This window comes from Columba livia, chromosome 8 (assembly GCF_036013475.1).
Source record: "Columba livia isolate bColLiv1 breed racing homer chromosome 8, bColLiv1.pat.W.v2, whole genome shotgun sequence".
In the NCBI taxonomy this organism is placed as follows: Eukaryota; Metazoa; Chordata; class Aves; order Columbiformes; family Columbidae; genus Columba; species Columba livia.
In genome coordinates, this window is record NC_088609.1 from 16,781,389 (window position 1) to 17,297,429 (window position 516,041).

Sequence of the window (516,041 nt, forward strand, 5' to 3'; positions counted from 1 at the left end):
CTGTGTGCCTTGATGGTCTGTGGGCCATGCCAGCATCGCAGCACAGGCAGCCACCACTGCAGCTTGCAAGTGGCAGGTCCCAGGATCTGCTGTCAGAGCTGAAAGGAGACTGCACCATACTGGCAGTCAGTGACACCAACCCAAGGGTCTGCATGCAGACACATGCTGTGGCCAATCCAGTCTAGATATAAGGAAGAAATATTTTACAAGGGTGTTAAAATACTGGCCCAGGTTGCCCAGAGAGGTGGGAGATGCTCCATCCTTGGACGCAATCAAGGCCAGGCTGGACAGGGCTCTGAGCAACCTGATCTGGTTGAAAATGTGTCTGCTCATGACCAGGGCGTGGGACTAAATGAGTTTGGAGGTCTGTTCCAACCCAAACTGTTCTACAATTCAAGCTGAGACCACCCTTCATCCCCAGGACCATGCATGCAGCATGCATGCTACTGCCTGCTTACAGCCCTGGAGATCTTTAGCATGTGAGCTAAGCATTCCCAACAAGGCATGTATCCCATAGATCCACCTTTTTCAGCCTCTGGTCTTGGGAGCTTTAAAACCCCAACTTTTCTGAAATCCATGGCTGCTGCTATGGCCTGTCTCAGTGCACAGGATGGGGACAGATGATGTTTCCTGATCAGCTAAACCTTCAGGCACTTTGGCAGAAAGGGAAGTGCACACAAAAAGTCAAGCTCATTTTTTTTTCGTGCTAGAAAACTGCTCCCAGAAGCGGTGCAGGGCACATCAGCTGGACCTGCTGCCCCAGGGGCTGCAGCAGGCACATGCCCTGGGAAGTGACAAAACACACGACCGGTGACAAGTTTTAGCCTGAGAAGTGGTTTGCCCAAAGAGCAGGGACAGCTGGGGCCAGGGGAGCACTGAGAGCGGAGCAGAGTGTTATGGAGCAGGCAGAGGTGACACATCTCAGCTGTGGGAGCATCAAGCAGCTGCCTGCAGCAACACTCTTGCTCCTGTCACTCCAGGATGGGCAGGAGGCTGTCCCCAAGAGAGGGACACAGCACAAGTAAGCCTAATGAACCAGGGCAGACATCTGACAGAGTGCTAGGTGAGAGCCATTGAGTGAGAGCCAATGACCTCTCTGCCACATTAGCTAATGCATAACACTGCAGTTGTCTGGCTACAGGTGCCTAAAGCTAATTAGGTATTTCGGCACAATGATAATTTTAATTAAGTAAAGCCAATGCCTCTGCTGGATGCACTAGTATCAAAATTCCCAGGGAAGTCTCCATTACATCTCCCCCACCCTGCAGTTCATTTCCTCTGCTTTGTAAACAGTTGGTCTGAACAAAAAGCAACTTTTTCCCAGGTACAACACAACAAATCCAGGCCTCAACAGCAGGCAGGTGGCTCTCAAGGCAGCAGGAATAGAACAAAACGCACATCAAAGGTTGTGCATGCTACAGGGTGCACACAGGGCTTTGGTCCAGGATGTACCCTCCCCATCCCACTGACCAGATGATGGTAACACAAGAAGAATCTTTAACCAACAGCTTCAGCCATGGTGGATTTCCAGCTATAAAGAGGCTGTCAGGAGCCTAAACCAGAGCTCATCTTTATGTGACAGTGAGAAACAACAGGAGCTAGAAGCATGAAACACAGATCAAGAGCACAGTTCCCTCCTTTACAACTGATGAAGAAAAATCAAATAAATTGCCAAAGCAACAGCATCAAGCACTCAAGGTAGTCCAATTTCACTAGGGGCCAAGCCCTTCTGACATATGTCATACACCTTACTTAATGTATGCACTTCAACAGCATACAAAGGCCCTCTCCATCACATGGAAGCAGACTGCAAAGCACTCCAGGAGTTGTGCTGTGTTTTGGGGAGGAGTAGCAGAATTTGTTGACTGTCCCACACAGCCCTTCTCCAGAAGCCTCCCCACCTCCAGGCTCACCCCAACAGAACTCCAAGCAACAACATCCCTTGGTTCATCCCTCCCAGGGAGCGGGGCTGCCCCAGCAGGTTGCTTAGCCCACAGGTACTCACCATTTCTAGATGTCACAGGAAGACAAAGAACACTTCTCTCAGCCATAAATTCACCACCTTCTCTCCCTACAGCACCTCAGAACTGTTGTGAGGACCTTACAGCAGCTTCCAAATTTTCTTGAGAGTCTCTGTCACATTCCCAGCCCTACTCCCACTCCATAAACCCTCCTATGAGCCTGGAGCTGCCTTTTAACCCCCAGCAGCCATGTTCCAGGCTGATTCCTGTCACCTGGGAAGCTTCCCACCCACCACCTGCTGATGCTGCCCAGGTGTGCTCAGCTTTTCCAACCTCAGGAGCAGGACAGACCCACATCAGGAAGGACAATCTGCACGAGTGGGACTTGCCTTGAGCTCCATCATTCCCAATTGTTGGGAGCCCCTGGAGGGGGCTGGGAGACATTTGTATCTGAACACCCCAAGCCAGCTGGCCAAGCAGGCGCTGGGCTCCTGCCCTTGCTGCTCTGTAGGCAATTTCTCTGGCAGGAGCCATTTTTCCCCCTAACCAGTTGTACCGAATGGCTTCTCTTGCAAATCCCCATCTCCCTCTGCAAGAGCTCTGGGAACTCAAATCTGTCAGCTTCTGGAGGAATAAATGGTGCACAACTAACAGTTTCTTCAAGAAATCAAATAAAGCAACAATATATGTGAAGACCACATGCTTAAAAGGAAATCATTTGAGCTGCTTAATTTGTGAATCCAACCCTACTTAACTTTTTTTAATTACTCCCATAAAGCCAGCAGTTTTGAGCACACACGCAATATTGTGAGCAGATTCAAATCTAATTAGCTGTGTTCACGTTAATTAGATTCATTGTGTATTTGATGCTCAGCTCTTCCTTCAAGTTTTATCTTGGAGCATGTGTTCATAATTAACCCAAATTTAATGTGTAGTTAAGGCCACTTCTGTACGAAAGGCTCTACTCCCGCTTTCCCTATGGACAGTCCCTTGCATTTGTTGCCTGGGGTCCATAAGAGACATGAGGAGCTGGTCCTGCAGGAGTGCGACAGCGTGGTGGTTCTTTTAACCCTCAGAGAGGTGCAATTTGGGGCTTCAGAGAGACCCAAAAAGCATGGAGAAAACATCAGGCTTAATGAGCCAAGCTGGCACAGCCCAATAGCAATAACCCCAGGGACAAATGCTGAGCACCGATAAAAACTTTCATCACATAACTGGGGTTTTCTGATTCCAAATCTCACATATGCTTCCCAATAAACATGTCCCAACCAGTTCTCACCAGTAACATCTGTGAGAGCCCCATGCCAGAGTTGTGTGTACCCATGGGCAGGAAAAAATGATGCCCAGGGGATGAAGAGCGATGAGGCCCATGGACAGGAGCCAGCACAAGGAGAGTCCTCTGCTGGGGACACAATGTCTCAATGACCTCAGAGAATGACTTGCTTTTGGGAAGGGTGTCATTTGTATAAAGCCTTCTCCATTCTATTTTAAACAATCTCTTTTTTCCTTACCTTGATTTCACTAGCTAAATATTTGCTCTTATAGGACACTGGTAATTAGATTAATGTGTGTTTTTTGCTTATGTGAGAGCAGGTTTGGTAGGCACAGAGGTTCCTACGGTGTGTCTGCCTGCAACCTCTGAGAAGCAGCAGCATTTCACCAGAAATTGTTGGATTTGCCTCCTCCCCACCAAAAAAGAGAAAAAAATAGTGAAGTGTTCAATTGCAAAATCACTCCACATGTAACACTTCCTTTTCCTTTTTTAATTTGAAGCAACAAAACTATTAGTTGTGCTCAAAGGAAAATGCAAAGACTAGTGACAAACCAGTAATATCTGAAAGCCTTTCTCACTTGAGATTCAAGGAAATAGTTTATTGCGTAATGGTAAATGACATTATTAATTTATTTGGTATTTCTGAGCCACCAAAAGGTCTGAAGAATTCCTGTGTTTTGTTGACACTGACACAAAATAGCCATGACAGATCATTCCTACTCTTCAAGATTGCTGGAGGAGCAAATGAGCAGAGATTTGTTGATTTGTACAGCTCTGCACCCAGAAAAAAAAGGGTGGTGCGGAGACAGAGCCCAGCTCTGGGTACCAAGTAAAAGGCTTCTGGTCTCTTCTTAAGAAAAAAAAATCTTTGAAAGAACAGCCTCTTTTTCCTTTAATATCTACAGCGATACCTTCCGGAGTTCAAGGTATTTGGCTGCTGACAGATTCGGGCTATCAAAGGGAATTCCTGCCAGCTGGCAATGTGCAGGTGGCCATGGCTCACAGAGAGATGAACTGGGCTGTGAGCGGCACCAGGAGCTTGAAGAACAGGGAAGAAAACATTAAGACAACAAGCGAACCCTTTGCAATGCAAGAATTAAGGTTTCTGGCGTTGCTGATATTCTGCTCTCCTGCCTGTGTTTTGGGGGGCTGCCCTCAGCTCACCAATGGGGAGCTGTGTCTGCAATAGGAGCTGTGAACAGCCCCAAAGGCAGCAGGCTGCCAACTCCGGTACAGCTCCCTCTAGAAAGTTCAAACAAATTCTATGACTTTGACCTTTTCTAGGCAAAAAAAGAAAGTCCTTGGTCTGTTGAGAGAAGTATTCACAGATAAAACAGATGTGGTAAAGCAGAATAGAGTTGGCTGGACACCTATAGACACAGTCATTTCAGAAAAAAAATGCTATTTCATCAAAATCTTGCAGAGGAAGATGTGAATTTGGATACAATCTCTCTTTAGAAGAAAGAAGAAAGACATTCCTTACAAAGCTCCCCATCCGGCCATTTTAGAGCAGAGTATTTTCCTCCTTCTCAGTGGCGTTTCCTTTATACTTTAACAAACCCAATTACAAGTAGGCGAAAAACCCCTTACGCATGGTGCCAGCTGCTGGGGGCTGCAGGAGGAGCAGGTGGCATTCGAAGGTGTCTTCCTTCTGAACACTGTCCACTTCGGTTTGATGAAAGTCTGAGGATGGCATTGGGTGGCCAAATATCTAATTAGAGTCAAAATTTAGACTTCTGCTTTCTGAATGAAATGAATCTGAGTGTACTTTGGCAAATCTCTGACTGTTTTTGTTTTTTTTTTCTCCAAGACTTTTCTAGTGGGAAAAAGAAAAAAAAAGTAAAAAATACAAGGTAAATTAAATTTCATTTCAGTTTCACAAAGTTTGACCAGGTCAAAATGACTTATTTTTGGGTGGAGGAGGGAAGGGCAGCGATTTGCTTCACTTCTCTACATTGCTAACAAAATCCAAGTTATTGATATCAAATCTGTGTCAAAACGAGTTTCTCCTGGATTTTCAGAAAACTCCTCTGCAGTTCAAGCCCTCCTTGAAATTTCCCATCATCGTGTGCTGCTCAGCTCCCTAATAAAGAATTGCAGTCGACTGGACATCTAGCTATAGAAATCAATAAGAAAATCGTCTTTGCAGGTGAGTCTTCCCCCACATTCTGTATGTGGGTTTCAGGAGAGCACAACCTCAGCAATATCACCCCACTTCCAGTCCCCTTGGGTGCAAAATAAACCTTCCTCTGGAAACAGCCTCACCCAGGACTGTCCTGCCTAATGTTATATACCAGTTATTTTGCTGCAGATTATTTTATCAGCAATTGCTTGGCATGACACCAGGGGAATGGGCTGGGGGGGGTCTAGCAGCCCGGTGGACAGTCTGAACACCCCAGGGGCTGCTCAGATTCTGTGCCCTCCAACCAGCACACCTGCTGCTGAGGCTTTATGGTTTTCCCCCTTTCTGATGGATCGCTGAGTGATTTTTCTTTGGTTTGGAACGAGATGCAGAAAGCTTGACAAATGGCGAGGAGAAAAATTTCTCGCACCAGAATAATTCAATTTTATTATAATTCTTCACTACACACAGCACTCCCTCGAACTTGCTGTGGAGTGAAAATCATTTGCTGGAGAGTATAACATGCGGAAAGCCTCAGAAATCTGGCTGGAGCTGGCTGAGCTCTCATCCTGCCCCGCTCCCAGCCCCAGCTGCACTGTCAGGGTGGGCAATGCAAAGTAAAAGGTCTCTGGATGGTGTGAGGTTGGTGTCTGCTTCCCAAAATCCTGGTCTGGGTGCTGGACCCACAAGGGAACCCCACACATTTCCGACAAATGTGCATTTCCTTGACAAACTCCCCTCTGGTCCTCACTCCACAGCTACAGATATGGCCATTGTCCCTTCTGAGTAATGGCATTTTCTTCTTGAAATTTCAGCTGGAATTTCTTGTGAATGAAAATTTTTCCAGTCCTCCCAGTTTGGGATCTGGAGAAGCAGGACAGCCACTGTTCCCCCGTGTCATGCAGGGCAGCTTGTTAAGCCCTTTGCAAAGCTCTGCCATTAGGAAGGATACAGAAATGGCAAACACCACTGGCTTTTTTGTTTGTCAGTTTGTCACTTAAATGTCCAAAGGACACTCCAGGCAATCAGAGAAGTATAAAAATTGCTTGGAAAGAAAAGTCAGCACACCATTCCCTCGTGTGATTATTTTCAGCCCTTTGGACCTAAGAATCAATGCTGGAGAATGGAAGGTGATGGTGTGTGATCCAAGCAGTGGCACCCCTGGCTCAGGACGATGCTGTCTCTCCCCAGCATTGGGGAGGCAGCAGAAAATCTTTGGGGCCACAGTGTTCCCCATCCCTCTCCCCAGGGATCACCCACACACAGCTCTGTCCCACGGGGCTTCTTGTTTCAGGAGGGATTCAGCATCTCTCACTGTCGCTGTTTTTGGGAAGAGGAGGCACTGGTGCCTGTTTGCTGCAGGGAACGTGTCTCTTTGAGGGTCTCTCAGTACTGATGCACTTTTATTATAAAAGCCTGATGGGCTTGTGCCACTGGAGAGGAGGAGGAGCAGGGGGGATAAATTAGACCCATGAAATTGGAAGCACCTCTGTGATTGCTGTTAGCAAGTCTTGCACAAAGATGGGCAGGAGGGTCCTGCGATGGGACAGGCTGTGCACAAGAGCTCTCCTTCAGTACTTTAGAGCAAAGATATGACCCAGTCCCCTCTAGCACCCATGTGCATGTGGGCAAGGGCCTGTGCATGCCTGCAGGGCTGCTCCTGGGCATTGGCTGCCCCATGGTGTCATTCCCTGCCCACACCGTGGGACACCCCTGAGGCATCCCCGGGTTGGCGGTGAGAGGCCGGGGTGATGAGTCCATGCTGATGACAATTTCTAGCATAGCCAGCTTTTCTGCCTCTTAACTTACACTTTATTGATGTCAGGCAGTGGTATTTTTTTTTTGATCAAAATGTCACGTAATGCTTGACTCAAGTGTCTTGCAAAAACCTGGAGAGCTAAATATAGTTAATTTGCACAGTAACCTTCACCTACCAAAACAATGTAAGCTGGCAGAAGAGCCACAGCTGCAGTTTTGCACGATGCGGGGAGCCAGGGGATTGGATTTTAGCTCCTTGATGTTCAAAGGCCCTCATGGAGTGGGGAGTGGGCAGAGGAGCCTGGAGAGATGGTGAAAGGTGAGCTGCATAGGCAGTCACCAGCAGGGATGGTTGGTACCACACAGGTAAGGTAGTTTTGGAAGGATGCAGGCAGCATGGGTTGGCTGAACTGGGGAAGAAAAACCCACCAGCATTGCTGGTGTGAGGTAAGGGGAGGTGTGTGCAAGGTGACACTGCCCTTCCCTGGCTGTCACAGTCTGGATGCTGTCTTGCCTCAGGCCATTCTCAGCATCTCTTCCCTTCCCACTAATAGGATTTGGGAGCTTAGCTACCTTTGTGCAATAATGACAGCTCACCCCAGAGTCTTTCAGGCATGGCTGCTTGGCTGCCTAAAAGCCTGGAAAACTGCTAATGAAAACTAATTCCTGCCCAGAGCCGTGGCACCAGGCACACCTTAGGAGGGCAGTACGGCTGCATGCACAGCCAGCCGCTGCACACGCTGCCCGCACTGCTGCCAGCCCCAACACCGCCCTGCAGCGTGTGGGGTCCTTTGGGGACAGCAGCCACTCACCCCGTGCCATTGTCACCCGTCCTGCCCTGCAAGGTTCTCAGGCACAGCCCTTCAGGGAGCTGCAGACTGGCAGGGGCACCAATCACAACCGCAGAGCCCTTGCAAGGAGGGCACCTCTAGCAGCAGGGGGGCTTTTAATCTCACAGAAAAGGCTTAATGGAATTCAAAGGCTGGAGCATTTCTGGCTGGAAATGAAGAAGCTATGAGTGTGTGCAAAAGCCTTCAGCTTTCCTATACCCAAAGCCTGGCATCCATCCTGGCCTCCTTGCCCACAGAAAAGCTCATGTTTTATTTAGCCCTTCTGGCCTACTGAAGCAGTATTTCCTCCCCCCAGCTCACTTCCCACCCAGCTGTTCCCCTCTCTCCCTCCTTTGACGCAGCCAGACGTGTCCCTGGGTGCCTGCCCTTGGTACCCAGGTTCTGCCACAGAAGCGTGGTGCTACAGACAGGCCATCTCTTACCTGCAAGTGCTGCTGAGCCTACAGAATGTGTGTTGGGGTTTTAAAATTTTTTTTCAAAAAAAGAAGATGAACAGTGCAATTATTATCCTAATGGATGTGACACGTTCTCCACGTACTGACACATAACATATGGCGCAAGATTACATCCCTCTAAATGATTCATGCAGTTCATCACCACTGTGATTATCTGCTCCCTTCCAGAGCAGTGTCTTCCCATGCAGCTACAATTCATGAACCCCCTCTCCATGGCTCCTCCTTGGCTCCAGCTGCTGGGGGATTTGGGGAGAAATACAAAATCCTCCAGCTGCTGTGGCATTTTCAGCCTCAGGTAGACACCAGGCAGCTTTGCCCATTGTACCAGTCATCTCCAGCCCAGCTACTTGTGCAGCAAACCCAGTGCACAGAGCAGGGACGGCTTGTCTTCACTCCTTGCCTTTTAACAGCACTTTGGCCAGGCCAGGCTTTCCCTGCCAGCACCTGTGTGATGAGGCTGCGAGGGCTGGGGACATGCATGTCCCCCAGGTGAGATGGCTGGAGCAGTTTACCCATGAGAAGAATTTATTACTCCTATAATGGAAAAGTCCTTCAAGGAAAAAGTATTCACTGAGATACAAATTCACCACCTTCTCCGCAGAAAATAAACCCATTTTCCCTGCACAAAGCTCCAGTAACCTATTTGTAAGAGCACCACTCAACAGCGATATCTCCATCTCCCCAGGAAAATTAACGCATATTAGCACTGAGCAGTGTATGGAAACAGGGAGCAGCAGCCTGGGCTTGCTTATCCTTGGGATATTCGAGAAAGAATTAATACAATCTAACTTTCCTAATTCACACATTTTGCTGGGGAACTTTAAATGGGTTTTTAATATAGAACCTGGTGGGCAGCGTGTGAATCGAGGGAGTCTCTTGGGGCATTTACCAAGCTGTCTGCTGTAATAGAAAAACCGTGCCACAGTGACATGCGAAGCCTTGCAACAGTGGATACAAGGTAACAATGCTGTAGGTTACTCACTTACAACCAAGACCTAATTATCCCATGAATTCTGTGGGAATGGAACTAGTACCAAATTATTTAAGACACCATGGACAAAAAGCTCTGTTAAAACAAACAAACAAACAAACATTGCTCAGGCAGTAAGTAAAGTACCCACATGTTCAGAAAAGTCAGATTTGCAGTTCCTGCTCAACTTTGATTTTGCTCCATGTGCACTGGAATGAGAGAAAAGCCCCAGGAGAAAGGAGTAAGTGATCATTTAACTAAACACTGCATCATAATGTAAATGGGGGCAGAACGAAGGTCACACCACCTAGCATAAAACTAGCCTTACCTAATTTCTGATGCTTGAGCTTGCAGCCTTTTAATGGAGACTTTGGTGAGAATTCCCAAACTCTTTTTTTTTTTTTTCTTTTTTTCTCCCCAATGACTAAAAAACTCATATAGCCAAGGGTAAAGGAGGGACGATGTGCAGAGCCTTCGCATGCCTTCACCTCACCAGCCATCTGACTCTCAGGGCAAGGAGCAAGGCCAGCAGCTGCAATCCTTGATTGACTTGACAGCCTCACTCGGGGTTTTGGATTAATAAACCTCAGCTGACAGATCTGTCTCATCAGACAGAAGTTCTTGTTATCCAAATTACTCCTCTGCAGCTCTGGGCCTGAACCATTTGTCTCTTTCTAAAACTCATTGAAAGGCCATCAGTTGCCCCCAAAGGCATTCCTGGGCCGTTCTCCAGCTGCCTGCCAGGGATGTGCATGGTGCTGGAGTCATTACGGGCTGTGCAAGCCACTCGTCCCCTGGCCTTCCTCCTGCCTGGGACCTCTTCTTCTCCCTGAGAAAAGCCATTGGCATCACCCCAGCTCCTCCCAAAAGGCCCAGCAAGCGCTCTGCAAAGAGTCTCAGATGTACCTCAACTCCGCCCCTATTAGCTCTCAGTCTGAAATTCTCCCAGAAATCAAACAGGAACCTTCAAGACATTTGCAATTAAATATAACCCAACTTTACAGCAGCCTGGCTTTCTGTGGGGAGCTGCTGTCCCGCCCTTATGGTCTCCAGCCATTCTGTCTCTAACCATAAATTGTACAGTGAGACCATGGCCTCTTCTCAGCTTTTCGTATGAGACAGTATTTCAGGGTATTGCTGGCCCCTGGCAAGAGCTACAAGCCAAAGCAGCCACCAGAAGACTGTTCAGAGACAGTGATTTTAAAATATTTATTTCTAGTAAATATTGTTTAACATCCTTAACATCAGTTTAAAATGAACTGAGAAGTATTTCCCCTACAGAGGAGAAAGAAGAGTAGCTAGCAATAAAAAGCAACAGCCAGAATGGGGAAATAGACAGCAATCAATGTGAAACACAGCAAGTATTTCTGGGAAAAAAAAATTAGCAGAACATATCCCCAGTCCAAGGGGGTGAGAAAATGGCAAGGGGGATTTTCCAGGCTCCAAAGGAAGTCGAGCAATGGGGAGCTGGGGACTGTAACCCAGTGCTACAGGATACAGAAAAGGCAGAGGTGGACAGTGGCTGGTCCTGGTTTTCCCATGGAGAGCAGCCAGCCGGACACCCTGGCATGCCCTGGCCCCGGCAGGAGTAGCCTTGCCCCCTAGAACGCCCACAACCTCCCGGATCTCCGTCCCACTGCCTCCCGGGGGTGACCAGTCCTGCACAGCCGGCAGCCTGCCAGCTCTTCTACACCAGCTCTGTATAATTGCTCCTGCAGCTATAAATAATCTTTATCTCCCTCTGTGCTCTTCCCATGACGTTCCCCGGGATGCAGAGGGATGGCTTCCCCATGACTCAGCCCTGCAGCGCTGCTCAGCCCCTGCCACTGTGATTCTGCCTGTCCCTGGGGTGCTGGCACCGCTCTGATGTGTGGCCAAGTGGCGAGGACAGGCTGGGGACAATGGGGAGGTGGTTTTGCCCTGTACCTGCAGCTGTGCAGAGCCACATACCAGCTATGTGCCATATGCAAGGAAGGATTTGGAGGAGGAGGAAGGAATTTCAGGAAGGGAGACTCTTTTTCACTACTTCTGTTTGCAAAGGGAAGAAAAAAATATAAAGGAGAAAAAAAAAAAAATACAAATGAGCATTTTCTTTTCCCTCCAACTGATGGAAAAAAGGAGATCTTGTGGCAATTTGTCTCTGTGTTTTCCTTGTCTAGAAAGAAAGTGCTAAGGAACTGCTACGTTTTCACCAAATGTTTCTCCCTGCCTCCTCTTCCCCTGGCCGTAAGAAGGCATCACTTGACTGGAATGGTTGGGGTCCCTCTGTGGCACTGCCTGCTTTCCCCTGGCATCAGCAGTGTTGGGATGCACTCTCCCTGCGCTCATTTTCCCAAGGCGTGCCAGATCTCAGGGACATTTCTGGCCCATGGCTGCAGGAGCAAGGGGCATCATCAGCACAAGTTCGGCCTCCTCCTTGCAGGTTTGGACAGAAATGCACCCCAGGGAGCCCATGGGGACAGGCAGCTGCCAGCAGGCATGAAGAAATCTCTCAGTGGGAACATTGCTCTCTGAAGAACCACTTTTTCAGCAGCAGCTGTGAGATGCACGGTCATTTTTTCCCCCTTCTGCTTAAGGAGATACCAATAAAAAAGAAGCACAAAAGCACATTGTGGTCCTATTTTTCAGTTTAGAGGAAAGCAGGAATTACACCATTCTCTAGGAAAGTCACAATCCAAATGCCCATGGTTTGAAAAAGAATTTTTCCCCTGAAAACAACTGCTTTTGTCATTACCAACTGGTGAAAGAAAACCATAAGGCTTTTCACAGACTATTTCCAGGCTCTTTGGGAGCATCAGCCCCCTCTGGATGCCCAAGGGTGTTTGGTGTTGCCCCACTTGAGGACACAGCCCAATGTACCCTCTCCTTGGGCACCCATCGACCAGAGCAGCCCAAACTGTTTGGTAATCGGGAGCTAATTGAATACATTTGCAATTACTCATCCCCCTCTTCCCGCCCAGCTCCCCGGGTCTGTTTCCACCCTGGAAGTCTGTGCTTTTTTGGACTGAGAGCAGCATCTGAAATTATCAGTGCTAATTCCCTATGGCTCTGTTTATTAGGCCAGAGGACTTCCCCAGAGTAATCAAAACCAGCCAGAAATCGCATTAAACCCAAAAAACAAACACTGGTGTTTGCAGCACAAAGCCCTTCCTGTCTCATTAAGATCAATTAGGTTGTCTTGAGCAAACTTTCTCCCATCTTTCTACTAAGCCTGGACCATTAAGCCCATCCTCCACCTAAACAATCTCAACAGCAAATCTGAAGGTGAAAAATATCCGTGCATCACTGGCTCTGCTTCCAGGCAGGCTCTCTCCAAAGCGGGCTGCAAAGATAAAGACATCAAGGTAGGGTGGGTATCAAGGACATCTCTCTCATAGCCCTTTCCTCCCTGCAAAGAGGTGTGCATATGCAAGTCATCTCCTCTCTGGACCATCCTGTCTCACCTGGCCCCAGCATCGGCTCCAGGAGCCCCCCTGGGTCCGTCGGGTGGGCTGACCAGCAGTTCCACATGGGTTAGTGCCTCCCGGTGTTTATTGGAGGCCACAACAAAGTCTTCCAAGGCCAAAAGTCCCAGCTGGTGTAAAGCAGCATGGCTTATCTGCAGCGCTGATTTACACGGAGCATCTGCTGTGAGGGGAAGGGAGGAATAAGTGAAAGCACCGAAAATTCAGGTGGCAGAGCCACCTTGGCACTGCAGGGGATCTGGGATACCCAGCAGCCAGGGTCAGCTGTTCCTGGCAGCATGAAGAGTCCTGGCAGAGGACAGCCCTGAGAGACAGAGGGAAGGAGGAGGGGTGTTGGCTGGTCCCCCAGCACCAGCTGTGAGTGGGCCAAAAGGGCTGCCATCTCGGGTTGCATCTGACCCTCGTGGGCTGCACACAGTGATGGAGCAGCTGCTGCCCAGCACACAGGGATGCTCTGAGGCACCAGGGCAGCTGGGGTCCCGTAAATACCACACGCAAATTCCCAACCTGGCATCAGCAATCAGCAGCCAGAGGTAAGCACCCAAAGCAGGGACTTTGACTGCAAACCCTTAGATCTGCAGCCTCCATCCCCACCTCCCTGCTGTGAAACAAGCCCACTTTCTCACAGGCATGGCTGAGCATCACACAGGGCAGAGCAGATGTGGCTTTGCTGAGAGCAAGCAAGGAAAGGAAAGACATAATTAAACTCCTGACTCTAGCTGCAAACATTGCATAATGAAATTAGCCCCCTGGCCCCAGGCTCTGAGCTTCCTGCAGAGCAGTGGAGCACAGACCAGGGCAGCAGCAGCCCCTGGGGCTACAGCAGCAGCTCCAGCTCACCTTCAGGGGTGTTCACTGGCCCTGCTAAAGTGTAGGCATCCTCTTATCTCTCCATAAAATAATTCCCCCTGACTGCTCAAGGCTTGCAGATGTTGGCACAAACTCATGGGATTCCCACAGTGAAGGAGCTGTCTGCACCTGAACAGGGATAACAAGCTTGTGTGCTCGGACAAGTGTCCTGTTTCCATTAAACTTAAAAATAGCGGTACTTCTGAATCATTCCAGGTCCAGCTGGAAGAGGACTTTTTCATTTCCAAATGAGAGCAGCCTGGTGCAGAAGCGCACACATGCCGGGAAGCTCCTGGATCCTGCTGCTCAGTATCCCCAGACATGGAGAGAACAAATTTGCGACTGCTTATGAGCCCAGAAAGTCACACAGAGAGGATGCTGCATGGGAAAAATGATATTAATTCAATGGGGACAGTGCCTGTGTTTTGCTTGGGGGTGGAAAAGGAGAAGGGATGGGAGCTGCCCCCATCAGATGGGAACCACAGGAGAATCTGACAGGATTTCTCCTAGAAGGCAAATAACATCAGCCAGCCTCCAGAGATCGTTTGTTTTCTCAGAAATCTTAACATGCAAGTACTGGAAAATAAATAGCAATCCTAGAGAAACCCCAAAGTCTCTTTATTTCATCTTTTTTTTGAACCCAGAAGAGGTGGCTGTGCAGGACTTGCCTGCTCACTGTGCTAGGTGCTGCAAGGGATGCCTGCAAAGGGAGGACCAGGAGTCACACAGATGCAGGAAAAATCACAGGCTTATGTGGCCTGCTTAAAGGTTTAGACTTAAATATGGAATTGGAGCCTGGTTCTGCCCTGGTGTGCCTGGAAGCTGGTGTGGGATATTCATCCTCTGCTGTGCTTGCCCCAGCCCTTGCTCTGTCCCTTCACCAGTGTAATGATGCAGACAAGCCTTAGCATCTCTACCCTGAAGGCTGGATGCACAGGCACCTTTATGGAACTAAACCAACGTAGCAAAGCTGCCACTTGGAAAGATCCAGGAGCAGATGGTGTCACGCACACATGCGTCTGCATTTTCTCCTTCCACAAGTAAAGCTGCTAAACACCTTGATCCCACATGGAGGATGTTTGATGAATCCTACTTAACAGTTTGGTGCAACCCAGAGGGCTCATATTTGCAAGGACGCAGGAAGGAAGGGAAAGCTTTGCAATGTGAGGATGAAGCAGAAAAGAGTTCCTGCCAGTGGCACATGAAGTGGTGGATGGAGCAGAAGAGCTGTGATGAAGCGCTCAGGTTGTTTTAAAGAGCAGCCTCTGCACTGAGCCCAGGAGAAATCCACAGGGATCCCTGCTGGAGGGTGAGAAGTGTGAGCTGCGCTTGCCAATGGACAAAGCCACCGGCTGAAAAATTGAGTGTTTGCAACTAATTATTTTCAGTAACTGACCAGCTTTACGGATGGTTGAATAATATTCATCTGATAAATTATTCATTATTTCTTTCCACTGATCAGCAAATCAATTAGCCACAAACCTCTGTTCAATTATTCATCCAGCTCCAGCAGGATAAATGAGGAGATTTACAACACAGACAACCAACTAACTTATATTTCCAAACAGGAACCCTTACAGTCCTTAAACCTTGTTCTGAACTGGCTTAAATGACCCAGCGCTTTGATTCACAGTTAAACTCTCAGAGCTCAGGTCCTGTACACTGCCTGCTCTGCAATGTCTCCTGCCACCCAGCAGACCTGGGAGGTAAGGCAGCATGGACCTGCACGCACAGGACACAGAGAGACACAATCTCAGGAGGTTCAGCAGGGCTCACAAGTGACCTGGAAACACAAGTGTGCTCCACGCTGAAGAAACCAGTAGATATGGCCAAGGCAAATACAAGGTCCAGTGCAGTGGTAGCTGGGTAAACAGTGGCTTGCAAATCTTTCTGGCTATAAGCTCCATGGATATGGTGATGGTGTACAAATCTCTCCAGCTATAAACTCCATGGGTATGGGCCTGTTGGAAAGTCGCGTTTCTGCAAATTAACCTCTACTGTTATAATTCACTATAAAAGCACTCTCCCACCACAATTAAGGAGTGTTGACAATATTAAGCTGCACAGTAAATGCAAGTAAGAGTTATTAGACTAACAAATAGTCACATTAGCATAAGAGCTGGCTTTGCCTCACTGGAATAGCAACCTTAGAGGTTGTGTAAGTGAAGCATAATTCAGCATAAGTGTGATAAGTGACCAGGAGTACACAGAGAGATCTCTAAATCGCCTTGCTTTGCAAGATTTCACATCCCAACTGTATTGCTGCTCCCACTCAGAAGTGAGGTCTTCCTGCCATACCTGGCAAGGCCACAGGGCCCTCATACCAATCTACAGTATTGCTCGTTAATGTGGTAGGAAATTAGAGTTGTGCCTGGCCTGCATAGATAAAGTGGGTCCAGACACAGGGGGACTGCTGCTGTAGACACCAGGCAGAACTTATTTTCCTGCATCAATGTAGGAGTAAGCACAGGAGTAGCAACACACTCCAGGGGGAAAGCATCACCTGCAGCTTTGATTGATTTGGTTAGTAGATTAAGCTCATATTCGTATAAACACACTTGCTGCCTTAATCCCCTTTCATTCAGCTGCCCAAGAGGGCTCCCTTCCCACACAGTCTCATCCATAACTGCAGAGGTTTGGTTCATTTGGAGCAGCTTTGGCTACAGGCAAAAGGCTGTGAAGGCACCTCCCTCTGCTGCCACTCACAGCCTCCCCAGGGATGTGTGCTCAACTGTCCTGGTCACCTGCTACAGAGCAGCCTCTAGCCTTTACCCCAAGAAACTGTTGGCTCTGGGTTGGATAATTTTCCAGTAGTTAGCTTCCCAGTGCAGAGGAACAGTAGCCACATCAGGGAGCTGAGCTAGTCAGCTGCCTCAGGGGTACCTGCTGCTTGAGAGGCAGTGGGAGAATCTGGGCCAGCCAGTTCTGTGTCTCACGAGTGTTCTCCATTTATGCTACCAAGGGACAGTGATTTCCTTTGCAAAGAGTGAAGGTGCAATGGTTCTCTCTTTGCATAGTGCTGGAAGCCTGCAGGTAGGAGAGGTGTGAGCAGAGCTGCAGGCTGGCATCCCTCTGCTCTCAGCCTTTCAATGCTGCACGTCCTCACTCATCTAACCAAGGAGACACTTGTCCTGGGTCACTGGTTCTGCACCCCAGGAAACACTCAAACTGAGGCTGGATGTCTAGGACGAGACTCATCACTATTCAACCACTGCTTGCAAAAACTAAGGTCTGCGGAATTAAGAGATTTCCCATGGAATCAGTTCCTGTGCCTGCTGCTCACCAGCAAAGCCCACCTACAGCAAAGTGCCTTCAGTACTGCTGAGTTCAGAGCTGCCACAGCAATGCTCCTGGTGAAGCATCATACCTGTGGCTGGGCAGGGCTGGGTGAGGCAAGAGGGCACAGCAGGGGCAGGAGGAAGACTCGAAAAGTGCTACTGAGACAGGGCACATGCTTGTCCTGAGCTCCCCATGTGATGCTATAGGACCTCTGCTACGGGGGCACAGGCTATGGGGTGGAGGAAAAGACCGGGCGTTTTCCTTCAAGTTTTCCAGCAGAGCAGCTGAGCCAGTCCCAGGATACAGACAAGAGAAGGGCTTAAAGATGGTGTCCTGGTCTCTGGGACTGACCACAGCTTCCCAGGATGGTGACAGGGAGTCCTAGGTCCTGGCACTGAAACCAGCTCCCGGGACTGGGCCTGAGAACTCCGGGACTCTAGGACTGACTGCAGCCCCCAGGGATGAGGATGGAGACAGCGATTCTGGACTCTGATGTTGCTCATAGGTCCCCAGGATGGGGACAGGTGTCCCGAGGTCTGGGACCAGTCCCAGCTCCCAGCGACACAGGGACGGAATCCCAGAGGACGGGTTTACTCTCGGGTGCCAGGAACAAGGATGGGGGTCCCCGGCCGCAGGATGGCGGGGGAGGAAACCCCAGCTCCCAGGAATGGGGTCTCGGGGGACAGGGCTGCTCCCGGTTCCTGACGACAGGCTGGCAGACTCAGCTGTCGCAGCCCGCCGCACGGCGGGGTCCGGTCTCCCCCCGGCGGCGCGGGGCGGAGGGGCGATGGGGACGCCCTCCCCTCCCCGCCGCACCGGCGCACCGCCCCGCCGCCCGCCCCCAGCGCGCCTCCCGCGGACGGCGGAGCGCGGCGCGGGGCCGCGGGGCCGGCGGCGGGGCGGCGAACGGCAGCGGGGCGGCCCGCAGCCCCCGACGGCAGCGGCGGCGATGCGGCGAGGCGGAGCGGCGGGCGGCGAGGCGGGGCGGCGGGCAGCGCGGCGGGGGCGGCGGGCGCCGCGGGGCTGAGCGGCGGGCGGCCGGGGCTCCGCGGCCCCGGGGTGGGCACCCGCCCGCCCGCCCGGCGCCGCACCCGACATACGGATTTACGGCGCGGATTGCAGCCTCCGGAGCGGCTCCCGCAGGTAAGGCACCGCCGGCAGCACCGGGGGGCACTGCCGCCCCCGCGGTCTGGCTCCGAGCATCCCCCCTTGCGTTAGCGCAACGCCGGGCTCCGGACGCGGCACAAGTTTCTCCCGTTGCGGTCCCACTGGGCACTGTCTCACTCCCTCACCCCCTCCCCGTTCCGCCAACGGATGCTGCAGCAATGGGGCTGCCACCGGCTTTCCCCCCCCCGCCGGCCACTCGCCCTCCCCTGCGCTCCCCACTGTGCCCCTGCACCCCCTAGACTCCCGGCGGGGAGCAGCATGGGCCGAGGTCCCGCTCGGGCAGCGTCGCGCACCGTACGGCTGCAGTGGGCGAGTGCCGGGGGGCTGCAGCCAACGCGCCCCCCAGCTCGGCGGTCAGGTCGCCGGGGGAGAGCAGAGAGAGGTGCTTGGGCGGATGCGGTGGAAGCCTCTGATGCTTTTGGAGCAAACTTGGCTGCGGGAAACCTGCCCACAGCCAGGGAGCCCCGAGTGGGGACCTGTGGGATGGGAGCATCCTGCAAGGGGACCCCCCAGAGCCTCCTGCTACTCGGGGTGCTGGGTGCCTCACCTCGGCAGGTGGCCAACCCAGGCTCAGAGATGCTTTCAGGCTAGGCCGCAGCTGGAGGATGCGAGAGCTGTGTTTGATCTCTGTCTTCCCCAGGGAATGTGAACTCCCTGCAGTGCTCCTTGCAGGGGGGCTGAGTGCCAGGGGGCTTGCCTTGTTGGCAGGGATGCTCCCAGTCTCCACACTGGAAACCCTTCCCCTTTGCAGTCAACTTCAGAAAGCTACTGTGGGAGAAGTGGCACAACCTGTGAAAGAGGTGACACAGCCCAGTGGTCACCACACACCAACTCGGCCCTCCCCTGGGCATGCTGAACATGTTCTGAGTGGGACTTTCCCCTCTCCTACCCTGCTAGCAGAGATGCTGCTTACCCACAGACCTGAAGTGGGATGACATGAATACTGTTGGGGGTCCTGCCTCACTGCTCACTGGCCCTGTCAGCTGTGTATTTTACTTGTGGGGACTTTCCCGTGCCTAGAAGATCCCCATTTGCAGCCTTTTCCCCCTTTTTCCTGCACAGTGTCAGACTGTCACCATCCGTTGGGCAGACAGGCTGTGCAGCCGAGCTGTGACTTGCCGTGGGTGTGGGGTATTGATCTGCAGCTCTGCCGGAGCCCGTGTGAAGTTGTGCTCAGCCCGGTGTGTCGCTTGTGGAGCCTGATCTGATGCTGCTGAGCCAGAGGCGGAGGGTCAGATCCAGACTTCTCACTCTGGACACCCCACTGTCCTGTCAGGCATCTGACACGAGGGTGTTTTCACCAGGAATCTGGATGCCTCTTTAGCTGTGAGCTGCCTTTAACTGAGCCCCTCGGAATTCTCAGTCCCGGTACCATCCCCTCCATATCTCCCAAGCCTGCTGAGCCCTGTGGGTCTCGAGTAGCTCCTTGATCTGCCGCTGTGCCGGGCTGCATTCTGTCTGTGGGATGTCCACCTCACAGCTGCACATCACAGGTGTCACTTGCCTTCTCCCCCAGGTGCCTGTTGGGTGCAAGAACAGATGCAAGTGTGATGACTGCATGCAAAATCCTCCTCCAGAAATTCTCATCTCCTGAGCATCACTGACATAAGATGAAATAAACACAGATCCTGCAATTTTAGGGCTCTCTACAGGTTTTGCTGCAACCTACAGTAGACCAGGCTGAATATAAAAGAGGTTTTTCCCTGGTTCCCAACACAAAGCTTTTGCCGTCAGAATTAAGACAGAGGTTTGGCTGCTTGTTTAAGCCAGTTTTACAGAAAATTGCCTCTGGTTAAGACATTAGCAACCCCAGCCCATTTACCTCCATGGCTTCAAAGGCTGCCTGAGCATAACTGTTCTTAAACTCCCCTAGACTTGGCAGGGCCAGGGTTGCTGCCAGAGAGGTATTCCCCTACTCCCTTTAAAAAATAATAAGGGAAATAAATACAAAATACTGTGAAAATGTTGGAGGAAGGTTTCAGAGCAGTGAGCATGGCTTGACACAGCATTGTGGTTGGCGCTTCAGCCTGGAGCTGAAGTCCCCGATACTGCGTCCCTGTGTCCCCGTCCGTCTCTGGGTGCCCTGTTGTGTGCTGCAGGCACTCTGAGGAGCCCTTCAAAGGAAACCCAGCAGATGATCTGGGCCCTGGCTCCTCTGTCACCTCATCGACAGCAGCAGGGTATTCCCCAGGAGCACCGTATGTACAGGCACATACCGACCCGGGAGACAGCTCTGCTTATTCGGTTATTTAGCACATAGATCCAGAGAGAGCGCGTTTTCCTGTGCCTGTTCTTCTGCTTTAACAAATAGATAGGTTGCCGCTGATATTTTGCTATGGGCTGTGTGGAAGCACAGCTCAGGCACTGTGGTACAGCTCATCATCTTGCTGGTTTTTATTTGGTTAATGGGTCCATAACGCTGCCCAGGGGTGGTGGCAGGAGGGGGGTGCAGGTCCTGCCACCTGCCCCCCACCCAGGGTGACAGGAGTGAGCTCATGTTGGCCCCAGAGCCGCAGCAGGGCTCTGCTGAACCACAGCTGCCTGGGCTCTCCCTCTGCCTTCCCTGTTTGCTGCCGGTGCTCTGACAAGTAGCGTCGTGTGTAAATGGGGGATTTCTTCAAAACTCCTGGGAGGAGCAGCTGGCAATGGAATAGCTCTGTGGCAAAAATGTGTGCGTGTGTGTTAACTCCAGTCTGAACAGGAGAGGGAAAACATCCAGAGTTATGGAACTAATGCAAATGGAGTTGGCTTTCATCTCTCCCTGCAGCATCCTTTATGGAAGGCATTTACACTTCCCCAAAGTCTGTTCCCCCTACCTGTCCCTCAAGCACATCCAGAGCTGCAGAACAGAGGAAAGCCTTTTCACAAGGTGAGGGGTGGCTCTCCCATCTGGAGAGAGGTGAAGTCAAAATATTTGAGAAGGAAAGTTCTTATTTTAAGGTAGCAACTCTGGACATGGCAGAGGATTGCGCACACAGACTGCGGTGTGCACTGCTATTGAGCACAGGGGTGGGGACCGTTCCTGAGCTCCCACTAGGCCACCACATGTGGGTGACCCACTGGGGAGGTGGACAGGGAGCATGCCTCTGAGCTCACCCTGGCACAGCTCCGGGATGCCACCAGGATGTGCTTCTGCCAGTGGATGCTCAGAGCGGTCCCGCATCATGCTGGTGAGATGTGCTGGGAGACCCCCGAAGCTCATATCCAACAGCCACCTGCCCTGGTGTCCCCAGGTGTCCTCTGCTCGCCAGCCCCAGTGGTTTGGGGGGCTGCTGGGTTTGCTGGTCTGCAAACAGCTCCAGAGTGGGTTGTTGCCATTTGGGAGGAAGGCTCCAGCTCAGCAGAGACATAAACAAAACAGGATTTCATGAGCACTCTAGCAATAGCTATTAGCTATGCTAAAAGGATTAACAGCTCTGCAGGACTCATCAAGTGTTTAAAACATAACTCAAGCATCAAAGGCAGCTCTTATAGGCTCACATTTTCACATCAAGTAACTCTGAAAATTCCTATCCAACTTAATTAAAACATCCACTAGGCTCATTAAAAGGGAAAAACAAAGCCTTTTTTCCTTAAGCACCAAGCCATTTTGAAGACAGGCATTTACAGAAAAGTATGCAGACTTCTTTGTTAAAGAATCACCTTTGTGAAGGTCTCCTATCCCTAGACCACTGTGTCTGATTAATCTCAAGCTTTCAAAAAAGGAAATAAATATGGTTTTTTTTGTTTTCCTTTTTTTTTTTTTTTTTTTCCTGGCTAGAGACCACAGAATAAAGATGAAAAAGTGAGAAGAGCTTTGTAGAGAAAGTTAGATAAGAGGGTGGGGGAGTGTCAAAACCAGACCTATAATAGGAAACAAACCACTGAAGTGCTGGTGAAAGTACCTTTCATCTTGAAGGCTCCAAAGTGCCATGCAGTGCATGAATACACACAAGAGCTGGAAAATAATTGCCAAAAACTAGCGTCATAAGATGAAGTCACCACCTTTGCTGGCAGCAGAGTCACCGCAGGCAGGTCACTGTCTCACCCTCCGTCAGCCCCCGGCTGCCTCTCTGCTTGCTGGATTTGTCACCCGTGTGAGCTGGCTCAGCCAAGCTATTCTGCAAGATCCCAGGGCAAAGTTTTAGATGCCACAGTTGTGTGACAATTCCATGAGGACCTGTGGTCCTGAGCTGGCCCAGTGTGGCCGGGACTTGAAGGTGCAAATCAGCTCCTTGCCTCACATCCTTGGTCCCGGGCAGCATCACCATCATCTCTCATAGCATCATGATTTAATTCTCCTTCCCCGTGATGTGCCCAGTCTCAGTGACGCTGGGTCATTCCCAGGCTTCAGCATGTATCCTCCACTCTCAATCTCCTCTGTCTGCCTCAGAGGCCTTTAGTAATTTCAGGTACCCTGGGGAGACTTAAAATAGGTAGAGGTATAACTGGGCACATTAAATACAATATTTAAACTTAGTAAATGATTTTTTTTTACATCCATAGAGGCCTTGGACGTTTTAGGATTCCATCTCATTTATGTTAACTGTGTTGGTTTTCATCAATAATGAATTAGCATCTCCCAAAAAGAAGGATTAATAGCTCCTCTCTTTCCTCCTGTTTATGAGTCAGTTTGATTTCTTCTTTTTCACACCATCCTATGTGGACAGAGCGTGCCTGGAAACACCATGCTGACAAATGCCATCAGGAGCAGAGCTGCTCCTGCTGCATCTTCCTGAGCAGATCTGCAGCACACCTTGCCTCTTTCCTTCCCACTTGCCCATAATCTCGAGACAGATTGTAGGACTTGAGCAAACAGCCTCCCAAACCTGGGGGCCCTCCAGGCTACCCCTGGGGACCCAACCACACTCCGGTGCTGGGGACAGCAAGCTGCAGTCATGGGAAAGCTTGTGAGCACTGACTTCATGTTCATGCACGGTGGGGATGTGAAAATGTAGGAATTAGGAGGTAGACATGGTTTTTACATCAAGTGTTTATAGCACCTTGCTCACTTTGTGTCTAGACATAGCTATAAATGAAGGAGAGGGCTATTACCGATGAATAAAACTACTGAAACCAGCCCTGGAGAGCTTGTCACTGTATTTCTAAGGAACTGGGAGATTCCTTATGATTAATGTAACAATATTGAAGGCTATAAACTCACTGCAGTTGGGTACTGAGTCAGGGGACACACTTACAATGTACCTGCCACTTGCAGCTTAGACTAAGCATTAACGATGGTCTTGCCGGCCCTTGGCCATTCCTAGGGCTGCCGCTTGCTGACAAATCAGGGGTTCAGTTTAACAAACTCCACTAACTGCAATGGCATAATAAAACAGCCCAGCAATCGCCAAGGTGTGATTTCTCCTTGCAGTGCAGACAGGTGGTGGTGTGGAGAAGAAGAGAGGCTGTGGAAACTGCCTTCACACCTGCTGACTTTGGACAGGGGAAGCAGGAGCTCTGTGGTGTGCAGGGACAGCCTGTGCCACCACTGATACACCACTACCACCACACAGCGCCGCGTATGTGCACGTGGTGGGGACTTCAGGCTCCTGTGCGGATGGGAAACACGTGGGATCTGAACCAGAACCCCTCATCTGCATCCCAGGCCTGACATGCAGGATCGTGCCCTGTAAATACTGGTGGGAGAAGTTAGACTGCAGGGATCTCATTTTTTTTTTTATGCAAATTCTTTCCTCTAATCTCTGCTTCTACTGTGTCCAGCACAGCGGGGTCTCAGTCTCTGCCTAAGGCTTTGCAATACTGTGATAGCATCAGCAAAAGTAATAAAGAAGAGGATGGACTCCCTGGAAAAATGCCGTAAAGCAAACCACTGACATGCTCTTGACTGTATCCACAGCAAGAACACAAAGACTTATTTTTTCTGCTAAGAGGAACCTACCTACGCTAGGTCTGAGTGATGGAGTGGAGCGACGGGGGATGTATCTTCTGAGCCCTCGGTTGAAGGGCTGTCATTAGAGGATGAAAAAGGGGATAGAAAGGGTCATACGATGGTTGGGACCTGTTGGGACCCGTTAGTTCATGGCTGACCTATCTTCCGAGGGAGGAAGGAGGGATGGGAAGGAGCAGCAACTTGAATGGTTGGTGCAGGAGGCAGCAGGTGGGGAATCTGGGTCAGTACCTTTTTGTCTGTAGGAGATGCTTCCCAGGTTAGGTTTCCTCTGCATATTGTGTGCCGTGTCCAGGCTTCATCCCCGTCAGGAGTTTTCTTGTGCCATGTATTCAAGATTAGGAGGTTCTTGGATAATATGGGCCTCCTAAGTACCTCAGATCTATTAAAAGCTGCTCTCATTTGACTCCATAAAAAATGCTGTTGGGAATACAGCGACGCTTCTTGGATGTGAGTAAATATTGGCCCTGAATGAAGTCACTGATAATGGGAGATAAGTTATCAACAGCTGTTTAACCTAATATTACTTCCATACAAGATAACACTGAGCTTTTGCAAGAGGTTAATAACTAGATGCAGAATCCATCACTGCATATAAAGACACCTGACAAGCTGCAGCCTTAATTTTTCCCCTGGAGCTTTATTACAGCTGAAGGAACATGTCGCAGAGAAATGTGCTGCTAGATCAGGCCCAATGCTGTTAAGTACATGGCTCAGTACAGTGGCTGGGGGACAAGCATGTTTCCCTATGCATCTTACTCCTCCGGTCAGATAGGCTGGGAGGGCATTGTTATATGGTTGTATTAGTGGAGCTTTTGCTGCTGCTAATCAGATTTGAATCCCTGTGCTGGGCAATGCCTGCATTGCACATCTGAGCACAGTGATCACAGAGCAATGAGTGAAGGAAGGTTATTAATTAATATTGCCAGGCTATACCTGGCATTAATACAGATATTTGGGAGGTAGTGTCGAAACACAAAGTGTGCATCAGTTACAGATCACAGTATCCCCATGGAAGGAAATGCAACTGATCCTATACAAGGTTTTAGCCCACAGTTATGGGTATATTCTCCACATTGTCTTAGATGGCTACTCGTCTCTTGTATGTCTGTTACAGTCTGCTGTTGGACCTGTAATTCCACAGGGTTTTTAGGAAGAAGAGCTTGGCAAGGGCCAGAAGCACTTAGGGAGATTGGGAAGGCTCCGCTACCGAACAGCACTTGACTCTGCCACCAGCCGCAGGCACCAGACCTCTCCACAGGACAGCGTCTCCCCGGCGCTACCCACAGCGCAGAGCTGAGGCAGAGGAGATGTCTCCAGCCACCTCCCCAATGTAGTATAACACTGGCTATTTTAATTACATTCGGCTCACTTGATCCTGGCCATGGATGCTGTGGCCTTTCAGCTTTACAGGTCAGAGCCATCTGTGAAGGGGAGGGCTGGGATGCAGAGGGAACCACTGCCCACAGGAGCCACAGGGCTCCTTGGTCCTTTGCACGGGCACCATCCCCGGTGCTGCCTGAGCCCTGAGCACCATGTGGACACAAGATCACCAGTATTAACTAATGCCCAGCTGGGACATGCCTCGAGTGTCTGTGAAGACACCGATGGGCTGGAGTGAGCCCTCAGCAGAGGCTCCTGGCAGGAGCTGGGCTGCCGTTCTGTGCTCCTGGCTCCCAGCCCCGGCTTTATCCAGCAGACCACACTGCTGCTCGGCAAAGCTGGCTGCAGATGCTAGGATGGCAGCTGCAGTCCTATTTATCCCTATGGGGATGATGAGCCCAAATGAAGACCCTTGGGAAATCAGCACAGAATATAAAAACCTGGCTGTAAAGCAGAAGCTTGGACTGTGACAGCTCTGCAGATAAACCTTTGTGAGAGCCCAGCTGTGCAGAGCATCCACCGAGACCCACCTTCATCCCTTCTCACGAGGCCATCACATCTTTCCTTTCTCCCAGAGGAAGCACCTGGAAGCATATCCAGGTCCCTGCATCTGTGGAGGGGACAAGTCCTCGGTTCCCCCAGGGCTGAGAGGTTCTTCCTCAGGTTGTGAGGCTGGAGGGAGCAAACAGATGAGCACCTTGCAAACATGCTCCCTCCAAACCTCCCACAGTCTCAGGACAGGGAGGCTCAGAGGAACACTGTAGCCCTCCATAACAAAAGTTGTAGGAGCTGCTGCACTACCTGGCATGTTGGGAGCTCTGCCTAGTCATTTTTCGGCTAGCTCCATTAAACAGTCCATAGCATTACCTGCCTAGGCAAGCACATCTCTGCAGTCTTGCTAGTAACTCCAGTCAAGAAAAAAGCTGCTATTATTAATCCTTGTATGTGGCTGCTTTTTCCCAACTGAAGCGTTTTCGCTGAACTTTCTACCCCCGTGCTGTTTGCAAACCACACAGTGTGCGAGCGTGCCCTCGCGCTTCCCACACACGAGACCGAGCAGGACAGCAAACAAATTGCAGGTCCCCGGTTGTCCACAGCAATTAGCAGACAGCTCAGGCTGCCAGCTGCCACTGCCCTGGGGTGGCTTTTCTGTTCCCTGTGGGTTCATTTCTGCAACAGCAACAGAGCTGGGTGATTTAGGTTAGCTTTTCTGTAGCCACCCCCTGCCCTGGCACATCATTTACACTGCGAGGTTAAAGTGTAGTTTGATAGGAAGTTTATTATTAAAAATCAGGAGTTGTTGCATTATTGAAGTTAGGACAGCTTGATTTGAACCCTCTGGAGTTGTATGCTTGCATTTAAAAAGCTCAATAAGTCCCTGTAGGTCTGCTGGCAGCATGGCAGCGATTCCCTCATGCTAAGGCTGGACAAGTTCTGCACAGAACCATCATAGAATAGTTTGGGTTGGAAGGGACTTTCAAAGGTCATCTAGTCCAAGCACCTGCTCCCTGCTGTGCCGTTCTCTCTGGATTTTAAGCTCCTGCAGCAGTTTACCTCTGCAAGCAACATGCTTACTGGCAACAGCTTCCCTGGTTTTCTGCATTTCCAGGAGAACCTGCCCGCACACTGGTGTCCCAAGCTGTGGGTACTGCACACCAGTTGTGCTAATGAAGCTTTCATTGCCACCACACTCCCTTTTTCTGGGCAGCTTCCACATAATTAATTTACCTGTGGAGCCCTTGGCTCTGATTGTAAAGCTTTCCTTTAATCCCTTTGCAAAATATCCAGCTTTTGGTTTGCTTTTGTTTGAATTCCCCTGATGTAGCTTAAATTTCAGTGGTTTTCAGCATGCAGCACAGCGGTGAGCAGCCCAGGGCTCCCCCAGAAGGGGAGCCTCTTCCCTCCACTCCTCCCTGTCCCTCTTGCAGATACAGTAATAGAATTGCAGGTTTGTTCAGTTCTTATTCCTCTAATAGAAATCAATTTAATTTTTTTTTTTTACTTTGGTTTCTCCTTTGATTTCTTAGCTTTTCTAATCTTCCCGTGTTTTCTGCAGCTACACAACTCGTCCCACCTAATAGCCAGAACAACTTTTCATCTCGTGTAGCATCGTGCACTATTAGACTTTGAGCAGTACTTGTGCTTCCCTGGCTCGGTGTGGAGGTCATGGTGGGGCTAAATCACCTCTTATTAATTCTCCCCTGCCCTCCTGTTTGGCAATGAAGCCTCACAGTCCCATAGGGATCTTATCTCAAATTCATGGGAAGAGAGGAGTATTGCTTTGAACTCCCTCTTTGCACCCAAGTCTAGCAGGGGAAGTATAGGAAATTTATAGTTGCAAAATAACTTTGCAAAGGAGTGCTGAGCTCGATTTCCTTGTCAAAAGCAAAATAAAACGATCCAGTGAAGAGGGGAGAAAGAGTAAAGAAACTGCAGGAGCTGGCAGACATCATAGGAGAAAATGCTTAAGGAGAGGGGAGAACTGGCACCCTTGATGTGAATTTGCAGGGAACTTATAAAGCTGAAGGGAAATAACCATAGAGCTTGGGTAGTTTAGGTTACATTATTGGGACTCATTGGTCTTCATTAACCTACCAGCCACCTGGGTTCAGGTGTCAGCTCAACATTAAACCACAGCCAATCCAAACTTCCTCAGTTTGAAAAATTGGTGGAAAATTGGGTTTTCAAGTGAATGAATGTGATTTTGTGAAGCATCTGCCTTCCTCAATACTGTTGCATCCTTCAAGATCAAAAATCTGAAAACATATTTGGGCCTGAAATCCAGATTTGGGCTTCAGCCAGAAAAGCTGAAAAAATGCTGTTGTGTTTATTTGTAAGTGAGGAGTCTGTATTGTTCCCCATGTCCTATGAGGGCTTCAACCCTCTACCTCCCCAAAGAGATGGGGACCCAGACACTGCCTTCCTGGACAGCAATGTAGAAAGCAATTTTGATTATTTCCGCTCTGGATAACCTAATTTTTCAGCTGTCTCTGCTGAGGATGCTCTCCCTGGCTCAACAGGACAGGAATGTGCAGGGAGAGCATAAGAGGTGTAGCATCGAGGTGGGGAGGATGGATGACGGCTTAAGCAGCTCTGGGATGAGGATTATGTATCGTGGCCTCTAATTTGGTCGGGAGAAAAGGTGGAAGCGGGCTCAGAGAGTGGAAGAGGCTTTTTCACAATAGCTACTATTTATTGGTGGCTGAGAGAAACACACCTTGTGAGCTCCATGTCTGCTGTTTCATTTCTGCCTTGACCCTCTGCAATATAGGAATTCCTGCTAGAATTCAGAGGTACTAGCTGAAAACTGTCCCGTGAGATGTTACTTACGGTGGACGCTGGTATGAGGAGTCCCCATCATGGAAGATGTGGAGTAAACCCGGGTGAGCAGCCCGGCTGCAGGCGAAGGGGCTGAGCTCGGATCCACACTGGGTGCTGATGCCACCAAGGCACCCCTGACCAAGGGCTTTTGATTCCGCAGTGGCCTCCTACAAAGTTTGTAGCTGCTGTAAAGCTCAGGGTGGCTGAGCACACTTTTTGCATTACGTTCACAGCAGAGCAACCTGCTCACGTTGAGTTGTACCCAAAACGTATGCAATCCAGCATGCATGTTATTGAAGCATCCCAGAAATACAATGCGACCCTGTAACTGAATGCTTGACCGATGCACACAGTGAGGGAAGTTAAGGGTTCCTCCTAAAACTCACAGCCCAGTGCCGTGCTGCTGCTCAGGGTGAGCTCTGCTGTCCCCTGCAGTATGGGGATCCTTCAGGGGCTGTTGCTGTAAAGATCGTGGGTGACCCTGCAACAGTATCAGCAAGTACAAATGCAAAAATCCCACCAGTAGCTTCTGTTTGTCTTCTGCATCATGTTGTCTGGTTTAATATAAAGCATCTGCAAGCCATCACTGGGCAGGAATTCATTGTCAGACAGCTGTCAAGCTTAATTGGGTTGTCCAGTAAAATATCTTGCATATAAGTAAATCAAAAAGAGTAGGGCCCATAAAAGGGCCAGCATGTGGCACATTCATGTTATTTATAGGATTCTTTGTGGTGCTCATCACCATGGCAGCTACGAAGGTCAATGCTGACAGTTGTAGAGAAATGCCACATACGTTAAAAAAAAAAATATACATATATGAAATAAAGCATGGTAACACATTCCAGTGGAGCTGGGAGGCAAACGTGCAGTGTTCTCCAGGGAGCCCCTAGCCCCACAACAGCAGGATGGGTGGGGAAGGGGACATGGCAGGTGGTGGCAGGTCTGCAGGTTAAGGACTTTGGGGGTTGTAGAGCCCTGGTGCTGCATCCTGCCGTCTCCTTGTAGAAGTTGGGAATAAAACCCAGCTCCCATTCTCTGCATCTTCTGCACCATGGCTGGGCCAAAGGTCCATCCTTCCTTCTTCCTGGCTGAGTTTATTCATGGTTAATTTATCCTTGTCTGTTCTTGCATCAGCACTGTCCTTTGGCTTAAATAGCCATGCTCCCTCTCTGGCCCTTATGGCTCTGCTGAGTTTGGCAGTGGTGCTCCTGCCTGGTCAGGCTGGTGAGGGGCGTTTGTGCAGGGTGCACACCCCATGCAGCATGGCATGGCGGCTCAGCAGCCCCAGCCAGCTTAATGCACGCTGCCAAAAAGCCCCAAAGTACCCGCATGGAGGAGGCTAGAGATGCCTTCAACCAGTTTCTCCTCTTCAGGATGGAGCCCTTATCTATCAGACTGTTTTTCATACCTTTCCTGTTTAATTGTACCAAAGCCAGTGGTGATTACTCACTCCAGGCTTAGTTTCTATAGCTGGCTCCTTTATAATGTTCTTTCTACTTAAAAAGCAAACAAAAGCAGCATCTCTTCATGTCAGTTCTATAATTGGCAGGTAAAAAGCCTGCTCCAGCCACATTCAAGCAGAATAAGTTTGAGCATCTGTGCCTCAGTCTCTACCTGGAAAGTAGCTGCTCACTAAACAATATCAGCCCCAGCAGCATTGCTCCAAAATTACTCCAGGGACGTATATAACAAACCCTCACCGTGTGCCTTTTATTCTAAAACTACCTGGTCTCTCAGCTGGTGCCAATGATCCTAATTCCTCCATACAGCTGGTCAGGCTCTTTCTCTCAGTGGATGCATCCCCATCTTCTTGTTTGCATCAGGTTGTTTCTTTCCATCAGGGTGTCATATCTCAGCCTTGACCCTAGAAACCCAGGATTTTTAAGTCTGTCCTTCAAGGATCTCTCTTTTCCTGTGGGGAAAGTTTTTCTATAAACTCAAATCTTCCTTCTCCTTAGCTAGCTGTGGCTTTTCTATCTGCCGTATCCCCATGGCAGCCACCTGTGGGCTTGTGTAACTGCTCCCAGTCCTGCACCTGAGTTGCAGCGAGTCCACGTTCCTCACTTTGTCAGGAAAACCCCAGGGGACATCAAATTCATTATTAAAACCATTATTTCTGCTTGTTGATTGTAACCATATTTCTATTCCTGCAGGAGCATGGGAGTTCACACGTAGATATTTGTAAGCGTTCAATTTATGCTTTCTTAATAACAGTAAAGTGCCTTTGCCAAAGGCATTTGGTTAAAGAGCTGAAGTAAATAAACACTCTGGGAATTTTTTCTGGCGAAAGAGAAGTAATGGGCTGTCCTGGAGCTTATACAACTGCTCCACTAACATTTGCTGCCCTGTTGCCTACTGTTAGTCCCACAGACATGACGGGCCCGGCTCTTAGAAATGAGCCCACGTGGGTAATGAACGCTAGGCAGCTGGTACTATGCTTTCTCCAGCTCCTACAACTCCATTCAAGGGCTCTTCTTGTGAAGCAAATACATAGGTTCTCTTTTTTGCTCAAAGACTTATATGCTTATTAAGCTTTCTGAGGCAGAAAAAAGATTGCGAGGAAATTCAGCTTGCTAGCACCGTCATGAATCCATGTATATGTTATGAATGGCAATGATATGCATGTGCCCTGGGCTTTACCCAATCATATCAAGCAGTGACACAAGTCAGGATGAAAATAAATCTTAATACCAACTGCCCTACATGAAGCAAATACTTATTTTACATAAAACCTAATTTTAGAATGTCAAGACTGTAGCTGATCCACTTTGTCTCTCCATGACTTAGCATAATGACATGCACATAGATATTTATATATATATATAAATACGTATATATGCATATAGATATGCATATATATATATATTTGTAAACATTTTCTTTCTACCTATTTTTTTGCTGAATGTAAGTTCCCCAAGAGCCAGCACTTGCGCTCTCAGTGAGGAATCTCTCTGCACGCTAGCAATGCTCTTTCTCGGCTGGGCACAGGGAAGGCAGCGCGGGCACCCAGCCCTGCCATGTTAGCACGCAGTTAGCGTTATTCCTTTGGGCAGCAGCAGCTGGGAAATGCCACAGCATGGCTTTATCATTGACTTCCAGCATTTCCTGGGATCAACACCTCACGCTGGGTAAAACGAAAAATGCTGATGGGCATCAGGCCCTGGGGATGCTGGCAGGGGATGCTGCCTGCAGTCCTGCCTCCCTTGCCTGCCGCAGCTGGCCCCACTGTAGTGAGCTCAGGTCTGGCACAACAGCAGCGTCAAAATGTGCTGTAGCATGGGATTAAACAGTTCTCGTGCCCTTTGTCTGATACCCAGGGAGTGTTAGGGGAATGACAGAGGTTTCGAGGGAATGCTCCGAGGGAGTTGGGATGTGCTCAGGTTTTTAAGTGCTCTGGAAAAAGTAGCAGAGTGCTTTGCTCTTCAGCAAAACAAAAAAATAAAAAAAGGTACTTTTCTGCATTACTCTTTCCTTGCATCCTCCCTGCGCTGAGTGTCTGAGTTCATTTATGCAGCTATATTAACTTTCACTTCACCTTACAGTGGTGTTTCCTTCCCCTGCACACTTTTCCCTATGCACAGCCCAGCATCCCCCAGCATGGCTGGCTCTATAGGGATGGTTTTGGATGTGCAGTAGTGGGATGGGGTCAGGAGAAGTCAGTCTTATTCCTTCCCAACCACGGGGTGATTCTCATAGCAGTCTGTGACACTACACGGACAAGAACCACAGTAGGGTTGCTCAGCCGATCCCCACGATGTTTCTGCTTGTCCAGTTCCTTCGAGGCCCTGCACAGCATCAGGGGGGCTGGAGTGCAGGGATAGGGACCCCTATGGTTGTGTTAAAAGCTTTGCCATCCTCACTGCCCAGGAAGGCAGCAGGCTGTGGTGTGGCTGCAGAAGGCTTTTGGATGGCACTGGAAGGCAGCGTGAGGTGTCTGGCACTGGTGGATGGAGAACATGTGAGCCAAGCGAGGCTTGCAGGCTCAGGAGCCAGAAAGCAAAGCAAAATGCATGGCTATGTATTACTTTTTAAAATATTGCCATGAGCATGATGCCACTCATGAAAAATCTGTTGTGGGAGGCCCAAATGCTTGAGACCAGCTGCCAGTGCTGTGTGAGGCTGGATCGTGGTGCGAAGCAGCTCTGGAGAAGCAAACGCCCATGGAAATGTATAGGGGAAAGGGCTGTGCTGGGGTGCTGCTGTCCCAGTGAAGGGGAAAGGTCTGCCAAGGCTACCCAGAAAGGGACAGAAAGGTGCTGCCACCCTGGGAAGGTGCAGTCCTACCTCCCTGCTGGAGGTACAGAGCAGGTACAGGAGATGAAATGACCTGCTGCTCTCTACTTACTAAGAGAAAATGGTGTTTTCTGGCAGCACTACAGATCTGACATCCGTTAAACACTCTCAAAACATAAATCTGGAGGACATGATCAAAGCCCCTGGTGTGGGGAGAGGTTCTCCTCCCTCCAGCTGCCCTCTCCTGGGGTGGCAGAGCCCCAGAACCCCACAGTGGGGTAGGTGAGGATGGAGCTTCCCATTGCAGCATCAGTTTGTGGGGATGTGATGCATCACTGAGCCCATCACTTCTGGCTCAGCTGGAGCAGGTCTGGAAGGAGAAACTGATTGTGATTTAAAGATGTCAGAATCAGGAAATCCATCATGTCCCTTGCTAATCTGGTGCTCTGATTAATTACCCTCACTATTAACTACCTGTTACAAATATACACCTTATTTCCAGCCAGAATTAGTCCCTGGGCATGGCTGGGCTGCACAATGATTCATGGAGGAGCGTGGAGGGGCTGCAAGTACCGACACACACTACCATGCGTGTATGGCCACACCAGCACCCCCAGAACGGAACAGAGGGGACAGGAGTCTCCCATGACGGGCACCCCCAGAGCGGCTCTGTGAGGGGGCTGGGACCTACACCCAAGGTCTCAGGGACATTGCAGGGGTGGTGGGGGCTACAGGGGAGCAGAAGTGGGATGTGGAATGACACTCTGCCCCAGCTGCTTGTGGGCATCCTTAGAAACTGCTCACGGAGCAGCACATAACGTACCGGTCCCCTTCCCACGCAGAAGGATCTTCCAGCAAATGCGCAGGAAGAGTCTTGCTCTGGCTCTGAACTGAATTGTGCAGTAAATTAAGCCTGATCTGCGTGAAATTTCCTCCACATGTACGTTCCAGGGTGAAACTGGGAACAGGTTTTATCCAAATTCTCCTGTCTTTTTTCTTTAATTTTAAAAGTTAGAATCTCATGTAATTGCCTCTGTGCTCATGGAGAATAGGGGAATACTAAGAAACCCTCCAGTGGCTAATTGAATGCCTTATAAATGTTCCGACTGTAAGCAAAGTTCTCTATCTTACATTATAAAGATATTTAGGTCCAATTCTGTGCTAGGGTGATAATTTTATGAGGGATTTTCATATCTTTTGGATGCAATATGGAATGGATCATTACCTTTTTTTTTACACTTAATTGCTTTTATCATCCAGAAATATTCAGCATTTAATGATAATAAAGCGATTCTGCTAAGGAGGCCAAACACCATATAGCTTATTGCCTCATGGTGCTATAGTGCACAACTCCTCGGTACTGCACTTCTGTGTGTCACCCTCCCCATTTGGCAGAGGGGCATGCTGAGGTCAGGGGAGCAGCACCTCACCCCAAATCACCTTTTGGCCAGGAGGGGAGAGCACTTTGATGTCCGGAGGCACAGGCCAGAGCCCCACAAAATGGGGAAATTTTCTTGGTTTCCCTAGCATCCGCATTTCCTGGCTTCCCAGTGCCTTCCCTGCAGCAGCCAGCACACAGAGGATGCTTCTGCACTGCTGCATCCCACTGCCAGGCTCAAAGAGAGGGTCAGGGTTGGTCTGCCTTGCTCCAGCCCATGGCAGGCACAGAATTTCTCTAGAATCAGCTGGTTTGTCTGGAACAAAGGAAAGTTTTTGCTCTTTGGGCAGCCGGGTTGCCTGCCAGGCTGGGCTGGCACCTCTCTGCCAGATTTGCTACTTGGAAACAGGGATTCAAACCCAGGTTCAGATGTTTGCTTACTGTGTTGCCCGTAGTTTTCCAAGAATGCATTTTTCAGTGGCCTTCTACAGCTTTTAATTAAGAGCATTCACATCATTTATTAATTATTTATTAACTCTTTATAGATGTTACAAACCCATTGCAGACATCAGTGGAGTCCTACTGATGCTTATAAGCTCATCAGCAGACATCGTAATTGATGGCTATGAGCAATCTGCTGACCTGTTTGGCCCTGCAACAATTGATTACCTATTCAGTAAAACATCCAGAAATCATTTATGAACCGTTTATAAACCATTTATAAGTGAACAGGGACAGATTTATTCATTACTGTTCACGGGCTTGCAGCAGAGGGGCGAAGGGAGCCCTGAGTGGAGGCTCCAGCAGCCCAGCTCCAGGCAGCAGCATGTCCATGGGAAATGTGCCCAATGTCACAAGAAAACCTTCATCGCTCTACCCATTTTCCCAAATTACACAGGCTTCCTGCAGGCCTGGGGGTCAAGTGTCCTGACGGATGTGGGTCGTTCTCCCAAGGATCAGAAATTATGCAGAATGGATAATTTTCTGCTATTCTGCAGAGTCAGGTAGTTTAGCTAAGTAGGGGCTGGCGAGAATCCAGTGGCAGCTCTTTAATACGCTGTTGGGCTAAACTTAGACGAGAGGATGAGCAGGCTTGTGTGTTGCTTTGCTTCTAGCAGGGTAGAATTAAATTATCCATCCCATTTTTCTTTGCATTAGTATGCAGGGGTCTAGAGAGCCAAAGGCAGCAGCTGCCAGCAAAACCCCATCGGCTGCTGCGGTCTCTCAGGCGATGAGCTGATTCCTGGTTAAATTGGGGATGGAGTACGAGGCCCAGATTCAGGGCTTGCATCTGAACATGAATTGTTTAGGTGTGTGTTTTGTTGTGCCCTTTTTTTTTTCTCTCCAAACTAGATGAATTTCCAAGTGGATAATGACCAAAAAAATTTCTTTCCCAGGGACTTTTCCTGGTGAGCACTGTCCAAAATGAGTCATGCTGTTTCTCGCTGCAGAGTCCCAAAACACTTGTTGCCACTATAGGTTATCTCCAGCCCGTGGAAATGGGTATCGCTTGACACCAAGGGGCCTTCTGATCTCTGGGAGCTCACCATCACCAAACACAAGTTGCAGATACAAGCTCCCCACATGTTGACAGAAAAAATGACACCTGTAATGGGATATTAGCATCTCCTATCACTTCAAACAGTCCATCTATAATTTCGCCTGCAGCGGATGCTGTCTAGCAAGACATGGGATAAGTGATGACTTCTTAGGAGCTGGTGTTTGGTGTAGCATGTCTATCAGCTAGCAGAAAGGGGACAGATGTGACCTCTGTTTGTTGTCAGAGGTTCGTTCTTTACTTCCCTCTTATCTGCATTGTTTTTTTACTGAAGATGCTCAGCCAACGGCTATAGACCAAACTGTGTATGAACTGGAGGGATGACTCCTGGCTCGGCAGAGAAGGGGATCCCAGCTTTAGCAGAAATCTGACAGTGGCAAATCTGTATGGTGATGCATGATCAGTTGTGTCTCTAGACCTTGCTTAAATTTACAGAAGGGGAATATTTATGCACATGTAATTCATTCAATGGAAATCTGTATGTAGTTATTATTTACCTGTAAACTGGACTAATTGAGGGTTTGCACTGGGTGTGCCCTAATCAGTTTAGAGCTGGCCTGATGTCAAATTAGTGCAAGCCTGAATCTAGCCATGCTCTCCCAATCCTGCCACTGCTCAGGGCCAGAGGCTTATGCAGAGTATCCTGTAGGATGGAGCACACACAAACATCATGCAGAATGGCACTTGTATTTCAGCTCAGAGGAAAGAAAAGCCAGCTCTCCACAGTCTCTCCTACAAGTACACTCGAGCTATTTTGGAGTACGGCACAAAGAAATCATCTTTCGATGAGAAGGGAACACAAAGACGCACCCAAAAAGCCATAGGTGGCTCAGCAGTCATAAGAATACTCAAATCATCATGCTCCTCATCCAGCTGTCCCGGGACCAGGCGTGATTTGGAGGGTCAGAGGACCCACCACCCCAGTCAGGAAGCAGGGCTGAGCACTATGGGGGGCTGTACCTCCCCAGGTCACACTGCAGGCTAGAGCTGCCCTCATTTCTGGGGGGCAAAGAAGTAGAGGAGGTGGGGAGTGTGTCCTACTTGGGCTGGTCCACTCCATTCCTACAGCAGAACATCACATGGTTAGAAACACCCAACCATCACTGTGGGGAAGGATGGCCAGCCACCAGCCCAAGCATGTCCCACAGGAGTAGGGTAATGGCTGTGACACTCAAAGGCGGCTGGGAAGAGAAGGAGATCAAGAAAGGGCTGTGGAGCTCCTAAGGTGGGAAGAAACCCCCCTAAAATTGAGCTGAAGAAAGATGATGGGGGAAAGAGCCCAAAGAGCATCTCGCAGAAGCAGGGATGCATCCCTTCTGGCCAAGAGTTCCTCTGAGCTCTGTCCCCTCCCTGGGCCAGCACTCATCGTGGAGAGCAACAGAGCAGGAGGGAGCTAATGGCGCTAATGGCTGTCCCCAGGGAAGGAGCACGAGTGCTGTGGTACCAGCAAAGCACAGCCCAGGAGGCCACTCTCTCCTCTGGCAGGAGGCCACTGTTGAGTAAGCAGAAAGCTGAGCTAAGTGATGAACAACTCAAGCCATGCACTCATCAGGAGGGGCTCAGGGCTCCACAGGACACAGCACAAGGTGAAAGGAGGGTTCCACTGTCCCCAGGTCCTGCAGGGATGTGCTGGTGGCAGGCGCTCCTTGTCTGAGGAGCTGGGCAGTGTGATTGGGGGGCAGCTCCATCCCAAAAGCACGGTTGCCCTTTGCTGACCACCCAAGGCCCAGCCATGGTGGGGAAGGCAAGTCCCCCAGCACCACAAAAGAGGACACTGTCCCCCCAGACCACTGTGCCTTCCCAGTACACAGCAGGAGCAAACACAGCCCAGGCTGCTCACAGCAGCATTTGCCTTTTGTGCTCACTTGGTTCACCGAACCCTGAAATAGCAGAAATCATGTTGAAATCAGCCCCCAGGGTGACTGGAGCTATTCCATGCCTGGAAAGAGTAAGGAGCTGCTGCTGTTTCTTCTGGAAGAGCTCAGCTGCAGTGTTTTTTATGTCTGAAAGCCATTCCCCAGCTGCATAGACCTGGGTCCTCTCGTTTTCAGGGTGGGAACATTCAGCAGCTGGTTTTGTGGTGAGATAATCTTTGCCTGATGCCTGATGCCTGCTGCCCTGCTCCCTGACTCCAAGCCTGCTCCACCAGGGTGAGAGGGGCTGGGCAGGCACCAGCCGAAGACCAGGGGGTGCGAGGACCCCCCTCTCAATTGCATATTCCTGCTGCATCCCTCAGACAACAGACATCTGTGATTTACTGTTCAATGTTTGGCCTCAGTGCTCACACCCAGCCCCTCCAGGCTGCCTATACCCAGAGAGTGGTGACTGCACAGGAGGTGGGGACATCCCTGCGGGCAAGAGCCGAGTGCGGTGGCAGCTTCCCAGTGCTGCTGCAGCAGATGTTAGCTGCTACCTGCTTACATGGGAATTAACTACTCAGAGCGGGAGACGGCTTGTTTCATGCAAATATGTAAATACAGGGAAGCATTGTTGTAATGCATGGGGCCACAAAGCAAACAAGCACCCCCAGAGTTCTAGTGGTGGAGGGTCTCCCCGCATCCCCCTGCACTAAGAGGTGGGCTGCCAGGAATCCTAATGAGAAACAGGTGCCTAATGAGGCAAATCAGGCAGGAGTGGGGGCCTGTGGCCATGGGAAACCTTGTGGGAGGGTGATGGTGGTGAAAGGTAAGGGTGAGAGAGGGAAAATGGTCATGCAAAAATCAGCACAGTTTTCAGAATGCAAATTAAAATATTAAAAGCTGATTGCAAGTGCTTCTGCTGTGCCTCTGCAGCCCAGTGAGCTTTCTGCCAGCTCAGCAGTGACCCAGGCTGCAGCACCCCCCAGCCCCCACCAGTTTCATTGCTTTCTTAGGTCTTCATCGTTGCCCATTTTGAACAGGATGGATGCTTGTGTGCTGCTCTGCAATCACTGATTTTCTGGTGCCTCTTAGAGTTGAGAATTCAGTGAGAAATACTTGCTACAAAGAGGCATTTACCACATTTCGTGTTTTCCCTGAAAAACCGGGAGATTTCTGATCCACACGTTACTGCCACTTCCCCAGGGGTGAGCTTCCCTCCCACATGGGGAGAAGCAGCAAAGGTGCATGATGGCTTGGTGGCCATTAGTGGATAGAGAGAGGTTTTATTGCTCTTGCCTTTGTCTGACATTACTTGGGAATGAGGTCTGTATCCTCTTCTCCTGGAACTGTGTTTTCTAGTAAATTGCACAACATGGTGTTTATCTTCTTTATTGTTCTTGAAAAGTCCAAAGAGTTTGCTGGTTTAAAGTCAATCTAAAGTTAGCAGCAGAGGGGAGGTGTGGAGAAGGAGAAGGGTAAAATAACCCCAGAGAGAAAGGACATCTTTCTGAGTCTGAACAAAGCATCTCAGGTTGACTCATTCTTTCCAGTTTTTTATTTTGCTCAAAAAACCAAGTCAAAATAGTTAAATGGTGGTCAAACAGAAATGATTTATATTGGATTTTCAGCCTGTCTGCTAAACCAAAACTAACAAGTCATTCAGACACACCTCACCGAGACATGGCCCCAAGGAGGAGCTCTCCCCATCCTGCCCTGGTGATGTCCCCATCCTACCCACGCTCCCTTGCATGCAGCTGCCACAATTTTTGGGTGCCCAGGGACGGTGTGGCATGGGGAAAGCTGCACACCCAGGCAGGACAAGCCTGGAAGTGATGCACGTTGTTAATTAACGGTTGGGACAGCGTGAGGTTGATGTTGTGATGTGGAGCAGCCTAATGTAGTCACCACAGTGGGCTGATGCGGCTGTTGCTGCATCCCGCCTGCGAGACGTGGCGTTGGCCGCTGTGCATTTGCTTGGCTGTGATCAGCAGATGAGAGCTTTCCATACGCATTTTCATTTAAAGTGTGAAAAAAGAGAATGAGAAATCAGTCCTTTCTGAGCACAGTTAGAAAGAAACAACTTCAAAAGTTGACAATTTGGGGCAAGGCTCCCTTCCTAAAAGTTGTTTCTAGATTAGCCATTTTGGGTCAGTCTCAGTCTCTCATCCTCTGAATATCCCTTGTCCCTCCCATTTCACAGGGGGCAGAAAAACAGTTAGCAGTTCCCCACTCCTAAAGAACATCTTTCAGCAGCTGGTTAAGCTGCAAAATGGATTAGCTTTGCCTTACAGCTCTGTACACAACAGTTTTCAGGCTTGCACAGAAGTCACATGGCCTTTCCAAGCAAAACATTTCCCGTGAAGACTCTTCTGGGAATACTAGGAGATAGAAAGGAGAACTCTGTGGCGGCAGCATGCTGAAGAACACCAGGCAGGTGGGAGATCTGCTGTCACAGACTAAGCTAGCACTGAAGTTGGGTAGGTCATGCTTTCCCATCCTCAGAAATGAGGAAGCGAGGAGTCATTGTGGAGCCCGGACCCAGGGCTGAGGAGGTGGGGAGAGACCTTGGGCAAGTGTCTCCTCCATCCCCAGGCAACCGGGGTCATGGGCACAGTAGCAGGTCCCAGCCTGCGGCCAGCTGGCCCGAGGGACAGAACTGACACTCTCAGATGGAGGTTAATTCAGCCCTAGCGATGCGTAAGGACAAGGCAAGTGCTACTTCCAGGGACGCTGCATCCGAGCGCTTCAGCCTGCTTTCTTCCCTTGCCCAAGTGCGGGCTTTTCAGCCTGCCAGCTCCCACTTCTCCAGGGGACCTGATCCAACCACATCCCTCCTGGCAGGAGCTAAATTGCTCTTTTTATGGTAGGAATTAGCTCTCATCACTGGCTCTGGTTGCACTGTCCCATGCAGGATGTGGCTGGGAAGCGGGTGCATGGATGGCACAGCCTTGGAGGGGATGGGGGGGGTGGCCTCTGCCCTCCACCCCCCAGGCAAACGATGGCCTCAACCCCGGGGATGTTTAATGCCAGTGCAGATGCCGACACCACAGTCCACGCAGACTCGGCCAGTCATTTTGTGGCCAAAGCATATTCATCGTGCACCCCCCTCCCCTCCCTCCATCCCTCCCTCTGCAGACATAGCCGAATAGCAAGAGCCTGCTTTTGAGGCTGGAAGTCAGGTTTAGAATTTTAATGATATCCTGTATCCCACAGCCTTTCATTTGGGGAGAAACCACTCTAAATGACCCATTTTTCTTAGTATAATGATAATCATTACCAAGAGTAAAGGGAGCTCTGAGGCTGGGGACAAATGCAGGCACGGAGTACATCGGGTGGCTGATTCTGACTGGCAAAATGCTACACAGAGAAATAAACCTTTTGTACTTAGAAAGAATGTAAAGATGTCTTTAAACATGCATGTAAATTTGTAACAAATAAGTCACCGTGGCTTGAAACGGGAAGCAAGTGAGAGCAGCCATAAATATTTTATCTCTTTGGCAATGAGCTCCAGCAAGCAAATTGTCACATCCTCCTGGGGCAGAGGAAGCTTGCTCTTGCTCTTGGACAGGGAAGCCATAGCACCTCCCAATTTCCATGCAGTCTCCATGCTGAGCACCTTCCTCCCCAGGGACTGGCAGCAAGAGTTCCAGGAGCATCCCCATCGCTGGGGTTGGGGCTCCTGCCCCTGCCCACCCCGCTTCCCAGCTCCCAGCTCTTCCACGCACAGATCCACAAGTAGGATTGATGACTTGATTTTTTTTTTTTTTTTTTTAACGAAGAGGGTTTTTTTCAGAGGGAAAGAGTTTTCATCAGCAAAGAAAGCCTGAAAAACCAACAGCTCATGCAAATGAACGGCTAAATCCAAACAGGCCCCAGGCCAAACAAGCAGCCTATACCTCCTGCACCATGGGGTGCTGCCTAACACACAGCTCAGACACCCCCAGGGGCTCCTCACAGGGTTTGGTTGGGCCACTGGTGGTCTGAGTTGCACAAGGTGTATGGGAGCATCCCCAGCTGGCTGACACAGCAGCATGGATGCAAAGGAGAGGGTACTAGAGATCCTGACTGAGATATACAGGTTGTTACATCAAATCTCTCAGCACACGCTCCAGCCACCCCAACCCCTTCCTGGCTGCAGCAGGTCCCAGCACCTCTCAGGTCTGGCTCCAGGTGGCTTGGAGCATCACTGTGTCACCACCTGGGAGGCAGGAGGAGCACCTTGGGGAGGGCAGCACTGTGGAAAGACAAATCCCCAGGCCTTCATCAGACGTGCTCCTGGTAGCTGAGATCAGGGCATTTGCAGCCCTGGCTCTGAGCCTCCAAGCTCTCCTGAGAGGTGACCCTGCAGCCACTGGAGCCAGGGACCAGAAGATGCTCCATGGAGCAGAGCCACCATCCTGCCCCTATGCTTCCAGGTGCTGGAGCAAATTTGGGGAACTAGGCTTGGTCACAACTCTCTGTGCAACCTTGGAAGTCCTTCACCTTTAGAGCAGGAATCAAAGCTCAGCTGCTTGCTGGAGATGGCATTAGGCTGAACACACTGCAGACTCACGAGTGCTGCGTGAGGGTATAAACAGAGGTGCTGTGGAGAGTTGTCTCTGAGATGAAACACGAGGTACCTGTTCTAGTGCCCAAACTTCAGTCTAGAAGTCATTGGCTGCCTCTGGCAATGGTGCTCAAGCATCTAAATAATTCAATGAGGTGCGACCCAAGGAAAACCTGTAAACAAATAATTGATTGGGAGAGCAAGTTCTGATCCAAGATAATTGCTCTCTTCTGGAATAGCCTGCAGCAGCCCCTTGGCCTGGCTCATACACCAAGGATGTAGCTGGTTAGGTCTGTGAGTGATATAAGAAGCCTGGCCTCTGGATGCTGGAATTGAATTAGACACCAGCAAGACAGATTTTATTAGATTTATTAGATGGCTGGTAGAAGAAAGGCTGGAAACCAGAAGATGATAAATGTCTCCCTGGCGACCCCTGGGCTGGCATTATTTTTCTTGCACTGCGTCAAGATGGGTGCAATGTTTATTTCCCAAGTGATGTCAGAGCAGCAGCCGCCACCATTGCCACCATGCCAGAGGCTGGGCCATGCACAGCATTGGGAGGATGACCCTGAGCTTGGTGTCTATGCAGAGGGACAACCGCATCTGCCTGTCATCCTCCCAAGCCTAACAAGCATCACGGCACACTGTCCTGCAGAACACATGTTCCAGAAGGATCTGACAGTGGCTTGGACTTAAATGATAGAGAGAAAATGTAGGGCAGAGTCCACAGAGGCCCATCTCCAGCTCTGTGGCACCAACAACCCCCTACCATGACTCACCCATGATTTAAGACCAGACAAGTTAATAGCTGTCTGCTGGAGAATGTGCCACCGGGAGTTCTCGGCCTGCTAAGGTTTCATGATGACCAGCGGTGAGCTATTGCCATCAATAATTAACATTGGAGCAGCCTTGCCAAAATAAATCAGCCAAGTGTGTGGTAAGGCAAAGGTCCCTTGATTTTGCAGATCACCTGCCAGTTTGTTCTTGTTTGTTGTCTCTGCACTGCTGAGGTTTGAGGTGAGCTTTGCTGCACTTGAACTTAGCAAAAAAAACCCATAATGTTCTTGGTGAAGCTGTTACTGGAGTACATACATGCTGTGCTCCCTGCTCGCAAGTCTTGGGGAGAAAAGTAGACTTGCTCACAAGTCTTGGGGAGAAAAGATGTCTTCTTGTCTCATGGTTAAATGGTTCAGTTGCAAGTGCAACACGCTGAGCAGCTCCACACCATTCCTCAGAAACCCCATTTCCCCAGGCAGGGCAGGTGGCTGCCTTGGACCTGAGTGAGCAGCAGCATGCCAGGTGTCATCAGAGGATGAGACTTGTTGTCACAGGAGAGGCTCTGTCTCAGGAAGGTGTCCTCTGAGGAGCAGATGAGAAATAAACCCTGAGAGAGGCAGCCACACAACTAATGTCAGCAACACCATCTCAGAGTGGTTTGGGAAAACAGACCACAGCAAAATTACCCCAGGGATTAAGTGGATCCCTCATCTCTAACACTGCTTCAAATAGTAGCTGAAACCTGACATCACAAGAAGGGGAGAGTTCCTCAGCGAGGTTTGGAGGCATCATTGCATGCAGCTCGGGTACATGGCAGGGAAAGGGCAGCTTTGCCAGGCTCAGCAGGAGCCAGCAGACATGCTCTCCTTTTATCACCATCACTGTGCTCTCCAGTGGCCAGCAGCTGCCTTGTGTTAATTAAGAGCAGAACAATCACTCTTAATCTGAGGCCAGACTGATGGCAGCAGCAGCAGACTGCCCAGCTTATCCCACTGCCACCAACTACGTGCTCAGGACACAGAGGGAATAGCAGTGGCATGATTTTCTCTCTACTTGCTGCCCAGCTGTAATGTGCCACCACAGCCCGGCAGCCAGGACAAGCCCAAGGCAGGTCCCAGGGACGGCAAGATGACCCTTGCTTTGTGCAGGAACTGTATCTTGGGGCTGGCAGATGAGCTACTTGTCCTCGCAAAGTGCCTCCCCACCTACATGATGCTGAAGCTGACTCCTCTCCTCAAACAGAGAGACAAGGGGGGAGCTTTCCCCTGGCAGCAGAACACACACAGTCATTTTCGCTGTCCTTCCACCCTAGGACAGAGCTTCCTACAGAGCTGGCACAACACCTCCCTAAAACAATTGAGTGTGGAAAGTGCTCAACACCTTCAGCATCAAGCAACAGGGGTTTCCAGGATTGCAGCAGTCAGACCCTTCTGTCCTTCCAGATCTTACCTTTTGAGCTTGCCCTGATTTGTATGCATCAGCCTCTTGTCACCCACAGCTTCTCCTTCTGCTGTGTGGGTGAGGGAGGAGGTAGGAGGACAGGTCCCTCACCTACTGCCTCTAAGTCTGGCCCAAGGTCAGGAAAACCAACTTTACTTTTTTTTTTTTTTTTGTTTTTTTTTTTTTTTTTGTTAGTAGATGCCTACAGAGCTCAGATTTGGCTTTCCTATGAGATTTCCAGAATTCTGCCCTAGAGCCCTCAACAGCTCCTTCCCCTGCAAGCTTTTAGCAGTAGGAACCTCCTAGCACTCTCCTATTTATAGCTTCACACGCTAGCCTCCATTTTCTGTTAATTAGCTGATTCCACTCAATCACATGTGGATGAGGTGAGGGGCAGCCAGAGCCTCTAGGGCACTTGATGCTGCCAGAGCAGCATTGGGAGCACTTGGTGGCCTGGGTGAAGGTGCTGGGACAAGCTCTCCCAGGAAAATTTGTGCATCCCTGGGAGAGTGAGGACAAGGATGAACAAGAGCAGGAAGCCTTTCCATCTTTCAGCTGTGGGGATTTCCAGCAAACAGTGGGGCAAAGTGTTCATGTGAGGACTGTGCACTGGTTCCATATTTTCCTTTCCCCCAATACTGATAACATGAGGTTATGTGAGGACCTAGCAGTGATTCACACACAAAAGTAGAGCCTCACGCTACTGAAATCAGATCCAAATTTTACACTCCTGGCCTGGGCTGGTCCTGGTGTTTGCATTTGTGTCTGTTTGTAGCACAGAAAAAAACAAAGCTCTGGGGCTTTGCTTGCAAGTGAAACTTGTTGACCAGTTTGGTTTGACCTATCTATCTAGGAAGGTGCTAGCAGAGGTCCAAGTTGGTCATGTTTTGGTTTATTTTAGTTAGATGACTTGTACAAATGCAAGTTGCAGGTGCACTGTCAGCCCTGCAGTGCCTGCAGTCCCACACACTGAGTGCCCGGTCACCTCTGTGATGTGCTTCGTCCCCAGCATAGGGACGACCTGGCTTCTTCAGAAACAAACAAACAAACAAAATATTTTCCCAGATGGGGCAGATCCTGCTTAGGGAACTGGCAATGTCATGGGTAACTCGGCTGGAGGACCAGTGAGGGAGCTGGTTATGTCTACTGACGGCACACTGCAGGTGGGGTGGGTGGGAACATGCTGGAGGAAACAGTCAAATTGCAACAGGGTCTTGCAAAAGTGGAGAAACAGCCTGGAATAAAAAAAAAAAAAACAAAACAAACAAACAAAAAACCAAAAACAAAACAAAAAAAAGAAAAGGCATGGGTATAGTTGGTAGTTGAGTCGTATTCTCCTGGCAAAGGCAGGTCACATCACGGCTGGGAGAGCCAGTGCTGGGTGCAGTGTTTGCAGGGGCACCAAGGTGGGAGGGCAGGGGGACAGGGAAGATGCTGATGGGCTTGGGCAGAGGAACAGCAGTTCCTCTAAAGGAACAGCAGTTTTTGCTGGGAAAAGGGTAAATTGTTTTGGTAGCATCAAAACATAGTATTATAATTTTAACACTTTATGTACAAATCAAAATGAATCATTTAACTTCTCTAAATGGTATGTTTAAACACCCAAAATGCCTGAAAAGCCTTTTTTTAAATTTTATTTTTTGACACGTCTGTCAAATATCATCAAACTTAGCATGTTTGTGAATGGGGAGATGTTCCTGGCAGCTCCAGCCAGCTGTATCAGCAGCAGAACCCTGGCAGAATGGCCACAGGGGACAGGGCTGCGAACACAAAAGGCCATCCACCCCCCCCACAGCTCTGCTTTGAGCAAGCAGCAGTTCCCCACTCCATCACAAAATAATGTGATCGACAGGGTGGTTTTATTTTTTTCCTACTGAGGCAACAGGTCTAATACTTTCTGCTTGGATTTCTTTTTGGGAAAGTGGGGAGAAATGAACCACCTGAGAGAACTGATGGGTTTGCAGGGTGAGAGCATGGTGGATGCATTCATGGTGTATGCAGGGGCTGGTATTGCCTGCCAGCCCTGCTGCACTGGTTATTTTGGGCAGGCTCTGGGAACAGTTTGCAGCTCTTTCCCTGTTATGCCATGCCTACATGGTAAATTATCTGTAATCATTAGCAAGTGGGCTGTTTCCTCTTTCAGACACAATTAGTGGGCATAGTCCGGAAAAATCTTCCGCAATCTCATTTCCTTCACAGGATGCACTTGAGATGCTGGTACTGCCTTGGAGCAAGCAGGAGTGTGCAGAAGCACCTTCCCCATTCCCCAGGATATGAGCATCCCCTTCGGCAATGCTCCCCCTCCATCAGTGCCCAGGGACTACACTGGCAGGGCAGGTGAAATCCCAGCGTGTAGGTCAGTGGAGGCAGAACGAGACGCCCACCGGCATCAATTTTCAGCAAGGTGACGCAGGAACATGCAATGGCATGGTGATTACATGATTTATAGTTCCTCAGTCAGAGGAGAATTTGCTCTCCTTGTAAACCCCATCCTTATGTGGTGCACAGAGCTCACAAATGATTCAGTGGATCATAAAAAGCATAAGCAATTAACAGCCGCGTCCCAGCCCTGACCTCTGCCGAGAGCAGGTCACTTGGCTGTTATTCGGTTGCTCCCTGAAGCGCAGCTGGCTGCCGGGGAGTGGTGCCATTGCCTGGGTGGCTCTGCCACAGCTAGCTTTCGGTCCTCACAAAAGGTGGCTCTATCCATCACCATGTCCTGCCCCACGCTGGGGACAGTGCTGTGACACAGGGTATGGCAGACACTGGGGAATGGGCTTTGTGGAGCAGCAGCTCTTCAGAGGGCTGAAGGACTAAGTGAAGGGGAGCTTTGGATTTACACTCAGCAAAGCTGAAATAAATCAAAGCAATTAAAGTGCAAATGAAGCTTTAGGCAGTGCAGCATCCTAACTACCTGGGAAGTGCATTGTGTATACTTTTGCCTTGTTCGCTCTCTCTTTTATTTATAGACAGAATTCAAATCACTTAAATAATTTAAACTAATTTGCCAGGTAGAGCCAGGGTTCAGAAGCACCTGTTGGCATTAATGAGGCTGTGTTTTGACAGTGGGTCCAGAAACTCTCCAGGTTTGCCTGCAGCCACTTGCTCCCCACACCTTGGAGATGGGGTTTGTGTGGGTGCGGGGGATGCCAGCAGTTCCCTGTGGTGCCTGGTGCCATCCAGGTGATGCTGGACATGGGCAGCAAGCGGAGGCAGGAGAGGATGTGGGAGGGCACTGGTGATGGGTGACTGTGGGCTGCAGACACCAATAACGGCAGAGCTAGTGGCAATTAATCACACTGCAATGAGCCACTGGTGTAATGGTTGGGAGCACACTAATTTTCTTCCAAACTGCCTGGTGTAGCAAAGGCTGTGACCACACGTCCTCAGGTAACCACAGGTTCTTTATAGCAGCTGGGAAGGCTGGGAAAAACAGGTGAAGGACCAAGAAATAACTCCACAGCCAGAGCAGAGGCATCAGAGTAAGAAGAGCAGGGGCTGGCTTGCTCCAAACAGAGCTGTTTGCATAGAATAGTGGTAGACGACAATATGTGATTATGGATAGAATTTTGTTGTGGTGAGGAGGCCCACAGTTGCCAAGACTGAAGCATCGCTGCAATACGTGCTCATGGGAGCCCTGGCACTGAGCAGGATGCAAAGCCTGCTAGATCGCTTCCCATAGGAAGGCTCCAATCTGGCTTGCTGGCATCTGTAGCACTCCAAGCTCATCATGTTCAGGTGAGCTGCCTTTTATTTATAAGAATTCCTGCAGAAAGAAAAGTTTTGTGAATACTTGTCTAAATAAATATTTGCCTCAGATATGCTCTTGTGGCTATCTGACATGCTCATTTTCTTGTTTATATCCAGGAAGTTTCTCAAGTGGTTTCTGTATGTACTGTCAAATACAGTCATTTAAAAATTATGAACCAGGATTTCCCAGGGTAAAGATTGGTTAGAAACTAGCTGTTTTTTTAAATAGTCCTCTGAGGAGAGTTTTACGTCCCCCATCCATGGAAGGATGGTCACACATCACTCCAGCTGCCAAGCTCTGTTCCACAGATAGGTAGAGACCTCCATATTTCTAAATAGCACTGGGGCTGCAAGAGGTGGGGAAAGTACCAGCTGTTGCACAGCTCAAAAAAAAATAAGATCTTGTGCTGCAGCAAATGCTTGGAAACCATTTGCAAAAGGCAAGAGAGGTGCTTGCCCTGGGTAATATAGGATTTAACCTGAGAGAAAGCAGCACTTGAGTCCTGTGATTCAGCTCTGCCCCACGATTCTGTTCCTCTGCTCTGAAAGGTCACTGTAACAAATGCACATGTTTATCAAATGCATCCCGAGCTGCTGCGAGTTGTTCAGGAGCGGACAAGAGGGAAGAATCCACCGTTTGAGCGTGTTTTTTGCAGAAAACAGTCTGCTCAGCGCTGAGGGTGAAAGGCTTGTTGTAAACAGTGTAAATTAATATTGCCCAGTGCCCTGGGTAGGCATTGAGAGGCAGGGTAGGGTTTTCTGTGTGTTTTCTTGTAGGCATGAGGACAGCTTGGGCTGGGAGCGTCTACCTTCCCCGGCTTCCCAGACCACACATGTAATGCAGAGAGGGAGAGGGACATGATTTACCAGCAAGCTGCTTCCTAACCTTAACGTGCTGTGATGCACCCACTGCCCTTTAAATAATCGCTGTCTTTTGAAGGCATAAATACTTCAGAGGGAAAGAAAAAAGAACACCATTCCCTCCTGAAAGACCTAATTTATCTGGAATTATCCATCCTTGACTATAAATCCCCTGTAAAACTTGGCACAAGTTTAAAAGCAGTTACAGCAAAGACTGTATATTTTTATCCGAAACCTCAAGAAAGAACAAGTTGAAGTGCTAAACAGCAGATACAAAGCATAGTGAGAGCAGGGCTGCGGTGAGTGCCTTACCAGGGTAGCACCATTTAGGGGTCCTCATTAATCCCCTTGGGCTTTTTGTTTTTTTTCTGAGCAACTCCTGCCTGAGAAATTATTTTAACGTGCCAGTTTTCCCAGCTGTGCCTGAGTCTAGCAGTGGGCTCAGAAGAGCAATGTGGGGGTCCTGGGAGCAGGTTTTAAGTCCCCTGCTAAGGTTTGCTGAGCACCATGTCTCACCTGCCATGTCCTTTGGGAACCAGGGCACAGGTACCCTCATCCCTGGTATCCACCTACTCAGGCACATGTCAGATCTGGCTCTGAGTAATATGGCTTCCCACTTTTTCTTCTTTGTTCTTCTTCTCCCCCCGAAGCAGGAGAGAATCCATCTTTTATTTAAATGAGGTCTCATAAGCAGCTGCAATACACTTGCCTGTGCAAAGTAGAGCAGGTTTTCAATGTCTAATGCTTGTTCTCTGCTTTCTTTTCCAGGGATGGAGGGATGCATGTGCAGCTGGGAGCAGAAGGAGCACAGCACAGCCCTGTGGGGATAGGTGTGAAGGTGGTTCTTCGTGAGGACTCAGCAGGACCCCCCCAGATCCCAGAGGAACGTAGGGTATCACTGGGGAGAGGAGAACTCCCCTCCCTGCTGCCCAGTTGCCTTCTGCCTTTCCAGAGATCTGTGCCAGGATTTGGGGCTCAGAGCCCGAAGGTGCATTAGTGCTGTAGGATCACTGGAGATCCTGATAATGATGGGGGACCTGCCACGGAGGAGGGACATCCCTCGAGGAGGCTGTGCACCTCTGTAAACCCTGGCTGCTGGTGGCAGAGGCTGCCTGGGGCTGGGGGCAGAGCTGTGGTGCCTTCAGGGCACAGCCAGTGAAGGGCCAAGAGCTGGGGACAGCTCCTCTGGGGATCTCTTCCTGGGGCAGCCTAGGTCCCCAGGCTTGCCGTGGATGTCCCCTTGTCCCTCGCTGGCAGGACTGCTCCCCTAGTGCCGGCACAGAGGGAGGGACGCTCATCTCACCATGGTGCTGCCGCCGCCCGACAAACGCCACGTCTGTCTGACCACCATCGTCATCATGACCAGCATGGCCTTCATGGACGCCTACCTGGTGGAGCAGAACCAGGGTCCCCGCAAAATCGGTGTCTGCATCATCGTGCTGGTGGGGGACATCTGCTTCCTCATCGTGCTACGCTACGTGGCAGTGTGGGTGGGGGCGGAGGTGAAGACAGCCAAGCGGGGCTATGCCATGATTCTGTGGTTCCTCTACATCTTTGTGCTGGAGATCAAGCTGTATTTCATCTTTCAGAATTACAAAGCGGACAAGAAGAACCTGGAGACGGTGGCCAGGAAAGCCCTGACCCTGCTTCTCTCCATCTGCGTGCCAGGGCTCTACCTGGTGCTGGTGGCCTTGGACAGCATGGAGTACATACGGACCTTTCGAAAGAAAGAGGACTTGCGGGGACGCCTCTTCTGGGTGGCCCTCGACCTGCTGGATATCTTGGACATCCAGGCCAACCTCTGGGAGCCGCACAGGACCGGCCTGCCCATCTGGGCAGAGGGGCTCATGTTCTTCTACTGCTACATACTCCTCCTGATCCTGCCTTGCGTGTCCCTCAGTGAGATCAGCATGCAAGGGGAGCACATTGCCCCGCAAAAAATGATGCTCTACCCCGTCCTCAGCCTGGTCACCATTAACATCGTCACCATCTTCATCCGGGCCATCAACATGATCTTGTTCCAGGACAGCAGGGTCTCCACCATCTTTATTGGCAAAAACATCATCGCGATTGCCACCAAGGCATGCACCTTCCTTGAGTACAAGAGGCAGGTGAAGGAGTTTCCCCAGAACGCCATTGCCCTGGAGCTCCAGCAGAACTCCCTCTCCCACAATCAGACCATCCACAGTGCACAGGGCATCCCCCATGAGCCGTCGCCCACCAGTGAGATCCTGGACACATGAGGGATGACCCCCAGCCAGTGTCAGTTCAGACAGCCCCGTGCCGAGCGGAGCAGGGATGCTGCTTCCCTGCTGCACGGAGCGAGAGCGATGGACAAATCCTGGCAGCGAGGGCTCTTCTAGGCACAAAACACCAACCATGTTTTGATTGAGCTATGGAGTGTCCCCTAGATGTCTTCATCTCAGGTATAACCCTAGGAGTCCTCCAGACAAACCAAATTAACTTGCAAAGGACCTGAACCAGCTAACCCTCTCCCTCCTTCCCACCACCTTCTCCCCTCCCGAGCAAAGACCACTATGGTTGCAATGTCCCTTTTTACTCCTTGAGCACTTCACCTTTACTCCAAGCCTGGAACGAAGATTTTGTTACTGGAGACCTTTTTATGGAGTGGGGACAGGGGTGTATGGGTTGAGGGGGAGGGTGGGAGATTTGAACCAGTAAACCCTGTGATTGTAGATGTCTCTTATCTCCAATGGTTGTGTTTACAGTTTCCTATTTATATCAGCTCCCAGGGGCTCCTGGGCTGCCCTGGGGGCCGGTGTCCTTGCAGTGGATGAGAGTAGCAAGCCCTGCAGTGGGGAAGTGGGACTGGAGGCCAGCATGGCCCCCCGACCCCAGGACAGAGGGGGACTGCACTCCCACCAGCGCACTGCGCCGACTCTGCTGGCAGCAATATTTGACAACCTAAAGCTAATCAAATGCTGGTGTTTTACGTATTTCATTCACTTCAAACGACTCAGCACAATATTTCTATTTTTAGAAGGGTCTCTCTTGCTCTCTCCCTGCCTGCAGCTGCTGGTGCGGCCCCCGCGGGCACCGCCGCAGGCAGGCACAGACACCCAGGACAGCTTAGGCGTAAGGATGGCAACGATGCACTTCACATCGAGTGTTTATAAAGAGGGCTGCTTTCCACAGCTACTATATTTTTAAAATAAAATATTAAAAAAGAAAAAAAAGAACCAACAAACAACCCAAAAAAGCGCTGGGAAGGATGTGCTGCCCCAGCAGGTGGCCGGGCTCAGGGCTGGGCAGGGGTCTTCCCCCGCTCATGTGTGTGGTGGTGAGGGGCTTAGCCGGCAGCGGGCAGCAGGAGGCAAGCGCCAGCTGGACAATAAAAGCCCCTTGAGAGCAATGGCTTCTCGTGGTCTCTTTTCTGCCAGTGTGGGGAGGGATGGGGGCAGCTCTCACATGGCCCAAATCACTTGTCTCCTCCTATATCCACCTTGCCACCCCAAGTGCTGTCCCGAGGTGCTGTGCCCTGCGAGTAAATTGTTTTTCCAGCTCAAAGGCTGCCCCTGGGTTTGGGCACATCTCAGCTGCCTGGGGGGGAGGCACAGGGGAGATAAACAGAAAAACTGCATCTCAAACATGCTGAAATGGGATATTTTTGCTTTTTCTAAACCAAACATTTCATTTTGAGGACACGGGAATAAAATGTCTGATGCTGTTTATGTTTCCGTTCCTCATTTTCTCCTGTCTCCACTCACCAAATTTGACCTAAATCCACAAAGCCATTTTAGTCTCCATCTTTTCAACCCATCATGATCTGTCCAAAACATTTCACCCAGCCCTGATCCAGTCTTCCAATTTAGGACCAGGCAATCACAGACCTGCTTGGTCACCCTGTCACCCAGGCATGACTTTGTGGGTTTTCTCTACTGGGAATAAATACAGTGAGAAATAAAAGGATATCTTTGCCAACAAAAGTGAGTTTGCAATAGATTTAGCCAACTGGAAAAGTTTCTTCCTCCTTTCCCTCAGAGAACATGACAGGAAGAAGGCAGGTGATTCAAAAGGTATTAGCAGAAACTAATTAAATTGCTAAATTATTCTGGAATACCTATGGAATTACATATTACATCTCTACTGATGCCAGTAAAATACATGCGATTAACATCAGTACAATTAACTCCCAAGTATCTAATAACATCCTGCCACTCTTCTAGGTAATTAATTTATGAGCCTTTGTTTTACAGCTCTTCCCCAGAGCTGAGTGGAGGGAATCCTGCAGGCCCTGGCACCGCAGTGCTGCCGGCTCCAGCGCCACGCAGCTCGGGCAGCAGCCAGCATGAGGCTGGGCCCATAGCAGTATTTTATCCTGGAGATAAAATAAATTACCCAGGGGTTACTCCGAGAGGTTGCTGTGTGTGTTGCTGTGTGTGTTGCTGCCTGATATCTAGCTCTCCAGCCATGCCTTATATTGCAGTAAGTAAATATTTTCTTGAGCTTGATCTGTTGTTAAGGTTGCTTGGGGAGATAGACCCTGCATGGAAAGGGAATAGTGCTTTATTGTCCTGGTGCCATAACCTCCCAGCAGGCTTAGGAGTCCCCCACAGCCTTTTCCCCAAGGCTGCAAGGCCCTGCTTTCCACTGTTGACATGGGGCTGCCATCTTCAAGGGCTGCCCGAGCCCCGGCGTTAGCAGCAGAAGCAGGAGAGTTCCTGGAGGTGATGCCCACCTGGAATGCTGTGCACAGCATCACTCCCATGAGGCACCTGAGCTTGCTGATGCTCGAAGCTCACTCTGTGGTGAAGAGAGGGAGGAGATGCTTTTCTCCTCTTCTGCTGTTTGACATCCCCCTGGGGCTCTGTGTGGTTCATGTTTCTTATTCAGCAACACAATCCTCTCTTTTTAAAGCCATCCTGAAAGCAAGTGTTGTGACCTGGCCCCTCCACAGTAGGCAGGGAAGCTGGGGAGAGGAGAGCAAGCTGGGAATGGCAGCATGGGGAGCATTTGGAGACAGAGGGGACAGCCAGCATGGCCAGCAGAGACCTCGGAAACATGGAGATGGTCCAGCAATGGGAGCACTGTAACTGTTCCTTGCCTGTTGCTTGCTGAAGGCAATGCAAGCTGTTGCTGCCTCCTTCTCCCCAAAATCCAGCCCTGCCCAGCAGAGACAAGAGCCCTGGGAGCCGTGGGATGGACAAGAGGGATGGCACAGGGGCGGTGGCTGCACAGGGTGACTGGCTCCCAGCCTGGCTGTTTGTTCAGGGAAGGGGATATTTTGCCGTGGGCAATAAGAACTAAAGGAAACAATTAAAACTAAATAGGCAATATTTCAGATTTCCGCTGAGATGGTGGGTTGGCAAAAGGCTCCTTTGTGAAATGTGAAATCCTCCTGGCAAGCTACAGACTCCCACCTGCTCAAGTGCAAGCAGCACAACAATAATGCAGAAGAAGGAATGCCAATTCCCAGCCCTCCATTGGAAAACCCATGTGAGCAGCATCCCCCACTGCCATTTGTAAACAGGCCACAGGCACAAGGAAGCCCTTGCCCATGGTGAAGAGAGGCAGATGGTGCTTTGGGGACCCAACTAGTGCTGTCCTACCAGTTACTGGCCTGCTGGGCAACGCTGAGGTGAATACCTCCTTCCAAACCAAGCAACAGCCCTTGAAGGAGCCAAGTCTGCCCTGTAGCTCCCACCAGAGCAATGACAGCCCCTAGAGATGCAAAACCCAAACTTCTCTGATCCCTCCTGTCAGGTTGGTCCTGAAGGGCAGCAAATTGTCCCAGCACAGCCACTGTGATCGCTCCTCGGGCAGCAGGGATGGGAGGGGCTGAACTCATCCCCTTCCCAAACACTGGAGAACTGAAGAACAGGAGCTCACAAGTGAAGCAAAGCAAGACATAGCTGTTGCAAAGCATCAAGCCCAGGGAAATTCATCTGTGTCCCATACCCCTGCCAAACATTTGGATGAAGAGGCAGCAATGTGCTTGAGCTACTGCATGTCTGACACTGTCTGTGAGAAGAGCCTGGATCCAGCTTTTGTGTCCCAGCAGCCTTGTGGTACTTGAAGTACCACCACCCTTCTTGCCACCTTGGGCTGAATTTTACCTGGGAGCTTCATGCATTTGCCACTGAGTTGACCTGAGTGCTCCACAGCCAAGGGCAGCAGGGAGGCCAGTGGAATGTGAGTTGTAGTCTTTTTTGGGTCCTGGCAGCTCTCACATGTCCTTCTTGTCCTCTGATGATCTCCTTTTGGCAGCTGAAAATATCTGATGCTGCAGACGCCGTGCAAGGCTCAGAGAAGGGAGCCAAAAACCTGTGTTCCTGCAGCCAGATTCTCTGTGTGGCCACGATACTGGTGTCTTTGCAGGATCCAGAAGTGCTCAGGAGCATTCAGGAGAGGAAAGTCACCCACTGGGTCAGTGCAGCACAAGGGTGGCTCTGTGGTCAGGCTGAGACTCTGCAGTGCGAGACTTTGCAAACCATGCACCAAGAGAGGGTACCTGGGGACAGGCTGCTCTCCCAGCCCAGCACCTGCTCCCTTTCATGGGGTTTAATTACTCCTCCCACCCTGGTCCTTCCCAGAGCATAGGCTTCCCCATAGCCCTATGCACTGACACCTTGGACCATATGCAAATAAATATTTTGTTTGTTTCCTTTTGTTCAGTCTAGGTTAATTTATTGAGTAGAGGGAGGCTGAACATTCACACCAATAACTGTTTTCCTGCTGCCTGTCCCAGATTCGTTGCACTTCTTTAGCTCAGGCCAAGGCTGCAATAAAAACAAAGGCTAAGTGTCCAGAGCACCGTAACAGCAATTCCCACCTGTCTAAATTCCTCCTGCCCAGGCTCTGTGGCAAAAGTTTGAGTTTCTCATCAATTTTAACCTAACTTTGAATGCCTTGGATTTTTCAGCTGTGTCTTGTTTTTAGGTCTGGCATCCTTGAAGGATAATATCCATTTAAGTTACTGATTTGGGCTTGCTCATTTAATTTCACCTTAATAAAGATTTTATGTGTTTTTGACATGTTTAGTGTCTCAAATGTATTGACACGGCAGCCTGAAGAAACATTATGACCATTATGGCTCAGGAAGCATTAAAAAGACCCTGGCAAGGTATATTGATTGCCCTCTTTTACAGTTGTTTGAAGACAAAGACCAGTCAAAGGGAAGAGCTAGTGCTGTAGTTTGTTTTTATGTGAGCTTCTCTGATTTTACAGCATTTCATGTGTGCAAAAGACATTTGCAAAGATATATCTGCAAATTCTTCATCAGGATGTGAAGAAGTGGCGGCCCTCTTGTTGGAGCTGGGGTGCTGCCAAGAGGGGATTATTAAAGGAAAAATGCTGCAGATTGTAGAAAAACCACCCCTAAAAAAGGAACATCAAAGTGTAAATAAATAAATAAGTGAAGAAGATGCCCAGATCCTCCCCACTGGTGCATCCCAGGGGGAAAACCCACAGGCTCACTGGGAACTCGCTGTAACACATTAAGGGAAATGGTAAATCATCTTCCCAAATCTGGCTTTATAGCTGTGGGCTTCTCCATCGACTCTTCCCAGCAAACACACCCTCAACATCTATGTGAAAATGCAAACACATTATGGGCATAGTACACTAAATGCAGTGGATATAAAAATTAGTAGAATGATCCACTGGTAGGGGTAGGAATGTTCTTGACACAGGAGAGGAGGATAATCAGTGCTTTATGGCAAATATTTGCATACAGATACACCCTCCAGAGATCCCCGTGCAGCCACCTGCCCAGTTACTAATGGGAGGAGTTTTTGAAAGGACATTTTACTAATTGCAACCAATTGCAGTCCTCCAACCCGAGCAACAGTGACTTCTGTTCAGAGGAGCCCATATTCCAAGGAAGAAAACTGGCTGCAGCAAGACAGCATCACCTCTAACAGCATGACCATGTGTTATTTTGCTGTGTGATGCTGGTCCAGGGTCTACCCTCTGCACTAGCCCAGCATGAGGGTGCAGGAGCCAGTGCTGGGCTCCTGCTGGGCTTTTGGGTAGGACAGAGGGAGGAGGGTGTCCCGAGAAGCAGGTCAACAAGACATGAGCAATGAGGGGACTGGGTGAGGTTGAGGTCAAGGAAGGACCTTCCTCCTTCAGCCTTAAAGCATAACATAGCAGAAAATATATTGCTATGACACCAGACCAACACTGTGGGTGCTGGAGCCAAAACCCCGTTTCCTAGCGCCTTTACATTGCTGTAGCTGAGTGATCACCTTTGCCTTTGTCTCCTGGGCTCCCTTGTTTTTCCAAATCTGCTGTGAAATAACAACCCATTGCTCACAGGAGCTTGCGGGGCTGAGGATGCTGAGAAGCAGAGCATGGTGCCTTGAGCATGCCAGGCACATCCTCCCACACCCTGGGTGTGCCGTGCTGGCAGCATCGATAACCCAGCATCTCAGCTCCCGAGGCTTTGCACATGGAGCCTGCTCTGCCCAGCAGAATAAATACCTCTAGCAGAAAAAGGCACTGTTTTCCATTTTTTTTTGCACTAGTGCCAGGGAGAATTTAATATTCAAAAACTGTTTTCAGATGTTTCACTTCACAGCTGGTGAATGAACTCGGAAAACTCGATCAACCTCTTTGTAAGAAATTATCTCTCATTAATCTCTCTGGTGAGGCTGACACCTGGGATAGCATAAATCTTTACCTGCACATCCTAGGAGACAAGGGAATGGGCCATAGGCGGTAAGTGTGTTACACTGTGAGAGTGCCAAACACCAGCTAAAGAATAAATCCTCATGAAATTTTCCTCCTGGAAAGGGGACATCATCAGCACTTGGAGGAGATGGAACCTTGGTGGAAGGGCTTTTAGCAGGAGACAGGGCAGCACAAGGGCCTTGAGCAGTCTGCAGGTGTTTTGGGGGAAACCTCTCCTCCTTTCCATCAGACATCTCAGGAAATGTCCAAAAGCTTTAAATGGTGCTACCAGCTCAGGAACAAACTGCTCTGCAAGGATTGCCAGCTTGCAGCTCCCAGTAAGCCGGGCTGGCTGTGCTGCAGCATGCCTGCACCTCCAGCATGTACCATCACACTCCTACAAGCCTTACAACTACCCAACCCATCTCCCCGGGGCAGGACACCTCTCAGAAATGCTGCATTTCGAAAGGGGAAACATGATCTGAGCAAGCCTTCAACAGCTTGTCATAGAAGCAGCATCCAGAGTTTTCTCCCTTGCAGGGGATCTTGAAGTTTATTTCAGTGTCCTTTGCCTCAGTGCAACAGATGGCAGAGAGATGTGGTGGCCTGGAATACTAATGCCTCCCTCCAGCATCTGTGTCCTTTGAGCAACCAGCATTTCCCTGCTCTTGCTGAGCACCACGCAGCCTTGTCTTCTGTCTCAGGACCATGCTCTTCCCATGTCAGCTAGGAATTAAAATGTGTGGCTCTGTCCACAGTGCCCCCCACTCAGGGATGGGGCATTTTGCATCAGGAAAGCTGCAGGGCAAAGGCTGGGGCTGGGAAACAGGGACGTGGTTACGGCAGAGGTATCAGCCACCTCACCCAAATGGAAAACAAATGAAAAAATAAAAACACAGTGAAGCAAATCTGTTTTGCGACCATAACCACCACATCACACTGGAAAGAGTATTCAGCCCATACTTTAAGAATCATCTTTTACTGATGCCTAATGTCCCACGACCAGCGTCCAATGAGGTGCAATTAAGTGTTTGCTTAGATAAAATATGTCTTAAGTGACCACCAGGCAAAGAATCTTCCACCATAATGTAAATATATGATTTTGTACCACAGAAATAAGCGTGTCACAAAAATCCCTCCCCTCCCTGGCTGCCCTTTCCCTGCTCCTGGCACGTGGCAGCAGCTCTTTGCACGCCGGGGCTGGAAGCATTGCCCGGCTCAGCCTGCCGTGATGCTTCAGACATCTCCGCCTGACAGGCTGTGGCAAAGGACTATGAGCCACTCAGAAAGGATAACATTATAGAGCTCCGAAGTTTAATAATACGAGCCCCAGCAATCACAAAGATAAATTTCACAGTGACCACTTGGAGACCTGCTGGCTGTACTGTAATATTTGATGAGATGCTGAATAATATGCCAGTCTTTCTCAGACCCCTGGAGTCCCATAAAAGCCAGTGGAATGGAGACCAGCAATTCAGCCCTCTCCAGCTCTGTGTAGGAAGGAGCTGGCACTACAGTGCCCCTGAAGCGTGGATGGCAGCGAGTCTTACACCTCCCAAGCACATCACTGCCAAAGGGCCAGGTGTTTTCTGCTGGGAAGGCAATGCCACCAGTCCCTGATACCCTGCAGCCTGTGCTTCCCCTGTTTGGGGCTGTTGAGACTTCTGAGCATCACTTTTCATGGATGGCTGTGCCCTGCAAGATCCTGTCTTTGCTACCTCACACCTCTGCTAGGCACTTGCCAGGGGCTCCGCTTGATGGAGTTCTTCCTTTATTCATTTTTCTTAAAAGTAGGAAATTACATCCATACCATTACGAGCAAAGAACACGAGCACTGCGGGGTTTAAAAGGCAGCGAGTGCTCATAGCAACTATGCCTGTGCCATCCCAGCTCATGCACTGTAAACACACTTTGATTTTTGTTTCAGCAAGAACAGCACCAGACTTGGCACGCAGACTTGCAAGGGAAGGGATGTCCTTTAATAGCTGTCTCTGTTCTTCTTCCACGGGTTCAGGTGGGATGCTGGAAAGGTTGCCAATGCCTGCAGTCAGCTAATATCTGGGGCCTTGTGGAGGGATCAGCAGCTGTGCCGGGAATGCCACACGGCAGCAGGTGTCCTTGCTTAGAAACTCAACCTTTCCAAAGTACTCGTTGCTTTTGTCAGGATCAAGCTTACAACAGGTTTCTTCTGCCTCCTCTTTTTCCTAAACATCCCTCTGCAAACCACCCCTCAGGCAATGGGACATTTCAGATTTCCAGTCTGTACCTGTCCCCATCCTGCTTAAGCCTTACCTTGGTGCCCATTTAATCACACCTTTACTGGGCTGAGCAGCTTGCCATACTCATCTCCTCCAGCCCAAACCTTCCCGGGACACTTTCCCAGCAGCCTGCTGGCCCCAGGTGGGGTGAGGTGCACCCAGCACCCTAGCAAACTTCGCATTTAATCTGCTGCAGCACCAAGTGGAATTTAGCAAAAGATCTATCTGTAATTGTCAGTGCCTAAAGAACTTTTAAGTATGTCCTTTAAGCAACTCCTGAAGGACTTGCACTATTTTAATGAGCATCTTAGGAAAGAAAAGCTCTCTGTAGAGCATTAGCTTTGAGAACCAAAAGCAATCTCACTGACACACAATATCAGGTTTGATTGACAAGGCCAATAGCCATAAACCATGTTGATTGACATTAATTAGTGTGTCAGCCTTTAATTGCTTCTGATCATGTCCTACATCACTCTGATTAAAAAATTAGTCTCATGCAAAAAAAAATAAATCAATACAGCAGGGGGTGGTTTGAGAAGATCTGAACTGTGGCATGGGATTTCATGCTCAATGCCTTTGCTCACGGACAGATCTTTTCAAAGGAACATCATGGAGCAGGGTCAGACAGGCAGGGAAGAAGTCTTTCAGCCTAGTAGTTATATCAAACCTCTCCTGCTTCAGGTATTTTTTCTTCAGAAGAACCTAAATTCGAGAAGAATGGCTAGCCAGAACGAGGTGATAGCACATCAGCAGCCAGAGCTGCAGTGTTACAGGGCAGCAGGAGCAGGGATGCAGGCAGGATGCTGAGCAGGAATGCTGAGCAGCTGGTGGAACTCAGACCTACTGTCCCCTGGGTCACCCACAGCCATGCACCGTCACAACCCCTGCTTAGAAGCTGGACTTTGGTCTCTTGCTGCAGAAAGATGATAACGCACTCGGCAGAGAAACTTTCACCAAGGTCCAATCTAACCCAGACCCCATGTCCCTGCAGCTGCCCTCTACACCCCGCCCAGCAGACACATATTCCCCCATACCAAATTCTGACCTTTGTAAGCTCTGATGAGCTGGGGAGAGGCTGATGAGGCACAAATGAGGCTAATTGCTGCTCCCTGTAGTGTAGAGTGTGGGAAGTCGGGCTGGGGGTCAGCTCACCTGGGCTCAGTTTAATTGCCAGATTTCTGAGCTGGAGCCAGCTGGCTGGATGGACCCAGATGAGATGCACTCCAGCCCAGGTGCACCTGGAGCCCACAACATCCTGCCAAGCTTAAAACACTAACAGCAGCCAGAAGCAAGTAATCTCTGTCTGTCTTTTCTCCTTTTGCATTAGATTGTATTTGCAGATACAGGCCAGACTGTACCCTCTCTGCTGGGACAGGCTGAGGGGGGTTCAGGCTGCAGCCTCTGCTCCCCCCTACTTGCTGCCCTGCCTTTGGAGGACCTGGGCAGTGCCTCCCTTGCCCTGCTTCTCTCTCTCCCCTCAGATAACTTTCAGGAAGCTTCTCCTTTTCATGTCCCACAGAGGCACTGCACCAACAGGAGAGTCCTCGCTTTTCTCTCTGTTTCCCTTCTCCATCACTCCTGCTTTCACCCAGCCCAGCTGCAGCAAGGGGCTGGTGGGGAGCAGGGCAGGAGCCTCCTGGGACACAAAGGGAAATGCTGAAGAGCAGCCTTGGCTGAGGAAGAGGGGGTGAAAAAGTCCAAATGGATGGGTCTCTAGAGAGAACAACTCACCAAATCCTTGCAAAGCAAGGTCATTTTGGGGGTTCATCATCTTCCCTTCCCTTCTTTTGATGCATATGAACCAGACCTGAGGAGCTATGTGAAACACGCAGTTCCCATGGCAGCCAGCAGCAGCTCCCAGACCGATAAAAGCCAGGATATGATCACACTCTATTAGTTTGATAATATCATTTATAGTTGACTTAGAGCTGCGTCCCATCTAATTAAAAGGGAGCTGCTCGTGAAAAGCGCGAGAACAGAAAAAGGCAGAGCGGATCGTTGCCCTGAGCCCTGTGCCTGTGCAGCTGTCTTGTCAGTGAAAGGCTTTTTATTTCGCATTTCACATTGGAGCTAATTTCATCCATCACCAGAACCAATGTGACTCATGCCCCCAGCGAGAGACCAATGCAATGAGAAAGCACAAAGAGGGAGGGGAAAGCACCGTTCTCTAGGGTTATTGTCATCTGGAGCTCCTCTTTTCCTTAATTACATAGTTCTGTCTCCTGGGTTTTTCAGGGGCTCGTGTTTCTGCAAAGCTGGGGGAAGCAGGCAGTGGAAACACAGAATCCAGCCCAAATCTGCCCCCTCTTCCTCAGTGCAAGCAGAGGGAAGCAGGGGCAGTGCAGGGCTGGCTCCAGAGGGCTGGTTAAAAAGGTTCAGGCTGGAGGTATAGGAGAGGGCAGGGATTCCTTAGAGATACATGTCTTCTTGGAAAACTATCAGTATTTTGGAAAAAAAAATGCTGCATTTTAGCTTACAGCCAAAATACAGAATTCCCCAAAGTGCCCCTGAATTAGGAGAGGAAAGATAGCAGTTGCATATACAAAGGAGTAAGAAATTACCAGATGCTATTTCCCAACTGGGTGGCTGGGTTCCTGAGGCACCTCTCGGCCACTGGAGCAGTCAGGATGAGGCATTTCTCCCTGAGCCGTGCAGGGCAATTGAGTGAGGCTATGATGCTCAGATACTGGATCAGCCCATGGGCTAGCTAATAGTCTCCAGTCCCTCAGGCTGTGGTGGGTCTCCTCGTGTCCTCCTGGAGGTAGCAAGGAGCTAAGACACACCTGGGAGCTCTTTGAAACCCACCTTAGTTGGTCAGAGGATGCTCTCCCGTTGTTTCACAGCAGGGTTCCCCAAAGCTTTCCCAGCTAGAACAATCCAGCTTCTGTACTAAGAAAGTCATCCTGGGCAGCAGCATTGCTGCTTTCACAGGCAACTAATTGCCAGAACTGGAGATGTGCTGGAATACATTTGGAGGGTGTAGGTCATGACAATGAAGAAAACGCAGACAGGTCCCTGGCACCTCATGGTGGTCACTGCTTTGCTTTCCTTGCAAAGGAAAGGAGAAATGGCAGGCTCTGGAGCCTGTTCAGGTCCCTGGATCTACCACTGTCACTATGGGGTGTTTTTACAACTGTGGGATTCATGTAGGGACCCATGAAGGCCACAACCCCCACAGACTGGCCACAAGCCCTTCCTTGCTCACCTGCAGGCTGCCTCCCAGGCTGGGCTTTTCTCTGATTTCTGGTAAATTATCAGCAGTGCAGCATTCTGCTCTCCTCCAGGGTGATCACCAGTTAGGCTGCTCCTGCTGCTCCTACACTTACAGGTGAGATTTTCTGGGCCATCAAAGCATGCAGGGCTGGCCAGCAGTCCTCATTTGGAGAGCAGAGACCTGCTTGCCCTTCAGAGCATGATAATAGAGCTGTGAAATTTCAGCTGCTTTATTCTTCAGGCAGCCTCCAGCACACTGTTGTTCTCAGAGAGATTGCCAAGTTGTCTGTTCTCACACCACATTAGATGTGCTCATTTCAGGCTCTCACCTCTCTCTCCTCGCAAGCGCCAGCATCTCCCTGATGGATACAGGGTCTGCTTGTCAGAAGTCCAGCTGCAAGCCCAGCGTGCTCAGCCTCCAGGCTATGCAAAGACTATCTCCCCAGCGCCTTTTTTCCTAGGTGCTAAACCTTAATCTTGCATGCTCTGCATCCTCCTGAAATTCAGTGTCTGATGTACATCAGAAACATGCTACCGTCAGCCTCTGGCTTGTCCTCCACTGGGCAGCCTGGGGACCATCTCCTAGCAGCACTGCACATCCCTCAACACAGGGCTGCTGGCCTGGGAACCTTCCCTGCTACCTGGGCCGGTGCTTCTCCCCTTTAACTCATAATCACTATGTTGCATTAAATGTCTTCTTAATTTAACATTCCATCTAATCCATGTATATATTGAAATACAGGACAATCTTTCCATTGAAGCTATCACCAGACTTCATTTCACAGCTTTCAAACTCAGCCATTTATTCCTTCTATAAAACACTCCTTTCCTGGGCTTTTAGCATCATGCTGCTGCTCTCCTGCCCAGCCATCAGAAACCTGACCAGAGACACACCATCTCCCAAAAAAGCTGTCCCCAGGGCTGGCCGAACTGTCTGTGAGTCACACCTCAGACAGGCTGCAGTTGATGGGCAGGGTGCTTTCTCTAAGCCCCCTGCTTTTTACAAGCTGCCTCTGCTGGCTTCACTGTGATGCTTTGAGGGGACACACTGAGATCCCAAGTCATACCAGGGAGCAGGTTAAAAACCCTGAAAATTATTTCACCTCTGTCCCTGCCTGTTCCTTTCTCCAGAGCCAGGTGGCAGCTCTGCTGATGGGGCATGGACCACGAGCGGGTTTTCGTAGCTTGGGGCTGTTCTCTGCTGCCACATCCTCCCTTTGGGTGCTGACACAAGGAGCACAGTCAATAATCAGAGCTGATGAGCTGTTTAAAGCAAATACTCTGTCTCCATGTTAACACACTGTGCCAGGATGCACGAAAATTAAGCAAACTCATGAAGCAGAAGCTGAATTATCTCCAAATGGGTTTTCTTTCCAGCGTTGCCTAAGAGGTGTCAGTCACTTTTCAAATTACTTTGCCTAGCTGGGGATGACGAAGGAAGACGTCTGGGATAAAGGTGCCTTCTGCTGCCATCAGGCAGAGCGACTGTGTGACAGCCTCTCCACCTGACAGGCCTGAAGAATCAGATCATTTTTCTGCAAAATCAGCTTTCACAGTGATATCCCCAGGAGCCAGGGACAGGGGTCTGGCAAGGAGCGAGCAGCCGTGGCAGGATGAATGCCAGTGATGGTCAGACCAGCTTGCAAAGCATGTGAGACCACCCTGGCTGGTGGCCTGTACTCTTTAATGGAAAATTAATTCCAGTCTGTACACTTTAATGGAAAACAAACCCTGTCAAGCCTTGCATGTTGTTTGTTTGGTTGTTTTGTTTGTTTTTGTTTTTTCCCATGTAGTTAGCTAAAAGTTTGACTGATAAAAGCAAATGTGTTGACAGTACACATAGGCACCTGCCATGTTATCACCCATCAGCTTGATTAATACATGCGTGAATTACAGATGTATGCAGTTTAGAGACTGAAAATTGGCTCACAGATAGATCTCGAAGTACTTGGAAATGGAAGGGCATCACCCCATGGCGGTAATTCTGGCAGCACCTCAAAGGTACCAGTCTTCTGTTGTATTGTTTTCTTGTTGAAATAGTTCAAAGTGAGCAGGAACACAATTTTAAATAATAAACAGGCAGCAGGGCTATCCCGCTGAAGGCAGGAGGCAGAGAGGCAGCCGACTCCAGGGCTGCGAGCTTCTCCGCGAAGCTCTACACTTATTCCCCATGAGCCACTGCCAGCAACATCCATTACTTTGTGAGATGTTGCAGCAGGATAGAGAGCAGGTTGAGCTGTGCTTTGAGGCACTGATGCTACCCTAAACCCTGTGTCCCTCCAGCCTGGAAAAGGGCAAGGGCTCTGACACAGCCTCTGCAGCACAAATCAAAGCAACCACATCAAAGGAGACACAGCAGAGGAGAAAGGAGCTTTCAAAGGCAGCTTGGCATGAGGCCAAAGAGAATTTATTTTTTATCACTTTCTCCTGCAAGGGAGAACATCCCGCCTGCCACACTGGGCTCTCCTTGCCTATGGCACAAAGCAAGTGGGGGCAACCTCTGCCACATCCAGAGCGAATCAGAAGAGCAAGGATGTCTCCCAGAGCCATGGACACGTGAGAAGTTCAAATCCACAAAAATAAGGGACCTCTGAGGTTTCCCCATGCCAGAAAGTGCAGATATTGGGCAGTCAGGGTGGTCCTGCCCGCTTCGGCTGTGCCCAGGGGGCAGGAGGCTCCTGCCCATTGTGGGATGCTCCTGCAGCAGATGCTCAGTGCATCACACAGCCCTTCCAAAGGCAACAGCAAGATTCCCACCAGTGCCATCAGGAGGCCTTTCCGACCACGGCATTTCCCCCTTTGGATTACTCTTGATGTCTGGCTTCACTGCTACTGTTCCCCATGATGCTGCCCTGGCTTGAGTGCCTGAGACCTTCACCCATCCAGCATTTACCTGCACTGGTGGGTTGCTTCTGAGAAGTTGTTTCCCTCTGCCAGACATATTTAGTTCCACCACAAAAACTGCTTGGGACAAAACTCAGATGTGAGACCAAAAACATCCAAGCCAGGAGTCAAGATGCTTTTCATCCAACCTGGCCTGAGAAGCCTTCAATCTCATCAAACAAGGTGAATAAAATGAATGCATCTGCAATATTATTGCAAATGAACCGAGCTGGTTTGCCTTTTCAGTATTTATGACCCTTTTTATTTGTCAGTGTTCGAGAATATCAGCTTATGCTCACAAAGTGTTGGTGGAAAGGCAATGCATCATGTCTGTCTAAGAGCAACAAATAGGGAAAGAATTTGCCTGCCGTTTGGAAAAGTTCATTTTATCATCTATATAATAAATGTACAGACCTCCAGCCTGCAGATAATTTGCAGAGGACAAGGTACTCTAGGTAAGGGTAAAAACTCATTTGAAATAAACCTATTTTGCCAGAAAAGTATTTAATTTGGATTTGGGTCAGGGTTTCAAGCTCATGCTAAGTGCCTTTGCAAATCACACCTCATGCACATGGTACTGTCTTTCAGATGACCACAATGAATGGGCCAGGAATGTCTGTATCTCAGGGGTTCAAAGGAATTCATAGTTTTCAACATTAAAAAATGTTCTGATGATTTTTCAGATGAAATGTATGAGTTCTTTTAAAAGCTTGATCTCTTGGGGCAGAAGGCCATTCTGATAACCCCTCTGATCTCTTTCTGAATGTCTGCCATGCAAATTATGCCAGTGCATACACAGGCCCACACCTGAAAACACATCTGAGGATGATGATGGGCATTTACTGAGAAGGCAGCTCACAAGCTTCAGGTGCTTCAGAAGATGGAGACCATGCAGTCTGACCACATCCATCTTGCTGCAAAGCCAGTCTGCATGCTATCATAGGAGCTTGCTGGTCCAGCCTGGGCAATCCCACACTAACTGCCCTGCATGGTGGAGCATGTGTTCCTCAACAAGCTTTGGCTGGCAGAGAATCCCTGGGGTGCAGAGCTGGTGTCTTCTGGATCAGAGAGACAAGCTGATGAACATGCCTTCTGCTGCAGCCAGGAACGACCTGCATTATCTCCAGTGCACTTGTAACATGCAGGGTCACTTCTTAACTGCTCTCTGTTTCACCTATAGGTGTGTTTAAGGAAGATATAAGACATGTCTGCTGCTGGTGTTGCATCCTTCACCGCTCAACTCCCTCCCTCCAAACACCACTCCTGCTCTCCCCATGGCCCCCACCAGCTGGCAGCTCTTTCCATCCCGCTCCCAAATCAGTGCAATGCAGAAAGCAGCCGGACAGATTTCCATTTGAACACTTCGAGGCTGATTACACTGGAAAAGCAACTGGGAATAAGGCAAACATAATCACAGGTAGCAGTATTAGCATCACAAAATCAGGCTCAGAAAAAGAACCCTCTTCTAAAAAACTTAATTTCCTTTAATTCCTGCATTTTGCTGGGCTGCTGAGGTATTTAGAGTGCCTTGTTCAGTGAAGAATTAAAATCCCTGCTTGGTGTGAGCAGATGCTGTCTGTGAAGCAGCATTCAGGTTTGGTGCCTGATATCTCGCAGATTAATACCAACCTATCATATGTCTAATGTGTCCAACTATGTAGGTGTAATCGCGCTGCAGAAAGGACAGCATGTAAGAACTTCTCCCCGGTGCTGTTATTTGTTTATGTTTTCTCTAATTACATAATGGGTAAGTGAAATATTGAGGAGGCAATAAGCTTTCAGGAGCACAATGCAAAGACTTTCTTCATCACAGTGATGAAAAGTCCTTACGTACTGAAGCTGTCAGGAGGATAGCCTGAATTATTTAGGGGGAACTCTGTAATGCCTTCACACAGTGCAGCAAACCTCTGTAACTACAAGCTGTATGGAAAGCAGCTGCACTGACATCTGACATCACAAGGGGGCCAAAACTGGCAGTGCTGGTTTTACAGCATCACTTAGGGATGCTGCTCTGAGCATCCCCTGGCAGGTACCCTCTGCTCCGAGCCTCGCTGCTCCTTGAGCTACACCACAGCAGCAGCAGAGGGGTGCAGGGGCAGCATGAGAGGACTTTGGTTGAGGCTGGGGTCTTGGCTGGTACATGCATTTACTTTTCATATGTCAGCAGGCTTGCCCTCATGTGGGGATGCATCAGTGTGGCTGGATTGCAGGACCACCTGCGCTCCCAGGTTTGGGTGGGCTCAGTTTACTTGAGTATTTCAGACCTTTCTTTACTTTTTCTTAAATGTACGCTAAGCCCTCAGCAGAGAGGATCTTTCTTACTTCAGCATTTTTTGTGTAAGCTTAATTCTTGATTTTACTAGAAACTGGTGTTCTCTCTGGAGTTGCCATAGTTACTGATGCATGCATTTCTGATTTCACACACTAATGACTACCCCAACCTCTTGTTTGTGGAATAAACTATGTAACCCTGAAAGCAACAAAAAAGGAAATATTAAAGCACTTATGGTTCAGAAAGCAGACATCACGAATCAGTGGTCGGAATTAATCGTATTATCAAGCCTGGATTAAAATAATCCAAGCCTATGGGCCAAGCAAGAGAGCAGGACAGGCCCCAAACTAGATTTGTGGAGGATACTCCAAATCCAAGGGGCAGTGTGGAGCTGCAGGGAGTGTCACCCAGTTCCTGCACACCAGCACCAGCCAGGCAGCTGCTCTGGCTTCACCACTCCATGAAACAATGCTGGGAGTGACCTGCCAGCCTGGCACCGCAGAGGCAGGTGCAGAAGCCGTGCTCTGGAGCAGCCCAGCATGAAGAGCAGCATCCCGAGGTGAGATACCATCCCACTTCCAAGGTTTTTTTCCCGCAATGAGGAAAGAGGAGAAGTAAACGTCTTCTGGAGAGCATTTAGAGCAGCACTGGCCATGGGAAGTGATGCACGGGCATGGAGGGAGTGCTGGTTTTGCAGCAAAACCCTGAAGGACAGCTAGAAGTTCTCATACATCCCTGTGCTAGCCCTGCCAGTGCCTGACAACCAATGGCCCTGTCCTTAGAGAGGTCACTGGGCAACAAGGTGTCCTTGTCAAGGGCAGTCTTGGTACCTGAGGACATGTGGGGTCGGTGAGCAGCCAGGGACAGGCGGGAATTGCATTTCCCTGTGCTGGTGCTGATACAACTCATTATGCACTTGGCTGGCTTGAGACTAAATTATAATAAATGCATAATGAAATATTTACATTTCCAGCAATAGGATGGAAGTGCAGCATCGTTTGTCCTGCCGACACCGGGCTCTGCTAGAGGCTGCCCTTTCCCCCTGGCACTGCAGAGCCCATTGCCTTGTCCCACATAACACCCATGTCCTCCAGCAGCTTGCAGGAACCAGACCAGGCACGGCAGCTCTCGCTGGGAACTGGCTGTGGTGGGTTGACCTTGGCCAGCTGACAATTAAAATAGATTTGGATAGTTAAAATTAAAACAAACACAAATTAAAACAAAGACTGGAGTAGCAGAAGCGGCAGCTTGCCCTGGACACTCGTGCTGGGTCTGTTTGCACGTGTCGCCCAAGCAGCCAAGCCAGCACTGCCTGCTCCATCCGCCGGGTATGTACCTGTGTCCTGCGGCAAGAAGAGAGCCTGCCAGCCCTTGGTCAGGGGCTGGAATCCTGATGCCAGGGACTGATGATGTCAAAAAAAAAACCTTGCAAAACCTCGCCTGGCCTCCAGCACACACTGTCTCCTGCTCCATCGTTCAGTAGCACGGCCGTGTTTTGCCCAGGAGCAGTTTCGAGTCTCAGTCCTGTGGATGCAGGGTTATTTTTAACCCACTCTCCACTCTGGCAGACGCTGGCTTTGGCAGGAGATTTTTGCAGTGTCACAATGCCAGGCTAAGCTTGGAAATATCCCATTGGGACCACTGGATAGGTGGATAAATGGAAGAGAGGCTCTCGCCAGATGCAGCCCCACGTGTGCTATGGCAGAGGTGCGCAGGTGAGCACCCCTCTGGGCGAGCAGGAGCTCTTAGCCAGGCTGCTCCTCTGTGCTTGTCTCAGCTATTGCAGTTTGGGCAGCACAAATGGAAGGCAGCAAGGAGGTTCCTCCCTGTCTATGCCACTTCCCTGAAGCTTTCCTCACTCATTTGCAGGCCAGAGGCCAAACAGATGTGAGGCTGCACCACTGTAACCAAACCATGGGCGTCCTTGGTGCATCAGGGTGAGTGAAGCATCTCTTCCTCCCCACTGCTGTTGGTCCTGCTGGAACTCCTAACCCTGCTCTTGGGCCAAGACAGCAGCGAAATCCAGGGTCCTTCTGGTGCGGCTGAGAGCCTGGTGGGTGCAATGGGTTGCAATGGGGAGGAGGTTCACCCTGGAGCCATGCTCTGCTCAACACTGCTGACTGCTACAGGCCTCAGTGTGGGGACCCCAAACGGGGTAAGCTGGGGAGGCTTCATCTTTCTGTCAAGGAGCTCTCGGTAGCCAGGGCTGGCATCAGGCTCCACGGTGTGCTCATCTCAGGCTAGCTGCTATTAACTCATGATTGATACCTCCCTTGGCAGGGTGCCCTTGGTTTGCCAGCACTGTGAGTGGCACACAATAAACCCAGGGCTAACCACCGAAATCAGGGTGCAAGGACCCCTTTCGTTACAACCGGAAGGGTTACAACTGCCTGATGGCTTCCAGCGTGCATCTCCGTGGCACCATGTCCCTCTCACAAGCAGGGTTGTAACAGGCTGAGATGAGGAGAATGGGGTTGATGGGCACACAGGCAAGCAATAGGCAAACAGCCCAGGTGTGTGACTGCTGTTTTGCTTAAGAAGCCCAGCTAGAAGTCACTTCTACTGAGCTATGGTCATGTTGCTTTGGGTCCTGAGCCCTGCCTTCAAGGTAATCAGCTCTCTAACTCTCTTTGATTTAAGGAGCTCCATTAGTTTAGCTTATTGAAGAGCTGGGTAAAGAAGAAACTTGACCACAGTCTTTAAGCACCTGTGCAGGGAGATGGTGTACAATATTTAAATAGGTCTTTGTAGCAGCTGATGAAGACACAATGTCCAATACTGAAAATTCAGCAATTTTCAAGCTGAAAATGCAACAAACACTTCGCTTGTAAGAGCAGTTGCCTGTCTAGGGGATTACCAAGAGACCTGGTGGGCTCAGCACCACTTGGAGTCGGGTCACCCACAAATTGTTGGGGTCCTCTGCAGATGAGCAGGGAAACCCCCTCGTTTGGCCTCATGCAGGTGCTCAAATGAGCAGATTTACACTGTAATCTGCAAGCATGGAGAGCAGTGCAGAAGGGCTGTTCCAAGCTGGGGGTGGTAGATGGACAGACCCTCAGAGAAAGAAAACAGTGCATGGAGAAGGAGGAGAACCTGGGAGTAAAGATAATAGATATAAAGGAACCAAAGCTAGAGAAAGAAGTTGAGCAGAAGTCCTCTAAAAAAAAGACACAGGAGAAGGTGTGCTCCAGGCAGGCTTTCACAGCGTGCTCCGGCACAGAACTAATTGCTTTTCCTCGTCATCTCTGTGGGCACAAACCTAGTCTGAGTTCTCCCATCATCATCGCTTCAAATTCTTCAGCTACACTCTGAATCATTGCTTTACCTTATCTCTGTAAGTACAAAGGAGGAAAGAAATTGTACATGGAGGAAAGCAATTAAAAATGTTCATTTTTTGTGAAGTTGTTGAAAAGACAAAACTGACATAATTTCTTAGCACAGTGTGTGCTCAGGGAAGATGCTCTTCAGTGCAAGGACATGGAAATATGTGATGGCTGCCTCATCTTCAGGACCAGCAGCATGGACCTGGCCACATCTGTCAGCTCCTAGCTTTGTAGAAATCCAGAGGTTCGTGACACATAAGGACCCTGAAGGAGATGTAAAGCAACACTCAAGCAGGAGAAGATGCATTTTGTGAGACAGCCCAAGTAGTGCCAGGCACTCAGTGCTCCTGCCATCCGTAGTGGTGAGGCCATGGGGTCTTGCAAGTCAAGGGGAGCTTGCAGATCTCTAAACTGGCCTGGCAGTGCCCTGTGGAAGGTGCATGAGCACCAAGGGCATCCAGACACATTTTCTGCTCCGTGCCCTGTGAGCCTTCACACCTGGCTAGCCACCCGGTTGGCAACTTTGTCCAGAGATTTCGCAGTAATTCTTGGAGGTGTTTGCTTTACTGTCTCATGCTATGTATTTGCATACATCAAATTTACAGTTCCCATCATCTAACTGCCTTGGTAATTGGGCAGCTGGTCTCAGAAATGCTGATTTACCACTCTGCTGATGACATAATGTGTGTTTGCACTTGTGAGAGGCAGACGTAAAATCCCTCCCTCCTGAACTGAATTCCACTATTGATTTTGCTATATTGGATTAATTTTATCATGAACACTGTTTTACTCAGCATGTTTAATACACCAGCAAGAATGTACTCATACAGGTCCTCTGCCACAAACTGCATTTCCCGCATGGGGCACATGCATCTCCCCTGCCTTGGCACTCTTACAAGGAAATAATAACCCCTGCCTGCTGGGAACAGCAATGAGACTGCAGCTGGGAGTTCAAACAGTAAATGTGACTTCGAAATATTTCTGCTTGGGTTGTGTTTTGCTTTGCCAACACCTGCCCAGGATGGGAGCAACTTTGCTGCTGCTTCCCCACCTCTCCCCACGCCTGCCACCAGCTGCAGGATCCAGCAGAGTGGCCAAGCGAAGGGCTTCATGGTGACTTGTTCAGGTGGCCACATGCATCCCTGCCAAGCCCCATGCACTGGCCACAGCCAGTGCCAGCAATGGCAGAGGTGCCTGAGCTGCCCAAGGCACATCAGGACAGTTGACTCAGCAGGGACAATGTGCAGGACAAGTGAAAATGCAAATTAAGCATTTCTGTCGCTGAGCAAGAGCACTCAGAACCAGCAACCCACACGGCCAGCTGCCTTGTGGGCTTTTTACATTTGGTTTCCGTCCAACCTGAAATAAGAGCAGCCCCCGAAGGAAGCCATTTATCACTGCCCAGAAGGACTCACAAGCAAGGTCAGCCCGGACAGCCGCAGCGCAGCTTGCTGGAGCCTTGCGCTGAAGAAGGGCACAAACACACTTTCCCAAACCTCCGTCCACATCCCTTCTCAGCCTCCAGCTGCACGCCAAAAGAAACACCTACAGCACAGGACTGGTACAAATAAAAAGAACAAGAAAGCAATTTTGCTTATAAACATCCTTATTCTTGCAGGCCAATAATCCTGATTTTTTTTTTCCCTGTACCTGTAAATTCTTTGCTTATTTCCTGCAAGAAAGCTTTCTCTTTAAGACAAGAGATGACAAATGCCGGTGTTCCCTTCATGCAGTGCTTCGGGGTTGGCACATCCCCTGTGCAGCCTGCCACAGCAGGGAGCAGGGACCTGGGGGACACCGTGTCACTTTGTGTCACCCAGGGGCAGGGGACGCCCAGCAGCAGAGCGCAGGGCCTCTCCCTCTGAACTGCCCTTCAAGGCTTTCTAACCACAGTATGCAAAACCTGCCAGCAGGGTCACACAGAGGGAAATGTTTTCTGAGAAGAATTCATAACCCCCGTGCAGCCCCTATGTACCAGGACTTAGAGTAAGACTCTTTCTTTCCAGCGCTGCACAACACGGTTGACTCATACATTTCTCTTAATGTGTGAATTTGTGTAGCAGAAAACAGGCACCAGAAAGATAATTTTGAGAGAGCAAATGATGAGGAGAACATCACAAAAATGAAAGGCACTGGAAGGAAAAATACTTGCAAAAAAAGCACGTTGATGCTGCCCGGAGGGGACTGGGCAGTGGATCTCCATCTTTGTGACCGATAATATTAACTTTTCTCCTAGTTCTTGAGTTGCTTTTATTACCGTGGAGCAGCAGGAACAAGCTCTGACTGTGCCCTCCGTTTTCCTACCAGGGAGTCCCAGCGGAGGCAGCGGCAGCCGGGGACCAGGGGGGCCGGGGACACCCCCACGCTGACAAGTCCCAATTACAAGCTCCACGCGGCAGATGGGCTCAAGCGTATTCAAATGCCAGTCTTCCAGCTTCAACCATACTTATTTTCTTCTGTCTCTTAGTAACTGGCTGGTATAGGTTATGTTAATATGGATTTAAATTCTCCAAAGAGCAGAAAATTAAAGAAATTATGAATCAATTTACATTTCTTCTGATTCATAAACCTACACACTCTACAAAATGAGTTGATTTCGAATAATTAAGGTTAAGAATGTCCTCATCACCTCTTCAATAATCTTACTAGATGTTCTGCATTTTCCCTGTCTTTGCTCTCTTTAGCATTTCAAATTACATGTTTTCCTTTGTGGTGTTTTGTTTGTTTGGTTTTTTTCAAGTTATTGCAAATTTACCAGGCAATTAAAAAGTGCTATATAATAATAATAACATCAATAACAATATGAACAGCAACAGGCTGCCTTTGCAGCAGGAGGAGCAGAATGCTGAGGGAAGGGAAATGAACAGGGAACTCCTGCTCAGATATTGCCCTTTGCAGAGCAACCCCAGTGCATCCTATTTGTTAAGGCATGGGAATCAGGTTATTTATAAACCCATTCACATGTGAAAGGGGGGCATGGCAGTGCGATCCTCCTCTGCAAGCAGGCTCTCCCTGCTGCTTCAAAACTCTCCCCGGTGCAGCAGCCCCCGGCTTTAGCCAACATCTTCCTTTGCCTTGCAGACACCCATGCTCCACTACAAGTTTCTTCTGCAGAGCTGTGAGGACAAGCACTGCAGCCTTTCTGAGGATTTCTCATTGAGGTTTGTTTTTTTTTTTTAATACTGGATTTTATTATAAGGATGATACATTTAAAGCAGCTCAACCACAGCTGACTCACATATGAATACCCCCTAATGAGGAGCAGAACCCTCTCATCACAGGGAAATTTTACAGGGAAATAGAAAAAGGATTTTTCCATCACCTTAGACCCGGCATGTCATGTTCCCCAGGCCATTTGGATACTAAGATGACTCAACTGGGTCTGAGACCCCACAGTACAAATGCATGGCAATTTTCTTTACCAATTGAAGGTAAAGGAGGGGGAATGGCTATTTTGCTGGATACATTTCACTGCAATGGTGTGCATTACTCCAGTATGTGGTTGTTTCCTTTGCTGCTTTTTATGGATAATTATCAGTTTGTCAGTAGTTACTGTAATTCTCTTCATTGAGAAATAAACATCAGCTACATGCAACTATGTGGCGGCAGCCGTGTTTTGCTCCAACAGACAACTGCTATCTGTCCAGATTGCTCCAGTGATAAAGCAGAAGGAAAATGTCATGCATCCCCAATAACACTTCCAAAGGTCTCCAGGGAGTGACGCTGTGTCCTTCCCCACCTGATCTCAGACAAAAACATTACAGCATGGATTTGCAAGCAGGAACTGCCACATCCTCTGCTGGGAGTCAGGACATAGCAGGCAGCAAAAGACCTGAGGAGCAGGGCCCGTTGCCATGAGAAGGCAGAGCCTGGTGCCAGCTGAAGGGCTTCACAACACTTCCAATGGAGCAGAAAGGCTCTGCAGGCACTGATGTGTGATGTTAAATAGAAGTGAATTGTGTCTTTCCGTGCCTTGGCTTGCTGAACCTTTCAGTGCTTTGCGAAGGAGAGGGTGTTTGAATTGATCGGGGTGACACAGTAGCTCAGTCATCTCCTTTGTGCATTGATCCGGCTCCATCCACTGCAAGGCAGAGCACTTGCTCCATGATGGGTGACACTGTGGTTGGTGACCAGCTCTGCCACCTCAGAAATAGAGCTCAGTTTGAGTCCCTGCCTTCAGCTCAGGAGAGACGTGGAGCAACCAAAAGCTAGTAAGGTGATCGTGGCCAGGTCTAGTACTGGCCATAGCCCTGCCCTGAGCCAGGGACTGTGCTTAGGACCAAACAGCAAAAATTGAAGACTATGGGCTTTGACATGAAGAGCCTTCCCTGCAAGGGAAGGACCGTGACACCTTTGGGGAAACAAGCATGTCACTTCTTGGCACGGTTTAGAAACAAGCTGAAGATACTGAACCTCCATGAACCATAGTCTGAATTTCAGCCCTGCTAAACAGACTCAGCCACATTTGAACATCAAGAGAAATGTCCAGGGGTGATGTCAGACCTTGGGAAATGCAGAGCAATTACAGCAACACCTGACGAGGCCAGCCTGTGGCTTAAGAGAGTAGCTGCGCTTTTTTCTTCAAGCCTTCCAATCTGTATTGCATCTCAGGAGTTATTCCTCCTCCTCCCCGCGGTGTGGACCAGCAGCTTGCATCCCACTTGTTGACACAGTTGTAAATCACTCTTGACAAATTTAACAATGACTCAAGGGCAGCAAAGAAACAGCAAATGGCAAAAAATAAAATGTTGTTCCTGCCAAAAATCAGTGCGTGGCCTGGTACCCCCTCCCCAGCCACCTGTGCCTGCCTCTGTGGGGCCAGGAACATGTACTGACCACAGCCAGAAGGGTCACTCACCCCCACTTAGAGATAAAATACCAAATCACAGCTGACATTTAGCTGAAACTCGCCTTGCTGAGTGTGCTGCAACAGGCAGGGGAGCTGCTCTGGGCAGGGTCATACCAGCGAAGGCGAAAGGAGCTGCAGCACTGTTGCAGCTGGGCTCACCTCTGCCACATCCCTCCTAAATAAAGTCATGGGCACTGGCAAGAGCCCAAGCCTGCAGTCTGGCAACTAGGATATCCTTTTTTTTCCTTGCTTCAGTCCTCACTGGTGTGTGCCAAGACCTCAGTGAGCACCCAAAGGTGGGTCCTGGGGACCCACAACCAGGTGGGTCTGTGACATCCCCCTCCAGCAGCACCAAAGCCAGCACTTGTCCACCAGGACATGTGGCTCTAGTCACCCATGCCCTGCAGCTACCCCCTGGCCCCAGTGCAGGGGCTTTGAGTAGTGCATGAGGTTGTGGAGGGCTCCTGTCACTGATATGTCTTGCCTTCATTTGAGTCCCAGCAGTTCTGCTTTCCAGACTCCTGGGGTGTGGATGCTCCATGTGCTCCCAGCAGGACCAGTGTCAGCCAGAGAAGCAGGCAGGGCTGGGAGAAGCCTGACAGGCTATTTGCATTTATAGGAGGAGATATGATGGGAGTGAATATCAAACTGTCAACTCCATCATCTTGTGGCCAAGGTAACAGTGGGAAGTGGGTTCGCCTTGTTGAATCCCTCTTCAGATGAAAAATAGCTAGCATCAAGCTGCTCTCATTCACAGATTCCTCCTGTTCGGTTTCTAATATAACGATCCAATTTGCTCAACACAGCTGCAGTTTTTGGGCTCTTTCCAGCTTCTGTGTCTGCTACAAAATTCTGCCTCCTGTGCAGAAACAAGCTGTCCATCCGTACACGGGATCCGGCCCCTTCCCCCTGCAATTCTCCCTGAACACGCTGTCCCCTTTTGCTCCAGGGTGCAGGACAGGAACTGACACACATGGGAATCTTTTCTGCGATTTTGAAGTTTTGTTGCCCATGGCAAAGAGCTTGGAGAACGCAGATCTGAGAGGGGATGCCCAAGCTGACAGCATGCAATCACATCATCCCCTCCCCACAGCCACAGCATTTTCCCGAAGGCACTGGGAGTTCTTCCTTAACTGGGCTCTGTCTTTCACACAGGTAGTTTACTCCCTGAATTCTTTTGTTGCAATATCGAGGCATATGACAAGGAAGCAGAGCTGCCCAGATCGTGTGGCTTTGCTCGCAAAAGAAGAGAGTCTGGAAGCCTTCCAAGACCTGCTTGCCTGTGTGTGGGGGCAGCCCAGAAATCTGACCACCTTCCCTCAGAAACATCCTAAATGTAACCTTGCCCTGGGCAATGGCATGCCAAGCTTCCCTCATGCTGCAAGAACTGTGTGGCTGTGACAGCTCTGGCAGACAGACCCCACAAAATTTCCCCTTCTTGCTGAGCAGCCCTGGGATAGGGACCAAACCTCAGCATCCCCCCGCAGAAGGGCAGCAACCTCTGCACCTCGTCCTCCGTCTGTGCGGGGCAGCAGGAGTGATGCAGAGGGAGCTCTGACCTTTTAAAAGAGGATGTGCAGGTGGCACAAGCCCCACACCTCTGCTGCCATTGGAGGCTCATTTCTGCTTCGCTGATGGCAAGAGAAGAGACATGTAAAGGGGTAGAAATCAAAGCAGACATGTGTGGCACAGCTCTGGCCAGGCAGTTTCCTCATGCAGTTCCAATTCAGCTTCTTGAAAATGTTGTCCTACTTATTTAATCTTTCAGAAAGATGCCTGACGGGTTTTTCAAAGTGTCTGAGTGCAGTTTATGCTCTTGGGTTGCAGGAAATTAAATGCCTTTTGGTTGTCTCTGAGGGTAGTAAAGAAAGTTCAGGAGCCTTATTAGACTTCATTTCCATTTCTCTCTGTGTTGAAGGCATGCTAAATAACTCTATCTGGGAGGATGTGGAGTGTCAGTCATTCATTTATCTGCAGGACAAGCAAAAATACAGACTATTATAAGTTCAAAATTATAAAGAAATCTTACTCATTTTCTCATTTACTTAATTTTTACACTTTTTTTCCATGCCTATCATCTTGCAATTGTAAACAGCTTGGGCAGCTGAAATATTCCTTCTTCTTGGTTTTACTGACACCATCCCAGGCCCTGAGACTTTAAATGCATACTGGAATCCAGACAAGAAACTGCTCCCACAAATTCTTTCACTAGCGTCACTTTTCTGCAACTCTAAGTTTCCTGGAATAAGCGTATCATATTTCTTCTTAATTCTGACCTCAGAAGGGTTTTTCTCACGTGTGTTTTGGACCTGTTTCTCTGAACAGAGCAGCCTGAGGAAGACCAAGCACAAAGCAAGAGTAGGATGAGGCTCCCAAGTCATCAAACGTGCCTTTAAATTGGCTCCTTAGATTCTTCCACAGAGTTGTCACACCCAAGAAGGCTGCAAGGCATCTGGACTCCAGAAGTTGGGCACAAAGGTAATCACCAACTTTCAGTGAGGAAAGGCAGTTTTCCCTTAGACCGCTGTCTGGTGCTACACCCCTGCTTGTACTGTCACTTCTCACTGCACACCTGCTACCAAGCAGTTTGCAAGCTGTAGGGGTTAGTGGAGAGAGGGATGTGATCTGGGTCAGGGAATGGGGCTCCTGGGAACCTGGAGAGCAAGAAGGGATTTTTCTCATTTCCCTTAAAAAAGCACTTCCATCACAAAAAGCCACTTGGTTTGCTACAAGTGGCAGAACTGATGCTCTTTGACATTTCTGTTTCCCTGGGACCTTTCTATTTTACATTCTGTATATTAAAATACATTATAAATGATTGTTATGTCACAGGGAAATGGCATAGCTATTTTAGTAATTATCTGGTTTATAGATTCACAAGCTTTAGGGCCAGAAGGGACTATTATGATCTGCAGAGCAGCGGCCAGAGAAGCTTGCCTGATGATTCCTCCCTCAAGTCCAGCATTTCTGGCTGAGCGACAATCCATCTTTGCACAGAGAGAAATCCAGTCAGAACTAGAAAGCATCCAGTGCTGTAGAATTTACATCACCAGCAGGCACCCCGTTCCTGCATGAGGTGTTTGGCAGTTCTCCTTCCCAGCCATCCGGGAAGCGGCAGAGGGGCAGCCCATGCTCCGCTATGGCCAGCTCGCTCTTGTTAAACCAGAGCTTTTTTTATGCCAGAAAAAAAAACCCTCTCTCCTTCAACCATTTCTTTCTGAATGTCTGGAGCAGTTCAGAGGAAGGATGAGCTCAGGCTGCTGCCACCTGCAGCAGGAGCGCCCGTCACTCAGGGCCATGCTGGCCCCAAGAGCCCAGCCAGGTGCACCGAACAGGGACCCCCTCCTCACCCCACCCATTGCCTCCCTTCTCCACACAAGCATCAGTGTCTGTAACATCCAGGGCAGTACAACTGGAGATCATAAACCCTGCCAAAGTCCCCAAGCCTTTAATTTATTATCCTTTCCTTTCTCATGAGGAGAAATGCCTAGACATGGGACCAGCAGTCCTTCACAGAGGCAGCAGGTGCTCCAGCCCCCAGAGTGTAAGGACCGGTTAATTGCTCTGATGTGAGTTGTCGATTTGTTATCTCCAATCCCTTGTTTTGGGGCATGAAGAGTTTTACAAGTGCAGTGGGCAAAGAGACTGATTCATTCTCTGCAGCTCACGGCTGCACAGGAGCCCCCAGCCCCAGTGCCGGGTCCCCAGCAGCTACTGCACAGCAGCTGCAGGTCATCGTGGCACCATGAGCTGTTTCACCTGCACGTCACAGTGGGGGACTGGGAATTAAGTGGACTCTAATTTTATCGTCAAGGTTCATTAGGTTAATTAAATACTATGGACGCACTGTTAATCAGCTTTGCAATGGGAGAGTGGTTTCAGCAGGAGTCAAGGAGCTGCTCAGAAGCCGCTTGGCTAATGGTGCTAAATCCAATTTCATGCACCGGCACAGCTCTAGGGAGATGATTAACAGGTGGCGTGTCCCCTCATCTGTGGGGGCTGTCCCCAGCTCCTCCTGGGGATGGAGGGAGCGGGCGCTGGGCCAGCCCACAGGCAGCTCGCGGGTGGCTCGCGATGCAGCAGAACCTGGCACAGCTCCATGAAAAGAGTCCTGGGATGCGGGCAAGGGAGAGGAGTTTCTCAGAGCCAGTGTCAGCATGCCAGTGCCAGGCAGGGGCAGCCCAGGTGCTCAGGTGAGCCTGTATGGATGCCCTGGCAGCACCAGCCCCCCATGCCCAACCAAGTTTCAGCCGTCAGGGAGATGCCAATTCAGAGCTGTCACAGCAGAAAGCAGTCCAATGTTATACTGAGACAGGACAATGATTTCATGGACTGATAACAAATTTGACGTAGAAATATGTTGCTGGATTAAATGATCTAATGACATTTGGAAATTATTTGCATTTTCATATGTCTGAGAGGAATGTTAGAGACATCACCTTCAAAAAAGGTCTCACAAGCTATTCCCTCCTCTCTCCTTGGTACAGAAGTGACTTTGAAATATGAAATGGTGTTGACTGAAAATTAGTTGAAATGAAAGTACTTGTTCTGTGATCCAAAGGTTTTTTTGCTGGAGAAAATTGTCACCTGAAAAAGTAGGAGGACATGACTGGTAGTGGCTCAAGTTCTGGGCTCCATGCAGAGCAGTGACACAGGTGTCCTCGTGCTAGGAGATTGCCCCAGGCTGCTGAGCACAAGCAGAAGGGGGTGATCAGAAATAAGTCTATTTTCCCACATGGCAAGAGAGGGACAAGAGAAGAGGTGGGTGCCAGCCAGGCTTGTTGACTGAAGGGCCATAAAGGAGCTGGTGAAGGACGGGACTGGGTCAGTACTCGGGGATAGCATCTGTTATAACTTCACAGCAGCAAATAAAGGACAAGATTACGGGAATTCTGTGGTTTTAGAGCGGGTGATACAAATAAACGCATCCCCCTCCCCTGGCTTTTACAGGGACTCAGTGTTCATCAGATAATCCTGATTTTGCTCTTTGATGAGATTATGACTATGTAAAGGCAACAGCACAAATGTGAAATCCTTGGGCTTTGCTGGCATTTGAGTCTGGACACTGCAACAGTCTGATTTTAAAAGTTATCAGGAAAACACACATTAGGGGAATGAAAACATAGCTGACAAGCTCATTTTAAGAAGTCAGTGTGAACCAGAGCCTTCAGCCGGTGGTGTCGCTGGGGTCGGCAAGGGCTGGGGTTTGGAGTTTCTGCTGGTGGCATCACCACTGGCAGCATTTTCCACAGGGCCAGGACAAGTCATGCGGTCACAGGCTGAGCTCCACCACCTGTGCCGAATGTGGAGCACGGGGTGGAGGTTTTCTGGATGGTTCCCCTTCCCCAGGCTGAGCTAATGTAGCTCTTGGCTTCTTGTATAGCCTGTGCTCCCACTCCAGCCACCACAGTGGCCTCGCCAGCTTCGCTCCAGGATGTCACTGTCCTGGTGCAGGGAGCCCAAACCAGCCAAGGTCTGCAACTGGGAACAGGCATTTTCTCCCCATCATCTTGTAAACTTAGGTGATGCTATTTTAAAAACATAAATATGTCTGTGTGCACTTTTCTTATGGACAATAATTTCAGCATCTGTTCTGGCTGCTGAAGCACCTTGTAGCACTGGAATAGTGTGCTCCAATATTTGTTAAAGCACAGGACTAATTTCCGTTGATTTTAGGCTAATCACACAAAGAAAAGCAACATCTGCTGAGTGAATGGGCTCCCAAGGAGAACTAACCACTCTCACACAGAAAACAATGGGAAATAGTTGAACCAGCAAGATTCTCTTTAGGAATAAGAACATTTATTTTTAGCCCCTTGTGTGGCCCCATCCCTCCCTCTTTTCTGCCAGCGCCTGTCAGAGGGGGCTGAGTAGCGCCAGCACTGGCTTTTCTCCTTCCTCCCCATCATCCCCATCCCCGCATCTTGACCCCCCTCACTGACTGAGCCACTCGGAAGAAAATACAATTTCCAGTGTGTCATCCATCTATGGTGAACATGAACTTTTTTGCCAGCGAAATGAGTGCAACAGAGATTATTTGAATCCATGCCGAGGTTACCCATAAAATACAGGTTCAGCTGTACAAAGGTGGAGTGGGGAGCCTTGGTAATAAGATGGAAGCAATATAGGAAACGATCCTAACAAGAGCACAGTAATTAGAATTGGGCTGTTTGTTTCCCATCGCATGAAGAGGCAAGCCATAAATCAGGAAGGCATCTGCCGTGCAGGATCCAAGGGCTCTCAAAGCAGTAGGAAAAAGCCATCCATCATTGTTAGCAGAAGGAGGATTTGAGTTTAAATTACAGAATCTTGAACTATGCATTTGCAATTGTTTGGAAACAAAGTCCTATTTAATTTCTCCCTCGGCACTGGGAAGGGGGTGAGCCAGCTCCGGCAGGGTTCAGCTGGTGCCTAATCAGGCTCCACAAGGAGAAGAAAAGGAAAACTATGGGGGGACGCAGGAGACCCATCATGCAGCCTGCAGCCCCAGCCCTATGGCTCCCTCTTGCCCATCTGCATGCTCAGCACATTTTCTCTCCAGTGGCCCCAGACATGCAGGTGCCAGCACAGGGACACCACACCATCCAGGGTGGCCTGCCACCTCCCTCTAGTGGCACTGGGGATGCGGGGGACCAGCCATGCCCCGGTTCCAGTGGGCAGCGGGTGTGCAAGGGGGGCTCTGAGCATCCCCCATCCCTCTCCAAGGAGCCACTGGAGCTCAGGGCATGCTGGTCCCCCTGCCCACTTCCATCCATCCATCTGTCCATCCTGGCAGCAGCAAGCAGCTGAAAACCCAGGCACCCACCTGAGCTGTTGGTCCCTCCTTCCACCAGTGTCCAGCCACGGTGAAATTATGTAAATTCTGCAATAATGACAGCTGGGGCTATTAACTGTGCTGCTTTAATTCTTCCCTGGGCATTTGCCATCACTGGGATTTGATATATATATTATTTTTTTTCATATGAATATATCTGCAGGCAAGAAAGCTGAGCAGCAAACAGAAACATTCATTGCCCAGGTGTGAGAGGTCCCTTAGGAGAATATATCAGAGTTACGGAGTTAGCATGTGAAATATGTGGGAGTGAGAGGGAAATATTGCCTTTGCAGGCCATCGCCTATCCACAGGCTTTGGGAGAGGGGCAGAGCAGTTTTCCAGGTGAGGGTGGGGGCTGGCATGTGTCCCTGAGGGTGTATGTGAGTGCCAAGGGAGGTGTTTGCCGTGGACTTTGCCTCGGTGGGGCTGGGTGCGGGGAGTATTTTCCTGGGAATGCTGCACCCATCAGCAGGCACTGGCACAGGTACTGCACAAGCACAGATGTGGTTTGGGCACCCATGGGATTTTCAGGTCCCCTTGCACAGAGAAAGGGGTGTATGCCCATGTGTTTACCAAGGGTGAGGAGCAACTGCTTGCATCTAGCAGGAGAGGTGCTCCCTCAACCTGGTGGGCTGGACGGGGGTGTCTCCACCCTCCTAAATCATGGCATGTCAATCCCCAGATAAATGCAGGCTTGTGTCAGAATTAATCATCCTGGCAGTTTACAAGGCAATTAAAAGAAAGGGTCATGTGTCTGATTATACAGCAAATAAGCCTTGGCAAATTACAAACATATCAAAGGTAGTTGCAATTAGCTGCAGTGATTCACGGGGGAGAGCACCCAGGATAGTGGCTCCTCCTCAGTTTGGTGTCCTGCACTCGGGAACTGAGCAATAACATGTCTCAAGATCACAAGCTGCAGTCTCAAATGAAGAATGCCAAGTATTGTCTTTATTTATCAGCCACAAGTGGGGGATTTCTACAAGGAGCTTGACAGCTAGATGCGGCAATTAACATATCATTTGAATATGGCTACTGGCTTGTCATACAAATGAAGAAGATGCTCCTTGCTCCTTGGTACAGAAGCTGAGAAACACTGTATTTCTCCAGATTCCTTCTTGTCTCTGGTGCAAAATAAAAGCTATGGCCAAAATCGTGCCCTCTGGACCGAGATCACAGGGACAAGGCTGGCCTGCAGTCCTGGGTGCCCTGGGTTCTTCCTGCAGGGAGGGGAGGTCTTGCTGTACAAATTCCCATACATCCAGAGAAAAACAAACCCAAGACTTTTCCTTCTGCAGTGATTCTCCCTTGGGAACAGCATCATGATAAACCATAAATGAATTTCAGACTGATGGCTGGCAGAGGCATCACCTTGTGGCGTCACACACCCCCCTGCTGCCCTGGGAGACCAGCCCAGCTCCCTTTCACTTCAGGTCTTTACCCTCATACTCTTGGGGATCTGTCCTCAGCAATTTCCACCCCCATTACTGTGGGCGGCCCAAGCCTTGTGTGGGCAGGGGGACCTGCCAGCCACTCAGAAACTAGCTCACTTGTTGGTTTCTTCCACTTTTGCATTGTTTTTTTCCCTCTGGGGTCTGGCAGGCAGTGTGGGGCAGCTTGTGTCACTCATTGGGAGCACCTGGGGAGTGGTGATTTAAGGGGATGTGTCTCAGCTTGTAGGGAAATGGTCTGGACTGATATAGGAGGTGGCAGGGTCTTTTGGTTGGGCAGTGGTGGAGGGAGCTGTGCCCTGTATATAGCCCTGAACAGCCTGTTGCAGATGTTTTCCAGCTGTGTTGAGGTGCAGCCTCAAGGTTCTGAGAGCACAGCTGTGCTGTGGGGCTGGGAAACACTCTACTTTGAGGACGTAAGTATGGATTTTTATAATAAATAACTGTTAATACATTTATTGATAACTTTACTGGCAACTATTACAACTGGGGGTGGTTAAAAATTATGCAGTGTGTGTTCCTTATAATACCATTTAGGCATATTGATCATTAATGGGCAAGTGAGATTTAAACAAGATGCATATTGTATGGGATGGCTCCTGTGCGGCTGTGAAATGTCCAGTGGGTGTAAGCATTGCTTCAGCCTGCTGTAGGAGTTCTCTGGCTACTGGGCCTGGGTAGTTCCTATGTGTGGAGCCCTTGGGAGGCTCAAAAGGATGGGCTTCCACTGCCACCAGCTTCCTGCTGTGGCAATGGGACCATGGGTGCCCCAAACCTTCCAGGTTCTTATGGCTTACTCACAGACTCTGGTGAGGCTGGCAAGGAGGAGTGTTAATTTTAGACAGCACCTGCTCCGCTCCAGGGAGCGTATTTATTTTAGAAGCACCATGTGTTTGTCTTTCCGAAACAAAAGTGTTTCAAGACTTGGGGTTTGTGGAGAGCTTTCAAAAACCTGGAATAATTGCAAATTGAAATAAAATGACAGTGCAGGGATTCAAAATGTCTATGAAGGCAAAATCTGAGTTTTCAGATGGTTCCATTAATAGCCTGTCTGCACCCCAGTGGATATGAAATATGTTCCTGTGTTGTTAAAAAAACAGCTCTGAAATTGTTCCTAGTCCCACCTCTAGAATAATTAAATGCATACATACGTGTGGGCCTGATGAGAATGAGCTCTGCCAGCTCATCAGAATAAAATGTCAGCAAATGCCAGCAACTTCCTGACCTTAATTCCAGCAGACTTACCTTCCTTCCCTTCCTGAAGTTTCTGCTTCTTTCCCAGCCCTCGCTATTTAGATGTTAATCACTAAGATTTATTAGGCAGACAAGGTACCTGCTTGCTGTTCTGACCTTCCTGTCTTGCTTAGTGCTTCTTCCCCCTGGGAGACTGCAGGGATAAGGTGACTCCCTACACAGCCCACCATGGCTTCACAGGCAGCAAGCCGTGGGGTGCTCTGCGCCAGCTGGGCCTTGATGTGTTATAGGTGTGTGCTCCAGTGCACTCCTCAACTGCAGGACCATAACCCTGAAAGTATCTGCTATTATAGGATTTCATGGAAAGACATTAAGGCAAACTAGACCACCAGACTATGAGCTGGATCATACCTTTCCTAGCTGAATGCCTGCCTGAGAGCCAACTTGCTTTACAATTTATTGCTTAGGGCTGCAAAAGTTGCCATCTGCTCATTTCCTCTCATTGCCATGCTCTGTGATGTTTCTCGTTCCCACCCACATCCAGCACAATAAAAAAATATTTGCATACCTGGCCAAAAGCCCTTTTATTATTGCTTTCCAGGGCAGGGACCTCCTGAGCACAAACAATTTGCTGTGTATTTTTCCCAAAATCACAGTGCCACACTATCGCTGCAGAAGCAACATGTGCAGTGATTGAGCAATCAGACATGGGTACGTGGAACCACTTGCTTTGAGAGCACTAGCAGCAGGAAAAGGGGGACACCAGCCTGCTGGGGCTGAGGTGGGGCTCCCTATCGCCTTGTTTGCAGGTGGCTGTGCTCTCCTACTGCAATGCTGCAGCCCAAGAGTTGCAGGGAAAGGTGCAGCTTTGTCATCCTGGCACAAACTGTGCTTGATGTACAAAGTGCTCTGCGAACTTTGTTTCCTAGCTAAAGGATTGCCAGTGGTTTAAGTTATAGGCCATTAATGTTACAGTAACAAATGTGTCTTTCTGCTGGTAATACTACAATACTTTCCTAGTGTGGTTTTAGTTTTGTTTTGTTTGAAAGGGCAAGAGTAGACAATGCACGCTGACACTTGTGGGCCAAGCTGCTTTCCCAAAATATTTGCACAATATCAGCTCTTTTCTAGTCCTGAAAGCTTTGTGATGCTTTGAAAAACACTACTGGCAAACTCAAAACACTCCTGACCAACTCTTCCAGGTCAGCTGCTTTTGGGTGTGTTGCTCAACGTAAAGCAAAGCACGAGCGTGCTGCCAGTGTCATATCCAACGTGAGCCGGTGAAAGGTGATCGCCTCTCCGGTCTGGGCTTCCTGCGCTGCATTTCACAGCATCCCCAGGAGATGGCAGGGCAGCCTCAGAAATCTCTAAGCCGCGGCTGTCAGCCGGCAACCTGCACCCTGGGAGGGCTGGGCAGGACCCCAGGCTGCGCCCGCTGTCCCCCTCCTGCCCCCACCGTCGAGGCTGCCCAAAATTCTCTGGTTCATGGTTGGGTCCTTTAAAATGTCCTTCCTCTTCCCTCAAGTTTGCATAGGCGACATCCCCTGTCTCCCTGGCTTTAGCGAGGTCCCCTCCTGCTCGGGTGGTACACGGGACCTTTGTCCCAGGCGGTTGTGCCACCGTGTCCTTGCACGGGGCGGAAATGGGTGGAACTGCCAAAACAAGCAAACCGGTTACACAACTTCAATGTGTAATTCCAGAGGTTATAATTATTGATTTTTGAAAGGGAGGAACCAGGTTCTGGGCTTAGACAAACATAAGTGTGAGAGTTTAATCCTCTCCCTGTTCTTTGGGGATCTCCTGTACCTGGTGGCTGTGCTGGACTAGACTCAGTGTCCTGGGATCCAAGCCCAGAAAGGCTCTCCTAGGAAGAGGTGGTGGTTTGGCAGGCATGGTGCAAGGGCAGGGAGATTTGGTCACCGATTCTGGAAAAAGAGACACAGTTAATTTTTGTAACATAACAGGAAGGTGGAATCATGTGAAATACCACAGGTGTCCTAAGCAGCTGTGGGACCTCTGTCCTTAGAAACAATTGCGGCTCACCTAGATACAGTATTGTGCTGCTGCCCTCATCTTGAAGCTTGCCCTGCTTGGAGTAGGTGTTGGATGAGAGAATTCCAGGGGACTGCTGCAGTGGCTGCATCATTCTCAGCACCTGGGACTTCAGTATTGTCAAATAAATCTTTGGCAGATATAAACAGAAACCTTCAGTGAGAACCTGGACCATCAAATACCACCTAACAGATCCAGGTTCAAGACTGTCCTGCCACTGCCATCTGCCTATGTGAGCTTGACCTGAGTGAGGTCAAGCACCTCATGGATGTTCAGTTCTCTGCATCTTTTTTGTCCAGGGATTTCTGCAAGTGCGGTCCCCAAGCTGCTGCAGCTGCAATGCACAGCACGGATCCTCTGCCTGCTTCCAAAACAAGGAGTAAAGGTTTTCAAGAGCCCAGAGCTTGCTGACATCTTGCTTTCAGTGGGAAGTCAGTCCTTTATTCACCTCTCCAAGTGCTGACAGCTCTGCATGATCTTGCCCAGAGCCTGGTGCAGGGGAGCTGGCAGCACAGCAGCCATCCCCATGCACCTCTCCTGGGCATGGCTTGAGCTCACGGGTTTCTCAGCTTGTCATGTATTCCTCTGTGCCCAGCTCATTATCTGAGCCTCTGGGGGCTGTAGAAAGCCCACTCCACTTTGGAAAGGAAACAACAATTTTTCAGATGTGGCTGAAATGCTGTGAATGGCTCTGAACTATGTTATAAGCTCAAAAGAAGTTTCACCACATTGACCCAGTCTAAGAAATAAATGGCTTTGAATCTGTTATGCTCATGGAAGGTTCAACGGCCAGCACCGCTGCTTGCATTTCAGTCATTTAGAAACCTGAGGGAAATATGCTCTGGTGTGTAGGACCATTCAAACAGAGCAAGGCAAGGCCTTTGGGAACTGTGGGTCTCCTGGGGAGTGGGAGTGCACATCTGTCCTGGGAAAAGCTGGTTGCAAGTAGTGTCTCTGGCATGTGTGAAGGCCAGTGCAAGCTTTTCAGCTGTGCTGCAGTGAGATGAGCTCCACTGATGTCATGCAGCATCTGTGGGTGTTAAAGCACAGAGGGTTGGAGCCCTACCTGAGGGTGTGCTGCATATGTGGGGATAAGGTGTGAAACAGCCTGGACTTGCAGTCAGAACTAGGTGAGTGGGTTCCTGCACATCTGGAAAAGTAACTCCAGGGTGCTTTCAGTGGGTGGTGGAACACATTCACAATTTTCAAGGCATTTACAAGGCAGGGCACAGTAGGGTTGGATCTGGTCACAAGGACTGGGCTTTCATTAAGAACAAGATAGAGATTTTTCACCCCCAGCTCATTTAATTTCCACTGTGTCTGGTGTTGATATAGATATGTGGATACAGAACTCCTTGGCCTGGGTGTTTGCAGCAGCCCACGCTCTCCCACCGAGGAGGGGTGGTTTGTCAGGTCCCGCTCCCAGCCAAGGCTTGCCCTGTGTGCCCCGGGGGGCGGCACGGCCCTCCCCATGCCATTTGTGGTGCAGTGCAAGAGGTCAGGGCTGCCCGCCTGAAATAAATTTCTCCACGGCGCTCAGCGCACTCCTGGGCTGGACCCCCACCACCGCAACCGCTTGCGAGGCGCGCTTTTCTTGACCCCCCCCCCCCCCCCTTTTTTTTTTTTTTAAACTTTGGCGAGGCCGGGTGCAGACCCGGCACCTCGCACTAGATGTCACCGGAGCCTTCCCTTTCGGCTCCTCATTTTTTTCACGCTTCCCGGCCCCTCCCCGTTGGAAGAAAGGGGGGGGATACGGAGACCCGCGCTTACAGACCCCCACCCTCCCCGCCCTTCCCCAGCGCTCCGCGGCGGCGCGTCCCCGCCCCGGGGCTGGCCGAGGGCGAGGGGCGGAGGTTCCGCGGCGGCGGCGCCGGGCGCGCTGTAGGGGCAGCCCGGCCGCCGCGGGGCCGCCATGCCCGCCAAGTCCAAGTACAACCTGGTGGATGACCGGCACGACCTCCGCATCCCGCTGCACAACGAGGACGCCTTCCAGCACGGCATCTGCTTCGAGGCCAAGGTGGGCAGCGGGCGCAGAGGGGGTCGGCGAGGTGTCCCTGTCTAACGCTTGCACCCCGACCCCTCGGGATTCCCTGTTTTCCATCTCTCTTTTCGCATAGCCTTGGGTTTTCTCCACTTTCCCCAGGAGCCCTTCCCCTTGGGGTTGCCTGCTCTCCCTCAAACTCAGCTGCAAAGAGTCGGGCGAGGCTTCCCACCCATCCCCTAAGGATGGCGAAGCTGGTCGGGTGAGTCCACCTGGAGCGGGGGTCACCCTTCTGCTTCACCCTGGCATCTCTCCTTGGCTCTGCATCCCTCCTTGGCTCTGCGTGGTGTTGCTTGGGGACGCTGGCCCAGGAGAGCCATGGACTGTGTGCATCTGCCTAGAAAGTGTGGGGAGCTGGGGCTTTGCTCTGCATTTCCAGCGACTTGGGTAGTGCTGCTGTGATGGGGGGCCAGTTGGTGTCTGCAGAATGCCCTGTACCCTGGTGCTTCTCTAACGGGATAAACTCATTATGTGAGTGGAGGGAGGAACTGCATGCCATTTGTGGTGCAGTGCAAGAGGTCAGGGCTGCCCGCCTGAAATAAATTTCTCCTTACATATATAAACCATTCTTGCTAGTGGATTTGGCAGGAAGCAGTCTTTTTTTTTTTTTTTTCTTTCTCCTTCCTATTGGAACCTCTCAGTCTTGTACTCCGCTTAGGTTGTGGCTTTCCACAGTGTAAGTCCTTGTGATCTCGCAGCAGGCTGGGAAAAATCTCAGCTACCCATCATTGTTGCTGATCCCCAAGCAGGTAGCACTGGCTGGCAGTGCACTGCGAAGTAGCTGGGCATGAAGTTTGAAAAGGGGAAACATAAAATTCTACTCCCTTTGCTGTTCCTGAGGGATATGGTTGTCATGCTGATGAGAGGCTGACTTGGAAAAAAAGTGGTGTAAAACAGCTCTGAGTGGCAGGGAGGCAGGCATCTGTTGCACACCGTTTTCCTCAGAGCACATGTGCTGTCAAGGGAAAAAAAATCACAGATTTGTCATCTAATTGCATGCAGTGCCCTGGGGGCAAGGTTGCAGCCCTTTGGAGGGTGTCAAAGTGTTATTTCCCCCCTTTTCTCATGTCTGGGAGGCTTTCTCTGCAGATGCCATTGCCTTCCTGACAGGCACTGTGCTGCAGAGAGCAAAACAGCAGAGGAGTTGTTTACCGAGCAAACTTAAACCTGCTTTGCAACTATTTCCTGGGAAAGACTGTTCAAATGCAGCTTTGCAGTCTTTTGCTTCTGGATTATTGGAGATGATTGCTATTTTATGGCCAGCACCTGCTCACGCCTCACCTGTGGGGAGTCTGCAAAGCATCTCCAGTACTAAATGCTATGTACCTCTTCCATGGCAGGTTTGGATAGCCCAGCTTGGGGGGTGAGGAGTGGGGTAGGGCTTCAGCTGCCCCCTCGATCTGCTCACGGCTCATCTCTTTTCCGTGCTGCTGGTCTGGCTGCATGAATGGGGTTGTGCATGTTAGTCTTTGTTAACTCCTCTTTCTCTCATTTGGTATCCCGTGGCACGCGTTAATGCCGAGCACAATCCGTACGAAACCCAGCTTCTGAATTTGTGGGTTTCTCCAGCAGCTCCTGATGCCAGATGCAGAATGCAGATGGCTTAAGCAATTACTCCATCCTTTTATTAGATTGCTGGAGATTAATTAAATGCTTACACTCCTTTAGTTCCTTTTATTCTCAAGAATCCCAAGTGCTTAAACCAGCACAGCTCTTGTTTTGGCTAGGCACCCAGCGCAAGTCGCAAAAATGAGAAACTCTGATTTAGAGCAGAGCTTTGGGGGAAGATTAAAGAAGAATGCTCATCTGGGGCAGTAGGATTCACATGCCTGTCTCCTAGAAGGCTCCTAGGACTGCTGATAAAGCAGGCAGCGGGGATCCCAGTGTTCCAGCCCTCGGCAGCTGGATCAGCGGTCTCTGCTCCGGCAGCCCAGGATTCCTGTCGAGCTTGCTTGGGGCTCACTGCAGGGGGGTAACGTGGGCCTGAGTCGGTGTGCACTTGTTTATTGTTTTAATTTTTAATTTTAATTTTACACTGAGACCTATGCTGTCTGCTGCTGTCTTTACATGGCGCGTAGAGGATGTAACAGGTATTTTGGTTCATCAGTAGCTGCTGGCATCTGTGCTGTTGTGCCCCTTGCCTCTCTCCCAGGGGAGTGCAGGCACCTTGGGGTGGATGGCCATGGGCAGTTGGGATTTGGGCCCTTTTCAAGCATAGAGTGATGGACTTGCTCTGAAGCAAGAGGTGGTGTCACATGCGATGCCATCAGGAGACTTGAGTTGCTTGTCCCCACTGCAGCCATATGCTCTGGCACAGGGATGCAAGTCTGAGCGAGATGACCTCTAAGGATTATGTTAATCCATTTTCTGGAGATAAATCCAATAGTTGGAAAATCCCACTCCATCTTCTTAGGAATAGTAATGCATTTCACACTTTTGGATCTGTTTTCATTGACTACCTCTCTTGGCACAAAATCTCTCTGTGTCCCTGAGGCTCCTCAGCCGGGCCGCTGGGAATCAGAGGTGCTGGCTCCGAGGGAAGGCAAGGTGTTCGCCTTTTACTATGTCTTGTGATCTGAATTGTTGAATAAAATCAAAAGCCAGGCCTCTTGTGTTAGATGAAGCAATCAGATGAAAGATGTGGGAGCTGCAGCGTGGCACAGGAGAGCAAGTATAAATTGCCACTTGTGCAATGGTTTCCTCGTTAAATAAATGGGTATGTAGAGAGCAAAGACTCCTCCTGTCCTCCTCCACCTCTCTGCCCAGCACTTTGCCAGTTGGGGTGAGGAGGAGGGGGATGTGAGCTTACTCCTTATCTTCCCAAAGCCTTGATGCTGCAGGACAAAATACAAGGGCCAGCTTGTGCAACACCAGCAATTCTGCGCATTCAGAAATCATGACTCAGGCTACTCCAATGCCTCCAGAGGGATGAGCACGTAAAGGCAATTAAATGAAGTGATGGAGCCTGTCACTGGACTGCCGGACCCCCGGTCCGTTTGAGTGCAGGGGTGCTGGGTGCTGCTGGGTTTGCATGGGGAAGCTGTTGCTGGCCCCTGTCATTAGAGCTGCTCTCGGGAGCTCCCTGTGCTGGGCTCTCCTCAAAAGCAGCAAGAGATCCCTCCTGCCCTGGAGATCTTGTGGTCTAGAGCAAGGTTCCACTTCCCAAATACCCATTATTTGGAAACAGCTCTTAATTCTTCAGTGCTGAGACTCACTAATCTATTAGCAGTGCCATAACATACATGGTTCCCAATAAAGGGAGGAGATGGGGAGATGCTGCCCATCTGCAGCTCGGGGGAGAGGGGGAGATGGGCTGTCCAGCCAAACCTGGGTCCTGGGGCAGACCCACCGCCTGCAGTCCTCGACTGCCATGGGCTGGGACAAGATGTGCTGAGAACTACTTTTCCTGATATCAGTCTTGTCTGCAGATAAATGTGGGACTGGAGGTTTGGGAGTATTGCTGTCCTGGGCAGCAGGTGGGATTTTTGGGTTTGGGTGGTGGTGTGTTGTTTTTTTTTTTCCTCTTAAAGGATCTTGGCAACCAGGCACTTTATCTCATATTTGTCAGTACTTTTCTCTGCTTTTGTGCGTGGGAAACTGAAGTTGAACCGAACATCTGCTGCTGTCTATGTTTGGAGATGGGACACGAAGGAGACTTCAGTGTGATCCAGTAAGTTCCTTACTCTGAAGCCCTCCAGCTCACCTGCTGCCACCTTCCTGAGGCTAGCAGTGCTGGCAGTGCCTGCCGGTGACTGAAAAGATAAATCCTTTATCAAGAAAAGGATTATGACATCAGATGAACGCTAAGCAACAAATGCATGTGTGTTTCCACTCTTGTGTATATTTTTATGTGTGTAGGGTCCGTACATAAAAGCATTTGAAGTTGAATTGCATGCAGCTCTAATCAGGGTCTTCATTTCCCCCCTCTGCTGCAGGCTCCCTTTCCAGGAGGGCTGCGAAGCCAGAAACAGGTTGTGTGAAGCTCTGCACCTCTTTAGCTGGCTGGGAGAGACTTGGCAGCTTTATTTGGGGGCTGTTTGTACTGGCAGCTCTGGAATAGGGCATGCTGTGTCAGGGCTGCTCAGCCTAGAGCAAAGCTGCAGTGTGATTTAGCCCAGGATTGCTTGCTTGAGGCTATAAATAACCTTCCTGAGTGCCACAAAAGTTCTCGTTTGAAACAGTGGCATATTTCTGCCATACTTGTTAAGTCAGTTCACAGGCTGCTAAGTGAAGCTCTTAGCAAAAAACAATCCTCTGCTGGGATTTGGCAAAGCTGCGTGTGCCCAGACTGTGGGTACTCGCCGGGCAGCATGTGGGCTCAGCAGATGCCAGAAGGTCCTAAGGAAAGAGTGATGGGGGTGGGATGCTCTCAGCCCTGCTTTCTGGCCACTGAAGCGCTTGGATCTTGCACAGCCTGTACATGAACGCCTGCTAAGACTGTAACTGGGTGTGGATGCAGGAATCTTCGTCCCTGTTTGTGGGGCAGCTGCAGGCAGTGTGGCTGGACGGAGTATGGAAATGGGGGCAAGTGGACAGCCTTGCTTTATTGGCATGGAAAAACATCAGCTCTCCTGCTGCACCCCCTTGCTCGGTGTCCCGCTGTCCGGGCCGCAGGGTCGCATCCTGCTACAAAGGTGTCTCCCCTTATTACCCAAGCCCCATTTTGGCTGGGGAGAGGGGAGGGTGGGTGCAGTGCATATGGCTCTGGTGTGCACTGGGGTCTTGTTGCTGGACCGCCATTATTCCTGTTGCTCGAGCCCCTGTGCAGCCCATCGGCAGTGCAGGCATTTCTAGGATCAGCACGCAGGTGAACACCAATATCCCTAGGGCATTGACTTGGCCACTGCTGACTGGCATGAGTTGGCCCTGCATTGATACCCACTGGCTGGTTGTGTAGCTCTGGACAGGTCTGACATGCAGCATTAAACTATCCAGCCTCCAGGGCTGGATGCACCCCAGTGTCCTTAGGGTGCAGAGTCCTATCGCAGGAGGGCTGGAGCCCTCCGGCACAGCAGAGAGCCTGCTGCACCCGTCTGTTGGGCTCGGGCTGGAAAGCCAGGGCTTTTTTCCATTGAAGTCAGCTGGCATCCCAAATTTCCGTTGCTTTTGGCCTCTGAATCTGCACCACTGCAGTCTGAGTAAACTTCCCCCCTTTCTGTCCAGTAAGGCTGCGTGTTCCTGGGGTGCGGGGCAGAGCTGGTGCTGCACCAGCCCAGCCCCATGGCTTCCCGGTGGAGACTGTGCGTGGGTGAGTGGGAGCACTGAGACAGCAAAAGTCCCAGGAATTTGATTTCTCCTTGCTTTCCCTGATGGCAGCAGCCCCAGGAGAAGCCCTTATCAGCCAGGCTGGGTGTTTCCCTGAGCACTGGGGAAATAAAGAAGTTTCAGATATTGGGGCACCTGGCTGGGGTCTGGTGCCCAAGCACTTTGGCCCTGCAGTTCCTCTGCAGAAGCAGTGGCTTGTCATCTGTGGCAAGCTCCCTGACTCGGGGTGGCTTTCCACGCTGGAAGCCCATCAGCCAGCCCATCTAGGCTCCCCTGTAAGCTGGGTATGATTCAGCCCTGACCTTTGCACGCAGGATGGGGCTGGCAGGGAGGCAGCATTCCTCCCTCGGCAAGGCGGCAGCTCTGCTCTGGGGACGCTTTTGCTGCCCACCGCCTGCAAGGGACCTCATCAACAGCCCTTGAAAGGTGTCCCCCAGTCAGGGATGCGGCCAGCCTTCGGTTTTCCAAAAATATCTGCCACCTTATCAAGAAAATCCATTTCTGACAGAGCAGAAAACAAGCACTATTGAACAACCTTCAGGAAAAATGAGAAACTAAGTGACTTGTGCAAATATTGCTTTGGCAAAATGCTCTCCTTTGTTTTCTGTGTGTGGGTTTGTTTTGATTTGGTTTTTTTTCCCCTCTGGCCTGGGGAGGACTGGTATTTCTCTGAACTGGACAGGTCTTGTAAGCCATGGAAGCAGGGTGCATAGCATGGGCTGTGTCTGGTGGCCCCTTCCAGCCATGCTCAAGGCAGATGACCCTGCTTGCATGGGAGGGGGACAGCAAGCGGGCTCCTTTTGGGTGCTGAGAAGCCCCGATCGGTGACAGTCACCATGCCTGTGCCATGGTAGGGTGAGGGGCTGCCCTTTCTGGGGGCCCGGGAAGGACCGACAGAAGGCTAGGTCCCACACATGGGGATGAGGAGCAGCAGGGTGTGCAGGGACTGAAAGTGTCCTGCAAAATAGGTGCTTTGTGCCTGCCTGTGCCACTGGGCAACACAGCCCCAAGCGGCTCTGGCCACATGCATTGCAAGGGCAGCCTTTGTGCGGCTGCCTCCTTACAGGAGGGACCCCTTCAGCTGCCCATTCATTGGTGCTCCAAGCAGGCAGCCTTTCTGCTCCTAATTGGGCTGGGGAGGAAGGGGGCTTCCTGGGACTGCCCTCCCCACTGAGATTGGTGGCCCCCTAATCCTGCCTGGCTCTTGGGTGCAGGTGGGGGGCTCCACCTCAGCCCCCCATCCCCTGGCAGGAAGATGGGGATACAGATCTGGAGGTGATTATTTGGGAAAGCTGTGTCCTGCATATGTGCGTGTGGTTTCCTTCTCAGTTCCTGGGGGCTTGGGGAGGATGGGTTCTTTCATGGGTTTATTTTCTTTGTCAGCTTTCACACAGCTTTATTTTCCTTCCTTTTGTCTGGAGCGCCTTCCTTTCTCCTCCCCGGGCTCAGCCCTGGGCCCACTGCCTCCCTTTCCTGCAGGGCTGACCTGCTGGCGTGGATGCTGGCCGAGCCCTGGGAGCCTGGACGTTGTCCCCTGCAGGGACCAGGGCCACCTCACTTGAAGCACACAGGTTTTAAAGGAAGGCAGAAGCCCATGTGCCTGGGGTCTGGGAGCTTAGTGTTCAGGGCTCCCTGGGGCTCCTGTCCCAGGAGGGGGAAGCTGTGTCTCAGCATTGCGGTAGGATGAGGGGAGAGTCTTCTGCCCCAGAGGCTCCTGCTGCTGTGCTGATCCTCACCTCTGCATCGCCTGCTTTTTCCCACAGCTCTTCCTGAAATGAAGGCTGGTGCTGTGAGTAGGAGGGCTGGAGGAGAGCGGAGCAGGAGCAGCCTTTATCACCTGTAAATCACTAATAAATATGGGTGGTTTCTCAGCCTGTCCTTACTCCTTGCTTGGGAAATAGTAGTTAAGCTGAAAGACTGACCTCTAAGTCCACATTTTTGGGAGGATACTCATCACATTGTGAAGAGTTACTCCTCTACGGTGCCATTGCTGCTTATCGTTTCTGCCCTGAAGGCAGAAATAATCTGGAGACACTTTGTCCATCTGTTGAGTTTAGTGAAATGTGCACAAAATACCTGCCTGCAGAGTAGGGGGAGCGGTGGGTGTTTTTGGAGCTGTGATCACAGTAACTGTGTGAAGTGAGCCCACACTGGGGCTGGAGGTGCTGTGGGCTCTGGTGGAGCTGCCCTCTGGGTGCGGGGTGCCGCAGTGTGTCTTGGAGCCCAGGTTTGGAGCAGAGGTGAATCTGTGTACTTTGTGACTGGAGGACCATCCAAGGAGGCCCAAGGTGGTGTCTGATTTCTGCTGGGGAGGCTCAGAGGGAGAGATGCTGTGGAGCCAGGATGTCCACCTGGCAGCAGAAGGCAGGGAAAGGTTTCTCTCTTACATGCTGCATGGTGACTGTGTGCCCATGGCTCTGGTTTCCTCAGCCCTCTTCCTCATCATCTACTTTTTACTGGTGGCTTCCAGACTTTATATAAGGAAAGGGAATTGACTGATGTCAAAGATGCCTCTCGTAATATGACCTGAACCTTTGAAGGGGCAGGAAGGCTCTATTTAGGGGACGCGACTGAAAACTTATCAAGACTTGTGCTTTTGTGGCTGGGGTTTGAGCATCTGGATGTGGGCAGCTGATGCCACCTTTGCTGGCAGTGTCCATTGTGGGCCTTAATTCCCAGTTACGTAAAGCTGCCCTGCGCCACTGGCAGTCTGTTCAGCACGTGATGGGCTCACCAGCTGTTTGGTGTTTATTTTTATATCCCCTCTATTTGCATCTCCTTGCAACACCAACTGCCTGGTGCTGGTTGCTGGGTGCCTGCCTCCATCTGCAGCCAGGGCAGGAGCCATGTAGCTGGAGGTGGCTTTGCCAAGCTGGGGGGGTCTGCTCGAATTTGGGGTGCAGAGGGTTTGCATGGAGGGCTCCTGGGGACAGCACACACACACAAAACCCAGGGGTGGTCATGCAGCCTCTGAGCTGCGTCCTCAATGAAGGTGACAGCAGCGTCTCGCAGAGAGAAGCTGGGAGTCCCGCAGTGATTCTGGGTGAGGAACAGCCCTTTGCCTGCACCATGACCCCGCACACGTGTTTGGGCATCTAAACACCCATCTCAGTGCTAGCAACCAGTGCCCTGCATTTTCAGGGTGTCAGTAAAGGCTGCGGTCGTGTTCACAGGAACATACAACCCTGCTGGGTTTGGTGCCCACGCTGTGCTGCTGGGGGTTACGTCAGCACTTGTGTTGAGATGAAGCGTGGGAGCACAGAGGGCTAGTAAATAGACTCAGAATGCTTTTCTTCTAACTACATGTTTTTAGCGCTCTGTACTGACTCTTCATCACTTGTCTGTTTTCCGATCCTTCTTCTGAATCTGCCCTCTTCCATTTTACTTCTTAAAGGGTTTTTGTTTGGCAGCTCTCTGTGCTGGGTTGCAGCGGTGCTGCCTTTGGTCCCCTTTGAATAGCAAAGTGGCTCCTTTATTCTGCAGGCTTGGCCTGGAGGCTCAGCATCGCTGCAAGAACAGCCAAGGGTTTGGCAGGGCTGTAATTGAATAGTGAAGGGCCTGTCACAGAACAGGTTGCCCCAGCTATTTTAAGAATATTCCAGTGTCCAGGTCTATAATAGATGCCTCAGTGCACCCGAGGGGATATTGGCTTATACCTATGTACTTTGATCATGGCATAGATGAATGAGTCCTGCTGGCCTGATTATTGAAGTTATTTTATTGTTAAAATAAGGACTGCTGAATCCTTGAAACATTGCAGTGGGGGAACAGCTTTGTGGTGGGAGACATGCAGTGCTTCAGTGCAGTGAGCAAAATGCCTCTTGTTCCCCAGAAGTGATGCTGGGTTCCCTCTGAGGATGCCATCAAAGCTTTGGTGGGACCATGAGGTTCCCAGTGCCATGGAATCTTGACTAATCTGCTCTTTCTTCCCCTACAGTACATTGGGAGTCTGGATGTGCCGCGGCCGAACAGCCGGGTGGAGATCGTGACGGCCATGCGGCGGATCAGGGTGAGTGTGGCAAGGATGTTCCTTCCTCTTGTGCATCAGGGTGACAGGGGCACTGCTCCTCCATCTCTGCTTACAGCCTTGTCCCTCGTAAGTCCCATCCTCCAGGTTATTCGTAACTCTTTATTTTTCACCATCACTCTGTCCATGGAGATCTCTGTATAACCCCAACTCAGTGCCTGCAAGTTTGTGCCACACTGTCACATATGGAGCATCCCTGGCGCTGACTGTCCTTTGTGGTACCTGGGCTGCAGCCCCAGCAGGGCCGTCTCTGTGCTTGCAGGGCTGCGGGATGGGGTGAAAGGTGGGTGCAGGATGTGGGGCTGCTGGTGCCAGATGGAAGCCGCAATGCATTCATGATTCAGAGGATTTCCTTATGTGTCAGTCCCAATTCAAAGGCAACAGCAAGCTACTTATGGAAGAAGTATGTTTGTTTTTTAGTGTTTACATAAGCACTTTAGCTGCGTGAAAATTTGGACACTGCCTGGATACGCCAGCAGGTTAGTGCCCAGTAAATGGCAACGTGCAAATTAAAGTGCTGAGTAATGTGCTGTGGGGCCAGCCAGCAGCGAGCTGGTTGAACAGCAAATAGGTCAGGGAATGTCAGCTGGTGATGAAGTCATCTGGCTTCCCAGAACACTTGCAGTCAGGATATGGGGCGCTCTCGCTGTATAATGCTTGGCCAGTAGCCAGGAGAGGAGCTTTTCCTCTGCTTCCCGGCCCTGCGCCTGCACAACTGGAAGGTGTCCAAGGGCAAGCTGGGGGGTGATGAGCAAACTACGCACCCGGTGAGCTTGCTGCCTTCAGGCTTAAAACAGCAGGAGCTTGACTGCTTTGCGACACACAAGACAGGTAATTTGGTCTACTCTCTGGGTCACAGTAAGGGGTCTGCCCTGTCTTCCTGGGATAGCTCTCTCCTGGAAATAACACTCTATAATGGAAAGAGCTGAGGACACTGGCAGGGACCTTGAGTGATGGATGAGCTGTTTTTCTGATGGCCTCATGGCATCCTGCAAGCCCTGGACCTGCTGGTGTGGCTGAACAGTCCTCCCAGTGCTTCTCTCTCAGGCCCTCCTGCAGACTGTTGCTGTTATCTCATTTTCTCTTTTCTCATTACCAGAGGAGGAGAGAAGTATCATATCCCAAGGACACAGATTGCAAGGTTCTTCTGTTTCAAACTTTCAGGGTGTAAATAGTTTGTGTGCTCTTCTCAGCAGCTTTCCTACCCGCTGCCCGCTCCTCTCAGTGGTGGATAATGTTGCTGTCAGTGCACAAATTGAAAAGTCCTTTATGGCTTTAGGTTTGCTCACCTTGGTTCCAGGTGAGGGTTGGGACAGAACAACTCTTACACTGTCAGGAGCTCTTATAAACAACTGCTTCCTCTGCTGCCTTTCAAGATAAAACTTTTGAAAGAATGCAGCTCCAGCCCCAAGATTGCACAACTCCACATCAGCATGGGAGGACTGGCACAACTTTAAGGGCTTAAATAAACCCTAGGAAGGAAAAGAAACACCAAACACCAAAACATTATTGTTGACCAATATAAATAAACTTAATCATAGTCTAGAAAATTCATAGATAAAGCTCTGAATGGCAGGGAAAGAACACAAATTTGGGTAAAATAACGATTTCTCATGGTGAGTGATGTGCTTGAAACGTGTGCTTAGTCTTCTTTGATCTAATGCAAGACAGGAGAGATACAAGTCATTGAGAAGCCATGAGTTTGCAGATCTGATCTGCCAGAGAGGCTTTCCATATCTGTTTACTTGTCAAGGGGTGCTGCTTGTGAAGAGGGTGCCAGGATGGTTTGTTTGATGGGAGTTTACGTGCATGGCCCTTCCCTGATTTCCTGTGCTTTGCACAGGCCTTGCACCCAGCAGCAAGGCATTCTTGTGGTGTTGCAAGGGCATTTGCCAGCTGGGCTGGGTGCCGAGGCTGGTTGGAATTTGGCTGGAGGTCAAGGAATGCGCGTCCTTCTTAAAGCAGAAGGGTAGTTGTGTTCTTTAAGGAATAAAGTAATCCCGAAATATTGGCATGGGGAAACCAGAGGAAGAAAAAGCTTATTTAGGCAGAGAAAGTGAGCAGCGGGAGATCGAGTGCAAGCTGCAGCGGTTCTGTGTGCAGCCTGTGAAGCAGCTGCAAACCCTGAGGTTTATACAGTTTTTAACACGGTCCCTGGTTTAGGGGGAATGTTGTGTCCCAGCGTGTTCTGAGATCCTGACGGTGCAGGAGGAGGACCCTAGCTGCCCCTTCTGCTGCTGCAGCCCCCCTTTCGGTGCTGCCTTCACACTAGTTGCTTACCAGGCTTTGGCTTCATTTAATAATGGCTAAAACAATGGTCCTGCAAAGAAGTGAGGAAGCACCCTGCCTGACAGTGAGGGCCCCGAGCGGGGACAGTGCCCTGAAATTCCCCCATAGCTGCCCACACTGGGGATGGACGGGGCCATGAGCAGCAGCAGCTCCTCCAGCAGCACTACCTCCTCTCTTGTCCCCAGTAGCCAGGACTGGCAGCCGAGCACCCTGGATCTGTCTGATCCCAGCTTCCTGTTCAGATGGAGCCCTGACCCTTTGGGGGCAAAGAGGAGGACACAGCATAGCCAGCATTGCTGGGATTCCTGCTCAGCCGGGTTCTGCTGCCCTGTGCTGCTCTCCCAAGCGTGGGCAGAATGGCTCCACCAGAGGCAGATATATATATTAAAGCCCAAATTGGGTCCTTTTTGTGGATGTGGTTTCAGAGAGACCTTATGCAGGGAGTCAGCTTTGCCATCTCCATCCTCCCCCTCCTGAGGGTCTGCCAGCAGCATGGCCCAAGGGAGGGTTTTTGTCCAGAAGCAGGAGGATATTTGAGAATTCCCCGTATTCTTGCAGCTGGGGTGCGAGAAGGGAAGGGGGGCACTGAGCTGGCTGCCTCCGCCTCCCCGCTTTTCCTGCCTGCACTGGCTGGGCTGGCTGGGGACACAGCCCCCTCTTGTCCTGCTTCTTGGTGCAGATCCCTGGCCCTGGAAGGAGTTGGTGGAATGGGACATTGACCACACCAAAGATGCATTTGGACAGCAGGTTTGTGAGCATTTGCTGAGACTTTCCTGCAAAGCCTACATCTTCTGGCTTTCCTGCAGAGCACCGATAACCACATCAGTACTAGTGAATACAATAGGCCAGGGCTTATTTTCCTTGGCAAATGGGCCAAGGAATGTTTGTACAACTGAACCCCTTCTCCTCCTCATTCCAAAACTGGGTGACCTGGTCCATGTAGCTTCATGCCCTAAACTGCTGGGGTAGGTTTACCATCAAAGTGTTCCTTGGCTCCTCTGGATGCCAGGTGTGAGAAACCCATCTGTAAGTCCAGATCCTTACCCTTGGGCACCTGAACATCAAACGATCCTAAGCTCAAGAGTAATTAAATGCTCATTAAACCTGCAGCCAGCCTGTCCTGTTGGTGTGAGCCCAGGGGACCTTCCTCACCCAGGCTCCCCTGGGAAGCAGCAGCCCAGAGGCCATGGTGCTCTTCTGCTCTGTGCCCATCAAGGGCAAAGCATGTTGTCAGAATGGAAATGTATGCAAATACTTTCCCCTGTGCTCCTGGCATGTCTCCAGGGCAGCCAGTGCTACCTGGCTAGGGCTTGGCGCAGTCATTCTAGAGAATTTTTAATCCTTTTTTTTCTTTTTTTGCTACTTAGATTGCTGAGTGTGGCTTTAATCCAGGTTTTCTTTGGTGCCAGAAAGGATGAAATCCTATATAGGTACTTTTTTAAAGGCTGCTTCTCTGGAAGTCTTCTGCAAGCCTGTTTCTGGTAAGTGTCCAGCTGAGTTTCACAGGCTCAAAAAAAGGAGGCATTTCAAACACTTTAAAAATCTAGCTCTCTACACCTCCTACTCTGTCAGGTACATCTGATTTTGTGAGGCTTCTGGTGATTTGCATAGCTGAGCTCTATTTTAGCAAATTGGCAAAATTAACTGAATTTCAGCAAGCTGGTTTAAAGCAAGATTTTTTTCGCATCCTCTGCAAGCCACATGCACAGTTGGACTGGTGTGAAAATTGATACATTTGGCCAGTTATTTGTGTAGAGTGCTTGGTGTAATTTTGAGCTCATTTAATTAAAATGTTTCCAAGATAACCTCAGTTCCTGCCATGGTGAGTTTTTTAAATTGTTAGTGCATTTACAATGATGCAGTCTCTTTCCTTTTTTTTTTTTTTTTTTAAATTTCGTCATGCGAGGAGCAGCATGGCTGTTCCTGCTGTAAAACAGAGCAGGATTTGAAAGCAAGCTGGCCCTGCACATTTGGTCCCTGCTTGGCGACAGCAGACAGCGGGCTGCCCAGGGGGGGCCTGTATCACAAGTGTGATGAGGAGCGGTTGAGGGAACTGGGGCTGTTCAGCCTGGAGAACAGGAGGCTGAGGGGAGACCTTCTTGCTGCCTATAGCTACCTGAAAGGAGGTTGTAGCATGGAGGTGTTGGTCTCTTCTCCTACGTAGCAAGTGATAGGACAAGAGGAAATGGCCTCAAGTTGCGCCAGGGGAGGTTCAGATTGGATATTAGGAAAAAATTCTTCCTGGAAAGGGTTTTCAGGTATTGGAACAGGCTGCCCAGGGAAGTAGTGGAGTCACCATCCCTGAAGGTGTTTAAAAGGTGTTCAGACGAGGTTCTTAGGGACATGGTTTAGTACTAGAGTTGGCTTATGGTTGGACTCGATGATCTTGAGTGTTTCTTCCAACCGAAACGATTCTATGATTCTGTGAGATGCTCATGCTTGGCTGCCTGAAGAGTGCAACCCGCTCCTTGCCAAGTCACAGCACTCGGTGCTAGGTGAGTTATCATCGAGCTTAATGACTTGATGTGATCATCCGAGATGAACAAGATTATGCTGTATTAGATCTGAGAGGAACCAAAGGGGTATTTGTAATAATTTCAAGCGCTCTTTCAGTGCTCTGATAATTGCAGTAAAAAGGGTGAAGGTTTCTGGGCAAATTTATTGTTTTTTCTACCAGTGCCATTAGTGCAACTTAACATCATGATAAAATAATAGCTAATCCGGCATTGCTACCAACATGCCACCTACTCGATTGCATTAATAGGTGAGGATCTTATCTTGTGGGTAGTATTTAATCAATAAAGTAGTTAAATTAGTACCCAGATTTGCTGGAGCAGCTTTTTGACCAGGACAGCCTGCAGGGAAGGGACAGTTTCCAGGAGAGCTGGCCAAAGCATGGTGGCCCTGGCTTTGCTCTCTGTAGTACCACAGCCAGGATGCGGCAAGTGTTTTCCAGTGAAGCTTTGTCTGTTACTGGCAGCATTAAGTAATGCAAGTTGCAGGTACGCTCTGTTGTAATGCACATGTAAGTACAACTACAAGTGTAAGGAGGTAAATGACTCCATGTGGCAGAGGACAGACACCTGGGCTGGTAAGAAGTGTGAGCCATTAACACTGGGAAGTGAGGTCTGAGCCCCGAGGGAGCAGGGTGGGGATGGGGCTTTCAGCACTGCTCGCCAGAGGGACTTTGGGGAGGAGTTCCATGGCAGACACGAGCAAGTGCTGTCTGTCTGCTGGGCTTGCTGGTTCACACCGCAGGAATGACTGGGCTCAGCTGGACATGCGACCTGATGGGTCCTGACGAGATGAGGGCCATGCAGGATCCTCTTCCCTCAGTAACTGGCCTGATAGATAAGTCATGATAATCTCATTGCCTTTTGGCTTTAGCAGCGCCCTAGCTAAGCATTCTCTGCCAGGCTTGAGGTGACAGTAGATCGCTTGTGGCTGGGCTCCAGACTGCAGTGGGGAGAGCGTGGTGGCAGAGGGTCCAGCCTGGGAAGGAGCAGGGAGTTCCCAGCTGGACAGAGAGCTTGGCTGTGGAGCCAGCGAGGATGAAGGAAACTGTAACCCAGAGATGGGAGTGTGCTTTGGGAAGGCTCATGAGCCGAACGTGCATGATGGTGCATGGTGGTCCCCACGTCTCCTGTCTCTCTGGGATGCTCAGCCCTTCTGCTCTGGGCAGGTGTCCCAAGGGTTGGTGGTGCTCAGGGCTCTGTCACATGGGCTGATGCTGGGCATGCCAATGTGAGCAGCAGAGCCTCTGGTGGGTGATGCTGGCCTGTAGCTAGGCAAATGCCTTTAAGAGGGATGGGAGCCAGGTGGGCACCGAGCCCGTGGCAGGACTGGAGCTGCTGGCAAAAATATGGGAGGCAACAGTGCCCTGTGTTGCCGTCACGCATCCTTGCCCTGTGTTTGCTTGCATTAGCCTTTCCTTGGTTGGCCTTTCTTCCTTCTCGGAGAGCTGACGGCATCTCCCCATGACTCATCTTGCTCCCTGGCTGGGGGCTTTCCCCACTGGCACTCGCTGTGAGTCACGGTACCCGGCTTCCAGGTGCCATCAGCTGAGCCATCAGCAGATATCTGCTGGGAGCTCAAGGGAGAGGGTAGGGAATAACGGCTGCCAGGCTCCCTGGACATGGGGGAGAGGGAAAAGACCTTCAGCATTGCTCCTTCCCAGCCAGGGAATGCTCTGCTGGCCCCACCCCTTCTCTAAATTCAGGACCAGCCTGTCAAATAATTTCACAAATGTCTGTCCCCTTTTGTGCCTTTGTGCTCCCTCTTCCTCCTGCTTCACACTTGTTCTTCCTCAGCAGTGTTTCTTCAAGCAGTCTGTAAGCATTGCACAATGGTTGTGTCTTCATTGGGCTCAGCAGAGCCTGTGCAAGGGGGTCGGTGCCCGTTGGAGAGGTGCCCCTGGCTTTCTGTGGCTCCTTTGAGGCTCTCCATGTTGCACACACATTTTTGGTAGCACAGCAGGCCCAGTTTGGTGCCAGGGCTCAGCTGCACTAGAAGCAAGGGAATCTGATGCTGCAAACCTTATTTTCCACAGGAACACAGTGCTGCTGGAGCACTGATGCACAAAACATCTGCAGTGCCACAAATGCCGTGGAAGCTGTGGTGGTGCCGAGGTGGCCCTCCTGCTGTGCCCGTGCCTGCTCTGGCTTTCCCTCCTGCCAAGAAGGGAGTGACATGTTGCATGCTCTGGCTCACAGACATGATTGAATTGAGCCTGGCTGTCAAGGCAGAGGTCTGCAGCTTGTTCTGGGAGATCTGGGGTCATGAGAGCACTGGTAATTGCTGCTTGTGAGGGTTTGAAGAGTTTTTGCAGAAACCATTGTCCTTTGATAGCTCTCTGCTCCTTCTGCAAGGTGACAGAACTGCCTTTGATTGCCTGACCCTCTAACTCACATAAGCCTCTGCAGAAAGTCCTGTTATCGAGGGAAGGGGCTGTGTTCAGCATCACCAGTCGTAACTCATTCAGCTCTGTGCGCTCCAGCCCCGTCACTGTCACGAAGAGGTGGCAGGCTCTTCTTCTTCTAGAAACTTGCTAGTGAAGATAACCACTTCCACTTATCTTTGCATTTTAGAGTAAATACCTACGTATAAGAATAAGCTTTTGGAGCACCTGGGAGATTGCTGAGGGGAAGAACACTACAGATAATGGATTTGAGGGGTACGCTGAGGTGTGGCTGATTTCAGGGTCTGCAACTCATCCTGGCATCTCCCTTTTGCAATCCCTTTGAGTTTGTGTCTCCTCACACCCATGCTATTGCTTTTATTTGGAGTTTTTTATTTCCCTTTGATTTACTGCAACATGGAATTTTCCTGCATTTTTTTAATAAATCAGAACTTCAGCAGTTTGCTGCCATCATGACAGCTTTTTACTCTTGGGATGGAGTGGGTTCCAAACACTCCCTTGTGCTGACCACTGCAGTGACCTTGCATGGACGTGAGAAGAGACACGGGCAGCTGCCTCTTCCAGCCAGACGTGTGTGTCCAGAAATGGTACCTGGCTCTTGCTCTGTGATTAAGGGGAGAAATCACTTAGGAAAAGGAGAGCAAAGAGTAAGAAAACCTCACAAGCAGGGAGTCAGGGGTCAAGCAATATTTGTCTGTTTTACGGTTGAGAAGCTGAGACACAGGGAGACTAAGTGACTTGTCAGACTCCTTCCGAGGGAGCAATCCCTGTTCAGTGAACCAGACTGAATTAAAATCGAACTAAGCTGAAGTCTACACTTTAAATGCTACTCTTTTGTATGATACTTTCTGCTCTTGTGCTTCTCTGCTGGTCCTCGAAGGCCATGGACCCCTTGATTTAATTTTTTGAAGTGTTCTCCTCTGCTGCATAACTTAAGAAGAGAGGCAAAGCACAGAGCTGCAGCCTTGGAAAAAAAAAAGCCACATCCTCAGATTTCTTTACTGCTAAATTTAATTCTTGGTGGTTTTGGCTTGGTGCAGCAGGAAGATGTTCCAGGGGATGCTGTACACCAAATGGCCAAAGGGGGAAGAGCAGCACCAGAGCCTGCCTGGCAGCCTGCAGCAAGGTGAGGAGGGTTTTGGCACAGGTTTTGTGGCTGTGGGAGCTGTATGGGTGTGTGTGTTATGGCATGTTCCTGTGGCGTGCGGGAGTGGAGGAAAGGGTCACATCTGCTAAAGATGAGAGGCTGCAAAAGGTATTGTGTGAGCTGGTCTGGGGAATGGATCTCGTTTAATTAGGGAGCTGGAGGGAAGGATGTGTCTATTGTCAGACAGCAGAACAAGAAGCACAGCTGAGAACAAGATAAAGGAGCCGAGTGCTCTCCCAGTCCCAGATGGGCTGTAGTGTACAAAGCACAATGAAAGCCCTGCGGGACGATAGTTGGTGGGTGATGTGCTTCAACTGGGATTTTTTGGAGAAACTGGGCTTTCCCAGGCTGGAGTGAAGTCTGCCCAGAGGAATGTAGCCAAATTCAGATGTTTTCCGAGAAGAAAATGTTTCCCTCTCACCCAGGCTTCCCTGATAGAGAGCAAGTATCCTGGTGATTCTTCAGCTGTCACTTGGTCTTCACCAGCATGAGTTTAACATGGTAGAAAAAAACCTCTATGCTTCCCTATGGAAACTGCTGATCCATTTCACTGGATACTGAAAAAAGATGGTTAAATTTCAGCTTAACTCTTTAAGTGAAAACAGCCCCACCTGTGATGTTTTACAGTGTTGCTCTTGGATTGCAATAGTGATGTGCATTGTAGGAAGCCATCTCTTTCTTTTTCCCTTCAAGGCCTCTGGTTTTGTTTTGGCATTTTGCTTCAATGACGTTTTCTTATTCCTAGTAGCATGACGGATGGGGATGGTCTGGACTCGTTCGAACACTCCCTGATCCTCGGGAACTTTGGGGATGTGTGTGTATCTCTCTAGTACTGCAAACACAAAGAACACATCTGTGCTGACCTCTAAATACATGCTTAGAAATCCTCAGTATTTAAAAGAGAAATCTGGAGTAATTGGCCCAAAGATGGGGTGAGTGTGATTCAGGGTGCAGGACCTGTTGTGCTTTCTGTGGTTTGAGTGGATTCAATTTCAACTCCCAGCTAGTCGATCTTCTGTGTTTGCCTGAAGTCAAAGAGCCTTCGATGTGAGGAAGCTCTCCCCATGTCTGAGCTGCAGACAAGTCCCCTCCAGCCTGCTCTTTGGATAAGCTAAATAGAAACAGTTTGTTTTAACCTCTGGGACTTAGGAGTCTGGGAAACCTGCCTCATGTTCTTGTTGCTTTTTATAAGTTCTCTACTATTGCATCTTTGAAGTGTATGGTAAGGCAGAACACGTTATATCAGGATGGATTATATCAGTAGTGATTTCAACAGTGCTATGTTTTGAGATAAAGTCACATTTCTCTTTTGCTGCATGTTTCCCTGCTCACACTGCCCAGGACCATGCTCTCTTCATAGTGTCCTTTCCTCTGGATGACACCCTTTAATGTCTCCAGGGTTTTTCTTTATGATGCATTTCAGCATTTTGTGGATGCAGCTTCTGTTTCTTTTTCCTTTGGAAGGATGCTTGGCCAATGCGCTATAAAATCAACCTGAAATGAGTGGATGCCAAATTCCTGTACACTTGACCTCAATTTTTCTTTTTCTTCCAGACCTGCATAAAAATGAGCATTGCTGTGCTCTCCTTGCTGTGGAGTTTCATGGAAGGACAGCAACATTCTGTCATCTGTCTGTCATATGTCTGTCTGTTATTGCTTCACTGGGGCTCCACCAGGGAGGTGGATTTAAGCCCTTTAATCTGGGCTGTGTGGTCACTTCAGATGACATTTTTGTCAAAATGCACACAAAGGAGGAAATGGCAACGTATTCTCTTAAGTTTCTAAGCCAGCATAATAGCTCTGTGAAGTACACTTTTAATTTTGTTGAGATAATTTAAGATTTCAACTTGCACAGAGCTGGTGCTGTGGGCAGTTGTACTGCAATCCTTTGGCTTGATGTTAAGTCCTATATTGGCCATTTTCTAACTCTACTTAAAATCTTGGAACTTTTATTAGCTTGGAATTTTTTCTATAATTCTTTCTAAATCTCTCTGAAGGACATTATTCTGACTTGTTGACTTCAGCATGTAGAAGCTAGTGAATTAGTCTTAATACTTGCATTAGTTATTACTGAAATAGGAACCATAAAACACGTGTAATATGAATAATTACCTCTTCTCTCCAGTTACAGCCCAGAAACATTGGTGAGCACCGCCAGCATCTAATGAGCCCCACAGGGCTGGCTTGTTTCTGATGTGCTAAGTGTTTAATGCTGCTGCTCATTTATTCTTTATTAATTGTCTGAATTCCGTAATTGCTGATTTAGTTACAATATTACCAGCTTCCCTTCCTTCACTTTGTCACTGTTTTTCTGCCTGGCTATTCTCATCTGCCTTCTCAACTGGTCTTACTCAAGCTTTTTATGGAACTGTGGGAGAGCAGCTCTTTAGCAAGCGGTAAAAAAAAATAAAAATAAAAGTCCTGTATTTCACAACCCGAGGCGTAAACCTCGCCATGTTCTGATTTGGCTCGCTGTGCCGCACTGACACCTTCCCGAAGCGCTGCATGGGTATGTGCTTGTGATGCCCCTCTCTGTCACCTGCCCTCGGGGTGGAGTTGGGGTGTTTTTTAGCTCCAGCGTGGGTGACCGTGCTCCTCTGTAGCGCCAGCCCTGCCTGCGGCCCCTCCGTGAAGGGCGGATGATCTCAGCTGCCTTGAGGCAGGGTCTGTCTGAGAAGGAAAGCATTTTGGGAAGAAAGCTGATCGTGAACTCAGGGGTTTTTGTTTTCCTGATAGGATGGAGGAAGGTGCCTGGCTGGGCTCTACCTGCCCTGCTCACCACCCCTGTGGTCGCCAGGGCATCGAGTCTCGCCTGTGCCCGAAAGAGGCAGGAGTTCAATTAGGGATTACCCTAAACTGCTGCAAATGACAATGCTTTTCTTTAAGTGGAGCTCTATCTAGCACATGGCTCCAGAACTGCTTCAGCCTGGCTGAATAGAGACCATTTCTAGGCTCCTGTAGCCTCTTACCTCCTTCAAAGGCTTGTCACAAGGAGCCGTTGCCAAGCAGCTTGTGCACCCACTGCCATTGCCTGTGTAGGGCAAACTGATGCATATCTAATTAAAAATACCACAAATTCCAGTGAATGTGGAGTTTCCAAGGAATGTGCTTCTGCTTATTTTAGCAACAGGTGGTATATATTAAAACATGTATAGCTCATCTCTTGTCTTGTTTCTCCTGGGCTCCAAAAGCAGTGGCTGCAGATGCACGCAGAGCGTGCACCTTGTTTTCATTAACCCAAGGGAGCAGCTCAAAACCTGGTTATTTTTGCAACCAGTTCGACCAGTATCCCATATGCACCCACGCACAGGTGAGTTCACACACACCTCGCTCGGCCATCGCGGATGGCAGCATGTGAAGGCAGGTGGGAGCTTGCTGCTCCCACGCAGCTCTGGCCCGTGCTGTTATCGCTTCCAAGCCCTTCTGAAAAGGGTTCAGAGATGGTTTCAAAGCTGGGGGCTGGACTGCAGTGCGGTCTCCACTGACCTTCTCTCCTGCCTGAGAAGTGCTTCTTTTCCCAGCTCAAGAGCTGTTGCTCCCACTCGGAGCCATTGCTGTGAGTGCCCGAGCTGGAGGAGAAATGATGTGGCTGTGCTGGGATGGGGTTCCCCAAATTTCCCTGATAATCTTGGTATTAGTTAAGCCTCAGTGAAGTGAACAGTAACATGTGCATAGAGACCTGTTGGTGTCTTTAATGAGCTGCTGGGTAGAGCTGCGGGACATTTCTAGGAAGCGTTCTCCTGCCACTGCATCCCTCTGCACAGTGCTGGGCTTCCATGGCACACAGAGTGGCTGCAAGCTGCCTTGGGAGATAGGCTTATGTGCTTCAGATCTCCTTTGAATTCTTATTTTAAGTTTATTTTTTAAAAAATGACACTTCAAGACTGGGATAGAGAGGTATGGAAGCACTATGAATTTCTTGTATGGTAGATAAATCATCTTGTAAATAGAAGTCTGCAAAAGAGAGGGTGAGAATAAGCTGTTACCTAGAGGATCTTTATCCATTTAACCCTGTGATTAATATTGATCTAATATTTACCAGTTCTGATTCCTCTGAGATTCCTGTGAAACTGCTTAGGCTGAAGATGGCTTGTGTACACATCCCAGTTTGGCAGCTCCACTCGAGAAACTTGGAGGTTGTGAGAGGAGGTTGGAGGAGGTGGATCAAGGCAGCTCCCTGATATCTGGTAGGAAATAGCAAACCGAGCAGAGGGAATTTATTGTGAAATATTCAGTGTTATTGGAAAACATATTTAGTGTGATAAATGGTTATGCTGTAATCCGGGGATTGTTTCAAAGCAACAACCTTAGCTCTGCTCTGCTGCTCTCACAACATGGGTATTTTTAGGCTGATTCCCATTTATACCCATCAGTACTCATGACCATCACAGACGGTTACCAAAATTAAACCTGAAGTTGGATGGGAAAATAGGCACTGACCTTGTCAGTACAAACCAAAATCATATCTTATTTTAGTTGAACACATGCACCTCAGAGCCACATTTTCCCATATGTTCAAATGCAAACTCTGAGGAACTGTGGAAGAATTTTAAAAAGCATCGTTAAGCCCAAGAACGAGTATTCAATACTTTATTACTCCTTCCCCCTTTCAAAATAACCATGCCCTTTGGCTAAAGTCTAGCTACTGGCAAAACCACCAGCACTGGGATGCAGACAGGATGACATGGGAAATTTAAGCCTGAGGAGCAGCTCAAAACCAAGGTGGCAGGACAGCAGAGGTGTGAACAGAGGTTCTGCCGATGGGAGCCTTGGTCCTGCTCCTAAACACCTCTGTGACCTCCTGTGATGGGAGCCGTCCCCTCTGCAGGCACAAGTGCTGCAGGCTGGTCTTGTCACGGCTTTTGGCAGCAGGAGAGGGGAAGACAAGCCGAATGATCATGCCATGGGGATCTCCAAATCTCCCTGCTGTCTCCTAGCCCTGGGAGGGTGAGCACCCTGCAGATGCTGGGGCATGCCCATGCGGTGTACCTTGCAGCTGCGTGCAGAGATCAGGGGGAGCAGTGTGTGCTTGCTGGAGCCAAGATGGGATTACATGCCCGTGGCAAAAGAGAGTCATTGATAGGCACAGGTAGGGTGGCTTAAGGCAGTCTTCTAAAACCAGGGTTTAGTCTGTTTATTGCTGATCAGATTAGTAGGCTAAGCAGGTATTCCAGTGTACTCCCCTCCACCAAGCTTGAGTCCTCTGTGGGCTTAAAGTGCAGCCCAGAAACAGCAGACTGTCAGATATTTTGAAGCCTTGCTCACGAATACCTCTTGGATGAGTCTGACCACCCTCCTGGGAGGTATCCTGCTTTCCACCAGTTTTATCCGCTGGCATCTGCTGCTGCCCTGGTGGAGTCTGGGACAATGCACAAGAGAGATGCCAGCTGGCGGGTGCCTCTCTGCTTTCAGGGCAGCAACTAACAGCAAGGGCAGTGATGCTTCATGCCCAGGTACCCCTGGCGCTCTGCTGCCCTCCCAGTCTCACAGACGGCACCTCAGGAGAGGTGGTGCTGGCTCTTCTCCCTGCTGTGTGGCAGCCTGTGTTTGCTGGACACCATCCCGCTGTTCCCTGTAGATGAGATGGTCAGGAACTCTCTTCTGATCTGTGAGACTCCTGACCAGAGTGCATGTTTGCTACTGTGCCAAATCGTACTGTATTTTAAATCATTCTCTTTTCCTCTCCAGTGCTCTTTCCTTTCTGCTGCTGTATTTAGAGAATACTGGTTATGTTCTCTTAGCTGAAATGGTTGGGCACTTCTTGGATGGCCAGCACTCCCTGCTGAAACTCATCTGGGGGGGCCTTTCTCTGTGCCTCTTCCTTGCCTGCAGAGTGTGCCTGGGCTTGTGCTGCGTGATTCTAAGGAGACCTATGGCAGGCACATCCTTGCAGCTTGCCCACCCTTACCATTTCCTGGTGTGGTTCAGTAAAGCAAAATCCTTGTCTCCTGCATGGTGGTGCTGCTCACCATTCCTCCCAATTGCAGCTGTTAGGGTCCCAGCAAGGTTTCTCAGCCTTCCCTCCTGTGGGTTAGGCCTGATCTGCTGTACGTGTCTGAGATTTACTTTGATTCCCTATGTTTTCAGCAGCAGAAATTGTGAGTTATGTGGTTTCCCTCCCCCCCAGTCTTTAATTCTTGGAACTGTGAAGCCTGTGCCAATTAAAACCCAAGCTTGGCTGTCATTTTGTAATACGTTAATTCTTCATCAAGCGACCGTTACCTGCTCCTTCCCCCTAAAGTGCTGGGAAAGCCTTTGCTGGTCTGAAACGTCTTTCATTAGCTTGAGCTGACCTTGTGTTGAAGTCTAACCCTAAAGGTATTTTATCAGCTGTGGTGGGAGGTGGGCACTGGCTCCCAGCCCCCTGCCCCGCTCCCTGCCAGCCCCATGCTTGGGGCTTATCGTTCCCCTGGTGAAATGGGCTGCAGGAGCCGGGACAGAGCCGAAAGCGCATCGTCACAGGCAGAGCTCAGAGCTCAGGCTGCCCAGGTCCCAGAGTCCTTTCCAGCCCTTCGTGTTCAGCAAAGGTGGCTCCACGGGATCCAGCTTTGCTCAGGGTTTCATGTCCTTTCTGTATAAACATGAAGAAATACAGCCTTCTGGCAAAAAGTTGCATCCCCTTCTGTGTGTTTTTCTGTATTAGATTTTTTTTTTCTCTGTATCTCAAACTAGCAGAGTAGCAATTGGTTTTGTTGAAATGTTTTTTTTCCCTATTAACTGAATTCTCAGACTACTGCTCTTTCCCCAGTATAAGCTTGTAAACCTTTTTTTTTGAGGAGGAGGGGGATAGAGGGTGGAAGAGGATAGATACAGCTCTTTGAATTGAGGAGAACTTCCATTCAAAAATTTCCCAATTATTCGTATTCTGCTAGCACAATCTGACAGTATAGCATTTGTAGTAGCTTCCATTACTTACGGAGAGTGCTAGTGGGCAGACTTAAACCTGTGCCCGCTGCAGTTTAGATGGGCTGTAAGGAAATGAGGGCATTTTTATTCAGGTTCATCTTTTTCAGATGCTTGTGAATATGAGAGGATGATGAATCTAGAAAGATATCATCTCCCTGATCTTCCTAACCTCCCCTACAGTGCGTGGTTACAAGTTTTCTGACACTTACCATGTAGAAACAGCACGACAGAGATGGGTAACATGTTTCTAAGGGCTCTTAGTTTTCTGTCCTTTTCACACATACCCATCACACTCGGATTCCTGCATAATTTTACTCTAAGCTGACAAGGTTACATGAGCTCTCTATTAAGCAACATATGTTACTCTGTTCTCCACAAAGGGCAATTTTAATGCTCTGCCAGGAGGAGTGTGTTGTGCAATGATGCATACACCAGCTGGCATTATTTTCCATCTAAAGTTATTTAAACAGTAAACTCTGCATAAAAGACAGATGTTGAACATAGACTCCCACTAACCTGAGGTCAATGGTAAGGCCCTTGTGGCCTGATGAAATAGATGTTTCTTTTCTAATTGAGAAGATGAACTGTTTTCTTTTGTGGGCAGTGTAAAATTAAGGGGTAATCTTTATTAACTTTTCAGCTGGTTGGAGTTTACAAGTGATCTAATACTTCTTTTTCATAATTGAGATTGTAGCCAAGAATTAATATCATTAACCCAAATTTGTAGAATTGTTACAGATATTTCAAAATCCAGAAATGTGCCCAAGATGGGCAGACTACCTGGACTGAGAGCAAAGAAAGCCCTTCTGGCCATTCAGTTATTTATAAGTAATACATGGTGAGAAAACAAAGGGGAGAGGGGTCACCTAAGACCAAAATGCTGTATCCAGAGAGAGTGGGGTGAATTGCTGTCAGCCAGCTCCTCCTGAGCATGATCCACATCCCCTCTGGTCAGCAGAGTGGGTCCCACACTGGCAGCTTTGAGAAACCCTGCTTTTGCTTGGCCACACACACAGTTTTGCACTGGCTTGGCGAGAAGCTTGTTAGCCGTAATGGTGTGATTTTTAGCACACTTTTGGTGATGCAGGGTATATTCCCAGAAAGGGCTGTGTGGCATTGGTCCAGCCTCCCTGGAAGTGTGCGGGTTTTCTTCACCTCTGGGTCAGCTGGTGCCCACTGGTTTTGGATGTGGCTATGCAGATGGTTCTGGAGTCCCTTCAGGGGAATTTCCAACCTTGCCGTCACCTCTGCTCTTCTCCCAGAAACAGGGAAAACTAAAACCCTAATGGTTTGCATCCCTCTTAAGCTTTCTCTGTCTATTTTACAGCAGGAGGGGGGATGTTGACAAATGCGGACAGACCCAGCAGATCTCTGTGCCCAGGACAGACAGAGCTATGATCAAGAATAACTCCAAGCCAGGGAGGTCCCGATCAGTTGTGTAGGGAGAGGTTTCTTATTGTCCCGTTCATAAACAGGCTTGCAGGGCAGGTGTTAGCAAGGGCAGGTCCTGTCAACATGGCATGGCAGTGTACTGAGCAGGGCTGGTGGTGACAGCTGCTGTCACTGCTAATGTCAACTGCTGTGCCGTGAGCCGGCAGCTCTGAGCGAAAATTCTGCCCTGTGCGGTTTGAGGTTCATCCCTTACATTCTCTGTGGCTCAAATCTCACTTAGAGGAATCACGCAGACCTGATGGTTCCTTTGACCCTAGCCAGAGCTGCTGCTTGGGCTGAAATGCCTCTGGTTTGCTGAACTAGCCTGGTGAACAAGGCAGAGCACATTGCAGGCTGCGGCTGTAAGCATTGGGGTGGCAGCACACGAACAGTGTGCCAGGCTCTGCAGAGCAGTATGTGCTCACTCTCGGTTCGGTCTGCTTTTCATCCCTTCTTGCACCTATTTGCCCAAACTCAAATTTAAAAGTCCGTGAAAACTAGCAACACAGCTCCTGGCCCATGGAACCCAGCGCATCTGCCTCACACAGCCCAGGGGTGCAAGAGGCAGCTCAGCCGAATTGCCGCTTTATTGAATCCTCTTCCTTGCTAATGTGTTATTAAGTTACGGTTAGTGTTTCATTAGAGCCCCAGTGGGCATGAGTTCATTAGCATTTTATGGGTTAGAGCAGCGCTTCGTTCCATGGGAAACGTATCCCAAAGAGTATCTGTGCTCGTTGGAGTGATTGTGCTAACGAGCTCTGGTTGGGGCAGGGTGTGCAATAGCTTTCTAAGCACATGGCTCAGACTTGCAAAGGAGCTTGGCTCTCGCCTTGGCGTCAGAATAAAGGCCTGGATTTATGCAAGGGCTTAACAAATCTGGCTGGTCAGCCTGTCTGAGAATTTGGCTTCTTTGCTCCCGTTGGTTCTTGCTGGAGTTTTGCTTTGGCCTCAGCATGGCAGAGGCAGAAGAGCTTTTCCCCATGGCACTCCCCGGTGCCAGGCTCAGGGCAAGCCCAGGCAGAATTGCTTGCCTGCAGTCAGGGATTGCGGGAGCCTCTCCAAGGAGCTCTGCAGTGATTCTATCTCTGAAACATATGCCGGAGCTGGGCAGCATCTTTGCTGAAACGTCCTGGCCTGTCTGCACTGCTGTTCTGGGGCTGTTACCCAAAAAACAGCCTAAAAATAGCCTCACTAACCCTGAGATATTTTTCAGGGTTGCTCTCTCTTCCAAGCCCACATTAATTAGCACTTGGGATGTCCCAAAATAGAAACCCCATGGCTTCAGCAGCTCGGAAAAGCAGCTTGATGTTTATAATCAATGATCGTTAGGACCAATAAATCAAGCTGCATCTTCAGCAGGTGCCATGCAGTCACTCAGGGTGCTGCAGAGAGCATCCAGTGCAGCCTATGGCTCCCAGAAAAATCACATGCAGAGCTTCAGAAAGTGCTGGGTTAGTTACTCCAAGGTAACCAGGCTGGAGCTCACCTTTTCAGTGCTAAATTAAGACATTTCTTTAGTATTAGGTACCAGACACACCGCCAGGATCTCATGTCTTAGCCAGTCACAGAGGGGGGCTCCTGGATGCAGTTTCACCTCTTGCTTGTAATGACAGGGAAGAGGAATATGAGAGAAGGGTTTTGGAAACCCACCCTGGTGGGCTCTTTGGTGAGGGACTCTGGTGAGACCCTTCTCCATGAGGAATAAGCCTTGCAAGTAGCATATGAGTTTGTGCTGGGGACTTTGAGGCTGGCTATAGCCATGGTGGGAGCCTGAGCTCTGCTTTCTCCAGCCCATCACCACAGCATCAGCCCTGGAGCTTGGCTGGTGGGTACACTGGGGAGGGCAGAGCTGCCTTCCCCCCACTGTTTTCTGAGTCATCTGTATCTCCCATCCACATCAGCAACTCTACAATGGCTTTGAGGAATTGTATTTTGGGATCTTTTATCATTTGATCACAGGTCAGGGCCAGCAGCTTTTCCTGCCTGCTGGCTCCGGCTGCCAGAGTTAATACATCACGCCGTGCTGGAAATGTCACAAGGAGGCTCGGTGCAGACTGGAGGCATCGGGGTGCCTGCCCTCTGTTCCCTCTGCAGAGAGACTGGCGAAATAATGAGCAGATTAATTAAATTCCTCTTCCCTGGGCATGTGAGGTGCAGGATGTGGGGCTGTTCTGCTGCTGGATGGGCACAGAGGGTCTGCCCTGCTGCTGTGCACAGCACCCTGCCTGTGGGACCAGCACCCCAGGTACCTGATGGGGGTGCACCTATGGTAGACTGGCTATGGGAGTCCCCAAAAATCTCACAGCAGGAGCTTGCTGTTCATCTAGCCTATTGCCCCACCAGCTCCCTCCCTGTTTGCAAGACTTCAAATGCAAAAGTGGCTGGATTTTGTGGGATCTCGTTCTCTCCTTGGGGCTGGATCAGGGCTTTGTGTTTAGTCACTGATCTTTGGAAGTTCCTGTTGATGATTTTTTCCTGTCCAGTGACTTCTGATTGAAGTGGGTAATTACATTATCCCATCTACCCTGGAGAGGTTCACAGAGTCCTCAATAATCATCTTCAGTTTTATACTGAGCCCCTAAAAAGCCCCACTCAAAATGAGATTTATCTTCCCAGAGGTCAACAATGGCCACAAGCTAGTGGGACAAACCTGAGCAAAGCATTATCCACAGCCAGGGGCTGGATTGCTTCAGGGTGTGCTCTTCTGGATGCTGGGCACAGCAACACTGCAGGGCAAAATGTCCCCCTGTCCTGCCCTAGCATGGATGCACAGGCTGATGTGGGCTTGTGCTCCGGGAGGCGTGTGGAGTTGGGGAAATCTTGCTATGCCCCTCTCACGCCTTCCCATCGGAGCCTCCTCAGCCCTCCCTGGGGCTTTCCTGGTGCAGAAAAGCTAATTCAGGTGCTTGCTTCTGTCGCCCACAGTATGAGTTTAAAGCCAAGAACATCAAGAAGAAGAAAGTGAGCCTCATTGTGTCGGTGGATGGTGTGAAGGTCATTCTGAAGAAGAAGAAGAAGGTAGGCAGACCCAGTCCCTGGGGCAGTGGGTCCCCTTCCTTTGCAGTGTGGGGACATGCAGGATTCTTGGAATTTCTGGGAAGCACAAGAGGGGTGGGCTGGGATTGGCCACGGATGAGCCATCGTCCTGCAACATGGCCGAACCAGCCCTGATGCAGGAGCAAAAGGGACTCGAGGGGCTCTGTAGGAGGTGGTGAGGGACATCACCGGTCCTCAGCAGGACCCCGCACTCAGCAAAGGGCTGCAGGGTAACAGCAGCAGAGCTGTGACAAGAGCTTCCCGGGTCTGTCTCTGGACTGTCTCTGCCCTGTCCTTGATCTCAAGGGCAGCATCTAACGTACTCATTTTCAGCTTCTTTTGTTGCAGAAAAAAGAATGGGCCTGGGATGAGAACAAAATGCTCGTCATGCATGATCCCATCTACAGGTAAGCCTGCTTTGTGAGGGGACAGAGACTTGGGTGGTTCTACCGTGCTGGTTACACCACACTGCACTAGCACTGAGCTGGGGACTGACCATGGGGAGCTGCTGTCACTTGCTGTGCTCTCCAAAAGTCTCCATCTCTCTTCCTCCGTCTCTTTGGCAAAAGCTAAGAGCGTGGGGCATCTGTGTCCCAGGGAAGCCAAATGGAAGGGAGCTGTGCCAGCGAGGGGACAGCAGGCACCCAAGCAAGCAGGCCAGCTCTCCGAGCAGGCAAGGCAAGGAGTGAGGTTTGCTCTACTCCGTCCCTGGAGGGCTCCTGGGTCCAGCTCTGTCACTGGGGGCTGAGCAGAGAAAGCTACGTGCTGCCTTCACAAGACGCTTGCTGCTGCTGAGTCAGTGGGCTAATTTTCCCAGCTGAGGCAAAACCACTGCCAAAAAGATTTCTGATGGGCTTTATCAGGGATGTGCTGCAGAGGCTGGGCATCTGCCAGCACCCCAGGACGTGCCCTGGGAAGTGCTGGCTGTAGCCTTGCCTGTCTCCTGGGCACCGTGGGTAATATGTGTGTTGCAGATGATATACTCCTTTCTGTCCTTGCAGGATATTCTACGTGTCTCATGACTCCCAGGACTTAAAGATCTTCAGCTACATCGCCAGGGATGGGTCTAGCAATGTCTTCAGGTGCAACGTCTTCAAATCCAAGAAGAAGGTAAAGGTGCTGGGATGCGCATCTCACCATGAAGGGGTGTGACAACTGGGACAGGACCCTGTGGTAACCTGAGTTCTGGTGCCTGTGGCTGCACCCAGAGACCCCTGAGAGCTGCAGCAAGCTGGGGAGGGCAGTGGGCAGGGACAGCCCAGCTGAGGTGATGCTGCTCCTTTCCTTGCCCACCACAGAGCCAAGCCATGCGCATCGTCCGGACAGTGGGGCAGGCATTCGAGGTCTGCCACAAGCTGAGCCTACAGCACACCCAGCAGAACGCAGACGGGCAGGAGGACGGAGACAGCGAGAGGAACGGGGATGACCTGGATGTCCCAGGTACTCTGTGAGGGTGGGGTTCTTGGAGCCTGGCAGACGAGAACTGCAGAGTCACCGACTTCTCACACTGGTGCTTGCTGGCTGACGCCTGCAGGGAGGGGATTTGCACAGCAATCTGGCCTGCGGCGTCTCAGGCTCAAGCTGGGATCTTGCCCAGCACGGAGCCTTCACTAGGTGTTAGCTGTCTTCCTCTCAGACATCCCCCTTGCTGGGAGCCCATTAGCAGTGCCTGGGACTCTGCTGGGCGCCTAAATACTATTTATGCTTGGCTGCACACGCTGCAAACATTTCCTTGCTGCTACCACAGAAGGGACCCCAAGCACAGACCTTCCCTGTGTCCTCAAGCACTCGCAGGGCTGGGTCCAGCTCTTTGCTGTGGACCAAGCTCATGGTCCATTGCCACCTCTGCAATTCCTTGCGTGTGCAAAGCCGTGCTTGGTATTTTGTATCAAGCTCCCAGGGCTGCAGGCATCCTGCGGGCCTCCCCTTCTTCCTCAGCCCCACGGGCTGGGGGTACAGGGATGCTTCTGGCTGGGCACTGCTGGTCCACCCCATCGCCCCAGGCTCTGTGGGACCCCGGGGAGCTGCCGTGCTCCATGGTGCTGGCAGCTGCACTGGAGGGGAGACAGAGGTTTTGCAAGAGGTTGGTCAAACACCTGCAACACCTGTTGGGATTCTGGCAGGTCCCGCTGCCTGTCCATGCGTGGGTTGCCTGCCCCACAGCCCGTGCTGGGGCTCCATTCCCCATCCCATGCGTGGGCTGCCTGCCCCACAGCCCGTGCTGGGGCTCCATTCCCCATCCCAGCAGGAGCAGCCTGGGCTGTGCTGTGGTTCCTGCTGGCCTCTGCAGCCAGCGCTATCACGGTGTCTGAATCGTTGGCCTGTCCTGGGCCAACCATTGTTTGTTTTTCCTCTGCACCATGTCCCAGACATGATATGCAGTCCCCTGGGTTTTTTCCCTGTAATCTCTTGTAACCTTTCTTTAGCTTTCTCTGTGTCTTCTGCTCTTGATGGTCTGTTTGTCTCACATCAGGGGTTTTGGCCACTCACTGTTTCCCAGTTCTGCTGTGCTGGCTATGTTTCTGGCTGCAGAAAGCACAGCCGTGTCACTTGGCACCGGTTTCCCCTGGGAACTAGAGGGTGGGTAGCATGGGGGTGGTGGGGACCGGTGGGCATGACTCGCCACACCAAGTAGCAAGTTCCTGCTCTGAGCGGGCTGTGCTTTGCTCTGACACCGGTCCTGCAGCCTGCCGCCTCGCCAGTGCTGAGAGGGTGGCCGCAGCAGCGGAGGAGACAGACATTGACGCCGTGGAGCTGCCGCTGCCTGGAGCTGACATCCTCGACTTCAGCCGTGGGGTGACTGACCTCGACGCCGTGGGCAAGGAGGCAAGTGGCTACGCTGATGCCAAGGTGCGTGGGTCCTGTGCCTCCACTCTCGGAGCATGGCGTGGCCCCGGCCCCGCAGCTCTGCTGTGCATCCTGGGGGGGGCCCTGGAATCAGGAGGGATTGTGCAGCATTCCCCAGCTCTTGGATCAAAGCCATCTGCCGCCGCAGGGCTGCCCTTTGGCTTGGGGCCCGGGGCCCTCCCGGAGAGCACCGTGCCGAGGCTCAGCTATGTGCAGCCACACGGAAAGCATCTCGGGCAGAGCTACTAGGAATGTTTTTCCACCAAAAAAAAAAAAAAAAAAAAAAAAAAAAAAGACTTTTTTAGTGCAGTGGAAATTCCCATGGGAAGCATCAGTCTTTTCAGGAATTTTCTACAAAAGTATTTGTTTTTTGTCAAAACTGAAAACATACTGCCTTCAAAGTTTTTCAGCACCCCCAGCAAAGTGTGCATTTGCTTTGAATGCAGCAGTTTCTTTTCTGGGTACTGTGGGGGTCTGTTCTGTGCTGCAGCCCACGTATGCCTGCCAGCGCTCGGTGGCGAGGGACATGAGATCACAGTTTTGACGCCAGTGTTTTGCAGGGCTGTCTCCACCCTGAAGACATCCTGACAGCATCGCCCAAGATGCTGCTGCCCTCGTCTGCCCAGCTGCCAGACCTGGGGACACCCCTCTCTGCCCACCACCAGATGCAGCTTCTCCAGCAGCTCCTGCAGCAGCAGCAGCAGCAGACGCAAGTGGCCGTGGCACAGGTGGTCCCCTCAGCTCTTTCCTGGGGGCAATGGCAGGGCTGGGGTGCACTGCTGAGCCCCTCGCTGCTGGAGCAGCAAAGCAGGGAAGCAGCTGCGGGTGGGGACCCAACCTGAGCCAGGGTGGACCCTGACACTGGAGCGTGGGAACAGACCATGCTGCGTCCCCCACTTTCCGTGGCACAGCATGCTCTGTCACATTTTCCAGGCATGTCTCACTGTGCCCTTGTACCCAGTGATGGCTCCGTTGAGCCTGCAGGGATTAGCGTTAGGTCTGTGTGCCTCCAGCTTTCTTGGTCCCTTGGCCCCTGTGTTCTTGCAAATGCCTGGCCTCAGCGTTAGCCAACTAATTCTCCATGCAGGTATTTCTCATGTAAGCAGCTCTGGCTGGTTTATCCAACTCATTACTTTAGCTTTATTTGTTCCCTGACCCTTCCCAGCGCTCTCTGCAGTTGCTTGACTTTCATCTTCGCCTGAGCAATGGGCTTCAGCAGCTTTTCTGTGCTTTTCCATGGCTTTCCTCCTCATGCATCAGAAAATCAGTGCTGGTCCTTCTGGCTGTGCTGCTGTCCCAAGAGCCTACCTGCCTTCATGGGTCATGGGCACATGAAGTCGCTTTCCCCTCTGGAAGAGGGACCTGCATCGTCACAGGGAGCTTTATGTCTGCCCAAGTATCATGTTGCTACAGGCAAAGCTTTCCTCGCAAAGCTGTGTCCCTCTGTAGTGGGAACTGCTCACCTTCCATAGTTCCCAGTCGTTGTCTACCTGCAGTTTCTTCTTCCTACTTCCAGATTTAAAAAAACAAAACAAAACAAAACAAAACCAACTGAAATAGCGTAACACCATTTTTTGGCTGTCTGGTGGGATGGCAGCCGGTGGCCTCGTCCTCCTCTCTCCAAGGGCTGACTCTCTGTCCTGGAGCTCTGCCCACCCTGAGATGGTTCTTGTCCCAGGAGCTGTCACTTTGCTGCTCTCTAATCCCTTTACCATGCACTGTGGTGATTTTGTATCATTGTACTTTATTAATGAAAAAGTTGGGCCCTGTCACGTCAAATGCCTTTCAGATGACAGAATGCATTACATCAGCACCTCTCTCAATGGCACTTGTTATCTTCTCTCAAAAAGTACCGAGTCAGTTTGTCCCTGAACACGTGGTGATGGGCACAGGCTTAATGCTGTACTAACAAAGCCAGGAGATCCACTATGTAGACAAGGATCTGTGCTTGGTCTATAGCTATGGGGACCATCCTGTAATTATCTGGGCCTCTAATTACTTGGCTGAGAATGAGATACCGTTTAGTTCCCTTCTTGACCAGAGACTTGCTTTTGCAAGGTGTTTCACAGATACCTGTGAAAGTTCTTTCTCCTGAATTAAGTCCAGGAGTCCTTCCTGGCTGTTGTCCCCAGGTGGCTGGTGACACCAGCCGGGAGAGCAGGTGGCTCCCAGCTGAGCTGCTCTGGGACCCTGTGGCAGCTCACGGGTTCGGCAGGGTGCAGAGAGCTTCCCCCTCGTCCCCAAGGTCACCTTCTAGGCCAAGGTAAAACTGCCTTTTTTGGTGGTGTTTTTTGGGGGGGTAGGGGAGATGGTTTGGTTGTTGTGTGGTTTTTGGTTTTGTTTTATTTTTATTTTTGTGGGTTGTGGTGTTGTTGTTGTTTGTTTTGGACTTTTTTTTGTTTGCATTAAACCCATGCTTTCTTGTTTCCCCACAAGCCTGGGCTGGCTCAGTCCTTGCTGGGGAGAGGAGCATTTGTAGTAGCTCTGGATGGCAGGAGGGGATGCTGAGCTGGTATGGGTCCTGGGTGGCTCTGTGCTGCTGTCCCCTTGTCGGGAGCATGCTCCTGTGGCTCTCCTTGCTCAAGCTCAGAGCAGAGACCTATCCCCACTGTCCCTGGGCAAGGGCTCCTGGCTGATCTTGCCCAGCAGCGTCCCAGCCTCCTTGTGATGCAGTGCTGGTGATACAGATCCGTATGGGTGGTTATGCTAAAATCAATGTACTTCTTGCCTGTGGACTCCCACCAGCTAACATCCAGGCATTGCTTCCCAGGGCCAGAATGAGCAGCCAGCTCGTATTCCCAGAGACACCATGTCCCGGCAGCGCTCCGCCATCTGTGCTGCTCCAGGCATGTTGCGCCTGCCGGAGCTGCCAGCAGCTCTGGGGCAGCTCTGATGCTCCAGCCTCTGCTAGCGAGAGACACCACTGGGTGGACACTGCCTGGTGCAAAACACTGTCCCTGGGAAACCTGCCTGGAAAGACAGCTCAGCCAGGAACAGCTTGCAGTACAGGGCTGCACCCTCGTGCACCAGCAGCACCGTGCAATCTGTCCAGTGTGTCTTCTCTTCCGCATCTGTCTGGCTCCCTCCTGGGCTGCCCTTTCCTCAGGCATTTATGACACGCGTGCACGGCCGACAGCTCAGTCAGCACCACCTCCGTTTGCCTCAGCTTTTCCATCAGAGGGACCAGGGGACCATGTGCTGGATTTGCTGAGTGTGCCCTGGTGTGACAGTGCCACCTGCCCCCACTTTCCCTATCATGTCTGTGGGTCCTGCAGGGAGTGGCTTCTTCCTCATTTTGTTTGGTGGTATGCTGGTGAGCCCTGGCAGAGGGGTAGGGATGGCTAGGACTGAGGCATCTCCCACATGCTCACCCATCTCTCCCTGTCACACAGGTCCACTTGCTGAAGGACCAGCTGGCTGCAGAGGCAGCGGCACGGCTGGAGGCCCAGGCACGCGTGCACCAGCTCCTGCTCCAGAACAAGGACTTGCTGCAGCACATCTCGCTCCTGGTCAAACAGGTGCAGGAGCTGGAGCTGAAGCTGGCGGGGAACAACACTAGTAAGCACTCCTGCCCCTTCCTCTCTCCTCGCAGCTAGCTGGGTCTGTGCGGGACATCCATGTGGGTGTTTCTCGTGGGGGTTTTGTGTAATTCCAGTGGTTTTCTGTAGGAGAATATTTGTGCCCTTCTGGCATGGCTTGTGTGTGTGTGGCAGGATGCTTGCATGCAGTGTGGGAGAGGCCAGGGGAGGGCTGTGTGGACAGGCAGTCACATATGTCCATCAGCTGTATAAATGCTTTCCACAGTGGCTGCATGGTCTAGGCCAGCCCCTTACCTGCCCAAGAGCCCTTCCTTGGCCTTCCTCTCCAGCAGACATGGCCATTAGCACCTTGCAGGAGCTGGGGTGGCAATCACATTACTTTTTATCCTGCAAAACTGGCACTTTGCTGATCAGCAGCAGCTCCTAGCACCAAGTGACCCCCTCTAAATGGTGGCAGTGGGGAGGCTGACACCCAAATGGCCCCAGACTGTCCAGTTTGAAGCCGCTGTAGTGGCTGGAGATCTCCAGGGTGGCACTGCCTGCCTCTCAGCCATGCCCTTCCCTTGCAGCAGGCTCCCAGGACAGTCTGCTGGAGATCACCTTCCGCTCCAACGTCCTCCCCGTCCTCTGCGACCCGACCACCCCACAGCCTGAGGACACCCACCCGCCGCCACTGGGCCCCGGCTCGGGCTTCCCCAGCACTCTGGGCAGCCCAATAGGTAGGAACGACTGTCTGGTGAAGCTGGAGTGCTACCGCTTTCTGCCGAGCTCGGGGCCACCTGCCTTGGAGGAGCCAGCACTGGGCAGCCTGGAGCTCCTCAAATTCCGCGAGTCGGGCATCGCCTCCGAGTACGAGTCCAACACGGACGAGAGCGAGGAGCGAGACTCCTGGTCCCAGGAGGAACCGCCGCGCCTGCTCCACGTCCAGCCCAGGCAGGACCTGGGCGACAGCCTGGAGGATGAGATTGCAGTGTAGGGGTTGGCAGGAGGTGGTCTGGAGCAGCCAGGACCCACCGGAGCTGGGGCAGGTCCTGGCCATAACCCCCAAGCCCTGGCAGGGATGGGACAGCCCAGAGGGAGAGGGGACAGAGGAGGGAGCATGAGACTTCCAGCACACATTTGGGAGGTGTGCAGAGGTGAGGACAAGCTGTGTCCTGGGGGTGTGCTGGATGTGCTGTGCTCCAGCGTGCATGGGCTTGTGTGCTGGGCTGGAGAGTCCCTGCTTCACATGGAACAGCGAGCTGACAGCTGCGTGTGCTCCCCCTGGTCCCTGTCCCCCCACAAGCTGCGTTTGGAGGTCAAGCAGAAGCAAAGGACCCCTCAGGACACTGCTGGATCAGCCACTGTGCTGATGCTGCTGCAGGGGGAGCAGGGAAGCAGATGAAGGTTTTTGCAGGGGGAACAAGAGAGAAGGCACAGGGCAGAGCGAGAACAAGAGGGACCGAGGAGCCAGTGGAGGGCTGTGAGCAGGATCAAAGCTGCTGGCAGGCGTGTCTACATGATGGAGATGTTGGGAGATGAGGCCAGGGCAGAGTTAGCGGGAGATTTGGGGTTGGTGACAGTGCACTGTCGGTGTGGGTGTGTGAGAGGTGAGGCAGTGAGGGACAGCGGGGATGAGCCTGGGAAGGAGCTGAAGGGGTGAGACGAGGTCATGCCAGGTTCGGGCAGCTCCTGGCAGGGTGATGGTGTTTGTGGTACCTCCCAGACAGAGTTTGTCCCTATCTGAGGCAGGTAGAGGGTGTGGGGGCACTGCCCGCTCCTCTCCCAGCCTGTGGAGTGGGGTGGAAGGCAGGGCTGGGTGTGGAGCACGCAGCATGGGGACACCTAGTGTCCTTCCCCTCATTATCTAGTCTTTGGGTTCCTCGCCATGGGTGCCATGTTTCAGAGCCTTTCTGGTGCTCTCAAGTCACGTTTTCAAGCATTTCCCTGCACCTCCATCACCACGAACTCCCTGCTTTGCTTTATAGACAAACCCTGCTGTTCCCAAGCAGTCACTTGTCCCTAGAGCAGGGCTGGGGGACGCAGTGCTGGCATCTGCGCTATGCAGGGGTGGGCACATGTGCTGCCCCTAAGTGGGCAGCAAACTGCTGGTGTCTGCAGGTGGGCTCCTTCATGACTCTGGTTTGCACCCCCCAGAAAAGTGAATCCAAGATCTTGGGATCCCCCACCAGACCCCCAAGGCACCCACGGCTGAGCCATCTCTGGGGGCCTCCAAGCTTGTCTCTTTTCTACAAGCACATTTATCAGCTGCCTGTTGCTGCAGTCTCTTAGGAGGTCACAGCTGAAGGGGTATGAGCCAGAGTCCTGATGCCCCCCCCGGTTCTTGTGAAAACTCTTGACAAGTTGGGAATTGGCACAGTTGTTTCCTCCCTGTTCACCCTCCTGTCCTGCTTCTGTTTCACTTCATTGCTTCCCTGCCACTCTCGCCATCACCAGCTCTGTCTGTGCTAGATCTGCCTGCACCTAACCCCTAGCTGAGCATCTCCCAGGCACGATCTCCTGCTCTCCTCCAGGTGTTAGCCCGGCTGCTGAGGAAGGTCTGTTGCTTCTTTCTGCCCCAGCCCCAGAGGACTGAGGGCTCCTGAGGAGAGAGGTTGGGGTGAGACCCTGGGATTGGTATGAACAGTGCCCCGCACCCTCCAGCACAGGAGGAGGCTGGATGCTGTGCAACAACCAGTGGGAAGGAAAGCCATGCTTCAGTGTCCTAGCAGCACCCTGGTGTCCAGGGGAGCTCCCAGACTGGCCACAAATGGGAGCAAGTCCCAGTTGCAGGGCATCCCAGGTTCTCCTGTCCTCTGGCCACCAATACCTTCTCATACCCTGACCTGTGCCGCTGTGTGTCAGCCGCTTTGCTGGGGACTGCGACATCCCACTTCCACCACACAGCGCTTGGAGGTGAAGGTACAAGGTGGGAGGCTGGTCCCACTGAGAGGGAGAGGTGGGGACGGCAGCACACACAGGACATGGCACAGGCAGATGGAGGCACAGGAGATGGCAGGAGCTCAGCCATAAGTTCAGGACAGATGAAGGGAGAGCCTGGGAGGAGCAGCAGGAAGTCTCTTCCAGGCAGAACTGAGCCATCTCCTGCCCATCCCTGCTGCACACGCACAGCACAGGCAGGGCCCCCAGGGGCTGCAGGGACCGGCTGTGGGCTCAGCTTTCTGCCTGGCACTCTGCTCACAGGGGAAGGTGGTGAGTGCCCTGTGGGCTTGGGTATGCTGCTGGAACTGGTGGGACCCTGCCAGCATCCTGCTGCACTGTGGGTGTACATGTGTAGATGATCCTCCTCCTAAGTCAGCGCTGCCTCCAAGACACCTCTCTAGCCTCTGACTTTTGTTATGGACCTGGACTGGGAATTTATAGCTATATTTTTTGTCCTTTCTTTTCCTACAACTGTCATGTTACTAACTGTTGACTCAATCTATCAAGAAACCAATCAATCTGTCAATGTAAGTGCACTTAACCCTTGGGTGTTGTCATTAGTCAACTGGCTTTTGCTAAATAAATCTTTCTATTTCTCAAGGCTTTCTGTTGTCTCTTCCTTCTTGCTGACTCTCTCTCTTTCTGTACTTCTCTCCCCATCCACGCTGGGAGCCAGCATGGACGGTGGTGTCCTTTGGCCTTGCACAGACCCCCTCCAACCTCAGCATCCTCCACTGTGGGACCCTTGCTTGCGGTGACAACCACGAGGTGCCCCGAATGTTGCCGAGGGTAGAAGGGTTTCAGCCTTCTCCTTTGACTGCTGCACAGCGCAGGCTTGTCTCAGGGCTGACCTGACAGCTCAAGGGTGCCGAGGGGTTCCCAACATCTGCAGAGCTCCCCATGGAGATGTGGAGATGCTAAGCAGCACTTTCAGAGGCTCGGGAGATTTTTGGCTGCTGGGGAAGGAAAAATCATGAAGAGCCTTTCTTGAAGGTTGACAGAGGTGTTGTGTAGGCAAGAGCAGCAGCAGGCAGGGCCAGCTGCTCTTAGAACAATTTATTGTGCCGCTGTTGGGAGCGATGGAGCAGTGCCCTCCAGTGGCGGCTGCCCAGCCAACGGGACTACACGGTGGCTGCAGCCTCCAGCTCCTTGTGCCCCTTCTCCCAGAGGGCCTTGAGCCGTCGGTAGTACAGCTTGCAGCTGTAGCCCTCCCGGGAGCTGTGCTGGATGTGGGTCTTGATGGACCAGAGTGTGGGGAAGACACGGCAGCATGACATGCACTGGTAGCCACGCTGGGGCACCGACTGCTGCTGGGAAGCAGCGAGGATGTCCTGGACCGTGATGCTGGCTTTGTCGCTGGCCAAGCTGTCCCTGTTGGTGAGCAGGGCATTGTCTGAGGAGCCAGAGGAGGAGCAGACAATTTCTGAGAGGTCATCGCATTCTGCAGGCTCCTGCGTGCTTGTGTCCAGGCTGGAGGAGGGGCTGCTCGGGTGCTGCTGGCTGGCTCCTTTGGTGCACATGTAGTAGCTGTAGGGTGAGAACCAGGGCCGGTAGATGGTACAGTAGCGGGCAGGGAGCTCTCTGCCCTGCGGGACTGGGAAGGAAAGAGCCTTCAGTGAATTGGATTCCTGCAAGAGCCCAGCCCTAGACCAGAAGTGGTACTGGGGTCCCTTCTCTGTCCACGTGGGTTGCAGAGGTGGCTGGCTCTGTCACAGTACATTCCGCCAGCATGGAGAGTACCATCCCTCCCCAGACAGGACACGGATAGAGATGGGTGTGGGATGCTGATGGACACTGAGGCACTGGTACAGCACAACACTCAGCCAGCAGCTCACTGGAGCTGTCCCACAGAGAGCTGCGCTGGCATGGGGGCAGTGACAGGGGGCTAGAGCTGGCAGTCCTGGGGACAGCACTCACAGCTTTGAGGATGCATGCTGGGAAGACATGGGGGACAAACCAGTGTAGCTCAGAGGTGGCATGTGGCTGCAGGACCCACCCAGGTCCCCAGAAAGCACCCACTGCCATAGGTGCTCCCGATCCGCCACGGGAAGCTGAGTGGTGCCATGTTGTTGCCCAAGAGGTGCCAAGGGAGCCCTCCCCATAGACGAAGCCAGCTGCCTGCAACCCTGCCTGGCTGCAGCAGGCAGCACCAAGCTCACCAGCCAGGCTGTCAGGGCCCCAGGCACATGGGGCCTCTGAGCTTCTTGTCCTGGTAACACGGGGCACGGCTCCAAGGGAAACGGTGGGCAGGGCAAAGTTCTCCATCAACCTCGCTTAGCTGGCATGTGGCTACTGCACCATGGTGCCCATGCCATCAGTGGCTGATGTCACAAAGGGCTGATGTCACATGTGTGTACCATGCACAGCAGGATGCTCCTGCACAGTGGGCTCAGCCCTTGGGGTCTCTGGGAAGCTTGGCCAGCGCAAGGGAACAACCAGCCTGGGCTGAGAGGAAGCCTTGGTGGGGTGGGCAGTGCAGAGTCCAGGCTGCAGGTGCCCCCACAGATCCCCCACTGCTTTGTGGATGCCTGGCCAACAAGAGCCCCATGTAAATCCCATCTCCATGGGCAGCATGGCAGGTCTGAGAAGTGGGTTGGCAGTGCACCTCACCCAGCAGTGTAGAAGGGACAGGCTCACTGTCCCCTGCCATTCCCTTGGTAAATTCTCTCTCTCTCTGTTTCCTTCCACAACCTGCTTCCCAAGTTGCTCAGAATCAGGTAAGAGATGCTCTCGGTGTGTCAGTGTGGAGCCTTGGGCTTGTTGCTACCCCATCTTGCCCTATGCTTCCCCTACTGCATGCACAGTCGCTGTGAAGCTGCAGCCTCCCTGTCCCCCAGATTATGTCCCCTGTGCTTCTGGGTTGGGAGGTGGCAGGCAGCTCTCTGGGATGTGCTGTCCCTGCCAGTGTCCCACTTCCAGCCCTGCTCACACCCCACCCCTGTTCCCTTTCCCCCTTCAGTGGACCAGAGCATGTTTGAGAACGCCAGCGCCAGCACGGCACCCACTCCACGGCCACAGCACATCCCAACCAGTGCAGGTGCCCCGCCACATCCCCCTCGCCCCGCTGGCAGCCAGCATCTCCGCAACCTGGGCAAAGCCATGGGGGCCAAGGTGAACGACCTCCTGCGCCGCAAGGAGCCGGCCGGCCTCCCCAGCGTGGGGGTGATGGAGGTGAATGCCAGCGCTGGGGCCATGCTGGGCACGGGACAGCCAGCTGGTGAGGATGGGTGAGTGTCCCCATGGTGTGCCCCCTGTGGTGGGAATGTTGGGACGGGCCGGAGGGGCCTCAGCATGGGACTGTATGTGACTTCTCTGTGCTTGCAGGGCTGTGGGGCTGGACACGTTTCCCCGGCTGGACCCCCCACCCCCTGTCACCAAGAAGAGGACACCACGCACCCTGAAGACCCCACAGGACATGCTCATCGCACCTGCAGGGACCAGCCCAAGGAGCAGCACGGAGGAGCCCACTGAACTGCCCACAGCCTACCCCGACCCTGCAGAGGAGCAGCCGGGAGCGAGGGAACCATCCCCTCCAGAATGCCCTGGGGTCCCCAGCATGACTGGCACCCCAGACCCAAGTGGGGACCAGCCCACCAGTGCCCTCCCTGTGCCCGATCTCATCCATAAGGGCAGCCAGGACGGCCAATGGCGAGTGGGTGAGAGGGCTGCCGAGACCTCACCCCACATGGAGAAGCCCTCCCGGAGACCAGGGCTAGAACGTGAGCTGGAGGGGAGCACAGGGCGACTGGAGCCATGCGCCCCTGGCCGAGAGGTGGAGGGCCCCCATCCTGACCTACTGTCCTTTGAGTAGCAGCAGGGGAGCCGCGACAGGGGCACATCTCCCTGCCACTTGCCTTTTTTGGGGTCATTATTTTGGAGAGGGGGGAGCCATGGGGTGGCAAGAGCCATTGCTGCCCCAGCATGGTGTGTGGGGAATTATGGCACCCCACTTCTCCCCATATTCCTCGGAGGGGCACAGCCTGTCCTGTCATGGCTTCTGCAGCCCCATCCTTGGCCTATTCATCCTGGTCAGTGCAAAGACAAAGCTCCCGTCCTGCCATGGTGCCATCATCCTGTCTGCAGCTAGGGGCCACGCTGAGCTGGAGACTGAGGGTGGCCTTGCTCATCTGCTAGGTCCTTGTGCATGGGTGCAGAAGCCCCAGCCTGCCCCCAGCCCAGTTGGCTCTGCCAAGGAGAGCATCCTGTGAGCATCCCACGCTGTTCCCCACATCTGCAGGGAGCAGGGCTGGATGCTTGGGGCTGCACAGCTGCTGGCCAATGGGCTCTGACAGGGAGCTGAGCTCCCTGGTACACCCTGCTCCAGCTTCTGCTTGTTTCTTGGTCTTGCCCCAGCCATCATGAACTAGAACAACCTGCCCAAGCAAGCAGCCTGCTCTTTGTGGGCCAGTGCCACTGCTTTCCTTTATTTCCTGGGACGGTGATGTGTTTGCGAGGCTGGGACACAAGGAGCTGTGCAGTGCTCTGATACTGCACTATGATTGTTTCCCTATGAATTACAGGAAAGGTTAGCCAGCCTGTGGACCCCTGACCCAGTGCAAGGAAGCAGTTGTGAGGTGGTACTTTTTGCTTGGAGCTTTAATGCATGCCCTCATCACAAAGGTGGTTTTGAGAGGAAAAGCTTTGAAGACCAGGTTTGGGCTGGAGGAGGCTCAGGATTCATGGATGGGGCACCTCTTCTCCCAGCTGTTCCTGGGCCATGGGTGGTTGCGCTGGAGAATTGTCTTCCACCACCCAAAGCCATGCTGTGGTCCTACTGAGGGAATGAGGTTGTGGGTTCCACATGGCCCCAGGAATCCCTCTGCCCTGGGAGCACCCACTGTGCCTCCTTACCCATCGGCATGGCCAGTGCCATGGCAGTGGTGGGGCTTTGCAGCGCTTGGCCCCCAGAACATCCATGCTCAAGAGCAGAGACAGCAGAGTTGTGCGGAGCCCATGGCCAGCTGGTGATTGGTGCTGAGGTGTTACACACCCCGTCTATAATGTGATTATGCTGTGCATGGCCGATACCACCCCACAAACAGAAATCTGTATGAGTATGTATACATGTATGTTGCTTAAACCTGCGCCACATTGTATATGTTGATAGAAACAAGGGCTTGTAGCCCATCTTTGATGGACCAGTGTCTTCCAACCCTGCCAATCACAAGGGAACCTCACTGCTGGTCCAGTCTCTATTTATGTTGTCTAGGGTGTGTGCGTAGTTTGGGACAAAAGATGCAGATTGCACAATAAATATTTTTTTTTTACCCACTGACATGTAGCAGCTCATTGATGGGAGGGGATCTGGCATCAGCTCGGTATAATCCCGAACTCCCTTGATGGGGAAGAGGCAGGATGGGGGGTCGTGTTAAAGCTGCGAGGTTAAGGGAAATATCCCCCGAAAGCGCTGCTGGTGGCCTGACACCTGCAAAGGGCTCCCGCATGCCGGGAGCCATGAGAAGCCGGGGGCGTTGCGGGGCTTGGGGGTGGCCGGGCTGAGGGAGTGGCGTGGCTGCCCTGCTCTGTTTGGTGCTGAGGGAACGGGGCTCCTGTTGGTCCCCGGGCGGAGCGGCCGGGACCCCCGGGGCTGCGAAGGGACGGGCCGCGAATCCCGGTCCGGCCTCGCGGGGGGCGGAGCCTCCGGGCCCTGCCATCCCCGCCACGCCCCGTTTCCGGTGTCATGGCGGCCGGAGCGCGGCGGCGGCCGGTGGCCGGGCCGTTGCTGGCGGCGCGGCAGCGGCGGGGCAGCGGGAGTGGCGGGGGGGCGATGTGAGGCGGGACGGCGCCATGTCGGGCTGCGTGTGGGGCGCGGCGCCGCTGCTGGAGGCGCTGGGCCGCCTGTGGGAGGTGCAGGCGCCGCTGGGCAGCGGCTCCTCGGCCTCCGTCTACCGGGTGCGCTGCTGCGGGGACCCGCGGGCCCCCCCCGGCGCCGTGAAGGAGTTCGTGCCGCCCCCGCCGCGGCCCGGTCCCGCTCGCCGCCCCGGCGCCCGCCCGCCCGCCGCCGACTGCGCTGAGTACGGGTTCCGCAAGGAGCGCGCCGCGCTCGAGCAGCTCCGCGGACACCGGAACATCGGTAACGGCGCCGCGGCACCCCCGGGCCTCCCCCCGCAGGCACCCCCGGGCCTTCCCCCGCCTGGGCACCCCCTACCTCACCCCCCATTTCCCTCCCAGGGCAAACTGGTATCTCAAACCCCCTTGCCTCACAACCTGGAAAGGGCCCCCAACCAGTCAGGGGTGTTCCCAGCTCCTTTGGGGTTATGGGTTCCCTCGCCTCCCAACTGACCCCCACAGGCAGGGCTAGGGACCCCAGACCAATGTGCCCCTTGGATTGGCACCCCTGGGCACCCCAAAGCGGCATCCCTGCGGTGGTGCTCCCTGGTACCCCCTCGGCGCAGGCTCCTGGGTGCCCCAGCCCTGCCCTGGGGCAGTGAGCGTCACTCTTTGGGAAGGCAGCCCAGGTCACTGCAAGCAGGGCACCCCCAAATCCTCTTCTGGGCAGGGCTACCCCAGCCGCCCTGGCCTGCGGGGCCATGGCCGCCCACCAGCCTGCCTGTCCTGACAGGAGCCCTGGGCTGCCTGCGGGGGTGGGAATGGGCTCTGGGAGGGAGGAAGCCTGTACCTTAGGGGTGGCTACTGGAAGTCCTGGGATTCTCCCAATGCTGATTTTTTGGTTGTTGTTTTTATCAGCGTTGTAATGTACCCCGGCACCCAGACAGAGGTCTGTTTCCCACTGTGCTAGGTTTGTCACAGGAAGAGATTGATGTGGCCCAAAAATAGTGGTACTACACCTGTTTTACCCACCAGGACCTGCTTGTCCATGTCCCAGAGACTGTTCTGAGCAGGGGCACCCAGCCCTGTTGCTTTAGTCCTCTAAAACCCATAGGGGTGATGTGGCTGGTTTTCCCTTGCTGCTTCCTTCTGAAGTTTGTTTCTCCATCTCTCTGAAAATCATGCCTTGTAAAACAGATGAGCTGCCTCCTGCAGCTTTTGTGGTCTTCTGGGCAGTAGTAGAAAGCAGTGGAGAATGATGACCATGTAATTGCTTGTTACTGTGTCTCACCGTAGTGACACTGTATGGTGTGTTCACCAACCACTACTCTGCGAATGGCCCATCTCGCTGTCTTCTGCTTGAGCTGCTGGACATCAGTGTGTCCGAGCTGCTGCTGCACTCCAGCAACCAGGGCTGCTCCATGTGGATGATCCAGCACTGCGCCCGAGACGTTCTTGAAGCCCTGGCGTTCCTGCACCACAAAGGCTACGTACATGCAGACCTCAAGCCACGCAACATCCTGTGGAGTGCAGAGGAGGAGTGCTTTAAGCTCATTGACTTTGGACTTAGCTTCAAAGAGGGCAATCAGGTTTGGAATGTGCTGTTCTCAAGAATTTGGCTCTGTGTTGAGTTGTGTGGGTTTGTGATGCTTTGGGCCTCATGAGAGTAGAAATCAATGTGACCTGATCATAGTAGTAGCTGAGCTGGTGCTGAGGGTTTCCTGCAAAAGGCTAAAATGTCATCTGGCCCCAGAAACAGAAGCTTGTGTTGCCATTCTCCTTGCATATCTCTGGCTTCTCTTGATATCTTAGCCTTTGTGCTACACATGACCATGAATTCCAAAGTTAATGATGCACTGTAAAAAGCAGTGTCTCATCTTCCTGGAGAGTTTGCTAGTTTTCATATGGTCAGGCAAGTGGGAGCACCTAGTTCCTCAAAATTTCCTTTTGTCATCCCTTATCATATGTATTAGTAGTCCAGGCTTCACTGTCAGCCTGCCTGGTCAATCGCATTATCTCTGGCAGTGTTCTTGTGTTTGTCTTTACTTTCATCCTGTCTTCAGCAGCTTCCTTTTCTCAGGAAGTCTGGATGTCTCTTTCCCATATCATTGTCTTGACAAAAGCCCACACACTAGTTGTGTGCAGGCAGTGTCTATTCTTTACTGCAACATCCAGATCTCTGTCTGTTCTCCAGCTTTTCCAATTTGCTGGGCTTTCCCTCCCTCTTCGTGCTGTCACTTTTTGTTTTGGTGATACTAGGTTTTGTAAGTTTGTCCTTGCCCTTTTTATTCTTGTCCATGGCCTCTGATGAAAGCAAAGAGTCTCAGGAGGTTCTACTTTTGTCTTGTTAGAGCTTCCTTTCACCCCTCCCTCTCTCAGTGACCACCTGTGGGGGGAGTATCAGTAAAGCTTTTTTCATCAGGTAGCCTCTTAGCAAATTGGCCTTTATTCACTGTGTGATGGTCAGTAAGTCTAGTAAATGCGCTATGAGTTTTCTGTGTAGGCATTGTCTTGGCTTGTCTCTATTAATTTCTCATGTAGCAGTTTTAAATTAATATACTTTTTTTACTGGTTTACCTATCTTTGAATTCTTTGGTACAGGAGCTGTTTTTAATATTTTTACTTCTTAACTCCTCTATGTTGTTGTTCTCCCACATTCTTGGCTGAATGCTGGTTTGTGCTGGTAATCTGTTGCTGTCTATCAGCAGAAAACATTCTGCTGGTGTCCTGTGTCTAATGCAGATATTTTTTTAATGTTTTGCTGCTTGCTCTGTGAGTTGCCTCATAACAGTTCATCAGGTTTTTTTATTTCTTTCTGTGGTTCCTTCCAATCTGCTTGCTTTGGGCTAAGTTTCCTTTGCCCATTCTCAGAAATACACTGGTGGTGTGAACCTTCTGACCCCGCTTTGGATGTGCACCAGGTATCATCTTCCCCTCACTGCCCCTGCCCAGACCAGCAGCATACGTGTATGATTTCCTTATCTGAGCCAAGACTACTAATTTTATGTGTGACAACACTGCTGAGCTTATCCATGCATAACTTTTCCTGCCATTACTGTTTTAACAGCGAATGGCTGTACATAGAGCAAGGTCTTAAGTGACTTAAATCTCTCAAAATGGTCTAGATGGTAGGAGTGAAATTACATCTCGCTATTTTTGCTGGTGACATTGGCCATGGCATTTTTTTTTCTCTCTAAATGTTGTTTGGTGGGTCTATTAAACATCTGGTTTTGCCATGTGAGAGGTTCTATTCTTTGCTGATAGGAACAGGGACACTGATGAGCAATTTGTGTATCTTTTTTTTTTTTTTTAAGTTCATTAAATACTTTGATCTCTGTTGCCTGGAAATGTCTCTTGTAAACTTTATTTTCAGTCAGAGAACTAGGTGATTTTGGTTTGAATATATTCCCCTGGCAAGAATTCTCAATCCTATGCCTTAGCCAGGAAGCAGACTTGCATGTTCTTCTGTCATTCCTTGAGTCACATCAGTGTGTCTAGAACAAGCCCTCCCATGTTAAAAAGACCCAGCATGTGGCTTGTCTTAGGCCAGACAAAGCCACAGGTGACGGATCAGGTCTTGGCTGTGAGCAGGAAGCTGGACTGGAGACCTTCAGAGCAGCCCCTCCGGCCAGCACTTGTGTGAGTCTATGATTTCCTGTTTTTGTTTAAACAGGCAGCATGTGGGCATTTTCTTTGTCTCTGCCAGCCGCAGCAGCTGGGCAGGTGTCAATTGCTGCAGCACTTCTGGCTGCAAGGGGGAAAAGGAAGAGGCGCGTAGGAAGCGCCTTTGACGATTTCCTTGTCTGAGTGTTAGGTGCCTGCTTTGTTCTTGTAACACTTTGTTCCAGAGAACATCAATACTTGAGTAATGGAAGCTGTTGGAGATCCTCACTGTTCTGACTGGGCTGTTTGTACTCTCAGCAGCTTATTGTAGGTATTTGACCCTTATCCTGAAACTTCTATGAGAGGTTAACATCCGTGGTGACATCCAGCCTCTTCCTCCCAGCAGAACTGTCATTCAGAGAGATCAGATGTTAGTGGGATGCCTCCTGTTTTGCTGGGAGATGTTTTCTCTTCCTAACAGTCTTGCTGTTTTCCTCACCAATGCAGCCATGTAGGGAGTTGAACTCCCTGCCTAACACAACTGGCTGTACAATGCTTTCTGTCAATTTAGCAATTGTGTTTTGGTGACCCATTTGGAAGGATGTCTGTGAACTGATTTAAGGATAGATGGAGAACCTGAATCTGGAAAATTAACTCTTTCTGTGTGTTTGATCTTCCATAGGATGTGAAATATATTCAAACAGACGGGTATCGGGCTCCAGAGGCAGAACTGCAGAACTGCCTGGCGCAGGCAGGGCTCCCGAGTGAGACGGAGTGTACCTCTGCTGTGGATCTGTGGAGTCTGGGAATTGTTTTACTGGAAATGTTCTCAGGAATGAAACTGAAACATACAGTCCAATCTCAGGAATGGAAGGTGAGTGAGAGCTGATGCGGGCATTTTTGCTTGCACCAAACAGGTCCTTCTGCTTCTTGTTTGTAATCCAGATTTGTGAGCTAGCGCCTGGCAACTAGAGAGGGTTTCCAGGATGTTTCTCTGATCCTGTTGCCTTGAGGATTAAGGTTCCAGAGCCTTAAATACCTGCCTAGCCTGTGGGACTGGCATGTCTGAATGCTGCTTGTGTTCAGGTTGCTGAGGGCTCCAGGAGTCTGTTTGGAGCCCATGTTGTGCCAAGATCTGGGAGGTGAGATGTGCTGGCTGTAATGTGGCACAGAAGGAAGAACAGAATGGATGGCTGACGTCTGCCAGCTAGTTCAGTAACACAATGACAGAGGAATTATTTGCTGGTTTTAGTCTAACGCTAGCTCTAATTTGGGGATCTTCTCATAAGTCTGTATCCTGAGAAAACAGGAGAAAGGATCTGTGTTGTGAGCCTGGAGCCTGACTTTGTCCTCTGTTCTGTATGAAATAATTTTGGTTCGTGTTCCCTTTTCCAGTAAGAGTATCTTTTCAGCATCATAACATCCACAGTAACAGCAAATTTGCCTGCTCATGGAAATTTCCAGCTTTTGCGTAGGCAAATGAGACAAACTTTGTCTGATGTGGGTCTGCTGCTTTAACATGTGAGACTTCAGCATTGGAGACCTCTCACAAAATTCCACAGTACCAGAGCCCTCTGCCTCTCAGTCCAGAAAATAATGGGGTATTGCAAGCTTTGCATTGGTGGTTGTTTGGTTTTTTTTTTTTCCTCCCTAAGCACTGTTTATTTTTCTTTTTAGACAAACAGTTCTGCCATCATTGATCGCATATTTGCCAGTGAAGGGGTGGTTAATTCAGCCATTCCAGCTTATCACCTCAGAGACCTTATCAAAAGGTATCCTATCGTGTTTACTAACCATTGCTTAAAGATGCACTCTGTAAAGCCTTATGCCCTGCTCTTGGTAACTTAGAGCCTGCACCTAACACTTTATTTTTCTTTTTTAAAAAAATATCTCTGCCACTGTGCTAGTAGCAAGTGCAGCCACTAGCAGACATGCTTCAGCTCCTCTGATTTTGGCACAGTTTGGAGTAAGCACATAAAGAATATCAGTTGTGATGTTCGTAGTTTGGTGTTTTGATGCTTTGCACTTCCTGCCAGTGAATTTATCTTTGGAGAAAACCGGAGACTTTGCTGTTTTAGAGCGGTATTGTCCAAAAGGGCAGACAGTGCTGCTTCTCCACTGCTGTCAAGATTCAAATGTACTTGTGCAGCTCTCTCCTGAGAAATCTCCTGAGGGGATTATTTTTGCTGTCCTGTGACTCTGCTCTGAGGCTACAGAGTGAATGAGGACAGAACTTGACAGAAATAGCATCAGGAATCACTGCTAAAGCTGAGTAGAGGATGTTCTCAGGCAAGCCCTGGGCTATTAGCTGCTTTGAATCCCATTTGTGGAAATATGTGGGAGCCCCTTGGAGTGTGATCACTTTCATGAGGCTGCATGCCTGAGACATGGGCTGAGTGGCCTGGGGAGGTGGAGCTGAAACGTGCCGTGTTCCTTGTGAACTTGTGAGTGAGCCACTTCCATCATTTGATGCTGAGAGACATTGAGAAGGAAATCCTACTGTACCATGAACCCTAAATGTTTTCAAGGGATCCTTCAGGTGTGCTTTAGCTGTGATTCTGTGCTTCTCACCGTTCTCTTTGTACCATAAGCACTCCAAAGATGTGGTATTCCTCTGTACTGGCTTCCAGCCTGAGTTGGATTTGTCAATGCAGGAATGTCACTTGCAAGAGCATCAAGGTGTCCCTTCTCTTCCAGCATGCTTCATTGTGACCAAGGAAAGCGAGCCTCTGCTGAGAAGGCTTTATGCAGCCCGTTCTTCAGCATTCCCTTCGGTAAGCTGTGCACATCTCCCTTGCTCACGGATTTCCTAGCACATTCTGGAAGCAGCACTGAGTGCACTTAAATTATGTTGTTTCTGGTTCTTGCCTTGCTGCCGCTGTGTCGCTTTTTGCGGTGCTCCTGAGCCCTCTGCAGTACCACAGCAGGCAGATTGGAGCAATGCCTGTGCTCTCAGTGCTGCTCTGCCCCTCTCACCCCACAGACTGTTGCCTTTCCCTGGTTGGATTCTCAGCAAATTCTGCCCAGATCAAACTGATTAAGAATGTATTTGCAGCAGCATTCATCTGAGGGGACTGAAATAACCAACGTACTTACCTAATATTGTGACTGTTAAGGGTCTTTTGAAGAGCGTCCTGCTATTTATAGTAGGTGGATGGGTTTTCTTATGCCCAGAGTTTCCGAGTTCAAGCAGCTGGGAACGTGAACAACAAAGGCAGTGCCTGGTGGTGGCATCTGCTGCTGCCTCCTCTGCACAAGTCAAATAGTCGCAGTGGGTTCTCGTGGCGTGAGCCTGTTTTTGCAGTGCCTGGCCTACCTCTTCTGGTGCCTGTGTGGCAGGTCACAGACAGATGTCACTGTCGCTTTGATCTGGCACTTTCTCTTCAATTTAATAAAATGGTGGTGTTTCTCCAGGGACTCCTCATGTATGTTGCAGGCTGTCAGCCAGGGATGGGCTGAGACCGCCCTGTTTAGGCTCATAGCCCTCCCTGTTTTCTGTTCCAAAAGTAGCATGGCAGCATTCTCCAGAGCTTGTCTGCTTTCAAGAATGCCAGCAAAGAGCTCTGTGTCCAGCTTTTCTGCAGCATAAACTAATGCTTCAGGCATCCAGCTTCTGGCTGGGCTAGCATTTTCCCTTGAATCTCAGTCCTGCTTTTCTCATGCTGCTTGGTGTACTTTGCAGTGAAGGTTAAGTATTGCCTCTTGAGGTAATGTCAAGATACTGGCTTTCCTGTGTGTTAGGCAAAGGTAACAAACTTGTTCCTGTTTTCAAAACTTCTCTTGCATCTCAGAAACAGGGACTGTTGTAATCAAAGCCACCTTCCATGGAAGGAACTGAACCCTGCAGCCAGTATTGCTTTAGAGCAGAGGGAATAGCATGTTGGCAATGCTTTCTGGTCTAGTCCTAAACACACAGACCTCTAACTGTATCTAGGAAGGTGCTTCTGTGGTTAGTGCTACAAGTTTAGACAACAGCTTCAGTTTTCCTAAGTCGCTGGTTCTCTTCTTTGCCAAACTTGTACATAAGCTTGTCTACACAAAGAAGCATTTAGTATTGCTTTCCTAGAAGTCAGAAAATGATCTCTCATTGCCTTTCACTTGGGCAGGGTAGTTCTGTTTAGAGCAAAGGCAGCTGAGAATGGCTTTCCTTGTCATTTGCAGCTAAATCTTGACTTTCCAGTTCATCAGCTTCTTTCTGGAGCTCGTGGCAGGCTGCAGCGCTCTGTGCTGCCAGTGTGGTTGGTATCACTTGACCCTTTGAAGAGGAGCAGAAGGGCTGGGCAGCAAGTTCCTCCTGGGGCAGAAGGGTATTGCAAGAAATGCATTTGTCTATTGATTACAGAAAGTCCAGGTGACTCCGAGTCCTAGGGATTGGTTTGTCTCCCTCTCTGAAAAAATGCATGTGAAATGAAGGACAGACTTACTTGAATGAAAGGGGCAGCATATAAGACCGAGGTGACACTTAAATGTTTTTTCAGACCCCTGTTCATCTGGTGTTGTCTCTTGGTTGCCAACACTCCTATGGAAGAATGGTCCCAGAGGTTCACTCGGAGCTGAACACGCCTGGTTATCTGAGTGCCACACCTTTCTTCGAAGGGCTGTCCCTGAGTGCTGTCTGGGCATCGTCTAGACTGATAAGGCCTTTCATCTGAGCTTTTCATAAGGACTCTTCCATGTCAGGCAGGAGGAGATTTATAACGTGTGCTTACCTACGATCTCTTCTTGCATTATGAAATCTATATCCGTCTGTGCCTGGAAGAGATGACAGCTCTCTCAGCTTGTTCTTAGCTTGGAAAAGTATTTGCAAGGAAATCATAGCCTGCGATCTTTGCAAATGTAGTCAGAAAGCACAGACTGGAGAACTGGAGCCATTTCTTCCCTTTTCTCTCTCCTCTCTTGCTGTCAAGTGGGATAACTGTGAGGTTCCGCTATTGTGTTCAGCTGCTGTAGATGCCAGTACAAATAAAAACACTAACATTCACCAAGTACTGCAGGTTGGGCTCCCAGATCTTAAATTGATGTCACTTTGGAGAAGTGACATTGTCCCTGCTGCTTTGAGTTTCTAGAGGTCTGGGTGTCCTCTCAGACGTGACTCTCTTAGTTTGGTGTTAGTCTGTCCACCTTGACTGTTTCCTTCTTCCACAGTAGTGTCCATGCAACGCTGTTCCACGCTGTCCTGGAGCTGCCTGTTTTCTGGAGCCAAGTACCTCATGTCAGGGGGCTTTATTTCTGCTTCTCTGAAGTTGTTCACAAGATCATTGCTCACCCACCGTGTGGCCATGCCTTATTCTATAGCACTGCCTTGTTTAAGTAACTAAGTAGTTTTCGCCATTTCTGTTGCAAGAGTGTATGGCAGTCTTAAAAACAGTGTATTGCAGTTGGATTTTGAGAGGGGGAGGGTTTAAATGGTGTTTAGGGAAGAACTGGAAGATGTCCTAGAGAAAGCTAAGGTTTATGCCTTAGTATAGCTTGACAATGGGAGTTACAGAAGCTGACTAGCCTGTTTTCAGCTTATCTGGTAGCAGTAACAGGAGAGGCAGGTTGCAGAGTAGTTCTTTCATCTTCTTGTATCTCCATACGTGGCACAGTTTGCTCAACTGGCATAGCTCTTGAGGTCACATCAACTTCTGAATCTGAGCTAAGTAGATATAACTCCAGTCTAAATTTCTGCTAGCTTTGTGATTTTTAAAGCAGTTTCAGGTGCTGTCCTCAGTGTAATTGCAGAGTACACTGAACCCTTTGGGAGAGTCTCTCGGTGCACAGGTGAAGATAGGTTGGAAACAGTGAGAATACAGGCTGTAAATGCAGGTAATATTGGAGATAAGCAAAACTGTACTGCAAAGAGGAGTAAGCGCTTGTGTATGATAGTGCATATTGAGTCAACTTCCTGTTTTCTTGCTCCTTTGGACTTTGATTTCTTTTCTTTCATTCTGTGGGTGTCAAACAGCTCCCCATATTGAAGATTTGGTGATGCTCCCCACGCCTGTGCTGAGGCTGCTAAATGTTCTAAGTGATGCTTCTCTGCAGTGCGAAGAAGAATATGAAGGTTGGTGCAAGTCATGCAATTCCCATATAGCAATGTCGTCTTACAGAATGTTTGTGGCTCTGAGCTCCTGCTGGACATGTGCAGGACTCTGGAGCCCACTAGCAGAGATCCTTAAAAGTTTGGTAGTGAACTTATCCAAGATCTCAGCAGAGAATGAAATATCTCACTGGAGTTCTTAAACTGTAGCAAAAACTATACATGGTAGGTGGCAAGACATGTCGGTGGAATTTGCATTTCTCCTTGCTCTCAAATCCATGTGAGTGGCAACAGCTAGAGAGCTCTGGGGATATGTGTTGGAAAGGCTGGGTTCTGCTCACACAAATAAGGGTTTGTGGCAGCTGCTTGAGTTCCCCTCCTCCAGGTGCCATAACAAAAAAATAGCACTCACAAATCCCAAATATTTTAGCTACTGGAAGACCAGACTTTGTGTCCAAGGAAAAGCACTGTCCATGCTGTTGGGGATTCACTGCCTGCAGGTCTGTTCTGGAGCCTCAGTTCAGACACTTTGTCTCGTTATTCGGCCATTCATCAGTGTCAGCTTCTGCTGTGGCACTTCTCGATTGTTTATTTTAAATTGTGAGGAAAAAGCTATATGATGACTGGGTGTTCTTGATGTGTTCATCTGGCCTCTGTTTGTTTCTTAGCTCATCCTAGTTTGCGAAGTGAAAGACAACCAGCTCTTTCCTTTTTCAGATATCCTGGAAGACATAAGAGAGGAGTGTCAGAAATACGGACCGGTGGTTTCCTTGCTTATTCCAAAGGAGAATCCTGGTAAAGGCCAAGTAAGTGAATGGAGGGAAGAGGCTGCGTATTTCCATGTACGCTCTGTGTGCTGCAGAACTGCTGCTCAGCTCCCAGAGATCTCCTGGCTGATGACAGTGCTAAAAATAGCTGGTTGTCTTGAAGGACAGCACAGGTTCCTTCCTGGTTATGTAAGGCTGCCTAACCTGGGAGGTCCCCAAACCGCTTTAGCAGGGGAGGTGGAATATGGGAGGGAAGGGGAGAGGAAGCATTGAGGATGTAGAGCATCATCATACTTCATCTTACTGTGCCAAATATGCACCCCTTAGAAATGAGGAGCAAGGGATGAAATTCTGGTTCAGAGATGCAGCTCCATGCTTCTTTGCTCCACTGCTCTGGGCTCAACCAAGGATAGAGGGGAAAAAACTAGTTTGGCAGCTGTTTCCCAGTTGCAGGGGTGGGAGGGGGCAGGTAACTGGCTGCACTGGAAGTCCTGTTTCTTCTCTCTCTCTCTTTCAGGTCTTTGTTGAATATGCAAATGCTGGTGATTCCAAAGCTGCCCAAAAAATGCTGACTGGAAAGATTTTTGATGGCAAGTTCGTTGTGGCTACGTTTTACCCACTGAGTGCCTATAAGAGAGGATATCTGTACCAAAACTTGCTGTAGGCAGTAGCAACAATCAGAAGAGTTGTCTTGCTCCTCTTCCTCACGTGTTTTACAAGTTGAATGTACAAAAGAGCTTCCTAGCCCTGCTTCTGAGTCATTTGTGAAGGAGAGATGCAAAGGACTTCACTGGGCTTTGAAACCTTTACTGCTGCTTTGTGATGTGCGGAGGAGGCCGGGATGGCTTTCGGCGTGTGCTTGTGTGTGTGTTGTGCTTGCTGTTTACACTGGGTGTGTGGCTTTGCCCTGGTGGGCGCTCGAGCGGCAGGAGCTGTGGCTTGTTGGGAGCCTGGGAGGCCCAGCAGATCTTGGCAAGCACTTTTTAGTGACTTGAAGTAAGACCATTTAAAGACTTGGCCTTAGCACTTGACTTTGCTTTGGAGGGAGAATTTCTTTGTTAAGCTTTCTTATAATGCACGTGCTCTTCGCCAGTGCAGAGGATGAGGAGGAAGGCTTCCCTGCCTTTTGTTGATATCTATGGTAAATAAAGAAACAGAAATGCCATCCTCTCTAAATTAAACCAGGAAGACTTTTGAGTCTTCACATCACATAAAGCAGAGAGAGGCAGTGAAATTAGATCTGCTGAGCCTACGGCGTTCCCTTGTCACCGCCTCACAACCCAAGAAGAGCCACCGTCTGAGCTGGCAGCGGTGGCACGCTGGGCTTGGGCTGTGTAGGTGACGCTGCCTGCAGTGAGCTGAACTTGCTTGTATGCCTGGGGTGCAAAGGGACTGGTGGTGGATACGTGTCCTCGGAGCAGTGCCAGCCTCGGTCCCAACACCACCTGTAAGCACTTTGTAGCCTGAGGTGATGTGAAAACCCTGTTGTGTGGAGTTTCTAGCATATACCCTGTGCTGGCACTGATGCTCCCTAGCTCTGATGCCAAATATTCTGTCATACACAAGCGTCTTTAGGTGATATTTTAGGAAAGGAGTGCTACAGCACGCACTATTCTTTGTGTCTCAGCAGGACTCCTGCCCTGCGAGTCTTCTAGAGAAAGAACAATATTTGTCTGTCTTAGGTCCCACGCTTGGCTTTTCCGTGTTGTGTGTTTTGGTTTTGCATTAACCCACGAGACTCGTAGCTTAGAAGCACTGACACTTTTGGTCCTTCATAGGTTACACAAAAGGCCTGAGGCAATCTGAGATCCTGTATGGAAAGGGCTTGCTCGTTCATCAGACTTGGCTGGCCAGGAGAAGGGCTTTGCCAGCATCAGGGACAACAGCCACGTGCTTTTGGAAAAAAAAAAACAACAACAAGCTGGGCAAGCAGCATCACTGCTCACCCGCCAAATGCTCACCTGGCTTCAAGCAGAAGCTCTCTCAGCAGCTGTGGGCATGGGGTAGGTGGTGGCTGTTTTCCAGGGGCGGGCACTTTGCTCCTGGGGACCACAGCAGGGAACAGCCCTACACAGAGGGGGACCAGCATGTTCTAGCTTGCAGCCCTGGTACCAGTTTTAGTGAGGAGAGCCCTCGTGAATTCTTTCCTCCAGTTGAAATGCCTGCCTGAACCATTTCTGACCTTCCTTAGAATAAGACCTGAATTACCTTGCAGTTTACTTTTTGCATCTTGCTGATGCTGGACTTGCTGGAATCCTGCACTTAAAATTTTCTCTTGATTTTTGCCCTGTGTGCACGTGTGGTGTGTTGGGAGATCCAATGTCTGTAGCATTTCATGAGTCTGAGTTTCTCTCTATGCTGGTATAAAGTGCTGACTACTATGGCCCTTCCCAAACTTCTCCAGAAAGGACCAATCTCTTTGAATTTTTTTCTTGCCTTTGGGTTGGTAGGTTTTCCAGGAAAAAAAAAATCCCACAATGAGTTTTAAGGTTTGATTCACTGATCAGGCTTTTTCTGGGAGTGATGCTACTTTGGTGTACATAGCTGTAAAGCAGCTTGGCATAGATGGGGTGTGTGGTTCATTGCTTTTAATTTAATTATCCTTGCAGTGAAAAACCTGTAGTGTCTGGGAGGAATTGGATGATCAACTGGCTGTGGGTTTTTCCTGTGTGAAGAGCAGTGTTTAAAGTACTCTAAGTATTGGTAGGTATTGACTGACCTTCTCAGCTCTGGGTTGTTGCTGTTCCTGGCAGGCTGAACCAGTGGTGAAAGCACTTTGTCTCAAAAATTCCTGCGTTGAATGCCATCATGTCCACAGCATTAAGCTGGCTATGGGTGTGCCAAGAGCTCCTGTCCCACTGAGTGCCAGCCTGCGTGGGGACACAGCGTGTGGGGTCTGTCACCTATAGCGCTGCTGGGACAGGGAGATCTCATGGTGCAGGTGCAGAACTTGAATGCATTTAAGTTCTCACATGCATTTGTCTGGGACTGTGAGCTGCTCTGCCACCTTTCAAGCATATCTCTTTTAGTCAGAATTGCACTTTGGATTTGCAATTATAGAGCTGTGCCAGGATTAATCTTTAGAGAAGAGCTACAACCTGTTTGTGCAGCATGGTAGAGCTGTTCCACCAGAGTTTGGCTGGGCTATTACTCAGCTTCTTCAATAGGAGCTAAATAAAATTTCAAGATGCAAACTTCTGCCACCAGATTTTCTCTCCAGATGCTCATTGGCCAGGCTTGGGAACTGAGCTGGGCAAAAACCCCAAAGCTGCTTGTTTTTTCTTTTCTTCCTGGGAAGAGCTGAAGATGCTGATCTCTGTCCTGTCACTGGATCCAGCCGCTCGCTTCCCTCTGTGGGCTGTGGGATACAGGCAGGTTTAGAAACTCCTCAGAGCAGAAGCATTTTATCATTATCCCTCACCTTCTGCCTTCAGAGCCTTTTTCTCTCAAGCTGAAGCTCTGGTGTTTCAGTGATTTATTGGTGGCTTGGCATAAGTTTCAACCCTGCTAAAACCTGCGAGCTTCTTAACTCTAGATTGTATCTGAAGTGTTTATGGTGATTCAATCCAAGGTGTCTGTCGTGGCGTGTGCCTGAGTGGGCCTGGCTTTTGTCTCCAAATTACTGCCCACTCGAGGTGCGGGGGTGTTGTGGCTTTCCGCTCGAATGCTTGCTGGGTTTCTTGGTCTGTGCTGCTGACCCGGCTCCCTCCACACAGCCCGAGGTGGAGCAACAACCTGCGTTTTCCTTGCTAGGCAACAGATGTGCAAACCCGTAGGCTGCTTTTGAGGGAGACATCTGCTGTGGGGAGGAATGGGATGGAAGATGAAGCCTCTGGAGTGATGCAGGGGGACTGGCGCTGCCCCAGTGGGGTGCCAGGGCAGGCACCCAGCCCTCCTGCCCGGGAGGAGGCAGCCCAGGGGGCTGGGTCCCCTTGAAGCTTGTGTGTTGAATGGGAAACACGTTGGCACTCTGCTATTCCTTGGTGGTGTCTGGGTTTCATACTTCATCTGATGCAAAATCTCACTGCCAATCGAAGAATAGCTGTCCTTCCTCTGCCACTGACATCTGGGGCAATGAGAAAGTTCTTTGCACTTCCACCTATTTATTATATGCAAGGAGGGTAATTGGTTTTAAAATCACTGGCTGAAGCACAAGTCAGCTTCAATCTTAGTTCTATTCCGGATTTTATTCGTGCTGGTTTCCAGCCTCTTAACAACACCTGAGCACTGTGTTTCACCCAGGTTGTCTTTCCAGGGGGTTCAGCAGAATTCCCCCCCGCTGTGCTGGATCCTGTAGCCACGTGCCTCCCTTCAGGTTCCATGTCAACTCTTGTGTCCCGTCATGCACCATTGCTGAGCAGACGTGTGCTTGATACAGGTGATTAATAAACGATGCTTCAGTATGAAGCGGTGATTCAGTAGCTTTTCTTATGGGGGCCGCTGGCGAAACGCAGTGTAGCTGAGCGAGTTCTCTGTCACCCTGCACCGGGGTGTCCATCTCGTGGGACAGGGCTGTGCCCCAGCCACGGCAGCACTGGCATCGTGCACTCGTCCCTTGCTCGGCCCTACCAGTGCGGCTGAAAATCCCGGTGGGATTAACGGTGACATCATCTGGGGGGAATGGCGTGATGGTTTCTGAAGTGACATCCGCTGGAGGAAGATCACCCCTGGGCTGACGTGGATGCTCTCTCAGGAGATGCTGTGAGTTGCACAACTTTCTGCGGCCCGTGACGGTGGTGGGGAGCCGGCGGGGTCACCAGGGCTGTGGCTGCAGCCCCTGCTGGTTTTGCTAAACGCTGATGACGGGACCAGGGATCTCTGCGGTCCATGTGTTGGGGCTGAGCCCGGCAGCGCTCCTGGAGAGCGGCTGGCTGGAGCCAGAGCGGCGCTCCTTTGCAGAGGCCTTGCTGCCCTTTTTTGGGTGGATTTTGCCTTTTTGTTTTGTTTTGTTTTGGCCGAGCGCCCCTCCCCTCTTGTTGCACGGGGGGAGACGGAGGTTGGGGGAGCTGCTGCGGGGGCGGGCGGCGGCCGCGGCTCCCGCGTCCCGCCCGGGGCCAGGGCGGAGCAGCTGGGCGGGGCGTGGCTGTTACGGGAAGCCCCGTTCCGCTCCGCTCCCCGCCCGGAGGGCACCGGCCCGGCCCCTTCCCGGCCGCGGGAGCACGGGGGCCGCGCGCTGACGTGGCGGCCGTTGCCATGGCAGCCACCGGCGCGCGCGCCGCCGCAGCGGCCGCTCCTCCCATGGGCGGGCGGCGGGCGCTACGTGGCGTGGAGCGGTGACGTCGCCCCCCGCAGCCAGTGAGGGCGCGGGACGTGCCGCCACCGCCTGCCATTGGCGGCCCCGCGGCGGCGGGGGGCTATAAAGGGGCGGCGGGGGCGCGGTGCCCCCGCGGCGGCAGGCGGGATGGAGGTGGCTGGGGCGGCAGCGGGGGACGCGGCCGGGGACGGGGCCGCGGCTCTGGGGCAGCGGTTGGCGGCGGCCGGGCAGGGCCACGTGCTGCGCTTCTGGCCTGAGCTGGGCGGCGCGGCCCGGCGGGCGCTGGCGGCGGAGCTGCGCGACATGGACGTGGCCGAGATCAACCGTTTCTTCCGTCGCGCCCGTGGGGACGGCGGCAGCGGGACGACGGCGGGACTGGACGCGCGGATGGAGCCGGTGCCGCGGGACGTGCTGGGTAGCGCCTCCCGCGACCGCGAGCTGCTGCCACGCTGGGAGAGCCGCGGTAGGTGCGGGGGGCGGCGGGGCCGGGGCCGGGGCCGGCGCGGCGGGTCCCACACGTGTGTTCTCTCCCGTCGCAGGGCTGGCGGAGATCGCGAGGAGCCGCGTAGCTGTGTTGCTGCTGGCCGGCGGGCAGGGCACCCGCCTCGGCGTCCCCTACCCCAAGGGCATGTGCGACGTGGGGCTGCCCTCCCGCAAGACCCTCTTTCATCTCCAGGCCCAGCGCCTGCAACGGCTGCAGCAGCTGGCAGAGGAGCAGCACGGTACCCCCTGCCACATCCCCTGGTGAGCACCCTGCCCTGGGCTGTGTTGGGATAAAGTCCACTGGGGTAGCTTTGGGAAAAGGTGTATGGGGTGTCGTTGGTGTTGATGGATCAAGGTCCTGTGGGCTGGCATTGGCAGGACCCTGTTGGCATCAGCCCAATTGGTGTTGGTGGGTTAAGGGTCTGTAGGTTGATGTTGCCTCATTGATGTTAGCTGGGTCAAAGCTCCATTGGTTGGCTTTGGTGGATCAAGGAGTGTAGTTGGTGTCAGCAGGCCAACTACATAGACCGTTTTGACACCATTGCCGTGGCCATAGCCCGTTGGAGTTAATGGGTCAAAGCCTGGAGGGCAGCACTGGCAGATCCCACGTTGTCAGGCTCAACCCTACAGCCCTTGGGAACAAATGTCATGTCACCCGTGGCCAGCCTGCCGCACGGGACAGCAGCTGTGCAAGGTGGGATCTGGGAGGCCAGGGGCTGCGGTGGTGCTGCAAGCCAGAGGTTGGTGTCACAGCAGGAGTTGGCTGCCTCAGCTGCGTGTCCCACCCACTGCACAGGGTGTGGTGGGGTTATGGAGATGTGTGTTGCAAGGAGGCATGAAGCCCTTTGCTGGCTTGCCAAAGAGGTGGGACCGCAGCGGGTCAGATCCTTCTGAGCATCTGGAGAGGGGGAAGAAGCTGCTTCTGGGTCTTACAGGCCAAAGTGGTTCCTCACATTTGGGATGAGGAGTGCAAGACCCTGCCATGCCTCCCTGCTCATTGGGTCTCTTCTGCACTGTGGCAGGTACATCATGACAAGCGGCCGGACTATGGAGTCCACCAAGGAGTTCTTCTTGAAGCATCGCTATTTTGGTTTGAAGAAAGAAAATGTCATCTTCTTCCAGCAGGGCATGCTGCCTGCCCTGGGCTTTGATGGGAAAATCCTGCTGGAGGAGAAGGGCAAGATTGCCATGGCACCAGGTTGGTGACCAGGGGTTGGCAGGAGGGATGGGGAGGTGAGGTGTGCTGAGGACAAGCTTTTGGAGCTGAAGCCTGCATAGGGTAGTCTTGCAGCTTGACGTGGCCCACAAGTGACGCAGCTGGGAGGTGTCTGTCTTGGCAGGAGGACCAGGGTGGGGTATGGCTGGAATGGGGACCCTCCACCCTGCCTCTGTGGGGAAGGAAGATGAGCATGGGTGTCTAACGGGACAGCCAGGATTTCTTGTGACCTCAGCACTTTTTTTACCCTCCTCCCCAGATGGTAACGGGGGCCTGTACCGGGCCCTGGGGGCTCACGGCATCGTGGATGACATGGAACGAAGGGGTGTGCAGAGTGTCCATGTCTACTGCGTGGACAACATCCTGGTGAAGGTGGCTGACCCCAGGTTCATCGGGTTCTGCTTGGAGAAGGGAGCGGACTGCGGGGCCAAGGTATGGTTTCAGGGGCAGGCAGGCACTGCTTCCCTGGAGCAGGGTGGTATCTGTCCTCTCCTTGCCTGGCTTCCCTGACTCCTTGCCCTTCCTTTGCTGGCTTGCTGGAGCCAGGAAGGATATTTAAGCATAGGAGCTTGCTAGTGGGGTAGCACGTGGTGCCAGACTCTCACCTGCCCCTTGGGTCTGTCATCCCCAGGGATACGGGATGGCACTGACCCCTACGTGGCACTGCTCCCCTCCTGCCTTGTGCAGGGCTGAGAGCTGCTGGGAAGCCTCATGGAGCTGCCCGGTTCCCACCCAGACTCTGGGCGGCTGCAGGGACCGTAGGCAGCTGGGATCCCTGCTACAGGCTGCCAGCTGTCCCCAGCTGTGACGTCCTGGGCACCAGATCAGGACACCATGGGTGCAGCCAATGCTGAGCCCAGCCCTGTGTCTCATGGGTAGTACATTGCATGCCCAAAGCTTTGCTTAAAGCCTGGATTAACAGCCAAAGGGACTGGGTGTTTGTATTTGCGTTGGGCTTGGCTCTGGTAAATAGGTGAGAGGACTTGCTGACCTTGAAGCTTCTGGAGAGCAGGCTAGGAAAGGGAAAGCAGTTTCTCCTCCTGACCCGGGTGAGAGAAGGAGGAAATACACTGAAGTGTGGAGAAAGGAGAAAGTCCTATGTCCCTGCATGTTATCATGGTGGCTTTGATGGCTAGGGATTTTATGGGCGGGGCATGACAAGAGGGAAGCGTTGTTGGGTGTGAGGAAGAAGAGAGAGGTCAGGTGTGGGGGGATGATTGTGCTGAGCCAGCAACTTCCTACTTGTGCACAGCAAGCTGGCTTTCACATGCAAGCTGGGTGCTAAAAATACCTGTGCCCTCTGCCAGCCACATTCGGGCTTGGTGCCAGATCCTGCCTCTGGGTGTGCCTGGCACCCTGCCACCCAACCCTGCCATCTTGCTTTCCTCTGGTCACTGTCACCAAAAGCACCTGTGAGGAGAGGGCTCCAGCATTCCTATCCCTGCCTTAACCCTGCTCTCCTGTGTGGGAGAACATCTCCATGGGGGCTATTAGATACAAGCGGAGGTATCTGAAGTGTGAAGCTTTGGGGGCCTTTCCCTGATGGTGCTTCTCTTGGGCAGGTGGTGGAGAAGACGAACCCCACGGAGCCGGTCGGCGTGGTGTGCCGAGTGGATGGTGTCTACCAGGTGGTGGAGTACAGTGAGATTTCTCTGGCCACTGCCCAGAAACGAGGCCCAGATGGGCGGCTGCTCTTCAATGCGGGCAACATCGCCAATCACTTCTTCACCACCGCCTTCCTCAAAGATGTCGTCAAGTAAGGGCCTGCCAGGGTGCTGCTGCCATGCCAGACAGAGAAGGAGCACCAGGGTGGCTGGGGGTCCAGGCAGAGCAACCATCCTGCCACAGTCGTGTCTGAGCCGGGGGCTGGAGATGTGCCTTGCTCTCGTGAGTGATGGCTCTTTCTTGGCCCATTGCAGCACTTATGAACCACAGCTGCAGCACCATGTAGCTGAGAAGAAGATCCCACATGTGGACATCACTACAGGGCAACTGATCCAACCTGAGAAGCCCAATGGAATCAAGATGGAAAAGTTTGTTTTTGACATCTTCCAGTTTTCTAAGTACGCCCTTTTTCTCTCTACAGGGAGCAGGCTGCTGGCTCTTGCTCGAGCAGTTCTGGAAGTCTCAGGGGGATGGTGGGGGCTGTGCCCACTGGTGGTGCCACGGGTCAGGATGGGATGCTGGCTCCTGTGCTGTTCAGCAGCAATGGACAGTTGTGTCCTGAGATGAGCAGGGATGTGAGCAGTGGGAAGGACAGGTGCTGTGTGCCTCTTGCTTGGCTGAGCCCTGCTTCTGGGCCAGAGGAGCATCTCCTGATCCTACAGCCCATGGGTGCAGGCTGTGGGGGACTGTGGCCCTGGCTCAGCCACCTTGGCATGGGAGAAGCTGAAGTGACAGGGAATGGCCATGTTTCCCAAACCTGACCCTCCTGTGCCCTGTTACCCCCAGGAAATTCGTGGTGTATGAGGTGCTGCGTGAGGATGAATTTTCTCCCTTGAAGAACGCAGACAGCCAGAATGGCAAGGACAACCCCACCACAGCCCGACATGCTTTGATGTCCCTGCACCACTGCTGGGTCCTCAATGCAGGAGGACACTTTGTTGACGAAAACGGCACACGCATCCCTGCCATCCCTCGGTGAGTTGCTGTTCCTGCATCCTTTTGGAGCTGGTGATAAAGCACTGGGCAGTCCCCAGCCCTTCTCCATTTCAGCGCTCCTGAAATCAGCACTGCTGGAGCCCCCAGCCATGGGTCCCATCTCCCAGGTGGCTGTGGGGCAAAGCCAGGTGTGGGCCAGGTGGTGGCTGCAGGAGGGACTCTCACTCAGTCAGCAGAAGCTTTTCTTGATTCAGCCCCTGTGAACTGAATCGTGCGAGTCTCCATTGCGCAGCCAAGGTTGCCTGTGCAGGGAGGGAGCCCAAGCACACCAGCAGATATGTGCAGCAGCCAGGCTGGGTTTGTGGCATCCCTCGACTGAAAGACCGCCTGCCACGCCTGTTTATAGAACAGCAAACCCCAGACTTGTCTTGCTTGGTTTTTTTTTTTCCCCACCCTTGCTAACCCATGTTTATTCCCACGTAGTGTCACAAACGGAAGGTCAGATGCCACCCCAGCAGATGTCAATGACAAGTAACTATACCGTGCAACATGCATGGTGGCGGGGCTGTGCTTAGGTACTAATGGGCTGCAGGCGAAGCAGCGTGCCAGGCTGCGGTGGCCGCAATGGGTGCGTGCTGGTGAGCGGGCGCCCATACTGACTAACGGGACTGGGTTTCGGGGCCGCATGCTGGGAGCGGGGCATGTCTCACTGCTGGACCCGCGGGTGCTGCTTCTCATGGTGACGGGCAACAGCAGCATCTGCTCCCCCCAGGGCTCCTTTCTGCAGAGGCAGCTGGGTGGGACGCTGTTGTGAAACATGCTGGCACATCCCTTCGGTGACAGTGCCCTGTTCCTCACGCCACAGCACAGTCTGGGCTGATCTCAGCCGGTCTCATAGCTGGAGACAGCCGCCCTCTTCCGGTGTTGGCCAGGAGTCCCAGCAGATTGAAATGGGATTTAAAATGTTAAGTAAACGACAAGCAGGCATTGATGTAGCATGTGCAAATCTCAGTGCAGGCAGCCAGCTGTGCTCTGACTCCAGCTCTTGAGTTTTGAAGATCCAGACTGTGACAGCAGGGAAAGCCCCTGGCTCAGTGTTTGGAAGTTAACAGAAGTAAATGGGAAAGTTGACAGAAGTGTTAAAGGGATTTCTGTAACAGCAGCGTGTCCTTCTGTAGGCACAGGGCACATCTGTGCGGCTGATAAGCAGAGCTGGTGAGTGTCGATGACTTGGTAGACCAAGCTTGCTATCTCTCCCCATCATCAGGAAAAGCTGTGTCTTCTGCTTTCTGGTGGATATACCTTGGCTCTTTGGTTTTTAGTTCAAGCCTCCAACTGTTTTCAGATGTTTAAGAAGGCCATCACGCTAGTTATAATGTTGGATAAAGGATGCACTTTAGCCTGCGTTTATCCATAATTGCCAGTTAATGGCAATTCTTTTTTTAATTTTTTTACTGTTATATTGAAACAATTCTGACTCTAAGGCAAACACAAGTGCAAGGCTGGCTTAGGATGGGAGAGTGGTTTTAGCTACTTGTAGCTGGGATGGGAGGGGGCCGAGCCGAGGGTGTGGCAGAAGGGAGGAGCTTCCACCTGGGTGAAGGGAGCATTGCTCTGGCCGCCATGGCGAGCAGACATGAAGATGCTGCCATAGATCCTCATCAGCTCCATGTGGCTGTGCTCCCCGGCCAGCCTTACATGCCATCAGATCCACAGAGCATCCCAGGGGGTCTTGCAGAGGCTGGTGGCAGCAGGAGTGGGGTCAGGACTCCTCTGTGGCGGTGTTGCTGTCCTGTTCCCAGGAACAGCACCGGTTTGGCACTGCCATTGTCCTCACCACCTTAGGCTTGCGTGCAGAGCAGAGGAGCTGAGACAGCTGATCTCAGAGGCAAAGGCAGGAGGAGCAGACAGTGCCGCGAGGTGTATTTCTCAGTGAACAGACAGACCTAGCCTGTATCCTCAGGTTGTGCTTTGAGCAAGGAGTGTGTTTCAAAAAAAAAAGACCTGTTGTGACCAGATAAACAGGAAGGTGCTGTGAGTGCATCTCTCATCACCCTAAGGATGCAGGAGGAGCAAGGGGTGACTAGCTTGCACGCAGCATCAAACACAGGGGTCTGTGGTCCAGGGCACAGGCGCTACAAGGCACCAAGATTCTCATTAAAGATGCAGATAAATCTCTCTTTCAGTTGCTGCTGGTATCTAAACTTCAGCTCACACCTCTGTGGAGAGCACGCAAGGCTTGACTAACACAGGGCAGCTCTGTGCTGTTGGGATCTGCGTGGGCTGGCAGCTGCCCTGATCTCTGCACCCCATCCGCATCCCCCAACGGGATGTGGATAACCCTCCTTTTATGTTGTTGGTTTGCTTTTTTTTTAAATCTGCAGTTTGAAGGATGCAAATGACCTGCCAATCCAGTGTGAAATTTCTCCCCTCATCTCCTACGGTGGAGAAGTGAGTACTGGCTCTCCAGAGCTCGGGTGCCGTCACAGAGGAACCGGGTGGGTGGGGCGGCTGGTGGGGCACACATGGGGAGCCCTGACCAGGGAGGGGGTAAGCCACAGAAGCATAGCTTGAATTCACTGTGGAGCTTTTCGAGGCAGTGTCCTGCAAGCCACTAGCGTGGGAGGGGACCAGAGCCACCTGTGAGCAGCTAAACAGACCAGCAGAGCAGATGATGTGTGGTGTGTTACTAATGAGCTGCTTCATCCTCCCTTAGGGTCTGGAAAAGTACGTGAAGGACCGAGAGTTTCGTGCACCTTTGATTATCGATGAGGACGGGATCCATGAGCTGGTGAAGAATGGGATGTAGCAGTGACGTGCCCAAGCTGGGCTGACTGTCCCACCTGATGGGCTGGGACTTCGGACACATGAAGGTTTATAGCTGTGAGTGGCAGGGGCTGGTCCTGCTTGCTCTGGCCTTGTGCAGAGGAGGATGTAACCCACTCAGTTCTTGGCATGTTGTACGCTTCTATTTATATTTTAATTTAAAAACCAAACACTTTATGGATTCCCCTGCCATGAAGCACAGCTATGGCGCTACTCTTTGCACTCCAGGCTGTGGGCATTTACTTTTAAACATGTATATAGTAATAGTCATTGTATATGCAGAGGATTTTTATGGTACGGGGCTGGGGTTAATCTTGAATTTTTATTTTTCTCAAATCTACATTACTATTTTTTTTAATAGGGTCCTTGTCATTGCCCCAGTCCTCCCTTTTGGTCATCCTTTGTATGTTGCACAACTGGAAGCTCCCAATTAAACTGAGCCTCTCCTGTCTGTCGTCTGGTGGTAGTTTAGTGATGGTGACTTTCCGCAGAGGCAGGGGTGGCTGCCTGGGGGGCTGCAGGCAGGTCCTCTGGCCCGTGACGCTCATTTTTGGTGTTTCTGGAGGAAACAGAGGGCTGCACTTTCCTCATGGATTTCTGCAAACCCTGGTAAGGCTTGAGCAGGTAGGAACAGGCAGGTGTGCTGCGCTGCTGGAGCACTCGGGGTGAAAACAGCCGGCACGGTGCCCTCCAGCAGCACTGTGTACCCGCATACCCTCAGCTTTTCCAGCAAAGGCTCCTTCCAGAGCCCCTTGTCCTGAATTGTGGTGTCCTGATGCCCTCAGGCAGAGCAGCTCTGCACCTCCCCTCCTGTTCGGGAGGGGAGACAGTGCTCCTCTGGCTCCTCTCCTGCTCCCGGGTCCCACCACAGCCCCTGGGGTAGGGGGACGCAGCCTCCCACTTCCCCACAGCCGCCTGGGGAGGGATTTTCCCTTGCAAGGCTGGGAATGGGGCCCAAACTGCACCCCTGGGGGAAGTCATGAAGTCCCCCAAGTGCCACAGTGGCTGTTGGGCACTCTGGGCTCAGCCGAGCGCTCAGCTCCACCGGCAGCGTGCTGGGAAGCCAGAGCCACACGGGAGTCCTGGCTGGTGCGGTGGCTGCTGCTGACTCGCCACGGGCCAGCTGGGCTGTGTGTGGCCCAGGCAGGCTGGCGGCCGTGAGTCCTAGGGAAGATGGATTGGACTGGGGCCAGAGCAGATGCGAGGAGCTGGTGCGAATATGTGGGTGGTCTGCGCCACCGCCTGTCCCTGCCCACCAGCTCTGTGGCCCCTGGGAGCTACCACCCTGGGGAAAGGACATCTCTGCTCCCTGCAGAGTGAACAGGCACTCCCAAAGCTGCTACTCCTTGGCATGGGCAGCAGCCGGAGCACACACGTCCCACCTTGGGGGGATGCACATGGCCCCAGGACCAGCGCTGAGCAGGGATGAGGGGCTGCATGGTGAGCCTGGGGGGATCACCACTCCAGCTGTCTTCCTGGGCACTTGGGAGGGTGCAGGGGAGGTGTTTGCTTTGGGTTTTTGGCTTTGTTTGCACACCAACACCTTTGCATGAGGTCCTGGGATAGAGCGACGCAGTGCTGGCTGCTGCCAAGTTGTTCGAGCACCAGTTCCAGGTAGCGGGAGGGTTGGAGCAGAGCCGGCCGGTGTTTGTGCCGGCGTGCACGTAGGGCAGCCTGGGCACAGGCAAGGGCTTCCCCCGGCCCGCTGAGCTGGGACAGCAGGGTGCAGAGCCCTGCAGTGGGCACCACATCCACCTGCTCCTGCCTGCCCTCGGTTGGTTTGTCTGGGGCTGGGAGTCTGATGAGGGTTTGGGGTTTGGGGGCCTGGGAGTAGGGCTGCAGACCTGGGGCAGGTGCCTTTACCAGTGCAGGGAGCTCTGTGTGCAGGAACGCTTTTTGGGGGCTGCTGGCCTGCTCCAGGGGTGCTGCTTCCCTGCCACAGTGGTGTGGGTTCTGGTATAAAATACAGCTAAAACACTAGTCTGCAAGAGCATTGATTTTGTTTTTTAAATTGTGTTTTTAGCTATTGCACAAAAATTAATTATTATTATTTTCTCTCTGCCGCGTTGCGTAGCTGGTGGTCGCGGTGCCAAGCCAGTGCCTGGAAATGATGTAAAACCCCGCACTCAGTGTGCAGCTTGGGGAGCCAGAGTGCTGCTGCTTCTGTGCCACGTGCCGGGGCAGGTCGGTGTCCGGCCAGTGTCCTTGCTGCGTGTGCCTGTGCACAGCCCGGCACCCTCCCACCAGGGGCCCGGAGTGGGGCAGCCTCTACGGGAGCCCAAGCACCTCATTTTGCGAATGTCCTGCTTGGCCCTTGCACCCCACGGTGCGGGAGGAGGGTGCTGGAAGCGTGTGCCGTCCCATGGCTGCGGGGCTGAGTGCCAGAAAGCAAAATGATGCCTGTTGCTTTAAGTACCCTCACCGGCCATGGGGATTTTTTTTTTTTTTTTTCTCTTGCACTATGAATGGGTTTTGCTGTAAATTATAGCTTTGCGCACATTCCCTCGGGCTGAGGAAAATAACCTCCGCCGAAAAGCCAGCCTGGATTGGTGACTGGCTCCCCCTCTCCGCTCCCTAATTGAAACCAAATGTGCGAGATGTAGGATTGTGGGATTTCTGGCTGGCTCCCAGGAATCTGCAGAATGCGAATGCGCTCCCAGAGGCATCTTGCATCAGCCCGGAAAAGTTCGCTCCTCGCCTGGCTCCCCCAGCCCGGGCGAGGGGCGAGGAGCCCACCCGCCATCACCTCCTCGCTCCGGTGAGTCACTCTTGGGTGTGTGGGGAGGCGTTTGTCACCTCTCGGCTTGGGATTCTGGGGGGATGTGGAGTCAGCCATGCTCCATGCCGGAGCTGAGGCAGAGGGGCTGGGGTGTGGGTCTGCCTGGGAAGGTGCTGGGGCAGCAGCAGGATAGTGTCCCCACTTGGGGAGGTGACACTTGGCCCCTTCTCTCTATTTTTCCCTTCGCTGCCAGCGTTTCCCCCCCGTGTCTCATGCCAGGCCAGTGTTTCCTGCTGTCCCTCCTTGGCTCCTGCCTATGTGTCTGTTGGCAGAGCTGGCGGCGGTGCTGGCCAGCCAGAGAGGCTCTGCTGTCCCCAGGGTCCCCCAGCCAGGCACCAGGTCACACTGGGGAGGGGACATGGCCACCAGTTTGGTGCTCCTCAGCATCCTGCCCCCCATCCTGGTGCTGGGGACCTCCTTGTGGCTTCCCAGCCCTGCACCGCGGCAAGGCGATGCCGTGCACCGCGGCAGGGTGACACTGTGCACTGTGGCACAGAGCAGGGCTGCAAGTTCTCAGCTGACGGGGTGCTTGCTGGGTGCAGCACCCGCAGGACCGTGTCCCCAGGTCCCATGGCCAAGGGCTGTGCCACTGGCAGGTCTCTCCAGGGCAGCTGACATCTGTGGGATCACACTGGCTGCTCCTCACACCCTGTATGGCTGCAATGCTCTCAGCTGAACCAGCCAGCCCATGGCTGGGGACATGCGTGCTGCTGTAGAAAATGGGGCTACATCAAGCCCTGAGAAGGTCTAAAATGGCATTTTTGGCGGGGAAGGGGGACTACGGGTCCCGACATGCTGCACTGCACTCCCGCCAAGGCTGTGCCAGTGGCACAGCATGCTGGGGGCTGTAGTGCCAGCTAGGATGGGTGTCCCAAACCCCCTTACCAAAGCACAGTGTGCTTTGGGTCATGGCCTGGGGTCACAGGGAGTGTCTTGCTTGCTCGGGGACATGGCCTCAGCATGTACCACCCATCACTGTCCCAGCGGGAAGGGAGCCCCCAGCCCCATGCCAGGATGGGGTCTCTGCAACAGGAGCCCTGAGGGACCTGGTGATCACAGAGCATGAGGGCTGTTGCCATCCAGCCCCCTCACTGCAGATGATGCTCCTCTGGTGCTGGTGGGGATGGTGGCAGCCACCTGGGCAGCAAGCTGGGGACCTCACCAGCTGGAGTGGATTGGGGGTGAGAGGGACCACGGCTTGTGTGGGGTTTGACTTCAGACAAGTATGGATTTAATTTTTTCCTGCTAACTTTCCATGGTGATTTCAGTAGAATAAGAAAGAGGGCAAATGAGACAAAAAAAAAACCAAAAAAACAAAACGGCGGGCAAGGGAAGCTCCAAAGCTCAGGCGCCACCAGGGAGGAGCTCCAAAAACTCTCTGCACTAAAAATTTCCAGTGATTGAAAGTTTTCAGCAAACAATTTCAGACAAAACGTTGCGAAGCCATCCCTTTTGCAGGGCTGGTGGAACAAAAAATCATTTCCAGTTGGGTTGCCAATACTTTTCAGCTGGTTTGACCATACATCTCTTAGCCCCCAGCCATGACACCTGAGTCACCGTCTCCCGCACTGTCCCCCAGCCCTGCTCCACCAAGGAGGGGTGAGCTCTTCACAGCGGCTGTGTGGGGATAATTTTCCTATATTAAACTAAACGTAAATGCATTGCCTGCAGGAGATCATGGCATCTGGTATCCTGATGTTTAAAGAGTTTATTCAGTCTGCAAGAATAGTGGGAAAAAATATCCCTGGGTGTTTTTCGGAATGCAGAAGGAAATTAAGATTTTAATGTTGGAGGAACTGGTCATCATCAAACAGAGGCGCATCATGCATGCCTCTCAGGGATGCAGATGAAATTCTCAGTTGCAGCCGAATTAGTTGCAACTAATTAAACTGGGAATAGCCCGGGGGGGCAGGGGGGTAGAAGCAACCATATATGTGCTTTTCAAAAAAAAAAATATTAAAAAGGAAATTATTAAAAGGGAAAAAAATCACCCTAAGTCCAGGTGTTTATTTGTTCCTCCTGCAGAGGTGGTGGTGTTTAGCAGAGCTCCCAGGGAACCCAGCAGTGCAGATGGGGTGCAGAGACCCTCTAGCAGGGTGCAGGTGGCAGCTCCCAGGGCTTTTCACTCTGTTTGGGTGCTGGCACGGCCACCGCCAGCCTGCCTTGCTCTTGCTGTCCTCAGCCCTGGTTTTGTCACCAAGCAGGGCTGTATCCAGCACCTCTCAGCTGGGCTCTACGTGATGGGATATCTGCCATGTGGCAGCTGGTTCAGGGTGGGTTCGGGCTTTCACTTGGTGGTGGGGACAAGGCTGTGGGTCACCGTGTGGCGTGGGAACACAAGCAGGCACCCACCTGTGGTGTCATTGGTGTCAGGCAAGCTCGGGGCCTGTCAGCTCAGCCATCCCTGATATGGTGGGACTTGGCTGAGATTTACCCTGGCACTCAAGTGTAGCCAGGAGCTGTGGTCCCATTAATCCCCAGGTTAGTAAGTTGTTCCTGTAAAGGTTAATGTATACGTAAGCTAAATTAAAATAGCCTTTTTTTTTTTTTTTAATAGAAAGAGGGCTAATCTGCATCCAGTACTTGTGTGAAGGGCTGTCCCAGGAGGCCAAATGTCCCCTTGGCAAATAAGGGAAGGGGTAGCCCAGTGAGCCTGGGGCAAGACTGATGACATTTAGTGGTGTCCCTAGTGCATTGCCTGGTGCATCTCTGGTTCCCGAGAGATGTGTGGGTGCAAGTGGAGCTACTTGGTCTCTGGGGGTTCCTGGAGCCAAGGGCTGGCCAGAGCTGGGGCGATGGCCACTGCCCTGCAAAGTGACTGTGGTGGCAGCGCTGACTTGGAGGACAGCACGTCCCAGGGATGGGGGGATCCCCTGGTGCCGTGGGCTGCACCCTGCTCTGAGAAGCCCAGCCAGCACTGGCACTTTTTCTTCTCTCGCTGCAACCTGAGCCACATTGCCAGGACCCCCAGGTCCTCCACAGCCCCATCCCATGCTCCCCTAGAGGCAGCGAGTGCAGTCTGGCTCCGTGCCCTCTGTCACACCTTTCTATGTCACTCATCTCGAGACCCGCTACACCATAGAGGACTGTCACAATAAATATGCTGTAAGTCTCAGGCGATTATCTGCTATTATCCCTCCTGAGCCAGAAGGCAGGGAAACCGTGTGTTGCAACGTGCTATTATTTTGTTATATGATGAGGTTGTGCAACATCTTGCTTTCAAAGCCATCCAAGGGCGGGTGGCCCAGCTGGAGCCTTTCTGCCCGTCAGTGGAGCTGGATCACACCAGCCCCAGCCAGAGCCCTGGGAGGCTGGTGTGGGTCCTGTGGTCTTTCCATGCAGATGGCTCTAGGGACGTGGCAGAGCCATGTTATCTGTCTATGCTGGGCCTGTGGCAGCACAGCACTGTGATGCCATGGGTCCTGGGGATGGTGGTAGTGGAGGGGGTGGGACACCAGGGCCCCTTTGGCCACCATCACAGATATGAGGCTTGGGGCTCTGCTCCTCCTCCAAGGCTGATATGGGGACACAGGGTTTCATGCAGGGGAAGCCCTCCTGTCCTTGGCTGGCCACCCCACGCAGGACTGGCATTTTCGTGCAGCTCATCTGCCTCAGCATGACGAATCCTGGCTCTGTTTCCGCAGGACAGCCGACATGCTGGCCACCCCTAGACCAGCCCTGCTGCTGCTGCTGCTGCATGTCCCATGGGCTGCAAGAGCACAGGTTAACCCGGGTAAGTGAGACGGGGACCAGGTGGGTGCAAGAGCCATGAGGTGTGTGTGTCCCTGGGCTATACTCCTGCCAGGGTGTTCAAGCTTGGATTCACATCAGCTCCAGCATCTCCAGGACTTTCCCAGCTCTGGGAGCAGCGTGTGATGGGCCCCAAACCCATGTGGGCACTCTGCTGTCCTGCATGTGGCCAGTGACCCAGAGAGCATCCTCTGTGTGCCATTGGAGCCCATCCTGGCACATGTGGGCTGGCGGGGTGTTGGGGTACAGGCAAAGTGCTGCAGCTGCCTCTCAGTGGGGCCCTTCTCCATCAGGGGCTCATCAAGCCCACTCAGTTTTGAGGCTGTGGCATGCAGAAGGCAAGGTACTGGGTATTGTTTTCTGCCACTGGGACCTGCTTTCTTTGGTGGTTTTGCAGAAAACCAAGGTTGGCTTTAGTAAAGCAACTTGACTAGGTGCCTGGCTTCTGCTCAGAAACCACAACACTGCACCAGACATCAGTGAGAGAAGTGTATTTAAATGTTTTTTTTCTCCAGGGCTCAACCCCCTCCTGCACTGCAAGGGTGGACACAGAGCCCACACTCCTTCCACGTGTTGGGGTTTCCCTGGGGCATCCCCGTGACAAGTCCATTCAAAGGCTTCTTCTATCAAGGGAAGAATTTGCTGGGTCTTCCCCAGAGGTTGTGTCCGGCTTAGGGAAGCAATCCTTTTTATTTTACAGCCATCCAGGGCTGATGGTGTTGGCTTTGCCTGGCTAGGATGGTTATTATCTAAGGCAAAAGAGCTGGGCTGGCTCCATGGTCGGCAAGAATTAAATGGGAATTTAGTGGGAGCTGCACTCTGCAGAATATCGCAAGTGGGAGGGCTGGAGACATAATAAGATGCTCCTCACTGTCATAATACTCATGCTGAAGATGTGCCCATCCCTCTGTCAGATGCAGGCGATGGTCCCTGTGGGATGGGAGCAGGCTGCTGGGCAGCACCACACGCTGGGAAGCAGGCTCGTGCTGACACAGGACCAGGCGAGGCAGAGGCCACGGGGGCAGGAGGCAGCCCCGGCACCTCATCCTCACCCGGGTCCTGCTGTCTCAGGGCGGGCATCTGATTGGGGCGGCGTGCGGGGGGAGCTGTGTGGGCTGGGGCCGGTGGCCAGACAGCAAACACGGCCAAACAAGCCGGCCTTTCAGCAGCTCTCTTGGCAGCCAGGCGTGAAAAAATAACTCCTGGGAAGTGGTGTGGATGCGGTGCTGGGGGAGCCGGCTGCCGCTGAGGGATGCAGCCCGCCTGCAACCCTGGGTACTTTTCCACTGGCAGCCGGGGCAGGAGCAGGGCTGGCAATGGGAGCCATGGGGCCAGCGGAGAGGGTGAGTGCCTGCCTGTGTCACTTGTTCCCTCAGAGAAGTGGAGAGAATGGCAGGATGGCATTGCTGAGAACAAGTTGCTGCAGGGGGGGGGTTGGGTGAGCAGCCTCTGGGTGCCCACAGAGTGAGCATGGGGACAGCAGTGCCAGCCCACAGGCTCTCCTGGTGCCACAGCCAAAATGCGTGCCAGCCAGGCTGCAGGATCTCCAGGGATGGGGACCAGGTGCGTCCAGCAGCCCTTAGAGCGCTGGACCCCGTTGCTCCCAGCTTCATTTCCAGCTGGGCTGACACCCGTTTCTGGCCAGGGCTCCATTTGTCCGGGCAGGTGTCTGACTGTGCAGCACTGTCCCCTCGTGCTTCATCCCCCCTTCATCAGCCATCAGGATGGAGAGTGCTGCGCCTGCGGTGCCCATGGTGCTGTGGATGTGCCCTGGCACTGCCATGACATATTCCAGCATGTGTCTCAGCTGTATCTCATTGCAGCGGTGTGCCGGTACCCCTTGGGAATGTCAGGTGGGCACATCCCCGACGAGGACATCTCAGCCTCTAGCCAGTGGTCCGAGTCCACAGCTGCCAAGTATGGACGGTGAGTGTGGGTATCCTCCCACGATAGCGTGGCAGGGTCTGAGCCGACACAGAGGGGAAGAAGGGGGTCATGTGGCTGGCTTTGGCTGCCTGCAAGTGTCTCTTCTGCTCTGGGTTTACAGGCTGGACTCAGAGGATGGTGATGGTGCCTGGTGCCCTGAAATCCCAGTGGAGCCTGATGACCTGAAGGAGTTCCTGCAGATCGACCTGCACGCCCTGCATTTCATCACACTGGTGGGCACCCAGGGCCGCCACGCTGGGGGCCATGGCAACGAATTTGCCCCCATGTATAAGATCAACTACAGCCGGGACGGCACCCGCTGGATCTCCTGGAGGAACCGGCATGGGAAGCATGTGAGGAGGCGAGCAGGGGCTGCCCTGGGAGGCGAGTGGGGGGCTGTGCCTGCCTGTCCCCACCACACTTCTGTCCTCTCCCCAGGTGCTAGATGGAAACACGAATCCCTATGACATTGTCCTCAAGGACCTGGAGCCACCCCTTATCGCACGTTTTGTCCGCTTCATCCCCGTCACTGACCATTCCATGAACGTCTGCCTGCGTGTGGAGCTGTATGGCTGCCTTTGGCTGGGTGGGTGGTGGGGTCCTGTGTCCTTCCCCATGTCCCCAGAGCCTGGCTGAAGGGTGTCCATCTCTCTGGAGGTCGTCCGTCCCACCAGGGGCTGGCAGAGCTCACTGGAAGAGAGATGTACGGCACAGGCAGACGCTCATCCTCCACTCCCTACAGATGGGCTGGTGTCCTACAATGCACCAGCTGGGCAGCAGCTCGTCCTTCCCGGTGGCACCGTCATCTACCTGAATGACTCGGTGTACGATGGGGCATTTGGGTACAGGTGAGGACGAGGTGGGCTTGTGCACACGGTGCTGTGCCGGGCAGGGGGGAATGGGGTGTTTCACTCCTGCGTTTGCAGGCTGGCATACTGATCCACAGCAGAGCAAATACTTGAGGTCTCCCCGAAGCAGGAGACATGGCCAGGGCTGGGAGGCTGCACGTGGTGACAGGGATAGCATGATGGTGGCAGCATGCTCAGCCCTTCTCTTAGACATACACTAACTGTACTGCATATACAGCATCCTGCAGCCTTTTCCAGAGAGAACCTCAAGAAGCACAAAAAAATCTCGTATAAGTTTCCCGTGAGCTGTGAGGAACTGCTGGGGGAGGGTGCTGCTGGGTGCTGGCAGGTTTGGGAGGTTGGCAAGAGTCATGTTTCCTTTCCCCCTCACACGTGCCAGCATGACGGAGGGCCTGGGCCAGCTGACGGATGGGGTGTCAGGGCTGGACGACTTCACGCAGACCCACGAGTACCATGTCTGGCCGGGCTACGACTACGTGGGCTGGCGCAACGAGAGCACCACAGGCGGCTACGTGGAGATCACCTTTGAGTTCGACCGCATCAGGAACTTCACCGCTATGAAGGTCCGTGTGTCCCCCACTCTGTCCCCCGACCCCATCCCCCGCCATGTCCGCGCTGACAGGCTGCCCCACAGGTCCACTGCAACAACATGTTCGCCAAAGGGGTGAAGATCTTCAAGGAGGTGCAGTGCTACTTCCGTGCTGACACCAGCGAGTGGGAGCCCAGCACCGTCTCCTCTGTGCTGGTGCTGGATGACGTGAACCCCAGTGCCCGCTTCGTCACCGTTCCCCTGCTCCACCGCATGGCCAGTGCCATCAAGTGTCAGTATTACTTTGCTGATGCCTGGATGATGTTCAGTGAGATCACCTTCCAGTCAGGTACCCGCCACCATGAGCCCTGCAGGGGGACCTGTCCCTCCTGGGTGGGGATGTTTTGAGGAGGGAGTGGGGCTGTGAGTCACCCATGTCCCCACCCTGATGCCCTCCTCTTCTCCCTTGCCAGATGCAGCAATGTACAACAACTCAGTGGCCCCTCCAGAGGTGCCTGTGGTCCCCACCACAGGTAAGGTATCAAAAAGCACATCACCCCACACTGGGCAGGAGCTGGGGTCACCTCCCTGTGAGGTGATGCTCTGGGGCGGTCTGCCCCATCCCATGGAGGAAAGGGGCATGGGCTCTTCGCTTGCCCTAGTGTGACTGGTTCCGGGTGTCCCCTCCTCCCGCCAGACCCCACGCTCAAGATGGATGACAGCAACACCCGCATCTTAATTGGGTGCCTGGTGGCAATCATCTTCATCCTCGTGGCCATCATCGTCATCATACTGTGGCGGCAGTTCTGGCAGAAGATGCTGGAGAAGGTGGGTGAGGGCAGAGTGGCTGGCAAAGTGCCCTGGGATAGTGGGCTTGTCCCAGGCAGGTTCTCCTGGTTGCTCAGCACAGGGAAAGTAGAGGCCATGCAGAGACTGAGGCTTCCTTCCCCTCCTCGGGAAGGTTATGATTTCGACCTGTTTCCTAAGCACAGGGATTCAGCTGAGCAGGACATTGACTTTGGGACCTGGCCTGCTTGTTCATCCCTCTGTCCCAAAGTTAGGTTGGTGAAAAAAAGCCCAAGGGGGTCTCACTGCAGCCTCTGGCTAGCTGAGGGCAGTCACAGAGGTGGTGCACCCAAACTCTTCTCTGTAGAAAAGAGGGGGGAACACGAGGACAAGTACCTTCCCCAGGCAGCTGCTGCAGCCCTGGGACAGGACACCAGAGTGTGGGACTTGGGGTGGGCACAGCCACAGTGCCACGGAGCACAGGAGACCCTGAACTGCCAGTGCTGTGCACTGATCTCTTCTCTCTGGCAACCAATGACAGAACCCGAGGGAATGTCAGGAAAATGTGCCAGAGGAGGTTTAGACTGGACATTAGGAAAAGATTCTTCACCCAGAGGGTAGTGGAGCACTGGAACAGGCTCCCCAGGCAGGCATCTTTCAAGAAGAGACTGGACAATGTGCTCAGACACATGGTGCGAATTGGGGGTTGTCCTATACAGGGACAGGAGTTTGACTCTATGATCCTTGTGGGTCCCTTAAAACTCAGGACATCCTATGATTCTATGACCCTCTGTCCCAGCTCTCTCCTCTCTCACAGGCATCACGGAGGATGCTAGATGATGAAATGACTGTCAGCCTCTCCCTGCCCAGTGAATCTAGCATGTTCAACCACAACCGCTCCACCTCCTCCAGCGAGCAGGAGTCCAGCTCCACCTACGACCGCATATTCCCCCTGGGCCCTGACTACCAAGAGCCCTCCCGCCTGATCCGCAAGCTGCCCGAGTTCACCCCGGGAGAGGAGGAGACAGGTGAGAGCTGGGACACCCTGCATGCTGGGAGCCAGCCACCATGCACTGAGCCCAATGCAGCCCCAGCCCAAACTTTTGGCCAACCTCCAAATATTTTGACACAGAGGGGTGGGGGGAATGTTGCATGATCTATGGCGCACCCCCCTCAAAGCTCACAGAAAGCCTGTGACCAAGAGCAATCACCAGTGTCCGCGCTGAGCTGAACTGTGACCCCACCACCATTGTTGGGATGCTCCAGCCTCTCTTCCTCAGTGATATGGAGGTCGGGCACTGGACCCTGCTCACTGGTGCTTGGGGCTGGGTTGGTGCATCTGTTGGTGATGGGGAAGGAGCGGAGCAGTCTGCGGTGCTGCAGGAGCCCAGCCATGCTGAGGCAGCACAGGAGCTCTGGGGAGGACAGGGACAGAGAAGCCAGTGGCTAGAGCATGAGGGGAGCTGAGAGGAGGACACCCACAGCAGGGCTGGCCCCACTGTCTCCCTGCAGCTTGCAGTGGCCCTGTGAAGCCATCCCAGGCCAGCGTCCCCGAAGGTGTCCCCCACTACGCTGAGGCTGACATCGTGAACCTGCAGGGAGTGACGGGTGGCAACACCTACTCGGTGCCAGCCCTCACCATGGACCTGCTCTCCGGCAAGGACGTGGCCGTTGAGGAGTTCCCCAGGAAGCTGCTGACCTTCAAGGAGAAGCTGGGGGAAGGCCAGTTTGGGGAGGTGAGTTGGAGCTGAACTTGCTTGGAGCAGGGCTTGAGCAAGGCTCCTCCTTGTTGATGGGTGCCAGGGGACACCATCAGTCAGCAGAGGTAACAGCGCCTGTTGCTCCCCTCTAGGTTCACCTCTGCGAAGTGGAGGGGATGGAGAAGTTCACGGGCAAGGACTTTGCCCTGGAGGGCTTGGACACCAGCTCCAACCGTCCTGTGCTGGTGGCTGTGAAGATGCTGCGAGCAGATGCCAACAAGAACGCCAGGTAGGGGACCAAAGATGGTGCGTGCACCCTGGTATCACCCACCATGCAGAGCTCCCAGGAGAGCTGGGATGCTTGCAAAGTGTCCTCTGCCTCTGACAGCCAGGTGTGTGGTCCTCACGGCTGCACCAAGCGTGTCCGAGCCATTTAGGGATGCTGGGCTGCTGCAGTTCGGGACCCTTGGTCCTTTTTGGTTCTAACCTGCTCCCCAGTGCCCCATCTGCCTGCTGAGTCCACCCCACAGCCATGTGCAGATTAGCCTGGCCTCCCCCTCATGGCCCCTGCTCCCAGTGGAAGGGACTCATGGCTCCCTCGGGCAGACAGGTGGCATGCTCAGCCGTTCCATGCCTCCATGCCCCTCTGGGTCTGTCTATCCGATCTATGTGGTTTCTGTTCCGGAAAGGAATGATTTTCTGAAGGAAATCAAGATCATGTCGCGGCTGAAGGACCCCAACATCATCCGGCTGCTGGCGGTGTGCATCACAGATGACCCACTGTGCATGATCACTGAGTACATGGAGAATGGAGACCTCAACCAGTTCCTGTCCCGCCAGCAGGCAGACAGCCCCCCCGCCGGCCATGCACCCACCATCAGGTAGTGCTGCCTGGGATGGGCAGTGACAGGCAGGGGTGCCTGCTCCACTCATCCCTCCTGGCTGCAGATTGTCCCGCTCGGGACTGTGTCCCACTTGCGGCCATGCCCCCATGGCTACCACCCTTCCTGGTGCCTCAGTCCTCCCATGTCCCTCCTTGGCAGCTACAGTGACCTGCGGTTCATGGCCACCCAGATCGCCTCTGGCATGAAGTACCTCTCCTCCTTGAATTTTGTGCACCGAGACCTGGCCACACGCAACTGCCTGGTGGGGAAGCAGTACACCATCAAGATAGCTGACTTTGGCATGAGCAGGAACCTCTACAGTGGGGACTACTACCGCATCCAGGGGCGGGCGGTGCTCCCCATCCGCTGGATGTCCTGGGAGAGCATCCTGCTGGTACGCTTTAGTGGGCACTGAGAGGGTCCTGGGGCTGCTCACAGCCTCTTCTCCTTGGGCTGGGGAGTGAAGAAGGGATGGAGAAGTCCATCCTCCCTGGAGCCCAGCTTTGGGGTGAGGCATGCAGCCATGGGAGCAGCAGGAGGCAGGAGCAGTAGCACCTTTTTGAGGTGGGATGGGGCGGGAAGACTACGGTGATCTTCGGCAACCCGGTGCCCAACCTTTGAGCAGGATGCTTGACAACCCCTCCTGGCTGTGGTCAGACCTAGAAGAGGGAGCAGGGTTAGGTTTTATCTTTGCAGGGAGCTGAGTCCTTACTGAGCCCCAGATCTCAGAGCTGTCTCTGCAAGCTGGACCTGGAGCTCACCAGGCTCTGACTTTGGGCAGAGAGTAGGTCTGTGGGACCAAGTCCTGCTCTGGGCCCAGATCTAGAAGCTGAAGCATCCAGAAAGAAGTTTTGAACCCCAGGCACATGGGGGCTTATAAAGCAGGATGGGGTAATGCCCATAACCAACCCCGCTCTGCTCCCTTCCGTCAGGGCAAGTTCACAACAGCCAGTGACGTGTGGGCATTTGGTGTGACATTGTGGGAGACCTTCACCCTCTGCCGGGAGCAGCCCTACTCCCAGCTGTCTGACGAGCAGGTCATTGAAAATACCGGCGAGTTTTTCCGGGACCAAGGCCGACAGGTAGGGATGGGATGGGATGGGATGGGATGGGATGGGATGGGATGGGATGGGATGGGATAGGCAGCGGTGCGCCTGGGACACCAGGGCACCTGGGAAAAGGTTTTAAGGTGACCAGATAGGGAGCTTGGCTATGGAGAGGTTACGGAGCAGGAATCCCCTGGGAAGGAGTCCTGGTGAAGGGCCCAGTATGGAAAACCCTGTACTTCACACAGTCCAAGGCACCACTTGCCCACTGACTCCTTTCCAGCCTCTAGCCAGGCTGGGAGACATGAACTGCTGTCCTCAGCCCCCCTCACCATGCTGTCTGGGGCCCCCTTGCCCCTGGACACACAGCAGCACAGCCCCCTGCCCCAGTGCACAGAGAAATGGGCTCCCCAGGAGCAGTTTGCATTTTAGTTTCTGTGGCAGTAACTCTCTCCCTTTGTCATCTTTGTCTTTTGTTTTGAAGACCTACCTTCCCCAGCCTGCACTTTGCCCTGACTCAGTCTATAAGCTAATGCTCAGCTGCTGGAGACGGGACACTAAAGATCGTCCCTCCTTCCAGGACATCCACCGCCTTCTCCAGGAGTCAGCCAGTGAAGAATGACCCTCTGCTTCTCCCCAGCCCAGTCCCTGTCCCACCCCATCCTCAGAGGATCCCCATACACAAACTGAAGCCACTTCACTTGGACTTAGCAATAAAACCCAGGCAGCTGGTCTTGTTCTAATTGTACAGTGAAGCCTCAGAGAAAAACCCCCGAGGGCAGCAAGGAGAGCTACAGCTTGGGATGACTTGGAGCTGCCGCTCACTTGCTGACCCATGCCTGGGAGCGGCATGGGCTGAGACGACGGTTATTTATTGATGCAGCGTGTTCTCGGTGATAATGACTGGGACAGAGCAGCTTCTCTCCCCCTGTTGGAGGGGAAGAACATCAGCCGGACTTTGTTGGTGAGGAAGCTCTGGCTTATGCACAGGGCAGGTGCCCGAGGAAGTGGTACGTGTGGGTACCTGCCTGCTGGAGCAGGGACTGTCCAGTGGCCACAGCCTGCTCGAGGAGGGGCCAGGAGTTGCCACTAGCTCACAGTGGGCTGTGCAATTACAGGGTGGAAACCAAAACTCTCTGGACCTTTTGGGCTTTGGACATGCTGCATGGAGGGACAGGAAGCCTCATCCCTGCCTGCTAGAACCCAGTTGCACAGGGAGAAGTCCAACTGTGCCCCTGGCTCCTCGCCTGGCTGCTGGAGCAGTTGATGTGTTCAGCTGTTGCTTCTCTGTGTCAGCCGGGGAGGAGTGGGCATGAGAGGAGCACCAAGGAGACTTCCTCTCACCCATCACAGCCACTCCAGAGCTGCTCAGCTGCCCACAAAATGCATTTTGGATGCCTCGCGGGTGCTGCATGGTAGTGGGATGTTAGCACCTTTCTCCTGCAAGGGAAATCTCCAAGACCTCCTATCCCAGGATTGACCTGCATCTTTACCTGCCATCAGAGGAAGACAGGTAGCTGGGCTTTCGATGCTGCTGCCTGATGCCCAAACCTGCAGTAGCCCATGGGCAGGGAGCAAAAGCAGCCCCGTTCTCCCTGGCTGTCAGCCCAGTGGTCGCAGCTCAGCTGGAGCACCTGGACTGGACTCTCCTGCTCTGAGCATCCCACAGAAGTCTGGCACCAGTCTGCCCTCCCGGATCCAGCCGCTTCATGAGCAAACTGGGCAGGTGCCAAAGCTGCGTGCCCCCCAGGAGCCCTGGCAGGTTATCTGTAGTGCCCCACAACGGGACCTTCCTGCAGCTGGACACGAGGAACTTTTTACTTAGAGGGTACATGGACCCCTCCATACTTTTGTATGCATTAGTTCAGCGCCATCAAGTCACGCGTGGCACAGTTTCCAGTATACTATTGCTAAGGTGTGTATATATTCAGTAGATGCACCTATGTATAGGGGCAAACCCGCTGAAAAGACACTTGCTACATGAATCTGGTTGCATGGTGTGCTTGAGGCAATTCAGAAGGTGGCTCACCTCCTCTGTGGGCACCCCGGGAGCCTGGCTGGTACCCACCTGCTGGGGGGCTTTGGGGCTCCACTGTGCACCCCAAGATGCTGTGTGGGGAGAGGTCAGGGGAGTGCACACAGGTAATGGCATAAGAGATAGAGGAAGGATGCACAGAACACTGGAACAGGCTGGCCAGGGAGGTTGTGGAGTCTCCTTCTCTGGAGACATTCAAACCCGCCTGGATACATTCCTGTGTAACATCATCTAAGTGTTCCTGCTCTGGCAGGGGTATTGGACTAGATGATCTTTTAAGATCCCTTCCAATCCCTTACATTCTGTGACTCTGTGAAGACCTGCTGGTTGACACACAAGAGTTGCTCATCTCCTTGGTTGGCAGTGAGGGTGCTCTGAAGCTTAGCATCCATGACAGGAGATATGACCCCAGGCAGGGACTAAAGTGAGATAGCAGGCCTGGGACAGGAGAGGGCAGGGACAGATCTCCTGCAGGACCTGCGCACCCAGACCCTCTCCGACACAGCAGCACTGGGAAACAGTAACCTGGTGGCACCTCTGCTTGGCTGCAAAAGGGATGCAAGCGCAGAGCGTGCCACAGCTACCTGCAGAAAGCCTGCCTGCTGCACCTGGGCAGCACCAGGGCTGCTGCAAGGCAACGGAAGGCAGCACAAAGTGGGGGAGGGCACGACAACGCAGCGCAAGTGCAGGAACACGCACCCGCGGAGATCGGTGGAGTGGGCGTGGCCTACACAACGTGGGGGGTGGTGGCGTGGAGTGGTCTGTGCGGCAGGGGCGTGGTCTACACGCAGTGATCTAAGGGGGCGTGTCCCGTCACGCCCCGCCCCCTCCGCTCGGCCCACCATCACGCCACAGGCGGTGCCGTCCCCGCCCCCTTCGCGCGTACCGATTGGCTGGGGCGGTGGAGAGGGGCGGGGCGTCACGTGCGGGCAGGGGTTATAGCGCGGGGCGGGCGGCTAGGGCGGCTACTGGGGAACGAGATGGAGCGAGTGGTGCTAGTGACCGGGGCCAGCGGGTGAGCGGCGGGGACTGGGCCGGGCAGGAACCATAACCGAGAGGGCTGGGGTGGGGCGGGCCGGGCTTGCCCCGCCCCGCCCCGGCTCGCCCCAGCCCTCTCGGTGCCGTACCTGACACCGTTCCGTTGCAGCGGCGTGGGACTGGCGCTGTGCCAGCGGCTGCTGGAGGAGGATGGCCGCATCCATCTCTGTATCGCCTGCCGCAATGACCAGAAGAGCGAAGCCACGCGAGACCTTATCCTGGCCGCCCACCCTGCCGCTCAGGTCTCCACCGTGGAAGTGGACCTGGGTAACCTGGCGTCCGTCCTGCGTGTGGCCCAGGAGCTCCGCTGCAGGTATTGGATCTCTGTCCTCTGCCCCACTGGATCCGCATCTGCCTGCATAGCGTTCCAACGGACCCTTCTGTCCTGCTACTCATTTCTGTGCTCTTCCCCACACAGGTTTCAGCGGCTGGACTTTGTCTACCTCAATGCTGGGATCATGCCCAACCCACACGTGAACTTCAAGGCGCTCTGGCGCGGCCTCCTCACCGGGTAGGAGATACTGGGGGCAGTATGGGATGCCGGCAGCATCGTGGTGGCCAAGGCATGCCTTTGTGTCCACAGCCCCAGCGTGACACAGAGCACATCCGTGTGGGGTGGGCTTGGCAGCTGGGTGAAATGCTGGGGTGCTCTGAGGAACGCTGCGCTCCTTCTCATCCCAGGTGTGGGTTCCACTGCGTGCCAGTATAGGGCACCCAAATTCTGCAGCTCCTGGCGTTGCTAGAACCCAGTTGCACAGGGAGAAGTCCAACTATGCCCCTGGCTCAGGGTTGGGTGTTGGGGAGGCGAAGTTTCGTCTTACTGGGTCTCCTTACTGTTGTTTTGGTTCCCCTGTAGGTTTTCATAGTTGTTCTCAGCTGTGGATCATGGTATTTGGTGCAGCTAGACGCTGGTGCTTATTCTATAAGCATCATTGTTGTGTAAACAACACGGGAAAGTTGAGCTAGAGAGGAAAGTGATTTGTGTTGAGTCTAATACAGTGGTTGGGACGTTGAATGTAGATGTTAAACTGCTTTCCTTACCCACATTAGACTTGGCTCTAGGGCTTAGTTCCATGTTGGAGCTTGTTTTTGTTATGTAAATGTGAAATGGAAAAGCAATGCTTTTTTTTTTTTTTTTTTTTTTTTTAAATGGTGCTTTACTGTGGTGCTCTAGTCAGTATTGAGGCACTTGTGAATAAAGGGGGTGGGACACTCTGTAAATTTTTTCCAACCATTTTTTCATGTGTTATTGGGGCTTTTTGAGGTGTAAAGTAGGGAGTCTGTATGGAGCCTGTGAGGTGGGGGATTCTCCTGAAGGGCTGAAGCCCATTAGATGTCTACTGGCAATGTTCCTGCCTAACTCCTGTCCTTGGCTTCCAGGAAGCTGCTTCACATGCTGACCACTGCAGAGGGCGTAATGACCCAGACGGACAGGCTTAATGGAGATGGACTGCAGGAGGTGTTTGCTACCAACCTGTTTGGACACTTTATCCTGGTGAGGCTGCATTTGAAGACTGAGCCCTTGGTTTGGTGGGTGATGTGGGTAGAGATGGGTACAGATAGGACTGATGAATCAGTTCCATCATCCTGGTTCGGATGCTGACGCAGGCTGCAGCCTGGTGGGTGAGGAGTGATAGGGCGAAGGTCTCAAGTTTTGTTAAAATAGCGATAAATGGTGATAGTTGTTGCAAGGGATAATACAATCTTGAGGTTACTCTAGTTAGTGAATAGAGGTAAACCATTCTCTCTGTCCAGGGTGAATGCCAAGACTTGGCTGTATTAAATTCTGAGGTGTTTAACTGAGATGTGCAAGAGAATAGTGGCTGCTTGTAAATGTTCCTGGTGGACCTTGGGCTGAAGTTCTTCTACCCGAACAGCAGCTGCTTCTGGCTAGTTTAGTGAAGATTAGCCAAGACTAGGAAAGCTTTTAAGAACTGTAAAGCTATACTGTAAGGCTTCAAAATTACCACGTTAACTTGTTTAACAATTCTTTTGCAGGTTCGTCAGCTTGAGTCTCTACTCTGTGGTAACGAAAAGCCTTCGCGACTCATCTGGACATCTTCCAGCAATGCCAGGGAATCTGCCTTCAGCCTCTCTGACTATCAGCATGCCAAGGGGCAGGAATCATACAGTTCTTCTAAGTATGCTACTGACCTGACGAGTGTGGTTTTGAACAGGAAATTTAATAACCAGGTAACGATGGGGTTTGTACTTGTAAAAAACCTAATGAGTTCCTACTATTTATAATTATCATTATGTTGTTGTTACTTAGTTGCATTCGTTTGTAGCAATCTGATTTGTTCATTAATGCACTAAACACAGCCGAGGGTGAACAGGTGGTGCAGGTGGTGGAGAAGCTGCCAGAGAAATTGTTTCTGGGGTCCTCGTCCATGTGTTTTAGCTGAAAGCAGAAGTTCTTAGCAGCGATCCCTACCTTGCAAGCTCTAGCTGTCCCTTTAGACCAAAGAATTGGCCTTAAAGGGCAAAGAGCTGCTGCTTTCAGGTGTACCTGCCTATCAGAACAGGGCTGCTCAGGCAGCTTTGCCTGCAAATACTTGAGGTGCGGGCTCTGATGTCTCTCCTGGTGGCTCCATGCTGGTGCTCAAGCTTTCCATGCTGTGATGTATGAGCAACGTGCCTTCCCCGTCACGGGGGACTGACGGATTTAATTGACAAGTGGCAACCCCAGTCCCATGATAGTGATTACACTCTTGAAATACTGCGTGAGAAAATAGTTTAGTCCTAGAAGGCTGAAGTCTTGTCTCCTAAATGTGAGGTAGCCTTTGATCTGAGCAGGCTGTAATCTGTGGAGTGACTGCTGTTGCTGCTGAGCTGCATGTAGACTGCAAGGTGAGGTTGAGATGTGTTGGGACGCTGTACCTGCTGTCTTGTGAACTTCTAATGGGCACAGATTAGACATAAACATGTCCGAATTGGGACCTCTCAGAAAGTACTACATCTAATCACTATCTGCTTCTGGTAATTTTAGAGAGGAGAGCATCTGCTGTTACCTTGTCTCTACACTCACCTTTATTTTCTTGCTGACAAGTACTTGGAGGGAAGGGATATAATTTGTTCATGAAGTAATTATTGTATATTTGCAAACTGACTCAGTTTCCTCTCTCCAGGGTCTGTATTCCAGTGTCGTTTGTCCTGGTCTCGTTATGTCTAATATGACATATAGAATTTTGCCGGTTTTCCTGTGGAAGCTGCTAATGCCCATTATGTGGTTGGTAAGTGGAACTCCTGGCTAGTTTGGGGGAGTTTTGCGTTGAGATCACTTGCAGTGAAGTGCATCACGGCGGAGCTATGTGCAGTGTGCTTCTGGCTCCTTGCTCTTCCTTCTGTTGGACTGGTCAGGCTGGCCCCTATGCAGAACATCCCTTTGGTACCCTGAGGCCACAATTTCCAAGCTGAGTTGCTTTTGCCCACCAGAGCACTGGACAGGCACCATACACAGAGCCAGTGTTCAGCCCTTCAGTTGTAGCAGTGTTTGTCAGGGCTGCCCTTAGAAAATTTGCCAGCCTGTTGTGGGCTTGTAAAATCCAGTCACTGTGGTGGCAGCAGAGCTCAGGACAAATGTGTCCCCTGTGCACTGAAATGCTGTTTGTCCCTACAACAGACTGCTTTTCAGTGTTTTTATTTCCATTACTCTGGAAAGCAAAGCCTCCTGCTCTCTATTGCCTCTTCCCCTGCTTTCCCAAAACTTCCCTTGCCTTTCTTCTGCTAGGGTTCAGCTTTTCAGGTTCCCTACATCTCTGTCCCTGAAGGCTGACAGCTCTGAGCCTTGGTGCTGGCACTGAAAGGTTGGCCTTTCTGCTGAAGCTGCCCCAGGTCCTGACAGGTCACGTTTCTCCTGGCTGAGGAGAGGTGATGCCTTCTCACGTGTCCTCAGCACCAGCAGTGTTGCAAATCCTCTCTGCCTGATGTGCTCTAGAGACCATTCAAGAAGAGGTGCCAACAAGGCATTTGTGTGGCTTGTGGCCTCTTGCTCTGGAGGAGCATGGAGCGAGGCTTGCTGATCTGGTGGGTGGCCCCAGAGACCAGAGTTTGTGGTGATAAAGCTTGAGTTGTAAGTGTGGTGTTACCTGCAGTCAACTTTAAGAAGCATTTCTGCCTCTGGTAGATGATCTGTCATGGCTGGGCTGCAGAGAGCTTGCCAAAGAAACCATGGGCCAAAATACAGATTCTGTCATGTGCTTCTTTTCCACCCAGATCCGCTTTTTTGCCAAAACTTACACTCTGACACCGCATAATGGAGCAGAAGCTCATGTAAGTAGTTCACAACTTGATTTAAATATTCCTTCCTTCTGGGTAGATCTTCCAGTCTGCTGGTGTGAACAAAGAGCCTCTCAGCAAGGTGTGTGGGTGGGTGCTGTGTTTCACCCCTGAACAGCATACAGCAGTGAGTGCTGGGGAAGCAGCTGTGACCAGGGCTGATCTGCCAAGGTGATGCTTTATGCCCTTCATCAGGTGCTCATAAAATAACCAACCTCCCATCTCAGGTGGGGAGAATACTGCTCTCCCTGTTGGCAGTCGAGCAGCTGTAGACATGCAGGCACAGGGAGGAGGTGAGTAATGCAGGGTGGTGAGCACAGCCGTGAGCATGTTTAGCCATGTTGAACTGCTTTAGTGGTTTAGCACTGGGGCATCAACATGGTTTTACTTTTGACTCGGGTAGGTCACAGCTGAGGGGAGCCAGCTGAGACCTTTTTCTCTGGATATCAAGTCTTTTTCTGCTTGGTGAAAGGTCCTGTTGGGTGTTCTCCTGTGTCCATAGGCAGTCAGGTCCTTGGCTGCAGGCTCAGTTAGGACTGTGTGTGCAGGTCTCATACACGTTTGTGCTGTTATTCCCAGGTGTGGCTGTTCAAACAGAAGCCAGAGAGCCTGGATGCTCTTGTCAAGTACCACAGCTGTACTTCTGGACTGGGGAAGAGCTATGTGGAGCCCAGAAAGGTAAATGGAGCAGCAAACTCCTGCTGTGGGGGACTTGGCTGGGATCTACCATCTGCCTTGCATGGAAGGGTTGGTGCCAAGGGTGTCCTGTGGCTGGAGGGGAAACAAGATGGGTGTTGAATACTGATGTGGAGTTATTTGTGAGGCTTCCTAGAGTAGCTCAGGCTGGAGTCTGGAAGGCAATAGAGGCAATGCTCAGAACAGGATCAGTGTGTGATGATGCCTTCCGAAAGTGTGTCCTGCTGATAGATGCCTTTGGCTCCGTCTCTGTGGATGCAGAAGTTCTGGAGATGCACCCAGCTATCTCTTAGCTTTCCTCAGCATCTGTGGTGGCTGCCACCAGGGTGATGGTCTCACAGTATTTGTTCTTAATGTCTTCCAGATGGATGTGGATGAAGAAACTGCTGAGAAATTTTACCAAAAGCTGTTGGAACTGGAGAAGGAGACTCTAGAAAAATACAGTGATCTCCTAGATTAAGTAAAGCCAGTCTCCGTGGGATAACAGCCTCGTATCAGTAACATGGGCTTTCTTCATTCTGGTGCTACTCACGATGCCTGTGGTTCTACAGGCTTCAGACCCGATCTTCCTTCTCAACAGAAGGTGAACAGTTCCTGAGTATGGAATTGTGAAAACTGAAGAGAAATACTTAGTCTTTTTGGTATGGGATTTTTTTTTCTGGCAGAACAGTGGAGACCTGAAGTAGATGGAGACTGTCTTAATACAGGTGCAAAACAGTGTTTTGCAAAAGCATGACTGGACTATGTGTGGTTCAGGAACAGCCTCAAAATGTGTGGTTTAAATCTGGCTTAGTGCAGGAAAGGCAGCAGTCTGGGGTGCTGCCCTACACCTTGGCTCTACCAGTCTTTCTAGATGGCTTGAATATATAACCTGTGGCTGATCCTGAAGTACTTGAAGGCTCATCTTCAGAAGAGCTGCTGTTCATTTGTACACCAAAGCTGGGGCCAGCTTTCCAGATGTGCTCAACAAGATTGAACTTGCCTGGAAGTCAGGCTCTGCACAGTGTCTGAAGCCAAGCTCCTGAAGAGCTGGCCTGAGCAGTGCAATGTCTTTTTTTGTCCCATCTAACCAGATTGAAACTGTTGATGTTAACCTGGGCTCAGGACTAGTCTACTCTATAGCGAGAGTAAGAGGTTACCATGTTGTTTTGTCTATTTAACTCTCTTTTTATATGAATTTCCTGTACCAAGTATTCTTCCTGTTATCTGTCTGGGGAACTTCACCAAGTACCTGGTGTACTTCAAATGCTGCAATGAATAAATGACTGGAACTGAGTTGACCTTGCTGCAGTGGTGTTTTCACTCCAGTAGCTGTCTGGCTTGCTCTGTGAGGGCTGAAAGGGAGGTTGGTTTCTGTTGCCTTGCACAATGAGCCTGCACATGCTTGGGATGTATGGGGTCTCTTCTGTCATAGGAGAGCTGTTCACCACCTGTTTGAGCTCACTTCTCATTCCTTCTGGTTAAGGAAAGACATGAGTGACTTCTGACTTCAGTGTGGTTTTGTGTGTTGAGCACATGTGGGTGCCTGAGACTGCTTCCCAGCCCCAGGCACTTGAGAGATGCTGATGTCTCTGGTGCTTGCTCACCCTGACGTGTCATGGAATTACTGATTTAATGCTCCCTGGTAAGAAAGGGCTGCACTGTGTACCTAGGTGCTCCCCTGGAGCTTGGCAGGGGCTGGGGAGGTTGGGAGGGTGGCCATGCCACCCAGCCCTGTCACCCTGACCCCAAAGCCAGAGGCGCCTGGTCACTCCTTGCCCTGCTCTGTTGCTGCCTCTGTTTCACGTTAGCTCTGGGGTGAGGTAAATTAAATAGCAAATGTTACTCAGAGCAGTGTCTGACACAAGGCTTGCTGAAAGGAGTGCAACATGCTGGGAGATGGGAAGGATGGGGCTCCTACACTGAGCTGGTCACCGGTGTTGTCTTGTGCTGGCCCTGTAGCTGCAGCAGTCCAGGGGTTTGAAGGCAGTAAGGTCTGGGGGTGCTAGAAGAGGTAGCTTTGAATAAGCCAGTATAGTTAGGAAAGTCAAATGTTTTCTGGTATATGAGTTTGTTTTGGTGGGTTGTTGGTGTGGGTTTTTTGTTTTGTGGTAGTGTTCTGTGTTTTCTGCATGTGTGTGTGTATTTTGTTTTGTCTTCTAAAGCCTGGAACAAAGTGGCAGATTTCTAGGATGGGCAGAGATTGATGATCATAGGTAGGACCTATGAGGTTTTGTTGTTTGTTTGTGTGAGGTTTTTTTTTTTTTTTTTTTTTTTTTGGGGGGGGGGAGGGGATGGTTGTGGTGGTTGTTTTTTGTTTGTTTTTTTTTTTTTTTTGTTTTTCATCAACTGTGTGCCTATGGGCTGAACTTGAGCACTTATGGGGGAAGTTTTGCCTGATGGGATGGGGTGAGTGCTTTTTGCCTATGGAGCATGCAGAGGATGGTGAGGGGGAAGGACATGTGATGTACCACCACCAGTCTTTGTTATCCATGACATTGGTGTTAAGTATGAACGGGCTTCTGGGCTCATCCTAAAAGCACTCTGTAGCTCTCTCTTGAGAATCTGGGGTTCAGGGTTAGAGAATATGTGTTTCTGTTCTGTTGTGTCTGAGCTCAGCCTGTTTCACCTTTAGTTTCACCTTGGTTGCTGTGAAGGTACCTGGTGCACCATGATGTATATTACATCCTGGGAGATGCAAGTGTAGGATTTAGAAGCTGTGGGAGATCTGCTGCAGCATGTGGTTGTGGTTGGTGTGGACGCAAAGTGGCTTTTGGAGATGCCTAGCTCAGCTACCTGCTCAAAGAGAGTTGCATGAAGAAGGAGCAAAAGGCACTAAAGCACCAGCTGAGCCCTGGAGAGATGGGACAACCTGGAAAGACAGCATAAAGCTTGTGGTTTCCTATGAGCTGGGTGCTGCATGGAGCTGGACACGCACGGTCAGCCCAGGTGTCTCCAGAAGATTGCTCTTCAGTTGGAGAAGGTGCTCTGGTGTCCTATAGCACTTATTGCAGTACTCCACTGCTCTATAGAGGTTTCTGCCTGCTTTTGTGACCCCAGGTGTCATTGTCTATGCTCTTCTGTGGAAGGAAAGTTCATCTTTTGCAAAGATGAAGCACAGGTAATACCTGGTGCCTTGAAATGGTGGGTGACTCAGTTGTTTGATGCTCTCTGTGAGCTTTGCCCTGTGAATCCAGCCCAAGGGGTGCTGTGGCACCTGTTTTGGCTGCCCACCAGGCAGGTGACTCTGAGCAGAGCTGGCTGATGTTCTGGAGCTGCTGGTCTGCAGGGAGGGATGGCTCCTTGTGCTCTGCTCTTGGCTAACAGACACCCCTGCATGAAACTTAATCCCTTTCAGCCAGCAGGCACATCCAAGCATGAAGTCGGTAATGGAGAAACAACTGTCTCAAAGAGAGCAGGTAGATACCTGCATCTGTTGACCTCTTCCCAATGTGCTCCTGTCCCCACCTATTTGCTTGCTGAGGTAGTGGAGACACCGCTGATGCCATTCCAAGAGCCAGGTGCCTCTGTTGAGGTTGTGCACGTGGAGCTGCCGAACCCTTTACGCAACAAAAACAGGTCCTGCCTGGAGCACGGGGCCTGTGGCAGTGCCGGGGGTGACGCAGGGCACTGAGACGTGCCAGGCATATGATGGAGTCAGTGCTGAGTTAGGAGCTTTCTGCTTCCCATCCTCAGATACGGAGCTTTCCAGAGATGCTCTGGGTCAGGTCTTGAACGTGAAAATTTGTTGCAGTTGCTCCGTGATGTCCTGCACAATCGGGCTGTGCAATCTAATATCTGATCATCTTGCCTCATGACCAAGTCACTGGTTTCTTATCTTCATAGACAAGCACGTTGCCCTGCTCCAGACACAGCCCAAGTCCTCTGTTGCTCAGTTGGCTTCCAGCTATGTAGGGCAGGGATAATAGGAGCATGGGTGGGAGCTGCAGTCCAAGCTGTGGCCAAGGGAGGAGAAAGCTCAAGACTGGTGTGGCAGGGCTGAAATCCCCATGGCTGGGTGACCTTTGCCTCTCTAAGAGGACAAGGCAACGGGATTGAAACAAACAAGAAGGACTTCTGTAAACAGAGGTGGGAGTGATACAGCCAACTTGTGTTGAAACATCCAGGCTTAACATCTGAATGGCAGCTTTGATCTTAAGCATGCTCAGAGGGATTGGTGGGAGAGGAGAGACATAGCTCTGAAGAGCTGGGTGAGAAATGTGGAGTGGAAAAACCTCTGGGAGTGTTGCAGAAGTGTGACAGGTCTGTCTGGCAGGGAAGAGCCAAGGGGGACTTGGATTCCAGAATGGGTTTCATTGGGAATGGGCAAATTGTAGAGCCCTAGGAAGTTTTTGGCTGAGAGGGAGCTCTCACACCAGTTCTGGCCCTCCAGCCAGCCCTGCTCTGAGCAGAGATGTGTCCAGGTGGGGATGAAGACCCCACAGCTTCCTGGGGCTGCTCCTGCACACCACCCTGCTTGGCAGCTTCCCGGGGAGAGTAAGGCTGAATGGTTTGAAGGATGAGATGTTGGAGGCTCAGGGCAGACATGTGCCACATGGCCAAGAGAATGGGAAAGCCCCAAGAGAGACAAGACCACCTGCAGGGTCAGGAAGGCTTTTCAGTGTTGCTTTGCAAAGTGCAGAGCTGTGCCTGAAGGAGAAACCTCGAGGGGAACTGATGGATGAGTTCAGGAGCAGCCTGTGAGAAGAATCAGAATGAGTAGTAAATCCTTTATCCTACCTCATCAATAGATGCTCTGGTGTAAGAGCAGAGCTTGGAGAGGCTGCTGTGCTGTAATCAACATTTTGGCCTCAGTGAGAGGAGTCTGGGAAGGCTGCCCTACCAGAAACCCTCTTGTAAACACAAGGATTTGTACCTAACCCAAGTGCAAGCAGGGGAGGCTGCAGGGCAGGCAGATAGATGAACAGGGCTGGATGGCATTCATCTTGAGGCAAAATAGCCAAACAGATCTCTCTGCAGTCATTTCTTCCCTAAAACTGCCTCAAGCAAAGCAAATGGGAGGAGGTGGCTGGATAGCCTGCCTGGGGTGAAGCTGTGCAAGGTCCTGTGTGCAGGTGTGGGATCCTCTTTCTTGAAAGAGAAGCTAATAAAGACAAGAATGACCTCAGTGTCCATCGGTGAGGCACAACTTCAGTCTTGCCCTGCTCTTTGTTTCTGTCTGTCTTGGCAGGACCTTGGGTAGGTTCAGTTTGGTTCAGTGTACATCTGCCTGCCAGAGTCCTCTGGAAGAACCTGTGTATTCAGCTCAGGAGACCTAGGGATGGTCGCCCACTGCTCAGGTACTCCTGAGATTTACCTCTGAAGTAGCCCCATGAGTCACTGTGGTCTGCACCTCTCTGGGAAACGCAATGAATGTGCAGTGATATCTCGCGTCCATGTCATCTCAATAGATGGTGATTCACCCATGGTAAGCCAGCAAAAGCCAGACCTGCTGAGATGGTTTCTGCAAGTAATTTCCGAGCTGCGGCATGTGGAGGCTGCAGGGATGCTGCTCAATGCCTGCCAGCCCCGCAGAGCCCAGGGACATGTGCTGCATGATCTCCAGGCACTGGGGATTTATTAATGGCCTTAAAATGCAGTAATACCACTCAGGAGCAGAGCAGATCCTCATGCTACTTGACCACACTCTGCCTGGAGGCAAATGCCACAGCTTGGGGGTCAGAAGATCTGCACTACATCCATGCTTTGAATTCTCTGGATACCTCTCAGCAAATCATGGCTTCTTTGCCTTGGGCAGCTCTTGGGTTGACTCAAGCTCTTTCTGCTGTGCCCAGCAGCTGCCCAACCAGCTCATGATAGGCATCCTTGTCTGGAGAGGGATGTGTTGTTACCTGGCTCTAGGCTGTGTGGATGGGAGTTGGTAGAATGTGCTGGGGACACTGCTTTGCGTCCATGAAATAGCAGAGGTGTTGGAGAACAGAAAGGGCTGGAGGCCAGCCATGAGGGTGGTTCCATCTCTGGGCTATCTGCCAGGCAGTGGCAGAGATTGAGGTCAGTGAAGTTAGGAAGAGGAGGCTGTAGCAAGCACATTTTCTCATGTTTAGACTAGAAGGGAACATCAAATCTAAGGTTGGAGAAGTCAGACTGGTGAGGGCAATGGTCAGTTTGGCCATTTCTCTGTATGCAAGCAGTGAGTAGTGTCTCCAGATGTTTTATTGTAGACTCACTGGAGGCTTCTGTGGGTCCCTTGTTGGAGATATCCCTCTTGGAGCAGGACTAGTACCAGCAGTAATAGTCCACCTCTCTGTTCCCTACTGCTACAGGGTCCCATGGTGCTGGCCACATCCTTGGGCTCTCCTGCTCTCCTTTCATGCCCTGAGTCATGAGGCTTTTGAATCTAGGCATCTTATGTGCTGGCCTTGCAGTTTTCACCTAAGGTAAGGGATCCATCCCCGTGCCCAAACACCTCCTGAAGAGTGAGCTGCTCTGAGGGGAGGATGTTCCAGGGTAGCAGAGACCCTGAGGTGTTTGGCCGTGGGGACATCCGTGGTGGAGCTCCCTGCTCTGCATGGGTTGGATGCATTGGCAGCTGTCCTGTCACAATGGGGACCCCTCTGCCATTTTCAGTGGGACCAGAAGTCAACTGGCTGTGGGGGGACCCAGCCAGTCACATGAGCAGCACCTGGTTTGTCTCTCACAGCAGACACCAGGACAGAACTTTTGCCCTGCCAAAACCCAGCCCTTACCCGGTTTGCCCCTCGGCAGCGTGCCGGCCCAGCAGGCAGGTCTCACCAGATGCCGGAGCGCTGCTTCAGTCCTGTGGGCAACATCGGCTTCCTGCCACCCACGTGGTGATGGCCCTTGGCATTTCCTTCATCAACAAAGCCCTCAGCAAGTTTGGTCGCTCTTGCCAAGGTTCTATGGTGTTTGATGAGAAAGGGTCACAAGGGTGAGATGTGTCCTGCAGGAGATCACTCCTCAGTGTGCATAGTCATTCTCCTGCTATGGAGGCTGAGGGGTGCATGAGCCTCTGCTCTCCTCTCTTTTCCTAAACTTGAGGACAACATTGCTGGCATGTAGAGCAGTAGTGTTCATGAGGATATAGGAGAGAAGGATCAGCACACAGTCATGATGGTGGGATTAGAAGCTGTTGGGATGGATGTGTCTTCCCAAATGTCCCTTGGGTCCCCCATGAGCCTGCAAGATCATCAGTGAGTTCTAGGCACTGACTGGTGGAGCGAGGTCCTATTGTTATTCCAGGGCAAAGATGGAGCATGTTTGGACAGGTTTGGTGGTGCTGATTCTGTGTCTGGATGTGGTGCCAGGGCACCTCACCAACAGGTTGCTGATGGCATGTTGTGTCTGTGTCCTGGAGAGACCTGCCCTAGTACATCCACCCTGACTGTTCAGTCAGCTGCCCTGAATGCTGCAGATTGGGCTGATGCATGCTGTTTGCTGCTTGACGAGCTGAGCTTTGTAATTTTTTACAACAGGACCTGCCAACGCTCTTCATGACCCAGACCTCTGACAAGGAGAGGTCCTGTCTTTATCAGCCCTTGCTAATCACTATTTTCTCCCCACCTTTTCTTCTCGACTGTGCCCATGTCTCCCCCTCCGAGGTGCTCAGCAGTGTCACGATTGCCACAGGACAGAAGTTGCCTTTGCAGCATTTGCAAGCATACCAGTGTGAGAACTGTGGATCAAACCACAGCGTCCTGGACACCATGAGAGCATTGCTTGGAGCAAGGCAGGCAGTCCATCCTGGACCTTACCCATGTGCACTTTGCCATCATTGCCAAATGCTGACCACTAGCAGCTTCTGCAGGGGCTGACTCAGATGCGCAAAGTTCTGCCCACAATTTTCTGCACAACCCATGTCCCGTGGCCTCTCAGGTCCATGGTTCAGCTCAGGAGAGAGCAAAGCAGGGTATTAATGCAAGGAACATCCCAAAGCAGGTGCCAGAATGGCTGGAGCTGCGCAGGAGAGCCAGGCTTGTTCCCTCAGAGCCAAACAGCCAACAGAGACTCGCTTTTGTCCAAGTTGGATGTTTCCCCAGAAAATTCTATTGGTGTTTTCTGTCTGGGAGATTGAAACAGAAGGTTTTTGCTTCCTTGCTTTGTTAAGGTGTGAGCAGCACTGTGGCCTTCCCGAGCCTCTGCCTCCCCTGCGGGCCCTGCTTGTCCCCAGCCCTGTCTTTGCTGGGCTGCCCTTGGGTCAGCACAGAGGCAGGGGAGCCGGGGAGGGTTCTGGTGCAGTGGGATGGTGTGAGCCCAAGGTGCTATAACCAGGGATGCATGGAGACATTTCTGTCCTTCTGGCCCAGCTTGTTAAATCACAGTATTTGTCTATAGATCATTCATTTTGCGTTTTCAGCTGGAAGTTCATTTGTGACTGTGCTGGGTTTTGGTGATAGCTCATGCGATGGATGCAGATGGGTGCTCATGCAGCCTCCACGCAAAGGGCAGTGTGAGCACACGTGTGGTACCGTGAACACTGCTGCTGCTGTGTGTCCCTTCCCATCTCAGTCTCCACCAAGGCTGGGACATGCTGATCAGCTCCAGGTGGTCCAGAAGCCGAGGAGCAGCTTAGGTATCCCTGCGTGTCCAGGTACTGGTGGGGCACCCAGGGCAGCATGTGGGTGTGCTGGCAGCGTGCTGATGTGACAGGGCACTAGTGTAATTTGGGTGGCCTCAAAACGCAGGGATGATCCTGCACAGCTGCACACAGCAGAGAAGGCATGTTGTGATGTGTGTGCTCAAGGGGATTTATGTTTTGAAACACAACAAGGTGGAACCTTGCCTTCATCACAGGGGCTTGCCCAGGTTTAATTACAGTGTGCAGTGGGGACAGGGACAAACAGCTGGCATCTCAGGGAGGCAGGATGTGTATAGCTGCATCCTGTGCTGGGGAAGGAAGGAGTGGGTAGGCATGGGGGGGTCAGGAGTATGGACAGTCACCTCCATTACCCTCTATTTTGGATTATTTTGGTCATCTTTTGTGCTGCTCAAAGCTGGGCTCATTTTTCCCAGCCATGCCTACACATGGGGTAACCATGGGGTAGGGGTTCCCATGGATGAAGAGCAGGGCTGTAGGGTCTCAAAGGCTGCCAGGGGAACTGGGCTTCCTGCACCCTACAGGTACTAGGGCTGGCACGGGACAGGCACCTGTGGTGTGCAGGAAACCCAAAAAGGTTCAAAAAGTCTCTGACATTGATGGGAAACTGCCAGGCCCCAGGGTGTGGCACTGCTTGCTGTATGGGAATAGGAAGCCATGAATTTCAGCTTAATATGATTATAAGGCAGAACCTGTATGAAGTACCACTTTTCTCATATTTCAGTAACCTGTCCTGAGCTTTGTACTAGGTGTCTATGCAGCTCAGCTTGGCACAAGTTCTCCTAAACCCAGCTTTACACTGGTCTCATAAGCTCTTACCAGGTTGAACCTTACCTGCCTAGGAACCTGGGGCTCATCCCAGCCAGCTGAAATATCTGACACTGCAAAACTCTCCTGAACTGCTCCACGTTTTTAAAAACAGTCTTTAAATTTTTCTTATTAATATTTCTAAGACATGCTTGTAAATATGTCTCCTGAGTTAAACAAACCTCCTCTGTCTTCCCAGGTCTTGTTGAAGGAGGGAGGCTGAAAGGTCAGGCTTGAAGTAGTTGTGCCTCCCAGAGGTGACACAGGTTGGATAGCCACAGCAAGATGTGGTTTCTGGAGCACGTGCCTGTTCACCCAGCTCTTGTTTGACTTGCAGTCATAAACAGAAGTGTCACTGCTGAGGTCAGTGGAGAAACCTCTCAAATTGCTGTGCAACTCAGGGTCACGTCATGAGCTTTCCTGTCTAGTCACATCACTCCGTGATGTTGGTTTTCTCCTTCAGCAGATGGAGGCAGGAGAGAGCTTCCCTCACCCTGGGCACCTGCAGCAAAGCTGTGTGGTGGAGCTGATACACGAGGGGCTGTCACTGCTTGCTGCAGCCCCTTGCCAGGCTACATGGTCTCCTGCCATCCAACCATGTGCTCTCCACCAGTGAGTGCCATCTGTTAGGTCCACCTCTCACTTCAAATGCCCGGTTATCTCCCTCCTGGCCCTTGACAGCCACAGGAGCATTGCCTTCGTGAGCCCCTGGCTGCTGTGGACAGCAGACACTGAACTGTAGAGCCCCAGCGCCATCATGCCAAACTCCACCAGCTTCTTTCCCTGTGTGCCCTCTGGAAGGCACAAGTGGACGGTGCTGAGGCCACAGCTGGAGTGCTGTGTCCAGTTCTGGGCTGCCCAGTACTAGAGGAGAAATGTGGACATACCGGAGAGAGTCCAGTGGAGGTCTCCTAAGGTGACTGAAGTGAGGAAAGGCTGAGCGAGTTGGGACTGTTCAGCCTGGAGAAGGCTTGCGGGGGGATCTCGGGCAGGCCGGCACTGCCTCTCTGCCCCCAGTATGAAGCGTTTTAATTGCAAAGAATGTTAACGAGTGACAGCCCCAGCACCCGCGTTTACTCGGCCGGGCCTGCGCGAGGCTGCGGTGCCACGCGGTGGTGCTGCGCCCCCGCGGAGCGGGACTGCGGCCGCCGGCGGCCCCGCCAGGCAGCGGCGGCGGGGACCGGCCCGGGAACCCGCCCGGGGCCGCTCGCCCGGGACCGAGCATCCCCCGGGAGCGGTGCCCGGGCCAGGGGAGCACCCGGCCGGCTCGGGGCTGGGGATGGCGGCGGTGGTTGTTCTCGAAGGGCTCGATGTGCTGCTGCATGCGCAGCCTCCCCTGGTCCTGCCAAGCTCAGCATCCGCTAAAATCAACATGAGTCACTCCCTAGACCTAGCATCGGGGGCAGCCCAGGCTTTAAGCCTCCCACCATCATATCCGTGGCCTGATTTGACCAGTAATGGCACACTATCCCTCCTGCCAGTGCTTTTGACAAGGCACTGCCCAAACCTCAGCATGGGGAGCTGCAAGGCACACAGGGCCATACTCTGCAGGGCTTGGTGGGGGACCGTTTTTTGCACCCACAGCTCCAGGCACAGAGATGCTCTGTTGCCTGTCACAGTGCTGATTGCTTTTTTTCCCAGAGCCAGTGATGTTTTAACTTCTAGCACCTGGAGAGCACCACCTGCCTTCTTCCTAGGGCAGCCCCTGCTCTGCATGAGACCAGTCACCCAGAATGGGACCAGGTGTGGGTATACTGGGGCCTCCTGCTCAGGCCAGGGTCCAGGCCAGCCTTTTTCAACAAGACAGAAGAGCCAGAGCCACACTTGCTTGCTCCACTGTCTTCCCATGTTTGTGGGTTTGGTGGTTTTGTTTGTTTTCTTTTCTTTTTTCGGTGAGGAGATTTTGCGTGTGTTTTTTGTGGGTTTTTTTGGGCTTTTTTTTTTGGTTGTTGGTTGGTTTTGGTTTTTCTTTTTTCTTGAAAGGGGAATGTTCAGACTTCAGAGATGACCACAGTGAACCCAAACTACCTGTCAATATCTCCTTTTGCCCTGAAAGGACAGGATTAAACTTGTCTTTAACCCAAGCTAAATACCACCAGAAAGGCTTTCTTCCCCTTATAAAGAAAAGAAATCAACAAAGGCTGTCAGTAATATGTGAAATCCTTCCTTTTTGTTCTGAAATAGCATGGTTGATTTGTTTTCCTTCTTTTTCCAGCCTTTGAAAGTGACCATTAGTAAAAGGCTTGAAAAGTCAGAGGTTCTGCTTGTTTTGGGACCTCTGGGGGCTCCTCTCGGCTGCTAACCCTGATGGTGACTGGGCTGCACAGGAGCCCAGCAGCCTGAGCCAGCTAAGGTCTCCTGGAAGCCCTGCTCTACGTGAGCTGGGGCTGCAGAAGCCCCAGTCTCGCAGCCTCAAGGCAGCCTGTGCTGACAGTCAGACAATCAGCTTCCCCTAGTTCCAGAAGCTCAGCTGTTGTCATCATGGAGCGATGGAAACAGAGCTGAAGGAACTGGTGCCCAAGGGATGTTTTATCCTTGAGGGAGGCTGGTGGGGGAGAGGCTTTTAGAAGTGGCTTGGCCTTCTTATAGCTCTCCAATTGCCCAAAGGATGTCTGTCCTTGTCCTCCCATCCTCACTGTCTCCTTCCCCTCCCGCTCTGTTCTGCTCAGCCTTTCTGCAGGCACTCATGCATCCCTGCCCCCTTCTCCACAAGCTTTGCTTCCCAGGGAGGGTGGAGGAGGTGGGGGCACAGCGCCATGCCACACCAAGCCTGTGGTCCTGGCCCTGGAGCCAGCAACTTCCCTGTGCCACAGTGACTTCCTCTCTCACACAAGATGTTTTCTTTGTGTCTGTCAGCTCCATCGCTCTGGCCTGTCCATGGGATGTGAGAGCTGGAGCCCCCCTAGAGATGTGATTTGTCCCAGAGCTGCAGGCACCAGGTTTGAGGTGGTTTTGGGACACACGCATGTTAAGGGCTGGAGGTGCTGTGCTGGTGCACAGCCTTGCTTCAGCAAAGAGCTTTGTGTGGCTTCTCGTGCTACCCACTGTGCTTGTGGTTTCTCTCTCTGACCTGTGGGCACATTTTTAGGCAAATGGAAGCCTGTGCAATACATGGGGTGTGGTGCTGGCATGTGTTTGATTGCCATCGGTACGTTTGTGAGGGAATCTCAGGTTTCATCATTAATTTAGCAAGGTCCAGACATCATCACCACAGTGCAGACACCTACGCAGTGGAGGATGCTGTGCCTGTGCTTTCCCCGGGAACAGTGCGTCCAGGACATTTCCGTTTGGCAGGAGATGCAGAAGGATATAGGACTGCCAGAGCACGGCTGTTTCCCAAAGGCATCAGCCCGAATTTCAGTAAGAATGCAGAGGTCTGCACTCATGGCTATGGGCCTGTCTTGGAAACATCAACTGCTTGTGTGACCCCAGCACACACAGTGTTACTGGAGAGCTGCAGGCATGGTGTGCCATGCTGTGCTATCAGGATGGCTTCCCCATGACCCAAAGCATGCAGAGGATGAGAGCCAGGCTGTTACCAGAGATAGGAAATGATCCAGGCAGGCTGTAAAGATGGCTTTCTGTCCCCCACCAGCTCCCTGGAAACCCCCAGGGGTGGGATGTGCAGGTTTGCTTGGTGCAGAAAGGCAATACAGGTATTTTGGGAAGATGTGCTGCGAGGTGGGTGGTGGCCCCCCCAGAGAAGCCCTTTGTGCAGGAGGTCATCACAACCTGCTTCGAGCAGATGATGCCCAGGTCCCTGCAGCCTCCCACTCCCTCCTGGCCCCAGCCTTCCCCCCGGGACAGGGCTCTCCCTTTCCCACGGAGGCAGCTTGAGCACCAGGCCCACGCACGGCCGCCGCCGCCCCGCCAGGCTAGGGGTGGGCTGCGGGAAGCCCCCGCCACGGGTGGGAAGCACCGCCCGGAGCGGCCCCGTCCCCGCCCCGCCGCCCTCTCGGCCCCGCCCGGGGGCCCGTCCCGCCGCGGAGGGAGGACCGGAGAGAGGGAGGGAGAACCGGAGAGAGGGAGGGAAGACCGGAGAAAGGGAGGGAAGACCGGAGAAAGGGAGGGAGGACCGGGGCGGGAGCCCGGCCCCGCCCGCCGCGCCGCACCTGAGCGATCAGCGGCGGCTCCGCGCCGGCCTTGGTCCTGGCCCTGGTCCCGGCCCCCTCCGCCGCCCGCCCATGGCTCGGCCGTTGCCGTTGCTGCTCTGCCTGGCCGTGCTGGGCGCCGGCTGCCGGGCAGAGTCTCCCCCCACCGGTACGGCCGGGCCCTCCGCCGAGCCGCTGCAGGACGAGGCGGACAACCAGGAGAACATCCTCTCCCAGGTATCTACGGGGGATGCGGGGCACCTCGGGGGATGCTGGACAACTCAGAGGGTACTGGGTACCCACGGCGCAGGGCTGTGCGCACCGCGGGAGGTGCTGCTGTGTGCTGCGGTACCCAGCCGGGGGATGCTGTGCACACCCTCGGTGATACTGGATGTACATGCTCGATGGTGCTGAGAGATGCTGTGCACTCGCTGGCAGTGCTGGGTGAGTGCAACTGCAGGGAGTTTTGTTATCGGGGGTACAGTGAACCCACTGAAGCACAACAGGGAGTAGTTCACAGACTCCATCCTATTGTTTCCCAGGGGGTACTTAATAAATAGGGAACTCCTTGGGAGAGGAATTGGTGGAGCCTCTTTGTGTACTGAGGGGAGGGATCCAGACTCTTTCCCCGCCAGCGGGATGCGGTGGAGGTTTCTGTTAGATTTGGCTGATTGGACTGTGTGCTATTATCTGCCCTCGGAAATGGCTAACGTGGAGACTATTGGAAACATACCGCCAAAGTTATTTTTGTGCTTGGGCTTTCAGAAGTGCTGTCTGCAAATCTCCGTAAAGGAAATTCCTGGCATTGTATGGGCCTAATCAGAAATACTGTTTCACCACCAGGTTACACTGCTTAAGGCTTTCAGTCGCCCTTTCAGCGCACCCTTACCATGTTTACCTGTGTAAAGAAATCTTGCTCAGGGTAGCAGGTGACCTAGTGGGTCTACTGGACACAGAACACTAGAAAACAGCAGGGTGCAGTTTGTATTTAAAATTCAAAGCAACTAGGTCCATTTTACACGAAGTAGAATAAAAAATACCCTGTTGGAAGAAGCCAGTTCGTATTCCCCTTGTAGGTAGGGATCATAAAGCTCTGCACTCTCTAGAAAACTTCTTGGACAGCAGATTTTGGAAGAGCTGTCCAGTTTCTTCAAGGTTCAGGGTGTCCATATTGTCCTCGTTTGGACCTTGAGGTCCAGGGTGTCCTTGTCCCTTCCTGGGGAAGCAAGGATGAGGAATTTGCTCACTGCTAGTGCTCTGTGCTCAGCTCTTAGGTGACTACGACAAGGTGAAAGCTGTGTCTGAAGGCTCCGACTGTCGGTGTAAATGCCTGGTCAGACCCCTGGGCCGTGGTGCCTGCCAAAGGATTAACGAAGGCGCTTTCAGAGCAGAGGACTTTTACACGGTGGAAACTATCACATCAGGACCCAGCTGCAAGTGTGCGTGCGTGGCCCCCCCCTCGGCCCTCAACCCTTGTGAGGGGGACTTCAGGCTGAAGAAGCTGCGGGAGGCAGAGAGCAGCGACCTGAAGGTAGGAGAGTAGCTTGAATTCAGGTGTCTTTGGGGAGGGGAAGATCTTCGGAAGCCTTTTCTTTCCGATTGTTTTCTATAAAACCTTTTTCCTAAACTTTTTTTTCCTAAAAAAAAAAAAAAAAAAAAAAAATCCTATAGTTACTTTTATATCTGCCTGTATTGTATAAAAATCAAGCTCAGCTTAAGGGATTGTTTTGAGCAGCTGCAGTCGATGATTCACTCAATTCATCCTGTGCTGCCTGGGTCTGCTGTGGCTGCCTGTGCTGGAAGCCCAGGAGGGACTGGGCTGCTCCCTGCCCTTTGTCCAGCGCTAAGTGTCCCCGGGGGGACAGATCTGCTCTGCTCCACAGCTGCCCGATCTCATTCCCATCGCACAGAAGAACTTCTGAGGATCCATGCAAAAAGCTATTTTGGGTTCTGTGGGCCTAAAGCCACTGATGCGTCAGTGTGAGGCTGTGTTACACAGTTGGCTGATGGCAGGATGGGTTTTGTTGATTTAAATGCTGCCACTTCTACACTATTTGGTATTTTATCTCTTTAGTAACATGTACCTTTTTTCCAAATGTGACAGTGTTTGTCTCATGACTTTCATGGATGCTTACTGCTGCTGGTCTAGCAGCTGGCATCAGACCCTACTGAATTTTCCGGTGTGTTACCTGTGTAGGGCAGTAGAAATCCTCCCCAACGGGTCTCTGCTTTGATCCAGCCCTGGGGAGTCCCCAGAGCAGAAGTTTGAGTGCTGGTGGCACTTGTGTGGGTGGTGATGGGACGTACCTTGGGGCAGTACTGCTGGTCCCAGCTCAGGTGGGAAGGCAGGCAGTGTGCAGGATGCTGTGGGGCAGCTTTCCTCCCTGGGCCACCACTGTGGGTTTGTTCTAATTAATTTGGAGCTTGAGGATGTGTTTCATCTTGTCTGACTGCAGACAGTTAGCATCTTCTTGTCCAAGCTCCCCTGCAGCTAGGGAAGATAAACAGGCACAGGCAGACAATCCATCATTTCAGTGAAGAAGTCCCAGTCCGGAGTTGTTTGGTGGTCCCTTGCCTGCAGGAGAAGCAAAGATGTCCCAGCTGGCCTTAGATAAGGAGCCATGAGCTCTCTGTGGTTTGGGAAGACAACACCCTCCAGGGCGGCAGAGCCACCCCTGAAGTGCCTCGGCTGGAGGCAGGCAGAGGTCCCCCACCAGCAGCTCACACCTCTCTCCCATCCCCTCCAGAGCCCATCAGCCAGCGAGAGAAGCAGAGCAAGCTGCGCCCTTGGCTCCAGCTGCCTCTTCCCACTGGGGAGCTGCTCACAGCCAGCTGTGGTGTGAAAGCTGGTCCTCTAGGAACTGGCCCAGGCTTCCCGCTCATTTTGCAAGGATCTGCAGCCAAGCGGTTTCACAAGGTTTATCCAAATACACACATGTGGGGTTTTTCTTTGCTGCGAAAGTCAAGCCATGGGAGCTGTGGAAATAGGCTGCCTTTTTCGCCGAGCACAGAGTCCCTCCTGGGGTTGGGCTCACTGGGAACAACCACCTATCGCAGGAGAAGACAGGAAAGGACACAGCTCCAGCTCTTATGTGACTCGTGAGGAGCAGCTCCTGTGCTCATCAGGGGCTGGGAGGGACAGGCAAGACCACCTCATGGTTCCTAACAGCCCCTAGGGTTTTACTCTGCTTGCTGGTCTGATGAGCCTCTTCTTGCCTGGTCCAGCAGTAGGAAGCGTGTAGAGTCAATCATGCTCTTTGTCTGTTGTGCTTTATGAAGCTGCACTGAGCCTCCCAGCTGAAGGTTTCAGTCCCATCAGTGCCTTTGATAAGGTCCCACAGGAATGAACAGACCCTCAGACAGTTGGAACCAAAGTCCACAGTGGGTAATGGGAAGGAAACAGAGTGAGTCGGTGCATGCATCAGCATGGTCTTTTGGAGAGGGACAACTTGGTATTGGCAGGGGTAGCTCAGTCTAAGATCAATTTTTTTGAAATTGGATCTTGGTTGTAGGCATGGTGTGTGTTTTGGAGGTCTGGGACACAGAATCTGTGCAAGAAGTCGGTGTTCAGGAAGATTTTGAAGCTGGTTAATAAAGTCTGCAGCCTTTGTGCATTGATGGAAATTATCCAGCCTGGAGGGAAAGTGCATGTCTCCAGTGGCTGTCTGGCAGGTTGCGTGCATTGTATTGGTCATCTCCATCCAGTCCTCGGTGGAAAGTGGATGCATAGCCATAAAACAGCCCTTGTCTTTTCATGCTGTTATTTTATCTGGCCTAACAATCTTTCCTTTGCTGTCAACTCCACAGGGTGACTGCAGAGGCTGGGGTGGAAACTCAGAGTGCTGCCAGCAGTGCTGCCTGCACTTCTCCCATGTTTATGGAGCTCTGTTGACCAGTTTGTAGCTGCTGGTAGAAAATGTCACTGCCTTGTAGTAATTCCCATGCACTGAAAATACTTCTCAGCTGCCAGGGCTGTAAGGTTTGCAGTACCATGCTGTATGTGTGGGGACATGTGTGGACATGTGGGACTGGAGAGAGCAGGTGCGTGTGGGAGCTGAGGCAGGGGATGCCCTGGGGGATAACCCCATCAGCCGGTGCCTGGCTTGGATCTGTCCTCTGCAAAATGAGCACCAGGAACTGTGCAAAATGCAGAACGAGGGTATTGCTGTCTGGATCCCAAGGACTGATGAGCAAAGGCTGATGCTGGCAGGATGCAGGGATGCAACACTTCCCACTGCAGGAAGCGGAGGAGTTAAATACAGGGCATCTCTGAAATGGGAGGCTGAAGGAGGCAGCAACATTCTGCTGACAAAGTTGTTCTCTAGGGAAGCAAAGTCTTACCAGGCTGGCACTGAATCTCAGTTGCTTCACTCTTGCATTTGTGAACATTTTAAAACTTTTGAACAAGTTTCTTCTTGTTACTGGAAAAAAAAAAAATTGGTGGCATGAACTCAGAGTTTGATGTCAAACATAGTTTTATGTGAGCTGCTGTTTGTTTGTTGCCAGTCACATCACTAGCAGGGCAGCTAAGCCTTTGGGAGTGTGAAAGAACTTGCTCAGAGCTGGCAAGGAGGGCAGTACTCTCCTTACTAATCCTCAGCACCCAAAACATGTTCTTGAACCCCAGAAGCTCTGCATGCTTTGCTCCTGACTGCAGCAGTGATGTGGCAGGGCTGTATAAGGAAAAACTGGCATTTTAATAAACTTCTTGTGCTCAGATGCATGCATTACCCTTGACTTTTCAGCTGTAAAACCCATGCAAGGCACTTTGCAGCAAGTGCCCCTGACTGATGGTGTGCTCCTTTTGCCTTACAGCTGTCCTCCATTGTCGAGATGCTGGAAAGTGCCTTTTATGGCCTGGACCTTCTGAAACTGCACTCAGTCACAACCAAACTTGTGGGTCGGGTGGAAAAGCTCGAGGAGGTAAGATAAGTCCTGCTCCACTTCAGGGTTGTTGCCTTCAGTGGGACTCGCCTCAAGTCTATCCCTTGGTACTTTTGGCACATTCAGAGCCTCATTCCTTTTGGAAGAAATGTTGATTAGCTGTTTGGCTGAAACTAAAGTAGACCAGACTAAACTCTCCAAGCTAGACCAGACCGAACTCTCCAAACTAGACCAGCCCAGGCTCCCCAAAGTTGATCTCCACTGTTCCTCACAGCAGTGCCTACTGTCTTCTGACCCTCTCACTTTCCCTCATCTCTCGTGGCCCAAACTGGGTGCAGGATCCCAGCTGTGGCCTCACCAGGACCAGCATCTCCTTGGGGTCCAAAGAGTGTGCTGTTAAGTTTTTCCTCTTCTCAGTTTTATGTCTGTGATGGTGAGATAGTTGCTCTCAACCAGGTGCTTTTGTGCTCCTTGATGTGGGGGAGAGCGGTTCAGGGTTGGTACCGGGACACGCTCACCAGGACTGCTGGTAGCCAAGGAGGTCAAATTCCTTAAGGTTAAAGTTATATATTGGGATGTGTTTAAAAAGAGCTGAGCCCTCAGCACTGCTAAAAACATAGATAAAGTACCTCCTGCTTTTTGTAAAGCAGACTTCCAGTGAAATAATTTTCACTTCCATACAGTTTAATATTTCTTTGGATAGCACAATGTAGGGTTTGCAGTTTGTTGAGCTTTGCTCAGCTATGCAGCAACAGGTTGCCAGATTAAATACTGGAGTTTTCTCCCGTGGTCTGTATCTGGGACAGTAATTCCACATTCTTTTTGGAGCAGAGCAGTCCCACTCGTTTGCAGCCAGGAGCAAAGAGGCGATGATTTATAAAGCCAAAATTCCACTTGCAAAGTGTTTCGGGAAGGCACGGCATGCTCCATCCCGGGGTCAGGAAAGAGACAGCCGAGAGGAGTGTGCTTGCCTGCGGGACTCTGGGTTTCCAAGCACAGTGATTGACCCAAAAGAGGGGAAAGGGGCTTTTGAGGTCTAAAAATAACGAAGCACCAATGTTTTTGTTTGCAATCCCACGTTCTTCCTGTGGTTTAGGATGTTCTCCAGTGGCACTGGTAGCCCTGGGTCTGGTGTCGTGTTGAGCCCTGCCCTGGGCAACCGGAACTAGTTGACTGAAAGTGATGCTGATAGACATTGTCACCTTTAAGCGGGTCAGACTAGAGTGGCATGGCCACAGTTGGTGAGCGGGGAGTGCAGATTCCTCAAAGACGTGGCTCGCGGTTGACTTGCAGGCTAAGGGAAGGTCAGCGTTGGGGTTTGGGTACTGACAAATGGCACAAGTGGTTACTTCTCTGTGCTCTTTGGTACCCAAGTGTTCCTGTCTGTTCAGCATCAGCAGTGCTGGTGGCACTTGTCTGTCTGGGCACATCATGGTGACCTGGCAACACAGCTGCTCTGCTCGCAGCCCATTGCAGTGAGGTAGAAGGGCAGAAAGCTCGGTCTGGCTGAAGTAGTTTGCCCAGAGATGGGGCAGTGAAGGTCTGAGAGGGGGGGATTCACAGATTTGGGTCTTTAATTTCCTAGAAGAGGGGCTGCAGTATCATGTAACAAGCAGCTGAAGCTGCCTGCAGGCACTCAGACGGGATGGGGAAGCACAGGAGAGGTCTGGGTGAGATGGAGATTCCCTGGTGCTGCTGGGGCAGGACAGAGCTGGTGCAGGCAGTGCAGGCAGCAGGTGTGAAACGCTTCCTGCTGCTGGCTTAGCATGTAAATTCCTCTTGAGAGGAGGATCACACTCTGCATCAGCCATGGGATCTGATACAACAGACAGCTGAAATGCTGAACAAGAGCCTGGCATCGCTTCAAAGCATCAGCCTCCCAGGTGGGCATGCTTTTGGCAGCTGCTCCCCAGCAAAGCAGCTGAGCAGCCTGAAGCAGAATCACAGACCAGGCTGTGGTGGTGCCTCCCTGCTCAAGGGGAGACAGATTTTATCCCTGAGCAGGACATAAGCCAAACATTACACTGAAAAAGTGATAAGGGTCCATGCTGTTGGAATCAGCCATTGTCCCAAAAGGAGGAGGGTGTTGAAGCTGCTTCTGCTCCTAGGAGAGCATCATGAGATCCCGTTCCTTTTCTTACTACAGCCAAACGCTTGCTGAAGAGTCCCTGTGTTACTGGACTCAGCCTTAAAATTGCATGATAAAGCTGAGACTCACAATTCCTGGATAGAGACTGGGAGTTCAGATAATCCATGGAGGGGGCTGGGGATTAACTGAGCTCAGGATGGTATTTTTGCAGACATGAGAAAGTTTGTGAGTTGTTTCCAGGATAACCAGGTATTTTATACAAAAGGTGACAGTCAAGGGACACTTGGTCTGCAGAGCTAGTGCCTTCTCCAGCAAGGCAGCTTCTCTGCTTTGTCTTTAGCTTGCAGCTGTTGCATCAGCTGGCGATTTTGAGGTCGCAGATGGAGGTCATGGTGGGCTTTAGGAGAAATTAATGGCAGGACAGATTGAAAATTAAAGATCAGGGGGAACCACCCCCACTCTCTGTGCAAAAGTGATTGATGTACCATCTATTCAAAGCAGTTGCCATTTAAGATGTAAAAGACCAAGGAGTGATGAGCAGAGACTGCAACCACTCGTTGGAGACAAGGTGTGCCTGTGAAGGGCAAAGGGGTTTACCTGCTCTGGGCTGCCTGACAAGCTGCAGCCAGCCCCGGCTCCCTCTGGGTCCGGGACAGCTCTCTGAGGGTCCCTGGTTCTTTCTGTCTCCCCAGATTCTCCCTCTCTTTAGTGAGAGTGAAGGGTGGGGAGTGGGAGCCGTCCCTGATTCAGGAGCTGCATGGCTGGGCAGTGGGGCAGGGTGGGGAGAAGAGCCCGGAGCCATGTCCCAATGCCCTGAGGAGTGTTGTTGTATCTGGAGCTGGCAGGCAGCTGGGAAAGTTCATGCTTCTCTTGCTCCAAACCAGACAAGGGGGATGCCAACCTTGAGGACTTGCCTTGGAGATCAAGCAGGCAGTGGCCAGCCAGGATGGGACCCTGCTAGGAAGGTGGGATTAATAAATGGGAGGAGAACTCACTAGTACAGGCAAAGACATAAGACTGGAACTTAAGCTTGTCTTCTCTTCCTTTTACCAGCTGGTGAGCATGGCTGAAGATGGGTGTTGAAGAACCTCTAGGCCACTCTCCTGCTCCTTGGGCCCCATGGCAAAGAGTGGGTCTGGGATGTGCACACCAGGGATGGGGTTTCTGGACCCCACTGGGGTCAGGGGCACTTTCTTAGCAACTGAAGTGCCCAGCTCCACAGAGAAGCCCAGAAGTCCAGGGTGGGAGCACAGCACTTGCTGGCTGTGGAGCAACAGTTTGGTGGCTGTGGAGCATCCCCTGTCTTTACGTGAGTGGTAAAATCTCCTCTCTTGCTTTCCTAGGGCATGTCCAGGAACTTCTCGCAGGAAGCCAACCAGGCGGGAGCCAGTGTGGAGGAGGATCCGCACCGCAGGGACAGGGAGAACTGCTCCCGCCTCATCACCAACAGCCTTGCTGACATTGAGAGCTCGCTGCAGCGGGACGCTGAGGCTGCCTATATGCACACAGAGGTACGGCCACACCGACGGTGGCATGGCTCAAGGTCACCACCAACCCAGGAGCCAGCCCAGGGGGTGTCCCTGGATGTGGCCACCAGCAGGCCACCAGCCTGGGGTCATTTTCTTCCCTGCTCCACCTGACCCTGTTTCTGTGTCTCCGGCTCCAGCCTGCTTCTCGGCACAGCCCAGCTGCTGCCAGGATGGAGGAGGAAAGAGGAGCAGGCTGCTCCCCGGCCTCCCTCCTTCCCGCGGGGCTGTTGGGTTTTGAGGTCAGTGGCAGCTGTGCTGCTCGGAAAGAGTGATGTCATTGTGGGGCCGGCTGGGAAGCGCTGGGAAATGCGGAGCCTTTGATTAGCAGGGCTTGGGGGCTCGGTGGAGGGACAGCCTGTCGCCCTCCCTCCCTCTCAGGCAATTACCCCTCCCCAGCCAGCGCCTGGGCCTGGCTGGCTCCGGGCAGAGATTTGGGTGTCCCACTGGCTCCAGTGCCCAGCCCCACACCACGGGGGTCCCTGTGGGGTCTTCACAGCGTGGGGACATCCTCTGCTCAGAGGAATGGTTTCTGGAGGGGTAAGAGGGGTATTTTGGGAAAAGGCTCACCCAGCGTGTCCTGACCCGCTTTCTGCCTCGGTGGTGCAATCTAGGGTGGCCTGACACTGCTTTGGACCATGCTGGGTTGCTCTGGGTTGCTGCTGGAGCATCCTGCCTTCAGGGCAGGAGGAGGTGTCTGGGGAAGGGGGAACAGTTGCTGCATCATTTCCAGCTCCAAAGAGGGGTGCTCAGCTCCTGAGGACAGCCCACACGTGGGCCTCCTGGCACCAGGACCAGACATTGTGTCCTATGCAGAGGTGGGCTCCATGAGACCTGGTGGGGACAAGGGGGGACTCCCAGACACGCTGGGGGTCAGTGGATGGGGAAACGGCACTGGCTGTGATGTGCCAGCGTGCTGTGCTCAGGGGTCTGTACCCCATGGCAGAGGGTGTCCGAAAACGCTCCCAGCACCTCGCCCCCAGCTCCCCAGGCCGTAACTTGAGCAGGAGCTCCGCTGCCCGCTGGAGAGGAGCCAGCCTGGCCAGGCAGGAGAGCAAACGTGGGGCTTTTATTACCCCGAGTGACCTCATTTCCCAGTGTTCCTCTTTTCTCGCTGTTAATTGCAGCAGGGCTGCAAAGGAACCCTGGGACTGTCTTCTCAGCCAAACGGGCAGCACTTCAACCTTTGGGCTGTCTTTCCGATTTCCTTTAACAAGATGAAATCCTTCAGGCATGAGCTGTGGCAGCTGGTGGCTGCTTCAGCGTGGGGTTCCTGGTCCCTATCCAGGGGGTTCCCAGTCCCTGTCCTGGGGGTTCCCAGCCCTGCTGGGAAGGTGTCTTCAGCCTCTCTGCTACACCACAGCTGGGTGCATGCTGCATGTTCTCTAGGGACCAGCTACCGGCACCAGTCCCTGGTGTGCAAGGGGGTGTCTGGTGAGTGGACATGCAAGCGGTGGTATCCGGGGATGTACCTTTCTAATGCCCCCTCAGGTTTCCCTGGCTCTGCTCACACATCCTGCACCCCACTTCCCACAGCTGGTGCCTTACTAAGCACTGGGTCCTGGGTTTGCAGATTGGCATGAAGGTCAAGTAGAGGCAATGCTGCTGATCTGCTGCCCCTACTGTGTCCTGGAGCATTTCCCTGGGCTGAGGGTGACCTTGAGAAAGGAGGAAGGACAGAGCATCCTACCCAGTGCTCGGATGGCCAGCCTCACCTGCCCTGTCCCCCAAAACTTGGCCGTTCTGACCCATCCTGTAACAACTTCCCGCATCTCTTCCAGGGCAGGTACGAAGAAAGATTCCTGAAAGATGAAACCATCTCCCAGCAGATCAACTCTGTTGAGTCCCTCCCGGAGCTGCACCTCTCTCCAGAGGATGAGAAGCCCAAGCAGCTCTTGCAGAGGAAGCTGCATGTGAGGAGCCGGCCTCCTTCCAAGCCCACCATCGTCCGAGGGGTCACCTACTACAAAGCTCAGTCCACCGAGTCAGAGAACGACATCGAGGAGCAACGTGAGTTGGGTTTGCAGCCGTGTCTGGTGGGATGACTGGCTGCATCCTGTAGTAAAACCAGCATTAACCCCCATATCCTGCCTTGTCCCCTTGGAATGCATGGGCAAAGCCCGTTTGGGGTCACCTCGGGGAGGAGGGCTTGGAGGGGGTGACAGATGGGAGGATCTGTACCTCACTGCTGTGCAGCCTTTGGGGCCTGTGGGAGGGAGTTGCGCAGCATTGTTATACATGGAAAATTCCTGGGAGCTAAGGACATAGGTCACTGCTTTGGCTTAAAATGCCCAGCACCAACACTTTTCCAGAAGTAAATGCAGGTTTATTACATATGTTATTCCTGCAAATCCGGCTGCCTGATGGCATCCCGGGAGGTTTGTGTGGCATCCCGGGAGGCTGGGGTGGTGGAGGCAGCTCGGAGCTGTGGCTGGCTCATGAGACCCCTGAGACGAGGAGGAGCACAGGGCACCCATGTTGGCTGGAAACCTGAGTGGTCCCCACGATGCTCCTGCTTTGGCAGCTGGGTTGGGTGGGTGGGATCTGCCTGGGCGCTGCAGCTGTCTCCATCCTGCCCCATCTCTGGGAGCTGGCAGGGTGCAGTCACTCTCCATCACCTCCCACTCCACTCGGCCTGAGATGGTGGACATGGATGTGATGAGGTCTCACCGACCTCCTAATGTGAGCACCATCAACCCCTGCTCATTGTGCAGCTCTTTTCTGGCTGCAAATTAAGAGGACAATTGCATGGATTTAGTATGAGAAAGTCTGGAGATGCAGGCAGAGGAGCCAGAGCAGTGGGGCAGGCAGAGAGGGGCCTTAGGGGACCTGCTCCCTCTTGCTGTGGAGCTGATGCCTGTGCCTGTGTTTGGCAGCAGACGAGCTGTTCAGCGGGGACAACACGGTGGACCTGCTGATCGAGGACCAGCTCCTGAGGCCCAGCCCCAGGGCTGGCAAGGGCATGAGGAAGCCCTCCCCGGTGGGATGGCCACCCATGCCTGGCAGCGACGCCACCACCCCGCCAGCTGCCGACACTGCCGCCACGGCCACCGTGCCTCTGTCCCCTGCCACCTCCATGGGCCCCACCCTGGACCCCACTGCTGTGAGCCGGCTGACCCCCACCCCAGAGACCACGACTGCCCTGCTGGGGCTGGCAGAGGAGGGGACCTCACAGCTACCAGCAGCCTTGGCCAGCACAGTGATGGCCACAGCCACAGAGAGCATGGCCACAGCTACGGAGAGCCTGCCCACAGCCACCACTGCTGTCCCCAGCCCTGCCATGGCCACGACTGCTGGGACCTTGAGGGACATGACAATGAGCCCTTCCCTGGAGAGCAGCCCAGGAGCGTGGGAACAGGCGAGCACCCCTGCCACACCAGTCAGCCCCACCATCCCTGCCACACCAAAGCAGGCACTGGAGGAGGAGGACATCAGGAACATAATTGGTGAGTACCTGCGTGTCCTGCACCGATCCAGCTGTATGCGGGGGGGCTGAGCGTAGAACACCTTGATTTGGTCACAGGTGGAATGTGTCATGGAGGTGGTGGCTGGATAGCACTTTACTGGGGCACCAGCTTTACTCATCTGTTAACTCTGGAACCTACTGTAACCTCCTCCTAGTTTGAAGGGCTGGGCAGGGGAGAAAGAGGCCTCCCTGGGGATGGACCCAAGACAGGCAGCAGCCTCTGCTGGGACAGGGACATGGCTGAGGCTGTCGGGGATGTTTGCAGAATCTGGCCGGAGCTGCTAGGCCTTGTGAGGCTGAGCCCAGGCCGAGGCAGCGGGGGTACCTGCTGGTGGGGCTGGAGTGGGGGTGATGCCCGCACACTCCCAGCAGGATCAGGGAGAACATGGCCACCCTTACTTGGGCCTTACAAGCCTTTCTCTGCCTGTGCAGGGCGCTGCAAGGACACGCTGTCCACCATCTCAGGGCCCACCACCCAGAACACCTATGGACGCAACGAGGGGGCCTGGATGAAGGACCCCCTGGCCAGGGAGGAGCGGATCTACGTCACCAACTACTACTACGGTAACACGCTGGTGGAGTTCAGGAACCTGGACAACTTCAAGCAAGGTGGGCTTGCGTCATCCCCGATGCTGTGCCGGCCATCGCTTGGCTGGTCCAAGTAGCGTCCCCATTCCCTGGGAAGCCGCACTGTGGGGGACCTGCCCCCCTTGGACACCTGTACCTGGTGTGTGGGGTTCAGAGCATGGGGCAGGTCAGGCTGCCTGTGGTGGCACTGGACATGCTTGTCACCACGCCAGCTTGTGGCTGTGGCCAGGCAGGGAGTGCAGGCAGGACTGGGGGCAGGGGGTGCTGGCAGCAGGGCCACCAACCCCAAAGCTCTAGGTGAACATGCTTTAGCAGGTGGGTTGGACTAGATGATCTCCAGAGGTCCCTTCCAGCCCCAACCATTCTGTGATTCTGCGAAAGCAAAGGGAAGGTCTCACCAACAAGGTGTCTCCACCCCGCAGGTCGCTGGAGCAACTCCTACAAGCTCCCATACAGCTGGATTGGGACAGGACACGTTGTCTACAATGGTTCCTTCTACTACAACCGAGCCTTCACACGCAACATCATCAAATACGACCTTAAGCAGCGGTACGTGGCCGCCTGGGCCATGCTGCACGACGTGGCCTATGAGGAGTCCACCCCGTGGCGGTGGCGAGGCCATTCGGACGTGGACTTTGCTGTAGATGAGAACGGCCTGTGGATCATCTACCCGGCCATCAGCTATGAGGGCTTCAACCAGGAGGTGATTGTGCTGAGCAAGCTGAACGCAGCCGACCTCAGCACCCAGAAGGAGACAACGTGGCGGACGGGGCTGCGGAAGAACTTCTACGGGAACTGCTTTGTCATCTGCGGGGTCCTGTATGCAGTTGACAGCTACAACAAGAGGAATGCCAACATCTCCTATGCCTTTGACACACATACCAACACACAGATCATCCCTCGGCTGCTCTTTGAGAATGAGTATGCCTACACCACGCAGATAGACTATAACCCTAAGGATCGCCTGCTCTATGCCTGGGACAATGGGCATCAAGTCACCTACCATGTCATCTTTGCCTACTGAGACCCACCCTGCCACAGTGGGGCACTGCAAGCCAGGGGCCACCAGCACCTTTTATTATTATTTTTATTGTTATTTTGTACAAATCAAAGAGTAAATGATACGTTTTGTTTCAAGCTCTTTTTTTATGGTGGATTGTAGATCAATCCCCACGCCAGAACCCCCCCCTTTGTTTTTGCTGTAACTTTACTTTTTTTCCTTCCCGTGGGGAGGGTTTTGGAGGGCAGACCTGGCTCTCCCGCCTGTAGAGGAGGAGGTGGCTGAGATGCTGCTCTCCTGATGAGGTTTTTAGCCAAAGATGGTCAGCAGGAGCCCCAGAACCTGGTGCGAAGCTGGCCTTTCTGCTGCAGGCACCAGATCGCAGCAGGATACTGATGTCCGTCTGCCCTGATGGAGGGCGTGCGTGTCCCATGGGGATGTCCCATCTCTCAGGACCATCATCACAGCCGATGGCCAGCAGGCCCTTCGGAGATCCTGCTGTACAATGGGGCTGAGAGTGCAGCTCTGGCAGCCCCTGGTGCTGGCACTTATGCTGAGGACTGTCCCCTCTGGCCGCAACTCTGCCCTTTGCAACCTGCTCTGGGAGGCTGGGCACACCCCCAGCCCTGACTCCCATCTGGGGCTATCTGGCAGCAGGAGGGGGACATTGTAAATGCGTGTAGATGGCTTTTGTTTGTTCATTTTGTAACCTGAAACAGTCCCCTATGGCATTTGCTGGGTGAAGGCTCTGCTCAGCCAGGTGTGGGGTTGCCTGGTCAGGGAGCTGTGGGGCTGGGGGGGCCCTCAGGGCTGGGGGAGCCCTTGCTCCCCATCCTGCTGCCACTCCAGCTCCTGCTGTGTCTCCTGTTGGCTTTCGGGAACCCCTCGCTGCGGCATTGCCCCTGTCCTTCACCCAGCAGAATCTTGTATTTACCTGCTGTCCATAATAAAAGATCAAGTACCGGTGCAGCTGTTTGGGGCCTTCTTTGGGTCTGGTTCACCCTCTGGGTGCACAGGGTTATTTTGGTTGGTTCAGGGAGTGCCATTTGCTTAAGTAAAACAGTATTAACAAGCAAAATAATAATAACTAAGTATTAATAAATAAAAGAACCATTTTATTGCCATCAGTGTTAGGGAAAAAACAGAACTACCCAGGACGAGGGGTGCCCTCCACCACCAGTACCCATAGGTGCCGGCTGGGGACATGGTGCCACTGCAGTCCCTGAGCCCTTGGCAGCAGCCCTTACCAACATGCCACGCTGTGCCACTCTCAGCCACCACCCCTGGGTCCCCTCCCCAGCAGCAAACACCCACCCAGAGCAGCCGGGAGAGCTGCGTGCCTCTGGCTGGGGCACCGCCAGGGTTTTTATTTTTGACTATTGTGCGCGCTGGCCCACAGTCAGGTGGGGCCGGGGCCAGGAAAACAGAACTGGTGCAAGGAGCGCGGCCAAACCCCTCGCCGAGTGCGGCTGCTTCCCAGCAGCGTGAGTGCCGAGGGGCCGGGGGCCTGTGCAGCTCACCCTGACTACGTGGCAAAGGGCAAAGCTTTTCCATAGTGTTGCAAAGGCTGGATTGCTTCTCATCCTCCTCCTCTGAGCTGTTTGTCCTGTTGCAGGATCAACTTTTCTCTCTGAACAGGCACACACAAATAATAATAATTATATTAATAATAGTAAAAGTAAAAAAAAATACATCATCAGTCAGTGGTTCAGACAATGGAGGAAAGGCAGTTGGCTGGCAAACTGGAGCCCATCCTCTTCTGTGCTAACTGTAAAGGGGAAAAAAAATAGTGTAACATGCGGAAGTCATTAGGAAAGGCCAACGCTCCACTGGCGTCTCATCCCAGCTGAGCACCACAGCGCACCATGCGCTGGAGGCCCTCGGCCCAGTTCAGCTGGGGCTTGGCTGACAAACCGGGCATCGGTTCCCAGAGCTCTGAGTGGGCTTGGGAATGGCAGCAAGAGCCATAGCCAGCGGGTTGGTGCTGGGGGCGAACGGAACGCGCCTCTGTTGCATGAGGGGTGGCTGGTGGTGCTGCAGGGCAGAGAGGGGCTGCGCGGCTGTCAACATGTGTCTGTGTGTCCGTGTTTCAGAAGGAAGGTGCTGTGGCTGTGTCCCACTGAGCTGAAACAGGCTGTGCTGCTCCATAGGCTGTCAGCTGTGAAAAGCATTAAATATGACCAAAAAAACACTTAAAAGCCAAACAAAAAACAGGGAGGAGGAAAAAGGAAAAATAAAAGAAAAAAGGGGGGGGGAAAAAAAAAAAAGAAGGAGAAAAAAAAGAGGGGGAAAAAAAGGAAAAACAGGAAAACAGGAAAAAACGGGGGGGGGAAGGGAAAAAACAAACAAACAAAAATAAATAAGGAACTAAAAAGAACAGCAGTATAATCTTTAGAAATGCCTGTGCTGCACTTAATCACCACCCTTGGGCCAAGCCCCAGCTTTTGCCATGTGGCCGCATGGGCTGGAGAAGACACCAGCAGGACCCCAGTGCTCAGCACCCCACCTCGGGAGAAGGTTTAACAGGGATCAAAAAAAACAAAACCCAAACCAAACCAACAAAACACCACAAATTTGGACAGTGCATAAGTAGCAAGAATGGCCCGTACCCCCCCAGTGCCAGCGCCAGGCTGCTGATGCAGACAGCAGGCTGCAGCAGCGTGCAGCACCCGGCACCGGACACCGCGCTGCGGGTCACCCGGCCTGTCCCCAGCAGAGCTGTATGAGTCCCAGGCAGGACACAGCCTGCGGCAAGGGTCAGGCACAGGAACGGGCTAAGTGGGGTCTGTGCCGTATGCCAGGAGCCCCACGGAGCCACCAGTGCAGGGGCTCAGTCTGGCAGCAGGAGCTGCTGCATTTCAGGTGCAGGGGCCATGCCGGGATCGCAGGAGCTACTGCAGGGATTTGACAATCGCCCTCAGGGTGTGAGGCATCTCTGGGACCGAGGGAGATGAGCTGTAGAAGGTGTTGGTGTGATTTCTGCGCTGCTCTCGGAGGTAAGGAGGGACAGATGAACTTTTGATGTGGAGGATCCTGGTGTCCATCACTTCACAGTCGATCTGCATCATCACCTCGTAGTCCTGCCCATTGATCACATTCTCTGCAAAAGTAAGGAAAAAATTAAAAAAAAAGGTCAGAATTAGCCCTGCAAGCTAGTGACCTAATGGCACCAAAAGCAGAGCTTTCTGGACCCTTTTTTTTTTCTGGCAGCAGGAGCTGGACAGGGCAACCCTTTCTTTTTGCAGCTCCATCTCACACAGCACAGCCTCAGCCTGCTCAAGACAACTTAAAGGGCCTGGGCCATGCTTACCATGTGCAGTCACACCTAGATATTAATGTCTTTTCCACTTCTTCATCTGCACATAATTACCACCAGAGTTTGCCTTGTATAACATTTATTACTGAACTGTTGTTCTCGAGCCACTAAAGCGTAGGGGTGATTGAAGATAGGGATTACTTAAGAAAGCTGAATGTTTCACTTTCTTTTTATTGTTTTAAGAATACTGTAACCCTCTTGACACTGAGGATCTAGAGGAATTTCTTCACGGGATTACTGAGAAAAAAAAAGTCAAAATCCTCTTTCTCAGAAGAATTAACTGTACCTCATTACCGTGCAAGACCCCGACACAAGGACATGCTGGGCTGCACCACCCCAGCACGGCCCCTGGCCCGGCACGTCGGCCACTGCAGAAGCTCCTGGGCTCACAGGCAGGGCCTGAGCACATGGCCAGCATCTGCTGCCTGGATTTAAAGGTGGGAGACTATTCCCTGCATAGACACTGTGTCCAGGAATGTGAGAGCCAAGATCGGATTTCCAGGCACGACCAACCCTTGCTTTTCAGTCAGAAACGCTGACTGCCATCGGCAGCGTTTTGTTTCTGTGCTAAGAAGGATGGCAGATCACCTAATAGAAAGCGTATGGACTAGAGGAATGCAATATACATTACTGATTTTTACTGTTTTCCTGGATTAACTCTGACTCTGGATGACAGCTGACAACCACGGACAGACCCTCTTGTACCCCACACCACCTGTAGAAGCCATTAGATCAAGTACGTCTGGTACAGTAATGAAAAGCAGGAGTAAACCCTTGCTAAGGAAGCTGAGAGCCTGCAAGGGAAATCAAAGCTCCCACCTGCAGAAATGAAATGGAAAAAGCTCTGTACGTGCCACTGAGTGACTGAGGCCAGGAGCAGCTGTGCATGTCTCTGTGCTGCTGATCCAAACACCCCAACATGAGCCTCACCCCTCCTGGCCATGGTGCTGCTGATAAAGCCCTGCCATAGCTTTGGGTGTTGTGCCCAGTTGGGACCCTTTTTGAGGCCACTCTTCCACGTCACCCCTTCTCTCACCCTTTGGATGGACTCTTGGTTCTCACCCAGGAGGCTCAGGACCAGATGGAGAGGGCTGGACTGCTGGTGCTGCTCAGGACAAGGCTGCATGAAGCAGCTGAGGGCACAAGGAGAGGCTGTCGGGGGGTAGGAGCCTGGCTTTGGGCTGGAGAGAGCAAACAGGAGCAGATCAGCTCCCTGTGACACAGCAAGCTGGAAATGTAGCTCCTCAGCTCTCACATTGCAAAGACAACAGCTTGACAGGAGAAACTGTGCTCCAAAGCCACAAGTGGGTGAGGTGGGATGGGATGGCAACCAGGTCCAGGAAAACCTCTCGGCAAGGCATTAAGACTCTCCCACTGCCCACAGCAGCCAGCGCAGCGGGATATCACCGGGTTCCTTGGCACAGCAGAACACGGAGGAGAAGAGCGATCCCAGAGAGGAGCCCGTGCGAGGGAGGGAGCTGGAGCTGCACTGCATGGGTGGCAGCACGGGAACCAGACCAGCCCACCTCAGCCAGCCGGGATCCCGCTGCTCCCAGAGCTGGCACAGGCTCCCCCCGCAACTCCGTGGGCCATGATTAAGTAAGTCATAGCTCTGCTCCCCTGTGCGAGAGGTGCTGTGTCTTCTGAGGCCACCGCAGCCGAGATAGCTGTGAGGAGTCAGGCTCACAACAAGCCTCTCTGGCCAGACCCACACACCCAACTCAGACATTCGCAAAGTGCCTGCATCCTGCGCTGTGCGTATGAATTAAACACAAGTATCTGATTCCTTCCCCTTCCGGGTTGAAAGCATTGTTGATGAAGAACTGCTGGAAGAAGCCTCTGCAAAGGGTCCCAGAGGGATGAGGACAGCAGTGGGAATGGCTCAACTCCCAACACAGACATTTCTAGCAGCCTTTCTCATTACCATTAGCACCAGGACGATGTAGAAGAGGAGGTGGGATTCTCAGCAAATACCGCAGTTGCTGCTTGGTGATGCTGCTGAGCACCTGGACCAGCTGTGTTCCAAGGAGCAGCCCGGAAGCCGTGCCAGCTCCAGGATGCCTGCCCACCATTGGAGAGCCCTGCCCGGCCCACTCCAGCCCAGAGGGTGAAGGGGCTGATGCTCCCAGCAAAACAACAAGCAAACGTGACCTGAATGCAGCCAGCGCAACCCGATGTTTGGAAAGACTAGCTCACTGTCACAGGGGCAGGCATTGCAAAAATGATTCCACATGGCTCCATCCTGAGCTTGATGCCATTAAACTGTTTCATGATCTGGATGAGGAACAGAGCATGTACTTATAAGAGTTCTGGAAGATGTTGAACTGGAGAGATTTCAACCACCTTGGAGTACTGGATTAGACTGCAGTTTCAATAAAAGAGAGAAGCTGTCCAGAATCTTCAGGATGCATTTCAACCAAGGCCAGAGCAAAGTACAACACTTGGGAGGACTGGAAAACACAAGTACAAAATGGGGCTGGGCAGAAGCACTGCAGAAAAAGTTTGAGGACTAGAGAGGATCATTTTGCATAAGCCAATGGCAAGACAGGACTAGAAATAATCAGCTCGATTTCAAGAGAAACAGTTTTACCTTTGACCAAGTTTCTAATGATAATGAAATACAAGCCCTGGATTAAACTATTGGGAGACCATCTCTGTGACTGGCAGTTTTTAAGGGAAGGCTGGATGATCATCTATCAGACAAGACCGGGGGTACCTGACCCCGCTTCCTCCACACAGGCACAGGCACTTGCAGTAACAGAATCATAGAATCATTTTGGTTGGAAAAGACCTTTAAAATCATCAAGTGCAACCATTGACCTAGCACTACCAAGTTCACCCCTAAACCGTGTCCCTGAGAACCTCACCTACCTCATCAGTTGCTCGTGGTCTCTCTCGCCCTGCCTTTCTGTGAGCTGCAGGTGCTTCTTCATGGCTGGAGCCCCTCCGGGCAGACCATGACTGATCACAGAGCCCAGGTCCACAAAGTAGCCACCATACGTCAACTAAGCTGCCACAGTTGTCTGTCTGCTCTTTGCTCGTGACAAAGACAAGGCAGCGCAACTTGGGCAAAGCCCTTTGAGTGAGGTTTGAGTTGACGTTTGCCTCAGAGTAGGGATGCACCCCAGCCAGTGCCCATGGTTCAGACAGCAGTGAGAACACCGCTGTGCCTGCCTGCCTGCCTTCCTTCCTTCCCTTCTACAGAGCCACCCAGCAGAACCAACATGCCCAGCTCTACTCCCACACTGTGCTCACATAATTTATGTTAAAGTTACGTGCCAGGAAATTATCTCTGCACAAGGTGATACTAAAACACCAACTCTTTTAAAACCATTAACAGCTACTCACACCCTTTATACTTCCCACATTTCCTTCTAACAAGAAAGCTTGCTCCACCACACCAGATTCCAAAGGCAGTGTCAGTGTTAATTTACACTCGGAGCGCCTTCTGCAGCCCCATCCATACCACTGGCAGGAACCCCAGCAGCTTTCAAAGAGCCGCCGGATGAGTTCCAGCACCTGGTTGCTTTGTGCTAGCTGTACCAAGCTGATGATGCTGAAGTTTGGTTTAAAGAATGATTTAGCACCAAACTGCTCAAACGATTTATAGCGCAAAACAGAGCTTATGTCTGGGGCAGCACAGAGTTCCGCAAGCCGTGCGCAGCTCTGGGGCTGGCCTGCTGAAGGGCTGCAGTTGTCACCAGACACAACTCAGGGGCTTCCTCTGCTCTGTCACTCTACGATCTTCCATCTCATCCACACTGAGCAGCCCCGACTGTCCTACCCAGCACATCTGGACAGTGTTTCCACCCAAAGGGCTGCTATACACTACCAAATAAGTATATAAACGAAGCAGTGTTACTGTAACAGCTACAAAGACTAAAAATACGCTCAGTGCAACAAGGCAGCAGGGTTCCTAAAATATTTACAGATTTGCTTGTTAGACAGGATTATTTGAGGCAAGGGAGAAAGTTATATTGTGACCCAAATAACTTCTCTTTTTAAAAGCAAATTCCTGCTTGGAACTATTGCCAAGCAAACCAGTTGCAATGGTCTCACCTCTGCAGACACAGCTGTCCTCAGCCCTGACACTGGTGAAGGGAGGCCTGGGTCTCCAAGCACCTCTCAAAAACAGTGAGCCAGCCATGGTCAGAAACACCGGATCCGCATAATCGAAATTACTTTGATGAGCCACAAGCTGACAGCACGAGACAGGGTCTCTGCCCACATCTAAGCCGTTGAAGCAGTGGTGCCAGCGGCTGTCCAAGGGGCAAGCAAGAAAGCTGGAGGAAACCAGCTCTCTGTAGCCTATTAAGGAAATAATGGAGCCACAGGAGAGATGGGCACTGGCCGTGGATGAGGAGCACAACGTGCCCTTAGCTTACACCACTGTGTGATTTTTGGAAAAGGCTGGTGCCTGCAGGCAATGTGGTCAGTGGCAGATCTGTGCCAGATGTGCTTCCAGTACCTGGTCCAGACTGGGAGGTCTCAGGAAGAGGGAAGGAAGTCTACTCTACCCAGGGACCATTTCCCACCTGATCTCTGACCTCCCCTTCCAATCTCCTTTCATGCTGGATGCTCATGTATGAGTATGTATGAGTATGAACTACAGAGGAAAGGGTCCTGTGTGGATCTACTGCAATTACTCTTGTTTTGGAGGGGGAGCCAACAGGCATCTCAAGAAGAGAAGATCAGCGTCACCACTGTTGACCCTGCCAGGCACATCATTTAAAGCTCCCTCAGGTAGAGTATTTCTTGGAAATACCGAGACATTTTTGACAGCCCTGGCTGTGCATTTGCGTGTTGTTGGCAGGATATTATTGCTGCACAACAGCCATATTTGAAATCTATCCAGCTGTGGCAATGCTAATGACAAGGGAAAAAAAAAAACAGAAGAGAAAACAAAGACAAGAGGAAAGGCAGTTTTGCTGCACAGAAAGCTCTGTTGGGAGTGAAGGACAGAGGCTGGAGAGAGCAGCTCTGCTGGGCAAACCATCCCCTGCCAGCGTGGGGGACACAAACAGCACAAACAAACTCCCACACACAGCCTGCAAACCCAGACATTACCACTTACAAGACAAATAACTGTAGCCAGGAAAGCAGCCCCAAAAGGCACTCTGGTAGAAGCTTCTTGCAAGAACAAGGGCTGGAGCAGGACAGCACATGGGCGACTGCTGCCTCAAGTGCAGAAGGGAGGGACCAGCAGACATGGGCATGTCCCCTTTGGTCCCCACCATGGGTCTAGCATCCCATAGACGCTGGTAGAGCTAGAAAACCTTGCCAGTGCTATCTTTGGTTTTAAATGCTACCAAGCTCCTCCTTTTCCCCATTGTGCTGTTGGACTGGCCGCTGTCCTCTTCTAGCCATGGCACTGCCTAAGGACACTGTTCTGCACAGGCAGGAGAGCAAAGTCCTGGCAGCAAAGCCCCATCTGACCTGCACATCTGGCTCTAAGAGTGACCAGCAGCAGACCTACAGTCAGGGCAAGCATACACTTTTGGTGATACATAAAACAGTAAGCAACTGCTTCCCAGACACCTTATCTATACTATTCACGGTTCTTCTGTTTCTGTTATAACATTTTCCTCAGCCTTTGCTGTCAAATTCAACTGTAAATTCTTTTGCACTTTTTCACACCAAGTTTCACCTACTGAATGGAATTTCTCCCCTTCCCACGATCTCCCAGCCTGTGCCTAGAGATGCAGGGGCAGCGAGCCCAGCACAGACCTGCATGAGAGTCTATGGGTAACATCCCCTTCATTGCAAAACGTGACCATCCCCTCACACCTTTCATTTACACCTTTCAGGAAGATACCAAGCCACAAGTGAGTCTCCCCTCTTGAGTCACAAAAACTTGCTTTCTTTTAGCAGTTTCTGAAGAACCGCTTTTTTCAAAGTTTTTTGAACACTCAGGTATGTTATTGTGCTGAAGAGACCACTCTTCTCAGACTCGCTTTGCTCAAAGGCCTCTGATGGAGCACTGAGGTAGGACTTTGCTCTGCAGAAGCTTTACTAGCTCTTTCCAACCTGCTGTGTCTCCCCAGGCACACTCAACTCTCACAGATTCAGCCAGCTTGTGCAAAAGTGAGACTTGATCTTTCACAGTTCCTGGGGCTATTTTAAAAAAGCTTGCCTCGTTTGTCACTTGCCATTCTCCTGGTATTTATACAGTCTCAGCAGTTCACACCAGCACAATAACTTTTTCCCCTTCAACAACGCTGACTTGAGCTTTAAGTGCTCTCTTACACCTTGTTCCTCTATAGGCACTAGAGATTCCCTGTCAGGCTTCATCTGAAAAATGTTTTTATTAATTTTTTATGCCTCAGGCACACTGTTCCTCAACATAATTTTCTGGCTTGACTTCTTATGGTTTGACATTTAGTCTGCCAGAAATCGTTCTCTTTTTTCTATTCCCTCATTTGACTACAATGTCTGTTGTTTAAAAGGGATCTTCCTACTTCTCTGAATCTACTTGAATGTGTTACTCAAGCCACTGGATTTTTTAGGGTCCTTTTAAGCACTTTTGCATTGAGCTTTTAATCTTTAGTCAGTCTTCATATAATTTGACAGCATTTTACCATATTGGTTTTTCTTTTAATATGTTTTCCTATTCTTATTTAGCCCTTGCCTTTTAACTGTAGTATGGACTTCACTATTTCAATTTGTAGGTGATTACTGATAAAAGTAATTTAACTATTTGATTTCATTTTTTTCAAGAGGCAGCATCATTTTTTCATTGACATGGACCTTCTCCATCTCCCAATATAATTTGTACCCTAGGCTTAAAGCGCCTCACTGATTTAAGAGGGAAGGCTGGTGAGAGCCTGTATTCACTTACAGTAGAAATGTCTTTATAGGTTGGATGATATCCAAAGAGTGAGCTGAATTTTCCACCTGTCTCACTTGGATACATAAAATTACCTCATTTATTTAGATACTGTGATCAGCTCTTGCTCATAGAAGTGCATTTTTAACACCAAGTCTGTGAAGCTTCTGTCTGCATGGGGCAAGCACATTTCTCCATGTGAGCTTCTCTGATTCAAGGCATTTGCCAGCTAATTAAAAAAAAAATAAATGATACAGACACGCTGCAGAGTGCCTATCTGAACACAGCATGCTAATAAATGGGAGACGTCTGTTTCCAAGATTTCTGTCTCTCAGCTACAACAACGGGAGATTTACAGCTCTAATGTCCCAGTCCTGTTCTAACACAGAGGTGCCTCCTTTCTCATGGAGAGGGGCAGCTCAGACTGGCAACCATTTCTTCATCCATTTCACCCAGAGGGCACATGTACCCTAGAGGGATGTGCCATGGTAGACCTTACTGTGGCCTTTGAGTACTTAAAAGGGGCTTACAAGAAGGATGGGGACAGACTTTTTAGCAGGGCCTGTTGCAATAGTATAAGGGGTGATGATTTTAAACTAAAGAAGGGGAGATTCAGGCTGGACATGAGGAAGAAATATTTTACACTGAGGGTGGTCCAGGTTGCCCAGAGAGGTGGTAGATGCCCCATCCCTGGAGACATCCCAGGCCAAGCTGGATGGGGCTCTGAGCAACCTGATCTGGGTGAAGATGTCTCTGCTCACGGCAAGGGGTTGGACTGGATGAGGCTGGAAGGTCCCTTCCAACCCAAACTATTCTGTGATTCTATGGTGTCTTCATCTGGGGTTACTACAGAATAACATAGGATGAAGACAGATGGTTTACAATGAAGTGGTAGATGACCCAAAAATGCTCAGGATGTATTTTTCAAATTATTTCCTACGGCAACCCTACTACAAAGGATGAAGCCCAGAAGATGCTCAGGAAGCACTAGGACTGTATGAAGAGGGTGAGGAAAGCTGCAGCATGGAGGACTAGACCTGAGATACAAGAAGAAGGCAAAAGTCTCCCTGGCCCACTGGCAGCAACCTCCTTCAAGACTGCAATCCAAACACTGAAAAAGCCCATCTTGGACTGCTGCATTTGTACTAATCTCTCAGTTTACTCCAGCAATGTTCTCAACACAGAACTCATAAATGTGACCTCCTCTACAGCTCTGTTGCCATTTTTTAATGTTTTTACAGGGTGAGCTCATTATGGATAATTATGTTTCAGATCACTGCAGAAATAAAGAGCTACCAGTAATCAGAGTTGGCCTGTGTATCACAAGCATAAAACTATGTTTGCCACCTATAATTTAACACTAAGAGGAATTATGTAATCTTGAATTTACGACATTTGAAAACGTATTAAGGCAGATCAGCCGGGCTTGAGGCTAGAATTACGATGTGCTGCACAAACACCATTCAATGTAGCCGAGGCAGCAACGCTAATGTCACAGAGCAGGATGAAAACTCTGATGCAGCATCAGCATCCAGCGCTAACGAACATCTAAAAGATGGGGGTCTCTGCAGCGAGACGTGTACTTGTTCAGTTCTAAACCGAATTTGGCTCCTTCTGCAACTCCATACTGGCACCCACACTGGCAGCTAATGTCATGGGTTTCTTTTTTCTTCAGCTTTGTGGATTTTTACATAAGTGTGCCTTTTACATGGAAAAAACAATCTGGTGTAAGAAGTCAACATTGGCATTGGAAATACTAAGAATGAAGTCCAATTAATTTATGACTCATTCTCTACCCCCTTCATGAACAGCATGTTCCCAAGAAAATGCCATCTGTAGCATTTATGCTGTCTATACAGGGAAGACCAGTCACACTGGGGTTTGGCCTGCTCTGTCACTCAAAACCCAAGAGATATTCTTTGTTGTATTAATGAAGCAGCAAAAGTGCACAGAAGATCCTCTGAAATCAACTTCCTGTTCCTCTGAATACATAAAAATAGGTTACTTATTTAGCAATTTAGGTAAACAGCTTGTTATGAAAAGTCACTGGGGAATAAGCCTTTATGATTTCATTTCTTGATCGTTTCCTGTCTAACTAAATAAACATGAACTCAAGTGACACTGATTCCATTATTTTTGTGTGCAGATTCTTGAATGATTTCTTTCCTAATTTTTTGAATAATTTAATCTTCTCCTTCCTGTCAAAAACAACATTTATCAGCAGACAATGGTTGGGAAAAGCAAAATCTTTCAAAGACAACCACAACTGTTGAAAACTTCTATTTAATGTTGAACCTAGGCAACGATCATTTCTGATGATCAAAGAAATGTTGGGAAGTTTTGGGGGGTTATTGTGTTTTGATGAACTGTGCTTTGTATCACTTTGAAAAGAGATCAAGAGTGAGTATAGCAACACCTTACAATATGACTAAGACTCTATGGTTAAAATTCCTTGATAAAACCTGTTCTGCCACCATTTTGCTCCTGACCACCACAGCACAGCTCTACACAAGCAGAAGAGCTTAAGTGCATCTGTGACATTAGCAAACTGTCCTAATTACAGCAGACCCACAGTAAGGCAACGTGCTGCTTATTCATGACAGCACTCAGGAGACAGCAGACTCACCACATTTCTCAGTCCATGCTCAGCAATCACCTGTTGCTCTGATTTCTCCCTGGTCAGGCTTCACTAAACTACTTTTATTCCTCAGCCCAATAGCTCAAGAAGCAGAAGGGCAGCCTTTTCAAAATGGCCTATAGACCTACAGCACAGAGACAATCTCAGATATATCTTCCTATATCATGGTTTAGAGGTCTTGCTGCTTTGAAGGATTCTCAGTGACCTTCTTAAAAAACCTGAGAAACCACCCTTCTTTCATCTCACAGGTAGGTTGTAATCCTACATACACAACTTCCAGAGCTTTATGCTCATACTCTATAGCTTGTAAGGCTGTGCTGAGTTCTCAGCAGTTTCTGGTAAATCCAGAGATAAAAGCAGAAACAAGGAGAGAAGTATCTGTACAGATCATGCTTATGTAGCCAAGAGAGGAGTACTCTGTACCTACTGAAGTGCCATGAGCTTCTCAGTGTGGGGCCAAGGACAGGAGCTGTGAGAGGGAGCCACAGGGACCAAGGTTTGGCTTCTAACATGAAAAGAAGAACAAACCAACAACAGCTAGAGATAGCTGGGGCCATCTGCCTCGTGAAAACCATTCTGAAGCAACTCAGAGTGAGAGAAGGCTACCCAAAATGTTAAGTGGCAACCTTCAGGGAAGTCAGCTGCCATTAGCGGTACGTATTGGTTTAGACCTTCCCCATTTGAGGACTGACTGGGAATTCTGCTTGCTCCGAAAGACGGAAATGGCATCTTTTGTTTGCTTGACCCTGGAAGGCAGAAGAAGTTGAAGACTTTATTTATTCAACCCCAAGACACGGGAACTTACAGAGTACTGTCACTGCCCAAAGAGCTTGTGTTTTCATTTTCCTTCTCAGCTTGTGTGGGTTTTGTTTGCCTTATGGATTTTTCACAGACAGTTTGCTACCAGCCTCAGACATCTGTGAGCAGCTTTTGCACGTGGCTGTCAGCTGAAAGAACATTCTTTGTAGCTGCATGCAAATAATCACACTGCTTGATCGCTGAAATCCCTCCAGTTTTGATCAAAACCCCTTACCACTAGATTTGTTATTGACCTTTTTGATTAGAAGGTATATTGTTTCAGAGCACTTTCGAAGCCTGTTACCTCAGTATGATGATGGATGCTAGGAAGGAAGGCTGAGTGAAGTGGCAGTGATCAGAAGCTGGCCAACACAACAGAGCACGTGGACTTTGCAAAGCTCACCATCCCATTTCTCAGTACATTTCTGCATCTAGGAGACTATTGTGCTGCTCTGTTTCATTAAAGAAACACCCCTTCGGAGAACAGGGCTCCCTAAGAACCAGGAACATGCAAATTACAGAGAGTCTGGCGCACAAACAAGTGTCTCAAAAGCAGAATGAAGACAAGTCCCGTTGTGTGACATTAGACTACGGACCTATCCAGAATATTTGTATAAAATTCAAAACTACTCCAACATGGCTGCCAGTTCCCAGAAAATGAGCCTCACATCTCACCAGTGGCTTTCCCATCACGTCTCTCGCTTTTGCTTGGCTCAGAGTACAGACACCAACCTCCAATTCAGAGAGAGCAAACTGATGGAAGGACTTTCACATACAGAGAACTGTTTTGCACTGTGATCCTGAGAAGACTTTGTCTTTGCCTTTTTGGTCTTTATACTGCTTCTAAGGCCACTGGTACTCATGGTGAGTACACACCTGCACAGATGTTTACAGCTGCTCCTACCAAGAGAAAGTGCAAGCTATGAGAGCATCTGACATAATCATAGGGAGAAATGCACTAATGAAAGCGGTTACTTGGGCTAAACGTTGAACGCTGTCTCCTGCGCTGAGCGACTGTACACATGTTCTCACTTTGCGTGCTGCAAGGACAGGACTACTGGTGGTGTGTGCTGTGCTGCAGAGCTGCGGGCATCCTGCAGAGACAAAAGGCTTCTGCTTGGGGTAGGAAGAGTGACTTAGCTAGGCTGTACTCTATAGACTATTTTGATCCAAAGATCAATGTTATAACCCACTGCATTTTTTACAGCAGTTAAGTAAATACAGGGCTAATGGCAGATGTTTTCATTTAAACTTCAAGAAAGGCACTGCCTATATGTCAATTTGGAATTGGTGTAATGAGCCAACAAGACCCTGAATTACAATAAAAGCAAATTTAGGAATGAAATCTACTGGAGACTTAACCGGTCTCAAGTGCATAGTTATACTTCTAAAATAATAGCTTCAATCTAGCATAACAAACATGACTTGCTTAAAAACAAAAGCTGGAGTTTAACTGTAAATTGCAGTTGGCTTTCATTCCCACGAGGAACTGCAAGATATTTCTTCTTGGAGTAACTTCTCAATAAAGCCACAGCAATGGTGCCCCCAAACCAGGCACAGTGGGACTAGGACTAGCAAATTCTGCATTTTCCTCTCCAGGCTTACCAACCCTAAAGACCTTGGGTCCCATCAGATTTTCTGTGAGAACCGCTTGTGTCTGCAAAGTCGGGTTTTGTCATTGGGCAGAGGCAGATCAAGACGTGGGCATGAGTGGCTGCAGGGGCCAAGGGGAGAGCTGCTCTGGGGGCCAGCAGGGAAATCGGAGAAGGATAAAGGGCTGCGAGAGCATCTGGGGAGGCTTTAGTACACAGACAAATAAAGATCCTGCAGAAGAAAGCAAGTGAAGAAGTTCTGAAAAAGTTTCCAAGCAAAGGCTATTTCACTTGCCTTCCCTTCAGCTCCTCTGCCAGGGCTGTGGAAACAAAAAGGAAGAGCAAGGACATGGCCAGGGAAAAGGTTTCCCTGCTTCCACAGAGGCCTGGCTGAGGCATGAAAAGAGGCAGGAGGGGACAAGTTCTTTCACTGAAACTTTTGCCAGTTCCTCCCAGGGAGACGCAGCCTCTTCGAGCAGTCATTTCTCTGCAGGTGGACAAAGAATTAAGGTGGGCTTGAAATAAGAGCAGAGAGCTGGAAGGATTGTCAGCCAACTTCCAGATGCCTTTTCAGGATGTGCTCAGTCCCTGCAGAGGCAGACTAGGGTGGAGGAGCAATGTTCTCCATAGAGAGAAATGGGTTCTTCTTCAGGCAGAACTCTGTAGGGAATAATCTGCCCCAGATAATCTGCTAATAATCAAATTAAAAATCAAGCCAAGTTACCTACTGGCTGTTGTGTATCTTGTATTTTTTTCCTAATATCTGGCTGATTGTCACAGAAGAAGCAGTGTTTGGTGCTATTGTTTATTTAATGCTATCCTTGTGTCTCATCTGTTTCAACATCTCTGCCCAAATCCCTGGACATTTTGCTATTTCCTGGATTATGTTCATGTTCTGAAGAAAAATCCCAAAGAAATCAAGTAACTATAATTTCACAATGTTTCATTATTAATGAAGGATAAGATTTGTCACTGGATTCTGATGTGTATTTTCCAAATGATATTTACTCCAACTGAAAAATTACTTCAAGTAAAACAAGACTCAGTAGCATGTTAAGAAGAAATATTCCATAATTTAGAAACAGTTTGTTCTCCAAGACATAAAGTGCCCATTTGCATGTGATAATTCAGCTCAGCCAGAAAATGATTTTTGTAATGGGCATGAAAAGGGAGTTTCAGACAGATAAATGCCACAAGTGATTCTGATACATCTGATAAAAATTCCCCTAAGACAGCTGGTTGTAGATTATCACACTCAACCTACTGTACTGCATGGAAAAATGTAATCATCAAAATGTTGAAAGCCTGAACTGATTTTTTTTTTCTTAGTTCATAGAAATTCACATTTTCAGATGTTTTTAGCATGCCTGATTTTAACAAAAACATTGGGGTTTATGATTCACGTGTACAGTAAAACACATAGGTTTTTAAAAGGCATTACGGTACACAGATATTCAGAAAGTAAAGTTTATACTGTTACAGGGTTCACGATGCATTTGCTGCCTGACAGTGACCCTGTGCCCCAAACATGTTCCAGTTTGGCAGTTACTCACCACACGATTTAAAAATATATTTATACAGTTCGTGTCCTGTCTCTCATGTGGGACTAAAATGGAGACCAAGCACATCTCTGTTCACTAATAAGCCTGTGCCCTCAGCACAAAGCTGTTTTCTCTGCTGTCCTGCAGCACTGTAACATGATGGTTATTAACCCTGACATGTGGTGCTGAGAGGTCCCATTCACAGTGAGTGCTGTATAAGAGTGATAAACAGCCAAGGAAGCCGACGGGAGCCAGTCAGCATCCCAACAAACCAGTAAGGCCAAGGAATTTGCCCTGCTAAGGAGGCATAAGAGGAACCCAAATGAGTGGAGGAGGACAGTCTCTACATTCGATGGGATCTTTGTAGCCACAAAGACAGGCTAGATCACATTCAAGTAACCCTTATTCAGCTGTGTATAAATCACCGAGACTGGATGGCAACAGCGCGGAGTCCTCAAAGGAGCTCGAACGAGACATGGCAGAACTGCTGGCCAAGTCCCACAGCCTCTCGTCACAGTCTTGGTGACCAGGCACGGGTGACTTGCCAGCACCCCAGCTCTGGTGGGGACCCTTGCAACTACAGCCCAGCAATGACCAGTTTGACTTTATCAAAACTATAAAGACAGAAATTTGGTCTAAGTTTGGTTTCCACATACAAGTCAGGCATGTCCCTTTGAAATTATTCTATCATTGTCTTTCATGTTTGGGACTTACCATTGATGTTTACAGCTGGCAGCACTATAGACATCTTTGGTCTCCTGGTCTTGTTGTGTGTGGTGGCTGGCAATAACAGGTGGTCCTGGAAAATAAGAGAAAATTGTGTTAAATCTGCCCTGGAAGTACAGAGCTGGGAAAATTCCTTTCCATTCTGTCTTAAAGGCATTCCACATAAAGCTATTTACAACAGCTTCGCAAATTCAAATTGTTGAGGGAGTCTTCCAAAAGTCACAGCAATTGCTCATGCTGTGTAACTGAGAAGAAACCCTTATCGCATGCAGCAGAATATGAAAAAGCCTTGATCACGTGGAAAGAGATGGAAACTACTATTAGGCCCTTGTTCAACAGACTACTTATGTATTTGATTAAAGTAATTTAACTTCAATGATATTTAAACATGTGGTTAAGGGCTTTGCTGAATTCGAGCCTTTACTCGCAGCGCTGTCTGCTTTCTATATAAATGTCATCTTGCTATGTCTGTGACGAGCTCTACACCACACGTCTCGTGCAGCATGACTGTATCAGTCAGGGGCGTGAAACAAAACCTACCAGGGAAATCTGATGGCAAAGCTGTGCTTTAGCAGCTGATCTTAACTGTGAGGTGGCGGCTGTGAGACAGCAATGTCCAAACTAACCACCCTGGGCTTTATCAGTGGAAGGTGCATCTGCAGGAGATGCCCTGGACATGGACCTGACCTGCAAGAAAACGTGCAGCCTTTCTTCAGGTTTTTTTGCTGTTGCTGAACTTGAATTGCTCAACTTGCAGCCTGGGAAAATACGGCTCCTCCTTTATCAGCAGAAGTAACAGAATATATAGTGTCAGTCCAGGCACCTCTCACACTGCTGTACAAAGCTGATCTTGATGGACCAAAGACAGAGCACCAAGGCTGATGGAAGCTTCCCACGCCTTGCCAAGCTCAGCTTTTCTGACAGAAGGTTGCTTCACTGCACCACCTCAGTAGACAGTGGGCATCATCAGGGAAATATATGTGCTCTCTCTTAGTAATTAGGGGCAAAAGGCTGTATTCATGTAATTGACAAATTGAGTTTCAATTTCTAACTTGGGCTCTAAGTGAAACAGAAATCTGCCTATCACTATCTTTTACTGCCCCCAAAGAAGGAATGGAAAGGTTTACTTTCCCAGCCCCTGTGTTTGCCCCTCTCCCAGTCCCAGAAATGCCAAATTCACTCCCAGGGGCTCTGCGAAGAACAAAAGCCAGCAGGTGCCACCACATCACCAATGTGGAGACCAACTCGTGAAAAAGTTTTTGCATCTGTCCTAAAAACAGATCCAGACCTCTGCCTTTCACTTTTTAGGATCCAGACATCTATCTCACATGGTTAAAAAGCAGAAACAAGTTTGAGGCTCTCATCTCATTTCATGCTTTCCCACTTGTATAACTCCCACGATATCTTACAAAACCAGCACTCAAGAACTTTTCAAGCAGCTCTTTAGCTCCCTGGTTAAGGGTAAGAACAGACACACAAATACCCTGTGCTTTTGGCCAAGGTTATCTTCTTGGCAGATGAACCAGACTTTCTTCAGGACACAGTCATTAACTTCTTAATGTCAGGGTATCTGTGTTTTCCCCATTTTAATCTCTAAACACTACGTTGTTATGTCTCAGAAGCAGAGAACTGAGTTACACACAAAAGTTAGGTGTTAAATATGTGAAGATATTCTGTAAATACATTACAGAAATATCAGTCTCTTCTTTTTCCCACCAAAAAATTCCCCCAAAACCCAAACCATGAGAAGAAAACATTACTTCAATAAATGACTGTAATTAAAAACATCTTGGTACCAAAACTATAAAACCACTCTGTTATAATTCTCAGACTACATATGTAATTCCCATCTCATTTTGGAACCACTGAGATTAAGACAACACTCAGTAAGACAATGAACTTTACAGAAGAACTGTTCTTGAAATTCAGTGTTCCCAAGGGAACAGGCCAAAGATAAGATGTCCATTAAAACCACATTTTGCAACAACGTATTTGTCGTGATCTGATATATTTTTAACATCACTTAAAAAACGCTTATCCTAGCTTTTCTCTTATTCAATGCTTCCGAGAGTCAACAGCATCATCACCAAGCAGAACATGACTACTGCAGAGATCATTACAAAAAACCTACTATTCTTTGCTAACATATTTGAAGATTGGTACATTATTTGACGCTGGCTTAGTTTTGCTTTATAATGGCACCTCTATTTACTCTATGTATAAGAACTATCACAAAGACTTTACAATCTGAGCACCTCTATAGAAATAAACAGCAGTGTCATGACAGAAACGCCAAATTTCTGCATAGCAACAACATAAGGAAAATTCCTCATATACCTCCTGTATCATCACCACCTTGGCTGCACCATGGGGGTTCAGACTGGACACTCAGAGATTTCCACCCCGAGTGTGGTGCCATGCTGGCGCAGGTCAGCAGAGCACCAGGGGATCTCTGTCCTTGGAGGTTTCCAAGACCCAGCTACACAAAGCCACGGCTGCCCTTATCTACTGTCACCAACAGCTCAGCTGCAAGGTTTTCAAGGAGAACAGGTTTTCTATACCCATTGCAACGATCCTGTGATCCTCTTTTTGCAGCCCACAGATCAGACACGGGCAGCACCAACTTCTCAGAAGAGTCCTGTGGTGACTACGGAGGCCGCGCAAACACCTCAGACTTGGCCTTGACAAGCTCTGCATCTCTTCCATCATGGTTATGTTCAAAGCCTTGGCTCAGACTGGCTCGGCAGTTAACAAATTTCATTTCCATGACTACAACACAGCCAAACTATGCACTAAATACTGCTGGGTAGGTCCAGGTTCCACCAAACTGATCTGCTTGAAAACAATACTTTATTCTAAACCTCACATAGAAAATGAGATGTAAAATTCACCTTTCTGAGTTCCACTTCACCTAGAAACCTTTTTTTTTTTTTTTTTTTTTTTTTTTTTAAATACTGGGAGTTAGATTTAATTGCAACCAAATTCAGGCTTCTGTAAATGATGTTTAAAGAGCTGCAAAGAAGAAGAAATGAACAGTTCGCCACTATCTGCTCTCTTTCCTAATAATTCTGGCCTAAAGCAAAAACACCAAGTCATTTTCTGGTAGATCAGTCAATTGAAGCGGGTAACTCCAGCAGGTATTTCAGTCTGCGCTGAGACAGCATTGGAGTTGTAAGCTCTAAGTCCAAACTGCTACCAGGAGCTACTGTGCAAGATGCACAGACAGTCTGGAAGCAGGATGCTGCCCATCTCTACTACAAAGAGTTGTTTTTTAAAATCTGGCATTAGGGAAATTTACCCATCTCCCTAATAATCTTTATATTTTATATGCAGGAGTGTCCCTCTGACAGTCAGTCCCAACTTGCAAAGTTTCATAACTACCCTCATTCTACATAGAAGGCAAAAGTAGCAGTGGGTGTGCTGCAGAGTGTTATAGATATTTTGCTTACAGTTTAGGTCCCTACAATATTATTGAGCTCAAAAACTTTCAAATAGTCCACAACTTTTATTTGAAAGTGATACTTAAATATTTATATGCAACATCAATGAGTGCATGGACTAGTGATTAGGAAAAAATCACATTCGTTGTTTCTAAATATCTATTTCTAAGATGTAAAATATTCTTATGTCCTATCCTGTTCCGAAGTATGCTGAATCACATCCTAGAGAGGTGTGTGATGCTATTACTCATCCCTAATTTTAAACACTAGACAAAAAAAGCTAAAATTAAAATGCTGATTGTGATATTAACACATGGTATAAAACTGAAAAATAATAAAAGAAAATATTGCAAGTCAGCATCTGGCCCATGAGCTTGAATGTCAACCAGAGGCAGAATAAATCACAACTATTATCCAACTACAGATGGCCTTGGCTTGGGCCAAGACTTGCACTTAGATGAGATGACAATTTAAACAGATGATGCAGATCTGAGACTGCTGGCAGAATGACTGGAAAAATATCAGCCTGGAAAGACAATATTTCAAATGAGACCCTAGCTTCAGCATTCTCATTTTGCTTTTGATCATCTCTACAGTTCAGTGATACAGAAGCCAGATGAGATGGACAGATAGATAAGTATAGATACTAAAAATCTAGCCACAAATGCATTACCTTAATTTAATAAGTTGGGATGCAGAAACACATTTTTTCCTGGGGATAGTCTGGAGCTGTTACTTGCTAAACTTCTGATTAATAATCATATTTATTAAGTCCTTGCCAACACAAAACAGGACACTGTATTATTAGAATATAATTAATCAGAGTTCTAAACACTTAGGCACCTCCATAGAATCACTTTCCTCACTGAATCTTTTTACTCTGCTGGCCAATTCAGAGCCTGCTGATCTGCTGCTGGACTCAGCAACACATGAAACTGCAATAAAGATTTTAAGGCTTCTAACGTAAGTGTTGTCAGGGCTCTAACAGGGATTAAGCTCTGGAGCCTTGTGTATCTCTAATCCCCAGAGTCAACTGTCGATGGAAATCCTGTTCCACTGTGCTAGAATATTCTAAAACTAGCTGCTCCTGCGGCTTCAGCCTGAGTCTCACGACATGTAGTTTGTTTCTCAAAGCCTCCAGATGTATGAAAACATGTGGGCACCTTAGCTTTTATTTAAAAAATAATAATTGATTCTAACTCTCATAGTTAAAGGACATAAAGAAAACACTACTGCATACCATGACGTTTCATTCAACAGAGAGAAAATACACTGGTCAAGGGTCTTTTTTTTTAACTATCATTATTTCACAAGCTGGACTCTTGGCTTTTAAATTATTAGAATTGGTAATATTACTTGTTTTGTCTTTTGCAATGCATGTCCCATCAGTAACATTCAACTCCCCAGGGACCAGTATTGCCACCTCGCTACAGGCAACTCTGCAGCTCCTCCTCTATTTCTGTGTATTTGAAAGAAACGTGAAAGAATTTGTCCTTGCAGCATGCCCGTGATGGAGGAAAATATTACCAGTGCTATGGGGAATGCGTGCATTTGAGGGATACTTGAGCAACAGGGGACACAAAGGAACGGACTTTCAAACACGCCAAGGCTCTGCACTCTCAGCATGAGCTGTCTTTCCTCCTACCCCTGAGGCTACTTATCTGTCAAATCAATTCCCCTTGATTTTTCCTACCTTCTTAGCTGCTGTGTTTAGGGTACGGATAAGTACGTTTAAAAGGCCTTTTCCAGTGTCTTGAGCAAAAGCATTACTTACTAGAAAATAATTAACATAACCTGATTTAAATGTGCTTTGCTACAGCATATTTAGCACATTTGCCCATGTAAGCACTGTCTGCCGTGCTGTTGAAGGACACGCCATGCCTGACCCTGCCAGGGGTTTGGAGACTGTACCCCCCAAAAGTGTAGATGTGACCCGTGTGGGAGTCACGACTCCACTCCTGCAAGACAGGCCCTACCTCATTTCACACAAAGGCTTTGTCAAGGGGTCTCGATAAGGGACCCATCTCAGACAAACTAAGGATAAGCTTTTCAAAAACAAGTGACATTTGTTACTTTACATGAAAAAAAGCTCCAAGGTTTAAAATACCAAAGGAAAACCTTAATGTACTGCTCTCCTAATTTGTGTTGATGAGGAGATTTGATCTTTACCACTGCCCTGGAAACCAGCTATGTGCTAGAATATTGTGATTAACACAGACAGCTGGCAGAGGCGAGCGGGCACACGGAGCGAGGCGTCTCGACAAGCCAAAGGGTACTCACCCTGTCCCCAAAGCTTCTGAGCCTTCTGACAGCAAACACACTGCAGCTGGGCATTTCTTGATCTCTGTTTATGACTAAGAGGTGTCCCAGGGAATCGTGCCTCAACCTCTTCCAGCCTAGATCTTCATGCTGTGATTCTAGGACAGCATTACAACCGCTGCTGATACAGGCTGAGGAGCTTCCCTCATCCCGCCAAAGCGCTGACAACTTCCCAAAGCTGCCAGGGGTACCATTTTTCTTCAATGACACTATTTTGGTAGTGTTCAGCATGTTCTGACAGCTTAAAAGCTTATCTATTAAATATTTGACCACACCTAGTGATCTCAAGATGAAGCAGATAGAAAGCACGTGGGTTTTTTACCATGAAAAATTGTGCATGAAATCCATGAATACACATATTGTTTTTCAAACCTATTTTTTTCTGAACATCTTCAGGGATTTCAGGTCAATGAAATGACACTGGACCTTTTTTACAGGTATGCTTTTGGTCATAGAAAGTGTGTGAAACAAAAATGTGCTTTCACAGGCTCAAAAAGCTGCATGGAACTTCAGAGACTGCCCCGCACAGCTCCTCTGAGGAGCTGGACTTTTTAAAACCCTGGGCTGACAGAGCCAATGTGCCAGCTTTTCTGTCATAAACCGCAGACTTCACAGTTTTCGAAAATTTCAAAACAATTTTTTCAGGCTCTCTGGCTGTTGCCAGAGATGTGATGTTTCTGTCCTGATCCCCTACACAGGCCACCAAACCTGCCCTGAGCAGCACCACAGCCTTTGGCACATGGCTCCTACCTGGGAAATGGTACCTGTGAAGCTGGAACTTCATTCTCAGGACAGCCAAGGCTGAACTTCAGCAGCTCTCTGGACACAAAAGGAGGTTTTTCTCCAGGGAGGAGAACTTGCTGAAATGCACTCGTGGCCTAGGGGCTGATTCTCATTTACCCCATCAGTTCTCAGCTCTGCCAAGCACGTAGCACAGACTGTGGTGTAAGTGAGAATCAGGTCCTGATGTATCTGTTTCTATTTTCCTCTGTAGGCTCGAAGAGGACGCTTATGAAAGTTTACAAATTTGTAGAGGAAATGGCTGTATAATTTCACTACTGATTCGGTTGGGTGACGGCAGCCATATGGTGTCCTGAGGATACACCACACTGGATACAGTGCTGGTCCATTGGGACATCCCAGAAGTTACTGCAATATTGCTTTTGCGACCAGAGGACATTAAACAGGGCAGTAACTGCAGAGGGGAGGGTGTCTCTGAAACTACTGTTATCCCATCAGTTCACTCTGACCCTCGTATCTGAAAAGCAGAGGGATGGTTTCAAAAGCAGAAAAAGAGAGGAAACCAGTCAAAACCTCTACACAAACTGTGACTTGTAGCCACACTACTTGCTCATTATACTACAAACTGTAAAGCTGCCTTGTTTTTCAAGTTGATGTGTCTTTTATTTATTTATTTATTTATTTATTTATAGGTAGATCTTATAAATCAAAACACATTTACTGACCCCATCATAGATCCTTACAGGGAATCCAGGACATGCAAAGATGAGTAAGGGAGTGAAAGACTGGGTAAAGACTGCAAGGAATCCACAGAAATCCCACAATAAAATTTCACAAGGTCTCAGCCTCTCTGCACCGGCTCTTGACAGCCCACCTTGGGAGGCCCCAGTAGCTTTACTACTTTAGGTTTAATAATAACCATTCAACCTAATTTCAAAGAGTACCAGTTCTGCATATATTAAACCTGAAGTTAGCTAGCATATATTAACACAGTTTGATTTTGCAGCATACTAAAGAAGAGTGTTTGTAATCAAGAATTCAACTCCCAATCCCTAATCATAGAATTTAATTACTTTTCTAAGTTTTAAGCCTATTTGGGAGGAGGGAGCAAAGTATCACATAATAGGAAAGCTCACAGAAGTGGTGGGAATAGAGCTTCTTTTTCTGCTTTTATTTTTGCCAGAAGTGCTCCTGTTCACACTGATGCTGTTCCAACCCCAGGGCACAGGTGGTTTTTACAGCCCATACTTTGGACACAGCAAAGAAATGATGAGATATGCTTTTTATTTAAGCATTTTACCAGAAGTAGCTCAATCCCATAGTCAATAAAATGTCTTGTAGTGTAAGATTACACCTTTCTGACATTCCCAGACAAATTTTTATAAATAACACCTAACTGCACTCTGGAACACTTTCTGGTCAGTGTCCCTGCAGAAGAGGGAGTTGCTATCCAATTTACTTCCCACATGAGAGACCTTTTAATGAAGAAGTTTTTAGTGCCTGTTATTGTCAGCTGTGCTACTGCCAGATGTGATATGGCCTCGGCTCCAAAACCAAACTAACTGGAAAGCACCTCGCTGTGAGTCAGAGCGCCTTGTGAAAATCCCAGAGACCTCAGAAGAATGGAAAATTCACTCTGTCACGAGCCTCCTTTGGAGGAATTTCCTCCATTCCCTTCAACGGCAGCACTGCTGCTTGTCTATGAGCCGGGCTCAGCTCTGGAGGTCAGCACTAAGCGTTTTCCCTGTGTAAAGGAGAACAAGTGGCAAAGGACATTTTCTGGATTAAGAACTAAAAAGGTTATGAAGACTACTAAGGTATGGAGACCTGCTGCGATCTGTGTCCTCCTCTGCCATTCACAAATGGAGACAGCAAACATCAGTAAAGCAATAACTACTTTTTGTCCCTACTTCTTTTGGACTGAATTTATGTTACGTTCCCCTAAAGACCAAAACGAACCCAAAAAACAGAGGCCGAATGAAAGTGACATAGCTTAGATTTTTAAATGGGCTGCTCAAGTGTCTCGGGCTTAGACATTTATTCGAATCATCTTTCCAGTAGCCCTTGACTCCCAAAAGATCCAAGACATAACAGCAGTCACCATATGGTTCTATTTTAGAATAGAATAATCCCTGCAGGTGTAAAAGCAGAGGACCCAGTCTCACAACGACGTGAGGCAAATTAAGCTTTTTCTGCTGCAGAAGCTGTTCCTGCTTTCCCTTCCTGCCTCTCCTGGGCTGGGCTCTCCTGCTGCTGCCCTGGAGCTGCTGCTGTCCTCCTCCCACTCCAAGGAAAGCCAGATTATCTTGCAAAGACAGAAACCAGTAGTATGCAGAGATATGACACTTTCCCCTACCTGTCTTCCAGACACCAACCATTTTCAGTTACTGTTTTAAGGGTTTTCTAACAAAGATGTGACTTCTACATATTTAGCAGCTATTAATCAATTTCTCTTCCACGAACATTCCCAGTCTTTCCTTGAATTGCACGTAAACTTAGAGCATCTATAATGCACTCTGGGAAGAAGTTCCATAAGTTGACTTTTATTGTATGAATTGCTTCCTTTCCTTGGTTTGAACCCATGTCCTCTCAGCTTAATTTGCTGCCATTTGTTTCATTTGGTATCCTGCTCAGTTCCCTCTATGTAGAACACCAAGGTTACAAGCGAGAAAGCAAGAAAAAAAATGCAAGAGAATCTCATTACTCTGTCAAGGTTTGAGAAGACCAACCCAGCACCTTTCCAATATGCCACAGACTATAATGCAAAGTATTACTTAAATGCAAAGGCAGCTGTAAAGCAGATGTCATATAAAGGTGGAAAAAAAAATTATATACTATTCAATTTTTCTACTTGCATGCTTTACAACCCCTATATGCAACTTCCAAGGCCAAAGAGGAGGAATTATGCCTTAAGATAACATTGAAATATGCTGGTAATCAGGTATCCTCTCAGTGAGGGTGACAGAGCACTGGAACAGGCTGCCCAGGGAGGTTGTGGAGTCTCCTTCCCTGGAGACATTCAAAACCCACCTGGACATGTTCCTGTGCGACCTCACCTAGGCGTTCCTGCTCCAGCAGGGGGATTGGACTAGATGATCTTTTGAGGTCCCTTCCAATCCCAAACATACTGTAATACTGTGATCTATTAGTCAAACAGCAGAATCTACCCAGTGGCCTCTCAGAAGGAATCATGTGTCCCTTCAGGAATCAAAATATAAGCACACTTCCAGAAGACAGGCCTGCTAACCTTCCATCCTACCAAAACACCTCTCTCCATCCCATTAACAACCTGACACCAGCTGCAAAACCACCGGCTGCTGCCAAGCCCCCCATTCCCCTGCAAATCCCGCATTCTGGAATTGCCCAAGATGAACCTGCCTCGTTTCTATCCAAGCTTTTTGAATCTCACTTTTGACTTGCGACACATCTGGAAAAACAGCAGAAGCTTGTGGATACATCTGCTAATTAGGGACACCATGAGGAACAGCAAAACCAATCCGATTGCCGCGGAGAGAGAGGTGAAGGCTCCCCCTTTGGACTTCATTTCTCCCATATACATACTCTTCCTTGTAGTTTCGTCTTTTTTCCTTTGTAGAGGAAAGAAACAGGCCATGTGAACAAGGAGGGCACAGGACAGAGTGGCTAGAAATCCAGCCAATTAAACTTGTCTGCAGAACTGCTTTGCAAGGCCCAAAAGTAAAGAACAATGCATGCATTTGCTATGATGTAATTTTGGTTTGGCAGCAGATTAAAACAAATTCCTAAACCCAAAGTAAGAGGATGTGAAGAACAGAATTCTATGTTTAAGTAAACAGTTTTGGTTAAAATTGTATAGGAAGGTTTTTAAGGACTTGAAAATGTTTTGGTAATTTGTGCATGTGTCGTGGAAATTAGTTGAGTTTCAAGATAAACTGGAAAAGACACGTCTATGCAAACAGCTGACTGAGTTCTGAGCCTCTGTGGAGACAAAAAAAATATCCCAGCTTATACTGGTGGAAAAGTTCCTCCTATTATGCTTGATAAGGATCAGATTTTCTGCTAAAGGCTCTCTCAATCGAACTAGCATCATAAAAATAAAAAAAGTTTGCTCCAAAATATTTGAAAATAACGTTTCTCTGCCATTTTCTGTCCCTCCCGTGGGCTATATAAGCACAGAAATGCAGTTCATCTGTAACTCCCAGTTGAGTCTGTCAATTATCTTTGTAGATCTTATAAAGTTGTAAGACCCAAAAGGAATTAATTGTTTTATTACTACCACCCATAAAAAGAAATTCCCCTCCTTCTCTAATTCACTGCAGCAGAGTTCTGCTTTCACGCAGCATCTGCAGGCTATTAGTTTTGCAACTGCAATCTGTAATTGCAAAAACATGTAATTTAGGTAGGGCATGTGAATAAGGCCCAGTAAAACCAAAAAGGACAGAATCCAGATTCTTTGCTTCTCTGACAAAATGTTAACCCAAAGTTTCTATATTTGCTTGCAAGACCTCAGGTCTTCTACAGAAGACAAATTCTGGATTCCCAGAATTACTGCCCAGCTGGAGACTCTGCCCCAAAAGAACACACACAACGCAAACTGGAGGGGGGAATGTTATCACCAACAAACATCTTTTTTCCGCTGTTCTGCCTCTGCAGCCCTGTCACATACGCAGAGAGCCAACCAATGCACAAAAGTGATGCGGCTTCATGGTCACGCTCCTTGGATCCAGTATCCTGAGATGGACTAGACTGTAAATCCTCATTTCTCCCTAGCTCAGACTCCCCATGAAACAGAAGCTGGATGGATAAAGAGAAATTTATGTCAGACTTTCTCCAAATCTTGGATCAACATAACACTGTGGCTCAAAATCCATTTGCTAATACAGCTGTCCTCTTCTTTCTCTTCCAACTGAGTTCAAAGGGCAGTGAAGTACTCAACACCTTGATCTCACTTTGTGGTGAGATCTCCATCATTAGAGGTCTTCAGATCCCACATGACAGTGCCATGGCCAACCTCACGCAGTGTCAGCAACAGCCTTCCTTCACACAGGAGGCTAGACCAGAGGGCTATTCTAACCAGCTTTTCTAAGACCCATAAGCACCTTGTTTCAAATTTGGGAGAGTCTGTCAAGATGATACTTCTACCTTACTCTTTCCCTGCCTTAGTAACTTGCAGACCACTCATGCAAACACCATATGAGAAAGAATGCTGATAGCAATCAGGGCTATACACACATGAGAAATGTTTAGGAATAGCTACAGAAGTCCATGAAAGGCCACACAAGTGTGTGACTGAACACACTTCTGACAAAACAATTTTCCTTTCAAAGCAGAAGAAAGCATCCTTTCTTATAGAGCAAAACCACCCATGCATACAGATAGCCAAGAACACAAAAGAACTTTAAAATCCTAAACAGAAACAACTGCCAAGTAGCATCCAAACTTCAACCTTTTTGAAACCAAGACAATTGATCTGATCACAATGTGTTCAATCCTGCAACACATATGGCACAAGATCCAGCCCTGGTTTGAAATTACTGTCTTCTTGCCTTCTGCAGCAGCAGAAATAATGTATTCAACCCCCCCACTGAACTTCTGCACTATGCAAGATAGCTGCAAGGCAAGAAGTAGATCACCTGCAGTTGTCAGTGCAGACGACTCACCATCTCAGATAGCTCAGCCAAAGAGCCAAACAGCCAGAATTTGAACACAGATGCAGGATTCAGTCTGCAGGGCAACTTTCATACAATGGATACAAAAGATGTTCTAATGAAAAGAACAATTATATTTATTACTGTTGCACAGCTGAATATACATTTAAGGTTTTGGCTAAAAATAATGCCAGACTGCAAAACTCCATTCTACAGAAGCTGCTAGTTATTCTAAAAAGTATGCACCCAGTCTGTCATACTGTACAAAAGGACCAAACTGTTCGTTAGCCCAAATACTGAACATGAGCAGATGCATTCTTGAGCTGAGCACCTACCATGGGATTTATCTTAAAACATAATTTTAGTGTCTGTCAAAAGAACATACATGTCCTTTGCAGCCATGATATCACGTACTGAATTAAAATCTGGTTTGTGGGAATAAAACGACATTTGGCCAACAGCATCTTACATCTCTCAGTTACTGTGACTTTCTCCCTTTTCTGATCCATCCACTGATCTGTGATTGCTGCTATAACAACTTGCTGACAATATATTCACTGAGGAGGGTAATGCATATGGAGGAGGAAGCAAAAAAATTGAAAGCAATGAGTGGCAAAATCCAGGAACAGCTTTCAAGGGTAATGACAGGAGAGAATAAAGTGATAGTCTGCATTAAATTCTGGGCTCAAATCAGTGAAAGTCAAAGCTCAGCAGCAGAGGTTGCTCCTCTCTATTCTCCCTTGCTGCTGTTTCCCCTTGACTGCCCAAGAGCAGAGAGCGGCAGCCTGAATCTCATCTGCAGCCCAAGAGATGCTGCTGCTGAGCACGCGGTACATGTACAGGAAATCAGCAACAAATCTTTCTTAAATGTGGATGCTGAATCAGCTACACAGACACACATCAGAAGGGCTGGAAAGTCTCTGCTTGAAATATTTGTTGTCCCTCAACTTTCTGGAGAAAGCAACTGATCATGAGTTAAGTCTCTGGGGATCTCCTCCTGCCCCCCATCCTTCAGCCTTACATGCTCAAGGTACCTGAATATTCCTCTTAAACATTCCGAGGTCAATTCCTCTTCACTGAGATGGAGGTATCACCTCCCAGCAGTGACAAGAAATGATGGTTTAGGTCACAGGCAGAAAGGTGTTTTATAAATACAGGCAGTACTTTTAGTAAACTGCCTTTGACCCGATTTTAAAAATTTAGGTTTCATTTGCATTGTCAGTACTGGCTGGTAAAGCATCTCTCTAAGGAACCTAAAGAAATGAGTGCTCTTCCTTTTCCACTGATCTATCATTTTCCCTTTTCTGATTTCACTACAAAAAATGGTTTCCCCCTCCTTCCACCTCCTGCCAAAGTTGAATAAAAGCACGTCTTTATATAAATATGATTTCCTACAATGCAAATGCCACTGTCAAAACCACGAGAATAAAGCAACGTGAGTGATACAGGGAGAAACACAACCAGATAACAATGAAACAAACACGCTTCTCAGTCAGCAGCAAGATTGCCTGAATCCGCTGGATCTACCCAGAGCTGTGCAATGACTTCAGCTCAGACGTGGGTGGGTCTCCGTACGCCTTGGCAGCCAGGACAGGCAAAGTTCCATGGCTGCCGATGGCTGGACAGGGGTCTGGCACACTCGGGCCAGGGCTGGTGCTCCAAATCCAAACGGCCTTTTGTTTTTCCCAAAATGTCAGTTCAGAGACAACGGAGTTTTAATATCAAGATGCAGTGGGCTGACTCCAAGTTTGACGGCAGCATTTTAATCTGTGCAATGTGTATCGCATTCCAGATGCTTGTTGGAAAGATGTTTCTCATTCTGCAGATCCCAGGACATTTGTATGGCTAAGGATTCACCAATTATTCATAGTTTCTTCTAATTAAAGAGATATTCAATATAATAACGTTAAAGAAGTTGTCACCTCTGTCACTAATAATCTCAACTAAAACAGAGTATGAAGTTTCCTTTTATTTTTTTTTTTGCCTGTTGGTTTGCATAACTCATATTTACCCCAGCCTGATGAGCTTCCCTCTCTGCACATTTGTAGCTAAGTTCCACTTCTAGATCTCAATTCTGAGCCCAGTTTTGTTGCCAAGCGCCTGCTCTGTTTGAATTTCTAGTGTTGCTGAGGAAGATGTAAATCAATTTTAGAAACAGGCTTCATTTTATAAGGGGAAAAAAAAAGAAGTCTATAAACATTTAACATTTTTTCCCAAAAAAAGGAAGTCTCAAACCAAAACAAGAAAACAACCTGATGGAAAATGGTCTTAAAAGACAAAGTTACATGATTAACTCACACATGGTAGCAAAAAGGATCTTGGATGCCTGATGTTGAGGATTCTTCCTTATCCTCCCCCAGCCCACCTTACAAAACTGTACTTCAGACTGGCTAGGCATATCCCACAGGTGGCTGAGCAACCTGACCCCACAGCCACCAGAAACAGGGGGTTCCTTCTGCCTCCCGCATCCCTCGCACCATCCCTGCCAACCTCTGGCAACTGTCCAGCCCTCCTCCAAGTCCTCTCAACTCTTCGGGCTGTTTTTCTGCCAAGGCGATAAAATGGCTCAAGAACGGATCTGACAAGAACATGCACAACCAAGGAAACATTGACAACAGGAACCCTCCTTTCTGGTGGTGGTAAACTGTTTAATTGGCTCACTGGCCTTTACCCTAAAAAAATCCTGGAAGCCACTCATGTAGCCAGGGAAGAGAAGAAATCATTCAATTTTGACCAGTGTGAAAGTACATTTTAAATTTTTTTTTTTTTACTAAAATGCTGCAGGAACTCAAGCCACCAAGATTTACAGCACTGTGATAGAGGCAAAGCACTATTAATTTTTCATGACCAAACCAGCAGTTTCTTTAGAAAAAGTATTCACTTGTGACAACAGTAGTTTGCTTGAACTCTGGTCTGCAGCCTGACAGATAAAGAAAGGATAAACAGCGGTATAAACTGGTGCAAGAACATCACACTCCTTATTCAACTCATGACTGCGCATGTGAGTAACTGCCCGTCTGCCACAGCAATTGAATTAGCAAGATCACAGGCACCAGATTCGATTAAAGAGAGTGAAAGGTCAGCTTTGGGAAGATAAAAATGCAGAGAGATGCTTGCTTGCACTCAAAAGACACATCAGACCCTGGGCCTGTCTCTCTTCCTGGAGAGCAAGATGTTTTCTTCTATCAGTGCTTGCCAACTCTCAACCACATTTAAAACATAATGGCTCAAGCAAATAGAAGCCTTTCATCTCCCCACTCAGGGTGAGATTAATTTTTTCCAGCTTTAGCTGCCTGACAGAGTTGTCTAGGCTCCCTTTAAAATCTGTAGAAGGAGAGGCATCTCCAGAAGGAAATTCAGTCCATGCAATGGTAGGTGTTAAGGATAAGTGGCAAAAATTTAGAAGGGCTTTTCTGCCTCCACTAAGCAGAGAAGGAGCCTTGCATGGTGGTTGAGAATTGGTGGTGCCTGGTAGTCCACAAAGCAGCAACAGAAGCCCATGATAATGGTTTAAGAAAAAAACTCAAAACTACAATAACATCCAGAACTTCAAGAAATGCTTTTGCCTTCACATATTCTAATTATGTACATTTTGCTTGTGAAACAAGAAGTCTTAAGCTAATTTCAACATTTTCTGCCAATATCCCGCAAAGTATGATGCAATCATATCAGAGAACCACAGAAGCTGTGTTTCCATAAGTGTGGGTTTTAAAAATGAAATGACCCATTGACAACATTTCACGCAGCCACTGGAGTTTCCAGCTTTTCTAACTGTTTCAAAATACAGGGGACTTGCAGGTCAAAGAAAGACTACTGGAATTCTAATAATAGAATAAAGATGTGAAGAATGACACATTAAGGTTTTTAGGCAAGTAAGTATATCTTAGACAGTGAGGCTACAAATACTATGGCACTTACTCTTAGACAGTGAGGCTACAAATACTATGGCAATAAAACTGATCTCACTGTGTGGACATCATCAATTGCATGGGCACTTTTTTAATCATTCAAACCAGCTCCCACATGAACCCTCCCCTCTTTTTCTTACTACCATTGTGATTTTAATTCTACATAAAAAGATTTAACATCTTGGATTCACCCCAATTTCTGCAAAATATCAGAGAGGTACTGGGCACTAACTCCTAATTCTGTCCTCCAGAACTGCTGGAGAGCCACTCAGCCTGTCATTAACCAATGTAATGTGTAGTGTCTATTCTATTACCCCAGCTGATCAATGAAAAGATCAGTAATCAGGCTCTCAGCACCAGGGTATACAGACCAGCAAGAGCCTGAGGCTATGTGGTCCTGGTGGCTGCGCTCCCTTTCATTTCCATTCCCGCTTGCTCTCTGAACCTCTCCCAGCTCTGAGAGCTCCCCCAGCCTGCACAAAGGCACGGTGAACTCCAGGCAGTCCCTGAGCTGCAGATCATTTCCCTCTCTCCCTCTGATCACACAGAAACCTGTTTATAAGCATACCAAAAGTGCACGCAGCCCTGTAACAACTGCACATGCCGTTACTGGGAGGGAAACGCAGACAAGGAACACAGCAACTCGTCCTTTGATGGGTCAGATTCAATGCTGGAATTTCATACAAGCCAAAGCAACTGCATCAAGACTTTGTTAGGATGTTTTTAAACAACAAAGGCAATGCAAGCAGACAAAGGTGATTTGTAATAGAGTTGGATAAAAGGTGCCATATCTGAGGTACAGGGCTGTGGGTTTATTTTCCTTCTTTCAATGCAGACCAATCTTGTTCTTAGGCATCTATTTCCTATGAGAATTAAGTTACTGGAAGTGACTTTTATAAGCAAACAGATACATTCTTAAATCAACTATCAAGATTTGGAGAGACTTAATAAATCACAAGGGCTGTCAGTTTTGATCCATGTGAAGAGGTCCTAATCCACAGGAGGATAAGGGATGGTGATGGTGATAACTGCCAGGGGACCAGAGGGGGGACAGAAGTGTCCTAGAGCATTCAATGCTAATTATTCAAGAACATACAGGACATCAGGCTGTTCTCCCTGACAAGGCCTGCAGCCATACCCTCCTGTTTACAGACGCACCTGAGCCTGAAGTACATACACACTTCTTACACGCATTTGTTAAAACCTTTTGACAAGGCACAAGCTGTGGGTAAAATCCTCATCCTGACCTGCCACACCAAAGCAACACTTAACCAGTTCTGTACCGAAACGGAAATATCCTGTCACAACACTTCAACAGTTTACCCAGCTGGCTTAACACTCCTTTTTTTAGCATTTGCAGTATAACCTCTCTGTTTAGTCTGAACCTAAAGAGCTCTTCTCTGCTTGTGCAAATGTAGTTCTTTACATTTTCTCTTAATCTCCTAGAGCCACAATTAACTGCTTTTGTCAATGTTTTAAACCAAGAAAACTGCTACATCTGTCCTTTTTCTCCAAATGACAGCATGTTTATGCCCTGTTTCATTTCTGTACACATTTCTCTATATTGGCGCTTCAGAAACTGAACTTGAGAAGTTAGGAAACTTTTTGCCTAGACTGTATGCAGCACCTTGGTTCCCTGCTGGAGAGTTACAGCTTACAGCTGGTAAGCAAATACCAGACAGATGGTTTAGCAAAAGCAAAGAAAAACCCACAGTGTGTTTCCCTGATGTCAAGGAGATACCCCCTTCTGGAGATGCTGGCCCCAGACTACCTGAGACATGAAAATGGTTCATTTTCAACCTTGTTTTCCAGTAGTCACCAGCCCAGGGATTAACTACTGAGTTCCTGAGCCTGATGAAAACGTCCAGGTCTGAGTGTTCAGGACTGTTCCTAGAAAGGAGGAGAGCTCCACGCCGGGTTCCTGGAAAGGACATTAAACGAGAGCCTCCCAGATGCGAACAAGTGACTCAGCCCAGGAACCTCCACACTGGCCAAAGCTTCAGGGAAGGAACCATCAATGAGGAACAGCTTGGGAATATCCACTTCTAGGGCCTCAGAGGAGAGTATTGTTTAATACACAGGAGCCTGGCTGGACTTAGATCAAGAGAAGAAGGTCGGTGTACACTCCTCACACAGAGCCAGCTCTGTCTGAGCACAGCTTAGACTGTTTTCCTCAAACTGGATATCAAGTCTCTCTGAGACCACTATCACTTCAAACCTTATTTTGGATGGTCACGACACCAAGCAACAATAATAATCAGTTATGCAATGCTTAAGGAGATTTGCTAACCACACTGCAAGGGCAGCGGCCCGTGGGGTTTCACAGACCGACCTGCTCTGCCCAGGACTCTCGCGGTGCACACGCTGTTCGAGTCGCTCATGTGCTGCTCCTCCACACCTTCTCTTGATGAGAAGTATTTTCTAGTGCCAGAATTATATGCACAGGCACATTTTAATGTTTGCAATCAAAACACAAAGAGGATTTCCTGAACAGTGGTTTCCAGCATGAAAGATTTCTCAGCTTAGCCCAAGATATTAAAAATTCTGAATCACTGACCCAAACCCGTACGGTTTCCATTAATTATGCTGGCAAAGTTTATCCAACTACGTGGTAAGGAACAAGCCATACCAGCTATGGAGCAAAACAATCTCATTCTTAGATGCATCTCTCTGTTTTGACCATCAGAAACAAAAGTCCACTCTACTAGGAGCTGGTATGGAAGTGTATTTTAAAATAATTAAGTGGTGAGAAGTTGCTGTGGACATAAGTAGAACACACCTGTAGAGGACTATCTAAAAGAGCATTTAGCCGTAGAGCACACACTTCTGCAACAGCCCCATCCCGATGCTGTGATAAAACACAGTGAAAAAGACAAGACCACATTCTGGAGAAATGGCTCTGCTGCTTTCTAGGATTCAGAGAGAGGAGATTTAGGTGTCAAAGAACCTGCTAACACGCCTTAGTCCTTTATGAGAAGCCAGACAATTTCTGTAGCTACTACTCTGTCTTTCCATCAGCCACCCCAGCAGATAGACCACAAGCAACCATGAGTCCCAGAAGCAGAAAACAAGTTTTATGTTCCACTCTCAAATAGTTTAAAAGCCAGTTCCAAGTTTCAAAGCCAGCTTGAAGATTAAAAAGTACAGTTAATTTTATCACACTTCTTGTCCTAGGAGTGTAAGTGATTTAAAAATAAAACCTGGAAACCACAAGTGTTCTGTTTGGTCCAGTGGGAAGTGATGATAATCCCTACACGCTCATAATAGCACCTGGGCTCTTACTTCATAAAAAAAAAAATCTTTGTGTGCTGTCCAGCTGAAAATCTGGCAAAAGGATTAATTCAAACTGGAAGCAAATAACTTCATCTGACCAGAATTAACTCTAAAAGTGTGCCTAAGATTTTAAATAACAGTCTCAAATGTAATACTATAACAACATTTGCTATAAAGCGAGATTTCTACTTAATGAAATCAAGAACATCTCAGCTCTGCACATTTTTCTTCTATAAAGACTCTGTCTAGGACTGTCAGATACAAAAACTGAAAATGAATGGAAAAAAACAGTAGTCTGAAGCTGTGAAAGTGTGAAGTCCATCTAAGAAAATAAGCATGGGTATTTTGGAGTGGTCTCTGCATACACCGTAATTCAAGGCAAATTAAATATAATGGAGGTCTTTATTTCATGTAGAATCTCATTCCTACCACACACAAGTCAGTGCCTTCCTGGCTACTGCAGCTCCAGAGTTGAAGGTATCATTTGTCTTCATACAGTTAGGGCTTGGTCAGCATCAATTCCATTTAATACCGCTACAGATCATCAGCAAGATCCCATCTTTCCCTTCTGGGACCTGTTCAGAACAATCTGAACCAAATTCTCTTCAATGAATACCATGCTATCACTAAAGAAAAACACATTATTACCTGGCATTATTAAAGCATTATTAATGCATTGTTAAACTTGGGTTATTTCCTGAAGGAAAGGAACCGCTTCAGAGCTCTATTTCCACGGCCTGCTCTGATGGAATGCACATTACTTGTTTGTGGATAAACTTGTGTTCCTACCCATTTTGTTGTCAACAATTGTTCTCTACTCTTAATAAGTGAGATACTACTGTCACTTCCTTTACTGAGACATTTCCCACTTTATAACCACATCTTCCTCCCGCACTTCCCAACTATACTGCTCTAGCCTATGTCCACAACAATTTTCTAAGCAGTGGGTCTTTCACAGAGGCTTTCCAAAACCAACAATCTTCCTCTAGTCCTTGCCCACAACTCTTTGTCTGTCAAGCATGCAGCACATTTTAAATACATGTATACTATTACTGGTCACGTCTGTCTGCAACCACTTTGGGTTTTGGAGACATATTTTACAGTATGTTTTATTTCCACTATAATTATCTACAGTGTATGTTGTCCTTCCAAAGACTAGTTTAAAAATAACAAAGTATTAGTTAGGCCTGGGACAAATAAGGCTGAAAGAAGTTCAGTGACAGTATTAATATGATTCATGAAGTTCCAGCAACCATACAGAAGACAAATGAATCAAGACTATACACATAAACTCAAGAGTATCCTTTGGTCCATGCCAGACACATTCAAGTGACTCTACTGTCTCTGCTTATATATCTTTCCTCACCACCACATTCACTCTCAATTTTATTTGGAGCACAGTGGGGTTCAAAGGGACCCAAGGAGATAAAAAATCAGAGTGACTAAGACTTTGCTTCCAAAACGTCTTGAAGGGCTATGAACAGAACAGACACTTCCAAAGGAAACAAAACCCCACTTGATGCAACAGGCATTACCTCCCTTCTCAGAAACACGTTTTACGTTCTTGTTCCGGTCCCTCCCAACTGCTGTTTGCATCTGGCTGAGCCAAACAGCTGCTGCCTGGGAGAGGCACCGCTGCAGCTGCCGCTGCCGGCTGCTCCTCCTGGGCTTCCAGCCACTGCACAGCCCAGCGGCCCGTGGCCCGGCTCCTTCTCCTCCCTCTTGTCTCCGCTGGCCGGGATGCTGCCCCTCGGGAGCACACACATCCCCTGTGCTGCTTCACCCTTGGAAGTCTGTACACACATGGGAACAAAACTTCCAGGCGTTGCAGAGTACCAAGAGTGAGGAATAATGGAGCAATCGGAGGCTTTGCTGGAACACACTATAAGATGCTGATGGAAATGCTTTTTAAAGAATTACTGGCCTTCAGCTGAAAACCTAAAAAACCTTCTTTTGAGCTTCCTGTTACTTAGACTTGGAGCTGTGTTGTTCTCGCACGCATCCATATTGATAAGCTCTGGATAAAGATAAGGCCATTTGTGCTCTACAGAATAAAATATATTTTTAGATTTTAGATTATTAAATTTCTTTCTGGAGGTTTTTGGACTACGCAAGAACAGCTCTAAGATGCTACCAAAAGCAACACCTTTCCCAGCTGAGTATCTAGAAGACTCTTCTCCAGTTCATTTGATAGTCAGCTCTCCCTGCTCCCCACCTGCACACCAGGAAGGATGACAGTTTGGGAAAGACCAAAAAGAAAGGTTGTTTCACTGTTTCCATAGGGACACCAGGGCTTCAGGAAGATGAAATTCTCTCTGACACAGAGAAAATCCACAGTTTAGCCAGAAAAGAGGGAATTTGTATCAAAGAATGCAGCAGGCCAGACTTCATTTTCACTGGCGATGCTTAAATGCAAACAGGAGGTTTTCAATATGGGTTTTCAAATTTGAAAGTCGAATGTAGTCATAATTCGACAGGCTGGCTTGCTGAGCTCCAGGGCTTGCTGAAGGACAATCACACACACTGTTTGCTTTCTCAGATTCTCCCAGGGAGGCAAAGGTTTGACTCGCAGAGCAGACAGGCTAAAGGGTGACCCCTGCTTTGAACAGGACAGGCAGTTTTATCATGGATACTATGTCCTTACCCTCGGTTCATTCAACACGTTATTCTCAGCATTTGTACACAATATTTTAAACAACACTTTAAAACTCTAGGATCCTGGGATAAAGTAATTTCCTCCTCTCAATAGCTAAGGTCAAGTTCCCCAAGGAGAAAGGGAAGTTTGTAACATCTTTTGAAAATCTGCATGTTAACTTGCAGCAGTTGCAAACCCACAGGACTGAAACATATAAATTAGCCACTGTGTCTTTAGATGCAGCAAGATTATGTGAGTCTGATCATTGCATTTTATCTGAATAGAAGACCAAATTACACATCCCAGCCTGCGGAAATCCACAAACAAAGTCAACAGCAGAAAATTTCATGTTCAGTAAAAACTAGCCGTTGCCAAATGTAACAAAATAGGATAAAAGTATACATTAAGACTGAATTTCTGGCTATGAAACATCATCTGAAGCCCACTTCTTATAATGCAGTTTTGCCCGGAGGATATGGATGGCATCAAGAGTGCAGTGAATTGGAACCTGCCTCACTCATGTTCTCTGAATAAATTCAAATTATTGCCAGAACTGTGTGTGCAGCACAGCAAACTACTGCTACACAAGAATGTCAAAGCCAGGCATCATAATCTTTTGTTGCCTGAAAGTAATGTATCATCCCAAATACAATTAACACAGCACAGGCTTATTGCCAACCAAAGCAAAACACAACTTAGACATCTTTATTCCTAGCACACTGAGTGTTCACACAAAGGAAGAACAAAAGTTCTTATTTAAATTTGGCTCAAACACTTCAGTGAAAATTTGTTTGCAGAAACTGAGAAATCCTTAAATGCTCATCACGGATGTTGGCTTGTAGGGCCTGAAATTCACATCTGTGATAATACATTTCCCTGAAGCTCTCTGGTTTAAATGCCAGGGCACTGAAGCAGAAATTCAGAAACTGAAATTCTGAGTCTATTGAATTTTGTAACGGCTTTGTCATTGATTTTATATAGGGCCAGCATCACTCTTGCTCTAACAGATGATAACAAGGATCACCTTTTAATATCTAGGTTTTTTTACTGTAATATACTTTAAGATAATGTATGTGTGCTGCATTAAATGGAACTGCTAAACTTTGATATCAGGAGACATTTGTACTTTTAAACAGAGACAGTAGTGAGAGGGAATGCTAGTGGCCTTCTAAATTTTTCCAAGTGAATCAAACTTGAAACCGTGCTTTCCTTAAGAAGAGAAATTACATTCTTACCCTAAAAAAATGTCACCATCCTTACTAAGTCTGCAGAGATGTCATCAAAGGATACCTGACAGAATCTTCCAGGATGGGAAAATCTACCGCTTAAGCACTGCAAGGTGTGGGGACTCTGATCTGAACCACACAAGAGTGAGATGATCTGGAGCAGCATTTACAGACCAAAGTAAATGGGAATGGATTTGTTTTCTCCGATGATTTACTTAATTACCTTTCAAATTAAGCTAGCTATTTAAGTAATTCTAGAAACAATATCCAGGTCTGAATAGTCCATGGCAAAACAGATGTGAGCTCTGAGAGAACTGGTTCCGTGCCAGGCTCACGGGGAGCTGAAGCAGCAGCCACGTCTCTGTCTCCCTGCTGACAGAGCACCTCGGACCAAGTCACTTGAATTTTGCAGACAATAAAGGGCAGAAACTGAAGGTGTTGGCAGAGAAATATGCTGCCAGTTCTGCCTCTTAAACCTGGCAGAAATGGAAGGAAGGTTTCGCATCAGCTGGAGACTCCAAGATGCTTCAGCAGAGCTCAAGCAGCTGTACCCTTTTCACAGAAGCACAGCAACCTGTTCTTGGTACCTGCTGCACAGACCAGACAGCTCAGAACATGCTCCCAAAACCAACCCAAACCAGCCCAACTTAGAGGCAGGCTGCAAAGACGTGGCTTCTGAGTGCTGGGGTACTTGGGGACAGCAGAGGGTCCTGGTGTGAACATGTACTACCGGGAATGCGCATCTTGTTACAGAATCACAGAATCGACTGGGTTGGAAAAGACCTCAGAGATCATCGAGTCCAACCCTTGGTCCAACTCTAGTCCGTTTACTAGATCATGGCACTAAGTGCCATGTCCAATCTTAGTTTAAAAACCTCTAGGGACGGCGAGTCCACTACCTCCCTGGGCAGGCCATTCCAATGCCTGACCACTCTCTCTGTAAAGAATTTCTTTCTAATATCCAGCCTAACGTTGCCAGGTGTCATTTCTGCAGTGCTAAATGACCACTGAAAACAATGGCTTCCTAGAAGTTAAGCAGTAAGAAAAAATAAAATTAACAAGTTAACATCTCGAGAAATAAATGGTGCCGAGCCCTGTCTATAGGGGATGCTGACTGCTGGGGCCTGGCAGAGCTGGGAGACAACACTGCCTCAGTTCAAGAATTCCTCTGTTACGTATTTCTTCTTGTTTAAACATTACATATTCCCCTGGAAACAGCAGAAAATTAAATTTTCTAGACTCCCAGAGTGAAAGCTTCTTGTATGGACTCAGCTGATCCAAATACTACTGAATTTTCCTTCCTCTACCTTAAAAATAAATAAATAAATAATTAAATATCAAACTCCAACTGTAAATATGCAAAATATGCTGGCCTTCCATGACAAGGAAAGAAAAGCAAAGAGATCATGATAAATTTGGTCTCACAGGTACTAAGCATCCCCAGAAGATGACACAGTACATTTGAGCTTTGCTCCCCTACCTTCACAAGCCCTGGCTAAGTCTTACTACATAAAAGCAGCATGGGCAGCCCTAGCAAATGCCATTTTCTAGAAAATCCAAGGAACTCAGGGCATAACTCCTGTAATGTAAGCAAGAAAATGCAGGAAACATACACAAAAAATGTCTTACATTCCAGCCCATGCACCCAGGAGAGATGTTGGGTTACGTGACACTGCACACAGAGCACAAAACATGAGGAAAGAGGATCCCAGAGACATCAGGTGGGAGGGATCTCTGCACATGCATAGTCCTACCTCCCACTTGGAGCAGGATCATCACCAACACCAGAACCATCCACTCCCTGGGACTCTTAACTGGATTATTCCTGTTCTTTTGTATACAGCTGTTAACAGCTTATTAAGTGCTGGGGAGTGTCTGCGTGGAAGACAGCCAGTGAGGAGAACAAAACCTGTCATCTCCAGGCCTTGCCTACTAACTTGGACAAGAGAGCAAGCAAAAGTGAACTGTCCCATAACACTGCGGAGGAAACCAGTTCCCCCTCCCAGCTCCTAATCAGGGGAAAGGGAAATGTGGTGCAAAGAGAGCGAAGTCAGGAGTGCTGAGGAGAAGGGGAAAGGGCAGCCCCAGGCTGGGGCCCTGGGATGGCACCCCTTGGGCTGGGCAGGACTCCTTTCTGCTGCACTCACAAAAGAATCCAAGTAAGTAATTTAAAAGTGCTTGAGGGCAGAGCTTGTCACTAGATCAGGTTTGCCCTGTTAAAATAATAAATGAGGTAATGCACGAAACTGCCATCGATTTGAGGACGTTTCATTCATAAAAAAGAATTACCAAGAGCTTTGCTACCCAATAAACTTCATAGATGGTTTAAAAAAGTCCCCAGACCTCTCCTTGCAACAGAGCAGAGCCAAGCAGTAGGGATTCCATGGCACAAGCCACATTCTGTTTCCAAGGACAGCTCTGCAAGTCCAAATAATAGCTGACAGCTCCCAGGTCATTAACCCAACAAGCATAAACAGAACCTGGGTACCAGAACATGCGTTCAGGTGGATTAGAGTAAAGGCTGCAAGTGAAGAACTAGACAAACACTATTCTTCTACTTTTTGAGTTTCCAGAAAAACTTTCATAATCAATTCTCCACTCATCCTCTGGATATTTGGAGCCTGGTGCTGGCTATATTTGTGTTGCTAGCTGAAAGAACTGCAGAACATGCCAAGCATTTAATAACAAAATTCCAGCCTTGTGACACAATCCAGTAATCCCAAGACTGGAAACTAACCTCATATTTCTACTCAGCATAAAACCCTAATCCTAACAAGAGCACCGGTACTTTTATTTTGCCTGAACCTTTTCTAAAGGCACATATCTCACTAATTAAGAAAGTTACTCTAGACCAGGTCGAACAGGGTTGTGCTACCTGTGTACATATGACATCTACAGATTGGTAGAATTATGACAACAGAGAAAACTGCTAAAGCTAGCTCTGCTCGTCCGTGTGCTCTTGCACAGAACTGGTTGTAGCTGGATGAGCTGCTGTACTGGCGACTACTAGTCCCCCACCACCTTGGAACCCCTCTCAGGACTCTCCTGCAATAATGAAACAAGTGGAGATTTGCAGGGTCCTAGAAAAACCATGGCTGGGTGTGAGCAGGTGTATGACAATTCTCACCTAATATCCCAACTGCAAAATGGCAAGGCAAGAGACTTAGCAAGCTGAGAACCTGGGCTCAGGTCAGGGATAAATATGCATTACCAGCAATGTCTAAGGACTCATCAAGACCTCTGCAAAAGGGAGGGAATTAAGTCTCCCAACCCCAGCTGGTGTCTCAGCCACTGTTTTCCTTTATCACTTCCATCACCAGACCCCAAACAGCTTCCCACTACCGCGGTTGTCCTGGCTTCAACACCACTCAGGATTGCAGTACAGAAAATGCAATCAAACACCTGGAATCCCATTTTAAAACAGCTTTTACTGTCACTAACTGCACTGCAGATGCAAGGATATGCCCGACAAAGCTGTAGCACAAGCCAGTGCTTTATCCCAGCAGAGATGGCAGAACTGCTCATCTGTCTCAGCTTACAAGTCACAAAACCACAGAAAAATGGTGCCACTGTGCAAAGTCCTATACAGCTGCAATATGTGACACATAAAACTGCAAATACAAGTCTTTTAGAAGACAGAAATAATATTATGTTAACCGAGCAGAAATCATTTGTTCACAGGGTACATTTATTCCTATACTCAGAAGCAAAGAAGGTTTACACACCTATTAAATAAACATCCAGTTAACTATTCCAATTATTGGACTGCTACCATGTGTAAGTGTTTAACCACAGGGTTCATGCACCTTTGTGTTGTCTTGCAATGGCACTACAATGTTTTCTGCAAAACTCTTTTTCCACTCCTACCTGTGATGCGCTTATTTTGCAAAGAGCATGATCTGGCCACATTACTGTAAAGGATATACAGAAGCATCACTTGTAAAGAAACAAATTTAGCTTCAACCTTGACAAGGTCATCTTTTGTATTACAAGGAAAGACACTCAGTGTTAGAAATAGTCTTAGGGATACACATAAAAGGCCAGTATTGAACAACTACTACACTTACTCTGCGAAATGACACCACGTAGAACGTATCGTCCCTTCTGCGAATAGCTTCAAAAAAGTCTTGATAGCTCCTTGGAGAGGCATAATACACTTGCAGCTCATTCCCTGAGTTCCTGCTGAAATGAAGATGGGGTGAAGGTAATTATTTTACACCAGAAAGACAACTTCAGTGAGACAAGGACTTTAAAGACCTGCTTTTGAAAAGAGCAGCTCTTATCCTATTGAGGGCAGCATGAGGAACATGAAACACAGGTGACAGTGAAACTACTGGGTATTTTTTGAAAGTTCAAGGTTTCAAAGGTCTTGCTGCAGGAAACTTTTCCAGGCTTGATTTTATTCATGCTTTTGAGGGCAGCAAAAACCCACTTGCTAGCTCAACAGAAAAAAAAAGTTTCAAGTCAACCTAAAGTGTCTGAAAAATTGTGATGACTTCTGAAAATAGATTTTAGCAAATTTTAGAATTAAATGTCATTCTGAAATAACAAATGAAAACACGTTTGTTTGTTTGTTTGTTTTTTAATGCTAAGGATCCAAACCACTCAAACTGAAAGTGCAAAGTTAAGCATAAACAAAGCTTTTCATTTACTGTCAGTGACATTCCCATCTTCTCTCTCACCCGCCATTTTTACTTTTTGTGCCTCTGTGGTCAACTCCAAGATTTCCTCTTGATTTTCAATTTAGACAGTGGAGCAAAAATAAGATATTCAGAGAATTCTGGCTTATCTTTTACACGATTCTTGTCTTACACATGCCAGACATAAGGAAAAGACATTCTGTCTAAACTATTCTAAGCAAAAACACTGGCAAGTCATACAGTCATGGTACTTATCCACTGTTTATCCTGGAAAGGTGAGAAATTCCCAGCACGCCTTGCTATCATGTATACTTCCCCAATCTCATTGAAAACATATTTAATCAAACCGGAAAGCTGAATTTACACAAACCATTAGCTGGACCTTCAACCAGTCATTTTAATTCATTCCCACTTTAATAGCATACTGTCTGTCTGCAATATTTGTGGCAAAAACACTGATCAGGCAGTTCCTCCCAAGCTGTCTTCTGCTGACCCAGATTTTAAACTATGGTGGCTGACTTAGATTATTTTGTTATGTTTCTAAAATACACAATTATGCACCCAAAACAAGGTACAAATCTATCATCAAGTGATTTTCTTGAGCAGCAGTAATAGTAGACCGTCATTATCTCCTCTTCTCCTGCGAGTACAGTCCTGTTGCAACCAAAGGGCTGCAGCTGCCAAGTCAGCTGCCCTTTAATAGGATTGGGATGTAAGTCCTGGGGGATCAAGGGCTGGCAGCTCTACCCTATATATCCTCTTTAGCAGAATTATGCAAGTGAGGAATCAGATCACATCCTTTGCACACAGGAAACAAAGACTAGAGCTAATTTGAGCTTGATTACTCATTCCTAAAAACACGTAGGCCCACCAAACCACCCCTGAGATTCAGCATTGAAGTTTTACTGTGATAAAAGGCACCGCGCCCACGCATTGCTCAGTAAAACACATCCTGAAAACTGAAACAGGTCCCACAGATCCGTTTGCTCGCCCACACTCCAGAAGATACAGCTCGACTGAAAAAGCAGCCCTTTATAATTCTAAATCCAGGCATGAGAGAAAGTTGTTTCAAAGCATTTGGAAACCACTGGGTTTTTACAAAGCTCTCTTGGGTCTATGTAACAAGCCTAACACCAACTCCAAACTCCAAGCAATATCAGTGGGTTACTGGTATTACATTGTACTTACCTTTGGGCATTTAAGAGTACCCACTATGGACTGCTCCGTGGAAGGAAGGGAGGAACTTAAGTTCTCAAAACAGGTGCAAAGCTACCAGTTGTTTTAGTAATACCATACCATATTACAAGAAAGTATCATATTAAATTGTGTATCTAAAACAGTGGTGTTGAGTCTGGCCATTAAAAATTAATCACTGGTATTAAAAATCAAAAGCTTTGATTGTAAACTCCACAAAAAGGTAATTCTATTATTAATAAAAGCTTCAGGGACATTTACAAACATGTTATGTATCAGGAAACCTACAAGTGCAGCAGAGTGTCCAGAGGGCACCAGGGTGCTGGGCTGAGTTACAGTCAGGCCCTGGAGTGTGGGATGTGCAAGAAGATGGGACAGAGGGACCTGGGCTTCTTCAGCCTGAAAAAGAGGAGGCTGAGAGCTCTCATTGCAACCCTCAGCTTCTTAATGGGGGTTACAACAGAGGCAGAGATGGTCTCTTCTGACAGACACACACATTAAAGCTGAAGATAAACCTGCTTTGATGAGGAGGTTTGACTAGAGATCTCCAGAGGTCATTTACAACCTAAACTTCCCTGTGATTCTATGATTTCATGGAGCTTCTAATAGCTGATGGCTCTGGGAGCAACTGGAAGTCTGTTCTGTGTTCTTAGCAGTTCTAGGACAGTCACAGCGTGCAGCTGCTGTGACTCACTGGTCCTGTTCATTTAAACATCATTCATCTGAAAAAATTCTCACTTCCTTCTGAAGCACAGATTATTCCATACAGAGCTGGAGGATGTTGCAGACTGTTTCTAATAATCCAGACATTTTTTTAGGAGTAATGCAAGCATTTATATTAAACTGCCTTATGCCAGGAGGCTTGTTTGTCCAGTCCTCAGTTAAAACAGATGTCCTTCATCTGCCTGTAGAACTAAATTTTTGTCTTTTTTTTTATTAGTCAAGACATACCAAAATTTGACAGCCTGGTTTCCGTAACATTTGCCTGCAGCTTGCTATTTTCTCCCAGGCTAATCCTGCTTTCAAAGCCGCAATGTAAAGAGAAGAACCACAGCTGTCTTACTTTCAACAGCAACATTTCAGGTGTTCTTCTCAAAAAAAAAAAGTCCCCTTCATACTCCACATTCTGCTCTCACACTTGTTTCTGGCACTTCAAAGCAAAGATCCTTTTAAACAGGATCCTTTTTAAACACTGTCATAGAGAATTCAGGAGTGAAAGTTTTCATTTCCTTCAACTTTTCTCTCCAGTTCTTCCTGTACCCAGGAAAAGGGACAGGACAGGTATGCAGGAAGGAGGGCAGGGCAATCATGAAACTTTGTGTTATTGTGTTCTAACAATCAGCAGGGAAAATCAGATGAAGACAAACCATACAAATAAGATGTAATGATACATTCACTCTGTTAAAATCATTTGGTGCTCTTACTGGACTCACAGCCCTTTGAAACCTTCTTATAAGCTAATGATGTTCCTCCAGATAATACCAAGACAATTCCTCCTTTTATTCCCCTTGAGATGAAAATCTTTTTAGGAAGGGACCCTGCAGAGTGAGGTTCTGATTTTCTTAAGACACATTAGTAGAAAGATCCCAGAAGAGTGGAGTTGTGATACAGAGGTCCCTTTAAGTGTAGTCTGAATCATTAGAAGCAGTTACTTGCCAAGGTACAAAAATTAGGCCAATAAATGTAGCTAGCACCTGACTTAAGAATCATGACAACAAGGTGAAAACTGGCATTTTTTTTGCCAGCTGTTGGTGAAAAACTAGGTTATTAAGTAGAAAGCAATAACAAAGCAGTTGTTCTGCCTTACCTGAGGCTGGTGTCTGTGTAAGGCACGGCCATTAGCTGGGAATCTGCCTTCTGACTGAGAGAGCTCTGCAAAAGGAGGAAAACAAAAAGGTGATGCAAACTGAAAAAATAATAATTTTCTGGGTTTGGGACTATATAAAATATGAATCACATCTGTAGAGAGTGAATATATGATGGGGTGCAGAGGTTAATCAGTGCCCTGAAGAATAAATTTACATTTTTTTCACTGGTGAAACATGCATAACTGAAATAGCAACCAGTAATCCAGTTGGACCCAAAGAAAAAGCAAGTGTTTTAATACAGCCAAATTCGAAGTCACACATTCAGAGACCAAAAAGTCAAGCCAGCACCACACACAACAGTTGGACATATTGTGCAAAATTTGCTCTCACTGATGTCAGATTTACAGAATTCTTCTGAGGACACACCCACTTTGTATCTCTGCTAAAATACACGACCCACAACACACTTCTGGCGTCTGAAACACCAGAAGCCCCCAAACTTGCTGTGCTTCAATGTTCTACCATTCTCCTTTGGACACGAGTGAGAAGAATCTGAAGTTTAACATTCAATAGTTTTTCTCTAGAACAGTGTGGCATTTCCCACATTGTTAAATTCAATTCCTTTTAAGCCTGTAACCAGCTCTTAATCAAGTGAAACACTTTGAAACGTCATGGTCTTAATTTCATCCTCATTACCGATATGCCATGTAGGTGAAAGGGTTTTAAAAAATGGGAAATATGAGCAAAAATCTTGTAATTCTGTAGTCTTACCAAAAACGTATGCCTTTAGCAAAAATCTGAAAAAATGAAACAGAAATAGTTCAACAAAACCAATCAGCTGTGCCCCTAAAGCATGAGCCAGACTAATGTGTTGTAGGTTATATTTCTCTCCATTAACCAACTGTTTATCCTTATCCCGACACAGCGTTACAGAGCAGTCATGAACGTAATTTTAGAAAACACTAAACATATTTTTTTTGATGACTGCTAAAAAAAAATTTATAACTTTAAGCCTGAGTCCAAGAGCAGGAATGGAAGAACTTTGACAACATAATAATAAACCAAACCTAGCAATTTAAAATGGGAAGTGTTTGGTACCTTAATTACAGGCACCATTGCTACTTTTGTCTATAATGACAAGCACAGACAAGTAAGAGAGAATGTTTTGTTATGTTGTCTGAAATTATCTTGTCATGCTATTGACTCACCAGTATAAACCCACCTACCTGCATCACCCTTGCTTTCTGCTGTTGGTTATTTGACAGCCTTCTAGATCTTGTTCGTTCCACTTCATGTCTATGAACCCATCCTCGAAGTTCATGATTCAGCCTAGAAAAACCCACAGCATTAACAGATGTTACAAAGAACAGTGGTAGAATTCTTTAATTTTAGAAAACAGTTTAAACTAGCCACTGTAAAGACTCTGCAGATCACTACTCTTCTACTTTATGATAACTTGTTTTAATTCCAAAGTAAGAAAATACAATTGCAAAATTAAATCTATGATAGAATTTGTAAGTAAATGTCTATACACTATTGGGATCACGGATATTTCAACATAAACCAGACACAGTACTTTCTTTTGACCAGTGAACAGCGATTCTGAAATTACTGGAAGGACTATTGAAATTTAAAATCAAAAGTTGGCCAGTTCAAGACAAAATACTGGTTAAAAAGGCTAAAATACAACAAATAAATTTGAGAGAAAGAATGGACACAGCAGAATGGAGATAAGGTTAGTGGTGCGCTCATATCTTTAGAAAAAGTGGAGCTACATGTTTTCTAACAGTCAATAAAGCACATCTTCAATGTTAAGACTGCTCGTATCAGAAGCTGAAGAGCAGGATACCATCTTTTACGTATTTCAGATGGAACAGGCTTTTAGCTGGACTTCATTTCCATATTATGAACATTACCACATATGAAGTGATTTCTCTCGAAACACAAAAAACCTCTAGGCAACCAGAAAAGTGTTATTTGGTTATTGCTAAAAGACCAGTGTGAAAACTGAGTGAAAATCATTACTAAAAACATCAAAAGATGCCAAAGATCCAAGTCGATCTCCTGTCTTCATGGCAGTAGACACTGGAGAGCACAGACACTTACAGAGGCACTGGCCACATACTGGATGAACACTATGAAGGGACAATAACAGCATTCACAGTTATCTGTCCAGTAGCACTCACCCAACACACAATTTATATCTAGACTCCTAATAAAAACTTAAATGCTCAGAAAAGGTTGTTTGCTCACCTCAGCGACTCTGTTCGGTTGATCAGGGGCTGACAGGGTGGTGGTGGTGGTGAAATATATAACAGTGGTTCTTCTGAGACTATCATCAGTGCTTTGTTCTCAGATATAGAACCATCATACCTGGGAAAAAAAAAAAAAGAAATAGACATCAAGAAATCCCTGAAACTAGTCCTTCATGAGCCTTTGACCCAATCCAGAGAATAAGCGCTAGCAGTGGCAAACCTGCAAAGGTCACAACTGCTCCTGTGGGAGCTTTGAAACAGGTGAATAACAATCTCTATCAAACATTCAATAGTCTCAGTTAATTCTCCAAAGGGGTCTAATAGCACTCAATATAAGGAAGACACATAAGCATTAGCAGATGTTGGATCTCCTCCCAAACAGGCCAGATATTGAAAGAAAACAAAGCCTGTAAAATATTCCTCATAATATGTAAACTATGAGATCTCTGCAGAGGCAACTTTCTCTTTCATTCCAGAGGTGTACAAGATTTGCTACAGAAATATTAAATTTATTGGCCACTAAAACAGTGCAGATGTAAAGACCATGAACTATATAATAATGGAGCAGCCACAAACCATATTACAACTGAATGGAGAGGATTTAGATCTCCAACAGTCTCCAGAAGCTAGCCTGGCTTTGATAAAAACTGAAAATTAGCATGTATTGTAATGCAAAAACCCACAGCACTCTCAGCAACAAAGCAAAGACTAACGTTCCTACCTCCTGAGAGGTTAACTACTTATCACCAAATACCTATAAGTTCCCCTCTTGACATGGTATCAATATAACAGCATTAGTCTTCTTGGTTTTGAGAAACTTGTAGCTCCTAAAACTCAACTTCTTTCTGAAAAAACAGGTATATGAGCTCATTAAAGCCTTATTCACATTCCCCTCCCTTTCTCAGCTTTCTGTCCATCTTCACATCTGCTTCTCCTGTTTACTGTATCTAGAACTGATAAAGGAGAATATGCAGCAAAGAGCTCCTAACTTGCTAGAAAACAGGAGGAAAGAGTGAAAGAAAAGGAGGAGGTACAGGCACCAGCATATCCTCCTAAGAGAACCAGTCGACTACTACATCACGTAAGTCACGGTCTAAAACTTGCCACATAGGACACAAAGCCCTTACCATGGCTACAGCCTTAAAATGCTCTTGATTTATTGCCTTCTTTCTGCATGGCAAAATACATTAGGGCTTTCTGCACATCTGTGCCTGGCTTTGTTCAACCAGCCAAAACACTCCGATACGATAAATCTTGTAAGGAGAAAACATGAGCTGGATTAGCCAGATATCAATCTGGAGACAATTATATTTTCACTTCCATGCTGAATGCTAGAGATCTAGGAAGCTTGAAAGTAACTATACTGTGAAATAATGGGTAAACATGAGGATGGACTCAGAGATTGCTAAAAATGTACAGTGCAAAGTGCAGAATATGTTCTCAATTTTGAACTTCTCTTGAGCAATTTAGAAAATAAATACTCCAGCTTGAAAAGTAAGAAGAGATAGGCGACAAATATCGTAACTATGCAAGCTAAAATAAAGATGAGGGGAAAAAAACAGACAGATGAAGATGTGAAGAAGGTCATGAAAATCTCCATGACATACACTTGTCTATATGCTCTCTTCTACGACACTGTCCCTACAACTACACAGCATAATCGGGTGCACACTTCTGAAGCTCTGTGTATTGGGTTATCTTGGAGATCATACTCATTTGAAAAGCAATCTGGTAAACTTCATTAAATAATAGTAATTTTTTAAAAAGAGATCAGCTTTCAAAACACTGTGTTTGTAAACTCAGTTGCTCTGGAAGAGCAGCAATAACCCTAGTCAAAAAGATTATCAAAGGGAAGGACAGTGAAGTCTAAAAGCACCATTGCCCTCTACCACTTAAAAGATGTCAAAGATTTTCATCTCACCTATTACTCTTCTGTGAAATGTCGTCCCCAGGTATTTTCTGAGCTGTGCCAGACTCCTGGCTAGCTGAGAACTCCAGAAGATTTCTGGTCCGGTGGTTGGAACTTGCAGTGGAATCAGCTCCATTGGGATCCTTTTCAAATATACTGGAAAACATAATAACCATAGCAAAATATATTACAGATATAAAGTGTCTGCAAGACACTTTACTCTAAGGTGTTAAATACTCAGGTGGATAATTTTTGGCTGCTGCTATGTTATATTGACAAGGTTCATGTCATATTTAACTTAAAAACATGATGTCTTGTGTCATTATAGTACTGTCATTCAAGAGCTTAGTAGACAGAAAAGCATTTCTGTTTTCTTCTTCAGTTTTAATTGTTCAAAGGATTTTGATGCTCTGGTTTTCATGTTTCACCACAAGCTTCACCTGATGAAACTGAGATCAATCTGTTCATAATCTAGATCTGCAGGCATAAGAAAATTACCTGTATTCAAATCAAAGTACCCCTGAACTTTTACTTTCATTAGCCTCAAAGCACAATTAGCATAGTTTATACAAACACAATATGTAAAGAAAATATAGCTACCAAATTCCCTGCAGTTGTAAGCCTGGAATATTACCCCAGAAATCTAACAAGACTGTACACAAGCTTATATATGTATGTATAAACACCGGCAGGACTGACAATCCCATTTACATAGTGGCAGCAGGCCATGGTCCCCGATACCCTGTGGTCTTGGTCTGTGCTTGCACTGATTGAAGGATTGTCCCCTGGGGCTGCTCAGCCACCAGCCATGCAGCACCGGGACATCTGTGCTGCTCTCCATGCAAAGCCAGGTTGCAGCATTTCACATGGGAGCTGGAAAAATGGCCAGACAACTGCTATACGAGATCAATTGCATCCTAGCTCAGAAGGAGGATTTACAAGTGAGAAATCTTGAAAGCACAAAAGAAATACTTCCAGATATCCTCTCCGGAGGCTGCTCTGTCATAAACACAGTTGCTTCCTGAAATACGTATATTTACAAAATCAAGTCCTAACCTTTTTAGCTCACAACAGCAGAGCATCACCAGCAGCAACACACCAAAAATACAAAAATGCAACAAGACCCCAGCATGACGGTGAGACCTTTGGTCCCTGCCCACAGAGTCCGTTTTGATTCATGCTCCACCTCCCCTGAGCAGCAGAGCACAAACTCTGCAGCGGAAAATCTCCTTCTCCTATTTCTTACATGGCATCACTTTGCAACAAGCAAAGAATGCAAATGATAATAACAGAGAACAGCAAGAACTAGCAAGGAGGGCAGATTAAACACTCCACAACTAAGTAGAAGGTACACAGACACAGTTGCCTAGCAATCCCCTCTCTTTTGCCGACACATTTGCGCTCCTGTTAGAAGGAACCCAGGTCTCCCCGTGAGTCATTGTGTCACGTTCTGCAGAACCGCGGAGCCGGGGCAATCCCAGACACAGGCTGACATTACCTGGACTGCCTCCTCTCCTTCAGGTTTCCAGGCAGCAGCAAGGATACAGACTGTTTTCACTCATGACAGCGGGCAGAAACGTACTTACTGTTTCCTTACTGTGTATGTATACAAGCATCCAAATGTCTCATTGTCTCTACTGCATAGCATGGAAAACTAGTAGTTTATTCACTGCCTCATCAGGCCACACCAGGCTGTCCAGTTTTACAGAAATCATCTCCACTACCTACAACACTTTATGAGATCACGTTTCTTCGCTTCCAATGAAAGCATCAGCACAGCTGGCAGCACCTCAAGCCCAGAACCAGAGCTCCAAATTAAAGCTCATGCTTAAAGGGATGGCACACGTTCCTGGCTAGAAGTCACTCATCTGTGAAATGTCCCCACTCTACCGAAGTTGGAGCCATGACAACTAAAAGTATACAGAAGTTTATTCATGAAATCAAGAACATCCATCCGAAGATCTGAAAGGTATAATTATCCTGCAAAGTTTCTCCACAGCCTGAAGCGTATCAGCCATTCAGTGTGTTGATGGACCTACTGGGTCAGGCATTTTATCCTATCCTACTTATCTCCTTTCCTGTTCAAAACTGCATACTGAACCAGAGAAATTTTCCATGTAACTGTTTAGTTAAAGCTGACAAAAAACTAATCTGTAGAACTGTAGCAAATGAGCGTTTTTTCATGATGGTTCTTCCTCACTACTTGCCTTGTTCTGTAAAGGCGATTCTTGTTCTTTCAGGTTCCAGCTTGGCGAGGTCACTAGCTTGAAGTTAAATGCCCTGTGCAACATGTTCCTACTCCAGTTCACCCTGAACTCTGAACAATCAAAGGAGAGAATTCCAAACCAAGTCCATCAAGGATAAAGCTAAGCAGCACTCCATATTCACAGCTAATCTTTAGTTTTTGTAATTTAGTTGTTTTAGCTGTACAGCCACTGAAAATCACACATACTTCATTTCATTCTATCAGCTTTGACAGAGAATAAATGTTTATTTTTATTCTCCTCATGCTTAAAACACATTAATCTTTCCATCAAAATTAAATTTCACTTTTGGCAGCAGCTAAGTATCGGGTCTTCAGCCTCAAAGAAGGTATCTTCAGCAGCAAAAGACAAAGAAGGAGGTGAACAGAGTGTGTTTTGCCATCCTTACAGGCATAAAACATGGCTCCCACCTCTGAGAGCATGGACACCAATTTATTCCAATGCCCTTTATCATTATGGTTATTTCCTACAAGGTGCTTTTTTTGAAGAAGTGCTAGCAGCAATTTCTGCTTTGAGCGACATGGGCTACACCTGCCTCCCCTTTTCCATTCATTTTTTTTTAGGACATTGAAGATGATCAAAAGCATCCTTCTCAAAGCCTCAAATAGGCCTTACAAAAAAAAAAAATCCCTTTCCTTGCTCCTTTGGTTTGTGGTAATGACCCAAAACCTAAATAACTTTTATTTTGGAAAAGGAAAAACCCTGCAATTTGAAATACTGCTCTCCTTCCCCCTTCTAGTTACTTGGGCAGTTTTGCTAGTTTTTTCCCTAACTGAACAAAAGATGATGTTGTTCTGTTGTATCATTTCTTCTCCTCCCTTTCTCCCATGAGAAACTTGCGCAGTTCATCTGTAAACAGGGCTCCATCTTCAGGTAACAGACAGGAGAAGACGTGCAGGTAATGCTCTATATCCTCTGACCCTCATTCTCAAAGACCTTTCCTTGCCAAGTGCGGACATGAGAGTACGACACAGGATAGCAGAAATATTCCTCCTTTGACATCTCAAATTGACACCGGGGGGAAAGCATGACTTACGACCAAGGAATCCCTTTAGCAGCTGGAAGGAAGGACAGACCTCTCCTGCAGAGCTACATCTGAAACACCTGCCCACCTGAGGCACACTGAGCCTCACAGGTGCTAGGCAGAGCAGGCTGGAACAGGAAAGGTCCTCAGAGAAGATCCCAACACCAGGACACTGAAGATGAAGTCAACATTGAGCATTTAAAAACATCAGGTAGAAGAGGCTAGAAACAGTGAAAAGGAGTGGTAGGTGATCCCATTCAGACAGAAAAAAGCTTCTGAAAAGCAGTATTTTCAGCTAAGCTATCAATAGTTGTTTAAAAAATGATTTAATATGACAGATGGTAAAAGCGTGGACAGTTTTTTCATTCTGTTGGGCTACAAGATCAGAATTTGGAAAAGAAAGAGCACTTTGGCATATCTGCCTTGAGCAAGTCCTTCTATTTGCAGGAACTGAGTTATTGCCCTACGTTAAAAGTCAAGAAAGACTGAACCCGAGAAATGGCTTTACTGGACAAGATGACCAGTTAGAACTTGGAATCTGGAACCTTTTCTGTTTGGTCACACTTACACACCTGGGGTGCCTACCAAGGCTTTGCAGCCTGCATTTGTACATCCTGAATACCATGAATATTAAACAGTTTTCACACAGCCACAAACACTCTGTCCAAGCTGGCTGAGCTGTCAGCTGTCTAAGATGCAAAACCAGATCCAAGGGAAAAAAGAAAGAACCAATAAATAGTTTGTGCAGATGTTTTTTCAGAAGTGTAGATAAATTTGATTATAGACGGGAAAGAAAAGCACCACTCCTGTCATAGTTTCTCCAGGCATTCAACGGCACCTGATATTTTAGCTGTATTTTTACTTCTTTGGTTTGAATGTCAGTTTGAAAAATGTGAAAGCAAGTCTTGCCAGGAGCCCAAACTAAATTTCATTTGTACTTCTGGCTGAACAAACCCCGTGCACTTCAATTTTGAGTACTGACATTTAAGTTGTACAGTAATTTGTAGACAAAAGCCAATAGTGATATCATAACAAAGAATTTTCTGGGGACAGAACCATATCTGAGTATGAGCTGGGATGTTTCCAACGGGCTAAAGTTGACATTGCAAGGAGACACCAACTGAGGACCTTGTCTTCTTCCTAACTGATTCCAGACAAGGCTGCCCCAGCGCCAAACGCTCTCTATAAAGTATTTCTCTTTTCTTGCTCCCAATGAGGGCACCATCTGCCAAGAGCAAGCCGCTACCTTCTCCTGTCAGGCTGCTCCAGAGCTACCCTCCACGAACATGGGGCTGGTGAGAGGAGCCTGGCCTCTCTCCTTGGCTGGGAAGGATGAAGACAGCAACCCAAACCAGAGGGATGATCTCTGTGCAGGACAACACAGACAGGCCAAGGCACAACTCTGCCAGGATGACATGTGGCTGGGATCAGCAAAGGACAGAGGAAGGAATCACTTCCTGCTCCTGCAGTTGTGGTTTGTAAGAAAGTCAAGGGTATCCAATTTTATTCAAGCACCAACCCATCAAGAAAGGTTCTGAAAAGTCTGGAACCTGAAGCCAAGTCCAAATTACTCAGTTTGTCCTTTTCCTCTCCATTTCTCTCTCTCTTCAAGAAGAAACTACAACACAAAGCCAAAGGTGTGCTACAAAAGCAGTTTTCCAGCTTTGAGCCATTTCCAACACAAATGTACACTCCATTCAGCATTGAAACATATTCTTTCAGTGTCACAAGCATTATAGTAAGTTTCTCATATGAGAAGTGTTAAGAAGCACTTGTGTCTTCCAGAGCCGCTTCTGTGTTTGCTAAAACACACAGAGGGCTCCATATTTGCTTGGCAGTCAGCAGGAGCTGGCTAACATGGCACTGCTGTGCGCCTCTTGCACTCCTCTAATAGTTTTCTCTTCACATTTCACCTGTTCCTCTCTATCAGTGTGTAAGAAGTTAATAGACTGTCATTTGTATGTATGTTTGTTAGCACACTTCAGGTATACATTACATGGAAGTCTATTAACCTCCTGAAGATACCTGGAAGACTATTGAGGCTTGCAAAAAGCAGAGAAGCAATCCTTTTCTGTTCCTCCCCAAGTGCAAAAAAGCCCAGGATTGGATGAACTGAGAGTAAGAAATTCACCCTGTTGTACAGCCCATAATTTGTGGTTCTCTGTTCTCAGAACATCTTCTAGAGATGCCTCAGCAGTCGGTACAAGTTTAGACAGCATTATCCAGCCTGCAGCTGAAGGAAACCACAGGCCACAGGTACCAGGTTTAATGCTCACAGTTCAGCACTCCCAGACCAGGCACCAGCGCAGCTGGAAGGTGATGTTGGACAAGGAAGGAGCCTGGCTGGGGAGTTCCTCCTCCATTACACCACAAGCCACTGGTGATTCCAACTAACCTGCCTCACATCACACCAGAATGGAGCAAGGAAGGAGCACACACAGAGTCAGAAAGACTGTTACAGCAAGAGAAAAAAAATACAATATATAGCTCAAACATCTCTGCAGCAACACAACACTCACTGCATGTGATGTTATGATAACCAGATCAGCTCCATGGCCCACACACAAAATGCTCCTTTTAAGGGAACTACAAAATTATTTCTCTAACTTTCTGACATCCCACCATATCCCTAGCCTCCTACTTGCCTTAAGATGGGTCTGTTTCTTTAATCAAGTAGTCCGGCATTAAGGCTCAAATAATAGCAAGCTTGCACATAAAGACTACTGAATGCACCAAACCTCAGAATAATTCCATTTTCCCACACACCAGCTCGAGATTGCTCAGCTCAGGTGAGGGCTCTAACCTGCACTGACACCACCACAGGTGTTTCAAGGGATGGTGCTTCCAGCAGCTCAAACCATGCGCACTCCAAAAGCTCAGCAGGCAACAGTGGTGCTGCCTGGCAGCCTGCAGACTCGCTGGAATGCTCATCTGGGTGATGGTGAAAGACTTGCGTTGTGCTTACTTCATGTTTACAAGCAGATCGTGGCTGCGTGCAGCTGCACAACCTTTGGGTGACTTCCTTATTTTTAGTAAAAGATGATTAATCTTACCACTTCTGTTTTTTTTTTTTTTATAATGTTTGTGTGACCAATCTAAGAAATTAGACACACCCCTAAGTCTTTTCAGGAGTCAAAAATAACTGCTTCTTCATTCGTTGCAGTCTACAACAACAGCGGAAAAATCACACTTCTCAGCTGCCCAAGCAGGTGTCTTTATTTGCAGATTATTCACTGGATCTAAATTTTTAATAGATTGTTCAGTTTCCAGGATAGTCTTGGAAAGTAGAGGAGAGGCCATCAAGACACTCTGGAGAGGAGTTGCAATGAAGTCTCTACAAAAGGCCAGCAATTCTAGCACAGCTGCTGTTGGTCAACAAAACACAAGATTTTGAATCAGCAGCTTTACTTAGCTCCATCAATCACCACCTCAGTCATCCTCTACCACAAATACAGGCTACAAAGTCTTGGTGCATCATCAAGTCTGTTAACCAGTTTGAAAGGGGTTTCAGCCATACAGAGAGGGCCAACTTGTAAGAAAAAACAAAATTAATTAAAAAAAAAAAAAACAAACAACAAACCACCACCTTCTCAACCCCCCTGTTCCAATCTCTTCACAGACCTCCCTTTCTTCTCTCCAACTTCCTATTTTCCTTTGCTTTCTGTCCACTAAATATCTGAAATGGTAGTTAGGACACATTCTGGTTGGATGACATCTTTATAAATGCTCTAAGACTGTTGTTAGATGATGACCACCATGTAATCTTGAGCAGACTCATTAGGGGGAAAATAACAAACAACAACAACAACTAGTTGAACTTTTCTCATAGCCAGGAAGCCAAGAAAAATAATGCTAGGGCCACTAGCAGGTACCTGGCTTATGTGCTTTGCTGCTACTGCACCAAGAAGCAGAGATGCAGAAAATTTACCTTTTGTATCTTCTGTGATTGTTCTCCCTTCTCTACTTTTTATACATTAGTTGGGTTAGTTTCCTGTAAATATTTCACTATCACAGGTAGGGCTTGCATGAAAAAAAAAACAAACACACAAGACAATTTATATACAAACAGGAACAGGGAAGAGAAACAAAAGAAAAAGATTCCCAAAATATATACATGGATTGTTTAGGCTAGACCATGTTCTCGGCTTCCATTTGTTCCAGCATTGTTTGCGCTTGTTTAACGCATTTTCAGATCTGGTTACTGCCCAGACACAGTCTAATACAAATACGGAAATTAAACAAGAAAAAAAAAAAAGGCATCTAGGAATTCTAACAGTCTGAAAATTTTCAGATTTCATGTCGTAGGTGATGAAAAAAAATGCACAGCCCATTAGATGTATCTTGATGCCAGCAGTCAGGCATCTTTCTGGGGTGCCAGGCCAGCTCACAGCAGCCGTGCTGAGCAGCACCGGCCCGCAGAAACGCTGCCGCCCGCAGAGCCCTGCCTGCCGCTGTCCCGCTCCGGCTCCCAGCCCTGCGTGCCAGGGTTTGCGCCTGTTGTGCACACACAGGGTTGCCAATTCCTCTCTTGTACCTCGTGGTATGTAAAGCTGGGGGGTAAGGGGAGTTGACATCTTCAAGGAATTACATCAAAATGCACCCTTTTCCCTTCATACACCTCACCAATCATTCTTAAGTAATAATAAAAGGAAAATTTTATAGATGCTAAATCCAAGTCCAAATAATTCACAAAGATTAGAGAATAGTTCATTGACACACAGATGGGAAATTCCTGGATGTCTTTCTTCTAGTATAAAGCAAACAGATTAAATAGAAACTTACACTAATAGAGTTCCTGCTAAATCACTTTTGCTTTTAATAACTGAAAGCTCCTGTTTTCTATACAAATATCAACAAACCCAAAAGAGTTTAGTAACACGGTAAAATACAAGGCAGAGTTAACATTAACTCTATAAAAGTCACTTTCATGACAAGAAACTCTTCAGTTCACATTTATATTCAGTTCATATTTAATTTGACCTAAATTTTCTGTCAGAGATAAGATGGTGCCATTTCCAAGACCGATGGATTTTATTTTGTTGGCAATTAAACAGACTGTACCAGACTCCCTCTCCAATATTTTCAACAGATTTCTTGGGTCAATATGTCAGCAGCCCTACCAGGCTTTTGGCCCCACTCTCATATTCCCATGTTCAATGTTACAGATTGCCCATATACAGTCTTATTTTTCAGCATGAAAAAATGCATCAGCAGAATAATTTTATCTGCTAAACTCATTTGCCAAGGGCTGCCACATCCTGAACTGCTTCTCTTAACCTTAAAACAGCAGAATAGCACAGCCTCAGAGTCCTCCACAGAACATCACAATCATCTCATCACTTACATGCACAGTCAACAAGACCTAAGACCAATAAACTGTGTGAACCAGTGCTAGTAAAACACTTATCCACTAATGCAGAAGAAAACACAGAATTAACCACACAGTCACCATCCAGATGTGATTTGGGGGGATGCCGAGTGCCTAAACGCTGCGCTGCACCTCTCCGGACCTGCTGCAGGTCAGGGAGGCTCTGCCTGTCCCTCACCTGCACACCCCTGTCCCCAAACAGCCTGACTGCTGCGCCTGCTCTGATTTTATGGAAATCGGCAGCTAAAAAGAAAACCTGCGTTATCTGTTCATTGGTTTTACCTCTAGCCTGCAAAGAATCCTATCACTTCTGATGAAGAAACGGAGAAGGTCAACTAAGGCAATTTAGAGGGTGAAATTCCCACACTTTGAATTTTTTTTTTTTATGTCATTCTCTCTTTGCAATGGTTCATTGGTTTTAAATAATAAAATATTCACTGCTAATATGTTTGAATCAAAACATCCTGTACCTGAATGCTGTCACACCTTCATACAGGTGTGCAAGTGAAATTATTTCCTACATAGAAGAAACGGCAACACTGTCACAAAGTTTCAAATCAGATTTATCTCCAGTTGGCCGCTGCACAGAAATCAGGTATTTCACAGATAGTTAACTTGTGGGGGAAAAAGAACTTTCACTGAACTTTAGGCTAGCATGGATATTAAAAAAAAAAAAAAAAAAAAAAATCTTATTTCTGTAAGAAGTTGCATGGACTGAAAAACCTCACATTTACTGGAAGCTTCTGTTGTTAAAGAGTGAGCAGAACAGCAATCATGACTTATCAGGTTCACACAGCTACCATTCAGTGACACCTCTATAAAAGGAAGAAAATGCATACGGGAGGAGTGAAATATTAAGTAATGGTTTGCATATCCCACGTTCTGGGCCTTTGAAAGGGTACTGCACAACCAACATTCACACCACCCTGATACAGTCTAGCATTTATTCTGCTAAGGAAAAAAAAAAGCAGAAAGAGAAGAGTAATTCCTTGCAAATTTGCAATTACATTTCTTCTCACCGCCTAAATCTAGTACTGATGCAGACCACTTAGTTCAGGCACAAAGATTACACTGACATGCTCAGCCAGACGCCCAAGAATTTCTTTTTGCTTTATCTACTTTATTAAACATCAAACAGGCCAAGAAATTAACTTATCTTGCCATCAAGTTCAACACTTATTCCTGGGAGCAGAGAAGTTAACACAGGAACTTTAGACCACTGGGGTAAAAAGATTTCCCACTCAGCACCTGTATGTCTCCAAGCCTTGCAAAACTAACAAGAGCTTCAACACATTCCAACTCCTCACTGTAACGTGGAGGCAACTAAAACCTCTTCCAGCTTTAAAAAAATTACTGGTCCTATTAGTTCTCACCGAGTAAGAACAGTGTCTCTTGAGTGAGCGGTAATGTTTGCAAATGCCAATGGGATGTACAAATCAATCACTTAGTACCTGGATGCTGATTTTTCTGCCTGATAGTCGACAGTCCCAATACAAACCCTAAATGCTCTGAGAAATGGTCTACCTTAAAATCATCCATATCAAAGTAAAATTATCAGCTGTATTTCACTGCCTGAGATAAACAGTATTTGCAAATACTTCAAAAGTATGTCAGCTTTAGCAAATTTTCTAATATTATTAAAAATATAAACACCATCATTGTACAAGTTTATCATAGTCAGAAACAAAGTCTTCCTCCAGATTTACCCCATCCCATTCCTTTAGTTTGACTGGGGTTTTGAGGACAAATGGAGACACTGCTGACTGAGAATCTACTGAAATATACTCCCCTTTTCCAAAAACGAACAGTTTCATATAAAAAGGTCCTTATATTCCAAAACCAGCTTAAACAGACAGATACGTGCAAGAAGCATCCTTTTTTAGTCTGTGCTCTTCCACAGATTTCTTCGTAAAGTGTCTAGAAAGTAATGCAGTATTTGTTCCCATGCCCCACTGACACACTTTGAACAAGAGAGGTTCTTAATTACCACTTCAACTAATTAAGGAGAGGGAACAACCTCTTCACCAGATCTATAAGACAAGTAATACAGGGCTTACACTGTAATGATTGTGGCTAGACACATTTAATGGTCAGGACTGCAAAGCACTGGAACAAACAGTAGGATTTCCAGCACTGGGTACTAGAAGCAGCTAAAACGCAGCTACTGAAATTAGCACTGGTATAAACAAGCAGAAGAGCTCTCAAGTCCATGACTTTTTTTCTAAAAAGATTCTAAACACAGGTCTTCATTCTCTTCAGGTATAAACGGAACTGCAAACTGCTGTGCGTGGCATTGATGAATAAAATGCCAAGGCAAGAGAAATGAAAAGTACAAGATCTACGTCTTGTTGCCAGGATGACTCCAAAAGAGGAAACATGAAGACTATGAGTCTTCTCCTGTGCAGGAGAAGAGTAAAAGACAGAAGTCAGGTTTCAAGCTCAAGGCTTTAAAACACAACAGTGCCTGTATTAAAGACTCAAACAAAAACTACAGGACAGCAAATATGCCATGCAGAGGAATTCCAAGGCTGCTTACCTCAATGGACCATAATTCAACATTATGAAAGCCAGTACCACCATCACACACAGGGTCCTTCTCTTTGGAGATGACACTTTGAGCTTCTGATTCTACACAGGAAAAAACAGAGAAGACATGCAATAAAATAGCAGCACAGACAGGCAAAGCTATGTCAGATGCTAAATACAGCAGACTGTGCTTGCTTTTTAGATTTATATTTGCCTAGTTATGTACAAATACATGCCAGGACTACTTTAAAATAAACCTCTTTTTTGGTATGTTATACTCAGCTTCTATCCAGTCTATCTTCTCAGTGAAATCTTCAGAAGCACCATGAACCATGCGACCGCTGTTGTGACCTAGAGATGGTGAAAGTCCTGCCCAGAGTGGGAGGCTGGGCTAGAAACCCCCAAAGGTCTTCCAGTTAACATTTCCATATTCTGAACATTTCCACCTGAGCAACTGCCTTTATATAAAAAGTTAGATCATCATCACAACCTCTTACCTCTAATACTACTTCATCCAGCTGCCTCTTCAGTGTGCTGTTCTCTTTCTTGAGTTTCTCGTTCTCCAGTAAGGCTGCCTCCAGCCTCGCCTCCAGTCCCAACATGTATTCTTTCTTTTTCTTCCGTGACTGAAAGGCTGACTCCCGGTTTTTGATCATGCGCTGCTGTCTTCTCAAGACATTGACCTAAACGGGCAATTCAGAAGCCTGTTAACGATCTGCAAGTTAAAACGGCCTCTATTTCATGCATACTTCCCGCTCTTCTCCTTTGTCAAAAGTCTGCACAGATAGCTTCTTGCACTCTGCTTCAAATGAGCTGAAATGTTCAGCACAGAGGCAACTAGGACTCACGGTACACCTCCAAGAGTTATAGCCCGCAGATAATGAAAAGGCAGGTCCTGTGCTCTCTCTGTTTTCTCCTGCATTCTCAGTCTTCTAGGTGTAGGGGGCACAAAATGGATACTCAACCAGCAGTTTGATGTGATCGATCAAAAAGACAGAAAATACACATCTACAGGTCTGCAAGGTAACAAGAATGTCTTTCACCTTCACTTTACCACAGACCCTTTTATAGGCTACCATCAGTCATCTGTTTTCTTAACTAGAAAGTCCTACATTTTTTTCAGTCTGCCTTGTATGGAAGCTATTTCCATACTGGTTACACCTGTTTCTGTATCTTTTCCAGCTCTGTTATATAGTTTTTAAGATTCTGAATACTGTTGCTGATCTCAGATGGTACATTCTATGTGTATCAAGCACTTACATGACAGTTTAAATGCAATGTGTGGCTGCATCTGTACTAGCATTTTAATTCAGATCAGGACTGTGGCTTCAGTGCACATTTCCTGGTTGTCCCACTTAATATGCTTTGGTTCACACCACAGAACAGTCTCTGATAGAGCAGACAAACTGGAATTCCTTCTGGATGAAGCTAAACCAGCAAATACACTCCAGGAGGGCACAACTCATTCCAGCCGCTAGCAGGCATTTGGTCTGCAAGACCAGACGGGGACAGTTCAAAGTAATCCCTCCCCATCCTCCAACAGTCTTGAGGACTCTAATTTTTTTTTTCCCAAGCAGTAACAGTCTATCATCTTTTACCACTTACTCATTTTGTGGTTTGCACTGAGTGGGACGACCTAGACTGAAAGCACCTTGGTGCTGACAAGGATAATGATGATCGATACTGCAGAGCTACACAAAACTACTTGAAATTGTAAGTTTAAACACTACTCTGTTGATTTCCTTTCCCTCACAGAATAGTAACAGCAACTCTGTTTTTATTAAAAACAGAAGACTTCCATCACATCATTAAGCTACAACAGGATGTGCCTTAATGATGTTTACACTGAAAGAAAACTGAATGCTCTATCTTACAGCGACCTGAATATCCTCCAGTAGCTACCAACAGATGCACTGGAGTAATCTGCATCTATCACAGCACAAAAGCTAAAGAAAAAATATGAGAACTAGTCTAGAAGTATCAGTGTAGGAAGAAATGAACAGGTCACAGAATAGTAACATTAACAAACTTAAGATAGTGTGCTCCAGTTAAGGTCTTGTTGCTTAAACAACCTTATCTACAGCTTCCAACTCTCTCCCTGTATATACCCACACACAGCCAATATGTTGCTCCAGGGCTTTGGTGTCTGCAAGAAAAATTGGCTGCAGGTTGTTTGAAGAAGTCATTCTTCTTTGTGATACTGCAGTCTGGTGACAAAGACTAAGAAAACATTTTACAGTGCATTAACATTTTGGGCTGTTTCCACGTTGATCTAATTGCTTTCTGTAAAGATCATTTATTATATGTCTAGTCTGACACCAACAAAAGTCTGTGAAAGTGAAGCTGTTTGTACTTACTCCAGTTTCCCTCTCTAGCAGAGGGTAGAGAAGGAAAAGATTTTAACATATTCTCATTAACACAAAGCTTTGTCTTGAATTTTTTTAAGCACTACAATACTTAATATAAGAAAACTTCTGCAGACACATAAACACTTTGGAAAAAAAAATATTCAGGCTATCCAAGGTCTGCAGTGTATAGAGTACAGTAATTTGGGGCCAGGATCATTTCAACTGTCCAGAGATGAAATAATAAGGAATGAGCTCGTGCAGCAGCTGTGGCTTGAGTTACATGATATTCCAAACAAGTAGTCACATTCCTCTTTTCAAAAATAAGTTTTGCATGATGAAGTCAGAGAAGACCAAATTGTTTACATCCATTCTTGTTTGCAGACCTGGTCAGAGTTATTCATTACTGGACAGCTTCTGACTGTCTGGAACACCTGAAAAATCTACCTGCTTCCCTGGAAAAAACAGAGTTGAAGCACCAGTGCAGCGATGTACACCAAGAGTACATCCCAAGGTACATCTATCACCATTTCAGACACTACCGGTTACGTTTCAGATGGTATTTATGTAGACTGAGCTCCTTTACAGTGTTCTCCAAATGCTGTAAGGAACAACAGTCCAATTCAAGGTACTTCGTGCATTTCAGTCTATGCCACACCAGTTTCACTGTGACTCATTTCTGAAGCTTGCTAAAATGAAACCCAGAACTATTCCTGTCCTTGAGTTACTTTGTTTTAACTGACAATCCCTAAATCAGTTTAAGGTCTTTGGTCAATCCTCTAGGGCTTGCCTGGCTTTTCTTAGTGAATAAGCCACAAGTGCACACCTGATCCTACCTAAATGTGATGGAGGAAACGGAAAGAAGTGTGTGTGTGTGAAACAGCACAACAATGCTTAAACCTGGAAGCAGCACAGCACTAAGCATTACACAGCTGATGAGGCATCAAGATAAACACACCCCTTGCTTGAGCATTTTGATAATCAGAAGAGTGAGAGGAACCCATTTATAATGACAGACCACCTGAAGAACATTGCTTTGCACAAGTGCTGAACACAGATTAAGTGTAACAAACATCTGTGCTAACTTCTTTGGCAGTGTCCCTCTTTGTAGGTTGTATTGTATCAATTTACCACTCCAGATAGTAAACACAGACCATAAAGGGAAAATACTGGCATTTAAAAAAAAATAAAATCAAACATTAGTCAGTGATGCAACTTTTGCTCCCTAGCTTCAAAAATTACACTCCCAACAACACAACACACACACAAGATATAAACATGGAGAAGTGAAAGGTTCCTTAAAAATCCTGGCTTCAAACAGTACTTACTAGATTCAGACTGTCCTTTGTTTTCAGAGTCTTCACAAAGAGTCATGCACTTTACAAATAAACACTATCTCAATTTAGTCTTCCAAAGAAAACTCAGTTCTGAGCAAAATTTAACATCCACTCAAACTTAAGCTGTATTTCTAGCACAAGGTGTTAAGAATGTTTCTCACACTTCACCAAGTTTTTGGTACATATACCAGGAAAGTTAACAAAGAGCTGAAAGTACAAATCACTGCAACGTTACACTGGCTGGCTTCTTACTTCAGCTTATGAAACCTGCTGTCTTTGAAGATGCAGCTGAAACGCAGGAATACAAAACCTATGCAAGTGTTTCCTCTGTTCTTATGAAGGATCTGGGTTTTCTTGTCTTTAATTCAACAGAACACAACTTGACTGAGTTTATTTAATTTGAAAATCAAGCAATGTACAGCACAGAAAGTAGGATTCTTTAATAGAAATCCACATTTATGTTGAAGTAATTTTGCATAATCTAATTTCTTCTAATTTTTCAATATTTTCTTATGAACAAAATTGGAAGGCAGAATTAAATCCTTTCTCACCAGAGTGGAAACATGAGAGAAAGGCCCTATAAGAACACAACAAAACTGGATTCACTCTCACACCTACTGTCTATGTTCTCATATCATTTAATTGCACCAGGAAAGGCAATCTGTTTTTTTGGTTAAGTGCCTCTTTCCTTCAACAGGAAAAGCAGCTTGCTGAGGCAGCATTTCTTTTGTCCAACTTCCTAATGCAAAGTTCTTCACGGGTTTCCGAGTGAAGCGTGACGGCACTGAAAGGCTGGCACTTCCCCGCGCCAACGCGTGCCACCAGGACTAGCACATCAGAGGGCTCACGCGTACAGCTTGCCACCAGCTCATCTCAGTCTAATCCACTGGACTGGCTGAATGTTAAACTAACACTTTATCCCTCTAGAGCCCAAAAGAAAGTCATGCATTGTTTCTTTTCATCCTGCAACACCTGCTTAGATTAGCAAACAAAAACACGTGTTACAGAGCTCAAATGACAGCTACATCTGTGCAGCCCTGAGCACCACACATGGCGTCTAGGCCAGTCACAAGACGTTTTAACCCTGCTGGTGCCAGCTGTATCCTGAAACATTTGTTTTTTTTCCAAGTGTTATTACACAGTATGTGCCAAAGAGCAGCTGCAACTGTTTTTTCCATGTTTCAATAAACACAGGTAAGATGTGCAGCATTTAGGCTGATATCAAGTCTTAAAACTGCCTCCTTAGAACAGCTTCAGGTGGAAATATTCACACCACCATAGCTCAAAACAAACAGCTGTTCCTTATCCCAGCTACACACTTGACTACTGACTGTCACAGATGTATATATGAAGTGTGATGACACCAAGGGGGTTTTGTCAATTAAACCTTATATTCAGACAATGGCAAGGAGCCAGGCTAGTCCTGATGACAGGGAGTCACAAATCTAAGGACTGCTAACAGGTCTCTTCAGTTTGACTTTGCACGGCAGGCAAATAACATTTAAAAATGCAGAGCCCTTAACTGGTCTGTCTACTGACAGATCTTTGTCGGCTTCTTGCAAATTCAAGATTAGCTTTCCACTGCAGTCTGGCTGGCGACTTATTTGTAGTAAATAATTTTTCATTTAAAAATCCAGCCCACGGACCAACACAAACAGCGATGAAAATTTAACATCAAGCACAAGTGGCAATTCTCAGACACTAGGAAACAGCATAACAACATCCCTCCAAAGAAGGCAGAAGGCACATCCCTTTGAGAAACAGTGTCGTGCACTGCTAATAGGCAGGTGACTACACTGCAAAATTTCATGTGAATGGACACCAGTGTTTTCTCCCTCACACTGAGAAATGCAGTAGGACCCTCAGCAAATGACAACTGTGCTTGGAATGCCACAGGGGAGAACGATACCCTGAAAGTTTAAAAGCCACAAATAAGAAGCTTCAGTACTTTCCACAGCCATGCCTTCCTTTGGATGACAAAATGCAACCCAAGCAGCTCCAAACTACAAAGAACTAAATTAATTAACATCCAGCTGTTAATTGATTAGTTAGTTAAGATGTCAAAGATGTAATTGTTAGTTAAGATGTCAAAGTTGAAGGGGAAAAAAAATCCCACATATCTCAAAAGCCATTTCTGTTTATATCTACCGCTTATCGTGAGCTACTGTGGAAAAACTTATTTATTTGAGCAGTGATTGTTGAGAGTTTAACCCTTTTCTACTCATTCAGTAGAAGATCAAAAGGGAGCCTGAATAGATTAGGATCGTATGAAACTCAACACCTGAAGTTTTTAAAAATCATGAGTAAAATCCGGGGAGAGATAAAGGGGGTGGAAAAAGAATCAGACACACTGCTGACATTTCCAATTCATCTACTTCCAAAGGAGAGCTTTTGTTCTATGGATTAGAAAAACAGTTTAGCACTAATCCAAAACCAAATATATCAAATCCTCCTGTATGTAAGACAGCTCCAGCCATTTAGAGCTTACAAGCTAAGTAAAAAAATATATCAGCACTGTCTTCTGCCACAATGCTTGCATACCTGGTATGCAGCTCCAGGCAGGCCACCAGATATCAAGCTGTTTCTCCCCATTTCCTACCAAGCTGCCAAATGCCTTGTTTACTGTTAGAAATCCCATTAGAAAAGCCAAACTACAGCACTGTCTTCCTGACCCTCTAAAGTGACCTGGTTCTCACACTACATCCCACATGCAGGTAACCGAAAACTGTCTCCAGGCTTTGGTTATCAGCTGTCATCACAGTGAGAACTTACATCCAGTCCCATTGCTGGTGTGGGGCTTTGAAGCAAGGGCTTAGTCACTGGTGTTTTGCCGCTTGTTGAGCCATTTCCAGCAGCTGCAGGCAACGCGTTCACCGTGTGACTGTGAAGTGGCGTGGTCCCTCCGGTGACAGCGATGACGGGTGGGGAGGCAGGAAGCACCCCAGGAGCCCGGAGCTGCACCACAGTGGGCTGGGGGAGCACCACTGACGGACCTAGAACACAAGGACAGGAGTGCTCAGCGTACGATATTGAATGGATTTGTACATGACCAGTTTGTAGGGGAATACTGAGACAGGAGGTAGAAAGCCTTGCTTCCTCTCCAGTCCCACACCATTTATCTTAAGTCCAACTCTTCAGCATTAGTACCTTCCACAACATAGGAATGGCAAAGAAAACAACTCGAAAGTCTGCAGGACTCTTAATCCACCCTGCAAACCAAAACCACACATATTACAGGGATCCACTAAATCAACTCTCTCCCAAAACCCCATAGCGCTTCAAAGTTTATAAAAGTCAACACTTGTTAGAAACATTACTCATTTTGGTATTGCTAACACTTGATGCACTTGAGCAACTTTTTCAAAGAACTTAGTCAGCTCACCTCAATCCTTCTTCTTCCTTTTGTCCATCCCTACTTTATTGCTCTATTCAGTGGAAAACTTACTATGCAGAAGCAACTCATACTATATAAACCAATTCAGAAACAGCATAGAGGAAGAAGATAAATGAGAATCATGCAAGTTACTTTCAAAGCCTAAGTTAAAGCCACAATTCACACTAAGACAAGACTAATTTTTTTTGAGAAATGTCTTATGTAAGAAATTTTATGCAGAAGCTGAACAGATCTTAAATAAAAGCAGGCAGAAAAAATGAGGTAATTTTGACAGAGTTTGAAACAGAATTAAGAACAGTCACATCCAAGAAATTTCACTCCAACAACTACATTTAATTCAAGCAGGTGCTTAGTAATATTTTGTTGTTTGAAAACACATTAAGGACTCTCTAATCCTTTGTAACAGGATGACCTCGCCGGCTTTCAGAAACAGCATGTTCCAGCTGAGCATTCTAAACAAAATGCACAACAATGTCAAAGTCATTTACCTAGTGTCATGATCTTTTATGTATGAGGTGTAGGATTAGATCTCCTTTTTTGCAGAGATGATCTTGAATACATCAGAAATTAGTACCATATTTAAGAAGCTCAAATGGTGAATTTGAGATTATTTCAACTATTTTTTAAATGCAAAGTATGTGATACTCTAAGATCATGCTTTCTTCTTTAAGCTTTTATGAAAGGGACTGTAAAAGTATCGTTCCTCATGCTCCTTTGAAGATAATAGCATATTTCAAACTGGTAACTCCAACTTGTCACATGCAGGGGATTTTGATTAACGAAAAAGATCCTTATGGTTTTTGTTATGGAAGTAGCACTATAAAAACTTTAAACACACCACCAGCTAAAGTAAATACATGGCATGGAAATACTTTCCCAAAAGTATTTCCTCTATAGTGTCACACAGAAAATACTCTCCTGATTTTTCTTTAGGGAAAAGGAGAAGCTGCTCTTCACAGTACTATACTTATATCCAAAAAATCCATATCCACAACATTCCTCATTCCAGATGGTATTTTATCAGCTGGAACATCAGAGGGAATACAAATTAGGTCACGCTGACCGTGGTCCAACAATCTTAGGTATGTTGTAACACACATCAACAACTCCAGCTTTGGCTTAACTCCTGATGGATGAGCAATTAGTAATGAAGACAAATTTTTCACTATTGCAGTAAATTCTAGACACATGCCCTCAAGTATTTGTCTCATATTCCTTCCACGCCTCAGTGTCTGTACAGTCAACCACAAGTGACTGCAGCCATCAGCTGGTGAAAACAAGAAACTACATCTGACTATTTCAGCAATACAAGTTCTGCCCCTACTGCCTTAGCTAAAGAGTAAAATTATGCTTGGGATTCAAAAATGAAGGCTCGAGATACTTCAAAAAATCTGTTACAGGGCAACAGGAGAAATGAAGAATTATTACTGGACAGGAAATCACTTGTCTCTTGTTAACATTAGCAAGCAGCTGTATGCAACTCTTCTAGCCTCTGACAGGGCTTTTTTCAGTCTTAGCAGATTTCACAACATCCTATAGAATGCTGTTAAGTGAGATAAAAAGCCATAAACTCATGCTCCCACCATCCTGCAGCAGAGTTTCATGTGGGTAAAAAAACCCTTTCCTCACTCCTTCCAAGCTTTCAAGTTTCATTCAAGCCATCCTAACTGATTCTGCTGGATCTTCCTTTGGTTTCAAGAGAACAGCACTGTCATTGTGTCATTACACACCACTTGCCACCACAGGCAAAGGTCCCTAGAGATCCTTCCAAACCAGCAGTTTTTTCTCCACAGCTGCCAGCGCTCAGCATAGTCTCTCTTGTTATACTGTCTTCCTTTCCACACGACGCCCAGGTGAGTGCTGGTTCTCACAGGACTATATGGGAGAGGAATAAGGCCATCCTCTCAGTCTAAAGATTTTCTAGCAAAGCATCTAGGACCCCTCTTTTTTTCCCTAGCCCTCTCATTTCAACCACGAAACCCAACTTCATGCTAGCAACCATCCCAAACAGACAGTGTGTTTACCCCCCAGACCTGGCTCAGTCACAATTCATTTACCTTTAGGGGGTGCTGGCTGGATGTTAACAACTGGCTGATGCTTTGGCAGTGGCACAAGCGTGGGAAGAGTCTGAATAATGATGGTTTTAGCTGGGATACCAATGTTAGTCTGAGCCTCACGGACAGCTGGCAAAAGGGGTTTAGGTTGTATCGAAGGCCTGGATGCTGTCTGACCACACCTCTTCAGGGTCCTCGCAGAATTATTTGCTAGGAAAGGAAAAAGAGTCAGAGTTGGACCAGTTGGCATGTGGTATGTTTTTTTTACTCATCTATAATATTTCTTAAGATTAGACATATTTGATGACAAATTCAAATCAGAAGTGACAGGATATACTAGCGTCTGTTAGTTAAACATCGATATGGGAGGCGATATACATACTATACGTGGAATCAAAGTAACTGAATCTTTCATACCAGACCGAGAAGTGATGCTGACAAGAGGCTTCTTCCCTCCATCTCCTTCAGGGGATGCAGGGCTTTTGCAACTCTTGCTGTACAGAGAGATGGGAGACATCTGGGAGCTGCAGCTGCAGTCCACATCATCCTGCAGACAGAAAGTACATGAGATTAATGCTTTGGAAACACATAAAAGTGCCTACTGGCAGCTGAGAGTATAAAAGCCTTTCATCACATCTGTGTTACCCCTTCAGCAAACAGGAGAAAGGTTTCATTCTGCAGTTTTATTCTGGTCAATGCTAAGTACCACTGAAAACCACAGAAGTACCTCTCCTTATCAGCAGAGCAAAAGGGGGGTAGAGGTCAGCAACTTCTAAATTTCAGAAAGCATTCTGTTTGGCAACCAGACCAATACACACAACTGAGGAAACAGAACTGAACACGCTCTTTTTAGAACAGGCCACAGCAGGAAAGGAAGGAAGGAAAACATCAGTGAAGGAAAATTGTTTTTCCAAGGGTTAGAAAGACAAGCTGTTTCCTCTTATGCCATGAAGTTAGTCAGACAAGTAAACCACTGGTCTTTTTGTTTGTGGCAGCTGGTTCTGAATAAGTGCTGCTATCTGTGTTACAGAGAGGTTTCTGCATACAGGCACATTCTGCACTGGAGAGTCCACAGAGAGCGGAGAAGGGACCGAACAATTTGAAGTGGCTGGTGACAAGGGTTCTGTCTTCACGCTTGCATCTGCAAGAGGCAGAAGAACAAATTTTACTGTACAAGTGTTTAACAACGGCTGATCAGTAAAGAACACACTGCCCTACACCAGCTATTTAATTCCTGAAACAAGGCACAGCAGAAAACACAGCAAGACTAGAGATATTAAACAGCTTAGCTTGTAAGGCAGTCATCATCAGCTGCACCCATGCTACAGAAACAGCACAACTTCTCATCAGAGAGCTAAATGCTGCAGAATATCAAATAGCTTCACATACATTTACAGTCTCCTTAAGTTACAACAACTCAACCTTGTGGGGTGGGGGGAATAGTCACACCTGCAAAATACAACAGGTAAATTACCTGCATAAGCATGGCCTGTGATATTCCAAAGATCCGAGTCACAAGACATCAAATCCAGATCAAAATGAAAGTTATAGAGATCCTTTTCCTGAAATGACAGTTCAGAGAAAGAAACAATACAGAAAGAGAATACACCAGCCATTATGTTCATGTTCTTACAGCTCTAGAAATCTGCCCTTAAGGACAGTTTGGAGAAGAGGAGACTAAGGGGGGACCTTATTAATGTTTATAAATATATAAAGGGTGAGTGCCATGAGGATGGAGCCAGGCTCTTCTAGGTGGCAAACAATGACAGGACAAGGGGTAATGGGATCAAGCTGGAACACAAGAGGTTCCACTTAAATTTGAGAAAAAACTTCTTCTCAGTGAGGGTGACAGAGCACTGGAACAGGCTGCCCAGGGAGGTTGTGGAGTCTCCTTCTCTGGAGACTTTCAAGACCCGCCTGGACATGTTCCTGTGCGACCTCACCTAGGTGTTCCTGCTCCAGCAGGGGGATTGGACTAGATGATCTTTTGAGGTCCCTTCCAATCCCAAACATACTGTGATACTGTGACAGAACAGGGCAATACTCGACTGAAATACACAAGACAAGACTTCTTTTAAAGCTTAGAGCTGTAGGAAAGGAGCATACCAGTTTAAGACCATCACTAATTACTGTACTGTTATTAGTAATTTATAAAGTGAAAGTTATAAGTCTAGTCACTGAACCATCTTATAATAAAAAATAAGTTTAAGCAACTTGTTGGCATCCTCCCCTTCATCTTAATTGAAAGACTTACTTAATGCCCTTCTATCACCAGATCTCCAAGTACTTTATAAACAAAAGCAGTATCTGTGTCAGTTTACCAGCAGGAAGAGAGACATGGAAACTGATTTGCTCAAGATATGACAAACAGTATGTATTAGGCTGCCCTGCATTTGAATACAGCAACATCATCATCTTCTAAAGCCAGGGACATCAGTTGCCTTTTTCAATGGAAAAAAATGAGACTAAAATCACTTCATATACATTATTTATTGTACAACCTTTAAAACAGTGATCAGGTTTTTGCCCCATTTTTTCTGCTGATGCAACTGTAAGTCTCAGATTTGCACTCAAATCTAACCTCTCCTTATGTTCGCAACTTGCCTCATAAAAGGAGGCTGAGAAAGCCTACAGACTGCACAGTATCTGCAGGCTAGGATGAAGAAAAGGTTAATCAGAACACACAAGAAGAAAGACCAAACGGCACAGCCTGAGCTGTGCAGCAAGAGCCTGCACACAAGTTCTAGCAATGCTGACGGGCGATACCCTTCCCCCGTACAATGCCAAATTTTCTCCAGCACCTGGCTTTACAACTCTTAGTACCTGAAGCTGACGTCACATAACCCAGGGGTTGTGACAGAGGTGTGTTAGGACACAGTGAGCAGAGAGAAGGTGGTGGAGGAACAGAGAGTGGAAAATCCACAGGACAAATGCCGTGGGCCACAAAAAGCAGCGTGTAGGATCAGACAAGCAAAAACGTGGGGATTAATGCATAAGGTTGGAAGTAAAGAGTTTAGGAGAAAACTGGAAAATAGACAAGAAAAATTATCTTGGCAAGGCATTGATGGACATTGATGTAATGTACCCACACTCCTCCTTTCGGGTAACGCAGAAACATGCAGTCCTGTCAGCTCTGCCTCGCAGGGAACTTTACCTCCGCTGGGTCAGTGACAACATAGCTTTCCCTGGGCACTGAATCATAGAATGTCAGGGATTGGAAGGGACCTCGAAAGCTCATCTAGTCCAATTCCCCTGCCGGAGCAGGAACACCTAGATGAGGTTACACAGGAAGGAGTCCAGGCAGGTTTTGAATGTCTGCAGAGTAGGAGACTCCGCTGCACCTCAAGCTTTCACCTCCAGCTCTGCCCTGGCTTTTAAATCGCCAGCTCTGATACGGATAGTTTATTACCAGACCGACAGCTCCGCAGCCATGGCGGGGTGCCGGGGTGACGTCTGTGGCGCCCGTCGCTTCGCCAGCTCCAGCGTCCGCGAAACCCACCGCGCTGCCGCCGCGGGACCCCCGGCCCGGGGGCACCCTGGCCTCCCGCCCCCCGTACTCACGTCGGGCTCGTCCCTCGGGGCCTCCCGCGGCTCCGCGGCGCCCAGCAGCTCGCTCAGCTCCTCGCCCAGCACCGCCTCTGCGGGAGAGACAGCGGCCTCAGCGCCGGCCCGGCCCCGGCAGGGAGCCCCCAGCGCCCGGCCCCGCGCCCCCCGCGCTCACCCCAGTCCAGGCCGCCCCCCGAGGCCGGCAGCAGCCCCGCCGGCTCCCACTCGGCCTCCGCCGCCGCCATCGCTTCCGCTTTACTCCCGAAAACTACGTCTCCTTCCGGGCAGCGCCCCGCCTCGCCTACGGCGGCCGCTGGCGGACACAGCGCCTGCCGGCGACCTCCGGGCGCGCGTGGGACCCCCACAATCGGTGCTCGCGCCGGAGCTTCGGCTCCAGCCCCCGCGGTCTGAGCCGGGCCCGTCCCCACCCGCGCCCAGGCACACGAAGGCGGCTCGTTAGACACAGACGTTTATTAAGGCCCTGCTGACACAAGCCCGTGGCCGGAAGCGCGAGTGGGAGGAGCCGCGAGGAGATGTCCATGGGGAGAAGGGCAGCTCCGTGCGAGGAAGGGGCTGGCAGCAGGTGGTCCGTCTTCGGTATCCTTGACGCGTGGGTGGTGCAGGCGGGCAGCTCCACTCCCCGCGTGGGTCGGGGCTGCAGCCGGGGGCGTGAGGCCTCCATAGGTCCCGGCGGCGGCCCCTGCTGGGGCTGCAACGCTGGGGACAGGCTGGGGTTCGGTCAGGGCGACGCTGGGAGCACGGGGGAGGCGGAGCTCGTGTCACCCCTTCAGTAAAAAGCAGCGGGTCTCCCCTTCTCCTGCCCGGGGTGTCCCCACCTGGCAGCACCCCAGCCCGGAGCGCAGCTGCCCGGGGACTGTCGATGTAAGACTCCCAGAAGTGGGGAGATGGCTTCCAGCACGCTGTAAGGCCACACGGTGCCGCAAGCAGCTCAGCACCTCACAGGTTGGCGTCATATGCTGCATTGGTGAAGATGCCCGGTGATCCCAGGTCACTGGAAGACAGACATGAGGGTGGCATCTTGGGGGTGAGGGCAGGAGTGTGAAGGGCACGGGTTAGAACAGCCCCATACCCACTGAAGATGCTCTCACTGCCTATGCAAGCAGCCGCACATGGGCAGAGCTGGGTGACACAGGGTGACTGCAGGGCTGTGAGGGGCACAGTGCAAACCCACCTTCCTGCAGAGCATGGCTCTCACCTGGTGGGGTTCAGGAGCTTCTTCTTCTCCTCTGATAATGGTGTCAAATGTCCACATGGGTAGTACAGATAAAAAAGAAATAACCAGATCTGTTTAGTGAAGTACTTGAGAAGCTGCAGAAGCAGTGTCTGAAATGGAACTGAGTGTGACAAGCACAGGATGGAGCAGGGAGGGGGACCTGGAACAATCACCACCTTTCCCTTTGCAATTAAGATGTTTTTCTGGCTCTGCACTCCAAACCTGGCTGCTGACACTTCCAGCTGGACAGACACCAAGGAGGTGCTGCCAGACCAAAGCAACTTGCAGCAAATAAAACACGTGTACTGAGACAGTCAAACTGTTAAACTCGCCCGGTCATCCCACCCTCTCCTGGCACACTGTAACCCCCTGGTCCAAGAGCCCGCAGCCAAAGTGATGGTGGGTTGCAGAAGGCATTTCTGTACCTCTGTTGCTGAGCCGCTTGGCAAGGAGGGCAATGAGCGTTCCTGAGAGCACGATGCCGGCTACTGCCAGAGCCGTGCCGCTGCTGTAAGCCAGGACTTGCTTTAAGAAGGGGGCGCCATCCTCTGAAACAGGTCCACAGACCCACAAGTTAGAAAGTTGTCAGAAGGACTTCACAGCACACAGGCTGCTGAGGTGCCCCCCACCCCATTCAAGATGTGCTGTAGGAAGCCAGACCCCATAGTGTAAGAAGAGCAGGGGGTCCCACCATACCTGCACAGACAGGGGGATGCCTGGTCCAGTTCCCTGTGGCTGCGCACCTGAGCACCTCTGCTCCCATCCGAACAAACCCCTCCTCGCAGGAAAAGGTGCACGTGGAGTTGTACGTGAAGTTCCCGTGCACGTGAGAGCAGCTCAGCTGGCCTCTGCTAGGGGGCTCCAGCGTCGGGCAGCTGATGGCTGGAGGTAAAGCACAGTGGATAAAGATAGCACAGATAAAGCATAGTGGATACATCAGTAGGACAGGACTGCTGGATGGGACATGTGGGCTGCGTAGGCAGAGGATGAGCTGCCATGGACTAGGGGTGCTAAGGAGAAAGGGGTGCTGGGGAAAGCAGTCTGCTACAGCAGAGCACTTCCAGACTCGTGTGACCACGAAATCTACCTATGCATTGTGGGGTGTCCCCTGTCCAGGTCCCCATGGCCATGCACTCGCGTTTCTCTGGCCCCATCAGCACAAATCCGGTCTGGCAGGAGAAGGCACACATGGAGCCAAAGGAGAAGTTCCCGTGGAGGTGGGAGCAGGCAGCCTGGCCCATCTTGGGACTGGCTAGGGCTGAGCATTTGATGGCTGCAAGTGTAAAGAAGCACACAAATCAGGAACCTGGGAGACTACACTGCTGGGACCAAGAGACTGGGGAACATCCCAGTGTCACCCCAAGGCTAGAAATACCCTGAGCTCTAGCTGCAGCCCTACCTTCACAGCGTGGGGCATCCCCAGTCCAGGTGCCCGCGGCCATGCACTCGCGGCTCTCCGGCCCCATCAGCACAAACCCCGTCTGGCAGGAGAAGGCACACACAGAGCCAAAGGCAAAGTCCCCGTGGGGGTGAGAGCAATTCAGCTGTCCCCAGTCTGGAGCACTGAGCTCTGGACAGGTGATGGCTGCAGGGATAGAGATACATTTCAAATAGGAGCCTGTGGACTATGAGGCTAAACTGTTGGGACCAGAGGACTAAGACACCCTAGAACATCTCGGGGACAACACAATGCCTGTGCTGCATTGAGCAGCAGCTTTACCTTCACAGCGCGGAGTGTCCCCAGTCCAGGTCCCCATGGCCGTGCACTTGCGGCTGTCTGGCCCTGTCAGTGCAAACCCTGTTTGGCAGGAGAAGGCACACACAGAGCCAAAGGCAAAGTCCCCATGGAGGTGGGAGCAGTTCAGCTGTCCCCAGTCTGGAGCGCTGAGCACCGGGCAGGCGATGGCTGCAGGGTAAATAAGCACACTTCAAATAGGAGCCTGTGGACTATAAAGCTAAACAGTTGGAATGAGAGGACCAAGACACCAGAAAACATCTCATGGTCACCCCAAAGCCTGTGACACCTTGCACAGCATCTCAACCTTTGCATCGTGGAGTGTCCCCAGTCCAAGTCCCCATGGCTGTGCACTCTTGGCTCTCCAGTCCTGTCAGCGCAAACCCTGTCTCGCAGGAGAAGACACACGTGGAGCCAAAGGCAAAGTTCCCATTCAGATTGGAGCAGTTCATGTTTCCTCGGTCTGGAGCACTGAGCACCGGGCAAGTGATAGCTGCAGAGATAGAAATATACTCCAAGTGGGAGCCTGGGTACTGCAAGGCTAAACTGCTGGGACCAAGAGGCTGGGGTGACATTAGGATGTTCCCCAGGATCAGTGACACCCTGAGCTCTAGCAGCAGCAATACCTTCACAGCGTGGGGTGTCCCCAGTCCAACTCCCCATGGCTGTGCACTCACGGCTCTCTGGCCCCATCAGTGCAAACCCCATCTGGCAGGAGAAGGCACACGTGGAGCCAAAGGTGAAGTCCCCATGGAGGTGGGAGCAGTTCAGCTGTCCTCGGACTGGAGCACTGAGCACTGGGCAGGTGATGGCTGCAGGGAGAAATACACTTCAGGCAGGAACCTGGGAGACTACACTGCTGGGACCAAGAGACTGGGGAACATCCCAGTGTCACCCCAAGGCCAGTGACACTCTGAGCTCTAGCAGCAGCTCTACCTTCACAGCGTGGGGCATCCCCAGTCCAGGTCCCTGTGGCCGTGCACTCACGACTTTCCAGACCTGTCAGCACAAACCCTGTCTGGCAGGAGAAGACACATGTGGAGCCAAAGGCAAAGTCCCCATGGAGGTGGGAGCAGTTCAGCTGTCCCCAGCCTGGAGCGCTGAGCACCGGGCAGGCAATGGCTGCAGGGTAAATAAGAACACTTCAAATAGGAGCCTGTGGACTACGAGGCTAAACTCCTCTTGTAATAAGAGGACCAAGACATCCGAGAACATCCCATAGTCACCCCAAGGCCTGTGACACCTTGCATGGCAACTCTACCTTCACAGCGTGGAGTATCCCCAGTCCAGGTCCCCATGGCTGTGCACTCACGGCTCTCTGACCCCATCAGTGCAAACCCTGTCTGGCAGGAGAAGGCACACGTGGAGCCAAAGGTGAAGTTCCCGTTGAGGTGGGAACAGTTCAGCAGTCCCCAGTCTGGCGCGCTGAGCATGGGGCAGGTGATGACTGCAGGGCAAAGAGGCACACTTCAAGTAGAAGCTTGGGGTCTGGGAGACTAAACTGCTGGACCAAAAGGCTGGGGAAAATCCCAGTGTCACCCCAAGGCCAGTGACACTCTGAGCTCTAGCAGCAGCTCTACCTTCACAGTGTGGGGCATCCCCAGTCCAGGTCCCTGTGGCCGTGCACTCACGGCTTTCCAGACCTGTCAGCACAAACCCTGTCTGGCAGGAGAAGACACATGTGGAGCCAAAGGCAAAGTCCCCATGGAGGTGGGAGCAGTTCAGCCGTCCCCGATCTGGTGCACTGAGCGCTGGGCAGGAGATGGCTGCAATGGGAGAGCAGATCTCAGAGACAAGATAGAGGAGGTTAAATCTAGGGATTAAGAGTTGAATCCCAGTCAAACAAAACATTCTATGGTGACATGTCTTCCATTTACCTTTCTCACCCAGACAAGTCTCACCTCTTCAAAAGCAGTAATAATGTAGCTGGTACAATGATTTTTCTGCTGTAGGAGTTATTTCCTGAGGGGTGGGGAGCAGTTGCTGTTCTGCCAGAGCCCTGTTTATCCCCTGCACTGCCCCATGTTGCAGCCCCCAGGACAAAGGACCAAGGCTGCTGCAGTTCTGCTTGCCTCCCTCCCTGCCTCCATCCTTGTCACAGCAGCAGGAGGAAGGACACCTTGGTGGCTTTCTGGCTGTAGAGGACCGATGTTGGATGACTATGATAGCTGCAGGTGCATGTACCAGCCTCCCCAGGCTGTGCCTGGCGTGCCTCACTGTGTGCCAGGGCAGCGCTCAATTTTTGCTGGAGCAAGTGGCTATGTATATAGAGAGACACCCTGCCCACCTCTTGACCCCTCCTGCTGGGTCACCCAGTAGAGAGGGTCCCCATGTGTGTCCTGTGTCTGCTCCAGTTCTCAACTCATCCCATATTGTGCAAGGCTGCAGATGCACCACACAGTGGTGCAGGGAAGGTGGAGCAGGGCCGTCACACCCCCCCAGAAAGCCAAGCACCTCTCTGGGGCACCCAACACCTGGTTGCAACCCTCGAGCCACCAACAGGAAGATTTGCCCTGCCTCTGCAGGGTAACATACCACAACTTTCTCTCCTTTGTGGCTTCCTGCCCTGCTCTGTCCCTCCCAGCTTGTATCTAACCTCATCTCACGGGTCCTCACCCCCACTCAAGGCAGCCCAGTCTGCCAGGATCCACCCTTCCCACAGCCGGAGGTTGGCAGTCCCCCTTCACCCTTCTCTGAGGACCCCCAAGATGCTGAGCACCTTCCCAAGGTGTTTTGCGGTGGGCTTGGGGAGATGCAGACTGTGCCACCAAGGTGACAGAGGTGCCAAGACACCCTCCTGCCCCCATGTTTGGTGCACACAGGGTGCTGACACCTGGGTGTGATTCAGGACAGTGAGCAAGTTCTGGGACAGCCTGGGAGAGCAGAGGTCTTATCCAGAGCTCACAGCCACCCTGCCCATTGCAGCCTCATCAGGGAACTGCTCCCTGCATGCAGCACTGGGAGCTGCTTCCCTGAATGACAGGCACACTGCAAGCCTAGCCTGTTGCTTGCCTGAGCAGCCTTGCCCCCAAAAAGCATCAATGCCACATCAGTGTCACATCGATGTGTCCCCCAGTCCCTGGCAGGCCCTACCTGTGCAAGTGGGGGTCTCTGCAGACCACTGCTGGGAAGCCAGGCACCGCAGTGTGCTCGCCCCTTGCTGCTCAAACCCCTCCTGGCACCCGAACACACAGGTGGAGTTGTAACTGAAGTCTCTGTAGGGATGGCTGCAGTTCATGTGTGCTCCCTCTGGTTCCAGCTCAGCACACTGCACAACTGGGGGAGACGCAGCATCGCCAGCCCGTTAGGAGAATAAAGAACCTGTGCACTTTGCCACTGGGGCTTAGATGCCTGTCAGGGCAGGAGGGCTGGGAATGGGAGGCTCACCATCCTCGCATTCGGGGCCATGGAATCCAGGGTAACACTGGCAGCGGTAGCTCCCGATGGTCTCCACGCACTCGCCGCGCTGGCTGCACGAAAAGGGCTGGCAGGAAGCTGCACACACAGAGGATGGTCAGCAGGAGCCACTGTCCACCCTGCCAAGGTCCCCAGCCCACCCAATCTGGCTCCGTGCTGCAGCATCCCCGCTCACCCTGGTAGCACAGCGCCTTCTTCTTCTGCTTGCAGTTCTCGTCATTCCACTTGCCCGACTCCTGCTGCCGCTTGATGTAGATCTCCACACAGTCCTGGTTGGAGCGGCGGTTGTTGGGCTCCCCCGCTGCCCAGTTCTCCGCCTCCTTTGTCAGCACCTTCTTGGTGCCAACCCAGGTCCAGGTGCCACCCAGCTTGCGGATGCCGATCCAGTAGTAGCGCCTGTGGAAGGGCAGGCTCGCGTTGAGGTACTCAATCTCCTGCTTGTTCTGGATTGCCACCAGGTCAGTGAAGAAGGTCTGGCAGTAGTTCCTGGCCTGCTCCCATGTGTAGTCGCCTTGGTCACTGTAGTGATATGTCCAGGCACCCACCTCCACCCACATGACTGCACCTGCGAGAGAGGATGGGGACCGGGACTGATGCAGAAGGGACGGGAACCCAGTCAGGGATGGGGTCCCTTGGAATATGAGGTTGGGGCTAGGGCTGGCCAAGAAATGCCACCGAGAGGACAGGGCAAAAGGACAAGAGTGGGTGAGAATGGGGCTCTAAGGGTACACAGAGACCTGGGTGGATCAAGGCATTGCAGAAGGAGCTGAGGTGGGACAGGGGTGAGGAAGGTGAGGAGTGGGTGAAGTGAGGGATGGGTGAAGGCTGAGACGGGAAGCACAGGATGAGGCAGGCAGAACACAGGTGGCAGGAGAGCCCCAAACCATGCCAACCGCTCCTCCAGCCAAGGGGTGGAAGCCCAGCCCCACAGCCTCATACCCCTGGCCACAAAGGTTTCCCAAAGGGGAAAACCCAACATCAAGATGGTTCTTTAAAACATGATTCCTTCCTCAAGCACAGAAGTGTACCACTTCGGTTTTCTTGCTTTACACTTCTACATGAGACTCAGGTTGGAGCGAGACAGAGCAAGAAGCATGCCCTCATCCCCAAAAGCATCTGGATCCCCAGATGGTCTGAAGAGTCTTGTAAAACTCAGTATTGCAAAACAACATCTTGCAAAAGTCAAGTTCACATCCTGGTCATGCCCACCAGCCAGAGCAAAGCCAGAGATTAACTGGAACCCACACCCAGAAGCGAGGGGCACTTTGCTGAAACCCTGTTCTTATTTACAGCGTTTCACACCACAACTTGATGCAATGAAAGGGTTTTAGCCACCAAAAAAAAGCTTCCTCCCTCCTCCCCAGAAGCAGGTATCTCCACAACTGCAGAAACTGATACAAGGATCGTATCTTCATCTGTGCAGAAAGTGAGATGGGGATCGAAGTTTTCTCCAAACAACCAGCCTTGGGTACCCTGTGTCTCAGGAGAGCATATCACACTCTGGTCATGCAGGCAGTGTTCTGGACATCACAGATTAGATGCAAATCTAGGGCTTCCCAAGTCTAATTAGGGCTCTAGTTTTGTCAATAATTACACATAATTCTAAGCAAAATTCCCATAATTTGTCCATATTTCCTTGTGAAAGGGTAAACTGTCCACTTCGCCTAATAAAACCAAGTCTGAGGAAAATGTGGTCTTCAACAGCAGCTCTTCTCTTCACGCCTTTCGAGTCTGGGGCTGCAGGACAGGAGCTCAGGGCAGCTCTGGGAACCTGCCCTGTCCTCAGCTCCCACCACCCATGTCCCAGCCCTCACTATCTTCCCAGCCCAGCTCAGGGCAGCCACCCTGCTGCTCTCATGTGCCCCATCCCCAAACCAAGAAAAACCAAGGGGGTCTATCTGCTACATGCCCATCCTCCACATGCTTCCCACCTCTTTCCTCCAGCTCCACCAGTAACAACCTCTCTGTAGCACAGCTCATCCCTGTTCCTTCCCCTCAGCCTTATGTTACCTCTCCCAGCCCCAACCAGAGCTGAACCCCCAGGTGGGTGCTGTTTGCCTGTGTTTCAACCACTCCACTCCCCTGAGAGCCCCCCCAAAGCTCCCCCCAGGACTGTTCTCAACACCCACCACACTCAGGGTGCCTTTGCATTTTTGTTTCGCCCTCAGAGCTAAATCTCAGCCTCCTCCTGACAATTTTGCACTTGCCTCTGTTCCTTAGCTGTTCCTTAGCTCAGTCACGAAAGGTCCTTTGGAAAATAATCCATAAAGATCCTCCAGCTCATGGAGGATCTCTAGGGACAGAGCGGGCACCGGCAGGTTTTGCTTTGTGCACTGCCAGTATGTGAAGGAAATATCCTACAAGCAGCAAAACCAAATTAGTTTCTACTCTAATTTCTTTTCCTGATGTCAATTAGAAGCTTTAACTCTGCGTGGTGCTACCTCAGCTGTACTCCCAGCCCTTCCTCGCACCTGTGGGTGCAGGCAGCTTACCCCATGCAATGGCAGTGATGGCCAGGTAGCAGATGTCACGGGAGCCCAGAGCCTGCGTTCTCCCAGCAGATCGCAGTCCCACAGCAGTGCCCTGCGTGCCAGGGAGGGAGGTGTGAGCATGTCTGTCCCAGGGGGGCTCATGCACCCCACTGTGCCCCCATGCCACACACCTGGTAGCCACAAGCTAGGTGCCATGTGCCACCGGTCAGGTACAGTTCTGCTGCAGAAAGGGTCCCCCACTTTTCAGGGGCTGTGCCTCCCATGCAATTCACTCCTGGGGAGTCCCAAAGTCCAGGGCGTGCCTTGTGCCCCCAAGCCTCCCACCCCCCTGGGCTAGCATCTGCCTGTGCAGTGGCAGTGCCCTGTGCTCCCAGCACAGCCTTGCTGCCTGCAGCAGGGTCTCTGTCCCACAGGTCCCCGGCAGTGGCACTGGTTCCTGGCAGCACCTGCCCACAGCCCTGCCATCCCCTACCCACCTTTGCTGAGCAGATCCCGATTCGTCCCCACAGAAAGGAGCAGGACCTACCATGTCGGTGTCACGGACGCAGGTTGCCCAGCTGCTGGCAGCGTGAAGCACGTCTGGCCTGGGCGGGTAGCGGTGCTCGCACTTCCTCCGAGCACACGCAGCATCGCTCCCTGCCCTTGGCCTCTTCCCCTCCCACCCCAGCCCCGCTGCCAGCCCGCATCCTGCCCCACGCCTCCGCCTGCCCCGCCACAGGGCTCTCCCACCTCCACAGACTCCCCCACTCCCAGCCCATGGCCAAAGCGGAACAGTGGGGTCAGCCCTGGCCATGGCTCTGGCAGGACTCAGCTCGTCACCTGCCCCACGGTGTGGGAGCTGGGTGCATCCCCACACTGCCACGGGAGCCAATGCACAAAAAGCCCGGTCTGCCTGAGCCCCCTGGGAGGTGAAGGAGGATCCAGCGCCAGCCCATGGTGCCCAGAGCATTGGGACCTCTCCAACCCACCACATCCATGTCGCAGTGCCCACACTGGTGGCCAGGGGACGGAGGAGGGATGAGGTGTGATGAGCAGGAGTTCACACCTTCCCCTCTCCTCACTGGCAGGCGTTTTGCTCTGGTTGTGAATTTTCATATACCGTTTATAAACAGGTACTTACACAATGTATTTCCTGTCTTTGCCTTTAAGTTTTTATGAGAATGGTCCAACAACATGCCAGAGGAACTTCCTGTGAGTTGTTAATATCCCTTATGAACTTCCACCGATGCTTCAGGAACACGTCTGATTGTGTCCACCTCCCCTTGGATCATTCTTGACTCATCATAAATCTTTCCTTACCTCCTTACCCCATTCTGCTTTTAAGTAAGATTGCCTTGGCAGGGTTTTCTGCAGGAATTACTCTGCTCATTTCCAGCCAAAGCAAGAGCCATGCAGGTCACATCCATTTTCCAGTTCCAGAGAAATAGATGCTGCTCCAGTGGGACTCATGCTAGACAAAAGGAGGAACTCATCCCACAAAAGCCGTAACCCACCACAATGACTTTATACTTGGCCAATATAAATGCAACTCAGTTCCTGTTTCTGAATATCTTCCTCCCAAAATGTTTTACTGCAATTGTCTATTTTTATGTAATTGCTGAGGATGAGCCTGTATGTCCAGTAATTCAGGGTTGTTTTCTCTCTAGCAGCCCATGTGTAGAGGGCATGCAGTTATGGCATGGGAAGAAGCAGCCCGGCAGGCAAGGAGGCTGAGGGGCAGCTGATGAGGCAGGAAAGCATCTCCAAATGCTGAGGGTCACCTGGGCAGGGTGGGGGCTGCCTCTCCCGTGCATTGAGAGACCCACTGGGAGTCAGAGGGGTACTCACAGGTGGCACTGTCCCAGGCGGGGAACAGGCTGTGCCCTTGCCAGTTTCACTTCTGCTGAGGCCCGATACGGTAGGGCAGACCAGTAGAAAAAAAATATTCCCGCCTTTATTTTTTCAAATTACAAGTAGTTTCTGATATTGTTTTCAAAACAGAACCAAGGTGGTTGAGACTCAGAGGCTACCACTGAATAGTGGAATGTGGCCAAGTTCAAAGCTGTTTGTGGGGTCAGGTACTCTGTGCCTGTGGGTACCTGGGCTCACAGGGGTTGTCCTGCATCAAAGGACCAGTACCAAAGTTTGCTTTGTAGGAAGTAGAAAAAGGTACATGTGGTAGGAGAGAAGACCCAAATCAGCTCTGCTGGGAGCTGGTTGATCACCAGGAGCCTTTTCACATCTCAGGTGGTTTCCAAGGCCTTCCCCAGGAAGGATTCAGGATGCTGCAGGGCACACGCTCCCCACTGGGTTCCTGCTGCCCTGCTTACCAAGGAAAGGCCCATCCCTGCCTTACGGGCTGAGCAGGGCCGGGATTTCCCAGGCAGCAGGATGGCGCATCCTGTCTCCCTGCCCCCTTCAAGGGCATAGCACAAGCTGCAAGCCAGGGCTTCGTGCAGCAGGGGCTCGAGTGAGCAGGCACAGAGGCACTCTCCCATGTCACCTCCTCACTTTCCTCCTGGGCCTTGCAGGGATCTGGAATGGAAATGTGTCTCCTTTGCTGTGTCCTGGTCCTGAGCCACAGATGGAGGTGATGCTCTTGCCCATGAGAGACTGGTTGCGGGCTGTGTCTGTGGGGAAGATGGCACACATGCCATCTCCAAATGATTGCCAAAGGTGTTGTGCAGCTGGGGGTGCTGGGCAACTCACACACAGGCTGTGACCACAGGGCTCACTGCAGGGGAAGCAGTTCAGCCCCTACAGCCATAGCTGCCTGCCCAGGCTGATGCTCTGCTCCCTCTTGGCGTGCTTGGCTCTGCCATGGACAAGCTGTTGTGCAGAGGGCTGGGTGTGATGCCAGTGGCACTGGAAATGCCAGGTGTGGATGGGACCCACAGTGACAGGGGCTGTACACGCTGCATGGGGAGGTGGGTGCTGGCAGAGGTGGGCAGATGCCCCAAGGCTTAGCCTCTGCAGAGCCCCAGGGCCAAGACCAGGCTGTGCCATGCATGGTGTCCTCAGGGAGTGCCTGGGACCCAACAGAGTGAGAGCCTGGGGACAGAGGGTGCAAGGGCTGCCCCTCTCACCAGCATGCTGCAACCCCCCTGCACAGAGGCAAATATGTTGTTTTCAGCAGAGGCTCCCGCCCCAGCCTGTTTCCCTCCTTGTGCAATGTCCCAGCAAACCGCAGAGGAACCAAGTCACCCTGACACAGCCCGCCCAGCTCAGCTGCCACCAGTGATACAGTGAGCACCTTCCTGGGGAGCCCCCATTGCTCCCCATTCCTCTTGCCCCCCCTGCTGGGGAGGGCTCACCGGAGCCTGTGGGAACGTGGCGTGGTGCCTGTGGGGACCCACACCTCGCTGGGGTGTAGCCCCACTCCTGTCACCCCCCACTCCACCCTGGGGACCAGGGCAGCTCTCCTCAGGTCCTGCAATGCCCTGGTGAGTGGTGGCTTTGAAAGCACCTCCTGCCCATGGGCAGGGGACAGGTCCCCCCCAATGCAGGTCCCCAGCGGGTTTTTGACCCAAAGGGTGTCCCCAGGCTGCAGGGTGCCTTTGGGCATGTCTCCCAGCACAACGCCTGGCCTGCATCCGCAGCAGCCAGACTGTCCTCCAACCATGCTGGAAGTGCCTGATAAAATCTATTTCACACTTTGGAAGTGTTTGGCCACAGGAAGACGTATTATCCAAGTACTGCCCTGGCTTGGAGGGGGAGAGAAGGTTGCAAGGATTAGCTGGGACCAGAAGGATGGCAATGCTTCCAATATAGCCCAGGGGCCATGGCACCCTGCACCTCCACCCACAGGGACTGGGGGACAGCTCAGGTTGTGGGGTGCAGAGGTAGTTTTGGGCAAACCACTCCTGCCCACGCCACCTGGTCCCTCCCAGATACATTTCTTTTGTGTCAGTTATAGGACAGCTTTCTGCCTCTCACCTTTCCCCTACCACACTGATGTCAGAGCACCTTTTCACAGGGCACCACTGCCAGCTGGGTACCCCTGCCCATTCTGCCTGCCGGCTCCCTGACGCCTGGCAGCAGCAACACCTGCCTGGTACAGATAAGGGTTCACCAAACAGGATGCCACGGGTGTAGATAAAGCTGAGGTTATCTCACTGCTTTTGTGGTAAGGAGTAAACAAGCAGCTCTGCCCACCTGGGAAATCCCAGGCAGTGCCTCTGTCCTGCCAGCAAGCCGGGGCACAGGGTGGGTACAGGGTGCTGGGGTGCAGCTCCAGGGGCACAGCCATGCAGGCAGCCCTTTCCCTAAGCCAGAGCAGAAGCACCCTGTGCACGGATCTGCTCCTGGGAACTGTGACTGCTCTGCCTGCACCCTGACCAGCTCCCCACAGCACTGTGCATCCCTGGAAGGCTGGGATGGGCCACCAAACCTGACAGGCCCTCCCTTGAAGACACCCATCTTCCTGGCACAAGAGCAATACCTAAAGGTGCCATGCCGCCTCAGCACGAGGGCAACCCAGGCATTGGAGGCTGGTGGAGCAGGCCTCCAGCATCTCGGACATCACCAGTGCTTTTGTCATATGTCTGGTTTAATGCAGAAATTTCAATATTCTCCTGTCTCACAAAACAAGCCCAGAGACAGATTCCTCTGTTTGTCACCCCCGTCATCCCCTGCACGCCATTGTCTGCTCCTCTTCCCTCCTGTCTGGCTCTTTGCAGCATGGGTGGGCTCTGTCCTCCTCTGCTCCTCCTCGCTGGGGCCAGTGGCCTAGCATACTCAGCCCCGAGAGCCATGTCTCCAGCCAGGGCCAGCCACCACAGAGCAAACAATGTCCTTTCCTCTGGCCAGGAAATCCTCTGGCATCCCCTTTGCCAGGCACTGAGCCCAGCTGCCTTTTACCCCAAGACAGAAGCATCCTTGAGGGCGTTCTTCACCTTTTGACAGGCCAGGGCTAAGCTTTCCTCTTCTCATTCTCACCTCCCTGCTTCAGCACTGCTGGCAGTTTGTTGCTTTCTCCCTGGGATCTCGATTATCTTTCTGCTCCAAGAAGCTTGTGTCCTGTGATTTGCCAATCTGTTTAAATTGCTGATTTATTTTCTGCAGGTAGGGCAGGCTCTGGTACAATGTGCATTTTAAGGTCTTTTTTACATCACAAACACTTTGCTTTTGTCCTCTGCCCTGTCCACGCTGCCTGTGACGTTGCAAACCACTGGGCTTTGTCCTATACAGCGACCCCAAGGACAGGGTAGCCCTGTCTGAATTGCCTCTGCCTTGGCCATCCAGCTCTTCACACACAGGGCTGGTGATGCTTGCTGGTGTTGTCTCTTTCTAACAGTTCTGACTTTTGGGGCAAGCCCCTGCAAGAAAAAAACAAAAGCTAAAATAACAAGGGGAAGGATGTTCCTAACCATTTGTTGTCACGTTTGAAATTAATTCCTCATCCTCTGACCTCTCTCAGCTCTGCTTTAGGAGCAAGATTGTTACAAACACCGTTTTAACTGTGATTAGGCCATGGGCAGAGGGGTCCAAGCTCTTTCATAGCTGAGCAGCAAAAGCAAAAGGTCTTTTCTGCACTTTTCTGCTAGGACATGGCAAGGCAACATAGGGAGTGCTTTCCTAGCTTCTTTTATCCTTGAAAGGAAAAGGACTGTTTTGCAGAGAGGCATTTCGGGTGGACTCACCCCCCTGAGAGGAGCCAAGGCAGGACCTTCTTCCTCCACCCCTTCCCTGCTGCTCTACCAGGGACTCGGCCGCCCCAGCCCCACACTGTGACCATACCTGGCTCCTCAGGGGAGAGCAGCGTGCAGGGGGCAGCTTCCCGGGCTGCCTGGCTCCAACCACAGCCACCATCCCTCCTCTGCTGCCTCTGGTGCTGTCACACTGTTGTCACACAAAGGCTTCACAGTGCCCAGCAAGAACTAGAAGCCTACTTTTCCTCTCTGGGTGTCGACATTCTTCAGCAGAGGCATGGGGCCAGGAGCAGCGTCTGTCCTAATGGACACAGGTGCAGGCAGTGAGTGGAGCTGTCCTCGTTGTGACACCCATCCCCTCTGCTGCAGGGATGCTGTGGGAATGTGGTACCTGTCCTCTCTGCCACGGCGGTGCTGTGGGGGTGTTGGGGGGTTGCTGGGGGATGCTGTGATGTGTCCGCTGGCATGCATGGAATTGCTCTCCACAATAAGTTGGACGAGTCCTGCCCCAGGGAAGTCCATGATGACTACTCCCCAGCACACGGGCTGCCCCCTCCAGTGCTGCAGGTGCTGGTAGCAGCGGGGGTTCACAAAGCGGGCCACCTCCTCAGGACAGGTGAAGAGCCCATTGCCAGAGCAGAAGGTGAGGTGCATGGTTGTGGTGTTCCCACTGGCCACCCTCTCCAGGTGCCGCTGGGCCCGTGCCCACTTACGCTCCAGAGAGAGTACGTTCCAGGCGTCACTGATGCTCAGCTGCTCATAGGGGATGCCCAGCACCTCCTGTGCCAGTGCCTCCAGCACCACAATCTTCCCCCGCACCTGGCCCAGTGTTGGCACCTCCTCCTGGCACCACACATGGCCCTGTCCCTCCTCCAGCAAGCAGCGGCGCAGCTGGGCAGCAAAGCCTGGCCGAGAGAAGATGGGCAGCTCCTCCTTGATGCGCATGAGCACGGCCTCGCCGGGATGGGCATGGAGGAAGCGCAGGGTGCGGCGCAGGACGCCCCGCAGGCTGGCCCGCTGGAAGGTGCAGAGGTGGTAGACCTGGAGCTCACCTCGCACCAGCTTGCAGCGCACATCCAGGAAGCGAATGCCTGCTGCCAGCTGGGCTTCCAGCCCCCAGCTCTGGCATCGCAGGCGCCGACCACCGAACAGGCTGAGGGAGTCATGGGTGCCAGGAACAGAGAGGCAGGAGAGGGGCAGGGCATCAGGGAGCCCTGCCATCCAGTCGGGGAAGCAGGCTGTCGGCTGGGGTGTGCAATCGAATGCCACTCTGTGCTGGCACTGTGCCTCCATGCCAGCAGAAGAGTGGGTGCCTCAGCACCTGGCTGGGTCCACCAAGCCCTGATGTGGAGGAGAAGCAGACTACAAGCAGTGGGAGTGCTGCATGACCCCCACGCATCCTGATCCCACCCCTCCCTCAAGCACTCATCCCACTACCCCCAAACCCCAGTATGTCCCATCCTCCCCCTCCTGCACCCACCTGGGTTTGCCTGTGGCTGCAGGGTGCAGCCCACCGGATGGGGTGAGTGGCCGTGGGTGCTGGCAGCGCACTGTCAGGTGGAGCAGGATGCTGGCCATTAACCTGGTGACGCTCATGACGTATGTCCTGCCTCGCACGTGCATCAGGGGTTCATCCTCAGCCCTTGGCCGAGGGGAATGCTCAGCAAACACACCAGGCTGGAAAATTGCCTGGCTGATCCCAAAACCAGACACTCAGCCTCTGCACCTCCCTGCCCAGGAATCAGGACAAACAGGATTGGGGTGCTGTGGGGCCCCCTGACACTGCCTGTGGGAGCAGCTGCACAGAGCCCCGGGGTACCCACGCACCCACCCCAGACCCATGCCCAGGGTTAGCTCCCAGTCGGACCCGGCCCCCTGGTGATGATTATCATCGTCCCTGACAGCGGTACAATGTCCAGGCAGGAATCTGGAGCAGGGGAGCTGTGCTTGCCAGCACACCCCAGAACCTGCTCAGCGAGGGTTTCCCGTGGAAGTGGGCTCCATCCCCTCACTCCTCAGGCACCGGAGGCTTCTCCCGGCGGGCAAGGCTGCTGTCACCACTGGGGTGTGAACCCCACTGCTGTGGCTGGGTTTGGAGCTGGTGCCCAGGTGGGTTGCTCACTTTCTGCTGGGGGTCACAGCGACACGACACACTGAGCCCTGCAGTTTTGAGGGAGGAGCCGCCCGACAGGTCACAGACCCCTCTGAGCATCTCTCCCGGGACACATCCCCTCCGCCTGAGCAGCGAGGGCACAGAGAGCCTCCCGGGGACGCTTTCTGCCGTGGGCTCTGCCACCGCAAGGACGCCAAGCGGAGGGACAGGAGCGGAGACACCAGCAGGCGTCTTTCCCTGCCCGCTGGGAGCAACGGCGAGGCTGAGAGTGGGGTCCGTGGGGCAGCCGGGGGACAGCTCGGGGCGACAGAACCCCTGCAATCTCCCCCAGTCCCTGTAAAAGCGTTTGAGGGCAGCGTGCTGCACTGCAGCCTGCACCCGACGCCCCAACAACGCCGCTAGCACCGCCGGGACGAGCCAGCGTCCCGGCAGCCGGAAGCGGCCGGCAGCCGTGCAGCCGCTCCCCGCCCGGACCCGCCCCACCGGCATGGCGGCGGCGGTGGGTGGCAGCAGCGCCGGCAGGAGCTGCTTCGTGCTGGGCGCCTCGGGGGAGACGGGCCGGGTGCTGCTGCGGGAGCTGCTGGCCCGGCGGGTCTTCGCCAGGGTGACGCTGATCGGGCGGCGCCGGCTGAGCCTGGACGAGGAGACAGGAGCGGTCGTGGTGCGCGGGGTCGGGAGTCCCGGGGAAGCGGGGGGCTGGCCGGGGCGGGCACGCTGACCCCTGGCTTCCCCGCAGGAGCAGGCGGTGGTGGACTTCGAGCGGCTGAGCGAGCACGCTGCTGCCTTCCAGGGACACGACGTCGGCTTCTGCTGCCTGGGCACCACCAAAGCCAAGGCTGGCACGGTGAGCAGGACCCCCGCGGGGGAGGCAGGTGTTCTGCCTGCCCTCTCCCTGCCATGCTGACCACACTCTCCCCTTTACCTGCAGGCTGGCTTCGTCCGTGTGGACCGGGACTACGTCACACAGGCAGCAGAGCTGGCACGAGCAGGGGGCTGCACACACTTTGTCCTGCAGTCTTCGCAGGGGGCAAACCCGCACAGCCGCTTCCTCTACCTCCGTGTGAAGGTGAGGGGGCAGCTGGTGTGGGCTCCTGATGCTCATGCAGTCACAAAACCCTGGGATGCTTGAGAATGAAGCAGGAGCTGAGGTCCTCTAGAGATTCAAATGGCTGTGGGTGGCCTGCTAATGGGAGACAAGGGAGCAAGAGAAGGGGGCTGGCAGGGCAGCCGTGCAACTGGCTTCATCTGAAGCAGCACAGCACCTGTGTGCAGCATCCATCTCTCTCTTCAAACCATGAAAGTAAATGCTGGGGTCTCCAGCCCTACTCTGTCTCCCTGACCTCAAGTCAGGATGGCATTACAGCTAAGCGCAGGGGTTTATAGCTATGTCCAGGTGAGACGTGAACTGTCCAGGGGTACAGAGTCCATAGGCACCCTGGGTGCCACCATACCAGTTGCAAAAGTTTTCTGCACCATATGTTATGTGATGCAGCCTCCAACATCTGCTGGACTCCCTTCTGTCTGCTGCTGTCTTGTGCTGGGACCCCCAGGCTGGTCACTGTGTCCAGATGCTGTCTCAGGAGCATCCAGTTGCAGTTAGCGTGATGGTTGCAAGGGTGCGCTGCTGACTAACAGTCAATGTGTGCACTGTGGACACTTGCCCCACGCTGCCTTTTCCTGGAGAACTTCTCGCTGCCCAGGCAGTGCCTGGCCTGGACCAGCTTTGCATTCATATTAGTGCCATCTTGCCCATGGCTCAGCAGCTTCGCCCAATTCACGGGGTGAATGGAATGGTGCTCGCAGTCATCCTTGTCTCCTTTCATCCTACCCAACTGCTCTGACAGGGAGAAGTGGAGAACCTGGTCCAGGCTGTTGGTTTTGATCGCTGTACCATTCTGCGGCCAGCGTGAGTAGTGGTGGAGGAAGGAAGGCACAGGACTCAGGTGGAGGGTTACCAGGGCCATGTGCTGGGATATGGAAAAAGGGGGAAAGCTTCCATAAGGGGAAGGTTGTGGAGGGAAGTGGAGCAAGCCACCAGGTGCAAACACAGCTCTGGGCCAAGCACACTGCTTCCCAGTGCTGCAGGGAGCAAGCACAGCAATTTCCTACAGCCTGTCCCAAAGCTAAGGTCATGTGCCATGCAAGGAGAAGAGGCTTGTGTTGAGAGCAGAGTTTGAGGGACATAGGTCAAAGCTTATCTCTGCACAGACATTAACGTTATGCGGGGGGCATACTCACCTATATAATTTCAGCTATATTATGCTCTTGCTGCCTGGGAGAACTGCCATCCTGCATTTGGCAGCACTGGGGGGAAAGAAATTCAGTGTATTAGGGCTCAGCTTGGACATGTTTCAGGACCCTGCCAAAGCCCCACAGCCCCACAGTGGGTTTAGCAAGCTGGGCTGGGCCCCTGGTGCAACTGGAGAACCCAGTCTCTACCTTTTCCGCAGGGAATGGTTTTAGCCTGACCCATCTTACCTCCTCTCTCTGCAGGGTCCTGCTGTGCAAGCGCCAGGAGTCCCGGCCTGCAGAGTGGGTCACCCAGCAGTTTCTGGGTGTTGTGGCTTGGGTCTTCCCCACTGCTTACTCGGTGCCTGTGGAAAGGGTGGCCAGGGCTATGGTGGCCTGTGTGCTGCAGCCGGGTGAGGGGAAGGTGAAGGTGCTGGAGAATGCGGCCATCCACAAGCTGGGAAAGGCAGTGCCACAGCAGGGCATGTAGTGCAGAAGAGATGGGCAGGGAAGAGCTTTATCACCATTGAGATGCTCTTCTGGGCTGAGGATGAAGGCACAGGTGGGAGAGGAGTGGGGTGCTTGCATTGCCGATGTGGAAATAGGGGTGTGCTTCCTTGCATGGCAGCTGATTCTGTCAAGTGATCAAAAATGCAGGTGCTGGTTGATGGGTGAGGAGTAATAGTGTTCTGCTGCCTGGATCCAGCATGGCAGTCCGGGTAAAAAGTGGCGTAATCCAGGCAATTTCTTGAATTCAGGCCTTAAATAAATTGCTGTGACCGGTTTGCTTGTGCTTTGTGTTGAAATTGTGCCTGCCACTTGCACATCACCAGCCCAACCACATCTGTTCACAGATAGCATCTTTTGGTGATGCTTAAAGGAACATGTGGGCAAGTGGCCATGCTGTAGATGGACAGAGGAAAGCAGGGACAGCAAGTGCCCATGCTGGGACTGCATGCATCCCCACAGCGCACCCAGTGGCACCAGTGCCACTTGAATAGCGGGGCTCCTGGGAACTCAGCAGAAGTTTTTGACCCTTCCTGGGTTGCTGGCTCTGCCCACAGTCTCTGCAAAGATACAGCATGTAGGTCGTCCTCACTGATCTGCTCCAGGTTCACAGGGGCTGCTCCAGGGACACTGGTGTTCAGATCCAGGCTGATGCTTCAGTAGCGTAAACACCACGTAAATACTTGCCTTGACTTGAAAACAGTTGTCACCGCTGGCTCCTCTGGGCTCTCCTTATAGACACAAGTGAACCAGAGCTCAGCCCTGTTCCCAAGGGCTGTGTCTGCAAGATGTGAGGCCAGCCCCATGCACATCTCAGTGTGGGTTTATCCGTGGTCCATGCTGTTAGGGTGCTAGGAGGGGAGCAGGTCACTGCTGTGGGCACAGAGCAAGCGTGAGGAGCCTGCCATGTCCCAGCGACAGCCCTGAACATTCTCAGGCTTTGTGCTCAGGGTCAAGGGACTTGGCAGCTCCACAGCTGCAATGCAGGACTTACGTGACTTCCGAATTCCCAGCTGGCCAGGGTCCCAGTGCTCCGGGTAATGCTGCTTTCCAGGGTTTTCTCCTATTCAACCTCACCCATGGCTCCTGTGTCAGTGACTTGGATGTGGCAAGTGGAGGGTTCCTCCATCTCCTTCCTTCTACGCAAGCTTTTTAGTTATTGGGCTGGACCTCAGAAGCTTGGTGGAGGCGGTGAGATGCTGTAACCCCACACTGTGTGCTAACAGGGACCAAAGGGAGGGCTGTACCTGAAAAACACAACCATGCGCCCCGGCCAGCCCCCCGCTTCCCCAGGACTCCCGACCCCTTAATTGAAAGGTAACAAATGAGGGGCCACAGAGCTGTAATTAGTGATCAGACTGTCCTGGTGAGAGCAAAAGCCATGCCTTTAGAGTAATATTTAATGTCACAGTATCACAGTATGTTTGGGATTGGGAGGGACCTCAAAAGATCATCTAGTCCAACCCCCCTGCTGGAGCAGGAACACCTAAGTGAGGTCGCAATGTCAAAAGGGAAATGAGAGGTAGGCTGGTCAGGAGCGTCACACAAGTATCTGAGGGGTGTTGAACTTACGCAGCACACAAAGGCTGTTCAAATATGCAGCATTGGAAGACATAGGTGTAAATGTACACCAGCACTCTAAGAGATTGTTTTAAAAAGGCCATGTGCTTTTACTGGGGAGTGGAAATGAATACCTGAAGTGATAAGACCTTAAAAGAAGTGAAAATTGCATACAGATGAGAGAAGAAAAAAAGAACATGAGCTCTGGAAAGTTACAGGTGAAAGGCTACAGAAGACTTGAGGAAAGTATCCTAAAGGTATAAAAATTAATCATGACTATGTGAGAAGCAAAAAGTTCTCCAGAGAGCCTTGGGGACAGGATGTGATCAGGCTCTCTAAGAAGAAAAGGGCCATTTGAGAGAGTCTTGGTTACTTGCATTGGCCTTTGCTGTGAAGGAGCACATACTAGTATCATTCCTCAGGGGACAAACATTTGCATCACTGTTCCAAAGTGTGTGTGAGTGTGTGTGTATGTGTGCGTGTGCAGGAAAAGGAATAAGGGTATTTTTAACCCAATTTTTAGAACACATGGTTAAAAATCTGCCAGAAGGAACACTCAGATGAACTGCCAAATACTCACCTCGGTGAGACTTAGCGATCCCTTTACCAAAAAGTCAATGTTGTTAAATATGATGCTAATTTTTAAAAAGTTCCAGTGGGAACCAGGAAACTGCAAAGCAGTGAGGCTGCCTTCTATAAAAGGCAAGTTGCTAGAAAGGATAATAAACTCTTGAAATAACAGGGCCCAGGATAAATCTGGTGTAATGAGAAACTCCACGTGGCTTTTGAGGGGCCAGTTGCAAGACACAAAACCTAGAGCACTCTTGGAGGAAACCAGCCATGGCATACACAAAACAATCTGGTCCTCAGAATGCACTCAGATCTCCAAAAAACCTCTCCCAGAAGGGCTCTTAAACAAATTAAGCTGTCGTGGGAAGAAAAGGAAGATCTGGGTAGTTTCTTATTGGAAATATTTTCTTAGCACTCTAAAGCCTTGAAATGGACAAAACAAACATTTCTTACTGGACAAAGGTCTGCAGAAAATACAACCTATTTCTGTGTAATCCTTATTTCTTTTTCAGTGTTTCAGAGAAGTCTCTGCTAAAATGCACAACTGCAATCCCAGCACACGGTGTAGTTTCCTTATCACCCGCTTGCACGGAGTTTCAGCAGTCATTTTGGACCTCAGTTTCCCCAACTGGGTCTGTGCATTCGTTGAATTCCCACCCTGCCCGAAGCAGCTCTTTCTTTCCAGAGGCAACAGCCCTGGCTGCAGCTGGAAGGGGAGCATGTACGGATGCTCAGTGGCTGCTGGACAAGCGTTCGCACAGACTGCCTGACCCCACAGATCCAAGCTCCCCTAGGATTTCAACGCTAATTTTATTACTAAGATTAATGAGAAAAAATATTATCTGTGTTCCCAATGGCTCGGCAGCCAACTGAGAGGCTGCGGGGGTTCCCCACGCAGTCTCACGGCTCCTCCTTGCCCCAAAGCTGTGAGAACCATCAGCACCTCTCACCCACCCCTCGCTGTCACCCACTCTAGTCTGTGCCAGGAGGAGCCAGCACCCCACAAACGGCACCTCACCTTCAAAGAAGCTTATCAAAGCAGCCACTGAGCTGGCAGGCACTGGCTTGGCACTCGGGACACCCTGGTGACAACCCTGCTAGAAAACAAATGGCCCTGGCACACTCTGGCCCTGAGGGCAGCTGGCATAGCCTAGCAGAGATGCTGAGCTTGCAAGGCTGTAGTCCCTAGGAGAGTGGGGGGCTGCACACCAGCTGCTGGCAGGTGGGGCAGCTGGGCTCTGGGCATCCTCAAACTGGCCTGAGGCACCTCCGAGCTAATAAAAGAGCCTCCCCCCAACTCTTCTGTGAAAAGGGCAAAGTGATAGCAGCCTGTGAAAGAGTAAAGTATCTCCATCCTCTGTGGCTGCTCTTGTTATCCTCCTCTTTCTGCAAGGAATGAGTGGGCTGGTGGGCATGTCAGTGCCAGGCAGAGAGAAGGGGCAGCCCCCCTCCACCCTAGGTCTGGTACCCCTCCTTGCATGCACCTGGGAGCCTCTAATCAGCCCAAGCCCAGGCAGATGTCATTTGAGCATCTCATCCTCTGAAATTTTAGGGTGCACTTTTTTCATTCAATTTCCATTACAAACCAGTAAAAAGCTGACCCAGGCTTTCCAGGGAGACATGGTTTCTAGCAGACTTCTGTCTTTCCATTGCTGTACTCACACACTGAAATACAAATGGCAGCTTGCTGCATAATCGCAGAACAGCAGAAGAGAAGATCATAAAGCAGGTCCAAAGTCCATCCAGGAGCCAGAGCCAGGCATACCTCTGATACTGCTCAGAGAGGAAAAACAGGGCTCAGTACTGAGCTTAAATGTAGCCCCAGGCTGCGGGGGTAAGTGGGCCTGGTCAGGGTAATTAAGGCCATTAGTGCCCTTGGGGTGTGGACAGCAAAGTCTGCTGTTCCCAGCTCGGAGCTGTGGATGTTAAACAAGGCACTCAGATGCACATTTTCACAGTCATCCAGGCAGCTGAGGTGAGGGATGGGCATGTGGCACATTTCCAGGGTGAACCTTGAGCCCATGCCTGAGCAGGGTGTCCAGGGTGCCCTGGCGGGGGTGGGGTGGCAGCCACACACCCTCTGCATGTGCCTGTGCTGGAGTGGGTGTAATTGCACCCATGTGGGGTGGCAAAGACCTGTGGGGAGACACCAAGCCAGGGCTTTGGCTGCGGAGCCCCTCGGAGACAGGCTGGTCTCCACGTTTGACGTGATTTGGCTCTGAGCAGGCAGTCTCACCCTCGGGTTGACCCAACATTGTACCTGGTTGCCTGGCTGATGCCAGGAGAAACTTGTGCCACAGATGTCACAACCATAGGGAGGCACTGGCTCTGTGATTGCGAGTCATTGAAGCAATCAAAGAGATCTTACCCGAGCAAACAGAAACATCACAGCACCACACAGCAGCCAAGCTCTAGGTGAGGGAAAGGCTGCATCCCAGGGGGCAGAGCCATGGGGGGCGGGCAGGAACAGGTCACTGATCAGGCCCCAATTCCCACCCTGTAGGCAGCTCTGGGGTCTGGCAGCTGTTTTACTGCCCTGAAGGGAGTTGGAAAAAGGGTCCAAATTCTCCACATAACAATTGGAAATTCTTTTGGGCCTCAAAGTGTCACTGCCAGACAAAACCAGAACTTTCACTATGATTAAAAGGTTTTTTTCTTTTTTAAGCTTACATTCAAATGAATTTGTTCTGGAACAAAAGTCACTGCCACCCGCTAGCCGATAACCACTGTTGAAGCTGTAGATATCTTGACATTAGCTATAGTCTTTAAATCAATAGCAAGACTTCTTGTAGGCACTTTTACTTTTATGAAAGTGACATTTTTCATTGGAAAAAAACCTTGCTTGAATGAAACATTTCTACCTGTCTCTTCTGAATATTGACCTGAAGCCTGATATGTCATTAAGAAGAAAGCCTGTGGGCTTCCTGAAGCCCCCTAAACAGCAGCTTGGTCCTTCCAATTTGATTACCTGATCTCACTCCAGAAAAACCACGTTTTTCATTTTTCCCTCCATGTGAACTTAGAGAGAAGAAAACAAAATCCAGAAGCCGCCGGGGCCAGCTGCGGCTGGACAGCCGGCATTGGTTACGGGGCTGGCGGGGGTCCAGCTCCAGGAGCTATATAGGAGCGAGAAGGGGGAGCTGGGCTGCAGACGGAGTTGCTGCTGCCTGTCTTAACCATTGCTCACACTTTTCTCACAGCCGAGGAAACTCACAGCCTGCCAAGATGTGCAAAGGATTAGCAGCGCTGCCCCACACTTGTCTGGAGAGGTGAGAGCGGCCAGCCTGTGCGGGGACGTGGGGACAGGGAGGCTCTTCCCCTGGCACAGCCCTGCCATGGACAGCTCTTAGAGGGACTGCGGTCACCCAGCTCCGAACTGGGAGGACGGGAGGGTTGCTGGCAGGGGCTCAGCAGGATGCTGTGAGTGGCTGGGACCCTCAGGCAGGCAAGTGCTGGTCCAGTCCCAAACTGTCCCCTCTGGTTTGGGAACCTCTCTGCTGGGGAAGTCCTGGCTGCCCCAAATTCCACCGTCCCCCCCAATCTCAGCTATTCCCCTGAGCAGGACCACATTGTCCGCAGACCTTAATGTTTGCAAAAGATGAAAGGGAGGAAAATAGCAGGAAAGCGGTTGCCTTTCTGAGGCAAAACCAGCCCTGGCTCCAAAGTGCCTTAAAATCCTCTTTAACTGCCTGTGTCTCCCTTGCATGCAGATTAACCATTCCTGGCCCGGCTCACAAGACTTGGCGCTACGCAAAGCGCCTGCTCTGCCCTGCTTGTGGCATCCATTCTCATCCCCCTCCACCCTGGCACTTGCCTCAAAACCTGTCCAGGGTGACAGTGGTATTTCCTGAGCTGCTTTCACCCCTGGGGGAGGCTCCAGCCATTTCCACCCCCAATGAAATCTGCCCTCTCCTGTGGGGATGGAGGAGCTTTGGAAGGGGGTCAGGGAGAGGCAAAGGCGTGGGGGGGTGGGGGCTCCCTGTGGCAGTGGGGTGCTCCATCTCTTGCTTAAGAAGGATATTTGTTAAAAGACTTAACACGTGAATTACCCAGTGAGGATTTCCTTACAGCTGTGAATGTCTTAGTATGGGTTTTTTAATGAGAACGAGGGTGTTCACTGCCCTGGGGAGAGCTTGGGAGAAGTCACCCTTCATCAGCTCAAGCTGTGCCACTGCAGGCTGATGCCACTTGCCCGAAAGTGAGGCAAATTTCCACCACAGGCATGAACAGGTCAGCAGGCCTGTGACAATTTCTTTGTTTGAGGAGTGTCCTTTGACCACCCTTGTGCACGCCTTGTCTGGCCTCTTGCTGCCCGCTGTGCCACGAGCAGCCGAGCAGTACTCTTCCAGGTGTGGGTGAGCAACACATTTCTTCTCTGCTCTCATCTTTGCTGTCACTCTTCTGCTACTTTCTAAAACTAAATTAGTTGGGTTTTTTTTTTATTGCTCTATGAGGAATTTCAACAGCCACTTCATTGTCAGTCTCATGAGAGCTCCTGCTGTTCCTCAGCACATCTCCCCAACCACCAACCCCTTCTCTCTGCACATGTCTAACAACATGGTTGCAGCCTGGGTTCCCCTAGGACCATCCCCACTGAGGAAAACACACCATGTCCCCTGTGCGTTGTTTCCTACCTTTCCCATGCTGTCATCCACAGGATCATCTTCACCCCTGCAGCTGCCTGGGGTCTGGGGAGCCTATCCAAGGTCCCCTGCAGACCCAAGGTGCTGGTAGCCCCTGGCTCTCCCCAAGGCACACGTTCTCTGGCCTCTTCAGAGAATCGGTAGCTTTGTAGGAATCTTTTTCTATTGCCAGAGCTGTGTTGACTCCTCTCCAATAGACCATATTTGTCCATGTGTCCACCACAGCTGTCTGATACAGCTGCTGCTGACATGCCCATACAGCGTCACACTTGCAGCTCTATGGCTCCTTGAATCCCCCCAGAGCCTTTTTTTCCCCCAAGAGGCATTTCCTCTGGCATCTCCCTGCCCTCAGGCACAGCAGCAGCTTTAGCTTTCAGCTATAGTTTTAACTTACTCAAGCTTCTCTTTTTTTTTTTGTTTTGTTTTTAAAGCTGGAGTCTCTCCTGGCCCTCCCCAGCAGCCTTGGTGCTCTTGATGTGTTTGACAGAGCCCATATTTTCTTTTAATGCTTTTTGGAAGCTGTTTCTCAGACTTCTTCTTGGCTTGCTCCTGTATGTTCTCACACTTAACCTTCCACAGTTTATGGTCCTCTTGTTTTTTCTCACTCAGGCATAGCTGGGGGGTTTCTGAAAGACATATTTTTGTTTATAACTGCCATTTTTATCCTGCTATTTAGCTGTTGCTGAAGTCTTTAAATAGTTCCTCTCACACCAGCCTGCAAGCATTCAGCCTTTTTGGCTGTCCTTTCGCAAACTTCCTCATCTCTACAGTCTCCACATGTTTCACTAATGCTCCACAGCCAAGAACTTGCTCAGGGTGGGGAGGTTCTTGCTGCTGTCCCTACAAAGGGACCTGCAGGGCTTCAGCTGGGTGGGTGGGTGGTCCATCAACAGCCATGTGGGATGGAGCCATCCAGGGAGCAGCAGGCAGTGGGGCTCCAATATAGGTCCAACATTTATCCAGAAGACCAGGCTAGGGAAGGTAGCCCCAGGGTTGCGCTTAAATGGAATCCCAATGCAGGGTGTGGGGCTCAGCTGGGGCTGCCCAGGGCCATTAAGGCCCATTAGTGACCTTTGAGCCTGACAGATGTTGGCCATAAGTCACTGTCAGAGGGCGGGAATTGGAGAGCAAGATTTTGAATCAGGTCCCAGTGTTATCCAGGAGAGTACTTGCAGCTCCGTAAAGCTGCTGTCAATTGCATCCAAATCTTGTGCATGCATTGATCTCATTGGCATCAGGGTAGGGGGGTTCCCAGGTCCTGCTCCCAGTCTGGTCTTTCCACCTCATTAGGCCACTGTGTGTTAGATTTATTGGAGGGAGCAGGACAAACAGTGCACAGCAGCATCCCTGTCCCAGACACTCCTCAGTGTGGGGACCTCATCACCCTTTGCATGAGGTCCTGGTCTCTCCAGGTAAGATTCAAGTTCTCTTAGAAGCAAGAGCAACAGACGCTGTCCCTGTAGCAGCTGACATTTTCCATGAAAACAGTTGGGTTTCTGGGTCTGTGCTGTCCCGTGCTGTACACCCACTGCAGGTGGTCCATGCAGACCCAGGCTGGGCTGCTCATTCCTGTGCAAGGGCAGATTTCTGCTCGTTCCTGTTGCAGATTTCTGCAGCAGTGGGCAGGGGAGCAGACCCTGCACCAGGTCTCAAAAAGTCACCCCTGGGGGGCTGGCAGGTGGAAAAACAAAACACAGGGAGAGTTTTACAGGGAGGAGAAAAAAAATGAAGGAATGGAAATGAAATAGCAGACATAGCAACGGAGTGATTGTCCAAGGAAGGGCTTGTGAAACTAAACAGCAGAGAGGAGGAGCACAATGAGCCCTGAAGCCGGGAAACTGTAGCCTGGCTGTGACAGCTGTGTCATGGTGAAGGCACCCAGCCCAGCCAGCCTGCAGGGAAGCCGTGTCCCCTTGCTTTTATCCACACCCTGTGCCAGTGAGCCTGAAAGTCACCAAACGTTGCTGTGCCAGGGAAGAGTCCTGCCCTGAAAAGATGGGGCAATGGAGGGTGTCTATTTTCACCCTTTTATTTGTTCAGTCTTACGCAGCACATCTGAATTTTCTTTCCAAATCTCAGTTTGCTCTTGCTACTAACACTGAGCTACAGCAGAAGGGATCCTGCTCTGTGGCTTTGGATGCTCAGGACCACATTACAAGTCATATTGCACAAAAGGGCACATTTTGGGGGACAGCTGGACCTGCTGCCCCTCTTTTCTGTGTATCCTCCAATGGACGAAGGATGGAAGATGGAGGATGAAACTCGTTTGCCAGTCAGATGTCTTCACCTCCTGAAATGTTTCTCGCCCCCCGCCCAGGAAAAGCAGTACATAGGAGTTAACTGTTTGCAGGACCTTCCCATTGCAGACATAAGCTTTTCGTATTACTTAGGAGTGAGAAGAGAAACTGCTAGCACTAGCAGGAAGTGTTGAGGGTTGCTGGTTGTATGCATTGCTGGTGGTCCTTGAGAGCAATAGAAAAATAAGATAATCCCAATGAAAATGCCTACAGAGTAGAAAGCTCCCAGTTTTGAGTCCTTGGGAGGGCCAGGGATGGGCACAAAGCACACCAAGGAGCATTTCACCCTGACTTTGGCAAGTATAGAAGTGTGTGCTAACCTATGTGTTAGCAATAGCATCCCCCGGGACAGGGAGGATTTTGGCTGCATTGTGTGAGGGTGCTTGGTAGCAGAACACTGGGCTCAGGAGCTGCACCATGCATCGCTGCAGGCAGCAACCTCAAAAAGCTCAGGAAACATGATAAGGACAGTTTCTTGGTCCCTTTGGCCACAGGCCAGGACCTGGAGAGGGAGGGCACCCTACTCCGGCAGCCATTGGTGTTGTGGGACTGGTGGATGCACCATGGCATGGGGCTCAGCGTGGGGCAGGCACCACCATGCAGCCCAGCATGGCACCCTGCACAGGCTCCTCTATAAAGGGAGCTCCTTCATTTCCTCAGGACGTGTCACTATAGAAACTGAGTGCTGCACACACATCCCCTAATTTGTCCTCAGAGCAGCCTGCCAGCTCTGCTGATACAATTATCCCAGCCACAGATGGGGACAAAGCAAAGAGATCAAGATCAAGAGCTGCTGCTAATTCTGAGTGCCTGGCTTGAAATACCTCAGCCAGGCATCTTTACAGCATTAGAGTCCATTTGTCCATGTGTGATTAATTACACAGCTTCATACCTCACCAGGAGCTGTGCTGGGGTCTGTACTGGGGTCCACGTGGGTGCAGGGCAAGGACCATCCTCACTGCCTCATCCTTCTGCTGAGCTGCTTCTGCTTGTCCCCTCCTGCAGGGCCAAGGAGATCAAGACCAAGCTGGGCACACTGCTCCAGAAGCCTGACTCGGCCATTGATTTCATCATCCCCTACCCAGAGAAGCCGGAGAAGCCACCCAAGGTCCAGAAGTGAGTGCCACACCAAGGGTAGGCTGTACTGGCCCCCATGCCTCACTGGAAGGGTGGGTGTGAGCCCTTTTGGGATGCAGAGGAGCTGAAGCCCCTGCTGCGGGATCTGGGCTGGGCACAGAGGGTTTTACGAGGCAGAGAACTCGTGGCACACTCTTTGTGACCCGCCGGCTAGGCGCAGGCTCTGAGTTACGTCAGGGCAGCGTAAGATGTGTCAGGCAATACAGCTTTATGGAAACCAGATTTCTCACAGAAACTCAATTTACATTTGATGAGATTTCGTGTTATTTGATAAAGGTTTTGCCAGAGGCATACAGCACTTGGACTTCTCTGAGTCACCCACCTCAGTTCAGAGGTGCCAGCCTTGCCCAGCCTGGTGGCTTCAGCACAGTATTGTGTCCCTGAGCTGAGTGCATGGCCTCACAGCACGATGCCAGGCTCTGGGCAGCTCTGCAGTGATGACATTGTCTCACCTTATTGCCTTTGTCCTGAACCTCTGTTCTCCAGCACCAAGCTAGTTTAATGACAAAGCAAAGCAGAGGAGCAGCTAGAGAGGCTGATGTACTGTGCTGCAGGATTAACACAATTTCCATTTCCGCTTTAAAATAACGAATTTTTTATTTACACCAGTCCCTCTCCCCACACTCCTCTCCAGCCCAGGCAACATTAAACGGGTAATGCTCCACCAAGGGATTGCTAAAACAACCCCAACATGCAGATGAATGCCCCACCCACCCTGACATGAGCCCACAGACAGCTGTAGTCACTTTGATGGCTGCAGCACATGGGGACACTTGCCAGCACAGTGCCAGCTGCAGCACTGCCCTGTGAGAGCTTCCCTGGACAGGCAGAACCCCAGATAGACAGCATGTTTCATACACAGTCGCTGTCATGCCCGAGATGCCCTTGAGAAGGAGACACATTTGTCCCCATTAGCTGTCCCTGCTGAAAGCTGGTGAACATCTTTGCTGGCTGGAGAAGTCGTTTTCTCCTGCGCTGCATCGTTGTGCAGCCCTGGTATCATTCACCTACCAGCATCTCACTCGCAGTTAATATAATCCCTGGAACAGTCAGGTAATGGAAAAGTGAATTTGGTAGTTTCCAGGAAATCTGGATTGTGCTGAGTTGCTGCAGCGATTCTCCCCCTCACCAGGGCTGGGGAGATGCCTGGGAGGAATGGGGAGCAGGGAGAGCTTTTGATCCTTGACAGCAAGTGCAAATGCAATTCAGGGTTCAGAAAGTGAATGATCATAGACCCCATCATGGTCATTACTGCTGGATACTGACAGTTCGATGACAAGTGAGGGCTGGATACCTAAGCTGAGCAAACCTTGCATTTCTGCCATTCTCCTCTCCCATGTGAGGCCACCTGGGCAGGGTGGGAGCACCTGCACTTTCCCCAGCCCCACTGCTGAAGTACCAAGGCCCCCAGGACCAACAGGTTGTCCTTCCCACTGCTCCCTCCCTGGCACCAGCCCAGGGGATGCTTTGCTCAGCCAGAGGAGCCGTGTGTCCCTATGGCAGCAAAACAGGCTTGAGCTGCAGCCCTGCCTGTGGGGAGCAGGAATGGTCTGCAGTGGGTCCGGTGCACAGCGGCGTGGGGGCTTCCATTCCCCTCCAGCACTGGGCATCACCCACATTGGGCAGCAAGGCAGAAGCCCCATGCCCCAGGGCAGCTCTGTAGAACTCCTCCAGGCTAAAAAAAAACAAAGCCAGAAAATAAACAAACCCCAGCCAAACCAAAACAAACAAACCACAGCCCTCTTTAGTCACATTGGAATAATTGCCTTCTTTTTTTTTCTTTTTTTTTTTCTTTTTTTTTTTTTTAAACAAAAACAACAACAAAAAAAAACTATGCACATGAAAAACACAAGGTTTTCACTGGGGACAGTTAGAACTGAAGTCAGCATCCTGCCCCACCATAGGCATTGGGGTGGGCTGTGGGGGTGGAGGAGCACTGACCCAAGCCCAGTGGGAAAACAGGGATGCTTCCCAGCTGGCTGCAGAGCCCACTCTGTCCTCCCATGCACAGATTCTGGGGCAAGAAGGGGACCTGTGGCTGCAGAGGGAACCCACTTTGCAGTTCAGCCATGTCTCCACTCAAAACACAGGGGAATTTGCCACCCAGCCCTGTTCTCACCTTCCCTGGCACTCAGCTATCCCAGGACGATGGCACTTGCACTGTGATGCAGCGGCATCTCTGCTGCTCAGCCATCGCCTCCTGCTCTGCAACAGTCTCCATAGCTTGTTACTCCATTCTTCCATGTTTTTAAAAGAATTATTTAAAAACCTGCAGGCCAGACTGGGGCTGTGGGATGAGCATGGACTACCTGGGCTTTCTTTACTCCCTTCAGGCCGTCACCAGAAGAGGCTCTGCAGTGGCGTGATTCCCTGGAGAAACTCCTGCAAAACCCCTGTAAGTTCGCATCCCCCAGTCCCGTGTTCCCCCATGCCTCATCCCTCCAGGAGCTCATCAAGGGCTCAGCACCCCTGATGCTGACTGAGAGACTGTCTCCCCCACAGATGGGCTCACCAGCTTCCGCAGCTTCCTGCGCTCTGAGTTCAGTGAGGAGAACGTCGAGTTTTGGGTGGCTTGTGAGGACTACAAGAAAAGCAAGTCCCCTGTGAAGATGGCAGAGAAGGCCAAGAGGATCTATGAGGAGTTCATCCAGACTGAGGCACCCAAAGAGGTCAGTGGCTGCAAGGCAGGAGATGGTGCCAGGAGGGATGAGGCTGTTGCCCTGGTGGACTCCATCCCAAAGGAGAGTGATGGCTGAGGGATTCAGAGGGCTGGTCCCTTGATGAGGAGCAGCCCCATCCCCATAGGCTGCGTTCCCACCCTTGGCAGCCCCAATTTGGATGCTCAGCCTCTGATGGGCTGTCTCCTGCCACAGGCACTTCCAACTCATGCCTGTCCCCACAGAGGGCTTACATTGTTCATAAGGGATGACAATTTACAGTAATACTCTCCCCGGAGTTAGATTTGCTGCAGAATAGAGCTCATCCTTAGTTATCTGCCACCAATAATTCCCCAGGTAAGTGAGTGTGCTTCAGTCCACACTCATAACATCTGTGTGTTTTTTGGTGGGACAGAGCAGGTGAAGGGAGCTGCCATCCCCCACCCCTAACAAAGGTAGGGTCCCCATCCCTCTTACCCTCCCATCACAGGTGAACATTGACCACTTCACCAAGGCCGTGACCATGAAGAACCTGGTGGACCCATCACCAAGCAGCTTTGACATGGCCCAGAAGAGGATCTTTGCCCTGATGGAGAAAGACTCCCTGCCCAGATTTGTGCGGTCAGAGTTTTATCAGGAGTTAATCAAGTAGCAATGCAGCAGGGCTGTGCGAGGCATTCCCCGCGGGTGGTCCCACTGCTTCTATCTCAACACCTGCCCCTTCTTCTACAGCTGCTTTGCTTTCTTGATACCACCCTAAAACAGCACCTGGGGCTGTTGCTAAACATCTCCCCATGTGTGTTGGACTGCCAGATGTCCTCATGTCTCCTCTTTTACAGTCTCTTTCCTCTCCCACAAAAGACCAATTAGCAGAAATCCCTGGTGATCCTCCCTGGGTTTGGGACCCTGAAGCGCAGTGGAGCAGCCCCAGCCTCGCAGCAACTGGGAGCCACTCGGGCAGCCAGCACACCCCTGGTATTGTGGGGCTCAGCTTTAGTCAGAAGTGCCAGCTCTGCCTTGTTAGGACTCATTAGGACATGACAATTTTTCTCCCACTTTTGCCTGTATCACTGGTTTCCCCAAGGCTCTCTCCCTTCTCCCAGCTTCCCAGGGCATTGCTGAGGGTACCCAGCATGTGCTTCCCTCCCCAACAAGCCCAGTGTGCCTGCAGCCCTGGGGTGCAGGGGGGACTTGGCACCACAGTTGGCATCACCTTGTTTTCAGAAAGCAGCGGTTCAGCAGGTACAGTGATGGCTGTACAGCAGTGATGGCTGTATGGCAGGGACAGGGGTTTTGGCAGGGACTGGGCTACAGCAGGGATGGTGGTATGGCAGATTCAGGAATGGCACTGCAGGTGCACCTGGCTGGCAGGAGGGGGGGGAAGACCAAGCCTGTGGCATCGCTTTCCCTGTGACTCACCTGGAGTCAGCTGTCAGCCTGTTCACTTCACACTAAAAACTGTAAAGAGGATAAAACAGGATCTGTTTGTTCAAAACACCAGGACTGTTTAGCAACCCAGACATCCCGCTTGCTCCAACACTTCCATGACGTACTGAGCTCACAGTCCGTGCCCGCGTCCCCAGTGCCTACGCGCAGCCCTAAGCAGTGCCGGTGGCTGGTAGTGTGCTTGGATTGCAGCTTCAGGGATGTTGCTGCAGCCATTTCTTACTCTAGCTGCTTCTCTCTGCAATAGGCATGCCAAAGCGATACTTCTGCACAAACCCAGTCGAGGGCATTGATTAGAGGAGGAAGGAAAATCACAGTGGGGGGAAACAAGCTGCAATTGCAACTGTTCAGATCCAATTAAAGAAACAAAACAAAAAACCACACACACATACACACACATAACCTCAAAACAAACAAACAAAAAAACACCAACCAAACAAAAAAAGCCCCAAACCAACAAACCAACAACAACAAAAAAACCCAAACTAATTGAAAATAGGAAAAATAACCCACCTGGCTTCTTGAACAGATGGCAAACTCTGCTGAGTTTGTGTGGCCTGCATCTCTCTCTCCTGTCCCCTTCCCTCTGCCCAGGACATGTGTTTCCATAAGGCTGTCTCTTAAAATCATCAGCTCTTTTTGAATGATTCAAAGCCAGCTCACTGCTACCAGAAGAAATAACATCTGAGGTTGGGGCAAGGACATACATGAAAGGCAGCTGGGGTCTCATTTCAGCCTCAAGGCAAATGCAATGAACCCCTGCCCCACGGGCCCTGGATGTTTCATCCCTGCAATGGATTGCTGCCACAGCATCCGCAGGGCCATGGCTTGCAATAAGCCACTTCAGCTGGCCACATGACAGATGAGGGCAAAATAAGAAGCAACCGTGCACCCAGCAGGCATCCTGGACCAGTCACCCCGCCAGGCTGCTCAACCTCAACTGCAAGTCATGAGACTTCATGTGAAATGCAATAACATAAACAATGGGTTTGCCAGCCTCTTAAAGACTTTCAAAATCTGATCAAATCCCCACCAGCCCCAAATATTTATACATTGTCACTATGGCAATGAAGAAAAATACATCCCAAGCTGCAGGAAGTGGGCTGTGTTTTCTAGTCAGGGATGAGGATGCAGGGGAAGGATGGAGGCCACCACAAACGTGACTTTTTTTCTAACTCTGGAGCAAGTGGCCTGGGAAACTTTGTGCTGTAGCGGCACGGGGTGATGCTTGTAGGGTATTCCCCTGGGGCAAGCACGGGGCGGGGGGGGTGGCTTGGGCGGCCCCAAAGAGCTGCAAGGAAGCCCATGAGCAGCAGGACAGTCTCAACAGGGTGCAGGATCCCCCAGCAGCACAAGGGGGAGCAGGAGCAAGGCTGGGCTGGAAAGGGTTGCTTGGCCAGCCCTTCTGCAGAGGATGCTCCCACGACCTCTGCCCACGCACCCTCCTATCATCTCCATGGACCGGTGTCAACACGAGCAGGTTCAGCATGTTCAAGCTCCCTGTTTACAGTGTGACTCATAGAAATGCAAAGCCAAACAGGCTTCCGTGCAGAAAGACCTAGATCTTTCATTTTTACTTAATCCTTTGGCAGCTATTTCCAGATACCCTCACATGTTTCACAATTAAATGCCAACACTGACGCTGTAGAGGTCGGGATGCTGCTGGAGGTGGACTTGCCACATGCCATGCAAACCTGAGATATCACTGGCTTCAACAGCCAGCTTGTGGGGCAGGGAGAAGGTGTCTACATATGTATGTGCTGAAAAGAAAGGTGGAGGCTGGATTCAGGAGAGACAAAACAGCTCTATTGGAAATCCCTCCCCAGCTCAATTTTTGCTAAAATCCTGGAAGCCTACTTAGGGGGTGATTGAACAGGTGCCAGTGAGCTATCAGGTGGCCATCAAATGTGGTCCCTGAAGTGTTTTCGAGTTGTGTTTGTGCAGAAGGGTCATTTGGCTAATTACTTGGGCAGGCTTGACCCAGAAAGGCAGCAATGCCTGTACGCACCCCATGGCTGAGCTTTCCACAAGCCCTGGGGTATTTACAGTTGGGCTGATACCCACCATCATATTTCTGGTAGGAAATACTTCATGTATTGTACCACTCTTGCTCTCATGAAATTTGGTGTATGTATGAGCACTATACACAGAACACATAGTACATCTGTAACCCTATAGTCATATACAAGTATACACGCCCATATATACATACTCCTAACGTGGGCATCTGGATCCTCAGTAAGAGTCAAAAAGCAAGAGTTTCTGGATGTTGTGCCTGGGGTCCATCACAGAGATGAGTGTGTGGGGGTTTTAGTGCAGTCCCAAATGCTGTTAATGGAAACCTCGGCCATCCACTTGAGTGAAGGTGCATCTTCCCAAACACCCTCCAAAATCACCCTGTGCCCACGGTTGCTGGGTTCCAGCAGCCCCGGTGCAGGAGGTAGGTCTCATGGTCTCCAAGGGGCCCCAACCCCTGCCGTGGGGCAAGGCAACCCCATGCTGCAGTCGGGGTCCTGGGGCACCAGACGCTGCCTCCGTGCCTCCCCGGTGCCTGCTCCCCACCGTGGGACATGCGGAGGAGGGCTCCCTGCACCTGCGTCCCTCAGATTAACACCAGGGGATCGTTTGCTGGGTGTTTTCTGGTTACTCCAAGTGACCCAGACCCTCACACCTCACTGGCCATGGTGCAAATCACCCAGCTCTCCTTCTACATGCCCAAACAGGGCTCTGTGGTGCTGCCCAGTTCCAGCATTGGGGACTGCCAAAACCTGTGAGGCAGCGGCAGGGGCTGCCCACTGCCCACAGGGGCTGAGGGTGTCCCAGGGCTTGCCCAGGGTCCCTGCAGTCCTTGGTCATTACCTGGAGGGTGCTGAGTGCTGTGGCCAAGAGCTGGAGCAGGTCAGGAGTGGGGATCAGCTTCTTGCACCTGCAAGAAATGGGTTTTCAGGCTGATGTTCCCTGTGTGATTTCCACAAGAGATCTTCATGCAGGGAAGACACAGGGCACTGGTGTGCAACTGAGGAACTGGTTGTGTTAACTCATATTCTTGTACCACTCAATAATCCACACATAAATGTGTATTTCTGCTACTATCTCGATGGACTGTTCATTTTGTCTCTTTGCACTGAAGGTGCAGCGTTCCCTTACCCTCTGCAGAGCACTCCTAAAACTTGTGCCCAAAAGCCCTGGAAAGACCAAAGGCATCTGAGAGCTTCTGCTGCAAAAGATGTGGCAATTTCTCAGGAAACAGAAAAGAGAATAAAAATATCCCCACAGGAGGCTGCTCTGGAGGAAACTCCCCAGCACCAGCACAGCACAGGCACCTCCAGCCCCACTGCCTGGTGGCACCACAGGGTTCAGGCCAGGGACAGGTTGAGCTTTGAGCTAAAAGTGTTCCCCTCTGGAGCTCTGGCTGGGAAGACATTTGCAGCAAAGAGGTGCTCCTTCATGTTCCCCCCTCTAAGGCTGTCAAGGGGGCTTTGTGCTCACTCCAGCCCCTCAGCAAGGACAGTGGTCCCTGTGCTGAGCTCACTGTCAGACACAGCATGAACCCCAAGAAGCCCTGCATCCCCAGGCTCATAGTGCCAAGGGTATCTGAAGGATAAAACAGCTGTTTCATCTTTCCACAGTTTGAAACAACCCCTGAGCAAAGCCATTTGTAAAATGACTTTTTAGAGTAATCTTGGCCAATGAATTGCATCTCCATGCATTTTCTTTGGTTCACACAATCACATTTTAGAAGGGACTAATGCAAACATTTTTATTTAGAATGTATTCATCATTATTTAAATATCAACACAGTTTTTGCAATAGTTATCAAGAGTTCCCAGTATCAGAGGAAAATGAAATATAGCCACATGCTTGGCTATGTTCAGAGCTTTAGCAAGCCTCTCCATCTCTTAGCTGAACATGCAGGGTGGTATGTGTCAGTACAATCAAATAAATACAAAATAAAGCAAATGCTAAAAGAGATGTTTCTCTATGGGTCTGGAAGTGCCTACGGGAGCACCACAGCCTCCTCCTGTCATAGAAAAACCTTGATGTGAGAACTGTTGTCTGGACTGAGATACAGAGCAAGGAATGTACAGCTGTCAGAGCAGCAACATTCAGCTAAGGAGAGACCAAGGGCTGGGGGAGAATGTGATGCCTGGTTCTGCAGCCCAAGGCAGCAAGCCCTGCAGCTATTCCTCATGCCTCCAACTGCAGATCAAGGTCAGTCCCAAAGCCTACAGTGAGGGCCATGTCCGACTGCAGTGATTAAAATGTAAGCTACCTTCTAGCAAAGCCCAGGAGCATTAATGAAACTGACACATTCCTCCTACCATTTTCAAGAAAAAAGTGAGTCATGCTACTACTGAAATACAAACTCCCATAAATAACATAACAAAAAAAAAAGACATTTTCAAGTACTCACAAGCAGGGCCTTTCCTCCCCAGCTGTGGTGGTTGTGGCTCTATTCCCTCACAAACCACTCTGTACAAACCAGGGCAGGCAAACCTGAATCCAAATGTACTCCCCAGAGTCAGTAATATACACCTATCAGTCTGGGAGCAAAGGAACATGTTTCTGTTCCACTCAGCTATGATATTTAACCTGGAGCATGAAGGACAAAGTTAAGAATACATGAAATAACGAACCTCCTCCAAAATAATAGCTCCATACAGGCCCAGAAAAAATCCTTGGCCAGCATAAACTAGATGCTACAGAGGGAGAAGTGACCAGAGAGGAGAGTTTCCCTGCAATTGTGGCTGTGGTGATCAAGATTCATCCGAAAAGTTTTGGTCTCCCTTCAAGAAGAAGTAGGAGCTCTTCCTGTGTCTGATTACTGTAATGCAGCACAGCCTAAGTTCTGAGCATATACTACTGAAAGGCTAGACCTTTGGGAGCTATATGAACAGCTAAGGACCAGCTCAAGTCCTTTCCATCTAAGCTTTTGCTGATTAGAAAGGGGAGATCAAAGTCCCCAGCACTTCCCTTGGCTTCCTCTTGCCCCTGCTCCTTGCTAGGTGTCACACTGCGACACTGTGGGTCTGTCCCTCGGTGGCTTGTGCCATCCTGGGCCTCCCGGGCTCACCAGAACCACAGTGACCATGCAATGACTGCACCCAGCTTTCATGTCAGACACAGACTCCAGGGTTCCTACACCGACCGAGTCAGAGGAGGGTTTGCTACACCAACTGAGCCTGGCTTGGGTTACAAATGCTGGCTATTGCGTGACATGGGGTACAACTGGGACATTAGACAGCTACTGGAGACAGCTCTGTTGCTTCATGCCAATGAATGCTTTTGCTGCCGGATGTTCTTGCGAGAACCCAACCTGCTCCTGACTTGCTGCAGGTTCAGGCACACTGAGAGATGATGTTAGAGTTGCAGTCTAAAGTGTGAGCGTGGCTTCTTTTGCAGTTTTCGGGCCCGCAGCCAGCACCAGGTGGGCTGACCAAGTCCAGGTAGTAGGGGGACTTGAGGAAACGGCGGTAAGAATCCTTTTCCATGAGGGTGAATATTTTTCTTTGAGCCTCATCAAAGCAGGACAGTGTAGGCTCCAGCATATTGTGGCTTGTCTTCTCCCGAGTGCATGAATCCAGGTTCACCTGTGGGCCAAAGGGACAGCATAAGTAGAATCAGCACCAGAAGCAGCTAGCATAGCTAAGGGAAAATCCAAGTGTCTCTCCACCAAGTGTGCTCCAGCTGTCCTTGGTGGGCAGTTGTCTGAAATGGCTGTTGACACCCCAAAACCATGGCAGAATCTGTGCAGCTGGGTACCAACATGTCTCTGCTGCCAGACAAACTGCCAGGGGAGACTGACACACATCCCTCTGGGATACAGCCAGCCAGAAAACTCAAACAACTACATGGGAGCAGATGGAATATGGGGAATCATAGTCCTCTCAGGCTTCTCCCATTTGAGCGTGCAGATGGGATGGCCATGTGGTTGTAACTACACAGAATCACAGAATGTTAGGGATTGGAAGGGACCTTGAAAGATCATCTAGTCCAATCCCCCTGCCGGAGCAGGAACACCTAGATGAAGTTACAACACCCACTTTCTCTCTATCCAAGTCCAAAACAAAAGCAATAGAAAGGACAGCATTTTCTTGCTACCTAGCAGAGAAGCAGCACCCTTCAATTCTTGTGAAACTACCGATCTCTTTTTCCTGTGCTGCTGGCCTGGTTCAGAATTTAGGGTGAAATGTTCTGTGCACATACCTCTTTTGTTGCCTGCACAGAGATGAATTCATCATAGATCTTTCTGGCCTTGGGGCTGAGCTTGGCTGGTGACTTGGTTTTCTTGTAGTCCTCACAACTGATCCAGAAATCGATGTTTTCCTCACTGTACTCAGATTTGAGAAAAGCACGAAAAGCAGCCAGTCCTCCTACAGATTGTTTAGAGGAAAATCAGATCAGGCAAGATTGTCGGTTCCTGGATAGCTGTACCCTGCAAACAGCAATTCTGGGTTCTTCCCAGAGCTGAATGAGCAGCTTCCCAGGGGTACCAGCAGGACAGCTGCCTGCCTCCTTGGAGGCTGGAATTAGACAGGCCCCATGAGGATGTCACACGTGGGTCCTCAGCTGCCTGCTCCCCCACTGTGACCCTCAGTGTCTCAACCAGAACACAAACAACTTGCATGTTCCCAGAGGGCCCCGAGGAGACAGCCAACACACACTGCAGAACCTCAGGCCATGGGAACAGCAAAGAAGGAAACCTCCAGGACACCAGTGCAGCCTGGAAATGACAGGAAGACAAAGTCTCCCGTGGGCTCAGCTGCAAACAGTTTATCCACTTTTTGGTTCTTGTTTAACCCCTTGTTAACTGTGTGCTGCAGTCTTGCCCTCCCCTTGCACAGAGGGAACAGCTCAGCAGCAGGTCAAAGCTCCACTCATGATATGTTGGGATTGTCTCTTGAATCTGAGCAAGAGGACCCTTCATCACTCCTCCCGGAGGCCTGCGTGGCCAAAGGAGCTACTGTGTGCTGCTGAGAGACATGAGAGAAGGTCCCATGTCCCCTCCAGGGACTGCTCACAGTGCACACACTCCGCAGGCATGTCATTACTTACTGTCATGATGGATCAAGTTTTCCAAAGAGTCTGCCCACTTTCTGACTTCCTCTTGGCTAACCCTAAAAGAAGACAAAAGGAGAAACATGGGCAAGATTTAAGGGGAGTACAGAAAGGACAAATTTGGTTTTTGCTCAGCACCATTAGAAAAATCTTTTTCCCCTGATTGTTTTAAGTGCATACACAAGAGACCAAGAAGGAAATGTCTGCTTGCTTTACAGAGACCCCTGGAGATCCCAGATCTAACCTACAGAAATTCTGGTTTGCAATCTCCTTCACTAGCCATGCTCTGGAAAGGAATTTTCCTGCAAAAATTGTTGGGGTTTTGTGTCTATTTTGTGACTGGCTGCATCTCTTGCTGAGGCATGGACCTGGGATGACGGGTTATATCAGTGAACTCCAAAAGGCCGATTTCTTTAACCTGTCAGGGGAACAGTGGCTGTATGAGAGAGGAATATGGGAACTAGAAACACATGGGGAATGTGGGAACACATCCTGCATTAATTCCTCCTACCATACCAGAACATCTAGGGCTCATCTATTCCAGGAGCATACCCTGGCCTTTGGAGTCCTCCTTGGAAAGGACACCATCTACTTGCTCCTCAGTGAGAGCAGCGATACCCTGACAAGCTGCTCTCTCTGTTTTCTGAGCCAATACCTCTGTGCAGCTGTGTGAGCCATTGCACAAATCCAACTCAAAGAGACAGTGTTGCTGATTGTGCGATGTGTCAAGTCACAATGGGTCCTGTGATGATGTTATTCCCCCATGCAGGAGACTGCACGAGTCTCTCCACATGCACAAGTGCATCAAATCACAGGAGCGTTGGCAGAAAGAGACATCTAGTTCAATTTTCTTCATTGCCACACTAGATTAACACAGGTTTTCAGGAGGTACTGGGAAGCAGCAGCAGAAACACTAATGAAGTTCAGCTTAGTGAAAGAGTAAACAACATGTTGCAGCCAGCATGGGCTTAACTATGTGGCAGCATCTGCTCCTACCTCTGACTTGAAGATGTTTTCTCCTTCCTGCCCTGGGAAAAGCCGTAGTCGCAGGAGTCTGACTTCTGCAGCAAAAATCCCAGACGATGCTTCATGTCTTTGGCACTGAAAGAAACAATTTGAGAAAGAGATGAAGATAATGCATTGCACCTCCCTCTGCAGCCTCCTCACCCGCAATAAGCTTCTTCAGCATTACACAGCGACACAAATGCAGGTCACTGACAGTGACTCCAGAGCTGACTTTCTACTCCCCATGTAATGCATATTTCTGTCACTAGACAAATACAACAAAGTCAAATAAGTAATTTTTCAACAGCATCATTTTCTTGCTGAGAAGGTCACCAGCCTAGAGGCAGGGCTAGCAAAGGGGGAGAAGCTGCTATTTTCCTACTGTTTGTTTACAGTTAAAGTATTCTGATAGAAGGGCATCACTGTGCTGTAAAAGTGTCACTCCACCCTAAAATGATTTGCCCAGCTACCAGTGTCCAGTCCTTACATGCTTCCTAATCCTCTTTCCGCACCCCTTGCCATCTCCCCACCTCACCACCCAGCTCAAGGACAGCGGGACCGTGCCAGGGCTCCCACCAAGCCCATGGCACAGAGGGAAGGGAGGACGTGAAGGGTTGGGAGCAGGACCATGGGGCAAGACCATGGAATGAGCCAGGAGCTTCACCACAACCATCCCATGCCAGCTGTAAGCTACTCTGTTGCTCCACAGCAAGCTCCTATGAGGGTGCACAGTTAATTTTATTCTGCTTTCCAGCATGCTCAGGACAAGCATTGACTGACAGTAGCATCTACATATGCAGTTGGTGTGGGGTTCAGCATCTCTCTGGATTTCCACCCAGTTTAAGAAGGAAGGGGTGGATAAATCAGTCCTGTTTGCTCGGGTGCAAGCCCTGGCCTGCTGCAGGGTGCAATGACAGCGTAAGCAGGAAATTCTTCTCCCGCTTCTCAGATCAGAGCCTGGAGCAGAGCAGAGGGTTGTGCCGCAGAGCTGAGCTCCAGCAGCTGCTCAGCCTCCCAGCAGTGCTCTTTGCTCCAGCCATGGCGCCCTGTCAGCAGCCCTGGCCATATCTTATCTCGCTGCTTGCTTGGACTCACAAATTTTTCCTTAACAGTGCCAGCACTAGGATTTTTTTGGGAATCCTGGACAGAGGTGGTTAAAAGATGGAAACTTATTTTTTTTCCTTTGCATTTTTTCAAATGTTCTTAGTGGGTTTTGTTTGGTTGGTTGGTAGTTTCCCCCCCGCCCCATCAAATGATCCTACAAATTGTGGGCACATGGTGTCAATATTTTTTCCTCACATTTTCAGCACTTGTTTTCAAACTCATCATGAGCAGGGAGCCTTTTCTCCCAGATGGAAGCAGGCTGAACCTCAGTTTGCACTTTCCCAATCCTTTTCCATTGCACAGGCACTGGAGAGCAGCCTCAGGAACACTCCTGGGGTCATGAGTGGCCAGAAATGTAGCACTGCGCCATCACAGACCCGTGCAACTTTGCATGGGCTGGATGAGAAGGAAGTTTTGCAGGGCTGGTGCCATTCTGGGGACCTGAGCCACCCTGCTGGGGGTCTCCAGGTCCCATAGCACCTGAAAAGGAGTAACAGCCCTCTAGGAGGGCTCGTGGCCCCCTCACAGGCACAGAAACTCCCTCACACTGGGCTGCGGGGCAGGCCATGATGCCAAGGGTGTGTTTGGGAGTGTGCAGGCTCTGCTCTGCTGGCACTGGGATATTTGGTTGGTACTGCACACTGGGATACAGCCAAATCCTGCACCCGTGGCAGGGGTACAGCTCAGCCCACCCTGACCAGCACCACACAGTGGGGGTATGGCCAGCCCCACATCAGCCCCATAGCACTGTACACTGGGGGTAAAGCCTGACCTGGTCCCTCATCACCAGGACACACCTGGAGGTGCAGGCTGAGCCCACACCAGTTGGTGTCGCATCCAGAGCTGGCCCCCATCCCTGCCCTGGGTCTCTGGTCCTGCCAGGCTGGGTTTCTGCATTTGAGAAGCATTTTTGGGGAACAAGCTTTTTTTTTTTTTTTTTTTTTTTTTTTTTTTTAAAAAAATCCCCATTTGCCTTGCTTCTTACTCAAAAAATCCAGAAAAGAAAATTCAGCAGAAGATTCAAAGGAGATAAGGGGTGCAAAGCTTGCAGCAGAAGCAGATGACAGGAGTATCAAAATATGGCAACGCTAAAAGCTGCTTGTTTTGCTGATGGGAAGGATGAGCTTAGAGTTCCCACAGCTCAGTATAAAAGCTTTATGCAATTCTGCTTCTAACGGGAAAAAAAAACAAAAAAGCCTGTAAGCAATCATTTGTATCTAATCTTACAAAAGAATCAGAGCTCAATGTGCCACTTCTGCTTCAGACACAAAGTGCAATACATCAGCATAACTCCAGGCTAACAAGACCATTAACAGTTGCTCAGAAATAAACAGTACCTTTTTAAGCAAGTGGCTGGCAGTGCAGCGAGTCCCTTGCACATCTTGCTCCGGAGGTCGGATTTTGTATTCCAGGAAAAGCAACGAGGCAGGAGGCACAGAGGCTGCGTGCAGGTCCTTCGCCGTCTGCAGAATTCAGCCTGGTCTCTCAGCCAGTGACTCTGCTTTATAGCCCAACCCAGACAGCCCAGCAGCGCTCGCTGACCCACTCAGGACTCAGCACAGCAGCAGCACCCATCCCCTTTTTGCCCACCCAAAAAGAAGAGAGTGACGTATAAGCCAAGACAAAGGAGTAAATGGGATTGACAGCCTTACCAGAAATGAAGCTTGGTGTCTGGCTGCAGAGGTGGATTCTTTCAAAAGGGTGGAAAAAGCTTCAGGGGCTTTCCTCTATTGCAAAAGATAGAAGAGTGCAGATAAAAGCTGGAGATTTTCAGAGGGAGACAGACAGCAAAAGGGGTCAGAGAATCAATTCTGAGAAGTGAGATGAGCTTTGCTGCTTTCTCTGTTCATTTCCCCCTTCTATTTAAAGCAACATGGCAAAAACAAGGGACAAGAACTTTAAACACAGAAGATTCCCATAATCCCAACAAATGCAGAAACCAGAGCTCTAAGGAAAGAAGAATGTAAATTCACCAGAGAAGTACCCATGCAGATGAGACTGTCCTGTTTTGTTCTAGAGGCATGTGGCTATATACATTTGATCAGACTGAAAAAAACAAAAAAAGCTTGAGGGGCATGTGACTATTGGAATATAAAACATGTGTCCCACCACACACACATTTGGGGACAGCTCATGTACATGTGTAGCAAAGACAATAAGTTGCAACACGGCTGCCTTACATACATGAGTATGACTGCACTACCTTACTTCTCCATTTTAATTTGCTCCTAATCAAAAGCCAGACCAGCCCCCAAGTCCCTAAGGGAAGATGATTAATTAAAACAATAGGGATAACTGTGCCTGCCCAGAGAGGACTTTGTGGCAGCGTTGAGGCTGCTCTGTGCTAAAGGACAGACCCATGAAACACCTGGCAGTGGGGTTGTTTGGTGGGGACTGCACCACCTGGCTCTGCTGTAGTCCCACGGGAAAGCAGAATGACTCCAGCTACACCACTTGTCCTCAGTCTTTGGAGGGTGCAGAAGGCAGTTGCCCCCCTGGAGAGAAAGGCTTGGCTGATATTTATTGAACTGCAGCTCAGCACAGCCTGTACCGTCATTACAGACGAGGGAAAAGCTTTGGGCAGACGGACATGCATATGGTCTGCTGCATTTCCAGTCTTGCTCCTGCTATGAAGTAAAGAAGCTTCAGTTCAGCAGCAGGATGTCTGCCCACGCTACCGACTGCCGTGCTGCCTCTTCCCAGAAACCTTTAAATTCTTTGCCCATGGTCTACAGAAGTTGCAAGGTGAAGTTTTCCCTCCTGTGTCTCTAGACCTTACGGCCAGCAGCAGAGACAACCCAAATCCCAGACTAGTTTACCTGCCTCTCAGATCATTAACTGTGCTGAAGGGCATTGCTCTAATTAACTTTAAAATGCTTTTTTACAAATGTGACTGTCCTGTTGCCAAACCTGGGGCAACATGCCTGCAAAAGTTCTATTTGGACTAAAAATAACCTCCAGCACAAGGGAGTGTAAAACTTTAACCGAGTGAATCCCCTCGTGCTTTTAGTGTTGGTGAGTTGACAGCACTTGGGTGGATCTGTAGGAAGCGACTGAGCATGGACAGAGTTCATGCCAAAGCTCTCTGATGTCTTCTGTTTGGGGAGGAGAGAAGCCAAAGGGCAGAATGTGGCCAACAGGATAAAACCTAGTTAATTAATTATTTGTTAATTAATTAATTTTAATTAATTTAATTTTAATATCAAATTTATACAATGTTACTACTGTTTGTGTACAGCTGCAGCACATCCATTCAAGCAATTTAAGAGCTCAGCTGGTTGACATGGTCAAGGTGTCTGCAAGCTCTAACCCTGACCTGAACCCTGGAGGCCCCAGCCTGACCTCCTGGCTCTGGAATCTCCCACAGGCTGCTTGAGAGGGCAGGGAACCTCTGTGCAAAACACAGAAATTCTGTAGTTTCTCTGCAAATTAGTGTGTAACCAGATTGAGGAATCTCACAATTTTCTGGATTATAAGCATGTTTGCTGTGCAGCTCTAATGACGCTTGAATGCTGATGTCAATATCAAGTCACCTGGATTCTCCAACTTCCACGTGAGCAAACTGCAATGAGAAATTTCTAACACTGCCATCACAACAGCCAGCCCAAAGAGCTTTGCCATTAAAAACATCCTCCCTGGACTGGGTATGCAGACTCCTGGAACTGCTGCAGTCAAAATTCCCTTTTTCCAGTTCATTAGTGCACACTGATTCAGTCTGGTCCCCATGTGAGAAGTTTGGGTTTGCATACTGTTTCTCCTCTCAGCTCTGTTTCCCAGCTGTTGCAGTTTAATATCCTCTTAGCTGCTCCAGCTGGTCCCCAACCAAAAGCACCACCTTCCATCTCTTACCCTTCCTAGTCAGGCTTCTTTTCCCAGGGCACAGACTGTGCTGTTCTCAACACCAAAATCTCCTCCTCCCTGCCAGACAGAGAAGCAGCAATTCACAACAGTTTTTTAAGTTTGTCACGTCACCTCTGGCTCGCTTCACCTGTGGCATGAAGAAATCAGCAGTGAGGATGGGCTGGAGGCTCCCTGGCCCATACACCTCTTGGCTGTGTGGTGGTTTGGAGGTACCCAGGGGCTCACAGGGAATAGCACGATAGTAAATGTCTGTGTTTCCCACTGTAGCATCCCTCATCCCAAACCCACTCATCCCTGCTGCATCCCCTGCCTCCCCAAGCAGCAAGAGATGAGGCTGCAAATGAAGTTTTCCCTCCCACCATCACTACCAGGGATAAACGTCACACACGTGTACTCACCTCATACACAAGTGTGGTATGTGTCCCTGGGCTCAGCGGCAGGCGTGGGAGGAGGCAGGGAGCATGGGGAACACTGCTTCAGTGGTCATGGCTACTCCAGGCTGTTACTCTCCCATCTCAGTTCCTCCCCATCTCAGAGCAGTGCGCTGTGGGATGCCTGGGCACGCAAAAGGCTGTTTTGTGTCGCTGGAAATGAGGAAGGGCATGTCATGGGAGCTGTGAGGATATGCTGCTGGGACAGAGTCTTTCCTGTCACTGCTGCCTTCCCCAGCCCATCTTGCTAACTGTGGCCCAATTTTCCTCACACCTCACAAAGCCAGCCAGGCACCCTGGGGTTGGGGCTGGCAAATGGCCTGGTGCACGGGGTGACACTAGGCAGAGCACTGCCCATCTTTTTCATAGGTATCCCCATTCCAACATGAGTCTGGCCCCCGATCTGCTCTGCAGACAGCATTGGTGGGGAGCCAGAGCAGCGCCCACACCCTTCAGAAGCACTAACTGGTGTGTCACTGATCCCCAGCACTGCGGAAGCCCTGCATAAGCAGCTGCCCTGCGGACACTTCTGCCCGTGGGGTCAGCCCCGGCACTGAGCCCTGTTGCAGGGAGGGAGCCTGGAGCTGAGATAAATTCCTCAATTTGCTTCTCCCTCACCCCAGCCTCGAGCACTCTGCACAAAATCCCTTCCAGTGCAACCTCCCACTGTTGATTTCTTCTCCAGTACACTCTTTAGTGGGTAAGATTTCCTTCCAGTAACGAGGGCTGCATGTTCTCCACATATATGTGTGCTTTAATTGAATTGTGGCTAATGAGCTGGGAGCAGAGCACCCTGGAAGGACCATTTGGATCTGGGTTTGGATGAATCAGTTCAGTGCATGCAGCCACGTTTCCTGTCCCAGGGCCCTGACTATGGCCTGACCTCCCTAAAACACACATGGAGAGGCCACACTTGTCCCTATAGGTTCTCCCTGCCAGCACTGGAATTCCCAGAAACGCTGTCCCATAGCTGCGTCTGCGGAAATCCTTCTTTCCCATGTCCCTGCAATGCACTGCCTGACTTCACACACAGCCACAGCTATGGCCCCATAAACAGCCCCCAGAGGCAGCTTTGAGGAGAGAGTATCTATCTCCTCCCAAATCAGCCCTGGCAAGAGGGATCACTCACCGCTCCCTCACACGGTTAATTCGCTGCTCACACAGAAACCTGCTCAAGTGGATGTACCCAGTCACCTCTCTGCTTCTCTTAGACAAGGCAAAGATGAACTTTTAAATGCAAAGCAGCTTTGGTTTTTTGTTGTAGTTCCTTGCTGAGCCTGCTCCTCTCCAAAATGATGCTCTGTAAATGTTAACGCATTCATCCTGTGGGTTCCTTAGCCCCATCATCTTCATGCAATTCATAAAACCAAACATACAACTCATACAATTTTTCCATGTTCTCAAGTGTTTTTCTACTTATACATGCACCTACAATATCAGTAGTTTTTTGTCATTTCTACATGCTTGGAAGTTCCTAATAGTTTAGGGGGTTTTGGTTGGGTTTTTCTTTGCTTCAACCCTCAGTTTTTGGGCTGCCTACCTCTCTCCTGTTACTACTCAGAAGAAAAGACTTCACTTTGTATCAAAGGAAGAATTTTGTTCAGCCTAAATGGAATTTTTTTTCTCCTCCTTTGGGTTTAATAATGAAATAAGTGTTACGGGTTTTTTTTTTTGTTTGGCTATTGTTCTTGTTTGTGGGCATAAGACAACAGAAAATGATAATTTGAGTAATTTGCTGTCCAGTTTCCCAAATCTCTGTCTAATCATCCATCTTGATTAACAGCTCCTTAAACATTTCGGCTCAATCACTAAGAAAGTTTTGAATAACACTGAACCACAAACAAAGCAAACACGTGCCTGTTCACTGATACTTTCCCAACACTAAAAACACTTTGAAATGTCTCATTTAGCCACTTTTAATCCATTTAATATGGATTTTATGACATTTTAAGCCAAATATTTGTAGCAAGTCATATGTGTTTATAAATCTATTTCACCACCACAACTCCCTCATAAAAGCACTATTAAGCTCATTAGAAAAGGTCTGTTTTCTCATTAAATCACGTCAGTTGGTAGCAATTATATCACCACCTTTTCAAATGAGCCTGCTATCGTCCATACTAATAGTGCTCCTGCACTGATCAAAAGGTTAATAGCTCTGCGACTATATTGTGCACCTCCACTTACAGCACAGCTTTCTTCTAGCCTCCTTTTATTCTAAAACATGTGGAAAATGACCACTTTTTGTCCTGAGAGCCTTTTAGCCTGTTCCTCTAAGAATCTTAGTGCAAGCCAGTTGCACCTGATTGATATCACAACTGTGTAGATGATCCCCAGGTCTGCGCAGCCCCCAGGCAGGGACACATTTGCTGGTCCTTTGCAAGGGACACTGAGCAGATGCTTGCCTTGTGTCCCAGCTTTGCCTGCAGCTTCTTGGGAAGTCTCTCATTGCTGAAAGGTGCCTGGGGGTGTGAAGGAGCCGGTTTTGTCCTGTCTGCGTACTCCCAGCCACTCCACAGCCCACATACCCTGCCTGAAGCACAACAGCCAACAGCTGGGTGCTGCTCCCACCAAGCAAAGGCAGCTCTAGTGAGACATTCACCACAGACTGCCCACAGTGAACAACTTCACCCTTGACAGCAAACAGATCTAAGTATTTTCACTCCATATTTTGACCTGATATATAGTGCTACAGGAATTTAGTTGCTGTTGATTTGAGCACAGAATTCTGTGTTACTTCATGTTCTTCTTGGCAAGCTGTTTGCTTGCTGGGAAATGCCCTATTGAGACAGGCGCTGTGATGGGCGATGGTGGGACAGCCCAGATTGACCCCCACGGACCCATCACTGGGTTAGCAACAGTCAGCGGTTTGCGCACACCTCGCCTGGGCTGATTGCTTCACCCGAACGTGCCTTAAGGTAGAGAGGAGGAGGAGGCGTAAAGGGAGGTAGGAAGAGGGTTCATGCGTCAGAAATTAAGACACCCTGAGTACAGTGTACTTCTGCACCTTAGCAACCCAGCTGTGCAGCGACTTCTTTTCTACAGCTTTAAAAAGCCAAGCTTTTTAATGTTATTGAGCTACCTTCTGCTTAGACGCTTACTAGAGGATGTGAAGTTACAGGGTGCAAGGATAAATATTCTGTCACTGCAGATCCAGTTAGACCTACTGTCTTAACCTTAGACAGACCTTCCTTCCTTCTTACCTTTCCAGTGGCAGCTGGGATGGGTTAGAGCTGCCATACCACAAAGGCACATGCCAGGGAACAAAGGCTACAGCTTTATTCAGAAGTGCAGAGCCTAGGTGATTTTTGTCAGCGGGGCCATGGCTCAGCATGCAAAGCACGTTGTTTACGGCCCTGGTCACTGTTTAGTTATTTAATTCTCAAAGCCAGCTTACAAAAGGCAGCTTGGACACTGTAAGCATCTGTCAAAGCCTGTCTCAAGGGTATGCCAGTTATTTAAAAGGTAATGTTGGACAAGTCTGCGGATGGGGTTGCAGAACATCATGATTGCGGGATAAAGAAACACAAAAGCAAGGACAAGCACCTGCAGCAGAGGAAAAGCATCTATTCAAAAGCAGTGTGTGATGCCAGCCCGCTGCATACAATGGCTGAGTTGACTTGTGGTGGAAGTAAATGCTTTTGATGTGGCCCCAGCCTAAAGAGCAATTCTAAAAGGTACCAGGTATTCAATGAATCAGTCTGCCCCGATAAGCAGCTGCTTTAGAAATCACCAAAAAAAGGATGCAGTAAAATGAAACTGCACTGAAAACAGCTGATCCTAGCCTGAAGTTCCTCGATCTGTATCTTGGAGGTGAACTGGACAGAATGAAACTGCAAGTGGCAAACATCCAGCACAGGAAAAATGTGGAACTGCTACACTTGCAAGTCACTTGCTGCAGAGGCTGATGGCACAGAAATGCATACAGTATATTATAGACATACAAAGACTACTGGAAAACAGATGCCAGTCAGTGAGCTCTGCTTTGCCAAGACCTCTTGCTATTTAAAATTTACTTTACAGCAGTGCTGAAAATCCAAACAGACCTGAGCTTCACTGTGCTGCAGGGAAAAAACATCAGAGAAAGAGCTGTGAGCAAAATCTGTGGCACATGGCTGTGCCCTGCAGCTGATGCTCACGGCATCCTGCTGAGACTAACAACTCTTAATGCTGCATCATTTATAAATTTCTGCTTTTCCCAAAAAAGAAATAAATGCTCCATGTTGTTATATTTCATCCTTCTGACCTTCTCAGCAGGACATATGTGGCTGAGAGCTTACTGTCTCTTCTGAAACCCTGTTTGCCTGTCTTTCTGCTACTCTGGATGCAGGCTGGATGCTAAAGACTGCAATTACTGGCTCAGCAGGTGAGGCTCCTGCAAGCCGCTATCCCAAGGCACACTTGTGCTTTGGTGTTTCAGCTAGAAATAAGTTTCAACCGAGAAGGAAAAAATAAGGGCCTGTTTTGAATCAAGCCTCCAGCATCCACAACTGGCTCATCCAACACAGGACATTTGGAGCACACAAATCTGACCAAGATGCAGCAATCCTTAAAATGGCATAAACAGAGGGCTTGCGGTCCCAAGGATATAATGCAAGAATCAAAGGAGATGCTGCCTTTGATAATCTCAGAGATGGAGCTATAAAGGTATGAACCTGGACTTTCTCAGATCAAGTATGTTCGGATCCAGGGTGCTATTTCTGATCTCTGGAGAGACAAGATAGCTCTGAAAACAAGCATGGCTCTGAAAGGAGTTGTACTGTTCAGCATTATCACAGTATATAGTGACTGTCATCATGTACAAAGTGCTTCATATTCCATAAGTACAAAGTGTTTATCCTATTTGTTTATCATGGGAGAACTACAAGCCTCTGGTGAGGTAGTACTGACAAACTGTGTTTCTTCATTTTGTGAAATAATGCTGCAGTCCCAGTCAGTTCAGCTAAACTTCACCCACAAGACCCTCACATGAGATTGCCACTCCACCTAATTTCATGGGCTTGTCCCCCCTGGAAAGGGTTGCCAGGCATGGATGAGCTAGATGCCCACAAAAAACATGTCCCATATCCCATCAGTCAGCAAATCCTCCCTGGGCATTGCTTGTCCTCTGCCTCTATCCCTGAGATAGCCTCACACCACTCTGCATTCACCTCCACCTCTTGAGACATGTTCTATCTCTTTGCCACCAGCAGACCCTAGCTGCGTTCCTCCCCTGCCCTTTAAGCACCAGCACCTCAGGCTGCCAGCGGAGGGAAGGCTGAGGAATGGGATGGAGCTATGCTGGCCAGAAAGGGGAAAGGCTGGGGTCATGAGAGCTGGAAAGGAGGAGAGCAGGAGGGGATGAAGTGGCCAGTGATGTACAGAAGGGGCAGGAAGCTACGTGAGGAGAGGCCCCAGAGACGAGCCGTGGGAAGGAGGAGGACATGTCCCATGGCATCTGGACAAGACAATCCTTGGGAACACAGTCCAGCAGCCGAGTCAGTCCCAGGAGGCTTGGCTGTCCCTAGAGAGAGCACGTGTGTGCACTGAGTGGTTTGATGTCCTGCAAGAGAGGTCACTGAGAGCTGAAACAAGTGCCCCAGTGCTTAGGAACGGCATGGCAGGATCTCTAGGGGAGCTGTGCCAGGCACAAGTCTCCAGCATGACCCTTCTGCTTGGCAACATCCCTAACTGTCTGTATTGTTATCTTGTGCTTGAGATTCATAATGGAGAATCACTTATGTTCTGAGTAAGAGCAGCTAAAAATAGTGCTAATGTAACAAGGATGAGAGATGAATTTACAACATTGAAGCAAGAAAGCCCAGAAGCCCCTCACAGCCATTATACGCTCCCACAGCTTTCAGATGTGCTTTCAACAGCAAACACTCTTGCTGTTTGTTAGGCAAAGAAGGAAATTGCCTAAGACAGTGGCAGATGCCTGGAAGGATTCATATTGGAGCAATTTCTTTTTGCCTGCTCTCCCTTCAGCACACCTCACTGCTACCTACCTTGTGACCCTGCCTCCTTGAACCAAAATATGTGGGGCTTAGCTGCCAGTAGGTGTACATGGAGCACTGGATAAGGCATCACATCAAACTTTGTGTGGGGAGAGAACAGACTGGTCACCTGCCATTTTCTAAGTCAGCATCAAGCTCCAATAAAGCATCATCAGAGGCAGATGCTGCCAAAAATACATACAGCTTTTTCAGGTTCACGCTCAGGGTATTACAATTTTTGCCCTGTGTGGAGGGTCTGTCCCCTCTGATATGGGCTGGTAAATCTGCAGCTCAAGCTTTGAATAAGCACAATGGATCTGTAAAATTTTTAAGCATGTGTTGATGAAAGAAAAGCAGAAGCCTCAGGAGGGGAAACAGCCAAGATCTCAGGCTGCCATGATACATGGATCTCTGGTACTCTGGATGGTGTCACAGGTATTCCTGGCTGCACAGTGGCCCAGCTTCAGAAGGATGGCGGGGGGGCGGGTGTGGTCATAGAAAGACATCTACTTGCACCTCTAAGTTTAAGCCTTATCTTAAGAAAAAAAGGCCATTTCCCCCTTAAGAGACTAGCCCTTTGAATCAAAGGGCCAGTGTGACAGCCTGTCCTGGTGTTGTCTCTCACCTGTCTGGCACACATGCTGGCACCAGCCGGCTCTGCTCAGCATGCAGCATCGCACAGACCCTGAGCAATCCCTGCCCTGTTGTGAAGCTAATGCAAAGGAAGTGGCTGATTTAAATTCCAAATCGTTACAGAAGCTTTTGGGGGTGCTTACCTCTCCTATCCTAATAGACAGGGGCTCCAGGGAAGCTACCTTGCAGTCTGAGCTGCATTTAGAGTGACAGGCAGCTAATACAAAACAGGCTTAAAGGCAGCTTGGGAAAGATGAGGTGGATGGAGAGGGGCCCGACTCACCCCTCCCCATAGCCACAATAAAGCGTTTCATGTATCCCTTCTCTGCACTTGATCACGTTCCTGCTGCCTCAGTGGTTCATATTATGCAGCTGATTGACTTTGTGAGATATGAGAACAAAATGTCTCCTTGCCCTGCTCCCTGATGCACATTAAATGTGTTAGATTGGAAGGCTGAGGCAGAAATCAAAACAAGCCCTCAAGGCTGGTTTCTCTGCTAATCACTGGTGCTCATGTCCTTGTTACATTGAGGGACTCTGTGCTACAGTAATCTAAAAGCACCATCCTGGGCATGTTTCTATTTTTCTGCAGAGCTGTTCTGTTGCAGCAGTGAGAATTGTGACACTTTCTTTATCTAGCAAAAATTGTGTTCCAACAGGATTTTTTTAACGGTTAATGAGCAACACTTGAAGTAGCCTCTGATCAATGAGATGTGAAGGAAAAGTAAGGCAGGAGGCACAGAGGCCAGCTGTCTTGCCAGCTGCACCCCAGCCACAAAAAGTAAAAAAATCATGGAGAAAGGAGTGGAACCAAGAGCATCACCTGCTCCAGCAGTGCCATTACACCTGAAAGAATGGCTCAAGGTATTTCTCATAAAAGGTTGGATTGCTACAGCTTGAGAACTCAGTGCCCTGGGGGCAGCATATTCCAGTTCACCATCTTCAGCCTGGTGCCCCATCCCTGGGGCTGGTTTGACATGAGGACTTCACACCATGATGCTCATGCTAGGAGGCACTGTCAACAGATGACAGCCACAATATATACATTCATAGACAAGGTACATCAATGTGATAGCGCTGAGCTTAACAGGGTTACTCCACTGTGTGAAATCTGGTGTTGACAGGAGAGGTTTCTGCTTCTGTTTTTCTCCATTTTCCTGCATCCAGCTATGGATCACCTTTACTTATGGCTCCTGGATAATAGAGGCTGAATCCCACTGTGCTGTTCTACTGCTTTTAAAATTCTCTGATATATGCACACTTGGTCCAAAGCCCATCAGTCCAGTGGGGGAGGCAGGCTGGACTCTGTCAGCAGCATAGACCAAAGTGGGCTCAAATTTTAAAGAAATCAGCTCTAAAATCCTGCTTGTCTTTGTTCTGTGTGAGTCACACAAGATAATGTGCACCAGAAGCTGGAAGGGGAATGGGGAGAGCTCTAGGAGTAGAAGGATTATAATTTTTCTCTTTAACTTCTCTGTCCTACATTGTGTGGAGTTGTCCATGAGAGAGCAGAGGAAGATACGCTACCTTCAGCCTGAGGTCAACAGAGCTTCACGGCAAATCCTTCAGTATCGGATCCTGAACCCACAGCACACACTCAGGTGTTATTATATAGGGACACAGAAGTTGTTCCCAGATAAGACTCCCTCCAGTTTTTATCCAACCCTATTCTGTGCTCTGCAGCTGCTATTGTGTTTTCAGGAAACATGTTTCGGTATCGGTGCAGAAACATGACTATCTCAACCAACCTCCACTGATGAATTAACAGACCCAGTTACCCAGAGTTCACAATTCAGTGAAGCAAATACTTCGTGTAGCTGCAAGTACATCAGATCAGACCTCCAAGGGGCTTAGGTGGAAACACCTCCCCCTTCCAATTCAGTCCAGAATCTCCAAATACTCTGCCAGGGAAAAGCAGTGCTGAATCTAGCACGTACAGAGTTCAGAAGCAGTGTAAATAGAGACTTGGTAATGAGGGAATGCACTGAGAATTACAATGTGAGCAATCCTGTATAGGGAACAAAGGGAGGGGGAGCAGATTGTGACGTCCACACAGTCTGCTCAAGGTGAGTGTAGGATGAATAGATGAGTTACACAGTTTAGGACAATAGAGTGTAACAGCTTTTCTTTTGAAATTAATTCATATTTTTACTAAACGTAGGCTTTTAAACCAAATTAAGGAATTGAAATATTTTCTATTAGCTCTTTAAACTATTTGTAACGTTGTTTCAGTCACTTAATCCCATGCTTACATGGGGTCACATACTTTCCCTCATGCACTGCAGAGTGTGCAAATTCACAGCATGAGCCACTGAGTAATCAACTGTTACACAGCAGCATGCACCAGAACACAAAAATGCTAGGTGCATTCCAAAGGATCTGTGTATCCATTGGTTTGTGTATCCTGTCATTATTGTTGTTGTTATTGTATTTTTGTTTTGTTCTAGTTTGTTGTTGTTTTTTAATTACAGCAAGTAAGGATTAGATTAGAGAGCGGACAAGATTTTTACAGCTGTGGGATCATGAAATACTAGACTGGATTACCTAGGGAAGGGTTTATAACAGCATTAGAAAAACAAGGGCCTATAGAGGAGATGATAAAACCGGAGGCTAAAGTTCAGCTTTGATACTCCCATGTAAGGTTTTTGGTTAAATGTTGGGGGCAGACTGTGTCCTGCTCCTAACGATCCCATGTAGCTGTCTCAGAGACAAACAGAACTGTTGCTGAACAGCAGGGATTCACCGGTTCCGTACAACCTGTCTTCAACATGGGCAGTGCAGCTGCTCTTTGCAGTACAGACCTTTCAATTTTTTTATTTTTTTTATTTTTTTTTTTTTAGCCAAATGGATTTCCGCCTACTCTGCAGCCCCGGGGAAAAGGAAGTTGATTTTCTGGCTGGAGAAAGCAGCTCACAGTGACCAGTCCCAAGGGAAAAGACAATATCAGTGTTACTGTTTTTTAGTTAATTGTGTTTGCTGAAGGATACATAACATTAAACTGCCTTGAGCCTTGGACAAGTTTGTAAAAGTAAACAAAGACTATTCCAGTCTAAGGTTGGAGAACTGACCCTTGGATTATTTCTGAGCTCAATTCTTCCAGTGGCTAGAACAAACCCTGATGCATATGATGTGAAATAGAGAGCACTGGACTCACACCTTATTATTCCAACAAATAAATGTGTTTGACTGCTGTAGCTAGAAGGCATCTCTCCTCCAGAAGATAGGCCACAAGGTAAAAGAGCAGCTCCTTCCTACTAAGGCTTGTCTGGTGACCGCTCTGCTGCTTATCAGACCTCCAGTCATTTTCTCAAGAGGACACACTGCAAAACACACTGTGTTAGGAAACAGCAGGAGCAGAGGTGCTCCATAAAGGGGGACAAGCCAGGAGCTGAGGATGACCCCAGCACAGACTGTGTCCTCACTGATCGGCACCATCCCACAGCACCTGAGCAGGACAGGCTGCACCGGGACCAACTAATGGTCCATCCACAGCCCTGGGATGGATCAAGACAGGGGACATTTAGGGAGCCCTATATCAGGAGCAGCAGGAGATGGGTTTAGAGACAGAACCACCAACAACATAGCTCAGAAGAGGACTGTAGGGCCCAAGGCCTGAGTTTAAATTGAGCTCCTGGTTCATAAGCACAGTGTGTGAGCCCAGGTGAGCGTGGTTGGTGTAACTAAAGACTATTAGCGCCCTCAGGGCTTGGAGACCATGTCTACCCTCTCAGCCTGCTCAGATGGGCAGAGCCATCTCTGACCTTCCCAGGAAAAGCTGTGCAGTGCTGCTCAGCCCAGAGGAAGGTTTCCAGCCTCATCCCTCCACCACCTCGCTTTCTGTCTGGCCATACCATGTCAGTCATGGTCCTTCTGACTCCCCCTGTGCTGTACAAGCGCATTGTGCATATTGCTCACAGCAATGCCAACACAGCCATTTCTGCCCAGTAGAATCCCAGTAGCTCTCTCCTCAGTCTCTAATGATTTGAACCACAAAGCCATTTGTCTTGCTACATCTTCTTTCCCAGTAAGTAAAAGTCAATTAGTGTTTTCAACTTTGCTCTGAAATAGCCCTGGCTCCCTCTTGCTTCTTTATGCTACCAGGAAACCATCTACAATAATGACTCATTTGGATGTCTAGTGTTCTGCTGCAGCTAATTTCAAGCTCTCTAAACTTTCCTCTCTGTGTACCAAACACCTTAAGCAGGAGGCACATTTCACTGCCAGGAATTCCAAGATTTATTATGTTTTGAAACTATCATATGGCCGTTTGTTTTTTATGCTCAAGAAAATAATGAATTTTCCTACCAGACTCTATTTCCTATGTTAAACACCTAAATTTTTAGCAGTCTTTATCATTTTCTTTATCCTGTCTTAGTAGAGGAACAAATTCTTGAAAACACAAATGTTCCAATAGGTCAGCAGGATAAGACCTGGAGATCTACACAGTCCAAGCATATGCAGTGACCATAGGTGGTCCTGTGGCTATCAGTGCGTTCTGGTGGCCTGCTGTCAGAGATAAGGGCTGTCTTTTGATTTCCATGGCATCCTCCAGTGCTCTGGTAAGTATGCTCTCTAGCATTCAGATCTCCTGACTCGGGGTTGCTTGCTTTGGGAAGAAACACGGAGGGCCCAAATAAAAACTCAACTCAGTTTTGGGTAGAACAGATGTTGTTTAGATGCAACTGAACGTGTGCACAGTAAAGTGTTTCTGACGGTTTTGCTCATCCCTGATTCAGGCTAGGCAGCAACCAACAAAGTCACCCAGCCTGGCTTCTGGCCGAGCTCACACAATTAGAAAAGTATTAGCTGAACTTAATAGGAAAATCAACATTAAGCAGATAGGAGCTGGTGTAGTTGTTAAAGACAATGTAGTGTTTTTCTCTGGCAGAAGCCCAGGCTAATGGAGGGCTTCCAGCATCCAGAGCAGCCGCCAAATGAAGGCTTAATTGGCTTCTGAAGCCACTCATATAATTACAAACACTTGTAATGAAGCATGAAAAATACAACAGCTCAGGACTGTGACACGGAGGGAAAAAATTGTCTCATCTGTCTCAGAAAATAAATCAAAGCTCCTTTACCTTTTTCTTTACATTGAACCTTCTTCCCAGCTCCTATATGACCTGCAGACTCTACTCGGGTGCTAGTTTGCAGGGCAGTACTAAGACCAAGAGGAAATCTGGCTTCTAACACAAGGCAGAACTTCTGCCTTCCCCTGACAACTGGGGACACCTCTCCAGCCTCTCACTCTCCATGCAGGTTGGACACTGGGTGGACACTATAATAGACTTGGAGTGCCCACTGCTGGTGTGCACAGCACAGCCCTGCCGGCAGCAAAACATCTGCTTTGGCAAACACTGTATATTTTGATTCTGCTTTAATTTTAGCTAAATGACCCTCCATGATTTCTGTTCAACAGCTGCTCCCTGAAACACGTGTCTCTGCTGATTACTCAGACACAGTAGCAGCAGCTGTAGGATCTGGTCCAGGCAGAGCCATGTACATTCCGCCTTGTACCAGGGACTTGCAGCTCCTGTAATGTGTGTCCCAGAGCCAACTGGTTGGGAGTCCAAGGTACAACTTCCTCAGTTGCTATGCTGTATTGAGCCAAAGATCATTAGTAGTTGTGCTGTTTGTTACTCTACAATTTTCTAGTTTGTTGGGGACAATTTGATGTCTTGTTTGTGCCTCTTGAGTCCTTTGATGAATTCAGAATCACAGAGAAACTGAGGCTGGAAAAGAGGCAGAACTGATCTGGTCCAACACTCCCACAAAGCAAGAACAGCTTTGATGTCTTGTGTCCTTTCTATGGATCAGGTGGCATCTGATCCCACCAAAAGGAAATCTCAACTAGGCATGTTAGGGAAGACCTAGAAGTAGCTTAACTTCTATCAAGAATGCTTCCTTCCTGCACATACCAGCAAAAGAGCTGTACCAAAACCACATTCAACCTTGTGCAATTGGCCATGCCATCATCCTGGCTAATTAGCCTACTCAGAGCTTTACAAGGCCACAGCCCTATTGCTCATTCTTTCAGTGTCAGTTCAGATGATGTGGGACCGCTTCACCTTACACTTTTTCACAATGTTGATCATTAAGGCCAGGGACAGGAGCTGTGTGCATCCATCACCCACACCTCCATTCCCAAAGCTCACAGCTAATGCAGTGAGAGGAAAATTTCAGGAGAAAAATTCCAAGGTCTCCTAAGGAAGGGGAAGTCATGGCACAGAGACTATCACTGCTGACAGAAGGACAGCAAGGAGGCAAGAGTCTGCTGGGTGCCTGTCATGGGGCAGATAGACACCACTGAGCATCACTTTTGTTCAGGCTGGTTTTCACCACACGCTTGTGATTTGAAGGCTCACTGCCCTACACACACTTTGGCCTTCTCTCTTTAACCCTGTATCCTTCCATCTTGGGAGATCCAGTACTCGTTTCTTGTGTGTCCACATATGCCCAACACAGTGTCCATACAAAGCCACTGAGTCACTCCTAGTGGGGCTGAGACATGAGAAGTTTCCATCATCTTCAAAAAACTAACTTTGGCTGGACTTACTCAGCCTGCTGTTATCACTGTGGTATTTAGCTGCAATTAAACACTGAGGGCTGAACATTGGTCACTGGGCAACCATTTTTTTTCATGTGACTAACACTGTTGACCTGCAACTTCTGTTGAAGAGTTTGAGTCCTGCATAGGCTAGGCGGAGTCAAGAAATACCATAGGGCAGTCTCACATCTCTAGCACTTGTGATCTTAGGGTGCACCAGCTGGTCTGCTAAAGCAAGTGGCATTCAAGCAAAGGGGAAGCATCTCCCACCCAGAAAGATGGTGACTAACAAACTACAGCTTCCCTGGTGCAGTCTGAGCATAGCCAGCTCCAAAGTCATGAGCTTTTCCTTGTTTGTACTGAATTTAATACCATTTTATAGTTATTATGCTAAAATTTGATTAAATCATGCTTAGCTAGAGGAAGACCTAACACAAGCTTAAACTGCTTTCAAGTGATGACAAACAGAAAGTGCAGATAAAGAAGCCACCTGAAAAGAAGCACGTTTTGCAGGAGCCTCAGAGAGGCTCACCTGTGCACAAGACGCTTTTCCTCACATGTTATGGGCTCAAGACTGGGATTTTACTTTGAAGTGTCTGCTCTGGATCTGCCCCAAGGGCTTGCTGGGGTTCCCTGTTTTCAGCTCTGCTCAGATAACCATCATAGTCACTCTGGCTAAATGGATACAGCATAGCGAGTGCAGAGGCAAAGCAGCAACAAATTATTCTTCTGCAGCCAGAAAAGGACTCCAGCTCGAAGTCCACCTGTTTTTTACAACTGAGGTTATGCAGGTTCCTGCACGCACTCAGTAACTAATGACTTCAAGGTGCAAACTTCAAGGGAGCAGTTGTGTCTTTTGCCACGTCTGCACAGCCCTGCAAAAAAGTAGCAGAAACAAAAAAAAACCAAAGTGCATGCCCTTGTCACAAACAGGGATTTCTTACTGACAGAGCTGTCACTGGAAGAGGATGACCAGGAAACTGCTGTGTGATCACCCAGCTCTACAAAGCAGAGATCCATCAGAAGTGAAAATGCACAGGCTGAGCAGGTAGAAAGAGCATCTTGGTCATTCTCTGCAGGGACAGAAGGGTTCTCTGATACAGATAATCTTCAAACAAACAGTTGATGGCCTGAGTTTGCAGAGTCACATACTGGCACCTGTTTAGGGTGAACTGGTGTGAACCAGATCACAAAACTGGAGGTGCCTGAAAGGCCTGGCTCATGTATGAGCTCTCTTATAGCTCACGAGGTAGATCCTCAGGGAACATGGACTGCAAGCTCCAACTTGAACCCAGAACAACAGTCAACCTGGGGCCTGTGCACCCATGTGGGACATTCAGCTGTTGCACCTCTAAGCCTTGGGCAACACCTAAACAGGACAGGATGTGACTCAATTACCTCCAGAAAAAAAGATACAGCGTGATAAGGAAAAGGAGATAAAAAAAGGAGTAGAATAAGCCGGGCCAGGGAGCAAAGTTTGCCTGTCCTTGGCCACAGCTAGCCCAACCCAGGGTAACTGTTTATGAGCAGCAACAACTGATGGAATGGGGCTCTCCATCACTTGCTCACTGCAGGAAACCCGGTGCTGTTCATGTCCCCTTTTTTGAAGGAAAGGAGAAAAGACATGTCCGAATTTTTCCAACAGAGGGAGCACTGGGACAGCTGTGGCCATTGCACTGTCAACCCGTCAGCTGAGGTGCCTTATTTGGGCTCTGGAATACCTGGACACACATATGGCCATTCTCACCTTCCATCCTCTGGGGAAGACACATCAACACTGCCAGGACTGGGTCATCAGGAAGCAAGGATTCTAAACTTAGAGAGTATTCTGGGAAAAAAAATGTCTTTCTTAGCCTCAGAGACAGTCTCTAAAGTCAGGATTTGAAAGGTACTTGTGGATCAAGTAACGCAGCCTGCAGACCTTCCCTAGGAATTACAAACAATGACTCATGATCACTGAAAGTTGGAATGGAAATTATTTCATACGTGCCACAAGGACACATTTCAGACCAACAGTTTCTATCGTCAGACAACCTAGCTTGATTTGCAACAGATGAAATCAAACATTTGTATTAGATTTGGTGACCACACCAATATAAAAATTATTATGAATTTTATGTTTATCAAATTGACAGTGTAACCTGATAAATGATCACCTGTTTTTACTCAACAGAGAGACTAAAATAGCTTGCTTCCTGGTGTGCATACCGAAAGTGCAAATATCACATTTCCTCTGTTTTGAGGAAGTACTTTTGGCAAGCTTTGCAAAACTTATTTTTGTGATTCTAGTTATTGTAGCTGTGACAGAGAAACTGAGACAAGAAAGACAGGAGCTGCAGATTGGACCTGATGAGAATCAGGTTTAGGTGCTGGTGTGAAAACCAGAGGTTGCCAAAGTCAATAGCTGCAAAAGTTAAGGCCTGTGTAAAATCAAAACTGTAGTAACGAAGCATGTCATGACCAGGCTAAGAGCCAGAAAAATTTGAGAAATTGATAGTGCCTGCATGGCAAGGTCTTTGGTCACAAACATGACAGCAAGAGTGACTGTGAGGAATCTATAAAATCCGTACTGCAGACTAGAGTCCAGGGTGAAAAGGAGGCAAGAGTGACTGTGAGGAATCTATAAAATCCGTACTGCAGACTAGAGTCCAGGGTGAAAAGGAGGTTCAATTCTTTCTTATGTTGCTGCTCACATCTCCTGCATCCCAAAATATCTCAGATCTCATCCAGATCACACAGCCTCCAATCCAACACAGAAAATTAATCAGATTAATTTCAGTCATGTAAGAAATCTTAATGTATGCATAAGTACCTTTCTAGAGTGGAGCTTTACGTTTACTAAGCCTGAAACTCTTCCGAAGGCTTATGAAGACGCACTGCCCTCTGCATATTGCTGCGCTAAGTAACCAGCAAGCTTTTCTTGAGGGTTCTTGCAAATTTTAAGAGGAAACTGGATGGCAGGTTTGGGAAAGCCAGTTTTACCCTTATGTTTGTCAGCTGAAGACTTTCGTTGGAAATTCTGGTATTAGCTAAGAAGAGGAGAGACTATGACTGGCTGGTGAACAGTGACGATAAGTGTCCCTTCCTTCACGTTCGCCTCCTCAGAAGAGATGATTTATAACAAACCGGGAGGAGGAGAAGGAATCTACTACTGCAAAACTTTTATCATCTAAGAAATAAAACTGCCCCAACTTATATTTTATAATACAGGTTTTCTCAATCCTCAAAAAATTGCTGAACCTTCCTGGAAAATTTCTCAGTCCTTCTGAAGATTCCGTACTCATTCAAATTTGACTTGGCTTAAAAGATAATTTAAAATATTTAGATATTCGCACACATATATAGTTATATATTTAGTGAGGACTGAGACACTAATTTTTCAGTTTTTTGGTACCTATTTTTTTACTGCTCTGATGAGCAATCCACCATACTACTTTGCAAATCCTAGGACCATTTACATCACCTAAATCAGGACAGCAGAACAATGTACCTTCAGGAAGAAGTAACAATGAATAAAACATAATTACATACAATCTAGAGAAATTCTTATTGTAGAAATCTTAGCTGTGCTTTAAATAGGCAGAATTAGGTGTATCTGTATCAGTACCATATTATCCTGAGGGAGCACAAGATGCAATACTGCAGACATCAAGTGTGCCTAAGCTCTTAGGTCCTGCCTCATTTCTTCCTAAACACCTAGATGTGACCTTCAAAACCTGTTTGGAGAGCTCTCCCAGCCCTGGGGTAGCCCTGCTCCCTCCAGAGCTGCCTTTCTAATGTGAAGTGCTCCTAACAGCCTCCTTAGTTCTGCATTTGGGAGGTTTGACAACAACTGCTCAACCCATGCTGCAGCATCCCCAAGGTATTCCCGAATCACCTGACTGGAAAAGCAGAGTGAGGATGTGCCTGACATCCAACACGATGGTTTGGCTTAAACCACACCATAGTTCAGTTATAGTGGACTCAGTTCTGATGTAAAACAGGCCCTCGTGTGTGACTAAAGTGATAGTCTCTCCATGCTCTTCTCCCACACCTTTTACAGGAGGACCAGGAAACACTCAGCCAGATACTTGTTGTTGCTTGCACTGTTAGCATGGCTTGATAAAATCCTTCTCTTAGAAAAAAAAGTAGGTTGTCATGTGAGGAAGCTCTCTAGGTTTCTGTAAGACAGATATACATACAGTGCACAACTCCAGTAGGATATTTTGGGGAAGATTTAGAGAACATTCCTGCCTTCAACATTTCCTGTGAATACCACACTAAAAAAACCCCTCAATTTAAAATACGTGTGAGTGTCCTAGGTGAGCGCTTCCGGAAGGTGGTCATTAAAATGCAATTTTCTAACGAGCGGTGATGTCATTGTTATGCCCATGTGGAGAACCAATTGTAAACACTACGTGGTTCAGCTGAGAAACCCACTTCCTGTAGATTAATTGTGGCAGTGATGTATGTAATATGTAAATAGCACTAATCAGAGATGCTGGCCATAGAACCCCGGGGCAGGCAGGAAGTGAACACAGCTGAGAACTTTGCAGACTCACTTTCTTATTTTGACCTTTTCAAAAGACAAAATAAATGTATTTAGTTTAGCACAGATGTAAACATTTTCCACAGCAGAAGTTCTGCAGAAGCTACAGAGATTTCCAAGCCTGAACCGAGATTCAGTTTTCATCACAGATGCCTCACAAAACCTTCGAGACCTACAGACTCTGAATGCAAAGCATTATGTTCCTGTTGTTAATGATCCATATCTGAAGAAATGCAATTTTGCTTCCTTCCTTTTAAACATCAGCAAGAAAATGGAGGTTTCATAATGTGTACTGTGTGTAGGTGTTATAATGCTTCTCTTCCACTAACTCCAAAATATCCCACATGCCAAGTTCCTCCACTAGTAAGAATCTCTTAAGTGAACCACTGAAGAATTCCACTGATTTAGCAGACTGCAAGCTCCTCTACTTAAGATTTATGGTAAAAGTATTCTCCTTTTAGTATTGTTTCATGAAGAAAAAATGTTTTTTTTTTGTTTAACCTGAAGATGAACAAAACAACTCTATCTTTTAGTCACATTGCTATAAAATTGTAAGTCCAATTATGGTTCCCAATAACGAATAAAAAATATTAAGTGATAAATTGTTAAGGGGTTACTGAAAAGCAGCAGATTTCTTAAAGCCAAATTAATTCAGAACATGTAATTTTAATTTTCAACTCTAAGAACTAAGGAAATACATCTTTTCAGCTCCTGCTTCCTTCCGTGCTTATTCTTCACAGAACAGTAAAGAGACTGTGTTGCTTTTTTTCCCTCCCACAAATATGAATATTGCCTCAGCAGAAACCAAAACAAACAACCCCACAAAAGCTATACTGGTAAAACTGGATTTGAATGAGAACAATGGCAGAACTCAGTTGTGGAGAAGCCCAGTCAGTGCTAGAACATGAGCATGGACACAACAGGAGGCAAAGTTTACGCTTACCTGGCAAGTAGCAAAAACAGTTTGAAGGAAGATGTGGAGGGATTTCTAACACAGGAGAACTTCTCACTATGTTCTAGTACTTTGTGCTGAGCTGAACTGCTCTACCAGGGCTTCACTTGTATACAGCTGAATACAACATCTGAATTTTTCAGTGCTTACCTTTAAAAAAGAAATATAGCACATTCAGTGTATAATACAATGTCATTATTGCTAATAGTATCAGTCTCTATTTCTTGCACAGAGGGCAGCTGTTGGATCTACACAAGTCCAGCACAACTTTACCATCACCTGTGAGAGAACCTTATCAAACACTAACAGGAGCCAGTGCAGACACCAGAGGAATAAGCCCAAAGAGATTGGGACATCACCTCAGGGAACTTCCTGCACTTTATGATCTACTAAATTTTGCTTTCTTCGTCACATAAAGATCATTTTGAAAATACATATTCTGTTGATCTAACTATGAAAGCTCTTGAAAAATGTATTTATTCTTTGCTACAAGTAATAAATCACTAAGTCAATATTGCTCTCACTTTGCAGGTATTATCTTGATTTGAGGGCTTCAAAATCCCTAGCCTCCTTCCCAAAAGATTTGCGAACACATTTCAGTAGTTGAGAAATGGTTGGGAATCAGGACATTTGGATCTCACCCCAAATTTCTTTAGAGCTTTCTTGGTCTCTAGTTGTGTCATCAACATAACAGCCTGGGTCTCTGGGTCTGCTTTTTCTGGCTTAAAATAACTTATTCATTTTCCTATATCGTCACTGTGTAGTATACAAAACAGCCCAGAAGCATTTATAGGGTCATTAATACTGTTGCTATAACTACTGTAGCCTGCAGTGCAAAACAGAAATACTTACTAGCACCAGCACCATTCCTGACAAAATATAGACTGACCTTCATGCAATTTGGCTACTTCAGGGTCTAGATTTGTATTAATGGGGGGAAAAAAATTGTTTGTAATTATTCCCTTCCTTCCCTATTCCGACCCCCCACCTTCCCCCACCCCCAAGAAATAATTCCAAATGAGTTCTCAGGAGCTGCACAGAAGGTTGGTGCATTCAGGAATTATATTACTGTCACAGCATAGTTACAGTAATATTTCAAGCACCTAAGACATAACAGCTGTTGCTTTAGAGTCATTTAAAAGTGGACTGGAGAAGCCATTCAGGCGTACACTGGGGAGAGCCCATTGCTAGTGGCTGCTGAAAGAGATGGTACAACGGGTCACACCCATCTCTAAGTTACATGATGTAGTGGCAAGGCCACTATAATTCATTTCTGAGTGATGTTTCATGCTACAAATCTTTCTTAAATCAGCTTATATGAATTATTAAGGCTACAATTAATCACGTTTGCTGGGAACTGAAATCACCAGGTGACCAAACTATGGCAGATGAACAAAGACAGTATTACATACACACAATATGTGGGAAAAAAAAAATCACATGACTAACACTGCAGAAAAGTAAAATGAAATTATGAATTCTGTATTTATTAACTTATTGGTAAAAGACAGAATATATTATTGAAGCAGCTATGGTTAAATCCAGTTTACAATAAGCAGGATGTAATTTATAAGCTCTGAAACTGAAAATGCAGTTTGAAACCGTAACCATGCTTCTTTAAGGTCCTTGAGTCATAAAAGGCAGATTTGCATTAAACATTTCCCATGCAGTCTGATTTTAAAATCTGCATCATACATGTAATACATGTGAGTTTTCTTTCGTTTTTTATCTCCTAAAAAATAATCACAACAAATAACATTTTTTTTTGTTATAGTTCAGGAATTTGGAGTCCCAGCAGGGGTTTTTGGTGTGGTGGGGTTTTTTGGTTTTTGTTTGTTTTTGGTTTTGTTTTGTTTTTAGTTCTTTTGAACCTTAGTAACTCACATCCTCCTCAGCTCCACAAGCCACAAGGAAAAGGCCATTGTGGGACTCTCACCAGAACTTATCTGTGTTGTAGTAATTGCACAGATCTGGACAAAATTGTGGGAATGTGATGAGGTCACATCTTCTCCCCAAGGCTCAGGGTCTTACCTGAATAATCAAAATGAGGTATTAGCATTAAAAAATGAGGTCTATTTAATTCTTAATCAATTAACTAATGCACAATTTTAATCTTTTCCAGCCCATCATTCAGCTAACACTGAAGAGGTTCCTTTAGTAGGTGTATTGTTCCTATGACATCTCCAACACAAATTCTGCTTAAGAATGAGAAACTTAATTGACGTCAAGCTTGTATGTGAAGAGGTAACTTGTGCTGATCAGCCTACATTTTTACACTATGCAAACTGAAATGAGAAATTTTGGGTTATTTACTGTCAAAATAAAAAAATAATTTAAAAAAAACCTCACAAATTTTTGTGATGAATTAAGAACTTCTTATCCTGGTTGGACACTGTAAATGAAAACAAAGCCACAAATAGAAGATCTAAAGGAGGAGCCTTAAGTGGAAAAACTTGAAATTAGAAGGAGGTGCTCATCATCTCTGAAAAATGGTGCAAAAATTAAAATCTGCACTTACAAAATACCTGATCAACCACAGCTTCACCTGGCTCTTGCAGGAGACTTTGAGAACACTGAGTTTCAAGTTAGCATTCTGTAGGTGAAACTGATACTGTGTCCAGTTTATGGCATCTGAGGCTGTAGAGGGTACTTCGATGTCAGTTAAACATTCTTTTAAGAGTTTAAGACAATGTTGCTTACTATTTTATACAAAATTATTCCCATTTGAGTTAATTTTATGCAAACTATATACACTTCTCACAGGTGTTTGGGGGAAAATGATGGCATTATCCTAATTCTAGTAAAATATCAAGTTCCACAAGCAGAAACTCAGAGTCGTTCTCTGCCAACAGCCGTGTAAGCCAACGTCCATTTTGCAAAGTTGCAATCTCACTTCCCCAAATGACGACTGTAAAACCAGAACTCGACTTCAAGTCCCGGGTATGTGCAGCTGCAGCGGCACTGAAGGTGGAGAACCTCCTTCTTCCCACCACCTGCTCTGGAGACTGCTCTGTGGCCAAGTGGGGACCAGCCAGCCCGACACAGCATGCGAGAGCTCTCCTGAGCACATCACCAACACCAGCTGCTGCCAGGAAATAAAAGAAACATTTTTTTCTGAAACTGGGAAGCTTTTTTAGAGGAAGATGGAGAACCCACTTCTCTTATTCCCCCAACTAAACATTTCTGCTTCAAAGGATAAAGCCTATTACAAAATCATGAAACCAGCAATTAAAGAAGAGCCACATAAATCAGGCAAGTCTGGGTAAGTTTAAGGTCATGCTGACACTCTGAGTGTGCTGTTTACATAGAGAAATCTTCTAACATAGTTTGTGGGTATGAATTTAGGGGACGTATCATTTCATTTTTGACTGATATATATGAAAACTCTTGAACTACAAGCCTGGGAATTGTATAAATAAAATATTAATTCATCACAGAAATATTTTTTAAGAACAAAATCCCAAATCAAATAATAGACTAAGAAAATAGGACAGGGAGGTTTCAAGAAGTTCTGGGAAATGCTTCTTTAAAGCCTGAATATGATCTGGGAAAGTTTCTTTTTAAAAATTTCAAATGACAGGAAACAATACTTCCTTTTTCTTTGCGGAACATTAAAAGTGGAAGAATCTGAGCCAACTGTTTATGTTCTCTAATGTGAATTTTCACCCCTTTATCTTTAAAGCAAGTGAAAAAGATACTGAAAATGAAAATATATCTTTTTCTCTTTGCCAGTGTAAATTCGTATGTAAATTCGTGCTAAGCTATAAAGAAAATAAGCATTAATATGACTAATAAATGCAGGAGAAGTGGCATCAGCATTACTGTAAGTGAACATAGGGGGATCTATGATGCAGAAGCAGAGATATTAGTCAAAGGAAGTGTTTGAAAAAAAAAAAAAAAACAAAAAACCAACAAACCCACAACTTGCAACAAGGTTGCTTTTAAAGCTGCCCTAATTCTGTTGCAGAGCTAAGCAGAAGAGAAACAGGCTGAGCCTTCTCCTGCAGAAATCTGAATTCCATGAAGGTGATCATCCTGGCAAACCTGGAAACTTGACAAAAGCAGCAAGGTAAGCATTGTAAAAGATGGAGTCATGGGGATTCCTTTCAGGAAGTGCCTGTGTGACTCAGAACATTTCCTGCATTTGTGTGTGTGCATTCAGATGTGGCAGAGAATAACACTTTCAAGATCTATTTAATTTAAAAGCTAGCAATCAAACCCAAGCATACAAACACTATAGAATTGTCTGATATGCATCAAGGTATCTCACCAATAGTGTTTTCACACAATGAAGCATGGACTATTCCCCATACGCTTGCAGAGACATTTAAACCTTCACTCATGCCAACAGTATTTTTATTAGTTCACTGAATATAGTGAGCAAGCATCAAATCAGAAATGTAGCTGACAAATTACTGATTCTGGGGAAATCACACAGCTCCTTGGAAAGCAGGTTTTCCAAATAATTCAGTGATGTACAAATGCCAGATGCAAGTCAAATAATGAATGCATAGTTCCTCAATAATTACAGTAATTGTTTGAACACCCTCGTCTCCAAAATTCAGATACTGATGTTTAAACACTGTTGTAATATTGTCCCTGTTATACTATTTCTCATGAAGATGCCAGGTTAAATCTTGGTTTTGTTGACTTTACTAAGAGCTTAGTTCCTGACTTCAGTAGGGTACCAGGATTACACTGATAAATTAAGAATTGCAGTTGTAGGTCTTGACAGAAAAGAAGGAACACATGAAGTACTGCAACTCCATGGCTGAAAAAAATTGCTGCCCCTTTCTTTCCATCACTTCAGAACACTTCAGTGTTTTCCATGCTCTTTTGTCCTCTTAAGCTTGATGAACCTTGTTTAAGCAGTTACCGTCTTCGGGACCAAGATGCCTGCTGTGACCAGAACTGCTTCTGCAACCCCTTACTATATAATAACTGTGAACACATGGTAGAAGTTGCACAAAGACGCAAACTCTGTTTCTAGAGCTCATGAAAAAGTTGCTGAGAAATGGATATCTAAACACTTGCACCTGTGCATCTGGAAAATTAGGCAATGTTTGTTGCTCACATGTCCAAATATCACATCCATCAAAATGACAGAATGATGTCTTCATGATCTGGAAGACTTTTCACTCCACACTCATAGGCAGTTTCATGACTTTTTCTCTTTTGTTTTGCTGCTGGCAGTAGTCTTAATTCAATGGTTTTACATTCACTCAGAAATACCAGTCCTTGCCATGATGAACAAAAGGTGAAACAATGCTGAGAACATAGTTTTTCTGTGTCTCGGTTGTCAAAGTGTAAAACCATGCTAAGATCTGAACAGAGAAAGCACAGCCCCCATTTCACCTGTATGCAGACAGTACTACCCTGATTACCCTTGGGTATTTCATACAAAGTACTGATCTTCTCTATTATTATATCTATAGAAAGAGATGAAGATTATTTTCAGTGGAAAATAAAATGGAAAAAAGGCAAATTACCTTTTTCAAATCATAAAGTGAAATAATAGTTTGGGATTTAGAATTTCAGCGATTTACTTAGTTTTTATGGTTTCCATTCTTCACAGAGATATTAACTAACATAAATAGAAACAGAACTGAACCAAACAATGCAGATGGACAGTGTGGTGATAGTGGAAATGCCTATGACCTGTTTTTCTTCTCACCTTTAGAAAGTGGCAAAGCTGAATAAATCTTGTTTTCTGTCTGTTATTGCAGCAACTCATTGCTGCACCCAAGTCTTGGGAACCTGTGAAGCTACTGGGTTAATGTAGTTTATGAAGGAAAATCAGAAATTCACACTAGGAGTTTCCAAACCCAGCAAAGAACCTCTCCAGCATTCGGTGCAATTGTGGACTGTGTGTGATGTCTAAAGCCATCAGGGTTTATCTTTCACTGTGACCAAGTTTATTTCTGTAGCTATAGGAACCCACTGTTCCAAGACTTACAAGGGCACACAGTTCAGAGAACTGCACTTTTTTGTACTTTTTATAACTCAAAAAATTGTGTAAGGGAGTGAGGTCTCATTTTCCTCAAGTCCATAATCCCCCTACTTTACTGGCCTACATTCATTTCTTGAATTTCAGTTCTCCAGCTTTTGTACCTCTCAAGCACTGTTTGTCTCTCCCTGGTTAAGAATTTCATTCCTCTAAGCAATGACTTCAGCTAGGAGACATGACACCTATTAAAAAAAAAATAATCCTTCTTTTAGTTTTGTGCAAAACCAAGATCATTACTGGCTTAAATTCCTTCCCAAAGCAACTGGAATTTCCTTTCATCTGAACTTCATGTGCTTACAGATTTTGCCAAGATAACCCATACCATGTGAACTGGGTAACAGAACAGCAAGTCTCTGTGCAGAGATAGGAGTCATCTTGAAAAATTGTTCGGTCCATAAGAAGTTGTTCTAACCAACTAACTCTGGACAAGTTGCTTATTGATACTTTCAGTGTACTGTGCATTGCCCTCAAATGAAAATGATTCTAAATATTAGTAGTCATAAAGCACACATTAAAAATAGACTTCACCTTCAGCCTTGAAACTTAAGTCCTAGCATGCTACAACACATCTCCAAGCTCACTCCAGTTCTAGTCTACTAAAAAATCAAAGTACTGTCCAGGTGTGCATTCAGGATTAATCTATACAAAACCCAAAAAATATTTCTCCAAAATTGTATTTGTGTGAACAAGGTAGGATGTTCTTTTTTCCTTTCAGCATTGTTCTCTAGGGCAGAATATTTGAAAACAAAGTAAAATATGTGCAATTTGACATATTTGATGAAGAATATGTGGAGTTGTATAAATGGAGCACAGTGTCTCAGAATAACATGACATTTGAAATATGCTTGTGGTAAACAAACCAGGCTATGCGAGATATTACCCTATAAGACTATCACCTAAACCATATTGCTAGAACATTGTCTTCAGGCTATAGAATTTCCCGTATTTCACTAAAAATAGACTGTGATAATGCAGCCTCAGACCGAGCGCATTGAAAACCACATCTCTGCAAGAGTATTTTTTAAGTTTAATTAAGTGACTGATCTGGTCCCCTTATGAGTTTTACCATACTGATCTATCTCAAGTCCCTTAAAGATTACTAGCATGCACAACTTTTTGTTTGTTTATTTCTTTTTAAATGGGGAAAAATGTACAAGTCTGCAAGAAAAATGTCAGGAAAAAAAATTAAACCAAATGTTTCTGAAGTCCCTACGAGAATGAGCTCCTTTAGTAATGTGATCTAATCAAAGGCTCTGTGAAACAGTCCTGAGTATTAATGGTAACACAGATAACATGTTACAACAGCTTCATAAATACACAATATGTACAATTCTTCAAAACCACTTTCTGTTTAAGCAGTGTGTCTCCTGAAGAAGCACTGAAATGGGGAGAATCTTTCGACAAACTGCTTTCTGAGAAAGGTTAGTAGCTTTTTTCCTTTCCATGCAGACTGTTAGGGTGGAAAATTGATGGAAAATTATGGAAATTATGGAAAATTATAAAATCCAGTTGTGCTCTTATATAGACCTGGCAGTTACCTAAACTGAGTATGATGAGTCATTTATAGCAGCATGTGTTCTGCTCTCCTCATGTACTTAGGCTACAGCATGCTGTCAACTACCAAAAATAGTTAAAAATAGCTTTCAAGTTTCATATTTTCTTGAACAAAGAAATATAACAGACAGCAAGAAGTTTCTTCAATAAACAGTAGAATTTCCTCTGAATATTGCTCAAATATTCCTGACTGCAAGAGCAAATCTTATAAATGAAAACGTTCTATGTACTTCAGAACAGACTCTGTCTCTTTTGATACAGTTTGTTTCTAAAAGAGTGATAAGATCAAAGCTGTCCTTCACTTCAAAGGGCCTGTTGCTTACATAATTATCAAATGCACATATGTCCCTCCTTCCATTGTGGAGGGACACATGTATGATCCAGCTACAGTGCTGGACACTATGTGCTTTTCATATCTGTTCCTTGAACAGTTGACATCAGTACAATCGCATTACTTCCACACAGATTACGCGTGCTTGGGAAAGAAAATATCTTCAGCATAATAACAATAGGATAAAGCGAATTGTAACCATGCTAAAAGCCGTTCATTTTAAATTGCTACTGGAGAACAGTATGAGCAAAGATTCAAACAGTGGTTTGGTGAACCTAAATTGATTTCAACCTCAGTAAAGTTAATCACTTCCACATACGTCCACATGTTTTGATTGCTTCTGTTTCTAAACTCACAAGATCTTGATAGTGGATTTTTACAGATGCTGAGTATTCTGTAATGGGAGTTACAGCATTCAGGATCATAATGACAGAACTGCACCTATTTTAAAACCTTTTCTATTTCAAAATAATTATCTATAACGTGATGTAATTCAAAGAGAGCACAACCTCTTTTGTTGCTTTGCAGAGTGTGTAAGAGTAACTGCCTGATAAGGATAAATTTTTTAATGCAATTCAACATTCCCTTCTGTAGCTGGATTGGACGCCTTTATGAAGTTTCTGAAAACTGAGTTTAGTGAGGAGAACATCGAGTTCTGGATAGCTTGCGAGGATTACAAGAAAAGCAAAACTGCACATGAACTTTTGCCAAAAGCTAAGACCATTTATGAAACATTCATACAGAAGGATGCTCCAAAAGAGGTACAGTAAAAATGTTCTTCACTGTATATAGTATTTGACACAACTGCCACTGATGAAATCTGCTTTTAAGAAGCACATGCCCAGAAGCAGGGGTAACAGTTAATCATGTAGTCACTGACTTATTGGCTAGCATTTGTGAAAAAGTAACGTCTTTCTTTAAACAGAACAAAAGGCTTATTTTCCCCTTCTCTTAAACCAGTAATTATCTATGAAATTATTACATACCTCAGATACAGAGGCCTTTGTTTTAAATTAGCTAGAAGACTGAAATAAACTGGAAGAAACTATTATACATGTCCTTTAAAATAATAGTTTTGTTTTAACATGGACTTTTCTTGATTGACCCACTTCCCCCTTGCTATAAATGCATATTTTCATGTATGTTACTGCCAACACATACACGAAAATATATTGATATGTCAATCCTCACCAACACTAAGGCCTTTTTATATTACCATAATAGTGCAAGCAAAAGGAATATCTTTCCTGCTCTAGGGAGGAGATGAACAGGTCAGGAGATGGAATTCTAACTGAAATCACAAACTGCCTCTTCAGTAGGTCTTTTGGACTTACAATTTCCTGTAATTCTATCAAGTTTGAGCAAATGTCACTTGCCAAAACTCCTTTTCCACTGTATTTTATTATTATTATTACTTGTCAGAATAGCAAGAGTTAAACACTAACTGCTCCTTGCCCATAACAAGGATGAAAAGGATGTAATTCTCATTTTAAGAGAAGGATTGCAAAACGGTGCAATTTCCATCTGTAATACCCATAGATTATACTTAAGATTCAGATTGCTTTTCCTAGGAAATGCCAACTTTCAAAGACTTGTGTCTCTTTTTATATCTTTCCCTGCTGCATGTCTTTGGGGTGGACCTTGCACAAAAAGAAACCCCCTGAATTGTTAGAGGTAGAGCCTGTCATTGCCAAACAGTCAATCTATGAGCAGTTATGGAAGGGTATCAAGCACTGAGTCTGTCAATGCTTACAAGATTTATGTAAGTGAAAAGGTGAGCAGTAGGAAAGCGAGGGAGGGGACAGCATGTGGAAGTTCTACTTTGGACTAACAGTAACGTAACAATTTCTTTATCTGTCATACTTTTGATTTGGTGCATGTAGTGTGGGTGCTGGGGTTCACCTTCAGCAGTTGGATTTGGTGAGACTTCCTTCCTTGGGGTCACCTGACTCACTGACACCTGCCAACAGTATCTCATTCCAGACCACACAGCTCTGGACCTTGCATCTTCTCTCTGATTAACTTCTTGTCCAGCAGAGCTCTTTTGTACACAACTTTCTGAGCATACAGTTTGATAGGATCATAAAGTCTTAGGCTTGATGACTGGACCATTTTGTCATAATTAATTGCTCTTCAGTTCTTAGATCTAAACTATTTGTTCTGATCAGTTTTATGGAAATGACAGGTGTATCTCAGTGAGGGAAACACAGCATTTATAGAAGTCACTTTTTGGCTGGATCAACAATTTTAAAAATATATTCTATTATTCAGAACAGCATGCTTAACTCAGTGCCTGACATTTTAATAAAATTCTCCTACTAATTAAATCTTCCCAGAATGAATGCAGCAGTACACGGAATACATTGTAATTTTGATATGCTTCTTCCTATCTAAAACCTCCAGAAACCCACTACAATATTTTTTAAATATTTTACTTATTAAAGTTTTCTCACCTTCCTACTACCAACACTCTACACAGAAATCAGAAATGTTAAGTATTCACTAACATATTCTAATGAGACAAAGTTGTGCCTGAATCCTAAATGAGAACAGGGGGAGTTCAGTATTAGTCTGGTGTTGCAAAGCCTGACAGCTGCAACTATTCCAAGATCACTATTAGAAAGTTACTTTTAGTCAAATGTCAGACTTTATCTTCTGTTTTACCACTTTTCCATTGTACCAGTGACACATCATCAAGACTTTATGACAGGCATTACTGGACATGAACATACAAACTAATTCTGTGGTACTAACATCCCATTGTATCGGAGATGCAAAGTCCTCTTATCAGAAAAGACTTTCATCAAAGCACAGTATTATTGCTATGGATAATAACACAGGGAATCCATGAATGTATGTTAAAGAATACACTTTTCCCTATTCTCCAGGTGAATTTGGACTTTCAAACCAAAGAAGTCACAAGTCAGAATATTGAACAGCCCGTCATCACCACCTTTGATGCTGCACAAAACACAGTCTACAGGCTGATGGAACAAGACAGCTACCCACGCTTCCTAAGATCTGATCTTTATTTAAATTTGGTTAAGGGGAGAAATCCCAGTCGTCCGACCCTTAGAAGACGATCACGGTCTTTTACTGTCAATGATTTCCAGGGTGTGCGACCAGACTTCACCATTTGGTGACAGACAGACTCAGCCCTTATAAATTCTAGCTACTAGAGCAACTCATATGTGTTTTAAAAGCCAAGTCCTTAGCGGGTGTAAATGGGTGGAAAGCAAAGTTACATGCACTTATACCAGGTCAGAGTTCTGTAGCCAGTGATTAATTTCTTTTATTATAGAGAAGTAGGCAACATATTGACGTCTCGTGTAAAGTTCTCATATGGTATATATATATTTTTTTAACTCAAGGAAGAGCTGTAATCATATTTGGAGGAAAAAATTAGAGTTTTCAGCATAAAAATGTTGTACAAGATTCCTCTTTATATTATCCACCATGTATCCTGAACCTGTATTATTTAGCAGAGTTTCATCACAGTTAGAATTTATACACCTGGCCTTTGCACATATTTATGTTTCTGCAATATTTCCTACACTAAACACAGAGTATTTGTGGTATTTTCTCCTACTACAAAACAAATGGGAACATTACTACGTATAATGTTACATGGATTTTAACTACAGCCATAATTCAAATTTAGCTTTTACATATCTTAAGAAGAACGTAAGAACACCTATTTAATTTTTTGGGGCACATTTTGTACTCATTGTATGTGTCTGTTCTCTGTATTTATCTTATGCTGAATAGGTTAGCTTTGCCATCAAATACTTTATTCTAGTTTTTTGCAAACAAATGAGCAGCAACAAAGGGCTGAGAATGTTATTTTAACACAATCTGTGTCATTAAATATCAGGTCATGTATATATATATAGATACATACAAATATTTTCACTTCTATTTCTAAGTATTCATGGTATACCAACTTTGTTACTAAACTTTGTTTTAGACTTTTTCTGTCTTTTATTTTGGAAAAGAATCTGAAAATTAACAGCTCTTGGACTCAGGTAGAATAACCTTCAGTTCTACCAATCACTAATATATTCTCTGTAGAGTAGGAAGGAGAAATCTCTCCTTTTATTTATTTACTGTTAAAGTCACACGTATCCTTTTCCTAGTCAGTACATGCAGTTATCCTGCCCTGTTCTTTCAGAATTGATGTAGACATATCTTGAAGCATGGAGCGATTCTTAAAATCTTAAGCATTAGTTCAGTTTAGCAAGTGACTGCAGGATTTAGTCGTCACTATGATTTGTATATTCAGTCGCTTTGCATGTAATTTAAGTTTTCTCCCTTTTCAGTAGTAAGTGGTCGAAGTGAAGAGGCGCAGTTCTCGAGGATGGGACTTTATGCTCATTACTGATCCGACATAAATCTGAGAGTTTCTGTGCCTGCTTTACTAACTTTCAATAAATCTGAAGTATCTACTTAAAAAGTTTTCAGGTTTCACTTTGTAACTAGTACATCGATGAGTAAAACATGAAGGCTTCACTTCACATAAAACTCAACTTTAGCCACAGTCATTGCCACATCAATCACCGCAAAGGAACCTCAGAGATCAAAACTCACCAGGGAATGCTGCTGAGCACCATGGCCTGGGAACCATCTCCAAACTCTACCTGGGGAAGAGACAGAAAACACACTTGTCATTGTGAGTTTGGTATGAACCTCGCTACTTTATTCCATTCCCTTCCCCTGGACCCAAAACTCTTGGCATGTATAGTTTCTAAGTGTAGAAGCGGTCAGAATCTGGGCACAGTGATTAGGAAATAAATCAAATGGTTTTAGTAAGGTTGATACTGCATTTCAGTCATCTTTAGCCATATAAAACACAGCTTTGAAGCTTGTCAGCCTCCATTTTTAAAAGAACTGTTTATCCTCATGTTGTCATTGTCACAGATGTCACATGAATGAGTGAATGCAGTGAAAGGCAACTTTCTAACCAAATTTCATGGCTTAAGTCAGTATATTTTTCTGGACAGATTATTTACCCTTGTTCTTTGACTGTTCCTCCATTAAACACGAATAATTTCTGCCAAAAGCAATCCTGTTTCTGATTAAGGAATCTCTAATACCACCAACCATGTCTGGATGCCAGAGTTCTCAGATATTTAAAATATGCATGTTCCTATGTTTTGTATCACCAACTTTGTTAGAGAAAGACAACAGATTTGAGAACTTGAGCATTAACAGTGGGTCTGTTGCAATGCAGGCGTAAGACCTACACATCTGCAGCTAGATTCACCCTGGTGTGATTATTTTCCTTCATACCAGCTGAGAATCTGCACTTTCACTCTTGTCATGGATGAAATAAATGAAAAAATGTGTATACTTAATACTGTTCCAAAATCCAAACAAATGACAAATATAGTACCTTGAGTAAGACTTTTTCTTCTTCACCAAAAAAAAGCTATTATTCAAAAGTGTCTGCAATGATAAATATAAGTCAGCAGGCGCCCTTTGTTTCATTTCACAGACACATGGAAAATTTTGCTTATCTCCAGGGAGGCCTTCCTCAAAACCAGTCTGTAGCACTGACAGTGCTAGTCCCTCTGAGGAGTTTCGTAATGAAAACAAACAAGATACTCCTGGTAGCTATTTATGAATGCATGTTTTTCAAAGATAATTACGAACCATAGCTGAATTTACAGCAGACTTATGTCATGGGAACTACTGTAAGAAGAAAGTCAAGATAAATTCAGAGAAAGGAAGGCAAAGGGTAGAAAGATAAATGAAAATGACATAATTATCTGGCAAAAGTTTTTTTCTAGAAGAGACTCCTTCTAGTGAGAGAAAATGAGTGCTCTGCTGTAGTTCTCAAAGATGAACTAAGGATCTATTTAGTACAAGTCTGTGATACTGTTCCAGGATTGAGTTAGACAGGATTGATGAGACTAAGGGCTAGCCCTGCAAAGCTGTATTTATAGTATAAACCTTAGAGAAGTGTCAGAGAGCATAGTCAGGCTTCTCTAGTTTTGGCAGAATAAATGTATCAATGTCATAAATCCTGTAGTTTAGCTGACCTAGTGCAAATAATACATGTACAAACACTATTGGACAAGTATTTTTATTGAGGATTATTTTATGTAGCAGCTTTTTAGATTTGTATGTGCCATTCAGCATTCAGTAAGATAACTCAAAATACTCCTCTTACCAATACAGTAATTTACTCTACATAAACTTCACTTTTTCCTTAGATACGTGATATCTCCAAACGCAAAGTATAAGGGAGATACTCTGCTGAGTCATACAGCACAAAGCTTTGTCTGCTGTTTCAATACTTGGGTATAATTAGATGCTTTAAATTAGCTGAATTTTTACCTGCTATTAATATTTAATTTAAAGGAGATGAAAATACACTTACATGCATATCTTCTTCAGCTTTTGGGATTTGTTACCATGCAAAAGATAACTTTTTTTTTTGAACTGACAAGAAACAAGAAGTGAAATCTAAGATATATAATCTCAAAGAAAAAGATAGATCTCTGTCTTCCACTAATGTAGGTGATCAGTAATATGGCTCTTACGTGCCTTTATGTGCTACAACTTATAAATGACTCACAAAAGGCAGATCATTTTTCTCTCCTTTCTCTCCCCAGCTGCTCAGCCTCCCTTAGTTAACTACTGCTTTCAATGCAGTTCCCTCTCCTTTCCACACATACTGAAAAAGACCTCAACTGGGAAAAAAAAATTGTGTAAGTGATTCATATGCTCATAAACTTATGCCTTGCTCAGATGCCTGTCCTAGATCCCGCTCTATTTTTTGCATTTTAGTCAAATGCCTCAATCAAATGTCCTTTAAGCTCCTGTGGGGCTCTGTGCCAGAGATAAAAATATATTTCCTTTATACACAATACAGCTTGCTTCTGTTTTTACTTTTTTCTTGCTAATGTCTTGTTGTCATCTCCCATTTTTTGTAGTCTCAAAAGTTCCCTCTGGTTTTATACCAAAGCTTTTCTCTCTCTTCGCCTAAATGGCATCTGTTTGTGTAAACTCCTTGTAAGTCTCCTTACAAGAGATAATCCAAACACTGAGATTTATGATATAGCATCTATCTTTGCCTTCTCTATGAAACCAAATTAAAATTAACTAGTCCGAAATATAATCCCATGGAAGTCAATTTAGAGTTTTCAAACAGGAGAGAACATTAAGCTAAAGCCTAACAAGGATAAGCTTGAACTGGTGTTTTTCCACCATGCAATTTACTTGATCTTTAGAAACTCTTTCTTCACAACTTTCCAGTTTTACATTTTCTGCAGTTAATGCTGCTCCAGTTTTTCCTTGAGGAATAGAAGGCTTCTAAGGACGAAATCCTCATGTTGAGGACTCAGAAGGGGCTCTCCTACCTCATACACATGCTTTGCCCACATTACTTGGGTGTGGGCACACTGGAGAAGTCAGAAGTGTGCTTCCAACAGTCCTTTACAAAAAGAGGCAACCAAGAACACATAGGTTTTCCCTTTCATTCAGTACCTGGCACTGCTTGGCTTGGAAAAGACCACCTGCAAGGCACTACTCAAGAGATGACTGATGGAAAGAATTATGGTTCAAGAGCATTCTGGGTTACAACATCTGCCTTTTCGTGTCTTTTTATTGTGGTGCAATTTATACCTGTCTCCAAGGACAAGACCACAGTATGGTCCTATATGTCTGCACTATATAGGCTTCTTATACCAACAGGAAGTTTTGTGAAGTCTGATGCTGTGTAAATAACAGTGTATTCATCCAGGACATGAGCTGTGCCAAACACTCTACTAGTTAGTGCTAAATGAGAATCTTCAAGGTTGCATATTGAGAATTGTTTCCAGTTCACTTCTAATGTAGGTTTGTGTTTTTATGGTACTTGGAAGTCCTGTATACAAGGAGCCCAGAATGCTGTAAAACATTTTGACAAATTGTTCTTGAAATCAAAACATTTTACCTGAAGGGCATACTTTGCTTGGGTGGAAAATAACAGCTCATTTTCTTATGCAAAACAACTGTGTGGCATACTGAAGACACACATAGCTATTTATATGGAAAGAAAAATATTTTTGCGAGTTGACCATGCTGTGCAATGCTATTGGAAGGTAGGCATTTACATAGGGCTGTGATTAAAATGTATTTGCATCCCATATGACAGGCATTTCCATGTTACTAGGATGCCAGAGGATTATCTTGGCTTCTCCCAACATAAGAAATTCAGGCAAGTCCCGTTTGCTTGAATTGCTTGGACCAGCAGAACATTAACTTTTTTTCTGCTGAGGTCACAATATACAAAACAATACTATTCAAGCAAACCCAGATATGGGATGGATTTCACAGAGGCCAAATGCTGAAGCGCAATAACATATTGAACCCGATCGAGGGGAAACACCAGCACAGCAAAACAGCTATTGGAGAGTGTGACCTTTTCTCAACATTGCACTTGGGTGAGTAGAAGGTAACACTTTTAGGAACATACATAAATGAAAGTGATTTCCTGGGTTAATACATAAAGAGTTGGTTTATACTATCTATTGAGATCAGTATCTAGTTGAGATGTGGGTCAGAGAAACAAAAAATGGCATGCCTTATTCCCTAAACAACCAATAGCTTTTCAAAAAGAAAGATAACTCAGTGAAACTAATGCCTAAAGGTAGCTAAACAATAAAAAAAAAAAAAAGAGTATTGTTAAAAAGTCAAGTGGTAAGCCTAAAATTCAGATTTAAATATTTAATAAGTCAGTAGTCCTTAGCAAGTAATACTGGTAAATAAGGAAACATTCAATCAATAGACCCACATAATTCTCTTTCCTACAGTTCTAGCTTTCCCATGGCCTATCAAACACAGGGGACTCAGAACAAAAGTCCACAGCACAGTCAGCAGAGTTATGGATATGTTAATCCACAGGCTTCACAGATAAAGTTTTTAAAATACACTGAAATTAGCTGAGCAGATAAGGGCCTGAGCCACCACAAAAGCCCAGTCTGGGTTATTAGTAAACTGCAACTGCAGACATCAGCAGTGTCAGCTGGATCCAGATTTCCAAAAGGTTTATACATAATTCAACATGCAATTTCCAACCCATCTCTAGTACATCTTAATATTCCCTTTCATTTGCTTGATACTGTTTATTATTAATAGCTAATAGATTTGCACAAGCAGCTGATGCTTCTGTTTAAATACTAAGATCACTGTTTCTCCTTATGTATTTTCAGTAAAATATTAGAGTTTCTTTCCAGAAGTTATTAAGTTCCAAGCAGAGGAAGTATATGACAATACTACGAGCTAATTTTAATGGGAAGAGGTGACTGCATAACTTCAATCAGTGTACTTGTGATATTTGTACTGGGATATTAATAACAATCCTATTATCTGCTGTGTGCCAGAAGTACAATCAACTTAGATAGACTAAGCAATCACTGAACAGAATATTACACTGGTGAAAATCCCTCATAACTTCTTTGTGTTTTTGTGAATTGTGATCAATACTCCATAAAACACAAGCAGCAATCAGATTGCATCATTCAGTTACTCTGTGCACTAGTCAGAATACTTCCGGGTGTTAGCATCCCTCTCTGGCTCCTAAAAATGGCTTAAAAATTTATATCAGCATTGAAAATATTAAAGAGAAAGTCATGTCTGTATCATTCAGACATCAGGCAACAAGACAGAAATTTCTAAAAAAAAAAAAAAAAAAAAAAGTATCTGTTGCACTGTTTGGAACTCTTGTTTTAAATTAAAAATGTGTATCATAGATGATTAGGAAAAAAAATAGGCATAGATACTGTAATTCTTCCTGTCATAAATAGTCTCACAGGAGTTAATGGGACTATTCTATAACAAAAACTGTATTACCTTTTCAAAATCATAAAACTAGTCAATTTGCAATCACAGTTCTAAGGTGGGTGAACAGTAGAATCATTAGGATTAGACACAGGTTAAACATTGAGAAATAAATGGAATCAAAGAATGATGTGTTGCTTAACTTGTCATCTCAGTTCTCATAACTGGACTGATTTTACTGGCATTGCACTAAGAAAGCTGGACGAAATTTGCATCAGGCCTTTATCTGGAATTTTGTTATTTGGCTGAAAATTCAACACCTATTTTGAACTGCTTCTAAAGCTTGGCCACTTCTCAGTGAGAACTTAGGGTACATAAAAGTAAAGCCCCTTCCTAAAAATACCAAGACAGATAAATTGCATGTACAGCTTTAAAGAACCTGCTGTTTGCTACCTAAGAAGGGCAAGACCAGAAAATCAGAAACCAGAACACTGGAAAAAAAGTGCTATTTCAGAAGTAAGTAACAAAGAGACAGTCTCAGTGTTAGAAAATTCAAGTTGTAGCTATTTACATTCTGCCAGGCCAGAAACTCTCCAAATCAATGTTATTTGGATTTTATACTATGTTTATCCTCTTTTACCAAGGCTCAAACCTGGCACTGAATCAGTCGCCAAGTATTTAACGTAAATGCAGGTGCTGAAGCCTTTTTCTCCACCTGTAAGATGCTGAAGTTTAACTAGCAGCAGTGCATGGAAAGTTTTTGGTCGTGTCTGGCACAATGTTACACAGTCTGCCATATGCATTCTGTGGAAATAAGAGAAAAATAACTGATAAAGGGAAATAAGAAGCACTGCAGACAATTAGGATGATAATTCATATTTCTCTCCTATTATGACTTTCAGAAGCCAGTGGATGCAAAGGTAAGAAATTGCAGAAAGGATTCATATTTTGCTGCCAGGAATCTTTTTTTAGTATTATGTAGGACTGAAAGAGGTATATTGGTTCATCATTTCTAGTTTCCTATTATCAAAGGGAACCATTTATAATAATCTAATTCACAAATATACAAAGCTCTATCTTTGGAGTACAGAGGAGTAGAGAGGACAAAAATTCTACTGGGAGACAAAACATTTTTTCAGAAGCTTTCTTTTGACTTCCAGCCTAAATTTACTCACTGGATGTTTATACACATTTTTTCTTTTACCAATATGATCCTTAAACTAAAAGAATATTTTTTATTCTGGTTACCCTTCTGTATTCAGAGAGCAATCATAGCCCTATTGACCAGATTCAGGTTTTTTGTGGTGGTTTTTTTTTTTTTTTTCAACTGAGAAGACAAAAATCCCTTATTCTGCAGCTTGGGACAGCTGGATCCCAGTTTCTGAATCACTGGAAGTTTATGTCAAGTGGAGACATTGAGAGGCTGGAAGCTGAGCAGGGTGAGATTTGGAGAGAGGCAAGGAGCCTGTCACTGGGCCGGCTTGTTCAGGGACAGCAGGCAACAGACAAAGAAAGAAAAGAATAATGTGATTATCAAGATCAAAAGACAAAATTACATGAAAACGTTTTCAGGGCAGAGTAATACAAGTAGAAGATGGTACATCGAATGAAATATCAATAGTGAGATCATTCTCTGAGTGACCAGTAAATATTAAGTCAAATAATATTATGTGTGAGGAAGAGATGCAGAACGAGGCTTATGCTGTCTATTTTATCCTGGTCTTTCACTTAGCATTTTTCTGTTTGATAAGAAAGCTAGTAAATACTCAATTAGCAACCTGAACATTTGTTATATGTTTGATAAAAATTTATTACTGTTACTAAAACAAATTCTCTGCTGATTAATTTCATCAGCACACATCTCACAAAGTACTACATAATGCTACATTTAGTTTCATTTGTGTTTTCAATACAGACTGACCATATTTGCAGTCCAGTTCCCTGTATGTGTGTGTGTGCATGTATACGTACAGATACACAACATTTTTAAATTTTTGTTTAAACGTCATTTTGTGCAGTCTGGATACAAGCAAACTGACACCTACAAAAAAAGTCCCTTGCTTGTTAAAGATGACAATGCCACAATCTATTGTAACAGTAGCTACAGTTACCTAATATGGTCACACTATCTCCTAATTTTTTTATAAATTTACAATTGGAAAATGCCATTACTGGTGATGCTGACAAAAAACTGGAATACAACTCTCAAACTAAGCTGTATATTTCAGAGCAGGTTTTGACAGTCAAGCTCTCAGAGTCCCCTAAAGAATATATATATATATATACACACATACATATACACATACATATATATACACACACACACATACATACATATATATACATACATATATATACATACATATATATATATATATTTTTTTTAACAGAAGTTTAGGGTGTTTTTTTTCTAAATTAAAAACCAAACAAATAAAACAAACCCCAAACAAACAAACAAAAAACCACACAAACACAAAATCCTGTAATATTTTATACAGAACTGTTTGGTCCATTTATCATAATCCAGAGCCTTTGAGCTCCTAAAATACCTATTTTTTAAGTTAGTATATACAGTGGCAGAAAGTCAATAGTCAGCATAATGATCTTTCCATAGGTGAGATTTCAGGAAGCTATTGATCAGACAGACAAAAATGCAGCGAACTTCACATGAAAAGTCCCTTTGAAACACTCTCGTGATGGATAGGCACCTGATCAGCCTCCAGAATAAACAGATGCTCTAGTACCCACAGCCTGCAGGCAGAGCAGCCCTTGCGGGCAGGCGCTGTGCTTCAGCAGAGCCTTTTCCATACTCTTTTTCCCATCACTCCAATTTCCCACCCCCCGGTGTTGTCAGCAGCATCCACTGCTCATGATGCCATGCTGAGCCAAGGACAACCTGCTCCATGTTTAGTTAGGATGAACTAATGTCCTCCCCTAACACACGAGGGAGAAAGGAATTACATCCCTGAGTTTGTGTGACTGAAACCAGAGAGACCGACTGAGAAAAACCTTTCCGTGCAGAACGACTAAGCTCCACCAAAATTACATTGTGAGGCTTTTTGAATGGGAACAGGGTCTGGTCAGGAAATAAGATTTCTCTTTCCATCAGACATCCTGGAATTTGTTTTGATTTTGCACCAAATGAGAGAGAAGATGCACAGAAATTATTCCAGAGCTGCCAAGATGTCAAGTGACTACTATATTCACATAGAATTTAAACTCAGTTTCAAATCCCCCCTGCCTACCATAACCTATACAAGATACATAACCAGAGGATTAGAAAGTTTGTTTCCCCTCTCATTGCGCGGTTAATACATCTCTACTATTTGTATAAAATGTAGAAGTTTCAACAAAAACAACATGATCTAAAAATCTACTTAATTATTGCTTACCTCTCCAGGTATTCTTGCAGGTATTCTAGAGCTTACATGTCTCTTTATCTTATTTTAAAAAACCTGTATCCAAAATGGGGAGGAAAAAAAAAAAAAATATCAATTACTCTGCTCTGGCCTTGCACTTTAAACTGTTTTATTTTGAGACCTTTCACAATGCAAAATGCTACTAAAACATTCTTCATTCCATCTACGCTTTTATGTTTAAAAAAGTAATATGCATTAATTTTACTAAAATTTAACATAAGGTAAAATCTTGTACTGAGTCAGTTCTGGGTACGTAATAGAGTATCAGCTCAACAAAATCCTCCATATTTTATGACCTGTCCATAGAGTTCACAGGAAGAAATTGTTAACATTTGAAATTTCTAGCTCAAAAAATTTTGGATGAGGAAATTCGTAAGATTTTATATTTTTTTCCAAAATTTTCTGAAAAAAAAAAAACCTATTTCAATAAAATTTCAGTTACAAACCACTAAACTGAGGATTGTTGAAGAATTGTGCTCCTTATTCTTGAAAAGAAATTCAATACGTACTCTACGACATTAATATCCTTCCTATGCTTCTGTTATAGTTCAATGAATTGCAAGCAGTGCTGCTGACCCCTGGATGTATAATCAAGTTGGCAATGTCAAATAATGTTGTACTTTATGAGCCTATGTTGTTCTCTACACTCAAAAAACCCACTTTTTGTTGACTTTCTGTTATTTGGTGCATGGGGTAGTGTGAATTACTCACCTGCTCCTCCAGGAGACAGCCAAATACTAGAGTAGCTACCATAGAGTGCACAGGCCAGAGGTCACCATGTTATTTTCAAGGACAGATGTTGTTTCCACAGGTCAGATGCTGAGGAAACAATGGCCTGGTCCATGTCTGTGGATACAGTACTAGCTAATAAAGGTAAGAATTACACAAAAAAATACATTTATAAAGAACACGTGTTGACCCAGTTCACAAACACTGCTGTCAGGTGTTCACACTGCTTTGCGATCCAACTCACACATGCTTTGAATCAGAGCAGCGCTGCTGCTAAAGGCATAGGAGCTGCTGTGCGCAGAGGGGTCACGGTTCTTCTAGCTGCAAACACAACAGAGCTTCTGGCCAACGCTTCAGGAACATTTAAGAAGGCAGAAGTGCTCTGAAAGAGTTTAATTTTATTAAGATAATGGTTGTTAAACTCTCCGTGCAATAGTTCTGTTTTTCCTATATTTTTTTAAAATAAAAACAACCACAAACCTTTTCTTAGGTATTCCTGTTACAAAGAAACATATATATATTGTGATTATTTCTAAACCACCCAAAGTCACTCCTCTAAGAGATCCCATTCCTACTGACGTTAAGCCCTAAACCACATGGAACTGTTAAGAATTTCGTTGCACCATTTTCCTGCTGGAACTCTGCGGCTGGGACCCTGTGGTGTCTCTGCACTGCTTCTGCACAGTATTAATTTGATTGACACAACTAAATTTGGGTGCTGTCAGTTGTCTTTTCTAACAGCTTGTGACATGGATTAATTTTAAAATCAATTCTTCCAAACAAGCCTTTCTTTGGTTTTGCTTGTTTTTCTCTTAAAAGTGAACAAAAGTTGAACAAAGTAGTAACAAAGAGTCCTTCTCTCCACTTAAGTCTTAATAATTACACTGTGTATTCTGCATATATACATACACATACACATAGTCTGCATTGTTTTTTCAAGTTTTCCTCCACCCATGATCTCATGCATTTTTCCCCAGATGGCGTGGAAGCTTTTAGGACATTTTTGAAGTCAGAGTTCAGCGAGGAGAACGTGGAGTTCTGGCTGGCCTGTGAGGACTTCAAGAAAACCAAGTCTCCCACTAAGATCGCCTTAAAAGCCCAAAAGATTTATTCTGACTTTATACAAGCTGATGCTCCGAAGGAGGTAAACAGGTGGTTTTATGCATACTTTGGGTACTCACTGAGAATGGGAATCAATGGGAAAATTCAGACCCAAATTTCCTGAAATGACAAAAAATTCAATTCAATGTGTCTGTGCTTCCATTTTCATGTCAATTATTTACCAGGTGGAAAACAATGCATGGAACTCTGTGAGGGAAGCAAACACATCTTATGGTTAAATACAATACTCTAAGTACATTCTTCATATAGGTCGTGGGTTTATCTCACCTTATGAAATTTCGAAGAAAATAGATGTCCAATATAATTTGTTTTCCTTAACCATTTTTATAATGCAATAAGCACCATTTCCTCCATATTTGAGGTAACAGTATATTGGAATGTCAATGGCTGTATTTGTTCTTTTGCCATCAATATCAAAATGCAAACTAAACTTGCAAAAATTTCCATTGCAGCATTCAATTTTATAAATATTTTTAAAATGCTTACTGTGAAGAAACAAAAGGCTAATCAATGACTTTTACGCTGATGGTTTTGCCCTTGACAGTGAGAGTACTTTGAATGTCCCCATGTCTTACATATGATTGAAATCAATTTTATTAAAACAAAAAAAATCCTTACAAAATAGATAGGGCCAAAACCTAAAACAATGTCAAGTATCTTCATCTCTAATTTACTCTTTGGTAATTGGTACTTCATGGGATTTGCTTGGGCAAAAAGACAATCAGAAGCAAGTTGATTGTTGTTGTTGTTTGGTTGGTTGGTTTTGTTTGTTTTTTCAGCAATGCCATCTTTTTAAGAGCCCCAAAAAAATTAAAATTCAGTATGCCAGAAAATGATGAGATAACTTTCATTCTTATTTGCATCAGCCAGGGTATTTGGAAAGAAATTAAAATGCTGATTGTGTCCTGTACACGAGCAGACCTCAGCTTTCCAAACAATCAGACATTAATTTTATGTCTCCTTTCTTCTTACAGATTAATATTGACTTCCACACCAAAAACCACATCACTCAGAATATGTCTGAGCCCACCCTCAGCTGCTTTGATGACGCTCAGAGGTTAATCTATAGTCTGATGGCAAAGGACTCTTTTCCCAGGTTTTTAAGGTCAGAAGAGTACAAGGAACTAGTAAAGAAGCAACAGAATGGAAAACAGAAGAGATGGCTCCCATTTTTGTAAGAAAACAAATGTCAAAGACCTGAGGGATTATTAACTTGTAAATGTCTCATATTGCAAAACTCAGTACAAAAAATATTAAAGTGATTGCACAAACCAGATCTAAGAATTACCTTTGCCAGCTTGTTTTTAAGTATAATATGCACTTGATAATTTCTAATAAAGTTGATGGATAAATATTCAAGAAACAGGATGGAACATGCTAAGACATTTGAGCTACCTTTTTAGCAAAGTAGTTGGACATTGATAATTTTCCAGTGCATGCTTTATTTGTCAAACTGTTTTCACGTTTTTAAGCAGAATGTTGTGGTTTTCTAGTTTGCTGTTGTATTTTCTTTAGAGGTATGGCCTCAAAACCAAATTTCTTTCAGGGAACTTGAATACATTTACTCATTAATTCATCATCTTGTTTGTAATAAAAATGAAAATTCTCTTTAAGCATGTTTTATACCAATTCAAAACAGGAGAAGCAGAAATACAGTAGATAACATACTATGATAATATTTAATAAATAGGCAGCTGCTTTCTAACAAATGTTACTGGCATTCAGAGCAAAATAATTTTTCATAATACAACTCTCTTCAATATGACTGTCTTCAATTTTCTTTGTGTTTATTTCATTTAAATTTTTATTGAAAAGTATCACTTATTAATTGTGTGGGCATTTTGGAAAAAAAATGAGTAAATCTTCCTTTATACATTTTCAATTAATAATTCATTTTCCTTGCTTTTCCAAATGTATCAGTGATACTGTCCCCATGCGCTCATGAAGAAGTAATATCAATAATTATTAACATTTTTCAATTAAATACAGATAAGTGGAAAAGTAGGCATCAGAGAAGCAGTTTTAGGCAAGCAAGCATGTAAATCAGGTTTCAGTCATGGTGTTATTTTTCAAACAAGCAAGATATGACAGGACTCTACTGCAATCTTCAGGTGTCTCCAAATACACACACTTATTCCTTGCTATTAGAGGATTTATTGTATATATTTAGGCAAAGAAGGAAACTGTGGCATACTACTGAAGAAAAAATATTTTAAACCATATGGAGCAGGAAGAATCTTTACCATGGAAGAGAAAAAAAATAACAGAAAGCCCAAATACCCTGCCTTCGGTTATGTACTTAGGTTAATGTCCTGCCACAGCTTATATGTAGGTAGGTAGGGTGTAAAATATCTATTCTTTGATACTCATCATCTATTCTATCACCTAGATTTTCTTCTTGACATCTGCATTCCTTTTTCTTTTCTCTCTTCCCCAGCACTAATGGTTAACAGAGAAATGAACACATTGGCTGAGGTTGAGCGACAAGGAGGATGTGGGTTTGTTTTGCAGCCCCACAGCTGCCATTCATTTTGCAATGATGTTTCAGTGGAAAATTGCAACTTCCTCCTGCAGCACAGCCGCGATGTCCTATCTGCACCAGGGGATTTCTGCTGGTTAAAGTCACGGTAAACTAAGCAATCAGGGTTGCTGAAATTATATCACTCAAAAATGTAGCCACTCGTTTTCCTTTCTTACAAATCCAATTCTCGTTTTCGGAAGAGGAAATTCCCACATGTAGGAAGAAGCAGGATCATGTCACCTTTCTTAGTAGGGCAAGTAGAAAACCAAGAAGTTCCGCTCTACCAATTGTTTGGGACCCAAGGATAAAAAAGAACCCTGAAAATAGATGTGCGATTGTGAAATCTCACAACTCTCTGTGCTCTTTTAAAACTTGCACACTTCTGACTTTACTCCATCACAAAGAGAGCTAGAAAGTCACAAGAGAGGTGGCTGCCAGTGATCTACAAATCCTGGCTGAAAACACAGCATACGGAGAAGATAAAGATCTATATAAAACAGTCAAACTTGATTAAAATAATGCATACTATTATTCTGGTAACTACAGCAAAACAAAAGCAGGAAGCATCATGCCCATATGATGGCTGGCTGATTCTCTATGATCAACAGCATCATTATTGTCAAAAGAGCAGATAATTCCTAACATTTTAGCAGTTGACATTCATTTCAATAATTACATAATAAAGCACCATGATTGGTTTTAACACATTTTCAATTCATTTAGAATGCTTTAAGGGAAACGTACAGTAGTTGCACTTTTAGGGGTTATCACAGACTGAAGTGTGAAGTAACATTACTAATCCTTCCATAACACGCTAATTAAAAGTATGCTAGTTTTAATTAACTAATAAAGTTAAACGTTTGTTCTTGATCAAGCCTTTCAACATTTTTAATCTGTTTCAGATGCTTAAATATGAGATGAAACTTCACAAGGTTTAGATAAGTAATCACTATGATTTATATATATCCAAAAATAATTGGAGGCACATTCACAATTAATTTTTAAAACCCTCAAAAAGCTATCTGGCTATATCATATGAAATTAAAGAAAAGAATCTACAGCATGTTGAAATATTTTGGAGTTTTACAATCAAATTTCTGAAGGCTTCTATAATCTAGCTTACTATTAAAGATCTATTTCAGGAAGTATTTAAAAACACACAGATGGGAAAGATGGGAGCCAGTTTTCGTTATTTCTCTTTATTTTCTATGTCTAAACCTCATGCCTCATACTTCTGCAGCACCAAAAAAAGGTCACAGCCAGGCATCTGAGCTCTGATAGTTTGATACAGGAAAAGGCCAGGCACTGAAGAGGGATTTAGAAGATTTAGGCTGAACTTTGCCAAAATCTCAAAGTTTTACCGAGGACAGCCAGCATGAGCTTGGCCCAAACCTGTTGGGTAGCAGTTATGAAACGGAGAAGTTACTTTCATCTTCCATCAAAATGCAGCATATTTATGGCCTTTAATATCTGGGGGGCACACAGACACTGCAGGAAAGCAGAAGCTATGTTCAGGCTTCAGAACAAAGTCATTTAATATCAGAGTAAGATCTTCATTGTCAAAGCCCCTAAAGTTCGAAAAAAAATGAATATAAATTTTGTGGAGAAAGGTCACAACTACCCTTATAAGTTTGTACATCACCTGTTCTTCTGGAACCTCAAGCACTAACACATTATCAGAATTATTTATCCTAATTAAAGCTCTGGGTTACAACTGGAAAAGAAAACTACAGTGTTGTTAATACTGAATATTACAAGTTCAATAACTATCTTACAGAAGATACAATGGAAATTTTAGGGGGATTTTGTTGTTTCTGGTTTGGGTTTTTTGTTTTGTTTTGTGTTTTGTTTTGTTGTTGGTTTGTGGTGAGTTTTTTTGTTTGTTTAGGTTTTTTTTTTGGTAGCCCATAAATAAAAAGAGGAAGAAAATAGCGTTGCAGCTAGTGTTGTAGGCACTCATAAAAGGCCACATTAGAAACCATGTCTGCTCTCCAAGCCCCACACTTGCTTTCACTGCAAAATAAAAAGTGGCTATTTAGGTTTTTTTTCCTCTCTGTTTACAAACCCAAGCCAGGCAAAAGTCTCAATTCAGAGAAGATTTTTTTTTTCCTTTAAGTACTCAGTCTCTTTCAGCACACAGAAAAAGTAAATTTACAAAAATAATCCCACTCAATGGAAATGGCAGAAATAAATGCAAAGTGGACACTATATTTCTAAAAAAAAACAAACAAAAGAACCAAATGAAATTCCTGCATGCAGTGCCAATCCTAAAGCTCCAACAGCATCTAGATGGACAGACCCCATCAGAGCCATCATGCTCACATTATACCAGGACTGTCCCAGAATTAAAGGCAAAATAATAAATAAATATATAATATATGTGTATATTTTGTATGCATGTAGATATAAATATTAAAAAAGCATATACATAAATATTATAAATACATAATTAGTTCTCAACACAGGTGTGATATCAGAATTGTTCTGAAGCACAGGATCCCAAATTATAGACAGCCAGTTATATTTCCAGTGGCAGACAGGACTTTGCAAGACTCTTACCCATGTTTTATCAAAAGTTTGTTAAATTCAGCATGCTTCTGTAAGTGTTGGACACAAAGACTCCGTATTTTCCATTTTGTCAGAAAATTCTCTAACTCTCTAATACCAAAATGCACTTGAATAGACATACAATCACAGGCTTTGCACAAAAACCTCCTAGACTTTTGTTATGATCTTGATCCAAACCAGAAAGTTCAGGACACAGAATCCCTCAAGCAGTGTCTGCCATCATGCTCAGAACCTACATAGCTTGAGAAGAGCTGCACACCCATTAACCCACACTGAATAACAGTTTTGCTCGTGTACCCAAATATGTCAATCTGATATTCACCTCTGATTACAGAGTTGTCTGAATGACAACTACACTTTGTATTGCTGGTGGAACTTTAAAGCACATTGCAGATCTGAAAAATGAAGGATACTTTCTACCTTCCAGTACACTGAAAAACAAAGGAGGAAGAGGGGGGAACCACAAGCAAACAAAAACACAACATGAAAAGAGGCATTGTCTCGTTTGTCAACACTGGTTAAAGGTCTTGCATAGACCAAGAAGCAGCCCATGTTTGTTAAGGAAAAATGAAATAGAATAATGAAAACCAGATCTTCATGCACTTTCACCTTCAATCCATTTGATATTGCAATTTTGAAAAAACTTATTTGAAATACTCATTTAGTAACAGAAACAATTTTGAAGAACTGATAAATGAAACTAAAATCACTAAAACTTCTAAACATTCTTAAGCTGTACATTTTAGAAAACACCTTCCAGAAAAGTTTATTTTCTATTTTTTCTAAGCTTTTCAACTTCTATAATATTAGGCCTTGGAAACTAGATTCAATGTATTCCTACACAATTCAGAGGAGACCTGGGATACTTTGATTTTTAGTGAGGAAAATGAGACTATACCAGAGCAAATTATTCCGTGCCTTTTTTTTTTTATATTGTTGCTATGGTTTCTAGCTGTCATGTTATCATTTGTCTGTCCTAAATGATATATTACCTTCTATTTTTTTTTCTATATTGCATAGGTTTGGTGGTTTGCATATAACATGAGAAGAGCTGGATTTGTCTCTTAATCCATATCTGTTTCCACTTAGGTTTGCATGTATGTTATTTTTAGTTCTATGAGCATAACAGTTCTGGGAAAGACAAACAAAAGCACGTATGCAGTAGAAACCTTAGGGAATTTTTTTTTCTAATAAAGTGGTTATAACTTAAAAGTTCATAAACCTAAAAAGAAAGGGGAAAAATCCTTAAATAAGTTATATTTCTTGAATAATTTCAAATGTACTATGCTGGTTTTTATATATTGTGTTTTAGCAGAAAGAAGATGGCAGGAAGAAAAGAAACCATGAAGATATATGATTTAGTATTTTGGATAAAAACCATCTGCATGCCTGCAGAGCATGGGGAATGCAGCAAGGCAGGATGCAGAGCCATTACCCAGCTCAGTCTCCCCCACCGCTCCATCACCCCTGGGTTGAATGTCTTTGGTGAGTTCACTGTATTCACCTTTCAATTCTTCACCAAATTTCAGTGGCAAAAACCCCTCTTATTTAAAGTGTATTGCCTTTTCCTCCCTCTGAAATATAGAATAACTTTATTATGTTAACTACAGGCTACAGAGTCTCTAGTCTTTAAACTGCTACCACACAAAACCAATGTTATTAGTAGTTCTTCTGGTCTAGTTACAGATATTTCTGCCACTAACTGCAGCAAATACCCATCATCCAGGGCTCAAGGGACATTTTCTTCTAAACAAATAAAAGATAAAGATTGAAAAGTATAAATATTGCAAACTCAAGAAAGCTCATTCTTCACATTAACAGGAGAAACTCCCTTGAAAGGCTGAACTAGTTTGTTATTTAAAACATTACATTCAATAGAGAGGATGCATAGGCAAATTCAGACTGAATGGGCCGACATCAAAAAACCTCTGAAATGCCCTTGACATTGGGAAATGACACTACATGAACTGGGAGCTATCAGATGAAATGCCATGGACTAACACTAGGACACTATTGTTTGTATTGCTAATATTTTTCTAAGTTCTGCATTCTGTCTCCCTGGTCTCTTACCCAAGCTCCTCACTATGAAGGGAATTATCCTGCTTCAACCCCACTTTGAATTTGTACTGTGCTATCACACTTTTCTTGAAGCACCATCAGCCACTACATAACATGCATAGTTTCAGATTTATTTGAATTTCATTTCCAGAACAAATTGACTGGATTTTGATCTAAATGCAATCATTTTGCCTGTTGGAGTGACATAAAATTTATTTCGTAAACAAATAATGTCTTTGGTTAGGTTATTTCCTTTTAGAATGGATGGAAATAGGAATGAATTCATTCTATACTGTCCCCTGTGAAAAGAGGTTTTTATGCATTGGTAATTGAAGTCTATCAGACAATTCCTACGGGTTGTTGCTTACCGAAATGTTTACAGAAGCATTGCAGTGTAGGCCACTAAATTACCTGGATTTATTTTTTAACAAAATTGTATCTTACATCTTATTTTTGTAATAAATTTCAATATTAGTTTTATTGTTAATATTTATGTTAATTATATATTTAAAATTATCCCAGGAATTGATATTTTTGTTGGCAGTTCATCTGAAAAAAAAGAAATGACAGAAGGAATTACAGCCCATTACAGATCTCCATTACATTCTTCAATTATATAAAAGTGAGGGAAATTCATATGCAAATGTAATCTGCAGGCATTAAAGAAGGGAGGTAGTACAGTGTAATGGCAGAGAAACTGTACAAAGGCAGCAGAATAATTACAATAAAAAAAGGTCGTGACATTTAGCTTCATAAATGTTAATCTAAGATATTTAAAGGAAGATAGCATAAAATGCAGCCCACTGGACAGGCGATACATAGTAATAGTGTTGAAAGACATTGTGCACCTTGGTATAAGAGCTCATTTACCCAGATGTATGTGCCTAGTCTTATCAAAAACACCTTTCAAAGATCTGAACCAATAGATAATATTTATACAATGCCCCATAGGCTTTGGCTACAGTGGGGAGTATAGAAGTGAAATTCCAAGGACCTGGCTTTGCATTAAGGACACCCCACTCCCCTAAGCTTTGGTTCAAGGACTGAAAGCAGTACATATGGATCTGGATGTACAGGTCCAAACATAGCCTTCTAATCCAATACACATCTTGACCATTACAGTCTGGAACTATATAGGGCTCATTCCTTTTTCAAAATAGTATTAGTATTCACAGGACAGAGAACTGTTCCTCTCCAAAATTTTCATACACTGGCATTTTGAAACTGGAGGCACATCATTTATTTGAACAATATTAGTGAACTGTCAGGAATTCAGTGACTAGGAAATGAGGGCAACAGATGTTTGGTTTATGAAGAAACATTAAAGAGACGAGCATAAATACAGTGTCTCAGTCAAGGAGATGTGAACCATGTGTGCTAAAGCAGCAAACAGACAGAAGACATGGATTCAAGGAACCAAAGTGATGGGGTTACAGCTACACAATATGGATTGAACCTTGATTAAGAATTTTTCCTTGGTTATCCTGAGGGAGAGGACAGAACTCCCATGAGATGGGATACTCACTGGAGTAACAAATAGGTGTTGGACCAGAGAGAAAATACTCACTTGCACAGCAGATGGACTTCACTACTAAATATTTATTTTCTGCCTATAATTCACTTCAGCCAGACAGTGACCCCACCACTACAGCAGACACTGAACACAACTTTGGTGCTCAATTGCCATAAAGCAAAACTGCCCAGCTTCCCCTGACTCCTAGGTATCCTTGCATCTTCAGGGAAATGTCTTTATATTTCTATGTCTTTCTAATACAATTCAGTCACAACTGTCCTTATCAAAGAACTGGAAAATCTTACAGTGGCTAGCATATGGGAAAAAAAAAGGTAAAATATCAAGACAAACAGCAAGATTAGTTCACTTATTTAGGCAGTAACTTCAGAAAATATTCAATCTGCTTAACTTTCAGCACTTAAGCAATCTGTCTTGAGTAATTACAGCAGGAAAGCACATCGCAAACACCAGCGTCCTGTTGAATCAGTGCTGGCAGACAGACAGACCCAACTGCTAGGGTATTTATAGGAGCAATTCAAAGTTCTATGGTGAGTACTTTTGCAGTACTAAGGGGCATTATCTTAAAGTAAAAGCATGTTTTGTATCCACATCTCCTTCACATTACACCTATATTAAGAAAATAGTTTGATATGGTAATTTTAACATCTTACAAAATCTTGTGGTACCACCTTGTGGCAGGTTTTTGGATAGCACTCTTGGCATGAAGACTGAATGACTGTTTCAAAAATGAAATCAGAAGAACCAGCCTTTGCTCTGAATAGAGTTTTGAGCTACATTCAGAACCATCTGCACCCTCCTAGCAATTAGAATACTTTATGGATTTATGGGCCTCTGTGTTGTAGAATATTTGAAGTACATTCAAATGTATTTCAGTAGAAGCTGGATATCAGTGTTCCAACACTATTAGAAATTTACTTTATATATATGAACTCGCCTGTAGAATCTTCTCTGCCACCAGGTAGATCTGTCAGGCAGGACTGACTGCCAGCCCCTGTCACTGTGTCCCTGCCTGTGCAGGTGCAGGAGGCTGCAGAGAGCCAGTCAGCATCAGCAACACAAAAGGGAAGGAACAGCCGTGGAGCCCGGGTTGTCTCTGTTGTCTCACAGATCTGCAAAGAGAAGGATGCCAGCAAGAGGTAAGGAGAGGTGAGGAAGGGAAGACAGCAGCTTTCTGCTCTCGTGATGTTAAGATTAGAGGAAGGCATGGAAAACTCCAGAAAACAAACAGGCATGTAACAGAGATGGTAAAGATGAATTTTTGGATAAAAAACACAGAAATCCGGATACTGCTAAATGAACTGGAGACATCAGACTGAAAATAATTTATTTTAGGTGACTTGGCTGGGCCAGTAGCTAAGTAGCCTCTCTGTACTCTTCTGGTTCAGAATCCTTTTAGAGACACCCAAGTATAATAAACAGTACTGTTTCAAGAACCTTTTGGTCTGCTTCTCCCACAGCCATCTTCATCCTCCTTTCCACATCACTGCAGGAAATGAGGTTCCTGCTCTTAAACAAGACGTACCATCTGTTTAGACTTTGTGCTTTGGTTTACATCCATTTCAGGGTATTGAAGTTTAGGTACAACTTTATTTCTTACAGCTTTGACTGATTTAGAAAACACAGAGCAGGAAGGAGAACTGCTCATGTTTGAAAATGGTAGTTTACAGGTTGTTTATTGTGTGCACAAAGAAGCTCTGGGTTTCTTCAAATTAATGCTTCAGATTTGAAGCAGTGTGCCACATTCCAGCTTGAACTCATATGTGCTCCCTTGTTTTATTCATGAACTACAAGCATCAGTTTAGTGTAAAAAAGATTAAATGCTGGCACAGAAATTAGGCATAAAATAATCCATGTGAAGAAGGGGCTTATGGTTCTGCAAGGTCTAGTTCTCCTCCAGCACCCTTTCTAGTTTCCAGCTGAACCCCAAAGGGAAAAACATCTGGATTATGTACTATTGATTAAGGCTGGCAAAGGAATATGAAAATGCCAACAAAAGATCAGATGTTTGGGTCAAGCTGAAAAGAAAATATAAGGCTAAAACATAAAGCAATACAAAATGTAAACAAAGGCTCTTAGACCCTCTCAAGAACACTCTTCTCTTTAGATATCTCCCCATCACACTTTCTAATCTCTCCACCTAAATGCCTGTTACCTCTCTACTTCAGACTCAGATTAAAAAAAGATCACAAAAGAGTGCCCACCTGGTGATTAGAGGAGTTAAAACAGTTTCTCCTGAAGCAGTCTGATGGATACTAGTTTTTGATAGAATAATCAGATATGTACTTTTTAATATTTATCTTCATTTTTAAAAGCTTCCCTTTAAAAGCACATACTACCGTGTTATCAGAGAATGTTACAGCATGTTACAATACTAAAACATTTTTCCATTAAGTAGGCACTTTTGTACCTGGGACATTTGTTTTCCAAGCTTTCTCATGCATACTCTATAAGGCAATGTTGATCGTAACTTGTCAAATAATCTTTGCAAATATCCATCATTTATGGTAGATATAAGCCCATGCCTTGATGTTATATTAAATAAGTCGTAACTCACAACAAGAGAAGAAGCAGAAAGGGAAGATATATTGAGCTAATTAAAGGAAATTTCTTAAACAGCTTTTTTACCCTTAACACGCTAAGCTCCCATTTATCGTTTTATGCTGTGTACTTGTAACAGATCACATCACATGTCATCTCCTCAAGAAGGAAGGCCAGTTCAGAAAGTATTCAAACACGTGCCCACCTCACAGCTGGCGAGCAGAAAGTGCCTTGCTGTGGAGAAGCCTGAAAAAGAGAAGGAACAACATGAGAAAACATGGGCATAACTGCCTAAGGAGAACAGAAACGTAATGAAGCACAACAGAAATGTAGATTTCTTCTGAAACCGCCTTAGAAATCGGTGCACATTTATGCAAGAAGCCAGGTGAAAACTCCATGTCCTTGATTTGTGTTCCCGCAGTTACAGGATTAGTGGCAAGGGCACGATCACAGAGTTGTATGTATTTGTTTGTCTACACAGACTGGAATTGGAAACTGTGAAAGCTCAGGAAAAGTCTTCAAACTCTGATACAGCCCTTGTATACTTCCTTCTGCTGTTTCGTTTTGTCTTTTGTTTGTTTGTTTTGTTCTGGTGGGTTTTTGTTGTTTGTTAGTTTTGTGCTACAATACAGGCTGAATAATGCCACAGTGCACTGAATAAGGAAGCTGTTAACTGCCATACACAAACCATCTGCAAAATGGAGCATAGAGAGGTGGCAGAGACACACACAGCTGGAGGCGGCTTCCATCAGATACACTTGCAAAAACTCTCATCTTTTGCTCTCAGCTTAACTGTACCTCATTCTGCAGCTTTGTATGCAAGATCCTTTCAATTTCAGATCTTGCAATCAATATACAAACAAATAGCCTGCAAATATTTTTTCTGTATGTCAAGTAATTAAAACTGCCCAGGATTTTTCAACAAAAGCTTTTTGATAGGAGAATCCTGAGTGAAACCCCAGATTTTTTTTAAAAAATGAAAAAAAAAAATAATCTGTGTTTCAAGATGGTTGTCAGGAAAATTTCTCAGGACAAGACTGAAGAGAAAAAAAAATAAAAACACCACAACACACACAAAAGCCAAAAATCCAACACAAACCTCTTTTCTTCATCACCACAACATTTCCTCTCTCTTGAAATAACCAGTGGTTTACAAGCTAAGTTAGGACATAGGGAGGCACATGCAGAGCCCAGGACAGATATTTCAAATGTCCCTCACTTCAGATGCTGCTTATCTTGTGACTAAGGGGTATCTGTCTGACTGGTGTGGGTTCTTCTGTAAGAGCAGTAGTTTCAGTTCTTCTATACTGAAGTTGTTAGTGACTTTTTTTTTTAAGCCAGACCCTTTCTCCTCCCCACTTCCCCCCACACCTCCTTCTTGCCTTTTTTCTTGATTTGGGCTATTCTGGGTTTTGAGGTTCTGGTGATGTGATCGATCCCCTGCCTGTCTATCCACAGAAAGCTAAATGCCACTCAGTGTTGGAGTGGACTTTGCAACCTTGTGTGATGTTTTTGGTTTGTCTGGCTTGTGGGAGGAGGATGGAGATAGCACTATGGTTCACATTTGAGCCTCTTCATCTATATATATATATGTGTATAGATGTGATATTTCCACAACTGCAGGTTTTAACGGCCATCTCAAAAAACAGAAAGATGATGGTGACTTGTACGGAAAGAATCTACAGACATGCCCAACCTGTCAAGGCATGGCTGAGTCAGCCAGCTGTATTTTCCTCCTTGCCACTCTTGAATTGCCCAGCCTAACCAAGTCTGGTACACCATCCCCTTTTCTGCTCAACAACTTCTTCTTAGAATGAGAAGTTAAAATCTAGTTATGGCATTTGCAACTGCATCTTTTTAACAAGTTGTGGTGAAAACACTGGAACCAGTGAAGCCTCTTCCCTGTGGAAACTTGTGTCTTCTACACTCAGTATCATGAAGTCTTGTCTTGCTGTCACCTGCCACCTCACCCTCAGATAAGACTTCACTTCATATACCCACAAGCCTTAGATTTCATGCCTTCACCCTCCCACTGCCTGTAGACCTCTGGCAAGACAAGAAACAGCAGAAACATCCTGTGATTCAGAGACACTGTGTGCTGTTTGTCAGCAGCATATCAAACCAAATCTCCTCTGCCCAATCACCAGCCTCATAAAGCCAGAAGGACCAAACCTGCACACCTCTGTCAAGTTCAGTCAAATTGTCTTAAAGTTTAAAGAGTTACTGTGCAAGGTGGCCAGGCAGACAGAAGACAATATAACCAGACTTCATTTCCTTAGTTTAGTAATTCATTAACCTCACTCTTCATGAAGAACAGAGCACCCAGGAACAGAACCTGGTTTCTTACATACAGCAGTAGACACTGGCAGAACCACTGGTTTTGAGGACTCTGCCTCAATGACCCAAATCTCTCAAGCACAGGCACAAAAATAAAACAAACACTTTACCAAGGTTTAAAGGGACAAAAAGAACAGTAGTTTGCAGAAAAGTGAGCTCAGACAGGATTCCTTAAAGGCGTTTAAAAAGAATTTTACATTAGTTACCAGCAGGGGCCAGCAAGGCTTTGTACATACACAGAGATTTATCTGCTTTTCTGCTCTGATACAAGAGACTGTTCAGTCTTTAGATACCATCGGGCAAAGGCTTCCAAAAAGGAAGAGTCATGAGTGCTCAAATTCAGCCAGAACCATAGAATAATCACAGTAAAGACCCAGAGTACCAGTCTCAAGGCTCAATCTTTGATTAAAAATATAACAACCATTACCCTATTTTACTTACTAAAATATCCAGGGGAAGATTTAAATTTTTAAATAAAGATATTTAGTGCTATTTTACATGCTGAGTGGGATCCTACTTGCCCTCAGTTGCTATTTCAGAAGGGCAGAGATCTGCAGGTTCAATATCATAGCTGACAGCCCTATACCTTCAATATTTTAGGGTACCTACAGTGACAGTGTACACTTATATTTAAGCAACTGGCTCACACACTCTGGTTCTTTGGATAGGGAAGATGCCTTGAAATTCAGGTAATAATTTCTGATCACAGCTGTTCTTCCATGATTTTATGACACTTTTGTCACCAATCCCCCACCACAAACTTGCACTATGTGTCTTAAAAATAAGGACAAAGGATTTCTTATTTAAAGGATTAGTGAAAATTGAAAAGTTTTATTTTAAACTTCAGCATATAAGAAAATGTGTCCTTCCTGCAAACATATCAGGAAGAGATTTTTGGTTTGTTAAAAATATTTTCACAAAACACATGCTACCCTGTAAAATCTCCAATTACTGAAAAATAAATGGAACCATATCCAAACAGCTATCAATGTATGCATGCGCTGTGTATAATTAAACTGCAGTATCCTTTGAAAAGAAGTCAGCAGAATTGAACAAGGAAAAGTATTCCTGCTCTTCATGTAGAGACCTGCATTGTTTTTAATTCAGGAGCTATTCACACGTCACCCATAGTGAGTGGATACCAGACCAGACTATAATCCAAAGATCTATATTATATTAAACATATGTATTATTTACACATATGCATATTTTCTGTATTCCAAATGTGATTAGGAAATTCATTTTTGTAGTTTGATTATTCATAGACAGATATTAATGTTCTTGCATACAAAGTAGGTCATAAATACCATCCCATACCTAATTTTTATTTCCACGTTTTAAAACTACCATTTCCAAATTCAAAGACCTCATAAAAAGAACAAGTGTGGAAGCCCAGAAATCCTCTTACTAGTGAAAGAACAAAGAAACCCAATCTGTTTAATTTGTCAAGGAACAAAAACAAATTCCTTCATCACAGCCTACAATCAAAATAAAAATTCAAGAGCCAGAGAAGTTCAAACTAGATTGAGAGACTTTTCAATGACACCACCACATTAAGTCGTGCTAGACTTACATCAAGACTTTAAATCCAAATTGGATATCATTTTAAAGACTGCTTTACTTGCACATGATTGTAAAACCTTCATTTTGCAGCACGTCAGACTAGGTCATTGTGGTCTTTTTCAGGTTTAAAAGTGCCTGAATCTTTTGTATTAATTCCTTTTACGAGTACTTTTTAAACCCTTTAAAATCTTACCATTACCTCTTTGATCTGACATATAGAATTACTGTAGGGCCTACTATAATATAAACCTCATGAACCTCATAACTATTCACGTGGACTTGAGAATCAGCAGAATCAGTTGCTGTTTTATTGCTATTCATGAGGTACATGAAACTGTAGGATTGTGCTCGTATTCTGTTTTTCCACCAATAAATCTTTTTAAATGCAAGCCAAGCATACTAACATTAGTCAAATAATGCTGAAAAAGAGAAAACACAGAACACCCTGGCTGCTGGACATTTATTCTATGATATGCACTGGTTGCTATTAACAACTAGAAACAGTTGTCCTGGCAGTTGTATTGTTTCATTTTCAGCAGAATCTGCAAGAACTTGAAAATTGTACCAATGATTAATGAACTTTATTAAGGAGCATTACTAGGGTTACATTTTTGTAGATCCCAGTTAACAACTACAGGAACATAATTAGGTCATATTACCAAGGTATTTTATTTGTTAGAGATTTTATCTTTCCCTTATTATCTGAGGCGAGAAATTAAACTACAGGTTTAATAGAAAACTATGTAAAGATAACCAGGTTATGGTGCATTTAATATGAAAGGGAATGCATATGAATGCACCCACATAATTTTAAGTTGACCTACAAGTGGAATCATAATTCTGTTAAACCTGGACAGTCTTGTCCCTATAGCGTCTGATTAAAAAAAAGCCCTCACCAATAATGGCTGGCTGACATTTTCTTTAATCCTTTATGCAGTCTTGTCCAAAGCAACTGTTAGTCAACTTAGTAGTATCTGCAGAAGTATTAGTAAGATTAAAACCCACATCAGTTTGGTAGACTGACCAGCTTTTCTCTTTTCTTAGCCACTTGTGTTGCCAGAGATAAATGCTCACAGGCACTTCTGCCAAGTCTGCGTGTGCAACCGTGCATTTAGGAAATGCTTTATACCCTTCCCTAGGTAGCATAGAAATAAATTACATGATAAATATTATAATTAGAGAGACAGGAGAGAAAATTCAAGGCTTTTGTCACTTGGTGAAAATCTATTTTTTAACCTCTCAATACGTCTGTGGGGAGGGAGATGAGAAATTTAGGAGGGACGTATTAACTTTCAAGTCCCAGAATTGATACTGCAGGTTATCTGGTGTCTCTTATTTCTCTAATTCTTGAAATTTTTAATTTGTATGGAAACTCACAATGTATCTATCAGTCTAAAATCTTTACCATTTAAATATATTGAAAATGTTTCTTTCCATGTCAGGCTTAAAATCTATTTCATCCTTAGATCCAAATGCTAGAATAACTGAGTTAAAAATTAATTTGGCCAGGTCTTTAACATGTGTTAGAGCATTTTTTCCTCAGGATTAACTGTTGTAAGATTTGTCAAAGTCAGAGAATAGTATTTTCATTAAAAATTTGATTACATATACTGAAAATACACACTGCAATTGCTTTAATATCTAGCATGAACTACAACCCATCACACTATATGTAAACAGAAGAATCTTCTTTTATTTTTAGAAAATGACATTGAGCTTAACTGAAAAAAAATGCCAACAATTGTAATGAAGATCTATTAAGTATGTTGATTTATCGCATGAGACAGTGCGTAAAACCAGATTGGGGTCTGTCTGAGAAGAGCATGTGGTTATGTGGGACGTATGTCTCAGACGCAGTTTTTCAGACTACTTGCCCCCAATTTCCTTTTTTACATTTGGTCTCCTCTGCAGCATGGTTCTGGGTGGAAGTCTTTTGCTTCCGTTTTAAAAGATTGACTAATCAGTCGGGAGTAGTGTTACTCATTTCACTCTATATTTGTAATCTCATGGTGAGACTAAAAAAAAAAAAATATGCTGTGTAGGCAGAATACTTTCAGGACCTATCTGACATTCTGTTTTAATGATGGGACATTGTAAGAGCATGGAGGAAGCATACTCTCCCTACATTCACCTTTCAAGTAAAGCAGTAGGGAATGTAAATAAGGAAAGCAACAGATGTAGTCATGTCTAAAGCTGTAGAAAAGGAAACAAGGAAGGAAAAAAATACTTTTCTGGTTTTAATCACCTAAGAAGCAATACAGCAAAATGAGACAAGACATCTTAAGGTGTCCCCCAAAAGAAAGGTAAAATAATCCACTGTTAATGTCCCTGTGATGCAGGGTCAGTCTGCCTGAAGCTGCCAAATATCTATGTGCTTTGGCTATTCATACTCTGAGCAAATCACTTTAAAAAAAAATAATAATAAATATATGAAACAAGACAATCAAATCCAGGCCAAGTACCTTTGACAGCTTCATAAAACTTACCAATTCACTTCAGATCCACATTGGGTTGGACTAATCACCTTTTGAGTTCTGCCTTCCTGTTCTAGGCTGAACATATCTAAACTGGACAAAATTCCCTTGTAAACACTAGCGCTTAGCTCAGGGCTGTGTGAAATGCAGAAATCCTATCAATCTGATAATAAAAGTCGAAACTGGTCTTTGCTGACATGAAATTGTGTCAAGGTTTATTTTACATTTTCTCCTTAAGTTTATTTCTGGATCTAGGTTGTTCTGCTACCTACAGCAAATTTGCTAAATCCCATACAAATCCTTTCTTCAGACTTCTGTTCTTGCCACTTAGCTTATAAGTAGGCAAAGCAGGTGTAAGAACTTTGTACTTGTACATTCTTGTATATGGATGATTAGAGGTTCTGCCTTCCTTGCAGTGATTTATGAGACCTAGGACTGTGGCTCCATGCCCTCACTATGCCCCAGACTGAACATAGGAAAAAAGGTTTCTCTGTGGTTCACAATGCTTGCAAAAGACAGAGCACAGCACTGGAGCCTTCCAGTGTCTAAAGCAGATGGAAACAAGACAAAACCTCTCACCATAATGACCAAGGACAGCAAATCATTAATCTCTAAGAAAAAAAGATATTTTTATGCTGCTAATAAAGCTTACATTGATTAATTGCTAAAATACTTTTTTAAAATCTCCTATTCAAGTGAATAAAGTGACATCCTTACTACTTTAAATTTAATTTTTCTTGAACATAACATTGCTCTTCTGCCTGTCAATCCCCTATTAACAATAACACCAAATGAAACCTGCCAACCTTGTTGTTTGTTTGTTTTTTCTCTCTGATATTGCTTAAGAAACTTAACTATTTTTATGAGTTCTTAGGAAAAGACTGCTGGAACGTAAAGGTGACAGAGGCTCTATTAATATCATGTATAGCCTCTGGAAAGCTTATTTTACAATTTCAGTAGGGAGGACAGAAATGAAATGGAGCAAGAAGCAACTACTCCTTTCCTCATTTTGCAGGTGCCAAAAAAGATTGCTAATTCGTTTCAGTTGCCCTCACATAGGGATATAATGCCCTCTGACATCATCTCAGGCATCACTGATCTTCATTCATCACCTCAGAGGACCACAGAACTGTCACAGATCCTGTATCATACTTGCCAGTGCTGCCTAGACTTTCCAGATACCCCACTACATCTCACATGGGAGCAGACACCTATGCCCAGGCAACTGGTACAAACACAAAGTTTTGCTCTAACTCACACAGGAAATCCACAGCAGGCCCAGAAATTAGACCCAGTTCGCTTAAGTGTCATCCCATAACCACAAGACCCCGATATTGCTGGCAATGAAACTTTTTTAAACAGATCACCACTTTTTTGGTAGTGCGAAACCGCCTTCTTTTTACGTATCCTTCAACACCAAAAAACCCATACACTATCTTCCAATCACTCTGATGTGACTTCTCAGCTATTTTTCTCCCAAACATTTGATTTACTTCCTTCTCCTGTTCTCTGCCGCATACTGTTCTCACTGCTGTAGCAGTAAATATTGCTGACAGGTGACCATATACAGATTAAGATCCATTGAAGCACTCAGTTGCACATCTGCACACTCTTCAGAAGTGAAAATATATCTAGCTGATATAATGAATTATCTATACCACAACAGTTATAAGGCAAATAAAACCAGACAAAATGTATTCAAATTCAAAATATACAAGTTAAAATTCCTGTAACTGTTTTGAGGTGGCAAGCTGACCTCCTTTCCTCTTTCATGTCTCCACAAGGCCATATTTTCACCAATTCCAAATGTCTTTAATCTGCTTTGATACTTAGTTAGGTGCATGGATGTATTTAGTAAACTGCTAACAGTACAAACTCAACAGGTTATAGAATACTACTGGTTAGTGTCTTCTGTAAGTCAAAGGAGAAGTAATAGGAACAGCAGACAACTCTGTGACAAGGCAAAAAAAGAAAATGGAAGTATAAAGGCGGAATAAAATTCTCATGTAAAGAGCACGTTATCAGCTTTCTCAGGCAATTCCATGCTAAAAAGTGGCAATTGGGATCAAAATCTCACAAAGGGCAAGTAACGTCCTTCAATGCTTCTGCTTGAAACCATATGATATTTTACTTTGTCTAGTTCTGATGTTTTGCAAAGGTTGGCAAACATCTCTCTGTAGGTTTCTATAAGTTGACTCATGTCATTTTCCTTCAATTATTTTAATGTTTAGCATTAATAAACATTAATAATAAATAATAAAAATAAACTCAAAGTTTAGGGCTACACAAAGCATTTGACACTATCTCTTTGAAAACAGGATGGGATAAGAGATAGTATTCAGCCTCACGTGTGACTATGGGACATACGAAGCCTGGCCAATTTGAGACTACTACTATGTGTGCAGTCTTATGAGCCTGTTTATATCCTTTTAGATACTTATGTCTTCACAAAACTTCAAAGATATTATGATATAGGGAGAAACTCATTCAAAAAACAACTGAGTTCAACTTTTACAGGTCCAAAGAACATAGCATCATTTGCATTCTGGGTTTGTTTTGTTGTTTTTGTTGGGGTTTTGTTTTGGTTAAAAAAATACAAAACAGCAGCAAAACCAAACACACAAGACCAAAACCAAACAAACAAAACAACAACAAACCAAACAAAACCCGCACACACACCACCACTCCAAACCAAACCTATAGTAGTCACACTAGGAGTGGCCCATGTTATCACATCAACAGTTGTTCCAGGAATTAACCGACTACCTTTTTGCATTGCAAATATAGACTTGTATATGTTGGGGCTCAAGATCAATATGCCCCAGAACATACTGTGCAAACGTCTTTGCTGTGATTCCCCTAATATTTCACTTAAGTTCTACTCAAGAATTAAAAAAAGAAGTATGGTTTTCCTCTCTTCCCATTATGTAAAATATACAGCTGTCTAAGTCATTGTCAAGAGCTAACCAGAACTCTCTGTTAAATAAATTACACAAATTGTTCATGCCTGACCAGAACGTACTGCCCCTTCTCCAGCTCCCTAGTTCTGAAACTAACTCCTGTTACTCCCAGACCTTGAGGACCCAGGACTACGCATGGCCAGCACCTTGGAACAGAGAAAGAGCTCACAAGAGGTTTGTATATCCTCCTTTACTTATCTAAGTGTGCTAACAGCAGTAGCTACCACTATACCTGATAGCACTGGATCAAAGTCTGTGTCAGGTTTTATGACAACAGAGGCAGCCAAACTGAGCAAACTCACCTCTCACAAATGTTTGCAGCTTCTTCCTGCTCATCCTTTGAGCTAAAACAGCAAGAGCATATCAGTGCAGCAAGGAGCTTGACAAAAAAAAGCACATCATGTCTGCACCGACACTGGCTTTTGAAATTCCTTACTGTCTACAAGTGTTATACTTAGCGAACTTCTGTAAATAGGAAAGCTTATTAATGTAGTGGGTCTCAGAGGGCACCATTCTGCCTTTTTTCTGCAAAATTGGTTCCAAACACTTTCCCATTCTATTCAAGGACAAGAGCAATATTATTCTGTATTCCTTGTGAGGATGTTTGAATGGCCCACCCTGGGCGAATGGCTTAGACAACATGTTAAAAAAATAAGAATATTGGCATGGTATTTGCTCAAAATCGATTATGTTAAAGAAAACAACAGCCACCAACAGGCAGGTTCAACAGTGACTATGGAATTGCAAGGAGACTTCTGAAACAAAGGAGTTGAAACAAAGGAGTCATCCTGTAAAAAAAAAAAAAAAAAAAAAGCATGAAAATTTGTTACTGGGAGGAAAGAGACCTTTGAGTGTAAACAGCAGCAGTCAAAACCTGATTGACACCGACACTGCTCTACTGACACCATGACCTCTGCTGAGACCAGGCAGAACATCCTCCCTGTTGGTGTCCCAAGCAGCCTGCACCCAGATGTGGCAGTGACAGTGCAGGGTACAGCAGCAGGGACCCACACCTGGGTGTCTGTATGTGACCTTGGTGGTCTTCTCATGGCACATGGACGTATAGGGAGGAGCAGGCTCAGTGTAAATCTGGGGCATCCATAGCAGAGCAGGGCCATGAGCATGAACCTGCTAGAGGTCTGTGGTGAGTTTGAAGCAAGAGGCCATTGACTGAGCTGGATCTTTGGATAATGAACCTGAAAATTTATCTCAACTTCATTATGAGAGAGTTTTCTCATTAATAGAGGTGCTATTCCATGAAGTATTGGTTTTTAATTTGAATTTTCTAATAAAAATAAACAATGAAAAATTCAAAGTCTTTCTACTGAGAATGATGAATAAGCTTCCTAACGCTACTCTAGCAGTGCCACAGATTTCTTAGAGTGGATGGCCAAGTGACTTCCTTTTATCTGCTTTTGAATTAAGATCAGTGTTTTTCACTGTTCTTAACAGTCTCTAATTTGTGTTTATAGAGGACCCTACAGTTCTGTGAATGCTGCATTAAACTTCCTCATTTGTCCCCTACCAAAAATACTGTGCAATAGGCTGGGTACCCAGCAGAGGTCCCAACAAAGGCAGATGGGCTCATTTATGTAGAAGGAAGAAGGGGAATGAGAATCAGCAAGATACAGCTGTGCAGATGCTCTGTATAAGTGACAGATTTCCAAGTTTATTTCAAAGAATCATTGCTTTGGGGTTGTTTTAAACCTACCATGTCTTGTTGGCTATTGTAACAGTGAAGAGGAATCAGTTACCTTTTGAAAAAGGCTGATAAACATTGCACAGACAGCGGAAAACCACTCATTCTGAAGTAGTTTCCTTTTGCCAACCCCTAGGGATAGCAGCTGCAGATGCACTGGTGGCCACAACTGCTTCAGGTGCTCTTGAGAGTCAAGCAGCAAGTCCCAGATCTCATAGAAAAGGCGAGAGGAACGTCTTACAGCTTTGGCATTAATTCTAGAACAAATGAGTTGGTGCAGGCTGGATTTTCTGTATCACTCCAGGAGCCAATGTATGGTAAACAAGTAGATCTTACTACCACCCTCAAAAGACAGAGAAGTTCAAAACTATGAGTCATTTGTTTCTAAAAACCTCATTTTACATATCCTGGCAAGTTTTGTGTTTAGGACTGTACTGGGCTTGCTTTGTTATTTTCATGGAAAGCTTCTGTGGAACATAAGGAAATTTGAAGCTAAACTCTGCTATATCAAGTTTAGGGAGAAAATGAATGTAACAGCTTCTTCCTCATCTCACTAAAGCCTGTTGACCAGAGCAAGCATAGGATTTGGACACATTCCACAGCACAGCTGCAGGTTGTATGGGAAAAGTACCCTCTCCCTCTTCTTCCTCTATTTTTTTTTCTTTCTTACCAATGCCTTTGTTTCAGTCACCTGTTACCACTATCTCACCCACAGTCCTGCACACTGCCATCCTCTTGAATTTCACATGCAGTAAAAACGTGATAGAATGGCTGAGCTGAATGGTCTCTTTAGCACTGACAGAGATGCTTCATAGAAAAAAAAAGAGGATGTGAAGCAAGAGTTGCTGACAATAAGAGAAAAAAAAATCCAGATAAACTACAGGTCCAGGGTGATACTTTTTTTTTTTTTTTTTTCTTTTTAGGCAATTATGTTATTTGCTTCTTTGTCTTAGCATTAGCTCTCACTTCATTTCTTAAATATGCAAGATGCATATACAGTACTCAGTTAAGTCTTATGGTTGTCTGTCTTCAGAGAATAAATCACTGAAGAGATTCTTCTACATGTGCTCTTTTTTCTTTATGAATACAAGGTATAACAAAAATCAGGCAAAAAGGAAAGAGGTGTGAGTATGAACCAGTGAAAGCAAGAAAGTAAAATTCACAGAAATGACATTTGCAGAAATACTAGAATAGCCTGAAAACATGTTTAGTCCTGAAATGAGCCTGTCAACTGACAGATCAGGTAAACAGCATCCTCATTCAATAATACAACAATAAGCTTTTAAAAGTATGCATTCCATGTGTTGTAATGGTTTGAGGTCTGTGATAGTCTCTTGGCGGTTCTGAGATCATATTTTTCCAATTGTTTTGCTCTGTGTCTGGAAACCACATGGAACCTTGAGCTCTGTTATACCACAGCTCCCTAATATTTGGAATGTTCCATAGCAACACACAGTGAGACTAAAGCAGATGACAAGTGAAAGTGGTGCTGCTTATTCAATGAACGCAAGAGGAATCACAAAGAAAGAGGTTGGCTTTTAAAAAACAAATCTTGCTACAGTAGGAGACAAAAGCAAGTTACAAGAAAGAACAGTATGCAAACAGTATTCTGAACTTCAAATGACGTGAGTAAACCTTGTTAGGTCTCTCTTATTATGACCTGACTTTAGAGGTTGATTTGCGTGAAACATGAAAATACAGTAAGGACGTAATAAATATTCATCAAGGTTCATTGTAGTTTTCTGTTTAGCATATTCTGCTTATGCCGTCATTGATGGCCAAAGTTACAGAGATCATGTCAAGCACAATGTCAGATTAACACCTTTTTCTCCAGCAATAAGAAGACACCCTTATTTTATAATTTTCAAAGCAGCAATATTTGTTTATGTTAGAGGGACTCTGTCACAATCATGTTCCTAAGCAAAATGTCACCAAACAAAATCATTACAATAGGAAAAAAATTCTCATGGGAAAGAATCCACGAAAAAAAATCTTCATAACCAATATCCATCTAGAAAATAAGTGTCATGACATGGCAATTCACTAGAGGAACACAATCATGAAGCAGGAAAAATCCTGCCATTTTCCAATGTTAGGAGAGATTTCATCAAGAATCTTCCACTATTTATCTGTTGCTCCACACATTTTTGCCTTTTAACAGAGAGAGGAAAAAAAACCAAAACCCACACTGTAAGCTCGGTATTGAGTTTCCTCCTTCTGAATAACAGAAATGAGAGAAAGGAAGTGACAACTAAAAAGGAAAAGCTTCCAAGCTAAGGGAACGGTCACTTACCATTTCAATTAAGGAGGAAAATTTTGGCATTGATTAGTCTCATTCCACTCATTCAAATTGCATGAATTTGATTTTGGCTTGATTTTTTTCATCAAAAGTAAATAGATGGTGGGGCATAGTGCAGTTTTCAGAAAAACAAAACAAAACAAAACAAAAAAAAACAAACAAAAAAAACCCAAACAACAAATACAGCAAGTGTTAGGATTTCAAGCGCAATAACAAACCGGAAAAAATTAGAAAGTCATACCTGAAAAATTTAAGTCATCTTCCATTTCCTTCGCTTACTGTGGATATTCCTACATTAACTGAGTTCATGGTAAAACTGAAGGGTGTAACCAGATCCTAAATAATCTAAATATCTGACCTGTGCTTCTATAAAGAATAATAATCTACCGGGTTACTCTTATCTTCTAGCTGTAGCATCAACATTGGTCCAGTGCTTCTCTATCACTGAATACAGCATGTTGTGATACATTGCTTGAGTGCTAAAGGTTTTAAATTGCCAAGGTTTAAAGGAAAACCAAGAATAAACTGCATTTGAGAGGACTTGGAAGTTTCAATGCTGCTTTTAAGTAACACAAATGATAAAACACATGTAAAGATCTACAAATATTTCCTAGCACCTGTGTTTTCATCAGATCTGGTGCAAACACTGATATTGTACATGATGTAGGGAAAGAAAAGAGCCATTCTACTAGTGTATTTAAAGGGTTATTAGAGATAATGTGAAGTTATATATACACATACATATCCATGTGTTTTTACAAACACCTTATACTCTTAAGACTGAAAAGAGACTTTTTTTTTTTTTTTTTGCTTCCTTTTGCACTGCCTAAGCAGTACCAGCCAATAGAAAAGCTGCCGTTAGAAGGGAGTTGTTATACTGTGGTTTCTAGGCCCCATTTCTCAGGCCAGGGTTAGAAGAATGTATATCAAGCTTTGATGACTGCGTTCAGAGGAACTCAGAGCAGCAGAGAAAAAGCTCAGCAGTTAATAGCAAAACTATTATTGTCATGAAACTCAGCGGGTTCAGTTTCCTGCTGCTCAAATGAAACCTTCCCCCCAGATTTGGTTACCTTGGTTTGCACAGTGAATTTTCTTCTGTTTGCCTTCAAACTCATTTCAAAATTAAAAGGAAATGGTCGCATATATTAAAACTCACCTGGTTTATGTTACTGCAGTACTGACATAGGCAGCACACAGTCAATGGGGAATTCCAGACCTCCCAGTGTACAGCCTGCTTTGCAGAAAAGGCTACTTTAGTCATCTATGGAAGTTACAGAAACTAGCCTGAAATAATTATGTTTCACCACTACTGGGGAAGTGGTGGGACATGGTAGTTACTTTGTGTTTTAATAATGACATGTATCAGGAAAATCCATTTTGAGGGTATGATAACTCCTCTTTTAAACAAAGTATATGTTCAGTTCTTATATCAGCCAAGGCCTGTAGACTTCCAAATAATTACTGAGGAACTGTAAGGTGGTTTTGCAAGACAAAGGCCCATCTTCCTATGGCCTGTAATTTAGGTGTCATTTAGAGTTATTGCCCACCCACTTTAGAGAATCCAGGTATTTAGGGACCCAAAGAGGCAGACAGGCATTTTAACACTGCCACAGACACCTACATAAGCTCTGTTTCTAACATTGCAAGAAGAAGGATTAGACTGTTCTTATTCAAGCTTGTGCACCAGAGATTTTGCTGAGCATTCAGACTGGCATCCTGAATGATGCATGCCTGAAAACTGGTGCCAAACACAGGCACTGGTAATGTGCAGAATATATTCAGGAATATTTGTCTTGTTAAACATAAAACCACTTGTTTGTTACAAATAACTTGCTTTTCCTAAAAAGTTCATGATCAAAGAGATCTTCAGAGAAATGTAGCAGACTTGCACTGTAATAATACCTTTGCCCACATTCTTCCCAGGAATTACATGCTGGTAGCTGAATTTCCCCAAATGCACAGAGGTGTCAGCAGTTCACAAGCAGCAGCCACTTTAGCAAAGACATTTTGTTGAATTATAGAACTGTTTGGATTGGAATGGACCTTTAAAGGTCATCTAGTCCAAGCCCCCTGCAACAAGCAGGGACACCTTCAACTAGATGAGCAACATAAACGGGCAGAATCCCCTCCCTCAACGTGCTGGCAATGCATCTTCTGATACAGCCCAAGATATGACCGGCTTTCTGGGCTGCAAGCACACATTGCTGGCTCATGTCCAGCCTCTCATCCACCAGCACCCCCAAGTCCTTCTCTGCAGGGCTCCTCTCAACCCCTTCGTCCCCCAACCTGTATTGATACCAGGGGTTGCCCCAACCCAGCTGCAGCACCTTGTATTTGGTTTTGTTGAACATCATGAGGTTCACATGGGTCCACTTCTCAAGCTTGTACACATCCTTCTGGGTGGCATCCTGTCCCCTCAGGTGTGTTAACCACATCACCCAGCTTGGTGTCATCTGCAAATTTGTTAAGGGTGCACTCGATGTCACTGTCTATGTCACTGATAAGTATGTTAAACAATACTCGTCTCAACACAGACCCCTGAGGGACACCACTTGTCGCTGCTCTCCATCTGGACATCAAGCCATTGACCACTACTCTCTGGATGTGATTTCTTACAGGTTTCCTCATTAAACCAAACAGACACTAATCACGCTTCTAGCAAGTGAAAACCCTTCCCCAGACTAAATTAGAATTTCCTAGCACTTTCATTGTCCAGGCTTAGCTTAATCTTTCTCAAATCCCTGAAGACTCTCCAAATCCTCAGATCCCTCTCCTTTTCTCGTTTCATCCTCCCCAGTTTCAGTACTCCCTTTGCAGCTCCTGTGCACACAGCAGCAACTATTTAAATACTAGTAGCGTATCAGCTCTTTCCCAGCCAGCCCAAGCTCTGCAGCAGCTTTTGTTTCACTGTGTGATCAGCAGCAGGTCTGGCTTTGCTTTAGAGGTCAAATAGATTGAGGGAGGCAGTGTGGTTAGCAGGAAACAACCTTCTTGAGCATCAGGGAAAACAAAGACTCAACTGTGCTATCAGGATACATCAGGCAAAAGGCATATGGAAGGGCAGGCGGGCAGACTAATAGGATGGATGGCATCTGTCCCTGTGGTACAGCTTGTAAAGTGCCAAGTTCCCACATCAAACAGCAAGTATGACAAGTATGAGAAAATTAGTGTCTTTCTGTTGCACACGTTCTAATACCTGATAATTCAAAGCAGACAGCAGGTGAGATTCAAAGTAAGCGACAGGAAATTGAACTAAATGGAACTAAACTCTCTTCCTTCCATTGTTAATCACCAGCAGAGCTGGTACTAAGAAAACATCACAGAAAACATCTAGCTTTTAAATGTTTATATATTTAAATTAAGACTATGTAACCATCTTAATTTTTCCCATTTTTTAAATTAACTTTCTGCTACTTCACCTATACACTAGGCAAGTATTTTCAGAGGGAGAGAGAGGAAATGGTAATTTGAATGATGTACTTTCAGTATGCAGTTCTCATTCAAAAAAGCCAAGTTGGAAATCTGCATTAATTTCTACAATTGCTGTTCTTTCCAAAGCAAGACTCTTCCAACTGACTTAAGACTTCTATAGTGTGGGTTTCATTAATGAATTATAGATAGGATCTCAGCATAAATCAGGTTGAAAAGCAACTGGGGAGCTTTCTAGTCCAAAACCCTGTTCTAAGCAGGATCAGCTATGAGCCTAGGCCAGGTAGGTCCAACCTTTATGTAGTGTGGTCTGGAAAATCTTCAAGGATGGTAATGGCCCGGCACCCCCGGCAGCCTGTTCCACTGCTTGACTGCCCTTATGCATGGAAAAGTTTTCCTTTATATCCATGAACTGCTCCTTATGCCAACTTGCACCTGTTGTCTCTCATCCTCCTACTACACATCATTGTAAGAGTCTGGTTTCATCTTCTTGATAACCCTGCTAATTAGGGTGCTTTCCAACAGCCACTCCTACACACCTGGACAACATTTCTAGATTTCTCCTTTCTAGCCTGTCCATTCTTCCACACCCTCTACACTGCTTTTTGAATCTGAGGTCTGTTGTGAGTTTTTTGCTTAGCCAAGATTGTCTCCCAATACATCTGCTTGTTTTCCTGAGCAACAGGACAGACCCTTCTTGTGTCTGGAGCGGCTTCCAGTAACAAGGCAATCCTTGAACCCATCCCTGAGAGGATTTTTTTGGTCCAAGTGAAAGCTGTATCTAAGCCTGAGCTGATGTGGTAATTCAGCTGGGAAATTTGTAACACCAAGTATCAAATAGACACTTGAAACTGTTTATAATTCTACAGAAAAGTCTTTAACAGCACAACACCACTTAAAGCTTCGGTAATATTTTTCCTATTTAAAAGTGCCTAAAAACATCTTCAAAATGGAAACCAAGAGTTTTAGCTTGCCGTCTGTGTTCAATCAAGCCGTTTGCTATTTTAAAACTGAAGGATACAAAATTTTACCATCTATTAGAACAGTATGAGAGAAAAAGCATCTGATTTTTATCCATGAAGATGCAGGTGAAACTGAAGCCTGCAAATTTCAAAGGCTAAACTTGTATTGTGTTCACATATCATGTTTCCATGTTCAGTGACCACACTCAGCAAACTCTGCTTCACACTGCACTCAGGCCCTGTTCTCACTTTATTTTGCTTAATAACACATAAGAAACAGTGCATTGGTTCAGTGCATCAGAGTGTGACTGCATAAAAATATGAGTAGTTAATCAGAAATACGTATGTTTCCCATATGGTGTGTGATGAACACATTTCCTGCACTACCCAACATCAGACACAGGAAGCATCACCATCAGCACCCAAAAGTCACTGCACTGCATTTTTTCTCTCTCTCTCTCTTTTTTTTTTCTCTTCAATCCAGGTGTCAGTCAGTATGGCTGAGAACCAAAAGTCCCCTGATTTCACAGAAATAAAACAGTTAATTTATTTTAGATGGAAAGCCCCACAATGAAAAGGATCTGATTTCTGATAAACTGCATAAGCTTATTGCACTCTAATTAAGAAATGGTCATAAGAAAAAAAGAGAGTTACTGTGTATACATGTTCAGAGTGAAACCTGCTTCAGAACTATCAGGAAATATGCATATATAATTCTTTGCACTGGCTCTATAGTATAAACAGGATTGTTAATGCTAACAACATCTATTATAAAATATTGTTAGTATTGAGAAAAAGACATACAGAAACAGTAACTGTAAGAGCAACTTCTGTTCAGCAGTTTTTTAATAGAGAGTTCCAATAGCTAATGGTGACTCACAACAGCCACATGAATTAGCCAGAGAGGTTAGTAACAATGCTAAAGTCACACAAACTGGGAGTTCAGTGCCCATGGAAATATTTAGAGGTTGAGATATACAAAGGAAAAACCTGTCATAATCTCCTTACAAAACTAGCAGGCGTAACAGAATGGATGCAGGGAATGGACTATACTTTAATCTCCCTATGATCTGTAAAAACAGGGAATGCTTCACTTGTAGGGTCTCCACAGGAATTTCAAGAGCTTCCGCTAGGTCTTTCCTTCACTGTCATGGTAAAGAACTCCACAAAATCCCCTACAAAAACTAGGAGAACCCCTAAGAAAACCCCCTGAAAGTATTTTGCAGATAGTTCAGAAGTAGACAGGGCAATTTTGTACACAACTGGCAGTTTGCAGGAGTGTTTCTGTGAAGCCATTTTATACTGAGGAAGTGAAAGAGCTAAGCAGAATTCAGGAAAGCTCCGGTCACTTGTCCTGCGTAGTCAAGTCTCTGACTCTGTCCACACGTGGGCTGAAACATTGAGCTAAATATGTCTGTTACTCCTTTTAAACTGCCCACAGAACAAATGCAACAAGACTTTTTCAAGTGGAAGATTATTACCTAAAGTTTAACTTGTGGCATTCCTTGCTCTAGGTTGGCATTAGGCTTCATATGTTTTTCAAATATAAAAGGTTGTTTGTATTTTGAGAAGTCCGATGCCATTGAGCCCAGGTTGCACCTTACTGGTTGCAAAAATACCATTGAATTAATTAAGAATAAAAGCAAACACTGGAAATATCTGAAAGCTCAAGCCAAATAAATATATCTCAAAAACTCCCAGTTCACAACTAAATCAGTCCAACATGACGAATGAGATCACTAAAACCAGTGGGAAGATTTTAATCTCGGAGGCTTCAGGATTTCCTTCCAGCAAACATTTGCTTGTAGCAGAAATGAAATCTAAAAGAAAATTAATAATGGATGCCATCACACCTTTATAGACTGACATGATATTAGAGAAAATATTATCCTACTGCTCAAAAGCACCCTCCCCCCCCTTTTTTTTTGGTAAAATGAGCAGTTTCCTCTCACATAGAAACTAGTTTCTATTTCCTTTAAGTGCCTCTTTTACTTGAGAGATGGATTATCAGTAAGTTTACCTCTTTAGGTCATGTAAAAAGCCAGAAGCACTTCAAAGAAATCACTTGTTTTCACAGTTAAGTTAAAGCTGAGCTACATGACCAGCCAGCGGCTATTCTCCAATGGGGCAGCACTGCTCGTCTGGGCACCCAAGTTCAGCCCTCCAGCTCAAGCACAGATTTGGCCAGATAACTCCAGAGAAGTGTATGATGATCAAACAGAGTATGGTAAAGCTAAAAACTGGCCACACATGGAAGATAACAGCCTAAGCCAAAATGTAACATTCAGAAACAAAACTGGGCTGAAAGGCAGAACAAATAAGGGTAAGGCCAGTCAAGAGCAACTGATAAGAAGCCTAAAAGCAGAAGTCAGAAGGAGAAGCTTGAAATCATTTACACCAGCAAGTGGGACTTAAGAGAGTTCATGGGACTTTTTATCTCCTTTGCTTTACCTAAACTTGTCCAGTGTTGTCATCTTGGAAATTCTCTCACATTTCTTCTCTCTTTCACTTTACCAAGCGGTCACCAGAAAGAATGGGAAACAATGCACAGGAATAGGCTGAATACTAGCAAGTATTTGCAAGTTTATTCTGTGCACATTAAGTCTCTTATGTACACATTAAACTGTTAGATGAATCACAAACCTACAAGAGATCTGGAAAACAGTAAAAACCAGCTGGTGATAGCCAGCTGTGCTACAATTGCTGCAAAAAATGCTCCCCTCTGCTTTTAGTGGACAGAGTCAAATGAGGCAATGCCAGCCTTAGGACAAAGAGGGTGCTATATCAAATGACAGGGTTATTCTAATAAACCCTAAAACTTTAAGGATCAAAAAAATTCTTTTCAACTTTCTGTAATGATAATAATAGAAGAGAATGAAACCAATTAAACAAGAAAGTATTTCAATGGGCAATTAGCCACCATGTTCTGCATGAAAGTAACAGAGCAAAGTATTATATAGGTAGATTGAGATGGTGGGAGATGAAATAAACAGGTCTGCTACCAACCATCTTATGATGAAACAAAAAACCCCTAGCAAATTAGGAGGACAAGTTATGTGAAAAGCTTTCCACTGGATCAGGACATAACTATTCCTCATGGTATCATGTTAAATCCCACCAGAGCCTGGACTACACTTCTGTGTACAGGAAACAAGGAGCGTAAACATGAACATGAATGAATGCTTAAGACTTTGGAGTATTATATTTTTTAAGTGAAGTTAAAAATAAGCAGCACTTTTGACACTACAAATGTCAAGCCAGGTATTTGGAACAATAGGATCATGCAAGCTGGAGCGGATCAACATCTAGCCCATCTGTGGGATCTAGTCCAACTCCTGCTCAAACCAGGATCCTCTACAGTAACCATGTTCACAGTTAGCAAAATATTTTTAATTTAGGAAATTCCATGTGCAGGTGTTTTCCTGGTATCCTGTGCTCCATAGAAGCAGAACATAACTCAAGTAACAGAAAAAATCTTGTCATCCCTATTAACATTATAGTTTCTCTTTTTTTCTCTCACTTTAATTACACATACTTAAACCTTGTAGATACTTTTACCATTCTTGATATCAGATGACTTGCATTGGGCTTAACAAATAAAATCTTAAAGATGAGTAGGCTTGCAAAGAAAGAGTGAATCAGAGTCGGTGAAATATTCCATCAAGAGAAAAAAGGATGTCTTGAAGATCAGAGTTACTCAGAGGAAGAAAGTAATTGTCCACAGTGGAAGAAAAAAAAAAAAGAAAAAGTGAAATGTGACTAATAATCAAACTCCCGTGTTGAGGTATCTGCTACTGAATGCAACAGGCTTTGGTTTTGCAGAGTTTGAGCAAGGCTTACAGGAGATTGTGAGGACACTGCTGCTTTACATTGTCTTTACACCTCCTATGACTCTAAGCTATAAGTTTAGATGCCACACTTCTTCCTAGATACACATTGTTCATCCCTTCTCCAAACAGATACTCATAGCTCCAAGTCTAACTTCTACTTTTGCCAATGTTGTATGAATCTTTACACAAGTTGATAAATAGACCTGGGCTAGAGTGAACCAGAGACACAGCATTGATTTTCTTTGCACAGGAATAAAGAGCAGCAGTAGTCCAGAAACTGGGGCTTACTGATTGAGAAGACTGAAGAGGACTCTCAGATAACCAGTCTCCTCTTGCAAATAAAGTACCTGGAAAACAATTCACATATTCTGTGACAGCAGCATTACCTGGATGCGACAAGAATACTATTCCTTTTTTACTTAGTACAATAGTTATTGCAAGAAGCTGAAATACGAAGTCCATGCAGCAGCACGTGGTGATCTGGTACTAGAGGAAGGTCTGAAGCAACACCTGTAACATGCATTGATACTTTTAACAAATCACAAAGGTAAAGATAGTAACTTCATTTTAAATGGAGAACAGACATTCCTCCTCTGGTAAACGAATTGTCAACAGTCCTGTATTGGTAGTAGCCACAAAGAAGCAAACTGTCCTGTTCTTCAGGGGAGCAACTCTATCTAGTCCCTCTTAGACTCATAGAACCTACCTGGTGGCTCATTTACACCTGCTTGGAACTGTAAGTTCAAGGCATTGCCTTGCAGCCTGAGGCTTCAAAACACAGAAGAGATGTGGTAGAGAACAGGGATTTTCCCTGTGATGTAACTTTTATCTGCTGCCTTTACCCTTTTATTGCACCCTTCTGAGAAGAGTTTGGATGCAGCACCTCCACAATCCTCCCAGTAATTCACTGGGGACAGCTACTAACTAAAGACACACAATGAGACACTGAGGTGGCTGAACGTCAAAAAAACCCCACATGCTAGGTATGAAAACAAATGTGGTACTGATAAAATCTCTTCCTTTTTAGCCTTGTTCAGGGGGGTTAAGAGCAGTTAGTAAGTACTTCTGCCTTACAAAGGTCAGTATTTACCTGATAGCGTGGAGATAAACACTTCCTGCAGTACAACCTATGCAGACACATTTATGTCACTGCTAATATTCAGAGGATCAGTTGACTCCTGTGGCTAAAACCACCGTGATGCAGACAGACCGTCTGTCTTTGCGTGCACATCTGTCCGCAGCCAGCTTGCAGTCTCCTGGAGTCCTTTGCATCACAGTTCACTATGAAACTGTAGATATGTGAGCAAGTTCTCAGTTACCAAGATCACATGCAGCCCTGTACAAATCATTGATGAGCTGTTGATAAGTAATCAAAGTTATATGCATTATTTAATAGAACAAAATATTTGGAAATTCCCCCCCCCCCCCAAAAAAAAACCAACACCAAACAAGCAGAAATTGGGATGCCCAGGGACATTAAGTACTTAAACCTATAAATCATCAACCCAGACAGATAGAGGGTAACAATTAATTCCTCATCTTGCTTTATATCCATGGTTTCTTCTTGCAGTAGAACTCAAGTATATATGAAGAATGCAAATCTCCTTCAAGCACATTGTAATGTGCATATTGTCTTTACAAACAACTGTTCTTTAACTTAATCTTTATACATGTCGAATCACTTAAAATTATGGAGACATTCCTGAAATATGGCAGTGTGCTTCTAAATAATCTGACTTGGAAATGTTAAACCAAATTAAATAAGTTTTTGCTGTGTCAAAAACCTTTCCTGTGAAAATCAGATTCCTTTAACATAGTATTCTCGTTTGAAGAGCAATTGGTGTCTTGTAGATACCTTGTTGCATAGCGAATCTTAATACCGGCATATCTTAAAGTACTTTTTTCTAATATTCCCCTGAGCCCATTAAATCAGCTATGAAGTATGAAATTTCAGAACATGGGCACATAGCAGGTGAATTTTGTCAAGACAGAACTGCAGTATTTGCAGCCCATTTGATAGAAGAACTAACAAGTACTTGTGATTTGAAAGTACCAATCAGAAATGGACAAGAATTCAAAGCTCTAGAGGGGATATATTTTTTTTTTTTGGTAACACAGACACACAAAACAAACCCAGACTAATTCAGTCTCATCCGGTTTAACCTCAACCACGAGACACGGCTGTCTGTTTTCTTTCTCAAAAGACTCACGTCACTGTGCACTGAAAAAAGGGAACTTCCAGAGTTTGTGGTGAGGATACATGATAAACAGATCTGTTCACACCAACTAGCAGGGCTGCCTGCGTCAATAAAAAGGCAGTAGCAGGGTCGGTGAACTGACATTTGGCGCTCAGAGGATTATCGTTGCAAAAGACGCTTCACATTAAAGTTAAATAGAATGCCAGGATTTTTTTTTCCCCACAGCAACATGACTGAATTAAATAGAAAAGAAGACTGTAAGCTTGCAGAAGGCAAAATCCATAAAAAGAAGCAAAAGGCTTTGTAAGTATATATATCTTAATATAAACGCTAATGTATTAGAAGTGAAAATAACATTGTAATCTTGGAGATTAAGAATTAGCACCATGGTTTATGCTAAATTAATGCAAAGTCTGCTCAAAGCCCAGGACTATAGCATCATTAAAAATGGCTTGAGCTGATGCAAACCAATTAATTGATTCCCTTAAGTAATCAGGCGTACATTTTGGATACACTGGAAGCCTCTTAGTCTTTTGAAAAATTTACTTGGAGATGTAACTTCCCAGACTTCAGTCACAGCATAGAACTGTCAGCCTCTGTTTAAAAGTTTCAAGAAATTTAAATAGAATTTAAATGCAACTGCAATTTTAATGGATCACAAAATTGTCTCTTCATTGGTTTCAGTGGTGCAGATCTCAAAAATTATCTGAAGTGCATGGTACCACATATTGAACCCGGCATCAAGACTTCTAACTCCAGAAATATCATGTAAGTACACTAAGTTATAACAAAACATAAGTACAGTTAGATTACTACATAGTACACTATTTTAATAACTTCTAAACTAATTCTAGAACAACAAATATTAGAATAATGCCTAGGATTTCCAAAATATGAAAGAGATGAACACTAGGAAGTAGAAACTGTTCATGGAGTTAAGAGTTTCTTCTTAGTGATGCCTGTATTTTTGCATCAAACAGTGAGAGAGCAGACACCTCAGTTCAATGTGTTTTCTTCAGGGGTACACTGTATCTGTTCTCTAAATACTTACAAGAAATGATGCTTCACACTTTGGTAAGGAGCAAGGATATTACCATTCTTATTTCAGGAATATGGAAACAGAGGTACAGATACAAAATTATTTGGTCATAGTTACAGTAAAACCCCATCTGTCTGGGAACAGACTTCAGGATAACATATTTCCTTGTTTTTCCCTCTCTGATTATCTTTCTCAATGTGGGCTTGCCTCCAGGGTGTTAGATTATGAGAAAGACATAAGTTTAATAAATACTTAGTACATATCCCAGAATAGAATATTTTTTCTTTTTTCTCCTTTAAGCATGTAAATAAAACCACATGCTTTCTTGCCTGATGTATTTTTCTCTTTCTTGTCATCTTAGTCTTTCTGCAGAGGAAGTAATACAGTGGTCCCAGTCTTTGGAAAAACTTTTGGCCAGTCAAAGTAAGTGTATTAATTCAGTATTACTTTCTTCTTATTCTGAGGACAAAATTTTGTCTAATTTCACCAAAAAGGCAAAGCTGTAACATTCTGCAAAACGCTGCCAGGGAAGGGCCAGTTGCATTTCAGTTACTTACAGCTTCAGCGTCACATGACTACTGTACTCAGCTTTGCTTCCAAGTTTGTTTTGTTTCTTTTCATTTCCTAATCCCAGCATAGTAAATAAACCCCAAATAGCTCAATTCAGTGCTTTCTGATTGGTCTCCTGTCCTTGTATAACACATCCAATTTAATTTGGAATTTTCTGTCTACTAGTATCCTAAGACAATCCATTTAAGTAGGACTAGAATCTGTTGATGTATTTTGGTACCCGGGGGTCTACATCTAAAAACCACTGAACATAATTAGAAAGACTCCTATTAACCTTAATATTACAGCATCTGTAGGATGTTGAAGAAGGGAAGAGTGGTGTATTTTGGCAAGATTTTATAAGAATACAGCTCCTGCTATTTATTTTATCCTCCCTGGTCACAAATATCACGCTATAAATGACGATTTCTTTGTGTTTGCTTTAGGTGGTCAAGGTGTCTTTCGGGAGTTCCTGAAGTCAGAGTTCAGCGAGGAAAACATTGAGTTCTGGTTGGCTTGTGAGGATTACAAGAAAACCAAGTCTGATCACTTACATGGCAAAGCAGAGCGGATTTATGAGGAGTTTGTTCAGACAGATGCTATTAAACAGGTACGTATAAATTTAATCTGTCTAGTGTTACAGTAGAAGGATTTTGGAAAATATCAGAAGATACAAGTGTGGCCTCACTGAGATGCTTGTACATTCATTCTGTTATATTGGAAGCTGACACAGCCACATGTTTTTATGAGCGTACTTGCACCATTACCGTCTTCAGCCTTGAGATTATCAGACCCACAAGCAGAGTCACACAACACAGGCCAGCACTTGGGAGCACCACTAGCAGAGGTACTGGCAGCTCAGCACATGATGCTCTTCTCTGAGTCAGCCCAGTTTGAATTACTGCTGGTGTTTGGAGTCAGGTACTTAGAGAAAGCTTTGCTAGTAGGAGAGCTCTGGATTATTTCTTGTCTTTTAAAATATGTGGGCATTCTGGAGAACTTACAGCTGTGTATGTTGATCATATTTCAAACCAGAGACCCACTCTACACAAGATTTCTCCTATTGTTTTAATTGGAGGTTGTTCCTCTACTTACTCCATCGTTGAGTTGTATTAATTCTGACTCCATAAAGAAACTGCATTTCTATAGCAAGTAACAATTATTGTGCACGACTGGAATATAAGCATTAAGATTCCCTCATTTTGCAATTCTGATATTGAACTATCACACTGAGTTCTAGGGCTGTAAATTTGTTTATTGACAAAGTGATAGATATGGAGAGTACATTTTTAAGATGTCAATGGCATTTGTTTTTCACTTTCCAGATCAATATTGACTATCAGATGAGGGAAGAAACAGCCAAAAGAGCTCAAGACCCAACTCACACAAGTTTTGATGAAGCCCAGAAAACTGTGTACATCCTCATGGAAAGGGACTCATATCCCAGATTTTTGAAATCCAAAGCCTACCTGAACCTTTTGAACCAGCTGCAAACCAACACTTCAAAATGAAGTGTCTGAGGCAGTAAAGAGCCAAGTAGACTGTGTCAAATATCCTGCAGAGAGATTCTTCAGGAGGGCTGGATCTTGGCAAGGAGAACCCCTGCTTTGGGAAGAGGGTATGTGGGAGATGCAAACAGCTCCATAGCCAAGAGAACGCAGGATAACAGCTGGGTAGACTGTTACAAGGGTGAGAGCAGCACAGGGAGAAAACCCTCTCTTCCTGTATGCCGTGGAGTCAAAATGGGCTATGGCTGCTATTTATTGTTTGAACTACACTGTGAACATCGAACCAACTCTTAGATCCCGAAGAACTGCTGATTATTAGGAAGTGCAAGACTAGCAAGCTGAGCATTGGGAAAAGATTATCAAGTTCAGAAGAAAAAGAAGGATGACTGACAGTTTTGTGCATAACAAGAAAATTACCAGACAAGACTGATGAATGGCTTTTGTTAATCTGTGAAGTGTTAATATGTGTGAGTGCAGCTCCATGATGTTATTGTGCCATGTAAATATATTATAAATTGACATGTCTTAAAATTTATATATTTTTAAATTATATAAGAATTACATAAGCTGTACTTTTACTAAGTTTGTATTCAACAGGCAGGTATGTAGCATCTTTTCTATTTAATTTATTGCAAAATAAGCAACTCTTCAATCAAATCTACTTAAAAATAAAGTTTTATGGCCATTTTAAATCTTATTGTAAGTGATCTTTCCATTATAATTACTGATACATTGAAACGCATTACTCCCTTCTGTCCTACTATGCCACTAATTCCCATCTCCTTATCTAAATATTAATTTTCTACTCTCCACTTTTTTTTTTTTTTTTTTTGTAAAAACCCATTTTACACAGCCATCATCTTAGTTGTCTGGAGTAGGTGATCCTGACCTACATAGACCTATACTCGCAACCCCCAATACGAAAACAACACTACCAGCACCCAAGTCAAATCTCAAATATAGAAACCATTTAACCGATGACCCCACAGTTTGATCCACTTCAATACTGATGATGTGTTGAGCACAGATCAGCCACGCTTGCTTATGTAGAGAGGCAGTAACAGGTGAGACGCATTAGCAGTCACATTCTTTGTGATATTAGCACTACTCGGCAAGATCCAGACTCTAATTTACAATACCAATACTAGCATCAAAGGTCACTTAATTTCACTGCAAATGTTACCTTAAATTTACTCTGTAAACCATGCAATGCTATGAGTAGCCTATACCACAGTGGGTAGTGATGAAAACTGAAGTAAAAGAAGGAAAGCTGCCAATTATGCTTGAACTATGTAACTACGAACACAGGCACTACCAAATATGAAGTGTTTAAGATTTCGTGACGTTAGAGTTCATAAAGAAAACAGATAAAAGCATGCCCTTGTCTTGATGAGTTATCATAATGAGGCACAGCTATCACATGGTTAGCAACACAAGACTTTATCTGATCCTTGCAGATTTTCCATTTTCCAAAATAATATGAGCTTAGTCAGGCACACTCCATTATTCCATACCAAATGGAGAATCTGTAAACCCACAGACATCAACTCACAGGGAGAACAGGGCTTGTGCACACTGCCACCCTTTGGGGACTTCTGTCCTCCCTTAGAAGTCCCAATCTTCAGCCCTAGCAGCAAAACTCTGCTGGAAGGAACACAGCTAAGAGGCAGTTGCTGCCACCTTCCACCATCACCTACTGCTGTAGCTGGAAGCCTCTGCAAATCACATCTTTCTACATTCAAGGTCAGTAAATGCAGAACAAAAGGATCTGGGTCTTGCAGTATTCTTTTCCTTTTGTTAAATATGTATGGCTAAGGGAGCCTCTGTTTGTACAACCTGAATGCTTCTGAAACAATGTAAACCAGTCTCCACCTGGCTCTCTTTTACATGAATTAATTTTCCAGGATCATCAGGAATACATCTAATTCCTGTGAAATAGGAATAACAACTATGCCTCCCATACAACAGGCATCCTCATGTTTGTTCTGATACAGTTAAGATGGAACAAATGTCACTGTTTGCACAGTTTCAGCCTTGCAGAAGACAAAAGAGAACTATGAAACATCAGGTACTCTCTAAAACAGATACTGCATTTAATTAACATTATTTTGACTGTAAATACCTTAAATTTGTATGGGCCCAGTCTTCATTTACTTCCCCTGCACTTTCACAACTTTGTCAGGGTTTAGCCAAACACCTGTATTAAACTTCTGACTAAAATAGTATGGCTAGGTAGTCAGGTTTTTTTTTTTAATGGCTTACTAATGCCAGAGAGGAGTACTCATCAGAAGCAACTTCATCTGCCATTGGGGAAACTGCTGAGTGGGGCAACAGGTGGATATGTGTCTGCAACTCAACACAGGTCTCAGAGGCAGGTACAATGAAAAGGAGGAGGCAGGGGCAGGCTGGAGTTGTGCCACTGCTCACTTCAAGTGCCAACGTCCCTGCCTGTGCCCACAGCCCTGTAGCTTTGCATTGGGCAGTGGTAATCCTCTCGCCAGAGCCCAGGTGCAGCCCCCACAGCTGCTCGGGGGTTCAGTGCCTGGCCCCTGCACACCCACGTCCTGCCCAGTGTCACTGGGTCTGCCCTGACAGGAAAGGGTGAGAAAGTGACACTGTAACATGTGATTAGAACCCCTAAAAATAAACTAAACCTACCCAGAGAAGGGACTAACACAGCTCTCCAGGAGCACATCAACCAAGCACTGGTGCTGTGCGGAGCGAGTACAGACCAGAATATTTGAATGGAGAAGACAAAGGGACTTTTCATTCTTTTCCACAAGCATCTCTCCCTGGTTCACTTTTTGGTACAGTGTGAGAATAGGAAAGTTTTTTTTCCCCCTGAAAGAAATTATTCCACTCCTCACAACTCAACCGTGGTACATGTCTAAGTTTTTCACCTTGTTTGCAATAGGAACCTGAAAACAACTACAAAGGTCAATCAACCAGGTTGTTAATTCCAGAGATATTCCAGCCCACTCTGGTGACCCTGGCAACATAACCATGTTTCACCAAGCAATAAACAGCGTAGCAGAAATTCAGAGCTGTCTCTGAGATGCTGTCGTAAGCCTAGCATTATATATCTGTTGCTATAGCAGGGCTATACAAAGCTGGTTGTTTAAACAAGGTCCAAGAGATCTGGAAGTGTTTTATGGCAATTTATAGTGCCATCCATACTAATCCACTTTATAAAAGGAATAAGCTATAAGTAACAGTTCAATGGTACACACACACAAAAAAATACAGTCTTTTAAGACACTTAAAAATATTTGCATGCTGTAAAATAGTCCAGAGAGATTTATTTTTTATTATATCTTCAAAACTTCTGTTTTTCAAAATGCAGTACACAAAATGTTTATTTGCAGTGATTTTTTTTTTTTATTTTTTTTTTTAATATTGCCTAAATGGAGAATCTTTGCACTCAGAAAAAACTCCAGAAAGATCAAAGGGATTAAGGACTCTGTGCTTTTTGTGCCCTTTGGTTCATTTACAAGGTGCACACACCACATCAAGTTGTGATTTCCTCCTCCCCCACCCCTGCACACAAATAGCTGCAGATGGGTTTCACAGCTGTGGGTTGTGCCCTGCCCAGCATGGCAGATTCTTCCAAAATGGGACACATTACACATCACATACAGAAAGCATAAAGCCCTGGAAACTTCCCATACTCAAAGGAGAAACTTGTGAATGCAAGCTCTATTTACTCTCTTGTAAATAACTGTGGGCAATTGAGGGAAACTGTCCTTTTTCAACATATGGTAGATGGAGTTAATTATCAATTAAGTGCTAAAAGTTTCCAGAACAATCAGGATCTGGCTTTCATCCAACACTTATTAAAATATTTAATAGGTCAAACAGCTTAAAAAAACCCAAACAAACAAACAAAAAACCCCCAAAACCTACATTTAGCTTTCCCTTTTTGGAAAAAATACACCATAAGAGAATGGAAATTCGCTGTTCCATTCACAATCTCTAAGAAAACCAGTTGAATCAGCTTGGCCATCAGCTACAGATCAGTATAGGAAAACAGGATGCAGTACAAAGAGAAGCTTTAAGATTTGACAGTAGTGACTCAGACTTTAAGTGCTCTGCCCTACCCCTGAAGGAAACATTTTCATTGTTTGCCAGTGTTTCAGAATAAAACAAAACAAACAACTATCTTTGGGTACACTTTTGAAATTAATTAACTTATACCTGCTGCAAAGATAAGTTTTCTTCATGCGAGGACTCAAGAGTCCAACAGACCCTGAATGCGAATGTAAAAGTCTAACTAACCCCTCCAATTTAGAAAACCTTCTCTAATTATATTCCCTGAAATAGATATTTTTAACATTCTGCCAAATAAAACTAAAAGTATGGTATAACATATTATCATTCTCTCCCATATATTGAAAAGGCCATTCATGAAAGTCTGTCAGTAGAGACATTCTACCATTATGCACAGTAAAGCAGAAGGCAATTAAAGCTGAAATGGTGATGAATACAAATTCATCACCTTAGACCCCAAAATGCCACCCATCCCTGCCCACACTCTGAAGTACCACGTGTTCTGGATGTCACCTCCTCCATGGTTGTGAAATGAGTTTGAAAAGCAAAAATAGATGACAACAGGAGGAAAATTAGATGTTCTCATCTTCCATTCAGAGACATGGGTTTATTGTATCAGAGAGCATGATGTCTATCAATGAAGCTTTCTGAAATTAAGTCTTTAGTCATTAATCATGGGCAGAAATTGCAAAACAAGTTCTTGCTTAATGTTCATTAGATGATTTGAATTTGTCTTGTATGCTCAGAAACAAAGTCAGAAAGGAGTGAAGGTTATCCCCAGCTTTGTTTGGATAAATACAGCCTCAGATATTTTAGTAACAAAAAAAGAGATTTACATCAACCAAGAACTGATGTGCTTATCTTGGAAATAAACTCGATCCCCCTCATTTCTCAAAACAGTCACATAAAGTATTCTATTGAAAGACCCCAAAGATGATTAACATTTAAATTCTAATTCTACTGAGCAGTTCCCTTCAAGTTCTTCCAATGGTCTAAGCACAACAGAGCCTTAAAGCACTTAACTAGTTGGGTGACCAGCTTTCATGTGGTGCCTTTCACTAATACAACTAAAAATAGGTAGAGTAAAAAATGAAATACAGAAATGTAAGCCTTACACATCACTCTACTTATGTGCAAAGAGAAACAGAGCAGATTAGCAATGCTTCAAAGTCTGTTATACAGCCAAAGTACTAAAGTGACAATACAGCTGCCTCCAAACTTGACATCACTCAAGTTACAAGGTGTGGGTTTGTTTTTTTTTTCCTTCTAGTTCCTGTGGTCAGAGAGCTCCTGCTATTAGAGGACAAACTTTCAAAATAAAGCAAAATAAACACAGTTTGAATAACAGAAATAACTTAGTAACCTGTGTATTTCACACCACTTATGGAAAAAGTCTCTACTATATTTACAGCAGCAAATGGTTTGTCAACCATGAAACTGAAGAAGCCAACCTTAGAGACAGAGACTTGCTATTGAACAGAATTTGACCAGACATGAGTTTGAGTTAGCCAATGTACTTGTTCATGCCAGTCCGAGGAAACAGTGAACCTACTGAGGATGTCCAAACGAAGCCCAGAGTCCAGCCAGGAACTGTTCATGTGCTGAAACAAATGCCCTGGACTGACATAGTAAAATATTCTGACCCTCTTGCACCAATTTGTAATCAATGATTTTCCACCAAATAAACAACTGCAAGATGGGCAACTGGCATCTTCAAAATGAGTACCCTCACAAGACGTGTAAGTAGCCGTGTTTACTGCTGCACTTCCGTGCATGTGCGTATGCAGAGTCTGTCAGAGAGCCAAGGGTACACGGTGTTGTGTACCCAAACCACAGTGCCAACCTCTCTGAAGCCAGGTTCAGTGGGAGGGTTGAAAGTTCATATAAAAACCAGTCCAAGCTTCCAGTCACGTGATCTCCTTATCTATTTTGATAGTTGCAGAATGTCAGGCTCACACAATGACATCACGGCTTTTAGGGGAAAAAAAATGGAACAGAAAGGTCATAGTGTACAACTGAGGTAAGGTTTTCAGAAGTAGTATCTAGGCTTCAGTCTATTTTCTCTCAGCAGGTTATTGTTAATAGAGTTTGCAGAGACTGATCACAATGCAAGATTTGTCCAACGTTATTGTTGAAATACAAAAACTATTCAAATTCTTGAAGTCAGTGACTATTAGCAGGCCACGGCTATTACTACCCAAAACCAGAAACCACTTCATATCTGTATAACTGCAGTTTCTTAGTTGTTGTGACCAACAGTAAGGAGCTGAACTTGTGAACATTGTTGCCCTGTAAGATCTTTGCTGCACACCAAACCTAACTTTTCTTGAGGCTATTTTCAATTATATAACAAGAAAGTTCCCAACAGAACCTGATCAAAGCCACCAAGTAAGATGCAAGCAGAGAAACAGGACTGTCCCCTGGAAACTTCAATGGCTGTACTAAGTGAAAACCAAGAACATTGATCTGTTATTTCTATACTACATCCACTCAAACAGCAACAAGAATGAGTAGCACCTAGAACAGAGTATCCACTATGTGCTCTCCTCAAGGTTAACAAAGGCCTCTTTATATTTTACTACTTTTCCTGTGCTTGGTCCTAGATCTCTAGGCACATCCTCAGTGCTCCTGTTTAACATGTCCTTGTGAGACACTGCATGAGGAACGTGAGTAGCAGGCAAGCCCCAGCAAGCAGGATTCTTGCATTCACGAATGCCAGCACAGGGGTGAACTGCAGAAGAAAGGGTAGCCATGTACAAGCAAGGGAGTACATGGGTAGATGGAAAGAATGGGTACAACACAGAGAATGAGATAAACAGTACTTCCCTGTTCACTAGTGTGAACAGATGTAGGTGGGTGGGATGTTTATTGAGCAGAAGAGCATTAAAATAGAAACACAAATAGGAAGGAATTAATAGAAGGGCAAGAGAAAAAATAAAAAGAAGGCATGAGAATTAACAAAGACACTATTATGTAAGTGAGAACAAGAAAAAAGAAAAGGAAACACAGGACTATGAGCAAAAATTCATCTGGGTTCATGATTCTTACTTACACGAAAAAATGTTTGCAATCAGAACGACCAACATATATTATTCGAACTAGCTGACAATTGATAACCAATCCCTAGAAAAAGAAAAGGGCAGACAACTGACAAATCCAGCAACTCTGATATAATATAGCCATTTTCTCCATTTTGATAATTTGGCTTTTCAATTTTCCTCATAGTTTTATTTCTGAAAAGCATGTCCAGGTCAACCATTGAAGGAACCAAGCAATAAAAGATTCCTACATAGCACATGCTCTCATGACACGAAGTTGTTCTGCACCATGCATGTGGCAACAATAAGGAATTCAAAGGAACAAGGATGTATCAGAAGCCATGTTAACCAGCCTGTTCAACATATGCCTTGGTTATCTGCTTATATCGATATCTCACCTATCTGGGCAAGGAGGTTCTTTCAGGCTAGATAGGACCATTAATGAGACAGAAACTGCTGGAGGTTTCCCCAGAGCCTGCACCCACATCCACCCTCAGGAGACCATAGGTTGAACTGACACACACACAGAAGTTAAACCTTCTCCAGGAAGATACCAGGTGACACCTAGTGGACTATCCATACAATAAGAGGAACAGTATGATTTAGGTTCAATTTTTCAGTAAAGCAGCATACTTGGTTAATGACTAAACCTTCCACTCCTTTGTGCTTTAAATATTCTGGAAAGGGAAGCAGAAAGGCAATGTTCTGGGTACCAAGTTATGAAAGAACGGTAGTGGAAAGCCGCTGACTCAAAGAAACAAGTTGTAAAATTGTATTTGCAACAGGATTAATGACATAGAAACAAGCTTGAATGGTGGCAGTCCTGTTAGTCCTATAGTTGGTCCTGGCTGGGAGGCATGGTGGTGACAGGGAGGAACAAATCCATAGCCCTCTGGAGTCCCTCAGTCTTTGAGGGCTTCCTAGCCAGCCAGATTCTCCGGTTTTACAGTGCCACTACACTGAGTTGCCAGCAAGTCAACCACACAGTGCTAAAGGACCTCAGGCAATCCCAGGTGCCTGCAGATACTCATTGAATTTCAAATGGTGCTTTAGAGCATGGTCAAGGTGACAACAAAACTGCAGACATGAAATATACAACAAAGCCTGCACCTAAATATCTTCTGACTGTACAAGTCAAGAGGAAGTTTGAAGAAGTGTTTTCTTCAGCTTAATAGTAAAAACAAGCTTATGGGAAAAACAAAACAAAAGTTTGTTTCAATTTTACAATATTACAGTATTTTTTAATGCCTGTAATATGTAAAAGAAAAATATTTGAACACAAAAATCACTGATTACTGATACTGAGTAACTGCACAATTTAAAATTACAAAGATATGTTTTCATCTACAGCATCCTGATACTGAATATAGCTTGACAGAAGAACAAAAAGTCCTAAATAGTTTGCTATCATTCATTTTAATGCTAAAATTTTAGATCAATTATCCTTTAATTCCAATGAAATTTGTTGCAATAATAAGATATATTTAAGCTTTTGCAAGCGAACTTGCATATGCACATGTGTATACACACAAGATTTTTACAAAATATATGTAAATTAAATAAATACTGGTTAAAGTAACTAGTGGAGGCTATTCACTTCATTGGGATTTTTATTATGCAACTCTTCCAGAGTGATATTTATTCATACGGTGCTTTTTTTCCTTTTTGAATATTCCCTTTCCATAGGCACAGGCCAGGTCCCGTGGGAAGTTCCTTACAGGCAGTTCCTGCTGCCCTGCTCAGACACCAGGTTCTGCCCTGGGTGTGCACACCACACACGGCTCCTCCCCAGCAGAAGCATTATGGCTGGTCCATCCCTCTACACTCAGCCTGTGTACCAGTAGGGTGAGCTGCAATAAAATAAATGAGTGTACTATAAATGTTGTAGGCTCAAACTTGAACTGAAGTTCAAACACTACATGGTGCATGCTTTGCCTAGGAGGTATTGTGAGATAAAAAGAAAGATTAGTCAAAACGGAGAGATGAGACAGAAAGAAACATTGCAGACTGTTCACAGCTGGGCTGTCAGGTGGAGCAGAGGAAAAACCAACCTTTGCCTCCTGACACTGCCAGCCTGTGCCTTGTAGACACCAGCAAATCCAAAGAGATCACAACTACACCCAGAAAGAACAGAAAGCCCTCTAGAAAGATTTTTTTTTCCCCTCTCTGTGACTAATTTACAACAACTAGCTGAGCTAGTGCTATCTCCACAGCCCCAGTATCACCACAAACCAGGCTACCACTGGTATGAAGAGAGCTACTCCGGCGCTATGGCACTGCATGGCCGCTTTGACACATTTAGCTAAAGAAGATTAAGTGAAACATGCACAACTTGAGTTTCAATTTAAAGTGAGGCCTTCACATGGACAATAGCTATGAGAAAAATGGCAGAGGACCTCATAGACATTTAAAGAAAGTTCTGCTCTAACATCGCCCTGATGGTGTATAGTACATAAAAGCCTTACACTAATGTGTCAGAGCAGAAAATAAAGGCTCTCTCCCAAGGCAGCCCAAAGTACTTGCTTCATAATGCTGCCTCTAAGAGGATGAAACTTGGTTTTAGTACAAGGGTACGTTTGCCTTTCATCTTGCAAGTTCAACATAGACTTTAGATTTCATATATTCTGATAAAGGGATGGAAAATATTGGTCACAAAACTTGGACAATACATGCAATATTTCAATGAAGTAAAACAGAGCTTCATTTCATTTTACAGCTGATCAGCAGAGAAGCAAGATAATTTCTGAGTAAAAAGCCTCTATCAGTGGTGCATCAGTCCAACTGAACTTTTTCTGATAGAAACCACAGCCACTGTTTGCCTATGGTATGTACAGAAAGGAGTTGGGTGCTAACATGAGTAGCATAGACATCGCCAAAGGGTAGTAAGTGCTTCTACACTACAAGAAAATGATGAAAACCAAACAAACAACCAGGTCAAGGAATTTGGAAAATTATCCCTGCAAATACAACTACTAAATGAAACTTTTTAACCAAGGGAGAAAATCCAAGACGACTTTCTGTAAGTATGAGGTTTTTTACTTTGAAAAAATATTGGAAAAGTATAGCAAAGGCAGGGAAACATTTTTCTCTTGGCATGTAAAGTTACCTCAGAATAGCAAAGGCATTCATTTTAGAAATGTTTCTGATGTATACAAACTTTATTCTTATTTATATATAAATATTTTGCATAATACTCTTAGAACAAACTAAGCTGAGTGAAGCTGCAGACGGCAATTCACCAGAACTTTTATACAGCAGTTTCTCTCGAAGGCTCTCCTGAATCCTACGCTGTGTACTAAAAACTGTGACATAAGGTAGTTTACAGATTGACTGCCACAGCATAAGGGAGCTGGAAAGCCAAAAATTATGTTGTAGTTCAAAAAATAGAGAGATCTTGTTCTTTGATCTACCAAAGCAGTTTTGCTGATATTTTTTCAATATAAAATATGATAGCAGTTAAACAGTCATTTCCAGATCAGTACTGCTTACATATTTTACAGACATTAACATAATAACGACAGGCAATTTCTTCTCTGAATGTGTTGTAACCATGTGACTTTCTTTTTGATTACAAGACCTGCAAGGAAACGCAGGTCCCGCATGTTAAAGAACTTGTGGTCTTATTGCAATAAAACCTTATAATGAGCAAACAAAAATGATACTACATGTTATTTATATGGAACAGGTGCAAACAGCTCCCACGATCCAAATCGAGTTAGCTGAACACTGCAAAGCTGTAGTAAGTAGTTAAGATGTAGATGGGCTGACGTTTACAGCAGAAGATAGGACACTAACATAGATAAATCCCAGGCTGCGCTTACTAAGATCAGCCAGTTCAAAACTGACATGTTGTAGCTTTGTGTACTATTCCTGTCTTATTTTAGGGCTACGGCCAGCAGAAACAAGCAACATTAAACTCATGGAAGCATAGATTACGCTTCAGTGGAAAGAAAAAAAACACTGAAAAAGATAAAATCAGCATGCTCTGTTCCTCAGTCTTTTAAGAAATATTTCTAATATAAAAAGAAGAGAGAACCACAAAGCCTAGATGTATGCTTGGCAAATGTGTGTACTCAACAAGCCCTGGGGAACAATACTTGCTTAAAGCCTTTAACTCAAATTAAAATGGTTCCTTGGAACAACAGCATTTCCTTAGACAAATGAGACTTCATGCAGCAGTCACCTGAAGAAAAAAACTACTGATTAACACTTCCAATTCTGATGGAAGTAGCTGAACTAGATTACCTAATATTGCTTCATCTAATATTTCTTCAGCATTTCTGTATAGTGGGCAACCAACATAAGCTTATTCAGGTTTCAAAAAAGCCACAAAGCCTGTGTTTTGTTTATATTCCAGTAAATTGAAGAATTGCAGTATGAAAACACCCAAAATAGAGGGCATTGGGTAAAATTGTCTAAAATAAGGTGATAAGCAACAACCATATGCCAGAATTCAAATGCATAACCTCAGCTTAAATACAGAATATTGCATAGTTTTAAAAGATTGCTTTTAGGCAGAGGGTGAAGTGAGTAAATACTGGTGAAATGAATAGGCACATGTAGAGGAAAACATACAGAAACCAAGCAGAGCGTGTAGTTCAGAGAATTCCACAAAATTAGGAACCAGGCAATGGAAATTAAGTTTTAATATCCTGTAGGAAATCTACTGGGTAAGACTCTCATATAATGTAGAATTGGATATAGATGTAAGGAAACAAGGAAAATAAGACTAAAGGTAAATGCAATAATCTCACAGGTTCAGAAGACTGCACAGAGACAGCTTTCCTCTATTTTATTATGCATTTCAAGAAAAGATTGGTTGTATGAGGAGCATGTGCCAATCAAACCCAAACCTGAAAAAAAAAGTGAGTTTAAATAAATAATGTATAAGACTAGTGTTTTGACTTCAGGCAGGTGTATACAGGTCTTTCGAGGTCCCTTCCAATCCCTAGAATTCTATGATTCTATGAAAGCCAAAGGAGAAGAAATAGACATACTTGAGGTCACAAGGGCTTTTTTGGTTGGTTGGTTGATTTGTTTTTTGTTTGTGTTTTTTTTTTTGTTGTTTTTTTGGGGTGCGTGTGTGTGTGCGCGCGTGTGATTTTTTGGTATTGTTTTTTGTTTGTTTTCAGACAGACTGCCTCATTCCTAACAAAGAGTTACACCTTTTCTTTTGGATATCATCTCTACACAACAGTAAGTTTAATAGAAATTTTTATTGACTTTGAGATATTTGCTGGACAAATCTCAATGTTAATCTCAAGTGCTTAACAAACTACTCAGCACTGTCCTGTTTACATTGAACTCTGATCCCTGATCCAGGTCACCCTGAGCTTTCAGGGAAAAGATTCCTGGTTTTCTTCTGCCTTGGGTCAGGGTCACATTTGTAATCTCTTTCCACAATTAGAGAAGCAAAAAGAGAGAATTATTAACACTTCTATTTTTCCCTAAGGGATATCCATTGCACTATTTTTTTTTTTTTTTTTTAATATTAATTTGTTTTAAGTTCTTGCATGTTACAAACATATTTCTTCATCTAATGCTTTGGTCATGACTCAAATATTAGATACATAAAATATGAATACTGCTAGAACTGGTAGGATTCCTATAATATAAGTGGAAATTAAGATAGTCAGAACTAAGCACAGCAGGTTTAAAACTCACATATTTTCCATATTTAGGAGAATGAGTCCAAATACTTGCTGGCTTTGCAAGATATTCAGAGCAGAAGAAAAAGGGATCAGTTCTAAGTAAGTAACTATAAGATTCTTATATTCAGGAGTACATGCACCTGTAAGGTAGGAGGGACAAAAATCTCAAAATTTGCAATGGAAGTTTTCTTTGCAAACTTAAGATCATGGAAAAGAGTGCAACATTTTCATAAATGCCCCAGCTGACCACCTTCATACAGCCAATTCCTTTATATTAAATAGGCATGGGCTTAAACTAACCTCTGGATTAAGTCCAGATTCGGGCCTGTGAAGAATTTGTAATACAAATATTTTGGGTCAGTCCTTTAAAAGAATTCAGACTGTCGGCAAACTTTGAATAATACACATGTGGTGGATAAGAGACCAGGTGCCTCCTGAAAGTCCTCAGCTGCCACCAGCCTCAGCAGAGGCCAACCATGGCTGGAACTTGGGTCAGCACATCACGCTGGGGTGGTGAAATACTATCCAACCCGCCTGCCAGCTGCTATCAGATCATACACGGGATTGATTTACTGATTGAAGTGTGTCCTCCATAGCAATGCTGAGCTGTGTCTGATGACCTCACCCAAGTGGCACCTTCAGAAGTCAAGTGGCAGAAATCCAGACAGCATTTTGAAAAATGCCTCCTGGATGAGGACTCCTCTCCCCAACATCAGTGGCCAGGGCAGCCCCTTACACTGGAGAGGGTACAATAAGCGAATGACAGCTCCACAAGACCCTACAACAGCATTTTTCCAATTCAAATTTGGAGTCCCAGCTATAAAGTCTTAGTTATTTTTGGACAATATTCAGGGTTTTTTTTCAGTGTAATATATGTTATTCAGCAAATTCAATCACGTTGCAAATCAGTGCAGCAAGATGTTTACTGTCAGCACAGCAGCTGTGAAAGCAGCATTAATACAGAACCCAATAACCCGTGTTCACGTTTCCCTTACTGCCTTTCATATGTTCCTGATTTTAAAATACAAGTAAAAAGGTTTTCTTCTGTGTCATCTGTCCCAAAAGGCAGTGTTCTTTCTGCTTCACAAAATAATTAGAAATGGAAATAAGATGTCCCTACTGACGATGCTCAGGGAGACAGACAAGATTGTCACTTGTTCTATATACAAGGGCTGTTGCTGAGGGGAAAATTATCTGCATCAATAACAGTGAATTTGACTCAGAAGCAGCTCTTCAGGAACAAAAAAAAGCATTCAAAGTACTAGAGATTCTCACTCCCCACAATACATGCTTCTTGAGTTCATACAGAGAGGAGGCTGGTAGCTCACAACAAAGAGAAAAAAAATATCTTTTAATGACAAGAGCTACTAGCAAGTTACTGACACCACGATTTGATAATAGTAATAACTATTATTATATGTTTCTCTGATCAGGTCTGACTGATCAGGAAAGCCTGACAAAACAATCAGTAAATCACAGCACGTGCATATATCACAGCATGATGACTACATAAAGTTAAAAATAAATGGGTGATCACCAATTAAAAAACTATAATGGTTTTTGTGTAGCAAAAAATCTATGAAGTACCATACCATGCAGCACTCATACCAGAGTCAATTTTGCTTTTAATTTAAAATAAAAAAGTTCTGTGATACTAAGTAACTGTTGTCAAAATTACAGCTCTTATGAAAACATAATACTCAATAAGAAGGGTTCCCCACCCAAGTTTGGCCGATGCGTAATGGAAAGCACCCACTGGAATACATCGCATGTGCTTTCTTCTACTAATATAAGCATAAGCATTTTTTCCAAGTTACCAGCATTGATGTCCTATAACTGCAATGCTTAAAAACCAGTCGATGTAAGTGGAGCTACATGCACTTAAATGGAGCTATTTGCCCTCAAACATTTGTTTTTCCTTAAATTGTTTAGTCTCTCACCTCATGACTTCCATGCTGGTTCCCAGAATCAGGCAAGAGACTCCGACAGACTTATGAAATTATTGCTTAAGAGCAGCAAACGTGAAAGAAAGAAATCTGATTTTAGTCACCTCCAAGAACTGTCTAGATTAGCAATAATGTGTCATACTGAACTGTAAACAACTGGAGAGAGATGGAAGCTAAGACTGTATTAACCTTTCATTATTTACTTTATGTTCCGAGCTTATATTCAGCTCTCAGGTGACAGGTCAACTTAGATGTTAAAGGCCTTTAAGTATTACGAGATCTCAAGCCTTTAAAGATTTTGCTACTAAATACAAACATCAGTATTTGAAACGATACAATGATTCCTGTCCCAAAGAAGTTGCTATCTAGAAAGCTAGTACTTTCCTTGTGCTTCTCCTAAGCACAATTTACATAAGTGAATGTCATTTCCAAAGGAATTACATGGGACCACCTTGAGATTGAACTGTATTTGTTACAGCATGAGGAGTATTTGCTTCAGCATAGTAAACACAAGATCTTGGACACACAGAAAAATTCTTTAAAATGTAAGTTTCATATAGATCTTATTTAAATTAGCGAACAGATTTTCAATAAAGTAATTTCATTTATTTTTTTTACACTTTGAACCACAGCTAAACGTACAATAATGTCCTTTTTCCTAAGATTGTCTTCGGAGGAAGTGCTGCAATGGTCCCAGTCTTTTGATAAGCTGATAACAAGTAAATGTAAGTAATTGTATGTTTGTATCCCAGATGAATTACTGACAAAAGTTCCCATGACGTAAAATCAATAAGTCATGCAGTAAAAATGTATGCTGTGTTATAACCAGCTAATGAAAACACCTTTGTGTGGCACACTTAGCATGCATCACACTGAAAAGAAACGTAGCACGCTGTAAATGCTTTCTCAAACTTGCCATTTCTGCAAGCACATGTAATTCTTACAAAGACACACGATAAGGGCTGGTTTATCTGCTATATCCCCACTTAACAGCAACATATATTAGAAGGAAGTGAAAGAAGATTCTTGGGAAATCCTGTGTATGGCAAAGACACCACAGCTGATGGTACATCTGTAGGGTTAAATCCATGGAATTTAGACCCTCATCTCATGTATGGGAAGAGCTGTAGCTTCAGTAACAAACCTGAACTTTCCCTCTCCAGCGTTCTCCTGCCTCATTCTGAGCTCTCCCAAATTTCTCATATGGCCGCCAGTCTGGAACATCACTGCTGAACTACTTTTTTAAAAACATTGATGAAAAAGTCGCAGAGTTACATCAAAAACCTCTAAAAATTATTTTGGAGGACTAGCATTATTTTCTAACTACAGACAAAGTACAAAGAGCAAGACGATTAACAGACAGAATTTGTAACAAGTCAAAAGAAAAATATTTTGCCTTTAAAATCTTTAACAGCAAACAACCTGGTGTGTTACAGTTTGCACGGAAAGCAGAGGGATAAAGTGAACAACAGCTAGCATTTACAAGAGACTAAATTAAAACACAAGCAACAGGCAGTGCTCAGTGTCTTTAGAAACATGGAAGCCCAGAATGCTGCACCAGCAGGAAAACTTGCTTTAAACAAAATGTTGTAGCTTCCAGCAGTGCTCAGATGCTGCCCTTCTTAAGATACCTTGCTCCCTGTACTTAGATTTGTTGATTTTGGATTTAAATGCTTAATGATATAAGAAAATGCAAAGGTGTACTCACATGAAAAGCCAGAAGCTCTAAATCAAATGGATATGCAGCTCTTTATGAAAGGCAGGCTAAGTGTTCGCCTGTCTTAGGTTTTGCTCTGAAAGTACAGAGACCACTCCTGCTCAAGAGCCAACACAGAGTGAAGCCTCAGAAGGGTTCTCCTGGCCAGAGGCATTTTAACAACATTATTGCCTAATCCTGTACAAAACAAGACTAAGGACATGACAAAAGGCAGCGATTTTAGCAGGAATTTAATCTTTGCCAAAATCCCACTGATTGCTGCTGTCAAACTCTATTGACAGGTGTTTCAAAGATATTCTCTGGTGCAGAACCGCTTATTTGCTGAACAGATTCTTCTTTTAACTGTTTTAACTGTTTAACTTCGGTCAATACAGCAGCAAGAAAAACGTTAGTCCCTCCACTCCCCATTGCTTTTTGTAAACTCTTACACCAAGAAAATAAAGTGTGGGTTTTTTGTTGTTGTTGTTGTTGTTGTTGTTGTTGTTTTAATTCAAATAATGATTATTTGATAATACTTATATATCTTCCTTACAAAACTAGAAAAGGGATTTTAAAGTAATTGTCAGCCTTTTGATATGTTTGATACAGTTTGCACAGACGAGGAAGAACGAAGTTCTCAGCACTCTGTCCCTGCACAGTGAAATGTCACCGAGGTTAAAGAGAGCTCTGCACAGGCAGGAAAATGCAATGTTGAAATGTAGGGCTCCAGGGTTAGTTTGTTTAATTCCCCACTTTGACATAATCTAATAAAAATATTTATAGAAATGCAATCAAGAATTATACAGCCTTGTAAACACCCCTATTGTCTTCAAAGGACTCTAAAGTTAATGCATATAGTCATGGTATGTGAATTTGGTTTCTGAAATTTACAGATGGGCCTATGATCTACAAGACCTACTTGAAGACAGAGCACAGTGATGAAAACATAGAATTCTGGCTTGCTTGTGAAGCTTATAAGAAGATCACATCACAGAGGAAAAGGATTTCTGTGGCAAGGAAACTTTTTACACATTACATTCAACCCCAGGCTCCCAATGAGGTGACATACAATAACATGAGTTCTCTATTTCCTCTAATAGCAATCCCAATGTGTAATGTAGCTGACAAAAGCAATAACAAATGGCTAGCATCTCATCTTAAAGGGAGTGAAAACTTTGCTATTCATCCACCCCAAACTCTTTTGCATCCAGAATGTCAATACTTGCCTTGACATCTTGTCTATAGGTATATCTTTATATCTGCCAAGGATACAAAGCAAAAGACACAACTAGATTAAGAACCAAATTCTTGGATTAATTCCATTGTTTTTAGCATTTGATCTAGGGTTCATTTATATGATCTTAATAGATTCTGGATTATGACATTGCTACACTGGGAACTGCTGGAGAGGGTCCAGCATAGGGCAACAAAGATGATGAAGGGAGTGGAGCATCTCCCTTATGGAGAAAGGCTGAGGGAGCTGGGTCTCTTTAGTTTGGAGAAGAGGAGACTGAGGGATGACCTTATTAATGTTTATAAATATATAAAGGGTGAGTGCCACGAGGACGGAGCCAGGCTCTTCTCAGTGGCAAACAATGATAGGATAAGGGGTAATGGGATCAAGCTGGAACACAAGAGGTTCCACTTAAATTTGAGAAAAAACTTCTTCTCAGTGAGGGTGCCAGAGCACTGGAACAGGCTGCCCAGGGAGGTTGTGGAGTCTCCTTCTCTGGAGACATTCAAAACCTGCCTGGACATGTTCCTGTGCGACCTCACCTAGGCGTTCCTGCTCCAGCAGGGGGATTGGACTAGATGATCTTTTGAGGTCCCTTCCAATCCCAAACATACTGTGATACTGTGATATGTTACTCTGGTCTTTGCAAGAGTAAATATAAATGAACGAAGTAAAAACTCTACCCAGTGCTGTCCCCTCTGTAAAATGGGCTAAAAGAAAGGTTCCAATATAAATTAATTATTTTCTGCTTCCAGCAAAACACAATTTAGGGAAGACAGAGCAGATTTGTATGTAAAATGTTTGAGGGTGATTTTCTTTCCAACATAAAGAAAAAAAAAGGTCATTCCTGCTCAGCCAGTCATGCTCTATGACCTTTAGCTATCCCTGCTTATTACTCTCCTTGCAAAAATAAGCTAATACTGGCTTTTACTGCTGCTGCCTCTGATAGAATGACATAACTAAAAAAAAATCCAGCTAGATTATTTTCTGGTTTATGTGTAAAAATAAAACTATAATAGAGTCTCAAATAGGACCCTCCCTGTTGACACTGAAGGGCAAGCCAAAACCAACTCAGCTGGATTCCCAAATGTTGGCAGAGAGCACTTGATGCTTTAAATGACTAAACCACTCCCACAAATCCAAACCTTGAAGAAATTTTGAAGTTCCCTCTGTTGGTTTTAAATGCCAGTTGGAAAGACAATACATTTTTCTGTCTTTTTCTCATTTATTTTATTTTTAGCATGTGCAACAATAGGAAACTCAGCAAGACATTTGCATTTCAAAAAAAAAAAAAAACCCAACTCAGTAATGTCAACCACAAATTCATTAACCAAAAGTAAGGGCTTAACTCAGGACAGTTAAAAACATGCTGGGTGGTTTGGTTGTTTTTTGTTTTGGTTTGGGGTTTTTTTTGGTGTTTTTTTGTTTGTTTTTTCTAAATTAATACTTATGTTAATCTTGCTCTTGGCTGTCTGGTTTCTGAGTCTGCACAACTCTGCCTTTACATTTTCTTGATATTCATGGTTAACACAAGAACTAGGTATCACTCTAAAAAGGTGCATCCTCATGAGGACTTCAAACACAGTTTATATTAAGATTTTAGCAGCATTTAGAAGATGCAAGTCAAATGACCTCTCTGGAAGAACAACATCCCAACACATGAAAGACATCAGCACTAACTTCACACCTTTAGAGTGCTGCTCTCAATACTGACAAAGTCAAGCTGAAAAAAAGCAATTTAATTCATCATGAGCTAATGGATTATCAAAAGTTTGCATTGTATCTGCTATACTTTCCTGTTGCTAAAACTTTCTACTCTTAGACACCCACAGACCTTCAGCTTTTCTGCTACAAATCCTGGATTGCAGCAGAAGAGCTCTAGGAATCAGAACACTTTTCCTTAATAAGGTTGATATATGGGCTCAATTTTATCTCAGAGATCATAATAATTTTTAGCAAGGGGTTTTCACAGGTACTGTGCACCTCCAGGCACTTGGACTCATTAGAACTCAGAAGTCAGGCTTCCTCTTCAGGGATCTAATCCCAGCTCTAGGAACAATTCTTAGCAAAAAAGGGGGTTGGATGTCAGCACCTTTTAGCTATTCCTTTCACTGCAACCACTCCATGTCCTCAGGCCTTCCTCCTCTCCTGAATCATATATATGTTCTTATCCTTCTTAGAAGTAGTGAGGAAAATATATATTGCTTAACATGCCTAAGGTTTGAAGTCTTTGGCCCATATTCTACATATGGGCCCAGCAACAGTGAGCTTACTACTGGTCTTGACCTCCGCTGATCACAACAGTTGGGATTAAACTGGCTTTTCTGTTAAAGATATGGGGCACACTGGGAAATTTGGACACCTCCTAGTCTTGAAGGGTTCTGGTCCCCAAGGGAACAAGCTCCCCATCCAGCCATTAACATGCCTCTTACTAAATCAAACACCAAAAGAGGAACAAATTGGTCAACTAATAAGACAGGATACTCTGGCATTATAGGGAGAAATCCACTCTGGTAGAATCCACATTTTTGGTTAGGTGCTGATATTAGAGGTTACATACAAAGATATAAATAAAAGGCATTCATTACAAGCCTCCTAAATTCAATCTTCCTTTCCCATTCCTTGGCATGTATTCAGTGATACTTCAGTATAATAATTCTTTTTTCTGTTTCAGATTAACATTGACAGTCCTCTGAGGAATGCAATTACAAGGAATATTCAAGAAGCAACACAATCCTGTTTTGACGAAGCACAGAGAATAATTTACATGCACATGGAAAGAGATTCTTATCCACGATTTCTTGAATCAAATTTCTATCAAAAACTCAAACACAGCCTTCAAACTCATGGAAAAAATTAAATGGTAAACTAAAGAGAAAGGCTGAAAACTTCAAAAGGTTTCTTCTGGAATGCCAGTGTTTTAAAGTAGACAGGAAAAATCAGGTAGTAGACAATTACTAATACTAAGCTGCTGAACTGGTCTGTTGCTGTTAGAATTAATGACAGACTACCTTCCACCTTCCCTTTCTTTTCCCATGGAGGAGTCCCATTTATTTTCCTCTCCCCTCATTAAAACCCTAAAACCCAGGTATTAAAAATTTCAGTCAGAAATTATAGCCTAAGATTCCAGTCTTCTATTGACATTTGACAACTCTAATAACATACTTTCAGTATTCTTGTTTTGAGAGATCTGAAATAAAATAGTTTTGCTTCTAGGAATTAAATATTTATTTGGCTATATGTAACACAGAAGAAAAAAATACCTGCATTGCTATATTTTGGGGTTTTTTTGTTTTACTTTTATTTTCTTTCAAAGTAAAAGATAAATTGTGAAGTACAGCTGTTTGCTTCATCTTAAGCTGTGAAGTGCAGTATTCATATGGTGTAGATTCCATTTTTTTGCTGAATTATGGTGTACAATATATGCTATAAATGTACTTTGTCTACAATATATGCTATAATACTTTGATCAAGTATCAAAGTACTCTGGTTTACATTCAAAAACCAATCTGACTTCTCAAATCTCATTAAAACTGGATTCTCAATTCTTTTAATGGAGTTCAGTACAGACACTGAAAGCCATAGGAAATCAGGGACCTTTCTAGCATCTGCTCAAACTGCGTTATTCTAAGGAATACAAAGAACAAGCCATTCTGAGAGCAGCCCTGTAAACCTTGACAGCATCATACTGATCCTTTGGGATGATTTCACAGGAGAAATGAAGTATTCATCCAGCTGGATACATTTATTTGACTGAAGTTACTTCAGTCATGTTGCCAGTTCATGGTTTTTAACAGTTTACTTTAAGCTGTAAACTTGGCTGCCTAGTTTTAAAAGGCAATAATTGTGACGATGTAATAAATTATTGTCTCACCTTTGTTGGGAAAGCCTAGTCTTTTGATGGAAGGCTCACAGTAGTACTTTGTGCCCCTTAAGTTTTTGTTCTCACTCAAAATTTTCCTAATTTTTTTCAATGCAAGTGTCTAAGCTTTTCCTTAGAAACATGAAAACACAGGTCAGTGCAGACAGCAAACAATTGGATTTCACTTTTGTTGCAAAGATAATATTTAAGTACATGTCTAAAGCAGAATACAAAGCAAATCTGAGCATAAACTACATTAGTACCAAAAGCTTTAAGGTAACTTCAGTTTTGTAGGAAAAGAGATTGTTAATATAGGAGATAATCCTTTCGTTTTACACTGATCCCATGTAAAAGGATTGTCATATGAATGTTTGAATATTCAGCTCTTAAAAACCACTTTCAGCAAGCAAGGACTCAATAGGAAACCCAGCTAGGGATAGTACAGCTTTTGCTGCTGTTAACTTCTGATGCGCTTCATCCAGAAGAAAAAAAAAAAAAAATCATCTACAAAGAATGCTCAGAGAAATCACAGAGGGACTCTCAGTTTTTTTTAATGGCATGAAATGCTTAGTGTTTATTTTGCTAATAAGTTATGAGTCTAGCAACCCTTGTTGCTGGAGGGTTTATAAACTTTATAATTCCTTCTGAAAATAAGGTTTGAGGTTTTTTTCTTAAAGTTAGAAGAAGGGAGGCTCCTTTTCCCAAAATAGATTTTTTGTTAACTGGTAGAGATATTTCTGTTGCTTGATTTTTCTTTTGTGTTACCACATGTGTGACAATAACAGTTTATTTCATCAGGTCACATGTTTTGTAGAACAGCAACTAATGGCAGCAGCAATAACAAATCACTGCTTTTAACATTTTCATTATCAGCACTTGAAGTAACTCGGGTATACTTCCCACTGGCAGACAACACTAAATGCATTTGCTCACATTAATCATTCAAAGCTTCTGTTAAGCAAGATTAAAAAACCAAACTTTAAAATAGCTAAACTGGCAGAACTCTGTCTCATTCTTCCCTCATCTACTAAATAAGAATAATAATTAAAAAAAACAAACAAACAAACAAACAAGTGATGGCAATTCTTCAAATACATTACATTTGACAGGATAATAGATATAGATAGATTAATAAAACCATTATAGCAATTAACTGTATTCAACCTTGGAAACTGTTGACCTATTGAGGCTCAAAAAAAAAAAAGCACACCACACTGGACAGATTGTCTTGGGGTATTATTTTAGTTTGCTTGTTTTGAAAAGAGCTTACAATTAGATAATTTTACTTCATAAATATGAGCTGTGTTGGCCTAGTTTCTTAATAAAAGTGATGAAATTCATACTCTATGGTTATACTGCTGTTTTCATGAGTTTTATATCCACTCTTGGTGTCCAGGTGATATAATATAGAAAAACAAATACGAATTGCATATCATGTCTAAAAAACAAAGTAAAAATCCGCTTATAATTAGAGTCAGTCAAAACAAATCTGCAAGCATAGCAAAGCCTAATCCTTTTCATACAGATGGGTGGTAAATGAGATGATATAATGTCTCTCCCTTGTACCATCAGAAGCCTTCAGAGAATATGATGTTAGGTTTTTCTCTCAAGTTCTCTTGATTATTTCATACTTCCATATTAACTCTACATGTTTCTGCATTTAAATCCCAATAAATACATTGTAGGCAGTCTCACTCTAAGCAAAGTAATTAAGTAATATCCAGAACTTGGTACTGTAGACAACTGATTTAAACAAATATTATGGTCAGGGATGTTTACCACTAATTACAGGGCAGATGAGGATGTTTAGGAACCTACAGCCTCAGAGGAAAGGGAAATGACTGCAGCATTTCCAAGTATTGCCAAACATACAGTACTGTTGCAATCACAGGTCCCTTCAGAAACTGATGTTTGGTCTAACGTTCACTAAACACAGACAAAAGAGTGTAATGGAAGAAGTCTTCTGAAAATAACACTTTGCTGCACGTGCCAATTAGCTGGATTACGTGGCTACAGACCGTGGCCTGTTCCGGGCAAAGACTCTGTCATCACACAGGCTTGTCTACAGTCTCCTCCAACAAAGCTTCACAGAGGGGAAGGTGAAGGTGAATTCTCTTGGTAGAATTACAAATTTAGTAAGTTGTCAGTAGCACTAACTGTACAGCTTTGAGATCCTTTGATTTCAAAATATTAAATGTCAAGCTCTACAAAATTTTGTAAAAAAAACTTTCCAAAATTAAAATTAAAAATAGCAGTACCAATTCATGGTCTGATTAGAATACAGAAAGGATTTCAGCTTTTTTTTTTTATGAAAAAGAATAAAAAAGAAACAGCTGCAACAATGTATAGAGAAAGAAAAACACAAGAGGAACGTTTTACATATATTGGGGAAGTAAATCATGTAGCCAGGCACTCTTTTAGACATTATAGTGTGCAGATTCCAAGACATCACACTAGCAATAAGATATCAGCCACTGCAGCCAAATTGTGCAATTGGTTCTTTAAACTGGAATGTAAATTCATAAAAGCATGATAGCATCATATTATGTGTTCCAGGAAGTGTCCTTCCAATTAATTTTATGTGTCTGAATATGCTTATAGAAACAGTGACACGGAATGAGACATCCTGAAGCATACTGCAAGCGATCAGTATTAAGCACATATATATTCTGTCTTGACTGTATAAACACTTTACAGTATGTAGAGCTCGTGGGCTATTTAAGATTTCCCCTGGGGCTGGTAGATGACACATGGAGGTGGACACACTGCCCATTCCCTGCTGCAGAGGTGAAGGGAGGCCACCGAGTATCCTAGAGCAGCTCAGTGGGACTAGATGCCTGTGTTTGCAGAGCTGAATCAAGGCTGCTTTAACTACATTAGGTAAAGGTCTCTCATTTGCTAGCTTATTTTACGCAGCCCTAGGATCTTAAACCATTTACTGAAAAGCTTTTTAATCTACAACTTTATTTGCCTTCCAAAACTGCTGTAATATTTATCTCATGAAGACCATACTTACACAGAAATCTTTGTGTCCTGTACCTCAGATTTTGCTCAACTCGAAGTACAATTAAACTATCCGGGGACTAAGAGCAGCTCCTTACTGCAAGGACATGCATCTTACAAAATGGGGAACAAGGTAGGTCCACCTGAGAAGTTTATGCAAGTGTGGGCTTTTAGACATAGCAATCCCCTCAGCAGGCTACAGACCCCCTTCACAACCCTAACTTCCCTCTGAATTTCTGCCTCAGGTGCACATATCTGAGGACAAGGGGAAAAACCTGAGTCTTTACAGCATGGGGGCAGGAGACAGGCCTGCAGCTCCTCTTCTGCAGCCTCATACCCCATAAGTGATTTTTTAGAGGACCCCACAGATCCATAGACTGTAACTCTCAGAGGGAAACAAGTCAGTCAGTAAGCAAAAAGTTAAAAAAAAATAAAAAAAAAAAATCACAGCAAAGGATCTATATAAGCATTGCCTTTCTGGCCAGCTGCAAAGAGCAGAAGCTTTGTGATGGTGGTAAGAACAACCTCTGCTACACTGTGAAACCACAGCTGAAAGATTACATTTTGTAAGCATCAGAAGTACCAATAATTAGAAGTGAAAAATTGTCACTGTATTTGCCAAGTCCCAAAGGAACACGGCATTCATCTGGTGACAGATTTGTTACCTCTGCTGTGTGTCCTGGCCTGCCTATGTCACCAGTCTCAGATTGAGAAGTCAAGTTTCTCAGAATACCCATCACTAGGGCTGTTGCTATATACAGCACCAGCCAAGGCAAATAGTTTTTCCTCCCACACTCCTTGTCTGCAAACAGTGATTACAGTAATCACCTCAGTAACAACAGGTGAGTAAATAAGAATAAGATTTTCTTCCACCCCCGAAAAAATGGTTACATATACAATTATTTCATGGAGTTATTTCCTTTCTACCATATGCCATGATCTGCTTTGCCTTTACTTAGAAAAAAAGAGTACAGGACTGTAACTTTATTTGCACAAATACACAGGGAAAGAACTTTCCAGTCAAAGCTCTATGATCAGGTTTTAGACATTTGCAATTATAAAGATTTACCATTCCCAGCACATGAGCTGGTCAGTTATTAGTGAGTCATTCGGTACCATGGCAGACAATGTGACTTCCCAACAGTGGGAACCATCAATATTTTGTATTAATTACTCCCTAAGAACAAATATATTGTTAGTTTTTAGTCTTATAATTCAAGAAGTCCACAATTAATAAAAAAATTCAAAAGGAAGAAATATCTAGAAACTTCTAGCCTATGAATCATTGCCCGTGTTGTTCCTTTGCTCAGAAGTTCATCTGCTGCTGAAATCTTCTCATAATAATGAAAGAGGACTTTATAACTAGTATTTATGTTCTTATTTCAGTTCAGGTATCAACAGAAAAATGACTTGCATATTGTCCTCTTCACACTCTCACTACTTTTCATTTTAGCTGTATTTTTGCAATGGTTTCTGTTCATGTCCATCCTAGTCTTGTTTTCTGGAAGATGTGTTTATTTGCGTATTTATCTCAGTAGCTCTCTCAAATTCCTTTGCTATCTACCCTCCATTTCTCTTTACATTCAATACTGATTTTTTTAAAGCATATTCAATAATCTTATATTTTAGGATATTATATTTGTTTTAAATAACTCAAGACTTAGATCCTGGAAACTGTGTTGGTTCTAGATTAACACCTATCAAATTACAGCCCTTTTGGACAATTTCACACTTTAAGGACCTCTCTCTATACATACTGAGCCTTACAGCATGGTCTCCAGCACCACCACAGTCTGTCTTCATGGTCAGACCAGAGAACATGCCCCAAAGCACCAATGTCAGCAAATGCCAAAGCCTTCCCAGAAATGCTGTTCACAGACAGAGTTCCTACAAGTGCCATTCAAAAACCACGGCAAGGTAAAACTTCGTTTGCTTATGGCAGATCTCTTTGCTTCTCTCAAGGGGTGCCATCCATCTAGCACACATGTTGAGTGGGCCTGTTGATTGAATCAAAGGTCTAGTTCACATGGATTAATTAGAAGACTGGGATGATGAATACCACATTATCAAATGCAATTCCAGAATACAAACACAGCAACGGTTCCACAAAACAAATTACAGTAGGGTGACTCTAGTTAAGCTTTTATTGCTGCTGCATCAGCACAGCAGTTACTACCTAGCAACATGATTAGTGCTAAAACAGAGTAAAATTGCTCAGAGGATTATAAACCCACATTGTCTTTGCAATTGTAGTACACTGGATGAACAGTTCACTGACATTTAGAACCAGATAGTTTTACATTGCTAAGTATTGAAGAGTGGACAAAATCGACGAATACAAGTTACTGTAAAAATCAGGACAGTTGCCAAGATAATTATTTTCTGTCTACTTCTGCTTCTCTAATAAATTTTTTAAGGTATAGTATTACAAAAACTTCAGGGAGCTTTTTTCACCATTATCAGAAATGAGATCAAACAGTAAAGATGAATTCTAGCAAACAAATTACCTGTTCTAACAGGTCAAAGATTAAAAGAACACGATAATTTTGCCTCTATCATCTTAGTCTGGATTTACTAATTATTGTATAGTGGTACATGAAGCTAATAGTCTAAATAATCCAGCTAGGTATTTTTCTACAGCTTTTGAAACAATTATTCTGATTTATGTATCTGCATGGTGCCTGCCAGCCATTTGGGCTATTAAAAAAAACAGCTTTTCTACCCAGTTTCTAACAGTTTGCAAGTGAAGTCAGCTAACTGGAATACACCTATAGCATTTGTAGAAAGGCGTTAATGTACTCTGCCTGCACTTCACATCAGCAGAAGACAGATCAGTTCCAGGGCCAAGAACTATCTGACCCCACTAGCACAAGTTTATAACCATTGCTGAGAAACTGGTTTGACAAAAGCACATCTCATGACTCTGAGGCAGTTAGGTTTTAGCAATGATGTAATTTGGAAGGATTTCTGGACAGAGAGGACTAGACTGTCATGTATTTACATTATGTTAATGCTGGTAGTCCTCATGGAAAGCCTCAGGGCATGAGTGCATGCTGCTTAGAAACCTCATGCAGGAGCAACAGAGACCTGAAAAGCCAGCAGGTAACAAACTTAGTGAGACATAGGGGCACACCAGGTTTTCTGGAGAAATATTGCCCACAATAAAGCAAGCACAGGCCTTGCTTCACAAGGCAGATGGATTTTCATGACTCTGGGAATGGAAAACCACAACAGACTGGAGCATCTTTTTCACCCTCTATAACAGCCAGCTATATGTTCCCCTGTATAAAAAGCAACCTAACAACAATGTTGTGCTTCATGTAATCAGTTACAGGAGTGCTCTAGGTACTATTGCCATGCTCTTAATAGTTAAGTGTTCAAAAGGATAGGGTTAAAATTAAGAGAATATAAATAAAACTCAGCTATTTATTACAATAAATTCTTCTAAAATTTCAAACCAAAACAAGAATATCCATATTACCACATCAAGCCATCTTAAATTACACCTTCTATTTCAGTAAGAGTGTATAATTATTTTATTTATATATATATATATATATAAGAAAAATATTTTTAATACGTACAGTTTAGAAAACCCACAAAATCAGTCTTAACCACTTCGGGATACAAAGGCATTTAGAGAAGACCGCTTTAAATATCTAAACATAAATCAGAAAATTAAAGTTTCCAACAGACTTTCCTCATTCCATTTTATTTGATTTTTTTTTAATTTTCATTTAAAAACACAATTAACATGTGAAACATGCTTCAGACAGCAGAATGTTTTAATTAGGACACCACTCCTGCAATACCAGAAATAACAAGAACTAAGAAAGAAGAGAAACAAAACTATAAAAAGACTTTGTCTTCCCATTTAGTCTAACAGAAAACTTTCTAAAACTCTCACAAACAATTTTTAAGTCTACCACATGTGGAGAAGATTGGAAGCTTTCTTCTCCCTCTCAACATGTGCATAGACCATTCCTGCAATTGCACCAGCATACACTGGAACAGCAAGATCTAAGACTGACCATATTTAGCCCAGATGTGTAATAATATTACTGAAACAATGAAAGAAGTATTTATAACCAGTTTTGCAAAGGGGGCAATTTGGATCTCATGGGAAATACCAGTATAGAAACTCAACATTCCTTTGGTTCTCAGTAAATTAAAATGGCTTTTGGTCCATTTTTCCCTGTTGCTGTTTTTCTTTTGTTTGGATCTCCACTCTTCTCTTTTTATCTTGGACAAACACCTCTTTTGATATATGTGCAAAGCAGACTTGCCTGGACAGGCATAGCAGAGCCTTGTCTTATGTGATAAAGAAAATATGCCCCTCAGAAGCATTCAGGAAGGTAAAATTTTTACTGCTTCTTGTTTACAGAGCTTTATCATGAAACAACCACATTGTTAAGTTTTCCATTTCAATTCAGCTGCTTACCATTAACCTTAGCTTTAATGTCAAGAAAAATATTTTAAAAGATTTTACATCAACAGATGATTAAAGTCTGTGACAATTAATGAGTGATAAAGCTCACCGGAGCTAAAAGAACAAAACGTACTCTGCTTTTCTGCAACATGACAAACGAAATGTCAGATGCGAATACACTATCCAATGTAGAATTAATCCCAGAGCAGATTCTCAGATAAGTGAAGAAACGAGAAGTACGGTGTCACAGGAGAGGATGTGCCTATACTTACAGCAATAAAAAAAAAAAAAAAAAGAGAGAGAGAGAGAAACGAACAAAAAACGCTGATTTAAAAGAAAAAGCACAATGTGAACAACTTTCATACAAAGTAAAGTACATTGTATTTTATACCTGTCACAGTCCTGCACTGTTCCTGGCCCATACTGATCAGGAAAGGGGATGAACAAGTTGCACCTGGACATGTATGAGGATAGTAAAAGAAGAATTTATTTGTGGTACAGAAGTGAAATTTTAAAGGCAACATCACAAACAGAACAATGTTTAGGGAAATAAGCAATTTATGCCCTTTTACACATTCACTTTCCAGCATCCTCCAAGCCACATTGATTTCAACATGCAAAAAGACCAGTTATATCACTCAGCCACTTAAAGTTCAGTTGTAACCATGCCTTCCAGTTTGCATTGCTGCTCAGCCAAAACTGCCCAGAGAGGAGAGAGAGCCAGCAATTGGACACAGCCCTTGATTTCTGTCATGTAGCCATAGGTCTCATGCTTCCCTCTCTTTCCTAGTTCATGCTTTTAAAAGCAACATGACTGATAAGCATCAGTTTGAAAGCCCCCAAAGACATCTGAAAGACCTCAACTCCCAGCAAAAAAAAATGAATTTCCCAGCTCTGCTGAAAGCAGTTCTCCATTTGTCACAACAGTTTCCAGGGAACACGTGGATAACCTCACATGTGCTAAAAACCCAACTGGGCTCCTTAAATGAGAAAGCTCACCAACACCATTTAACAAAAATCCTAGACATTTTTATGTATAAAAATATGTAGCTAGCTTAGATGAATAGTTGTTTCTTGAATTGTTGTTTGTTCTGTAGTTGTTTCTACTCGATTTTCCGGTTTCTCTCTCATTCATTGTTAGAAATCACATTTAAAAACATACAGGTCTGATTTTCTTGTTTAATTACAACTCCCTAATTTAGTTCTTAGCTATGTAACTGGCATCTTCCATAGGGTAAATTTTACTTTGAGTACAATGGTAACTTTACAACCATACCACATATGCACAACCTGTTGCTGTAACCCTTTTTTTTTTGTATTCAATAGCAGATTATATTAGCCAGCTAGTAATACAACATACTGAAGCAACAAACCAATTCGATCTAACAATAGGTGATGTCAAAGCACTCCTAGAACGGCAGATTAAAATGTCCAGAATGTGAACGAATAATAACTACTGTCTGTGGAAAAAACAAACGAACAACAACAAAACCCAAACACCGTGTTCACAACCCTACAAGCCCACAGGCTTCCTTTGCCTTTCAGGTTCTGACTTTATCAGCTTCTCCCCCACTAGCACATTCTCGAGGACCTAGAGGAAGGTTTTTGTTTTCTGTTTGGGCTTTTCTCCTCCCCACCATTAGGAGCATCTGGCTTCATAAGAAGTCCTGAATAGCCCAGTTAATTCAAGTATACTTTATATTGTTTAATCACTTTTTTCCCCATTTAGAGACAAATTTGATATTTTATATAGTGGCTGTGCTTTAACTTCAAGAGAGACCACTTATTCCTGCCATTTGGTTTTGAAGAACAATGCAGCTTTATTTACTATTACAAGTATGTAGTACATAAGAAGGCTTCAACATGCTAAAATGGTGCTACTTCTGATTAGATAATAGAGTATTAACTGTCAGTCTTCAAAGAGTTAATCAGAGCTGTTAGGCATTGTTAGAAAGACTGATTTATAGTATGCCAAATATATATGTGCACACATACATTATACAGTGACCACAAATATTTATGTTAAGCAAAAGAAACACGGGGAATTATCTGCCTTTTGTTAGAACTACATAATATTTTGCCCCACACACAACTCTGGCAGAATTTGAAAGTGAAGGAAATAAATATACAGCTAAGCTGACAAGTAAGAGACAAGGCAGTCTCGTTCTACGACCCTATGGCAGAAGCAGGCCTAATTTGGCACTACCACTTATCCTTCTCACCTAAAGAGAAGATAAACCACACCCAGCCTTTTCTAGCTCTTCTAAGAAGTAACTCCAAAAAGCAGAGTTCATATTCTGATGCTAGAGAAACCAGCTCCAGCTCTTTGATGGCTTGTGCACCCCTGCACTCTGCTGTTCACCCAGCTGCAGGGCTCAGGAGCTCACCTGTCAGCAACAGCTGGAATTTGGAGTGATCTGACATAGGTCCATTCAGGGAGGACTGAGCTCCAACGCAAAACAGCAACAAGGAGCTTCTGTCGCTGTTACTCACCTTAACCATGTTCAGTGTAGAAACAGATTTTCATTTTCATAAAGGTTACCTCAGCAGAGGCCACAAACACTGAGGCAGAACACTAAATATAGGTGTATTTGATGTCTCCACTTTTAACTGAGATGTCAGGATTGTGCAGGGCTTAGTTAATGAACAAAGCCCAAAAGTCTGGAGATACTCTTCAAACAATCATCTAAGTCTAATTCTTAGACTTTCCTATTTTCCATTCACAGGCTCAAAGTAAAAGAGCTAAAATTTGTTAAGCCTCAAAAACCTCCTTATGGGAATTCTTTCCTACTATTGATAAGGGACTCCTAAAAATCACTTAAAATCTATGTTTTTTTTTTTTCCTCATTTCAAGTTTTACTGAAAGACTACCAAAAGCTACACTTGTCCTTGCTGTTGTCACAGTTTAGCCCATAAAAAGCAGTCTGACTGACCTGTTTACAGTTAAATTAATATTTATCTTCACTTTGTGAAGGTTGCAGTTTGCTTCACAAGAGGAAGGTGACGTAGCTAACAGCTGACATTACCGAAACTGTAGTGGGTATGTGCACGGTGCAGAATGCACAGGAGTCAATCAAAAAGCTCATTTTGTTCTAGCACACTAATAAATATTCATTAAGATGTGTCACTTGTGTTCCCTTTTAGTAATTTCCTGAAAAGCTGCTGCTATCAGAGCAGCATTCATTTCTACCTTCCCACTACTGTAAACAACATGGCTCTGTATAAGGTTTCTTCAGAGACTTCCAAATTATGGAAACTTGCCAGCTATTACTCATAAATAAATGAATTAGTACTATGTAAAACGAGGGAAAAACCTTCTTAAGTTCAATCATGAACTAAAAAAACCCAAAAAAGTGTTTGAGTAGTGTTGGGATTAAATAGCATACTGATGGAATTTTATACAAACACAAATTGGAATTCAAATGGCCTGCAAATTAGCCTTCAAATTTTGCTGCTGGCTGATTATATACTGTGTACAGAGGTTCAGCAACTTTTACAACTTCATTTACTGTTTAAAACTTATATGCAAGTGTGTGATGCCTCAGTATTTTGGAATGTTAACTACTCACTGAGCCCTTAACGCAGTATCTATAGATATTAGATCTGCACAGCCAAACAAACAAACAAAAAAAAGGAAGAAAAATCCCATTAACTATCCTTCAAAAGGTCACTTCTCTTACTCCAGTTAGAAGAGACAACACTTAAAACAGCACACAGCCTCCTCAGCATTAACAAAGCACACTCTGAAAGGACAGAGGTAACCCTGAGGCTTGAATAGGAGCCAGGAAGCACTTTTCTTTACCAATAGGAGTCTTGGGGGGATTTTCAGACATCATCCTTTCCTTTCCAGAAGTTATATGTCTTTTGTAAATCACAAAAGCCTAGAACTAGCCAATCGCAAAACAATAGCCTTCCACCACCACGATTACCTGGTTATGATTTAAAGAGGGGCATTTAAACATCTCTTTCAAGGGTATATAAAACACAGGGGTTTGTTTTGGCAACACTTGTTGCCACCAAACAATTCTCACCCAAGAAATTCCTGCTCCATAACTTTCTGCACAATCAGTCGCTCTCACCTTGTTCACATGAGGCAGGGACAGAATACAAAACAATATGAGCTTTGTAAAATTAAGAGCAGTTGTTATTAATTTCTCCACCCGTTGCTGGGATTTGTGCCAGTAAAGATACTGGACTTTGTTTTAAATGTTCAAAATGCAAAGTGTTTCTTCTAATGTACTAATCCACAATCAGGTAAATTAACTTCCATTTCTATCATTCTCGCCTCTATATGTGTGCATAAACACTGCAGTTTTAGGGGAAGAAGCTAAAACTTCACTGAACTATCAAAGCTCTTTCCTCAGGGAGATGTCTGCAGAGAGCAACTTTTCCACATAGAGCTATCCAAGGGTGCTTGACAGCATATGTCAAGAGATGTTCTGATACCACAGGTTTTGGAAATGACATGCTTGTCAAAGATTTACCAGAAACAAAAAGCAGCAAAAAGTGTGCTGCCTCTGGTGTCAACTGGAATAAGTTTTAATGAGTAAGAAGAATAGATGTGCTGAGTAAGAACATGTCAGTGTTAGTTTGCAACTTCTCAGAATAAACTGTTTTATGCAGTGTTCCAGGAATATTACCAAATAACTTTGGTGTATCGGGTGACTCAGTGTCCTGGTGACAGGGGATAAGTTAAAAGGAGGAGAGGAAAAAAAAAAGCACCAGAGATTTCCATGTGCTAATGCTGCTGAAAAACTCAGCCACCTAATACTTGGCAAATTAACAAAGCACTAAATGGTAATAGATCCTCACAATAAATTAAAATTGCATAGTGCCGGCTCAGCAACATAAGAAAGAAAATGTGACTGCTACAAAGCAGATGTTTCAGTTAATTTGTTATAATACATTAGCTCCAAACCTATGCTCTACCAGGAAAAAAATTCAAGACCCAGATCTAGCCCAACACAGATCCAAGGGTATTAGCAACAGGCAAATAAGCAAGCAGCATTGGTCTCCAAAATCAGCTTTTTCATAATCATATGAAACACACATTGCTCAGGATACCGGCAGTGGCTGAGGCTCTTACTGTGCTTAATTTTAGCTTCTTGATTTCCAAGGCTCGCCCACGGGCTGATGGGAACATCCCCCATTTCACCCAGCATGCTGACAGACATGAGCTCTGCAATCACAATGTCAGTGTCAGAAAGATTTCTCCTGTAGAGTACAAATTGTCCAGGTGATCTCAGAATGTACAATTACAAATAACCAAAAGCTTCATTAAGAAAGTGCTAACAAAGATTTAATTAGTGTTAATCGAGGCTGAGTGCAGGCTAGGAATGATACCCATCAGGTTTGAGTGCCCATTTGTGTTTTCAGGAGCCATATCAAGTGAGATAACTAGCTACCAGTCCTTGCTCTGCTCATTCAAAGCCAGAAGTAAGTGTCCAAAATCCCAGTAAATAGGCAGCTTCAGCTTATGCTGCAATGAGCTTCCATGTCCTGCCAAAACCTGGTTGAAATAATGATTTGATCAGCACCCTCAATTACTGCATGGAAGAAAGTGCTCCTGCTAAATTCAGCTACACAAAGTTGAGCAGGAGAGTTTACAGCCAGCCATGGCCAGGCTGCTGCGTCAGGCAGAAAACACATGGAGGACATCGGGGTTTTGAGCCAAGTCTCCCATATCCCACTTGAATGTCCAGGGATTACGTTTTAAAGGTGTTTTTTTCTCAGCTTTGGAAAACAATTTCACTGCAGAGCTGAGAAATCATTGCCAGCAGAAAGTCAGATACCATTGATTTTTATCAAAACTGCAAAGAGTAGTGAAATTGTCATTTGCTTCTTCCACAGAAAGCTAGTCACAAGTTCTGATAAGGAAAAAAACATGAGTGCAGAAAGTGCTTGTAGCCAGGGCAACAGAAGTGTTCAGCTGAGCAAAAACTTTCATTTCTGTAAAGCATGCCAGTATGTAAGACAGACATCCATGTGGATTCTGCCTTTAGTTTGTGGTTGTGTTTATGCAAGAGATTTAGAATAAGACAGGAAAGCAAACTTACTGTGCTTGTTTTTATAAGCTTATTACCAGGGTTAGAGACCAAAAAGGGAAGACAAGAAAGCTGAAGTTCATCAGCTACATCTCTAACTGCCACATATCTCCAAGTGATATTTACTATAAGTAAAATGTTCCATTATTTATCATATGGATCTGCTGAAAGATTGTAGGTGAAGCTTCAACTCCTTTATGTCATTACATCTTTTCATGAAAATAAAGGGAAAGTGATGCCATAAGCGAGGGAAAGAAATAGCACCACTACTACATAGATTTATGATGTTCATTTAGAAAGTGACCCAACAGCACAGATCAGATTAGAGTGTAATGGAAAAAACTCCATCCTGGTGCTCAAGTGCGCAAGTTTAAAGAAACAGATGGGCATGCTGAAGTACAAGAATTCTCTACCAGATACTTAGATAAGATGTAAAGATTGCTCTAGTTATTTCCTCGTCATGCACAGCACAGCACTGTTCTTTCTCCTTCATCGGATATGGGCCGAAACCCTACTCAAAAACAACTGATGGCATTGAATTTACATCAAGACCAAACTCAACATTTCCAAGCAATCCTACATGGACTACAATACTTGGAACAGAAAACCCAACAACAAAAGTGAAATGGGCAACATGTACTTGCCACTATAATTGGAACCAGAGAGATTAAAATGACTACCTACTGTGCAAATAAAGGATCAAAGCAAACAGCATTGCTTTTGGTACCCAGGAGATGATTTCTTTTTTTCTGTTTGTTTAAATAAAATGTTCTGTTTATTTGTTCTTCCATCTTTCAATAGAACCATGAATGTCCATAGTCAATGAGGCATGCTTCCTCCTAGTATACTTGGAAAGAGCACACCACATTTAGAGAACCACCTCTACCACAAACACTTATTCGGTGGTGTCTTCACAAGACCATCCATGTGATCTCTCTCAGGTTTTCTGTTTGGCATTTGTTTGTCTCACCTGGACTACAGGAGAAAGAGTGTTTGCTACCTGGTGAGATACAAAAGCGTTGCTGACAGACAGCCCACCTTCTCCCCTGCCTAGGAACACCCTCAGGAGGAAGAAGTGGTACTCAAGATACAGTGTGTCACCTAAGAGTATACCAAACCCATAGTAAAACAGAAATAGGGCAAGGTTGATTGTTTGATAAATTGATTTGTTACATTTTAAATCTTTCTAGATTTTGGGGAAAAAAAAAAAGAAGTCTGTAAAAAGTATTTTTAAAGATATTTTAGAAAAGAAAGATTTGTTTGAAAAGGTGAACAATCCCATCTCTCAAAAAGACAGAAATTCAGAAAGACATAATTTAGACATAGATAGGGTTTGACCCAGGACATGGTACTAACAGTCACTAGTGTTCTAAATCCCTCTGGAGTCCTTGCAGTTAAGTATATTTTGGTTTTATCTTGTAAACAAATAAATGAAAGGCAATTCACAAGACAAGCTTTGCGCAAATTCACACATACAAGACATGATGGGAATATCAAGCCTGATCCCCATTATAACATTAAAGCCAACAATTAGCTCCACATTAGCAAAGCTGTACTGACTTCAGACCAGAGAGATCTGGCAAGATTTAAAACACACAAACCTCCCCCCAACATATACACAAACTTTCTGCAGCTTACCAACGTAGCTTTTCTGTCTTTCTATGCCAAAAGTACAAAATTTTTTAGAACAGACTGTTCGAATTTGCTTGCAGATTTATAACTGGAACATTAATTCTCTGTAGCACTTATTTTTGGCCCTCTTTTTCTTTTCAGATACTATCACCTATGACATAGTGGCAATATATCAACAACTATAATTATGCAAAACCTTAACTAACAAAGCAAGTACCTAACTACTTCAAGGAAGGTTAGCAAGAAGGGGTAATTCATTAAGCCCAGGTAGGTTTCAGTGATGTGAAATGAATAGATAGGATTCTTTTGTATACACTTGCAATATCAAAAACATTTATCCTACAGTGGCTTTCTATAACTGTTTTCAAGAGAATATATCAGATGGAAGTAAGGAAACATGCTCAGACATTTGTTTTCTTCAAGAAGAGATGCACAGTGACAATTTCAGCATTTTCATTACTGAAAGTCCTTATACTTCTAAATAATATATATCTCTTTTTTAACCCTTTAATTTGTAAAAGGATTGTGAAACCCACTCACAGCCTAATTTTATGCAAGAAAGCCTGTGGTGTAACCTGCTCTCTCTTTCTCCCCTTTGCCTCTTTATGGGTACAACATGCCAACATTAAACAAGAAAGAGCAAAGAAACTCTAGTGGTTTGCAAAGATGACATAACGTCACTCGTAGAAATTTCCATGAAGTGCATTTTTCATATAAAAGTGACTTATTTTAATAGAAAAAAACATCATACTTGTTCTGGTGCCCAAATTTAAAGTTAATCAAGTCTGGAAAATTGAGCTGCATTTAATGTTGTCAGTAGCAAAACCATCCCTAATTCACTCTAAGTCATGTGCTATATTTTGCACTTCGGATACCACTTCATATAGACTATGATGCAAGCAAAATACTACAGATCTTAAAGGGGATGCTTTCAGGCTCCGCATTGGATTTCAAAAGTAAATTAAACCAACAAAAAAAGTAAAGGACCAATATTTGCCATTTTTTTTTCTTATTATTATGACTTCTGACAGGGTCATGTCCGAGGAAATGGCCGCAGTAATAAAAGGTATTTCATAGATAAGCAGCCAGTGCAGCTCACTAAATGCCAAGGAGCGAAGGAAAAGCTTATGGGAGCTACCAGAGCAGGTCTGGCTGGGCTCAGTAGTAGCACTGCTCTCTGTTGAGTATCCTTGGGTACAGGGCACGCGGCAGAAGGCAACAAATGTAGGAGTTGGCTAAAAACTCTTTTCCCAGAAAAAGCACAAAGATGAGCTTAAAGCAAAAACGAACAGAGGAGTACACACACATCTCTGTGTACTGCTGGGAAATGCTGCTAGTCAGACTCCAAGCACCAGCTCCGTGAGCCCTGCTAACATCAATAAGTTATTGAGCAGTGACATTCTGTCTACCTGGTAGCAGTTCAAATCTATACCCCTGCTCCTCAGGCTTATTTCTCAGCAGTTATGGGAAGTATTACAGTCAAATTTTTAAAATAGAATATACAAAGAGGAAATAGAACTGATAAGAGACACACTGTCTTTTGCATACTCTGGCCAGACATACCTTAGCCTTGTATTGACTCTACAGGTTATCCTTCAAGTACTTTGCAAGCAGAATCAAGCTTGACCAGCTCGTTACCAAACCAGACATAAACTCTTGCCCGTGCAACAAGGTGCTTAGAAGTTACGCAGCAAAAACCTCCAAGAAAGACCCCTGGCCTTGTAGGCAGGTCTATGCACCACTGAGCCCAAGACAGCTACAGTAATGACCCTTCCCAGCAGCTCAACATATAGGCAGACCAAGGTGATTTCTGTCTGCAAGAAACAGTACAAACTTCTGAGAAGCAGTGCTTCTAGGCACTTTAATATCCTAGAACAACATCAGCATAGCATGCAGTAAGACTTTGCTGCTCTGAACTATGTCCCTTTAACTGGCTGAAGAGAGTTCACAATCTTTGTTTTAAAAAACCGGTACAATCAGTGGAAAAGGAGGTGACATTCACCCAGGATGTAGGAAACTCAGCTTCTGGTCTTTCCTCTCCCTGAAGGGGTTCAAGCCCACATTGCAGGGGAACCTCTGTTAAAATATGAGTGATTATTCAATTGATTAAATATATTTACTTAAAATTGCAGTACTAGGGTACCACTGAACTCACCTGCAGGTTATATACACAGCCATCTGTACTGGAGGAGCTTGGTACCAGAATGTTCTAACCTCAGCTGCTCAGATGATTCGGATGAAGTATCCTTTTAGTGAATTTGAAAGATAATTCAGCACAGCTTTCACTTCTTAAAACACTCAGCTATATGTTTTACATAAATACCTTAAACAAGCCCATGACATTAAAACTTACAAAACACCTCCATTCATTTTTTTCCTTCCCCTTCAAACATACAATCAACCTTCACTCAAAACCTCCTAAAACTTTAGCATCTCTATATAGGAGCTGATAATTGCTCCATTAGCAGTAACCACATCACCTGTTCAGCATTCAGGACAACCCCAAACCAACAGGAATTCAATATTTTAATCAGCAGCAGCTGCTAAATGAACTGTTAAGCCCTGTCTACAGTGGGGAAGAAACCACTACCTGTTCCTAGTTAGGCTGCCCTTACTGAGATTACCTATATGGCTAAATTTAGATGTGAATATCTCCCTCCAAATGTATAGTATATTTTTCCTGAAATTTCTTTTCTCTAGTGTTCTCTAAAACATCATTATGTCTAGTTTGAAGCACTGTGTTTTATTTCCAAGTACATATGCAAACCCCCTTGACATAACAACATGATTAGAGAAAGCAGAGAAACTTGGAACAGCAATTCCATTAAGGAACATTAACAAAAAGAGAACTTTCTGCTTGCAGTCCATATCCTCAGGAGGACAGCTATCTTATTTTTAAGCAACTGAGTAGTTGTCAGCTCTAAGTTGCTATTGCACTGGTTTGTAATCACTATTGGCAAAAGTAGAAAAGCATTACAGAGTCTGCCAATTAATTCAGAACAAATTTCCAGTAAAGATGGACCAATGGAGTGGCCTGGCCAAATTCCTTCTGAGTTCTGAGGAAATACAGAAGAGGAGATTGAAATGTGATGATGAGAGCCTGTCCTTGTTTTCTTAAGATTAATAGAAGGTGCATCACAAAACAGCTATCACAGTGACTCTCTGGAGAAGCTGTCAAGTAGCAATGGCTTATCTGCTACACTCAGGAAATCTGTGCCAAACTTCCCCAAAAAACAGGTGCCAGAAGTTAGGTTATTGTCTGTGTTTATGCACATAGTTGTATGACCTGCATTTGATTAGCTCCCATGAACTTTGGTTTAGAAGCCTGAATCACAACTGCACAAGGTTTTAATTAGATATTCGGTCATTCTGCCCTTTCCTAAATTCCTGACATTTATTTGCATGCTTATACACAAAGCTGGAAGCTTAGGTCTGGGAAGTAAAGTGAAAAACATAAACCTTCTCAAGCTAGTAACAGTTAAATAACCTCACAAGGTAGCATAGGAAATAATTTCACCAGGAGCAGCCTATTGCTGTAAGACTGGATTTAAGCAGTTAACTAACCACAATGCTATATTAGTACTGACTGGTGACTTTAAAGAGCTACTGTGATTTTCTCATTAAATGTGACTGCTACAGTATGTCTCACCAAAAACTAGAGTCGTTTTGCCCAAAAATGGTGTATTAACTTTCAGTAATAGTGGTACACCCTCAACATCAGTTTAAGAAAGAGGATGGAACAAAAAATGTATCTGACGCCTATGCAAATATTTTATTTCCAAATCCTATTAGTTCTTAAAAACAAGCAAACAAACAAAACTCTGACTTACTTCTGGCATCAGGCTCAGAAACAGCAGAACATGAGATAAGACTATTTTTCCTAAGTTTTGTGGTTCAGTACATTCAGTTCATACTGCAGCTGTTTCAGATTCATTGCAATTTCAGCTCAGCTCAATGTATTGTACACAAAGGATCTCACATTCAGTGTGAGTTGTCTGAGCCATAAAAGATGGGCAAGCAGAAGTGTGTATAGCTTTTCCTACTTATCTTTTATATAAGTCAATATTAATCCAATCTTTGGTAGTATTTGGTGCAACTCACAAATACTGTACCTATTCCTTAAGTTTCCTTTTCACTACCAACAAGAAGGAAAAATGTTCTTGTCAAGAGAAAAAAAGAAATCACTTTGCAAGAGTGCACACTAATCCCTACAGCCCTCCCTTTATGATGTACATTTCAGGACTACGTAGCAAATCCCAGCAACAAGCGTAGGCACTATAGAACTAACCAGTTCATCCTCAAAGGAACTGCTTGCCCAATCTAACAGCCTAAAACTTGCCTCCTGTTTCCTGTTCCCCTCTAAACATACACAGACTTGAAGTAGTCATGGTACCCTGCAAGCCGTGCAATACCCATTATCTTTCCTGACCTCCTCAATGTCACTTTTCCTTTTTTTTCTTCCCACGTTTCTCTATTACCATTCTTATGTTTTGCAGTTATGTCCTCAAATTGAATGATCTCAAATTTTAATCTTTCCCATACTGGAGGAAGGGACAGTTTGTATCCGGTTATCTAACCTATTCTTTGAGATTTCCTTTCCTAGTGCAGGAATGATTCAGCTGATAATGAAGCAACAGCTGAAACTCACAGCATAAAACAGCAAATTGAGTTTATCTGGATATGATACACTGCAAATCTCGACAAGGGCTCAGGTGCTGACAGCTGAGCTCTGCTCCCTGCAGCAGGAACTGCTGCAGCCACCCAGAGAATCAAGTTCCTGTTCTCCAGCTAGATTTCACGGAGTCTCACAGAACTGCAGTAGTTCCATGGTTTTGTCATGAGTTCGGTAGTAAAGCTAGTCATAACTTAACACACATGCCAGAGGAAGTCACAAGTCACTCAAACCCTGCATCTTTCTATGAAAGGCTTTCAGTGTCATTACTATGAATTGATGATTAAATAAATATTTTGGTCAATATTGTAAAATACTCTTTTATACAATATAAGTTAGATAAGTTCCCCTGGAAATATGTCAAAGGTTTACACTGTGATTGGTAAGGTAAAGCCAGGAAACTACAAAGGGAAAAAAAATGTTATATTGTATAGGTTAAACAAGTCCTCTGATTCAGCCTGAAAGTTAAGAGTAAGCACATTTCCAGCTAAACAAATAATATAACTGCAATTAGACAACAAGTAGATGGTTGCTTTTTTAAAATGTGTTTTCCTTGGTGGCCAGTTCCTTGAATCTGGCTTATTGCTGGTTTGAATGCATCTCAAGGATGTCTCCTCCTTCCTTTGCCCACATGATGCTTCTGAATTTCTAAGCTCACAGAAAATCAAATATTTTTTTTCCCCCTCTCAAAACAGCCACCATCATGCACTTCATGTCCAAAAAGCCTTTCCTGGATTTTGGGTAAGAAGACCTCTATGGCACTGAGCCTAGAGTTGCGTGAAGAAAATAAACCAGAGCCTCCTAGTAATTCTTGATTTGCTTCCCTGTTTACAGTTAAAATATACAGATGTTAAGTGGGATAATCTAATTATTCTGGTGAACATGATGATTTTGCACAAAAGTGTATTAACTTATCATCTTAAATAATTATAAAAAAATAAACTAAGCTAAACAATGCATTTAGTCTTCAAAATTGTTCCAGTATTAGAGAGCTGTTATTTAAAAAATTTCCCACTGAAAGAGACTTTTATAAAGCCTCTTCCATCTAGTTATGAGAAGAGATGAGGTTCAGGACACGGAAAGTCTCCTAAAAGTGCTATGCAATGATGAGGGAAATGGAAGACAAGCATTTTGGAAATGAGACAATATATATCCTTTTTTGAGAATGAGGAGCCATTACACACTACAGACACAATATTTTTGAGGTGATCCTTAGAATATATTTGGGGAAAAGGAAGGTAGGTCAACACTCCTGTTATTATACCTTGCTTCTTTCCCAGCAAACTTGCAAGAACCACCTTTGCTGGTAAATGAGCTCTGGCAGCTTTTTGAAATTTGCCTCTAGTCCCAAGAAGGCTGATTCTTTTGATATTGTCCTACAAGAGGCAGGATCATTTAATACAAGCGAGGCTTTAAATAGTATACTGGGAAGTTCATTTTCCACTTTTTCACTATGAGATCAGATTATTTTAACATCTTCATAGAGTAAAACTGCTTTTAATTTTGGAATGCATGGAACCAAAATAATGTGAACACATTCTCCAAAGTACCTTCTAAAAGTGTAAGATGTCCTTGCCTCCTGGAGCTCATGCCTCTCCTGCCCCTTCCCAGAGATTAAAGGAATGTGACAACTTCAGAACTGGAATCTTCACCACAGATGTGGATTGCGTATATTTTTAACAAAGAACCCCAAAACAAACTGGCTGCGTCCTGTGTATAACACCACATAACAGTACTAAAACTAAACTATTGTCACTGAAACTTGATCACAGCAGCCTCATTGCAACCACAAACCCTGAGCCAGTGACAAGATGTGATGGTAAAGCACCTCTTTGAAACGTATCGCAAACCTTCTTGTAGTATTCAGCCCATTGAGACAGCCAATATAATATGTTGTCATGGTTTAGCCCAAGCTAGCAATATAACCACAACAGCTGCTCTCTCACTCTCCCACACCCCCCAAATAGGTGAGAAAATCAAAAGGGGAAACTTTGATTGAGACAAACAGTTTAATAAAATAACAAAATACTAATACACTACTAGTAAACATATATATAATAGAAATAGAATAATAATAACTTGCTTCTCCACTGTCCCTCAGTTCAGGGTTAAAAGGCAATGTTTCACAGGAGGAAACAAAAAAACCCAAACAAAACAAACCAACCAACCAAAGAGGGTTTTATAAAATGTCTTCATCTAGCTACTGTGCTGGAGTTGTTTTTGGTTTTGGAAGGGGGGTGGTGTTTGGTTGGATGTTGGTTTGTTTGTTTGATAACTACAGAGTCCCAAAGAAAACAAAGAGAAAAGGCATGATTCCAGATGAAGATTAGACATTTTGCCGTGAGGTCATCTCCAGTCTTTCAACCTAACCCTGTTTTTTTCTTATTGTTATAATACACACTTCTAAAAACTGGCTTTATTCTTATTTAACGAATTATGACTAAACAGGGGAAGTAATTTGGGTATTTTGTGGATCCAAAACCTATTTTTTTCTTCCTGAACTTCTGTCCCTCAGAGGATTCTTTTGTAGGTGTCCCAAACCCCAGGCATGGGATTTGCCCCTGAACAAAGGAGTAATCTACATGTTCCTTAGGGTACAATGCTATGCAGCCAAGCCAGTGTAACACAGAGAAGCACTGGCAGGAGCTTTACCCTGCACTGTTCCCATTATTTCTCTCATATCAGATATAGCAACTAGGCAAGTGAAAAAAAAAACAAAAACAAAAAAAACCACACCAACAAAACCAAACCCCACCAAAAAACACAATCACCAACATTATTTCTGCACCAAACAGCCAGCTTAATTGTACCCAGAGATCATCTGAGGGCTAGACCAGCACATGGAGAAACAGCCAGAGCACTCCATGCAGCAGCACATCACCATTTGGTCTGTTCAGCTGTGAGGTAGAACCCCATGCCTCCATCTCTCTTTTAAGGATGCACAAGTGGTGGGGCTGAGGGACAGCCAGCCCCTGACAGCAGAAACATCTGGGAGTTATAGGAACTGAAATAGCTCATGTTTAAAGTCACTAATGGTTGTTCCATCCCATTACATAAACATTGTTCTGTAAACATACTTTTTCTCTTTTGCAAAAATTAATTGTCTAGCAATTGCCCCATTTTTCTTCTTCCTTCTTTCCTTATTAGTACGGTAGATTTGGTACAGAAAAGACAAAGATGGATACATACTTCCTACCATCAGGGTTAGTCCTTGTGCTGTGAGAAACAAACGTAACTGGCTTTCTCCTTGATATAATATTTTATCTTCCTTTCCAGGAAGGACAAGTTCATGGCTGAGATTTCTTACAGAACATAGCTTGCTGAGCTCAACATTTTTATTGCCTTGTACGTCGCAAAGTCTTGACATCCATGACACAAAGATATAAACTACCAAGCACAAAATAAATCTCTCTGATGGAGAACCTGTACACCTCAGAGCCAAAAAAAGATACAAATATAGTAACTGAAATAAACGTTTGCTGATGCAGAGGAACACACAGTTGTTTGTTCTTGCTCTGTCGTTCCAGCTATACTCATGGTTGCAAAACCAGTAAAACAGTTATATTTTTGATTGAGGAACTACAAACCGTTACAAAATCATCCGAACTCATGAAGGGCCTTCACACAGGCACAATCCTGTTAATTTTAAATGAGTGCTTGATAACAAATGAGGTATTGAAAGAGATGAACAGGCCCTGCAACTACTTGGAGAGAGAAAACATCTCAGCCTGTTGCAGGGTGCCTTACCCTTTGTAGTGATGGGGGCCCCCATTTGCAATGCTGTGGCCTACTTCTCATTGCAGCTCTGAAACCTCTCACCTCGAATGCTGCGGCAGAGCTTTTTCCTCTTCTCAGACAGCTACTGACACCTTTTCTTTTCCCTTTTCTGCCTCTGTCTCCCCAAAAGTAACATGCATCATTAGATTTGATGTATGCCATCAGGTATGAAACCCACTAATAAATGTTTGTGCAAATGAACCTGTCTCAGCATCCTTTGTGCCACTAGTTCCATTTCATAAACAAATTAAGGATGAAGCTTAGCATATGCCATTAGATATTATTCGCTGCTAAGAGAAGGAATAGCCCATGTCAGCTGGAAATAATTCAGAAAAACACTGCAGATTCCTCCTGATCTAAAAATCAATAATCAGGAAACCCAGTGAAGTTTTTCCTGCAGAAGAAAAAAATGCATCTGTTGTATTTTCCCTAAGGGCTCCTCTTGTCTCCAGGGTCTTTCTGTATTAATGGAGCTGCCTGGAAGAATTCCTATCCAATGTGTAAATATTTCAAACAAAATAAAAAATATCATCTGGAACGGTAGACTTTGGCAGCCAACACAGTCAGCTGGGGGGCTGTGGGAACAGATCTGGTCACTGGCTGCACAGCCCCAGGGTGGAGAGTTCAGCCAGCCCAGCCCAGCCAGGGCACCCTGCACACCCAGTGGAGGAAGAACCAAAGAGCTTCACCTCTACATCATCTGCCTGGCAGACCATCAAAGAGCCTGGCAAAGTGGGACAACAATCTGGGTGGAGCACAAATGACAATCTCATTGAGACTACATATTCTAGCAAAATGTTTTTATTTGTAAGAATCAGCGTTTTCTATCAGAAAACCAGTCAGCTGGAACATATCCAAACAGCTCCCGTACTCAGTTTAGTCACTCATGTTTTCCTATCCATCTTCCAGCTAATTAGCTACAGCTAAGACAACACACAGAGATTTGCTACCTCTGCAGGTAGCATCTCTTTGTGAAGTGTGCACAAACCACAAAACCAGGATGTCTGTCACCAGCCACTGTGGACTGTTTGTAATCATGTCTTGTTGCTTATTAAACACAGGCTCCTAATCCAGCCATTAGATATGGTTTTGTTTCCCATAAGACATTAACTTATTTTTCTCACCTCTTATTTTTAACTGATAAACATTTTACAAGTGACAGAATACTAAATAATTTTGCTTATCTGATTTTATCTATACCTCATCTACTAAACATACTTTGAGCCAGGGTAAAATTAGAAAGAGATGTTCTAAGCCCTTGGCACTTAAAATCTCTACTTTGGCTCAGCTGACAGCACGAACTGGATGTGATTATTTATGTAGCTGAGTAAATGTTCATGGCACTATTTAACCAAATAAAGTATAGGGCCTGAGTCTAGCAAAATCTTGTGCACATACAAGGCACTTGCAGGCTCTTCAGGGGTAAATGCTTTAAATCTTGATTGTCTGGTGGCCTGAACAATGAATTAAACATATAAGGACATAAGAAATGCCACAGTAGCCTGTCTCCAGTGGTGACAGAAGTAGCTAAATAGGGGAAGCACAAGAAACAAACTGCTTTCTTGTTCTGTTACCCTCACAGTTGCTGAGCATTCACACCTGTTACATTAGGGATGTTGGAGGATTCTCACCCATTTCAGCTTCTATTTGTGGATCTGTTGTCCATGAATTTAATGCCTTTCTGAATCCAATGACTACCTCATCTCCTCAGCTTCCTGTGGAAGCAAGTTCTAGATATACCTGCTGGCTGAAGACATAGCAACTTCTAATGGGTCTCTCACTAATTTTTATTAAGTGTTCCCCTAGTTATAGTTTCATCCCTTAAATCATTGTAATTTCCTCTCTTTGCACTGTGCCTTTGCTCCTGCTAGACAAGCCCAAAGAAGCTGCACTTCGGTATCCATTTACAGAACCATCGCCCACGAACATCCCAGGCTGCTCGCAGCAACATCTTGTGCCGTAGGGTCCCATGCATCAAGAAACAACATACCATGGAAGCCTTATCTCTGCTACATTTTTCAAATGGCTCTGAACATGGTATTCCAAAAAGGGCAACAATGAAGCACCAAACAGTAATTGCTTAGTAAGGTTTTCCTGCTTATTGCAGGGGTGTTGGACTAGGTGATGATCTTGCCTCTAGATGGTTTCAGAAAAAGAATTGTTGGAGCTCTCAGTGTCTCCCTCTAAAATAATCCTAAATTCCAAAGAGCACAAAACACTCTTATCACACTCTGAGAACATTCCAGTCCAAATTGAGCTCTGCTGTATATGAAGATAATTTCATACGCATTTGAGTCTGCTTCGGGAAAAGTTTGTTTAAAAAAATGTAACTATTTAAAACCAGCAACTGGATTAAGCAGGAAGCTTAAGGTATTACATCCATGGCTGAAAATATTCAAAGGTTACATGTATCTTAAGGAAAAGAAGTCCCTGAGCACATAAACTCTCTCTAATTAATGACAAAGAGGTGTGAGACAAACCACAGAGAGTAAACACTACTCCATTAAAAGATGATAGCCTGTTGGTGCAAAAGACAACACAGCTGCATGATTTGATGCCCAGCTGCTTACGATTTAAAAATCTTGTGTTACTAGCTAAAGTGATCTAAAAATCTTGTCACATCCTGTTCACAGTTTTTGGCAGGAAACCACCTTCTTGATTCAGTGGCATCTCAATAGGTTTTGGGGACTATTTGGTCACATTTGAGTTCATTCAAAAGCATTTAAGGACCAGCAAGACATGCAAGGTTATGTTACATATCCTGCAAGAGATATAAGCTTAAAAAACAAAATCAAACCAAAACCAGGATAAGAACTACAATCATTACAAGAAAGTTAACAGCTTGCAATCTGTCAACAGTCTGGATTGTTACAGTCCTGCCACTTAAACATGATAAAACATCTTTCCATAAATGAATAAACACATCTCCCAACAACAGAAATTATACTGACCACAAAATGGGAGAACTGATGAGTAAAACCTGAGTAGTTAAAAACAGAGGAAAGAGAGGTTAAAGCCAGGAGCAACAGCAGAACTTCGGCAAACTGCAACAACTTTTTTCTGATGATTGGTCATAGATTATTACTTAGATATTCAGTAGATGAGAATTGATCTCTGCCCTTCTGAGCCTGTCATCAGCTTCTGCACGGTGCTGTAGGATATAATGAATGCAAAGGAAAATAGATGTCTGCCTTCAGACTGCTAGAGGGGTTTTTGGTGTTTGTTTGGGTTTTTTTCCATTCCAAGAATAGCACTGTGTTCTCAAGGGACAAAAAAAGGTGGGGTTTCATAAAGTTTTAGTTTCATAAAAAGCAGTTGGTTTCTCAGCTGTAATTATAACTGAAAACAAAGTCCCTCAGAAGAGAAAATGAGCTGGCCTGGAATGCCATTATAAATGTAAACACAAACTGGCAAAGAAAACAAAAGTAGCTTGCTTGTAACAAAATAACTTTTTGTTTCAGTTCCCCAGTTGCTAGGTTTAATGAATGCAAATTAAATAATATGGGCCAGACAGAAGATTTAGTAAAAAATATTCAAGTCAGCTAGGCAAAGTCATAGTAGTGACAGAAACCATGTTCTTACCACTTATCAGCAACACCAAAAGTATGGTACTAAGAAACTGGTGCTAAGCACTATGTCAACATCAGTCATTAATGATAGTAACATAGAAAAGCTACTTAAACACAATTATAAGTTCCATTTACACAATATTTTCTGCAGATCTACATTTTTTTCCCCCATATTTTGAAAAACACACTTAAAAATAGTCAAGAGGCTACAGCTCTCATTACAAATACATCTTAGTTCAACCCCGAGAGCTGGCACTTAAACAACAGCACTTTATGAACCAGGGAGATTAAGCATGTTCCTCTTTGTTCCACTTGCTATTTTCCCATACAATCTCTGAATTTCTCAGTAAATATATTGCATTTTCCCTACACATATCAAGACATCACCCTCATATTCACTCCACATGTTCCCCCTTCAGCTGACGCTCACAAGGTGCATGAATTCTCTAAACACATCACTAATTTGCTGATCTGAAGCAGAAGAGGATAAGACAGGTGCTGAGAAAAAAATTCCTTTGTGCACTACAACATGCACATTTTATCCTTGACAGGAGCTCTCTTCTGTTAAAGCAGCTTCTGCAAAACGAGGTAACACGCAGTCACCCCTCAGCACCGGGCTCCTCTCTGATGCCGCATCCCACCAGCACTCCAGCCTTGGAACAGTTACAAAAGTTCTGGCATTTCAAATTCCGGCATCTCTTGTAATTTTTTCATTGCCTAAACTTCTTTCCCATCAGAGTAAACACAGTGCCTTGAGTAAACCTGGGGTTATTTCTGAATTACTTACGGAAAGAATGCAAAAATAATGGTCATTTGATCTGTCTTCAAATAGATGCTTAATTGAATAATGCAGGCAAATCCACCTCAGTCTGATTTAGACACTGAGATCCTGGGAGGTTTTACTGGCTATTCTTTCTTTCATGACTTAACATGTTTGTACAATTGTTCTAACAGGAGATTTAATTTAAAAATCATATATGCCTAAAAGCCAAATTAGAACTAACAGCTCCTGTTATTCCTACAGTGCACTGTATTCTTCTGAGGCTTGTCCACAGATGTGAAATTAACCTCTCAACTGCTTGCTGCACGTGGATTAGAGTATTTGTCTAAAATAAAGAAAATCCAGTATACAAGGGAGGAATAATTGCATAATTTATGGAAGAAATTGTTCTCTCTTCTCCTGTAGCTCAAGCAAGCAAATAATAATCAATACAGTGGCATTAGTTATCCAGCGGATACTGGTACAGGACACAGCAAGAGAGTCATTTCATCAGGATAATTTTTGCTCTTTTTTTCATTTGTCCTTGTAATTTACCCATGCCTTCTATGATTCCTGCTATATTCAAGTATATCCCAGAGAGCTGATCTAAGTCATTTGTCCCTTGATTTCTTTCTAAGTTCCAGACTTGCCAGGAATGTTGCCTCAGTCTTGAAATAACAGTTTTTGTTGTAAAGATACCAAAATCCAAAACTTATTTAAAACAAAGAGATTAAGTAAACAACTTGATAAAAAAAAAAATCCACATTAACTAAACACTATTTTTATGTCAGGTGTAAAATAAATCCACCATTCTAGACCTTGCACGGTAGCTCACACATCACACCTCAGAGCAACACATATCAGAGAAAGTACTGAATGGGTTTCTGTTTCAAGGTGTGATTAGAAACTGCCACAGAGTTTCATTTTTAAAAGAGTTTGGTGTTAAGAAAAGCTTACTGAAAGGACCAGGTGAAATCACAGCCAACATCACGGAGCATATACCTGCTGTGCAATTGCTGTTCAGCTCTGAAATGGAGCCACCAGCCTGGAGAGAAACGCTGATCAGCAAGGTGGCATCTGGGCAAAGCCCACGAAGCATCCATAGGTGGAGTCTGGAAACATCTGGTCACTCATTCTGGTTCTGCCTCCCTTTTCCTCTTGATGCATGCTGAAGATCACTCTTTTCCCAGAATTATGTCCTCTGACTTTACCAAGTGGATTTGCTAAGAAAATGCTATCTCTCCTCTCCTCTCCATTACCACACATCCTTTACCACATCTGAAAGACATTGATTACTCTTCCAGTTTTCACAGAAAAGGCTATACTGCAACTCTGAAAATGATAAAATACCCTAAAATAGGTCTAAAAAATGAAAACATTTCCACCTACAAATTTGTTATTTTGCTAGTGTTTTTATTTTCCACTAAGAAAGTCTAATTAAACCTTTGCCACTTCCACCCAGCATGGAGATCCGTTTGTTCCAAGAAATGGTTTTGTTTAAACTTTGAAATGAAATAGGAAAGACTGACATTTTATCTCAATTTCAAAGGAAATGCTTATTTTCAAATATTTGAACTTTTTAGGTGGTGCGAAGTATTTTATACTCCTCTATAATCTTCAGTTTTCTCGCTGCCGTCCTCCTGACAATGTTCACCTGTAGGAGTTGTAAAACTGATTGATTTTGTAAGCCAGGAAGACTTTCTATATCAATATCTGACTAATACCATTTAGGCATTTACAGAGAGTTTCATTAACATGGATTAAACAATCATCAAAAGGGCTGTGTTGACTGTGTTACACACAGATAATATTGATAAGGATGATGCCCATGTCCAGATTTAACAAACATTTTGATTGTTTAACATCCCTCAGCATACCCAGTTTAACAAATATGGCCTTCAGTGGGGGAAAAAACAAAACAGAATGCAATTTGAACAGAACAGGGAGCCAGTGTTCTGCATCACCTAGTTAACCTCAAACAAGATTAATCAGATCTCTTTACCTGAGACTGTGTAACCCAGCTGGTATCTGCTAAGAAAATTTCATTGTTCAAAGTACACTGCTTCTTGCTAGGCTGTTTGCTTTCTATATTGACAAAAGAAATATGAGAATGTCTTGTCCTTTAAAATGCAGACTAAATCCAGGTGTCTTTTCAGCTTGTCTTTGCAGAAGGGATAAAGCCGATCTCGCATGAGCAGACCAGCCACCCCATGGCCCTCAGGGAACCCACTGCTTAGATTCTCACCTGCCAATACAGAGTGTTTCCCCTTTAAAAACTAACATTTCTGTAAGTCCGCAGGTAGACGTGGAATTACAATCAACTGCTTAAATTCACCTTCTTTTTACAATGTCACTGTAACAGAGACATATGCATCCACGTAACAGCAACACTGCAAGTAGACATATAGTCCCAGTTTATCCACTTTTTGATACATTTCAGCTCTATTTTTAGAACTTTTATAAACTAATGTGGATGTTTATGTAAAACAAGGTGGCTGAGGTCTGGGAATGATGAGTTCTCAGAGAGGTCCACCTAGTTTATACATTACTCAGACAGAAGATTTTGCTGTTAAGTGAAATGAGATTTATTTGTAACAAGATATATTCTTTTTTCTATTTAGGAAAGACTGAACATTTAATCAGTTAAGTCTTCATGTTAAACCACGATAGTGCTAAATTTAGATTTAGAAATAATGTCTTATGATTTGTATGTTTTGAGCTTTATGACTGGAAGTAGTATGGGGGAAGGACAACAGCTGGTCAGGCACTCTGCAGGGACAAAGAGAATGCAACAACTTGACCTCAGCAAGCTTTCAAACAATTAAAAAAACCAAAACAAACCACCAACCCAAAACCCCAAAAAGCACACCCCCTCCACACTACATGCCATTGATATTCCAAAAGGGACTAAAAAGCCAGAATGTGATGAAGATAATTAGAATCATACTAAGTCTTTGAGTAAACATCTTTACTTCTACAACAATATCAGAAACAGTGGCAATTATAATATTAATCTATAAAATAGTGCCCTACCATACGTACCATGTATGGCTGCTATTATTTAACAATGCACAGCACAGAAGCGCATCACCTCTCCCAGCAGTGGGGCACATCTGTGGCCTTTTGTATGAATACCTATTGGTTCCCTATTCCCCAGAGGAGACACAGTCTAAAAGAGAGGTCAGAACAGAGGCTCGGTTGACACTCTTAAAAGCAGCACAGTGGCGTTCTTCACTGATCTTCTATTCTGATGCTTACGTGAACTATCTCACAGACACAGCACCAGGACTCTACTGCTGTAAATTTTAAAACAACACTGTAAAAATACAGGAAAGTACACCTGTGTAATTTGCAATATGTGTTACAGAACAAAAAGTTATAGCTCAAGATCTTATTCCTTCTTTGGAATATGATTTTTCAGCTAGACAAAGACAACAAGGGTTCAACAAGACATCTCTCAAATAACTCTAATGCATGGTTTGAAGTACCATGCAAAAGCACATTCTCCCCACTCAGCTTTACGAAACTCAGCTATAAAGTCACTGGACCATTTTTTTCTATTTCTTTCCTACCATCTAAGTCTCTTCTCTATAAAAGGAGAAATAAGGACTGGCATTTCAGAAAATACAGGCACAGATTTAAGTATTATACAGTGAGAACGACTACCCACTGGGGACTTGGAAAAGATCAGCACAGCTATTGCAACATATAATGTAACTGAGATGGAAAAAACTTCATCTTTCATCCTGGATGTTTATTGCATATGTTACAGTTCTCTGTACATCCAGCCATCACTGATGCTCATAGGAATCATATAAGCAGAGAAAGAACAGAACATTCTCAAGAAAGCCTCTGCAAAGATAAGTGTGATCTCCAGGGTGAGAGCTTGTGTCATTAAATGTCTGACATCAGATTTCATTGCAGGCAATATCAAAATTCTCACTGACTTCAACAGCAAAGTTTGGGCTATAGGCTCCCCCCCATCCATCTCCATTGGCCTTGCTCCTTGAAAATAGGCTCAGTGTTACAGAAACAGACCAAGGCCTCAAGAAGCACATATAAGAAAAGATTTGGCACTGTGTTTGCGTGTCTCCTCAGCTACCAAGAGCTTCAATGTTTTGAAGGCACTGAGGTCAGTGTACACCCAGAACAATCTGGAGCATTGCTCTGGAGGCTGGTTGAAGCTGTGAAGACAGGGTCGCACACCCCACAGCCTCATTCCCGATGAGGGGCATCATGAAATAGAATCACTTATTTTTTTGCATCATTATGCCCTGTGCCATGCCAGCACACCTGAACCTGTGCTGCAGCTGCAATCTAGGCTTTTCCAGAAAGCAGTAATATGTAATTCTCCTGAAATTTTCAAAATAACATCAGCAAGAGATGGTGAAGAACACAGTTGAGACGCCAAATCTCATTTTGCCAAGTCAGCATATGGCACCATTGGTGCAAAACCAGACCCACCTTCTGAAAAGCCAGCTAATGAACTGAGCCATCCTCACTTTGAAAAACCAGAAATTCATAATACTTCAGTTTGGTGTATCTAAAACTGCTTGGTGAGCCCTATAGTTCTTCTAGGCAGCACCCAGTGATGCGGTCAGCCAGGGCTGCACTCGTACAGCTCCTGGGGAGCAGGCAGCCCCCCACCAGAAGTATCTCCCATGTCCCAGGTCTGACTGGGTCATTTTGCAGTACGCTGATGCCATTATCTGATATCAGATACTTTTTTGTTGCTTTTTTAAACATAAACAGAAAATATCTTTTATCATGCAGATGTCTCATCGACCTCCTGGCAAAGGTTAGCATCATAGCCAGAAAACACACTTTCTTGCTTCGTTATGCTGTGCAGTATTTTGTAAAGTTTCTCTTTTACTGCAAAAACAGTGATTTCCAGGCTTTAAAAGCATAATAAGAATGTAAACTAAAAATATACCTCAATGCAGCCTATAAAATTCAACTTTAATCTAAATAGTTTTTAAACCAAACATTACAGTAACTATATTTTATAAGGTCATCTAACCACACAATTCCATAAGCAGCTTTTTTTTTTTACTTGGAACACTATTTCTTTTTTCCAGTATATAAAGACATTACAAATATTATAACTGCCTTCCTTAACTGGCACTTCCATTTTATGGGTATCTGAAAGAAGCAATTAAAAAGTTTAAAATAAAAAGTATCAGACAAATACATGATTCATGCTGCAACTTTCCTTGGCAGATGCTGGGAATATTCCAGCTCTACCCTTGCATGTCTCCTCCAAGAGCATCAAGAAAACATTTCATCAAGCTTTAAATATCAACAGGATCTCTGGTGTGCTATGGGTAAGCCCCCCAAATAGATATGCTTAACTAAACCTTACTGTAACTTACTAGACTTTGAAGTTTTCCCATTCCCACTATTCTTTGGCACATTTCCTCCCCAATCAACTTTGAGAGTCAGGTGAAAGAAACATGAAACCAGCATCAAAAAGGGGGAAATCTACAAGCCAGGTGGAAGATGAGGATGTACTGTTCTCCTTGCAGAGTATTTGATCCTTTACAGAGGCTCTGCTCTGGGTAAGGCCCAGGGCTGAGTTCTGACTTGTTGTTCTAAGCAAGGCAGCCTGCACCCCCCAGCCCAGCGGCTGCAGGTTTCACACGTGCAGTGTGTGTTCCCATCCTTGGGCGCGTTACAGGCTGTTCAGCAGCTCCTGCCTAAACCTCTCGCAGCTGCACAGCCCGGCTGACCCTGGCACTCAAAGCGAGTGACAGTGGAAGGACCTAGAAGCAAGTCAGCACAGCTTCATCCATCACACCAGCACTGTCTGCCTGTAAAGTTTCTGGAACTGATGCTTTTACAGCACTTAGAGCCTTACCTCTGTTAGTGTTTCCACATTTCCTCCCTCCCATGGCAACACCCTCATAATAATTTCTCTATAAATCTGTATGTACTATATCCAAGACTAAGAGCTACCTGTGGCAAAAAAAAAAAATAACTGAAACCAATTTGGTAAAATTTAGAAGATGGAACTGTATTTTCCTACTAGTCCATCATTATATACTGCAAAGAACTTACAACAGGCAGCACTAAAAAGCGTCCTTATTTAAATGCTTTCACAAATAAAATGGAATTTATTTTCCCTGTGCATCTCATTTAAAGCAAAATGCCTTTGCACAGCTTCGTGCATATGCAACAAGCAGCAGTTGTAGGACTATGGTGATTACCCAAAAGGATCAGACATTTGACGTTACATGATTGCACTGAAGTCAACCAGTGTTTGGGGAATCAAACGGTCTTTCAGAACACTGCTTTTTATAGCAGAAAAATACATGCTGTAGAGTACTGTGGAAAGAAAGACACATTCAGAGAAAGGAAAAAAAAAAAAAGCAACGTAGATTAAAGAGAAACTCACATGATTCCTAAATTCACATTCTTTGGACATGATACCCTTCAGCTGGACACTGCTGAGAAAGACCACATGGCCTTTACAACAAACCGGCGGCTGGAGTAAATCATTGCAATTTCAGCTTCGTGTACTGGGAGCAATTTACACAATTCACTGATAGGTGGCAACACTATACAGAGATAGAACACATGTGCAGACAGCTTATTCAAGTGATAAACAGCTTGGGCTAGCAGAGAGGTGGACATCGAAAGTACAATATGCTCAAATTTATGGTTACTTAATTTTTTGAAGTAAGGTGGCTAAGTCCTTCCTTATCCTTTTTTGTGTCCTGGCCACATTTAAAAGTTTGTGTTTCATTTAAAAACAAATCTACAGGTAAAATGCATTCTGATTGACAGAAAAGACAGCCATTCCTCTGCCAGGGGCAGATAAAAGCTTTCCAGGGAGGCACTAGCAAAGGTGAGTTGAGGGAAGGGGGGGAAAAAAAAAATAATAAAAAAAAAGAGATGGGAAGGGAATGGAAAGAAAAAAAAAAAAAAGACAAAAAAGTAAAGAAGGAGAAAAGAAAAGGAAAAAGGGGGGGGAGAAGGAGGGAAAAAAATGGGAAAAAAGGAAAAGAAGATAATAAAGAAAAAAAGGGGTCGGGGGGAGAAGGAAAAGAAAGGCAAAACAAAATGAATGGGAAAAGAGATGTAAACTTACAGGAAAGGTAAAACTTTCCGCACTGGCTTACTAGCACAAACCGAAAGCTCTCCCGAGCGCAGCGCCGCCCACACGCCCAGCGCGGCGGCACCGCCCGGGGGCCGGGCCGGGGCTATAAGAGCGGGCGGCAGCGGCGGGGCGCAGGTTGGGGCGCGATGCAGAGCGCACTGTTCTTGGCGCTGGAGCATAACAGCGGGCGCATGGAGCGAGGCGGCCGCCGCCGCAGCGAGGCAGAGGAGGTGGAGAAGGGCAGGATGAAGAGGACGATGTGAGTGTCGCCCCCAAAACGGGTGTAGAGCGGGGGGGACCGAGGCTGCAGCCCGCCGGGTTGCTCCAGGCTTACGGCGGCAGAGGGTTGGGCTGTCAGGGGGAGCAGGGCTCCTGCAACTGTGCCTTGGCTAACAATAGCCACTGGCTAGCAGGCAAATCTCTTGATTTAAGCGGGCGGAAAATAGTTTTCTTCCTCTCAGACAGATGCTCTGGGTGACTCTCTAGGCACAGAACTGGCAAAGCAATGTCAAGAAAACGTTTGCAGCTTTTGCCAGGAAAGGGGCTGGTGTCTGAAGCTCTTGAAACTGTCATTTTAAACATGCTGCTGCTTCTTTGTTCCTCCAGCATTAAAGATTGGAAGACAAGACTGAGCTATTTTCTGCAGAACTCTTCCAATTCTACTAAAATGAAATCTAAGAAAGTGGGAAAACACCGCACCTACTTTAGGTAAGTTATGAGAGAGAGATTTTGTTTAAATAACTCAAGTGTTCTACAAAAATGAAGCTTGAGCAATTGGAGTCTAACATTCTCCACCTCTTTATGCAGACCTTCCCCTGAAGAAGCCCAGCTGTGGTCAGAAGCCTTTGATGAACTTCTTGCTAATAAATGTAAGTTAGTCTTCAAAAAGTAACATTCAATAGCAGAGGGATGGTGAAGCTTTTATGTCTGTAGGATTGCTTCCTTGCATGTCAGCATTGTACCTTTCCAATGTAAATAGCTCTGATTCTGGTCTTTAAAGTTGAGTGCTTTGAACTGTTTAAAGCCAAAATTCAGAGATGTATTCTTAAAAAAGTAAATTAATATTAAAACAAAAATAGTTCATTTTAGTGGATTTTTTTTTTTTCGATAAACCTTGTGGCTAAAATCATACCTATTAGTTTGGCTTTGCTAATGTAAAAAGAGCGTTTGTTCACTGAGCTCACTGCTTAACCAAAACAAATGCATTCAAATAACTTGGGAAGGGTTCTGCAACACAGTAGTTCAAAGATCTCAGGGTTTTACTGTAGCTCTACAAGAAAAAGCACTCAACAGCAGAGCAAAAAGACCAAGACATGATATTACCATTTGCTCTTTGAACTTGAGTCATCCTTTCCATTGCAAAAAATATTCCAGAAGTTTGCAGCACAGTCATAAATATTTACTCTAGTGTAAAGGTTAACACAGGAGATCCCATCTAGAGAGAAAGTTTTTTTTTCAATATATTTTCAGGCATCACAAAATAAAAAATGAAAGCCATTCCTAATTGGTATGTTTTGTGTTTACCTAAAAATGACCAACTTAAAATGAAGCACATCAAGCTGTTAGAGTTAATTTGTTTGCATACATAAATATGGAAATTTTTTAATTGCTATGATATCCCTGAAAGAACCAGAGCAGAGCTACAGTAAAATATTTTGGTAGAAACAAATGTGACAAGTGGGAAAATTCAAAAATACACATCAATTAACTCTTTGGGGAATTTTTTCTTCTCTCTCCCTAGATGGTCTTGCTGCTTTCCGAGCTTTTCTGAAGTCTGAGTTCTGCGAAGAGAACATCGAGTTCTGGTTGGCCTGTGAGGACTTCAAGAAAACCAAGTCACCCCAGAAGCTGACATCAAAAGCAAAAAAAATCTACAATGACTTCATTGAAAAAGAGGCTCCCAAAGAGGTAAAGGAAACTTATTGAAACATAAGTGCCCTGTTCTATGAGTTCTTACAGTGTTTCTTTAATTCTCTGAATTCACTTTAAGATACAGATGCCAAACTGCATTGTAGATATCTCACTATCTGTGTCTGAACCTCTCCCTAATGGCCTCTTCACCAAGCTGGAAGCCAGCCCAAGCAGCATTTCAGAGTTTCCATCTTAACTGGTGAAAGTCAACACCTGCATTTAACACCTGTAACATATGAGTTTGGCACAGAAAGGTCATATCTGAATTACTTCAGGTTTTGTATAGAAGAATTTTCTGAAAGGAAACTTCATTAATTTGACCCTGTAGTAATAGAGTCTTTTTTTACCTCTTCAGAAATTTTAAGGTGTGTTATACTTGCTTGAATTCAGTTCTCAGAAGTAATTAAATGTCCCTTCTTTTTTGTATTTCAGATAAACATAGACTTCCAAACCAAGAACATGATTGCACAGAACATTCAAGAAGCCACACATACATGCTTCAGTGCAGCCCAGAAGAGAGTTTACAGCTTAATGGAGAATAACTCATACCCACGGTTTTTGGAATCTGAGTTCTATCAGGAGCTGTGCAAGAAGACACCCATCACCAGAGCAGCCCAGGGGACATGAGCAATGGAGAAGAGCAAGGAGAAGCCTCTCAGCTAGTGAGAAAGCAAGCCATGGCAGCATCCTGACCTGAAGGACTGAGATACTAAGTGCTTGGTCTGTTTGCCACAGTGCAAGGACAAAAACTGACTCTGGTGCAAAGCTGATGGCAAGAGCGATGCTGCTGGAAGGCACTCAGAGGGGACAGCAGTGTTCTGCCAGCCAGCTGCTGGCAACACACTTCCTGGAGTGCTGCAGTGAAAGGTGACTCCATGCTTTAGACCAAACCATATGGTATAGGTGTCCTTCTGTCATGGCTGAGGTGGGATGCAGCAGGTCAGAACAGAGCTGCCTTGCCAACAGAAGCTGCTCTGTGGAGTTGTGCAGTGCTGACAACTTGAGTGGCTGGTTGCATATTTATTTTTCCTAAACATCAGGGTTGCCCTTGTCAGTTCACACTGGTTCAGTATGCTGCCTCCGGCTGCAAAGAGATGTGCTGGTTTTCAGTGCAACTTGCAGACAGTAACAGCACTATGCAGCACGAAGGGAGGAAGAGGCAGAACTCAGTTCCCAGAGGAACAGGTTCTGCAACTGAAGTGTGCAGGGCTGGGTTGTGTCAGCAGGGCTGCGCAAGGCCAGACCGAGGGCGAAACTTGGCCAAGGCAAACAGGAGTTGTATAGTATTATATTTATATAAGGATTATGATTGTGTTGAATGCTGCAATAATGTCATAATTCTGTCTTGAGGACAGCAAGCTTCAGTGAAGTCTCTCATTGTTTTTAATAAACTATTTTGATACAAAGCTGCCTTTGTTTCTTAACTAGTTTTGCACACACAGACATATACCATCTGGCATTGAACTCCAGAATCCTGGGACTGCGTGTCCTGGGTGTGATCTTAACAGGGCTAATTTTAAAGCACGTACATCTTAATCTACCAGACAAGTGCTTTTTTTTATTAAAAAAAAAAAAAACAACGCAACCAACAACAGAATAAAAATCCTCAGAACTTGAAAACTTAACAGACAAGACATATTCCATCACATCCTCTGTCATAACCATGTCCCCATGAAACCACACTTGTAAGTGCAAGGCACATATATGGCTACACATGGTGACAGATCAACTAGAAAAGCAGCAGTACTGCTGCAGGAGATCATACAGGCACCAGCAGTGGCATGGTTTCTACTGCTCAGGATTTCTGTTTCAAATAGGGCTCAGGAGGTCTTTAGTATGACATCAGGCTGTAAAACCTGTGCAGAGACAGTAGAGGTAATACTACAAAGAGAACATTTGACTCCCTGCTAGGTGAGGGCTTCTTTGGGGGGAAGTCACTGGCCATCATTACTACATGTCACCTTTTTTTTTAACTGACAACATCTAAACCCAGAACTTCCAAAAACAAACCCTAATTTGTTAGTTTTGTGACTTGTCTGAATTCTAGTTCTTTTCAGGTGCTGGCTCCAGGTATTTTAGCTCCATTCCTCAGGTCAGTTTTAATTGTTTAGTTCACATATAGCCACAGCAGTCACTTCTGTAACAGTTCACTCCTCCAAGCACCAAGAAAATTCCAACTATAGTCTTTGCCACTTCAATTATTAATCCAAAACTGTTCAAAAGCAACTAGTTAGTGCATTATATACCTATTGCAGGATACACAGCAGTGTGTATGTAGAAACAGATATGTATATCTATAATAATGCCTCTGTATATGGAAAGAAAGAAATTTGGTACAGTCCCTGCTTTGATATAGCCCCACTTCTGGGGCTGTGAGAGCTCACACTCTTACAGCTAAGTTTGCTGATCAGTTAAGTCCATATTAAAACAAGTGCAAAAGACACCTCAGCCCAACAATTTACTACAACAGAAAAAGCTTGGTTTTGTTTGTTTTCTGTGTGTGTTTGTTTGTTTGTTTTTTTCTAACCAGGAAAACTCAATTTGGATTAATAATTGCTTTTGTAATCTAAATAACCAAAATAATTTGAAGAGCATAAAAATAGCCAGAACTGTACCTACTAATGACTTAGAGCCAAGGCACGAATGATTCCATGAAGCTTCACTAGCTTCAGTTAAGATGCATTAATCTGTGCCAATTCAGGATGTGGTAACTAATGACTGCTGGTGTCTGGTTTCAGGGAAAGAAACATTTCTACTTTCAGCAGGTGCCAGAACTACTTATAGCACAGTATGTAGTTCAGAGGGGAAATTAGGTGGGGCTGTTAGGCAGAGCATCACTGCTTGAGGGCTGTTCTTGTATACTTTTAAGGTTCGAATCATGAACATTGGTCTTGAGGAAGGCTGTGGAGGCAGCTCCATAGCTTCCACAGAGCGTGCCAAGGCAGTAACAAACAACCCAAGTCATGCTGAATCTCTGGCATGGTCTGTGTGCAGCATCTGAGAGCCCCAGGTTCAAGGCTAAGCTTTGCAGCAAAACATCTTGGTGTATCAACAGCAAAAAAAGAAAACAGATCTTTAGTAAAATACAACACATCTGTGTACACAACATTCCTTCCAATTACTTTTCCAGTTTTTGATAAGAACCATGTTTGCTGAACTCCATGGGTGTCACCACAAAAAAAGGGGCACTACAGGCACATCAGGAGTGCTGCAAACCCTGAAAGACTGCTGTGAACATTTCCTGAAGGAACAGAAACCCACCAATTGCTTTAAGAGATAATGGTTTGATACTCTGGGCAACCTTGCTCCTGCAGATAATATTGGTACTCTGGTGTCAGTATCCAGTGGCAACAAGTAATAAACAGTTTATTCCTCCACAGCCCAGCTGAGTAGCTCAAGTCATGGAGAAAAACCTGGAGTATCCCTAGTATTTTCCCAAACCAGAACTTAATGGAAAGACTATGCAGTCATTTAAAAAAATAAGATATCTAACTTTTTATGTCACACTCACAATTTTGAGAAACAAAGTCATGAGTTTCAACTGTGTTGATCCTGCCACAGCTTTTTTTATTTTTTAATGGCTTGCACTGACACTGCAGCATAGGGCAATCCAAAGGAGAGTCCTCCATGCTATCAAGAAGGCAACGTCTAAACCAGTCTCCTAAAATACAACACAAAAGCAGCTGACTCTTGACAAGTGCCCTCTGGCCCAAAGGCTGGAGAGGATCTCTGAGAACAGGGTGAGCTCAACAGCAATGCTGACTCACCACTCCAGTCCAATGGGAAAGCAACTCCACTCAGTAAACAAATGGCAATACAGTGCTCTTGCTCCATGTATTTATGTATTGCAGCTAAAAAAGGTACAAAGACTATAAATAAAATCTACACTTCCACTTGAAATCCCAGACCTCTGTTAGGAGAAGGGAACACTAATTAAGGGCTTTATAGGCACACATATATGTGTGTAGAAGGGCTACTTGAATGAGACTATAACTTGGCAACTTGCATGGAGCAGAAAAGTGACCTTTAGAAGAGGTTTTCGGATCTTAATGTATTCTCTTTTTTTTATTGCCAAATTTGACTTAGTGTGATTCAAGACAGAAAAATTGTTTGGAACCTGGGACAGCATCCTAAATTCATCTTCCTTCAGATGGCAAAACATTAACCATGACTTCTCTTTATCCCACCAGCACAGCAATACCTCACATCCCTCCTGCTTCACACACACCAGGAACAAGCCTCCAGGCAAGGCCACTACATCAACCCAAGATCCATTCCAGAGACAAGCCAGAAACAGGGCTGGTGACAAACATACCTGCTACATAGACACCTGGTCCATCCAGGAAAGAGAACTAGATGTGAGGCTGCACCTACAGCTCCAGAAAAATAGATAGCCATCAAGGCTGAGCTTAAATGGAGCCCTGGATGATGGGCAGCATGTGTGAGTGGGGACTCAGGTGGGGCTGTTCAGGGCAATTAAAACATGAAGGAGCCCTTTTCTGAGGATCACTGTGCTAACCATATGAGCCTGTCAGCTCATGACCCCTAAGCAGTGTGAATTTTTGAAGTGGATCTGCAGTTGGATTTGAAGTGAACACGCTCAGCAATTAGCCTTGGACAGTTCTGTAGATGTGCTAATTGGCATTTCCCTATGCACTATCACTGGGAAGTGATGGCTGGCCTGCACAGAAATTCAGAGAAAATAGTCTCATGTTTATCCTACTGTGGTGTTTAAAGTGAGTCCTTTGGCAATCTTTCATAAAAATAATGATTTAGATCAGAGTTTCCAACAGCTACAATGTATGCATAACCAGCAATTAAATTATGTTCTATTAAAATATTAAATATTCCATTCAAGATAATCCAAATGACAGAAATTAGTGTTTTTGTTCCCCAGACAGTTTTCCCACTTGGGATCTCATGGAATAAGTTGTGTTTCTGCATTACGGCTTTAGACCAGGGAGCAGCTCCATGGCTTCTTGGATGGGAGCCTAACTTCGGGTTTTCAGGTGATGTGGTACTAATCTAGTATTTATAGGGCTCAGAAAGTCAGCTGTTGGATATGGAAAAGGCATTCAGGAACTGTTTATTGAGGTGGTGTGTTCCTTTGTCTTCATGGATGTCCAAGGGAAATTAAAACACCAGGAGCAGTGCAGGGTACATGCACTGCAGAGGGGCAGCAAGGAGCTGCACTAGCACCCTGCTGTTCCAGCTATTGCTTTTAAAGGCTGACAGAATTAACCCTTTCACTGGGACCAGCTGGAGCTGATAGGGCTGAGCTCGGTGGAGTGTGGGTCCGCTGTCCCGTGGCCATCGCAGCTGTAGCGTGTGCAGATGTCGGAGGCTTCCCCTGCTCTCAGCAGGCTCCGTACTGCGTCAGAGACATGATCTGTCGTGTGTGGCTGCCCTTCCTGGTGTCCGCCCAGCCTGAATACGTGTTTGCAAAGCTGAGCTGTCTCCTGACTTGGCTGAGGTTGGTTTCTGCTGTTTACTTTGCCTGATACCCACTGTGGGCTGGGACCAGGCATCCGAGCAAAGGGAGGTAGGAGGGCCAGGTGGGCTAGGACTCTTCCAGCTGCCTTCAGTGCTGTCAGCATACTGAAACCTCACTTTTGCCTTTTGTCCTGCCTGCAGGCTGCTGGGTTTTGGAGCAGAGTCCTTCTGTTTTCAAAAGAAGAGGTCAGCTCACTTGTCAGCAGCAGCAGCCCTTCCAGATGAAAATGCCAGATAAATATGGAGTGTAAATGGATCCAAGTTGAAAGCTGAGGAAAAGATCAGCCATGACCTTAGCATCATATAGTCACAGGTCTTTACGGAGGGCAGGATGGAGTGGCATAGTTGCATGATCGCACTAGCTGCATTTTTATGACACTGTGGAAATCATACTTGTTTCAAGAGGCTAATGCCTGTATAGACACATAGGTAGCTATTGAAAATGTACAGAATTTTCCCAATAAAGCCTCTTGGTGTCATCTTTTTAGAGGAAAAAACAAGGTGCTCTACAGAGCTGGCTGTGGGAAGATGTTGGGTTATCCTGACACAAAGGGACAAAATTCATTTTCAGCTGAAATTCTGACAACTAGGGCCAAATCTGTCATTTTGAGGAACTCAATAAACCGGGTGTCAGCTCAGCATCCATACAGCTCTTTCCATAATCCCGTGAGGAAGGAACAGTGGATGTATCTTTTGCAAGCACTAAGGCAACAATATACCACCTTGCCCTCTCCATTTACCTGCAACTAACATTTGCTACCTGTTCATTTGGCTTAGCTATCATACTGCTTTATCAATGCCAAGAAGCTCAAATCCTTGGCAGTTACTTGCCATAGTCTGGAAAATGAAGTGTTCCCAACACGTGGAAGAGTCCATATGGCAGAGCTTTTTTTCAGAGCGATTTCCCAAAGATTCAGAGGCCTCTGCGGGTCTCTTGCTAGGTTAAGCGTGCTCCATGCCTTGGAGCTGCCTGGGGGGGGTCTGTTGATGCTGTAAACCAACATCATGGCTTGTGATAATTAAGCTCTGGAGCAATACAGTCTGTCAACGGGCAGGTTTGGAAAGAGGTAGATACAAGTGTGAGAATAGTGCTTGGCACTGGCCTTCATATCTCCTTTGAAAATTGGATGGTAGGACAGTCCCCTGCTAAACTGAGCTTCCCTCAGCCACAGAGACCCTCCTGCAACTGGCAGGGATCACTGAGCACAGGTCTTCACACTGTGCCTTAGGAAGTTCACATCCAGAGCAGAGCAGTGGACTTTGGACATTAAATACTTAGGAGACAACCAGTCTCCTAAGAACCAGCTCAGTGAGACATTGGTACCACACAGGTAACCACCAGACCTGCAGCCGGGGGTACTTGCAGACCTTCTCTAATGTCTTCCAAGCAAGGGGCTTTACATCCATCAGCAGGTTAATCACCACCGTCTCGCTCTGTGATAGAGAAGGGGAAACCAAATTGCTGGTTAGTTTAGTGACATATTAAGAAACAGAATGGTATATTAGGAAATATTAAATAGAGATCTTCATCTTTGTGCAAAGCAATTATACCAATTAGAGATTCCAGAAGATCTCAGCTAATGCGGTATAACAGAAACAGCAAAGCAGGGAGTGTGCCTATAATTGGGTTGTAACAGCCAGCTCCCAAAAGTAACACCTAGAAACTTAGAAACCTCAGAGTAAGGTGAGTCTCTCTGAAACACAAGTATGCTTTCAGAACAGCAGTATGACTCCAGCCCAGCAGTCTGGCATGATTAAAGGAGCACTGGGATTGAAGAGTAGTGCCCTTGGCATTGGAAGTGGCTTTCCTAGAGAAGACAGGGCATTTATGTCAAGGCAGACATGTGGCAGGCAGTACGGTCGAAGCAGGATGTTGTACAGGGACTGGATGGCCACTGGAGAAGGGAACAAACCTGTCAAGCATTTGCTTCAGCTGTACAAATCACCACTGAGTGAAGGTTTCAGCGGCAGCCTCAGGATGGGACAGTTATCCCCTGTTTGGACATGAGCAGGTTCAATCAGTACGAACTTGGAGGGGAGTCCCTATGGAATATATTTCCCATGAGGAAGTAGTAGGTGATGACGTTAGTAAGACCCATGATGATGGCAGTCATTAACACAGTGACAAATTAGGGAATAACATACAAACACAGCAGCAGCTCCTCTGGGTTAGCACAGGCTGGTGGAGCAGCTGCCCCTGAGGTTTGGCTGGGGTTGGGCAGGTGCTGCTAGTGACAATGGGAGGACTGGGAACCAATGCCACCAGAAACAAACAAATATGAGGGAAACAAAGTACTATTTACATGCAAAGAATGTGTCATCTGCAGGGTTTCATGAGGTTATAGTGCCACAAACAATACAGGAGCATGGATGAAATGTCACTAAGGAAGAGTGGGTGTAGTTGGTAGCAGATTGCCAACAGATAGGAAATATTCCCCCCCTGCCCCGACCAAGAGGAGCTGGCAGAAGCATCATTGCTTGCACTCCTTAAGGACATAAAAAATGCAGCTGCTTTGCTGACTTACTGATAGCAGAACACAGCTTGTGCCTGTGGGAGTTAATACAGCCCAAATTACTTTTTCCTGGAACAAGCCATTTGTAGAACTGATATAACCACAAATGAATACACAGGGTTATTTTAATAGCAGTTCACCAAATCCAGCCACATTTGGGTAGCTTTTTAAAAATCTCAACATGCTGTTAACGTGCCTATTGAAGGACCCGGAGTAATATTGCCAGCTGGGTGACAGATGTTTGGTCACGTCCTTCCAACCCCTGCCACATTTGGTGACTGACAGGACACAGGATATGCCTTTGCTGGGATAGGATCAGCATTCCTCCATGAGTTTTCCGCCGGCTCTTGCTAGCAGCACAGATTCAGGGAATTTTGCTCAGACAAACGAAGGATATGATTTCCGTGTTACGCGTTGGTATGACGTACTGGTGGCAGCTGCTTTACTGGGAAGCAGGACAGTCATGCTCCCCGGCTCCCTCCCCTTCCCTGGTCCCTGCACGTCCCTCGCTGCCCTTGCATCTGATTTAGCAGCTGTGCAGCTGTTGTGGAGATGGATGAGCAAGCTGGTTGGGTAGGAAATTTTTCTTTTTTTGGTGGATTTATTTTCCATGACATCATATCCCTGATCCAACTTACTCTACAGCCACCCAGATGATAGATGAGGGTGATGGGGAAGAGAGGAGCGTAGTGGGGGGAGTCCATGGCCTGAGATGGCAGGAAGGTGGGACTGGGGTTCGAGTATCTCATCACTGTTTTGTCATACTTTCCCATTTGCACTCCTCTACCACCTTCCTCTTGTGCATCACCAGCCTCTCTGCAAGGAATGCCATTCTTCTGCGATTTTCTGCCCCTCCTTCCTTGATAACCCAGCCAGACCAGTTGGGCACACAGCAGCACATCAGGAGACATTCAGAGACCATAGGAACAATGTTCACAGTGATGCCCAAATAGGGAAGGGGCACCTTGGGTTGGTCATCAGGAAGGAGAAGGGCTCGTTGTCTGGTTTAACATCCAATAAATGGTTTCACATTACAGATCACCTGGATACCTACTGACGCTAATCAGCCTTGTTGGGAGGTTCAAGGTTCAATTATGACCTGAAAATAATTCTAGTACATTGGCAATGTGACCTGATCTGAGTCATTGGCATAATGCAAACGGGCAAAAGTGTAAATGGATAAAACTGCTCAGCACCGTCGTTTTCCAAAAGCAGCTTAGCTGATTGCCAAACAGAACTAGAAAAGCAGTCATGGAAATTCATACCTTCCAGCAGTACATCTTCATGGATTTAGTGGCTTTCCAGTGATGAGTGCAGTTTCCAGGGTAAGTAGAACAAATGCTGTTATGGAATAGCGAACACTGTCTATGGTGAATGGATTTTTGTAAGGCAAATATCAGATTGAATAACTCCTTGTTACAAATCCACTGCCAGGAGTCAACTTTACCAATGACTAAGGTAGCCATCTGAATTTGCTGCTTTCTGCAGTATTTCAGTACTATTAAGTGATATCTTCCCAAACTAGTCAGGATCAGATTGGCTTAGCAAAGAATCCAGTATATTTGAGATGAGGGTTAGTTTTAACCTAGTTTGTTGCTGCATCTTTCTTACTGTGTAGTTCATCTCATGCACTACCCTTATGGGATAAAATGTTTTACTGGAAACAGACACAGCTCAGCAGCAGCAGCTGAAGCTGTTATTATTGAGTGCATGGCCTCTTCTGCCGTTACCAGACTTACATTTGACTAAGGGTAAACAAACTAATTCTGAATAAAGCAAGGACTTCAACACTTCTTGCTTGAACAGCTTCAGCTTTCACCTAAAATTTGCTAAAGTTTAATTGAAAATTTATTTAGAGTACATATGCATTTCTAAATAGCCCATACCTCCTAATTTAATTTCCCTAAAGATGCAGGGGACGTGTTACTCACTATTAGAGACCAAGTGAGGAAGCGCTGTGATTGACCTCTGCTGCAGTGTCAGAAATGCCAACAGACTTGGATAAGTTGACATAGCAGGTTATATCCCTTTCCCAGACACTGCTATCTGATGATAATTACTTCTATTCTTGCTGTCTTCTCTGATTCCCAGACTACCATTGCAAAACTCAGGGAATCCTTTTCACCCACATTTCCTTCTTGGCAGGAGTAAGTCAGCTACGTCAGATGTCTTTTTTTCTCCGTCATCTTTTTACAAAGAAAGAAACAGATACGACCTCGTACACTGAAAGCTGGATCCGAGGGACAGAAAATAACGGTAAGGTGACCTTAGAGCCAGGTTTCTGGGTTGAAATGCCTCTGAAACATAGCTTTTCAAAGTCACTGAATGATCACCGGTTAATGACATGCACATCTTGAGCTGCACACTGCCAGCACAACTTGCCTTCCATTAACCTCCACAGCAGCCGCTCTCCTCCCCAGGGGAGCATCTTCTGGTGTGTGTTTTCCAAAAAGGCTCCTCACACAGACAGCATTTACATTTCCAATTAGCTTTCAAACGAAGTCGGGTTTGTCTGAAACCAAGCTGGTGTTGGAAGCCCAGCCAACATTAGTTCTGTCAAGTCATACCAGCAGTGACACCGTCTCACTTGCTTTCAGTGTGAGGATCAAGCCCTCCAAGACCTTCAGCTCTGCTTGAAGATCTCAGCTTCAAAAATTGCTCTTGTTTTTGCTGGTGCAAAAAGCTAAATGGCACATTTAAAAGAATCAGAAAATACACCCTGGTTTAGACATGCCATCTGCCATACAACAAGGCTGGCATACTTTAGTTACAAAAAGGGAAATTATTGCTAGATCTTTCTTGCTTCTCAAACTGGAAACAAGCTTATATCTCCAAAGACTATTCTGATCTAAACAGAATACAAGTTATTGCAAAAAAAAAAAAAAGAGAAAGTTGGTATAAAGACTGGCGCTTAGAAATATCAGCACAACAGAAACTTTGTCTTTCTGTTCCAGAATATCCTTCCCAGTTCTTTAGTCTGGGAAAATAGGAAGTGATTCAATGAGGTTACAGGGATGCTTTGGTTTACTAGGGAAAAAAAAAAAAAGGTTTTAGTTTTTTCCACAATTCCGTTAAACATTTTCTACACAGGAGAATTTGCTGGCATAGTTAGTGTGGAATAAAATATTCCACGGTATCCAGTCCAGGATAGAAATATTCAGATGATGGTACCCAGTTGTCTTTTCCTTACTTAGTTTAGCTCATTTGGGTAATTACATTAAACTAAAATGGACTTCCATTTGGAAAGAGGTTCCAGGAACAGACATTCAGGAATCACTTTAAACCAACCTGAGGTAACTCCAGAGCAGCTTCCTAACAGTAGGTCATATTTTATTGCAGTACATTACTGGGAAGAGACGGAAAATAAAGAGACATACAAAATCCCTAGACAACATCAGGACAGCCTTCAGAAGCAATTTTGGCTCCCTGGGCTCCTGCTGCCTTCAGTAGTGAGTGCCTAAGAGAAATCCCATGACTGCATTGGATGACTTTCCCTTTCAGAGGTTTTCTTCCCACAGAAAAGCCCATGGGAACAAGCTGATAAACAGAAAGTGAAATCAGATCCATGCTCATGTCCCTGCTGGGCTGGGAGCTGAGGAGGGTCAGTCCTTGGGAAGGAGTTCACACCTTGTTCCTCCACAGCCAGTTTTGAGGGAGTTTAATACTTTAACCTGAGAAAAAAAGGTGGCAGAGGGGCCTGTTTATATTTCTGAAAATAGTGCAGAGACGTTAAAAAAAAGCCTCGAACAAACTCTACTTGCTTCACACAATACGGGAAACGTCTGGCACCCAACTGCAACTGCTAGGAGGCAGATCTAAAACAAACAAGTGGGAGCACGTCCTCGTACACTCTGTAATTACACTCTGTATCATCTGGAGGCTGAAAGTATCAACAGCCTTAATGTATGCCTGGCTAGATTTGAAAAAAAATCCCCCAAACAAACAACCAAAACCCACAAACAAACAAACAAACAACCAACAACAAAATTGCGCGGAGTGATTATTAGAAGTGATGGTCTGCTCACAAGACATCTCCAAACGGTGATTTGCAGCCAGGGTGCCAAAAGAAAGGGATTGTCTTGCATTTGCCCCCTTCAACATGCTGAGTAAGGCAATGAGCAGTGACCCATGCTGCTGTGCAGAGCACCCTTAAAATTTAGGAGGTTTAGCCGATGTAGAGATCTAGGAATGGGAATGGGTTAAAGCACAGCTGGAAAACTTCTCAAGGCTTTTGCTGAGGTTGTAATTAGGATTTAGGAACTGCATATTTTACCTGTCCTTCCTGTACACCCTTGTACACACACAGTCAGTGCTGCAAGTTGCTGAATTGTGCAGCTAAGAAAGAGACAAAAATGCACCAATTCACAAATAGTGAAAATTCATGGGATTACAAGTTCTCTTCCTGTACACACACTGCAAAAGTCGCAAAGCCTAGGACAAACTTATTTAACAGCACAGACAAGCCCATACACCCCAACATGAAAGTACCTGCCTAGCCTTCTGTCAGGGATGTGTTTCTACATGATGCCAAAGTTGCTAGCATGCATAGGGCTTGAACAGCATAGCACAAGACACTTGAGAATGAGGTAAGACCAGCATTATGCTGCAAAAATGTGGTCTAAAAATCGTGCTGTTGTCAGAGTCTGGAATGCAGTCCTACAGCAGTGTAGCTGGGGACTTCTCATCTATATTTAGGGTGTTGCAATCCTGCCCTCTCACCCACACATCCTCACTCTCAGCAGGATGCCAGCTCTGACATTTCGGGAGCAGAAAGCGAGCCAGCTCCCTACACCCCCTTCCATGGCAGTGTCGCAAGTATCAGCTCTTGGGTTGCGATGGGAGCGTGTGGCAAGGCAGGGTTTGGTGGCAAAACTGGTCATCACTTCCAGCTACTTAGGTGGTTGAGAGAAAGGTTAAGAACTGACTCAGTGCTCTCAAATACTTGGTAGCACATGGCATTAAACCTACATGCACAGGTCTCATCAGAGCTGTTTGCACTTCACCCAGAGTCTGACCCGCAGAGTGGGCTTTGATAACTTCTCATGCTGTGAGCCATGGCAGGGTAATTAACAACCCTGCTGCTGATTACACTTTACATGCATGTCCCAGCGTGCGCGAAGGTGGTATTTGCACTGCAGTGTCTGTGTGCATTCCCACGCTTGCAGCCAACAGCACTAGGGACTCACAGGGATTCCCCATCATCCCACCCCTAGTGTAGAAGGGGACACCCTTCTGCTCACACATCGTTCTGCACCAAACTGAACAAGATATTCAGTTTAAGAATAGAAACCTGATGTTCTCTGCTTGTTTGATTTGCTGTTCACATAAGCCAGCCCCGAAAGCTCAGGTGCAGTCTTTTTGTTCTTGCTTTGTAGATTTAAGACTTACTCAAACAATTGTCAGGCGGCGTGAGGCTTATTTTAGTGGAGTTCCACGTACACCCAGCACTCCCACCTGCACTACTCATTATGCTGCTGCTTAATATTTTCCATATCAGTCACTGCAGCACATCAGGATACACACATTGAAATTGGCCCTTCCCCCTTGATTCATGCAGAGGTGTCACCAGGCACAGCTACAGATGTCAGCGCAGTGGCACTTACACACGTCCTTGTGACACAGCTTCCTGAGGGAGCAGTAAAAGTGGGGCAGTGAGGAAATAACTCCTTGCTGCTACCAGAGCAGCAGTAGAAAACAATCATGGTGTGTTAATTAAGTCAGTATTTAGTAACATACTGTAGTGAGATTATTTGACAAGGTTTGGGCAAGGGAAAATGGAAAGTGAAAGTTTAGACTTAGAACTAGATGTAGATTAAAAGCATGTTGTACTTAGGCAGCATTTCTAGCTTTTGGGATGTTTTTATGAGAGTCCTCAGTTCTTGGAATTGTGGTTTAATGTGACATATTCGATTTTCTTTTTAAAACATGTTTATAGCATTTGCGGTTGCAGAGCAAAGGCTGAAAGACATCTTCCAAAAGCACAAACAGCTACAAGACTAATAAGCCCCCACCCTCCCTTAACCCAAATCCCCTTTTTCTTATTTAAAAGTCTTTACTTTAAAATTCTTATTATTTTGAGTGTTTAGGACTAACATAAAATGGTGCAATGTCATTGCCTTTGCTTGGAGCCCCTGTTGCTGCGTTGCAGGGGTCTGCTGGAAGGTGACAGACTGTCACCGTGGTGAACATTTAAAAATTATTATTTAGACCCAGTTGCGGAGGGCCAGAGCCACGGTTGCAGCAGCAGCTTCTTAAAATAGCAGCTGTTTTGCTCAGTTTATAAATCTAAATACCATTTATGGACACAACCCCACAGAGGGGGGTGGGTTCCCCTTTTGATGTATGAACCTCATGTTTCAGACTGAGAGAATAAAACGTAACTGCCAAAATAAAGGCACATCATGGAAAAAGCTGCAAACAGCCAGCAGCGGTGATATATGTGCATGGAGCTGCGTGCAAATCCAGAAACAGGCAGTGTATCGTTCTTCATTTAACAACTACCAGCACGTGAGCACAAGGGGTGAAACAGCCCCGGTCTTTGCTACTGTCCCTGGGGGACAGGCACATTCCAGCCCCTGCCATCAGCAGCAGGGACAGCAGATCCCAGTGCAGCCTGCGGTCACAGCAAGGCCAGGCGCAAAGTGCGAGAGGATTAGCGCTGATGACTGCAAGAGTGGGTAAAAATTGCCTCGATGAGGACAAAGAAGTGATTGCACAACTAGTGCAGAAAGAAAATGGGCTGCTGCCTTCGTCACATCTCCAGGGAGTGTCATAACGCCCGTGCATCCCATGCTGGGCAGCAGCCTCTCTCACTTCTCAGTGCACCACCTTGTACTTAATGCAAGGTCTGATGAACAAGGGCACTTTTTTTTTTTCATTTTTTTTTTTTTGCATAAATTTAGTGCAATTAGTGGTGCTATGAAGGGGCCTGAAAATTTAAGGGCTTTTTAGTTTGTGTTGTTGTCTGTTTCTTTTGGTTTGGTTTGGGCTTTTTTTGTTACTGCAATCTGGATACAAATAGCATTAATCACATGTAACAGCACATTATTTTGGCTTCCAGGGACAACCTGTGGAGTCAGGCAAGGAGCCATTCCAGATGCCCAGTCAATCCCAGGGTAAAGGCAGATTTTTCCTGAAGTGTACAGTCCAGACCTCACACCTGCATCTATGTGGATTTAGGATCTGAACACATGGATGCAACCGGCCTATATCTGTTGGGTTTTTATCACTTTTTAACCACACAAAAGCTCTCCTTATGGATGACATTGAGAAGAAAAATTTAGAGAAAGAAAAAAAACAGTGCAATCAGAGCCCAGAACTCAAACATTCTGCGCAAGAGTCTCTGAAACTGCATATTTTTAAACAAGAACCATAGTTTAACTCTAAACTTTGTTGCATCTTTGTAAACGCAAACGGCCGAAAATAAGTAAGCATAAGGAGATATATTTGTATTTTCTATCTAAACATTTCAAGAGCCAGAAAGAAGATGGGATACAACTGGGTGAACAAGATATTAGCGTAAGACAACATTATTTATAAATAAATTCTCTGAGGAATGATACAAACAACTTTTCTAATACAAGACTTAAATTTTTGCCATATTTTCCTTAAACACTTCGAGGACTTTTGATTACTCTTTCAGAGAAACTGCTTGTGTCACCTACAAATCTCTGAGACAGTTTATCAAAACTCTATGAAGTGAGGTCCCCAATGCCAGTTTGTTCTTTGCTGCTGCCAGTGGGCTCTGCAGAGGAGCTGGCTCATGGATAAATTTCAAAGTGAGACAAGAGTTTGAGTTTGTGCCTGTGAGCCCCACGGATAGAGAGCAGTGCTGCAAGCCACTGTATGGGGGGGAAGGTAGGAAGGTGTTTCCATCACCGGCCATCTTCTACTGCAGGGTTCTGCAGCCATCTTCTACCCAGGTTCTGTTTTGCATACTCTGGCTCTGACACCTCTCTGCAGCCACAGAACATTTCTGCATGTGTTAGGTGAATAACTGAGTACCCTTGTTCTGTGCAAAGTTTTGCATATTTGCCTTCAAATATAAGGTGAAGCCCCGCACCTCCTCCTGCCCGCAAGCCCGGATCACTGACAGAGGTTGTGACTCCTTTTCTGCATCACTGGAGATAGATTGCTTGTACATTGGAGATTACTGCAAAGTCCAGATCAGACCATGCTTGTTTAGGGAGAAAATTAGAAAGTACAAAAGGTGACTGTGGGTTATGTTTATAGACATACTGTGCAATGGCAAAGCAGTACAGAAACTAGAGAATGCAGAAGGGCACAAAAAAATACCAGTTCCATGCAGATTTTGTATGTCATCTACCTGTGAACGATCTGCACAGAGATGAGGGTACGAGCTGGCTGCAGCTGTGTCAAATTAGGACAACTGCATGCATTTAAAGTGTCTTTGGAAATCAAAGCAGTTATTGTATTCTAAATTTAATTACTATATCTTGATGCATATACTCAGGGAGGACTAAGAAAAATTTTACAAGCAACTATAATTCAAGCATTTCTTTTGCATGCCCAATTTCACACCCATGATCATGTTCTTTTGACACAAACATATACGTAAAATTTATACACTGATGCAATATCTACTTGTGTAACACACACTGTTCTGGGACATTCACCAGAAATTTTGGGGCAGGAAATCCTGACTGCTTGGTACTGCTTTCATGCAACCTTCCCTTCCTTCCTCCTCTTGTACTGTGCAGACAGTACAGAGAATGTCCTCTACCATCAGCTGTATATCTAACAGCACAGATCCCTTCATATTTACTTCTTCATGGTTCATTTACACTATTCACAAATAGATACACTGTGTTGTCTGATGCAATTTCATGGTGTAAAACAGAAGTTACCTTATCTCTCTTGTTGCTCTCTCCTGGTGTGCTGTATACCCTTCTTTTTCTGCTTAGTACACAAGCAATAAATATGTGCATTTAATGTGGTGTTTGTCTTGGTTTTGAGATAGTCTGCTCCTTCTAGCTAAGTAGCTCTGAATGTTTGTGCTGCTCTCTTGAAATAGCTCATCTTGCAGTAGGGTCAGTAGGCTCTCACTATTGACTTCAAAAGAGTTTAAGCCTAGCCAATAATTTTGAACCAAACACTTCTTATTTTTCCAGTAGAAATAGTGTGTCTTGATGTTCTTGCTAATGCTTTTTTTCACCCATTGTGACACTTGATACAGTCTGTGATTAGGAGTACAAAGGCTTGGAAAATGCAGAGGAAGAAACAAGAAAACCCTAGAGCTCCTGGTTTGGGATCTATCTGCAATGCACTGATGGATGCTGACAGCATGTAGGCACTCGGTTACAATGAACACCCACTGCCACCGAGATGACTGTAAGTAAAAGAGTACTGAACTTTGCTCTTCCACATCCAGCTCACTTCAAAGGGGCAAATTAGTCTCATATTTTATACTGGGGTTTCTACACTGAGTGTTACTCTCAAATAGTTTTTATGATGAAAAGACAATTTTTTCTGTAGATGGAAATGCCAATAACTTTGAAAGCAAGTTTCATTATCTACCTATAATCATTTTTTCAGGTATTACACATCTTTGGGAAGGTTCACCTTTGTCAGCATAAGCTAAGTGAGCCATTTGTAATCAATAACATCCAACTGTGAGCTATAACACATATGTCGCCCAGCATTTGCTGTCCACTCACTTCTCCTGTGTTTTGTAAATGGCTACTGGCCTCTGCAGCTGTTCTGGGTAGCTGGAAGATAACCTCATCAATACATATTCTGCATCAATTTACACCTTTCCACATCTCTCCTGTTTTTTCCAACTTGTGCCGCACATCTCCCAACTACTGGTGCAACTTGCTTCTTACCAAAGGCAAGCATTTCTGACAAAATATATAGAATCTCTTCCTGACTAGAGGTCACATTGTTGCACAGCAAGAGCCTTGCTAATGCCAGGAGTGATTTATTATTGGCTGGAGATTTTGATCTGATAACGTTATTTGTGTTGGTAGATTGCTCACGTGTCAGGATTAGTGCAAGACACCAACCAAGGAACACAGTGTTCTGCTCCTATTTATGTTTCTTACTGTAGCTCCCTCAAAGACTAACATTATTAACTTCCCCTGTCAGACAAACAACACTCATTTTCAGGTCATTTATGCCTGCCTTTTACACCTCAGGAGTTCTCAAACAAGCTTGAAATTTGATGGAAAGCTGAAGTATAAATGTAGCAATGTGTAATACATGTATTTATGTCAAATTAGACATTTGTGGGTGGCTCCTGTCACAATTTAGGACCCCAAGCTATCAGTAAAACACTAAGAGAAACTATATTGACTTTAGTGGCATTATGGGCCTCAGTGCTTCCTTTCTGGGAAGTTTTGGAGTGACATTCAGGAAAGACAAACCTGATCCTTCTCTATCAGACCCTGGCAAAAGGACAGCTACATTTCACAGGGCAGGGTGGCCTCTACCACGCTTCCCAGCTCTGTACTGCAGAGCCCCAGCTTTCTGCAGGTGCCTCCAACAGGGACACTGCTGGGACTGGTGGCACTGCACACACAGGGACACTGCTGGCACTGGTGGCATTGCAAACACCTGGAAGAATGAAGCAGGAGAAGATCTGCAGAGAAAAGCCTGCAAAGAAAATGCCCGTCTGTGCCTAAATTTCTGGGTTGTGTTTGTGCTATCTCCATCTAGGTGTTCTTTGAACTGAGGAACTGCAGCCTTCCCCTCACTGCAGAGCAACTCACTTGTGGCCAGGGCTGGGACAGCATGAAGTGCTAAGCAACTAAAACACCAACACCTATACAGTGACTGCAGTGATTGTAGCAACCCACATGCGGGACATGAAACAGGGAAGAAGCTGAAGCTGGTCACACACGTAGGACATGGACCTATTTAGTAAGAGGCTGACATTTGTACATCGCTGCTTTCCACCACACAAGCGTGCTCCAAACACAGAATAGTTTCCACTGTTTCCCTTTTCACACATGCTCAGAGTTTTCCAAACCATTCACCTTTGGCAAAAAGCTTCACGCCTGGCCCCTATGAGAAGGTCAGATTGTTTTGAAACACGAGCAGAACTCTTTCAGTTGTTAAAGATGCGGAGCAGCAAACGAATTCACTTTCAGATCTGATAGTTTGGTTTTTTACTTCATCCTTGTCACAAAATTTGTGCACCCTGACTTTCCTTAAAATTCATAGTTCATTTTTTATATAACAAGGAAATGAGGTCTCCCATTGCTACATAGAATGATCCTTTTTTTTTTTTTTTTTTATTTTTTAGCAAAACCTATTTTAGTCCTGTACTTTTTGTGCCATTGTCAGATTTTTTTTTGTGCGCACACTGACATTTGCATAATTTCCATGAGGGAAGACTAAAATGGTTCAGGGAAAAACAAGTCCAGGAAGAGAAAACTTTTTGTACAAGGAGAAAGGAAATGACAGTGCCAAGGTTAACCAGGCAAGTATTTCCCATTGTGCCACATTGGGCTTGCGCCACAGTTCTGGATGCATTTCTTCTGACATGTACTCTCTAAACCCGAAATTTTTGCCAGACTGGTGTGTTTAGGCCAAGTGTACAGACCTACAGTTCCTCTATAGCCTGTCAGCAGAACAAGTACAAACAGATGTGATGCCGTAAGACTTGACTCTCGTGGCATTCTGGAAAAATCCCTCCTGCACAGACTGTGATTTTCCAGCCATCCCCTGCTTTCAGCCAGCTTGCCCAGGATCTGCTCGGGCACTTGTCAGGCCCTTCCCTTTTACCTCATTGAACTAGCAGAAAATGATCCAGGAAAAAAAAAAAAAGTGTAATATGGTTTATCTTATGTTAGAAAGATAAATTAACTCAGTTATGGTTCAGATCTGGTTCAGGGAGGGGGCAGGATTGCATAGCAAAAAGCAAGCAAAGGGCAAAGGAAGGAAGAGGTAGAGCAGGGAAGAAGAAAAATCAGCAAAACAAGCTGCTGCATTGGCCAGGCTGCCATGGTAAACAACGCCGAATACCTCAAAAATTTCATCCTGGCCATCAAGATATATCTTGGCTGGAGCATGAAGAATAACAAGGGAATATAAGAAGTAATGAGACTTGGTGGAATAACAACAGTAACCTTAAAAACCTGCATATGTCTAATGATGTGATATATAAGTTAGCACACTAACAGATAGAAAAAGAATCTTCTGAGAGACAGCATTGGTTTTAAATAGCACAGGAGCTATCTTCTACTTCCAATTTTCTTCTGTTTCTGTGACTATACTTTGCTAACTCTGATAATTTATTGCACAGCCTCTACCAATGTTATGTATGTTAGATAATTTTGTCATTCAGCTTCCATTTCCCACAAAGACCTCATTTGCTATTTCTTACCAAATCTCCTTTTCTAGGAGAAGACCATTTGAATAATGACTGCAATGTCAATGACATTTCATTGAGAGGCACCACCACAGTTCACACCATTATGGTATTCCCAGTTGTCCCAGTTACACACAAATTCAAAGACAGGAGAGAAGAAAATAAGAAGGTTGGACATTGTAAATACAGTATCTTCATGTGTGCAACTTGCAACTTGCACCTCAGATAACCTCCACACAACTAAAGACAAACTTTCTTTACTCACATTATCAAGTTACCCACCATATCCAATAGCTCAGAAATCTGGAGTTGGAGAAAGATCAGAGGCAGGGAAGTCGCCAGGGAAGATGCTTAGGATGACACTGACTCTTGTGTTACCAGTACAGGTGATGACCTGCAGTCTGTTTTACAGTTATCTTACAGTTAAAAGACACATGAAAATGTAGTACACAACAGATAACATCCATCTCAGGACTGAAAAGAAAAAAAAGCATTTGTTGAAATAAATAATTCTGACAATATAACAATATATGTAAGAGAAAGAATTATATTCATTACACACTGGAGAAAAACAACTAAGAAAATATATGCTAATGACGCAAGAAGACAAGGTCAGAGTTAAGAGCTGAATCTTTAACCACTGGTGCGTATCTCCTTATCGCCGCTGTCCTTTCTCCACACTTATAGTGCAGAACACCAGAATTATTCAATATTACTGTTTTGAGCACTCCTTCCTTACAGCTGTTCACCACAACTCAGTGTTTCTATGTCTTTTTGTTTCCTCATTACTGAATTTTTTTTAACCTTTCTAGCCTGTTTTCTTAATTTCAGTTATAACCTCTCTATGGCAGGTGGGAGGCCAAATCAATAGCAGATGCAACAAAGCATTCAATTTCACTGCATTACAATAGAAGTCCTTATGAGCATAGTCACTTCACATTTATTACACCACTGTACAGTCTTCATTTATTTTTCAGAGTTATTAAAGCTTTCTTGCACATCCTGTAGATGAAAACCTCATTTATTTTATGTTTTAGAATGAACTGTGCTTTTTCACTATGAATTCCCATATGTAAATCCATCCTTTCATATTTTGGCACAGGCCAAAGACTCTTTTAATCTTCTTAGGAACCTGGATTTATTAAAAATAAAAAGCAATAGTGAAAAAAGAGAACAAAAAACTGTACAAAACCACAGCTGGTCTAAAACTTTTATACTCACAAGAGAATACTGACTGCACTTGCACCACCAACTAAAATTAATGGGTATTGCACATTTCAGCCACCAAGCTCAGCCACCGGCAAGACACAGTTTTACTTTTCCGGAAAAACTAACCCTAAGCAAAATGCTGAAATGTTTGTCTTGTTGCTTACAACAATGTTATTTCCTTTAAAAGAACATCCCTCACACTGTAAACAAGGAACTCAAGCATTTATAAAAATAGAATTTAAATAGAACATGAATAGTTTAAAATTGGGTTAAAAAAGTCTGGTTTGTAGCGCTTAATGGAAGATGGAAAATAATGCAGTCAACAGAGACACATTATACTTCACAAGGGAAATGTTCTAATCTATTCTTAACTCACTTTTATCAATAATTCCCATAGCTGGCTTCTGGCCATTCCAGATGAATAATTTAGAGCCAGGAAAAAAGCAATTTGGACAGACATTACCCACATCTGTAATTCATCGTCTTGCTATATTAAGTCATACACCTGTTAAAAACTAATTTACTAGTATATAGATGAATACGCTTAAAGGTTACACAGCTAAAAATAACGCTGCCTCCAGGATTTTCTATACTGTGAAATACATAAGTTATCCTTGTCAGTATGGTGCTATAAAAAGGTTTTTGGCTTATATTTCTAGAAGCAGACATTTCAAAGTTCAGTCAGAGGTTACATTTTGTAAATACAGTTTAAATAGCTTTGCAGCACACATAAAGATGTGCATTTGTTTTTAAAGATACTTTATTATTGCCATTATTCAGCAAAAAAGCTATCAGGTTCACCATATGTGAACAGTAACACATGCCTAAAACTAAAAAAAAAATATGACTCTTTTTTCCTGATTTTTAAATTTTTTGGTAAATGCTCTATGCCTGATCTGACTTAAACCTGCAAATTTTCTTTTTAGCAAAGCCATTGCACAAACATGCTCCTTCTTTCTCAAGAAGGGTGACTGAGCAGCTGCAACTCTTTCTTCCCTCCCACTGCCCTGGGCCCCACAGCCAGAGCCTGCACCCCCACTCTCCGTAACCCCTTGCTCCTGACCAGGCTCCCCATCACTTGCAACACCAGGGGCCATTGTGATGGTCAGCCCTGTCTGTCCCTCACTGAGTTTCCACTCCAGACTCTCTTGCGCTAAAGGGAATGTGGCTTTATTCCATTTTGAGCATCGTTAATAAAACAATTTGCAAAGCTGCACACGTGCATCACAGCCTCTGTGTTGCTGTTGCTACAGCCCTGATAGGGCCTAATAAAATATTTATTGCTTTTCATTATATAGAAGATGGAAAAAATGCTTTTTGACTCTTGGGAGCATTAAATGGCTTTCACTGACCTGAAAAAAACAAAAGAAAGTTTCCATCTCTAATGTGGATCTGGAAATCACCAAGATGTAGTTAACTCTACAGTTGATGTCTCCAGTGCCAAGGTTATCACCCTTCAGTGCCACTCAGCACAGCCATACTAGAAAGGAGTGAAGTTGTCTGCATGCAGCCACTGTCTCACAGTTTCCTTCTGCTAATGAAAATGAAGCAGAAAAGCCAACGTGGCAGAATGCCAGTTACATTAAATAGAAGACGTGCAGCTAGTAACCTTTTGTCCATAAAAGAAGTTATCTGAGGGTCAAAACAACAATGGAAAATTGTAGTTCTCATGTCAACACTATGCCAAGTATTGTCAGAAATTGAGAGGGTTTCTGCTCCAACCAAGCAGATGGAAATCATTCTATCGCATCAAGATAAAGCAGGGCTCCCAACCGGGAGCTGACTGCACAAGCTGAGCCTTTCAACCACCCCCCCATGCAAAGCAGCTTTCAGGAAGAAGGTTTGGTACTGCAGCTATTTTTACTATTACTCCCTATTTCTTTGGTCCAGAGGGGCAAATACAAAGGTGACTCTTTCCATGAAAAAAAACATGAGACTTCCCCTGATAAACAGGATGTTGGGTATTCTTCAGAGTCATACTCGCACCTGTTCTCTTTATGGCTGCGTAAACATCCTTAACTCCCTTGCAGATCCTTTTACATACTGTACACATAACGCATCTTCCTCTTGCTATATTCATCACTGGGCTTCGGTGGGAGCAGTTGGTGTGTCACTCAGAGTGCTCTTGTTGTTCACAGGGTACATTAATCACTCATTATCTCACTTACGGCCCTGCAGCAGAAAAGCACAAAGACAAATACATGAATCCACTCACAAACATTACAAAGAAATACACAAGTTTTCCTTTTAGCAGAACAAATATTGAGAAGCGACCTGTCAAATCACAAGATCAGCTGACATCCTGGTCTGCAATATTACTTACATTTACTTTCTCTCATCTTATCTAACTCGATTAACTTGCATTCAGGATATAGGCATACACTCATGTTTATCTTTCCAAATATAGTACCATGACTGGAGTAAACCTCTGCTGAAGTGAAATTCCACTCAAGTCAATGGTATCCAGCCATGTTCCAACACGTGGGCTGGGTTATCTTTTGTTTTCACTCTTTAGATCTGTCCTCAGTTGGTGCCATAGCTGCACTGAAGCCCAGCACTGTCCATGCTGCCTGTAGGACACAGGGTCCTGGTGCTCCAGCCCTTGCCCACAGCAGGATGCTCAGGGATTCCGCCCTCCTGATCCTTTTGAGAAAACGAGCAGGGAGCAGCATCTCTCTCCATTTCCACCTTTCCCCATGTCTCTGTGGATCTGTGCCCTTCATCCAGTTTGCTTTTTCACAGCTCCTTTTCTCTGTCTCCTCAGAGAAAACATCCACTTTTAAATCAAAGCATTTAACAGTTTACCAGATCAAAGAAACCTGGGCTGGCTTTGAGTTCTAGGTAGGAAAAGAAAACTTAGATTTCCTATGTTTATGGCTTTTAAACTCAAAGCAGCAGCAGCTCATGAGCTGCAGCCGACTTTTTTTTTCTGTAGGTCACTTCATTCTGAAGCTTGAATGGTTAAGAAATAGCATATTTATGGGCCTGAAAATTTTAGGCTTTCCATCTGTCCAGTTTATAAGCCAGAGAAAATTAAAGAAGACGAATATACTTATTTCTTTAGTTACAGCATCTTTTTAGAAGCAGTTTGTCTGACAGACACTTAGTGGCACTTAGAGATGTAAATGCAAACTGTCGTATCACTGTTCCTGGAAAACAAATAGTCCTTCCTTACCAGCAACCTGGAAATGAAGTAATGAAACAAAGAACACAGAAGTGTTTGATGGCTCTGCTAGAGTTATTACACTTGTGATTCAGCTCTTAAACTCGGGGTAGCAATTTTATTACAAGATCAAAGGGAGATCCAATATATGTAACAAATGATAGACTTTATCTTAAAACATTTATCATCTTAATAAACAAAAGACAGGGAGAGAGAAAGGAAATCAATACATTCTCTTTCAAAATAACATCAAGAACAATGATCTAAGGAATAATAATAAGAGGAAACACAGAAGATAAAGCAGACTAGAGTAATTTTAGACAGAAAGAAGGCAATATCATTCTTTTAAACTAGCAGGGGAGCTACAGTGAGGGCAAACTGAGTAGCTAGAGGTTATAAATAGTATGGAGCAATAGAGAACAAGAAATACCAGAACTTTATAAGCTGAGGGAGAGGAAAGAAATGAAACTTTACAGTCCCCAAAAGTTTTTTGTGCAGTAACTAATGCTCATGTGAGCAGGATGTTTTTCCCTCATCAGTGTTTATGAGGGTCCCGCTCGCGGCATGTCAGAGGCCATAAGACCAGGGCTGAAGAAGAACTTCACTTAATATTGTCACAAAACCACAGGGTAAGATCAGAACTTGTAACTGAGCATTTCTAGTGAGACTGACAAGATGCTGAAGAACTAACTTAGTTAAGACAGTTTTCAAAATGTTTGTACAATAGAGGGATATCTGAAATACAAGAATATTTGAAGAGAAAAAAAAAAAAAAGGAAAAAAAGTTTAACTTCAATCCCAAGCAAAAAAAAAAAAAAAAAAAAGAAGAAAAATCTATAGCAGTTACTTCTTTCCACAACTCTGTTTACTCTGTTTGCCTTGATGTTGTTAGAAATGACTGATGAGCTCCATGACCAGCTTGTCTTTGAGAAGAACAAGTCCAGAGTCTAATAAGCTGTTGATCATTTATGAACAGAGATATTTCCATAAGGATTACTTTTCTTTTCTTGGGAATATTTTACCAGATTAAAAAAGCATGACTGCACAGATTTCTCCCCCTCCACCCCCACCATTCTCATTTACTTTATCAAACATCAAGTTATAATAGTTTCAGAATTGTCTATTACCCTGCAATGCACAAGGAAAAGTTATAAACAAGGTAACCTGAGAAAGAAGAGAGATTCAAGAGAGGCAATGGTAACTAAAATAAGGACCACACCATACTACTTGTTGTGACTTACGAATCCTTAATAATTCCACTAGATCAAACTCCAGCAACCCCACCTCCCTCCCAACAGTTAATGACTTGCTCAAATCAGCACCTGGATATTTCACCAAAATCCCCTATTTAGCTTATGGAAATCTATTTCTAGTAGTCACTGTAATCATCTAGTTTTCAGACCTTTCATGGATGTTTCATTACATTTTCTGTTTTCCAAAATGAGTAATTCTTGCTTCAGAGTCATTTTTGAAGATGACAACACAATATGTAGAAATAATGCAATATTTTCCTCCCTCCAGAATTTTTATCAATTTTCTTGTTCCATTTCGGAATGCATTATAAACAGGTATAATGGCATTTCTACTGTTCTTGGATCATCAGCTGTTTCAAATTAGCATAGTTCCAGTTCAGTTACCAGTTCTAGTTGTAATGAGCTCTTTCTCACTGAAATTAGTAGAATGATATAGATACACATTCAATTAAGATTTGGATCAATTACATAAATAAGCTAATACTTGTATCAAGAAATAATTTATTTTTAGACAGTTGGAGTAACAACAGTTCATTTAATTTAAAAAAAAAGTTTAAGGAGAGTATAAATAAGAAGACCACTGAAAAACAATCACATAGGTGAATATAGTAATTTAAAGGGGTAGGCAGAATTCTTTTGGATCAACTAGCAACTTCTTACAATGCTTGTGAATCACTAGGTAGTTTTCTCCCCCAAATCCCTCTTTTCCCACAGAGCAGTGGAAGACAGGACACACACCTTTTAGACCTGCATGCTCTAAATTAGTGTGGTAAATATCAGAGTGAAATATCTTACTAAAGCAAGGTGGATATATTGTGGTATTCCCCCTTATATTAGACATGAGGGGAAAGAGGAGGTACAGGGAGCAAGGTGCCGGTTTGCACTCTGGCCGCCTGCCCCCACTGAGTGTGGGACCCACAAGAAGCACTTGGGGTGGGAGAATTTGATTTACCCACCGCTACAGCAGCTCCTCCAGCAAGTCCCCAGGGGACATAAGGGCCTGTTTTGGATCTGAAGTAAGTGCTGCAAAATTAACATCCCTACCTGGGCCCTGATGAATAGAATAAGTAGAAAAGAGGCTCTGTTACAGTCTCTTTTGTATGAGAGAAGGTCTTTACCAAACTTCACACACCTAAACAACAACAACAACAAAATCTACATTTGGACTCACTGCCTAGCTTTCTTTTAAAATTAACAAAGGGAAACAGACATTTCTAAGTTGTTTACTCTGCTTTAAATAGAAAGATGTTTAAAATACAGCAGGCAAATTATAGACCAGATGAAGGTATTTGCGCTGTTCATGCAGTGCTAGGTAAGTGGCTCACTAACAGCATCTGAAGAGCTAAAAGTGGGCGAGATAAATCCCATTTCTTTTTTTTTCACTGGAGGTAGTTGTCCGAAGGCAAATGCCATGGCCCAACTCTAAGTTTTGTCACTACCACAACTGGCATTCATCTACATGCCACGAAGAAAGGCGGCCCCCAGCTGTCCAGGAGACATCCAGCTCATAAATCTGTCCCCACTGGGACCACCCAGGGAGCACAGACCCGCAGGATGCTCAACACAGTCCCTGCCAGGTCGTTGTTCTCAAGTCTTCATTAAAGAGAGCTCACAGCTATTTTTAAGTCCTGGAAAACAGGCCTAACAAGGAAAGACAATTAAACTATTCTATATTTGGAAACATAGTTGCTGACAATGGACTTGACTTCCCTCACCTTTGCTTTTTTCTGACCTCAATGATTCAATATTTTATCCTGATCTTCAAGCTAAGAGTCCAGGACCAGATGCATTTGATAAACGTGTGATTTTTAGGGCTGATCTACTTAAACATACCAACAAATTCTTGTCTTAGTTGTCCTTTGCTTCTCCTTCTCTCTCTGCTCTCTTCCAGGCAAGAAATAAAAACACCTCAACCAACTGAAAGGTCTATTTGTTCTCATCATACAAAGTCCTTGTCACAAGCAAGGTTTTGTCTGAGTAAAGATTTTGTAATACAATCTTCCGGCTGTTCTACAGGATTAACTTTCGCTCTGATTTAATGTAAATAACAAGATCTGGAGAGAAGATGACACTTCAACATGACAATTTCTTGGATTTTTGTTCAGCTCCTGAGGCACCCACTTCTTGAGATTTTTTCACCTTTCCAACCCGTTTCAACTGCCGAATGACCATAGAATGGTTGACATTGAGTTCTTCGGTGACTTCTCATTAAGTAAGAGGATCAGCTTTGATGATTACTTTTAATTGGTTGTTGTCAACTTCTGATGGCCAACCACTATGCTCCTCATCTTCAAGGCTCTCATCTCCTTTGTGAAACTTCTGGTACAACCACTGCACTGTATGTTTGTTAGCAGATCCTGGGCCAAATGCATTGTTGATATTGTGAGTTGTCTCTGACAACTGTATGACTCATTTTGAACTTGAATAAGAAAATAGCTTGAATTTGCTTTTTGTCTAACATAATTTCCATAGTCTAAAATAAATACAAAATTAACAGTAGCAAAAAAAAAAAAATAATCCAGAAAAGAGCATTAAAATTATGTATAACATAATCACATTTAAGAACGTATTCCAATATCAAACAGCAAATTTTATCAGTGCAAAAAATGCAATGCCTTCTGCACCAACCTGATAGTACTTTCACCTCATCCTGTAAAAATCTGATTAAAAAAGAAATTTGAAAAAAAAAAGCTCTATATAGGATCTTTCTCTCTAGCCTTCAAAAGGAAAGCAATATCACATTAGCAAAGCAGAAAATGGAAGTATAGTGGGGAGAAGAGACTTCTGCTTCAAAGTAGGGGCAAAATCAACAAATGCAAGCTTTTCAAGAGAACCTCATTCTTGAAAGGATGAATAACAGTTAAACTGAGTTTCATTTTAGTCTTCTGTGTTTGGGCAAAACGTTTGAGGCAATCTGAATGCAATCTTTACAGACGCAAAGTTCATAGACATGACTGTCTGCAGAAATGTGTAACAAGGTCAGTTACATTTACTTTTGCACACAGATGGAAATTATTCCCATATGTATTTACTGGGCTCCTTGACAATGTTATGGAATAGATTTGGTCAGTCAGAAGATCATTCAGTGTGGTTCATTGTATCATATGCTTTCCTCATATCCATTGCAAAATAGATTGACGTTTCTGGATTAAATATTTGAAGACAGTGAATTCCTTCAAAGAACCGTACTCAATCACTTCCAGCAGTCCTCAGTGATCGTGTTCTCACTGCAGCTCTCATTACTTCTATTTTCTGTCAGATAGGAACGGAAGATAAAACTGTATCAAATGATGGAATGTGGTTTATTATTTCAGCTGTCATTCAGACAAAATGAACAATGCTGACATTGACCTTCAAGCTAAGCAAGACTTGGTTAAACGTCTAGACGCATCCACTGAACTTCACATCTTTTGATAAGAGGACAACAAAACGCCTGAAGCACTGGAGTTTCTGCACTCAGTAATTATCATAGAAGAGAAATATTAAAATATTTGACCAAAATGGTATAGAGATAGTTTACCTTGCAATTTGGCTGAAAGCTTTACATTCTATTAATGAGGGTCAAATCTTTCTGTGTGTTGCCATGGACATACAGGATTTAGGGGTGTAACAGAACAGGATTTGTGCCACTTGCAATAAATTATGACCAAGAGTCATTTCTTCTAAAGCAGGCTTCATTTTAAGTAAAAAATTTTAAAATAAATAGATAAAACCACCACCAAAACCAATCCTGGCAGCTACACACTAAAGCATTCACTAAACACTTTACCTCCAACACACTGACACCAAGCGAACCCAAGAAATTTCTGGACAAAGACTTTTTTTTCACCTGACCAGTATTGAGGTATATAGCTCTTTTCCTCTGCTTGGATCTGATAGCAACTTAGTTCCCAAGGTGTTTCTTGAAGTGGGTTCAGCTATTCACATCAAAGTATTTTAAGTATCTGTCTTTGATTTATTGTTGCAAGAAGCAAGACTGCCAAACCTTAAGGCTTTTGCACATTGTGGGAACACATCAGGCCCTGAAAGCTTTGTCCACAGACCCCACAATAACTATGACTCATGAAATGCTATTATTTTCTCAGTATGCAATAAAAAAGTATTATTTATAGCATCATACAAACTATTAAGAAACTTTTTTCTTTGAAGGGAATAATAATTTGGATAAATCGTAGTATTTACAGTTTGAATTGGGGCCATACCTCATTTCTTGGCAAAATACATGGTTATGATGAAGGATCCCAAGTCCCCAAAATAATTCTGACAGTCATAAGTTTGCTGAGGTCTAATATCTGATTGGTTTTGGATCAGAAGTGACTTGAGCACCAAAGTAATTTTAAGAACATGAACAGTGGAACAGTTTTCTTGCCTTAGGGCTCTCACTCTTGTGCCTCATGCTGGGTCTTTACATATATCCTCAAAAAGGTCTTACAGCTCTCAGAAAGTGCTTTGGGTAGGATTTGTCAAAAGTTTTCAGCAGAGGCTCATCTGTTCCTGCCCAAGTTTGTGGCAAGAGCCCAGTAAAACCCCCTGCAGCAGAGAGTTACAACGAGTTGTACGTTACATGACCATTACTGCTGTTATCAGTTGTGCTCCGAGAATGTCAGTCACAGAAGAAATAGCTCATCAGTGTTCATTTTGGCCCAGACTAAAGATATAACAAAATCTTCCCAAAGATGACATTTGAGGCACAATCAGTTGTAACAAAATGTTCTAGAATGGCACTAGGTTTATGACAGAGAGTTTTTCTCTGTACAAAATACTCTTTTTCTGAAGCTGATTACAAAGAGGACCAGGAAGCATAGTCTTACTGAAAATCAGAGGGAATCGGTTGGTTTGCATGTAGCAATCAGAGAAGATATGTATGCACAGTTCCAAATACTGTGGCACCTTGTAAATTAGGCTATAATATGCAGCCAAAAAATCATGAATGTTTAAAGCCAGGCTCAAATACTTTCATTTCAAACCTACTCTATTTAGGTTAAAGTCTGTTTCTTATGCCTTCAGCCCTGTACCAGTTTCAAGTCTAGTAATAGTTATGTAAAACTCAAATAAGAAAAAATCCTCAGTACATGCAAAAAAACCCCACTCCATGTGAACTGGAATATGGTGACGATCTATTCAGAAGCAGACACCAGAAAATGGATGAGACACATGACAGAACACACGTGAAGAACCTTGTACACACTCTTTAGCACCTTTGTTCATCTCCCATGATCTTGTAGTCTGCATAAGACAGGAGCCCTCAACAATAGCCCTGCTATGGAAATAACACTAGTTTTATTCATGGTGCAAAAGGTATTTTCCTGCAGCTTTTCATTCTGCAACACAACTTTAAAAAATGAAAAAAAAAAAAAAAAAGTAGTAAAAGTGTTTAGATAAAAGATTTAAAAATATGAGTAATTTCATTTTTGTTTTCCCTCCTTCCTGGGACAGTGTGGATTTATACAACATTCATAGACCCTGGCAACAGGTTGCTTTTCCCTTTATGAACAGAATATTGCTATAACATTTTGTATTTCTTGTATTTTCATTCAAAGCGATGATACAGGAATCAAGTGCAATAAAAAGCTGTTGCTAAATCATACACTGAAACACAACCCGGGCTGAAGGAACAACTGTCACACTTTGCGCACAATTCAGAAGGGCATCTGAGTTCCTGCTGTCACCAGAAGTTGTATTTTAATCGCTACAGAACATGATATGCCAGAGATAAGTATGCAAAAGCTGCAAAACAGCCAGTATTTTTCCTCAGGTCATGTCAGGGAAAAAGTACTATAGTTTCTTTTCTGCCTATCTGAGTTCACGCCAACGTACTCAGAAAGCTGTCGTCTGGCCTTTCTGTGCCTGTGATATATTGCATCAATCTCCCAGTTCCCACAAGTTCATTTTTAAAGAGCTTCTGTTCATTTATGTCTGCCTCGTAAAAGATCTCTTGTGTTGTTTTTCTCCCCACCCCCTTCAAGATTAATAAACACTCTGCTAAGAAAAGGCTTTAGCATCAATCAGATTTCATAACTGATTAGACGTGAGATACTCTGGCTGCATTTGCAATGGGCCTCTTTCAACTGTTTTTGCTTCTAAAATTAGCTTAGCTATTTCCTGAGAGAAGTCTCAGGATAGAAGTAGACACCCACAACACAGTACATCTGAGCTGTGTCAGACAGCACACTGAAAAGCTCATCAGACTGCCCAAGAAAACCAAGAAACTCCTCACCTCCCCCTCCATCAGGAGGGGCCATGGAAGCCCCAGGCTGCAGAACCCAGCCTGGAGGTCTGTATTTGGGAGACTGAATGCCTGATGCAACAAGGGAAAGCCAGAAACAGATGCTGAGGACAAAACACTGCTCATTAACTTATAAAATCAGAGGTCCCATTATTATTGACATCAGGACTTGTTCTCACTTTGCTGCTGAGCAGCCAACACGCCACATCTGCCAACAGCAAGATCTACATTTCCCCAAATGCCCTGGGTGCATTGCTGCAGCCACCTGAAAAGCGAAGGCAGTAGTTCATCGAAATGTTTCCTGCCTCATGCATAAAAAGATGTCCTCCTCAGTTTTTCAGGAGTTGTTGAGTTCAGCCAATTTACTGAGTTCTGTGAAATTCAGCAGAGTAAATTTTAGAGCAAAGGACAAAAGTCCTGATATCCACATTGTAAATAACATATACATGTCAGAATCTGTGCAGGTCCTATTTATACAAGTTTACACCCTTCTGACAGTAGGAAAAAGATTGGACCCTGATAAAAATAGGTTACAGTTACTTTTGCAAGACACATATCTTCTCCTTAGCTCAAGTTTGCTTTGTCCGACTGGCCAGCCCATATTATGAAATAAGAGACAAGCATTTGCTTGAGGTCATGGTGCAGTGAGTCTCAAGCAAGAGATTTAACGTGAGACCTTTTTTTTTTTTAAATGAAGAACTGACAAAACCATGTCCTGTTAAGAGCAGCTCTGAAATGGCAGGCTGAGGATGGAAATTTTTTAGTTAGATGCAGTTTCTAACAATGACTCATTAGAAGAACAAGAATCAGACACTGACTGCTTTTAAAGTTCTGCTCTACCAGTACTTAAAAAAAAATAAAGTTGTAACAGATTGGAGGTATGCCTAATATGAGCATGTGGTTTCTTATTTAACATGGACTGTATAAATAGAAAAGATCCACAGTTACTGAATGAAACCAGCATTAAAAAACCACCAGACACAGCACAAGTTTCTAGGGAACTAATACTATAAATCCTAAGCATTCCCTTCAAGTAAGATAACTTGGCAAGAATGTGAGTAGTACCTACAGGTTTTTAGACAAGGTTTGGTATGAGAGGAAGAGGCACAATGAGATCTCATGTTCTTTTGTTTGTTTCTTTTCCCTGACATCTTTATACCATAATCAAAAGACTGAGTTTCAACTTCCAGGATTTTTTGTTTTGAGTTCAAAACTAAGAGAAAAGAAGAGAGCATTTATTTGTAGTTGTCACTGTCTCTATGCACCTGAGGTTCAATTTATGCAAACTAATATTGACGTGCAAGCACATGTAACAGTCAAAACTGGTTAAAAAAACCCAACCAACCAATCAACCAACAACCCCAAAACAAAAGAAAACGAAAAAAAACAAACCAACCAACCAAAAAAAATTAAAACAAACCAAAAACAAAAAACCAAAACCACTCACACCTACATATCCATGTAGGAATATGCAATACTCACTTCTGATCTTCTGCCTGCATTTGTTAGCCCAAAATGGCGGAGGAGGAAACAAAACCCAGCAACAAATGCCAAAACATTTTGCCTTCAGGAGCTTCGTTAGATTACATAAATATGTGATAAACAGTGCTGCTGCAAACTTATTTTGTGTCACTGATAGCAGAAGTGACAAGCCAGCTAATGCCATTTGAGACTCTTGCACTCTATTGTTAACTTTTCTTTTATCCTGTATCTTTTTAGCCATACCTATAATGGCATAACTGGAGCCATTCAGAGGCTCCACTGCACAATCAGCTACATTGGAAGGATTCCTTTTACATGCACTTATTCAAATTTAACTTTAGAAAGTAGTTTCTTCTAGAATCTTCTTTTCAGAAAGGGGCTAAGTATTAATAATACTTCCAAATCAAAATGTTGTATATGTTCATAACTCAGATCAAATTTTCCTGCTAAAACAAAACACAACAGTCAGTTCCCACAACAAGTTTTTGGCAGATGCACTAAGGATAAAGTGAACAAGAACCTCCATTTCAGCAACGACTTGAACTTCAGGCTCTCATGGCTGAACTTTGTTTCCCATCAGTCAGCAGCTCTAGGGTTCATGTTAGTGTGAAGACCATGAACGGCGTTTGAAACCTTTGCAGCTCTCCATCTCCACAGCCAAACTTCACAAAAGGAATGTTATTTTGCACAAGAAACTATAACAAAATGCCCTGTGTGCTGTGTATACCAATCCAAATAGGATATTGCAGTTGAAATTGCACCAAAAGACATTATTCTCTTCAAAAGAGCTATGAAATAACGAAGTTTCCTCACATTTGTGGGGCATACAAGTGGTCAAAACCAGGATGGATGTGGAGAAACCTAGTACAGTGACTGACCAGCTAGAATGTTTTTCAGGGGATATCTTACCTTGCTAGGAGACTACACACTTTTTTTTTTTAATGGACAGAAGAACCTTTGATAAGTGATAACGTTAAAATCATATTATTCACATAGGATTTTGAACTCAAATAAAAAGTTGTTAAAAAAACCCACTTTCATCAAAATGCTTACTGAGATACTGATATTGAAAATTTTAGGCCAGCTTTCTCCTATTCATGTAAAGACACTAATATGATGACTTAAGAACATAAAATGCAACCTGCCTGCTCATGAGGGTCATATACAATCCTGCCCTCCAGCCCCCCCAAAAAAAAAACCCAAACACAAAAGACATATAGAGAAAATAGCATTAAATGACCCAAACAAAACCAAAAAGGCATTAGTTGCCAGCCTTGAGGCAAAATGGGATGCTGCTGCAGTTTTTTTCAGTCCTGCTAACAATTTAGACAGTGTTTTAACTACACACATGACCGCTCACTTTAATACTTAGTAACTGCCAAGGATTTGAAGATGCAAACAAAATGGGTCATAAGAGAATTGACGCAACTGAACATAAGCTCGAACTTCCTTATTTAATGAATTTCCAAAATACACTATAATGTTGATTTCAGTCTAATTGAGTTATCATTAACTTCTAGGAGTTTGTGATTAATTTAATGTACACTCTTAGTCAGTCAAGATAAGACTAAAGGCTTCTCTACATGAGGACTGTTGCCAGCAACTCTCTTACTATGTTTTGCTTGAACTGTATTAAAAAGCTAATTTTTCTTTGCGTACTTTAATCCAAATCATATTAGACTCTGCTAATTATAATCCCATTATAAACACTGTTCAGCCTCATCTAGCCTACTCAGACGTCCTGCTAAAGGAGTTGGCACAGAATAGACAAATCCAGCATGCTACAGGAGTGCTTTAGAGCGACTGTGTATAAAAATACCAAGCCAAGAAGCCAGCAGAGACTGGGCAGTAACTGAGCATAGTCCCTGCATTACGCACACGCAGTTGTTGACATGCTGTGCACATTGATTCTCCTCACTGCTGTTTGTACAGAGATACAGTTCCAAAAGTAGCGTATCATGTAAAATATATGTTGCCAAAGAAGATATGCTAAATGGCTAAGGGCAAGGATTTTCACAACTCTTGGGATCCAACTCCACCAAAGAACTTGAAGATTTAAGTCTGTGTCTTTTAGTCAGATAGCCTCTCAAGTCCAGTGAAGTGCTGTTCACTGCCACAACACATAGGGGGAACTCAGGTCAGGACAGCCAGGATGATGGAGACTCCCACAAGTGGCCTGTAGCAAACACCCAACACCATGTTCTTGTAAATCACCCCACTCCCTCCTCTGCCATCACAGGACACTAACCTTGGGGAACGTGAGGGTGACATTGTGTGCAGAGAGTCCAGCACACACCTGATGAACATAATGTTCCTTTCCAAGGAAGAATGGGATTCACACTTTTAAAGATGCATGAAGGAAAAGAGCAGCGATAGTGCTTACCTGCTCCACAACACCCTCATGGCTAAGGAAGAAAGGAGAAATCCTCTCAGATGTACATCAATCTAGATAAAGTCAGAAAATAAGGATACCATAAACCCCCAGAACTCCAGCTGCTAGCAAAGGGCTTTCTACATCAATCTCTGCTGGCTGCATTTTCCACATTTTTACTCCAATTAACCATAATAAATTACAGTCATACTGTAACAAATTTATGCTATGTAGATACAGCCTGAAAACATCAGCTAGAAAGGATCTCATGCAATCAGTTCTGTTTTTCCAGAGTTTAGGACAAAATACCCATTGAGGGCAGGGTATTCTGAAGGTACTTGTGCACCAGAAGTGGCTCTGCTGCAGGAAGATAGCCAGACCTGGTGCTCCCCCTGTCTGTCTTGTACAGAAAGAGGAGCCTCGTCTCTGCAGTAAGCTCATCCTCCCAAGTTTCTGACACGCGTTATCTTTGGGAAATAACATACCCCAACTCATTAAGCCTCTGATGTGGTCTAAAAGATAAAAAGAATCAGTAAAACTAGCTGGCATCTATCAGTACTAATAATTGTAGCTCCAAAAGAAAGGCATGTCCAATCTTGGCTTCATCTTACACATTGTATCACTAGAGATAGAAGAAGAGCTGGACTATTTGGTAAATCCTGAAGTGGTTCTAACAGCAAAGCAAATACAAACTTAATTAGTTCTTATGCTTTATTAACTCTGTATGTACTAACCATGTATGTGGTACATTACACACTTAAAAGTAAAAATATGCCTTAACCATTCCAACATTTCCCAAGCCATTGAGGCAGCTGAACAAAGAGATCAAACTATCACTGGAAAAACAAGCCTAGTCTTTCACTTCCACATAGTAGTCGAAGAAACGGGGCTTTCAAGTTTAAAAATCAATTACTGTATGTTTAATCTCAGAGATACAAATACAAAAGCATACATTAGGACTGGATGATTGATTAATTAATTAGTACTTAATGCAAAGCAGACTAGTTTAATATTTTGTAATTCTGAAGTAGCCTTTGCGTCTGTAAATATTACTCAACCTTCCGCTTTTCTTCAACCTCCTATCACGAACTTGTGAAAGTGATATATTTTGCTTGACCATGTTGCAAAAGAAAAAAAAAGGTCAGGAAAAGAATTACAAGAATAACAAAGAAAAATAAGTTTAGGTAAAAATGAAGAGCAGGAACAGTATGTAGATTTTTTTTTTTGATTGTTCAATACATGGTTTAGCAGAGAAATGGTGACCTCAAACACTAAGAGATTACCAAGTCTGTAAATACACAAGAGAACAGTAAAGCGTAACATTTCTTACAAATAATGGACTAAGAACAATGTGGACTAAAGCCCAGTCTAAATTAAACATCTTATTTTTAATTCATCACTCACAGCTGTTCTGAACTTAGTTTTACTTACGGCATTAAAGAAAACACTGGAGGTATTTCTTATCTGCTGCGGTTAGACACTAGGATCTCATAACTTAAAACTGTTTAGAAATACAGCAAGTAGTTACTCAAAAACAGCGAGCTAATCAAGTACATAAATTATATACACAGGCATGAGCTTTCCTGCATGTCTACATGAATTATTTATGTGAGAAAACTGACTTTAGTAGGACTCTTCATACGCATATAAATATTTGCAGAACTGGAAATCAGTCAAATGCTGGGAAAAAAGTCCTCTTACACTAAAAAAATGTTTCAAATACATTGTGACAACATCTAAAAAAGTGATGAAGCTTTTAAGTTCCTTTGTTGACCGTGACATCATCACAAGAAAGAAGTACAATGAAAAAGTTCCTTACACGTGTATAAGACCTAAGTCCTAAACCAATTGAAACACGCAAATTACAACCAATTCATGTGTCTCATCTTTAACAAACCATTAGTCCACTTCCATTTTTCTCACCAGTGGAACGGCTGATGCACCTGACATACTGTTTGATTTTTCTATTAAGCATCTTCTTGGGGGCAAGGCAGGATGAAGTATATGAATGCAGGTTTTCAAGTTAAGGATTTTATACAGACAAAGCAAGCATGTATACCAGGACAAGGATCTGGACTTTGACTCCATCGCAGTGAAGATTACTATCTTTAGACCTAGCCTTTTCTCATATAGCAAGGGATTATATTTACCAAGATACAAGGACTGTAAATTCAGGCTATCTAGAAAAGAACCCAAAGCATGCAATGTACCCATGGTGTCTGCTGTGAGCACAGCCATTAAGATTTTACAGCAGTTGAGAACCATAAACCTTATTTCCTGTACATTGTGTTTGTGTATGCAATAAACCATAGATAGAAGTCACTGAATTTAGCTCTGCAGTGAAAGAGACACTGTCATCAACAGAAAGGATGCACGAATGGTTTTGCATCCCTGTGTATATCTCCAGTGGCCACCTATGGTAATGTATGAATACAGATAGGAGAGAAAAATTGATAACTCTGTACTGAACAGAAAAGCAACCACCCAAATCTGCTAAATGAAAAATAATTGTTTTTGAGACAGTAATGTTAATGAAAGTTGGCGTGAGAGTTGTAAGAATAACGAACAATTCTTATTTCCTTACAACACAAAGAAATGAGGTTCTTCACTTCTCTTGCTCTCCCATCACACAACCAAAGCATATTTTTGAGTGTTTCTTTCACCTTCATTACAGGTTTCTGAGAACAAAAGTCCCAAGCCATTTTCTTTGATAGTACTATCTAACTTGCTTCTCTCTTGTATATCTTGTATATCTAGTATTCATTTGTTTTGGAAGGAACTATAGCAGAACATATGATGCAATTATCCTGATGCAAATACTGGATGAATATTGCTACAATACAGCTCCATCTAACGCAAAAAACAAGTAGCTCTAGCATTAGATAAATTCTTGTCTTTCTCATTAATTCTTTTTAAGTCCCTTCCACTTCTGCAGAAGCTGCCAAACAGTTGTCTGTGTGATACAAAACCCACTTTTCTTGTTTTTCCACTCTGAGTATTCCCTGTTGGTGTTGAGCTCCATTTTTCAGCTTTTTGTTTTCAGTTTTCCATAAACTCTCCAAGTAATTTCAATCCCAGCGTCATCTTGTATACAAGCTTCGCTAAATTTTCCTCAAGACAAGAAAGTGTCCGATTTCTGCAGCGCACTAAACCCTTCGGTTACACCTGGCTTCCTCTCGGGTGGTCACAACTTCTACCATTTTTGGTATCCTGAATCTATGTCTAGGCACACTTAGTCAGACTTCCTTTAAGTAACCCAGACAATACTGTTAATGGGGTTTTGGTGGCTTCAAACTGTTAGCAGATGGCGCAGCATGCAGCTTGGAGTGATTCATGAAATACACAAAGGATAACAATCTACTGGAAGTGTTTCATCCCACTTCACAGCACTGAACCAAAATTCCAGCTGCACAGCATTTGGATCCTGCTGCATCATTTACAGCGAAAACAACCTTTCCCTGCCTCCCCCCCTCTCCTTTCCCCCACACAAACACTGTTAGGGGCCAGGCCTCCAAAACCAGCCATAGATGATAGTGTCCTATACTGAAAAAATCAAAAAATATTTCTGAAACTGTCAAACATTCTCATCTGGCTTTGACTTTTGTATTTCTATCTTACTGTAAAATTACATGTTTACAAAATATTTTATAAACATAACACAAATAATCATTGGCAGTTCACATCCCATTTGGTAACTGGCAAAGAAAAACGTGGAATTAGACCTTCCCACATATTGAAGGGCTTTGAGCACGTAAAGGATATACAAAAGATCAGACATCTATGTAACATACTACTAGCACTAAATTATTAGAAATTTGACTTAAATGTTTTGTTGTTAGGACTTCCTTTATAAAACTTACTGAGGATTGCTTTCACATTAAGGATATGTTACTACATCTTGGGATTGCTAGCTAGGAAGAAGGCAGAAGCCAGAAAAAGCAACATCTGCAGTTCAGCATGAGCACTGAGCAGTCCCTCTAGAGTCACTGAATTTGACTGAGTTGAAACAAGACAGGTACAGCACCAAGTGAAGAACAGAAAAATTGAAATCCAGAAACACATTAAGCTCCAGAGAGCCAGAATGACTGTGATTGATACAAAAAACAGCAAACCAGCAACACAGAAAAAGGAATCAAATATTCTGTGAGCTGGGCTGACAGGCACAGCAGCAGGGCAGTGCCCTCCCCAGCAGCAGCATGGTCCCACCATACCTGGCAAAGGTGAGCAGAGCAGGTCCATGGACCCGGGCCAGACTCAGGCACAGTCCAGGTCTCCAGGCAGTGTACGAGGAGGGTCCAAAGTCAAGCCAAGAAGCTGAACCATCAGGTCAGGATCAGATCTACAGGTGGTAACCATGGTGGTCACCAGGGAAGTCCACAGCAGTACAGCAGGTCTGAAGTCAAGCCAGAAGTTCAAGCCTGTGGGTCAGAGCCAGAGTCTGGATTAATGGGGTACTGAGCCAGGGATGGGCTTGGCTGCAATGCAGAGGCCTTATAGGTAGCAATGGAAGGGGGGAGGAAGAGGGAGGATGCACTTAGGGCTCTGGCAAGGTGTTTTTTCAAGCCTAAACAGCCAGAAGCTTTATTCTGGATAATGCATTAAGTGCAAGCAGTTCAGAAATCTTCAAAACTTCAAGCCTACCCTTAAAACAGAAATTGAGGGACAGGACGGAAGGAATGGGGGCATATTTCCTTTGGGCATGGAACATGGACACAGCATTTTCCCTCTTTTGCTCATGTTATTTTCCACATTTGATGCGCAACAATGGCAAGTCAAATGTGTTACTTTGAAGGTATGTAGTGAAATATTTCAAAGTGAAAATATATCCTTAAGTTAAAGCACAAAGCAATGTTTAAAATTCTACACTCAAACCTAGTTCCTTTGACTTGTAAATTTTTAAATAACTGTGGTTATAAAATTTGCATGCCCATAACCCATTTCTTATCCAGAATACTTCCTATAATCATAAAAATTTTGAGAGAGAAAAGGAAGAATTTGTCACACTGCAAGTAAATTGAAATTCAGTTGCACTGATTACATCTGTCTTTTAAACTGGTCTCAAATATTTGTCTCAGTACTTCTCCTTGCTTTGATTGAACAAACTTGCGGATGACATTTCCGGTATCTCAAGTATTTAACATACATTCTGACCAGGAATCTATAATTAAATTCTTATGGGAACTTTCAGGAACGACTGAAATACTTTCAGTTAAGCAACTACTGAACAGATTCCCCCAGCAGAACCCAATCTCCTTGTTATTTTTATTGGACAACACTATGTTTTTTGCAATGAGAGGAAGATCATTTTATGTTTAATCAATGATTTATTATGAGTCACAAGATGTGAATCAGGTTTAGTGTAACATGAATCACATACCACGACATTATCTTTTGCTACCTCCTCAGACTAAATTTCTTGCTGCTTATGAATTCACTGGTTTTATTGTCATGTCTGAGTCTCACATGTTTCAAACATACTAAGAGGTTTAGGTTCTTCATTACGTAACGTCATGAACTTAACAGAAACAATTACAGCAAATACCAACAGAATTAACTTCCTCAAACAAACCGGAAGTCATTCACGTAACAGCATACTTTAGATAGGGAACTGTTTGACGTAAAATTAAAGAATGATTTTTTAAGAGTCAAAGCTAAAGGCCAGGTTCAACATTGTCTAAACTTGAACCTACGTTATAAGATTGCAGAAAAATGCAAAATAAAGTACTAAGAAGAAGCTGTATATATTGAAGAGCTACTAATAGAAAAAGCATAGTGAAATATTAATAGGTCTGTCTACGTCCAAAAGACACGCTCAGGATTCCTGTACTCTATAAGAAAAATGACTGAGTATCACATGGAATAGCATTTTAAAATATTATCACAAATCAGTCCAATGTTTTTGCATAGATCTTTATTTACTACGAACAAAATGATTGTCTAAGCCAAATATTTGCCTCAAAAGTATTTCAGGAAATTCGGGCACAAAATCTCATATAAATGTATACACACACATGTGAAAAGCCTACATGGTTATTTCAAAGTGCCACATATTGAATTGAAGGTTTACCCTAGCCACTTCATACTTAGATTTTCACATATTTATTAATCACCTCCTGGTCACCAAAGGAAGTACATTTCATCCAACTTTCCCCGCTTCTTTCAGGAAAACAAAACAAACGACAAATGATTTCTGTATCTGTTCTTTCTTCAGCTTTCCCATTATTATTCCCAATTTGGTTTTATCACTTTATTCCAAATCACTCTCACTCTCCTTTGCCAGAGCCAAGAATGCTGTACAACTTTTTGATGCTTCTTCCTTTTTTTCCAAGGCAAACTCTGACACAAAAAGAATGAGATGGTTCTCAGGATTCTTTGGCCAAGATACCAAGTTAGGAAGCTGGAGATGATGAGCTCTAGCAAGACTGCTCCACAGCCAAAGTACATGCTGAAGTCTGCCATATCGGCATTTGGTGTTCCAGCCCTTTCCACAAAGGGGAGATAATTTCAGTAAGGATAACTCAGCTTCCCAGAAACTGGAATTTCTCTGTTTTCATATGGGGGCATCTAAGTTCCCATACTTATCACTGCATGCACATGCATCCTCATTTATTTTTTCTTAGAACTAGTAAGAAGCTTCGTGCTTCAAGATATGACTGTTGAAGTTCAAAAAGCCTTAATCACTGGACAGAATGCAAACTGTCTTAAAGAGGACAAAGGCTGTCCTGTAGCTATTTCACAAATATGTTCTTCACAAATATGTTCTTACAAAGTATGGCTTATAAGTGCACAGACAGATTCAAAGTCTTAGCAATAAATCCTTGATGCTTCAAGGTGTGCAGATAGTGGGAGAGAAAAGTAATGAAATTTTTCAAGTGTCTCACAAAACCCCTAGGTAACCATTACCTGCCATCAGATAAATAGCGCTACAGAGGACTAACTCTGGTCAGTAAGGCCACATCTTTCTTCTGATGTGTGCATACACAGAGAAGTACCTGGACAAGTTAAGTCGATGCAATCATTTGCTGGATTTGTTTGCTTTTACAGGCTTACTAAACTGGATGGCACATCAGGGAAGAAGATCCACAGACCTCCTTTCCCCCAGTGTTTTTTCCATGGCACATGTAATACTATACAGAGACATAAAGATGAGTTCTGGATAATGAGTCTCAGATATCTGGGACAGCATAATCCTACTGTACTTATCTCTCCATTTCTCAGCATAGTGTGAAACCTTCCCTAAGACAAGCTCTCTCTTTATCACCTGTCAGGCAAGAACAACTTTTCTCAGTAGTATGTAGACAGTATTAAGTAATAGTCTCTACTATTCCAGTCAAGTGGGACAGCAACATCTGTCTCATTTCTATGTATCAACATTTAATTCTGATTAATTTCTTCCTTCGTGTAACCAAGCAGGTAAAGCAGCGAGACAGATACAGAAAACTCAGTACATCCCTCACGCTCCTTCTACTTTTTTACCAGAGAGTTGGAAATGAATTTGTATGAGGGGAAAAAAAAAAAGTGGAATGGAACAGTGATACACTATCTTGCGCTGGTAACTTTTGACAGTATAAATATTCTCTGAACTGAGAAAACAATGGTTTGGAGGAAGACAGGAGTCACTGTGAAGATACTACTTCCCACAACACAGCTTCAAGTTAAAAGAAGAGATATATGAGCATAAATACTTTTGTCATCCCCAGAGCTATCCTAACAACCTGCATTACTTTTTGTCCCTCCATTACCAGAGCATTTCCAGGATTATAATCACAGTCTCTTTGGCTAGTTATGCCTTTCTGATAAAATCTGCTATAATAAATACCACTCACACACATATACAGTTCCTAAAAACACATACCTGATGATACTTCATCACTTTAGACAGCAAACCCCTGTTCTCATATTATGTGGGTGGAGATACAGGGCTGGATGTCAAAGTGCCTTTTAAAAGATGAAATGGGAAAAAATAAATGAAAGCAGCTGAAGAAGCTTAACATATATATATATATATTTCCCCCCCCCCTTAAAACAAAACTGCATTTTCAACAGTAATCTAGGAATCTAGAGTCATGTTTAGATCACCTAAATGTGCTACCACATTTAGACTTCAAAGTAAATATTGAGCACAAAACTTCCTGAAATGCTCTGCAGATTCCTAAGTGATTGAGAAATGACCACAGTATTACTGGAAAAATAAAAAGTGGAATGAGAAAGATGTGGTTAAAGAAAAAGCTCCCAAAATTATCTTCCACTCTTGGAAAACAATTTTTCTATTGAGAAACAAAACTGGTAAGGCATGATGCTGTTTTATTTTTTGAAGCGTACCACATGGTAACCATGATGAGTCAAGTCAAATGTGTCCAAACTGTGCAGAAGGTTGCTTTAAATACTATAAGCAGAATCATGCATGTGTTTTATTTCCTCAAGACTTACTCTTTGCTTTTCCATCAACTGCAAAAGCAAAAATAGCTTAACAATATCTTAGTAGACTTGATAGGGAACCATAAACCACAAACCGTTTGGTCTTATGTGGTACAATATTGTCCATTAAGGACAAGGAAATCTGACTTGTTACTATAAAAACATGTTTTCACTACTTGCTGTGAAGAAATTGTAATTCATGCACACACTTGTGCACACATTTGTGGAAAGTGTTTCAAATAACAGGTCCTACTGGATATTCAAGTCAGAAATTATTTTTATGAGAAATGTACTACAGTTACATCATGTTTTCTTGTTTAAATTGGGATACAGCAATTATGTTGGTACCAGACTGCCATCAATAACATTAGCAGAAATTAATAAAAATATTTGCTTAAAAGTGCACTTTATTTTTCATTCACTGAACTGTAAATATTGGATACTGATAAAGCTGCAGATGATTGCTTAGTTATTGTCAGAGATGTAGCCCTAGCAATTAGCAATGTGTACAGTTTAAAAAAAGAAGTCAAATATTAACATGATCTCCAATTGATGTAACTAAAGCATCAACAAACTGAACAAAATATGGAAAATACTTGCTTATCATGGCAAAACATTTAACTAGACTTGCAAAGTGCCTTCAATATAACAAACTCTTGTTAGATCTTATTAACAGAAGGAAGTGAGATTATCCAGATCAGACAAAAAGGCTCCATGGCTAAACTGTTTTTAGCAAGATTTTCAGCCATTACACATAGAAAAACCTAGCACAATCTCAACCTTGCACTTGTAACTCTGTTGGATCAACTCTGCATTATCACTACTTCTGCTAAAATAGAGACTTCTTGAAGATGAAAGATTGAAAATGCTAGCACAACTTACTATGAGTTATGTTGCTATTTTTGATTTCAAGGAATAAAAATACATTAAATTAAAAAATCCACTACATACAGATGACTGATTTAAATATCCCTATCAGGTGTTCACAAAAAAAATTAACATCTAAACATAACTATTTCCTCTATAGGTGTTTCCCTAAGGATGCGCTTCTATTTATATTTTATTTCACAAGAATGCTCAGGGACCTCAGAGGAAAATCTGTAGTTTATAATCCTGCATAGTTCCCATCTCAGAAACGCATAAACTTTAAGAGAAGGAAGTTCCACTAGGAAGGCACAAAATGATCAAGTCCATACATGCTTAACAGCCTAATACTGACCTTAATGTAACTTTTTTTCTCCTCTTCTACAAACTAGTATCTGTAACATACTTCCGCTATTAATAAAACTTTTGTTGCTATAATTATTCAAACTTTCCTGAGCACTCTAAGGATTTATATCAGATACAGCCTCTTAAGAGTAGCAAATCACGTTAAGATGCTCTCCCAGGAACACCAGTAACCTTTCACTAAAGTATTTAGTGAATGCAGGCTACAAACTTGACACTTCACTGAACTTTCCTATTATGCTTTGAAGGCTGAAAACAAAGAAGTTGATCAAGGTTCCAACAAGTATTCTTTGTTGAGCAGATTTATTTTACTCCAGGAGTAACTGCATTGTCAGAATGATGCGGTTTAGCCACCCTACTTACATCCACCAATTTTGGAGGGACTTCTTCATATACAATATCCAAAACCAGTTGGACAGTATGTACTTCAGCATCAACTCTAATTCTTCCAGAGATCCCCTTGCCTTCAAGCTATTCAGGCTGATTATGTCAGCACTATTTTCACTGAGTAATGGAATGAAGTGTTTCAGCTTTCTCAAGACAGGACTGAAGAAGTACTTCCATTCTGAAGTAGACAAAAACATTCTCTGATGTTCATCAGAAGCCAGAATGATCCATACAGCTGCCTTACAAATCCAATATTGTTGGATGCTACCACTGACATACAAAAACATGCTTTAATTTACAAAGAGGTTGACCAGTCACTTACTTACCAAGAGAAATATACAATATGACTGAGTTTAAGATGAAACATGAGGGATTTAGTACCTACCTGGTTAGGCAGGTACCACACAAGGCTTTGGAAAGGCCTAGCATGTAGAATTGTTTCCCTTCAAATCCTGCAGTAAGCCAGCTTTTAAGAAAGCTGCAGCATAATCAAATGAAAGGATTTTCAGCCATCAGTAGTCTGAGGGATGTGTACAAATTCTTTCATTTCCTTACATTCACCAGGTCTAGTCACAGAAACCACTTAAGAGTTAACACAAAACTTTAATCTACTGATACACTGTTGGGATAATGGACTGAAAGAGCTCAGCCCACAATGCAAGATCACATCTGAAGGCTGACAAACATGACATGCACAATAACACATGCTCCATCTTGGACAGATAAATATTGTTATTCATCACACCAGTAAGTCCTGTATCACTGCCTAAAAAGAAAGGATTTTTTTTTTTCCTGGCAAGTGAGTATAACCTGAAAGCAACAGCTGATTTGGTATTTTGAAGGTTTTGTGCTAATTCTGTTACTTGGTCAGGGAACAAGAGAGAATATCTCAAAGTTCACAACCAGTGCTGCTGGGAGACCTGCTGCTTCTCAGCCAGTCATCTAGAAATAAATACATGCCTGCAGTTTCTCTAGATGCGTTACACAAACCGCTGTTAATGCTCTTACAGCTCAGGTTCACGGTCTAACTATTAGGAATAATGTGTATTTTCCTTAGCTTGTAACAAATGCAAGGTAACACACTTTTACAATTTTCCTTTACAATGACAAATGCAACTATGCTTACAGGTTTCATTACTGGCTGCATGTAAAACACCGACTGTAACTTAACGTTATGTTGTCAGTTGTACAAAACTTCTTACAAGATAGGAATGTTTCAAACAGCTCCTTCACTTGCTGATAATCACCCATTTTATGTACTGCTATGACAAGACTGCCAAATCCAACAGAAAATGTTAAGCCAAAAATACTTTTACAAATCTTAGGAATAAAAAAAATAAATAACCTAGCTTAGTCACACATGGTTGAAATAAATGCACACTACCTTGTCACCGTTTCCTTAGTATTTTTCTACTTTTAGTCTCACTTATGTAGCATCCATAACCTCACTGCCCAAAGGTCAGATCCTTGGAATATACACACCACTATTGCAACTAAAATAAATTTAAAATGTCTTATTTTATCTGTTGCTCATTCACTCTTAGGAGTATACCAACACTGCAGATTTAGCGAAGTCACCAGGACAAAAAGTCTTGCAAAGATAAGGATGTCTAGCACTTTTATCTTGGAAACTCAAGAATAACTCATTGTTAACTAAACAATGGCCTTCAATATTACCCTGTAAGGTATTAAGGTAACACAGAGCATAAGCAGTGGGAGGGAAAGAATAGCTTCTTACAGGAACTGTTTTGGGAAGCACAGAAAGGATTTATGAACATTATCTTAACACGTAGCTTAAAAATAAGAATTTGGCAGTGAAACTGACAAATTTCACATTTCAAATACCATTAAAGATTTGTTGAAATTTTCATAATTAGTGCAAATTTCAGAAAACACTCCAGAAAACACATTCAAAAGGAGAATTCTGTACAAATAAGTGAATACAATAAGACATTTTCAATCTCTGAGGTTGTGGTTTTCTGGTGGTGTTTTTTTGTGTGTGTGTGTGGTTTTTTTCCCCCTCCTTTTGCACTGTTCTCTTTTTGTGTGTCTTGAGGACAATTCAGTGAAGTATGCCTACAGGCAAAGTAAGAAAAACAAACATCTTTCACTAGTTTTAAAAGTCTTTCAAGCAACTAAAGTTCTTTTCCTTCTTTTTTTTTTTTCCTCTTTCTAGTCTGAGTCTTTTAAGAAGAAACTGGAATTTTTCTAAACAAATTTATATACACTAACAGTGTTTCAGTAATTCAAATATTG

The 516,041-nt window shown here is 46.1% G+C and overlaps 19 protein-coding genes and 2 long non-coding RNA genes across 63 annotated transcripts; 15 read left to right on the forward strand and 6 right to left on the reverse strand.

The window, feature by feature from the left end:
- Window positions 1-17,983: 17,983 nt before the first annotated feature.
- TMEM121 (transmembrane protein 121) lies at window positions 17,984-52,518 on the forward strand. Its single transcript, XM_065072283.1, has 2 exons — window positions 17,984-18,125; window positions 49,914-52,518. Exon 2 carries the CDS (start codon window positions 50,450-50,452, stop codon window positions 51,386-51,388), a length of 939 nt encoding a protein of 312 aa, XP_064928355.1. The 5' UTR covers window positions 17,984-18,125; window positions 49,914-50,449; the 3' UTR covers window positions 51,389-52,518.
- Window positions 52,519-89,888: 37,370 nt separating this feature from the next.
- NOS1AP (nitric oxide synthase 1 adaptor protein) lies at window positions 89,889-133,731 on the forward strand. 22 transcript variants are annotated; one of them, XM_065072294.1, is made up of 13 exons: window positions 89,997-90,105; window positions 93,698-93,799; window positions 99,332-99,403; window positions 119,038-119,130; window positions 119,497-119,555; window positions 120,150-120,258; window positions 120,447-120,588; window positions 121,835-121,998; window positions 122,556-122,723; window positions 125,388-125,553; window positions 126,104-126,253; window positions 131,416-131,683; window positions 131,781-133,731. In XM_065072294.1, exons 2-13 carry the CDS (start codon window positions 93,758-93,760, stop codon window positions 132,265-132,267), a joined length of 1,920 nt encoding a protein of 639 aa, XP_064928366.1. In that variant the 5' UTR covers window positions 89,997-90,105; window positions 93,698-93,757; the 3' UTR covers window positions 132,268-133,731. The 22 variants fall into 22 exon arrangements, with proteins under 22 accessions (XP_064928358.1, XP_064928362.1, XP_064928360.1 ...); XM_065072299.1 differs by lacking the exon at window positions 93,698-93,799 and adding an exon at window positions 107,669-107,754 and having other exon boundaries at window positions 90,045-90,105; window positions 119,482-119,555; XM_065072301.1 differs by lacking the exon at window positions 93,698-93,799 and adding an exon at window positions 107,669-107,754 and having other exon boundaries at window positions 90,045-90,105; window positions 119,482-119,555; window positions 121,835-121,974.
- Window positions 129,417-130,796, reverse strand: SPATA46 (spermatogenesis associated 46). Its single transcript, XM_021294421.2, has 2 exons — window positions 130,616-130,796; window positions 129,417-130,050 (listed from the first exon to the last, which is right to left on the reverse strand). The coding sequence occupies exons 1-2, from the start codon at window positions 130,719-130,721 to the stop codon at window positions 129,578-129,580; spliced, it is 579 nt and encodes a 192-aa protein (XP_021150096.2). The 5' UTR covers window positions 130,722-130,796; the 3' UTR covers window positions 129,417-129,577.
- Window positions 133,732-134,122: 391 nt separating the features above from the next.
- On the forward strand, window positions 134,123-149,024 carry UHMK1 (U2AF homology motif kinase 1). The gene is made up of 8 exons (XM_065072310.1): window positions 134,123-134,529; window positions 135,522-135,814; window positions 138,511-138,702; window positions 139,506-139,600; window positions 140,526-140,602; window positions 143,776-143,874; window positions 144,568-144,656; window positions 145,135-149,024. The coding sequence occupies exons 1-8, from the start codon at window positions 134,244-134,246 to the stop codon at window positions 145,279-145,281; spliced, it is 1,278 nt and encodes a 425-aa protein (XP_064928382.1). The 5' UTR covers window positions 134,123-134,243; the 3' UTR covers window positions 145,282-149,024.
- A 948-nt stretch (window positions 149,025-149,972) lies between these two features.
- UAP1 (UDP-N-acetylglucosamine pyrophosphorylase 1) lies at window positions 149,973-157,448 on the forward strand. Of its 2 annotated transcripts, XM_065072308.1 has the most exons (10): window positions 149,973-150,334; window positions 150,411-150,615; window positions 151,377-151,552; window positions 151,830-152,002; window positions 153,133-153,326; window positions 153,490-153,633; window positions 154,022-154,210; window positions 154,655-154,702; window positions 156,556-156,622; window positions 156,888-157,448. In XM_065072308.1, exons 1-10 carry the CDS (start codon window positions 150,019-150,021, stop codon window positions 156,978-156,980), a joined length of 1,605 nt encoding a protein of 534 aa, XP_064928380.1. In that variant the 5' UTR covers window positions 149,973-150,018; the 3' UTR covers window positions 156,981-157,448. The 2 variants fall into 2 exon arrangements, with proteins under 2 accessions (XP_064928380.1, XP_064928381.1); XM_065072309.1 differs by lacking the exon at window positions 154,655-154,702 and having other exon boundaries at window positions 149,974-150,334.
- A 1,700-nt stretch (window positions 157,449-159,148) lies between these two features.
- DDR2 (discoidin domain receptor tyrosine kinase 2) lies at window positions 159,149-173,251 on the forward strand. 4 transcript variants are annotated; one of them, XM_005498819.4, is made up of 17 exons: window positions 159,149-159,755; window positions 163,421-163,509; window positions 165,350-165,452; window positions 165,574-165,805; window positions 165,891-166,038; window positions 166,195-166,300; window positions 166,701-166,884; window positions 166,956-167,199; window positions 167,324-167,383; window positions 167,548-167,678; window positions 168,454-168,664; window positions 169,149-169,372; window positions 169,489-169,625; window positions 170,026-170,217; window positions 170,380-170,614; window positions 171,153-171,302; window positions 171,751-173,251. In XM_005498819.4, exons 1-17 carry the CDS (start codon window positions 159,640-159,642, stop codon window positions 171,886-171,888), a joined length of 2,700 nt encoding a protein of 899 aa, XP_005498876.3. In that variant the 5' UTR covers window positions 159,149-159,639; the 3' UTR covers window positions 171,889-173,251. The 4 variants fall into 4 exon arrangements, with proteins under 4 accessions (XP_005498876.3, XP_013224409.2, XP_021150057.1 ...); XM_013368955.3 differs by having other exon boundaries at window positions 159,292-159,755; window positions 168,436-168,664; XM_021294382.2 differs by having other exon boundaries at window positions 159,511-159,755; window positions 168,436-168,664; window positions 170,386-170,614.
- A 907-nt stretch (window positions 173,252-174,158) lies between these two features.
- On the forward strand, window positions 174,159-180,588 carry HSD17B7 (hydroxysteroid 17-beta dehydrogenase 7). The gene is made up of 9 exons (XM_013368953.3): window positions 174,159-174,316; window positions 174,449-174,652; window positions 174,758-174,850; window positions 175,720-175,834; window positions 176,338-176,532; window positions 177,468-177,572; window positions 178,555-178,611; window positions 179,197-179,295; window positions 179,678-180,588. The coding sequence occupies exons 1-9, from the start codon at window positions 174,282-174,284 to the stop codon at window positions 179,771-179,773; spliced, it is 999 nt and encodes a 332-aa protein (XP_013224407.2). The 5' UTR covers window positions 174,159-174,281; the 3' UTR covers window positions 179,774-180,588.
- A 12,079-nt stretch (window positions 180,589-192,667) lies between these two features.
- Window positions 192,668-207,287, forward strand: OLFML2B (olfactomedin like 2B). 2 transcript variants are annotated; one of them, XM_005499014.3, is made up of 8 exons: window positions 192,668-193,002; window positions 194,033-194,296; window positions 197,581-197,688; window positions 201,082-201,249; window positions 203,046-203,274; window positions 204,141-204,710; window positions 205,163-205,339; window positions 205,741-207,287. In XM_005499014.3, the coding sequence occupies exons 1-8, from the start codon at window positions 192,859-192,861 to the stop codon at window positions 206,340-206,342; spliced, it is 2,262 nt and encodes a 753-aa protein (XP_005499071.2). In that variant the 5' UTR covers window positions 192,668-192,858; the 3' UTR covers window positions 206,343-207,287. The 2 variants fall into 2 exon arrangements, with proteins under 2 accessions (XP_005499071.2, XP_064928385.1); XM_065072313.1 differs by having other exon boundaries at window positions 204,144-204,710.
- Window positions 207,288-207,412: 125 nt separating this feature from the next.
- On the reverse strand, window positions 207,413-283,051 carry ATF6 (activating transcription factor 6). Of its 2 annotated transcripts, none has more exons than XM_065072315.1 (16): window positions 282,764-283,051; window positions 282,604-282,680; window positions 280,517-280,604; window positions 280,089-280,183; window positions 279,460-279,589; window positions 279,046-279,252; window positions 276,367-276,587; window positions 270,410-270,595; window positions 269,923-270,014; window positions 258,743-258,886; window positions 256,820-256,939; window positions 255,793-255,895; window positions 254,566-254,630; window positions 250,992-251,103; window positions 223,744-223,828; window positions 207,413-209,418 (listed from the first exon to the last, which is right to left on the reverse strand). In XM_065072315.1, the coding sequence occupies exons 1-16, from the start codon at window positions 282,831-282,833 to the stop codon at window positions 209,210-209,212; spliced, it is 2,004 nt and encodes a 667-aa protein (XP_064928387.1). In that variant the 5' UTR covers window positions 282,834-283,051; the 3' UTR covers window positions 207,413-209,209. The 2 variants fall into 2 exon arrangements, with proteins under 2 accessions (XP_064928387.1, XP_064928386.1); XM_065072314.1 differs by having other exon boundaries at window positions 250,992-251,106.
- On the reverse strand, window positions 283,045-295,826 carry LOC102097377 (P-selectin). 5 transcript variants are annotated; one of them, XM_065072312.1, is made up of 17 exons: window positions 292,435-295,826; window positions 291,467-291,557; window positions 289,150-289,539; window positions 288,945-289,052; window positions 288,651-288,833; window positions 287,138-287,323; window positions 286,819-287,004; window positions 286,494-286,679; window positions 286,184-286,369; window positions 285,865-286,050; window positions 285,543-285,728; window positions 285,222-285,407; window positions 284,910-285,095; window positions 284,519-284,704; window positions 284,248-284,370; window positions 283,805-283,835; window positions 283,045-283,600 (listed from the first exon to the last, which is right to left on the reverse strand). In XM_065072312.1, exons 1-17 carry the CDS (start codon window positions 292,441-292,443, stop codon window positions 283,546-283,548), a joined length of 2,664 nt encoding a protein of 887 aa, XP_064928384.1. In that variant the 5' UTR covers window positions 292,444-295,826; the 3' UTR covers window positions 283,045-283,545. The 5 variants fall into 5 exon arrangements, with proteins under 5 accessions (XP_064928384.1, XP_021150032.2, XP_064928383.1 ...); XM_021294357.2 differs by lacking the exon at window positions 292,435-295,826 and adding an exon at window positions 291,993-292,409; XM_065072311.1 differs by lacking the exon at window positions 292,435-295,826 and adding an exon at window positions 291,993-292,409 and having other exon boundaries at window positions 283,781-283,835.
- Window positions 295,827-295,976: 150 nt separating this feature from the next.
- On the reverse strand, window positions 295,977-299,545 carry LOC106145769 (1-phosphatidylinositol phosphodiesterase). 3 transcript variants are annotated; one of them, XM_021294289.2, is made up of 4 exons: window positions 298,577-299,545; window positions 297,488-298,458; window positions 297,185-297,397; window positions 295,977-296,763 (listed from the first exon to the last, which is right to left on the reverse strand). In XM_021294289.2, the coding sequence occupies exons 2-3, from the start codon at window positions 298,387-298,389 to the stop codon at window positions 297,325-297,327; spliced, it is 975 nt and encodes a 324-aa protein (XP_021149964.2). In that variant the 5' UTR covers window positions 298,390-298,458; window positions 298,577-299,545; the 3' UTR covers window positions 295,977-296,763; window positions 297,185-297,324. The 3 variants fall into 3 exon arrangements, with proteins under 3 accessions (XP_021149964.2, XP_013223528.2, XP_064928391.1); XM_013368074.3 differs by having other exon boundaries at window positions 297,185-298,437; XM_065072319.1 differs by having other exon boundaries at window positions 297,185-298,458.
- Window positions 299,546-299,655: 110 nt separating this feature from the next.
- Window positions 299,656-302,223, forward strand: HTATIP2 (HIV-1 Tat interactive protein 2). The gene is made up of 5 exons (XM_065072323.1): window positions 299,656-299,870; window positions 299,946-300,053; window positions 300,138-300,275; window positions 301,054-301,115; window positions 301,703-302,223. The coding sequence occupies exons 1-5, from the start codon at window positions 299,697-299,699 to the stop codon at window positions 301,926-301,928; spliced, it is 708 nt and encodes a 235-aa protein (XP_064928395.1). The 5' UTR covers window positions 299,656-299,696; the 3' UTR covers window positions 301,929-302,223.
- On the forward strand, window positions 300,138-319,347 carry RGS5 (regulator of G protein signaling 5). Of its 2 annotated transcripts, XM_065072328.1 has the most exons (6): window positions 300,138-300,275; window positions 307,276-307,344; window positions 312,021-312,131; window positions 314,486-314,547; window positions 314,655-314,821; window positions 315,300-319,347. In XM_065072328.1, the coding sequence occupies exons 2-6, from the start codon at window positions 307,301-307,303 to the stop codon at window positions 315,459-315,461; spliced, it is 546 nt and encodes a 181-aa protein (XP_064928400.1). In that variant the 5' UTR covers window positions 300,138-300,275; window positions 307,276-307,300; the 3' UTR covers window positions 315,462-319,347. The 2 variants fall into 2 exon arrangements, with proteins under 2 accessions (XP_064928400.1, XP_013224279.1); XM_013368825.3 differs by lacking the exon at window positions 300,138-300,275 and having other exon boundaries at window positions 307,178-307,344.
- Window positions 319,348-319,988: 641 nt separating this feature from the next.
- Window positions 319,989-370,301, reverse strand: RGS4 (regulator of G protein signaling 4). 5 transcript variants are annotated; one of them, XM_021294305.2, is made up of 12 exons: window positions 370,135-370,301; window positions 369,397-369,459; window positions 360,827-360,876; window positions 348,339-348,497; window positions 329,683-329,868; window positions 329,273-329,411; window positions 327,076-327,150; window positions 326,761-326,886; window positions 324,311-324,415; window positions 323,312-323,373; window positions 322,463-322,629; window positions 319,989-321,846 (listed from the first exon to the last, which is right to left on the reverse strand). In XM_021294305.2, exons 8-12 carry the CDS (start codon window positions 326,802-326,804, stop codon window positions 321,595-321,597), a joined length of 630 nt encoding a protein of 209 aa, XP_021149980.1. In that variant the 5' UTR covers window positions 326,805-326,886; window positions 327,076-327,150; window positions 329,273-329,411; window positions 329,683-329,868; window positions 348,339-348,497; window positions 360,827-360,876; window positions 369,397-369,459; window positions 370,135-370,301; the 3' UTR covers window positions 319,989-321,594. The 5 variants fall into 5 exon arrangements, with proteins under 5 accessions (XP_021149980.1, XP_021149995.1, XP_064928396.1 ...); XM_021294320.2 differs by lacking the exon at window positions 370,135-370,301 and having other exon boundaries at window positions 329,273-329,341; window positions 369,397-369,454; XM_065072324.1 differs by lacking the exons at window positions 348,339-348,497; window positions 369,397-369,459; window positions 370,135-370,301 and having other exon boundaries at window positions 329,273-329,341; window positions 360,827-360,871.
- Window positions 351,132-360,692, forward strand: RGS18 (regulator of G protein signaling 18). Of its 2 annotated transcripts, none has more exons than XM_021294294.2 (5): window positions 351,132-351,609; window positions 352,315-352,416; window positions 355,711-355,775; window positions 356,834-357,000; window positions 359,128-360,692. In XM_021294294.2, the coding sequence occupies exons 1-5, from the start codon at window positions 351,491-351,493 to the stop codon at window positions 359,380-359,382; spliced, it is 708 nt and encodes a 235-aa protein (XP_021149969.1). In that variant the 5' UTR covers window positions 351,132-351,490; the 3' UTR covers window positions 359,383-360,692. The 2 variants fall into 2 exon arrangements, with proteins under 2 accessions (XP_021149969.1, XP_005498870.1); XM_005498813.3 differs by having other exon boundaries at window positions 351,139-351,609; window positions 355,714-355,775.
- RGS21 (regulator of G protein signaling 21) lies at window positions 360,875-372,452 on the forward strand. Of its 3 annotated transcripts, XM_065072333.1 has the most exons (4): window positions 360,875-364,668; window positions 370,235-370,296; window positions 371,130-371,296; window positions 372,249-372,452. In XM_065072333.1, exons 2-4 carry the CDS (start codon window positions 370,254-370,256, stop codon window positions 372,450-372,452), a joined length of 414 nt encoding a protein of 137 aa, XP_064928405.1. In that variant the 5' UTR covers window positions 360,875-364,668; window positions 370,235-370,253. The 3 variants fall into 3 exon arrangements, with proteins under 3 accessions (XP_064928405.1, XP_064928404.1, XP_021152712.2); XM_065072332.1 differs by lacking the exon at window positions 370,235-370,296; XM_021297037.2 differs by lacking the exon at window positions 360,875-364,668 and having other exon boundaries at window positions 370,161-370,296.
- Window positions 372,453-406,250: 33,798 nt separating this feature from the next.
- RGS1 (regulator of G protein signaling 1) lies at window positions 406,251-410,032 on the forward strand. The gene is made up of 5 exons (XM_005498812.3): window positions 406,251-406,547; window positions 406,929-407,012; window positions 407,645-407,706; window positions 408,279-408,442; window positions 409,158-410,032. The coding sequence occupies exons 1-5, from the start codon at window positions 406,444-406,446 to the stop codon at window positions 409,341-409,343; spliced, it is 600 nt and encodes a 199-aa protein (XP_005498869.2). The 5' UTR covers window positions 406,251-406,443; the 3' UTR covers window positions 409,344-410,032.
- An 8,947-nt stretch (window positions 410,033-418,979) lies between these two features.
- Window positions 418,980-430,053, forward strand: RGS13 (regulator of G protein signaling 13). Of its 2 annotated transcripts, XM_065072331.1 has the most exons (6): window positions 418,980-419,444; window positions 421,558-421,621; window positions 422,107-422,175; window positions 424,686-424,747; window positions 426,612-426,778; window positions 429,627-430,053. In XM_065072331.1, the coding sequence occupies exons 3-6, from the start codon at window positions 422,111-422,113 to the stop codon at window positions 429,810-429,812; spliced, it is 480 nt and encodes a 159-aa protein (XP_064928403.1). In that variant the 5' UTR covers window positions 418,980-419,444; window positions 421,558-421,621; window positions 422,107-422,110; the 3' UTR covers window positions 429,813-430,053. The 2 variants fall into 2 exon arrangements, with proteins under 2 accessions (XP_064928403.1, XP_005499067.2); XM_005499010.4 differs by lacking the exon at window positions 418,980-419,444 and having other exon boundaries at window positions 421,185-422,175.
- A 35,847-nt stretch (window positions 430,054-465,900) lies between these two features.
- On the forward strand, window positions 465,901-469,116 carry RGS2 (regulator of G protein signaling 2). The gene is made up of 5 exons (XM_005498811.3): window positions 465,901-466,058; window positions 466,406-466,507; window positions 466,607-466,668; window positions 467,541-467,707; window positions 468,143-469,116. The coding sequence occupies exons 1-5, from the start codon at window positions 465,946-465,948 to the stop codon at window positions 468,335-468,337; spliced, it is 639 nt and encodes a 212-aa protein (XP_005498868.1). The 5' UTR covers window positions 465,901-465,945; the 3' UTR covers window positions 468,338-469,116.
- A 6,718-nt stretch (window positions 469,117-475,834) lies between these two features.
- LOC110362465 (uncharacterized) lies at window positions 475,835-501,748 on the forward strand. The gene is made up of 5 exons (XR_002419839.2): window positions 475,835-476,289; window positions 476,754-477,041; window positions 477,862-477,972; window positions 484,913-485,067; window positions 495,566-501,748. It is a non-coding gene; the product is annotated as an uncharacterized LOC110362465 (long non-coding RNA).
- Window positions 483,140-491,978, reverse strand: LOC135580114 (uncharacterized). Its single transcript, XR_010474311.1, has 2 exons — window positions 491,583-491,978; window positions 483,140-491,431 (listed from the first exon to the last, which is right to left on the reverse strand). It is a non-coding gene; the product is annotated as an uncharacterized LOC135580114 (long non-coding RNA).
- Window positions 501,749-516,041: the final 14,293 nt, after the last annotated feature.

Excerpts from the sequence above, each read along its gene's own strand:
- TMEM121 (XM_065072283.1), top strand. The coding sequence starts at position 50,450 with ATGGTGCTGCCGCCGCCCGACAAACGCCACGTCTGTCTGACCACCATC.
- NOS1AP (XM_065072285.1), top strand. The coding sequence starts at position 90,001 with ATGCCCGCCAAGTCCAAGTACAACCTGGTGGATGACCGGCACGACCTC. Across the intron at positions 119,556-120,149 it reads ATGCATGATCCCATCTACAG|GATATTCTACGTGTCTCATG; the intron begins GTAAGCCTGCTT and ends CTGTCCTTGCAG. Across the intron at positions 126,254-131,415 it reads CACTCTGGGCAGCCCAATAG|TGGACCAGAGCATGTTTGAG; the intron begins GTAGGAACGACT and ends TTCCCCCTTCAG.
- SPATA46 (XM_021294421.2), bottom strand. The coding sequence starts at position 130,721 with ATGGAGAACTTTGCCCTGCCCACCGTTTCCCTTGGAGCCGTGCCCCGT. Across the intron at positions 130,051-130,615 it reads GGGCCCTGACAGCCTGGCTG|TCCCGCAGGGCAGAGAGCTC; the intron begins GTGAGCTTGGTG and ends TTTCCTTCCCAG.
- UHMK1 (XM_065072310.1), top strand. The coding sequence starts at position 134,244 with ATGTCGGGCTGCGTGTGGGGCGCGGCGCCGCTGCTGGAGGCGCTGGGC. Across the intron at positions 140,603-143,775 it reads GTTCTTCAGCATTCCCTTCG|CTCCCCATATTGAAGATTTG; the intron begins GTAAGCTGTGCA and ends GGTGTCAAACAG. Across the intron at positions 144,657-145,134 it reads AGAATCCTGGTAAAGGCCAA|GTCTTTGTTGAATATGCAAA; the intron begins GTAAGTGAATGG and ends TCTCTCTTTCAG.
- UAP1 (XM_065072308.1), top strand. The coding sequence starts at position 150,019 with ATGGAGGTGGCTGGGGCGGCAGCGGGGGACGCGGCCGGGGACGGGGCC. Across the intron at positions 150,616-151,376 it reads ACCCCCTGCCACATCCCCTG|GTACATCATGACAAGCGGCC; the intron begins GTGAGCACCCTG and ends GCACTGTGGCAG. Across the intron at positions 152,003-153,132 it reads GAGCGGACTGCGGGGCCAAG|GTGGTGGAGAAGACGAACCC; the intron begins GTATGGTTTCAG and ends TCTCTTGGGCAG.
- DDR2 (XM_013368955.3), top strand. The coding sequence starts at position 159,640 with ATGCGAATGCGCTCCCAGAGGCATCTTGCATCAGCCCGGAAAAGTTCG. Across the intron at positions 166,039-166,194 it reads GTATGGCTGCCTTTGGCTGG|ATGGGCTGGTGTCCTACAAT; the intron begins GTGGGTGGTGGG and ends CACTCCCTACAG. Across the intron at positions 171,303-171,750 it reads TCCGGGACCAAGGCCGACAG|ACCTACCTTCCCCAGCCTGC; the intron begins GTAGGGATGGGA and ends TTTGTTTTGAAG.
- HSD17B7 (XM_013368953.3), top strand. The coding sequence starts at position 174,282 with ATGGAGCGAGTGGTGCTAGTGACCGGGGCCAGCGG. Across the intron at positions 176,533-177,467 it reads ACAGGAAATTTAATAACCAG|GGTCTGTATTCCAGTGTCGT; the intron begins GTAACGATGGGG and ends TCCTCTCTCCAG. Across the intron at positions 179,296-179,677 it reads GCTATGTGGAGCCCAGAAAG|ATGGATGTGGATGAAGAAAC; the intron begins GTAAATGGAGCA and ends AATGTCTTCCAG.
- OLFML2B (XM_005499014.3), top strand. The coding sequence starts at position 192,859 with ATGGCTCGGCCGTTGCCGTTGCTGCTCTGCCTGGCCGTGCTGGGCGCC. Across the intron at positions 194,297-197,580 it reads CAGAGAGCAGCGACCTGAAG|CTGTCCTCCATTGTCGAGAT; the intron begins GTAGGAGAGTAG and ends TTTGCCTTACAG. Across the intron at positions 205,340-205,740 it reads CCTGGACAACTTCAAGCAAG|GTCGCTGGAGCAACTCCTAC; the intron begins GTGGGCTTGCGT and ends TCCACCCCGCAG.
- ATF6 (XM_065072314.1), bottom strand. The coding sequence starts at position 282,833 with ATGGCGGCGGCGGAGGCCGAGTGGGAGCCGGCGGGGCTGCTGCCGGCC. Across the intron at positions 258,887-269,922 it reads TTGAATTATGGTCCATTGAG|TATATTTGAAAAGGATCCCA; the intron begins GTAAGCAGCCTT and ends TATGTTTTCCAG. Across the intron at positions 255,896-256,819 it reads AACCGAACAGAGTCGCTGAG|GCTGAATCATGAACTTCGAG; the intron begins GTGAGCAAACAA and ends GGGTTTTTCTAG.
- LOC102097377 (XM_021294357.2), bottom strand. The coding sequence starts at position 292,259 with ATGGCCAGGGCTGACCCCACTGTTCCGCTTTGGCCATGGGCTGGGAGT. Across the intron at positions 289,053-289,149 it reads GAAGGCGCTGTGCTACCAGG|CTTCCTGCCAGCCCTTTTCG; the intron begins GTGAGCGGGGAT and ends CTGTGTGTGCAG. Across the intron at positions 287,324-288,650 it reads AGAGACCCCCACTTGCACAG|CCATCTCCTGCCCAGCGCTC; the intron begins GTAGGGCCTGCC and ends CTCCCATTGCAG.
- LOC106145769 (XM_013368074.3), bottom strand. The coding sequence starts at position 298,389 with ATGGAGGCACAGTGCCAGCACAGAGTGGCATTCGATTGCACACCCCAG.
- HTATIP2 (XM_065072323.1), top strand. The coding sequence starts at position 299,697 with ATGGCGGCGGCGGTGGGTGGCAGCAGCGCCGGCAGGAGCTGCTTCGTG. Across the intron at positions 299,871-299,945 it reads AGGAGACAGGAGCGGTCGTG|GAGCAGGCGGTGGTGGACTT; the intron begins GTGCGCGGGGTC and ends GCTTCCCCGCAG. Across the intron at positions 300,276-301,053 it reads TCCTCTACCTCCGTGTGAAG|GGAGAAGTGGAGAACCTGGT; the intron begins GTGAGGGGGCAG and ends CTGCTCTGACAG.
- RGS5 (XM_065072328.1), top strand. The coding sequence starts at position 307,301 with ATGTGCAAAGGATTAGCAGCGCTGCCCCACACTTGTCTGGAGAG. Across the intron at positions 307,345-312,020 it reads CCCCACACTTGTCTGGAGAG|GGCCAAGGAGATCAAGACCA; the intron begins GTGAGAGCGGCC and ends CCCCTCCTGCAG. Across the intron at positions 314,548-314,654 it reads GAAACTCCTGCAAAACCCCT|ATGGGCTCACCAGCTTCCGC; the intron begins GTAAGTTCGCAT and ends TCTCCCCCACAG.
- RGS4 (XM_021294305.2), bottom strand. The coding sequence starts at position 326,804 with ATGTGCAAGGGACTCGCTGCACTGCCAGCCACTTGCTTAAAAAG. Across the intron at positions 322,630-323,311 it reads AAACTTGATCCATCATGACA|GAGGACTGGCTGCTTTTCGT; the intron begins GTAAGTAATGAC and ends AACAATCTGTAG. Across the intron at positions 321,847-322,462 it reads CTGTGCAGGCAACAAAAGAG|GTGAACCTGGATTCATGCAC; the intron begins GTATGTGCACAG and ends TTTGGCCCACAG.
- RGS18 (XM_021294294.2), top strand. The coding sequence starts at position 351,491 with ATGGAGAACCCACTTCTCTTATTCCCCCAACTAAACATTTCTGCTTCA. Across the intron at positions 351,610-352,314 it reads CATAAATCAGGCAAGTCTGG|AGCTAAGCAGAAGAGAAACA; the intron begins GTAAGTTTAAGG and ends ATTCTGTTGCAG. Across the intron at positions 357,001-359,127 it reads AGAAGGATGCTCCAAAAGAG|GTGAATTTGGACTTTCAAAC; the intron begins GTACAGTAAAAA and ends CCTATTCTCCAG.
- RGS21 (XM_065072332.1), top strand. The coding sequence starts at position 364,569 with ATGCTGAAGCGCAATAACATATTGAACCCGATCGAGGGGAAACACCAG. Across the intron at positions 364,669-371,129 it reads TTTCTCAACATTGCACTTGG|ATGGCGTGGAAGCTTTTAGG; the intron begins GTGAGTAGAAGG and ends ATTTTTCCCCAG. Across the intron at positions 371,297-372,248 it reads AAGCTGATGCTCCGAAGGAG|ATTAATATTGACTTCCACAC; the intron begins GTAAACAGGTGG and ends TTCTTCTTACAG.
- RGS1 (XM_005498812.3), top strand. The coding sequence starts at position 406,444 with ATGCCAGGATTTTTTTTTCCCCACAGCAACATGACTGAATTAAATAGA. Across the intron at positions 406,548-406,928 it reads AAAAAGAAGCAAAAGGCTTT|TGGTGCAGATCTCAAAAATT; the intron begins GTAAGTATATAT and ends CATTGGTTTCAG. Across the intron at positions 408,443-409,157 it reads AGACAGATGCTATTAAACAG|ATCAATATTGACTATCAGAT; the intron begins GTACGTATAAAT and ends TTCACTTTCCAG.
- RGS13 (XM_065072331.1), top strand. The coding sequence starts at position 422,111 with ATGAGTCCAAATACTTGCTGGCTTTGCAAGATATTCAGAGCAGAAGAA. Across the intron at positions 424,748-426,611 it reads TAAGCTGATAACAAGTAAAT|ATGGGCCTATGATCTACAAG; the intron begins GTAAGTAATTGT and ends TGAAATTTACAG. Across the intron at positions 426,779-429,626 it reads AACCCCAGGCTCCCAATGAG|ATTAACATTGACAGTCCTCT; the intron begins GTGACATACAAT and ends TTTCTGTTTCAG.
- RGS2 (XM_005498811.3), top strand. The coding sequence starts at position 465,946 with ATGCAGAGCGCACTGTTCTTGGCGCTGGAGCATAACAGCGGGCGCATG. Across the intron at positions 466,059-466,405 it reads GGCAGGATGAAGAGGACGAT|CATTAAAGATTGGAAGACAA; the intron begins GTGAGTGTCGCC and ends TTGTTCCTCCAG. Across the intron at positions 466,669-467,540 it reads TGAACTTCTTGCTAATAAAT|ATGGTCTTGCTGCTTTCCGA; the intron begins GTAAGTTAGTCT and ends CTCTCTCCCTAG.